The sequence below is a fragment of the Schistocerca gregaria genome, chromosome 2, assembly GCF_023897955.1.
Source record: "Schistocerca gregaria isolate iqSchGreg1 chromosome 2, iqSchGreg1.2, whole genome shotgun sequence".
Taxonomy (NCBI): Eukaryota; Metazoa; Arthropoda; class Insecta; order Orthoptera; family Acrididae; genus Schistocerca; species Schistocerca gregaria.
Window position 1 is genome coordinate 675,297,818 of NC_064921.1, and position 576,716 is coordinate 675,874,533.

At 41.7% G+C, this 576,716-nt stretch overlaps 4 protein-coding genes and 1 pseudogene across 7 annotated transcripts; 2 read left to right on the forward strand and 3 right to left on the reverse strand.

The window, feature by feature from the left end:
- Positions 1-23,032: 23,032 nt before the first annotated feature.
- On the reverse strand, positions 23,033-88,617 carry LOC126334734 (26S proteasome non-ATPase regulatory subunit 10-like). Its single transcript, XM_049997274.1, has 5 exons — positions 88,482-88,617; positions 88,299-88,397; positions 52,719-52,865; positions 23,510-23,682; positions 23,033-23,425 (listed from the first exon to the last, which is right to left on the reverse strand). Exons 1-5 carry the CDS (start codon positions 88,581-88,583, stop codon positions 23,272-23,274), a joined length of 675 nt encoding a protein of 224 aa, XP_049853231.1. The 5' UTR covers positions 88,584-88,617; the 3' UTR covers positions 23,033-23,271.
- A 31,715-nt stretch (positions 88,618-120,332) lies between these two features.
- Positions 120,333-379,706, forward strand: LOC126334735 (vacuolar protein sorting-associated protein 18 homolog). Of its 4 annotated transcripts, none has more exons than XM_049997277.1 (21): positions 120,333-120,698; positions 120,779-120,962; positions 147,115-147,269; positions 158,322-158,495; positions 168,197-168,244; positions 172,464-172,653; positions 172,732-172,853; positions 178,315-178,500; positions 187,063-187,179; positions 198,368-198,480; positions 203,100-203,211; positions 215,572-215,748; positions 218,550-218,694; positions 232,750-232,916; positions 242,638-242,773; positions 245,107-245,325; positions 349,821-349,972; positions 352,313-352,410; positions 352,535-352,703; positions 360,752-360,891; positions 379,314-379,706. In XM_049997277.1, exons 1-21 carry the CDS (start codon positions 120,618-120,620, stop codon positions 379,375-379,377), a joined length of 2,949 nt encoding a protein of 982 aa, XP_049853234.1. In that variant the 5' UTR covers positions 120,333-120,617; the 3' UTR covers positions 379,378-379,706. The 4 variants fall into 4 exon arrangements, with proteins under 4 accessions (XP_049853234.1, XP_049853235.1, XP_049853236.1 ...); XM_049997278.1 differs by lacking the exon at positions 120,779-120,962 and adding an exon at positions 132,603-132,786; XM_049997276.1 differs by lacking the exons at positions 120,333-120,698; positions 120,779-120,962 and adding exons at positions 132,146-132,522; positions 132,603-132,786.
- Positions 281,603-286,367, reverse strand: LOC126334736 (cuticle protein 38-like). The gene is made up of 2 exons (XM_049997280.1): positions 286,262-286,367; positions 281,603-282,489 (listed from the first exon to the last, which is right to left on the reverse strand). The coding sequence occupies exons 1-2, from the start codon at positions 286,271-286,273 to the stop codon at positions 281,725-281,727; spliced, it is 777 nt and encodes a 258-aa protein (XP_049853237.1). The 5' UTR covers positions 286,274-286,367; the 3' UTR covers positions 281,603-281,724.
- LOC126337123 (5S ribosomal RNA) lies at positions 322,256-322,373 on the forward strand (annotated as a pseudogene).
- A 33,781-nt stretch (positions 379,707-413,487) lies between the features above and the next one.
- On the reverse strand, positions 413,488-415,498 carry LOC126336304 (DNA excision repair protein ERCC-8-like). Its single transcript, XM_049999844.1, has one exon. It carries the CDS (start codon positions 415,022-415,024, stop codon positions 413,798-413,800), a length of 1,227 nt encoding a protein of 408 aa, XP_049855801.1. The 5' UTR covers positions 415,025-415,498; the 3' UTR covers positions 413,488-413,797.
- Between the last annotated feature and the right edge of the window lie 161,218 nt (positions 415,499-576,716).

Genomic DNA, 576,716 nt, shown 5'->3' on the forward strand with positions numbered 1-576,716 from the left:
AGAATTACAATGTCATCAGCGAACTTAAAGTTTTTATTTCTTCTCCTTGGATTTTAATACCTACTCCAAATTTTTCTTTTGTTTCCTTTACTGCTTGCTCAATATGCAGATTGAATAACATCAGGGAGAGGCTACAACCCTGTCTCGCTCCCTTCCCAACCACTGCTTCCCTTTCACGTCCCTCGACTCTCATAACTGCTATCTGGTTTCTGTACAAATTGTAAATAGCCTTTCGCTCTCTGTATTTTACTCCTGCCACCTTCAGAATTTGAAAGAGAGTTTTCCAGTCAACATTGTCAAAAGCTTTCTCTAAGTCTACAAATGCTAGAAACATAGGTTTGCCTTTTCTTAACCTAGCTTCTAAAATAAGTCATGGGGTCAGTATTGCCTCACGATATTTCTACGGAATCGAAACTGATCCCCCTCTGCGGGTTCGGGGGTACGAATAGGCCCGCGGTATTCCTGCCTGTCGTAAGAGGCGACTGAAAGGAGTCTTCAAAGTTTCGGCCTTATGTGATGGTCCCCACTTGGGTTTGACCTGCCATTTTCAAAATTTCCGTTGTTAGTGCGTGCCATTTGGGGAAGGACGCCTTACGTGGTGTTTTTCTATTGGTCCATCGTGCACCTCCATCTTGCATGCTATCTATTGTCGTGTGGAGGGATTTACACCCCATGTCTTCTGGGTTGCCTCCTCGTCTTGTGCGCAATCCCCTTCTTAGCGCCCACGGCAACTGTGGACCCTTTCAACACCTAAAATCCAGCACAGTAGCCAGTCCGTTGTGGTGGGGTCGTCATGTACCCTCTTGGTGGTAGCCCCCTGACCACGCAGGGATCGCACTACAGATGCCAGAGCTGTTTCCTCCCCATGCATGCCAAGGAGTATGTGCCCATCTTGTCTGGGGCACGGGGACTCCGGGCAATGGGATATCAGCCAGGTACCCATTGCTTTGGCTGGGTGGCGCCCTTGGGGAGAGCCCTCGTTCAGAGTAGGTGGCATCTGGGCGGATGTGGCGCAATGAAGCGCAATAAATCTCACCAAGCTGGTGGTCGCACTGCCACCAGCGCCTCTAAGCGAGGCAAAATTGAATTCGATGCTGCACAATATGATCCTCAGTCGTTCCCCTCGTTGGCTGCGCCATGGGAGGGACGCAAATCTAGTGCCAAGCAGGAGCCTTATGTACCACAATACCTTGTCTGCAGCAGGACTGATGGTGACTCCTTTCTTTCGGCAAAGCCTATGTTTTTTGTGGAACACCTGGAGGATAAGTTTGGGGAAGTGGCGGGTTTGTCTAAAATGAGGAATGGGTCCATCCTCCTCAAGACGTCCTCCCCAGCCCAGTCACGGGCGTTGCTCTTGTGTGATAAGCTGGGAGACGTCCCTGTTACCGTCACTCCCCACAGTAGCTTAAATATGGTCCAGGGGATTATTTACCATCGCGACCTCTTGTTACAGTCCGATGACGAGCTGAGAGCTGACTTGGAACGACATGGTGTGCATTTTGTCCGTCGTGTGCACAGAGGACCCAAGACCAACAGGGTGGCCACCGGTGCCTTTATCTTGACCTTCGAGGGTGCTGTATTGCCTGAGAAGGTCAAGGTAATGGTTTACCGTTGTGACGTCAAGCGATATGTCCCTCCCCCGATGCGGTGCTTCCAGTGCTGGAAGTTTGGGCATATGTCCTCCCGTTGCCCATCCAGCGCCACATGTCGAGATTGTGGACGCCCCTCTCATCCCGATTCTCCATGTGCGCCTCCGCCTGTCTGTGTCAACTGTGGGGAACACCACTCTCCATGCTAGCCGGACTGCCCCGTTCTTCATAAGGAGCGGAAGATTATGGAATTTAAGACCCTGGACCGGCTTACTTATCGCGAGGCAAAACTGAAATTTGAAAGGTTGCATCCTGTCCCTCTTCAAACTTCTTATGCTGCAGCTACGTTATCGTCGCCCTCGCGGGCGGCAGTTGTCGCCTCCTCTGTGCCGCCTTCAGTTAGCCCTCGGGGCCGTCCATCTCTGTCTGCCCCCCTCGTGTCTGGGGGCAAGCCTTCCTCTGTTGCCCCCTTAGCAGTTGGGGGCAAACCCCCTTCTGTCACTCCCGCCGCACATGCTTCAGGAGTGACATCTGCTCCAAAACCAGGGGGCTCGATCCCTCCCCCTCCCCCTTCTCTGCCGGCGTCGTCTCTGCCGGCTCCTCTCTCGGGGAAGGGGTCCCTCGGGGCCCTCCCTTCTTCCGTTTCTTCTGCTACCCCGCCGGATGTCAGCCAGTGGCTGAAGGTTCATCCACCTGCTGGTCGTAGGGCTTCTGCGTCGTTGTCAGCCTCCGACGCTCCTTCAGAGAAACTCTCCCAGCCCTCTAAGCCAAAGGACAGACGCGAGAAGAAGGACCGGAACGTGTCCAAGAAGAAGGACGCTCCGGCAGTTTCAGTACCGCCTGCTGTCAATAGCTCTGGCTCTGGGGATGCGGTGGAGATACTCGCCTCTGCCGCGGATCTCGCCCTCACGGAACCCTCGGGGACCTCTCCTATGGACACAGCTGACTCTCGCTCGGTGGCGGCCGTTGACTCTGCGGCGCCGTCTCCCTCTTAGTCGACTTAACGCCCGCCCAGTCCCTTCCTGCTTCCATTCTCCAGTGGAATTGCGGCGGTTATTTCCGCCACCTGCCTGAGCTCCGGATGCTTCTGAGTGTTTCCCCTGTTCTGTGCATTGCTCTTCAGGAAACTTGGTTTCCAGCAATGTGGACCCCTGCCCTTTGCGGTTATCGGGGTTACTATAAGAACCGCGCTGACTGTCAACGAGCTTCAGGTGGAGTTTGCCTCTTTGTTCACCACTCTGTCTGTAGCTCACCAGTACCCCTTCTGACGCCTTTAGAGGCAGTCGCTGTCAGGACTGAGCTCTCGCCGGCTATTACTGTTTGCTCTGTTTACGTTCCTCCGTATGGGCAACTCCCCCGACATGTCTTGGCTGCGCTGCTGGCTCAACTCCCGCCGCCATTGCTGCTTCTGGGCGATTTCAATGCCCACAACCCTCTATGGGGTGGGACTGTCTCCGATGACCGCGGTCGCGCTGTGGAGCATGTGTTGGCTCAGCTCGACCTTAGCCTCTTGAACACCGGTGCTCCCACGCATTTCAGTGTGGCCCATGGCTCGTTCTCGGCCATCGATCTCTCTCTTTGCAGCCCCGGACTTGTCCCATCCCTCCACTGGAGAGTGCATCCTGATCTGTGTGGTAGTGACCATTTTCCCATCTATTTGTCACTGCCCCAGTGTCATTCTTCTGGGCGCCTGCCCCGCTGGGCTCTCAACAGGGCTGACTGGCCGGCTTTTACTTCCGCTGCCACCATTGCTTCTCTCCCACAGGGTGACATTGACGAGGTGGTCCGTGTCTTGACCTCGTCAATTATTTCTGCGGCCGAGACTGCCATCCCTCGCTCTTCTGGACTCCCTCGGAGGAAGTCTGTCCCCTGGTGGTCGCCGGAGATTGCTGAGGCTATTCGCGACCGTAGGCGGGCTCTCCAGCGTCATAAGCGGCACCCGTCTCTGGAGACCCTCATCGCCTTTAAGAAGCTCCGTGCCTTGGCCCGTCGTCTTATTGCACGGCGTAAGCAGGAATGCTGGGAGAGGTACATTTCATCCTTGGGCTCCCGTGTCTCCCCGTCGCTCGTGTGGTCCCGCATCCGGCGGATTTATGGATACCAGACCCCTATGGGTGTCCCTGGAATCTCCCTGGACGGCGCTGTCTGCACGGACGCCGCCACCATTGCTGACCACCTTGCCACGCACTTTGCTACGAGCTCTGCGACTGCAACTTACCCTCCTGCCTTTCGCTCTCTAAAGGAGCGCGCCGAGCGGACGCCGTTATCGTTCCACACACGTCGTTCTGAAAAATACAATGCTCCTTTCAGCGAGAGGGAATTCCTCGCTGCCCTCGCCAATTGCCCTGATACAGCGCCAGGACCGGACTGCTTCCACGCGCAGATGCTGAAGCATCTCTCCAGGGACTGCCAGAGACACATCCTCACCATCTTTAACCGCATTTGGAACGAGGGCGTGTTCCCGTCGCAATGGCGAGAGGGTGTTATCGTTCCCATCTTGAAGCCCGGTGCGGACCCTCTGGCGGTGGACGGCTATCGTCCCATTACACTAACCAACGTTTTGTGCAAATTGCTCGAACGTATGGTGGGGCGGCGTTTGTGTTGGGTCCTTGAGTCGCGCGGTCTCCTCGCTCCATCCCAGGGTGGCTTCCGTCAGGGCCGGTCTGCTGCGGACAATTTGGTGCGGCTGGAATCTGCTATCCGTACGGCCTTTTCCCGCCGTCAGCATCTCGTTGCTGTATTTTTTGATCTGCGGAAGGCATATGACACAACATGGAGGCATCACATCCTTGCTTCGCTGCGCGAGTGGGGTCTTCGTGGTCAGCTCCCAGCTTTTCTTCAAAACTTTTTATTGCGCCGCTCTTTCCGGGTGCAAGTCGGTGCCGCCTCTAGTTCATCTTATATATAGGAAAATGGGGTCCCGCAGGGCTCGATGTTGAGCGTTTCCTTATTTCTAGTGGCCATTAATGGTCTGGCTGCAGCCGTGGGGTCGTCGGTGTCTCCTTCTTTGTATGCCGACGACTTCTGCATCTCATTTAGCTCAACGACTACGGGAGTCGCCGAACGCAGGCTGCAAGCAGCCGTTCGCAAGGCGGCATCATGGGCTCTGACTCATGGATTTCAGTTCTCTGCGGCCAAGACTCGAGTTATGCACTTCTGCAGGCATCGGACGGTCCACTCTCATCCGGAACTTTACCTCGACGGTCACCTACTTGAAGTGGTGGACACTAGCCGCTTCTTAGGACTAGTCTTTGATGCCCGGCTCACATGGGTTCCTCATATTACTCAGCTGAAGCAAAAGTGCTGGCAGCACCTGAACGCCCTCCGCTGCCTGAGCCATGCGTCTTGGGGTGCAGATCGCAGCACGCTGTTGCAATTGTACAGAGCCCTTGTGCAGTCCAGGCTTGATTATGGGAGCCTGGCCTATGGGTCTGCATCGCCCTCAGTGTTGACGTTGTTGGACCCCATACACCACTGTGGGGTTCGGCTTGCAACTGGTGCTTTCCGTACGAGCCCCGTGGATAGTTTGCTGGTGGAGGCCGGGGTTCCCCCGCTGTGGATTCGCCGCCACCGACTGCTCGCCGACTATGCTGTCCACGTGCATTGCTCACCGGGCCATCCCAATCATCGCCTGCTTTTCCCTGCCAGGGTCCTCCCTCTGCCCGACCGGCGACCTAGGTCTGGGCTTTCCATTGCTGTCCGTGTCCAGTCCCTGCTGTCGGAACTGGGGTCATTCCCTCTTCTGCCGCCCTTCCGGGCCTGTGCACCCACGCCTCCCTGGTGTATGACCCGTCCGTCCGTCCGCCTGGACTTGGCACGGGAACCCAAGGACGCGGTTCCGCATGTGGCCCTCCATCACCGTTTGCTTGCACTCGTCGCCTCATTTTCAGGCTGTGAGCCTGTCTACACTGATGGTTCCCTGGTGGATGGTCGTCCTGCCTACGCTTTTGCTCACACTGCCCATGTTGAACAGCACTCCTTGCCGGCTGGTTGCAGTATTTTTACTGCAGAGCTGGTGGCCATATTGCGCGCTCTTGAGCATATGCGTTCCTGCTCAGGTATGTCCATCGTCATCTGCAGTGACTCCCTGAGCAGCCTCCAGGCTATCGACCGCTGCTATACCTCTTCTCCTCTGGTATCCTTTATTCAGGAGTCTGTTTTTACCATTACCTGCTCTGGTCGTTCGGTGGTCTTTGTTTGGACGCCAGGTCACGTTGGCATCCCGGGGAATGAACGTGTCGACAGGCTGGCCAAAGGGGCGGTCGACGCCCCCACTTTGGCGATCGGCCTCCCGGTTCGTGATTTGCAGCTGGCGTTGCGCCGTAAGGTGCTTCAGATGTGGCGTGACGAGTGGCGTAGCCTGACTTCTCCGAATAAACTGCGGGCTGTTAAGGAGACGACCGATGTGTGGCAGTCCTCCCTGCGGGCTTCTCGCAGGGACTCTGTCATCCTGTGTCGGCTCCGCATCAGCCGTACCTACCTGACGCACGGACATCTTTTGCGTCAGAAGGATCCCCCCGTGTCAGTGTGGGTCCCGGTTGACGGTCGCCCACATTTTGTTGGAGTGTCCCCGCCTGCGCATCCTCCGGCAGACTTTTAATCTCCCGGGCACGTTGCCTTTGGTTTTATGCGACGATGCCTCCATGGCTAACGACGTTTTAAATTTTATCCGTGGTAGTCCTTTTTATGGTTCCATTTAGGGGGGACCTGTCCCATTCCCTTTCTGTGTATCTTGTCTTCGAGTGTCTCATTGGTTGCAGATTTTAATGTGTGTATTCGGATGGTTGACTCTTTCCCAAATTTTGTTCCCATGGTCAGTCAACCAGTCTCCGACCCTCTTATTTTCTTCCGTTTCTTTCTGTCCAGTGTTCGTCTGTACTCTTCTTGTCTCTAGTGTTCGCTGACACATTGGTGTTCTTTCAGTGACTGGGGGGAGGGGCGTGTCCTCCCCCCTTGGGGTTTTACTTGTTCCGTAAATTTTGTTTCGCCGTTTTTTTTTGGAATGGGGGACTGATGACCTTAGCTGTTTAGTCCCCCTTAAACATCCCAACAACAACAACAACAACAACAACAACCAAACTGATCTTCCCCAAGGTCAGCTTCTAGCAGTTTTTCCATTTGTCTGTAAAGAATTCGCGTTAGTATTTTGCAGCTGTGACTTATTAAACTGATAGTTCGGTAATTTTCACATCTGTCAACGCCTGCTTTCTTTGGGATTGGACTTATTATATTCTTTTTGAAGTTGACATAAGCAAAGTGGAGTAATTTTCGTGTCAAACAATCACTCACTCCAAATAACTGTTCGAATAATAAAAATGGCAGCATTAAGTCTTTAAACAAGATCCTGAACGTGGGCTTTCCATGACAGTTTACTATGTATCTGAACACCTAGAAATTTGAGCTATTCAGTTTCACTAATCATATGCCCATTCTGCTAAAAAAATAATATGTCGTCTTTTGTTGAATTTTGTGTTAGAAACTATGAAAACGGTGTCTTACAGTGCTTTAGCGTTAGTTTATTTTCTACAAGCCATGAACTTAGGTTATGAACTGCACTATTTGAAACTAAGTCAATGTAGCACACAACATCCTTTACTACCAAGCTAGTGCCATCAGCAAACAGAAATATTTTAGAGCTACCCGTAATACTAGAGGGCATATTGTTTATATAAATAACGAACAGGAGTGGCCCCAACACTGATCTTGGGGCATACTCCACTTAGACCCACCCCACATTTGGAGGAACAACTAATAGTATTCTTAAAGGATCTATTTGGCTCTATTCAAAAACATGTTAGCAAAGCCTGCACATAATTAATTCCAAAGTAATTAACAGTTTTGTCAAAAGTATTGTTTTCATAACGATATTTGTTAGTTCCAGGATTTAAACAAATAATTCGGCCTAACTCTTGTAGTGGAAAAAACTATCAAAAAGAACTAATTTATCGATGTATTCAGGTAATTTAATGAGGTAAGTTTTAATTGTAATTTCTGTAAATTTAACTTCAAACAATGTGTAGTTTCAGTACCTATTATTGTGAGGATATATAAGAACCCGATTTTTGGTCCCGAGTCAGTCAGTTCACGGCTGTTTCAGAGGAGAAACCTGTATTGGTTAGATCAACAACAATGCATCTGTGGAATAAATGTAAAACAATTAGGCCGTGTGTTAAAACAATGACAGTGTCTGTTCCATATGTACCTTTTTGTTCTTCAAGAACTGTGGACTATGTTCGTTAAGTTTTCACTGCTTGTAGATGTTCAATAGCAAACGATAGTAGCAGTATATTTATGTTCACTTACAAACTATCAATGAGGCTTGTCGAAAGTTAAACAATAGTGAACTGGCCATATTAAATTTGTAAATGAAGAGTTGTGAACAGTGAAAGTAAACAGCTGTGAAACGCAAGGGTGCACCTCTCAGCTACATCGTTTAAAGTCGTCTGTGTTTGACTTCCATCCCCCATTTTTCAGCCAGTATAGCAACACAGTACGTCGACACTGAGAACAACAAATGAAGGGGGGGGGGGGGGGGGCGGCGAAAACGTCACATGTCTGGATACACAGTGCACCAAACACCCCTAACAATGGGCCTCCACAACCAACAGCCCATGCATGTGCCAATGTTAACATGATGACATCAGCAACTATGGTTGAAACGGGCACGTGACCTTCAGCACTGGACGTTTGCACAGTGGTAGTGTGTTGCATGGTCCGACAAATCCCGATCCCTTCTTCATCATGCCGATAGGGGACATGAATCCACAATCTTCCAGGTAAACAGCTTCTTGACACATGTACTGTGAGACACAGACAAGCTGCCGACAGCTCCATTATGCTCTCAGGAACATTAATATGGGTATCCCTGCATCCAGCAGAGTTTGTGCAGTGCACATAACAGCCAGGGAGTATTGTACACTGGTTGCAGATCACATCTGCCCCTTCATGACAATCGTGTTTCCCAAAGGCAGGGGGATTTTTTAACAAGATAATGTGCCATGCCACGGTTTGAGGAACACAGTGGTGAGTTTCAGTTGATGTGCTGGTCCCCAAAGTTGAACACATCTAGGTTGTGATTGAATGTGGCGTCAGAGCTCAATGTCCCCTTCATGGAATTTACAAGAATTCGATGAATTGTGTATGCAGATGTCGTGTCAACTCCCTCCAGCGAGCAACCATGGCCACATTGCTTCCGTTCCATGAGATATCTCGACTTATCTGTGCCAAAGGTGGACATACTGGCTATTAGCTGGGTGGTCATAATGTTCTGGCTGATCAGTGTATACTTTCCCGTAACTCGTCTTCAGACGTAGCATTTGCTTTTTCAAACCAGATGCAAGTGAATTGGAATCAATCTTCAAAAAATTCCAATTGCAGACTTCATTGTTCTACATAATCACTGAACCATACTATTGCCTTGAGGATGATACTTGCCCAAATTATTACACGATTGTGATCTAAACTCTGTCTCTTGGTCAGTGATTACACATGATGGAACAGCGAATCTTACAATCCAGTACTGGTAGAAGGCCTTTGCTACTTTTTTTAAGCTGTGATATTTTCGAGTGGTACAGCTTCCTCCCAAGATGTGAAACAATCAATACAAGTCAAGCAGTAAGTGACGTCATTAGGAGAAGGCAAAAGTCCGATGATGTCAGTGTGTACAACACTGAAAGATTCATCAGGTGCTACAAATTTATCGAATTGCTATTTTGTGCGGTGACTGATCTTGGTTTTCTGGTAGCCAACACACTATTTAGTCCATTCTCACACGTCACTTTTCATATTTGATCAAATAACTCTACAAGTGAGCAGTTTCACTGTAGTCCTTATGCCAGGACGAGCTAAACCATAAAATAGGGAAACACTTGAGGAATGTACAGTCGGATATTTGCAGTTGTGATGTCACACCCTAGTGTTTTTCCTGATGGAAGTTAATATGTCTCTAATTTTAAGAAACTGTTCCCAGTTTGTAGTTGTTGCAGTTTTTGATCTTGCAGCTGGCTCTTGGCAATTTCATCACAGTCCATTATCATTACTTCATTAATTACCAATAGGGAATCTGCAAGAATATTGTCAAGGCCAATGACATGATGGATATCAGTCAAAAACTGAAATGTATTGCAGATGACTCATCTGTTGAGGAGATGCCTTTTCATTGCTTTGTTTAAAAGTAAATGTGAGTGGCTCATGATCAGTGTCGATTATGAAGTCTCTTCCTTCCAGTAAATCCTTAAGCTTGTTTATGGAAAGGTAAATTCCCAACAATTCTTGGTCGTAGACCTTCTGCTATCAACTCCATTTCTGTGGAAAGAATGCAGTCAGTTTCCTATCTCCTGTTTCTAGTTGTTGGAGTACAGAACCAACAACATCTGAAGTGTCTGTGCCTAATGCCAGAGGTAACTCTTGAGTTAGGAAAAAGCCAATACTGCAGCATTCGCAATATCATGTTTAGTTCTTGAAGATTTTCTTCACTTTCTAAGTCCGCTGTCTTGGGCTTTTATCCTTCCTTTTTGCTCCCTAAGACAGTCGTGCTGTCTCCCACAAGTCCAACTCCTCGTTCAAGTCGTGGGAGATGCTCAACGGCATGAAGTACGGGATTGCCTGTAGGTGCAAGGAACAGTGGGACCGCTAAGGTAGCTGTGAAGGTCCTACAGGAACCCTGAAAAGTGATGGCTAACAGGGCTCTGGTGACGTTACGACAGGCCCAGCAAGGCAGTAGTGGATTATGCCTACTTTCAAAAATAGAATGGGCCTCAGAAAGGACAGATTTAATTGATGACGAACTAGCCATAAACAAGGACTAAGATTTGGAACATTAAAGATACAAACATTGACTGGAAAGGTGGAGGAGATGGTAGACATGATGGAATGAAGGAAGTTAGACCTATTGGGGTTAGCTGAAACAAGAAGGAATGAGAGAACTGAGGAAAGGCTACTGACTGTACTGGAGTGGAAATGAGTAGGGAAGGAGAAATGGAGGGGGAATAGTAGTAAGATATGGATTAAAATAGGAAGTGAAGAGAATAAGTGATAGGATGATGAAGACCATAGAGATAATACAAGTGTATGTGCTGCAGGTGTGTGGCACTTCTGAGGAGAAGCAAGAGTTTGAGGAGGAAATGCAAGAGCAGATGGGAAGGAAGAAGGTGACAGTAATTGGGGATTTAAATGCACATGTTGGAAGAGAAAGACAATACTGTGAAAGTGAACTTGGACCAGAGGGTCGGGGCTGCCAAAATGAGGATGGTGAAAGACTATTGGAGTTCTGTCAAAGGAATGGCTTGCTGGTTGGGAACTCTTGGTTCAGGAAAAGAAAGAGCCACAAGATTACCTTGTACAGTTAAGACTTAAAGAGAAAGTCGATAATTGACTACTTGCTGTACGATAGTCAGATGAATAGGAACATCATTGATTGGTTGGTTGATTTAAAAGGGGGGGGGGGGGGGGGGGGGACCAAACTGCGAGGTCATCGGTCCCTTGGAACATCACTGACATTAAGGTAATACCATCAGAGGCCTAGGATAGCAACCAGCGTTTGCTGGTAGTGAACCTGAGAGGGACTAAGGATAAAATAAAGGGACAGACAAACAGGAAAGATGTATAAGGGTATGGAAGTTGAAGGAGGAAGAAAGCAGGCTACAGTATATACAAGTAGTAAAGGAAAGCATTGTAAAGGAAAGCATCCCAAAGGATGAACCCAAAATGGTAGAGGAGGAATGGGGTTGACTCAAGGGAACATAAATAAGGGCAACGGAAGCAATATGTGGGAGGACCAAACAAAAAAAAGACAGAAAGAAACACCCTGGTGGAATGATAAAACACAGGATATAGTACAGAAGAAGAATAAGAGCCTTGAGGATATGGTTCAAGAAGAGAACAGTAGAGACAAGAGAGGAGTAAGAAGCAAAAAAGAGTGGTGGCGGAGGAGAGAAGAAAGTGGGTGGTACAGTGGACCAGAATGATGGAAGAACATGGTGAATGTTCAAAAAAGGTATTATATGGGCCAATTAAAAGTAAAAGGGAAGATCGGTATGACAGATTATGTCTGAATGGTGAACAAAAGTGCCCAAGATGTAGAGAATGAGGAGGAACTCAATATGTGGATGGGGTATTTTAAAGAACTCCTGAACCCAAATGGAGACCTGGATGAGGAGGAACAGCAAATAGAAAAAGACTAAATTGAGAGAAGTGGAAGAAGCATTGGGCAAGATGAAGGGAGGGAAGTCACCAAGCCTAGAAATGATGAGAGCAGCAGGAGATACAATGGCTACATTGAGTAATGAAAATTGTGTTGAGACAGAAGGTGATCCCAGAAGACTGGAAGAAGGGAATAATTGTCCAGCTGTTTAAGAAGTGAAATAGAAAATAGTCCAAGAACTATCGAAGGATAACACTGATGAGTCACTGTGCAACGATTTTTGAGAAAATTTTAGAAGCATGAATTCGGGCAAAATTAGGAGGGATGGGAGAAGAGCAACATGGCTTCAGAACAGGAAGGTCAACAGTGGATCTAATTTTTGCTTTAAGACAACTGCAGGAACAACACTATGAATATGGAATAGATCTACTAATGACCTTCCTGGACATTGAAAAAAAAAGTATGATAGTGTACTTAGAAGCAAAGTGTGGAAACCCCTGGAGAATAGAGAAGTAGCAAAACAGATTATTTGGAGGATACGGGAAATGTACCATGGAAGTGTGAGCTGTGTGAAAGTGGGAGGAGGGAGATCAACTTGGATCAAACAGAAGAATGGCTTGAGGCAGTGAAGCGCACTTTCAACATTACTCTTCATTGTAGTGATGAATGATGTAATGAGTACAGTAGCACAAGTTAATTGTTGAAGGAAAGATGAAATCTATGGTGTTTGCAGTTGATCTGATGATTTGGGGGAATAAAGAGGAGGAAGTACAAGAGCAGTTGGACGTGTGGGAATGAACAATACAAGAATATTGGATGAAATTTAGTATAAGTAAGAGTGAGATGATTATCACAACAAGAACAAAGGAGAGAACAACTGGAATATCAGTTGATGGAAGCCTGACACAGGAAGATGGAAAAATAACAGAGAAATAAACGATTGTGGGAGAAAAGCAGAAGCATTTCGAAAGAGTGTCAGAAGCCTGATATGGAGCACGGATGTACCCCAATCAGTAAAAAGGTTATATACCGGTCATACTAGTATACTAGTCCCGATCCTGACATATGCATCCGAAACCTGGGTTGTGAAAGAAAGAGACAAAAGCAAAGTACAAGCTAATGAGATGAAATTCTCAAGGAACAGTATTGGAGTGACAAAAATAGACAGGTTAAGAAAGGAGAGGATCAGAGAGTTAATGAAGGTGAAGGTGGAACCATTACAGGAGGAGATAGAGAAATCAAGGGTGAGATGGTCAGGGCATGTTTAGTGAATGGCAGAAAAGAGGATACCCAGGAGGATAATGGAAGGAAAGAAAGCAAGATGGAGATGGCTGAAAGGCATGGAGGAATGTGTCCAGAAGAAAGAAGAAGACTGGACCAAGGTGAAGATAGAGAGATGGTGGCAAGACAGAAGACAATGGAGAGGCCTATGTTGCAAATGGACTGTCCAAGATGATGACGACGATGAAGAAGTCAGTTGTGCAGTACACTCTGAATTTGTGCCACATCTTAGGGGTAGTGACAGTAGTAGTTGACAATACCACACAGTTTATGGGGCCCATGGAGATTACCAAGCAACTTATACTCCAAAATTGCCTGCACTTTCTCAGAAAGCCGACAAGATCCCTCTGACATTACCAAGTACCCTAGGAATTCTGTTTCATTTACTCCTACGATAGATTTTGAGGTGCTGATTCGAAATCCGTAATTAGACAGTTGCTCTAGGATTAGTTGTAGGTGTGCTTGGTGTTCAATACTAGATGATGTGATTAAAGTTGTAAAGGTAATGAAACACAAAACCCAGTCCAAGCAGAATCTCATTAACGAAACTCTGGAATGTTGAAGTTGCATTCCGCAGCCCAGAAGTCATTACATTAACTTCATATCATCCAAATGGTGTTGTTATAGCTGCCTTGTGCTTATCTTCTTCAAAATGGGTATTTGATGGTAAGCATTAAACACATCAATTTTAGAAAATATGTTTTGTCTTCAGAATGCAGTGAAAATCTATTTGAAGTGCATTATAATGGTCAAGAACTGTTCTTTCATTTAAACATCTGTAATTTCCACACAGACATTAATTTTGGGTGTCATGTGAAAGTACTAGCCAATGCATATTTAGATGGCATAATTAGTCATTGTGCAACATGAATTTAAATTCTTGTTTTGCCATTCCCATGTGCTTTGGGTCTAACTTTCTTGTCCTAGAAAACACAGGTGGGTCTTCAGTAGTAATGTAGTGTGTCACACATTTAATTTCACTAGGAGCCAATTTAGGTTTAGCTGTAACTGTATACTGCAACAGCAAGTTTGTAAATTTTGTATTTTGATTCACGTTTGTTACATTTTCCTCTAAGACTGCCATAACTTTGCCCTCAGAGCTGAGCTTTGTTACATCCTCTAATAATTGGCATGTACTCAAAAAAATCATCTCCCAATATAGCTATACTGATTTTCACAACAATAAATTGGCACAGAAACTGACATTGCAGACCCAAATCTATGGTACGCAGTTTGATTCCGAATGTACGAATTTTGGTACCATTATTATTATTATTATTATTATTATTATTATTATTATTATTTTACAAAAATGCAATACATATATAGTGAAAAAATAATCTATGTAGAATCTTATTACTAAATTCACAACAATTCGACCTTATAAGATAATAATCTGCAACACTCCAGAATGCAAAGTGGAACTTTACTCATGGCATACTGTTTCTTTTCTGGAGGCCTTTTCACTGGACTGGTTTTTTCTTGTGCAAACTTTGCACACTCTTGTGAGATGCACCTTCTTTTCCAAGGAAGGAATTCTGTGAGCAAAATGCTTTCCTAAAAGTCTATTGGGCAGTAGCAGTATTTTGATATATCCTCCTCCCTTTCAAAACTCCTCACCTGACTGTAGCAGAAAATTTACCGAATGGCAGCCTTTGTCATGATAATTTCTCGTTTCTTCGTACAAGATGAAAGTGTTCATTGCTGCCATTATAAAAAGTGGAAAAATATTGTCTTACATTTCATTGGCTGTCTGTTGAAAGTGTAGTAAGGTAAGAGTTGATCAATCCTGTCTTGTTGAGACAGTAGTCTAGAATTACATTAGGTTTGTCTTCTTTGTCATAGCAGTTTTACTATGAACTTCTGCTTTTGCTTTTGTCTTCTAGTGAAAACTTGATACACACAGAACATCTCTACTCTCCCTCCACTTCAGACAAGAAAAGTTTCTTCCTCAGGAATACAGTAGCAGTCTCTTTAGTTTTTTGTTGATTACACCTTGTCTATGAAGTCATCTACAATTGGATGTATGTTCTCACAGCCTTGATCTTATTCAACCACAGAAAATAAAAACCACTGGTGAACTGTAATGACTGTCAACATGAAAGTTAGACTGAATTGTCTTCTTACTATTTACCTGTATAAACTTCAGTGAATAACACATATACTGTCTTTAAACCACAAGGAAACACTGATATATTTGTCAGGTTTGTTTTTTACATAGACATGGAAAGTAACTCTTGCCCTGAATCCACACACATCAAGTTTTCCTCAGGTGAAAAAGTTGCTAGAAACTGTGATCAGAAACAATCCAGGAAAGATCTGATTTTATGCATGGCATCATGAGCAGGTTCATTCATTGAATGTATGAGGCACTGTCATTTACAGGCAGATGGGAGTGAATAGTAAAGGCTATTTCTAGCCGGAACTGAAATGTGAAAATGGTTTTGAAACAAAGTTGTAGACTGGTCATTTCTTCTTTCTACATGGCACATATGGACTATAACAGCAAAGAACCAATTTCATTAAATTTTATCCCGCTACATGTGCTCCACTGTGTATAGGTTTCATGTTGTGTCAATGGCTTTCCCATACTTATTAGTCTATGTCTTGATGTGCTTTATCATTGATTCAGGGGAAAAAAATAAATAAATACTGCTGCTGTCATCCACTTCTGCCACACATCCACTTTCTTCTTTGAACTCAGATAATGACGGTTCCTAGTCTGAAGTGGCCCATCCTAATTCCACACTTTAATTTACATAGCAGATTTCTCAACCAGAACAATGAAATGGTACAATTGAAATAATGTTTTCATACCCACTGTATTTATTTTTTAAAACATTCCCTCTGGACTCAGAATCTTAAAGTGGTTCATTCAAACACTTCTCAATCTCAGTATTGGGCAAAAACAACATAGTTACCGGAAAACCCACAGTTAGCATAACAAGAAAACCACAAAAACTACAGTGCCATGAGTCAGTGCAATGGCTTTGAACAAATGAGGGTTGTTCTTGAGAATTCTGAAAATGTTAATGAAACATCTACATGATGGCAGCACCATGGAGATGTCAGTTCACATGTGCCCGACCGAACTATAAGCTGTGAATACTATGAAAACAATGCAAATGGAGGAGGAAGAAATTTGGAACTCAGGCTTGGAACTAAATGCTAACATGTCTTATGTTTCTGAAGTTGGGTAACATTCTATGCTAAATCACTTTAGAAATAAGGTAAAAATGCATTGATAGCATTGGTCCAAATATACCTTAGTGGGGAAATTTATTGTTAATGTATTTTCTCTCTCAGCAATTCATCTTGAGGCTTTCACTATTTCTTCACTTATACTGTATTTTCCAGGTATAATAAGAACCATTCAGTGTCTACTCTTAATCTTTAGTTTATTTTGAAAATTATCAAATACAATGACTAGGTTGTTTTGTGTTTAAGATAATGAACAAATACAAATGAGATATGATGTGACTGAACTTTTATTACCAGCTTTTAGTGGTTGATAATGGCATTCATTTTTTCCACTTTTCTGAATTCTTTACACACATCATGAGGAACAAATAAATGAGGTTTGCCTTTGACAGGAGAGTTGCAATGAGCAAGTTACTGACTCACAACCGATCTTGTGATGGTCCTCTCAACCATTGGTGTAATTAGGTAACTTTTTCTGCTAATTAGTCCTTAAAAAGGTATGACACGCCAAAACTACAAGCTTATTTGTTTTCTATGCAATGACAGTTACTCATTGTGTAGTAAAATAGTTCTATGCATGCACACAGAAAGAGAGCCAGTTTGGAATGACATTTTCCAAGAAGCAGCTAAACACCATTTTCTATCAAGGATTAAAGATTTTTTGTAGAGCTCACAGTACGAGTTAGTAAAGTGATCACTAGTGCATGCACTGGCTCACCATTTCACTCATGAGGGGATGCTGACTTGAGTTTTTCAGAAAGGCAGAGGGGAAGACAAAGATGCAATAGAGGCATAATTACTTTTTATGTTATTTAGCTAATGTGTTCCAAGTGTGTCAAATATAAAGCCATGTCCACACAGCCGCTAGAAACATTGTTTCTTGTGTTTCGCATCTGTTTCTGACTTCGTTTCGTGTCCACACTGGCGGCAAACGTTTCTCGTAGTGTATTCACATTGTCTGAAATGCTATAGTTTTCTTAGAGTCTGCTGCTATGCTGGGTGTTGAGGAAATTGTAGCGATGTGTTGTGCTGCACTATTAATACTGGAAGCTAAACGCAAACAAAATGAAAGACGGCGGCGGGGTGGAAACATATTATAGAAGAAGTGGTGGGAATAGCAGTGGGAGATGAATATGGAAAACAGCTCTGGTTTATGTAACTTCACTTGGATGTCATGCACTGATTTTGAATTTCTGGTAAATATGATAGCACCACTTGTTTTAAAACAAGACAGTAATTACAGTGAACCAAAGACTTGCAGTTACTCTTCTTTTTTTAGCAATGGGATATTATTTCAGAGCCTTGCATATTTATTTCACATTTCGAAGGAAGCTATATTTCAAATAGTACCTGAAGTTTGTGGAGTACTAGTGCAATTACTGAAGGATTATGTAAAGGTAAGTAAATGAAAAAATACTGTTAAGTGTGCATGTTATCTAATTTTTATTTCTTCCGTATGACGTTACAAAAACGGTCAAAAATTATTTATCCCACCACTTTAGTCATCAGTGTTAATTATAAATGTGACGGGAATCAACACAACTTGCTGATGACCATGACGCATACACATGCACTAACTACTCCACATTTTCATAGTAGTCTATTTGCTCACTTAATAGCAATTTTTTTTTTTAACCCAAGGTAGTTTTCACAACATTTATGCCACATACTGTCCATAGGTATTACATCCATCATTTAATTGCTCTTCCTGTCACTCAATAATGTGGAAACCACATTATATGCCATGTTTGGCTTCGCACGACCCACTAGCGCCTTAATAATGTCCTCTTCCTCACCATACCCTCAACCTGTCGAAACTTTCTGAAACCAAATTTCTTTGTTTCAGATGCCAATGACTTAAAATAACTTTTGGGCACTGTTCACACAAATACTTCACCCCCCATTGTGCGGGAGCAATTGAAGACAAGCACATAGTCCTACAGAGCTCTGTTGCTATTGTTAGCAAATTTTGTAACTACAAAGGGTCATTTAGCATTGTGCTGCTTCCTCTCGTTGACACTAGCTGCAATGTTTTGTACACAAATATTGGCTGCCAAGAAAGTATTTTAGATGTAAGTGTCTTCAAAAAAATCTGTGCATAAGTTAACTTATAAACAAGAATAAACTGAACTTAGCACAAGCTGGATGCATGCTCGGGGGTAAAGTGGAGGAAGGGGGGGGGGGGGGGGATGAGGCCCTACCTTAAGTTTTCGTGGCAGACAAACGCCTTTACATTGCAGGAAAACATTATGAAACCTTATCCAGGAAGGCATATCCAAGTTACAAAGAAAGAATTTTTAATTATAGGTTGTCTCGGACAAGAATGGTTGTGGAGAACACATTCGGGATTATGGCTTCAGTTTTTTGTCTCTTTAGAAGACCAGTGTTGCTGCAAACCTGAAAAGGCACAAACTGTCACACTTACAGCTGTATATCTCTAAAAAAATTTAAGGTGAAGTGCAGAAGCACGGAATCAATATAGCCATCAAGGAAGCTATGATTCATATGTCACACAGACATAATCCTGGGAACATGGAGATGAGACGACACTGCATTGATTTTTATTGTGCCCCATAATGTATCATAAAACCTTTTAACATAAACAAACAAATTCAAGAATTTGCAAATTTCTTTGTAAGCGCACATGGAAGTGTACCGTGGGAAAATAACTATGGATGAATGTTACTGTACAGTATGAAATACAAATAAAGACAGGCAATAATTTTTTACCTCTTTATCCATAGTGTCTGTTGTTTCTTATTAGTCATGAACTCATAAACTTCAATAGTTCGTAACCAAACCAGATTGGTGTATACATTGTGTCTGCACGACTTTTCTTGGCAATAGGTGAACATTTTCATAAACAGTTCTCCGCCTGGTAAAATCCCAGAAATTCCACTGTTTGCTGCCTGGTCCACTCCATTTATTAAAACAAAATTGATCAAAATACTAAGAACAACATGACACTATACAACTGACAAACATAACATAACACACAAACAAATGGTAGTGCCATGGTAGCTGTGACATATGGTAATGGAGCTTAAACATTGTTTCCTTTGACCCGTACTGACACTACTACGGATATATGTTTCAAAACATATTTCCAAACTGTGTCCACATCAAATAGGCAGAAACCTGTCTCAGGCTCAGCGTGTACGAGGCTTACCCCTTGTGACGATGTGGTTTCATTAGAAGCCATCCATATATTGATTCTGTGGCAAGAGCACAGTGGCTACATTCGTAACCATGCTTCTGGACGTAGATGGTGCTGCCGTCTAGCAATGAAAATTTGAACTACGTCAATATTCTCACATGGTTGCAGTTAGCGATTCAAGTACAAGTGGCATTATTGTTTGTGGTGTGCTGGTTCTTTTTTTCTTGATTTGTGATTGAATTTTTCTTTGAAACTTGAGTTTTACACATGGATCAAATTCAAAATACTTACTTATACAAGTACGTGCTGTATGTATTACAACAATAATGAAAATCATGTACTTTTTCCGTATTTACTCTGGTGGTTTTGTTTGAAAACACTGTGGCTGCAGGAGTAGTATTAGAAGGTTTTTTTTTTTTTTTTAATTTGTTTGGCGAATGTTTTCTCGCAAATTAAAGGATGAGGAAGTTTTGGCGTGTCTTTTAGAAGAAATTCTTTCTGATGTGGACTCAGATTGACAGTACCAGTGATAATGAAAGTGATATTTTGGCTGAAGACAGTGATCTTGATTCACAAATGCCAAGACCAGTGATATCTAATGATGTTTTTGAAAGTGAAAATGATAATCGCTCTCAAAATGACAGTGATTACAGTTTCAGTTCTGAAGATAACGTGCCACTACTAAGGTCTGTGAATTTTACATGGGCAAGGGAGGACAGTAGAATGCATTCGTCAATATGCTGCCAGTTGATTCTTTTTATATCTATTTGGGGACAATATGCTGGGACACACAGTATTCCAGACTAATCTTTATGCAACTCAGAAAGGTAATAATTACAGACCTCTTGAAAAAGATGAACTCAAGGTGTTTTTGGCTATAAATATTCTAATGGGTATCAAACAACCTTGCACATATCTTGATTGCTGGTCATCACACAACAAACTCAGAGATCAGTACATTTCTTCACTTATGTAATTGAAAAGATTCATCAAGATTTTATCTCATATACATGTAAATGACAATGCCCTTATGTGACAAAAAGGGAATAAATATTATGACAAAGTGTATAAAATTAGAACCAATAATAAATCAATTACTGACAAGGTGCAAAGAATGTCATGTTCCAACTAAGGAGCAATCTGTTGACGAATGCACGGTGAAATTCAAAGGGCCAATATCTTTCAAGCAGTATATGCCTCAAAGGCCCATCAAGAGGGGGTTCAAAATATGGGTAAGAGCTGACAAAATGGGATATATCTGTTATTTTGAGGTATATACTGGGCAATCAGATGGTGCAGTGAAGAGAGGATTGTAAGAAATTTGTGTAAAGGCTTAGAAGGCAAAGGACACCACATATATTTTGACAATTTGTTTTACTAGTGTTCCACTTTTGCAGACACTAAAACTTTATGGTATCCAAGCCTGTGGTACCATTACGAGGTGCATTCAAGTTCTAAGACCTTCGATTTTTTTTTCCTCCGGACTGGAAAGAGATAGAAACATGCGCAGTATTTTAAAATGAGGCTGCGTTCATTGTCAATACATCCCAGAGATGGCAGCACCGTATGGCAGATGGAATTTTACCGCCAGCAGTGAGAATGAGAACTGTTTTAAATACTTAAAATGGCGACGTTTTCCTTACTTGAACAGCGTGCAATCATTCGTTTTCTGAATTTGCATGGTGTGAAACCAATTGAAATTCATCGACAGTTGAAGGAGACATGTGGTGGTATAATGGATGTGTCGAAAGTGTGTTCGTGGCTGCGACAGTTTAATGAAGGCAGAACATCGTGTGACAACAAACCAAAACCACCTCGGGCTCGCACAAGCCGGTCTGACGACATGATCGAGAAAGTCGAGAGGATTGTTTTGGGGGATCGCTGAATGACTGTTGAACAGATCGCCTCCAGAGTTGGCATTTCTGTGGGTTCTGTGCACACAATCCTGCATGACGACCTGAAAATGCAAAGTGTCATCCAGGTGGGTGCCACGAATGCTGACAGACGACCACATGGTTGCCCATGTGGCATGTTGCCAAGCATGAACGGGACTTTCTTTTCGTCGGTTGTGACAATGGATGAGATGTGGATGCCATGTTTCAATCCAGAAACAAAGCACCAGTCAGCTCAATGGAAGCACACAGATTCACAGCCACCAAAAAAATTTCAGGTAACCGTCAGTGCTGAAAAAATGATGGTGTTCATGGTCTGGGACAGCGAGGGCATAATCCTTACCCATTGCGTTCCAAAGGGCACTACGGTAACAGGTGCATCCTACGAAAATGTTTTGAAGAACAAATTCCTTCCTGCACTGTAACAAAAACATCTGGGAAGGGCTGCGTGTGTGCTGGTTTCACCAAGACAATGCACCCGCACATCGAGCTAATGTTACACAACAGTTTCTTTGTGATAACAACTTTGAAGTGGTTCCTCATGCTCCCTACTCACCTGACCTGGCCCCTAGTGACTTTTGGCTTTTTCCAACAATGAAAGACACTCTCCATGGCCACACATTCACCAGCCGTGCTGTTATTGCCTCAGCGATTTTCCAGTGGTCAAAACAGACTCCTAAAGAAGCCATGGAATCGTGGCGTCAGCGTTGTGAAAAATGTGTACGTCTGCAGGGCGATTACGTCGAGAAGTAAACACCAGTTTCATCGATTTCGGGTGAGTAGTTAATTAGAAAAAAAAATCGGAGGCCTTAGAACTTGAATGCACCTCGTACAGCGCACAGAAAAGGACTTCCTCCTCTGAAACTGGACAAAGAGTTGCAAAGAGGGGAAAGTGACTGGTCAGTTGGTTCTGATGGGATTGCATGTATGAAATGGAAAGATAAATGTGTTGTCACATTACTATCAACAATTGACTCACCTGTAACTTTGAAAGAAGTCAGTATGAAAGAGAAGGATGGCACAATTACAAAAATACCTTTCCCACAGATAGTGAAATCTAACAATTCGAACATGGGATGTGTAGATAAAGCGGACATGATGAATAGTTTCTATGCAATTGACGGAAAATATAGATGCTGGTGGCTCAGACTGTTCTGGTATATGATTGGTATTTCTATTGGAAATGCATTTATATTGTTTTGAATAACCAAGCCAAATGAAAAGAAAAAGCTAAAGGAATTTCGGCAGTGTGTTGTAGCTGGGCTTTTGGACCCAGTGTTTTCAAAGACAGTCCTGGTTGCTTAAGTGCATCATCTGGACCATGTGCCAAAAAGTGTAAAACTGTTGTTCCAGTGGAAAAATGCACAACTTAATCAAAACATCTGCCAGTACATGGCACATCAAGGCGATGTGTACACTGCAGCACAAAAAGTAACCCACATAGAAGCAGATGGACATTTCGTTCCTGCCAAGTTGCTATGAGTTTATCAGCAGAAAGGAACTGTTTCGTGCCCTATCACGGAAAGTGATGAAGTTTCATTTGAAACCACCAACCACCCTGTACCTGCTGAAATACTGCTCAAAAATTTTTTTTTTCACATTTTTCCATAATGTTGTACAAGTTATATCCTAATAAAACAAAGAAGTTTAAAAAAAATGATTTTATTTATTTTGCGCCTGAAAGGGTTAAGAGAACCATGTTTTAATTTGCATGCTTGAAATAATTTGTGTGACAGTTATTACTGAAAATTAGCATATTAATTGCTAAACATTTTGCAAGAACACATTTATTACGGGTTTATTAAAAATACACTAAGACTGTAAATAAATTGTGAATCCCAATCTATAAACAAGAAATCACTATCCACATTATAAATAAAGCAGTGAAGGTCATATCATCTGCAGTTTCTATTAGTCTTTCCATCAGTTTAACAACTGTCTTTTCTTCACAAATGGCCATGCAATAATGTCTCCTTAACATTCATTTCCCTTATATGGTGGCAAAATGTATCACTGTTCAGATGCTTTACGTAACTGGCGAGCTAGTGATGGCTGTGCAAGATCCAATGGAGTTTTCTTCTCCTTGTTCTGTATGTCCAGTCTTGCACCATGTGCAACAAGCAATCTGGCTTCAGTCTCACGATTCTCTTCACATGCTAAGTGCCTGAGGGTATGAAATGAGAAGAATTAATGCTGGAGTACAAATTCTACTCACGGCAAGGAAATAAACATTTGCACAAAATCTTACAATGGTGTGTTTCCACATGAATCAATTGGATTGATATTCAATTCAGATCCCTGATCAATCAAGAGCTGTACTACTGCAGTATTTCCTCTTGAAGCAGCTCTGTGGAGAGGTGTAGCACCACGTTTGTCAGCAATGTTTATATCTGCATGGTTGGCTATCAGAATCTGAGCAATCTAGAACAAGAAAGTTAAAACAACTAAAATGTGAAGATTCTATAAAAATTGCTGATTAATAAAACTAAAGGAATCACTGGTTGCAAGTGGAATAGCTTTTTTGGCTACCCTCACAAAGCATGGACTTTGCCATGTTGGTGGAGCAACTTGTGAGCCTCGATGATTCAGACAGCTGTACCATAGGTGCAATGACATCAAAGGGGTATAAGCAGTGAGACCAGATTAATATGTGATTTCTGGCGAGGGCCAACAAAGCTGGTGACTGATCTGACCTTGTAGTGTTAAACCGTTGGCAGATGGACCGTGCTGTCAGACGTGAACGTTGAGCATACCGAGTTCAACATGCTGCTGAATGAGAGAAACTATACGACTTGTGAAAATTCCTGTATTAGTTATACTAAATCAAACTTTCCTGCCTTGTCTGTATGGTAGTCAGCTTGCTCTGACTGTACTAGACAGAAATAAAAACTTCCTAGTCCATGAAAATGTTATAAGGCAAAAAGCATTATAAAACTATTTTACTGCAAGTAGTGCACGGTATCCTGCTCTTTAAGCCAATCGAACAAACTCAACCCCTCAAAGACAGTGCTCTCATATTTACATAATATCGAAGATCATAGCATATACTTATATTAAACTAATAAGTAAGTATCAGAACCTATAAAAAATGAAGTTTTGAAGAAAAAATTTTTTGGGTACAGTGGGACCTGAAACACCAACATTCCTCCATGTCACTACAAAACTATGATGCTACCACGACAACGAGAACTGCGAGACCATATGTAATATCTTACCATGTCCTGCAAGCTTTAATTGTAGCTATATTACTAATTGAAATTTAATTATAAAAAATTGTACCAAGAGCAATGCGTTTTTTATGGATCCTCAACATGCTGTTTATTTCAAATGGCTGACTCTCGTAGTACACAAGTTACAATAAAATTTCTTTTACCACAAATATGACACTTCTTGTCATTTTATTGCAATGAATAATGTAATTAATGGAGTGTTTTTGAGACCTCCCCAGTTATCTGGAGCTCAGAAACAGGAATTATACATATGGGCTTCAACTGGAAGCCAATATGGTGCCTTACAACTCTTCACCAAAGGGAGCTGGTGTGTATGACATAGGTGGCGTTGTGCCATCTCATTTGGTCAATGCTCAGACGCACGCTCAGAATATCTGACATGCTAGATACTACTTTGTATGTTTGGAAAGACTCCCCCGAACATGCTATTCCACGTTATGACATCAGAAACTTGGCACGCTCAATGTTCGGATGGACGGTCTGTGTGCTGAAGGCTTTAAGCCAATGTAGCTTTGCTATGTTGGTACAGTGAATAGCTGCAAGCAAGAAGACACTATAGCCTTTATATTTCTCAAGAAAATCTGGCTGTTAAAATGCAAAAAAAACTTATACTCACAATTAAGTAGTTTAAGTGGCATGCACAAAACTTCAGTTATTGTATATTTGGCCTTCACACTGGCAGATTTTAGTCTTGCAACTAACAAAGCATTAAAACACACAAAAACATTATAATAGACAAAAAAAGGATAACAAAAATTAAGTATTTACGAAACAGCTTTACACAATAAGACTAACGTCGGGAGGCAACTCTAGAAAATTCACCATCTCTTCCACTAATTACATCTGAGAGAAGTAATGTCATGTCAAAATTGCTTGAAATTATGCAGATTTCTGTAGATATGGTGGCTTGTTGCCCATGAGCTGTCAGGTTGTATGATAAATTAATCCAATTTACTATCAGCTTTAGTGGGCAGGACTCTGGGTATTCCAGAACCTCATATATTCTAGATGCAGTACAACTTGAGAAATTGTTCTAGTTGCTGTGTCTATACCTGACTTAATTTCCTTAAGCAAATCTGATAGTGGTAGTTATGTAATCTCCCATATGTTTCTTATGTACCCTGTCCCTACGTATATCTTTTATTTTCTTGCTACAGTCCATGGGTCCATAATCACTCAGACAATGCCCCTGTCTGTTTGGACAAAGACGTTATTGTGTAGTTTCTCAGTTATGTAATGGCCTGTCATTTCTTCCTTGGAGACACCCGATTTTCATGGTTTAATGTGTGGCAGAACTCCCAGGTTTTGCTAGCTTTTTTGCCTCAGCTGGGGGCTTTATAAAGACTTTTAAATGCAACCACAAACTTAAGCCCCTTATCCAGAATATCTATAGTAACACCACTAAGTTTGGGGCTCCAAAGCTGTCAGCAAGAAATCCAGCTAAGGTCTGTTCCTTCAGTATTCTTGAGAAGAACAATGAATATCTTTTATGATCACAATCCAGTCCCAAAGAATTTATGTTCACCAAAGACTACAGCATGCACAACAATTTCCCAGAATTTTTTGCCAATGCCGCCTCTTTCGTATGAGCACATGACTGCAATGCCATACTGTGGAACAGTTCTGTGGTGTTTGTTAGATTCTCTTCATGTGACATCTATATGACCTTCACATGTGAAAGTTTCCAGAAACAGTGTCCTTAACAAAACAGAAACTACCTTACATTGTTCCTTAGAGGGTAAGGAAAGTGAAAATATAAATCAGTGTGATTGGGACTGACAGTCTGAGCACTATGAAATGCTCAGTGATCTCATATCTTACCCATCCTTTTTCATACAGCCAGTACATGACCTACAGATGTCACAGTCATTTGACATAGTGAAGTACAGCAGAGTCCCATTATTCTGAAGTCCACTATTCCAAAAATCCGCAAATTCCAAAAGAATTCAGAGAAATATACTGATTTTTTTAAAATTAAAAACAGGAGAAATTAAAAAGGTTCGTGAAAAAATGTACATTTATTATTAAATAATGAAGTTAATTACAGACATACACAGAGGCTAGGCTTTATTATTATTATTATTATTATTATTATTATTATTATTATTGCAAATCTCACGAGTGGTGACGAAGGTTGTTCCCACATGCAAACCAGTTTGTAATGTATTGAAGTCTCCTGCCCTCCCCCACCAATTTTTGGATGGGGCTTGACAGTTCACAAAATTTCACCACCCTTGTAACACTGGAATTGACATCTGCGAGGATAATGGGCAGATCTCCAGCGAGACTGAGGGCTGCCCTAATATCAGTGTATAGGACACACGTAGCCACAATATGGTTAACTGAAGCGGCACACCACATATTTCACACAGTAGTGGATCCTCCCGCCGGAGGAGGAAGCCATGTGTTAAAGGGTTATGCCTGATGTGCTGTCTGGTAAGTAGAACCTCCTTTCAGTGGTGAGGCTGACATGAAATCTGCCAAGCCTTTGTGATCCATTTGAGTGACTGCAGTTTGTCGTCTGTCACCTGCAACCAGTCTTCCACTGGGACATTGATGGACAGCACTATCCCAACATGTTTCCTTGGAGGCTTTGTTGGCCATGTCTGGCCAGGTACCCAGCAAAGGTCACCTGTTTTCTTGTGCTGTGTCAAGCCTCTGAAGATGCCAAGGCAGCAATGTGTTCCATCACTGGCTGTGTATTTTGATGCCCGAGAGATCCAGATCCTTGACACAGTCTGTAGCACACATACCGAGTGATATGGACGCATGGGGCCAATTCCTGAACAGCTCTTCAAAGGTGTGTTGGACCACTGAACTAAATGTTAGCGACTGAGGTGACGACGAGATTTTCAACGCCTGTCAAGCCAAAAGGGTATGTCGCTGAATCCAGAGTGGTGGTTCACCAGCCTCTGCACACAGACTCAGAAACGGGCTGGTCCAAAAAGGCTCCAGTATCTAAACATGATGAAAATGCCTGAAACCATTTTGAAGTGAAAGCTAGTTACTTACAGTTCAGTACATACAGTATGTGTCAGCTCCACCTGTACAGTTCTGTGGAATCATTTTTTTCCTGATGAAGAGCACTAAATAGACATGAGGATGAAGAGTCATTCAAAGTCAAAACACGCAATAATTTCAAGGATTTGTTAACTTCTATCTCAGATTTTCACAAAATTTTGCACATTTGCTTACACTTACACATACCTGCAAACCTTCAAACTCCAAAAATCAGGAGATATGGAAAATCAAAAAGCTGTGGCTCATTTTTGTATACACTTAAGACAACTGGAAAGTTTTCCTTTAAGGCGCCACAAAGCTATATAATGGCTAAAAAAATATAGAAACATTGGAAATACCCAAAATGTTGATTCCGTAACCCTTACTTGTAGTTTCGCCCAGCTAATTGCTGTTAGGTTGCAATGTTATTTGGCATTAGGAAAAAAAAGTATGACTGCTGTAAAACAGCATCCACCATACTGTTTTGTGACACACATGAAAACTGTAAAAATAGGCTTGCCAACTGGTTCCCCGGTGTATGCTGAAATCTTAACATAACCACTTCTTTTTTATTTTTCAGGGGCAGCACCTACTTTCTCCTTGTAAGATTACACATGTTATATCTCTGCATGTTCAAAGTTAGCTAGTATTACACATTTTCAGGGAAACTACGTCATTACAGAAATTCGTAAAATTCTCATATTTAACTCTAGCTATGTAGCCTATCAGTATTCAGTATTAGTGAGAAACAATGGAACAATCTTGAGAATATGTACAATACCTTTCTTCTCACAGGTGAAGTAGAAGCTGCTGCTGCAGTAGGAAACATTGCATAATCTGAACAATGATGATGTACTAACAAACTACAACAGTTACCAAATAAAATAGTAGTTCACTCTTAAAATGTTTTGAGATAATACACATTAGCGTTCTCACATATGTAACAATGTCGTTATCCGTTCACATCAAGGTCTATCATTTCCTCCTTAATTAAATTTCCACTACATGATGAGGATGGAGAAAATATGGTAACACACAGGTATAATTATCTTTTCACAACACACTTCATATTTCTATTGACTTAAGGAACTGAATGTTGAAGACTTAGTCTTTCTGAGAAATTCTTTGTTGAAGGTTTGCTGAAAGCAGTCACCCTGTAGTCTTGATTTTACTGTCAACAATCTCTCCAAATTTTCATCACCAGTAGATGATCTAAACTGTGTCCTTGTTTTAGTGACTTGACTAAATATCCTCTCACATTCTGCATTTCTATGAGGGACCGTTAGAATACCTAACATAACACGAATTAATTTGTCAAATTTTAGGCTTCCACCACTATTTCTTAGTTTTCCTGTCAGAGACCACTGCCCATCAATTCTTTCTTCCCTTAAGATTTTATTCGGTATATCATATATCTGAAATGTAAAAAACTGGGATTGTAATTCATCCATGGCATCATGCTCTTTACCTGCATCTGCATTCAATAATACTGGAAACTTTCCCACAAAATACTTTAGAGTAGAAAAGGGTGCATTGGAAACAAATCTGATTTGCACAACTGTTGCATTCCTCAGCATTTCACTCTTCAATGGGAATTTGTGAACCATGTAATCACAGGCGGCAATTAAGTATTTCCGAACAGATGAGAAGAATTCCACCTTCTCATCATGCTTGAGGCAATCCCCAAGTTCAGAAGTACAACTGCCAATGACCAAATCACTATCATCCTGGTTTCTTCTGCTGTGGTAATCAACCTCAAAAGGAGAACAGGATTTTATTACTGTAGGTAGTACAAATTTAGACATCAAATTCTGTAACATGTCCAGCAGCAGATATTACAGTAAATGGATGTGAGGTACACTTGACTGCAAAATTACGTTTGACAATAACAGACACAAAGCCATATTTAAATCTGATGACAGAAACATAAAAATCCTTTCTTCACAATACAGGTTGTACTTAATTGGAGAATCCGGTTTACTTATTTTTTGATGTAAATGAACATGGAATTGGCAACTCACTAGCTCTTTTTCTTTAAGAGGCACTACTCTCAATTGGTGACTGTTTCACCTTCGGTATATGATAAGTTTGGAGACACCCAAGCTGATCATTCTTACCAGACTTCACTTCATAATTGAACAGGCTGGTCAAAGGCTTCCACTGTTCCAGTAACCAAAGAAAACATTGTTCACAGAAAGCCAACAGGTGCACACATGCTTTAATATTTTCTTCATCTCGACATCATATAATTCTGAAATTCTTTCAGTTTCTCCTTTTTCTTTGTACTCTTTTGCAGAAAATAATATATGTCCAGTAAATAGTCATCAATCTGGAATGGCAGACATGCAGCTCCCTTTTCTTGCTGCCAAATTTAACAAATGCCAGGTACAACCAACAACAAAGAGGTCAGCGAACAACTCGACTCGATAATGCACGGAAACTGTTCCGAAAATTGTTTTAAGAAGACAGAGTTATATTTTTTGGGCATGTTTAAAAACAAAGCCCCAAATCAAAACACTACAACAATATGCATAAACACACGTCCAAGCAGAACACTGCACAACCGAGGTTACTACATGTGCACTACGGGACACGGGTACATCTTGGACAAAATGCGCGGGAAAGAGGAAAAATACCTATCGATATATAAATCAAGTGTGACTTGCCGATTTCTATAAACTTCGATATGTATTGATTAAGGTCGACCAATATGCAACAAATTCCGGCAACTGGCGGGGGGGGGGGGGGGGGGGGGGGGGTGTACTGAAATGGCGGGTTTTCAAAACAAATATCATAAGTTTGATGATAACTAGTAAAAATCGGGAGAAATACTGGAATAATTGGGAGGTGCGAGAAAATGTGCAAAATCGGGAGAGTTGGCAGGTATGCTTATAACATAGGAACTTCTGTAAAATATTTTTGGTCTCAGACTACAACTTTGTTTTACATCGAATATTAAGTGCAGTGATATTCTGATAATTGCGCTCTGCAAGAATGTCAGTGCAATATGTACTTATCTGCACAAATGCCCATAACTCAGATGTTTATGAAGCTTTTGACTTGGATTTTTTTCAGAAGTTAGGGCATATAATTAACAGATACCCAGTTATCAAAGCAGTAAAATCACAAAGACTTTTTTAAAAAATATTAATGCATGTCAATTTTTGATTTCAGAAAAATTGCAAGGACATGGAAAAATGCTTGTATCACATTTCTGCAACCTGCTGGGAACCTGATTTTGGTCTTAAATAATCACCTAGATAGTAAGTTTTCTAATATTAACACGCACATCTGAAATCAAAACAATTTTTGCTGTGATGGAAAAGGGTCATTTTACTAAAGTTCATCCACTCTCTGTCTCCTGCCTCAGATGCCAGGGTATCAAATTAGTATATTTAATTATAACTCATTCTTGACAGGCATGTTAACTTTCATTGTGAAAATTTATTTCCTTTCATTTGACTAATTCAGTAAGTTTTAAAGACTTTAATATACATTTAGCCAGTCATCTGCTCACAGTGATAAAAAAAATTGTTCTCAGAAAGCAGTAGCATGTTTGAAACCTATATAGGCATTACAACAATGCAACAAATGCTCAAATTCATTGTTGAGAATAACTGGCATGCAACAATTAGTTTATTTGGCTTCAGTTGCTCTTTGTCCTTCTGTGAGACAGGTCAATGTTTGTGGTGCAGCCCTATCATTCACTTGTATAAAGTATGTTTTAAGTGAAGTAATGCTCAGTTAATTGCAATTGAATACATGCACTGTTGGAAAATTACTAAAAACACCATGTCATTTGACAGACGGTACTTTAGCAAAAACTACAAAAAATACAAGATCTGAGTGAAGACCACAAGATTTGATATTGCTGTGATCCAATATAAGCTTTCCTTTAGATCAAGGAAGTGCTAGTATATGTGATCATCACAGACACTATAACTTTAAAAAAAACCACCAGGTAAAAAATCTTTGAGATTAGGTTGTTAGTCTTTGTCTAAAACATTAAGTGCTAAAAGAATCTATGTAAAACCAGGCAAAAAACCGTGAACATGTCATGAGATTTGTGAAAAGAAAACTAATATTAGTGACAGAAATGAAAGTGATGCAGATGTCACAAAGGTAACATTTCACGAATCAGTAATAAAAAGGTTTCACAAATCAGTAATAAAAAGTCAAAGTACTGAGGATGCAATTAATACTTTTCATGATTTGGGATGCTCTCCCTTAAAACTTCACTCCAATCCAAATCACAGCAAGACTTCGTATGGCAAGAAGCAGCTAGAAAAAGTGAAGCATGTTTTGGAAAGAAAAGTGTGCTGGGTATTAGATTGCAGTATTGAAGATTCTGACATGGAGAAGAAAATTTTTATGATGAAATTGTAAAGAAAGCCAAGATTTTGATGCCGTGATATTGTTAATGAAAGAAAAAGTGGCTAGTCTAAGAGTACCTGAAAAAATTCTAATTTTAACTTTAGCTCCACCTTCTTGGTCAAAAGAAACAATATCAGAATTCAATGTTAGTATCTGGTTTGACAAGCGAGGAAACTGAAAACAGGTATGAGGATTTTACCAATTCCTAAACAAAAAGGGGGAAGTTATCACTGATGAAGTGGTAAAGAGTGTCACTGATTTATACCAAAATGATGAATATACTCGAACGTTACCACAAGCAAAAGACAAAGTTAGCATCCAGAAGAATGTGTATAGGAAAAAAACCTCATACTTTCCGATTTAAGAGAACTATACTCGTGTTTTAAATGGGAGAATCCAAACATTAACATTGATCTTTCTAAATTTTGTTTATTGACAAGGAGAGGACACCAACTCGTCATTGCCAAATTTGTCCACATTTATGGTGAGAATGTGCCCCAAGTGGGAACTCCAGATGGTTAAGTGTTTAGCAAATAAAAGGAATTTTTATACAGATCTATTACCGTGTGCACCTTATCAATTGTCCATGTGACAGTGTTTAGGAAGCGGCGTTTGGCTCATCAGTAAGACATCGGACTCGCATTGAAAGAGTCGCAGGTTTGACTCCGTGCGGAGGCAAATATTTTTGAGCTCCTTGGCAATGTGTACACTACTGACATCACAATTAACCAAATCATCATATAGGTTATTTTATTAATTTATATAAGCACAAAAGGTATAGGCATAGGATAAAATGAGGGACTGCAAATATTTAAAAAGGGATTGTAGTTAACGCATACATGGGAACGTCGTATATTGTGAATCAATAGTTCCATTCTTTTGCAATTGATCAATTACATGTATCGGGGTGATATTCAGCTAAGAAACAGGGGAAGCAATAATTCTGGCCACACTTTGCCAACATTATAAATGCTGCCTTTTTGCAGTGACACGGGTTTTTTTGATGTCTCCAAAGAAAAAAAACTTGATTGCCATTCTGAAAACAGCTTCTTTCATCACACAGTCCAGCATCGAACCACACGTAGTGCAGCATGTCACTGAATACGTGCAAGGATAGCTGGTGATGTATAACAGAATGTAGTTTGATGCAAGCTTCTTGGGAAGTGATGTTTTCCTTTTTTCTCGATGAGGTAAGTGCAGTTTTGACATCTTTTTTATTAGATTTTTTTACCCGAGGATAAAAATATATATCTCAGGGTTGCACTAGTGGCCTACATTTTGGGGGAATTACTTTGATACTGCACGTAGGCAATCCGTCTTCATCTTGGAACAGTTTATCATATATTTTTGGATTTATTTGTCCTCCCAATGAGTAATCAACAGAAGACATTTACTCTCTTGCATGCAGGGGGCTTCATCACATCAGTTAAATATTTTTTGGACAAGTCTATTATCAGTTTAACGGATTTTGAAGAATCGATGACAACATTTATATATTTTGGTGCGTAAGCATCTACTGATTTTTTAACCCTCAGTCCAAAAGTGCTAGTACTCCCCTGTAGGCGTATGTAAACATGTGGCAATAGTTTTCCTGAAAGGCTCATAGCATATAGTGTTGTATAGGAGTGTGTTACTTTGTTTATATCCTTTTGTTTCACGCACACCACTTTTAACCCTTGGTGTTCTAGGGTTCAGTCATATGTCAAACGATACTGGCAGCCTGGAAAGAGAAGATACAAATGTAAACCTAATATAAGTGACAATGCAAAGAGTATGTCGACTGACGGAGACAAATGAAACGTCTGGCTTATCTGTCTGATCGGAGTTGATAACAAAGTCCTTGTGGTATTTGGGGACAAGAGCTTGAGTCTGGCGACAAATTCTGCCATAGCAAGGGTTTCCTCAATAGCAGCAGTCTCTCTTTTCAATACAAATTTTGGAACCTTTCTCTGTTGGATTTTATTCCTTTGTTTAAACCCCTTGACTCATGTTGCTGAAGCTTTGAATTCCAAATCTGAAAATTGTATTACAGCAGCAAGTGCCCATTGTTGCAAGTTTCTAGTAATGTCTTGTTGATTAAGCTCCGTTCTTCTATGAAGTGATCATATGTCCAGGAGTCAACTGTGTGATGTTCCAAGTTCCACCCAGTTTAATATGTTCTTCCCAAATTTTAAAATCCCGCATATGCTTCACAAATGAGATGCACCTCTTGTTAGAGACCCTTCTTTAACTTCCACTTTGGATGTGTTTCTGCAAGGTTAACCGCCATTATTTTGTAATCCACTGGAACAGATTCTGGATCTTCTTTCAATTTTTTGGCATCAGATTCATAGTAATCACCAGACGAAATGCATATTCACATTATTCTGCAAGGTCGTGAAACTGAATCAACTTCTCGTTGAACACAAATGTTTATTCGGATAAAATGACTAGTATTTTCCAGTGTATTTGGACGAATTTGGCGATGATGAGTAGGCACCCTCTCCTTGTAGACTGAAGTGATGTATTTTAGCTGGTGCTGCCTGCACTCATTCAGTATGTGTGTGTGTGGGGGGGGGGGGGGGGGTTAATCCACCAAGCTGTAAAACTGCTTTTGGATGCAGAACACACTGAAGAAACATACAAAGAACTTTGTGAGTTCTGCCAGTGGATAAACACAGATAATTGGGCAGAATTGGTAAAGCAGTCTGCAACTGTTGGTGAATACATAGGTTTGTTGGTAAAACAATTACACGCACTTAAACCACAATAATTGAAAAAAATTAAAGAAAATCTAACCCCAGAAGAAGCAATTCTGTTAATGGACTTTGCTGAAAATTACAGTTTTGTAATTTGGAATCAAATTCAGAGTTACTGCTGTACAAGAAGCAGCTGTAAAATCTATCCAGTGTGTGTTTATGTGGTAAATGAAGTAAGTAAATTGGTGATAGTGAACCACTGCTTTATAAGTAATGATATGGAACATGATGTAGGATTTCTAAATGCTGTCCAGAAAGAAGTGGTTAAGTGGCTGGCAGAGCATTACCCACGAGTGAAGAAAGTGCATATTTCACTGATGGATGTGCTGCTCAAAATAAGAATAGAAAAAGCTTTAAAAATTTGTGTGAGCAAAACAACAATTTTTCTACTGATGCTGAGCATTCCTTTTTTGCTATTAGCCACGATAAATCTGCGTGCAATGGTTTGGGGAGGAACTACAGAATGTATATTGAGAAGAGCTAGTCTTCAACTAGCGGATGATGCACAAACAACAACTGCACCTGGTGTTTATGATTTCTGCAAAGCTAATATTGACTTCCCCACCCCCTCTTAGATAAAGTCAATGTAGATTTCATATGCAAGAACCTCGAGAAGAGATTTTCAGCAACCCTACTAATACCTGGTACCAGAAATTTTCACCGTTACAAACCACTTTCTTGTGATTCTTTAGAGATTAGAAGAATAGCTTCTTCTGAAAAGCCTTCCTTGATTTTTTCATTCAATGACAATGCCCCACAATACACATGCACTCATCCTCAACAAAATTCTTTTGTGGTAGTTGTATATGATGACAGGTGATACTTTGTCTTCGTCACAAATGTCTGTGATGAAGGAGGAGATGCTGAAACACTTTTTCTATACCCATCTGGACCAGCAGTGTCATTTTTTTTGGACTGAGAAGGAAGACCCTTGCTTTGTGCCTCTTGGAAACATGTTATGTAATATTGGTGTACTTACAACAACATCATTAAGCAGAATATATTTATTTTACTAAAAAGGCACGAAGTTAACAGAATATAATTTATCACTGTGGATCAAAACTAAGAGATGATCTTAAGAAGTTTCATTGATAGTTTCAGGGATCTTCACTGCTGAACATGTACATTTTAAATTACCATTAATTAGTGTGGCTATAATAATTGTAGTTTATATATGCTAATTTGACACCCTAAATTAAGTTAACCTGTGTAATGAAATGTTTCAGTTAAATTTATAACTTTTAGCTCTGTACGTACATGAGGCAGCCTTACTATAGGTTGTTAGTTTACATCATCTGATTTGAATGATCTTCTGAACAATTATGTGATATATATTAAATGAACATACAATATCTATTACAACTCAGGATGCTTTTTTTTTTAACAATATCAGAGTTCGATAAAAATAAATCTTGTATCAACTGCCAGAAAGTGTTTTACATATTTAAAAATCACTGTTTGAACCACAACAGTTTAAGTTGATTTTCTACAAATATTTGCCTAAGTCAAGAATAGTGATTAATTTTTTTCCAATAAAGATACATGCCTTCTGTAGCATCTGGGGAAATAAGACAGTGATGTGTTGAAAATAAGATAGTTTCTGTTATTATTTTTGTCCAAAATAATGCAATCCAAACGACAAACTTCAGTCATGGCATTTACATTTGTAAAAAATTTCCATTTTTCCTCTCAAACTACATGAAGTATGTGGAGAAATTTTGCATTGACCATTGCCATACAGAAAGTAACACGCAGAAAAAATATTCATGAAACTCTGAAGCAGTGGGTGTCCTACTTAGAATGGTCCTACTTAGAATGTTCCTACATAGATTTTTTTTTCATCACAACACAAAGTACTGTGATTTCTGATTTGTGTGTTCATTCATAGAAAACCCTTTAATAACTGTATTCTATTACAATGTGTACTGTCTTGGGAATTATTTAAGACCAATTGTAAGTTCCCACTAGGTTGGAGAAATGTGATATAAGCATTTTTCAATGCGTGTGTACTTTTTCCAGAAATTGGAAAGTGACACATACAATTTTTTTTTCATTGTTCTCTGTAAATTTACTGCTTAAGTAATTGTATGTCTGTACAGTATGTGCTTCTCTTAACTTCTGAAAAAAAATCCAAATCAAAAGGTTCATAACATCTGAGTTACGGGCATTTATGTAGATAAGTACCATTTTGCACTGACATTCTTGCAGAGCCCAGTTATCAGGATATCATTACATTTGAAATTCGATATAAAAAATAGTTTCTGTCGGAGAGCAAAAAGATTTTGCACAAGTTCTTATAAGTATAAGCAAATGTGCAAAGTTTCATGAAAATCTAAGATGATGGGTGACATGACTTGTGTGATCTGAGATGGAATGATCCTGCAATGTTCCACCACGTCACATAAACATAATATCATTTGGTGTGATTAACTGTGCTGTTCGATGTAGTGTAAGACAAGGTCAAAAGCATTTGCCACATCTGTAAATTGCATATTTTATTGTAATTTTCTTAATTTTTTGTAGGTTTGTGGTTTCATTTTCACCCTCTTCAAGTAAGCTAAGTGGCCTGCAACACACCCTACTCCATAGGCTCACCAGAAAAAGTGCTTTGATGTCTCCAGAAACAAGTTTTGTTTCTTTTTGATGGGACGGAGCAGTGTCTATAAACAGTACAGTAAGATTAGGCAATCCATTTTCTCTACTGTACGCAGTCACTTTAGGGACAAATTTGTGCTTTGAACCATTCCTTGAGCAAGTTGCACTCCATCCAAGCATTTTTTTGATTAAGTGAGCTGATGATAATGGTTTTGAATGCTCGTGGTTTTGCCAATTTGCCTATTACCAGCAGTGGAAGTTAGTTTGTTGCTGAGGCATTGCTACAGGTGAGACAGACATTGTTTGTCTATTTTAAACCCTGGGACATATATTTCTTCTTGCAAAGGAAGACTTTTGGTATGCAAAGCCTTAAAACTGAGTTCAGTTTCATCTGCTTTGTACACTTGCTGCAGCGAGCAGTTTTGAGAAGAAACAAGGTCTTTAAATTCTTTTAGGTGATTAGCAGCTGCTCCACTGTCAGCTGACAGCATCTCCCCAGCATTTGTGGGCTGTAATTACATGTCTTTTTCTTCCAACGATCCAAAAATCAACAGCTATCTGAAAATGATAGGTCACCATAAATAAGCTAATTCAACTGAAGTTGTTTTTTTGCCAAAGGACCAGAAACGGGAATTTCTTTGTCTTGAGTGAACCATAAGAATAAGGTCTCATCATATGAAGACATTTGTTATCTGCCGCTTTTCAAGAGTTATTTTTTTTTAACCCTTCAAGTTTTTGTTTTAAACTACATTATGAAAAATTTCGTTTACTTGCCATGTTTAATGTTTAACAGTTGACAGCGAGGATTATGAACGTAAATAAAAAAAAGGCACAATGACTTGATAAAGTAACTCAACACTCACGGAACAAAGCTTACCAATAAATTTGCAATAATGGGTTTGAAATGCGCTGAGTCGTCGAAGGTCACTAGCAGATGTCCCCACACTTAATTTATACCTTAACAAGTCAATACGTTGATATTATTCATGAAATCCAACTATTCCAAACTCCCACTAGACTGAACAGTGTTTGGTTCCAATTAAATCAGAATAGCAAGACTCTCTTGTATTCCATTTGTCGAGATAGAAGTCACAATGACTCTGCAGCATGGCATCTACGTCAATTCTTGTCAGTATACTCCACAACTAACAAGTTCTTCATGAGATTTTTTTCCCTTTGATAAAAACTAAAGATACAGTACTATCATATGATCTTTTTCTCCTTATATATTTTATTGACAATATTGTAAATTCCAGCTTTAGCTTGTTTTTATGTGGTCCTGGATTCATTCTCCACCTGAAGGTGCCACAAATACACATTCACCTTATAATAGTATCTTTGGAACAAAATAAAGCATCACCAGTCTTGCACAGTAAGGCAGTGTTTACACTGATGTTGAAGGTCACACAAGTGGAGCAACAATGAGTTTTTCTGTACAAAAATGCAAGGCTGTATTGGGCAACAACAGGTTTTCAGACATAAAACTTTTATATTACAATCTTCTGGGGATCTTTAAGGATGACACTTATTGATGAAGACAAAATACACTGAAAGGTGGACAGGATAATATCAAAAGTGTTGTGTTCTGCTTTCACAACGATGACAACCACAGTTCACTCAGAAGTTGCGTTGTTTCTAATACCATCTGCTCTCCCCCCTCCTGTCTTTCACTTTAAAGTGAGGGAGGGCATTCATATTAAATTAAGCTATGCTGAGTGAATTAAATTAAGAAATGAAGCATTAAAGTAGTAGATGGGTTTTGTTAATTGAGCAGCAAAGTAAGTAACTCCTGGCTAAAGTAGCAAGGACATAAAATGCACACTTGCTATAGCAAGCAAAGCACTTTAATATAAATTTAAACATAAGGGAGTCATTTCTGAGGGTCTCTGTCTGGAGTGTATTAAAGGAAACAAATGTGCATAACGTGACAAATTGTTGTCACATGTGAGGAGAAAACCTATAAAATGACATTCATTCACTCACTCCCACTTCACTCACGTTGGCCCACATAATCACTCTATCTCCTCTACCTCACAATCTCACATGCCTTAAGATGACAGAAAATGATGAAGGTTGCTATACCTGGGATTAAACAGAAGTAAAACCACAGATGACCTAAAAGAAAGGTATAGGGAAATGTGATTGGCTGACCACTTACAAAAAGCGTGGGTGAGCCAGTCACCCTGTAGACACATTAAGAACATGTCCCTCAAATTTTAGGAAACAAATTGGACAAATCACAAAACTTCAAAACTCTCACCACAGTTGTTTGAATGTTGCTTAAAATAGAGGGCAGATCTGCTGCTACCCTCTGGTCAGAAAATGAAACAGGGTCTAATAAAATTTGGCGCACTACGATCTGCACACCACAAGCACCACACATTGGAAGACTCTCTCACTGGAGAAAGAAGTCATGCGTCACAGGAAGATGAATAAGAACCTCATCTCATTTGTGTGGCTGGAAGGAAGTACACCTCTACTGCATTGAGGGTGTACTACACGGAGCTTATTGTCCGTCACTTCCAGCCATTCGTCTGCCCATCGATGTATCACTCTGTACCTGAACAGCGAGAAAAGAGCACATAGGGGATGGAACACTGAACTAACTGAGGATCACAACACACCACCTTGGCTGCTACATCTGGTCTGTAGTTCCCAGCAATACCTATGTGCCCTGGATCCCAGCAGGACACCACCATCCCCAGCCATTATAGCCAGAGAAGGATGTCCGGGATATCCTGTACTACTTTATCAGCTGGATACAAGTGTTGCAGAGACTGAAGGGCACTAAATGAGTTGGAACAGATGGAGAATTTAGCATGCATGGCACATCTCGTCTGCTATAGCACCCTCAAGATCGCAGACAGTTCAATATTGAATACAGTGAACTCTGGAGGCAACCAAGTGCTGGGAACACGATCTGGAAAAACAATAGAGCAGCCAGCGGAGTCCCACAGTTTAGACCTTTCCGTGAAGAAAGCTTCATAGTTTTTATGTTCATTTAAAATGTCAGAAAATTTCGTATTACAAACAGAAGCAGAAGTGCAATTCTCCTGTAGTGTACTAAACCAAAAATTACTCTGGGCCTCTTCAGTAACAGGGTGGTAGTCTGTTAAAACCCCAGATTTGAACCTGTATGTGCCCTACACCAAGAGTGTCCAGCACGCACTTTACAAGGAACTCACACGGCCTCATTGCTCATGGGCGATTCATAAAGGGGTGTTATATAGCTGGATAAGCAACGTCGTAGTATGCTTAAGAAGCAGGAGTCGCAAGGAGGTGACACACCTGATGACCCTGAGAAACTGCCACTGAATGGTAAGTGGTTGGTTGGTTTAAGGGGGGGGGGGGGGTGAGCAGGGGAGGGGAGGGAAACCAAACTGCGAGGTTATCGGTCCCTTGCTCCCGGTAAAATCACGCAAGGGAAAGAAGAAACGAAAAGAGACATACAACATGCAGCACAATAACAGGAGAATCAAAGAACCAGAAGAATGACAAAAGGACAACCAACACTACTATGGACAAAACAGGAAAAGAAGACCACAAAGAGAAGCAAGAAACAGGTAGAAGGGATAAAAACGAGAGCAGATAACCATGGCTGGCCGACCAAGAGAATAAAAAGGGAAAGCCAGACACACTGTGACACATTAAAACATCCAGCCTAAAAGCTTTAGAGTGGAGAACACAAAGGGACAAAGGACATGACAGAAAACTTATATAAAATGATAAAACCCACCGTCACGTATAAAATGTAAAACTAAATTAGCCAATGAGGTGTTGTCAGCTAAAATTAACGGCAACAAGTCCGGTAACTGAAGAGTCCATCGCAGGACAGCCAAAGGAGGACAGCTCACAAAGACAGCTCACCACTGTCAGCCGAGTGCTGCACCGACACTGAGGAGGGTCATCACGGCGCAGGAGGTAACCATGTGTCACCCAAGTGTGGCCAATGCAGAATCGACAGAGAACCAAAGAGTCCCTGCGAGAGGTCTGTGTGGAGGTCTTCCATACATTCGTGGTCTCCTTAATGACACGCAGTTTATTGTGTGTACTGAGATTATGCCATTCCGTCTCCCAAAGCCGCAAAACATTGTGGTGTAGTACTGAACACAGGTCAGTTGCAGAGAAGCAGATATCCATAAGCAGTTTCCACATACCTGTTTGGCCAGCCAGTTGGCAAGTTCGTTGCCTGGGATTCCGACGTGACCTGGGGTCCAGACAAACAGCACAGAATGACTGGACTGTTCCACAGGATAGATGTACTCCTGGATTGTTGGTACCAAAGGATGACTAGGGTAGCACTGGTCGATACGTTGTAGGCTGCCCAAGGGGTCAGTATACAGAACAAACGACTCCCCAGGGCATGAACTGATGTGCTCAATTGCACGAGATATAGCCACCAGCTGCAGCCATCGGGCAAGGAATGCTGCTCAGTATGTCCTCCATGGACATATGTGAAGCCGAAATGATCATCAGCCATCGAGCCGTCAGTGTAAACCACTTCATGGCATTGGTACATGTCAAAGATCGAGAGGAAGTGGCAGCGGAGAGCCGCAGGAATAACTGAGTCCTTAGGGCCATGTGAAAGATCCAGGCGAAGCAATGGCCTAGGTGTACTCCATGGAGGTGTACATGAATGGACCTCAAGTATAGGTGGTAAAGTCAAGGACTCCAGTTCGGAAAGAAGGCATCGGACAAGAACTGCAATTGGAAGCCCTGACCTCAGCCACCGATGCAGGAGATGAACCATCGTGAGTGAGAAAAGGAAACGGTAATTTGGATGTGCAGGAGAACTATGAACGTGTGCAAAGTGGCCAGCAGTTGTGTACGCCTAACATACAATGGAGGGACTCCGGCCTCCACAAGGACTCTGACCACCGGACTCATCCTAAAACCTCCTGTCACTAGGCCAATGCCACAGTAGCGCACTGGGTCGAGTAAACACAAGGCTGAGGATGCCGCCGAACCATAAACCACACTCTCATAGTCACGGCAGGATTGAACAAGGGGTTCGCAGAGCTGCAGCAGCATAGAGCGAGCTGCATCCCAGTTGGTGTCGCTCAGGAAGAGGAGGGCATTGAGATGCTGCCAGCACTTCCACTTAAGCTGACGAAGGTTAGGAAGCCAAGTCAATCGGGCGTCAAAAACCAGTCCTAAGAACTGATATGTCTCCACTACGGTGAATGGATTATCATTATGATAAAGTTCTGGTTCCAGGTGAATGGTACGACACCAACTAAAACGCATAACACATGACTTTGCCGCAAAAAACTGGAAACTGTGGGCTAGAGCCCATGCCTGTGCCTTGTGGATGGCTCCCTGTAGATGCCATTCAGCAACACCAGTACTGGTGGAGCTGTACGAAATGCAGAAGTCGTCTGCATACAGAGAAGGTGAAACGGACGGCCCTACAGCTGCTGCTAGACCATTAATGGCCACTAAAAAGACACACTCAATACAGATCCCTGCGGGACCCCATTCTCCTGGAGTATGGGAGGCACCAACTTGGAGACGGAAAGCATGAAGTGACAGGAAATTTTGCATAAAAATCGGAAGGGGGGCCTCGGAGACCCCACTCATATAATGTGGCAAGGATATCATGTTGACAGGTCGTGTCATACACTTTTCATAAATCAAAAAGACGACAACCAGGTGTTGACGTCTGGAAAAGGCTGTTCGGATGGCAGACTCGAAGTACACAAGATTATCAGTGGCAGAGCGACCCTGGCAGCAACTGCCCTGACATGGAGCCAGTAGGCCATGTTACTCCAGGACCCAACACAACTGCCGACACACCATACATTCCAGCAGCTTTCAAAGGACGTTGGTGAGGCTGATGGGCCGACAGCTATCCACATCAACCGGGGTTTTACTGTGTTTGAGCACCGGAATGATGATGCGCTCCCGCCATTGCGATGGAAAGATGCCATCGCACCAGATCTGGTTGAAGATTATGAGGAGATGTTGCTTGCAGCAAATGAGAGATGTTTAATCATTTGACTTTGGATCCAATTTGGCCCAGGAGCAGTGTCGGGGCAATGTGCAAGTGCAATGAGGAGCTCCCACTCTGTAAATGGTGTGTTATAGGATTCGCTGTGGTGTGTAGTGAACGAGATGACTTTCCCTTCCAGCCGCCGTTTGTGAGTGTAAAGGCGGGAAGTGGGGCGGGGCGGGAGTGGGGGTGGGGCGGGGCGGGAGTGGAGGTGGGGGGTGGGTGGGGTGGGGGGGGTGTAATTCTCCTATGCAGAGGCTCGAGCATAGTGCTTAACACCAGGAACATTTGTTGGAGTCTGGTACCTGAAAACACAATACTCGCCCAGACTTTCTCTCTCCCAACACCCCTGCTGCTGTCATTTGATAAGTTGGCGAATGCGGGCACGGAGCCGTTTAAAGGCTATGAGGTGCTCCAGGGAAGGGTGCTGCCTTGTTTAAAGCCCACCTGGGCACACGTAGGTCTGACGCAGGGACTGTGACAGGAAGATGAGGTACTGGTCACTACCATACAGGTCATCATGTGCTCTCCAGTGGATAGATGAGAGAAGTCCTGGGATGCAAATTGATAAATCAATGGATGAGTAACTACCATGAGCGACACTGAAATGTGTGGTGGCCCCAGTATTAAGAGGCAGAGGTTGAACTGAGACAGCAAAGTTTCGACATCTCTGCCTCGGCCAGTAAGCACAGTGCCACCCCACAAAAGGTTATGGGTGTTAAAATCTCCCAAAAGTAGGAAAGTTTTAGGTAGTTGATCAATCAGTGCAATTAATACATCCAGGAATACTGAACCATATACATTGCAGACAGTTATTTCCTGCGTCGTCCTTATTCTGACAGCCACAGCTTCAAGAGGGTTTTGAAGAGGCACAGTTTCACTACAGACTGAGTTTAAAAAACAAACGCAAACTCCATCTGACACTCGATTATAGTTGCTACGGTTCCTTATAGCCGTGAAGGGCAGGGGTCTGCATTGCTGGGTACCAGGTTTCCTGGAGTGTAATGCAGAAAGCAGATGTAAAGCTTAAAAGTTGTCATAGCTCAGCCAGGCGGTGGGAAAAACTGCCGCACTTCCACTGGAGGATGACGACATCATGAAACTGGGAAGGCATGCAACATTCAACGAGTCAGTTTACACCTCAGTGTCACCTTCTGCAATGGACTTATTGCTTGAGCAGTGTATGTCCATTGTGTCGGAGGGTCCGGTGAGATCTAGGTCCTCAGCGGACGCCAGAATCTCCACCTCATCCACAGACGCAGGGCTTGTAGGTATCAATGGTGTGGGTGCCACCGCAATTCCCTCGGCTGGACTATGGGGATCTTCTCTTTGGATTTCTCTCACTGCTCCTTGGGTTTCTCTGGCTGGGAGGACTTCACTGGTTCTGTCTCTGGGACTGAGAATGAGTCTGAAGCCCTACGACCAGCTGCTTTTGGGCCCTTCAGCCACTGACAGGTGTCACCTTTCCCACTAGCAGAAACTTGGGAAGGGAGTGACCCCGGCACAGAAGTGGAGACTGATAACCCCGATGGTTGGCGGGGTGTTGCTCCCGAAGTAGGCGGTGCAGGAGCAACAGGGAGGAAAGTGCCCCCTACCATCAAGGGGGCTGGCATAGTCTTCCAGCTCTGAGAGGTGACTGGGGTTGGTGGAGCTGATGGGGCTAGAACTGTTATAGTGGCAGCATAAGACGATCTCATACGTAAAGGATGTAGGCATTCAAATTTCCTCTTAGCCTCAGTGTAGTCGGTCTAGGGTCTTGTATTCCATTATTTTCCTTTCTTTCTGGAGAATCCTGCAAGTAGGCGAGCAAGGCGAATGGTGCTCTCCGCAGTTGACACAGATGGGAGGTGGGACAAATGGATCATAGGGATGTGATGGGCGGCCGCAATTTTGACATGTGATGCTGGAAGTACAGCGGGAAGACATATGGCCGAACTTCCAGCATTTAAAGCACCACATTGGGGAAGAGATTATAGGGCTTTGCAACACTGCGGTGGACCATCACCTTGACCTTCTCGGGTAATGTATCACCCTCAAAGGCCAAGATGAAGGCACTAGTGGCAACCTGATTATCCCTCGGACACCGGTGGACATGGCGAACGAGATGTACACTTCGCCACTCTAAACTGGTGCCAGGCTGCAAAAGGTCACTGTGAAGTATGACACCCTGGACCATACTTAACCTCTTATGGGACGTGATGGTTACAGAAACATCCCTCAGCTTGTCACAAGTGAGTAACACCTGTGACTGGACAGAGGATGCTGTTTTGATCAAGACTGACCCAGATCTCATTTTGGACAAGCCCTCCAACTCCCCAAACTTGTCCTCTAATTGCTCTACATAAAGCTGAGGCTTCATTGTCATGAAAGACTCCCCATCAGCTCTAGAACATACAAGGTAACGGGGCGAATAAGAGCCACTGCCATACTTAGCCTGACATTCCTCCAATGATGTGGCCAGGGAGGTGAACGATTTGGGGTCATAATTCTGTGCGCTGAATTGAGCCTGTGAATGCTTAGAGACTGCTGGTGTTTGACCACCAGCAAGAGATGATGTACTGCGCCTCATAGTGTGTCATCTGCCCTGACACCACCCACTCCGACTAGGGGCCCTCCCCACATGTGCCACCCAGTCGCAGCAAAGGCCACCTGGCAGGATGGTCATTGCTGGGAGTCCTGATGCCCCAGGGTGACGAGCATCTACTGGAGTTAAAAGCGCAGGCATCAACAGAGCGATCCCTGTGTGGTCAGGGGGCTACAACCAACAGGGTACGTGGCAGCCCCATCACAATGGACTGGCTACCGTGCTGGATATCAGGTGCAACCAACCAAACATGTCCCTTATCATCATCAACGTAGAAAGCAATACTGCACAGCTGATGGAAAAATACGCACCCAGGAGGGTGATCTCGCCTAACAGCTGGAAAATGAGCAGAAGTGCAGATCCATGTCGACGAAGGATGCGAGAGGTCTCGGCGCATGATGGACACTGTGCTCCATGTAGGGCACCCTTCCCCATTTGGCTAGCTCTTCGGGAAAATTTTGAAAAATGTAGGTCGAACTCTACAGGGACCCATCACAAAGGCCAAAATGTGAGAGACTCCTTTTAGTCACCTCTTACAACAGGTAGGAATACCTTGGGCCTATTTGAACCCCTGGACCCGCAATGGGAGAATGGTAAGTGGCAGTTAATCAGTCTAAGCACGAACACTGGGTATGGGACCGGTCCTGTTAAATGCCTATAGTCAGCCTGATTCCCTCATGATGTAGAGTGTCAATGATCTTCAGCTACTTAGGTCTCACTGACCTATACACTGTGCACCCATAGTCCAGCCTTGGTTGAATGAAAGCCCTATGAAACTGGAGCAGAAGCAATCTGTCCACTTCCCAAGATCTGTGGCTAAGATACTTCAAAATGTTCAGTGCCTTCTGGGCTCTTGCCTTCAGGTCCTTCAAGTCTATAAAATGGAGAATGGTGTTCCATATACATGATTCAGGTGTATTAAAAATACAATGAGAAACAATTAAAATGAACACACACACACAATTTTCTGCAGAAAACATAACACCAGTCTCTGCAGCCCATTCCTCCAGCCTCTTTACTGTAAGTTGCAATTGACGAGTTCCTGATGCAGCACAGAAACAGAAGAGAGCAAAATTACCCACAAATAAGGAGCATTGTATGGGGCTTATTAATACAGATGTGACACTGTTTACGGCTATGGCAAAAAGGACAACACTCAAAACACTGCCTTGAGGAACACCATTCTCCTGCTCGAAACTATTCGACAACACGTCACTAACATGGTACTGGTGGTGGGGAATGCTGTGATAAGAAGGACCAGGTAAAGATTTGGAGATGGCTATGGAAGCCCCACTGATGGAGCTGCCCCACTTGTCTCTTACACCTTACTTCTATCACAAAATATACCTACATATGCTGTTCATGTAGGAAAGCCTGCTGAATAGCTGCCTCTAGCAAGGTCAGGTTGTCAACAGTGCATCAAAATCTCTTGAATCCACACAGAGTGTGACTTAGGAGCTGCCTGGTCTCCAACAACCAGACCAGATGACAGTTAACCATTCACTCCCAGATCTTTCCTACACAGCTTGTTAAGACAAGCTCAGTCACTACTGGGGCATGTTCGGTCCTTTCCCAGTTTGAGAAGAGGTATCAAACTTGCCTCCCTTCACTAGTTGGGAAAGCTTCCTGTCTGCCATATTGAATTCCAACACTGTAAATGGACTTCCTTTGATGCTGGTTTCAAGTTCCACAGCAAACTGTATCACATTTGGTCGTAACCGGGCACAGTATCATGGCTACAGACAGTGCTGAGTCCAGCTCCCACAAGGAGAAAGGGCAGTTGTAGGACTCCAAACTGTTAGACCTGAAGTCCCATTCACCCCTTTCCATGGTGGCACTGCAACAACAGAATGCTGGATCCTGGCTGGCAGTGGCAAGAGCCAACACAAAATGCTCTGCCATTCCCTGTGTGATATCTCCAGGTGTTGTTTGAAGACACCCATGATTCAATAATGCTGCTATAAGCAACTAACCACCTTTACTGGAAACCCTTGATGGCTTCCCATACTGTAGTGGAACATGTGGAATGGTTGACAGAGTCCAGGAACACTTGTTATGCCTTTTCTTGCTCTCCTTTATGATATGTCGAGTCTTTCTCCTCGCTAATCGAAAAGCTGCAAGGTTTTCTACCATTAAGCAGCTCTTAAATAGAGCTGCATGCCTGACCCAAATGACTGAATGACATTCATCATTCCACCAAGGGACAGGTGGCCTCCTAAGGTGATGAGAGGACTTTGGGTTGGAGAAGTCAGTGGTATGGAGCATTACAAGTGTGACACAGATCGCAAACTCCTGGATGCTGTCACAGCATTCAAACACAGCAAGCTGGCTGAACAGCATCATGGCTACATTCTTTCAGAAAGAGCTCCATCCAGTGGGTGAGTCCAGAGCGGAAAGTGGTCACTGGAATGAAGGTCGTCAGTGACTTCCCATTGAAAAGAGTTTGCAAGGGCTGTAGAGCAGAAAGAGAGGTTGATGGCTAAGAATGACCCAGTAGCAGCACAAAAATGAATGGGAATCAATGCCTTTGCTCAGGATGTACAGCTCATTATGAGGCTTCCCAAACCCCAATCCCGATGTTGAACAGAAGCCAAGCCCCACAATACATATTGTCTGCTTGTGTCTGTGTATGTATGAAACTAACAAAGAGATAGAGGGGCTGGCCAGTACTTACCTCAGCTCAGTACAGCCGATAGAAACACAAAAAACAACCGAAAATTTAAGTTCCTAGCTTTCAGAATAAATGTTCCTTCATCTGGTAGGAGAGAGGGGAAAGAAAGGGAAGAAGGGAAAGTGGATTTAGTTACTCACAACCCAGGTTATGAAGCAACAGGGAAAGGAAAACAGGGAGGGTAGCAAGGATGGAGGCATGGTTGTCAGAGGGAAGCCAAAGATATTCTACCGTAGGTACTGTGCCAGCTTCAAACCAAAGAGGGTGCATCAGAAGTAAAGAGGTGTATAGTATAAAGATGTAGGATGAAAAGATGCATGAATGGCTACAGAGGAGAAGACTGAAAGGTATATATAAAAACAAAGATTCCAAGACTTACCAAGCGGGAAAGCGCCGGCAGACAGGCACATGAACAAAACACACAAACACACACACAGAATTACGAGCTTTCGCAACTGGCAGTTGCTTCGTCAGGAAAGAGGGAAGGAGATGGAAAAATGAAAGGATGTGGGTTTTAAGGGAGAGGGTAAGGAGTCATTCCAATCCCGGGAGCGGAAAGACTTCCCTTAGGGGAAAAAAAAAGGACAGGTGTACACTCGCGCACACACACACACACACACACACACACACACACACACACACACACACATCCATCCGCACATACACAGACACAAGCAGATGTCTGCTTGTGTGTGTGTGTGTGTGTGTGTGTGTGTGTGTGTGCGCGCGCGCGCGCGCGAGTGTACACCTGTCCTTTTTTTTCCCCTAAGGGAAGTCTTTCCGCTCCCGGGATTGGAATGACTCCTTACCCTCTCCCTTAAAACCCACATCCTTTCGTCTTTCCCTCTCCTTCCTGAAGAAGCAACCATCGGTTGCGAAAGCTAGTAATTCTGTGTGTGTGTTTATATATATATATATTCCCGGGATTTCAATGACTCCTTACTCTCTCCCTTAAAACCCACATCCTTTCATCTTTCCTTCTCCTTCCCTCTTTCCTGACGAAGCAACCGCCGGTTGTGAAAGCTCGAAATTTTGTGTGTGTGTGTGTGTGTGTGTGTGTGTGTGTGTGTGTGTGCGTTTTTATTGTGCCTGTCTACCGGCGCTTTCTCTACGATCTACCCAATCTCCCACTTCCAGCTCCAGTCCCCCCAACACCTCAAAATTCTAGTCAACACAATCTGGAACCACAACACCCAAATTCAGTAGTTAACCTTTCCTCCAAACCTCTCTCCCAATCCGAAACCTCTGTCCTATCCAAAGGCCTCACCTTCAGCCCCACTCCCAAATTCAACCAAACTGCCCTTTTCAAAGATTTACTGTCCTGCACTCTTAGTCTCTGCTGGAAATATCACTTTGCCACGAAGAAAAATAATCCTGATCCCAGTCCTAATGATCCAACTCCCCAAGACACTATCCAAATTGAACCCTGCCTGGAACAGTTCCGTCCTCCATCACAGCGGGACCCACCTCCTCTTCCTCAAAATCACCCTCTCCAAACCTTCCAGGAATTTCTCACTTCCAGCCTTGCCTCTCAATCTTTCTCGAAAAACCTTAATCCTACTCCCAACATCACCACAGCCGAAGCCCATGCTATCCGTGATCTGAAAGCTGACCGATCCATCATCATTCTTCCGGCTGACAAGGGTTCCACGACCATGGTACTTGATCGTCGGGAGTATGTGGCTGAGGGACTGCGTCAGCTTTCAGACGACTCTACATACAAAGTTTGCCAAGGTAATCCCATTCCTGATGTCCAGGCGGAGCTTCAAGGACTCCTCAGAACCTTAGGCCCCCTACAAAACCTTTCACCTGACTCCATCAAACTCCTGACCCCACTGACACCTCGCACTCCTACCTTCTACCTACTTCCTAAAATTCACAAACCCAAACATCCTGGCCGCCCCATTGTTGCTGGTTACCAAGCCCCCACAGAACGTATCTCTGCCTACGTAGATCAACACCTTCAACCCATTACATGCAGTCTCCCATCCTTCATCAAAGACACCAACCACTTTCTCGAACGCCTGGAATCCGTACCCAGTCTGTTACCCCCGGAAACCATCCTTGTAACCATTGATGCCACTTCCCTACACATAAATATCCCGCAAGTCCAGGGCCTCGCTGCAATGGAGCACTTCCTTTCACGCCGATCACCTGCCAATCTACCTAAAACCTCTTTCCTCGGCACCTTAGCCAGCTTCATCCTGACGCACAATTTCTTCACTTTTGAAGGCCAGACATACCAACAATTAAAGGGAACAGCCATGGGAACCAGGATGGCCCCCCTCGTATGCCAACCTATTTATGGGTCGCTTAGAGGAAGCCTTCTTGGTTACCCAAGCCTGCCAACCCAAAGTTTGGTACAGATTTATTGATGACATCTTCATGATCTGGACTCACAGTGAAGAACAACTCCAGAATTTCCTCTCCAACCTCAACTCCTTTGGTTCCATCAGATTCACCTGGTCCTACTCCAAATCCCATGCCACTTTCCTTGACGTTGACTTCCATCTGTCCAATGGCCAGCTTCACACATCCGTCCACATCAAACGCACCAACAAGCAACAATATCTCCATTATGACAGCTGCCACCCATTCCATATCAAACGGTCCCTTCCCTATAGCCTAGGCCTTCGTGGCAAACGAATCTGCTCCAGTCCTGAATCCCTGGACCATTACACCAACAACCTGAAAACAGCTTTCGCATCCCGCAACTACCCTCCCGACCTGGTACAGAAGCAGATAACCAGAGTCACTTCCTCATCCCCTCAAACCCAGAACCTCTCACAGGAGAACCCCAAAAGTGCCCCACTTGTGACAGGATACTTCCCGGGACTGGATCAGACTCTGAATGTGGCTCTCCAGCAGGGATACGACTTCCTAAAATCCTGCCCCAAAATGAGATCCATCCTTCATGAAATCCTCCCCACTCCACCAAGAGTGTCTTTCCGCCGTCCACCTAACCTTCGTAACCTCTTGGTTCATTCCTATGAAATCCCCAAACCACCTTCCCTACCCTCTGGCTCCTACCCTTGCAACCGCCCTCGGTGTAAAACCTGTCCTATGCACCCTCCCACCACCACCTACTCCAGTCCTGTAACCCGGAAGGTGTACACGATCAAAGGCAGAGCCACGTGTGAAAGCACCCACGTGATTTACCAACTGACCTGCCAACACTGTGACGCTTTCTATGTGGGAATGACCAGCAACAAACTGTCCATTCGCATGAATGGACACAGGCAGAGAGTGTTTGTTGGTAATGAGGATCACCCTGTGGCTAAACATGCGTTGGCACACGGCCAGCACATCTTGGCACAGTGTTACACCGTCCGAGTTATCTGGATACTTCCCACCAATACCAACCTATCTGAACTCCGGAGATGGGAACTTGCCCTTCAATATATCCTCTCTTCTCATTATCCACCAGGCCTCAATTTCCGCTAATTTCAAGTTGCCGCCTCTCATACCTCACCTGTCTTTCAACATCATCTTTGCCTCCACACTTCCGCCTCGACTTACATCTCTGCCCTTACTCTTTGCCTTTAAATATGTCTGCTTGTGTCTGTATATGTATGTATGGATATGTGTGGGTGTGTGCGAGTATATACCTATCCTTTTTTCCCCCTAAGGTAAGTCTTTCCGCTCCCGGGATTGGAATGACTCCTTACCCTCTCCCTTAAAACCCACATCCTTTCATCTTTCCTTTTCCTTCCCTCTTTCCTGACGAAGCAGCCGCCAGCTGCGAAAGCTCGAAATTTTGTGTGTGTGTTTTTTTATTGTGCCTATCTATTGGAGCTGTCCCACTTGTTAAGTCATGGAATCTTTGTTTTTAATATATTTTTCCCATGTGGAACGTTTAGGGAAACATTCCAAATGGGAAAAATATATCTAAAAACAAAGATGATGTGACTTACCAAACAAAAGCACTGGCAGGTCGATAGACACACAAACATACACACAAAATTCGAGCTTACGCAACCGGCAGAAGTTTGTGGGGCAAAAATAGTAGAGGGAGACCAACACTTCATTACAGTAAACTGGTTCAAATGGATGCAAGTTATAGATATGAGGAGTCCTGTGTATGAGAGATTAGCAAGGAAAACTGCCTCAAGCTACTCTTTAGACTAAAGACCGCAACAAAATATATCAGATTTGTTGCCTAGCTTATCTGTCTCCAGCACCAGACTTCACACAATTATTCCACCATAGTATTAACAATTATGAATAATTAAATGTAAAAGTACAGAAGAAAATGTGAAAATTCTTTCCTTACATCTTTCCAATTCTTAGAGCAGGCATATTGCAGGGACGAGTGCCCACCATCACTTGTGGCATTTACATCAGCACCATTTGCTATTAATGTTCTAACAATTGTTTCTTTTCCAGCAGATGCTGCTAGTATCAAAGGCGTCATTCCAGTCTACAACAAAACAAAAAAATATTCTAATGCCTTAAACTGACAAAAAAACATTTAGCATAAACTAAAAGCAAGGAATAAAATATAATTATTGGTGATTAATTATGGCTACAAACACTTTAAATTTGTGACTAATACAGTCAAAACTACCCCTGCACACATCAAAATTTCAACTACATCTTTTTTTTAAATAGTAGTGGTAGTAGTAGTGGTAGTAGTAGCAGCAGCAGCAGCAGCAGCAATAATAATAATAATAATTATTATTATTATAATAATTATTATTATTCATTCTGTCTCAGTGAGCAGGAGGCAGCTCAGGATACAATGCAATTATGGTGTTGGCAGCTCTTGTGTTTTACCCTGAAGTTTGTGGTGTGTCAGATTTTATTGAGCAGCACTATTCTTACTTTCTGCTTGAGCAACATAAATGTATGATTTAATCATGTAATTTTTTTACATGATGTGTGTGCAAAAATGCTGTTTTTTTTTCTGTCTGTTTTATGTCCCACTGATGAGATCCTCGCCAGTCATTTACTAATGTTTCAAAGATGCAGCAAATCAGCAGTGTGGACCACTGATCACAAGAATGGTGACAGTCCACAATGGCGAGAACACTGGGTCGTCACTTAACACCTCTCTGGGTATTATTGTAAAAAAGGTGTTTAAAATGAATTTATGAAAATGAATCAGTTCAGGGGGAGGTCTCGAGCTTGTATGACACTTGTAAGTGACGCCAATAAATAAAATGAATGTCATTTCAATGTATATAACTATGTATATTGAGTAGCATAGTAAATGTACCAACAAACTATACAGAAGTCACTGAAATTGAACTGACTTCAAGTTAACATTTACGAGTTAATGACTGATGCACTCTTGGAAAGGTAGGTCTTCTATTTTAACCTTTTGCTGGGCAATGGACACTGCTCTCAAATTATTTGTGAGCCAGAAAATTTAGAAATATCCGCAGCATAATCTGCTCTGGAAGTGTTATCGATTTCAGAAGAAGCACCAGAATGTAGGTCTTGGAAAATTACCAAAAAGAAAAACTTTACTTCTTTTAAAGTGATTAACTTTGAACAATACAGCAAAACAGTTTAAATTTACTGCTTGTGTAAATTTGAACCTAGTTGTAATTCACAATCACAGAACAACATGGCAACAAAAACTCTACTTCTCTGAGAAGCTTACTTATTAACAGCTTTGGATTAGAGGTGTCTGACAGGAAAGGGCACATAGGAATTTTAAAGAGTAACAAATCTCCCATTTTCACCACAGATATGAAAAGACATTTAATAAGAAAACAGTTTAAAGTGTAAGATTTCAATGTTACACAGCAGAGCTGTTTAAGAGCATCTGTGGCCAATCAAATTTTATCAGTGCAATGTGTCACTGTTTGAGTGGAATGGAAAAGTAATTCTTTCGTCGAAATCCATTTTCCATTAAGAAATTAACTATGAAGAAATTTCCTTATGAGGTATGGCCTCGCCAATTAACACGGTCACTGATATTAACTAAACAGGCCTTTGAACAATTTTAATAAACAGGCCTTTGAACAATTTTAATAAACAGGCCTTTGAACAATTTTAATAAACAGGCCTTTGAACAATTTTAATAAACAGGCCTTTGAACAATTTTAATAAACAGGCCTTTGAACAATTTTAATAAACAGGCCTTTGAACAATTTTAATAAACAGGCCTTTGAACAATTTTAATAAACAGGCCTTTGAACAATTTTAATAAACAGGTCTTTGAACAATTTTAATAAACAGGCCTTTGAACAATTTTAATACAGCTGAAGAAAGAGTACAATGTCTTGTCTTATCCAGAATACATTGGCTAGACTCTGTGAGTTATTGAAGACAGAGAGGCATTCAGTTATCCTTGATATATCAAGCAAGAGGGTATACAACTGACGGAGGATGGCATTGCAGCTAGTGTCAGGACGGGACATCTCAAGCTGGCAATTCATTGATGTTAGTTGTAGCCAATCTGGTGATGGTACACAGCTGCAAACGAAAACTGTTTAATCTCATATGAATTCATTACATTTGTTTTTGATGAAATGTGACAGTATGGTCATGAACGTAAATAGAATAAAACTAAATATGCTGACACACTGACCTGCTGTGTAGTCCGAGGCCTAGGATAGGTTGGAATGCTTGTGAACTGGTGATGCCGGTAAATCTCAAAATGAAAATATGATTGCAGTAACAGACTGATTTGTAGTGTAGTGGTCATCATTGCATAACCTACTTGTATGTATTATTTCCGATTTTTCTGAATGTTGCAATGCTGCGATTAAATATTAACATAATAGAACAAAATATCAGCTAACTTTATCTGCAAACAATAGTAAATTACGAACAAGCATTCTGATTTGCTACCAACAAACGACACACTATTCCTCGCATCAGTTGTTACCAACATCAACAAACAACACAATGGGTGCCAACGCCATTAACTTCTATTGTACTGGCAGATCACTAATTTTGGTGCTGGAAACACAATGTGGAAGTTTGCTGTAACCCTTACCATGAATACCTGTAGGTCTTAGTTAACAGCACAATGACATTTCATCTGTTGGACAAAAATGGGAAAAATTAGACATGTTTATTTTCTTTGTGGAATAATCTGAATAATCAAACTCAGATTCGACGTGTGTATGTTGCACGATTGCACCAGACACTATGTCCTCTGAAAATGATGCAACTACGCAATTGTATACTTTGATTCTATCAATGTACTGATCCACATCTCAGATGTGTTAAAATGTAACATGTAAACACATCCAATATTACAAGAAAAAAATAAAATCCTTTGATTACCATCAGCTGCATCTGTAAAATCATAGTTGCGAGGTGAAAGACACTACGTAATTGAAATAGTTGGGTGGTTGCTCTGAAAACTTTCAAAAAAGTCTCGATTGATTGGTTTCTCTGGAACTTGTGTTTATAACAGTTTGTTTACTACTACTACTACTACTACTACTACTAAAACTACTACTACTACTACTACTACTACTTTCATTCATCATTACACAGACAGTTTTTGCAAACATATGAAGCCCAACTTGAAAAGTTAAAAGAAATGAAACAGTGATAACTTTAAATTAATAAGAACCTATTAGCTACAAAAAGATAACATAATTATTGCTGTTTTACAATCCAACACAAAATTGTTATCACCATTACTAATGAGAACCACTGTTTGTGACACCACTTTATTGTGCCAGCTCTTGCACCATAACATATATCTGAGTATTTACTGTTTCTGATTCACATGGTGCAAATGCATTTGAAATTGAGTCCATGTGGACATAATCCTAGGCACCGATGTACGAGAAACAGAAGCCATAGTAAGTACACAGAGTCATCAAATGCTTCCAGAAAAGAAAAATGTTGATTGTGCAAGGAATACAAGGCATAACACTGGAAATGTATCACAGCTGAAAATTAAATAGAACACTATCAGTTACGGTGTCAGAAAAAAAATATAAGTAAACTTACAAGAAGCTTGATAAATTTGATACCATCATCCAGAACAGGAGACATATCATAGACTGTGTGGTGTCACAAGGCTTAGGCCTGGCCCACCCCTCATTAAATCGACCAAGACTCATATGAATAATTGTAAGAACAGTTGTTATTATTATTATTATTATTACTATGTTCTTTTAGTTTGTTTTTGGGTTTTCAGAAATAGTGTGGGAAGAAAGTTTATTTATGTTGCAGATAACGTGGAAGACGTTGCCCAACGATCACCACGAAAGTTCAACGTAGCAGCAAGTGGGCAAGGAATAAAACAATGCTGCAAACTACCGCGAGCCATGAAAGAGCCTGGGCCGCGAGGGTGTCGAGCTTCCTAGGTCGTCGTTAGACAACGTCAAATGAAGAGATATTCTGCTTTCTCTTTGTAAACAGATCGATCAAGTCTTGAAAGGTTAATGTAAAACGTATATGCGGATGACACATTAGGTGGGACCCAATGCCTGTAACACTTCCACAGTTATTAAAAAGTTGTTAAACGGCAAAACCAATAGTTTATCATTTATCTAGATAAAAATTAGTAAAGATATAGGAAAGGAAGAGTTGCTGTGTCAGAACAAAAAGTGATACATCGCTCAGCAATGAAGGTGGACGTAAACAGCGGGCGTTACGTGGTGAAAACAAATCAACTGATAAAATAATAAGTCTGTAATTAAGCATAATGCCACGTAACACTGAAACTGCCATCTCATCAGCAAACCTTCTAAATATGATATATTGGTGTGTGTACACCAGAAGCATCTAATGCTAGTTGCTTCTCCTTCCAATGAGAAAAATACACCTTGAGGGACAGAGTACTATTCTGAAGAAGCTTAATGAACTTCATCTTGCCTGAGTTTCCAGCCACACATCCTTATGCTGAAAAGTGACTCGATGACATAGTTACTGTATGTAAGGGGATGGCACCATATGAATCATATACACTTTCTTGACAACTGGTAATAGCTCTACACATTGTGCTCACACAAACCTTCACCTGAAGACAGTTGACTGTGTAACCAGTGCAGATTTGCCCTATGTCCCCAATTAACATGTGAGTGAATCTTACTGAGCAAGTTAAATCACAGTTCCTTAGTATTATGGTTAATTGCTTCCTTGTGGATTTTCAGCTGTATTGTCTCACTGTGGTCTAGGAGTAGCATCTGACTAGTAATTAAAATGTCCTACTTCCCAGCTTCTAACCCAGACATTGGTTAAATTTTGAACAAAAATCGTTAGCAATGGTGGACAAAGACATCCAGTATAAGGAGAGAGCCTTGTTCTGCCAACAACCTTGTCAAGGAGAGAGGATGAGTGGATGGAGATTTGAGGTATCCTCTTGCCCCTGAGATAGGAAATTATCTGGGAAAGTAAAAAAACCACCAATCATCAACCAGCATAAGGACTCAGAATGCAAAGAAAACTACTGCATTAAAGAAAATCAAGAGAGGAACAACACAAACAGCACAGTCCAATCAAGGGGAAGGCATAACATGCAAACAAAGAGGAGAAAGTGCCATCAGGGCAGCAGGAAGAGGAAACAGCAGGAGGGTGGTGGGTGCAGAAGGGGAGAGCAGGGATGCACCAGAAACATTAAGTGCAGTGGGGTGGCAGGAAATATTCCGAGCAAAAGCCTGAAGGCCGCTCCTCGAGTCCATAGATAAAAAAAATCAAGAACTTCTACCTGAGACGACAAACCACTTTTGCAAACAAAACCAAGAACAGATATAACCATGCAAAGGTAACCTGCTAACACCTTAGACAAGAAAGGGCGTATTTCGCACAATGAGCCTACAGGTGGGTGCAGTCCCGTAAAATTTGGATCACTGCGAGGGGAGCCCCACAACTACTGCTAAGATGGCAGAGGAGGGTAGATTCCCACGAAGAGAGGCAGAGGAAAGAATGCCTTATGATGGGAGTCTCCTCAATGGTGCAAAGTTTATTAGACATACGGGTAGCATCCCAAGAGTCAGCCGACGACTGAGCACAGAGGGATTTGATTTAAAGCCGTAAATCTGCCCCTGGAGGAGTCACGGAGAATGGGAGGTAGGTGGCCACCCTCTCACCCAGATGATTAGCAAGTTCATTACCCGGGATACCTACGTGGCAAGGAACCCAAAGGAAATGAACCGAACAAGCAGCACCACCAAAATCAGTGAGAAGGTTGTGGATGGCAAAGACCAAGGGGTGGCAGGAAACATTCCGAGCAAAAGCCTGAAGGCCGCTCCTCGAGTCCATACATAAAGAACTCAGGTGACTGAGGACATTTTTAATGGAGCAGAGGGCCCGATAGGGAGAGGGCCCGATAGATGGCCATCAATTCCACAGTAAACACACCATACATACGAGGCAAAAGATGGTGTACCATGCCAACAGCAAACACAAAGGCATATCCCACAAGATCAGAGGATTTAGAGCCATTGGTGTAAACAGCAATTGCATTCTGAAACCCCTGTAAGAGCATTCAGAACAAATATGGAACACTATTGGAGCGATGGGGGCTTTCAGATTCCGGATGAGATCAATCCGAACCAGGGGCCAAGAAACTAACCAAGGCGTGTGGGGAGTGGTCAGGAGAGAATGTGAGGAAGAGGACAAGCAGAGGAGATGGAATTCACAGTGGAGAGAAGCAATGTGGAGCCCAATCGGTAAACCTACCCAAGGGCAGGCAACGGCCTGAAGTCACACAAAGAATAGAATAGCAGGGTTGAGCAGAGGAAAAGCAGAGAGCGATGGCACAGGAAACCAGGAGTAGAGACCGCTGAATCAAAAGGAGAGGGATCCCAGTGTCAACCAGAAGACTATCAACAGGCCCAGTGGAAAAGGCATTGGTGGCTAAATGTAAATGTAAATGTCGTGTGACTAGGGCCTCCCGTCAGGTAAACTGTTAGCCGGGTGCAAGTTTTTCGATTTGACACTACTTCGGCAACACCCAGTCTCTGAGCGGAGAAAATCTCCAACTCAGCTGGGAATCAAACCCAGGCTCTTAGGATTGACATTCTGTCGCACTGACCACTCAGCTACCGGGGTGGACCAGATACCACAATGGTGAACCATGCCCAAGAGATAAAGAGTGGAAGGGACAACTGATCCATGAACTTGACAACCATAATCCAGACAAGACAGAACTAACACCAAGTAACGGCAGAGAAGGGTTGAGTGATCCGTGCTCCAAGAGCCGTGGGCAAGGAAGTGAAGAACATTGAGTTTATGAAAACAACTAACCTGCAGATGACAGGTATGGGGCAACCAAGTAAGCTTGTTGTCAAAAAGGAGACACAAGAAACTTAACTGGAGGATGATGGTCAGTTGTTGGGCATTGAGGTACAGCTCCGGTTCAGGATGACAAATAGTGCAGCAACAGAAATGCACCATACTCAACTTAATTGAAAACTGTGCAACAGTGTCCACATGGAAGTGCACCGGATGGCACAGTGGAGTAGTAGTTCTGTGGAGGCCACCGAGTGAGAGCTAGCCCAAATACAGAAATCATCCACATGCAGAGCAGAGGTGACCAATTGTCTGGCTGACAATCTTCTCTCCCTCCAGTTGTGACCATCTGTCATTGCTCCAGAAAGTTCATTAATAGCGATGAGAAAAAGGACACTAATATGGAGCCCTGTGGAATGCCATTCTCCTGTGTCCACGGAGAGCTGCCAATAGTGCCAACCCAAACTCTGAAAGACCAGGATAAGAACCGGTTACTAAAAATCAACAGGGGGCCCTAAAGGGCCAGCTAATGGAGTGTAAGGAGGACGTGATGACACTAAGCTGTGTCATAGGCCTTACGAAGATCTAAGAAAACTGAAAAAGAAGGCAGTGCTTAGAAAAGGCCTGCCAAACTGCAGTTTCCAATCAAAGATGATAACTGATCACACTGTCCCTCCCAAAAGGGGATAGAGATCCCAAGCTTCAAGGACACAACTGAGCCAATGAGCCACCATCTGTTCTATTGCTACGGGCATTGGTCATGCTGACTGGCTGGTAACTATAAACAGAGAACAGATCCTTTCCAGGCTTAAGGACAAGAACCACAATACTGTTTCTCCATTGAGAGGATAAAATGCCTTAGAGTCAAATATAGTGAAGCACCTGGAGGAGATATTGTCATTGTGGAGGACTGAAGTGTTGAAGCATTTGATTATGGATGCAATCAGGGCCTGGAAATGAATCTTGGGAAGAAGTTAAGGCCAGAAGGAGCTTCCATTCAGTAAAGGGTTCACTGTAGGATTCCACCTAACAAGGGGTAAAACATAAGTGGGAGCTTCAGCCCGTTGTTCCTGGAGGAGGACTGCAGCTGGATAGCAGATTGAAGCCAATACCATTGCAAAATGGGTCTTTATGTGCTCTGTGAGAACTGATGGATCTTTACGAAGGCCATCTGGAAGGGGAAGGTCCAGAATGGAAGACTGTTGCTGACAACCTTGGAGGGTACAGAGTGTAGCCCACACCTGTGATGAAGTGACAGAATAACCCAGAGACTGGCAGAGTACACATGCCGTTTAAGATGTTGCAAGACACGATGATGACTGTATACAGAGGTGGCAATGGCTGTGCTCCACCGTGGAACTGGCCTGAATGGGGCCTGGAAAGCAGGCAACAGCAATGCTGGCAAAACAGATTACCTCAGACATAACACAGACGATTTCATCAATACAACATGACAAAGAAAGTGAAAACATGACCAGGGAGGTATTCAGAGGCCAATCAGTGTGATGAAAAGCCCAGATGGGTAACATGGTCACCAGGAGGCAAGAAGGAAACGACAGAATTAAGACACTTTTGAGTAGGGGAAGCGTCATTAAGGAGGCACAAGTCATGGTCCGCACCAAATTGGTCAATGAAGAGTAACAGACTAGATGAAAAAGCCCTGCCCCACAAAAAGTGATGGGCATTAAAATCCCCAAGGAGGAGGAAGGGAGGGGGAAGTTGCTGAATGAGGGCAGTTAGAACAGCAGATGCAGGTGGCCTTCCAGGAGGGAGATAGAGACTGCAAACCGTGACTGCAGAGTCCAAGTTGACTCTGACAATAAATGCTTCCAATGGCGTATTAAGTGGGATCCATGTACTAACTATATCCATTCGTACCAATGTGCAGACACCGCTGGATGTCCTTACAGGGTTAACCTGGTTCTGACAGAAAGCACAGAACCCACAATGTCTCGGTGACTTAGCATTAAAAAACCGCGATTCCTGGAGAACGACACTCTGGCCAAAATAATCAAAAGCACGAAGAGCAGCAGATTGGGAAGCAGAGAAAGTTTTGATCAATAGTGAACATGACTGCATCTTACTGAGAGATTCCACTCTGCCAAACTCGTCTTCGTTTTTTCCACAAAATGTAATGGTTTGGTGATGATGGTGAACGCCTCCCTGTCCGTCCTAGTACTGACCACTTAGCAAGGAAAGTGTTTCACCCCAAGCTGATGAGCCTGGCCACTCTCTCAACGTGTAGCCAGGGAAAGAAAGGCTGCAGGGTTATAAGAAGTAGCAGTCAATGATCTGTTACCACCAGAAGAGTCAGCCGTAGAAGAATGGCCAGATTTTTGGAGCTTGATACATTTCACACGCAACGCATCTGCCCTGATTCCACCTGCTCTGATAAGGGGCTCTCCCCTTGGCCACGAGCCAGCCACAAAAATGGCTGTCTGGCACAGCAGCCATAGCCAGAAGTTCCGATGCTCTGAAATGAGAAGCAACTACTCCTAGGCTGTTGCTACTATTCAACATGTTTCTGCTGCAGTCTGGTTGAAGGTAGTGGTTGTATGTCCAAAAATGAGACTGTGCAAAAACTTCCTAGTGCTAGGTATCTGAGTAGAGTTCTGGATCACGACAGACTGTGGTACGAAATGCACGACCCACATTTTGGCAAGAGAGAAATCAAAACCATGGGAAAGGGTCCACCCTAAGGTCCCTCGGATGCTGCCTTGGAGCTGGTGCTCTGCTGAGGCTACTGAGTGAGAGATGTACCAAATGCAAAAGGTATAAACATACAATGCAGCCCGTCAGAGGTCACTAGCCCACTGGAAGCAAAGACTGAGAGAGTGACACTTAGGAGAGAGCCCTGTGGCATACCGTTCTCTTGGACCCAAGGAATGCCAACTGAACTGCCAACATGAATCCGGAACAACAATTAGGATAAAAGCTGACAAATAAAAATTGCTAAGGAGCAAGAAAAACCCCAATCATGAAGGGTAAGGAAAATGTGATAGTGCCAAGTGGTGTTGCAAGCCTTATGTAGGTCAAAAAAGACTACAATGAGGTGCTGGCATTTAGAAAAATGCCTGTCAGAGAGTTGTTTCCAACTACCAGATGGTCAGTTGCAGTACGGGGTTGGGTCCGGGAGGTGGCATAGAGATGTACGATTGGGAGTTATCCGTACAACACGGTCTCTGGTCCCAAAATCATCCCAGCCTCAACCCACAGTAGCCTACTATCCTCGGGCCTCCACACAACTGTTTCTGCCCCTTCTGCCCTTTCACCTCCTCATTATTCACCTCCTCTCACCCTCAGTCTCCACAGCTCTCTGCATTACACATCCTCCGGTCTTTTCTCCTTCTCTGCTCCTCTTTTTCACTCCCCATTTTACCCCCTCCACTCCCTCCCACACAGCCTCCTGATGCTGTGCCTGTCAGCCCTGTTCTGCCACCTCTAGCTACTGCAGGCTCCACCTAGCAGCGCCAATTACTCTTACCCCACCTGTACCCTGCTCCCCCTCCTCCTTCCCCGCCCTCATCTGGACTGTTGCTACTATTCAACATGTTTCTGCTGCAGTCTGGCTGGATGTAGTGGTTGTATGTTTGTGAGCTATGCTTGCTTTCTGAAAAAGGCATTGGGTGGAAGCTTATTTGTAAGAGTCTTCTCATCGTGCCTGTCTACAACTCAACGTGTTATCTTTCTGGTGAGTAGCAATATATCCTTTTCATAACACTGTTGACATTCCAATGTTTGATTTTGCCTCACAGCTTTTCTTCCATCCCAAAAACATTACACTATGCAATGACTGCTCTTTCTTTCTGTCCTATGTTTTTCCATCACATCCCAAACTGCACACACTCCAAGCCACACTGTATCAACGGTCCCGTCCACGCACAACACACAGCTGCATAGCTGCCCAGATTTTTGGTGCAGCTCTTGATGACCCAAATTCTTCACAGCAATAATGAAAGAGTTATATTATCTCCATTGATCACATTTCCTGCCTCACTCACTTGTATTTTCATGTGTTATTTCCACACCTACTGGTGCCACACAAACTTGTGAACACAACCAATCCCCCCTACTCCTCTTCCCTTATCCCAACATGCGCATTCTCCTACACCTCACCCATTCTGCCCCCCCCCCCCCCCCCCCCCACACACACACACTTCTGTACACATTTTAGGTATTTGTGTACATGTTTTTGCGTATTTTATGCATTTGTGCATATTTATATGCATTTGTACATGTTTTTGCATATCTATACATGCTTTTATGCATCTTTTCCAGCTCCCCTCATAACCACATAACACCTTCACTTGCTCATTTCCCACATTTCGCATTTCCCAAATAAAACCAGCCCTGCCACAATGGTCCCCTGCTCCATCTTTCTGCACTATTTCAGGAAAGTATCCATTTCCATGGCTAAAATCCAGGCCCACATCCTGTTCCTTAAATGCTGCCTTAATCGTGGAATCTCACCCCGCCTCCCTCCCAACAGCCTAACCATAAAAATTCCTTTCTCTGGATCCCACTCCTCCTTTCACAATAACCATCTTTTCAGATGCCACCAGTCCCTGTTCTCACAAACCTGGTTTTGCAAAAACACGTCTCCACGGCACAGCCACCTCTGCTTCCTCCACAAGATACTGCTGCTGTGCAAGCCCCACTACATACATCACATCTCTGAAATTTCCACCAAAATCCTCAGCCCCAAAGAAGTTTCAGTCCTATCCAAAGGCACCAGTTCAGCCCTACATCCAAATTTAACTGTGTTTGACTTGCTCTCTTCGTACTGATCCCTGCAATGGAAACCCTTCTTTTTTACCAATTCTTCCAACCAAAGCCAACATAATCCCAACAATGAACCCTGCCCCTCCCAGTTCACACTAGGGCTGTTGATAAGGTATTGATATATTGATATTTTTCCCAAAAGATATCGATATGGCAATATTAAGGGCTGATATTTTTATTTTATATTTTTTTCACAATTTACGGTAAATATTTGAATCTATTTTTTTTTAAACTGTAGTAGAACATAGTTTTACTTTCACTGTATGAAGTAGTCTTCCTGCTTTTTGAGCTTTCATCATGTCCAGTCTTTCTCTTTGATTGCATGAACAACAAGATTTCTGATTTCCACACCAGTTCCATTAAATTTTTTTTTTTTTTTTTTTTTTTTTTTTAATGCAACTGGTGTGCTACTTCTTCACATCAGCATAATTCAAAAACAGTTGTTGAAAATGATATACAAAAATCTAAATAACAAGACTGGTCTTTGCCCTGGTCAGATACATGTGAGGGGATATGCTGACTGACTGTGTTACTAACAGAAATGGCAATGTTTAACTTCACCATGTGATTTTAACACTACAACTGCTACGTCACTCGTGTTTGCAGAAATGAAAAATCAGTGAAGTCATCATGAAGTGTTCCGGACAAATCTGATATGTGATGAAAACAAATGACAAACCCATCGGACATCTTTCATTGTGCCACTAATGTGCAGTTACCATTGTCAGCAAAGTGGTTATTGCCAAGCATGAATATGCATCATTTTCCTTTCAATTCTTGCTATCAGGGAGTAAGTAGGCTGCTAGCTTGCTGATGTATGAATATTTAATAATAAATCAATACTTAAGCATACAGTTCTAAAAATGCCAGTATCAGCCGATATTTTTTATTTTTTGTTGATAGATACACACTTTTTTAGATATATCGAGGACTAATAACAACTTTTTTAAACACTGATATACTGGATTCCCCATATTTTAAAAAATATCAACAGTCCTACTTCACACCACTGTGATCCTCCCTCCCTTCCACATAATCAACCCCTGGTCAACTTCCAGGAATTATTTTCCTCCAGCTTGGCCTCACAGTCATTCCCCAGATTCCTTCCCAACACTACCACCCTTCCAGCAGAAGAAAGAATATCCACACACAACCTCAAAATAGATCCTGACCTTATCATCCTAAAGGCAGAAAAGGTTCCACCACTGTGATTACCTGGCGGAAAGCTGCTGACAATTGACTGACTACTGTTATATCCATGAGAAAATCCAAGTCTGAAATACATTATTAATAATAAAATGGGCAACTGTTAATAAGAAATAATGCAACAGTAAGGCCGTAAGGCATGGCGAGAGGACCCAAGACCTGGGAGCATGCTGGCCAACACCCGGCTGATGGGCAGCTATGCTTGGTAACAAGATGAAAGCTATAAGTTATAAACACACAAAGAAAGCAGTAAATACTTTTGACAACGGAGTCCTTGGTAAGGAGCGGAATTAAAACTAAGAGGCATACAGCATGTCTGGTTAGAGAGAGATGCTGGGATGAGAGGGAGGAAGAGAGAGGGCCTTCTAGTGGGTACAGCACTATGTCATGAGAAGTTTATGCAGGGCGTATGACACAGCGCGTGACGATATTAAGACAGATGTATCTAACCTTTCACCCTGTCTCTAAAGAACCACTGAACAATAGTGCACATATACAGCCAATATGAAGTGAGTAGCCCTAAACATTACCTCATGGCAATAGCTGACGTCGAAGGGGAAACGTGTACAAAACTCGGGAGCAGGATGCTTCAAGCATACAGCATTATGAAGAAGTTTTAGAACAGTGTAAAGCATGGTGCAGCAAGCAGGCATTTGGGAAAGCTGGAACTCATTGCAGAGTTAGCAACAAGAGATGATGCACTTTTATGTTTGTTTGTCTATTTCATTTTAGGGCGCAAAAACAACAAGGGTCATACACGCCCATGTTAGGACTGTAGAAAATGATGGAAGAGAAGACAGGTAAACCCGGGGACATAGAGAAAGGTCTATAAAATACACCATAGAGAAATGGAGGCCCTGAACTAAAAATTAGATGTCCTTTGCATATTGCTACAAAGATAAAAAGTAAAATGTGGTCGACAACCGTGTGTCATTCACTGAAACGGATCATAAATGAGATGCCAAACACAAATGAGAACAAAAGTGGTTAAAAAAATGGGTGTTCCGTCAGGAAATGGCAGACCATCAAAGGTTGAGTGCAATGAGCACAAAGTGGTGGGGCAGCACCACTTAGCAAATGGTGATGGCTAAAAAAACAGTGCCCAATACGCAACCTAGGTAAAATGATCTCATCGCGGCAAGAGGGCTGAGAGGTGGTCATCCAAGCTGCTGGGAGAGGCTTAATAACCCGGAGCTTGTTCCCATGAAGGAAGGAACAATGGTGATTCAAAGTGACACTACCTGGTGACAGACGGCAACACAGAGATCAGCGGAGGGAATGTAAGAACTAGCAGGCCTTAGCAGCAGCATTATCAGCCTTGTTTCCTGTCAGACTGATGTGGCCAGGAATCCAGATAAACATCACAGTGACTCCAAGAGTGGGCAAAGTGACAGTTTTCCTGGACCCATTGCACTAAGGGATGGACAGTGTACAACACGCAGAGGCTTTGAAGGCACTTGGAGAACCGGAGCAGATGATGCAATTGAAAAGCCTGCGACATCGGATGTACTAATGGGCTGAATCAGAGCGAAGAGCTCTGCTGTAAATACTGAGAAGTGTTCCCGAAGCAGATATCGAAAAACGTTGGTGCCAATGATGAAGGCACACCCGACACCACTGTCAGGCCAAGAGCCATCAGTGTACACAAAGATACTATCGCAAAGTTCGTTGTGAAGGTAATGTAACTGAAGCAGATAGAGCGAGGCTGGAGTGGTATTCTTAGAAAGTGAATGAACAGAACAGCAACAGGCCCAAAATGTAAAGATGGTGGAAGAAACCAATTGCACTGACATATAATTCATACAAATGGTTTTGTCATTGGAAAAACAAAAGCCACTGTCGATGCTCCATGAGTAAAGAAGATTGAGACATAGCTGAAGACGCCGTTCAAAGGTTAGGTTAGGTTAGTGTTGTTTAATGTCACGTCGACAACAAGGTCATTAGAGATGGAGCGCAAGCTCGGGTTAGGGAAGGATGGGGAAGGAAATCAGCCACGCCCTTTCAAAGGAACTATCCCAGCATTTGCCTGAAACAATTTAGGGAAATCACGGAAAACCTAAATCAGGATGGCTGGAGACGGGATTGAACCATCGTCCTCCCGAATGCGAGTCCAGTGTGCTGCCGTTCAGAGAGACAGGTCTGTGTACCACTGCAACAGATGGCACAATCATAAAGAAGAGGGAGCCAGAGATGCCCAGCAGGAGACTGGCCATTAAAGGGTTAATGGCGATATCAAAGGGGACAATGCCGAGGACAGAACTCTGAGGCACATCTTTTTCCTGGATACAGGTGTTCGAGAAGGCAGAACCCATACGGACCTTGAAAACTCAGTCTTCCAAAAATTCCTGAAGGAAATGGAGCATGCTGCCGTAGAAGCCCCAAGTGCAGAAAGTACAGAGGAAACCAGTCCTCCAGCAGGTGTCATAGGCTTTCTACAAATAGGAAATGGAGCATGCTGCCGTAGAAGCCCCAAGTGCAGAAAGTACAGAGGAAACCAGTCCTCCAGCAGGTGTCATAGGCTTTCTACAAATAGAAACACACAGTCACAGTCTGAGATTTTCACAGAAAACCATTCATGGCAAGGGTGGACAAAGTAATGAGATGGTCAACTACAGAACGGCACGTTCGAAATCCACACTGTGCAGTCATTAGTAAATTGAGAGACTTGAGCCACCATGCCGATCGGGCACGAATCATACGTTCCATCATCTTGCAAACACAGCTGGTGAGAGAAATGGGGCAGTAGCTGGAAGCAAGGTTTTTGTCCTTACCGTGCTTAGGTAAGGGTATGACAGTGGCTTCACACCAGCATCTGGGAAACGTGCCCTCTGCCCAGATGCAGTTGTATGTACGAAACAGAAAGTGCTTGCCCACAATAGAGAGGTGCTGCAACATCTGAATGTGAACACTGTCTGGCAATGGGGTGGACAATCAGGACGAAGTGAGAGCATGATCTAGCTCCCTCATAGTAAAGGCAGTATTAAAGCACTCACAATTCTGGGAAGACAAGGGTGTATTGCCTGAGCCTCCTCTGCTCGTTTCCAATGGAGGATGGCTTAGCGATAGTCTGAGGAGCTCAAAATCTCCACAAAATGGTGACCCACAGTGTTGGAGATAGCAACTGGTGTGTGGAGTCTGGAAGGAACATGGGTGCTCCTGTGTTAAGGCAGAGGAGGTTAAGTTGACTGAGAAGGTCAGCTAAGAGAGCACCTCTTGGACAGGTTCTGAGCGAGCCGTAAATGGGGTGGTGCACATTAAAGACACTGAGCAGCAGAAAGGGGTGAGGTGGTTGCAAACGGTACAAAGGGAAAAGGTCCAAGTGAGGAAGGAAAACGCAAATTGCAACAGCTTGAAGGCGGGTAGTCAGGAGATGGGCTGACTATGATCATCATCCCGTACGAGCAGCATGACTCCCCCATGAGATGGAATGCCACCATCAGGGGGAAGGTCAAAACAGACTGGGAAGAAATGCAAGAACTCAAAACAGTGATGAGGATGCAATTTTGTTTCCTGCAGGCAGAGAACAAGTGGACACTGCAATTCTTGTTTGATCGAAGGACACAAATGTTCCACTGAAGGAGAGTAATAATGAGGAAAGGGAAGGAGGGGAAAAAAGGAAGATGTGTCACCTTGGCAGCTGCCGAGTGCCAGCCTTCAAAGACTCACTGCTACAGGGCATGGAGGCTGGAGGACCCCACTTCACGAGATCTACAAAGGTGTCAGCATTCTCCCTCTGTCAATCTGCAGAGTCCAGGGAAGAAAAATTGTTAGCAGTGCACAGCGGTGACATGGAGGTCAGCCAGGTGACGGTATGACACGGCCACACCATTGAAGAGAATCTCCGGGTTGGCGAAGGATAAGACGGTTTGCCTTTGACTTCTTTGAGTCTTTCTGGCTGGCAGAGGAAAACTCAGATATCTGTTGGCTGGAGGAATGTAGGAAGTCTTTGCGGCATAGTCCTTCTGTACTTTATGGCCTGCCAGGTGTGTAGCAGATGACTTCGTCCTGTGAGGTGAAAGTTTTGTGGCTTGTTGTAAAGATGGAGGAGGAGACGGTGATGCTACCATGACACTGGGCGATTTAACAACTGCAGTGTTGAATTTGAGGTTGTACGTCTGCATGGCCATCTCCTTTGTCAAGTGAGATGTAGCAGGAATACTACTCTAAGTGTCAGATGGTAGAATGCAGGGTTTGCGGCTAGCCAATAACTTGCTGTGACCGAGCAAAGCAATTTTTCCTTTACCCGGATCTTCTGGACAACACACTCATTGAGATACATGTAACAATCTCAAGAGGAGGCAACATGGTGGCTATTGCAGTTGATACATCGAGGAGAAAGAGATGGACAATCACCCTTGTGAGGATACCTACCACAGGTTACACATTTGGCCGGGTGATAACACGACATTCAAGTGTGGCTGAAACGATGACACTAGTAACAGCGAATAGAGTACGGAATGTACAGTTAAACTGTGATAACTTCAAAGCCTGCTTTAATCTTGGACAGAAGCGTCACTCTATCAAAAGTGAGAAAGGGTGTGAGGGCAATAAGGATGCATCTACCTTTTCATTGCCCGATGGACTACAATGACACCCTGATCAGAGAGGTATGTTTGAATTTCTGTCTCAGTCAGACCATTGTGCAATCTAATCTAAATAACACCATGGGAAAAATTCAGAGTTCTATGGGCCTCGACACGAACAGGATAGCTGTGGAGAAGCATAATGGCAAGCAGCTGTTGTGCTTGAGAATCAGGAGCAGTCTCCAAAAGCAAAATGCTACTGCACAAACAAGAGCAGGATTTCACGGGGCCAGCAATTGCATCAACAACTTTCTGAATAAGAAATTGATCTAACTTTGCAAAGGACTAAGCATCCTCAGTACGGGAAACCACAAGGAACCATGATGCAGTTGGGAGCACCTTTGAATCAGGAGCTTCATTCGATTTACTTTTTGTAGATGTGGAATGCGAAGATGATAATTGGCTCATTGCGTGAAAATCCCCCAATGAATGCCAGCATCTCCGATAGTGCGCTCCTTCCAACTGGAGACCTGGGACCTCCCCCCTCACCCATGTTAGGTGATTGTTCATACCACCCCAACACCCGACAGAGGGACCAATCAGCAATCTGGGAAGGTAGCAGCTCAGGTAGTCATCCCTCCCTGGGGCTGGCCTGTACCAGGGAGAGCTTGCCAACCCTACCTGTCGACCAATGGTTGGAAATTACGCTTTACCCAGTCACCTGATATGCGTCAGTCAAGCAGGTAGCAGTCGATGCAGTGCACATCACAGGCACAAGGGCAGCACATGCGCACCAGGCAACACAGAGCAGCACAACTATGCACCACAATAAAAATGCTACATAACTGGTCCATTTGATTTAGAAAATAAGAATGCACTGTATTTCTACTCTTAAATTGTAATTTTAAAGTTCAGTACGATGACTTCAGGTAGTGAAGCATATTCATCTACCAGTGCTGGTGGGACGTCAGTTAAAGAAGCTCTGTGTGTTATTTCTAAGTATTCGAGGTGAATAAACAAGATCTTAGCGAATTCAGAGAAAATGTAGACACTGCTTTTGAGTTGGTCAAGCCAGAGAAACATTAAATCCTACTGAATTTCAATAAAGCAAAACTAACCGATGAGGAAAGGTTGGGACCGCAAGTGTTTGAAACAAGGGCAAGGAGAGCAGATTTCTTTGTGGACAAGTAGAATCGACAAAATGTAAAGAGATTTCAGGGAAGCTGTAAGTCGGGTTTCAAGTCAAGAGAATGTAAAGGGGAACCATAGAGTTTGTGTACTCCTTGGGAAGAGCTTGCTCTCTTCAGGGTCTAACTAACAATAGGGTTCAACCAATAGTAAGAAACCAAGGAGACAAGATCGGACTAGCAACAGCAGTAGAGTTAGCACAGCAGGCAGAAAGTGCAATATATCAATAAGAGAGCAGGGAATAGCCCCAAGGATATAATTTAATTGCAGAATGGACATGATGAAAAGATCGAATAAAATTAAAAATTTAAAATGCATCACATGTGGCTTGAGAGGACACATTGCAAGCAAGTGCAGAAAGAGTAAACAAGAGGGTAGAGTCCAAGTCATGATGGGCAAAGAGTTTACAAATTTTTGCTACGTATGTGACATGTGAGGTCACACCAATGCTGACAGTGAATGAGAGACAAGATTGTAGAATATGACGCCAACAGATGTCAGAGAATTCTGGGGTAATCGTAGAGAAACTGACAGGACTAAGGGAATGGAGATGCCCGCAATCTAACCTACCGGGTTATTGTTGCGTAACATGCCTGAATGTAAAAGACATAGCGTGTTTCAACTGTAAGCACAAGGCCATTACACTAAGGATTGTCGCAAAAGACAATAGGTGTTATGAAAATACACCTAAGTGTAGCAGGCGCCAGGAAATTCGGACGTAAGTTCCACATGTACGTATGAAGGTTAGATATTCCATATGACGGACTAATAGGTCGAGACTTCGTAACAGAGCATAAAGTCAAGTTAGACAATGCGAACAAGGTCTTAAGAGTACAAAGGTTACACATACTCTTGATAGTAGAGGAGGAACCAAAAGGTAATGGGTTTGAAGCAGATCAAGAATCCAACAGGGAAATGGCTTCCCTGAGAAGAAAATGTAATGAAGCTGAGAGTGGAAGGCAAGGTACCATGAGAAAGCAAAAGGGAATTGGTTATTCCAAGGCAGGAGACTGCACACATAGTGTGCACCTACCTGAATTGTTGGTGAGTGTTTTAAATGGCAGGTGCACTGAATTTGTCCAAAGACAAGTGTTCAGCTGAAGACTGTCAGGCTGCTGACAGAGGAATCAGATCCACCAGTAAGAGCAAAAGAAATAAGGCAGTAAGGAAGTCACAGAAAAAATGAAAAGTTGCATTAGTGTTTTGCGGAAACAGCTAGGAATTGATCATTTAAATGCAGAAGAAAGGAGTGCATTAGTGGAGGTGTGTACCGAGTATGGAGATGTATTCCATCTACCAGGTGACACAACCGCAGTACAGCACAGAATATTGATAGAGACGGAACATGCAAGTATGGTATAAATGCTAAACTGTACCGTATCCCTAAAGTGCAAAAAGAAGTTTTAAAAAGAGCAAATTGAGCATATGCTGAAAGATGATGTAACTGTTGAAAGCAAGAGAGCCTGGAACACACTATTACTCCTCATTCATGCCAGTGGCTAAAAGAAGCAGAGAATCATATCGAACAGCAGGCAATTAAATGATATTACAGTCGGAGATGCATTTCTGCTACCAAATATCACTGACAGCTTGGACCTATTAGAGAGAGAAAAATACTTCTTGATGCTTGATCTTGCAAGTGGATACCATCAATCTTGCAAGTGGATACCATCAAATATTGATGGATGTGAACAGACAGAAAACTGTATTCAGTTCAAATTATCAGAATTACGAATATAAGATAATGCCATTGGGACTGAAAGGACCCCCAGTACGTTTCCAATGACTGATGAACACAGTTTTGGCAGAGCTGCAAAGAGTAAAATGTATTGTCTATTTAGATGGTATAGTGTGCTACAGAAGAAACCTACAGGAGCATAATGAGAAGAGCCGTGAAATCTTTGATAAATTACAAGAACATTACTTGAAGTTGCAACTGGAGACGTGAGAGTTCCTAAGGAAAGAAGTGACCTTTCTAGGTCACTGTACTGTGGACAAGGGAATCTAACTGGGCATGGCAAAGGTGGAGAAGGTAAAGTTCTTCCCCCAGCCAAGAACAATGAAAGAACTGAAAGGGTTCTTAGGATTAGCTGGATACTACCATCAGTTCATAGAACACTTTCACAAAATTGCAAAGCCTCCACTTGAGTTATTAAAGAAAGGAGTTGAGTATAACTGGGGTGAAAGGTAAAAAATACTGTTTTTGAAGAACTGAAGGAAAAATTGATAAATCCTCCACTACTTCAGTAGCCAGACTCTGTTGTCACCACGGATGCTATCAACACAGCTATGGGGGCAGTGTCACAAGGAAAGAAATTTGGTGAAGACTTGCCCATCACATTCGCTTCCAGAGCATTAAACAAACCAGAACTAAATTATAGCACCACTGAAAAAGAATTGTTGGCTATTCTACATGCTGTGAAACAGTTCCGACTGTACATATATTGATGAAGGTTTACAGCAGTAACCAGACCATAAGTCGCTGACATGGATCTTCAGTGTAAAGGATCCTACTTCAAGGCTCCTGAAATGGAGACAAGCTCAAACAGTATGATTAAGAAGTAATATACAAACCAGGAAGGCTAAACAGTACTGCAGATGCTCTGACCAAAATGAAGCCTGTAGAGTATGAAAACGTAGATGTGAAACGGAAGATAGAGATAGAGAAAAACATGCTACAGAAGCAAATGGAAACAGTGATCCTATAAATGTCCCCAAAGTGTAAGTAGCACCAGAATAGAAAGTGAAAGCGATGGCGAAGAAGAAATTTGTATCTAAACGAAGGAGAATATATTACGAGAGAGGTACGATATTCCTTTGGAAGAGCATCAAGGAATGCGTAGGACATTAGAAAGAATAAAGTAATACAAGCAGAGACACAGAAGGAAGCAGTAAGGATTACATACGGAAGTGTCTGTCCTGTCAAATAAATAAGCACATGCAAGCCTACCCTTAAAAATTACAGACACAGCTGAGACTGTGTTTGAAAAATGTTCAGTGGGCATTGTATATCCACTAGACACATAAACTACAGGTAAAAGGTGCATGTTAATATTTCAGGATGGTTTAAGTAAGTTTATGCTCAGTTCCGATTGAAAGGCATGAATTATTACCTACAATAAGGAATCCCATAGGTGCTTCTAACAGAGCATGGTTTGAATTTATTAAATGATTTTTCAGACAAGAGAGTAAATTGTTAAAGGTTAAAGCATGTACAAACTACTACAGCTTATCACCCAGATCTAATGGTGTCTTGGAAGAAGCCGTCAAACACTTGCTGAATACTTAAGACATTTTGTAACAATGATCAGAGTTCATGGCACAAGTGGGTACCATATGCAACATTTGTGTTCATTACTACACCACACAGCAGCACAGGGTACACACCATTCTAACTACTGCTTGGACAAAAAGCAAATATACCAAGAGTACTGCAACAAGAGTCAGTGCAGTTAAATTACGATTATGAATCACATGTCAATAGGCTACAAGTAAAAATGCAGGATGCCCACCAAACAGCAAGGGAGTCAGCAGTAACACATAAAAGAACCAGTAAGGAACAGTATGATAAGAACCAAGACACAAGAGTTCAAAGAAGGAGACAGGGTGTTGCCATACGATGAATCAGTAACATGTGGCAGATCCAAAAAATTAGATTTACAATAGAGAGGTCTATTCGAAGTATTGAACATTGACAACCCTAACATAATAATAAGAATTAAAAGAAATAAGGAAACAAAGGGACTTGTCAATATGCTGAAACATTTCTTTTAACTTTCAGGTCAGGCACTCAGATGGAAAATATTTCAACTCCTCACAATAGTAGTAACAACTACACAATCTATATCAGCATACTCGCCGAATGACTTTCAAGCTACACTGTTTCCAACATCTTCAGGATTATATTATAACAATGTAGGACAATGAAGATATACATTATCACATGGAGAACAGTGACATATGTAAACCTGGGCTCTGTTATAGTGTGCTTTCGAATGGCTGAATGACACGGTAAGGCAGCAGCATAAAGATGCAGAGGTACATTACAGCAACTGAATGTAAGAGTAATGGAGTGTTGGGTATTAGACCAACAGGTCCATGCCAAAAAATTTAGACCTGCAGTAACTAGTACAGCAGCTAACAATGCACGACACACAAAGAAAAAGGGGAGTCGCTAACTTTGTAGGCCAAGTAAGTAAAATAGTTTTTGGCATACTGGATGAAACAGCTGCTACATACCACAAAGAACGTATAGACGCCATAGAGAGAAACTCAGAAGCATTACTAAGGTTAACTAAAGAACAAGTGACAGTGGTGCGTGCCACATTATCAAGAGTACATAGAACAGTTTATAATTAGGAACCAAATAAACATGCCCTAAATACTGGGATGGAGAGAGTAGAGCATTTTATGAAAGCATAAGTGAAAGAAACAGTCATGGATTTTAAATAGGGTAGCCTCATTTGTAACAAGAGCAGAACAGGTATTGCAATCGTCAGCAGTATTTTGGCCAGTTGGAGAAATGAGCAAATGATAAACATATTTGTAAATGCATAGAAGGGCATCAAACTAATAGACTTCGCCGAGGCAAGGAGAATAACCATTATAAACACATACTTTCCACGCAAAGTAGTACATCAAGTTACCTGGATATCCCCAGATGGAAGTATGATGAATCAGATCGACCATGTTCTTGTTGACCGAGGACACCATAGTAGTGTGATCCTTCCGCGGGGCAGGTATGAATTCCGATCATTTCTTGGTGGTAGTCAAACTACACCTGAAACTATCTACCAAGTGGCAAAGAAATCGTGAAAAGATGACCAGCTTTGACAAGGATAAATTGGAAGATGTAGAAGTGAGACAATGCTATCAAGATAAAATTGCAGAAATCTCGCAATATCGGAGAACCTTATCAACGTGGAAGACACGTGGTTGGTGTTGAGGAATGCAGTGTTACAGAATGCAGGAGGAGAACTTTCTTGTCATCCACAACACAGAAGTAAAACTTGGTTCGATGAAGAATGTCGAGAATCTCTTGGGATGAGAACAGTGAAGAGGATACAATAGTTAGAAAAACTCTCAGAAGAAGCAAGGGTAACCTACTGTGAAGCGTGGCATAACAAGGGCAAGTTCATGAGAAAGAAGAAACGGGAACACCATTAAAAGACGGCTTGAAGTAGTAGTAGTAGAAGAAGCAAAGTCATCACGATCATTTTTCCTGGCCTCAATACTTGCGAGATGTGTCTGCCGACAACATACATTGGTTCTAAAGGATGAGACTGGTGAAGTGGTACTACCAGAAGAGCAAGAAAACCTATTTAAACAACATTTTGAGAACCTACTGAATTGGGACATTTCACTGACCGTGACAACCCAGACGGGAGTCCGTTTTGATAGAGTAGAAGTCCCTGAACCATCAGAGGCAGAAATCAGTGTTGCCCTAAAACTACTCAAGAACAACAAGGCCCGAGGAGGTAGTGGTACCACAGCTGAGATGCTTCATTTAGGAGGACAACCACTGATGGACACAGTGAAACAATTAATATCCACCATCTGGGCAACAGAAATAATTCCTGAAGAATGGAAGGGAACAATTATAGGGCCCATCTACAAGACAGGCGATGCTACCCAAGTATCCAACTATGGATGAATTTCACTTCTTGAAATTTGATATAAAGTCTTTACAACTCTTCTGCTAAACCGAATGAAACCATTGACTGAAGGAATTGCAGGCACATATCAATGTGGGTTCATCCCTGGACAGTCTACCATTGACTGCATATGTACTTTGAGGCAGCTGATAGAAAAATTCTATGAGTTCAATCAGGAACTACACCTCATCTTCTTCAATTTTTGGCAAGCTTATGACAGCACTGACTGTGTCACATTATGGGAAACATTAGAGGAACTTGGCATCCCATCAAAATACATCCGTCTAATTGCAGCTTGATACTCCCAGTCAATTTCTACAGTACGTTTTGGCAACAACTGTCACCATCTTTCACTATACAAAACGGACTGAGACAAGGAGATCCATTGGCGCCAATATTATTCGACTTGGCCTTGGAAAAAAGTAAGCCATTAACAATTGCTGAACCAGGGAAATGGAGATGGGGGGAGCAGACACAATTCTGAAATTTGCTGATGATGATGTGATCCTTGGCGGCACTCTAGAGCAAATGTGTGCTCACCATTCCAAAATGCATAAGGAATTGGGTTGGACGTGAACGAGGACAAAACTAAATATCTTTAAGTATCACATCGTCGAGTTCACCCTCCTTCCAAACGAATAACAAATGCTAATCGCATGTTCTTTAGCCTGAACCTTCTTTTTAAATCTCATCTGAAATCTCATAAGATCAAAGTCCGTCTGTACATGACACTGGTGAGGCCAGTACTTTTAGAGAGTTGGGAAACTTGGACGACATCAGCAACAACAGAAGATTCAACATGTGCATTTGAAAGAAAGGTACTTCGGAAGATCTATGGACCCTTCTACAATAACATGGAAGGTAAATGGGAAATAAGAAAAAAAGAAAACCTGTACCAGAGGTCTGGAAAGCAACACACTTAACGAGTATCTGGTCACAGGCGACTACTATAGTTTGGCCACATCGAGTGACGATGATCCTTCAAGAAGTGGAACCGGTGGCTGTGGAGGATGAATCTAGAGGCCGAAAAAGATGATGTGCCGTATGCAGCAAATACCTCTTCTCTCTCATTCCGTTTACTGGGGTTTTCTGTGTTTGTAATACTTTTTTTTTCCTATTGTTGTTCTGCTGTAGATCTCAAAGGCCTTTTAATGCAATAAATGATGATAGAAGGGGATACTGCAGCCTCAGATAATCAATTCTGCACAGATTGTAAAATACTTAAGCTTGATGCATGATGAACTAAAAGATGCTAAATTTCATGTTTCTCTTGCTGACTCATCTGGTTATTCATTATTACGAAAAACTGATTTAAGTTTTTATCCCTGGTAGTAAATTTGGGTATGTCATTAATATCCCGTTAATTGCTAACAATGTTTTTAACTTGTATAGAGTACTTTCATTGCCTAGAGAAAACCCTCAAATGAAAGGGAAATACATTTTTATACAGCCAGAAAAAGAATTTTGGCTGAAGAGTCCAAAGGAAATATGCAAAACTTTCAATGGGAACAGAACTGAGCAAAAACAGGCATATGTGTCGAGAGACCTTTGAATTATCATCAACCTTTGATCACGAAGGGCACAAAGCAAAATTATTGCAACCAGTAAGAGCAATTCCTGGAGATTGTATGACAGGGATAGCCTCAGTGAATCACAGCATTTGGACACATCTAAACAGTGATGAATGATTATTTGTAGCCCTGAAGGAAGGAGGACAAACAGTTTTATGTGGGAAAGAAGCACCAAAGGATTTACTAACAATAGGTATAGGCAAAATAAGTTTTCACAGTAAGTGTAAACATTACAGAATCAGGGTATTCATACAGGCAGAGTAATTCGTAATAGTACTACAAAGAAAGATGTAACACTGCAAATAAGTTTAGAATTTTACTGTTGTACTGTAAATGAAAAGAAGAGAAAAGAAACATTTCTGTGCTAAACTTAGACTAATGATCAGAAAACTTAGCAACCCAACTGGATGATTTAAAAGTCACAGGGAGTAGGTTGGATGACCTTCAATAAATTGCTGACATGCAGGAAGATACACACTCCAGATATCTCACACATTATACAATTATTACACATCTTAGTGTAACACAATCATATTAGATATATTAATGTGTTGTTGCAAGTATTGCAAATGTAAAGAATGTCTCAGAAGTCTATGGACTTTGATGCTACTGACTGTTGTGGAAAGATATGAGTACGAACAACCATCATGAATCAACGTCCAGAAATTAGTCTAGCTAAGAGATCTCTCAATAGAGGGGCCAAAGATGTAGTAACTTACAAATGGAGTGCAAAAGACCAAGTCGATCGAATTTCATTTAGAAATAGACATCAAGATTAAAAGAAATTTCTAAAACTTAATGTTGTAATATAATTGTTTACTTTCAAGAAAAATGTATGAAATAAATATACCCATTAAAATGCACCCTGATAATGTGTCTTGTGTGAAACAAAATGTTAAAATGCCAATGTTTAATGTCAGTGTGTTAATATCAATGTATAAAATGTGTTTCAAAGTTAAAAAAGCAATTATGTCAAATGAATGTGACAAAATGAAGTTCTGCAATGTAATTTTGTCAAACGTAAATAAAAAGATTCACAACTGACACTACTCTGAAGAGCAACACCACTTTTACTCGAGGGGGAGGTTTTACATCCACGAGAAAAGCCAAGTCTGAAGAGTGTGAGCTCAGATGCCTGAGACTGCAGTCGTGTATGTGTGTGTGTGTGTGTGTGTGTGTGTGTGAGAGAGAGAGAGAGAGAGAGAGAGAGAGAGAGAGAGAGAGAGAGAGAGAGAGAGAGAGAGAGATAACTAATTTGGATGAAGACCTTTTTGTTGTGCCTATCTGCGACTCAGCATCTCCACTATATGGTGAGTAGCAGCTTTTCTTTTCACAATGTTGTTACAAGTCTGAAATACATTATTAATAACAAAATGGGCAACTGTTAATAAGAAAGAAGACAACAACGAGGTCTTAAGGTGTGGCGAGAGGAGCCAAGACCATGTAAGGTTTGACAAGAGCAGCCAAGACCCAGAAGCAGGCTGGCCAACGCCAGGCAGCTGTGCTTGATAAACTTAAAAGCTATAAACACACAAAGAGGGCCACATGTAACTTACTGGCAGTTTAAAACTGTGTACCGAACCAGGCAAGTGCTCTACCATCTGAGATACCCAAGTATGACTCATGACCTGTCCTCACAGCTTTAATTCTGCCATTACTTTGTCTCCTACCTTACAAACTTCACAGAAGCTCTCCTGCGTAGCTTGCAGAACTAGCACTCCTTGAAGAAAGGATATTGCAGAGACATGGGGGATGCTTCCAGAATGAAATTTTCAATCGGCAGCAGAGTGCGCGCTGATATGAAACTTCCTGGCTTTGGAATGATGTGAAAATTTACTGTGATAACTTACAGAATCAGAGGATGTGTCATTTTGTAGCATACATCATGGTTGACAACATATGGAAGTTTGGGTCTGGCCGTGAGTCATGCACAAATAGCCAAATGGTAAGGTGACCGCTCATGATAAGCAGGAACTCCAGGTTCAAGTCCCGGAACCGGCACAAATTTTCATTGTCATTCCATTCTGCAGCTGATGGTACTCATTACCTGCAATTGTGAATTCATCTGAGGATAGAGAAATAAGTGTGTGCAGGATGGAAAAAAAAACTGAAATCACTAAGAAAAGGAAAAAGTACTCTAGCGCAAGGGATACCAATAAAATTCTATAAACAGTATTTGAAAGAAATTGCTCCCCTTCTAGAAGCAGCGTACTATAGGTCACTAGATGTGTGAAGTGTTCTTAGTGCTGGAAAAAAGAGTGCAGGCCATTCCTGTTTGCAAGACTGTTAGCTGAACGGAGGCACAAAACGACAGTTATATGTTTCTGAGTTTGGTCATTTGTAGAATTCTGAAGCATGTTTTGTGTTTCCACATGGCACTTCTGAAGACCAAAAATCCCCTCTGTAGCAATCAACATGGGTTCCAAAACCAACAATTGTGTGTAAGCCGTCCCACTCTGTTCATCCATGAGATCCCAAAGCAGTAAGTACTGGCACCCTCATTGATGCTATGTTGCTTGACATTCAGAACACATTTGATAGTTCCCCACTGCCACGTTGTGAACAAGATATGAGCATATGTACTATCAGACAAGCTGTGTGATTGGAGAGAAGAGTTTCTAGCAATCACATTGTGTAATTCTCAATAGAGAGAAATCAACAGACGCAAAGTAATTTCAGATACACCCCAAGGGAGTGTTACCAGGTCATTAATTTTCACTATATAAAATGCAATCAAGGAATATGAGTGTGGAAAGATTTAATGTGAAACAATCAAACAAACTACTTTTAAGTAAGGCAGATACCTGAAAAATTTGTTGAAAGAATCCACAGTAGCCACCCATATACGAAGTAGCTTTAAAAAGTCTTGTTGAGCAATACTTCAATATTGCTCATTAGTCTGGGATCAGTACCAGATAAGATTGATAGAGGAAACAGAGAAGATCCAAAGAACACAAGAGTGTTTCATTACTAGTTCATTTAGTAAATGTGAAAGCATCACACATATGCTCAGCCAACTCCAATGGCAGGTGCTGCGTGAGAGGCTTGATGGTGGTGTTTACTGTTACGAGTTCCAAGAGTCAACCAATATACAGCTTTATTCGAAGTACAGGTTGAGTCAAAAAGGACTTTACTGCTTAGGAATGATGTGAAAATTTATTGTGATAACTTACAGAATCAGAGGATGTGTCATTTTGTAGCATACAACATCAAGTTTGATTCATGTAGCGCATCAGTACCCCGTTCTGCCACCTGGAGTACAAGTGTGGTGCACAATTAAAATGTGCTACTTTTGCCGGGGCAGAGTGTTCTAAATGTGTGGTTAGGTTTCATGAAACAAACTCTACAACAACTGTTCAGCATAAAGGTCAGTATATTGGCTGTGAAGGGCCAATTGCATTGCCCCAAACATGACACCAGCGGATTTCTCTCTCTGAGGTTTCATTAAACACTGTATGTTCACGCCACACCAAACAATTTAGCCAACCTGAAAAATTGAATCTCCGCTGCCACTGCACAAGTGACACCTGATTTACTGCAAGGAGCGTGGGAAGAAATTGTTTACCAGAGGGATGTTTGTCTCATCACAAATAGTTACACTTATGTGAAACTTGAGGTGGTTTGCTACAGAATAACACATCTACCCATTCTGTAAGTTATCTCACTAAATTTCTAAATTATTCCAAAGTTGTGGTCCTTTTTGACTCTCTCAGTATATCTCATGAAAAGAAGGTAAAATTAGACACACTTGAGCATAAGCGGAAGCTTACCGACAATCATTCTTACTGCAAACCAGTCACAATTGGAACAGAAAAGAGGGGTGGGGTAAAGCTCATTATCAGGGTGTATACATGGGCAAGAAAATAATTCCTGGATTTCTCAGTTGAAAATACACTTTCTCCGAGGTGAAAATACATTTTCCCCGTGTTATGTGAGAGTATACTTTTCCTCGGCACTGTAAAATACATCAGTCTTTTGAATGTTTATGGTTTTATACGCCGACGTAGAATTTACCGGCACTTTAGAAAACAAAACTCGGGGGGGGGGGGGGGGGGGGGGGCGGAAGCAGGTTTTGGAAAGGTCTTTGATGTGCAGCAGCAACATGTATGCTGCATATTTTCGTGTTACGAAGATATAAATTCGAATTCCACCAAACACCACATGTTACTTTCCAAGGAATTGAAATCGAGATTGTGATGCGCTTTTGTAAGCCAGTCATAGCTCATGTCATGCGATCTCGCCAGCTGATGACAGCATAGGACACGTGATGTAGTCAGCCAATAACAAGATCACTCTTAAGTAGCAGAAACACACAAATAAGAAAAGTTGATAGTTTAAATTAATATTCATAATGTTGCTACAAGAAAAACAGAGGTTTCACATATAATCATAGTCTCTAAGATTAATAAGCTGCAAGAGAAGCTATGCTTCCACATATTTTGTTGATCTTTCTTGAGCATGTTACACTTCAAGATATATCACACAAATGTGCCAGTAAAATTTTTAATAATGACATAAATGTCTGATGATCTGGGCTCGAAATTCTTGTAGATGGTCGTCCTTAGAGTTGATTTTTTATTGTGAGTCAAACACTGTGATTTAAGAAATTCATCGTACATTCTCGCATATAGTTCATCTTGTGTAAAAGAAATTTACTTTGAAAGTAATGCTTTTCAAACCACCATTCGCAATGTTTTTCCGTGGCCTGTTAGAAACTGATTCATTTCAGTATTTACCAGTGTGCCAGATAACAGGCGCCACCGTTCTTGCGCAGCTACGATAAAACAGGAAGCCCATACGTTTGTACGTGTAAAACATTAGAAACAAGACATCAGAGGACACTTCAAGTTCAACGGAATTTCGTGAACCAGACTAAAATGCATAATTGGGCGTAAAGCGCACATTCATATGTTCAGATTAGGATGTAAATTTTCTTGAGTACCAGTACTGTATTATTTCATGCTTGGCTCTTTATTATGGCATAATGCCGTGCGAGCTAAAAGATGGAAAACATGTACTTGAAATGCAGAAAACAGTTGAAACTAGCCAACTGTGTGAAACTAAACACTTTGTTTCAAATAAATTGACTGGCTCAGTGCAAAAGATTAATAAAAGCCAAATCTCTTTAGCAAGGCGACAAAAATAACTTCATTGTTCTGCAAGGTGATTAATGCTTGACTGCCAGAGAGCTGGAAGTAAAACCTGAAAATAACAACACATTTTAGCCTTCCGTAATTATGCAAACGTATTTTACTTCATTTGATAGCTCCCAGCCACATAAATCCGTTTTGTTTTCATTTTATGTGAGAGTAATAAATGAAGAGGAAACAGCAAAATCACTGTACGTAAACACAGGTCACATGGAGACTACCCACCTCCCCACCACAACTCAGACTGCTCTGTGCATCAGGCCCCGATCTACGATATTTCCGAACCGGGGCAATACTAGATAGTGGCGCCCAGCCACACATCCGTAGCCAGAAGCGGGAGAAGGTACTACCCACACGCGACTCAACTGTGCATGCACAAGAGCCCGCCCGCAACTGCTCAAACGAATCTCATGTCAACAGTTGTCGCGACATGCTCATCGGAGGTAACTTGTCGTTATGAATCATTGCATAGTTTTTCTAAAGCCTTTGACACATTTTGCTGTTGGCAGATGCTTGTATGAGCACTATGTTTTGTTGCTGTATATGGAAGATCTCCTTTACTACTTAAGTTTTATTTTCGTTTTCTCTTCCTCTTGTTAATGTTTTGTTGCTGCATTATTATCCTGTAGATGCGGGATACAGTAATATCCTTTTTCGGAGTATTGGTTCTTACAAATCAAAACCACAAAAATTCAATTAAAAACTAAAACAATGAAACATTCTCGAAATTCTAAAAAATTCCCGGTTTTCTCCCAGATGAAAAAATGCCCGGGTTTTTCCAGGATCTCCCAGTTGTCCCGGGTTGTATACACCCTGATTATACAAGAAGTGTCCTCCCCCACATACTGAAGAGTTTGGAGGTAGCATCTTACTTTATCACATCTTAGGTAGAGAAATGTCTAGTGAGACAATCAAAACACAACTTTAAATCACTGTTCCTGATACCACTGTCAGAGAAAGAGGCTAGCACTGGTACCTCTCTCTCTTTCTCTCTCTCGACTCCCACCCCCGCCCCACCCCCAACAGCCTACCATAGTGCCATTATCCTAAAAGTAATTTTGTAAGTTCTCATGCTATCATTATATCTAACAAACTGCTAAACTGCCCACAGTAGCCCCTCATTTACACACACATACTAGCAAAAAAATAAAATGAGAATTTCTCACGATGACAAAAGACTCTGCATTACTCAGCAGTAATTTATCCTACAATGAAACAGGAAAGCTCATTGATAATTTGAAGATTGAGGCAGGTACATGCCAGAACTAAAAAGTCATGGAGATTTTAGCTTTCTTAACAAGAGTTTTGTGTTCCTAGCAGGAACAGAGGGATAAGGAAATCAACAGTTCGTGACTTACATAGAAAAACTGCCAAGGTGCCAGAGTAAATGCACAGAGAACAATGAGGTAGAAAATGGCTCTGAGCACTATGCGACTTAACTTCTGAGGTCATCAGTCTCCCAGAACTTAGAACTAATTAAACCTAACTAACCTAAGAACATCACACACATCCGTGCCCGAGGCAGGTTTCAAACCTGCGACTATAGCGGTCGTTCGGTTGCAGACTGTACCGCCTAGAACCGCACGGCCACTCTGGCTGGCCAATGAGGTAGAATTACACATATTATTCACCTTAAAAGTTATAAGACTTTGCAGAAAGGTTCAAGATTCATTTACAGGCCCTTGAAAGGAAAATGAACCTGTGAAATAATTCCCCCCCCCCACACACACTATAACCTATGGTGTCATCAACATGGTAGATATAAATAACTTAATGAAAAAAAGAAAATCAGAGAGAGAGAGAGAGAGAGAGAGAGAGAGAGAGAGAGATACGGAAGCGTACGATTCCACCCGTCTACTTTGACCCATGACGTCGCAAATATGGCAGAAACGACCATCCATTACAACTCCAATATGGCGCCTATGATGTCATTGTGTAAACATGACAACCAACACGAAAATACATAGAAAAACCCACACACACCTTCCACAAAAAAACCTAATCAAACTAATGGGACAAGCGTGGGAAACTGGGGGTTTTTGGGTGGGGACAAACTAAATATAAACACACGATACTACACCAAACGATGAAAAACGCTAAAATAACAAGACGCTACAACCTTCCCAAATTCCACTACACACAAAATCCACTGGAATCAATCACGTCCATTGAACTATATAAGTCAACAAACAACCGATACCACACTACAAATCTCAAAACTTTCACCACCATCACACTTAATCTTGCCACAAAATACACCTAGAAAATCAAAATTGGAATCTAACACTTCCCTCGACCTATATAGGTCACGACACACTTAACACTTCACAACAGGCCTAATGGCTGAAGATATTTTACTAGAGACAATGCACTGTCTCCATCATCGCTGACAACCAAAACTGTTGACCTTCTCAGTCATATCCATACCTACCGAAGACATAAACAAAGCAATTTACCAAAATTCACTCGCGACGAACAGAAAAAAACTATAATAACATCGACATAACAAAACCAAAATCGTTAACTGACTGAAAAATATTCTGCTGAAAGCACTGTCACCACTGATAGCACACACGTGCAATGCTACCACACAAGTGAACCCCATACATAACAAGCTACCCACAAACGTACCACCAGAGAGAACCATCGACCACAACAAGATGCCACCTATAAACATGTCACACACGCAAACTAAACGAATAACATCACCTAACACACAAACACATCACCAGAGAGCACCACCGATTACATCAAAACGACACCTACAAACATGCCACTCTCACAAACTAAACTTCGTGCCGTCATGTCGTCACATACCACAACAGCCTTATGTCACGGGGCAAAACCACTGGGTGAGATTGGACACTATTGTCGACCCCACACACACACACTGTCTCTTGCCGCTTAAGTCAGTCTTGTGTACAGCAAATGAGACTGATGGGAGAAGCAATCTATGCATGTTGGGTGTAAGGAGAAGGCCGAGGTGGGAAGGGGGATTGATTGCAGGGTATGCTGGTGGAAGGTGTAGTGCTGATTGTGAGAATGTGGTAGGGACAGGGTAGGGCTGCTAGATGCAGTTGAGTTGTTTAGTGGGGGGAGGGGGGGGGGGAGGAGAGAAGTACAAGAGAAGAAAATGAAGGAATACCAACAGTGTCTTGGACAAAGCAATGTCCCATAGGAAGTTCCATAACACATGCCACAAAAATTTATACCACTCTTACGAAATAACATTTGTCGGCTTTGGCAATTCACAACCAAACAATCACCTTCCAACTAACCTAGAAATCAGGCTTGATCTGTTACCACATCCTACCATAATAATAATAATAATAATAATAATACAGAAGACATCCAGTAGCTTCAACTCACCCCACTAAAGAATATTGTATTGGCTTACATGCCATAGTTAATTTCTACACTGCTCTGTTTGTCCTTTTTTTCCACTAAACTATTTTTCGAATATAACTTTAGAGAAAAAAATGTCTCGAAGACGAATTAAACAAGCATTTTAATCATGACTTCTATGCACTGAAAAACAGTACATTTGAATTTTGAAGGGGGGTGGGGGAGGAATCACAGGGGAAACTTTTGTTTCCTATACTGTCAGCAGAAACTTGTGTCCCTTTACAGACATCCCCTGCAAATAAATGTGCACAGTAGTTAAACTGTGAATGAATGGGAAAAAAAAGAAAAAAAAAAACTCGGAAAATGGCGCAATAGGAAAATATTTAATGAGAGATTCTACAACACTGCAATGTCAACAAGCACTTTAATATGTACAAGATCAACACCACCAACAGTTTTCAGCAGTGTCCAGTAGGTCTTATTGAAATGTTTCATTTTAACCAACTTCTGTCTGTGTATTCATTCCCAGAAGTGCCTGGTACGTTAGAAACAAAGAACCAAAATCCAGAAACTATTGATGATTCTACTGACAAGATTGCTAAATTTTCTTTATGAAGCCTGATAGTCACACAAAAATTTTCCAACTTTTTTTGGGTTTAATATAATTGATGATTTCATTACTGTGAAACTAGTCAACTGTAATTTAGATGAGAAGAACGGCATGTAATACCAAAAATATGATGGTACAGAATGAAACACCTATCATTTTTTCATTATTAGCTTAAAAATTTCCTGCCTTTACACTGAAATTCAAGCAGATATGTTATTTTTCACATAATATCCAGGAAACTAGTACAGAATTGTATTCATATTTCAACCTACGTCATCATGTTCTTGCTAATACCATTTTCTATCACGTCATAAATTGCATTCTTTGAAGGCATTTTCTACAAACAGTTTATAAGAGAATCAACTAAACATCTTGTGCCACCTTACCTCCTCCATAAATGTTGCAGTAGTTGACAGGCTCTTAAGTAACGTAGGCCGATACATTGACTGAGTAAAACAGAAAACTTACAAATGTCTTTAATGCATAAGTTGTCGTTCTAAACGTTGAAGTTTCGATACGACAAAGGAAAACCACACAAAAGTAACAACATACTTGCCGCGGTACTATAACTTTAATTTTAAATCATCATACCCAAATTAATAACAAATAATTATACAATTTCGAGATATCCCATTAACAAATAATGTAACCAAATACAACTAAGGCTTACCTCATCTGCTGGATCGACAGGAGACTTGTTTTCCAATAAATAATTAACGATCAACTCATGTCCGCCTAACGCTGCCCAGTGAATCAGCAATCTTCCATCCTGTCAGGGAAAACAAGTACCAACTACACTTCAATTACGCATCACATAATACGGAAGTTTATGCTACCGTAAGCGGAAACTCACCCCATCTTTTTGGGTGATAATTTTACTATCTTTCAATATTTTTTCTTTCAGCGTCAGTATGTTCCCTACGTACGCAGATTCAAACACCGTTCCCGACGCCATTTTGCTCAAAGATATATTGCTTGATTGCTAATAACAAAAACAACTCACTGACAACTCGAAGTCAAATTTAGTAAATTCTTCAAGCATAGAACACTGGCGCCAAAGTCCAATGTCAATCGCTCGATGGCTGCAACACGCACGTGAAATAGATACTACCGAGTTATGCCATCATTTCACGACGCTAGACTTCATTTTCAAGCACTGTGGCCAGATTTCTAGTGGGTATGTTTTACAGCATGATCAAATCTCTTTGAATATGATATATAGTGTGATAAATCATGAAGCTTGACACAAGTTAGAGAAATCTAAATAGAGGAGAGAGGAAGTATAAGTTACATACACTAATATAGGCTAATAATTTTTGTATAGAATTTTTGATACCTAACCGAGGCAAAACTGATCAGGAATGGGGAGCCATATCAAACAAAGAAACAAACATTAAAAACACATAGTTCAGCACTGTAAATCTATCATTAACTTATCGATAATTCCACATGAGAATTGCAATCACATTCCCTTTATTTGTACTAGCTTGATACAGAACTCCATTATATAAAAAGGGCATCATCCTGTAGTGTTAGAATCAGTACACAAAACAACTGAAAGAATAACTCGTGATAATATTGTCACATCTATTACAAGCAGTAAAAATAAATCAGTGTGGAACACTCATGAAACTCTTTCAGTTTCATAGCTCTTTTTGGCTTCCCATCACGAGTACAGAGCACTGCAAAATTCACACAGAGCACATATTTTTAGATAACATCGGATATAATGTAAAGGTCAATTCATACTGGCCTTCATGGCACCGTCATGTCACGGCACAACCACGTCAACGTGTATTCACACTGTCTGTCACGTCAACGCTCATCACATCAATTCAAATCAAGTGATCTCAATTCGAATGGCATTCCTGAACTGTTTTTTTCGCTGGAAATGCGATCACTGGAAGATGGTTTTGAACTTTTTGGGGGCGAAGTGCATTTACACAATTCTGTAGCTTATGCTCGTGGATGCTGGACTCCACACTTAAAAGGAAATGACATTTATTGGACTCAAATGACTTGTAGCTCTTGCAGGGATAGCTTCCATATTACAGAATGGGACAGAAATGCAAAACAACACGAAGAAATTGCGTGAGTCCAAAAATAGTCATTGCATGCCAGAGAAGAGAATTTCACACACTTGTTGTGGTACCAGACGCCAAATGTGGCGTATTGACACCAAACGTAGTGCCTGGGTACCAGGAGGTGCCATATTAAAAATCGGCGAGAACTTTCGAAATGATTTATTCGTTTCCACTACAGTGCTTCACCTCGGTCCGCGTCACAGGGTCCCGCAATGCTGAAGTCACTGCCCCAGCGACCCAGTAGAACGCGCTGTGTCGAGCCGGACTTGTACGACAGCAGAGTGCGTCGTCGTTAGGATGCTGCAGTTGAATAGGCAGTCTGCATCCCTGCCGACACAAAGATGCTCGGTTTGAGCCACCAGCTGCGTCCTTCTCCTCGCCGGCGTGGCTGAGACCGCGGCGACGAACAAGTGACCGCTATTCAGCGACTGCATCTTGATTTGGAAGACACACTTCCCTAGTTAACCTCTTTTGTTCCTTTTTTGTATGTATTCTGAGTTCTGTAATTTCACCAAAATGCTCTGATACCACAAAGTTTTTGAGAACTACCTTACAACCAGTGGAGGCATGTGAGTATACATTATGGGTGTTCATAAATTTCTGATTCAGAAGAATTTAGGAATGTGAAATTAATAGGATCTGCTGTGTAACAATTATGCTTATTAACAAGTTATACAACTACAGCCACTGCCAATAATAATAACAACAGTAAAAATAATAATAACAATAATAATAAGATAGATAACTTATCTGAAAATGCAAAGAATTGTTTTGGGGGAATTTTGTTGATTCGTACATAGTTCAGTACAGATTAATGCAATAACAAAGTAATGTGTAAACCTTCACAACTCTCCATTTCTCATTTTTGTGTATGTGAGAGTTTTTACACTTTACCATTTTTTGCAGAAATGTACCAGATTCTAATAGATTTATTAGTTCTAGAATTTACTTCTGGGCTGAAAATCAGATATTCTTGCTCTGCACCCACACAACAACTTGTGGTAACTGTACACTGCATTGTTAAATGTTTGCTTGTAGTCACACTGATTTCATTTCGTGACTCTCTTAACCAAGGATCTCTTCTCGCAGGGCCCAATTCCTTTGCAGCTAACTTTTCTTGGTAATTTACTTTTCTGTTCCCAGAATGAGATTTTCACTCGCAGCAGATTTTGCACTGATTTGAAACTTCCTGGCAAATTAAAGCTGTGTGCCGGACCGAGACTCTAAATCGGGACCTTTTCCTTTTGTGGGCAAGTGATCTTCCAACTGAGCTACCCAAGCAGGACTCATTACTCCTCTTCACAGCAATACTTTTCTGTTAGCATCTAAAATAGATTCAACATAGTTCATGTTTACACTGCACATGAAAGCCAATTCCTGCACAGTAAAAAACAACTCCAAACACAAAGTGGTGTTTGTGGAAACGATTAAACTCAGGCACTGATGTCTACCAATATGGTCACTTGACTCGAATGCAAATGAGGCACCGAGATCCGTAAGGGCCTAAAGCAGACTGCTATCGACCCTACATTTAAGTGACTATCAGAGAAACCAGTGCGACGGCTTTTCGTGAATTTTCATGTATACATTGTGGGCCTATAGCCTCACTCACCTTTAAGATCAACAGAATTCAGAAGCATGAATAAACGCATTAATCTCACAATCGACAGTGATGTGCTTCAGGCCCTTATGAGTCTCACAAAAGAAACTTCCCATAGCCCCTCGCCCCCCCCCCCCCCCCCAATCAGATTTAGTGTTAAGAGGGCCTAGTGAACAGTCCATCAAAACTTGAACAGAGACCAAGCATGAAAACAGGAAAAAGGTGTACTAAACTGTTGGAAAAAAAGCAAAATAGAAAGAGTGAACGGTCCAAGCTCACGAAGTACAACGAGCAAAGACACAGAGCCATGGCGGCGTGACTAACGCCAGCACAGTATCTCAGAATGTTCAGTCATCTGTGCTCTGTAATGAAAGAGTTGAGTGAACGGCTCAGCAATGAAATTGAATGAGTGTCCTGGGACGTCTGTTCCGAACAAATGCGATGTACAACAACTAACAAAATGAGATTAAAAACAAAAAGAAAAAAAGGGATGAATTAGTTGGACTATGAAGTGAAGGCCAAGGTTCAAAACTCTATCGCGTCATTTTCTTTCTACAAAGTTACGAACTGTCTGTCTACTTATTACCATGTCTCTTCGTTATATTCAAATTTATGTATGTATTGTGGTGTAACGTTCGTTTGTAACAGATGTAAGGGAGAGGCCTATAATGAAAGTTGATTTTGCACAACTAGTAGATTATCATCCGAAAAGAAGTTGCTTTCGAATGGAGACCGCAAACGTTTGATGCCAAGGTGACTTGTCAACCGAATCCTCAACCGGAAAACACGTCTTGTGTGTCTGATATGGCATTAATGACAGTACACGTATCATATGATAGAAATCTTTTATCGACACACCTAATTTGTTCGACTGGTGAGTGAGCGAGTAAGATATTGTCCTCGATGGTGAGTGTTCATCGGAGGTGAGGGTATCATCTGGAATGCCCCAGGGAAGTGTGATAGGTACGCTGTTGTTTTCTATCTACTTAAATCATCTTTTAGATAGGGTGCATAGCAATGTGCGACTATTTGCTGAAGATGCTGTGGTGTACGGGAAGGTGTCGTCGTTGAGTGACTGTAGGAGGATACAAGATGGCTGGACAGGATTTGTGATTGGTGTAAAGAATGGCAGCTAACTCTAAATATAGATAAATGTAAATTAATTCAGATGAATAGGAAAAAGACTCCCGTAATGTTTGAATACTCCATTAGTAGCGTAGCGCACGACACAGTCACGTCGATTAAATGTTTGGGTGTAACATTGCAGAGCGATATGAAGTGGGACAAGCATGTAATGGGAATTGTGGGGAAGGCGGATAGTCGTCTTCGGTTCATTGGTAGAATTTTGGGAAGATGTGGTTCATCTGCAAAGGAGACCGCTTATAAAACACTAATACGACCTATTCTTGAGTACTGTTCGATCGTTTGGGATCCCTATCAGGTCGGATTGAGGGAGAACATAGAAGCAATTCAGAGGTGGACTGCTAGATTTGTTACCCGTAGGTTTGATCATCATGCGAGTGTTACGGAAATGCTTCAGGAACTCGGGTGGAAAGGAGGCGTTCTTTTCGTGAATCGCTACTGAGGAAATTTAGAGAACCAGCATTTGAGGCTGACTGCAGGACAATTTTACTGCCGCCAAGTTACATTTCGCGGAAAGACCACAAAGATAAGATAAGAGAGATTAGGGCTCGTACAGAGGCATATAGTCAGTCATTTTTCCCTCGTTCTGTTTGAGAGTGGAACAGGGAGAGAAGATGCTAGTTGTGCTACAAGGTACCCTCCGCCACGCACCGTATGATGGAATGCGGAGTATGTATATAGATGTAGATATGCTTCCTTATCAGATTTCGGTGTTCGTATGGATGTGAACGTGATCACTCCCAAGGAAATGATAAAAACCTAATAGTTTTTCTCATGAGCTTTAACAAATGGATGTAACATTTTCAAAGTCACACAGTTTTCTGTGCGCTCTATCAAAACATATGTTTTTAACATTTTTGAAGTTGCCTTCCGTTTTGGAAGTTTTGACTGCTGAATTCCTTTCTTGTAATATTGTTCACATCTTTTTATTTGCTGTTTTCATTTCTGTGAGATGTCTATGTGGAATCTCTCACTTTTTATCACTTTTCTGGCTAAGTAACGTATTCTTACCACATGACTCGTATTCTGTAACCAATGCATACTATGACAATTGCCAAGATTACAAAAAGAAAACAAACATTTCAATGACTGGACGAACAGTTGCAAAAAATAAATTAAAAACACCGTCACAAGAGTGTTTTGAACACTGCTTGGCAGTCTAACACTATGACCACTTAACCACAGCGCCATATCTACTAAAATGCGATGAATGTTGTACTTCTTAAGTTTCGACCATCTGCCAATTATATTTAATTTTTTTTTTTGCTTTTTTGTCTTTTTCTTTTTACCGTTCACTACACCTTCTTCCTGTCTTCATGCTTGATCTGTGTTCAGTGGGGGATGCGATGGGGAGTTTTGCTTGTCAGAGCCTCATCTAGCGGGATTTATGGCGAGAGAACGGTGGTAAAAGTCTACTGTAATGTGCTACCACCTAGAGGCATTGATGTAAACAAGCAGGGGCTAGCTGTGCACGCTGCGAACTGTGCACATTATCTAATCCGTATGACTATTTGCAGAACTGTAGGTTATGAATGTAAAGATAACCCTACATCATCACTCCTCAGTTTGTAAGTCAATTAGTTGACACGAAAGTGTGCAAAACTGCACACTTTCACAAATCGGGCAACTTTCTTTGGAGAGATTGTTGAAGGTGTGGGCACTTATTCACTGGTAAAGTGCACTTTAAGTTATCCTGTAGATCAATGGTGTTTGAGATCACAAGGTTGTAGACTGGTTTCAATCTGTCAAGTGAGTTGTTTGTTGGTACATTATTAATTTTTACACTTAAATATTTTGTTCCTTGCTCCAGGACTTCATATGGGCCTTGATATGGAGGCGCTAGTTTGAATTTCATTTTGTCATCCTCACAAGTACATGAGTTGTATTATGCAGATCTTTACTAACAAATGGCGTTTCCTTATCCTTGTGGGAACGTTCTTTTCGTGTAAATCGTAGCTGAGAATTGAATGCTAGCAGATATACTTTTAGTTTGTTTCCTAACCTTACAGTGAAATGACCAGACAGTGTTAGAATTGTGCAATAGATCATATCCATGGCTACTGAGTTATTTTCTTCCGTCACACAGCATCGCAGTCCTAGGCGAGTCGTCACGCTATTTATTCTAACAACATGCTCTGATGGCTGCCTTCAATGTTCGATGTAATCTCTCAATGTTCCCATTTGAGTATGGGTGGTATACCATAGTCTGAGCTAATACAGAACCACAAATCATAGCTAATGCATGGAACAGATCCGACTGGAACTGTGCCCCTTGGTCAGTCACTATTTGATTAGGTGCTCCAAATCTAGTGATTCAGAAGTTACAAAATGCCCATACCATGATTTCTACTCGAACATCATGGAAATGGATGACATCTGTCCAGTTAGGGAACCAATCGATCCACATTAAAAAATACATTAATTCATCTGAAGGAGATAGAGGTCGAATTAGATCGATTTGTATCACCTTAAATTGTCCATCTATGCTTGGAAAGTGGTCTATAGTAGATATAGAATGTCTAGACATTTTGATCTTTTGGCGTGCTATTCAAGATTTCTCTCAGTTTTATACATCTCAACTTATATTTGAGCAAATAAATATGTTGTTGTTGTTGTTGTTGTTGTCTTCAGTCCTGAGACTGGTTTGATGCAGCTCTCCATGCTACTCTATCCTTTGCAAGCTGCTTCATCTCCCAGTACCTAATGCAACCTACATCCTTCTGAATCAGCTTAGTGTATTCATCTCTTGGTCTCCCTCTACGATTTTTACCCTCCACGCTGCCCTCCAATGCTAAATTTGTGATCCCTTGATGCCTCAAAACATGTCCTACCAACCGATCCCTTCTTATAGTCAAGTTGTGCCACAAACTTCTCTTCTCCCCAATCCTATTCAATACCTCCTCATTAGTTACGTGATCCACCCATCTAATCCTCAGCATTCTTCTGTAGCACCACATTTCGAAAGCTTCTATTCTCTTCTTGTCCAAACTAGTTATCGTCCATGTTTCACTTCCATACATGGCTACACTTCAAACAAATACTTTCATAAACGACTTCCTGATACATAAATCTATACTCGATGTTAACAAATTTCTCTTCTTGAGAAACGCTTTCCTTGCCATTGCCAGTCTACATTTTATATCCTCTCTACTTCAACCATCATCAGTTATTTTACTTCCTAAATAGCAAAACTCCTTTACTACTTTAAGTGTCTCATTTCCTAATCTAATTCCATCAGCATCACCCGATTTAATTTGACTACATTCCATTATCCTCGTTTTGCTTTTGTTGATGTTCATCTTATATCCTCCTTTCAAGACCATGTCCATTCCGTTCAACTGCTCTTCCAAGTCCTTTGCCGTCTCTGACAGAATTACAATGTCATCGGCGAACCTCAAAGTTTTTATTTCTTCTCCATGAATTTTAATACCTACTCCAAATTTTTCTTTTGTTTCCTTTACTGCTTGCTCAATATACAGATTGAATAACATCGGGGAGAGGCTACAAACCTGTCTCACTCCTTTCCCAACCACTGCTTCCCTTTCATGCCCCTCGACTCTTATGACTGCCATTTGGTTTCTGTACAAATTGTAAATAGCCTTTCGCTCCCTGTATTTTACCCCTGCCACCTTCAGAATTTGAAAGAGAGTATTCCAGTCAACATTGTCAAAAGCTTTCTCTAAGTCTACAAATGCAAGAAACGTAGGTTTGCCTTTTCTTAATCATTCTTCTAAGATAAGTCGTAAGGTCAGTATTGCCTCACGTGTTCCAACATTTCGACAGAATCCAAACTGATTCTCCCCGAGGTCAACATCTACCAGTTTTTCCATTCGCCTGTAAAGAATTCGCGTTAGTATTTTGCAGCTGTGACTTATTAAACTGATAGTTCGGTAATTTTCACATCTGTCAGCACCTGCTTTCTTTGGGATTGGAATTATTATATTCTTCTTGAAGTCTGAGGGTATTTCACCTGTCTCATACATCTTGCTCACCAGCTGGTAGAGTTTTGTCATGACTGGCTCTCCCAAGGCCGTCAGTAGTTCTAATGGAATGTTGTCTACTCCGGGGGCCTTGTTTCGACTCAGGTCTTTCAGTGCTCTGTCAAACTCTTCACGCAGTATCTTACCTCCCATTTCGTCTTCATCTACATCCTCTTCCATTTCCATAATATTGTCCTCAAGTACATCGCCCTTGTATAAACCTTCTATATACTCCTTCCACCTTTCTGCCTTCCCTTCTTTGCTTAGAACTGGATTGCCATCTGAGCTCTTGATATTCATACACGTGGTCCTCTTCTCTCCAAAGGTCTCTTTAATTTTCCTGTAGGCAGTATTTATCTTACCCCTAGTGAGATAAGCTTCTACATCCTTACATTTGTCCTCTAGCCATCCCTGCTTAGCCATTTTGCACTTCCTGTCGATCTCATTTTTGAGATGTTTGTATTCCTTTTTGCCTGCTTCATTTACTGCATTTTTATATTTTCTCCTTTCATCAATTAAAGTCAATATTTCTTCTGTTACCCAAGGATTTCTAGCAACCCTCGTCTTTTTACCTACTTGATCCTCTGCTGCCTTCACTACTTCATCCCTCAGAGCTACCCATTCTCCTTCAACTGTGTTTCCCCCATTGCTGCCAATTGTTCCCTTATGCTCTCCTTGAAACTCTGTACAACCTCTGGTTCTTTCAGCTTATCCAGATCCCATGTCCTTAAATTCCCACCTTTTTGCAGTTTCTTCAGTTTTAACCTACAGGTCATAACCAATAGATTGTGGTCAGAGTCCACATCTGCCCCTGGAAATGTCCTACAATTTAAAACCTGATTCATCAATCTCTGTCTTACCATTATATAATCTATCTGATACCTTTTAGTATCTCCAGGATTCTTCCATGTATACAACCTTCTTTTATGATTCTTGAACCAAGTGTTAGCTATGATTAAGTTATGCTCTGTGCAAAATTCTACCAGACGGCTTCCTCTTTCATTTCTTAGCCCCAATCCATAATCACCTACTATGTTTCCTTCTCTCCCTTTTCCTACTGACGAATTCCAGTCACCCATGACTATTAAATTTTCGTCTCCCTTCACTATCTGAATAATTTCTTGTATCTCATCATACATTTCATCAATTTCTTCATCATCTGCAGAGCTAGTTGGCATATAAACTTGTACTACTGTAGTAGGCATGGGCTTTGTGTCTATCTTGGCCACAATAATGCGTTCACTATGCTGTTTGTAGTAGCTTACCCACATTCCTATTTTCCTATTCATTATTAAACCTACTCCTGCATTACCCCTATTTGGTTTTGTATTTACAACCCTGTATTCACCTGACCAAAATTCTTGTTCCTCCTGCCACCGAACTTCACTAATTCCCACTATATCTAACTTTAACCTATCCATTTCCCTTTTTAAATTTTCTAACCTACCTGCCCGATTAAGGGATCTGAAATTCCACGCTACGATCCGTAGAATGCCAGTTTTCTTTCTCCTGATAACGACGTCCTCCTGAGTAGTCCCCGCCCGGAGATCCGAATGGGGGACTATTTTACCTCCGGAATATTTTACCCAAGAGGACGTCATCATCATTTAATCATACAGTAAAGCTGCATGTCCTCGGGATAAATTACGGCTGTAGTTTCCCCTTGCTTTCAGCCGTTCGCAGTACCAGCACAGCTAGGCCGTTTTGGTTAATGTTGCCCCTGCAACTACTGAAAAGGCTGCTGCCCCTCTTCAGGAACCACATGTTTGTGTGGCCTCTCAACAGATACCCCTCCGTTGTGGTTGCACCTACGGTACGGCCATCTGTATCGCTGAGGCACGCAAGCCTCCCCACCAACGGCAAGGTCCATGGTTCATGGGGTATACATTGTCTAATTGCACGTAAGACTTTATGCCAGGATGTCTCATACTATGGTAATGCTGAAAAACGGAATATCTAAATTATTGAGGAATGTAAGGATATATGTCAGTTATTGATACACCACACCAAAATTATCTTCCACCAGGTGTTTCATGCTGTTTAAATTTCAGTCGGCTTTGAGGACTAGAGCGAAGTGTCTCGAGTTCTTCATCACCCACTTGAGTATCTGCTATGTTCTCGTAATCAACTGGTAATTCTACTTCCACTCTGGACAGTTTGTCATCCACATTATCCTCTCTACTAGAAACGCGTCTGATATCTATCATAAATTGCGATATGAATTGTAGGTGAAGCAGTTGCTTAGGTGTTTTGTTGTTCAAAATCATGTATTAGAGCAATATGGTCAGTATACATTGCAAATGAACGTCCTTCATGGAGGCATTTAAAATACCTTATTGCAGAGTACACGCTGAGAAGTTCACTATCGTATGTTGAGTATTTCTGCTGGATAGTGCGAACTTTTTGGAGTAGGAACTAACTGTAACTATATTCTGTCTTCTTTCGGTAGCAGCACTGAACCTGATGCAAAATCTGAAGGGTCTGCAAATAATGCAAGATTATTGTTTATATTTGGGAATGTTAAAAGAAAAAGAGCTTTGTTTGCAAGGTCCATTTTGCACTTCTCAAACATTTTATTGCTTCTTTTGTCGTTTATCTCGGTATTCTTCAAGTAATCATTTAGAATAGCTTGATGTTCAGTGGCATATTTCAAATACCTTCTATACAAATTGAGGTATGACAATTCTGACACAGTCCCTGGAAGTTTGAAGTTAGTTATCACTTGTATTCGTTTTGGGTCTGGTTTGGTAGCGTCTGGAGTAATCACATGACTAAAAACATTTAAATTTCTAAGGACTCCAAACACCGATTTTCCGTCATTAATCCTCAAGGCAGTCGTTCAAATAAGACATTAAATGTTGAGTATGTTCTTCTGGAGAGCTAGAAGCTATCAGTACCTCATGTAAGTATTCAAAACAGAAATCTTAATCTTACAAAACGTCATTAATAAATATCTGAAAGATACTGGGTGCATTCCTGAATCCAAACGGCATGAAACTGTGTGGTCACAGCACTCTTTTCCGTACCACATTCAGCTAGTGGGATTTGGTAATATTCTTTGAAGAGATCAACTTAAGAAAATCTTTTGCCCACAAGGATGTGAGGAATTGGATAATGGTCAGGAAGGGTCTGGTCATTAAGATATTGGCTGTCTCCACAACTGTGGCACTGATCATCCAGCTTTTCTACTATGCGCAGTGGACTAGCCCAGTGTGATTTAGATAGGCGCCTATCATTCATTAGGGGCTGGCAGACTAGTTTATCAAACTTTAGGTTTTTTGGATATAACCTGTGGGCTTTTGATTACACTGGTGGGTCACTGTTGGTTGCAATATCATGCTTAATTTCTTTTGCTGTAAGGGTGGGTTTTATCAGGTCAAGAATTTTTAAAAGTAGTTCAGAGTATTTTCAGTTAGCATGCAGCGAACTGCTGGAATCAGACAAATCAGCTGCACACTGTAGTGCAGTCCAATGTAGCTGAGTATTGCTGCCATAATAAATTTCTTTTCTGGTCTAACAACAAGCCAAACTGATGAAGAAAGTCTGGCAGATTGTTCCTTTTGTTTTATTAGCTACAATGAAAGACCAATCAAAACTTCATTGTAAATCTAAATCAAGATTCGATAGCTTTGATCCATAAGCTGTAATCTCAGATCCATTTGCAGCATAAAGTTTGTAGTCTGCTTTTTAGCTTTATCCTTGGGAGAAGCTGATATAACAGAAAAAGTTCTGTCTCTCCCAAACAATCGATATTGGCGGCCTGGAATAATCGTTGCGGCAGAAAACTCAGCAGCTACAGTGTCTACCGACTTGAGTTTCCCTCACTATTCCATTGGCAAGGTTGGACACAATTCTCAGGTCTGCATTTTGAGCTGTAACAAAAATGAAAATGGTAGTACTTGCCTGAACTATTGTATCATGACTTGCTGTGGCCTCTGCTACGAGAAAGTCGTTGCAATTGATACTGTCGCTTCTTAGATCTGGATTATCGGACTTCATTTTCCAGCTCTTCCATCTTTACCAGAAAATCTTTCCCTTATACAGAAGAATCACAAGTCACAGGGGACACTACCATTGAGGATGACTGAAGTTTGAGAGTGCTTCGCATTTCCATTGTCCAATAAGCCTTTTGTGCTAGTTTGTCTAGATTTTTTTGGAGATTAATAAAATAATTGGGACACTACCTGGAAGTTTGTCTAGTCAGAAATTCCCTAAAATTTTATCTGAAATGGTCGTTCCTCCATAGTTTTTCATTTTCCAAAGAGACAAACTTTATTTCATATCACCAATTTCTAATTTGCTAACTAATTTCTTAACTGTACATTCTTCACGTTGCTTCAAAGTCATTAACAGTCTTTCTTTAGCTAAGGAATATTAAATACAAATTTTGTTGTCTTTGTCACTGTTCATGAGATCCTATATATTTTCGACAAATCGAGGCTCTAACTGTGCTGCCTATTAACTGAATTTTGGTGCCTCAGTCTGTATTTCCATGACTGTAAATTGTGCTTCAGACTGTGTAAACCATATATCAAACTTTTTAGTTCAGAAGGGTGCAAATTTCGCACTAACCTTGGACACTTCAATTTTCGTATTACTATCTGCACATTAATGTTCCCTCCACCTGCCACCATATATTGTTAAGTCAGTGGGTTAAACAGAAGTTCTGTGAACAAGAAGAATGTTGAGTTCTATTATTGTCATAAGAAAGATCATTTTAAGACTAAGTGCAAGAATAGACTGTTGAAATTGCCAAGATAAAATCATGAACCTAAACATCAAGCTCTAAGTGCAGAAATCAAGAAAATTTTGACTACTAATTATGGTAATGTTTGTCTTGCTGTCAGCGCTACATCTCGTTCATGAAGTCACGCAATAAATAGTACTTCATACCTAAACCCATGTAGAAATTCAAAGTCACTGTTCAGGTAGGACTTAATTCAGTTGTCTGTGCCAATGGTATTGAATCAGTCAATCTAAATGGAATAGTAAATGGTGTATGTGGACCTTGTCACTGCAGAATACTTTGGACATACCTAAGTTGAATAAAAGTCTTTTTTCAACAGGAGCAGTATCTGATAAAGTTTGTAAGTCACTTTTAACAATAATAAGATTGAGGCATTTTAGAGATGTTAGTGGGACGTGGTGTAAAACGTGAAAATCAATGGTACAAGTTTTTTTTTGACACTGTGGAATCAACAAACTATGCATCATCTGACTTAGCTTCATTATGACACAAGAGATTGGGAATTGTAAATTCCGAAAATTTGATAAATAGCTAACTGCAGTTTCATTCCAGAAACAAAAACAAATGTTTAATGTGAGTTTCTGTGAATCAGGTCAGTTTGGTGAACAGCATAGAAAGTGATTTAGATGAAGTTTCCATACTCATATTTTGGCTACTGGAGAATTTATTCAAATTGATGTGTGTGAAAAGATGGCGCACACTTAGTTGGAGCTAAATATTTGTTGTATTTAAAGATGACTGTACATCATACACGTTCATACATTTTCTCAAGAACAAAAGTTATGTCGTTCCTGTATTCTTAGAATTTCAACAATTGCTGGAAAGTAAAGGCTGCCTCATTTATGAAATGAGATAAATATTCCTAGTACAGGTTTGAGTTATGGTCTCTCAAATATAATTTCAGTTTTCATATTAATGTAAATTTGCTTTACTTTTATGGTGACTTTTGCAAAGCCTCGAAGAAATAATGGCTCTCGTAATTACTACAGTTCAAATGTTATTTTGTGACTTATAGTAGCTGGACATTCAGAATGACCATATCGGTGACCTCCACCGAGATCCTGCAGCAGTAGGTTTGGAGCAGACAAGAGAAATCTTCACGAGCAGAGAAGGAGCGATCATGCACCAACATTGTTATAATGAGGACTACCCGCAATTGAATTAATGTGAAGCAGTGTGCAACGAAAATTATGAATATTGACCTTGAATGTATTGATAATGAAGGTTTGTTGACACTGGTATCAGTTAAAGCTCACCCAGTATAAGTGTGCAGATTTATAAATTACCTTCCAATTTCATTCAACTGCTACTTCCAATCAACTTTTTTTTAGTTATTCAGGCAGCAATTATTAACCAGTTTCCATTATTCGTCCCCACACACGTCACTATTCATCGCCCTCTCTGGTATTTCCTAGTTGCTATATGTGAGTCGTCTATGTCGCCAACCTTGTTTTTTCCACCAACTGGAACACTAATGTTTGTGACTGTGAGATAACATACTTCTCAGCAAAAACTCGCAAACAGTGTTTGTGGACAGTTGTGTTTCAGAAGCTGTCACTTATAGCATATACTCTCTTGTCCAACAAGAAAATGATGTTCTTCTCGATTGATAACTTAGAAATGTTAGACCATGTATTCTTCTTATAGATGGTCTCTTCCGACACTGGAAGCAATACAGCTGCAAAGAAAAATCAGCATCTGCACCTTTTTTGCGAAGTTTCGTGGAGTTGGGTCCATGACATTCTACTAGTTCCTGCTAGCTCATTTGGGAGTACTACATAACCAAGAAATTAGATTTCGCCACTTGAGAGTATTGGCTCTCGAAACTCCAATCACTTCACTCTACTATGCACAGCTGAAAATAGTAAACTATGTTCCCTTGCAATGCACTAAATATTTACCAACATTCGCGCCAGCAAATCGTGTGAATGTCTAACTGACATCGAGCCTAACGGTCGATATGTATATTCTTAGGTGTTCGCTCATACGATAGGCAAAAATTCTTGGAAATCCCTGAAAAACTGAACGCCTTTGATACTTATAGTTGTTTTAAGGACAGCATCCAGCGAGTGAATCTAAGAACTCCACGAAAATGTTCCATTTCATAATGCGCTAGATGGATTAATGCTTGCTGCCACAGTGACAAGACCTGATTTAATGTTTTCTATCAGATAAGTAAGGTGGTTTTTTAACAACCCTTGATCTGAGCATTGGATTGCTGCTAAATGCGTCCTAGGTACAAAAGGCAAATGTATTAAATACAGTGGTAATAAGCTTAAACTTTATGTGTATTCAGATGATGATATCGATACTCACCATTCAACAGCAGGATATGTCAATGTACTGACCAGTAGACATGTCAGGTGGGCATCTCACAGGTAAAAATGTGTTGCCACATATATGACAGAAGCAGTGTACAATGCAGCATCTTCTACAGCTGCCTAAATCACTTGGCTTTGTACATTCTTAAAGAAACGTGGACTTAACGTGGAGCAACCAAAACAAATCTTTTTGGAGAGCCAAAGTACATTACACTCAAAAAGAAACAAAGAATATTATAAAAAGGCTGCACACATCGATATAAATTTCTGTTTAATTCATGAAAAAAACATGATGGCCCTATTCTTGTTTCTAACATTAAGTCAGAAGATCGATTGGCAGACTTGTTCACAAATGCACTGTCAAGAGAAATGTTACAAATTAATTGTCAATCATTATCGATTATGTCTTTAAATAGAGCAAACAAGAATGGGAGTTTTGCATAGTACATCTTGTTATGCTGATTTACTCTTTTTGTATGACTGATGTTTTACTATCTTTGACACTTCTGACCAGTGTCTGTGTAACCAGCATACTGCATTTTGTTCCTACCGATATGTACTGGCGGAAAAAATCGTAACACTAAAACAGTATTAATGTAGAGTAATGAAACTTTGGGTAACATATTTAAATGATTAACATTGCGAGGCCACAAGTTAAAGTAAGCGCGAAATAAGGCGTTGTAAATGTGAAATAACTAGTAAGACCGGCAGAATGTTGTATGAAAAGATGCATGGCTTTTGTTGTACAGATGCCACACGTCAGTTTGTGGAATGGAGTTCAATGCCTGTTGCACGTGATTGGTCAATACAGGGACAGTTAATGCTATTAGTGGATTATGTTGGAGTTCTTGTCCAACGATGCTCAATTGGAGACAGATCTGGTGATCGAGCAGGCCAAGGCAGCATGCCGACGCTCTGTAGAACAAGTATGCGGGCAAGCCTTATCATGTTGGTAAACACCCTCAGAATGCTATTTATGAGTAGAAGCACAACAGGTCAAATCACCAGATTGAAGTACAAGTTTTACAGTTAGGGTGCATGGGATAGCCACTAGAGTCCATCTAGCACGCATACAGGTTGGTTGCAAGCCCTCAGCTTGCCTCCTTATTACCAGCACACAGCCATTGCTGGCACCAAGGCAGAATCGGTTTTCATCAGAAACATAACAGACCTACAGCCTTTCCTCCAATGAGCTCTGGCTAGAAACCACTGAAGTCGCAAATAGCAGTGGTTTGTGGACTGTGGAATGCACACTACAGGGCGTCCGACTCGGAGCTGTCCTTGCAGTAACTAATTTGTAACAGTTTGTTACGTCACAGTGGTGCCATATTGCTGCTGCAGATACAGTATGATGACCACAAACATATGCCAAACCTGATGGTGTTCACTCTTGGTAATGCCAAATGGTCGTCCAGAGCACGGTAGCTTGCAACCGTTCTCTTAATGCTATTACCCAGCCACAGTGAGGTGCTGATAATGATGTCTTTGCCACCTTAAAGGTATCCTTGACTAACATCCAGTCTGCAAAGAAACTAATTTTCACGACTTTTGCGGTGTCTGTGTACAGCAAACCTTCTTTGCATCATCATGGTGCCACTGGCGCGAAATATGAATAGACATCATATATCAGATGTAAAAACATGTCTACCAGCTTTCGTTTGTCACACATCTCCTTATTGGTGATAAAACTTTTTCCATTGGTGTCTTTGCTTTGTTTTCTAGGAAATACTGCGTCTTCAGTTTTTAAGTGCCTTTGTTTTATTCGAAATATAAAACTTGTTCATCATATTCTGATGTAATTTAACTACAGCCTGTCAAACACAAGGAAAACCTATAAATCTTGAAGAGAAAGGTATTGAGGGAGATGTGACCATTGTACAAAAGATTTGTAACTAAACTTAAACAAACCAATTTTTCACAGAGTGTGATCTCAGTTCATAACACTGTGTTCCTTCTAGTTAGTCTGGGTGCAATTTGACATAACAAATGAAAACAGCGATGCTTCGTCTTTCTAAAACATTCACAAAATGCAATTTCTCTTCCTAAATCTTCTTCTAGAGCGTGTGAAATTCCCTTTCCATACCACGAAATGACACTTTTCGAACCCTCATTTTTTTTTTGTTGTTCCGCACTTCAGTCTTCTTTCTCTAACATACAATTGATAATTTCGTAAACGTGTAGTCTTCAGCAACCAGGTTACCGCACTGTGAATGGGTACGTGTACCTCACGCGTAAAAACAGTTAGAGCCACTTGTGAAGACCACAATCACAGTCGAACATAACAGTCGCGACACAGAAGCGGCTCGCGGGCCCCCGAGGAATCATGACGTCATATCATGACATGACGTCGTCTCTCACGCTGGCCAATATCGCTAGTAGTTTTCGAAACGCGGATATTCTTTGAACATGACTTTCTGATGCCTTGTGGGTGGGTGTGTAATGGCGGGTTTTGTGTGCGGTAAAGCATTTCAATCACGGAAAAAAAAAATGATCACTTGCTACAAAAGCACGTGTTTGCAGAGGAGAAAGGATAGTTTATATTCCAGACAATGGACGGTAAGTAACTTCCGTTAGTAATCTTTATCATGCACAAGAAAAGTAAAGTGTCTGGCAAACCTACAGAAATTTCTTTCTTTGTGCCTATAGTATTCTGATGCATTATGTTACCTTGTAAAGCAGACTGTTCCAGCTCGTCGGCTCCGTTGTGAGCCGCGGAGCGCTCCCTGCTCCAGGGAGCCGCGTCGCTCGCTGTGACCATTCAAGTGGGCCGGCAGGCCAGCACGTGGCACGGATGTCTGAGGCAGGCGGCAAGGCAAGCGTTTTGATGTGCCAGCTGCGTCTTACAAGATCGACAGCCTCATACTCTTAGCTGCTAAGACGTGGTGACATGCTACACCAGGAAATACGATGTTCGGAAAATAAATAAGAAACAACTGTTTTACAAGAAATTGCATACTAAATGTATTGGGCCTCAGTAGCTTGAATTTTCTTTTCATTAAAAGATCGGAAATATCAGGCGTCAAAGTGTTCGCAGCGTTGATGCGGAGCATGGTCTTCATTGTTGCATCCTGAAGAATCGATCGTTCCTTACTTTTTACTGTTTTCGTTGCTGAGAAAAGCTGCTCACAACAATACGTAGATCCAAACATGCACATGATCTGAGCAGCATTGTTCTGAAGCTTGGTAAATGTTTTTTGCTGTAATGAAGGATACCATCATGACAAATCCAACGTGTTGTAGTACCTCTCTTTCAAAAAAGTTGAATTTTGCAAATCAATAATCTCCAATTGAAGTGACGATGACAAGTCATCGAGGGAATCTGAAAAAGGAGTGCTGAACACCTTAAGTTCCATTTCCAAACTAGTTAGGTCTCGGAATCGTGTTTCAAACGACGTGATGAGCTGTTTTAACTTTGCTTGGTAATCAAAAATTGGCTATGAGCACTATGCGACTTAACTTCTGAAGTCATCAGTCACCTAGAACTTAGAACTAATTAAACCTAACTAACCTAAGGACATTACACACATCCATGCCCGAGGCAGGATTCGAACCTGCGACCGCAGCGGTCGCTCGGTTCCACACTGTAGCACCTAGAACCGCATGGCCACTCTGGCCAGCGCTTGATAATCACCGAAAGTAGTACCTTCAGGTAGTTTTAAAGAAGTAAGACGATTGAAGAACGTTAAATGTCCATTACTCATCTGCCTCTCAAATAAATGTGACTTTTCCATGAACCCTTTGATCGGATCGTGCATATCAATGATTAGCTGTCCTTTGCCTTGCAATGACAGATTTAAATTATTCAGATGCATAGTTATGTCAGCTAGGAACGCCAGGTCTGATATCCATTTTATATCTTTCAGATAACGCATTGCTTCCCCTTTCATTTCGATAAAAAGGGATATTTCCTCACAAATGGCTAAGGAAACATCAAGAACTTTTCCCCCACTCCGCTAACGAACTGTACTGTGGTAAGGTATATTCCCATACTCCGCTTCCATATCTTTCAGAAATCCTTTGAATTGGCGATGATTCATACCGTGACGCCGTACAAACTTCACACACTTCACGACATCTTTCATTACGCCACCTAGCTCTACTGATTCAGCACACAGTGCCTCTTGGTGAATAAAACAATGAAAAGTCAAAATGCCTTTCCCAAATTCGTCCATGAGTTTATTTTTCAAACGAGAAGCAAAATCTTGGTGACGCCCGATCATTTGTGGTGCACCGTCCGTCATTACAGAATGGAGCTTATCCCACGGCAAATTCGTATTGTCCACTGATTCACAAACAGCTTAAAAAATGTCACGTCCTGTTGCGGTGTAATCGAGTGGTAACACATCCAAGAGTTCTTCAGTTACTTGCAACTCCATGTCGACACCACGCACAAAGACTGCAAGCTGAGCACAGTCCGATATGTCGGTGCTTTCGTCAAGCGCTAGCGAAAATGCAAAAAAGCTCTCCGCCTTTTTCCTGAGCTATGTCTCTAAATTCGTTGCCATGTCCAGGATTAGACGAGACACTGTTTGCTTCGACAGGCAAATCCCTTCGAGTGCATGCGCCTCCCTTGGAAACAAACATTCTGCAATTGCTACCATGCACGATTTTACGAGTGGTCCCACCGAAAACGGCTTGCCACTCGTCGCAATGATGTGAGCAACCCTGTAGTTTGCTCGAATTGCAGATTCAGTAGTGTTTTCTCCGCTCTCATTCACCTGAAAATTATAAACGCATAACAGAACACGAACTATGTACTCCGTATTACGAATCCATTTTTGAACTTACGTATCCTGGTATGTCGTTCTTAAGCCTGGCTACCAGTTCTCTGCGTGCAACGCCTTCTACCTGATCGTAGTGCGCTGCGTGAAGACGTGTATAATGTCGTTGTGTATTGTACGTCTTCGCAGAAGTAAATACTTTATGACATACAAGACATTGCGGATGACCATCCCTCTCAATGAATAGAAAGATATCCTCCAACAGAGGTACAGGGCTCTGTCGGCTAGTCATAGCTGTCATTGATCACGGATTATTGCGTCAGTTGCGGCTGCATGCGGGCAGGGGGCAGTGAGTTCGCTTTCCCCCTCCACGCGGGCTCCGAGCTGCCGCAGTGAGCGCTCCGGCTCCCTGGAGTTCGGTTGGAACATGCTGCTGTAAAGTTTCTTTCAATGCATCTATGTGGATGATTTGTGGTAACGGCGTATTCTTATAACAAATGGCTTCGGTATTTTAGTTGCAATCATCGTAACTTCTTCCTGATCAAAAATTGTGTACTTACTGTATTCTAACTTAAGTAACCTGCACATTTGACAACTTTTGAATGTTCAAAAACACATCATTGACCGCAGTCGGTATTTTTTACAGTAAAATAGGTATGAATTGCAGTGACTGAATCCAGATTTGTGAGTGGTGTAATCTGTTTTTGTAATGGATGTTTCAGAGTTTCTGAAGTGAAAGTCCAAAGAAGAGAAGACAGCGAGAAGTGGCTTTTTGCCTGTTTCATGGTTTATAGGCCTACTGGGGAAACTCGCCATGTAAAAATACGAGTAACGCATCAAACTTGTTACCTCTATGGTGATGTGGAAATCCCAGCATTGTTAATAAAGAAATTAATTCAGTGTGTGCCTGTCTCTTTTGATTCCTTTATCAAGTTGCTTATAGTTGACCAAATTTAATTAAAATACCCAGGTGATAATTTCAACATAAATTGGACTATGTGCATAGCTGTTTCTAATGGCTTTGCTGCTTCTCACAGTCAAATTATGAATATTCACCATCCTCTTGCATGTGTGTTCATTAGTCAGTTATGGCAAAAGAAATCACTGACTCAAAGCATAATTTGCTTGGTAGATATAGTTGGAAGTGGCCTTTTTAATTATAATTTTACGTTTTTAAGTTATAGTACTCCCTGAGAGATTATCATCTGCATTTCTTGGCCCTGACATGATTAGTGATGGATGTTTCACCACCAGGTCAGGCATACAGCATTAAGTGTGCTGCTCTGCTGTCAGCAGCATGGTAGTCAATGTGTTAAGCAGGCATTTAGGAACTTTGGAGTGTGCAATATATGCATCTATGGTACAGTCTTGGCTAAAAAGATAAAGATAGAATGCTAGTTACTGTTTCAGGAATTATCCTTTACACAGTTAAATATATTATGTTAAATATATATCTAAAACTGAATTCATGAATAACTTTATAGTCATTTAATCGTTTGGTTTTGTAAGACATTTAAATAAAAATACTGCAGACCCAAAAATCGTCTGGAAATGGTAAGGAATATCAAATATTAAGTAAATATTTTTCCTCAGTAAGATTAAAGTGTAAAATTGCTGATACCTGGTTGTTACCATGAGATCACTGCTGGCCCTAGCAGAGCAATCTGCTGTGACCACCTGCACCTTCATTCCAGCAAATGGGTTAATACACAAACCAGGGCAATATAAGACTTCGTCTGTAATTCTCATTGGTTGAAGCAACTAAAATTAAATTTCTAAGGAATGCTGGAATTGTGTTCCTGGTATATTCCCCAGCATGATTTAAAATTTTTGCATTGAAATGGCACTGACAGTAAGTAATATATTTTGCAACTGAGAATAGGTACTTAAAAATTTATGTCGGCAATATATTTCAAGAAACCCTTTCAAACCAAACCTGACAATTATATTGACACACAAGTAAACCCACCTGAATGGCATTCTGGGTTACACAAGCATTGTTGTGGAATAGGTAATTTACACAGAAAACTTTTCATACAAATTTTATTGTAAAGCACGCTAAAGTTAAGGGAAAGCTGCAATGCCTAGATGAGGTAAACTTGGACATGCACAAACTGGTTTTGCTCAGATATATGGAAAATTAACTGTAGTGTTATGACATTTAACACATCTGAGGTGCAAATTTGTGGAGAGGAGAGATTGCATTGAACCTGTCTTGTATGGTGCTCATTTTGTTGCAGTGCTGGGATGATGTCATCCAGATTTCAAAATTAGGGGTTTAGTAATGATACTCTCATCAGTTTTAATATTTAAAAATAAACAAGCCTGAAAATGGAAACTGAATTAGAACTTTCAATTAAATTGCAAAAATTTTCTTGTTTTGCACATTCACTGTGGCTGACACTTAAAAGCACAGGGTTAGTAGCTCTTATTGACCTTTGCGTCAGCCACAGTGAACATGTTGAAGATTTTAAAGTAAGAAAGTAGTTGTTGGCATTCTGGTATTAATGGATGACATCAGGAAAACACAGCAATGAAATAATGTGAGTAACTTAAACCAGGAATTAAAGAAGTCTTCATAGCTTTTAACACAGTCACTGCATATTTGTGTGCTATAACTAATACAGCAACCTTTTACTTTCTCATCTTTGACCTGGGACACCTGACACATCTTACTTGTTTTCCTAGAGCAACTCTAGGTTTACAAGATCCACATTTCAGAATTCTGGTAATTGCTAGTCCTATGTCATGCTGAAAGTGTGGGTTGATAGCTGTCTCTTCAGATATGATTTCATCAACTGGCATTTCAGAAACTTGAAGCAAAAATGTGATTATTCAATTTTCTGTCAATGATGAATATAATCACTAATGTATATACCACACAAATATTCATGATGGTATAGAACAGTGCAGGGCCATCTTCTGGAACACCTGCTGGGTAGACTAAACTGTGCACTTCACATTCAGTGCATCAATTTCTTCATAGGCAGTATCATAGTACACTATCTCAGGCTTGATTGTTGCAATGCTCGATGAAACAGCATTATGCCTTGAAGACACTAAACTAATAGCCTTCTTAAGTTTTTCAATGAAGGATATAAGTAAGTAATATATCCAAAAACAATTAAGTTTTACATTTTGCTGTCAGAAACTATTTTGGAATCCTCCGTTTTATTGTTATTTTGTACATGTGTGGCCTTTTTGTGTCCTCTTCCCAGTTTGACAAGTACATCTGATTTTCTTAATGAGGATATTATGGTAACATAAAAATTGTGGTAACAATACATCCTGCAAACCAACATCATCCTCCAAAACTTTACGAGCTTAGAAAATAAGCACAATTAGTTGGACATAATAGCATGTTTTAATAAACCAGATGTTTCAGTTTTTACTGAGCACTGGTATACCAAAAACGAATCTTATTATGCACCCATTAACAAAGAATTTCTGCTCATCTTTCAGTAGGGATATCAAACCTTACGGTGATGTTGCAAAAAGTGGCAATTATTGGTGCTCAAAATGTAATTCCTTATGTGTTCAAGGTGTTACTGAATTTTCTGCGATAAGCTATAGATGGGAAAGGAAACATAATTTAGATATAGATAGACCTCCATCTGAAAGTACAGATTTTTTAAGCTAATCTCTATCAACTGCTTGTAGAGAGAGATAGTAAATATATTGGGAAAACGGCTGGGTAATTATGCTGATAATTTTTCACAGTTTAATAAAACCTTATCTAACACAAAACAGTTTTCACTCTAAAGAATGGCGAGTGGCACCCACAGGTCTAACATTACTGATATGCAATACAGGGTACCCACGACTTTGTACTGGGATACTTTCTTTTGTTGATTTATGTAAATGACAAAATACTGCTCCCCAAATTCAAGGGCAGTTCTGTATGCTGATGTTACATCCATTGCATGCAAGTGTAAAGGTCATCAGCAACTACAAAAACTATGAAACTGTATTACAAATGAAATAATTCAGTATTCCTATGAACGTCATCTCATTGTCAGCACAAGGTAGCAGCAATAATAGATTTTAACCCCACAAGACAGATTTTGAAATTCAGTTGTGCACTGGATCAAAGAAAACTACTGCTTGGTTACAGTTAAACTTCCTATATTTAACATGTTATAACATGGAAACTAATTACCGCACAAGAACATAACTTGGTAGCATTAATGTCAAGGACATGGGGAAGAGAAATAATGTAGAATCAATTCAACTGAAACACTTTTAATGTGCTGCTACAGTACACCATACCATTACATACCAGTACTGGTGACAGTGGTGGAGGCTGTTATGAAAAGCTTGCGATTTTATTCAAATCTGATGTGGCAAGTTAACAGAACTTTTTATCCATTTGAGTAAAAAAATTGTGTAAAATCGATAATGCAGCTTCTTACTGAAGTCTCTTCAGGGCCCTTCGGAGTCTTTCACTTACATGTCAACATATTTACTCCCTAATATTATTTGTTGTTCGTAATAGAAGTAATTTTACTCTGTTCAGTGAAATGAACTTGTAAAATACTGGAAGTAAATACAATGTCCATGTAGACTATACATCCCTGCCTACGATTCAGAATGGAATTTCACATCAGCCAGAAAACTGAAAATCCTGAGATATTAAAAAATACAAAGTGAAAAATTATTTTTTTGCCTCTCCTTCTGTAATTATAATTAAACATAATGTTTTGACTCAAGGATGAATATGCTGGTTAACACTAAGGTTCAAATTAACAGGATTTTAATGTTTCCATTATATATAGGGGTGACAGTACTCACTGTAAAATTATGAAATGCTTTGTACAAAGTATGAGAGAAAAACAGCACTTGAATAAAAAAAAAAAACATTTCTAGCTTTGAGCGTCATTGCTTCCTTCCTCTGGGAAGATTAATTTGTTTTGTGACTGGAAATGAGGGGAATATCAGTTAGACCACCCATATAGAACACTTAGGTGAGTACTGCTCCAATGTTTGAGATCCAGGTTGGATTTAAGCAACACACTGAAGCAACTCAGAGGCTGGATGCTAGATACGTTACTAGTAGTTTCAAACTACTTGCGAGTATTATGAAGATGCTTGGTAAACTCATGTGAGAATCCCTGGAGGGAAAACAATGTTCTTTTTTTATAACACTATTGAGAAAATTTAGAAGGCATGAGAAATCAGTTGATCGTATGGTAGATAGCCTTTCTTCCCTCTCTCTGTTTGCGAGAAGAACAGGAAAGAAAATGATTTGTAGTGGTATAAGGTACCCTCCACCAGGTACCATTTGGTTGCTTGTGTAGTATGTATGTACATCAAAATATGGAAGAAAATTGTGACTGCCTTCTACATTAAGAAGTAATAGTTGAACTAACCTAAAGCTTCGTGATTTACTTCAAATGTTTTGTTCCACTGATACATTCTGGCAATCAGTGACTTTCATCTATAGCAGTCTTAGAACTTGGAGATGTCAGTATTGCTTAGATCCATAAATATTTTCTCATTGAGCTCTGTTTATTGAAAGATCATAGAAACTGGATTTTTGAGAAACTACATACAGGAAGATGTGATTGGCATATAGTTGTTTGTTTACAGAAAAACAACGATCAAAATTTAAGCATATCGGGAACACACACTGTGCAAGAGCTCATATCTGGGCTAGAGCACTACACTGGATTTCGCTCCCTTCCCTAAAACCTTGGCTCGAGTAATAAGTTTATTTGTAGCATAGTCTGAGGTCTACATTAGGTTGAAAAGCGATAATTTCGTCGACAGTTGTGGAACACAGCGAATGAGAAACAAAGGTTGTGGTAACAGACAGACATGTGGCTTTGCCTGATATTATTTTGTGGCATATTTAAATGCACTTTACCACATTTAACGCATTACTCATAATATAAAAAATTGAACTACTAGGTCATCCCCAAAAAACATATATTAAAAAATGAACAAGCATTCGACGTATTTTGATGCATATTATGTACAGCTATCGTACACAAACTGGGAAAATGCAATGGGCGTTCCACTATGTATCCATTACCATATTTGATTTTTTTTCGGCATTTGCTACTGCTGGTATGGGTTCAAATACAAATTCGTGCTGCAAACGTATTTGGGCTATATTAGTAAGCTACAGTTAATGCGTTAAAAACATTTTGACACTTTGTCCTCAATGCGTAATATGTGTTATGCTATAAATCACTGTGCCTTTCGATCAATAATTTGTAATCAGTTGGCTTCAATCAATCATTTAAGACTCTCATATGTAACTTTGACTACGCTGCGGATTATTGTCACCAGAAGCCAGATTATTCTCATTCAAGCCTTCTTTCTACATTTAATTCTGGTAACGGAAGCTTCATTCAAACATCTGGATTGTTTTGACGTTCCAAAACAACAGCTGAAGGCAAGTCTGTGTAAACGCTGTGGCCAACATATGACGTCACTAACGTCAACAGAGTAGTTTACAGGTCTAGTCACCAGGCAGCGCTGTCACGCTTTCAGCCTTTCTGATGACGTCATGAAACGATTCCTCGAGGCCCGCGACACGCACGTTCGCGACACTCACTGGTATAGAAATTCTTACCATTTGACAGCTGCAGCGACACTAGTAAGGAGAACTTCAGATGCGTCGTAAGCGAATTGTTTGTTTTGCATATCTTTCCTACGAGATTTACGAAATATTTAAATAATTTTTTGCCTCCAAGCGTTTGTATGAAATCAGAAGACGGAAATGTATCAAAAAAGATTCCAAAATACGCGCAAGTCGGGATAAAAATCATGAATCCAGTTGCAAGTTACAACACATTCGTGATGTTGTGACGTTGGATAGAACCGAACCTTACCACATTCATATCAACGGAATATAAACTCATAGATTCATACATAAGAAGCACATGACATATATATTCGTTTATTAGTACCAGACAAATGCTCTACCCTTTGCTTTAAAAGGTGAAACATTGTCACTTATCCTACATTTTATTGCTTTCCACATACCTCTGTAATATACACACTGATGGGAGCATACAACATTCTGACAAAATCTGTATGCCTGAGTGCTGTAATGTAATAAATTTAGGGCAAACAACTTATTTTCGCCCTTCCATCTTGCAGATGGCATGCTGATGTGGCTTATCAACAAGTCAATGGAACCATTTTTAAATATCGAGATCCTACAGTCTTCAAAATTTGTTTGTCCTTCTTCACTTGATCCTTCTGATACAGTTTCTATTGCTCTCTTTATCTTTTTCTAGGTGCGAATAACTGCCCTTAATTTTACCAATCGTCAAAGCAGGCGAATCTGGCACTGCTATATGTAACTGACTGCTTCTGTGCTGTGGGAGTGTTTTACAGCTGTAGATGGATTGTCAAACCTTTGTGGCAGTTTGCTCTTCATCATCAGTTGATATGGCTCATTTGGGGTCAACTGAAGAACGGGATACAACTCGTCGGCTTTGACCATTGACTTAATTGGTTGCTCATAGATATTAATGTTGGAAGTTAATCGAATAATAAAAACAATGAAGAATAAAATGTCCTCAGAGATTGACGAGATACCTTGCTCAGTCATTATGAGATGTGCTAGTGTCATATCAGACCCACTCATACACTTCATAAACATATCATTTTCAGAAGGTGTCCTTCCACAACGATTAAAAATTGCAAAAATAAAACCATTGTATAAAAAGGGCAATATACATGAAGTGGGAAACTATAGACTAATAGCTTTATTATCGGTATTTTCAAAAGTAATAGAGACAGTCATGAAAAACAGAATTATAAATTACCTCGAGAAATTCAATCTATTGTCTGTAAACCAACACGGCTTTTGCAAAGGAATGAGTACAGAGTCAGCCATCACCCAATTCATTGAAAATATTGTAATGGGGCTAGATAAGAACCACAGTACAATAGGAATTAATTTGGACCTCTCAAAGGCATTTGATACTGTCCAACATGATATCCAGCTAGACAAATTAGAATATGTCAGTATACGAGGAGTAGCTAAAAAGTGGTTTCAGTCATATCTCCATAATAGGAAACAGGTAGTAGAAATTGCAACAACAAACAGTAAAAACCAAAGTATTGTTTACAGATCGGATATTCAGACTGTGCCAGTTGGGGTAACACAGGGGAGTGTTCTAGGACCTCTCCTATTTCTTCTTTACATAAATGATATCAAGATTCCACTAAATGGTACTCATATAACCCTGTTTGCGGATGACACAAACATTGTAGTAACTGACATAAACCGGGTATTGCCAACATCTGCAACCAGAGTTATAGAATTTTTGCAAAATTGGTTTGAAGTGAACAAATTAACCATAAATATCTCTAAAACTAATTATATCCATTACAGGAAAGCAAAGTAACACTCTGATCTAGATCTCAGAATACAAAATAAAGAAATTGTGAGAGTTGCTAATACAAAATTCTTAGGTGTACATATAGACGAAAATTTAGACTGGAAACGCCATATCCTGAATCTGTTGCATAAGTTAAGCTCTGCTTGCTTTGCTTTACGTGTTATTAGTTTTGTATGTAGTAGGGAATGTAGCAGAACTGTTTACTTTGCTTGTATACATTCTGCTATTACCTATGGCCTCGCCTTCTGGGGTCATAGTAAGAAAAATCTCAAAACCATCTTCGCTCTACAAAAACGAGCTGTTAGAATAATTACCAACAGTTCAAGGCTAACTCCTTCAAAGCAATTATTTAAACAGCTGAATATTCTACCCCTACTGTGCCTCTATATACAGAAAAGTATAATTAATGTAAGAAGAAATATTGACAATTTCCAATCCAACTCGGATCTACATACTTACAACACAAGAAAGTGCAATGACATTCATATAAAAAGAGTTAACAAGGCTTTGGCGTAGAAACAAACAAACATACAAGGAATCAGATTGTATAACAAACTACGGGTAAAGATAACAGAAATAAAAAAAATGTCTTCATTTAAAGAAGGAGTATTCAAATCTTTAATGACCAACTGCTATTATAGTGTGAAAGAATACCTGGAATAGCTTCATACTAAACAATTATATTTATGTACTCTATGCCAATAGTAATTTTTATCTGACTGTTGCTATGATCTAAATAAATAATATGTACAAAAGTGCTTTAATTATATGTGTTATATCTAAATATCAACTGTGTATTCTATGTAAAAAGTCTTTCTCATACATCAATGTAAAAAATCAAAGTTGTACATGCTATTTCAATGTGGTCTGATGTTATGTAGTCTACTATGCACATCTGTATTTTGTATAGTATTGTTCGCCGTATATATATATATATATATATATATATATATATATATATATATATATATATATATATATATATACACTCCTGGAAATTGAAATAAGAACACTGTGAATTCATTGTCCCAGGAGGGGAAACTTTATTGACACATTCCTGGGGTCAGATACATCACATGATCACACTGACAGAACCACAGGCACATAGACACAGGCAACAAAGCATGCATAATGTCGGCACTAGTACAGTGTATATCCACCTTTCGCAGCAATGCAGGCTGCTATTCTCCCATGGAGACGATCGTAGAGATGCTGGATGTAGTCCTGTGGAACGGCTTGCCATGCCATTTCCACCTGGCGCCTCAGTTGGACCAGCGTTCGTGCTGGACGTGCAGACCGCGTGAGACGACGCTTCATCCAGTCCCAAACATGCTCAATGGGGGACAGATCCGGAGATCTTGCTGGCCAGGGTAGTTGACTTACACCTTCTAGAGCACGTTGAGTGGCACGGGATAAATGCGGACGTGCATTGTCCTGTTGGAACAGCAAGTTCCCTTGCCGGTCTAGGAATGGTAGAACGATGGGTTCAATGACGGTTTGGATATATCGTGCACTATTCAGTGTCCCCTCGACGATCACCAGAGGTGTACGGCCAGTGTAGGAGATCGCTCCCCACACCATGATGCCGGGTGTTGGTCCTGTGTGCTTCGGTCGTATGCAGTCCTGATTGTGGCGCTCACCTGCATGGCGCCAAACACGCATACGACCATCATTGGCACCAAGGCAGAAGCGACTCTCATCGCTGAAGACGAAACGTCTCCATTCGTCCCTCCATTCACGCCTGTTGCGACACCACTGGAGGCGGGCTGCACGATGTTGGGGCGTGAGCGGAAGACGGCCTAACGGTGTGCGGGATCGTAGCCCAGCTTCATGGAGACGGTTGCGAATGGTCCTCGCCGATACCCCAGGAGCAACAGTGTCCCTAATTTGCTGGGAAGTGGCAGTGCGGTCCCCTACGGCACTGCGTAGGATCCTACGGTCTTGGCGTGCATCCGTGCGTCGCTGCGGTCCGGTCCCAGGTCGACGGGCACGTGCACCTTCCGCCGACCACTGGCGACAACATCGATGTACTGTGGAGACCTCATGCCCCACGTGTTGAGCAATTCGGCGGTACGTCCACCCGGCCTCCCGCATGCCCACTATACGCCCTCGCTCAAAGTCTGTCAACGGCACATACGGTTCACGTCCACACTGTCGCGGCATGCTACCAGTGTTAAAGACTGCGATGGAGCTCCGTATGCCACGGCAAACTGGCTGACACTGACGGCGGCGGTGCACAAATGCTGCGCAGCTAGCGCCATTCGACGGCCAACACCGCGGTTCCTGGTGTGTCCGCTGTGCCGTGCGTGTGATCATTGCTGGTACAGCCCTCTCGCAGTGTCCGCAGCAAGTACGGTGGGTCTGACACACCGGTGTCAATGTGTTCTTTTTTCCATTTCCAGGAGTGTATATATTGACGAAATCCATGCAATGTACTTTGTCTCTGGTTGAATAAACTACTACTACTACTACTTTACTTTCGATCCATGGAGGTATTCTTACCTCCATGTTTCGATCCATAGATAATAAATCAGTTGTCTGCTGTGGATAAGCACCATCCTTGTAAATTGAAATAAATGAATGTGTTTTTAAAAGACAGCGCTAGACATTGCATAAGATTTTTTTCGATTGCGTTGATTTAAATAATTGAATGTTTTCAACTCTTTTGGTACTTAATTTCATGCTTAGGCGAGTCTGAGATAATTTGGAAGAATAGCTTTTCATTCAGAAGAATGTTTAGTTTTTCATTTTCGTTTGTAGTTATGGATTTATCTATTCCCATGAATCGAATGTCAAACAATGTGGTTAACTGCATTCCACGCGAGTGTATTATTGTCTGGCTTTGTTCGATGAGTAGCGACAAAATTTTACATTACTATAAAGGCAAACAGGGTCTCCTTTCGCAAGATCTTCTCATCTGCCATTCACTAGCCATTTTCTGCTCCTAAAACGAAGCAGTAATCATCAATATACACGCTGTTTGCAAGCGAATCCTGACGATACAGTTTAGTAACGTGATGGTATATACCTCTCAGAGACCTTAGGAAAGGTGTGGTACCTTCTTCTTATTGCTGCTGCAATCTACCGCGCTACGCTATGCTCACATTTGTAGAAGCCATTGTACAAACCAAAATAAACTACTATTTGCTTCCACTTTCACGATCTCGCCAATCCCAACAGTTTAATTTACTGGTCGCTTGGCGCACTACTGGCACAGTAAGTAACAAAATCGAGCCGCAGTGTCGGGAGTGCCGGCGAAAGAACAGATGAGGACAGCGATTTGATTTTAGATCAAGTGACTTGAACTGATTTGCCGTGACGTGACGGACGTTGTGAATAAACCCGGACTTGACCGTGCTGTGACGGCCAGTCTGATTTGGTCTTTAATTTTTCGCTTTCAGATGTTATATTTTGTTTGTGTGAGAATCCTGGAAATCCTCATTCGTCCTTTGCAATATGTCACGAGAGAAAGCAAGCTAGAATGTACTGTAAAGATTAACAAGACACAAAGCTTACTATAACGTGAATGAACGCAATGACAATAGTTTAACTTCGATTCCGTTTAGCAAATTATGTTACTGTCAGAAAAGAGATCTCCCTTGAACAGCAACCAAACATGAACAGCAGATACTGTTTCACGAACTTCATATAATTAAAAAAAAAAATACCCTTTCCCCCACCCCAAAAAAAGGAACCTTTGGGGTTTTGTTTATTAATTGAGTATCTTTGACATCATATGGAAATAGTTGTACCAACTGTCAAAACGAAACCACAACAAGTTTTGCTGTCAAAACACGTTTGTGCTTACAGTGTGTTTACGATGGTTTGCTATTGATATGTTCGAAAATAATTCTGAAAGGACTCTGAAGGCTTAAGTGGTGACGGTCATCATTTTCGGTGCCTGTCGTATTATTTCCGCAGTTATTTAAAGCAGTTTAGGATTGTTATTATTTAAAGCTAATGTGAAGTGAATGTGCGAAGCCCGTCATATTTTTCTGAAAGTTAATTAAGAGGAATCTAGTATCACAAAATGACATCTTTATTTGACCAGTATGAACAAGCTTCTCAGCGTGTGAGAGGAACAACCGCACCAATTATTCGCCCAGAGATGGTAAAAGAATACAACACTTGTACATAACCACCACGTTTTTCTATCAGCTAAATATAACTTGATACTCATTGGATTTTCAGAGTACAACAGGTTTCATACATATGAAGTTGGAAGAGGAAACACCAATATTCAGTAAACACAAAGTCAATTTTTCGCCTGCGGAAAGTATAACACATTTAGCTGTCAGTAATGATCACGTTGTAGTAGCCATGGCAAATTATGTGCTTTTAAGGATTAGTGTTCAGCCACCAGAGAAGAAAGAAGGTAACAAACTATCCAATGCAGAGTGAATTCCATTCTTATGTGTAAACCAAAAAAGCTTCAGTACTGTCTAATGTACAAATGAGTTCTGTAGTTGTATCATTTCTGTAAAAACTATGTTTATTCTTTAACTTTTTATGCAAGCGTATTAACCAACTGCGAAAGACAATAATGAAATTCCTTTGGATTGTTTAAAGTAGTATAGCAGTTTGTCAGTCCAAGTATATCTGAGAGATGTGTAATTTCATTTTGGAGAATAATACAGACACTGGCAAGTGCATCTGTGGGAATGGAATTTCGGACAAAGAGGACTATCCAGTAAGAGTCGTTAGCTTTTACCAGTGTTGTAGGAAACTTGCAACAAACGATGCAAACAGCATGGCAACTGTAACGTGATGCCACTGGTGATTTTTGTAAAACAGGCTAAGCTGCAGCACAATCTGTCATCATAACCTCTTGCTTTCACATTTTGCAGCTTTGCCATCTAACAACAAAACTCTAAATATATGCTTGAAAATGTGATGTCACAGTAGCCATTAACATTAGGCCACTGGCCAAAGCGGACAGCTCGTCTTGAATATCCCTCATGAATTGCAATTTCTAAAGTGAGCAGAACTATGTGCCCCCAGGGGGCTCATAGAGAGATAACAAATACAGGGTTCCAGAACCAAATTGTAGTCAGCACCATCAGTCCTGTAGTACACGCTACTGCAAGAGGGCTAGACATAACAACAGCACAAGAAATGCACTCATTAAATCAGTTGGAGATTGTAACTAGTGTGCTAGAGTGTCAGTATGCATTTATTGTACTAATTTTCAGAAAGTATCTCCTTTCTGCATTGATGAGACTTCAGAAGGTATTGTTGATAATGTAAACTGAGTTAAGACTCCACAATGGAATGCTTCTTATTGAAGTCATTACTACTCACCTGCTGCTAGCAGGAGAAAATACATACACACTTAATTTCAGCTAGAGATTCATTAGTGATGGGAAGCATCATTGACATGCATACTACTTGAGTACAAACGGGATGGGAAATGGATGGTATAACAGTGTAATGGTGAGACACAGAAGACTGCTACCATTCAGTTTCCCTATCCTTCCTCAGCAAATCAGGGCAGGATTTTTTCACCTTCAGGTGAGACTTTACATACTTAGTACGATACTGTACCAAGTGGGCAGAAGAGTGAGAACTGGGCATCAAAAGCCAGGCTAACACTTTCAATCAGTTATTAAAATTAGATGTTAATTACACTTTTGTAAGTTTTTACATCCAAGTGGACTAAAAAAATCACGATCTTCCAAAAGAATAATTACTTCCAGTCAATCAAATTCAAAAACATAAAACTAAAAATCATTCACAAGAACTATATATTTACACAGCAGTAACTCCTTGTAAAATTTCTAAATTCTTAAAACACATCGGTAAAGGTACTCATTTGTTTTTTGAATCATAGTCTAATCATTTATACAAACTCCATTAGTCATCATTAAGTATTAAACAATAAATGTTTAAAGGCCATTTATGCACCTTGAAAGAAAGTAAATATTCAAAGTTTGTGATACAATCAAATGCAGTGAAAATGGTTTAAATTATTATAAAATACAAGACTCCACCAAAGTAAGGTAATTTCTCATGAACAAACCTTGCTCAACAAAATCAAGCAGCCCCCATCTGCAGCAAGCCTGATATTGCTAACAGCTGTGGTTTCCCATTCGGTGCCAACTGACATCTGATTATTTCAAAGCCAAACATTTACTGGACCTCCAATGCCCAGCCAACACCTCATAAATTACACATTTCTGTACACAACTTGAAAAGAACAATAGGTAACACTTGGAAAGAAAAAGGCTTACAACTGATAACCACTGTGAGTCCCAAGGTACAAGATAATTACAATGACAGCCTTAACTAGGATTTCCTCATTCTCGATTTTGTTAATTATAGTAATCACATGATGGTGTCCATGATGAGTTAAACACTCACACGATACTAGCAGTTTTAGGTAAGCTCACACATATGTAACATACAGTATTTAATCAAACTCTATGCATGCTAGCAGCAGCCTTTTACAAATTTCTGCTAACAAATAGTACAAATTTATGGACTCACGATACGTTCCCCACATACTGTAGCATGTGCCTTATTGGATCAACATATGTAGGCAACATTGTAAAATTCAGGAAGACTATAATGAGATGATAAAAACATTAGATGGTACATAACAACGTCACATACTGTCAATTACTTGATATAATATGCTTGTTGGCATTATGATTTATAGAGTGAATAATTTGTGCACTTATAATACACCAGTAAATTAAGCTAGCCAGTGCTGGATGTTTATCAGCACGGTAGAAGTACTGGTTGCAGGAGTGTTCAAGTTAAGGTACCAAATCTATCCTTTGCAGGCTACAAATATAGTATCATTTTACACCTGCAAGGAAGCTCAATAATCCTCAATATTCTTCTTCTCAGTTCATGATTATAAGACATCTCCATGTGCAGATTAAGCCACCAGCCCAGGTAAGCACTGCCATAGTCCAAAACTCAAACCAGTGCTATTTGTTATACAATTCCTTTAACAAGCCAGCACTACTTGTATACCGGGGCATCCATGTGTTGGTGCACTGACCTTCACCTCTCAACTTCACACTCTTGCACTTTATGACTCTTGATGGCATACCAGCACGGTTTTAAAAGGGGATAATTTGCAAATGTTTCATTCATTGGCACAATAAAATACTCTAAATTTCTGATATGTGGACACATCACATCAGTGTGTAATTGCAAGGCATAAGGTGAGAAATGTGTGGGGGATCCCTGTTAGGCAGGATCACTGCATGTTACACCAGAGTTTTGCATAAACTGCACAAAATACTCTCTGGTTGGAACAAGAAGTCTTTGATATTTAATGGAAAAGAAATTAAAGTGTTCAAACAAATTTTCATGTAATGATCTTGCAAAATTGTGATGCTTTAATTTTGTTTGCCACAACTCTAAGGAAAGTGGTTGTAAAAGTCGCTAAATCGACACTAACACTGGCAATAGGTAAGCATATAAACACATGATCATGTTAATAAACCTATAGCTGTGTCCAAACTATTGCCACAGATACCAGTGACAAATTAGAGTGTCATTCTTCTGTAACAATACATGAGGTACACAGTAGTTCAGTTTTTCAAACAGCCACATACTATTCAGAATGTGTGTTTGGTCCTTGTGTATCTTAACTAGATTATCTTCAGCCATATCTTGGTGTAATTACCCACTGAGGGATAAACTGTAATTTTCTGATGGATTACAACAAAAGGTTCGGTTGTGATCCTCTCACAAAACTGACTTATTTTTGAAAGATCGTTACTGTTATCTCTACTTAGTAAGACTGTAATATTAGTTACCAAAATTACCAATAATTATGTTTTTTAGTCAAACAGCAGCATTAATGTGAGAGACAGCGTGATAGAGGTGACAAATTGTGAAACAACCATATGAATATCACCTCCCTCACATAATTCACACCTACATATACATTTGGCATTACAGAAGTGTCCGATACTACCTGTCTACTTTGACTCATGAAGTCACCAATATGGTGGAAACACCTATTTCCAGTATATACGATACAGCAACAATGACATCACTATATATAGATGCCAACAAATATGAGCTAAAATAAAAATGATACAATAATGTCACACGCCAAAAATAAAATGAAACTAACAGGACAACCATAGAAATTGGGGGTTTAGGGTGGGGACAAGCTAAATAAACAACAATAAAAACTTACCGCACCATCCTGAAACAAATAAAATAAAAAAAATGTAATTGCACCATTCTGCCACACCAACAAAACCACAGGAATGGATATTTTCCTTGACCTTTATAGCTCAATGGCAGCTGTCTATACCAAAAAGTGGTATGGCACATTTCGATGGACCTATATAGATCAACTGCAGCTATCAATAACAAAAAATGGCTCTGAGCACTATCGGACTTAACTTCTGAGCTCATCAGTCCCTTAGAACTTAGAACTAATTAAATCTGACTAACCTAAGGACATCACACACATCCATGCCCGAAGCAGGATTCTAACCTGTGACTGTAGCGGTCACTCGGTTCCAGACTGTAGCGCCTAGAACTTCTCAGCCACTCCGGCCGGGGATAACAAAAAACCAAATATGTGAAACCAAGCCCCTACATGAATTAAAACACAACTACCTACTGTAAATATACATCAGACACAACATCACAATTACTGTAGAATAAAACCGAAACAAATTCTGCACAACAAACACCAAACTATCAGACGCAACAAGAATGCCAAACAATAAACAAACAAAAAACTTAGTAACGCATTGAAAACACTTCCACAATCCACGTTACTGCACCAACTACCTAAACTCAAACCATGTTAGCACAATGATGACTGCTAAAGACCAAGATTGCCTTATTAGTCACTTCCCAACGATAAGTATACTAACTGGCAGCACAATGCAACAGTGACTATGTTATGGCTACAGTATTTCTGTAGGGCCTAGACAATATTATTATTTCTCTTTCCTGTCTCAGACGACGTTATGTCTGGTTAAAAAGTGAAAGTGTCGCGGACCTTGATCAAGTGTGACTTCCTTTTAACTGTTCGGTATATGATACATTGCATTTAGGAACTTTCGGGTAATTGAACATGGGAATGAATGAGAAGAATTAATGGAATAGGTAATGCATGTACTGCAGTGGCCATACATAATGATGGATGTCTGGTCATTCCAGATAATGGTTGAATCCTTAGGCCAAATTACATCCGCAGCCTAGCACATTCCAAAACAGACAGAAATTATCAGGTAAAAATGTGTTGCCACATATATGACAGAAGCAGTGTACAATGCAGCATCTTCTACAGCTGCCTAAATCACTTGGCTTTGTACATTCTTAAAGAAACGTGGACTTAACGTGGAGCAACCAAAACAAATCTTTTTGGAGAGCCAAAGTACATTACACTCAAAAAGAAACAAAGAATATTATAAAAAGGCTGCACACATCGATATAAATTTCTGTTTAATTCATGAAAAAAACATGATGGCCCTATTCTTGTTTCTAACATTAAGTCAGAAGATCGATTGGCAGACTTGTTCACAAATGCACTGTCAAGAGAAATGTTACAAATTAATTGTCAATCATTATCGATTATGTCTTTAAATAGAGCAAACAAGAATGGGAGTTTTGCATAGTACATCTTGTTATGCTGATTTACTCTTTTTGTATGACTGATGTTTTACTATCTTTGACACTTCTGACCAGTGTCTGTGTAACCAGCATACTGCATTTTGTTCCTACCGATATGTACTGGCGGAAAAAATCGTAACACTAAAACAGTATTAATGTAGAGTAATGAAACTTTGGGTAACATATTTAAATGATTAACATTGCGAGGCCACAAGTTAAAGTAAGCGCGAAATAAGGCGTTGTAAATGTGAAATAACTAGTAAGACCGGCAGAATGTTGTATGAAAAGATGCATGGCTTTTGTTGTACAGATGCCACACGTCAGTTTGTGGAATGGAGTTCAATGCCTGTTGCACGTGATTGGTCAATACAGGGACAGTTAATGCTATTAGTGGATTATGTTGGAGTTCTTGTCCAACGATGCTCAATTGGAGACAGATCTGGTGATCGAGCAGGCCAAGGCAGCATGCCGACGCTCTGTAGAACAAGTATGCGGGCAAGCCTTATCATGTTGGTAAACACCCTCAGAATGCTATTTATGAGTAGAAGCACAACAGGTCAAATCACCAGATTGAAGTACAAGTTTTACAGTTAGGGTGCATGGGATAGCCACTAGAGTCCATCTAGCACGCATACAGGTTGGTTGCAAGCCCTCAGCTTGCCTCCTTATTACCAGCACACAGCCATTGCTGGCACCAAGGCAGAATCGGTTTTCATCAGAAACATAACAGACCTACAGCCTTTCCTCCAATGAGCTCTGGCTAGAAACCACTGAAGTCGCAAATAGCAGTGGTTTGTGGACTGTGGAATGCACACTACAGGGCGTCCGACTCGGAGCTGTCCTTGCAGTAACTAATTTGTAACAGTTTGTTACGTCACAGTGGTGCCATATTGCTGCTGCAGATACAGTATGATGACCACAAACATATGCCAAACCTGATGGTGTTCACTCTTGGTAATGCCAAATGGTCGTCCAGAGCACGGTAGCTTGCAACCGTTCTCTTAATGCTATTACCCAGCCACAGTGAGGTGCTGATAATGATGTCTTTGCCACCTTAAAGGTATCCTTGACTAACATCCAGTCTGCAAAGAAACTAATTTTCACGACTTTTGCGGTGTCTGTGTACAGCAAACCTTCTTTGCATCATCATGGTGCCACTGGCGCGAAATATGAATAGACATCATATATCAGATGTAAAAACATGTCTACCAGCTTTCGTTTGTCACACATCTCCTTATTGGTGATAAAACTTTTTCCATTGGTGTCTTTGCTTTGTTTTCTAGGAAATACTGCGTCTTCAGTTTTTAAGTGCCTTTGTTTTATTCGAAATATAAAACTTGTTCATCATATTCTGATGTAATTTAACTACAGCCTGTCAAACACAAGGAAAACCTATAAATCTTGAAGAGAAAGGTATTGAGGGAGATGTGACCATTGTACAAAAGATTTGTAACTAAACTTAAACAAACCAATTTTTCACAGAGTGTGATCTCAGTTCATAACACTGTGTTCCTTCTAGTTAGTCTGGGTGCAATTTGACATAACAAATGAAAACAGCGATGCTTCGTCTTTCTAAAACATTCACAAAATGCAATTTCTCTTCCTAAATCTTCTTCTAGAGCGTGTGAAATTCCCTTTCCATACCACGAAATGACACTTTTCGAACCCTCATTTTTTTTTTTGTTGTTCCGCACTTCAGTCTTCTTTCTCTAACATACAATTGATAATTTCGTAAACGTGTAGTCTTCAGCAACCAGGTTACCGCACTGTGAATGGGTACGTGTACCTCACGCGTAAAAACAGTTAGAGCCACTTGTGAAGACCACAATCACAGTCGAACATAACAGTCGCGACACAGAAGCGGCTCGCGGGCCCCCGAGGAATCATGACGTCATATCATGACATGACGTCGTCTCTCACGCTGGCCAATATCGCTAGTAGTTTTCGAAACGCGGATATTCTTTGAACATGACTTTCTGATGCCTTGTGGGTGGGTGTGTAATGGCGGGTTTTGTGTGCGGTAAAGCATTTCAATCACGGAAAAAAAAAATGATCACTTGCTACAAAAGCACGTGTTTGCAGAGGAGAAAGGATAGTTTATATTCCAGACAATGGACGGTAAGTAACTTCCGTTAGTAATCTTTATCATGCACAAGAAAAGTAAAGTGTCTGGCAAACCTACAGAAATTTCTTTCTTTGTGCCTATAGTATTCTGATGCATTATGTTACCTTGTAAAGCAGACTGTTCCAGCTCGTCGGCTCCGTTGTGAGCCGCGGAGCGCTCCCTGCTCCAGGGAGCCGCGTCGCTCGCTGTGACCATTCAAGTGGGCCGGCAGGCCAGCACGTGGCACGGATGTCTGAGGCAGGCGGCAAGGCAAGCGTTTTGATGTGCCAGCTGCGTCTTACAAGATCGACAGCCTCATACTCTTAGCTGCTAAGACGTGGTGACATGCTACACCAGGAAATACGATGTTCGGAAAATAAATAAGAAACAACTGTTTTACAAGAAATTGCATACTAAATGTATTGGGCCTCAGTAGCTTGAATTTTCTTTTCATTAAAAGATCGGAAATATCAGGCGTCAAAGTGTTCGCAGCGTTGATGCGGAGCATGGTCTTCATTGTTGCATCCTGAAGAATCGATCGTTCCTTACTTTTTACTGTTTTCGTTGCTGAGAAAAGCTGCTCACAACAATACGTAGATCCAAACATGCACATGATCTGAGCAGCATTGTTCTGAAGCTTGGTAAATGTTTTTTGCTGTAATGAAGGATACCATCATGACAAATCCAACGTGTTGTAGTACCTCTCTTTCAAAAAAGTTGAATTTTGCAAATCAATAATCTCCAATTGAAGTGACGATGACAAGTCATCGAGGGAATCTGAAAAAGGAGTGCTGAACACCTTAAGTTCCATTTCCAAACTAGTTAGGTCTCGGAATCGTGTTTCAAACGACGTGATGAGCTGTTTTAACTTTGCTTGGTAATCAAAAATTGGCTATGAGCACTATGCGACTTAACTTCTGAAGTCATCAGTCACCTAGAACTTAGAACTAATTAAACCTAACTAACCTAAGGACATTACACACATCCATGCCCGAGGCAGGAATCAAAGTTGTACATGCTATTTCAATGTGGTCTGATGTTATGTAGTCTACTATGCACATCTGTATTTTGTATAGTATTGTTCGCCGTATATATATATATATATACACTCCTGGAAATTGAAATAAGAACACTGTGAATTCATTGTCCCAGGAGGGGAAACTTTATTGACACATTCCTGGGGTCAGATACATCACATGATCACACTGACAGAACCACAGGCACATAGACACAGGCAACAAAGCATGCATAATGTCGGCACTAGTACAGTGTATATCCACCTTTCGCAGCAATGCAGGCTGCTATTCTCCCATGGAGACGATCGTAGAGATGCTGGATGTAGTCCTGTGGAACGGCTTGCCATGCCATTTCCACCTGGCGCCTCAGTTGGACCAGCGTTCGTGCTGGACGTGCAGACCGCGTGAGACGACGCTTCATCCAGTCCCAAACATGCTCAATGGGGGACAGATCCGGAGATCTTGCTGGCCAGGGTAGTTGACTTACACCTTCTAGAGCACGTTGAGTGGCACGGGATAAATGCGGACGTGCATTGTCCTGTTGGAACAGCAAGTTCCCTTGCCGGTCTAGGAATGGTAGAACGATGGGTTCAATGACGGTTTGGATATATCGTGCACTATTCAGTGTCCCCTCGACGATCACCAGAGGTGTACGGCCAGTGTAGGAGATCGCTCCCCACACCATGATGCCGGGTGTTGGTCCTGTGTGCTTCGGTCGTATGCAGTCCTGATTGTGGCGCTCACCTGCATGGCGCCAAACACGCATACGACCATCATTGGCACCAAGGCAGAAGCGACTCTCATCGCTGAAGACGAAACGTCTCCATTCGTCCCTCCATTCACGCCTGTTGCGACACCACTGGAGGCGGGCTGCACGATGTTGGGGCGTGAGCGGAAGACGGCCTAACGGTGTGCGGGATCGTAGCCCAGCTTCATGGAGACGGTTGCGAATGGTCCTCGCCGATACCCCAGGAGCAACAGTGTCCCTAATTTGCTGGGAAGTGGCAGTGCGGTCCCCTACGGCACTGCGTAGGATCCTACGGTCTTGGCGTGCATCCGTGCGTCGCTGCGGTCCGGTCCCAGGTCGACGGGCACGTGCACCTTCCGCCGACCACTGGCGACAACATCGATGTACTGTGGAGACCTCATGCCCCACGTGTTGAGCAATTCGGCGGTACGTCCACCCGGCCTCCCGCATGCCCACTATACGCCCTCGCTCAAAGTCTGTCAACGGCACATACGGTTCACGTCCACACTGTCGCGGCATGCTACCAGTGTTAAAGACTGCGATGGAGCTCCGTATGCCACGGCAAACTGGCTGACACTGACGGCGGCGGTGCACAAATGCTGCGCAGCTAGCGCCATTCGACGGCCAACACCGCGGTTCCTGGTGTGTCCGCTGTGCCGTGCGTGTGATCATTGCTGGTACAGCCCTCTCGCAGTGTCCGCAGCAAGTACGGTGGGTCTGACACACCGGTGTCAATGTGTTCTTTTTTCCATTTCCAGGAGTGTATATATTGACGAAATCCATGCAATGTACTTTGTCTCTGGTTGAATAAACTACTACTACTACTACTTTACTTTCGATCCATGGAGGTATTCTTACCTCCATGTTTCGATCCATAGATAATAAATCAGTTGTCTGCTGTGGATAAGCACCATCCTTGTAAATTGAAATAAATGAATGTGTTTTTAAAAGACAGCGCTAGACATTGCATAAGATTTTTTTCGATTGCGTTGATTTAAATAATTGAATGTTTTCAACTCTTTTGGTACTTAATTTCATGCTTAGGCGAGTCTGAGATAATTTGGAAGAATAGCTTTTCATTCAGAAGAATGTTTAGTTTTTCATTTTCGTTTGTAGTTATGGATTTATCTATTCCCATGAATCGAATGTCAAACAATGTGGTTAACTGCATTCCACGCGAGTGTATTATTGTCTGGCTTTGTTCGATGAGTAGCGACAAAATTTTACATTACTATAAAGGCAAACAGGGTCTCCTTTCGCAAGATCTTCTCATCTGCCATTCACTAGCCATTTTCTGCTCCTAAAACGAAGCAGTAATCATCAATATACACGCTGTTTGCAAGCGAATCCTGACGATACAGTTTAGTAACGTGATGGTATATACCTCTCAGAGACCTTAGGAAAGGTGTGGTACCTTCTTCTTATTGCTGCTGCAATCTACCGCGCTACGCTATGCTCACATTTGTAGAAGCCATTGTACAAACCAAAATAAACTACTATTTGCTTCCACTTTCACGATCTCGCCAATCCCAACAGTTTAATTTACTGGTCGCTTGGCGCACTACTGGCACAGTAAGTAACAAAATCGAGCCGCAGTGTCGGGAGTGCCGGCGAAAGAACAGATGAGGACAGCGATTTGATTTTAGATCAAGTGACTTGAACTGATTTGCCGTGACGTGACGGACGTTGTGAATAAACCCGGACTTGACCGTGCTGTGACGGCCAGTCTGATTTGGTCTTTAATTTTTCGCTTTCAGATGTTATATTTTGTTTGTGTGAGAATCCTGGAAATCCTCATTCGTCCTTTGCAATATGTCACGAGAGAAAGCAAGCTAGAATGTACTGTAAAGATTAACAAGACACAAAGCTTACTATAACGTGAATGAACGCAATGACAATAGTTTAACTTCGATTCCGTTTAGCAAATTATGTTACTGTCAGAAAAGAGATCTCCCTTGAACAGCAACCAAACATGAACAGCAGATACTGTTTCACGAACTTCATATAATTAAAAAAAAAAATACCCTTTCCCCCACCCCAAAAAAAGGAACCTTTGGGGTTTTGTTTATTAATTGAGTATCTTTGACATCATATGGAAATAGTTGTACCAACTGTCAAAACGAAACCACAACAAGTTTTGCTGTCAAAACACGTTTGTGCTTACAGTGTGTTTACGATGGTTTGCTATTGATATGTTCGAAAATAATTCTGAAAGGACTCTGAAGGCTTAAGTGGTGACGGTCATCATTTTCGGTGCCTGTCGTATTATTTCCGCAGTTATTTAAAGCAGTTTAGGATTGTTATTATTTAAAGCTAATGTGAAGTGAATGTGCGAAGCCCGTCATATTTTTCTGAAAGTTAATTAAGAGGAATCTAGTATCACAAAATGACATCTTTATTTGACCAGTATGAACAAGCTTCTCAGCGTGTGAGAGGAACAACCGCACCAATTATTCGCCCAGAGATGGTAAAAGAATACAACACTTGTACATAACCACCACGTTTTTCTATCAGCTAAATATAACTTGATACTCATTGGATTTTCAGAGTACAACAGGTTTCATACATATGAAGTTGGAAGAGGAAACACCAATATTCAGTAAACACAAAGTCAATTTTTCGCCTGCGGAAAGTATAACACATTTAGCTGTCAGTAATGATCACGTTGTAGTAGCCATGGCAAATTATGTGCTTTTAAGGATTAGTGTTCAGCCACCAGAGAAGAAAGAAGGTAACAAACTATCCAATGCAGAGTGAATTCCATTCTTATGTGTAAACCAAAAAAGCTTCAGTACTGTCTAATGTACAAATGAGTTCTGTAGTTGTATCATTTCTGTAAAAACTATGTTTATTCTTTAACTTTTTATGCAAGCGTATTAACCAACTGCGAAAGACAATAATGAAATTCCTTTGGATTGTTTAAAGTAGTATAGCAGTTTGTCAGTCCAAGTATATCTGAGAGATGTGTAATTTCATTTTGGAGAATAATACAGACACTGGCAAGTGCATCTGTGGGAATGGAATTTCGGACAAAGAGGACTATCCAGTAAGAGTCGTTAGCTTTTACCAGTGTTGTAGGAAACTTGCAACAAACGATGCAAACAGCATGGCAACTGTAACGTGATGCCACTGGTGATTTTTGTAAAACAGGCTAAGCTGCAGCACAATCTGTCATCATAACCTCTTGCTTTCACATTTTGCAGCTTTGCCATCTAACAACAAAACTCTAAATATATGCTTGAAAATGTGATGTCACAGTAGCCATTAACATTAGGCCACTGGCCAAAGCGGACAGCTCGTCTTGAATATCCCTCATGAATTGCAATTTCTAAAGTGAGCAGAACTATGTGCCCCCAGGGGGCTCATAGAGAGATAACAAATACAGGGTTCCAGAACCAAATTGTAGTCAGCACCATCAGTCCTGTAGTACACGCTACTGCAAGAGGGCTAGACATAACAACAGCACAAGAAATGCACTCATTAAATCAGTTGGAGATTGTAACTAGTGTGCTAGAGTGTCAGTATGCATTTATTGTACTAATTTTCAGAAAGTATCTCCTTTCTGCATTGATGAGACTTCAGAAGGTATTGTTGATAATGTAAACTGAGTTAAGACTCCACAATGGAATGCTTCTTATTGAAGTCATTACTACTCACCTGCTGCTAGCAGGAGAAAATACATACACACTTAATTTCAGCTAGAGATTCATTAGTGATGGGAAGCATCATTGACATGCATACTACTTGAGTACAAACGGGATGGGAAATGGATGGTATAACAGTGTAATGGTGAGACACAGAAGACTGCTACCATTCAGTTTCCCTATCCTTCCTCAGCAAATCAGGGCAGGATTTTTTCACCTTCAGGTGAGACTTTACATACTTAGTACGATACTGTACCAAGTGGGCAGAAGAGTGAGAACTGGGCATCAAAAGCCAGGCTAACACTTTCAATCAGTTATTAAAATTAGATGTTAATTACACTTTTGTAAGTTTTTACATCCAAGTGGACTAAAAAAATCACGATCTTCCAAAAGAATAATTACTTCCAGTCAATCAAATTCAAAAACATAAAACTAAAAATCATTCACAAGAACTATATATTTACACAGCAGTAACTCCTTGTAAAATTTCTAAATTCTTAAAACACATCGGTAAAGGTACTCATTTGTTTTTTGAATCATAGTCTAATCATTTATACAAACTCCATTAGTCATCATTAAGTATTAAACAATAAATGTTTAAAGGCCATTTATGCACCTTGAAAGAAAGTAAATATTCAAAGTTTGTGATACAATCAAATGCAGTGAAAATGGTTTAAATTATTATAAAATACAAGACTCCACCAAAGTAAGGTAATTTCTCATGAACAAACCTTGCTCAACAAAATCAAGCAGCCCCCATCTGCAGCAAGCCTGATATTGCTAACAGCTGTGGTTTCCCATTCGGTGCCAACTGACATCTGATTATTTCAAAGCCAAACATTTACTGGACCTCCAATGCCCAGCCAACACCTCATAAATTACACATTTCTGTACACAACTTGAAAAGAACAATAGGTAACACTTGGAAAGAAAAAGGCTTACAACTGATAACCACTGTGAGTCCCAAGGTACAAGATAATTACAATGACAGCCTTAACTAGGATTTCCTCATTCTCGATTTTGTTAATTATAGTAATCACATGATGGTGTCCATGATGAGTTAAACACTCACACGATACTAGCAGTTTTAGGTAAGCTCACACATATGTAACATACAGTATTTAATCAAACTCTATGCATGCTAGCAGCAGCCTTTTACAAATTTCTGCTAACAAATAGTACAAATTTATGGACTCACGATACGTTCCCCACATACTGTAGCATGTGCCTTATTGGATCAACATATGTAGGCAACATTGTAAAATTCAGGAAGACTATAATGAGATGATAAAAACATTAGATGGTACATAACAACGTCACATACTGTCAATTACTTGATATAATATGCTTGTTGGCATTATGATTTATAGAGTGAATAATTTGTGCACTTATAATACACCAGTAAATTAAGCTAGCCAGTGCTGGATGTTTATCAGCACGGCAGAAGTACTGGTTGCAGGAGTGTTCAAGTTAAGGTACCAAATCTATCCTTTGCAGGCTACAAATATAGTATCATTTTACACCTGCAAGGAAGCTCAATAATCCTCAATATTCTTCTTCTCAGTTCATGATTATAAGACATCTCCATGTGCAGATTAAGCCACCAGCCCAGGTAAGCACTGCCATAGTCCAAAACTCAAACCAGTGCTATTTGTTATACAATTCCTTTAACAAGCCAGCACTACTTGTATACCGGGGCATCCATGTGTTGGTGCACTGACCTTCACCTCTCAACTTCACACTCTTGCACTTTATGACTCTTGATGGCATACCAGCACGGTTTTAAAAGGGGATAATTTGCAAATGTTTCATTCATTGGCACAATAAAATACTCTAAATTTCTGATATGTGGACACATCACATCAGTGTGTAATTGCAAGGCATAAGGTGAGAAATGTGTGGGGGATCCCTGTTAGGCAGGATCACTGCATGTTACATCAGAGTTTTGCATAAACTGCACAAAATACTCTCTGGTTGGAACAAGAAGTCTTTGATATTTAATGGAAAAGAAATTAAAGTGTTCAAACAAATTTTCATGTAATGATCTTGCAAAATTGTGATGCTTTAATTTTGTTTGCCACAACTCTAAGGAAAGTGGTTGTAAAAGTCGCTAAATCGACACTAACACTGGCAATAGGTAAGCATATAAACACATGATCATGTTAATAAACCTATAGCTGTGTCCAAACTATTGCCACAGATACCAGTGACAAATTAGAGTGTCATTCTTCTGTAACAATACATGAGGTACACAGTAGTTCAGTTTTTCAAACAGCCACATACTATTCAGAATGTGTGTTTGGTCCTTGTGTATCTTAACTAGATTATCTTCAGCCATATCTTGGTGTAATTACCCACTGAGGGATAAACTGTAATTTTCTGATGGATTACAACAAAAGGTTCGGTTGTGATCCTCTCACAAAACTGACTTATTTTTGAAAGATCGTTACTGTTATCTCTACTTAGTAAGACTGTAATATTAGTTACCAAAATTACCAATAATTATGTTTTTTAGTCAAACAGCAGCATTAATGTGAGAGACAGCGTGATAGAGGTGACAAATTGTGAAACAACCATATGAATATCACCTCCCTCACATAATTCACACCTACATATACATTTGGCATTACAGAAGTGTCCGATACTACCTGTCTACTTTGACTCATGAAGTCACCAATATGGTGGAAACACCTATTTCCAGTATATACGATACAGCAACAATGACATCACTATATATAGATGCCAACAAATATGAGCTAAAATAAAAATGATACAATAATGTCACACGCCAAAAATAAAATGAAACTAACAGGACAACCATAGAAATTGGGGGTTTAGGGTGGGGACAAGCTAAATAAACAACAATAAAAACTTACCGCACCATCCTGAAACAAATAAAATAAAAAAAATGTAATTGCACCATTCTGCCACACCAACAAAACCACAGGAATGGATATTTTCCTTGACCTTTATAGCTCAATGGCAGCTGTCTATACCAAAAAGTGGTATGGCACATTTCGATGGACCTATATAGATCAACTGCAGCTATCAATAACAAAAAATGGCTCTGAGCACTATCGGACTTAACTTCTGAGCTCATCAGTCCCTTAGAACTTAGAACTAATTAAATCTGACTAACCTAAGGACATCACACACATCCATGCCCGAAGCAGGATTCTAACCTGTGACTGTAGCGGTCACTCGGTTCCAGACTGTAGCGCCTAGAACTTCTCAGCCACTCCGGCCGGGGATAACAAAAAACCAAATATGTGAAACCAAGCCCCTACATGAATTAAAACACAACTACCTACTGTAAATATACATCAGACACAACATCACAATTACTGTAGAATAAAACCGAAACAAATTCTGCACAACAAACACCAAACTATCAGACGCAACAAGAATGCCAAACAATAAACAAACAAAAAACTTAGTAACGCATTGAAAACACTTCCACAATCCACGTTACTGCACCAACTACCTAAACTCAAACCATGTTAGCACAATGATGACTGCTAAAGACCAAGATTGCCTTATTAGTCACTTCCCAACGATAAGTATACTAACTGGCAGCACAATGCAACAGTGACTATGTTATGGCTACAGTATTTCTGTAGGGCCTAGACAATATTATTATTTCTCTTTCCTGTCTCAGACGACGTTATGTCTGGTTAAAAAGTGAAAGTGTCGCGGACCTTGATCAAGTGTGACTTCCTTTTAACTGTTCGGTATATGATACATTGCATTTAGGAACTTTCGGGTAATTGAACATGGGAATGAATGAGAAGAATTAATGGAATAGGTAATGCATGTACTGCAGTGGCCATACATAATGATGGATGTCTGGTCATTCCAGATAATGGTTGAATCCTTAGGCCAAATTACATCCGCAGCCTAGCACATTCCAAAACAGACAGAAATTATCAGGGAGCAGTGCTGAATTTAAGCTACAACGAAACTGAAGAGTACAGGTTTCCAGTTACTGTGTGGGAATTAGAACATGCTTTGTATGTGGCTCACAATCCAGCACCAGAGTCAGAGTGCATTAGATACATGATGCCACCTAAACCCCACATCCAAGGGATACCTCATTGTTATAACTTCAAGTTGAACAAATATATTTCAAGGAAGACGCAATACATGAAAGTCACTGGTCAAGGAAACAGAGTAAGACGTGTGTACACTTTAACAGTCAAATCATAACTGAGTCCAAGTCTAGGGGCCACTGGCTGGCTGGCCGCTTAGGTGGCGCTGCTGCTGCATGGCTGGCAGACAGCGCCGCATGTAGAGGATATCCGTAATTGCGCGGTGGCACTTTGAAACATCGGCAAGTCACAACGCTTTTCCCCCCCTTTTGAACTTTTTACACAGGTCTTGATGGAAGTGGCCTGTAGATTGCTAATGTCCATAGGTGTTGTTTGGCTGGCCGTAAAGTCTCGAGGAGGAGGCTTCCCATACGGATGGAAGTGTCCCCAATGATAATGAGTTTAGATGACAGGAGATGTGGGCGTCGAATCTGCTGGGGCCCTGTGCACCAATCTGCCCATTGTAGAAAGTCCGGTTGTTATAACAGGAGACATGGGCAATGTGTCCGCGTTTTTAGGAGAAGGAGGTGAGCAGACTTGCTCCGAGAGATGATGGTCATCTGGTTCCTGCATGGGCACGTCTCCAGGTGGTGTCAGTTCTTGTGCTGGCACCGATATGATGGTGAGAGGACTGCATTGTGAGTAATGAGAGATTCCAGGATCCCGAGTGTCAGGTAGAGCCGAAGGTGGTGCAGCGGCGTCCAGAACAGGTGTTGCCTGCACATGAGGCCGAAGCTGGTCCGAATGATGTACTGCAACACCCGTGTCCGTCTGGATTTCATACGGGCGTTGGCTATGGTGTCATAAGATGCGGCCAGGACTCCATTTTGGCCGCCTGCCATATCCCCGTACCCATACAAGGTCGTCGGCGGTGAACTGGCCAAGTGAAGGCATCCAAGGCCGTGAGGTGGAAGGCCGCAGAAGATGAAGTAGTGTGCGGGGTTGTCGGCCATGTAAGAGCTCAGCTGGGGTGAAACGGTAAGAAGCCAGAAATTGGAGAAGCGCATCATCAGCAGAAGAAGTCAGGAGTTTCCTCATCTGAGCCTTAAATGTGCAGACCAGTCGTTCAGCCTCACCATTTGACTGTGGATGGAACGGAGGGGCCGTGACATGCATGACACTGTGATGACCACTAAAATCTGCAAAATCAGAAGAGGCAAATTGCAGACCATTATCAGTAACAAGAGTAGAGGGAAGGCCTTCCAAAGAGAAAATGCGAGCTAGGGCATTGGTGGTTGCCGCGGTGGTAGACGACGTGTAACGGGCAATACAAAGAAAGTTGGAGTAGGCGTCAATAATGAGAAGCCAATAAGTACCTTAAAAAAGGTCCCGCGAAGTCAGCTTGAATATGCTCCCAGGGCTTCTCAGGTGAAGGCCATGGTGACAAAGATGACTTCGGGGCGGCGGCCTGTGACGCGCAAGGGCCGCAGGCAGCAACCATGTGTGCGATTTCAAGGTCGATGCCGAGCCAGTACACATGACAGCTCGCCAGAGATTTTGTGCGAGGGACACCCCAGTGCCCTTGGTGAAGGACGCGCAAGACCGAAGCACACAAAGACGCAGGTACCACAACACGCGGCGAAGCATTTTCGGTGGAAAGGAGGATAACACCATCCCTAACCGTGAGGCGGTAACGCAAAGCATAGTAGTTCCACAATGGATCAGAAGCCTTAGCGGACGGATGATCTGGCCAACCCTTCTGAATACCGCATAAAACCCTGGAGAGGGTAGGGTCAGAACCTGTAGCAGGTGCCAGCCAGTCTCCGGTGATGGGGAACCCTCCACAACCCGCTGCTCGGCAACATCCAGGTGGAAACACACAAGTTCATCCCTATTGAATGCCCGATCAGGACCCATGGGAAGGCGAGACAGTGCATCAGCATTCGCATGTTGAGCTGTCGGCCGGAAATGAATCTCATAATTGAAATGAGACAAGTAAAGAACCCAACGCTGGAGGCGGTGTGCAGCCTTATCCGGAAGTGATGTTGATGGATGAAACAAGGAAACAAGTAGTTTGTGATCTGTAACAAGATGAAATTTGGATCCATAGAGAAAAACACCAAACTAATGAAGAGCATAAATAATGGCCAAAGCTTATTTTTCAATTTGAGAATACTTTTGTTGGGCATCCATGAGTGTTTTGGAGGCATAAGCAATGGGTTGTTCAGAACCGTCAGAAAAGCGGTGTGCAAGGACTGCACCGACCTCATATTGAGAGGCGTCCGTGGCAAGAACAAGATGTTGGCCAGGTCGATAAGTAGCCAGGCATGAGGCCTGTTTCAGCATAGTATTCAATTTCTGGAAAGCCGCATTGCGTAACGCGGACCACTGAAAAGGCACATTTTTATGCAACAAGCGATGAAACATCTGAGCCACCGAAGCAGCAGACGGTAAAAACCTGTGGTAGTATGCTATTTTCTCCAAGAAGGCCTGCAGTTCCTTAACAGATGTAGGGCGAGGGAGGGCATCGATCGCAGCGACAGTTTGCTGAAGCAGACAAACACCGTCCTGGGAGAGTTGAAACCCCAAGTACGTGATAGATGCCTGAAAAAATTTTGATTTGTGAAGATTACAATTAAGACCGGCAGTCTGTAAGACATGAAAAAGTGTGCAGAGATTTTGAAGATGTTCGTCAGTGATGGAGCCAATGACAACAATGTCGTCCTGGTAATTTATACACCTATGGACAGTGAGCAATAATTGCTGAAAGAGAGCAGGTGTGCTGGCAACCCCGAATGGCAATCATTGGTATTGATAGAGGCTGAAAGGCATATTAAGGACCAGAAACTGCCGGGAAGCAGCGTTGAGAGGAAGTTGATGATAAGCTTCTGACAGGTCAAGTTTAGAAAAATACTGGCCTCCAGCAAGTTTAGTGAACAATTCTTCAGTCGAGGCATAGGATAAGTGTCAATAAGGTATTGAGCATTTGCAGTGGCTTTGAAATCGGCACAGAGACAAACATCACCATTTGGCTTAGCAACAACAAAGACAGGAGAGGACCACTCACTGGAAGTGACAGGAAGCAAGACCCCTGAAGCAGTGAGACGATCCAGCTCCCATTTGACCTGATCACAAAGGGCCACAGGAATGGGCCGAGCCCGATAAAACTTAGGCCAAGCAGTGGGTTTGAGCGTGATATGAGCTTCAGAGTCATTTGTATGGCCTAACTCAGGAGAAAAAAGGGACGAAAATGTCATCGACAAGGAATCCAATTGGGCATAGGGAATAGCATCAGAGACGCTATGGACAGAGTCATCTATGGAGAACCCAAAAACGCGAAAGGCATCGAAACCAAAAAGATTATCCATGTTACTATGGTCGACCACAAATATGGGAACAGTGTGAATGACAGATTTGTAAGATACCTCAGCATCAAATTGTCCCAAGAGAGATATCTTCTGTTTATTGCAAGTCCGTAATTGCGTAGTGACAGGTGACAGGATTGGAGAACCCAACTGAAGATACATCTGAGAATTGATGATAGTGGCAGCAGAACCAGTATCCACTTGCATGCGAACATCTTGACCAAGTATTTGGACAGTGGGGAATAACTTTCCTGAAAGGGGAGAAGTACAACTGACAGACAACACAGAATCAGAATCAGCGTCATGTTCATGAACATCATGTATGCGGTCGGATTTGCAAACGGATGACACATGACCCTTTTTTTTTGCATTTGTGACACGCGGCCCAACATTGTGGACAATCTTCTTGTGAATGTTTTGTAAAACACCACGTACATGAAGGAAGTTGCCGTGGGCTTTGCTGCAGTTTCATAGAGGTTTGTTTATGGCTAGGCCGAGGCTGCACTTGGGAGCGTACTGCGGCCATGTCGGGCGGCGGGGACACGCCACACGCTTCGTCAACATCACACAGAGGTTGTATTTCCCCGACGTCACCCCATGCCTCTATTTGCGCTCCAGTGGGCGAGAAATTTCAAAAGACTGAGCAATGGATAGGACTTCATCTAGAGTCGGATTTGCCAACTGATGGGCAAGTTAGCTAACTTCTTTGTCGGGCGCCGATCGGATAATAGCATCTTGTACCATGGAATCGGCGTAGGATTATTCAGTAACAAATTGACACTTTCTACTGAGGCCGTGAAGTTCAGCAGCCCAAGCGCTCAGTAATCTTATTCACTTAATGACAGGAATAAAAAAAAGCCTTTTTCATAGGCAACATTTAATAGGATTTTTTTTATTTTATAGGACATAATATCCTGTTGCAGAGCATGCTCTACAACATGACTATTGTGACCTCGATGCCTGTTTCACCACACGCTCCATCTCGATTCTTGCCCCAGACACCAGTTTCTAAGAACTCTGCAAGTGGCAACTAGCACTACAACATGTCCTTGGTTCTTGCCACCCAGCTGGTCTCAATTTACATTAATTTCTTCCGTCTCAGAGCATTTATTCATAGTAACTACTCTTTTCTTCTCTCCATTTTAATTTTCTACATTTTTCATTATCCTACCCGTCTATTTTTCACCGCCCCCTGTCACCTCTGTTATGTACAATTCATTTAGCTTTTCACTCTTATTAACTCATGTATGATGTTTAAGCAGTAATCTCTGTCTTTTATATTACCCTGTCTTCCACCTTTAAGCTCTCAGGTTTATAATTCTCATCTGTTGCAGTCCCCAACAATCACCCTTTCCTTCTCATCCTGTGCAGTAAGTCTCCCCTGACCTGCGGTTCTGGGTGACTTTCCCAATATCTGCCACTTTTTCCTAGACCTTCTCCAGTCCTTTTCTTTCACCTCTCTTCCTTCCCCTTCAACCCTTTTACCTGCAAAAGAAGCCACTGGCTCTGAAAGCCAGCTGAATTACAACCTTCTCTTATGTGTGTGTTCCGCTGCTGCTTGGTCAGGAGATTTTTTATCCATCCAATTAAATTATTTTGTCAAAAATTGATTGTTTTAGTTGTTACAAATGGCAATATTCAAATCATAAGATTGTGCTCAGGGTGCAGTGAAACATATTACATACAAAATTCAACAATCTGTTGTTAAATTCATTCCAGAGATCTCAAGATACATTCAGAGGTTGCCTGTGTTTTGTGGAGTGTATCATGAAATCGTAGACCGACCTGTTGAAGTGCAAACCATCTGATCAGAGCCTCCCAGCATTTCATGGTGCCAATTCCAATTGCTGGTATCTAACTACAGAGGAAAATAAAATAATCTGACAGAGGTACTGAATTGTCGATTTCCACAATATCAAGGTCAGGATTACATAAGATCAATGGAAATCATATTTCAAGCTGGAATCAAAGATTTTGCTGCATTAATGTCATAAAGAACTACTGTCGACAATTGATCATGTGCCTTAAAGTTTTTGGTGCCATTGATTTTTCCTCGTTTCATTGAAATAAGCCGTGTGGGTCAGCCATTCGGTCTCAGGCGCCTTGCCATGGTTCGCGCGGCTCTCCCTATCAGAGGTTCTAGTCCTCCCTTGTGTGTGTGTGTGTGTGTGTGTGTGTGTGTGTGTGTGTGTGTGTGTGTGTGTGTGTGTGTGTGTCTCTCTCTCTCTCTCTCTCTTACCCTTAGTGTAAGTTAGTTTAAGTAGTGTGTAAGCCGAGGGACCGATGACCTCAGCAGTTTGGTCTCACAGAACTTAGCACAAATTTCCAATTTTCATTGAAAAGAGCTGATGATGGTCGAAGTAGAGAGGATATAAAATGTAGACTGGCAATGGCAAGGAAAGCGTTTCTGAAGAAGAGAAATTTGGTAACATCGAGTATAGATTTAAATGTCAGGAAGTCGTTTCTGAAAGTATTTGTATGGAGCGTAGCCATGTATGGAAGTGAAACATGGACATTAAATAGTTTGGACAAGAAGAGAATAGAAGCTTTTGAAATATGGTGCTACAGAAGAATGCTGAAGATTAGATGGGTAGATCACGTAACTAGTGAGGAGGTATTGAATAGGATTGGGGAGAAGAGGAGTTTGTGGCACAACTTGACTAGAAGAAGGGATTGGTTGGTAGAACATGTTTTGAGGCATCAAGGGATCACAAATTTAGTATTGGAGGGCAGCGTGGAGGGTAAAAATCGTAGAGGGAGACCAAGAGATGAATACACTAAGCAGATTCAGAAGGATGTAGGTTGCAGGAGGTACTGGGAGATGAAGAAGCTTGCACAGGATAGGTTAGCATGGAGAGCTGCATCAAACCAGTGTCAGGACTGAAGACCACTACTACAACAACTTGAATTTTAAAGATATGATATTGACATTGATTATGTGAGTGAATACAATCAATCATGACACAGAATGAATCACATTCTAAGAAATGTATTACATTCCAAAAATGAAATTTTTAAAAATTTTGAGCCACTTCCATTTTGTATTATCCTGGAATGAGAATTAATAACAGTGCTAGAGAATTCTTACAGACCATCATAATCATCATTGCAATAAATACTGTTACACAATGAATGACAATATTTTAATATTATCAATAGAAATTACTTGTCAGGAGAAGGGTTCCATGTTGATACTTTTCAGATACTTTATGCACAAATCAGATAAATAACTGTGTAAATTCTTATGTTTCCTAGTAATTTCAGATTTGTGCAAATGGTTTACACAAAACAAATATCTATTGCCTCAAGTACCTTTGGCTTTTGATTACAGAAATTAATGAACCAATTGATTAGCTGCAATATTTAATGTTTTATTAGCCACTGTATTAACTTTTCAGGGTATCTTTTCCTTTGATAGTGTACCAAAAAGACTTCTTGGCTACTAAAGAGAACATTAAAGTTACAACATAATTATATATAATGCATTTGGATAGATAAAAAGTCCACTCGCCGAGCTCAGTCTGTCCAACATTTTGCCTGCTATACCTGGAATAGCTTTCCATCACATTCCCAATCCCCACACTATCCTTGTCAGACCCTATGCTCCTTCTGAACCCATTTCCCTACCCTGTAGCTCCTACTGCTGTTACTGTCCCACTGTAGGACTTGCCCTATGCATCCTCATACCAACACCTATACCAGCCCTGTAATTGGCAAAAGATATACTAGCAAAGGGAGAGCCACTTCTGAAATGACACGTCATGTACCAGCTGTTATTTATGCACTGTTCAGCCTTTTACATTATCATGACTACCACTAAGTTATCAGTTAGGATGAATGAGCATAGGCAGAGGGTTTATGCTGGCAACACACACTATGTTGTTGCAGAGCATGCTCTACAATGTGAGTCAACCCTAATGCCTGTTTCACCACATGTGCCATCTAGCTTCTTCCCCAGGCATCAGTTTTTCAGAACTCTATGCAAGTGGGAACTGCATTACAGCATGTCCTCAGTTTTCACCGCTCACCTGGTCTTAATTTACATTAATTTCTTCTGTATCAGCAGTTCTTGTCAGTAACTATTCCTTTCTTCACTCTCTTTTAGTTTCCTTTATCTTTTATTTCCTGATCTGACTGCCCCACCTCCTCACTCACTGCTCCCCCTCCCCTCCCCCTCCCCAGAGGTTGCAAATTTCAATATGTTTTTAAACGTATGTTGTTCCGCTGCTGGTTGGTGAGTAAATTTTTTATTCATTCAGTTACACTATATAGTTACAAAAACTGATTATTGTTGTTATATATACTCACTCCTGGAAATGGAAAGAAGAACACATTGACACCGGAGAGTCAGACCCACCATACTTGCTCTGGACACTGTGAGAGGGCTGTACAAGCAATGATCACACGAACGGCACAGCGGACACACCAGGAACCGCGGTGTTGGCCGTCGAATGGCGCTAGCTGCGCAGCATTTGTGCACCGCCACCGTCAGTGTCAGCCAGTTTGCCATCGCATACGGAGCTCCATCGCAGTCTTTAACACTGGTAGCATGCCGCGACAGCGTGGACATGAACCGTATGTGCAGTTGACAGACTTTGAGTGAGGGCGTATAGTGGGCATGCAGGAGGCCGGGTGGACGTACCGCCGAATTGCTCAACACGTGGGGCATGAGGTCTCCACAGTACATCGATGTTGTCGCCAGTGGTCGGCGGAAGGTGCACGTGCCCGTCGACCTGGGACCGGACCGCAGCGACGCACGGATGCACGCCATACCGTAGGATCCTACGCACCGCCACTTCCCAGCAAATTAGGGACACTGTTGCTCCTGGGGTGTCGGCGAGGACCATTCGCAACCGTCTCCATGAAGCTGTGCTTCGGTCCCGCACACCGTTAGGCCGTCTTCCGCTCACGCCCCAACATAGTGCAGCCCACCTCCAGTGGTGTCGCGACAGGCGTGAATGGAGGGACGAATGGAGACGTGTCGTCTTCAGCGATGAGAGTCGCTTCTGCCTTGGTGCCAATGATGGTCGTATGCGTGTTTGGCGCCGTGCAGGTGAGTGCCACAATCAGGACTGCATACGACCGAGGCACACAGGGCCAACACACCTCTGGTGATCGTCGAGGGGACACTGAATAGTGCACGGTACATCCAAACCGTCATCGAACCCATCGTTCTACCATTCCTAGACCGGCAAGGGAACTTGCTGTTCCAACAGGACAATGCACGTCCACATGTATCCCGTGCCACCCAACGTGCTCTAGAAGGTGTAAGTCAACTACCCTGGCCAGCAAGATCTCCGGATCTATCACCCATTGAGCATGTTTGGGACTGGATGAAGCATCGTCTCACGCGGTCTGCATGTCCAGCACAAACGCTGTTCCAACTGAGGCGCCAGGTGGAAATGGCATGGCAAGCCGTTCCACAGGACTACATCCAGCATCTCTACAATCGTCTCCATGGGAGAATAGCAGCCTGCATTGCTGCGAAAGGTGGATATACACTGTACTAGTGCCGACATTGTGCATGCTCTGTTGCCTGTGTCTATGTGCCTGTGGTTCTGTCAGTGTGATCATGTGATGTATCTGACCCCAGGAATGTGTCAATAAAGTTTCCCCTTCCTGGGACAATGAATTCACGGTGTTCTTATTTCAGTTTCCAGGAGTATATAAAGAAACTTCCACATGGATATATCTGTGTGTGTGTGTGTGTGTGTGTGTGTGTGTGTGTGTGTGTGTGTGTGTGTGTGTGTGTGGGCGCGCGGGCGCGCGAGTATATACCTATTCTTTTTCCGCTCTGGGGATTGGAATGACTCCTTATCCTCTCCCTTAAAACCCACATCCTTTCATCTTTCCTTTTCCTTCCCTCTTTCCTGACGAAGCAGCCGAAATTTTGTGTGTGTGTGTGTTTGTGTGTTATTTTATTGCGCCTGTCTACCGGCGCTTTCCCGCTTGGTAAGTCTTGGAATCTTTGTTTTTAATATATGCAGAGCAGTACTCATTGTTATAAATGTTTCATTTGCAGAAATAGATCTGGGGAAATACGCAAACCAGTTCAAGCTTGGTGGTCTGTTCCTTGATCCTACAGGGAACCATGTACTTCTGAGCATGAGTTCACGGCATACAGATCATGGTTCTGAACTGTTTTATCTCTCAAAGAAATCCATCAAACCTAGTAAGGTAGGTTGTGCGCAAAACAGCAGAATTCCTGTTCATTTCATAAATTACAAGGTAACCTTCCAGCTGTGTTTCACATTTCTGTGGGTGTTTGTAAAGTTTTTCCATATTTTAATGCAAACCTTTCTTTCTTTTTTAGTGAAAGTGGTCTATTCTTGTTTTTTAGTGTGCTAAATCCTAATGTGATGGTAAAAACAGCAATTAAAACTCGGTATTTAAAAAATGCATTTTTAACAGTTTTAATGATTAGTGTTTCTATTAATGTTAGAAAGATACTGGACCAAGGGACCAATATTGGCCTGGAATAAATTTATGTGCAAGAAAATCTTTGAAGCCTTGTGGGACGAATGTTTTATGTAAGAATGTGGATCTACAAAAAATCTATTACTATGAAGTAGATCTAATGAAACAGTTTGTGAAAGCCATATGAAAGTTGGAGAATTTTTTATATATAAAAACAAAGATGATGTGACTTACCAAACAAAAGCACTGGCAGGTCAATAGACACACAAACAGTGGTTGCGAAAGCTTGAATTTTGTGTGTATGTTTGTTTTTGTGTGTCTATCGACCTTCCAGCGCTTTTGTTTGGTAAGTCACATCATCTTTGTTTTTAGATATATTTTTCCCATGTGAAATGTTTCCCTCTAGTGTATATATATATATTTTCCATGACTTACCAAGCGGGAAAGCGCTGGTAGATAGGCACAACAAAAAAACACACAAACACACATACAAAATTTTAAGCTTTCGCAACCCACGGTTGCTTCGTCAGGAAAGAGGGAAGGAGAGGGAAAGATGAAAGGATGTGGGTTTTAAGGGAGAGGGTAAGGAGTCATTATAATCCCGGGAGTGGAAAGACTTACCTTAGGGGGAAAAAAGGATAGGTATACACTTGCACATACACACACATATCCATCCACACATATATAGACACAAGCAGACATATTTAAAGGCAAAGAGTTTGGGCTAAAATATGCCTTTAAATATGTCTGCTTGTGTCTGTATGTGGATGGATGTGTGTGTGTGTGTGTGTGTGTGTGTGTGTGTGTGTGTGTGTGTGTGTACCTATCCTTTTTCCCTCCTAAGGTAAGTCTTTCTGCTCACGGGATTGGAATGACTCCTTACCCTCTCCCTTGAAACCCACATCCTTTCATCTTTCCCTCTCCTTCCCTCTTTCCTGACGAAGCAACCGTGGATTGCGAAAGCTCGAAATTTTGTGTGTGTGTTTGTGTGTGTTTTTATTGTGCCTACCTACCAGTGCTTTCCTACTTGGTAAGTCATGGAATCTTTGTTTTTAATATATTTTCCCATGTGGAATATTTCTTTCTATTTTATATATATATAAAGTGAAATTGAAAGTAACTTTAGACCTGATGTTTGATTCCAACTTTGAATTAAAAATGATTGGAGAGGGAAGTCATTACTAAGTTCTTAGGCAACAAAACAGACTCACATTTTATTTATGTAGTCGTCACCATGTTGTAAAACTTCAGTAAGTTAGGCTGTTTGATGAGCCATAGGGTTCACTCTTTGAACAGTCACCTTGAATTTGGACAATGTTAGTAAGGATCACCACGAGTGATTTCACCAAGGCATCAGAGTAATGGGAACAAGCTGTCAAGGTTGCTGGAATACAAATAATTATGGGAGACTCTTGTGAGTCACACTACTAAGACATTGACATGCAGTTCATCAGAGAAAAAGCTATGTTAGATGCTGTAAGGAGAACACAAAAAGGAAATATAAACCAGCTGATGCATAATTCCTATGTAATAAAGAGGTACTTCCATGTTAACACTTCAGTATAATATTAGTTCATATTGAAAAATTAAATTGATTCCAGCTCCATGTATTTTGCTTGTTTTCTAGTTCATGACAGAGCCACTTTGACAAAACTGTATGTTATAGAAAGAAACTGTGTTCTTATATGGATTTAGTGCCTAAAGTATCATAAAATTAAACCATTACTTAACAATAGGTAATATATCTTTTTCAATGAGCAGTTTCATCTGAAGTTTGTATGTTAGTGACCAAAAGAATGCAATATTTAACTACACTCCTGGAAATTGAAATAAGAACACCGTGAATTCATTGTCCCAGGAAGGGGAAACTTTATTGACACATTCCTGGGGTCAGGTACATCACATGATCACACTGACAGAACCACAGGCACATAGACACAGGCAACAGAGCATGCACAATGTCGGCACTAGTACAGTGTATATCCACCTTTCGCAGCAATGCAGGCTGCTATTCTCCCATGGAGACGATTGTAGAGATGCTGGATGTAGTCCTGTGGAACGGCTTGCCATGCCATTTCCACCTGGCGCCTCAGTTGGACCAGCGTTCGTGCTGGACGTGCAGACTGCATGAGACGCCGCTTCATCCAGTCCTAATAAAAATCAGATAATTAATTGGTAAAGAAAAGAAATATGTAAATGAGTATAAAATACCAGTATTTTGTGACATAAGATACCATTCAACTTAGTCTTGCGTAGATCACTCAGAATTAATACTCGAAGAATGTCTCCACCAATGGTTCTTCATTCATATTCCATGAAGCGAAGAAATGGCCTCATGTTATGTTAGCTGTTCCTTCTATTTTTAAATAAACAAAGATTAATTATATTTAGCCAGAAATGAAACAGATAAAGTTAACGTTTTTGAACATTCAAACCATTGAAGTTATGTCAGTGAGAAGTTTGATCTTGATTATTTCTAACATTCATTTCTTATATTCACTGAGGAGTCAACCAATGAACATTATAAATTATGCACCAAGTTCATTTTAGTTCTTCAGTTTTGTTTCCACTTCCAGTCAAGAATACTTTTCCAACTGCAGATTGCAGAATTGCATATGTGACACTTTATGTATTTCATCAAAATTTACTTACAGTGATCCTGAATTGATAATAATTGCACTTTGCCTCAAATTTCACTTTTCTGAAAATATCCTTGATTCCCTGAAAATTATCCTAAATTACCAGCATTTACTTGATGATTTATCAAGTCAGGAAAATAGTTGCCAGTAGAAAGCTTTGCTGATGACAAGTGCTGACAACAATGGGTGGATGCACTTGAAAAGAAATGAACAGAAGATTAAAAGTGACACGGAATAACTTTATTTTCATTTATTTATTTATTGACTGAATAGAATTTTCCAAATAAAGGTGGATCTGATTTGATATGCAAAAACCATTCAAGAACTGAGATTTACTCAGTGATAAATGGAGAGACACACATTGTAGATTACTAGCAGACAGGAAATTAAAGAAATGAAACAGGGAACAGACTATAGTGGAAGATGGAATGAGGGCGAGCATGAGACGTAGCTAGCTGAATGAGTGGGAGATGAAAAAAGGAACTCCCTTTCTGGGTGTAAAGAGATGAGAAAAGTTGCAATGGAAGGTTGGTAGGTCAAATTAGTAAACCTGCAGGGAAAGCACCAGTGTTTATTGCCACCCAGAAGTGAAGTTTATGGAAGCTTCTAGAGGAAGTCTTTATCTAGCAACTGACATTAAATGGCTGATGATGGTGTAATAAATCATAGATTCTAACTAATAGTGATATCAGAGGTTATTTGAGAAAAATAATAATTTAGGATCAGTATTAAATCATAATGAACAGCTGTTTAATCCCCCCCCCCCCCCTCCTCCTCCTCCTCCTCATCCTCCTCCTCCTCCTCCTCCTCAAGCTTTAATTATGTGCAGATTTGAGAACCACTGCCCTACTGAGTATCAATGTAGTCTATTGCAGAACTGAGGAATGCACTGTCGCTTTTGCCCTTAGTTCATTACAGCATGCAAACTTTTCTGTATTAAACCAAAAGACATTTTTACAAGTAACTTCCTTTTTACAAGGAATACTATTTTCATATTTGTAGTAGTGGTGACATAGCAGAAGTATTATAGATTGTTTCATGCTTGGCAGCATCATCTATATAAATATAAATGTTTGTTTGCTCAAAACCTAAAATCTTCGAATGTTTCCCACTGATTAATTTGAAATTTGAAATTCTGAGCCAACATAGCATTATAATACGCAGGTGTGTTTATATACCAATGGGTTGCCATCTGTTGAGAAAACACACACACACACACACACACACACACACACACACACACACACACACACACACACACACAGTCCTGAGACTGGTTTGATGCAGTTCTCCATGCTACCCTATCCTGTGCAAGCTTCTTCATCTCCCAATGCGTACTGCAGCCTACATCCTTCTGAATCTGTTTAGTGTATTCATCTCTTGGTCTCCCTCTACGATTTTTACCCTCCACGCTGCCCTCCAATACTAAATTGGTGACCCCTTGATGCCTCAGAACATGTCCTACCAACCAATCCCTTCTTCTAGTCAAGTTGTGCCACAAACTCCTCTTCTCCCCAATCCTATTCAACACTTCCTCATTAGTTATGTGATCTACCCATCTAATCTTCAGCATTCTTCTGTAGCACCACATTTCAAAAGCTTCTATTCTCTTCTTGTCCAAACTATTTATTGTCCATGTTTCACTTCCATACATGGCTACACTCCATACAAATACTTCCAGAAATGACTTCCTGACACTTAAATCTATACTCGATGTTAATAAATTTCTCTTCTTCAGAAACGCTTTCCTTGCCATTGCCAGTCTACATTTTATATCCTCTCTACTTTGACCATCATCAGCTCTTTTGCTCCCCAAATAGCAAAAGTCCTTTACTACTTTAAGTGTCTCATTTCCTAATCTAATTCCTTCAGCATCGCCCGACTTAATTCGACTACATTCCATTATCCTCGTTTTGCTTTTGTTGTTGTTCATCTTATATCCTCCCTTCAAGACACTATCCATTCCGTTCAAGTGCTCTTCCAAGTCATTTGCTGTCTCTGACAGAATTACAATGTCATCGGCGAACTTAAATTTTTTATTTCTTCTCCATGGATTTTAATACCTACTCCGAATTTTTCTTTTGTTTCCTTTACTGCTTGCTCATTATAGAGATTGAATAACATCGGGGAGAGGCTATAACCCTGTCTTACTCCCTTCCCAACCACTGCTTCCCTTTCATGTCCCTCTACTCTTATAAATGCCATCTGGTTTCTGTACAAATTGTAAATAGCCTTCCGCTCTCTGTATTTTACCCCTTCCACCTTCAGAATTTGAAAGAGATTATTCCAGTCAACATTGACAAAAGCTTTCTCCAAGTTTACAAATCCTAGAAATGTAGGTTTGCCTTTTCTTAATCTAGCTTCTAAGATAAGTCGCAGGGTCAGTAGTGCCTCATGTGTTCACATATTTCTACGGAATCCAAACTGATCTTTCCCGAGGTCGGCTCCTACCAGTTTTTCCATTTGTCTGTACAGTGTTCCACTGTGGTGCCCCCACACTAAAAGCGGGCCACAGCTTACGGTGAAGATACCTCTATGGGTCTTCGACGTCCATGACGTCTGGCGCTTATTCAAATTCCGCGGCGCGTGGTACCAGACTTGTGACATCAAGGTAAAAGAGACATCAGGTTGAAGTTTCAAGACCTTAACACTGTAGTCAACATAGTTGCACATATTCCAAGCGGGACAACACTACAGGTTTTCTGCCTCTCACTGGGACGTACAAATGCCTCTTTGGTAGGTGTTGCATAGAAAGCAACACATGTGCACACTGTGGAGCCTGGCTCACCTTGTATCACTCTGCCATCAAACAGGGAAACTATTGTGTTTGTTACGGTATGGAGCAGAGAAGAAATGGAGTACTATTTCTTGGGGGAGGGCGAGGCAGGGGGTCGGGGGGGAGCAGACATGCACTATGCGGTATGGGGTGGCGGATGGAAATGTTGATGCTGCCCAATGTTTGTACATTCAGCGGTTTCCGAATCTTGAGTGTCAGATCCAGGTGCATTTACTGCTATCCACAGGTCCCTATGACAGACAGGTTCACTTGAGGTATGTTTTCCACTAGCTCGTTCTCATAATGGCTCATACGCATTTAAGGCCTACTTCAAAATCTGGTTTATTCATTTTGTGTTATAGATGCGAAGGCATGATGGGTGTGGTTGTCAGTGCACAGTGTGTACACCAGGGCTTGAAGAGAAGGCATTGACACTGTTGGAAAACACACCCATAACAAGCTCGGGGTGTCTTGCACGGGACATGGATGTGGCATGAAGATTATTTGCACCCGTACTGCCTTCAGCAGATTCATGCCATTAACACAGACAAGTTTCCATGTCAAATTGAATTCTGCCACCGGTTTTTGCAAAGGTGTGCCATTGAACTGTCCTTTCAACTGTAATTTTTATGGATGAGGCATCCTTTACACAAGAGGGTATGTTCAACAGTCTCTGTCAACACGTTTGACTCAGAAAAATTGCCACCTTTGTTCATGGTCACCAAGACTGCTCCACTGTCAACATATGGGCTGGCTTGGTGGGTGATAATATGGTTGGTCCATACATGTTTTCTCAGTGACTGAGCATGAACAGATACCTAATCTTTTTATTATGAATTCTGCCAGAGTTGTTGGAACATGTTCCACTCAGTGTGTCACAGCGAATGTGGTGCCAACATGATGGTGTGCCTTGGCACTTTGCACATGCAGCACAAATGCATTTGGATGAAACCTTTTTGAGAACTGCATCGGGCGCAGTGGGCCGGTGGCATCACCTGCACATTCCACCCAACTTGATGCCCATTCATTTTTATTTTATTTTATTTTATTCTTTTCTTCTGGGGCCACCTGAAACGTGTTGTCTATGAAACACCCATTGATACTGATGAAGAGGTGATAGTGCACATTATGGCAGTCTCTGATGCAATTTCCACTTTGCTAGGAGTGTTTGAAAGAGTACAACAGTCACTCCAGTGTGATTGCATGGCGAGAATGCAAGCAGGAGAGAGTAACTTTGAGCACTTTTTGTAACTGTTTTCAAATAAGGGTTATAAAACTCCACCCCACTTTCTCATTTATCTTGATGCCACAAATACAATGAACATTTTGCTCAACAGTCCTGCTACCATGGTGGTTTGGGTGGCATGTTGTGTGCCTACCTTCTTGCTGGCATATGACACTGTTCAACTATGCCTAGCACAGGAAATGCACGATGAAGACACTGAGCTACGACATCAAAATATCATGCTGTGAAGATGTAGACCACCGTCAGTACATCCAATTCTTTGAGATATTAATGTATGGGTTTTCTGTTAAAACAAACTGCAAGGGAAAAAGACTGTATTATGGTGTGAAAATGTGTGGTTTCATTTCCTTTCATGTAGTCTGTTTTACTTGTGATAGCAGGTCATTTAAATCATTAGACACATAGTTATATAAAGGGTTATTCTAAATGATGGACCCATTTTCAAAAATTCGTATGTATTCAAGTGCAGATAAAAAATGAACAAGCTTTATACCAATGAACAGAGGTAGTTTTAAAGTTTTTGGCAGGCAGTGGTGGGCGAGCAGTGATGATTTCAGAAGTGGATAGTAGAGTTTGTGTGGCAACAGGGCCATCATTCTGTTTCACTGTCAGTTGTGAGTGAGATGGCGGCTGTGGAGCACAACCTTTTCTGCATTCTTGAGTTCATGAAAAGTGAGTTGCAAATTGCAGTGCAGAGCGGGCAATTTGTATCAAATTCGGTATTCAACTACCAACTCACAAAAGCATTAGCCACTGGTTTAAGCAATTTAAACAGACTGAGAGTGTGTGCAAAAGTAAAAGCACAGGCCGACCACATATGTCAGAGGATGATATCTGACAGATCCAAGAAAGTTTTGTACACAGTCCCAGTAAATCTACCAATAGATCCAGTTGAGAACTTGGAATACCCCAACCAATAGTATGGAAAGTTCTGAGACAGCATTTGCTGTACAAGCCCTACCGATTAAAACTTGTGCAGGCTCTCAACCCCCAATGACAAAGAGAAGCATCTCACAATGTGTTAGCAAAGATGGAGGATGGTGCATTTCTGCAGCTTGTAATTTTTAGCAATGAAGTGATGTTCCACCCTAGTGGAAAAATTATCAGAACAATGTTCACATATGGGGTTTTGAAAATCCGCATTCACCATTGCAACATGAAAGAGACTCCCCGAAGGTCAACATGTTCTGAGCCGTATCCCATACAAAGGTTTATGGACCATTTTTCTTTGCAGAAAGAATTGTAATGGGAATCACGTACTTGGACATGTTGGAACAATGGCTGTTCCTTCAAGTTGTGGAAGATTCCCAGGACTTCATTTTCCAACAGGATGGAGCTCCACCCCATTGCACCGTGATGTATGAGGCTTTTTGAATGACTCCCTTCCTCAGGTGCTGGATCAGCCACAGGGGACTTGAGGACCTAGTTCTGCACTTCTAGCCACTGAGACCTCCTGATCTCACAACCTGCTGCTATTTCTTATGGGGTTATGTGGAGGAAGCTGTTTATGTCCCCGCCTCTACCAAGTGCTCTGAACGATCTGCAGAATGGATCACTGCTGCTGTGCGTTCAGTAACAGCATATACACTTTCGTGTGTGTGGGATGAGTTTGGCTACTGCGTTGATGCTTTCCGTGCAGCAGACGGTGGCCACATTGAACATTATAACATTTATCACATTTCTAATTATTAAATAATTATTAAACATAATTACAAATTATTAAATTTATTTGAAACATTATGAAAGAAAACTTTGAAACTTCCTCTTTTCATTGGTATAAAGTTTGTTCATTTTGGATTTGTACTTGAATAAATGTGAAGTTTTGAAAATGATTCCATCATTTAGAGTAACCCTGTATATTTCTTGTTCAAATAAATAATAATTTTAAGCAAAAATTATATGCATATTATTTAAATGTGTTTTCTTCCTCACAGTCAGTTTTTCATAATCAAGGAAAGTTGTATTTGTGGCTTATGGGCATTTGAATAGAGTACTACCAAGGAATCTGCACTGTCCAAAAGTTTGTAATCCTACAAACTTGTAGATTAAACATAGGCAAAATATTGCTACTGAAACCACTATCCTCCCAGACTCCGCAGCTGGATAGATCTCTCTCATACCCTTTAACCAATGATTTCAACTGATTTATCATTCATTCTAAGCAAATTCTGTTGTGTCTGACTTCTTTGATGCTGAGGTAGCTAGTAATAATGCAGTTAATTAGAACACTATGAATAAGTAATACCTCATTAATTACAGCAAAACTTATCTTTGCTGTCATTATGAAAGTGCACAAGTGGACTTGTGGTTCAGAACAGAGTAAATGAGCACAATTATTGTTGTTGTTGTGGTCTTCAGTCCTGAGACTGGTTTGATGCAGCTCTCCATGCTACTCTATCCTGTGCAAGCTCCTTCATCTCGTAGTACCTACTGCAACCTACATCCTTCTGAATCTGCTTAGTGTATTCATCTCTTGGTCTCCCTCTACGATTTTTACCCTCCCCACTGCCCTTCAATCCTAAATTGGTGATCCCTTGATGCCTCAGAACACGTCCTACCAACCGATCCCTTCTTCTGGTCAAGTTGTGCCACAAACTTCTCTTCTCCCCAATCCTATTCAACACTTCCCCATTAGTTATGTGATCTACCCATCTAATCTTGAGCATTCTTCTGTAGCACCACATTTCAAAAGCTTCTATTCTCTTCTTGTCCAAACTGTTTATCATCCATGTTTCACTTCCATACATGGCTACACTCCATACAAATACTTTCAGAAATGACTTCCTGACACTTAAATCTATACTCGATGTTAACAAATTTCTCTTCTTCAGAAATGCTTTCCTTGCCATTGCCAGTCTACATTTTATATCCTCTCTACTTCGATCATCATCAGTTATTTTGCTCCCCAAATAGCAAAACTCCTTTACTACTTTAAGTGTCTCATTTCCTAATCTAATTCCATCAGCATCACCCGACTTAATTCAACTACATTCCATTATCCTCGTTTTGCTTTTGTTGATGTTCATCTTATATCCTCCTTTCAAGACACTGTCAATTCCATTCAACTGCTCTTCCAAGTCTGTCTCTGACAGAATTACAATGTGAACCTCAAAGTTTTTATTTCTTCTCCATGGATTTTAATACCTACTCCGAATTTTTCTTTTGTTTCCTTTACTGCTTGCTCAGTATAGAGATTGAATAACATCGGGGAGAGGCTACAACCCTGTCTTACTCCATCCCCAACCACTGCTTTCCTTTCATGTCTCTCGACTCTTATAACTGCCAATTACTGAGTGGCAAATTGATACAAGTTCAGAATGGCCTTACTGTAGCTTCACTACAGCCACTAAAAATAGAAGTTTGAAGACACTTGTTGACACAGTTCTGAGAGCTTTGTTGCATGGGCACAGTTCACAGGAGATGGAAATCTCTTTGCTCCCTGATGGCTGACATGGCTGTGTCATGGCAAGTAGGCAGTACAGTGACATTACTGTGACAGGAGCTTCCTGGAAGTGGGCAGGATCTGACCTCAAACAGGTCCTCCTATAGACTGGCTGACTGGCACAGCTATTTCAGGATAGAGGTGCCTTGGAACTATTCTAGGCAGGACTTCTTCCTAATACCTCATTGGTGCCTGGTGATACCAGTTTGCTATGCAGTATCTCTCCATCAGTCAATACTTCTTGCACTATGTGCCATTCTCAGTACTCAACGACACCACAACCTCAATTTCCAATCAATGTTCCATTTACAATAACAGTAAACAAGGGTCAAGTTGAGAGAGAGAGAGAGAGAGAGAGAGAGAGAGAGAGAGAGAGAGAGAGATCGATTTTTTTGTGCGCGTGTGTGTGTGTGTGTGGGGGGGGGGGGGGGGGGAGAGAGATAGGCAGTAGGCAGAGGGAGGAGTAGATGGGCAGAGAGCAGAGAGGGGAAGAGGAAGAGGAAGACACGGACAATCATAAGTGGGGTGGTAGGATGTGATGGACAGAGAGAGGGGAAGGAGGAAAATATGAACAAAGAGAAGGGGGAGGATGAGATGGACAGAGAGAGGAGGAGATTAGGACAGATATCCAATTCTCAACATTCTCACATATCTTTAGCAGTTGCGAAGCATTGCCAGGATTGCTAGTTGATAATACTTTTGTCAACAGGTTAGTAGAAACAAGAATCATGAAATCACAGCTGTTGGATGGAATCATACTAATGAATCTGAGTCAGTTACTGGGCCAATACTTCTTGGGACATCAAAAGGATTAATCCTTGAAGCTGAAATGAGTTTTGAAGGTGACAAAATATTCCAGACGGGACAGCAGTATTGGAAACAGGTTTGTTCAAACTAAGCCTTGTGTAAAAAGTTATTGTTCATAGCAGCAGTTAACTCTTTAGTTCCTCAGTTGTTTAAATGAGTGTTTGTGATTTACTGTAAGTGATCTATCTATTCACTAACTAATGAAATATTGACTAATAAAATATCCATGCAAACACACACACACACACACACACACACACACTCACACTCACACACACAAACACACACAAACTCGTCTCTCATTAAAGTTTCTCTCTTCAGAAGGAAATTCTTTTTCACACTTACCTCTGTAATAAACAAGGAACATTAATAAAACCGATAAACTGCAGGGATGGATTCCTGACTTGAAATGGAGGAAGAATGTCCTGTGAACTTGTGTCCAGAACTGCCTCATTGCCACAGTAGACGGCACTGACAAATGACAGTTCCTCTGACCATGGGCTGTTCATTCCATGTGTGTTGCAGGTGATAGGGGTAGTAACGGTTGTCATGCAAGATACACATAATTGTACTTTGGCTTACACCATATTGGTGGGCCACTTGCCTGGAGCTTGTACTTGGGTTTGTCACAATATCCCATAGAACTGGGTCCTCCAAATCTAGTGTACACACAGTCCACTGCCTCCCTGCACATTCATCTGTCTGGAAGGATCCATCATCAAACAAAAGCCCAAAAAGGGCTTAAAATGTTGTGTGATGTGGTTGGTGTCTGTGAGGATACTTGTTTTGGTATAGCCATGCTGCCTCTCAGCCATTTCCATCTGCTTGGCTGTACACAAATGCCATCTCAGCTTGTTCCCGACGTGAATACCAGACCATTCCGCTTCTTACAGTACACTGTGTCAATCACACAGCCTTCAACACACAAGGACTGCACAGCAAGTGGTCAGAGGTACTGTCATTGGTCAGTGCTATCTATCATGGGAGTGATGCATTTCTGGACCCATTTTCACAGGCCTGTTTTTCCTCCATTTCCAGACAGGAATTTGTCCCTGCAGTATGCTGGTTTTATTAATGTTAATCACACACACACACACACACACACACACACACACACACACACACACATTTTAAGGAGGTACTTAATGCCCTACATGATCCAAGTATATGTATCAACAAAAATAAAATGGTCTTGACTGGTATTTACAATATCCTGGCACAGTCAACTTTAGTTAGCAGACAATACTATGTTTAATGCATAAAAACATGTAATATGTGGAGTTCAAGATCACTGAATTGTTACCTAATTGAAAATGAAATCATCTTAACATATTGACATGATCAATGAAGCTAATACACTACAGGGTATTAAAATTTTCAACACCATGAAGACAGCATGTAACACTCAGGGTGTATACACCCCAGGACACCTGGGAAATCGGGGAAAAACATGGTAATTTTTTCATCTAGGAGAAAACTGGGAAAAACCCAAGATCTTTTTATAATTCCAGAAATTTTTCATTGTTTTAGTTTTGAGTTGATATTTTGTAATTTTGCCTGGCAAGAACTGATACTCTAACAAAGAATTTTGCTTTAGCCCGCTACTGCAGAATAATACTGCAGCAATAAAACATAAACAAGAGAAAAGCAATATCAAACTTAAGTTGTAAAGAAAATGTGCCATTAACAACAACAAAGCGCACTGTGCACACATGCTCTGATGACAGCAAAATTTGTCAAAGGCTTAAGGACGAAGATTGTGCAATAGTTCATTACAACAAATTGCTTTCAATGAGCATGATGTCACAACTGTATTCATTATAACAGGTCATGGGAGAATATTGCGAATGGTGGCTTGAGAAGAGCTACCTTCAAAGTAAAGTTTCTTTTACGCAAGATGAATAACATTACGTGTGAGAATGTGCCATGAATTTCTTAAATTGCAGAGCATTTGACTCTCATTCAAAACTTAACACTTTGAGGACCACCGTCTTAGAAAAATTTCAGGCCCAGAAGGCCAGACATTTATGTCATTTAAATTTTACTAGCACATTTGTGTTTGATATATGTTAAATAATAACATACACCAAAATAGATGAATATTACATGTGAAAGCTTAGATTTTCTTGTAGCTGTACTATATGTATATTAATTTAAACCATGAACTTTTCCTATTTGTGTTCGTGTTACTTAACAGTGATGTTAGTATAGACTGACTACATCTGGTGTCCTATGCTCTGAATACCCGCTGTCAATTTCTGGCAAGATAATGTGACATGAACTGTGGCTGGCTGCCAGAAGCACATGGCAATCTTGATTCAGTGCTTCAAAAACTGACATTCCATCTTTGATGGAATTCATCTTTATAGTTTCATAATACAAAATATGCAGTGTACATGTTACTGTGCATCAAAAATCTTTCCAAAATGCATTATGTTTTTTGCTGCGAAATTCTATGCTGGTGTATAAAACCTTTTCCATTCAAAGAATTGATAAGTTTTAAAGTTCCAAGGGAAAGTATACTGTCACTTAACTTGTATTTTCGTGTGGGAAAATGTGTATTTTCACTCAGAAAAATTTGTATTTTCACCCGGAAAAATTTGTATTTTCACCCGGAAAAATTTGTATTTCCACCCGGAAAAATTTGTATTTTCACCTGGAAAAATGTGTATTTCCACCCAGGAAAAAGTGTGTCTTTAACTGGGAAATATGGGAAAAATCCTGGAATTTTTTTTCCTTGTCTGCATGTACGTCCTGAACAAACATCAATTTGACAGCTTCAATGTGCAGGTGGTTAGCATTTTAATACAATTGCACGAAGGAGTTATGGATAACACCATCTACATTCTGTGTACAAGGAAAGATTACACAAAGGGCATGTCATTCAGAAATCAAACTTTCATGTTGATAGTGAAAAGATTGTATTATATCTCACTTAAGAAAGAGAAACATCTCTCAGCACATCTTGGAATTTAACAGCAGCAGAAGAATTGCCTATTGAGATTATGGTTTATCATTCCACAATATTTCTGCATTGGTCAGGATTCTGTGACTGTCATTTGAATATGGAATTAGTGGATTCAGAAGATGAAGCATACTCGTCACCACGTGGGATCTCGGTGCCTCCACACGACTGGTGCCCAAGAGGACAGACGTATTGTTCACATGGCTGTGGATAAGTTTACTGACATGTTGTGTACCTCAAGTCAGGAAACGGTCTAGTTTGCAGTGAGACATGTATCCACATGGACAGTACAACATTGTCTGGAGCACCACAGACTGTCAGCATGTTGACCATTGTTGCAGCATTCTTTTATGGAAAAGCAGAGAGAAGTGTGTTTATAGTGGTGTACCTCAGTGGCAGCCTGGACACAGGCGTGGCACCACATCATCTCTTCAGACAAGTGCCAATTCTGCTTGCAGTACTGTATCTATTTGTGGAGGCTCTGAGGAGATTGAGCATTGCCAGGTTGTATTCATCACCATAATAGAGGCCTAGCGCCTGTTGTGGTAGTATTGGCTGCTATTGGGTATACAACATAATTACCTCTGTTTTGGATAGCCAGTAATTTGTACAGCTGCTGTTGCATTTTGGATGCATAAATGATGGTGACTGTGCCATGTCATTGAGGTTTCTGTGATGTTACCTTTATAGTAGACAACAAGACTTGCAATGAGTAGTATATTTGGTCATATGCGAATACCGAGTATCCTGCGGGCTTTGTAGCAGAATATCGGGCAAAGGTATTCATCTGACACATGGCAGGAAAACTGTATCAACATCATTTTTCCTTGCTCAAATGTATTTGCCTCCCTCCCATTCCATACAGTCCCACACACTTGATTGTTACTGCGCTGCTTGTTTTGTTGACAAGTTTAGTTTTGATACACATAATCAATATGTAAGCATAGTTTATTGTAGTCTTTATTTTTTAATTTGCATAAAAGTGAGATGATTGTGTGTAAACTGAGCAAAATAAAAATTTCTCATGGTGGTATTGGAAGGAAGGTGACTATTTCATGAATGATAAATCATTTGAAAAATAAATGCAGCAGTGAACATCGTAAGTTGCAGCATACTCTTCCTAAGGGGCAAAAAACTATGGATTAAGATACAGATGTAAGTAAACTTTTGAGATCAAAAAAGCAACTGACTTTTGAAGAATGTGCTGAAATGTGTAAACCATGGGATATTAATGACCCCATGGCAAAAAAACAAAAAAAAATACCTTCTCTTAATTGCCAGTATGATAGCACTTGCAGTAGGTACAGTAGAAAGGGTTGATTTTAGAAGGCTGATTAATAGTGCTTTGTCTTGGTGTAAAATACCAAGCTGCCCTTACTTTTCAGACAAAATAATTCCAGAAATATATCATAAGGTGGTTGAGACAGTTAAAGGACTACTTTTAGAGACTGATTATATTTCCGTGACATGCAACATTCTTGCATAATGAAAACAGTTTTTTAAGTTTTACTGCACATTTTATTGGTTGTGAATTGAATGTCAAACATATAGTATTGAACATCAAGCATTTTTGAGGGACATCACAGAGCTGAAAATATAATGATTGGTTTACTGGAAATTGCAAGTTTATGGGACATACAATTCACAGAAATTCATTTCGTTATTCATGATAATGGATGGAACATAGTGAGAGCTGTTAGTAATGCAGAGTTGGCCTCAGTACGTTGTTTCATTCATACTCTTCATTTAATTGTTGATGATTGTCTGAAGGCTCCATCAAATGTGACTCAAATATTAGTAAAAGGTAGGAGGATCGTAACTCGTTTTAATCGTTCTGGCACTGCAAAGGAAAAACTGCATTCTGTCCAAAAAGATTTGGATCCCCCTGAGCATGAATTGGTGCAAGGTATCAATATGCAGTGGAATTGTATGCTTGCAAGGCTGATAAAACAAAAATGTGGCTACTTCACTCTATCTCGCAGTCTGTGATATTGCCAATTTGACTGTTGTACAGTGGGAGCCTTTAGAGCAGCTTTGGTAATTATTACAACCATATGAGGAAATAAATATTTCGAATTCTGGATTTGATTGTGTTTCTGAAATTTTCTGTATGTTATTACAATAATGTGATAAAATGAGCATATCAGAACTAACACCCAAATTAAGCCAATTGATGCTCGTCATACAGCAAGGGTTGCACGAATGATTTGAAGACATCACAACAAGTGAAAATTATTTGGTTACTACTGCTTTAGACCCATGCTTTAAATTGAATGTTCTCACTAGTCAACTGCAAAGAGAAAAAGTAAGGCAGTATATTTTGATTGATAGCCTAAAGAGGAACTCTGAAACACACAGCGACAATAGCACAAACTTTCCCCTATGTGGGCCAAGAGGATGAGAACCAAAGTGCACAATCTAAGCCAGACTATTCACTCATCTTTTATTGATTGCTTTGAAGAAATGGAAAAAAAATAATGAACTGAAATAGATTAAGAACATATCATGTCATGACAATCCATACACATGGTGACCAGCAAGAAAAGATAAATTATTGTGTTTGGTAAATCTTGCGACAAAATGTTTCTTGGTACCAGAAAGTAGTGTTTATTAAGAAGCTGGGAATATATATGAGAAGACAACAAGTAAACTATTGCCAAAAATGCAGAAAAATTAATTTCTCTGCACCATATCGTCCACTTCTAATTTTTAATTATGAGAATTCAAATGCATATACATTCATTATTTTAAAAAATGTGCTCGTGGATTACATAAATCTATTTTTTTATACCTAATTTTTTGTTAATTTTCATAATACAAAAGTTGATTACATCCCTTTGATTTCTTTAATGATTACAAGGAAAATACATTATTATTATAAAATAAATCAATATTTTCATTTTAGCAGTATTTGACTACAACCAATATCTTACGTATTTGATATTGAGCCAAATAGTACCTAGATGTTTGATATTCATCCCAGTAGCACTTAGATATTCAGTGTTCGGCCAAATAGGATAAAAGTAGCTGAATAGGCCAAATTTCAGATAATAGCCAAATATTTGTTGCAAGTCTACAGATAGCAGAAGACTGCATGTTACCTGTGGTCTGGAACCACCTTGATATTGGGATCTGTTGTCCTTGCCAACTTTTGCTCCATGTTTCTCACCCATTAAGCAAATTCCATTCTTTGTTGCCAGTGAACAGCAGTTGGCATGGGTGAATGAACCAGGCACGTGCTGCAAAGGCCCTGTAAATAGCAATGTTTGCTGAATAGCCACTTGGTTTCTGAGCACTTAGCTGCTCAACAGTTGCATGTCTATTTGCTTGTACACATCTCTGCAGCTGTTTTTCACCCCCTGTCATCTATGGCCCATGCTGCCCCGCAGTTGCCATGGCACCAGTTTTGGTGCCGTTTTGCCCTGCACAGTATACGAGGTGCATTCAAGTTCTAAGGCCTCCAATTTTTTTTTCTAATTAACTACTCACCAGAAATCGATGAAACTGGCGTTACTTCTCTATGTAATCGCCCTGCAGATGTACACATTTTTCACAACGCTGACGCCACGATTCCATGGCAGCGGTGAAGGCTTCTTTAGGAGTCTGTTTTGACCACTGGAAAATCGCTGAGGCAATAGCAGCACGGCTGGTGAAATGTGCGGCCATGGAGAGTGTCTTTCATTGTTGGAAAAAGCCAAAAGTCACTAGGATCCAGGTCAGGTGAGTAGGGAGCATGAGGAACCACTTCAAAGTTGTTATCATGAAGAAACTGTTGCGTAACGTTAGCTCCATGTGCGGGTGCGTTGTCTTGGTGAAACAGCACACGCGCACCCTTTCCCAGACGTTTTTGTTGCAGTGCAGGAAGGAATTTGTTCTTCAAAACATTTTCGTAGGATGCACCTGTTACCGTAGTGGCCTTTGGAACGCAATGGGTAAGGATTACGCCCTCGCTGTCCCAGAACATTAACACCATCATTTTTTCAGCACTGGCGGTTACCCAAAATTTTTTTGGTGGTGGTGAATCTGTGTGCTTCCATTGAGCTGACTGGAACTTTGTTTCTTGATTGAAAAATGGCATCCACGTCTCATCCATTGTCACAACCGACGAAAAGAAAGTCCCATTCATGCTGTCGTTGCGCGCCAACATTGCTTGGCAACATGCCACACAGGCAGCCAGGTGGTCGTCCGTCAGCATTCGTGGCACCCACCTGGATGACACTTTTTGCATTTTCAGGTCATCATGCAGGATTGTGTGCACAGAACCCACAGAAATGCCAACTCTGGAGGCGATCTGTTCAACAGTCATTCGGCGATCCCCCAAAACAATTCTCTCCACTTTCTCGATCATGTCGTCAGACCGGCTTGTGTGAGCCCGAGGTTGTTTCGGTTTGTTGTCACACGATGTTCTGCCTTCATTAAACTGTCGCACCCACGAACGCTCTTTCAACACATCCATAACTCCATAACCACATGTGTCCTTCAACTGTCGATGAATTTCAATTGGTTTCACACCACGCAAATTCAGAAAATGAATGATTGCATGCTGTTCAAGTAAGTAAAACATCGCCATTTTAAGTATTTAAAACAGTTCTCATTCTCGCCGCTGGCGGTAAAATTCCATCTGCCGTACCGTGCTGCCATCTCTCGGACGTATTGACAATGAACGCGGCCTCATTTTAAAACAATGACATGTTTCTATCTCTTTCCCACCCAGAGAAAGAAAAAAAAAAATCGGAGGCTTTAGAACTTGAATGCACCTCGTACTTTAACCATGGCAGCACATAAACAGTTTACAAACTTAGCCATTTCAGTAATACTTCTACCCTTGTCCCGAAAGCCAGTGATCAGTCCTTTTGGATGGCAGATAAATTGCTCCGTTTCCACATTGTGGTGATGACTGCATTGTTTGTTGTATCTACCCAACATGCTTTATATACCCTCCTCTGCTAGTGCCATCAACTGTTTTCTGTAAATGGTTACTGCTTGTTGATGGTGAACATAGGCAGTGGCCACATCAATGTGGCTGGACCACGTAAGACATCATCTCAGGGAGCATTGACTCCAGAATCCCCGGCTAGAGAAACAAGCCACAGATGCTACATGTGCAACACATGCAAGTCCAGCTGCAAGCCACAGACTCCAGAATATGCGCATAGGCAAGGTTTCGGTGCCCGGCTTAGCTGTCCCGTTGTCAATTCCATATCAGTGTTATCTCATTGATTTCATTTGTCTGTGGCCAATGGTGCCATAGTTCTGCCTGTGATAAGGCCACATTGGACTTCCTTCATTTTTAGAACATTTTAAACTCACTCCTATCTGAATACATGTTTCATCATGAAATTGGAGAAGAATGGAGACCTCTTGTTTTTGGATGTAAGGTTTTGTTGAAAAGAGGATGACTCCTTGGGTCACAGTGTGATTAGAAAACTAATACATATCAACCTGTATGTATAAGCTGTAAGCTGTCATCACCCATCTTAACAGAATAGTGTATTACAGACACTCATTCATAGGATCCAAGCTGTATCTGATGGAGTGTGTTCATCAGCAGAGCTTAGCCATATCCAATCTCCATTTTTCCAAAAGGGGTACTCCAATAAGCCAAATCACAATGCATTTCAGCCATGCACCCATTAAACCAGGAGTCAGAAGAATGGGAGACATCCATTAGAATGGCTTTTCAGCTGTATGTAGGTGGTGGGTCCTTCAGGGTCAGCAGACTTCAGGAATCACCAAACAGAATTTCTCTTCCATCTTCTGGTTCAAGTGCAAATGATGGTGGGATCCATAAAAGATGGCTTAGGTATAAGAATATGATGAATATACCAGATACTGAGGCATTGTGGGAAATAATACATTGGACAGACATTTTACACCATTAAAGACACAGGATTTCAGTGAGGTAACACCGATGGGAAATTGATGGCACGCTGGATTAACCAGGCACTAACATCTGGAGCACAGACATGTTCTTGAGTCCGAGACTTGTGCCTGCCTTTCCCATGCCACACGTGGGGAGTCCACGATTGCTTTCTCTGCCAAGGGGCTCCAGATGTCAACATTCTCTGGAGTAACATTACAGCTGTACCTGTCAGCAGCTTCACTTTTCTAGCAATTCATCATAAAAATTGGCAAGCCACAACAGCTAACTGTGTTTGCACTTGAAGATGATGAGTAGATGCCTCATAGAAATAGTCTGAGCTTTAGGCAGTACAATTCCACACAGTGTGTGGAAAATTTCAACCCATTACAAAACTTGTTGGATTCACTCCAGCCGCTGCTGAGGGATATGTCTTAATCCATTTCTAATCACTAGTGACAATGTCTTTAGTTTCATATATTTCTATCTGGCGAAGTGTGATATTCACATTCATTGTCTTGTAAATCTTTGTTTGTGTTAAGTCTTTCTACTTTTTTTAATATAAAGACATTGCACTTGACGAGCTGCATTGTAGAACTGGTTGATTGTTAGTTCCCAGATACAATAAGATGATGATATTGTATCAGAAAAGAGAGAGGTAATTATGATATTTAGGAAAAGTGTTTGCTATGTCCTTTGCAAAACTATAATTCATTCCATAAACAAAAGCTTTTAAGAGGCTGCTTTCAATCCAGCTCTTCTGCATGTAGGTTTGTTTCTGGATTGAAACAGCCCATGTATATACTACAGTTATAAGTACTTTAATTTAAAAAGTTACTAAAATATAATTATTTGGATGAGATCATGTGAGGTGTATGATGCATGAACTATACACAAAATAAATTATTAATTTGTAAATGTCTAATCTAACCATCATTTGTGTTGGACGCAGCTCCCAAGCTATCTGCCTCTGTATGGAACTAGAGAAGTTGATGGTCTGGTAGGTTGTGTGTGTGATCTGTGCATGTTCTTATTACACAATTTGTTTTTTAAAAAAATTGAATTACTTAGCTTAATTGCAAGGATTTCCAGGTATTCCAAAACATTTACGAATTTGTATAGTTCCACAGAGCATTTTAAGTCTCAAATGTCTATGATGTATATTAGCAGACTGAAGTGATAAATGAAAATTTGTACCAAGGCTCGGATTTGAACCTGGGTCTCCTGCTCCCTAGACAGATTAACTAATGACTACACTGTGTGGGCACAGTGACTTTGCACAACTGCATGGACTATGCTAGTATGCTTCCTTCTTCAGTCCAAATTCCATATTAATGCCCCAGCGTACTGGTATTCCCCCTAAATTCAAACAGCATTGCAGAGGCTCTCTAACTGTATTGGAATAGCACACCAGCATCAAATGAAATAGAGGATCCTGCCTGACACCCAAGCCTTGGTGCTTTAATCAAATGAAACTATGTGGTTCCAGAGATCTTTTGAAGTCTCAAACATCTATGATATTTATATGCAGACTGAAGTGACAAATGAAAATTTGGGATTGATGCAGGATGGGAAGGGAAACTGACTGTACCTATTCAAAGGAACCATCCTAGTATTTGCCTTAAGCAAATTAGAGAAATCACAGAAAACTTCAATCAAGGTGACCAGACGCAGATTTGAACCATCCTCTTCCTGAATGAGAGTTCAGTGTGCTAAGCACTGTGTCACTGCACTATGTCACTGTATCAAGTGTACAGAGCTCTGCCTAAGTTGAGTTTACATTGTGGGAATACCAAGGGTCCTATTGACTCTGTGTGTGTGTTTGGGGAAGGGGGGATCTTTCAGAGGAGTTTTGTACCACTGGGACACCTTCTGACACAACCAGTTAAGAAAACTTTGCTGTCAAAAGCAGTCACAGGTGAAAGTTATCGCTAATTTTAACAGGACACAAGCATGTTAGAATGCATTCTTGATTATAAAAGGGGGTGATGAATCATTTGAAAATGTCTCCAGGACTATATCTTCACCCACATATAACAGAACTGAAGCAGTACATGTCAGAGAGCCTTTCGCACCAGACCAGCCACGTGCCACCAGCATCTGCCATCACATAATTCCACTACACATCACCACTTTTGCCTCACCTTGCTGATGCCCCTGGAGCTAATTTCATCCATGCTGCTTACTGGCAGCTGATTAACTTTGGAAAATTGCCTGGGCTCATACAAAGTAGCATTGCCTGATAGACTGTAAATCAGCACCAGTATTGAAAGTGCTGTTAATTACTGACTATAGAATTAAGTAGGTGTCAGAGTCTCCCGAATAATATTTCTTGTCTAGAACTACAATTCCTGAGATATTATTTTATGCTGTTTTCGTGGACTGAAGGATAGATAAACTAACTGTATCCTGTCAGACATTATTTGATGTGGAAGGCCTCAAAGTGACAATGAGATATTAAGGATGTATTATATGTATAGTGTAGTAGGAAATAAGTTTACATTGTGACCCCTTCAGTGACAGAGATTTAGAAACAGCACTGGCAGATACAATAACAACAGCTGATTTTTAAATGTTTGGAGCTGCAATTACTGCAACTCTTGGAGCAGGTGTTGACCTACCATGAGGTAACCCCACCCATATCAACACAGACCATGCTTGCACCATTCCTGGCATTTGACAGCTCTCATTAGGACTGGAGTTCATGTGTAGCACACCTGGGCCATCATCTGTGGTCACAAACGTAATAGATGCTGCCTGATGATGGAAATATGATCTTGTTTTGTATCAGCCAGAGTCTTCTGCCCTCACCCTGGATGAGCTTGTGGACAGACTAATCCAGAACTGTGACCTAACCCCTAGTCGCAGATCATATCTGAATGACTGCAGTTCTTCCAGAGTTTGGAACAACCAGGACAACCATATTTACAATGAGTTGCTCAACATGATGACATCAGTGGATAATGGGAATTCACTTGCATGACGGATAACTGTGGCAAAATGTATGCAGATATCCTCGTATAGGAAAGGCTGGTACTGAACATGAACAATCAGAAAATCTGAGCCAACACCCTCAATCTACCAGATCCTAGCCATGAGAAAATACATAGCCATTGCACAGGATTTTGACCTGCATGGGCAGGCTCCTGAGAGATTTCTTACACCATAGAGCAGCTAGTTGTGCTGCAACATTAAGGGCATTTTAGTGCTAACTCTTAATTCTTGAAATTTTATTTGAATGCAAAATTCTTAAAATGATACTTTCATAATATGTAATACAAGTTGAATGTAGTACAGCAGCTAGTGAGTTTGTTCCATGTTTAACTCTCTACCATTTGTGGAAATATATAGCTGCCATGAACAGTTCACAATTACACTTTCTGATTTTTTGAGTGTAGATTGACAGAAGAAAATGATCAAGAATACCAGTGCTTCATACATTTATTATTGTCATTTCCATTCATCTGAGAGGAGAAGTATAAAATTTAAATAAAAATTCCTTCTTTGCTATAAATGGATTTCATTGTTTTGTTACTCAGTACATTGTGTAACTTTAAGTGATGAAGCATAACATTCTAAAGGTTTGTAGTGCAGATGTTACGGTAAGAATTATCTCCATCTCCATTGAAGTATTGCAGTTCTGCAGCTTTCATTTTCATATATTAATAGTGCAGATACTGTTTCTGAATTTACACAGTACCAAAACAATCTTGTTTATGACCAGTAACAAATGGAATAGTAGAAAGGGAAAAGCAGAATTGCTTATGAATACACCAGAATGTTCCAAACCCTTAAATTTGATTTGCCAGCAAAAGTTCTTCTATCCGCAGTGAGGCCCATGATACATTACCATTACTTGACTGATTATCGTTTGATAACAGCACACACTATGAGCGGTCTTAATGTTACTCATAACAATTTGATGCTCAAGAAATTCTCATTGCACGTGAGCCCTGCCCTGGCTCTTTTTCCCATCCTAGCCAACAGTTTGCAATGCTTGTAGATTCAATTTTAGTTGAGGAGTTGGAAGTTGTGCATATTTTAAAGTTTTATATGTAAGGAGTCTTTCCCAAACAGATAGGAGGCACATTTTAGTATAATACAGAATTTTTGGATTTTCCATTCATTGTTAGTGATCAGATGGATCCACATACCTGTTTTTAAGCTGCCATTTCTCTTGTACTGTTTTCCTCTTTGGGAGGCAATTTAATATGTTTTAAGTGTCTGGTTGGCAATAGTTGAGCACGTTCATCCCTGATTACGCTAGGGGGAGGGTGCCGAAGAGTTAGTGACTTCATCCCAAATAAAATAAATAAACAAATAAAAAGGTAGAGAAACTGGTGTTATGTCATTTTGAATCTTGAATTATTTTTTCAGATGTTTTCTAATCTTTACTTTATTGCACATGTTTTACTCCCCAGACCTTCTTCATGTGCAACGGGTTTTGCAGCAGGAAGAATGGCTGCATCTGGAATGGTGATTTACTCCATGTGATATTCATTGGAGTTTACCAGGAAAACATGTCATGTTATCAGATAGGTTATAATTGCTGATAAACATCTCAATTTACTTTAATGACACCTTTAAGAGACCTTTAGAACAAAGCAAGTTTAAACCAAGTGGTGATAACTTTCACTTGCATTGTATAGCACATCTGTTTCTGTCGTCAATTAAAAAAACAGGTGCAGTTTATAGTAGTATGACTGTGTCCAATTCATATGAACAATAATTGTGGAAAGGAGAATGTAGTCATTAAGATGTAAAGAAATATAGTTACAGTAAGACGGTAACCCATGGCTCTGTCCAAAAATAACCATGCTTCCAGCAGAAGTCCATAATTCTTCAGTGACTTGTTGAGAGACAGGAGACCTGTCAAATCTTCTAGATTTTCTGATGCACTCTGTGTTAATATGATATTAAACTTTCAGTAACAATTCTAAATTCGTGGTTTTGAAAGTGTGTATGAGCTGTGTCTGTTCGACATCTAACAATTTATTTTATTTCAATTGTTAGCAAAAGACAATTAAGTCATTCTGCAATGAACCAGTGACTGATAAATATTTTTATGTATGTTAGGTCTTAGTTTGGTGATAGTCCTAATTTCTGTGTTGTCACTGTAAATTTCAATCTAAATTAAGTTTATATTCCGGCCAAATGCAGTATAATGAAATTATTCAAATATCACATCTTGCAAACTGAAATAATTGTTCATGTAACAGGTGTTTGATATTGGCAAAGGAGAGAATGTACCAATAACAGGATTGGAATTCCATCGAATACCTAGTACAGATACATATTTCATTCTTGTGACAACTCCTTGTCGCTTGTATCAGTTCATTGGCAGTGTGACAAATGCTGAAGAAAAATTATTTTTCACACAGATATTCAGCAGCTATATATCAAACCCAGGTAATAAAGAATAATGTTCTTTTTCTAGGTTAGTATGAGATATTTACTTATTAGATGAACTTCATGAATTTATTTCAGAACGATTTCAAGAAATCCCTAGCCGTTTGAAATATTCCAGACTAGAGTTTCATTACCAGACACCTAAAGGACTCCCAAAAATCATCGCTTGGCTAACTGAGCCTGGAATATTTTATGGACAGGTAAATAAATAAAAAAACAATCATATACAGGAGAGATGAGGAAATTATGTTGCGTGATCAAATTAAAAGGGCAAATAAGTGAAAAATATTTCTGAAACTTTTTATGTTGACCATATTGTAGCATGAACAACACTTTAGTTAAAAGATGTTTGTATGTTTTTTTTTAATCAGTGTGAAAGCTAAAGTGGTTGAGTGTGGCAGAGGTAGGTGTCATAATGAGCTTTATGCAGCCATGGTTGCATTTCTTTTCTTGTGATTTGGAAAACAAAGGAATGTGAGTACAAGTGCAAAATTAAGAGGCAGACAGATTTAATTTTGTTTTAGTTTTGAAACTGTACATTCTATTCCTGATGCAACATAACAGAAGGCGAAAATATTTGCATAGGCGTTATTTATATATCCAAACAAAGCATAGCAGACGTTGGCTCCTCATCAATTTTTAGTAAAGATTTTTTTTTAAATTCTGTATCTTTTTCTGACAGTTATGGCAAATCAGTGCAGCAGACTCTGACTGTTGAATGTTTTAAGAAATTATTGCATTGTTGTACTGATATTATAAAGAAGCAACATACCTATAGTCTTAAGAAAATGTATTTGTAAGGGCTGCAGCATAGCGTATACCATGTGTCTGGCAATTCCTGGTTTTATGTTCTGGTCTTGAAGCTAATGAGTAGTGCAAATGTTGTTAATAAGCTGAAGCAATGGCACAAATAATGATCACTTTGGATACCAAGACGTGTCAAATTATTTTCTGGCAAATTATCTTTGTGTGTTTTTAATGCAGTAATGTTGCATTCCATGATGATTTCACAAGTTGAAAATACAAATAATAATTAATAAAATTTTCTCAGGCTTCCAGCCATGTCAGGTGGTTAAAATCCCAAGAGATTTTAACCAAGCTCTCCTCAGTCATTGTGAAATGGTAAGAATGACTGCTGTGTCACCGTGGCTGTGTCATTATATAGCTGCACTGCTGGCTGTGACGTCACTTGTGCTCTGTTCCTTGCCATATATGGTAATGTTTTCATCCCGCGTCCATTGCGCCTGTTTTAACCTCGCAATGGCCGGGTCCCAGGCTGTGCTGAGCTGCAAACCGCTGCCCTCTTTGATGGTGTTTTCAGAGGATTTTATTTCAATAGCTTCTTTTATGACACTATCCCAAAATCCCTTCGTCATCATAATGAGAGATGTTTCATCGAATAGAATTCGGTGTCCATTTCCTAAGGCGTGTTCTACCACAGCTGATTTTTCTGGATAGCATAGCCGTAAGTGCCTCTCTTGTTTCGTCTGGCATTGCTCCACAGTACGTACTGTTTGACCAATGTAGTAGCAGCCAGACTGACATGGTATCTTGTACACTTCGTCCCAGATCGTCCTTCACAGGCCTCATGAGCAGTCAGATTTTTGCTGCGGGTCTGAACACCGATGAAATGTTATCTCTCTTCAGGAGCCAACTAATCTCTCCCAACACTGTACCACAGAAAGACAAAAACACAAGTTTCTTGCTTTCTTCTTTGGTGGTGTTCTCTGTTGGTGTATTTCTTCTGTGTCACACCAGATATAGCATGTGACACCTGTCCGTGGCTGTACCCGTTTTCCTGGAAGACTTTTCGGAGGTGGCTCAGCTCTACAAATAGTAAATTTATTTTATTCCTTTACTCATAAATGATCTTAATTTTTGTTTAATTTGCGGAGCAAAATTATAACATTGTCATCTTAAATTGGTGAAAGCCCCTTGTATATGTTAAGTTATAAGTGTTTTGGACAATCATCAGGATAAGCAGTCTGACTTAACTACTGAACTGAACTGTGTTCCTAGATCTTCCTGGTGATTTTATCTGTTCATTATCCTGCAATTAACTTTTAAGTTTGGTTACATTCTAAACTCTGATGCTAGTCCCAAGGTTGCTTGATGATTTATGCTTCTTCATTGTTGCCATTCTCATATCACCACCACTGCTGCCACAACCACCACCATCACCATTTCTCTGTGCTGTGCACCAATCCTCTATAGATAAGTGGTTGCCTTTCCCTTATTTTACTTATTTTTCCATCCAGGAATTTCCAATATTGCTACGGATATAGGTCAGACATCTACGTAAAGCATCATATGCATGCTAGCTCCTGTTGTACACAGATAATCCAAAACATTGTGACCATCTGCTTAATAATGTGTTGGTCCCCTTTGGAATGCAATAAAGCACAGATTCTACCTGATAATATCCCAGATGTGTTCCATCAGATCAGATGAATTTAGTGGCCTAGGCGTCAGTGTGAGTTCACTATCAAGCTCCTGAAACTACTTTAATGTGATTCTGGCCTTGTGGTGAAAGTTATTCTACTGGAAGATTACATTGCTGTCAGGAAAGACATCAAGCATCGTGGAATGAATGAGGTCTGCAGTAAGATTCACATACGCCACAGCCGTCATGATGACTTCAGTTATTACCATAGATCCCATGGTAGTCCATTTGAAAATCCTCCATAGATAATAGTAAACCCTCCACTTGCATCTGTTTTGGGCAGCCATTTACCTGTATGACAGTGTATCCAGACATGACCATTGGCATGGTGTAACAGAAAATGTGATACATCTGACCAGACAACATGTTTCCGTTGATTCATGGGGCAACGTCGATGATCCTGTGCCCACTACAGTCATAACCTAGTGTTGCTGGGTCAACATACATAGGTACACATAAGGTTCATGTGCTATGGAGCTACATGTTCAGCTGCAAGGAACATTGTGCTCTGAAACACTGCACCAGCATTGTATTCTGTCATCACATCTGTGTTAGAGAACAGGCAAACATGTGACCTCCTCATTCTCTGATGGGGCATGGATGTCCAACATCATGTTGCCTACTGTGGTTTCATGATCCTTCAGTCACTTTCCATAAATGCTCACACCAGTACAATGTTTTGACATTGTTGATATGCCCATTCCCAGCCACTGGACTGTAATTGTCTATAACAATTTGTCGTGTCAAAGTCACTAATGTCAGTGGATTTCCTTTTGTGGTCTGAACCACTGCTAAAATAATTTATCATTTTTCTCCACTCAAGTTATACAGGGTGTTACAAAAAGGTACGGCCAAACTTTCAGGAAACATTCCTCACACACAAATAAAGAAAAGATGTTATATGGTCATGTGTCCGGAAACACTTAATTTCCATGTTAGAGCTCATTTTAGTTTTGCCAGTATGTACTGTACTTCCTCGATTCACCGCCAGTTGGCCCAGTTGAAGGAAGGTAATGTTGACTTCGGTGCTTGTGTTGACATGCGACTCATTGCTCTACAGTACTAGCATCAAGCACGTCAGTACATAGCATCAACAGGTTAGCGTTCATCACGAGCATGGTTTTGCAGACAGTGCAATGTTTACAAATGCAGAGTTGGCAGATGCCCATTTGATGTATGGATTAGCACGGGGCAATAGCAGTGGCACAGTATGTTTGTATCGAGACAGATTTCCAGAACGGAGGTGTCCCAACGGGAAGATGTTTGAAGCAATTGATTGGCGTCTTAGGGAGCACGGAGCATTCCAGCCTATGACTCACGACTGGGGAAGACCTAGAACGATGAGAACACCTGCAATGGACGAGGCAATTCTTCGTGCAGTTGACGATAACCCTAATGTCAGCGTCAGAGAAGTTGCTGCTGTACAAGATAACGTTGACCACGTCACTGTATGGAGAGTGCTACGGGAGAACCATTTGTTCCCGTACCATGTACAGTGTGTGCAGGCAGTATCAGCAGCTGATTGGCCTCCACGGGTACACTTCTGTGAGTGGTTCATCCAACAATGTGTCAATCCTCATTTCAGTGCAAATGTTCGCTTTACAGATGAGGCTTCATTCCAACATGATCAAATTGTAAATTTTCTCAATCAACATGTGTGGGCTGACGAGAATCCGCACGCAATTATGCAATCACATCATCAACATAGATTTTCTGTGAACATTTGGGCAGGCATTGTTGGTGATGTCTTGGTTGGGCCCCATGTTCTTCCACCTACGCTCAATGGAGCAAGTTATCATGATTTCATACGGGATACTCTACCTGTGCTGCTAGAACATGTGCCTTTACAAGTACGACACAACATGTGGTTCATGCACGATGGACCTCCTGCACATTTTAGTCAAAGTGTTCGTGCGCTTCTCAACAACAGATTCGGTGACCGATGGATTGGTAGAGGCGGACCAATTCCATGGCCTCCACGCTTGCCTGACCTCAACCCTCTTGACTTTCATTTATGGGGGCATTTGAAAGCTCTTGTCTACACAACCCCGGTACCAGATGTAGAGACTCTTCTTGCTCGTATTGTGGACAGCTGTGATACAATACGCCATTATCCAGGGCTGCATCAGCGCATCAGGGATTCCATGCGACGGAGGGTGGATGTGTGTATCCTCACTAACGGAGGACATTTTGAACATTTCCTGTAACAAAGTATTTGAAGTCACACTGGTATGTTCTGTTGCTGTGTGTTTCCATTCCATGATTAATGTGATTTGAAGAGAAGTAATAAAATGAGCTCTAACATGGAAAGTAAGCATTTCCGGACACATGTCCACATAACATATTTTCTTTCTTTGTGTGTGAGGAATGTTTCCTGAAAGTTTGGCTGTACCTTTTTGTAACACCCTGTATACTTTCCTTACTGAGTCACTTGCTCACAATATGACCAGAGAGCAATTAATGTAATGGTGGGCAATGGTATAATGTTTTGGCTCATCTGTGTACAATTAGTGTAAGGACCGTAAGAACAGTATGCACAAAATTAGGGCATGCACAGAGGAATACAGATGCAGATCTGTCATCCACTTCAGTTGTGGCTGAAATAGGGGAGAAGTGACTAATACAATGGTTTGCATGATATATTTGGACTGGTATTTTGTAGAATGAGAGAAAGTATGTTGTTTTGTGCTGAACCTTTTCATGTCTAGTGTATTCTTCAGTGCACCGTATTTATTTTGTTGTTATCTACTCAACACATTATGTGCCAATCTTGAATTAGAAACTTGAGTCATTTGTGTACAGATAAAATTTTTAAGTTTTGGATCAACGAGACATGATATTAGATACTCCGTGTATGATACTAAATGTAAAGATGCTGCTTTATGTATAAATCTGTTACATGTTCTCTGTTCATGAGGAGCTCCTTGTTTGGATCTATGGGATGAAAAGTGTTCATATATCTATATAGCCTTGATGTAAAAAAATTTTGAAGTACAGAAGCACAAAACTCGCCAGCATTCTCCATATTTTATATTGTTATGAGGTTACTTATAATACTGGCAATAGAAAAAAAAATGTTTTTATGTGTTTACCTCACAGGTGTATTACTGATTCATGTAGAAATGTTGCATCAGTCTCTGATGGGCTATTCATTAGTATGTAATAAATATTTCTAGTCCTGTGAGTGTTCATTATCAGTTGACCTTTTTTCTCTACAGCTTGACACTAGCAATAGTGATTCTGTCCTGAGCAACAGCCAGCTGCTGCATTACCCTGCACCATCTGAAGGGGCTCCACTTGCATTTGTCATCACAGAATTTCATACATTATTGCTTTTTGCAGACCATGTGAAGGGAGTTTCTTTGCTAAATCATGAATTGATATTTGAAGACTACTTCAGTGAGGTGAGGGTTCTCATAATGATCTTCTTTTTTGCACTTTAATTTGGATTTTTGTACGTAGATTTTACATTTTATGATTAGAGAAGACAAGAATAAATCTTTTGTAATTGTATTTGCATGAACTGAGAAATTTGTTTCTTTGTTAAATACTGATACTGGTGTGTGGGAGCTATTTTGGTAATTTACCTTCATACATGTGGGGGAGTACATTCTCGGAGAGCAGCCGTTGCTCTTGCATTAAGCAGTTTAACTAGTGAATTCTGGTCAACTGCATAATTGTTCATACAACATGTTCAGCAGAACCTTGCATTTTGTTTATAAATTGCTAGTTCATTCTTTGCTTGTTTGATTGATGCTTACTTACACTTCAAAAGACCTCTTGAAATTATCAAATACATAAGAGAGGCAGGTTACTTGTAGTTACATCAGAATACTGAAGTAGTACTAAGTTCTTGTTTTGAAATAGAGAGAGAAGAGTGTGTGTGTGTGTGTGTGTGTGTGTGTGTGTGTGTGTGTGTGTGTGTGTGCGTGCGTGCGTGCGTGCGTGCGCGCGCGCATGCATGCACGCATGGCGTGCATGTGGGGTGGGCGTAGGGGGGGGGGGGGGGGAGGGGAGGTGAATTCGAGAAGATAAAGATGACTATCATTTCCTGCAGCATTTTAACTCTCAACTCTTAGCTTTATTTGTGTAATTTTCATTACATTCTTTTGAATTTAAATAAAGAGGACCAACTCATTGGTTTCTCTTGTTATTTGCAGAAGTGTTGCTGCAAGATTAAACATGAAGTTAGATATCTCTCTCTTTGTATGTGTGTGTGGTGGGTAGGGGAAGATAGAGGGATGGAGAGGGGGCGGGGGCACTCTGTTTTGAACCCTAGACAATGAAGCATGGTCTATATGGAAATTATTTGTACTTTTAGTGTTGTGGATTTGAATTTCAGAATTCTTTCACATTCATTATTAATCAAAAACACCATTAGGGAGTAAATTTATTGACATATGAGAATAATAAGCCCAATGTCTTTGAGGAATCTGTTGCAAGATTTTCAATTTTTTATTGCCTGCTTTCATAGAAAAATATACTTTTTACCTTAACTGCTTTTTCCCAGAAAATTATTCAATGGTACAAACGGAGGGGAAAAGTATGCTAGCAATCCTGTCATGTGTTTGCCACAGTGAGAGAGATTTCTAAGTATAAAGCATGCAGAACAGAGTTTTTAGATTAACTAATCCACATGCTGATGCCATCTCTGAATGTAGGGATTTTACACACGTGGTGTTTCATTTAGTGTGTGCTTATTGAACTATACTCCTGTTACCTTAAGTCATGCTTTTTAGTTTAGTTTTAGAATGTGTGAGGGAGTTGAAATATTTTGAGTTTTGTATTCATTGTGTGAAATTGAGCACATTAACAGTCACTTTTTTGGTTCATAAACAATTATTTATATCCAAAATATACAGAAGAATTAAAATGATCTACTTATATCCCTTATTTATCTGAAAACTATCAGCTCCAAATCACAAAAAAAAAGAAAAAAAAATTAAAAATGTGTTGCTCTTACAGCATTCCAATTTTCATCATTTGTTTTGAAGTGCAGTTAGGTTAAGATTTCCTTCAACATGAATTTCTTGTAACATTCAAGGCTTACTAAAAGTGTCTTGTGTCCAGATCACACTGACATTAAGCATTCATCTATGAGGATGGCTTGAAAAGTCCTCAGAACAGAATAGAAAAAAAGTATTTACATCACTGAAACTCTCTTTATTTTTCAATGTAGTTTCCTTGTAGATTAATGCACTTCGTCCAACGATGTTCCAGTGTCTTTATTCCATCTCAAAAATGAGTTTTTTCCAGGCCTGCAAAATAGTTGTCAACTCCAGCTATCAATTCTTTGTTTGAAGTGAATCTTCATCCATTAAAAAAATTTTCAGTTTTGGGAAGAAATGGAAGTCTGATGGGAGCCATATCAGGTGAATAAGGCAGATGTGGCAACAATTCATACCTTAGTTTGTGTAATTTTGTCATGGCAACAGCACGTGTGTGTGTGCACAATGTCGTGATAGACAATGACTTTCATTTTTGCTAAACCTGACCGTTTTTTGCATATGTTTTGTTGCAATTTCTCCAGGAAGTTAGCATAGTATTCTCCAGTAATTGTTTGCCAAGTGGGGAGATAATCTACAAACAGAATCCCTTTCGCATCACAGAACACTGTTGTCATTACTTTTCCCTTTGAAGGAATTGTCTTTGCTTTCTTTGGCGAATCAGCATATTTCTTTGCTTTGACAGTTGTTTTGTCTATGGGGTACAGTAGTGCACTCAAGTCTCATCTGTGGTCACAAACCATCACAAAAATCTTGTTTGTTTCTCCTAAAACGGGCCGAACTTTGTTCTGATATGTCCATTCTCCTGCGTTTTTGATCCGGCGTCAAGAGTTGTGGCCCCCATTTTGCAAATGATTTCATTTCTAATTCTTCAGTTAAAATGTTATATACTCTTTCAGATGACATCTGGCAAGTGGGAGCAATTTCAAGCGCTTTCAATAGGCGATCCTTCATGACCATTTTGTGCACTTCTGCAATGACTTCTGGAGTAGTGACACATCTTGGCTGATCACTGGGCAGATCATCTAAGATCTCCCAACCAAATTTGTCCACTTGGCAACAGTTGAATATGAATGGCAGAGTCCCTTAGTGTATTCTGGAAATCGGCATGAAAGTCCTTTGCTTTCATATCTTTCTTTACAAAGTACTTAATCACTGCTCAAATCTCGATTTTTTTTCTATCTTTGCAAATCACTACATGGGAATAGCAACAGAGCCACGTCACCGCCACAACTCTGTTCCAAGGACACTTATGTGGCACATGTCTACAGGCAACAGTCCAATGAATATCACGTGAACAACTCGTTGCGCTAGTGCTGACCTCTCGTGGTGATTCTGAGAACTTTTCAAATCACCCTCGTACATCGAAACTTATACTTACTTTCAGCCACCTGGATACTCTTCCTCCTCACTGTTTGCACCATGAGTGTCTGGTTAAAGAGTGTAGTAGTCAGCATGATGGTTTTTAGGGATGTAAGGAAGCAGAGACAACAAGTCCTTGTGTTTTGCAGCAGCAATCTTTCTGCTTGCCAGAATACCAGGGGTCCTCATTTTACAAGTATGAATAAATTGTGGTGAGTTTGAAATGTTGAAATCTGTTGGTGTCCTCTTTCTGAGGTTTTCCATTATGTTTATTAAGAATCTCAACTTCCTTCCAAAAATACAGTGGAGAGTAGTTTTCTTTAAATTGGATAATTCAAGGTATCCTGACCTCAATTTTTATGACAAAAATTTGATGCAATTTCATCTTTTGTCCAGATGTGCTCATCTGTTTCTTAGCTAGATTTTAAGTTGGTGCTTGTAAGTCTTAAAAATCTTTCTTTGTCATCCTCTGCACTTGCAAAGGGTTCTTCACTTGGGCCTTTTTACCAGTCCTCTGAAGTAACAACATAGTCCATTTTCCTGATCTCTTTCTTAATAACACCAAAGTCACTATGAGAAGACCGAAAGATTTGCCCAGGAACTGAGTAAACAAACAAGAGATGATTTCTGAAGCACCTCTTGAAGCCATGTTTTCATACTATTTACACATAACACCACCATCATTGGTACATATGTGGATATCAAAGTTGTATACACAAAATTGTGTAAAATAGTACACCACGTAAGCAGATATCTTGGGTGTTGAAAGAGTTTTCGCCAAATCAAATTTATTAAACACAAGTCTGTTTCTTCTGTGCAACATTTGACTCAATACTATCTTAGAAGAGTATAAGTTTGATGTATATGAACAACCAGATGTATTATATCCTGTTGTTTGGATATCCATTCGTCTCACACCTTACATGTATTGGTATTAGGCATTTTGAAACCTATATTAAATTTTCTTGTGAATATTGTTCTGACAGTATTATACCTGTCGCACCACAAACCATTTCTTCTATCTTCATTTTTGTAGAGTCAGTGCATTTCCGCCACAGATTTCACAGAATATCTCTCTCTCTCTCTCTCCCTCCCTCCCTCTCTCTCTCTCTCTCTCTCTCTCTCTCTCTCTCTCTCTCTCTCTCTCTCTCTCTCTCGGGATTTATAGGCTTCATTTTCTAACATTTCTGCATTGTGAGTCTTGTCACCAGAATAATCAGTGTCATTAGGTGTTTCATGATGAGTGTTAGATGTTTATGCACTTTGGTCTCCTCTAGCAATAGATAAATGCCACCTAGATATCACAAATATATCACAAAATGCTTTAGCACAAACTGTTACTGAAACACTGTTCACGTTATTTATGCAATGTGCATGTGATAACTTTCTTGTAATATCACTGCCAAAATCTGCACTGTTTCTATAAACTCTGTTGCTTGGTTTACCATGCACAACACTACAAAAAACATTTTTCAGATTATATTTTCATAGACTATAAAACTTAGTGAAGTGATTGCCCTTATCATTCTCCATAAGTATGTGATACTCATCAACTGGTGTTAGCTTTCATAGACTTCATAGCACATTCACAACTACAACCCTGTTTCCTCGCTGGAACAGCTTTGTTAATTTTTTCACTTTCTCTTCTTCCAGTCATTTTAATTTCTTTCATGTTTTCTAGATCTGTCACAGCTGCTAGACACAAAATCATGTCACTATCAGCCATTATATCTACACTAAAACATATGACTACAAACATGTGTGCCATTGGCTACCACTATCTGACATAATGTTACTCTTTGACTAACCTGAGTGTCTCACAGATTTTAAAAAAGTCTCAATGAAGGATGTGGAAAGTAGTATAGTATTTTTAAAAAATAAAGACTCTGCTGGGCGGGATGGGATACCCACTAAAGTGAGTAAAGCAGTATATAACGTAATAGCACCTACACTAACTCAAATAATGAACTGATCTGTTGAACAAGAATGCTTTGCTGGTGTGTTGAAGTATGCTGAAGTCATATCTCTGTTAAAACAAGGGTCGATGGAAGACATGGGAAACTGTCACCCTATTTCTTGTCTTCCTGACCTGTTGGAATTATTAGACAAAGTAGCTGCAAACCAAATTTAAAATTTTGTTGTAAAAATGATATTACAAGTAACGAACTTGGACTTCAACAATGAAGGAACAAAAAAGAAGAAGAAAAGAAACACCACCTCTGGATGCAATGAATAACTATACTGAAAATTATGCAAAGCATTGGACCAGAGAGGTAAAGTTTTAGGTATCTTCTGTGATCTGACAAAATCCTTTGACTTGATAAAACACGTCTTGCTTACCTGAAAATTAGATAAATATGGCATTAAGGTCAATACTCTGAAATTGCTTATATAATGCCCCTACAACAGAAAACACAAAGGGTAGCTATCACTACAAACCCAGTGACTTATTATTGTAAATGGAGTAGGGTATCACTGAGTGTGCCTCAAGGCTCTAAATTAGGGCTAATCCTGTTCCTATTGTGTATAAATGACTTATCCGCAAATATAAATTTCCTATCTGTTCTGTTCATAGATAATACTTCTGTTTTAATTAAAGATGAAAGTGCAGAAAAAATTCGGAGCTCTATCGTAAGCACGTTGGCTACCCTGGAAAACTGGTTCCAGTTAAATTGTCGGAAACTGAACACTGCAAAAACCCATATGGTACCTTTCTAAACAAACATTCAAAATGTGTGGAACTTAAAATATAACATAACAATAACTTATGGAAGAAGCTAACATAGTCAAATTCCATGAACTAAATGTAGACAAGAACTTAAGCTGGAATACATGTGTTGACTTCCTGTGTAATAAATTGAACAGTTTTACATTTGAAATGCAAATAATAGCAAATTCCACTCAAATGAGCACACAAAAAATAGCATATCATAGTTGTTTCAAATCTGTCATTATGTATGGTATAATTTTTGGGGGAAGAAAATTGTCAGGTACAGCAAAAAGAAGCCTTTCGCCCATTATTTCGGAAACTACGAATCATACCTGTGTCCACTATATAGTATGTATAGTCCCATACTCATGGAACGAGTGTAGGGCGAGCAGATGCAAGAATCCTGCGTCATTGCTAATGACAAGGTCCGAATATAGGTGTTGCCTTCCTCTAAGTTATTATGAAGGGTCAGTCGTGTACCTGTGTTGTGTGAATGACTGTAACAAGTGCTTGTACAGTGTAGTCTTGGATGTGTGTTCCCTCAATATACATTTATGAAGTTATGATGTTTGTAGACTGCAGACAAAAATTACTTGAGAAGAGAAATAAAAAGAATTTTATGCTAACCACAATAGTAGAAATTATATGCTTGGACCCCACAGAATATGTGGATGACAAATATAATAAATAAATGGGCAAAAATATATTTAATATGAAGCCAGATATTCTAAAAATAAGGCTACAGCAGATTATAAAGATTCACAGAATTTGAGCAAGATGTAACATAGTGTTATATTTTTTAAATTATGTTTATAACAAAATTGAAGTATTATTGGCATCAGTTGTTCTACTTTTATTATGAAGTATTACTACAATTTTGATGAGTCTCCTGTACCCGAATCAAATGTGTGTGTGTTTATTTTTATTTATTCATTTTTTTTTCCCCCAGACCGAAAATTTGCTTGATACTGCTCTCCCTGCTCTGCTCTATTCTGTGCAAGTCTCTTCATCTCAAAGTAATGACTTGAGTACAGGCTTCTGACTCTGCTTTCTGTATTCATCTCTTTATCTCCCTCTATGATTTTTTTACCCCCCTCCACTCTCTCTCTCTCTCTCTCTCTCTCTCTCTCTCTCTCTCTCTCTCTCTCTCTCTCTCTCGCTCTCTCTCTCCCCCCCCCCCCCCCCTCCCTCTCCTCCAATACTAAATTGGTGATCCTTTGATGTCTCAGAACATGTCCTATCAACCAATTCCTTCTTTTAGTCAAGTTGTGCCACAAATTTCTTGTCTCCCCAGTTCTGTTCAGTACTTCCTCATTAGTTATGCAATCTACCTATCTAATCTTCAGCATTTTTCTGTAGCACTATATTTCAAAAGCCTCTATTCTCTTCTTTTTAAAATGTTTATCATCCATGTTTCACTTCCATACATGCCTACATTCCAGACAGATACTTTCAGAAAAGACTTCCTAACACTTAAATCTATGTTTGATGTTAACACATTTCTGTTTTCTGAAATGCCTTTATTGCTATTGCAAGTGTGCATTTTATATCCTCTCATCAGTTGTTTTGTTGCCCAAATAGCAAAACTTTTCTGGTAGTTTTAGTGGCCTGTTTCCTAATGGCCTGATTTAATTCAACAACATTCCATTGTCCTTGTTTTTCTTTTGTTGATGTTCACCTAATATTCTCATTTCAAGATGCTGTCCATTCTGTTTAACTGCCCTTCCAAGTGTTTTGCTGTCTCTAATAGAATTGTGATGTCATTGGCAAACCTCAGTGTTATGGGACTATTAAATCACAATTCACAATTCTTAGCTTCCTCCTGCATTGTGAAATTGCTTTTTGGAGGTATTCCAAAATCTTTCTCTTTTACTGTGGGAGAGTACGAGTGGATATTAATTATTCATATATTGTGGTATAATAAATATGTAAGAGTAACATCCAAATATACCAGTAACTCTTTTTTTAAACAATTTATGGGTTAGGTCCCCCTTGCATTGAAGTACACAATTGTATAGTAATAGTTAAAGTAGAATTAAATATTTAGCTATTTGCTTTGAACCGGTTATAAGACTGTTTCACTATTTTCTTGGCTGTGTCTGAAATGGATGTGTTTGGGCATTTTTTACTAAACTTGTATCATCAGCAAACATCACAGTTTTTGAAAATCCCTCCAATGTCTTTGATAAATCATTTATGTGTAACAAAACTGGCATGACCCAAGTTCCGAACATTACAGGACAACGTATTTAATGTTTCTTCAGCCTTAATTTTGTTTTACTCCTGTGGTATTGTTTGTTAAGGTCATCCTCAGATGTCTGTTGTTAATATCTGATTCCACCGAGAATGGTGGAATGGTGAAAACGGGAGGTAACATCTTAGATTCTCTGACAAGCTCACAGAAAATGTCAATAGGATATCTTTTCTTGTTTAATTAAAGTTTTTTGATTAGATCACTTATTGCTTTCTCTATACTGAATCGTACATGGAATTCCAATTGAGCATTCATTAAAATATTGTTGCGAGAAATGTTATTCTGTTATAAGCTAGTTGTCAAAATTCTTGATGACATTGAAAAGTGAGAGAAGGGTGTATAATTGTCACCACTTCTAAACTTGAGTATTACTGATGAAATATGCAATATGCAGGACATTAATAGTACTGCTGAATGTGTTTAAAGTTGAGTCAGTGTCTTGCCTCTGGCATTCTTAACATGTAAAACAGTAGACACCTTCAAAAACTATGTGATATGACATGTTCAGCTGCACTTTCTTAATGTTACTGTAATAAGATTTGTATTACTGCATTATATTTATAGTTTTAGTACAGATTAGATATTTGTTCTCTTTTGTGTATTTTTATGTTTTTAGCTGTAATTTTTTTTGCAGACTGTTGGAAAACTAGTCAGCATAACAAAGGATCCTATTAGAGGGACCATTTGGGTATATACAGAGAAAGCTGTGTTTCGTTACAAAGTAACACAGGAAGAAAGAAATGTGTGGCAGGTATGTTAACAAAAACTGTCTTCCTCATGAGTGTGTTTACATATGTAGATAGATGGAATGCACCTCTTTATCAATTACTGGAAAGAAACAGTTCAAAGTTTTATAAGGGCCATGAGTAACTGTAGCCAGTAGAATTCTCAAATCTAAGGTTCCTTTACACCCATCGAGTAGGGGTCTGTCAGAACCAAATTTCAGCTATATGCTCTGCAAAGAAAATACTAGTGTAGAAAGTGTCTGTTCAAGGCATTACATGTCTGTAGTTTGTGTGGGATTATGCTTCTGCATCTGTAGTATTTGATAAGTTAACTATTCTTCTGGGTAATGCCAAGTAGTGAGCGCTTCAGGAAGCTCTGTTAGCACTGAACAAGTTTAGATTTGGTGTACATTTATGTGAAAGACAACCAATGCTTTAGTGCAGAAGGGAATTATCTGCCCTTATACCCTGCTGTCATTAGAATTGCAACAACAGTTATGGTAGCAAATAATGATATTTTACTTATTGCGCATGTACAATATAGTGAATGGCTGATTAAATTTGTAGGTGATTTGGAAGTACACAGGTTGCGAAGACTAATACACAGAGCTGCTCCCTCTAACGTCAACAATCCATGACCAGATTTTATTAGTGACTGAGAGACATGAAGAGCTAGCTGTTCAGAAAAACAATAGTATGCCTTCTGTATTGAAATAGGAAGCAGGTTAGGACAGCATGGACAATATGTGGCATTGCAGCCTGTTGAAAAATAATGTCATGGAGACATTACTACCAACCTTGAAACATCGGAAATGTAATGGCTGCTGTTCAAATTATCAGCTGTGTGAGGCAGAGGAGACTGAGTTGTGTTCTCAGTGGCTCCCCATACCATCACACCTGGTGCTGGATCTGTGCGATGACGAAGAATGCAGTTGGTAACACGCAAAACAACAGGTGCAAGCCCCCTCCTTGAAAAACATGACCACACCATAACACCACTGCCTCCGAATTTTACTGTTGATACTATACACCCTGGCAGATGGAGTTCACTGTGTATTCACATACCCACACCCTGCCATCGGATCGCCATATTGTGTTCTGTGATTCGTCACTCCACACAATGTTTTCCCACTATTCGATCATCCAGTGTTTACACTCCTTACACCAAGCAAGACATTGTTTGGCATTTACCGGCATGATGTGTGGCTTATGAGCAACTGCTTGACCATGAAAGCCAAGTTTTCTCACCTCCTGCCTAGCTGTTGTAGTACTTTCAGCAGATCCTAATGCAGTTTGGAATTCCTGTGTGTTTGTCTGGATATACATCTGTCTATTACACATTACAATTCTCTTCAACTGTCAGCGGTCTCTGTCAGTCAACAGACGAGGTCGGCCTGTACCCTTTTGTGCTTTACGTGTTCCTTCACTTTTCCACTTCACTATCATATCGGAAACAATGGACCTAGGCATGCTTAGGAGTGTGGAAATATCGTATACAGATGTATGACACAAGTGACACCCAATTACCTGACCATGTTCGAAGTCCGTGAGTTCCACAGAGCACCCCATTCTGCTCTCTCATGATGCCTAATGACTGCTGAGGTTGCTGACATGGAGTACCTGGCAGTAGGTGGCAGTACAATGCACCTAATATGAAAAACGTATGTTTCTGGGGGTGTCCAGATACTTTTGATCACATAGTTTATAGACACACACACACACACACACACAAAGGTTTACAGTTTGGTCATTCTCCAATACAGTAACTAACCAGAGGTGAGGAGCCCAGACTGCTATGAAAGTCTGTAATTGTTATGAAATCGTAAACACACAAAATGCAAAATGAGCTCTGTGCATCAGCGTTTGAAATTAAGTAGACCTGCCACTGGAGCTATGCGAGAGGATGCTTGCATATCATTGGCAGCAGCATAAAGGTTTGTGGCAGTGCCCTCTTGCTGCAGTGGTGGGTGTGGGAAATATGGCATGATTGGCAGTGCATGTGTTTTAAATTGCGGCCACCTGGAAGGTGGTCAGTACCAGAATTTCCTGGTCATAGTATTACAACAAGTTGTAGCTCAAAACATTTTACAGAACACTTGCAGAAATCTGGGTGAGAACTCAGTGCCATTCTGCTTCTTGTAGTGTGTCTTAAAACAAAGTCAAAATTCCATTAAGTGCATCTTTGTGTAAACTTTATTAAATGGCACTTTCATGCTGGTTTCTGACATTTAGATCAAAAAGTCTTGAATGATCAGAAATTATACTGTATGATGCAAAAAGAAAGAACAAATTTCATTTGTTAATTACTGAAAAACTATAAAGGATAGAAAGACATCCCTCATTTCATTGGATAGAGGAAGGTCCAAAGTTTTGACACAGCTGTGCTGTTGTTTGTTTGTAGGAACGTGGTGACTACACCATAAGAGAAATGATTTTGTGTGCAGGAATTTGCGTAAAAGTCAATCCATTGTTCCACTGAGTGGGCATTCTGCTGTCAATTCAGCAAGTAGCCACCTGCAACCAAGCAGATTCATGACTGACATACAAAAATCTTGGAAGTTGGTTGCATATGCAAAGGGAAGAGCACTGGTCGGCCATGCATGTCTGATGAAAATGTTGATTGTATCCAAGGTGCATTCACATAGAGCCCTCAGTAGCCCGCTAAGATTGGCAGTAATGACACCTGCACATGAAGCCTTATAATTTGCAGTTACTGCAGCAATTGAATCCCAGTGACCATATCAGAAGCTACAAATTTTGCATTTCAGTTCTCCAGGGACAGGAGAGGACACTTTTTCTGAATGACTCATCTTTTCAGGTGAATTGACATTCCATATATTGGGTAAAAGTAAACCATCATACTCCGAAGGATTTGGGGGTCACAAAATTCTGGCATCATCATCGAACACGAGAGATACTCAATGAAACTGAATCTGTTTTGTGCCATTTCTGTTCACAAAGTGTATCGACCTTTCTTTTTGGTGGAGGAATCTGTGACAGGAGTGGCATACCTGGATATACTGAAAAATTGCTTGTTTCATCAACATCATGAAGAGTTCAATGATTTTGTTTTTATGCACGACGGTGCCTCGCCTCATGTTTACCTTAAGTTGCGACATTATCTTAACAGCACCATCCCTCAACACTGGATTGGAAGAGATGGCCAACAAGATCTTGTTCATTGCTTTGGGCCTCCTAGGTCACCAGACTTCACACCTTGTATTTCTTTTTCTGTGTGGTACATAAAAAACAGAGTCTTTGTCCCATCTATGTCAGCTACTCGTCAAGAGCTGAAAAATCGAATTCTTGAGGATGTTGATTAAGCAAACAGGGATCTGTTGAGTCATCTGTGGAATGAACTACTGTTTCGATGTTCTTTAGCAATGCATGGTGCTCATGTTGAGTATAGTATAGTGGCTGTGCGAACATAAAACTTTGAATGCTCCCCTAGCCAGTGACATATGCAAAGTGTTTCTATCTTTAATAATTTGTCTGTACTGATCAACAGAAATCTGTTCTTTTTTGTGAATCATCCTGTTTATCTAAACAAAATTTAATCAATTCTTCGAACACATCATTTCAAAAACATTTCTGATAATTGTGCCCAATATGTTTGAAAAAAATTTAATGAGTGAAATCCAGCAAAAAGTACCACTGTCTGCTACTTTTTAAGTATAATATTATGCTTTTGAACTAGCATAAAAAAACTCAGTGGGTTTTAACAAAGGAAGAGGCAGATCACAGAGAGGATAGTGCAATGTGGGTTAAGGGGGGGGTCAGCCTAGTGGGTATTGAGAGAAAGTTGAATCAAAGGTCATGTTACAAGGATCCCTACATGTACATATCTGCATCTGTACTCCACAGGCCACCATGCATTATGTGGTGGAGGGTAATTTGTGTACCACTATTGTTTACCCCTTCCCTACTCCAGTCGTGAGTAGTCTGCTGGAAGAACGATTGGTGGTAAGCCTCTGTGCAGGCTTGAATCCCCCTAATTTTATCTTCATGGCCTTTTTGTGAGATATTTGTAGAAGGAAGAAATATATTTGTCGACTCTTCTGGGAACATGCACTCTTGGATCTTTAACAGCAAACAACACCATGGTGCAGAATGCCCCTGTTGCAACAGCTACGACTAGAAATGGTTGATCAATGCTGTGGTGCTTTTATGCTTACTGAATGGACCTGTCATGAAACATATTTGCTCTTCTTAGGATCTTCTCTATTTCTTCTATCAGTCCTATCTGGTACCGACCCCATGCTGATGAGCAATATTCACATATTGGTCAAGTGAGGGTTTTGTAAATTGCCACTCTTGTTGATAGACTACAATTCCTGAGGATTCTTTCAATGAATCTATGTCTGGAATCTGCCATACCTGCAATTAATTTTACATGGTCATTCCACTTTAAATCCCTCGGCACACGTACTCCTAGATATTTTACTGAAGTAACTTTGTCCAGAGATTGTTCTGAAATTGTGTGCTCGTGCAATAATGTCTATTTACATTCAATACACTATGTTTGTCTATGTTAAGGGCCAGCTGACACTCCCTATGGAAGTTGAGGAACACAAACTCTTCCTGGGCACTGGTATTGACCATTTTCTGGGCCTCATAGACAAACAGAATGAGCTAGGTTTCACAGGATTGTTGTTTCCACAACCCACATTGATTCATACAGAAGAGATTTTCACTCTCCAGAAATGTCATAATACAAGCGTATAAATTTTGCCACTCACAGATGTCAGAGATGTAATCCTACAGTTTTTTGCATCTGTTTGACAACCTTTCTTTAAAATGGAAATGACCTGCACTTTTTTCCAATCATAGAAACACTTTGCTCCTCCAAAGCCTTCCATCTGTTGAACAATTTCAGTTGCTTTTCCATCCCATGGTCACTTATTTTGGTGTTGGCCATTTTGTCATTCATATGAGGATTTAAAGAAGGTACTGCAGTGTGATCTTCCTCCATGAAATAGTTCTGGAAAAAGATGTCTAGTGTTTTGGCCTTTTCATTTATCCTTCATTTCAGTGCCATTAAAGCCACAAAGTGTCTGAACAGATGGGTTCGATCAATTTACTGATTTGACCTAAGAGCAAAATTGCTTTGGATTTTCTGTCATGTCAATAGGCAGAATTTTATTTTCAAATTTGTTTAACACTTTACGTATGGATTTCCTTATGCTAGGATTTTTTTCACAATGCTACAATATATAGCTAGGCACTAGAATTGACTCATAGAAATACTTGCGGAAAATGGTGTCTCAGAAATCTATGTAGTTACAGCAGTGTCACAAGAGAACACACAAAATTCTTAGAATTATTCAGAGTTGCAGTTGTTCTTTAAGGTGAAAAATATGCAGTCAGTAATATAGTTTTGTTGTGGAGGCATAAATATAAGCCACTGCAGTGAGTGCACGGTGATATAGGGGTATGTTTCTTTATATTTGTGTAGTTCTAGTTATATTGTTTAATACTTGCTGTGTGTTCAGCAAATGGACTTTGTTACCAAATATGATTTCAATATCCTTGACATTTAGCACTTGTTATTTCTAGATAGTACAGCTCCTGATAGAAGATGGTTTCCATCTCATGCAGGAGTAAGTTGAATTTATTTTTGGCTAATTAGGGAACATTGGTCACACTAAAAATGAAAATAAGTCTTCGTTTTTGAGTGGCTGCCTTGTATACCAAGTGATGCTCAGTCCACCAGTGAGACTGGTTTATATGCCCGCAGGCATACACGGGTGATGTAGGCAACTCGCCAGACTGCCCAATCACATGTGTTCCATGCATGGCTGTTGTGCTTGGCCCTCCCTGGCCACTTGAGCTCAGCCAGTAGACTATGGTCACCAACTCTACAGCCCTGCTGCAAGATGGCCCTTGCCTCAGCTTTTTGCCCTTTCTGTGCTTGTGTGTGCCCTGCTGCCCTCAGGTGAGAGTGTGAACTGGAACAGCCTGCCTTGGTGGGTAAGGTTTTTATTCTTGATAAGCAAGAGACCCAACTGTTGCATTCTTCTTTCTTTTTTCAAGTTCTACTGCATATTCAGTTATTGAATCGAAAGTTGTATTTCTGAAAATCTTTTTTTGGCTTGAGAAGTGAAAAATAGCAAGCAGTACTTCGACTTATGAACCAAAAACCTTGAGCAGATTTTCAGTAAATGTCATTGCTGATGTCAAGGGTAAACTAATTGATGTATGTCCTCTCTCACTGTTAAATAGTGAGACCAGCCTTAGAGTGCACTTTTTATCACAAGAAGTTTTTTTTATTAATGGATACTCACAGCTTGAAGAAAACATTAATGTACAGTGTAATTAAATACAATATAGATGTTCATAAATGATAGACCCTAGTAGGCTCAACAGATAGTGAAGCATATGGAATATGTACTCAGAAATGTGAGTGGCTCAAACAATTTTTTAGTAGAACCCAGTATGTGTCCTGAGCAGCGAGTTTTCAAAGGTATCATCAGGAGTGCCATGGGGAAGTCTGGTAGGACTACTCTCATTCTGTATATAAATAACTGATCTGACAGACAGGGTGAACAGCAATCTATGCCTCTTTGCTGGTGACACTTTGCTGGTGACACATTGCTGGTGACACTTTGCTGATGACACTTTGCTGATGACACTGCAAGCCACCATACAGCGTGTGATGGAGAGTGGTCTGTACCACTACTAGTTGCTTCCTTTCCTATTCCATTGGCAGATAGAGTGAGGGAAGGATGACTGTCACTATGCCACCTTATGAATCCTAATTTCTTATGTTTTATCTTCTTGGTACTTAGGCGGAATTTGTGTTGGTCTCAATAGGACTGTTTTTCAGTCATCTTCAAATGCGAGTTCTCTAAGAACTAAGAGCAAGCTGAGGATCTCACAAATGATGCTTTATAAAACTTTGATGATTCATGGACATAAGCTTCTCAGTCCCTGGAAATTTATTATATTCAAATTCAGAAAATGTTTGAGAACCCTGCAGAAAACTGATGTGGAGGATATTGTTCTGTAATTGGTGGATCTGTTCTTTTACCCCCTTATATACAAGAGTCGCCTGTACTTTTTTTCTAGTTGCTCAGGGGCTTGTGCTGGCTAGAAGGTTCACTATAAATTCAAGTTAAGTAAGGGGCCAGTGCTGTAGAGTAAGCTTTGTAAAATTGATTTGGGTTCCTGTCTGGATCCGGTGACTTATTTGTTTACAACTCTTTCGGTTGTTTATGTATGCCAGGGATGCTTGTTACTATATTCTCCATATGGGACTCTGTGCGACAGCCAAACGATGATTCTCCTGCGTGAATGATTTCTTAAATATGAACTTTAAAACTTTGGCTTTTGTTTTGCTGTCTACAACTACCACCCCACACTAGTCAACAAGGTTGGAAGCTGTAGACCTGCATAGTGATTTTACATAGGACCAGAATTTTCTTAGTTTCTTGGCCTGATCTTTTGCTAAGGTACACTGGTGGTAGTTGTAACCTTTGCACATAGACCTTCTTCACAGATGCATAACTCTCTGCTAGTCTTTGCTTTTGTTATTTGTGTGTGCTACTTTGAACCAAGAGCACAACAGTCTTTGCTTGCTGAGCATTTTCTGAATTTCATTGTTAAAATATGGTGGGTCTTTTCTGTCCTTAATTCACTTACTAGGCACATACTTGTTCAGAACATGATATACAATCTGCTTAAACTTTGCCCATACTACTTCTATGTTCATCATACTGGAACTAAATTATTGCAGTTCGTTGTCTAAGTGAGATGCTAACAGCTGCTTATCTGCTCTTTGTAGCAGAAATGCTGTCGTGCCCTTCTTGACCAATTTATTAACTTTCAAAAACGTAGTCACTATGATTACATCATGATCCATAATCCCCATCTTCATACTGACGTAGTCGATAAGGTCTGGCCTGTTTGTAGCTGCAATGTCTAAGATATTTCCTGTGTGTGTGAGCTGCTAAACTAGCTGCTCAGAACAATTTTTGGAAAACGTTTTCTAAAGCATTTCACAAGACTGTCTGTCTGCACTCTCTGCAATGAATCCATAAATGCCCCAGACTATAATTGGTATGTTAAAGCTACTTCCAACTAGTATTGCATGATTATGGCTTTACTAGCTACTGACTGTAGACTTTCTTGGGATGACTCTAGCTAGACCTGCCACAGTGGAATTGGGTGGCCGGTAAAAAACATCCAACAATTAACTTGCTTTCACTGTTATATGTGACCAGATAACTTCACTCTGACACTCAGTTTCAAACTCAACAGAGACAATAGGTTTGTCAACTGCAATTAATGCTTCCCTTCTTTTGGCATCTAATCTGTTCTTCCAATAAATGTTCCATGACTCACTTAATATATGTCAGAGCTTTCTGCTTTGGGTTTTAGCCAGCTGTTGGTCTCAAGAGTAATTTTAGCATGAGAATTTTCCTGGAGAGCAGTAATTCCAAAAACTTTGTTATGAATATTTCACCAATTTACTGATGTAATTTTGACAGTCAAAGTGTATTTACTCTCAATGCTGCCTGATGTCCCTATCTGCATATTTATTGGTGAATGTTCATCAGAGTGCCTCAAACCACAGCTTAACCTACGAGAACCCCATGTGCCCTCCACAAGTACTCTGATGTCAGAGTATCTGCTTCCTTCATGGAGTGCATTCTGGACCTATCATGAGGAGTCCTACAATTCCGCATCTGGTAATGCACATTTATAAATCTGCAGCAAAGATCATCAGTGTGTTGACAAAGCCCTTGGTCGAGGCCCTCCACTCGGCTCCAAACCAAATGATCCCGATCAACTCTGGGAACAATGCTGCCAATTGCACCCCATGCATGAGGCCAGCAGCTTTCATCACCTCCACCAGCCACCTACATGAACTGAGGATAGCCTCAGAAGCCATGCAACAGGTGCCATTGGTGCTGACATGAGCCATATCTTGCAGGTAACTCCACCCTGAACTTACAATGGCCACAGGTATGGCTGCCTCCACATCTAAGATGAGGCCTCCCAGCAGACATATGAAGCACACATTGGCTTTCTTTTCAGCTGTGAACGCTATCCTCCTAATGTGTCCATACCATGCCTAATGTTGGAGCTCCTGATATCTAGTAAGCTCCTGCCCATGTCTGCTTGGACCTTACTGAAGGAGTAGCCACCTATCTACTCACAGGGCAAATTGACAAGGCCAGTGGATGCTAATATCTTAATGAACTGTGTAGTTGGAAAATGATAACTGAGCTACACAAATGATCAATTGATTAAATTATTATCTGGGTGTAATGTTGCAGAGTGACAATAAATGGAATGAGCTCGTAAGGTAATTTATAGGAAAAGTGAACAGTCAACTGCAGTAAATTGGGAGAATTCTGTGAAAGTGTAGCTCATCTCTAAAGCAGACCATGAGTAGCACACTTTAGAACGCTTGTGGGGCCCATTTGTGAGTTCTGGTTGAATATTTGGATTAAAGAAAAACATCAAAGCTGTTCCGAGACGTGCTGCTAAATTTGTTACTGGTAGGTTTGAGCAATACACGAGTGTTACAGAAATGCTCCACGATCTCATATGGGAATCCCTAGAGGGAAGGTTATGTTCTTTCAGCGAAACACTATTGAGAAAGTTCAGAGAACTGGCATTTTAAACAGGTTGCAGAACAATCCTACTACCACGAACATAAATCTTGTGAAGGATCTTGAAGACAAGATAACAGAAATCAGGGCTCATATGGAAATATATACACACACTTCTGTTTTCCTTGGTCCAATTGCAAGTGGAACGGGAAAAAGGAATGACTGGCAGTGGTGCATGGTACCCTGTGCCATGTGCCGTATAGTGCCTTGCACAGTATGTATGTGCATGTAGATGTAACCTTTCTCTTTTGTAAATGAACTTGTGTTATTTGTTTGATAATTTTAACATTTATCGAATTCTGGATTCTGCCTTAACTATTTTACATCACTGCAGACAGGAGAATCTGTTGAATGTGGTACACTGTACTTGAGACTTATAATTTGAGAAAATTAAGTGTTGTAAGCTCAGAAGTGGGATACATCATGCTGAACCAAATTTCCATCTGATTTGTCTTATAAAGGAAAGAGAATAATCTGTACGTAACTGCTTGCACAATTCATATATATATTAAAAACAAAGATTCCAAGACTTACCAAGCGGGAAAGCGCCTGTAGATAGGCACAATGAATAAAACACAAACACACACACAGAATTTGAGCTTTCGCAACCGGCAGCTGCTTCATCAGGAAAGAGGGAAGGAAAAGGAAAGATGAAAGGATGTGGGTTTTAAGGGAGAGGGTAAGGAGTCATTCCAATCCCGGGAGCGGAAAGACTTACCTTAGGGGGAAAAAAAGGATAGGTATATGCTCGCGCGCACACACACGCATATCCATCCATACATATACAGACACAAGCAGACATATATGTTAGTCTTTCCGCTCCCGGGACTGGAATGACTCCTTACCCTCTCCCTTAAAACCCACATCCTTTCATCTTTCCTTTTCCTTCCCTCTTTCCTGACGAAGCAGCCGCTGGTTGCGAAAGCTCAAATGCTGTGTGTGTGTTGGTGGGTTTTATTTATTGTGCCTATCTACCGGCGCTTTCTCGCAACCCACATCCTTTCATCTTTCCTTTTCCTTCCCTCTTTCCTGATGAAGCAGCTGCCGGTTGCGAAAGCTCGAAATTCTGTGTGTGTGTTTGTGTGTTTTATTTATTGTGCCTATCTACCGGCGCTTTCCCGCTTGGTATGTCTTGGAATCTTTGTTTTTAATATATAGAAAGAAACTTCCACATGGGAAAAATATATTAAAATATATATTTTAACATGTGAGTCAAAGTAGTTAATGCTTCTCATGCTACTACATAATTAAAGATTTTGAAGTATTAGGGACTGTGTGAACTCAAACATTTTATATAATATTTTGGATAACATTGTTTAAATACTTCGAAGTAAGTTTCCAACATACAGAGCATGTAATAGAAAATGTAGTATGGTTTAAAAGAGTTATTCTTTTCTGTGTGCTTTTGTTTTTATCTTTCTTTCACTAGTATTTTAATGCATATTTAATAGCTAGATTCAATATATAAATCTCAGAAATGGATCTCTTCTCTCCCATACCAAATTGTTCTACAGTGTTCCAATGTTGTTTTTGTAAATTAAATTTTACTTGTTTCCTTACAGAAAGAAATAAACTTTTTGTTCTTTTTTTAAAGATATTTGCGAAGAAAGGGGAGTTTGAATTGGCAAAGCAATATTGTAGAGACAACCCAGCACATTTGGACCAAGTACTTGTAAAGGAAGCTGAAATGTACTTCAATAAAAAAGAGTGAGTACCTTTTTGAAAGCTCCTTTGGTTATGGATTTTTACATATATCAACACAAATTATTCTGATACAGTGGTTGTTGCATTTCTGCTTTTGTTCTGACATTTCTTTTGGTGAAGTAAAGAGAGTTATTCAGTGGCTAAATAATTTCTTCTCAAAAGACACTTGGACAGGTATGTGGAAATTTTGGAAGTACACATTACTTAACATATTCATTTGTTGATCCATCCATTCAGAATAGTGTTCTGTAAAACCCAACATGAAGCTGAACATTCAGGGACTGGCAGTGATTCTAGATTTACAGTAACAAAGGGAAGGAGCTGTTAGGAACTTGAAATTGTTTGAAACTGTGCTGCCAATTAACTTTTATTAAAATGCCCTTGTATCCCAGTACCTTTGCAGCAAAGAAGAAAGTTGTCCGAATCTTGTGTGCCACTCACCAGGAGAAATAAACAGGAAAAAGTATATTATTTAACCTCGCCTGTTCAGTGGCAGATATATGCTAACTGTGAAACTCTTCCACCTGCAAGCCTTGGTGCATAGCGATCCTGTCCGAGAAATGCACTTAACCTGAAACCCCTAGACTCAAATAAGTCTCTTCCATTCCTATCTTCTCACCCATCTTCGACATGCTACCTAAGATCTGTAAACCACATCATTGTACCTCATTACTGTGCTTCAATGTAAAGAATCTTGGGTCATCTTGAACAACACTTCCAACCACAACCCTCAACCTACCCACCTATTATTCAACTATATGATCCAATTCATTCATCACCATTCAAGCATTCCCATCCCATTATCATCTTGACCTATGCTTGTTATTGTTGAGACATCCTCTCTGCACAGTCAGTATCATCTCCATGTTCCTGGCCTTCCCATCACTGAGCACAACCTTTATCAGTGTTATGACCCCAAACCCACCATGTTATTACTTACATAACTGACTAATAATATCCTTACCAATAAGTACTTCTTTATCCAGGGAAGATGTACAAGAAAACTGTTGTACAATAATGTGCACCCACATAGCACCCTTGTTTGCCATTTACTTTATGGGCCATCTAGAGATAACCTTTGTAACCATGCGTGTGTTTCAGGTTCATTCATATTTGTCTTTATTGTCTATAACTATGCGGAAAACACTCTGTCCTCAAATCTCCATGGCCTCAACACTTTCTCTCTCAGCCATATCACCATCGGCCTCTCAGCTCAGTGTGCCACCTTCCAGGATGTTGAGCTTCACATCTCTGATGGCTCCATAAAAACCTCTGGCTGTATCAGCTCCACCAACTGTCAACAGTACCTCACTTTTATAGCTATCATCCTTTTCAAGCTAAAAATTCTCTTCCATACAATCTATCCTCCCATGGCTGTCATATGTACAGTGACGAACAATCCTTTGCTCACTATACTGAAGATCTTACTAAGGCTTGACATTCAGGCACTATCTTCAAAATGTAAAACTGCAAACGCATCTCCTCTGCCATATTACCATGTGACCTTAATTATCCAACCAACCCAATGAAATTGCTGAACCTTTGCACTTCTTCATTCTCCAATGTCACCTCAAGCTGTAACAACTTAATCACATCCTTTGCCAAGTCTTTGACTACCTTTCATCATGTCATTAAATGATGAACATCCTTCCCATAAACTTCCTCACCTTTCACGAGGGTCAGGATATGGGAGAGGAAGGAGGGGGGGGGGGGGGGGGGGGGAAGGAATTTGCTGAGCACTAAAGTTACAAAATATACTAGTCCAGCCTTTTGCCACATGTACTCCCAAACTCTTGCTACATGGGTTATACCACTTTGGGAGACCCAAGTACAAGATCTGTCTTATCCACCTAGCACATCCTCTTCCACTCTTCATTTTCTCAAATTGTGCCCTCATGTTCTGATTCTCTGAGTGCCCTTCACTCTCTACAACATTTGCACCCAGCAGATAAGGTAGTCCAGAATATCGAGGGTGCCCTCCTGCAACTTCAACATCTGGGGAAGGAGGTGTCTTTCTGTTGGGTACCAGGGCACAAGGTTATTCTGGGGAACAAAAGGGAGGACCAAGCAGCCAAGGATGCATGCATGTCTTGATCCGAAGTCATTTCAGTGTGCCATACCTCAGCATACTATAGCCTCGCTGTTAAGACCTAGAGTGATTCATTTGTGAAATGACAGATAATAAGCTCCGTGTATTAAAGCCTACAGTGCAGCCATGGTGTACCTCCTTCCAGTCATGTCAAGGGCATGAAGTCCTTCTTACTTGTCTTCACATAGTCCACATCCCTATGACACACAACTTCTTGGTCCAGCGAGAGGACCCTCTAATGTGTGGTGCTTGTGACTATTTAATCTGGTCTTCTTTTGGCTAATTTTTTATTGATGGTGATTTTAAAAGTTTGATGTGCTTACATGGCTTCTTTCTTGTTAAGTTCTAGCAGTAGATTTTGTGATGAAGCATACATCAGTGTATCTCAAAGACATGGAAGAAGACAAAGTTATTCAGGATTCAGATTAAATACAGATTAATTTTTCATGTACTAAACATTGTTGATTTACTTCTCTGATAGAAATCAATCACAGATAAAAAATGTCTTTCATTATCTGGTTTTATAGTTTTGGGCATAGCAAACTGAAATATATTTTGGTTATATTTTAAAAATACTTTTTCATAGCAAAAATGATTTCAATGCTTGCTTTCTACAGCAACCAGAGACGCTAGGCTAATTGTTAATATTCGTCGATTATTGAACAATGGTCTGTCACTTAGTGTCATGTTCACTATGTTAAAATTTCAGAAAATGAATATCAAGTATTATCATTGCCATGCTGTTCACAATCTGTATTCTTTATCTGGTAATAATTTCAGTCTCTTCTATCTCCAAAAATAAGGCTTTCTATTTCTTTAACATGGGAAAAACTCATCTTTGGAATCAATGCTGACCTCATGGCGAATCCATTTCTTGGAATAAATTGGGTAAAACATTATTTTAAAAATACTGATATATTGTTTCAACTTCCAGTTCACAATTACACATCATGTCAAAGTGATTATTGCTAATGTAAAAGATTCTTACAGAACAGATCTAAACATAGTGAGAGTGAGACACTATTGTCTCTATTACTTTATACAAGCAAATGAATTGTAATCTAGAGAATTCTTTCTGATTTACTCTCTTAGAATTATATTGTATTCCTTTTTGTAACTAATACTTAATACTTTGGCTAAACTAATTAAAGTTTATTTTTTATTAAAATTGTGGCTTAAGGGCACCAAATCATGGCTACAAAGCCTACAGATAATGGTGTGCCGCATGTCACTGATCTGTGTTTATTTTGTACTAGCTGAACATCATCAGCTAGTATAATGGCTACCTGGAGAGAAATTCCATTCTTCCAATGTTTTGGAGGGGCTCAGCAGTGTTACTTTTGGCATCATTGTGTGAGGAGCCATTGGGTATGACTTCAGTTCATGGCTGGCAGTGATTGAGGGAACCCTCATAGTACACTGGTTTTTTCACAAAAATTCAGCATCCTCTTGTGTTGCCTCTCATCTGACAGTATCTTGGTGCCATTTTTTGACAGGCCAATGCTCGTCAACTAGTGACACATGCCTCTTGTACTGTCTGGATGATGATGTTGTTACTCCCATTGGCAACAAGATCCCCAGATCCATTCATGATGAACATTTGTGAAATTAGGCCGGATGTCAACTCTGTCCTTGTGTCAGTACCCAGGATATCAAGGACCAATTACAACAATTGTGGGCCAGGTTTTCTCAGAAGAGAATACAGCAACTTTAAGACACCTTTCACAAATGAATCATAGCATACGTCCAGACCAGAGGGGATGCAACGTAATGCTGACAAGTGGGCTCATACTACCAAGTTCCTTGTAAATCTGACTCAGTTCTGTAATCACTGAAACAATATCACATTCCTTCACAACCTATGAAGCTTCAATTCATTTCCTCTTCTCCTTGTGGGTGCTTCACTTTTTTTGCCAGACAGTTTATATCTTTTGTCACCCATCAGTTTTACACTACACAAAATTTGAAATGTGCAGATACTGTTAATAGGAATGACCATTGACAGACTAAAGCAAACACACACACACACACACACACACACACACACACACACACACACACACATACATACAATTTAAGGGGAAAATGTTATGAAAAAGGATAGTTACTACTCACCATACAGCATAGATTCAGATAGACACAACAAAAAGATTGTCACAAAATAAGCTTTCAGCCAACAAGGCCTTTGTCAACAAGCTTATTTTGTGACAGTTTTTTTGTTGTGCCTATCTGCAACTCAGCATCTCCGCTCTATGGTGCATAGCAACTATCCATTTCATAATATGGTTACATACCCTCCTGTATTTTCCATTGTTTGGTTAAGGGGAAAATGGATTCACACAATGAAGTTGTGAGTTAATTTGTTCTGTTTATGATTAGAACCCACAGAAGAGAACCAGTGTGTTCTTTGTTTTGTTACTACTTTTTTAAAAAATTGGAGAAAGTGACAAGATAGCAATACCATGATTTTTATATTGTACATATGAACTTGGTCTTGACATATATATATATGTTGAAATCTGCTATTTTACAGATATGAGAAGAGTGCTATCCGTTATGCAGAAACACATTCTTCATTTGAAGAAATTGCTCTGAAATTTCTTCAAGCTTGGCAAATTGAAGCATTGAACACATTTCTCAAGAAGGTAAACTTCATTTCATTGTTGCTTACAGCCAGCTAGCTCCTTTCAAGTATCTGAAACTCTGTAGTATTTGAATTCAAATATCTGCCTGCTTTAGCCAACAGTTTATCAACTTGAATATGAAAGCATGCCTCATGAGCCAGTATCCATCTTCCGCATTTCAGTACCTCTTTTTTGTTCAGCTAAACTTTACTGAGACTTTCTTTTAAACTCTGTGGCACTGATACTGATAAGGTAAATTATAACACCAGAAATTATGTTGGTAGAGATTAAGGTTGTTTTGAGAAACATTTTCTCTCTCTGCTGCTAATTGGTATGAGGAATGAATTTCTGTTACACTTTATTTCAGAGTGAGAATTTTCTAAAGAAACCTACATTGCTACTATGCTAACGTGTGTCCTGTCATTGAGACAGGTATAAAGAAACCTAATTACTATTCTTCACTGAAAGCAGTTGTATTTTCACAGTAAGCCAAGTGTAATATGGCTAGACCTTTCACTCTCATTTGTTAATATATTTTTGCAGCTGTTGGACTCAAGTTTGATGGCTTTACTGAGAGAATGCAGTTTGTTAGGAAACAAATCTGACCTTGTGCCTAATATGTACACGCCTCTTGCACATTTTGAATATTATTGTTGTTTAGATTAAAAATGGAAAATGTCACTTTGAAATATAATAACAGTACAAGTCAATTTTTTGTTTTATTGCCCCTTTAGCATGTTAAACACTTCCCTAAATGTGCATAAACTTATCCAGTCATGTGTTAACTGTTAAGCTTGTTTCACAATCACTCTGCAGTAACTATTGCTACGTAGCATTTCCACTTTAATTAAACAGATAATCACTGATCATGGAAGTCTTTTCATTTGCATTCTACTATCAATATGTTCCTCCACAAAAGCTACTGATTAAAAAGCTCAATACTGTTTCAACCATAAATCTCATGCACATTTCTGCGAAACAACAGTGTGTCACAAACACTTTTCGTGTACAGACCAACATAACAGTTGCAACTCTTATTTGTACTTTCTAGCAAATTTCCCGTACTATTTATCTGTGACGTGTGTGACCTCTGTCGCACACACCAACACAATGCATAGCCACTACTGCTGGGGCATTGTTGATATTATACAGCAAAGCAAAACTCTGTCCAGAGAAAAGCCCTGCTCAGCTTCGAAAATTCCGGAAGACAACGATAAGTAAGGAATACAATATAAGTATGTTATGATATCAGAGGTAGCAGTACTCCTCATATCCTCACCACCCCCCCCCCCCTCCCCAATAACATCTTTTCAAGAAAGTAAGAAAAAAGATTTTTGGAAACCCAAAAAGAAAATAGAAATCCCACAGAAATTTTGGCCCAGCAGCAAGATCGCCATGAAAACAAATAACTACATGTTGCAAGTAACCCAATAGTGGCTCACTCCTTAGTTATTATTCTATAATACATTAAAAATATCAGCCACACCTCACACTGCCTTACCCTTATATCAAAAATGTACAGTTGATTATATTTTGGTTAACATACACTCCTGGAAATGGAAAGGAACACATTGACACCGGTGTGTCAGACCCACCATACTTGCTCCGGACACTGCGAGAGGGCTGTACAAGCAATGATCACACGCACGGCACAGCGGACACACCAGGAACCGCGGTGTTGGCCGTCGAATGGTGCTAGCTGCGCAGCATTTGTGCACCGCCGCCGTCAGTGTCAGCCAGTTTGCCGTGGCATACGGAGCTCCATCGCAGTCTTTAACACTGGTAGCATGCCGCGACAGTATGGACGTGAACCGTATGTGCAGTTGACAGACTTTGAGCGAGGGCGTATAGTGGGCATGCGGGAGGCCGGGTGGACGTACCGCCGAATTGCTCAACACGTGGGGCATGAGGTCTCCACAGTACATCGATGTTGTCGCCAGTGGTCGGCGGAAGGTGCACGTGCCCGTCGACCTGGGACCGGACCGCAGCGACGCACGGATGCACGCCATACCGTAGGATCCTACGCACCGCCACTTCCCAGCAAATTAGGGACACTGTTGCTCCTGGGGTGTCGGCGAGGACCATTCGCAACCGTCTCCATGAAGCTGGGCTATGATCCCGCACACCGTTAGGCCGTCTTCTGCTCACGCCCCAACATCGTGCAGCCCGCCTCCAGTGGTGTCGCGACAGGCGTGAATGGAGGGACGAATGGAGACGTGTCGTCTTCAGCGATGAGAGTCGCTTCTGCCTTGGTGCCAATGATGGTCATATGCATGTTTGGCGCCGTGCAGGTGAGCGCCACAATCAGGACTGCATACGACCGAGGCACACAGGGCCAACACCCGGCATCATGGTGTGTAGAGCGATCTCCTACACTGGCCGTACATCTCTGGTGATCGTCGAGGGGACACTGAATAGTGCACGGTACATCCAAACCGTCATCGAACCCATCGTTCTACCATTCCTAGACCGGCAAGGGAACTTGCTGTTCCAACAGGACAATGCACGTCCGCATGTATCCCGTGCCACCCAACATGCTCTAGAAGGTGTAAGTCAACTACCCTGGCCAGCAAGATCTCCGGATCTGTCCCCCATTGAGCATGTTTGGGACTGGATGAAGCGTCGTCTCACGCGGTCTGCACGTCCAGCACGAACGCTGGTCCAACTGAGGCGCCAGGTGGAAATGGCATGGCAAGCCGTTCCACAGGACTACATCCAGCATCTCTACGATCGTCTCCATGGGAGAATAGCAGCCTGCATTGTTGCGAAAGGTGGATATACACTGTACTAGTGCCGACATTGTGCATGCTCTGTTGCCTGTGTCTATGTGCCTGTGGTTCTGTCAGTGTGATCATGTGATGTATCTGACCCCAGGAATGTGTCAATAAAGTTTCCCCTTCCTGGGACAATGAATTCACGGTGTTCTTATTTCAATTTCCAGGAGTGTATGTGACAAGTGGGCAGTCAACGCTCATAGAAATGAAAGTGGATGAGGGCGAAAGGAGAGGGGGAGGGGGGGGGGGGGGGAGATAACATGAGGTGCTATTCAAAATTTTCGCGACTGGTGCTGCCATTTGTTGAAAACCTTACCTTTGGAGTAATGGTCACCATCACCCTCAAAGTAGTTCCCATCAAGTACACGCTGGTCCCAGCACTTCTGCCACTGGTAAAACATTTTCTGGACGTCCTGTTCTTTGAGGGTGTTTATCACCGCCAGCAATGCTTCTTGAATCCTCTCTACAGTGTCGAACCAACGGCGTTTCAACTTCAGTTTCAGTTTTGGAAATAGCACAAAGTCGCAAGGTGCCAAATCTGGCGTGTACAGTGGGTAGGCTACAACCATCATGTTGTTTTTTGCCAAAAAGGTCCTGGTGAGTACGGATGTGTGACAGGGTGTGTTGTCGTGATGCAGCAGCCAGTTTCCTTGACGCCAATGTTCGGGCCATCATCACTGCACGTTTTCACAGTTTGGTTGGGTAGGATGAATTCTTTGTGCACAATTGCCTTGGTGTCAAAGAAAATGATGATTATGCTCTTCACCTATCTCGCTTTTTGGGATCTTGGTGAGCCCAGGCTCTTCCACTCACACACACACATATGGCTGATGCTCTGTCCCCCAAACACTTGTTGAATTATTGCAACTTTCAGGTTGGGAACATGGAACGTTAAAAGTTTGAACAGGCCAGGAACATTCCAGACATTATTAGATGAATTAGATAGATACGATGTAGATATTACAGCTATTCAAGAAACTTGGTGGCAGTCGGAGGGTTGTAGCATAAAGAGGGGTAACTATACATTTTTCTATGGAGGTGCGGAAGCTCATAGTGTCGGAACAGGTTTCGCAATACAGGAAAAAGTGCTTCACACAATCAGAGATATAAGGTTCATTAGTGACCGACTATCAGTTATAGTGTTGTCCGGCAGGTGGAATAGACTAGTAGTAATTAATGTACACGCACCAACTGAGGACACCGAAGAGCTTGTTAAAGACGGATTTTATGGAGAACTAGATCAACTGTGGGATGAGTTCTCCTTGTATGATACAAAATTAATCATAGGTGATTTTAATGTGAAGATAGGGAAGGAGGAAGCATTCCAGCCTACAGTTGGGAAAGAAAGTTTGCCCAACATTTCGAATGATAATGGCACAAGGATGGTTAATTTTGCGGTTTCAAAAGACATGATTGTTGAGAGCACATATTTCAAAAGGAAGGACATTCATAAAGCAGCTTGGGTCTCTCCGGATGGACACACCCGAAACCAAATTGATCATGTTCTTGTAGATCGGAGATGGCACACTAGTATATAATATGTTAGGGCTTTCAGGGGAGCAGACTGTGATTCTGAACATTTTCTTGTAGTTGCCAAGGTTCACCAATGGCTATCTACAGCAACATCAAGGTGTCGCAATGCAGAACTTGTTAGGTTCAACACTGGCAAGCTAAATGATGAAAACTTCAGAAGAAGGTACATGATAGAAATTTCAAATAGGTTTGATGCTCTCAGGACACACGAAGATCAAGACGAGGATGTAAATAAACAGTGGATCACCATCAAAGAGGCAGCGAAGGACACAATAGTTACAATTAAGAAGAAGAGAAGGAAACCGTGGTTTGATGAGGAATGCAAGAAATTGGTAGAGGAAAGGAGAAAAGCATGATTAGATTGGGATGGACTGGGAAATAGAAAACGAGACGAGTTCTTGAACTTGAGAAGGGAAGTTGGTCGTAGGCTACGGGCAAAGAAGAGGGATTATTTGAACAATCAAATTACAAAAATGGAAATAAACAGTAAAACAAAAAACATTAGGGAACTTTACTTAGGCATAAATGGGTATAGAAAGGGCTTCAAGGCTAGGACAAATACACTTCGAGGGGATGCTGGGGGAATACTGACAGACCCCAGTGCTATATTAAGTAAATGGAGGGCATATTTTGATTATCTATTAAATGTACACCAGGAAGCAGGAAATGAGCAGGAGTATGAAATACATACAGCAGAACCCCAGATACCTGAGCCAACATTAAAGGAAGTAAGAGATGCAATCAACAAATTGAAAAACCATAAAGCACCAGGATCAGATTGCATAACTGCAGAATTAGTTAAAAATGGGGGACAGAAATTGGTGGAAGTAGTTCACAAAGTTATAACTAAAGTCTGGAACGCAGAGATGATACCTGAAGAGTGGCAGGAGTCGATTCTGATCCCAATTTTTAAGAAAGGTGACAAAATGGATTGTAGTAATTATAGAGAGATATCGCTATTGCCAGTATGTTCCAAAATTTTCTCGAATATTCTGCTAAGCAGGCTTACACCATATGCAGATGAAATTTTGGGGGATTACCAAGCTGGCTTTCAGAGAAACAGATCAACTATAGACCAAATATTCACCATGCATCAAATTTTGGAAAAGAAATGGGAATACAATAAACCAGTTCATAATCTTTTCATAGATTTTACAAAAGCATATGATTCAGTATTGCAGTCAAAATTGTACAGAATTCTTTTGGAACTTGAAATACCAAAGAAGTATGTTAGACTTATAGAAGCGAGTTTGAAAAACACAAAAAGGTAGAGTACGCATGGGGAAATTGGAGTCAGAAGAATTTGTAATAAAGAATGGACTTAAGCAGTGAGATGCCCTGTCTCCACTACTTTTTAATTTACTCCTAGAATATATTGTATGAATGGCAGCAGATAATTCAGAGGGTGTGGAGTTAAATGAAAATATTAAGATTTTGAGGTATGCAGATGATCTAAACATCATTAGCGATAGGAAAGAATCTGCAACAGCAAATGCAAATGCGTTAATCAAGGCTAGTGAAGATGTAGGTCTAAGGATAAGTGAAGACAAAACTAAATACCTGGTTACTACTAGAATGCCAACAGCAGTAGATCAGGAAATGTTAAAAGTTGGAGACATGCAGTTTGAAAAAGTGAACACATTTAAGTATCTAAGCGTGGACATCACTTCGAGAAATGAGATTGAATCTGAACTGAAGAAGAAATTACGGGTGGAAAATGTGTGCTACTTCTCACTGAATAGATTACTTTCATCACAGATATTGTCTAGGAATTTAAGGATTAGAATATATAAAACTGTTATTCTACCAGTTATGCTGCATGGGTGTGAGACTTGGTCTCTCACTGTGCAAAATGAAAAGCCATTTCGAGTATTTGAAAACAAAATTTTGAGGAAAATTTTGAGAGCAAAAAGGAATGACATCAGCGGACAGTGGGGAAAACTGCATAATGAAGAGGTTCACGAACTCTACTCAAGCCCTGACATAATCAGTATTATTAAATCACATAGGCTGCGATGGGCGGGTCACATAGCTCGAATGGATGAGGGCAGGGCAGCGCGCAGAGTACTGGTAGGGCACCTAGAGGAAAACGTCCTGTGGGAAGACTGAGGCGTAGATGGGAGGACAATGTGAAGGCTGATTTGAGGAACCTAGGTATTGAAGGTGAATGGAAGGAAATAGCCCAAGACAGGGACAGATGGCGAAAATACGTTGCTGCAGTAATGGACTCTCGAGTCCGATATGGCAAGTGAGTAGTAGTACTATTTATTTGTGAGTACCAGTCTTTCTTTTCTTAGGTCTACAACATACACAAATGCACAAATGTCAATCTCCTCACTTTCTCCATCCATTTCCTCTTCCACTGTATAATATTTATGTCCTTCCTAGTAGCTTATCTGCATTCTTATTTTTTATTAATTACTGAACCTACTCCTGCACTACTCCTATTTGATTTTGTATATGTAACCCTGTATTCACATGACTGGAAGTCTTGTTCCTCCTGCCACCAAACTTCACTAATTCTCACTATATCTATCTTTAACCTATTCATTTCCCTTTTTAAATTTTCTAACCTACCTGCCTGATTAAAGGATCTGACATTCCACACTCTGGTCCTTAGAATGGCAGGTTTGTTTCTCCTGATAATGACATCCTCCTGAGCATTCCCCACCCGGAATCCAAATGCGGGACTATTTTATCTCGGGAATATTTTACACAAGAGGATGCCATCGTCATTTAACCATACAGTAGAGCTGCATGCCCTTGAGAAAAATTACACAAGTAGTTTCCCCTTGCTTTCAGCTGTTCACTGTACCAGCATAACAAGGCCGTTTTGGTTGATGTTACAAGGCCAGATCAGTCAATCATCCAAACTGTTGCCCCTACAAATACTGAAAAGGCTGCTGCCCTTCTTCAGGAACCGAATGTTTGTATGGCCTCTCAATAGATACTCCTCCGTCGAGGTTGCATCTATGGTACGGCTGTTTGTATCTCTAAGGTGCACAAGCCTCCCCACCAATGGCAAGGTCCATGGTTGAAGGGGGGACCCAAAGAGCGAAGAAAAGTAATAATTCATGGTTCAGTATTTATCATAAAGCTCAAAGAAAGTATCTGACAGTGAAGAGAGATTGTTTTTCAGTAACTTAACCTATCTTTTGAAGATGGACTGGACATAATGATCTACCAGAGGACTTACAAGAAGGGAACCACATCTTCGAGAGAGTAATGATATAACACTGTACAGAAGTGGAAGAAATGTCTGGTTATGGAATGGTGTTCACAAAATCTGACACAAGATGAGTGCTACACTTGGTGCCATTTCTAAGAAGGGAGAAGAAAGTTTTGAATTATCTTCAATTATTTGTTCTGGGGTTACTTTATAGGGAGAAAGTAAAAATTGGAAATAGGTAATGGAACAGAATCCACTGGGAAATAAGTTGCTGCTGAACATTCCTAAACACATCTCGTTTTAGAAATTTTACTTCACTCTCATACTGTTGCTTGAGTTTGATTGCTCTCAAAGAACAGCAGCCACAAGAGTTTTTATTTACCAGCACTACAAGGATCATTTGGATGCATTACTGACTGGCAAGAAGTCACAAAAAAATGATTTGCCAACAGTCACTTTGAAATCATACATCAATAACACCAGTCAATAACCTCTACTTAGATAGTGAAAGTACCTTCCTTCAGCATTTTTCATTGAAAACTACTACAAGAGAAGTATATATGAGTGTTGCCCAGAAAGTAATGTACCAAAATTTTTTTATCAGTCAAAAACAGTGCTACGAAACCAAAATGTTATGTATGTATTATTTGAAGTCTTCTGAGTGAGCACACCAAGTTTCTGTCACTTCCTACAGATAGTGTAGTTGCAGGACAGTTTCAAAAAGTCATCTGCAGGTGATGTACGTTACAAGCAGTGTGCTGTCATTGAATTTCTCACTGCAGAGAAAGAAACTGTGGGGAATATTCACAAATGCTTGTGCAAAGTCTATGGAGCATCTGCTGTTGTCTAAAGTGCAGTTAGTTGGTGGGCACAGAGGGTGAGGTCATCAGAAGGCGGTTCGGTGGAGCTCTACAGTTTGCAGTGGTCGGGGAGACGATCCGTGGCTGTCACACCTGATGTGTTGCAGGCAGCTGATGTTTGGGCCATTAAAGGATGCCATTCACTGAAGACATTTCGAGGACGATGAGGAGGTGATTCACACAGTGAAGCACTGGCTCCACCACCAGTACAAGGGTTGGTGGCATAGACGCCCTTGTTTTGCACTGGAGGAAGGGCATGGAATGGGATGGAGATTATGTGGAAAAATAGGATGTCGAGATAAAACACCATTCTTTTGTGTTTGTAATTCTCATTATGTTCAATAAAGAATTCTTGAAGGAAAAATATGTGGTGCATTACTTTCTGGGCAACCCTCATACTTGTGTTTTCTTCTAAACTTGTGCATCACAGTGACCTCACAACTTTGAACATAGTGTTCATCCTGCAAATCCTCAGATGTTATGTTCTGCCAGTCTAGTATTTAACTTCTCACTTGCCAGTCATTGTGTTTAGTGACGAATTGTGAGTATAATGTGAGATATCACCATTTTACGCATGTGGCAGGGTTGTAGAGAGGTTTGAATATATGAAGGTGAGTGAAACAGAAATGCACAGTCAAATGCATATGTCTATATCTCTTTATAACATAATTGTTCCACTTTTTACCTTCATTTTGAGAGAGATGTGAACATAAAGTGCTTATTTTTTGTTACTGTGAGTGTGGTGATAACAATCTTGTCACACAAGTATTTGCTGCAGCTGATAGGTAGGAAACTTCTGAAGTATGACATGAATAAGTAGGGGTGAAAGTACTTTTCCAAACTGTTCAGAAATATTGTGGACCATTCTAATGAGCTGCATAGTTTTATATAAAATAGAAAGAAACTTCAACATGGGAAAAATATATTAAAAACAAAGATTCCAAGATTTACCAAGCAGGAAATCGCCGGTAGACAGGCACAATAAAATAACACACACACAAAATTTCGAGCTTTCGCAACCAACAGTTGCTTTGACCATAGGAAATGACCATGCAATGGAGGTAAAAAAGGTAAACCTGCATTTACTATGTAGTCCATAAGAGTGCACTGTGTTTACAATTATGAGTGAGACAATGTGTTTTTTGTGCTCTGTTTAATCTGTTGATATGTGACTAATTTGCTGAGGGAGAAGAAGCAAAGAGGCGTGATACAAATGTGGCACACGTGTACTTGCTCTGGTGCACCTGGCACAATATGAAATGGAGAAGTGGATTGGGAAGGGGGATACAACAGCAGAAGAAGGAGCCTGTGGACAGGAGATTGTGAGTATAGATTGAGTGAAGAGGGGCATGGGAATGGCCTAGACGATGGATGTAGGACCGCTTATTAGAAATTCAGGCCAGGAGGACTGCAGGACTGAAGGATGTGTTGTAGGGACAGTTCCTAACTATGGAATTCAGAGATCTAGATTTGGGTGGAAAAGGGGTGTGGGTGGGCGGAGACAGATTGCAGGGGTTGTGTAGCAGCCAAGTATGTTGTGTTCACCAAGGTGTTCTGCCAATAATGGTGAACTCTACTCTTGGTCCCAGTTTGGGAGTGGCCATTCATACTGGTGGATAGATGGTTGGTGACCATGCCAACATAAAGGGTTATGCAGAAGTTAAAGGAGAGTGGGTATGCCCCTACCTCTGATAGTGTAGGAAATGCTTGTGATAAGACTGGAATAATGTGTACTGGGTGTATGGATAGGACAGTTTTTGCTCCTGAGTCTCCACAGGAGTATACTTATGTGGCAAGAGAGTGGGAGTGGATGTGGCATAAGGGTGAATCCAGATATTTCTTCAGTGAATGGTAGAATACCACTTTGAGTGTAGTGTTGACTGTGGATAGGTTTGTTGCTCATTAACGAGTATGGTGACTGATATTCAAAATCTTGGCAATGGATGTGGTTACATTGTTTTATCCCATGATGATGTGGGATTTGATGCAGGTACTTCTGTGCAGCTGGTTTGTGGTAGCAATTGGAGGATTAGGGTCAGGTATGGACATGGGATAGGAGATCTGCTTTGAGAGTAGAATATGTCTGGAAAGACCTTTGAAAGACCTGTAGCATACTGGGGAAGGTGTAACTCATCAGTACAGATATGTCATCCAGGCATGGCCAGACTGCAAGGGAGAGCCTTTTTAGTGTAGGAAAGATGACATGAATAAATATGGAGTAGTTGTTCACAGTGGGCATGATGTGTGCAGAGTTTGCAGAGCTCTATTAGAGAGGCATGATCAACATCCATGAAAGTGGCATACTGGGCAGAGGAGGACCAGGAGAAGTAATAATAATAATAATAATAATTATTATTATTATTATTATTGTTATTATTATAAAGATTTTATTGTCTTTAGGCCATTACAGCAATTGACAATGTCAAATGAAGATACAATTTATAATACAGTGTGATAAGGTATTGACTACTGAAATATTTTAGCTTATATTACAATAAATGTACAGTGGGTCATCTGTTGGATTACTGCATTTTACAGTTGAAGAATTCATTGATATCATAGAATGGGTGGGCAATAAACCATTCATGCAGTCTTTCTTTGAATGTATGTTCAGGAAGGTCCTGTATAGAATGTGCCAGCTTATTAAAAAGTTTGTGCCCTGTGACTTCATAGCTATTTATTAATTTTGATAATCTGTGGTAAGGCGTGTATATGTGTTTGATGCTTCTTGTGTTGTAACAATGTACATTTTCTCTACATTTCAATCTTGTAGGTTCTTCTTCATAAAGATTAAGACATTGTATATATAGAGTTTTCTTACTGTCATAATTTTTTGTTTAGTAAATAAGGGTTTGCAGTGAGCCTTATGCGAAGAATTTGTAATTATCCTAATGGCTTTCTTCTGCAATAATAGGATGTCATGTATATGACTACAGTTACCCCACAAGATAATGCCATAGGATATTATACTTTGGAAAAATGCAAAATAAGATGATCTGATGTATATGTCAGGTACACAATTTCTGAGTTGTCTTAATAAATAAATTACTCTAGATTGCTTACTACTAATATAGTTTACATGTTGGCCCCAGGATAACTTTTGGTCTAAATAAACTCCCAGGAATTTAACAGAACTAGGGTCATCAGATAGTGGCTTATCTCTTAGAATGAAGATCATCTGCTGAGTTTTATTTTCATTTAGCAGGAAACCATTTGCTCTGAACCAATATGCTGCATGAGTGAGTGTATTTTCAGCGCAGGTTTTAAAATCATTAAGATTGTTACTGCTATGAAGAAAAGTCGTATCATCTGCATACAATACAGTGGTGGATCTAATAAACAAGGGGAGGTCATTGATCATTATCAGAAACAGGAAGGGGCCTAGTACAGATCCCTGAGGCACACCTACTTTAACATTTTCTATGTTTGACAGTGTATGGGACAGAAGGTGCTGAGGCTGTGAAGGTATAGGGATAGATTGGCCCTGTACCTGATCATGAAGATATCACAATTAACCCAAAAGAGACAAGGGGTTTATGGTTATGTGTAGCTAGGAAAACATGATGTAGACCATGTTAAAGAATTCAGTGGTGATTACAGTATTAATTGTTTTATATTAAAGGGATGAAAGAGAAAACAGAAAATATACAACCTATGACATATTGGAAATATTATTCCAAGTTTACTCGTATTTATTCACTGTTGTTCATCTATTAACAGCAGCACTACTTTGTAGTCATGTATTTAGATAAGGAAAAAGTTTCAAAGAAGATTTCATTCATTCTTGTGAACTAAAAAAGATTTGGCATTGTATGTTCCTTTTTTCTCAAGGTTTATCACTTGATGATATCCAAATCATGGATCAAAAATCTTTTGACAAGTAGTTTTTTTAAAGGTTGACTTGCAATTTTTATAGAGTCTGGTAGAAAAATTAAGCCATTTTTCTCTTAAAACTGTTGTCACCCTTTTGAGCATTCCAGCAATATCTGTTGCAGTTATGCAATTCCTGTTGCAACTTATCAATATATTTCTATATTTTTTGCAGAAATTGGAAGGCCTGAGGCCTCAAGACAAAACACAAGTCACAATGATTGTAATGTGGGTCCTGGAACTCTTTCTTAACCAGTTGGGTTGTTTACGTGATGAAGGGAAAGAGAGAACTCAACAGTACAGCAGTTTGCAGAAAGAACTAGACAGTTTCTTAAGCCAACAACAAGTACAGGTAAGATATACATCACCTCTGAAATATTCTTGTTTTCTTGAATCCTCTTCACTTCAACTTCAGTGCACTAGGATGAAAGAATGCATGGTTGTATAATATTGTAATTTTCAATCATTTCCATTTCAGTGTCTTACATGTAGAAAGTGGTCATGTGTACTAAAAACTGGTTCCAAGTACTTCAGCCCATAACCTTTAACAATTTGCGATTGTTTAAAAGCAACGCTATGTTGAGAATATTCACGTACATAAATTTTTCCAATTTTTTTTTTGTGCAGGGAGAACGGATTATACTCTTGCAGCATAGTGTGTTCCTGTTCCCAGTGACATATACACACATAAAAAAAAAGTTTTGCATCACCTTGGTTCCGAGAGTTCCGGAACCTGTACAGAAGGCTGGAATAGAGATCAACATAAACATCATTTCCGCCCTTTTTATTGTGAAACAAAACCACACATTGCAAGTTGTACCACCACACAGCGAGACCATTAGAGGTGGTGGTCCAGATTGCTGTACACACTGGTACATCTAATACCCAGTAGCACATCCTCTTGCGTTGATGCATGCCTGTATTCATCATGACACACTATCCACAAGTTCATCAAGGCACTGTTGATCCAAATTGCCCCACTCCTCAACGGCGATTTGGCATAGATCCCTCAGAGTGGTTGGTGGGTCACATCATCCATAAACAGCCCTTTTAAATCTATCCCAGGCATGTTTCATATGGTTCATGTTTGGAGAACATGCTGGCCACTCTAGTCGAGCGATGTCATTGTCCTGAAAGAAGTCATTCGCAAGATGTGCACAATGAGAGTGCGAATTGTTGTCCATGAAGTTGAATGCCCCGCCAATATGCTGCCAATATGGTTGCACTATTGGTCGGAGGATGACATTCATGTATTGTACAGCCGTTACGTATTGTATAGCAGTGAACGTCGGCCCCACATAATGCCACCCCAAAACAGCAGGGAACCTCCACCATGCTGCACTCACTGGACAGTGTGTCTAAGGCGTTCAGCCTGACCGGCTTGCCTCCAAACACGTCTCCGACAATTGTCTGATTGAAGGCATATGTGACACTCCTCGGCGAAGGGAATTTGATGCCAATCCTGAGCGCATCCATTCGGCATGTTGTTGGGCCCATCTGTACCATGCTGCATAGTGCCATGGTTGCAAAGATGGACCACACCATGGATGTCGGGAGTTAAGTTGCATATCATGTAGTCTTATTGCGCACAGTTTGAGTCATAACACGATGTCCTGTGGCTACACGAAGATCATTATTCAACATGGTGGTGTTGCTGTCAGGGTTCCTCCAAGCCATCACCCATAGGTAGCAGTCATCTACTGCAGTAGTAGCCCTTGGTCAGCCTGAGCGAGGTATGTCTTTGACAATTCCTGTCTCTCTGTATATCCTCCATGCCCGAAGAACATTGTTTTGGTTCACTCTGAGATTCTTGGACACTTTCCTTGTTGAGAGCCCTTTGTAGCACAAAGTAACAATGCAGATGTGATCGAACCACAGTATTGACCATCTAGGCATGGTTGAACTACAGACGACACAAGCCATGTACATCCTTCCTGGTGGAATGGCTGGAATTGAGCAGCTGTTGGACCCCCTCCATCTAATAGACAGTACTCATGCATGGTCGTTTACATCTTTGGGTGGGTTTAGTAATATCTCTGAACAATCAAAGAGACTGTGTCTGTGATACAATATCCACAGTCAACGTCTATCTTCAGGAGTTCTGGGAACTGGGGTGATGCAAAACTTTTTTTGATGTGTGTTATTTTTCTATTTCCATCAGTTCCTCCCAACTCCATTTTTGTTCCTCTTCCCACTGTCTCCCCGTACTCCACACATCCCACATTGCTACGTCCCACCTCTACACATCCCTCCTTGTCCACATCACTCCCTTGTTCATCCTTCCCTCCACACTCGCTTCCTCCCCACATCCTTTCCTCCTTACAGCCCTCCCTCCCTCCCTTCCTTCAAACCTTCCTTGCTCTCCCATTTGTCCACTCCCCGCATTCACCCCCTCCCTGTATTCCCGCTCATTTTCCCCTCTTCTCATATTTCCCCCCTCTCCTTGCATTCCCCTCTCCTCCACACGTGTCCCCACAATTCCCCCCTCCCCACAATTCCCCCCTTCCCACAGTTACCCCCCCTTCCCACAGTTCCTCCCTCCCCACAATTCCCCCCCTCCTCCCCACAATTCCCCCACCCCTCCTCCCCACAATTCCCCCCCCCTCCTCCCCACAATTCCCCCCCCCCCTCTTCTTACATTTCCCTCCTATTCCTACGTTTCCCCCCTCCCCTATTTGCCCCATTCCTTGCAATTTTCCTATTCCACCCATTTCCTCCATTCTCCACACCACACTTCACCTCACCTCACATTTATCCCGTCCCACATTCCTCTTCCCCTTCCCCCCTCCCTTATACCAAATCCCACACCTCCCGTAATACGGTGTGGGATTTCAATGTGTGACAGGACTGTAAACAAATAAAGAAGTATTTGTGTAACTTTATGTTTTCTAGGTGATAGTTGAAATGTTGACTGTTCTTTGTATCATGTACTTTATTTTTACAACATGAAAATATGCAACACTACATATTACACATGGGAATTCCACCCAGGAAGTGTGACTTTGTGTAAAGGAACCATCACTGTGTTTGTGAATTTCTTCACTGTGATAACTCTCAGATCTTTGTTGTGAAATAATGCAATTTCAGATAAAAATTAATTTTTCCATCGTTGATTGTAAAAGTATCATAGTAATTTCAGTATTTTATTTTTAGGAATGTGTCAAAAATAACAGAGGTACTGTTTATGACCTTATGGCGAGCCATGGTGATAAGCACAACCTTATAAGGCTAACAATAATGAACAAGGATTTTGAAAGAGTAATTCGTCACCATATCAATGAAAATAGCTATTTGGCAGGTAAAGGTTACAGTTGTAAAAATTTTCTCAGCTGTAGGTATAATTCTATTTGGTTATTGTAAGTACAAGCTACTTACAAATTCCAATATGTTGATTTGCATTTTAAAAATAATCTTGGTTGCTCGAACAATTATATTCTGATCTTATAAATGGATATTATTCTAAACTCAAAACTGTTTACATGCATGTCAGCAATGTTGGCTTTAGGGTTCAACTATTTGACTAAGAATTCTTTCTGCATGAGATTTACAAACTTGGTACTGTATGATTATGTTAAATTGTGGAATAATTTAGATTAATGATCAGTGGTGTGTAACTTCATTCTATGTTGTTGTTGTTGTTGTTGGTGGTGGTGGTGGTGGTCGTGGACTTCAGTCTTCAGTCCAATGATTTGATTTCATACAGCTTTCCAAACTAGCCTACTCTGTGCAAGACCCGTCAACTCTGTATAAACACTGCAATAAAGTATTACATCATTATAGATTAGCATGAGTGTGACGAACTTTCAAGTAGGATTGTACCACACCATACCATACATTACTTCTGTACTCATTCACTTTTTTGTAACATGTCTTTTAGATGTGATCAATCTCCAGACAAATTGAAATACTCATTGGTGAACCCACTGTATTAAAAGCTGGACTGAATTTGATGCATTCCAGCTGTAAAGCCTTATAAGGAAATTTGGTACAGATCTACAAATTCAAGAGGAAACAAACACGTAAATGCTAATGCTGTTGCTACCTGACTAATAAACATTTCAAAAGCTAAACTATATAAACCACATAGAAAACTGTGAAGAAACAGCTGTACACAGAGAAATCTTGTTTGGAATCTCTCCTTCAGTATGCATATGACTCTGACATACATGAACCCTCCTTATTCCTGAACTCTCTGAGGACAAATAAAGCTACAGGATTTGATGGGGTGTATTCAGCGTTCCTTAAAGCTGTAGGTCTCCAGACAAAGCAATGGCCCCTAGAATTCTTCAACAAAATACTGCAAACTGCAAAACTGTCAAAGATGTTCAAAGTAATCATTGTTTTGAAACCAGACAAAGAAGGAACTGATGCAGTTAAGTATCAATCTGTCTCCCGTGTCAACATGAAATATAAATTACTGTAGAGACTAATCCTCAGCTTCATCCAACACATAATTGATAAAATAATCCTAATTGAGCAGGGTGGCCTTAGAAAAAATCAGAGTTGCTGACATCAAGTGCTAATGCTCACAACATTGGTTGAATCTGGATTTCAGGAAAGCGTCAAATTGGTAGCAGCTTCGTCGACATGATGGCAATACGTGAAGAAGTATGGGGAGAAGAGCTGATGCTCAAGTTTGTTGATGTAATTCCATGTTAGGAGCAAGCAAGGATGGAAGGTTTTCAGTTTCTTGAGTGTAAGAGTTACCAGATGCAGAAGCCTAAACATGCCTGCCTCAGGGATCAGTCCCAACTCTGGTATTGCATAATTTATATGTCAACAATATTTCAGCTACTAGCTCCAAGAAAATCCACTGTACATATGACCTGACTGTAGTATATCAGAACAAAGATATTGAGCATTGTAAAACTACACCCTTAAGTGACCTCACTATACTGAACAAGTATTTTTGCAAATGGAACTCCAACCAAACCCAAGTAAAACAGAGGTAAGAGCATTCCATCTCCATAATACAGAGACCAACAGGAAGATAGATGTTATGTTACAGGATTAGAGTTTCCCATAACTATATCCATAAATATCTTTGTTACCTCGATTGGACACTGTCATTTAAGCAGCATGGCATGAAACTGTCAAAGAAGCTTGGCTCAAATGATTCTACTCCACAAAGTAAGTGGAAGTAACACTGGAGCGAATGTATATTCACCACACACTACTGCAGTTTCTCTTGTTTACTTAGCTGCTGAAAGTTGTGCTACTGCATGGGAAAACAGCACACTTACAATTGGGATAGTTGTATTCTAAATGAAGCCAAGAGGACCATTATTGGCACTTACATCTACTCCCAGTCAGTGGTTGCCTGTTCTGTCCAACATTTCCACTCTGCATATCAGAAGAAAAGTAGGCAAGGTGCAAATTCTCAAGAAGATAGGACTGCATAAGAATTCATTTCTAAGTAGTGTTTTCCAGAATTTTAACAGCTATTCACCTGAAGTCACTCAAGCCACCATGGGCTGATCTTTGGGCCACATACAGTGTCAGTGAGAAATGGAAACAATGCTGGAATGAATATCCACCCCAGAATATCTATCTAATTCAAAGCCCATTGAGGACAGTTGCAGGGTTCGATCTCCTCAATATGAATGGTCGAAACTCGAACACATCTTAATGGGACAATGGAGATTTGACCAGTCTTGAAGAAGTGGCTATAGTGAAAGTGCTGCATGTGTCTCTATTGTGGAGAAACAGTCATTAACATATATTGTGGAGAACTGCCCACTCCCATCATTTTAAATGTGGTCTGAAAGACTTGGATGAAGTGACACCATGTGCTGCGATCTGATTGTCAAATTTGAACATTAGCCTATGTGCATGTATATGTTATGCTAACTCATATGATTATAATAAAAAAATTTAAAAATGGTGAAAGAGATACATAGACAATTAACAACTAATTTATTTGCTGTCAGTGTTTTCAAAAGGTTTTTAGAAAGTATCATGTAGGGGAGTAATGACAAATCTCAGTACACATAATTTGTTGTCACTAAACCTGACAGATATCACAAAAATTGTTCTCTTTGCAGATGACCCAAGTATTGTTGTGAAAGATGTGAACATAATATAAATGATTTAGCTGTTAAGGGAGTCAGCAACATCTGCATGTAGCTTTCAGAGAGCAGATGATGCCAAACTGTAACAAAATGCTATGCATACATTTCTATTGTGAAACTCTTGTAAAAGCAAAATTTTATTGTATAAAGTTGGTAAAACCATCAATGAAGTCAACCATTTTAAATTTGTAGGACTGAGAATAGATGGAAGGTTTTCTTGGAAGTGCCACATTCAAGATCTTTTGCAGAAACTGAATGGTGCTATCTTCACGATAAGAATGATGTCCACTGCCTCTGACACAAAATACAAAGACCTGTTTAATTTGCTTATTTTTACTCGATTATCTCAAAAATTTAGGAGTAACGCTGTGCGCTCATCAAGCACATTTTAGCTCAGAAAAGGGCAGTCAAACTGATCTGCAATGTCATTTTGCAAACTTCTTGTAGACCATGGCTCAGGTGTCTCTGAATTATAACTCTTCCATCCCTGTACATATACCGAGGTGACAAATGTCATATCGAATTGGACTTACTTTTGCACAGCGTAGTGCAGCAACTCGATGTAGCATGGACTCAACAAGTTGTTGGAAGTCCCTGTAGAAATACTGAGGTGTGCTGCCTCTACAGCCATCTGTAATTGCAAAAGTGTTGGTGGTGCAGGAGGTTGTGCACAAACTGACCTCTTGCCTATGTCCCATAAATGTTCAATGTGATTCATATGATGCTACTTCTGTCATGTACAGGACTTCCTTGCAGTATCTGAGGACTTTCCTATGTAATGCGTTATTTATACATGTACTCTCTGTTTTTTGTGTTTTGTTGATACTTTAGTTCTTTGTTTACAAATTATCTAAACAGCATTCTGTAAATTATGTACTACCTCATATCATGACCAAATAGCTATGGCTTGCATGATTCCATGGGACCTTTTAAATACATAAATATACCTATATTCAATTGAAGCTGCTTACTATATTTAATTCTTGATATCCTTCTGAAATTTTTATCCCACACACTTCCCTTCATTATCAAATTGACAATTTGTTGGTGCCCCATCATGATGTCATATTAACCAATCCCTTCTTTTAATGAAATTCAGTATCTCCTATGTAGTTATTCAATCTACCCATCTACTCTTCTGCATAACCAGATTTTAAAAGTTTCTATTCTCTTCCTGTTTGAAATGTTTATCATTCACATTTCCCTTCCATACAGCACTGCACTCTGAGCAAATGCCTTCCCAGAAGGCCTTACCAGTATTCAGTGTTAACAAAATCCTCTTTTTCAGGTATGATTTTCTTATTATTATCAGTGTGCTTCTTATATCTTTTCTACTTCAGTTTTGCCACATATTTTGCTGCCCAAATATCAAAACTCATCTACTACTTTTAGTATCTCATTTTCTATTCTAATTCCCTCAGTATTGCCTGATTTCATTTGACTACATACCATTACTCTTGTTGTACTGTGGTATTCACACACGTCAGCACTTGCATTCTTCATATTTGGAATTATTACACTCTCCTCAAAGTCTGAGGGTATTCCACCTGTCTCATATGTCCTGCACACCAGGTGGAATAGTTTTGCCATGGCTGGCTCAAGTTATAAGTAATTCTGAGGGAATGCCACATATTCCAGGCACTTGTTTTGAATTAGGTCTTTCAGTGTTCTTTCAAAAGCTTGTAACAATTAGTTCCCATTTCATCTTCATCTACTTCCTCTTGCTTCTGTATAATATTTTTTTGAAGTTCATTTCTCTTATATATGAAACCTATATATTCCTTCCATCATTCAGCTTTCCCGTCTGTGTTTAGTAATCGCTTGCCGTCTGAGCTAGACATAACAAAACTATTCCCCCTGGTGTGCAGGCTATATGAGATGGGAAAAATACTTTCACAAATCAAGAAGAATGTGATAATACCATTTCATTAAGCTGCCTCTCTTTTTCATAGGTCTGTGTAATTATCTTTCCCATAGGCATATGTGCTTGCATTACTGCTCTAGCCGTTCCTGGTTAGCCCTTTTGCACATCCTGTGAATTTCACATTTCAGATTCTGTATTACCTTTATTCTGCTTCATTTGCTATGTTTTTATATTTTCACCTTAAATTCAATATTTCTTGTGTCTTATCCATGGATGTTTACTGGAACCTGTCTTTTTGCATGTTTGATCCTCTACTGCCTTTACTATTTCATCTCTTAAAGCTACCTATTCCTCATCTATTGTGTTCATTTTGCTTTTCAGTCAGTGATTACATAAAACTCTCTTTGAAATGTTCAACAGACACTCATTACAATTTATCTGTGACCCATCTTCTAATATTCCTACCTTTCTTCAGTTTCTTCAGTATTAATCTGCTATTCATAACTAAGAGCCCTTATCTGCTCCTGGAAATTTTTTTGCTGTTTAGAATCTGGTTTTGAAATCTCTGTCTTACTGTTGTGTAATGTACCTGAAACTTTCCAGTGTATTTTTCCGTCTGCACCTTTTCCTGTTCCACTCACCACAATCACAATTAAAATTTCCTTTCCTTTAACTACCTCAATATTTTTTTTATATCAGCAAACATTCTCTCAATCTCTTCATCTGTAGAGCTAACTGGCAAACAAATGTGATCTACAGTGAAGCCTATTGGCTTCATGTCTGTCTTGGTTACAATCATAAGTTCATGTAGCTATTCATAATGCTTTACTACCAGCTTTCCTATTTTTTTCATTACTATCTTTTTATGTATGGCTTTTATCATGTATATATTTGTCACATATTTTACACACATCTCCTACCACCCCCTCTCTCTTTTTCCAGCTCTTCCTCCCCCTCTCTCTTTTTCCAGCTCTTCCTCCCCCCTCTCTTTTTACATCTCTTCCTCCCCCTCTCTCTGTCCATCCCATCCTACCCCCAATTTTCTGTCCCCTTCTCCCCACTTCTCTGTACATCCCCACCTCCTCCATCTCCCTGTCCTTACCCTCCTCCCCCATCTATCTGTCCTTCCCCTCCTCCCCCATCTCTCTGTCCTTCCCCTCCTCCCCCATCTCTCTGTCCTTCCCCTCCTCCCCCATCTCTCTGTCCTTCCCCTCCTCCCCCAGCTCTCTGTCCATCTTCCTCCTCCTCCTCCCTCTGTCCATCTTCCTCTTCCTCCTCCTTCTCCCTCTGTCCATCTCATCCTTTCCATCCCTCTGTCCATCTCATCCTTCCACCCTCCCTCCGTCCATCTCATCCTTCCACCCTCCCTCTGTCCACCTCCTCCTCATCCCTCTCTTTTCTTCCCCCTCTGACTCTTTACTCACCCAAGCAGAAATCCCTTTCTTCATGCCACCATACTTCACTATTTCCCCTATACCTAACCTATCAACCTATCAATTACCCTTTTTAAATTCTGTGAGATATGTATCAGAATGCCAGTTTTGTTTGTCCTGATGGCAACGTTGCCCTGAGTAGTCTCCACCCATCAATCTGAATGGAGACTATTTTATCCCAGGAATATTTTAACCAAGAGGATGCCATTCATTAAGCCACACAGCAGATTTGAATATCCACAGAAAAATAACAGCTGTAGTTTCTCGTTACTTGCAGCTGTCCTCAGCAACAAATAGCAAGCCCATGGTGTCTGAGGCCAAATTAATCAGTCATACAGACTGTTGCCTCTGAAATTAATGGAGTGGATGCTGTGCTTTTCTTTGGGAACCACGGACGTGTATGAACACTGCAAGATTCGTGGTTCGTAGTTGTTGGTGTGACCGTTCTCTGTAACATATATAAATATTCCTTTTATAAATTAAAATATCTTATATTGATGCACTATAAAATTTGTTTTCATTCTAGATGCATTTGCCGTTTTATTTTCAAGGCATCTTTATTAGATTTTTTTAGTTACTCACATGTCATGCCAAAATCTGTGCAGGTTCTGGTAGGATAAAAAAAAACACTGATATGCATTTAATATAAACAGCAAAATGTGTCTGTAATGTAAATAAATATTGTATTGCAGTAAGAAAAAATGTTTTGATTCCTATAACAAATTTATAACTTTTCTTCACTCCAATGCATGGCAGATCTTAATCACATACATATGTTAATCACATACACTCATCAAAAAAAGTTTTGCATCACCCCGGCTCCTAGAACTTCTGAAGATAGACGTTGACTGTGAATATCATATCACAGATACGGTCCCTTTGACTGTCCAGAGATGTCACTAAACCCACCCAAAAATGTAAACAACCATACATGAGCAGCACATATTAGATGGAGTGGGTCCAACAGCCACACATTAGATGGAGGGGGTCCGACAGCCGAACAGTTCCAGTCATTCCACCTCATGTTGTCTGTAGTTCAACTATGCCCAGACAGTCAGTACCGTGGATTGATCACATCCGCATTGTTACTTTGTGCCAGGAAGGGCTCTCAACAAGGGAAGTGTCCAGGCATTTCAGAGTGAAACAGAACGATGTTCGGACATGGAGGAGATACAAAGAGACAGGAACTGCCGATGACATGCCTCACTCGGGCTGCCCAAGGGCTACTACTGCAGTGGATGACCACTACCTACAGATTATGGCTCGAAGGAACCCTGACAGCAATGTCTTGACTGATGAGTGTCACGTATGCCTTCAACCAGACAATCGTCAGAGACGTGTTTGGAGGCAACCCGGTCAGGCTAAACACCTTAGCCACACTGTCCTGTGAGTACAGCAAGGTGGGGGTTCCCTCCTGTTTTAGGGTGGCATTATGTGAGGCTGATGTACGTCGCTGGTGGTCATGGATTACCCCATAACACCTGTACAGTACATGAATGCCATCCTCTGTGCAGTGTTACGTGGCTTTATGCTTAATTACAGACTTACTATTTTATCAGTTGAAGAAAGCAGAATATGTCTTCCTTTGACATTGTCCAACGACGACCTAGGAAGCTCGACACCCTCGCGGCCCAGTCTCTTCCATGTCTCACGGTAGTTTGCAGCATTCGTTTTATTCCTTGCTCACCTGCCGCTACGTCAAATTTTCGTGGTGATTGTTGGGCAATGTCTTTCACGTTATCTGCAACATAAATAAACTTTCTTCACACAGTATTTCTTAAAACCCAAAAACAAACTTAAAGAACACAACAATAATAATAATAATAATAATAATAATAATAATAACTGTTCTTACAATTATTTGTATAAGTCTTGGTCGATTTAATGAGGGGTGGGACAGGCCTAAGCCTTGTGACACCACATTTGACCGATAGTGCAACCATATCATCAGCATATTGGTGAGGCATTCATCTTCATGGATGACTATTCATGCCCCCATCGTGCACATCTCGTGAATGACTTCCTTCAGGATAACGACATTGTTCGACTAGAGCGGCCAGCATGTTCTCCAGACATGAACCCTATCGAACATGCCTGGGATAGATTGAAAAGGGCTGTTTATGGATGACGTGACTCACCAACCACTCTGAGGTATGTATTACAAATCACTGTTGAGGAATGGGACAATCTGGTCTAACAGTGCCTTAATGAACTTGGGGATAGTATGCCACAATGAATACAGGCATGCTTCAATGCAAGAGGTTGTGCTACTGGGTATTAGAGGTACCGGTGTGTACAGCAATCTGGAACACCACCTGTGAAGGTCTCATTGTATGGTGGTACGACATGCAATGCGTGGTTTTCATGAGCAGTAAAAAGGGTAGAAATGATTTTTTATGTTGATGTCTATTCCAATTTTCTGAACAAGTCCCGGATCTCTCAGAATCGAAGTGATGGAAACCTTTTTTTGATGTGTGTATTTGCTGTTCACCAAACTGGTAGGCTACTTAGACATCTACTGACTGTCTTCAGAGGTGTAACAGTTTTCTGACAATTGCTCATTACTTGATGATAGGAGAAACACTGAATATATTAAGGTATCCAGTGTAACTACAGATGAAATGCTATGCCAGGTATGAAATAGAAACTTGATGTACCAAACTCAACTACCAAAATCAGATCATTATATGAAGTTACATGAAATATAAACTGGCCTTCGTTTTCTCTAGTGACCTTCAAGGGGAACTGGACCCTCCCATTTAGTCAGGCATATTAGGAGGTTCCCACCATTGTTTTATTGTAGAATGTCCACAGCTGTGTTAATTTGGTGGCTTCCAGGATAATTGGAAATCAACTGTTAAGTGGAATTATGCTACATATAGTTATAAAATTACTCGTGGAGGCAAATGTTGGGTTGAAGAAAATTTGGGGCAGACACGGCAATACTCAAAATCAGTGTTGTCAAAATCTCAAGTCAAATTTAATAATAAAATTTTTTACTGTGTGCCAGACGTTGTACAGAAAATGAGCCATTGGCACCAGCTCAATGACTGTATTACTCACTGTTACACTGAAACAGTATCCTGATTAGGAACAGTCATTAGTTGATGGTTACGGCCATAAAACGGAAAGTTCACAGTAGTTCTGAAATATGCTATCCATAAAAAGAGATGAAATTTACAGAAATTTCTCAACTGTGACTCTAGCATTACACACACATCAAAGTTTGTCAGAGGCTTGTGATCACTATGATATGGAAGGGGATAAAAAAAAATTGTTACCTGAATCATTATGCAACAGATCCAAAAAGAAACAGCAAGAGATGATGAAAAAGGGGGTGAACAGGATCCAGTCAATGTGGAATTTGTTTGTTAATGTGCAAAGATGTGTCATTATTTCTTTGGTTTTAAAAGCAAAGTTTATTGACTTTGACAAAGACTGAAAGACCATTAATTCTGTGTGTTACTGCATGCTTTTGGAAAAAAAAATGCAGGCTGCCTGTCAGTTTAAAATATGGAACTGTACAAGAAAAGATGGTGTTGACATCAATTAAATGTTTTGGGCAGTAGCACAGGTATCAGATTGATCTGGGAATGATGGACAGCATGGTCCAGTTTGCTGTTCGCCAGAATTTGGTGGTGGCTATCATCCAGGGGACAGCTGGTTGGTAGTCATACCAACATAAAAAACTGAGCATTGATTGCAGCAGAGCTGATATATAACATGGCTACTCTCACAGTTGGCCTGACCTCTGAAGGGGTAGGATAATCCTGTGACAGGACTGGGATAGGGAGTGCTGCATGGGTAGATTGGGCAAGGTTTGCACCTGGGTCTTCCACAGGGATATGATCCTTGTGGCAAGGGTTCGGGAGTGGCATTGGGATGGATTAGGATGTTGTGAAGGCTGGGTGGGCAATGGAACACCACTTCAGGAGAGGTGGTAAGGATCTTGGTTAGGGCATCCCTAATTTGAGGGCATGATGATAGATAATCAAAGCTCTGATGAGTGATGTGATTCAGTTGATCCAGTCTTGGGTGTTATTGGAAGACGAAGGTGGTGCTCCTTTGTACCTGGTTCTTTGGGGTTGTGGGAGGATTTGGGGTATGTGGGGATATGGAATGGAAAATCTCTTTGCAGACTAGGTCTGGGGGATAGTGTCTGTCTTAGAAGGTCTTTGTGAGACATTCAGCAAACTGGGCAAGGGAACTCCTGTCACTGCAGATACTCCATCCGCAGGTGGCCAGGCTGTATGGGAGGGATTTTTTAGTATTGAAGGAATGACAACTGTCAAAATGCAGGTACTGTTGGTGTGGCGAGTTTAATGTGGAACAGAGGTGTGGATGGAGCCATCAGAGAGGAGAAGGTCAAAAATTTGGAGGTACGCCCATGCGACATGATGTCTCCCTACATCATAACACCTGGACCACCAAAATGATCCTGTTCAATGATGCTCATGGGTGCATTATATGTTACACCTCTCAGCATATGAGGGTACATCCAGAATCACTGCTTGGACTGAATCTGCTCACAACCGAGAAGAGCACATGACACCAATCCTCTTTGATCATTCAGTTCATTTGCTCTTGCATCACAAATAGTGCTGTTGTTGTGTGGATGTTAACAGATCACAGTTTATTGGTCATCAGGCAAAGAGACCACTGGCATGCAGTCTCTGTGCCACTGCTGAGTGTGAGACTGTGTGCCTTTCAATCCTGTTAAATGTGGTTGCAATTGCATCTGCTGTTTGACTTGGACACATTCTTGCCTCTTGCACAATGTGGCTGTCAACTGCTGCTGCAGTTGACCATGGTCAACGACCACTTCTCTTTCAGGCAGCAGTGCTTGTGGTTTGGAATGCTCCCCATGCACATGAAACAATGCTGTGAGTAATAACGAACTCTTGAGCTACGCTGGTACACTTTGTCTTTCTCTCAGTTTCGTGATGATTCTTCTTCATGTGTAGTTATCTGTATTTTGTCTCCAGGTCATGCTGTAATGAAGTACGCCACCATAGTACACTGTAATGGCCTGCTGATACACAAATACAGTCTTTCCCCATTCCTTCAACTGCCTCATGTTGCAGGACCAGCTGTAGTTATGCTGACCTCATTCCATGTGACACCAAGCTTTCTGTGCACAACTTGCAGACCTCTGACAGCAAGCCCCCTCACTTTCATTCATTTTTACTGATGAGTTAATATATTATGTTATTTTACCTGCCTCATTCTTAGCTTCTACAGAGCAGTACAGAACACTAATTTGACTCATTCTTGAATACTGCTTGAGTATTTTGGATCCCCAGCAGATCAGGTTAATGGAGGACATTGAAACAGTTGAGAGGCATGCTGCTGAATTTGCTAGTACATATTAGGTTCAGTATACACATAAATATTACAGAGATGCTTTGGGAATTCAGATGGAAGACCCTGGAGGAAGTACGACATTGTTTTCACAAGAAACTATTGAGAAAATTTTAAAAAATCTTTATTTGCAGCTGACTGTCTAGCAGACCACGTAATTGTCACAACATTTAATTTAACCTATTACACTGTGAAGGAAAAATATGATTGAAACCAATTTTGTCAGTGCATTAGATATATGGTAATACATAAACATGTAGTACTGGAGAGCTAAACATGAGTCCTGCCTCAGAGTAGCTAACATGTGCAGCAGCCAGGGCCTCCAAATGTAGTATGTAACGAAAGATGGGCTGGATATGTTCCTGGTGAACTGCTCTCTACACAGTTTGGCAGAGAGGCCACCAATACCAACAATGGCTGCTGGAAAACTGCAGTGAAAAAGTTGTTGTTGAACTATGGCCTAGAAATATTTGGTGGGTGATAGGGCAAGTGTACTTTCAGGCCATAATAGCAGTGATTCCTGTCTTCGTAGCTATCAATACATATGAATCTAGATTACATGCTTTGTATAATGGCCTCCTAAACAACCAAATTGGTATTTGTCTGCTGTGTCACTCAGCAATGGAGGCTGTAATATTGATATCACCACACTACATGTAACACCCAAGTACATAATTTTAGGACAAGTTGTGCCAAGATTCATCCGAAGACCAGTATCAGTTGCAAATCAATTTAGAAAAGATTGCTGTATGGTGTGTCAGGTGGCAGTTGACGCTAAATAACGAAAAGTGTGAGATGATCCACATGAGTTCCAAAAGAAATCCGTTGGAATTCGATTACTCGATAAATAGTACAATTCTCAAGGCTGTCAATTCAACTAAGTACATGGGTGTTAAAATTACGAACAACTTCAGTTGGAAGGACCACATAGATAATATTGTCGGGAAGGCGAGCCAAAGGTTGCGTTTCATTGGCAGGACACTTAGAAGATGCAACAAGTCCACTAAAGAGACAGCTTACACTACACTCGTTTGTCCTCTGTTAGAATATTGCTGCGCAGTGTGGGATCCTTACCAGGTGGGATTGACGGAGGACATCGAAAGGGTGCAAAAAAGGGCAGCTCGTTTTGTATTATCGCGTTATAGGGGAGAGAGTGTGGCAGATATGATACACGAGTTGGGATGGAAGTAATTACAGCAAAGACGTTTTTCGTCGCGGCAAGACCTTTTTACGAAATTTCAGTCACCAACTTTCTCTTCCGAGTGCGAAAATATTTTCTTGAGCCCAACCTACATAGGTAGGAATGATCATCAAAATAAAATAAGAGAAATCAGAGCTCGAACAGAAAGGTTTAGGTGTTCGTTTTTCCCGCGCGCTGTTCGGGAGTGGAATAGTAGAGAGATAGTATGATTGTGGTTCGATGAACCCTCTGCCAAGCACTTAAATGTGAATTGCAGAGTAGTCATGTAGATGTAGATGTAGATGTAGATGTAGCCAATCAGTTTAATAGAACAGTATGATAAGTGAACATTGTGGTGGAATGTCTTCTCTGTTTTGGGACAATATAAACTAACACAATGGCATACAGTTTATGATCCCAGGCCACAGTCGATAGAATGGGACAATTGATGCAGAGAGATCTGCTGTGCTGTGGTCACAGTGCATGTTGTTATACCTGCTTGTTCATGTGTACAACCCTTTCCTACCCACTGGTTCTCCTCCCTTGACTGCCAAGCAGCATATCGTGATATTAAAAACGCATCTCACAGGCTTTGACATCACTTCCCTTACATTTCTATTTTATTTTTTTGGATTTTTATTAAATGAGCTACTGTAACAGACATCTCTAGGCTTGTAAGAAAGGGCACTAGAGCCTGTGTGCAGATCATTTCTCTGCAGTTGTAATTACTTATTGCTGGTGCACTGTTCAGCACATCTTCGGAATTGGGAGTGATCTGGGCCATCCTTCCTGTGTATTAAAATTTTCACAACAAACAATAGTGTATGTTGGAAAGTAGGACTGTTTTGTTTTGTGATATTATATTTTGGTAGGGGGAAAATGCATCAAATTGTATTTCAGCCATACACATCCATCTTTGATGCTGTCTGTGAAAATCTTAGCACTGAGAACTATTCTATAAATGTATATACTAAGATGGCATCTTTTCTTTCGGACATGTCTGAAAGAACAGATACCATCGGTGACCATGCAGCTCTTTAGAATGAAATTACAATGATATGGACACTGTTAGCTGCTTGTAGGTGTTGACATACGTCAACAGGGACTAATGAAAATGTGTGCCCCGACTGGGACTCGAACCTGGGATCTCCTGCTTACATGGCAGACGCTCTATCCATCTGAGCCACTGAGGACACAGAGGATAGCACGACTGCAGGGATTTATCTCTGGCACGCCTCCCGCGAAACCCACATTCTCAACGTATTGTCCCGCACTACATTCGTATTATATTCTATAAATATTGTTAAGAGATGTTTTCTTATCCTGTCATAATTTTGTTTGAACAAACACTGGTATTGAAGTACAAAATTGACTTACCATATGTAAAATATATGTGGTAAAATTTTATTTTTCAATGTGTTAATTACATAACTCACTCTTCCAGCACTTGATGTGTTAAAGACTCAGAACAGGAAGGAACTCTTTTACCAGTTTACACCAGTGCTAATACAGGCAATTCCTCGAGAAACAGTGCAAGTCCTCATTGAAAAAGGTCGAAGTCTTAGTCCAACTAAACTACTGCCAGCACTTGTGAGCTGTGACCGTGAGCAGGTTTGTAAAACTGAAAGTTCCTAGGTATTGAAAGAATATTTATTAAAATGGAATATCAGGGTATTGAAGGAAAATCCAATCAAGAAAATAATAAACTTGAGACAGGACTGCTGGCGAGAACCTTCAGGACAAGAAATATGTAGTACTGGCCGTAGAAAAATAAAAAGTAGAAATGACACAGTGCCTAGCTTTAGAAACTAATAATTCCATCCTTTGGGAAAAGAGAGAGCAGATTGAGGAAAGTTAAAAAGGAAGGGTAGGTCACTCTTACCCCAGAATGAGACAGACCCACCTGTATTGCGGATAGAAGTAGTGTCATTTCTGTTCTTGTAAGTATCAGCAGTACAACAAATTTCATTTCCTGGACGGAAGTAGTGGCCAGAAATTCTGACTTAAATTTACCAGATCTGTAATAATCTGTATAGTTAAAAGAAAATGAAAGAATCTATCCTACACATAACACACGAAATGACAGGTAAAATACATAGGTTATGGTATTACAAGTATTGTTGAAGAACTTCTTCTTGGGAATTAAACACACACACACACACACACACACACACACACACACACACACACACACACACACACCTTCTTTATTACTGTTTCTCCTCTTTTCTTGTGTTTTGTCCCCTACCTTCCCTCTCCATCCCATTGCTTCACTATTCTCCCCCCCCCCCCCCCCCCCCCTCTCTCTCTCTCTCTCTCTCTCTCTCTCTCTCTCTCTCTCTCTCTCTCTCTCACACACACACACACACACACACACACACACACACACACACACCTACCTTCTTTATTATTCTTTCTCCTCCTCCCTTGTGTTCTTGTCCCCCATTCTTCCTCTCCGTCCCTCACTGCTTCTCTGTTGTCCCATTCTCCCCATTCTTCCTCACTGTCACTGTGTGCCAGTATTGAGCAACCACTTTGCAGAGTGAATATCTCATTTTGGTATGGGAGATTTTTTGTCACCTTTTTTTCATAAATAATGCTGCAATTCAAGCAAATTAACTAGCGCAACACTGTGATAATTAAATGCAGCTTGGAATTTTCCTCCTGCCATAGTCAAAGTTTTATTGGACAGAAGAACTGTGAAGACCATGGAACCCAATTGGAAATTGCAGAATTGAAATTATGACAGTGGGAATAGTATGGCATAATATCCACACTGCTTGATACTAGTTAGGTAGAGGGTGCAGGGACACACCAGAAGTCCTTCTGCTGCTCATACACAATCCCCTTGAAAAGATATGATCAGTGCCCAGATGTAATTATGGTCTTCTGGGACAAGCAGTCAGAAGCACATACTTAGTATTGTAAGTTAGTGCTGTGAGCAAACTGAAATGGCAGGTACGTCTTTCTGTGAGATTGACAGACGAGAAATGAATGCTGCAGTGGCTCTGTCCGTAGTTGTGCTGCTTGCATCATATGACTGAGTTCAATATATTTAGATATTACAACCCTTCCTCACTTAAATACACACACGACTAACAGTGACAGTGAAGGGAGGTTGACTAGAACTGATACCCCACCACTGGTTCCATCAGCATCCACTTGAGGTGACCAGTGGTGTTGGTTGCTGGTACTGTTCATCCTGCAGAGGTAAGGTTGGGGTTAGCTTTTTGACATTTTCATTACTGCCAGGGATTTCTGAATACAAACAGAGTACCAGTGCATACTGACTGCTGTTGACTGTTTAAGATGAAGCTGAATGTAATTATTGTATTAAGGATGCAAATGTTTTGTTGCATCAAGAGATCATTGATAAGGAATGCCTTATCATTGATAAAGAATGACAATATAGTCTTTTCAATTTTAGGATGACGTGGGAAACCTTAGAAATAACATTTGTGTAATACTAATAATTAATGAAAACTACCTCACCTGTATTAATAAACATTTCCTGGCAGATTAAAACTGTGTACTGGACTGAGACTTGGACTGTGGATCTTTGCCATTGTGGGCAAGTGCTCTGCCAACTGAGGTGCCCAAGCACAACTCAGTGACCCGTCCTCACTGCTTTACTTCTGCCAGTATCTCGTCTCCTCATTCAAGTCTCAGTCTGGCACACAGTTTTAATCTGCCTGGAAGTTTCATGTCAGCAGACACTCTGCTGCAGAGTGAAAATTTCATTCTGGATTTATTGTGTTACAACAGGTTTCATCCGTAGAACATCTTTGTGTTGCCGACTTGTGCTGAAGTCGTGATACAAATGATCTTGTCATAAGTATTGCTAAAACCAAATCCAGAAACAGTGACCACAGACATTCTGCCAACTGCCTGGCAAATGTATGGTGAGCAGGCACAACAGAATGACACAGCATGCTGTGTGTGTTTACCGTACTACCACCAGGCAGTCAGCAGAATGTTTGTGATTATTGTTTCTGGATTCAACTAGACCATTTATATCATGACTTCAGCACAACTGGGCAACCTGAAGATACTCCAAGAACAAAACTGGCCATACCACAATAAATGTTTAATTGCGCAGGTAAGGCAGTTTTCATTTATCATTAAATTAATGCCTATTGCAGTGCTCAACATAATCGAGATTATTTGTGTAATAATTCACAATGGATATAGAAGCTTCATGGGTTTACCCATGATCTAGGTATTTTATCTTCGACTGCTAATCCTGGGTACTGGGTTTGAAGCCGGCCATTTCTTAACTTTTGAATAAAAATCATCAACAATGATGGCCAAAGATTACTGGCTTAAGAAGTCACCCTCATTTTGCCAACAGCCTTGTCAAAGAGGGTGAAGCAGCTGACATAGGTCCAGGACACTCACTGCTCTTGGGGTGGGAAATTGACCACAAAAGGTTGAAGAATCAGATATTAACAATGACATGAGGGTACATAAGGAAGTGGAAACCACTGCATTATAGACAAATAATTGAAAATTTGTAATGAAGATATCTCCATTGGCAAGAAATTCTGGATTTGTCCCACATTTGCATCTCCGGGGCAGGACTGTCAATGGGAAGGTGACCATGATGAGAAAAGTGACTAACCAATGATACGACAACATTCTATGAGTCATAGCATGGAATGTCAGAAGTTTGAATAAAGTAGGAAAGCTAGAAAATATAAAAAGGGATACGAAGAGGCTCAATCTAGATATTGGAGGAGTCAGTGATGTAAAATGGAAAAAAGATAAGCATTTCTGGTCTGACAAATATAGGGATATCAACAGCAGCAGAAAATACAATAATTGGAGTAGGATTTGTGATTAGGGCAGAGAATGAGTTATTTTAACGGTTCAGTAACAGTGTTGTTCTCACCAGATGCAACAGCAAACCAGTGCTGACCATGATAGTTCAAGTAAAGGTGGCAGCAGATGGAGAGAGAGAAAGTATATGAGGATACTGGATGGGTAATCCAGTATGTAAGGGGAGATGAAAATCTATTAATTGTGGAGGGGGGGTGGGGGAGTTTGAAAGTGGTTGTAGGTGAAGGAATAGAAGAAAGGGTTACAGGAGAATATGGGCTTGAAGGTAGGAATGAGAGAGGAGAAAGTCTAATTGAATTCTGCGATAAATTTGAGATGATAATAGTGAATTCTCTGTTCAAGAGTCACAAGAGCGGCAGATATTGGATTATAAGGAATAACCAGGTGCAGGCATAGACTCAGATCTCAATTTAGTAATGATGAAGAGTAAGTTGAAGTCTAAGAGAATCGTCTGGAAGAGTCAATGTTGAAGGAAGTGGGCAACTGAAGTACTGAGGAATGATGAGACATTTTAAGTTCACTAATGTTGTGGGTACTGCAATAAGAGATACTGGAGTAGGCAGTTCAATTGAAGAGGAGTGGACATCTCACAAGGGGACCACAGACCTGTTAATCAGGGATTTTGATGAGTCTTCAGTATGTTGTAGAGGGACATGGCCTGGGTACCTGGCTAACGGGTTTTCGTGTGATGGCCCCTAGTTTTTGAGAAAATCAATGTTGGAGTTTTATGAGTACCTCCTATAATTGCAACTTTTGACACATTTAAACCAAGCGAGTGTATCGCAGCGGCTAAGGTTCATGGGTACCGTGCTTGTGGTACTGACTTGTCAACCCTGTAATGTTTACTTTTACAGGCAGGTAAAATTTTCACAAAAGTTTCAAAATGCTTCTGACTTGCTGAAGACTAACAGGGAAATAGTTGAGGGAAGTAGTAGTAATAGTAGTAGTAGGCTTCTAAGGGACTCGAAGCTCCCATGCTGATCTCACATGAATCCTTCAGATGCTCCTGTCTTGTGCTGCCTCTTGCCAGTTATTTATTCCCAATCTTTTGTATGTGCAATAAATTTCATTGCGCCAAGTACTCCTGGGTGTCCCCCCCCCCCCCCCCCCCCCCCAAGTGTCTTTTGCCATATGGCTTCTCCCTGTACATTCTTAACATAATTTGGTCTTCTTTCATCGTCATCAGATGTCCAGCCCATTGCAGTCTTGCAGCATTTATTATATTACTATTGTTGGTTGTTGTGATAGCTCATGGATTTCTATGTTGTGTCTTCTCTTCCAAGATTGTGATTCATTGTCATAATGTGGACCAAAGATTTTTCTATAAACTTTATTCTCAAAAACTTGTAAATGGCAATTTTCTGTTTTTGTTAGGCTCCATGTTTCTTCCCCATAGATTAGAACTGGTTTAATGATTGTATTGTATAACTTTATTTTAGATTTCCTAGTCAGCTGTTTGGACTGTAAGAAATTTTGTATTGAATAATAGGCTTGGTTAGCATTGTGCAGTCTCGCTTTTATTTCTGTCTGTCTGTCTGTGATTTTGTTCATCTATCACTGAACCCAGAAATTTGAACTGTTCAACACACTCAAATTTGTGTTCACCAACTATTAGATGTGATTGGTTATCTCTACATCTTTGAACTATCATCATTTACTTTCAGGCCAAGTCTTGACATTTCTGTTGCAAGCTCCACAAATAATTGCCTAATCTCTATTTCACTGTTTCCAATGAGCACTATGTCATCTGCATATGCTAACATGTAATTTTGCTTTCTTGGAGGATCCCAGCAGGTACCAGTTTGAGTTTACTCACAACTCTTTTTAAAGCTATATTGAAGAGAAGGGGGGACAAAGCATATCCTTGTCTTAACCCAGTTTTATTTGTAAAATGATCAGACTTTAATCCATTTAGTAAAACCCTGCTTGTACTTTCATCCATGCATACTTTGCAGAGATTTTTGAATTTAATTGGGAAACCAAATTCAGTCATTACATTCCACAAGCTTTGTCTATGGATGGAGGGAAGACTCCTTTAATTCATTCTTTGATTCTGCATCAATTTGGTACACCTGTTTTCATAGAAATCTTCAAGTATGCATCAGTCACATCAAAGGAAGAACAATCTTTTGGAAAATAAACGAACTGTGTTTTCCAGGGTAGGTTTTGAAAAATCCTTGTTCCTGCAAGGCAGTAAATTTCATTAAATGTGCATGGTGTTCTACAGATTGGTGTTATGGCTGCTTCTATTTCTGTTTTAGCATGGGAAGCGACAGCAAGTAAAGCGATTCTGTAACAAACGGAATACATATTTGAAGAAAGTTTCTTGTAGTTACTGATTTATTAAAATAATTACTATGGTAAAAATGATTAGATTTTAATAATTTCACATGAACAATTTCAATAAACATTTTTGGAACAGCAGTCAATAATTATTTTTTTATAATTTTTATTTTTAAAATTAAATCTTGATTGCACTACGTATGCTACAAGAACATAAGTCACCGGTTTTGGTCATATCACATGACCATCATCAGACCTGTAATTTAATTTAGAAAGTAATAGAAACTTTATTATATTGACAATAAAATATGACAAAATGCTTATAAGTATAAAATACAATAAGACTTGTTATACCCATGGCATCCTTCAAAGATGGAGCACCCTTCTCAGCTGCTGTGATGTCATCTGGTGCCAGCAAGTGACGGGCATATGCTTAAATACAAAGATGCTCCGCCTACCTCTTCTCCATCTACCTCACATCAACCAATCAGTGTAAAGCGGGATCAAATAATAGTAAAAAAAAAAATCTCTCTTTACAACCATGGAATTACTTAAATATTGTATAAAATATCAATTAAAAGCTCTAAAATAACTGTACAGACGATGTATACTCAGTGTGCCCTCTATGGACTATGGTGGTACTACCACAATGGTTTCAAAGGTCTTTGGCATTGCAGCATCATATCGATATGTGAGTTGTAACTCGACTGCAAGTATACACCTATGCTAGATTCAGTCTGTCTGTCTTATATTAACTTTATTTGTCACTGGTATATATGTAATAATGGAATGATCAGCTGCAGAGTGCTATGATATTACATACACTTTTTAAAATGTCATAAAACTGATTTATTGAAAATGGAGTCATATTTTGTAATATTTCTATTTGGAAGTTTAAGATTGTGATATAAATATTTATGTACTGTTCTAAGGTACATTTCTGCCATGGGTACAACTGGGTCCTATGATTTTCTGAACAAAAGAGTTCATATGTGTTCATAGAATTTTGTCAAATAGATCATAAAAATGTTTTTCACAAGAAACATTTTTCATTGAGAAGCACTGACGGTTCATCACTATAATGGGCATATATCTCAATCTCCTCCAAAATATTTAATAATAAACCTTTATTAGTGTAATGAAGGACTTGTAAATTCTGTTGTACCGTCCCTTCGGCATGCTTATTAAAAGTTTTGTGATGGCCGAAGACTGATTTTGCTCGTGTGGTACCTGATGTATGTTCTTTGTATCGTATAGTAAACCTCCGGCCCGTTTGGCCAATGTATATTTTACTACAACCACCACATCATTACCTACAGTATGTCTTAATTTATTTTGCAAAGTATTGTTAGTTTCAAATGCAATTGTTATTTCGGAATTCTTAAATAAATTACTGATCCTATCTGATATTTTCCCCACGTATGTCATTTTTGTGTATTTATGAACTCCTATTAGTGGCGTACTTTCTAATTGTGGCATTTTATTAAATATAATGTCAACTTGATGCATATCAAAAGAACTGATCTTCGCAATCTGTTTTATAATAGTTGTTTCTTTTTTGATCTCATTTTCTTCAAGGGGTAATTTTAGCATCCAGTGGATCATTGACTTTAAAAAAATGCTTTTTTATATTTGTCAAGATGACCTAGCATTAATAATGACATCAGTATTTGTAGGTTTTCTGTATATGGTGAAGCAATGTTTGCCATTGTTATTGGATATTACGAGATCCAGGTAGTTAATACATTTTTGATTTTCATGTTCAACTGTAAATTGTTTCATCTTTTGGACCATTATAAAGTATTCGAAGGATGCCATGGGTATAACAAGTCTTATTGTATTTTATCCTTATAAGCATTTTGTCATATTTTATTGTCAATCTAGTAAGGTTTCTATTACTTTCTAAATTAAATTACAGGTCTGATGATGGTCATGTGATATGACCGAAATCGATCACCTATGTTCTTGTAGCATACGTGGTGCGATCAAGACTGAATTTTAAAAAGAAATTTTTTTTTAGTAATTTTGCATGATATGTACTATTTTATGATGTTCTGTTTGATGGAAAAAGAAAAGAAAGAAACTAACATGAAAACCTGTCCAGGACAGGCCTCTGTACAACACACCGAATACTCGTCAAAACCAGTGGTTAACAGGTCTGGCGGTTTCCTTGTCAGTTGAACAGGAGTGAACGTCTCTGAAAAGGGCAGTCACTAACGTTGGGCAAACAATCATAGATACAAGGAAGATAACTGCATAGAAACCTTTGGTAACAGATGAAATACTTCAATAGAGCAACAAAAGAAGGAAGTACAAAGATGTTCAAGGAATGAAAGGAATACAGCAGTATAAATCCATTAAGAATGAAATAAATAGAAAGTGCAGGGCAGCTGAGGTGAAATGGCCGCAGGAAAAAAAAAGAAAGATGGACTGACGAAGTTAAAAGCAAGGGTGGTAACATTAACACTGTAATGGGAATTCCCTTGTTAAACACAGAATAGAAAGCTAATAGGTGGAAAAAATACGTTGAAGGTCTCTATGAGAGACAAGGACTTGTCTGGTGGTGTAACAAAAGAAGTAAGTGGAGTCAGTATGGAAGATATGGGGGTTTCAGTATTAGAGTCCAGAATTTATGAGGGTGAGTCAAATGAAAACCTTAAATTTGTAATAACAAATCGAAATTTCATGCTGTTATCCTGTAAGTTGGTAAACGTGCTACAAACAGTGTGCAGAATCGCCTGTAGGTGGCAGCATAGTGCAGGTGCACACATACCATTGCAGTATCAGTATAAAGATGGCCGCCCCACTTGCGACTTGCACCATGGAAGAACAGAATTCTGTTATTCGATTTTTGCATGGTGAAGGTGTGAAACCTATTGAAATTCATCAACGAATGAAGGTTCAGTTCGATGATGCATGTTTGTCACAGCAGCAAGTCTACGAATGGAGTAGGAAGTTCGCTAATGGTGTGACTTCAGTGGAAGATGGTCCTCGTCCAGGTCAGGCACAATGAGTTGTGACTCCACAGAACATTGCAGCAGTTGAAGCCATAGTGAAGGAAAACTGCCGAGTGACTCTGAATGACATTGCAGTATGTTTACAGATTAGTCATGGGTCAGCACATCACATTGTGCATGATGTGCTCCAGTTACACAAAGTGTCTGCAAGATGGGTGCCATGGCAGCTGACTCTTGAAATGAGAGAATGACGTGTTGTTGCTTGTGAAGAACTTCTTCGGTGCTTTGAACAAGAAGGTGATGGCTTCCTTGCAAGAATCCTGGGTTCGCTTCCACCAATCGGAAACGAAGAGATTGAGCAAGGAATGGCGCCATTCCTCATCACCAAAACCAAAGAAGTTTTGAACAGAACCATCAGCAGGGAAGGTTATGCTGACACTCTTTTGGGATGAAAAAGGCATCATTTTGGAGCATTACATGTCTAGAGGGACCACTGTCACCAGTGCATCATACACAGATCTTCTAAAAAATCATCTGCGTCCTGCAGTCAAATCAAAGCGACGTGGATTGCTGTCAGCAGGTGTCCTTTTGCAACATGACAATGCAAGGCTGCACATTGCCAGCCCAACAGTTGCAACAATCACAGACCTGCATTTTGAGTGTCTTCCTCATCCACCATACTGACCAGACCTTGCCCCAAGTGATTTCCATATGTTTGGACCACTCAAAGACGCAATGGGAGGAAAGAAGTTCCATTCTGATCAAGAGGTACGCCATACGGTGCATGAGTGGTTGCGCGGACTACCAAAAGAATTTTTTTCTAAAGGAATTTATGCACTTTGTAAAACTACGAAACTGGTTGTGTGTATAAATAAAGGATGTGTGCTAAAGTGATCTTATCTTTTCAAAATGATCTTCTTATATAACTGAAGGATTTTTAAAATTTCATTTGGAATTATTTTGCTGTTACAATCCATCATTGGATGCAGGTCATAGAACAGGCAAAAAAAAGGGTCTTCAATGAAAATGTATCCTCAAGTGCCAAAGAAAAGTATACAATGATGGCAATAACTAAAACATGTCACAAAATGAAAAGCAAATAAAAAAAAATAATGTAAATTATTTTTAAGTACGAAATGTCACATGCTCATATCTAGATTTTTTCATTCATAAAATTAAATACATAGATTTATGCTAGTGCTGTAGATAGTAGCAGGGCAATGTGGACATAAATGTATTTTTCCTCCTTTCAGGCTAATGAGGCTATACGATATCTTGAATCCTGTGTTAATACCCTACACTGCCAACAACAGGCTATCCACAACTATCTGCTGTCACTTTATGCTAGAATGAAGCCAGATAAGCTTATGCATTATCTTGCCTCACAGGGTAAGTATAAACAAATTGCATATCATTTGCAGCAAATGTGTTAGTTATAGGTAAGCTCATCCCACTGTTGAATTAGAAAGGACAAAATCTAGATGTATATTAATGTAATGGCCACGTGGTTAGAGGCACCATGTCACTGATTGTGCAGCCCCTTCTTATCATAAGCTAGTGTAAGTTAGTTTAAGTAGTGTGTAAGTCTAGGGACCGATCACCTCAGCAATTTGGTCCCTTACGAATTCACACACATTATTAAGGCCCACTTTTAAAGATCTTGGAGAATCTTTCCCAACCAATTGTGAAGACTGAACCTTGGTCTGAACATCATAATCATGGACCCACATCTCATCACCAGTTACTATTCTCTTAAGGAATGTCTTATTCGTATTTGTGCTCTTCACAGACTGCAAGGTGCCGGTCTTTCTGGTCTTGACTCATGAGCCATGGTGCCAACATGATGCACTGCAAGATGCTGTGTCAGTATTTCATGACATGATCCAACTGAAATGTCACATTCTTCTGCAGTGTCTTGGGCACTTAACCTTTGATTGGAATGCACAACTTCGTTGATGTTCCTGACATGAGCTTTGGTGGTAGATGTAGAAGGACTCCTGAATGAGGGTCATCTTTAATTTCTGTCTGGCCATTTTTAAACTGTGTTAACCATTCGTAACAGTGAGTACAGCTTACGTATTCATCTTCATATTGAGTTTGATGCAGACTTTAAAGTAGACGCCTTGTTCCTCTAACTCTTCCATTGTGAAACTTGCAAGCTGTGCAACACAATGTTCTACTCAATACAGCACTGAACAATAACTAACAGACATACAACGATGAAATTTCCAGCAGTTGCCCATTAAACACAGGCTTGTGCAGGGATGCCTACCACATTTCACCTCAAAACATCCATTGGTGCAAAATTATGAATGTTCCAGGATTCTTTGAACAGACCTCATATGATTTGCAACAATATGCTTGGCTCACACAGGTGCCACCTACACAGCTCACTCATGTTCCACAGTGAAATTCTTGCTGCTACTTCACTGTGGTATTGTAGTATCTCAGAGGTTGGCAAGCTGGTGCTGAAACAAGTCTGCTTTATGGCCAAAGGCTTCTGATTTATGCTGACTGAGGACTGAAGTGAGACTGTTTGAGCTAGAGTGTTTCAAAATATGTAATAAAATAATACATGAAATGGAAAACAGATCTCACATATTTCACACCATTCAACTGACCTTAATTTTTGGTTAAAGACATGCCTAAAATAAAAATTTGTATCACATCGCGAAAAATGAACTGCTATGGGAGCCAAATAGCAGACACTGAAGCAGCAGAACTGATTAGCAAATTAGCTGCTTTCAAGTGCCAGCTGATGAAAAGCTTTGATACAGCTTTCCATTTGGATATTTTGAAGTTTTTATTATTATTATTTTTTATACAGCTTCTCATTTGGATATTTTGAAGGTGGTTTTTTTTTCCAAAATATGGGTTAAGAGCTGGTTAGCTGGAAGCAGACTGTCAGATTCTGCGATCTTGTTGATAAAATGAGACACAGTTGCTAAACTGAACTTCAGTGGTATAATCAATGAGGTAAAAGCACTCAAAGCAAGGAAATGCAAAGCAGAATTATAATAAAAATACAATTTATGGAAAGGAATGTTTTTGAATTATAGCTATTTTTGTTTATATTTAATAATTTATCCACTAATAATAATTTATGAGGAGCAGATGAAAACTGTTGTTTATAATACATCATAGTAAAACAGTGTACAGTATCTGCCATAAACAATAAGATTCATATGTTCTTTTTCTTCAATCTTTTTAGAAAGTGCATACAATTTGTAATTTATTTACTAGAATGATACATTTTGATTGTTATGTGCAGTGTCATGAATATGTGTAATATTTTTCTGAATAATTTTTAATTTTTATTAAACCTACTTTTGAAGTTATAAAATTTACTAAATCTTTGAAGTTTTATGGGGGGGGGGGGGGGGGGGGGGAGACACAGTTTTGGCAGCTCTGCCGGCTCCCAGGATCACCTCAGTACAGCTTTGCATGCACATACTAATCACTCTTCAACAGTGTAAATGTCCGTTTACTTCAGCCACGGCTTCATAACTGAAACAGTGCAATACTGAAACAAAACAGTACAAGATTGTCAGAGATGCTTTTTGTCAACTTTCAAGCAAGGATACCAATAAAATAACTACTTATTTCCCGAGATGTACAGAGTCTATAGTTGTATGGAGACTTCTTAGACACAAATATACACTACATAATATTATACCATACATACTTTGATGACAATAAATATGTTCATTATCTAAAAACAGGTCAAGAACCAAGTATGGTGTGCTATGATATTCATTACGCCTTACGGCTTTGTCGTGAGCTTCACCTGACTGAGGCCTGTGTCCAGTTGTCAGCACTGCTGGGCCTTTGGGAAGCGGCAGTAGACCTTGCACTGACTGTGGATGTTGGACTGGCAAAGCAAACTGCGAATTTACCTCAGGCAGACAGTGAGCTGCGTAAAAAGTTGTGGCTGAAAATTGGTAAGTGTCTTTACTTTGATATCTTGTAGTTGTATGATCACGTGCTTGCATTTTAGAAACTGCTCAGTTATATGTCATTGATCAGTGTTCATTATTTTTTTCCTAATGTATCGAGCAAGGTGGCACAGTGGTTGGCATAGTAGACTCGGATTCAAGGGGATGATGGTTCAAACCCACATACAGCCATCCTGATTTAGGTTTTCCAAGATTGTTCTAAATCACTTTAGGCAAATTACGGGATAGTTCCTTTGAAAGGGCAAGGCCTACTTCTTTCACCATCCTTTCCCTAATCCGATGGGACAAATAAACTCACTGTTTGGTCCCATCCCCAAATCAATTGACCCAATTTAGGTTTTCTACAGTTCCCCTAAATCATGTAAGAAAATACTGTGTTAGTTAATATCAAAAGGACACAACTGCTTCTCTATACACTCTCAGTCTGACCTTTGTCTACCTCTCAAATGGCCTCATTGTTGACAGGATATTAAAATATAAACTGCCCTGCATTTTTTTATTTATTTTTTTTATTTTGTGCATCCATGGTTTACTTCCATGAAACCACAGAAAATTATGTGTACATGACAAATTTCAAATACTTAAAGAATAGAGAAGCAAAGAGCAGCTTGAGCTCCCTGCTTCATAACTCCACTTTCATTGTCTTTGGATGCCTGTGATTTTGGGATGAACCATCACTTCTGCATAACATTAAGAATGAAGATAAATCTGCAGAAGTCCACAAATTATAAGCTCCTATGTCCTTAGCCCCATATGCCCTTTACTAGTATGTGCCAAAATCTGATGCATAGAAACAGTTGATTTGGTCTTAAAGCTGATTGTGGGATTCAAAATATTCTACAGAGTGTACTGGGAAATTTTTACAACACAACTCCGATTATTCTACTTTTTCAAAATAATTCCTGCTACACACAGTGCCTCTCGCTATCCTTCTTAATCACTAGTCAGACAACTTTTGCAAATAACTTCTGCCAATTGTGATCACCTGTCATGCCTCACAAGCAGAAGATTTTTCCATGTGGAAATGCTTCGTGCTGTGTATCAAATTTTCTCAAGGGTGCTCAAGAACTTTCAGGCCTGCTGCAGCCAGTCACTCATCACAAATTTGTGACTGATACACTAGAGTATTGTAATTATGTGATGTCAGTGTTCATTGGATGGCATTACTTGCCTTGGGGCATGTGTGCTCTGTTTACTAATTCTTAGTGAATTGTCTTTTTTCTTCTGAGAAGAAAGTCCCCCCTTCTCCATTTCACTATGCAGTGTGTCTAATTAATGTGATACTCGTGCTGTTACCAAATGAGTGGCCATCACATTTAAGAAAACAGTGCTACTAGAATTTGGCAGTTCATTTACAGAGACATTCAAACTTTCAAACCATCACCAGTAAACAAAGAAACCAACTCCGTTCTCACCTTAATGTTGTATACAATTTATAAATTACTGCTGCATTTGAAAAACCTATCTTAATATTCAAGATGAAACAATTTCTCCTAACATATGTTCTGTAACATGACTGCTGGCTGTTCACTACATGCCTTAAATCACAGTAATTGGCAAAACTTTGTACGACAAGCTGCTCAGCATCACAGCTACAACACTGAAAAATTATTAATGAGAAAAATGAAACCTATTTTGTTCTTCGGTAATAGCCAGTCTTGTAATAACTTAAGTGAACTGATTAATGCAATGAATATGACTGATATATATATTCCAGCTAATAAATAATTTAGGACTAAATGTGACAACTCATGGAATAGTAGACACATTGAGTCATCAGTAGGCACATAAATAAGACTGAAGACTTCATTTGCTTTCGGATGAATTCTTTTTTGAGCTAGGGTGGACACACACATGCGCGCGCATGCGCACACGCACACGCACACACACACACACACACACACACACACACACACACACACACACACACACACACACCTGCCTCATGGCAGACTGTCTCAAAAAAAAAGTCGGATAATGCATGTAATTTAAAAGATCTCACTACCAGGGCAGGGATTGGTAACACCAACATGTGGTTTTCAGAGAACAGTTTAACTGCAACAGAGAACAAAACATACAGTTTCTGACACAGAGCTCTTTAAAAAAGTGAAATTTTGCTGTCCCAAAGTGACCAAACAGTTAGTGATCACTCATTTTAAATTCTGAATACTGAGGGTAGATGGAAAGCTTACATGGAAGTATCACATTTAAGATGTTGTGCAGAAATTGAATACCGTGATCTTCACCATAAGAATGTCCTCCACTGACTCTGACACTGAAATGTGAAGGCTTATTTACGTTGTTTACTTTCACTCTATTATCAACTGTTGTATCATATTCTGGTTCAACTCTGAATCAGTGTTCTAGTAAATAGAGAGACCACACACACATACTAAAAATAATAGAACAGAACAAACAGCTAGATTTATCTGTAAATAGGTTATTCATGTATTCAAATTGTGATTGTGTGTGTCATTTGCACAAAGTGCAAAGTTTTGCGGCATTAAGTACATTCCCTCTCTACTCTTTCCTTCTTTTTCTTTGCTTGTTCCTTTTTTCCCCCTCCTCCACATCTTTTTACTGGCATTCACGTGCAAGAGAACAGTAAAGCAAGACAGCCATTTTGGCTGGGGGGATATTTCTTTCTCCATAGAAAAAATGCTGGTTGTTCTGGTGGGAAGGAATATTCAGTGAATAATGTGGATGAAATGGAACAATGCTATGATTCCTCACTCTTAGGTATCTGTGGATCATTGGTGTTTTCTGCCATAGATCACTGTGATATCTGATACTTCCATTTAGATCACTGTGAGATCTGCTACTTCCATAGACTTCCATGATGTTGGATATTAGCCAATTTACAGTGTTCCTATTTCTGCATTACCTTGCAGTTCAAGACCTTGGGCATCTTCAATAACTTGAGCAATTGTGAAAGTGTCCTCCAAACAGGGAGGTGATAGTTTGTATGCTGTGATGTGTGAACCTCCTTTCCAGCAACAGTATAATTACTAGTTTGATGCATAAGTTTATAGCGTTTTTCTTTTCCATTTTGGTATTCTGATTTCTATGGGTTTATAAATAGATTGTCATGTTTTTATTTGTAGTTCACTGTTGCTACTTGAGTTTATATGTTGTCATTTTATTATTTGGAGATAGTAAGTGCACACTAGAATATGGAGTGCTAAGTTGAGAAATCAGATTTCCCCTGTTTGAGTTCAGTAGAGGGGTGACAGAAGGAAATTCAGTCAGAAATATTTGGTGGGGATAATGCCATTGGACAGAACATAGCAAGAAAATGGTTTTCCCATTTTAAGACGACCATTTTGATGTTACTTACTCCCCATATTTGGGAAGAACTTCAGGGTTTGATGGAGATCATTTGAACACATTAATCTACAGTGATGCATACAGTGGGAAAGGTTCAAAAATCGGGTGTATGAATACGGCACATTCTAAGCCAAAATCACAAAAATCAGTGGGTAGTCGAATGTGTATCCCTGCGTGCTCATCATGGATTGGCTCATGAGCAACACTGACCATTCCTATTCTGTACCACTACTGGTGACAAGAAATTGTGTCTTTATGCTCACATAAGGAAATAAGTGAATGGCTGAGGCCAAAAAAAGCAGCAACTCCCTGTACAAAGACCTGGTCCACATCCACAGAAGGTAATGTTATGCATCTGGTGGAACAGTGTCGGTATGGTGTACTAGAAATTGCTTCTCCCCAGGTGTATCCATCACTGCTGACATTTATTGTCAACAGCTGTGATATCTCGCAGACACAATCCAAGAGCAATGACCAGTAAGACTGTATGAAGTGATGCTACTACATGATAACACTGCCCACATTCTGCTAGAGTGACAAGAAACACTGTTGAGGAATTGGGTTGGGAGGTAATTTCTGCACCCACCTTATTCACCTGATCTTGCACTCTCAGACTTTCACCTTTTCCACTTTCTATTGAACAACCGTCCTTTCCAGATGAAACTGCATTCTAAACATGGCTTGACAAGTTTTCACCTCAAAATCACATGATTTCTACATTTGCGGAAACAAAAAGTTACCACAGCATTGGCAGACTGTTGTAAATAGTGAAGGGGAATTTAAGTTATTTAACTTATGTAACAAGTATAGAATGTCCAGACAGAAACAAGAAACATTGCATTTGTGAGAGATTACCTGACTAACTTGGGAATTGTGTTGCTAGTGCAGTTTCTTGTATTGATGGAAAAACTGAAGCAGAACCACATACATTGCCCGTTTTAATACCTCCACCAGAGTAAGATATCAAAAGCAGATCTGTGACATTGCAGCTCATGAGTGAGGAACTCTACAAGAAATGTGAAAGATGGGTCATTTGGCCTGTGCTACTGACAGCCACACACTAAGCCGGCTGCCACAGCTCAGTCTCGTATTGTGCCCCACATGAGCTCTGACAGATCACGTCTAGCTTCAATACTGATACTGACACTGCTTTGGGCATTAACTTGTCAACTTATGCTCTCGGTTTTTATAGAGTTCTCTGCCCATAATGACCTTGGCATTATGTGTAGATTATGCATTAGTCTCAGGCATAAATACTTTAGTGGTGATGAGTTCTTACCCTACCATGCTTTCAGTACACATTCACACTCTATGCTAGTGTCATAGAGACCAAGTTTTTTGGAACTTCGGCAGCAACAGATGTTGCTACAGCAGCAGCAGCTATTTATCATCATCATCAGCAGCAGCAGCAGCAGCAGCAGCAGCAGCAGTGGCAGCTGTTGCTGCTACAAGAACAGGAGGTTGCTCTTCTGAAGATTCTGTCTCGACAGTAACAATCCAATGTTCATTAGTTTCCTATCTCATTTCTGGTCAGGGGGAATGTCACTTACTTTTGTCTTCTATCAGTCATTTATAAGTTGCAACCTCTTGTGGACTCTAGAGATTTGTCTTTCAGTGACCTATGTGCTCTGTTAACTGAATACTACAATTATTATCACCAAAACTTATTGTGGTAAGATTATACAGTTTAATTGCTGCCATGCCCCTGAGAGAGAGGTCACAGCAAAAGGCTTGACCAAGTCTGATGCTAGTGCTTGGTGAAGTGCTTAAAATTGCTAAATCTTTCAAGGTTGCTGTGGGCTCAGCATGCTTTTACTACTAAGATTACAGGTTAACAAGTTGTTAGTTACTATCACAAACAACAGTTAACTGGTGATTGCAACTCATTATCATCTAATTCTGCCTGTAAGTCACAACCAAGTCCACAGGTTTACTGATAACCAGCATCTTGTTAGGGACCTGAGCACTTTGATCATTCTGCTTCCTCTTCAGTGCAGGGTGTCCATTTTTGTAACATTAGCTGGTGGATCAGAACACCCTCCCTCCTTGGTGTCACATTATCAGTCATGTACATTAAAGGAACTCCAGTCCTGTTTTGAGTGCGCCATTGGGCAAAACGGAATCCTGCATCCACATTGTGCAGCGGACTGCTAGGCCTGCAGCAAGTGCAGTCATCGGACCATTATATGTCAGCAAGTGACTACCGGCAGCATGCCTGGTTGTAGCATGAGAACAACAGTGAGGTCCATGTCATCAGGGCTGGAGATATGATGCCTCCCATTGTGAAAGCTCACTTTAGACTTGGCACTACTTGACCAGTCCTTGGAATTCCAGCAGGGCACTGGTGCCACAGTATCTCTAACCAGTGAGGAGAGAAATAGCCAGCCCCATTCATCTCCACTACAATGGGCCAGGCAGGTCCTGTCTTATTGCCTCACAGACATTCTTCTCCTTGGACAGCTTTCACTGGCAGCTAAGTACAAAAACTTTGAATGTGTAATAACCTTCCTAGTTGTTTGCTTGCCTACTGCTACTAATGCTTTCAGCCTAAATACCTTACAATTTATGGGTTCACAGTAGAGGGTCAAGTTAATTTAGTGTCAACCAAAGTGCCTATTTTTGATCTTGATGCTCTGTGCACACTGTATAGGGAGATTATTTAACCAACACTCAGGTGTGTATGTAATTTTATAGTTGACAATGTAGGAAAAGATAGATTTCTACTTACTGTAAAGATGCTGTGTCAAGTTGCAGACAGGCATGATTAAAAGACGTTCACATACACCTTTCATCCACAGCCTTCGTCTGTAAACACACACACACACACACACACAGAAGCAAGCATTCCTCTTGTACACAAGACCACCAACTCCACCAGCTTGGGCCAGAATGCAATATCATGTGGGATGCAAGCATCAACCTGGAGGGGTTTGGGAAGGGATAGTAGTGTATGGCTGGGGACAGAGACAGATCCCGTCTTGTGGAGGGATTGGCTGCCAACAGGTGCAGCATCATGGGTTTGTGTGGCAGGGAGGGGTAGGATAAACCTGTGAAAGGAGTGGAATAGGAAGTGCTGGGTGGGTGGCTTGGGCAGGTTTTGCACCTGGATCTTCCACAGGGATATGATCCTTATGGCAAGGTGTTGGAAATGGGAGTGGCATAGCAATAGACTGGGATTATGTGGAGGTCGGGTGGGCAACAGAACATGACTTTAGATGGATTGGAAAATATCTCAGGTTGGACATCCCTCATTTTAGAGAACATTGACAGGTAATCAAAGTCCTGATGAAGGATGTGGCCCAATTGTTCCAGTGCAGAGTGGTACTGGGTGACAAAGGGGACACACTTTCTGGGTGGTTTTTGGGGATGGTGGGAAGATTGAGGTTGTGAGGGGAAATGGCATGGGAGATTTGTTTGCAGACTAGGTATGGGGGATAGTGCCTATCTGAAGAGGCCTTGGTGACCCGCAACATACTGAGCAAGGGAGTTTTTGTCACTACAGATATTCTGTCCCTGTGTGGCCAGGCTATATGGGGGAGGGATTTTTTGGTGTGAAAGGGATGACATCTATCAAAATGCAGGTACTGTTGGTGGTTGGTGACAGGTGCAGATGGAGCTGTCAGAGAGGAGGCGATCAACATCTATGAAGGTGGCATGTTGGTTTGAGGTGTACCACGTGAAGTGGATGGGGGAGAAGGCGTTGAGGTTGTGAAGGAACAAACACAGGGAGCCTTGGCCCTGGGTCCAGATCATTAAGATATTATCTGTGAACCTGAAATGCAGTAAACCTGAACTAGACTAGGGGTTTGGTGTTTTGAGAGGCCAGAAAGGTCTCTTCTAGATGGCCCTTAAAAAGGCTGGCATAGAAGTTGGCATGCAGTGCCTATGGCTGTGCTGTGGATTTGTTTATATACCTTCCCTTCAAATAAGATGTAGTTGTGAATTAGGATAGAGTTAGTAAGGAGGTAGGAGATTAAGAGTCTGAAGGGCGTTGGGAAAGGTAGTGTTCAATAGCGGTAACACCCTGGGAATGAGGCATGTTGGTGTATAGGGAGGTGGCATCAACAGTGACGAGTGGGGATCCAGGAGGTAAAGGGGTGGGGATGGTGGAGAGTCAGTGAAGTAACTGGTTGGTGCATTAGATGTGGGAGACTAGATTATGGACAACAATTGGTTGGAGGTGTTGGTCAGTGAGTGCCAAAATTCTTTCTGTGGGGGCACAATAATCAGCCACAATGGGGCATTCAGGATTGTTGGGTTTGTAGATTTTGGTGAACATATGGAAGGTGGGTGTGTGGTGTGTAATTAAGGTGGACAAGAGAAATCGATTCAGGGGAGATGTTTTGGGAAGGGCCTAAGTCTTTTTCATTCCTTCACAACCCCAACCCCTTCTATCCCAACCACTTCACATGGTCATCCTCAAACCAGCCTGCCACCTTCCTAGACGTTGACCATCTCCTCTCTGATGGCTCCATCTGCACCTCTGTCCACATTAAACCCACCAACCACCAACAGTACCCCAATTTTGACAGCTATCATCCCTTTCACACAAAAAAATTCCTCCCATGTAGCCTGGCTGCCCAGGGATGGTGCATCTGCAGTGACAAAAACTCCCTTGCTCAGTATGCTGAGGGTCTCACCAAGGCCTTCACAGGTAGGCACTATCCCCCAGACCTAGTCTGCAAACAGATCTCCTATGCCATTTCCCCTCACAATCCCAAACCTCCCAGCACTCCCAAAAACCAGCCACAAAGGAGTATTCCCTTTGTCACCTAGTACCACCCTGCACTGGAACAACTGGACCACATCCTTCACCAGATTTTTGATTACCTGTCATTGTTCCCTGAAATAAGGGACATTCTACCTGAGATACTTACCATCCCATCTGTGTTCTGTCACCCACCCAACCTCCACAACATCCCTATCCATCCCTATGCCACTCCCAATTCCAACCCCTTGCCACAAGGATCATATCCCTGTGGAAGATCCAGGTGCAAAACCTGCCCAAGCCACCCACCCAGCGCTTCCTATTCCACTCCTTTCGCAGGTTTATCCTACCCCATCAGGGGGCAGGCCACCTGTGAAAGCAGACATGTCACTTACCAGCTCTGCTGCAATCACTGTGCAGATTTTGATATTGGTATGACTACCAACCAACTGTCCACCAGGATGAACAGCCACTGTGAAACTGTGCCCAAGAGCAAAGTAGACCATTCTGTGGCACAACATGCAGCTGAACACAACACACTTGATTTCAATGGCTGCTTCACTACCCGAGCTATCTGGATCCTTCCCTCAACCACCAGCTTTCCTGGACTGCACAGATGGGAGTCATTGTTACAACACTTCCTTTTCTGAACTGGACGGATGGAAGTTTTCGTTACAATACTTTTTCTGTTCTCGTAATTATCCCGGCCTCAACCTACCATAACATATTTTCTCCATAGCTTCCACCCATCAGTTTCCACCCCCTCTGTCCTATCATCTCTTCCCCACTCTCTTTTCCCTCTCTGTTTATTTGCAGCCCTCTGCCAATGCATCCACCCATCTTTCCCCCGCTCCTCTTTTTTTTTTTGTTCCTTTTTTCGCACCTCCCTACCCCACAACTGCCTGACGCTGCCCCTGTTGACATTCTAGTCTCTGTGCACTCCACCAGACACCATCGGTCTTTCTCCCCACCCATACACTACTATCCCTGGCCCTTCCTCTTTCCCACCCCCTCCAGATTGCTGCTTGCATCCCACGTGATGTTGCATTCTGGCCTGAGATGCTGGAGCTGCTGGTCGTATGTGCGAGAGGTGTGCTAGCTGGTGTGTGTGTGTGTGTGTGTGTGTGTGTGTGTGTGTGTGTGTGTGTGTGTGTAAAATCATGCCTGTCTTCAACGTGACGTGTCTTCTTTATGATAAGAGTAGCAATCTATCTTTTCCTACATTGTTGATATTCCTACCAGGAGTTTCCAGTGTTAGAGTAACTTTATAGTTGTCATTACTCTGAAACCTTCTGTGGTACCTAAATTTTGCTTAGCTCACCCAGCTCTTTTGGTGGTTCTTGAGGCTGTTCGGTCAGAACTCATGTAGCTTCAGAGCCATTTCGTTATTTCCTCTGTTTTCACCTGTCAGTGGGCAGTGGCTACGGAGTTCATTAAAAAACTAAATGGGTATTATGTATTTGTGGTGATTTTAAATCTACTGATGATTCCCATTGTAACATTTATCTTTATATCGTGCCCATAGAGTTTCTGTCTAAACTGAGAGAGGCACAGTATTATTTGAAAATAGATATAAAAAATGTGTGTCTCATTTTTCCCCTTAATGATGCTTCATGTCAGTTGCTAGTTTTAAATACACCATCTGGCTTATTCATGTAACATTGCTTACCGTTTTGGATGTGAGTGCACACTCCATTTTCCAAAAGTACTTAGAACAATTGATTCACAGTATTACGCAGTGTGTTAATCATTTGGATGATGATATCAGTATCGGGCCAAAAAAAGTAAATGCTGCACAGCTCAGCTGTTTATGGATTCAAGATATTTCTAGTGTATTCCACCTGTTAACAGATCCTGAAACCTTGATTTTTGTGTTCGGTCATTATTCTGAGTTCCCAAATAAGACTGTGCAACCCTGCATTGTTGGGTGCTGTTCTTAATCTGGAGCTGCTACAAAATTCTTCACCCCACTGACCAACACACCAATGCAGACACCATTTTGCACCTATCTATTGACCCTGATGGGGAATTTAACCATCAGAGAACTGTTTGTTTACAGCATTGTCCCACAACCAAGTCGTGAAGATTTTGTGGGCAATACAGAAAGGGTGACCAGATCATATTTCCCACCACTCGTAACCAGTTTTTAAAAATTATTTCTCACTACGCTACTAGTTCAATGCAATGCAAGCCTTTTAATGTTGGTCATGGAGGACTCTGGTTACTGTGTCACCATTTCACCCTGCTTTCGTCCCTAATCCTCTAGCTCCTTCATGCATCACATTGGAGGATGATTCATTTGAAGGCATTGGCCTGGCAGGATGTCTCAGGATGTCTATTGTCCGGGGGCCAAATATCATCCCCAGCACAATGTTTTTCACCATGGTCCCACACGACCATTCAAGTGACAGCTTTCATGTTGATTTTATGGGACCATTTCAGGGAGCTGTAGGGCTGTTGTTGGTGGACGTCCTTTCCCATGCGCGTCTTTGATTGGATTTTCACCATTTAGGATTTCAAACAGTGGAGTCTACTGTATGTCAACTCTGTTCCAGGCCTTATGTTGCCATAACAACATCGACAATCAGACCACTGCTCCTTTTCGCCGCATCTCCAGCGCGGAGGCTGACCTGATGGTCCGTACTTTTTAAACACAAATGAGGAAGGACTTGCTGTCATTGATCTTGGATGCATTGCACAGCTTCCCTTAAACCTATATGTTCACCTCCATCAACGTCCACAGCTCGTGGTGTAGTGGCTAGCGTTGCTACCTCTGTATCACGGGGTCCCGGGTTCGATTCACGGCTGGGTTGGGGATTTTCTGTGCCCAGGGACTGGGTGTTTGTGCTGTCCTCTTCATTTCATCATCATCTTCATCATTAGTGACAGTGGCTAGATTTGACTGTGAAAAAAAAATTGGATTGTGAAAAAATTGGGACTTTGTATAGATGCTGATGACTGCTCAGTTGAGTGTCCCACAAACCAAACATCATCATCACCCATATCAACAGTGTCAGTCTGGTCAAAATTCTCGGAAAGGTAGGAAGGGGCTGACTATGTTTTCATTCTTCTAAGTTGTTTTTCCTAGTCATCATCATAGGATAAAATTCAAATAGCTTTTAGAAAGGTTGTATCACTTTGGCAGCAAGGAGAGAGCAGTTCTAAGTCGTCATTTGACAAAATAACAATTCTAAGTTTCAGTTTTGTGTGTTTTGTATGGTGAATTTGTGGTACGCTGTATATGCAGTGTGGACCCGAGTATAAAAACACTAATTCTGAGCTATGAATGATTGATGATATTTTTGTATAGTAGAAGAAAATGAAGTTGCAGTGAGAATTAGGAGTTTTAGAAGTTGGCCATTGATGATATTTCCTAAAGAAAAAGAAAAAAAGTAATTGGATCTTGAGGAGGATGGGACGGAGGGTGAGGAGGGAGGGGGAGGGGGGGGGGGCGCATGATACCCCCTTACACTTTGGTTGTAGAAGTGATGAAAAATGAAACTCAGCTAATTATTATATATGCCTCACAACGAGTTTCATTCCAGTTTCACTTTATAACCTAACTTCATAGTAAACAAATAGTCCCCTGCCCTTTCAGTAACTGTGACACACACTATTAGCCCTCCATTTGTGATGATCCTTTTTGGTGGGGTATGGTATGATGTAGCCTAACACATAATTTTAGTTCATAGAAGTCAGCTGGGACGTTATTGGTTCATGTTGCTTCAAATACTGGGTTCTACAATTGGAATTTGTTGTAATGTATAATAAAATCTTCGCTGAAAGACGTTACGAAATCTTCAAGGGAGTAATTCTTGAACTTAGTTCATTGGTTTGAAACCCATATAGAGGAATTAATTAGATAAATATAATAGATCCAAGCAGAATCTGCATCATATGTTAATTTAGGTACAACTAGAGTGTCACAATAAATCACAACAGAGATTTGTATGACAAACGTATACAGAAGACATTGTGCATCATGGAAAAAGCCTGCACTAAAATTTTGCTAGGGCTTCCTCTGTGGTGAATAAAGAAACATATTACTTACAAATACAAATGAAGATGTATAAGTGCAATAATTATTGCACTCCGTTGCTCTACCAGGTAAAAACTGGAAGCATATAGATTAAAATGTCATCTCTAACTGTGAATGTTGGTCTCCATTGTGTTGTAGCATTTGTGCCACATTTTATGATTTAGTGTAATGTCGACAACTTTGTAATTTGCAGTGTGTTAAATGCTCTGCGTGTGGTAAGCAACACACAGTTGATAAGTTACACATTTGTGCCATGTTTGTTTAAGACTTTTTCTAAGCAACAGGAAGTTTTGAGAAATTTTGCATTTGGTGCACTGCTGTATTGCAAAGAAATGTAGCTGTTAGCAGAATCATATTGTTCCAAATGTCAGTGATATGTTACACCAGATAGCATACTTAAGTAAGTTAATAAATAAGTCAGCACTTATACCAGATAAGTGCTGGAAGAACTTACATTTTTATGCTAGCAGAGACAGACAGTGCAGCTACAATTACCCGTGGGTTTCAAATACAAAAATTTTGTGTGATGATTTTTTTGTGATTTAAAAATGAGTTTAACTGAGAATCAGTGCCTTATGCAGTTAAATTTGGCATTTAGGGATTGTACTTCTCCCATAATATCATAGTTTATTGGGTCTATCAAGGCAAAAAGAAATTTTCTCAATGACCAAAATCCTCTCAAGTACGTAGCAGCAGTCACTAATGAAGAAATAACATTTTAATCTTCAGTGTGTTACAGAAGTGGTACCCACAAACCTAGTAGGAAATTCACTTGAGTCATGGGTTTTTCATTAGCTGTTGCATCTTGTATCCTACTTGAAGGTTCTTATGTTGGGGATATTTGCATTTGATGTTGTGTCAGCAGAAACCTAGTAGATTTAATTCTGGTATACCAAAATCAATATTCAGTGACACATGTTATAGTAAAACATGGCTGTTTGTATTTGACTCAAAGGCAATCAACAGTCATGCACCTGGCTTCCCTCAGGGATGCTTCCCCAGTGAATGTGGTTAGCGCAAAGAATAAGAGCAACAGAATGTTGTATGCTTGAATTGCTTAGGGTGTACACACTTCCACAATCACACATAAAGAATGTTGAACAGTAATCTTGGCGTAGAATGATGCAATATGCATTCCTAAGATTTTTGAATATAACTTGGGAGAAACAACTGAAGTCTGAGGTATTGTTTTACAATGACGGTATGCCCCCTTGTAAGGTAGACGCAACACACACATTTTTTTGTGGAATCCTGAATGGACACAAATCTGTACTCACTAAGGAAGAGGCACAGTTGGACACATATTTGGAAGAACGGGGATTCAAATCCCCGTGCAGCCACTCTTTTATAGATTCTCCAGGACTTTGCTAAATCTTTGTAATTGGATAGGTCCACAAACAACATGGAAGCCAATTTTCTGGCCAATGCAAGATAGTGTTGATTCTGCAGTTACTGTGGCACTGAGTTAAATTGTGACCTATTTGTTTTTTATACATCTACATCCATTTTATAGCTCCTACCTGACTATATGAGACTTATTTCTACAACTAAAAGAAAGTAGTCTGGCTTCAGCTGTCAGAGACTGTGTGTGTGTGTGTGTGGGGGGGGGGGGGGGGGGGGGGGGGGCACGCACGCACGCACGCGCGCGCACCTGCCTGACTGTTGTGTACTCTCGAGAAAGGCCTTGTTGGCTGAAAGCTCTTTTTGTGACAGTCTTTTTATTGTGCCTATCTGCGACTCTGCATTTCCACTATATGATAAGTAGGAAGTGGCTCTGCCTGCTTGTATATGCTTAAATACATTTCGTTAGCGGGCATAAAATGGAGATGTTCACAGAGTGATTTTTGAGGCTATACTAGTGATTGCAACTTGTGAAGACATGTAGATAATGTCTGAAAAATGGAAATTTCTTTACTTTTCTAAAAAATTTCAGTGAAATCTGCATAACAAAAGTGCAGTACACAGTTTTTCGTTCACAAAGGAAATATGATTGTCAATACATCTCAGTAATACTCGTAATGAATGAATCAAATTTTGCGACCTTGATCTCCTCCCTTCCCTCTTTATCTTACGTTAAACCAACTTAGGGAGGTTCCGGGACTGTTGAATTATGCCCAAAAATCAGCAAGAAATGGCTTGTGGAAACAGTATCCTTCATTGACAAATTACTTTGGATTCATTCACTAGATCAAAGTTTGATGTTGCCTTCCCCATAGTTATATTTGTACATGTGTTCTATCTCCAATTGCTTGAGACTGCTGCCCAGTAGATATTTGACAAGAGCAACAGATTCCTGTGACTAATCAGCGATAGTATACATAAAAGTGATATTGGGTCTTTTTTGCCTATTTATATGCATTACATGTGCTTATTTGAGGATTAACTGCAAGTGTTTATGCCAGGAATTGATCATCTGAAGTTCTTTTTGTATGCATCATCAGTTTTCCACTGATGTGACTTTCCTGTAAGCAGTTGAATCATTTATAAACAGCCTTGAAGAACTGCCAACATTATGTGCAATATGTCTTGAATATGATGAACAGTTTTTGGGGGTCAGCTTCCTCGCATAAAAATGAAAAAAAAAAAAAACTTTGTCATTCTGTGTCCAGACATGCTTAGTTTCAAATTGTGAAGATGCCACCATAATGTATCAGTTTAAAGAACTCCTTATTACAATCATCATTTGCTATATTTTAAAAATGGTTCACAACAACTTGCACGTATTGTCCAAAGTGTATATCTTCTGTTAGATCATAGGATTGAGCTCACCACTGCATTGACTTCCACACATACTGGCATACACTTGGAATATACTGCGTAATGGATTTGCAAAATTCACTCAAGAAGAGAAGATTCATCTGCAAACTTTCTCAATGGTGTTGTGCAAGAAGAACATCTTTTCCCCTCCAGGGATGCCCGTTTGAATTTGTGGAGCATTTCTGTAACACTTGTGTAATGATCAGACCTACCAGTAATAAATCTACTGGCAAGCCTCTGAATTGCTTCAATGTCTTCCTTTACTTCAACCTGGTGGGGACCCCACACACTCAAGCAGTACTCAAAAGAGGGATTATATAAGTGTTCTATTTGTGGCCTCCTTTACAGCTGAGCTACACTTTCTTCAAAAGGTTCAAATGGCTCTAAGCACTATGGGACTTAACATCTGTGGTCATCAGTCCCCTAGACTTAGAACTACTTAAACCTAATTAAACTAAGGACATCACACACATCCATGCCCGAGGCAGGATTCGAACCTGCGACCATAGGAGCCGCATGGTTCCGGACTGAAGCATCTGGAACCGCTCAGCCACTGCGGTCGGTACCACTTTCTTTCAGTTCTCTAAATAAATCAAAGTTAGTCATTCATCCTCTCTAGAACTGACATTATATGCTTGTTCCATTTCATGTTGCTTTGCAGTGTTACACTTTGATGTCCAGGCGACTGTGAATATGTCAAGTTTCACGCCACTAATACTGTATATGAATATTGCAGGATGGTTTTTCCTACTTATGTGCATCAACCTACATATTTTCACATATAGAACTGTCTGTGACCAATTAGAAATTCATCCAGCTCATCCTATACTCTCCTACAGTCAATCAATCAATCAATGATGACACTTTCCCCTACACTGCAGCGTCATCACTTGTCAGCAAACAGTTGCAGATTGTGCCCTCATAAAGGACTCAAGAATTTGTCCTAATACAACAAAGAGGCTAATCACCAAAGTTCCTGTGCCCCAGAGAATGTTTGGAGTGCATAGGCTCCATAAATAGAGTTTACCAGCTGAGTCCTGTTATGAACAGAATTGACTCATCTACCTGTTACACAGTCAAACATCTGGCATCTAAACTGTGCCATCTTGTTGGACAAAGAGATTCGTATGTGAAGAATTCTTCCCACTTCGTACAAATAATTACGGGGCAATGAATACAGCCAACTTGCACTAGGATTAGTTTCGATATCAAGTCTCTCTTTACGAACAAAGCTATAGAGGAGACCATTTGCATCCTGCAAGGGCAGGTATCACCACATATATATATATGATCTATTAAAAATGATGCTGTGATTTACCAAACGAGAAAGCGCTGGTGGATAGACACAATAAAAAAACACACACACAAATATCAAGCTTTCGCAACCCATGGTTGCTTCATAAGGAAAGAGGGAAGGAGAGGGAAAGACGAAAGGATGTGGGTTAAAAGGGAGAGGGTAAGGTTTCATTCCAATCCCGGGAGTGGAAAGACTTACCTTAGGGGGAAAAAGGGACAGGTATACAATCACACGCGCGCCCATATACACACACACACACACACACACACACATACATCTGCACATATACAGACACAAGCAGACATATGTAAGTGTGTGTGTGTGTGTGTGTGTGTGTGTGTGTGTGTGTGTGTGTGTGTGTGTGTGTGTGTGTTTGTGTGGTTTTTATTGTGTCTATCTACCAACACTTTCCCGTTTGGTAAGTCACAGCATCATTTTTAATATATTTTTTCCCATGTGGAATTTTTCTTTCTGTTATATTCATATATATGATCTGGTATGCATATGCCTAACCACTATACTTGGCCTATGGGAAACTGTTAAGAGCTATTAGATGAGGTGGCAGTGGGTTCTTCCCTCTCCCCAGTTGCTGCAGACATCTTTGTAGAAGCTTTTGACCAAACAGGCCTAGCTTCTGCACCATCACACCCCCATTCTGGCTGCATTATTTAAATGGCACATTCATTATCTGGCCACATGGGGAGGAGGAGTTGGAAAGCCTCCTTCGGTATTTAAACAGCCTGCATAAGAACATATAGTTCAACCACCTAATTAAAAACAATGGTGCATTAACATTTTTGGACCTGGAGGTTTATAGAACTGTGGATGGTGCACTTGGACACAAAGTGTACCGGAAGCCAACCCACACAAATCGGTACCTGCATGGAGAGAGCCACCATCACCCAGCTCGGAAGGATTCATTTCTGCACACACTGACTGCCTGTGCCTACCGCTTAAGTGACCCTAACAACATCAAAGAAGAATTGAGGTAGCTGCACCACACGTTCCGCACCAACAGTTATGACAGTATTGTAAAATAGGCAATCGAGGCAAACAGAAATAAAATGGGAAAAGTTAGCAAGGAAGAGAACCTTATGCTCCTGCACTTACCATGTGTGAAGGGTCTCGGGGAATGGCTAGGCAGTGCAATCCATCAACAATGTTTAAAACCTATTTTTTTACAGCAGCAGCCACAGGATCCACAACATGATAGTTTCCACCAAGGAAGCAGTCAACAAACTAAATATTGCAGTAGTATATGAACTTCATTGTGAGTGTGGAGTTGCCTGCATAGAAGAGACAGGGAGACCAGTTAGCACACAAGTAGCAGAACAGGAACACTATGTGTGATCAGCACATCATAATAAATTGGTGATAGCAGAACCCCACCGTGGCTGTGGATGGCCTGTCTTGTTCCAGGAAGCCCATGTGCCTATGAAAGAGTCATGGACTACGCAACACAACATTCAAGAGGCAAATGAAATTATTAAGCAGCCTTACAAGATCAATAGAGAAGACAGCTACCAACTTCCAGCGTCCTGGGTACTAGCTATCCCAGTCCAATGAGCTGTGAGTGGTCGTGGTACAAAAGACACACAGGGCACGGACACAATAGACCAAACAATCACCTATAGGGAAGTCAGTGCATTTCTGCACACATCAGGAAGGAACTTTTCTCACCAGAAGCCAAGTGCTTATATGCCAATTGCCGCTAATTACTGACAAGCTGGGTAGCATACGAAAAGCTTCTTTCCTATCTTCACCCTGCTGTCATGGCTAGCCTATTGCATTCTAGGGCCAATGAAGTTGTTTATTTTATAATTTATTTATGTAATTATTTTTAGGTGTATTGACACTGATCTTTTGCAATAAATAGAGCCACTTTTCCTCCACAAGAACCAGTCTTGCCCCAATGGCACGGTACAACACCCAGAAGAATTTTAATTGTCATGAAACTGGCTGCGGAAGCCTACTTAGTTATGTTGTCAGACTAGTTGCATTTAACAAAAACTTGTTACTGGATTGCTTCAAAATTGCAGTTAAACTTGTCTATTTGCTAGGTTGTGTCAGAAGAAGCACAGTGTAACATATCAACAGCAGGAGAAATATATGGGTTTCCCAAACTTGTAATAACTTACTGTCAAAACTTTAATTTTGGCTGTAAGAAAATGAAACCCCTACAGCCATCCTTATGATTATATTTATTATGTAGCTACCAGTTTCAGTACTTCAGTGCTCCATCTTCAGGCAAAATAGTTGACAGTTGATGGTCGGAGATACGACATCACAGTTTACACAGTCTCCATATACCTTTTATGTTGGCTACTGATGCATTGTATGTGTGGATCATGATAACCCCTTCAGCATCAACTAAGGCCTGAAGATGGCACATTGAAGTGCCAAAACTGGTAGCTACACAATAAATAAGATCACAAGGACAGCTATAGGCATTTCATTTTCTTACAATAGTGAATGGCAGTGGTTCCCCAGACCTCCAATCAAAAGGATGGACATACAGAAGGTTTAACATAGGTGTATCTCAAAATTAGCATGGAGAGCTGCATCAAACCAATCTCTGGACTGAAGACCACAACAGCAACATCATCTCAAAATTTTACCACACAGTTGGTGTTTCATAAACATTCCACTCATGTGAACCCAGCTTTAAGATGTTTAAACAGTTGAATATGTATTCCACTTTTCTCTTATTTTATATGAAGACACACTATAACTCAAAGAATTGTGCCTGGAATATGAAAGACAACACAAGAACAGCTGTCACCTGACTGCTTACCAACACTAACTCAATAATTCTGAAATAAAACAGCTGATCATTACTGGGAACTTTGGAATATACGGAACTGTATTGATACCTTTGACAGAAAAGTGTTTGATACAGTTCCCCACAGTCGTTTAATGAACGAAGTAAGAGCATATGGACAAATGGAGAGAAGTCTTCTGAAGTAACAGTGATTTCAGGTGTGCCACAGGACCATTGTTATTCACTATATATATGACCTTGTGGATAACATAGGAAGTTCACTGAGGCTTATTGCGGATGATGCTGTAGTATATCAAGAGGTTGTAGCAATGGAAAATTGTACTGAAATGCAGGAGGATCTGCAATGAATTGACGAATGGTGCAGGGAATGGCAATTGAATCTCAATGTAGAAAAGTGTAATGTGCTGCAAACACATAGAAAGAAAGATCGTTTACCATTTAGCTACAATATAGCAGGTCAGCAACTGGAAGCAGTTAATTCCATGAATTATCTGGGAGTAGGCATTAGGAGTGATCTCAAATGGGATGACCATGTAAAATTAATCGTAGGTAAAGCTGATGCCAGACTGAGATTCTTTGGAAGAATCCTAAGGAAATGAAGTTCGAAAACAAAGGAAGCAGGCTACAGTACACTTGTTGGCCCACTGCTTGAAAACTACTCACCAGTGTGGGATCCGTACCAGATAGGGTTGATAGAAAAGATAGAGAAGATCCAATGGAGAGCACCGTGCTTCATTACAGGATCATGTAGTAATCGCGAAAGCGTTACGGAGATGATAGATAGACTCCAGTGGAAGAATCTGCAAGAGAGACACTCAGTAGCTCGGTAAGCGCTTTTGTTGAAGTTTCGAGAACATACCTTCACTGAGGTGTCAATAAGTAAATTGCTTCCTCCGACATATATCTCGTGAAGAGACTATGAGGATAAAATCAGAGAGATTAGAGCCCACACAGAGGCATACCGTCAATCTTTCTTTCCATGAACAATACGAGACTGGAATAGAAAGGAGAACTCATAGAGGTACTCAACTTTTGATGCTATTAGGTAAGTCACCAAAGACTTTTGTGGAAGTATAATTTACCCCCTTCTGAGCGAAAGTTAGATTTAACCTTGAGTAGTGAAGATCATCCTTTTTCCTAGTGTTGTAGCCATGTACACTGCTATTACTTTTGAATTCGCCCGGCAATTACTCTGATTACACGCTTTTGTGCAATGAACACTCTTTTACTCAATGATGAGTTACCCCAGAATAAGATGCCATAAGAAAGCAGAGAATGAAAATAGGCGTGGTAAGCTAATTTACTCAGATGTATATTGCCAAAATTTGCAATGACCCTAATAGCATAAGTAGCTGAACTCAAACGTTTCAGGAGATCCTCAGTGAGTTTTTCTTTTCAAGTTCAACCCCTCATCAATGCATACACCTATAAATTTTGAATATTCTACCTTAGCTACCGATTTCTGATCGAAGTCTATATTTATTGATGGGGTCATTCCATTTACTGTGTGGAACTGTATATACTGTGTTTTGTCAAAGTTTAATGAGAGCCCATTTGCAGAGAACCACTTAATGATTTTCTGAAAAACATCGTTTACAATTTCACCAGTTAATTATTGTCTGTCGGGTGTGATAGCTATACTTGTATCATCAGCAAAAAGTACCAGCTTTGCATCTTCGTGAATATAGAATGGCAAGTCGTTAATATGTATTAAGAACAGCAGAGGACCCAAGACCGAACCTTGTGGCACCCCATTCTTGATTGTTCCCCAGTTTGAGAAATCATCAGTTTTTTTGCATATTATGTGAACTGTTTATTTCAACGTTCTGCACCCTTCCAGTTAGGTATGATTTAAACCATTTGAGCACTGTCCCATTCATACCACAATACTTGAGCTTATCTAGAAGTATTCCATGCCGAGAAACTAATCTTTTCTCTCGTACTATTTGCGCTCACTGTCAGTGTTGTTGCAACTGCGTACTGGGCAGTGTGTGCCAGGCACAAGAGGTGGCGATTGCTCGTTGTAGGAGCAAGTGGAGCAGCGGCGTCGCGACGCGACAAAGTGGGGTCCCGGCGTCGGCGTAGCTGGCCCTGCCACGCCCGTGGCTCACCTTGGGAATTAGCCGTGGAAATACCGGCCGCTCCAGGACACGCTGCCGGAGACTCCGTCCGCCCGGCTTGCATAATGGCCCCAGGACCTCTGCTTCGGCACCATATTTCGTGCTCCTGTGCTTCCTCTCTATACGGCGTCCCGGCTCAGTCGAATTGTAGAGAAGGGCATTGGAAGACCTAATTACGTATATCAGGGCGGGCATGCAGCTAGGCGAATGGATGGTACATGGATGACAACAGGTAATAGAATACTGAGACGATCATCCAGGGGAAGGTATTCTGATGATATTAGATAAAATACTGGAGCAATATTGCTGCGTAAAGATGAAGAACGCAGTGCGCGAAGTGAAGAGCAAGTTTTTGTCCAACAATAGATGTCAAATTTATGCTCCTGCTGCTGCGGTGATGAGCGGGCCGCGCGGTCTGGTAGTTTATCGGCTCTCCTCTTATATTCGATCAAGTACTAGCAACAAAAATTTCAGTCGCTTTCAGAGCTGGAATAGTCTACGGTTGCGTTCACAGCGGTATCGGCAACGGTCGTCAGACGCCGTCGCCAGAGGTTGCTCGGTAACATCGGCCGGCAACTTGGTCACGGTCTCATTTGCCAGTTTTCGGCGAGGTCGAAGAGGTAAGGTTAGGTTAGGTTAGAATCTATCCTACGTATGAAGCAGGTTCGATTTTAACGTCCAGCAGTGGGATGGATACCACGGCGCCTCTGTGCTTGGAGACGAGTGCTACAATGCTTTTAAAAACATACCGAAAGCATGTAAATGGACTATATCTGTCCCGAAAAGAATGTGACGAGTACTGTACACTTTGTCTTCAATTTTTATAGTTACCAGTCAAGTTTTACAAATATATGAGATGAAGGAAAAAATACCATGCCACAAATGTTAATAACGCTTTAACTTTGTGAAGCCACGAGCCACGTTCCTTTCTCACCACCGATTAGCGTCAGAATGCGCTGTCACCTTTGAAGCTAACATGCTGTCTTTCATATCTATATGCGTGTATTATGAAAATGTGTAGTTCCAGTGATACACCACACTAAGGATCTCTCAAAAATACGCTGCCCAGAATATGGTTTATTATGCTACACTGGCAGGATGTGCATCTTCGGTTCACCAAGTTTTTGCCAATGAGGCTATGAGCACGTAATGGTTAATTTATATGGTGAAATGAGATATTTCCATTATATGGTGGACAGATAAAATTTCTGTGTTAATAAACAAGTTTATTTAATTAATGAAAGGTTGATTCGTTGTTTCACAGCGGTTCATTTTATTCTAAAAAATGGTGAAAATTAGTATAGTACTGGCAGTATATGCAGATAATCAGATTCTAGTACCGGAAACTTCACTGCTCTTTAACTCTTGCCAAGAGGATTTGAGAAAGGAAGTAACAAAATTTCTGGTGACAGTATTATTTCAGATTCAGCGAAGCTTTTAACAAAAAAAATCAAATATATTACAGTTTCTTCTAGTGCACTTACACGACGCATAGCTCCAAATTCTGTGTAGAATAAATTAAAAATTTCGTAGTACTTCGGATGCAAGAGTGAAAATATTAACGTTTAAATTAGTTTTTAAGACATCGTAAACAGCATCCAAAATATCGTACAAAAACTTCGAACTGTGCTTTTCAGAACGTCGCATAGGACTAATTATTGGAAGATGGAATCGCCATACGTCACATATCTGTATGTCACTTCTAGTTTTACTTGATGCAGAACTGCGTCTTTGATGTGAATTTCAGATTTATTAATAGAGCTCGAATCACACCTCTGTTTTGCTGAATTTATTTGAAGTTGTGCAGACATACGTCAATTAACTTTCAGTGACTGTTATTCAGTATAATTGTGGAAGATAAAGACAAAGTTTATAAAAACGAGACTAAGTAGTATTAATAATGTGTAGACAGCTAATGTCCGCCTACCACAACCTAAAAAGATCCATTGCAGTAACTTTAAGCATAAAATTCGCTATCCTTGTCACCAGAACATTTTTTTTGAGGTTATACGTAAACTTGAAATTTCGGATAAATATTTTGCCTATTTGTGCTTTCCAATAAATCTGCGATTTCAGTCCGTAGTTTCCTAACTCTATTCCAATTATTATATTTTCATCCTCAGTATACCACTAACTGCTGCTTTGACTAAAAATGTCAGTTTCTCACAGTCCATGTTTCGTGTCGTGTCTGCCATTATAACAAAAAAAGGAAAGAAAGATAGAAAACGAAAGATTTGGATTCCACCGATTGTCGTCCGAAATCTGTACGCTCGGGTGATGAGATCGACTACATTGTGACTGCGCACGTAGTGGCATACTTATGTGAAAAGATCGGCCAATGTTGGTCGTCCGCGGAATCCACTGACATCGATGCCACTGTGATCGCAGCTTACCTGGGAGTCATGAGCTGCACAAGCGTGCTTCAGCGACCTCTCCAATCAATGTTGGATGTCGGCCAGGTACCTTACATCTGTGTTTGCGTTAATTTGTAAAATTGTCTTCGTGATGTGTAAATTACAAATTATTTTTGGTCTTATTGTAATTCATTTTCTGGCCCAGTTTCAAACCAGCTCTGTCAGTATCATTAAAATCCTTCCGGCTGTAATGCCGCGTCATCTTATAAAATACTAAAATCAACTAAACGTTTCGGCAGTCTTGCGGCGGCCCCCCGCCTCCTAGCAAAGACCAATTAGCAGAGGAGTGGATGCTGCAATACGTCGTTTTTCTAACGGTGACGCTAGACTTCTGACGTTGCATTTTTCGTGATTTATTGCTCCTAAATAACGTTGATGGATGGTAGGAGAGGGGGAACGGATATTTGGCAGATTATTTGTAGTTTACACAGCTTGCTGGCAATAGGCACCAATTGGAAGGCTTACGCAACCTGGCCATAACGTAAGTTTATTTTAGCATTTTAGTATTTTGTGAGATGACGCTGTAGTTCAACCAGAAGGGTTTTTAGTGAGATAGGCATCGCCCGCGGAAGCCTCCGTATTTATATTAACTCTACCAAGCTCTTTCTTTTGTTTTTCATAGTTGGGGAAGATACCAGCGTGAATGTTTTGCTGTTACCGTCCTCAGACATAAGTTACGTGCCCATCTACACTGAAGAGCCAAAGAAACTGGTACACCTGCCCATGCAGGGCCCCCGAGAGCACGCAGAAGTGGCGCAACACGTCTTGGCATGGACTCTACTAATGTCGGAAGTAGTGCTAGAGAGAATTAACGCAAAGAACCCTGTAAGGGTGCCCGTAAATCCCTAAGAGTGTGAAGGGGTGGAGATATCTTCTGAACAGCACATTGCAAGGCGTCCCAGATATGCTCAATGATGTTCATGTCTGGGAAGTTTGGTGGCCAGCGGAAATCTTTAAACTCAGAAAAATGTTCCTGGAGCCACTCAGTAGCAATTCTGGACTTGTGGGGTGTCGTATTGTCCTGCTGGAATTGCCCAAGTCCGTCGGAATGCGCAATGGACATGAATGTATGCAGGTGATCAGACAGGATGCTTACGCACGTGTCACCTGTCAGAGTCGTATCTTGACGTATCGGGGGTCCTACGTCAGTCCAGTTGCACACGCCTCACACCGTTACAGAGCCTCCATCAGCTTAAACAATCCTCTGCTGACATGCAGGGCCCATGAATTCAAGAGGTTGCCTCCATACCCGTACACGTCCATCCGCTCGGTACAAATTGAAACAAGACTCGTTCGACCAGGCAACATGTTTCCAATTATTATCAACAGTCCAATGTCGGTGCTGACGAGCCCAGTCGGGGCGAAAAGCTTTTTGTCGTGCAATCATCAAGGGTATACGAGTGGGCCTTCGGCTCCGAAAGCCCATATCGACGATGTTTCGTCGAATGGTTTGCCCGCAGACACTTTTTGATGACCCATCAATTAAATCTGTAACCATCTGCGGAAGGATTGCACTTTTATCACATTGAACGATTCTCTTCAGTCGTCGTTGGTTTCGTTCTTGCAGGATCTTTTTCCGACCGCAGTAATGTCGGAGATTTGATGTTTTACCGGATTCCTCATATTCACGGTATACTCGTGTAATGGTCGTACGGGAAAATCCCCACGTCATCGCTACCTTGGAGATGCTTTGTCCCATCGCTCGTGCGCTGTCTATAACACAACGTTCACTCACTTAAATCCTGATAATCTTCCATTATAGCAGCAGTAACCGATCTAACAACTGCGCCAGACACTTGTTGTCTTACATAGGCGGTGCTGACTGCAGCGCAGTATTCTGCTAGGTTAGTCAGACCTTAATTTCTTTCTAGTTCTGTTATTATTAAGAGAGTTGTGGTGACAGTTGGATTATTACTGGAAGTAAAAATGAACTACCATCCACTGTTGCTTTCCTACTTAGTAAGAAATAATCCCATTACAAGTTTTGAAACGACACTTTAATCTTCAGACAACTATTCATGTTCATTTTGTATCATCTACATTGTGGTGTTCACAAGATTTCGGCGGTTCTGCCTGCAGTAAAACTTTCTTGCAGCTGGTGACGGTGCCTTACAGCAAATACCGATACTGGAAAATAGATTTGTCGTTTTTAACAGACCTAATGACGAGCTGAAAGTGCATAACTAGCGTTGTAAGTGGATATATGACTTCTTTTGTGTTACTTATGTCAAAATCCCTTGTCGTTAACTGATTTCGTTTTCAGATGTACGCGTGCTCGGCAGAAATGGCGAAACTTTAGGGCACAAAATTTATAGAAACCCCTCTCATACAGATACACATGCACATATACCAACAAAGGGAAAACAGGTGATCATTGTTGGACTAACCTAATCGAAGTTGAGAACCGAGCAAGTAAACCCACCCAAGAAATACACTTCGATTACGGCTTTTAATGCGTTGTAGTGTAATGCAAGATGAGAGAGAGAGACAGTTTTTGTGTGTGCTTATGAAATTTTTTTTAAAAAGTTCTATAGTTTTTAACGTACAGTCGTGGACAAAACGAGCGAGACTCCTCACCTCTTCGTTATGCTGATCCGCACAGCTTTAAAGTCTGCTACACAGCATAACAGGCAAGGCGACGAAGTGCTACCGACATACTATGCAAGTTCGCTCAGCTGATGTGCTGAGATAGCTAGCACTGGAGAAACTCGCGCTTCGCAGACGCCACAGCATCGTCTGCCACCACTTCGTGAAAAACGAAATACCTCTAGTATAAGCCATTGTGTTGTATTCGCATATCTGTGACTATGACTTGGATCTAAAGTGTGGTTAGGATATTACTGATGTCCAGATTTGCGAATCTAACATCATGAATAAAGACAAGAAGAAATGAAGGCGTCCTTCCTCTTCCGTAACATCAGATATAGTTTAGGTATTCTTTCTTAAATAAACTGCACAGAAAATCATTCATCAGAAGTGAATAACTTTTTAGTAACACCAGATGATATTAACAGCTTGCCGGCGCGGGTTAGCCGTGCGCTCAACGGCGTCATACCGCGGACCGCGCTGCTGTTTGCGCCGTCAGTTCGAATCCTTTCCCGGGCATTGATGTGAGTTAGGTTAGGTAGGTTGAAGTAGTTCTAGGTCTAGGGGACTGATCAGTTTGGTGGCATAGTTCTTAGTCATTTTTTGACCTTTAGTGTAAATTTTCTTTATACAAAAGGACGTACCTATAGAATGCGTTGACATAGCTCACTTTTTTACACCTCCAAGGGACCCTATACCGCTGGAAGTACGATACATTTCCGCTTATTATGTCCACCCGTACTCGAGGTAAACGGGTTTTAAGGGTTGGGTAGACAGATAGACGGTCAAGAAAGTGAGACTAGTAGGGTTCCATTTTTACCGATTTACGTGACGAAATCCTAACAAAGAAAATAGCTACCACAGTTACTGAAGATGAGGGCCGCATAGTAATTCCGCCTACTCTTTATTGTAAATGTTGTAGTTTCAGTCGATACATCAGCATATTAATCGTAACTACGCTTTCGATCCAAATCACGTTTACAGGAATGCAAATAAAATCCATTTGCCTATACACGTGGTAATTCGATCGCACTATTAATACCACCGCGTTTTAGATGTGTGAGCATTCCCATTGCTAGCTACCTGAAGGAACCCTTCGGCTAATGAACGTTTTCTGGCTGTGGCACGTCTAATGGAGAAATCGAAACAATGTAGAATACGTTTGGCAGCTACGTCGCCGTTTATTTCCTGGGGTGGCGCAGAATTATCCTACTAAATTTACTCGCTAATAACAGTTTGTTGTTATTTCGATAAACATCCCGAATGATTGTCTCATAAGCGGTGACGTAAAGGTAGACAATTCATGTTTTTGAGTCCAGAAAGCTCTGTGCAACAGAAAATGCAGATAATTTTGCCATTTTCATTGCGAAATTGCTGGATTATTCATGTCTGAGGTAATAATAGAGGGCTATTTGCCTGGGTTGTCTGCTAGCGTAGTTTGCACTCGTGCTGGAGGGCGGAAGACACGTTTTATTTGATGTTTTTTGAACAGCCTGCCTATCTTAAAGGACACGCCGCCAACGTAAGGTAGTAAAACCATCCTCGTGGAGTTTTCTGTTTCTTCTGACTGTTCTAGCGCTTTAGTGCGTGCAGGTTTAAATGAACTACGGATCTGTATATAAGAGTATCCGTTTTGTGCAAACAGGAGCGAAGATGGCTAAGCTCTGCTGATAAGCTCCCTGCATCAGAGATAATTCTGGCCCTAAGAACGAGAGTCCACAACACGCCGCTGCGTTGAGATGCGTGACGGCAGCTCGTACATATCTGTCAGTATGAGTTGGTTTGCGAAACACACTGTGACCCAAGGAACCATCTTCTTTTCTGTGGACCATGACATCAAGAAACGGGATCTCTCCCATTTTTTTCCACTTCCATGGTGAAGCAGATGCTGGGATGGAGGGAGTTTAGATGTTCCAGAAATGCAGAAAGCGTTGCTGCTCCGCGTGGCCAAACACCAAAAGCGTCGTCCACATATCTACAGAAATATTTAGATTTCAACACCGCTGACTAACGTGCTTTATCCTCGAAGTATTCCATAAAAAAGTTAGCTACTATGGGACACAAAGGGCAGAGCAGAGCATTGAACGGATTGGACATGTCTTGAAAGGAATATATAAGATGAACATCAACAAAAGCAAAACAAAGATAATGGAATATAGTCGAATGAAATCAGGTGATTCTGAGGGAGGTAGATTTGGAAACAAGACACTAAAGTGACGGGTTAATTTTGCTATTTTGGCAGCAAATTAACTGACGGGCCTAAGTGCAGAGGATATAAAATGTAGTCTGGCAATAGCAAGAAAAGTCTTTCTGAAAAAGACAAATCTGTTAACATCTCATAGCAATTTAAGTATTTGTGTGTGTGTTTTGACGATACGTGTGTGGAGTATAGCCGTTTACGGAAATGAAAGGTGGACGATAAGAGGTTTAAACAAGAAGAGAATAAAAGCTTTTGAAGTTTAGTAACACAGAAGAATTCTGATGGTTAGTAGACTACATCGAATAACTAATGAGGATGTACTAAATCGAGTTGAGGGACTGAGGAACATAGATTTTTATGACATTAATTGACTAAAAGAAGGGATCTGTTGATAGGACATATCCTGAGGCATCAAGGAATCGTCAGTTTAGTAATCAGGGAAGTTCGAAAACAGTAATCAGGTTCAAATGGGTGTAGGTTGAAGTAGTTATACAGAGAAAAAAATGGTTTGCACAGGACAGATTAGCGTGGAGAGCTGCATCAAACCAGTCTTCAGACTGAAGACCACTGCAACAGCAAAATACTGAAATTACTGAAGCATATAACAAATCAGAGTTTGACTGGGAAAGAGGGGGCGGAAGGGGGGGGGGGGGGGGAGGGAGAAACACGGGATTCTCATGAGTCCACATTAGTGCAGAAGAGGAATCTGGTAGCCAGAGACAAACGCAACACCTTCTCAGAAATGCTATCTTGTAGTATGAGACTGATAGGTCTGTTCCCGTTGCTGTGCGGTCTGCACGTCAGGCTGACAAATGAAGCCAGCGATTTTCACTTTGTGCATCTGGGACGTGGTCAGCTTAGTCTGAGGAGGAGGAATGAGGAGCTATTTAAAAGTGTGGTGGACCTGATGTTAACGACAAGAGGAGAAAATATGCCGACACCATGGGCATCCAGTACGCCCTTCAGTGACGGTTCTGTCACACAGTGACTGGATGAAGGAAGCACTAGTCGGCCAGTACATCGCATGCCGCTGGGTTTGACAACACAGTGTCATAAAGAGTCTGACGAATTGTTCCTAGTGGCGGAACTAGGAGAAACTGCACCAAAGCTGTATACACAGACGCACTCTGTAAGGCACAGAAGACTTATTACTTTTGTTTACTTCAGAGTTTAAAGCTGTATGTGGTCGTAAGATGGAAGGATATTGCTGTGTGATACTCTGGTACTTGAAGCTTAGAGGTGTATCGTATGTACGCTGAAACACTGAAGAGCCAGAGAAACTGGTACACCTGCCTAATATCGTGTAGATCCCCCGCGAGTACGCGGAAATGCCACAACGCGTGGCATGGACTCGACTACTATCTGAAGCAGTGCTGGAGGGAATTGACACCATGAACTCTGCAGGGCTGCCCATAAATCCGTAAGAATACGAGCGGTGAAGATCTCTTCTGAACAACACGTTGCAAGGCATCCCATACATGCTCAATAATGTTCCTGTTTTGGGAGTTTGGTGGGCAGCGGAAATGTTTAAACTCAGAAGAGTGTTCCTGGAGCCATTCTCTAGCAATTCTGGACTTGTGCTGGAATTGCCCAAGTCTGTCGGAATGCGCAATGGACATTAATGGATGCAGGCGATCAGACAGGATGCTTACGCACGTGTCACCTGTCAGAGTCGTTTCTAGACGTATCAGGGGCCCTATATCAGACCAACTGCACACGCCCCACACCGTTACAGAGCCTCCATCAGCTTAAACAATCCTCTGCTGGCATGCAGGGTCCATGAAGAGGTTGTCTCCATACCCGTACACGCTCATCCGCTTGATACAATTCGAAACGAGATTCGTCCTACCAGGAAACAATTTTCCAGTCAGCAACAGTCCAGTGTCGGTGCTGACGGGCCCAGGCGAGTCATAAAGCTTTGTCTCGTGCCAGTCATCAGGGTACACGAGCAGGCCTTCGGTTCCGTAAGCCCATATCGATGATGTTTCGTTGAATGGTTCGCACGCGGCCACTTGTTAAGGGCCCAGCATTGAAATCTGCAGCAATTTGCAGAATGGTTGCACTTCTGTCACGTTGAACGATTCTCTTCAGTCGTCGTCGGTCTCTTCCATGCTGGATCTTTTTCTGGCCGCAGCGATGTCGGAAATTTGATGTCTTAACGGATTCCTGATATTCATGATATTCTCTTAAAATGGTCGTACGGGAAAATCCCCACTTGATCGCTATCTCGAAGATGCTGTGTCCCGTCGCTCGTGCGCCGACTATAAAACCACGTTCAGACTTATTTAAAACTCGATAATCTGACATTGTAGCAGCAGTAACCGACCTAACATCTGCACCAGATACTTGTTGTCTTATATATGCTTTGCCGAGCGCAGCGCCGTATTCTGCCTGTTTACATACGTCTTTATTTGAATTAGCATGCCTATGCCAATTTCTTTGGCGCTTCAGTGTATTTCCACCTTTGTCAGCCACGTTTTGTAAAAGTGTGTACCTGCTGTGACATTATCTTGCAATGTTGTGCCATTTGTATGTGCAAAAACACCAGCACAGTCATTACTTATCAGTAACAGCTCTTCAATGCGTTATGTTTTACTTTTTAGTGACACAAGTGAATGAGTGTCTCAGTGGCTAGCGGGTGTAAGGCAACGAATTCAAAGGTATGTGGGTTCAGTCATCATGCGGCCGGAGTATTTTTTTCTGTCACATCTGTCACATCTTTCATTCCTGGCAAAGATTTGTATATCAAAGTTGAAAAACAATACCGCGTAACTGACTCTGTCGGTGTGCCTCGTTCAGCCAGATGGGCGCACAGCCACAGCGCATCACCTGTTATTGCAAACTACGGTTTAGTAGTTTTGCTACAGCATATAAATGGCGTAGCAAGTGGTAGGATTACCGGTCGGAGTTGTAGCATTGGTAGGAAAAGGAACATAAATGAATGTGTGTGAAGCAACTGAGAGTCGGCGACTTCTCTTTGTTTTTTGTTTATTTGTTTTTCAGATAATTAGTACCGCAGGTCGTTCAGTGTTAGTCCAGTGTGTAGTCTGTATTCCTACAAAATATAAATTGCATTTTGTAAGTAATAAAAATGAGTTGATCGCGCGAATTTTACGTTTTTATGTAACCAAAGCAGTCATTTTTGATGAAAATCGTTTTACATGCTCAAACATAAAAAAATTTATATGATTTTTGTTGTTATTTTGTATCCAATAGAACGGTCTTCATCAAAGGCAAGTTTTCTGTTATAACCGATAAATGCGAAAGTTGTTTAGGAAGAACAGAAACATGTTTTATTTAATCTCGTCGACATATCTGATATGTTTCTATTTTGCGGATTTTTTTAAAAATTTTGCCTTTGTTTGGGGGATTGTGTTTTCTAGCGCTATATGATAAACCTGAATTTTTTTAAAGTTTTTAATGCATCTCTGTTTGATGTTACAAATCAACACTTTTCGAATAAAACCTGAATCAAACATTGACATTTTCAACTTTGCCATAAACACAGTTTATTTTCAGACAACAGACAGGAGAATAACTAAGTATAGCAAAATGTTCTATAGGTTACGCAGCTCTTTATTGATCCTCATTCAGTTTCTAGACGGTTAACCACTTCTGGTTTCTGGGGGAATCAAATAAGACACTGGTCCATCCGCAAACAAAGGGATCTAAGTGAGGTATCACTGGGCAACACGTCTAACATTAAAGTAAGGTTACGAGCTATACTGACCAAGGCTACTAGAAAACCTTACGTGGTCTACGTTTGCTTTTCATGGTCTACAGTAGCCTATGGTAGTTTTACAACTCTACCTGTTACTTTCATGTGTTGGAAATCAGTTCTTGACTGAAGACATCACTTGATGGAAATGCACAAGACGATCTTTTCACCGAGAAAGAAATCGGTGCTTACTTGAAAGTAGCATATGAAAGTGATGACATGCTTTTGAGATTGATTGACAGCTGTCAGCCACTGCACGAGTAGCTGATCATCTGCACGTCTCCATTCATTTTCCACAGTTTTCTACTTTTACAACCACTCTATGGACAACAGCGTCGTTGTCGAACAGCCTCACGGACCTCAGTCAATGACAAGACTTTCAGGTCACCTCTGGGATAAGCGTATCTTCCAATCTGCCACAATTAGCAGATGATACATTTAGCTTAATCGAGTATGTTTGGTTTCACGGAGAATTCCAAGTATCGTCAGGTCTCCGTTCATGAGGTTCTCACCTAGCATAAATGTTAGAAGCGGCCCATGATGATGTTAATTGAAACAATTCGTGATAATTGTTGCTCAGTGGCTAAGTAGATAGTCGTAGGACCACAAATCAAAGATCTTCCATTCAGTTCTGTCGATTCTAGGATTATTTCTGTTACTTATTTCTTCTTTCACCTCTTGAAATTATTTTTATATGTGGAAATCACGAAGGTACACGGTGGTTCGGAGTCCACCTTAAACTGTAGGCCACCCCATATTTGTCTGGGTCAGTCAGTTCAAAAGTCGGAGGACCTCAGCGACGTATCACCTCAACAGGGCCTTCGCAAGTAAAAGTACTGCAGTGTTGTAGTCAGTGTCGTGGATGGGAATAGTTTTACCTTAATCTAATGGGATATGGCGACGCACGTCGAAGAAAATCTGTTCTTGCTGCGTCAAAAATAACTTTCTGAGAAATCTTAATTTAAAACTTTGGAGAAAAGTACTACATTGAAATTTTACGAGAAAATAAGTTAGTTATCGAATTAATGCTTACCATTATATCTCAGAATACTGTTCAGTTGCACTTTCTGTATTTCATTAGGCTGAGCAAATAGGAGCGCTTTGAAACTGTCAGGCTTCCTTGTAGTTTGTTAATCATTATCAAGTTTCCGTGATGGGGTAGTAACCCTTCGCTAAATCAACCTGGAGGTCCAGTGTTTTTGATTTTGGGGCAACCTTCCTGTAGATAAATTGCTTTCCTTCCAGCTGTCGACGTTCACGTCCCCTTTCTTTAAAAATGTGTAAGGTGAAGTATACGGAGTGGAATGGCAGTGTTCTGTGACACACACACATCATCTTCATCAGCTAAGCCCTACTCGGCTTAGGACATTACCAATAGCTAAGCTCTCTGCCGGCGTGAATTTTAGCATCATATCCACCACGGCAAGAAAAACAGTATGTCCATGAAACACACGTGTGAAGTGCCTCAACTTGTATGTGATGTAATGTAATTTACTGCCAACAATGTTAACTTGAAAATTTGGAGGAAGCTTGTATTATTTCAATCATTTGTAGAAATAATTTTTAAAGTCGTGTTTCCTCAAGTAGTCATTGCATTTTTGATTTGTGTCAGTGTTCTTGCCGGCTTGCAAATTGATCATGCAAAGCTCTGTGCTCACATGGGCAGTGCTACTTTAAGGAGATGTCCACTGGAGGAGCAGAGAGATCAAAGCGAGGATACAAGCCGGAGATCACTTGTATTTCCGTCTCAGTCAGCTTTTCAAGTCTCGCATTCTGTCAAGGAACTTCAAACTCCAGCTGTACAAAACACTGATCCAACCCGTAATGCTTTATGATTTCGAAAGTTGAAGTGTCCGGAGAAAATATTCCCGTTTTCTAGTGGGAAGTCTTGATGCTTAAGAAAGATCTGTGGTTCGGTATAACATTAGATGCTGGGGAATTGGGGATCTGGCGTAACTGTGAGCTGGATGAGACCTACAACAGCCCAAATGCTGCAGGCCAGATGAAAACGAAACGGCTTGTATGGGCAAGTCGTGTCACTCGTATGGACAAACGTCGAAGGCCTTTGAAATCCACTCATTTTATTTCCTGAAGAAGAAAACCATTAAATAGGCCAAAGAAAAGATGGAGAGGTGGAACACGTGACGACTTGGTGCAAGTCGAAGTAGAGGGTGACTAGCGGCAGCAAGCAGGAAATAGATTCAGTGGAAGAGAAGTCTTGGAGGTACACGCGGTCCTCTGGGTCTGTTTGCGTAAAGTAAAAACGCATCAACCCACGGGACGAAAACATTCGTGGAAGAGGATCTGATGACATCATAATGTGCAATTCCACGCTCCGCTATGCTGCGAAGTGTGAAAGGAAGAATCTTCCATGTCAGATTTGAGCGTGGTGGCCAGTCGGATGAAGAATCAGTTTTACGTCACAATTAAAACTTTGGAGACGCCGTATTGTATTACAGAATATAGAGTTCAACTGGTATGTGGTGGTTTTTGTATTACAGCGTGCGTGGAATGAATATAAGCTGTTTCAGAGCACCAGCACATTGATCTTCTCTGGAAAGTGCGTCGTTTTCGGTACGATTTGTAATAATTAAATGAGAGCAAACTACATGTTGGTAGTTAAAAGCTTTCCACACTTAATGCTTTCAATTTTATTAACTTGCGTGCTATGAGAGGATACTGTTTCAGTGCTACGGCACAGTGATGATCTTATCACAAGCACGTCGTTTTTGATACAGTTTGTCATAGTTAAGTTTCAAATAATGGCATTTGTAGTGACAGCCTTTACACATTGTACGAGTTGTGTGAGAAAAGTAATGAGACTGACGACACTGCGAGCGATCTGCCAACGCTGTGTTGTTGTACTCGTGTAGACCGGGGTGGTCATCCCTTCCACGTGCTCAGTGTGATCTTCAGCTTCACCCAGCCATCACGTGATTTTTGATAGCGCCATTAGTGAAATTGTGTTTTTGTTGCGTGTTAGGAAAATGGAACAGCGATATTTAGAGCAGCGTTATGCCAACAAGTTTAACATAAGACTTGAGGAATCCGCGAATGTGACCACTGAAAAATAGAAACAGGGCTATGGGGGATATTCCCTATCAAGAACACAAGTTTGTCGTTGGTACAAATCATTTTTGGAAGGCCGAGAAAACGTTGAAGGTGAATCTCGCTTAGGGAGAAAAAAAATGGTTCAACTGGCTCTGAGCACTATGGGACTTAACTTCTTAGGTCATCAGTCCCCTAGAACTTAGAACTACTTAAACCTAAATAACCTAAGGACATAACACGCATCCATGCCCAAGGCAGGATTCGAAACTGCGACCGTAGCGGTCGCGCGGTTCCAGACTGTAGCGCGGTTCCAGACTGTAGCGCCTAGAACCGCTCGGCCACTGCGGCCGGCGCTTAGGGAGACCTTCAGCTTCAAAACCTTGCTCTTTTTTCTTCAATGTGGGTATCGTGCACAAAGAATTTGTTCCTCCAGGACAAACTGTCAGTCAAATGTCTTACAAAGATGTCCTTGAATGGCTCAGACAGAAGATGAGTCGAGTGGGACCGGACATTGGAGACGAGTGGATGCTGCATCATGACAACGCTCCATGTCACATGGCCACTTCCATCACGTAAATTTTGACCTCAAAAGGCATTCTTCGTGTTAACCCCCTCACCTCCCCCTCCCTATCCGCCTGATATATGTCCTTTTGACTTTTTTCTTTTCCCGAAATTGAAATGTTGTAGAAGGACATAGTTTAGGGCCGCTCGGGATTCGCCGAACTGTCTCGGGCGCTGCAGTCATGAACTGTGCGGCTGGTCCCGGCGGAGGTTCGAGTCCTCCCTCGGGCATGGGTGTGTGTGTTTGTCTTTAGGATAATTTAGGTTAGGTAGTGTGTAATCTTAGGGACTGATGACCTTAGCAGTTAAGTCCCATAAGCTTTCACACATTTGAACATTTGAACATAGTTTAGGGACTCTAGAGAGCATTCAAAATAATGTAACCGTCATGTTAAAGGCCCTACCATTTGAAGCCTTTCAGTGCTGCTCTCTTGACTGCTAAAGACGGCAAGCCGGTTTATAGCTGCCGAAGGGAAATACAGGACTTTGAAGGAGACAATATTATTGTTTCAAAAATAAAGATTGGTAGATAAAAAATTAGTATCATCACTCTTCTTACACACCTCGTATACCATAGTACTGTGGCCCTGATGCAATATTTAAGCCGTGGTGTAGTTGATACTAGCAATGAGAAGTGCACAAGGCGATTTGGAATCGACGAACTTTAAGGAGCAAACAGAGAAATAAAAAGAAATGCGCTACTGTAGTGTATAATTATTTATTAAACCCAAAACACACACATACACACAAATGAAGTCGAAGGTAAGTCAACGCAGAGCCGGTATCGAGAAGTCAGTGACGGGCGGGGTAGGGGAGCGGATTGTTCAGTCGACCCTGTAGGAGACGGCGTGTCCGGGGTTGTTCACCACCGTGGTGAGGGTCGCCGTCCTCACGGCGGGGGCGGCGGCGACGACGGCAGGGGCGGCGGCGACGACGCCGGGGGCGGCGACGGGGGCGGCGTAGGCGACCGCGGGGGCGGCGACGTGGGCGGCGTAGGTCACTGCCGGGGCGGCGACGACGGCGGGCGCGCTGTAGGCGACGGCGGGGGCCACGGCGTGGGCGACGACTGGGGCGATGCCGCGCTTGGAGCGCGACTTGACGGCCTCGACCTCGGCCAGGTGGGCGGCGCGCGCGGCCACCACCTCGGCGGTGTCGGCGACAGCGGTGTGGACGGGCGCGGGCGCCACGGGCAGCGCGTTGCTGGCCACGCGGTAGCCGAGCGCGTCGGCCACGTAGTCGGCGCGCACCACCTCGCCAGTGGGCGCCACGTAGCTGTAGCTACCGATCTTGTTGCCGGCCGCGTCCTGCACGGCGGCGTGCGCCTGCAGGGGCTCCGTGTGGCCGTAGCTGGCCTGTCCCAGCTCGTCCTGCGCGTGGTACTGCGTGCGAAGGCCCACGGGTGCTACGACGCTGACGGCGGGGGCGGCGACGGGGGCGGCGGCTACGACGCCGTGGTAGGCGGCAGCGTACGGCAGCGCGCCGTAGCCCAGCACTCCGGCCACCGGGCCGTAGCCCAGCGTGTTGTACGCCACCGGCGACACGAAACCGGGCTTCGCCAGCGCGCACGCGGCTACAGCGGAGAGGACCACCTGCGTACAACACACACCACACCGCTCAGCTCCCAACTTGTAATGGCCCCATTGTGTGGCTCCATGGCCCAGTAGCAAATTGTCACGCTTCAAAAACAAACGGCTGGAGCTCTACATCCATACTCTGCAGAACGATACTTCGTTTCGTACCGTTTATTACAGCTTCTTCCTGTTCCATCTATGTTTCGAGCGCGGAAAGAATGACTTTAAATGCCTCTGTGCGCGCTGTAATTAGTCTAATCGTGTCTATGCACTCCCTACGTAAACGATACGTAGGGCGTTGTAGTACATTCCTTGATTCATGACTTGAAGTTGCTTCTCGAAACTTTCTGAGTAAGTTGACGAATGAGTGATTTCTCTTCTTTCGGGCATGTCCGAAAGAACAGACAGGACGCATTCATCTAACTGATTTGCCTCGATGGGCAATGAAACTACAGCCGTCAGTGCGGATGCACATTTACGTAGACCTCCAGCGGGAATTTAAAATTACCGAGCATGGATGCCGTGGACGGTGACTGCATATAGGTGGCGCTAGGTGGGAGTTTTGTTCAGCCTTTGAAGATGCCGAGATAGTCGGCGCGTTTGCGATAAACACTGTCCGGGTGGCGCTATGGTTGACTGCCTAGTAAGCAGGAGAACCCAGGTTCGAGTCCCGTCCGGTACACACTTTCACTCGCCGCTGATTCCACATTCACAAGTCTCAATGCAGCTGATATTCTTAGCTCCTTCTCTTCCATTTACTCCCTCTCCCCCCCACCTTCAACTTACATAATTTCTAAGTAAGCTTTCCCGGGAGTGTTTGCGTCTATCTTCAGGCGTTTACCAGTTTAAGGGAGCTGCACACGTTCAGTTTTTAATCACAATGGTAGTCTGTCGAACCTTCATTATCTTGAAGCAACCGCACGCCATGAATGAAATTGATAAAAACAAGGTTAAGGTGCCGAACACGCAAAAGGAAGTGTGTGTTGCAATTATGTTACTAGCTTGCAAGCAACAGAAAAAATGCGAAAAAGAGGAACTGTGTCCGATAATGGTTGAAGAAAAGAAGCGACAGGTCAAATGCTAATTTACTGGCAGATCAGAACCACGTATTCGAAATATTCCGTGCAAGTTGTTAATGACGATAAGAGATAAAATAGAGAAGCAAAATACGTTAATGTGAGAGGCAGTTGCAGTCGACGAGAGATTAGGAATAATGAGATTTCTGACAACAGGCAGGTTATTCGAATGCTCGAAATTTAATTCTTTAATATTAATAAACACTGTTAATGAAATTTCTATGGAAACCTGCGAAGCAATAATAATATCTGCCTGGCAAGGATATGTTGAAGCAATTAACGTATAACATTTTTTTTTACGTTTTCTAAAAAATTTGGTGAAATTGACACACATTTCTCAGACCTCTTCCTAGCAGTGCAGATATATGGGGTATTTTTCGAAGTGGAAGCATTTCTCCAAGCTGCTGTTTGATTCACCAACCTGTACTACCTTTTCAAATAAGTAAAGTGAGCGGTGTCATAGAGAACCCTCCGTTGACGATCCTAAAGTGGTGTCTGCAATGATTACCGTCACGGATGTCCATTAAAATTGTTTTGTGTTGAAAGACAACTTGAAGAATTGAATCTGAGGTACGATATAGCCGAACTGAAAAGATAAACAGTGCACACTAACACCGTGTGGCTGGTTCATGAAGCTGTGTCAATACCCGAATGGAGAATATTGCAAACTCTCGCATATTCAGTAGATATTGCCAATACTAAGAATATTTCGCAGGACATCAATACTGCTCCTCAGTATTTCTAGTATTGACAATACGTAGATACGCTCCCTGAGACGGTCAAAATAGTGATGGTTTGACAAAATAATTGAAGGTCTGAGGGTCTCTAGAGTTTCTTCGGCCGCTCTGTGACTCCCTTGGGGCAGAGAAGCCGGTGACAATTTGTGCACGTCAATGTCCCTTGTTAGTCTATTTGGTATGAGTCCCATACATTTGAGCATTATTCTAGGACAGATCAACAGTGATTGGTGAGCAGTCTCTTTTACAGAATGACCGCATTTCCCTACAATTCTTCTTTACTTACGAGTGAACCTATGTGATCATTTCTTTTCACAACTCTACAAATTCATGCATCCAGTTATTTGTACGACTTCGCCCGTTCCATCTGTGGCGCACTGACATTATAGAAATTTTTTTACAGTTCTGCATATTTAAAGCTAGTTACCAATTTCTGCACCACTTAGAAATGTTATCAAGATCTGCTCAGTAGTTGTGCTGATCCTCCTAGGGTATTTTCTCTTACTTATTAATTCTTTCACCCCTGGCAGTGATTTCTTAATTTTAAAAAATCCGGAATTATACTGTGCTTTGGCGTCCACGTTGTACTGTGCTTTCCAAACAAGAAATTGCTACACGCACCTAAATTCCATGGTAATTCGAAGTTGGTTGCTTGATGTTTATAGAATACGTTTATGCATAATGCGCGTCAGGCAAACATGTAAATTTAACTATTACATAGAAAAATCACTGTGATTGTCCTACATTGACTAGCGTTTTTGCTCGTAGCGATGCCGAGCGAGAGATAGTAGCAAAATGTTTTCAGTAAGGACAGAAAAAAAAAAAGTTGCATGATGATTGTAGACTCGAATACTGAAAGGCTTCGGTTAGTCTATAACCTGTGGTCCTTATGATTTTAATTCGTCACCTCACGCACGTTTGTTCAGAGTATTTCCTTTACTAGGAAAATATGTGTGGTATTGGTTGAGCAGCACATGGTGTTTTAAACGCAGATATTGCCACTGCAGGCATTAATATTGACTGTTAAGAAAGGCTAGTACCTGTACCATTACGATTAAATAGAAATGGTACTCCTCATTGGTTATGAGCATGAAATGATTATCTTTTAAGGTGCACTACGTTGTACCCCAGAAAGGTATATTTGGGATAGATGCTTGCAAAGTGGTCTGTCGCGAACCGATCTGTAGGGATTTGACACGATTGAAGTTGAGCGGATTTCCAACATTTACATAGAATTAAATATTCCAGCGATAGTGATCTTATAAAAGATACAGTGGCTTCGAGTAAAATAGTAGTCAGTCATTGGTAATTATTCTTCGCTTCGTTATCTGTGCGTCATTTAACTAATGTGCACACGTTTTATGGACGTAACGAATCTCAGACAGTGCACTAAAAGAGGCTGCGTTAGATATCGTACTTCGTGTTTTTTATAAAGTTTTTACCAAGTCATTTATTCAGCTGGGATTAATATGATCCATTGTTGAGATAATGTACCGAAATTTATGCGTTGAACCCGAAAAACTACTCTGGAAGTGCTATAAGCACCTGAAAGGTTTCCTTTTGTTTTGTTACATTTAGTTGACGTTGCTTGAAATAACTACGTGATACTGCAACTTTTTTTTAGATGTGTGTGACATTTAATTTCTCTTCGTGTCTTCTACAATCGTTGTTTATGGCGAAGAATTCGGGGAAATCAAAAAGACTCATTAGCCGTACTATTATAATAATTTGCTGAAATACTTGACAGACGTCTAAATTTGTCACTTTTCGCGAAAGCTGCTCCCATCAGTGTAAATGATGTCCCTCTACGAATATGCATAAACGTTATTTTAAGAGAACTTCACTTCCAACTTCAGTGAGATGTAACCACACGAGCAAACAAAAGCGGTGGAGTATACCGGGGATGTCCCTGCTACATTAATTACTCGATACATATGACGAAGCTTAAAACTTAACAGCTTAAGCGACGACACTTACCAGGAGCTTCATGGTGTGTTTTGTGGTGGACTTTGCTGCCGTAAAGTGCCTCACATTCGGCTGACCACACCTTTATATACCAGTAGCATCCAGTCCACACCCATACGCCAAGGTCGGCCGCTGGACCTTGCAGTGAAACAGAGACTTCCTTAGAGTTCAGGGACCCCCCGCTGGAACTGGACCTGGCGGATTGAATTCAGATCCCCACTCCTCCGTCCTGCCCCTCGCGCGTCATGCAGCGGTTATGTTCTTACTACAGAAACGACCTACTTCGAAGCGTAACTTCACTTTCCGTTGTGTCGTTCCACTTTGCCTTCTTCATTGAAGGAGTTAACATATTTGCAAGTGCTTTGTTGCATTTCATTACTTTGAACAAGTAAGTATGTTAGCTATCGGTTTTCTGCTGAGACAGCGTATAGTTAACCATTTTTGATAGGCTGTGAATGAAATTCGAACTAGAGATACTGGAGTTACTGGAAACACATTGGAGTGATGTGTTTTGGACGACATAACCTCTGAAATAATACGTAATCTGCAGCGCTGTGGTAGCTGTGTGTAGAAAACTGACTAGATGGCATTGAGCTGTTCTACCCTTAACTAAACGTCTGTCGGCTTGCTAATGTCGGCGTTCTAATTTCACTAATCGTCTTATTAATATGAAAACAAATACGGGGGAAAGCTATGGTGTACGTTAAAGAGTTTTCACGGATAGTCGCGGTATTAAAATATGTCTGTACCAAACAACCAGCACGAGTTCCCGATAAATGACGAGTACGAAAGAATCACGTGTGTGGCTCACGTACCGTTTCCACAAACACGAAATGTTGCAAATTGTGAACGTAGTCGAACAGGTCGATTCAAAAATGGTTCAAATGGCTCTGAGCACTATGGGACTTATCTTCTGAGGACATCAGTACCCTAGAACTTAGAACTGCTTAAACCTAACTAACCTAAGGACAGCACACACACCCATGCCCGAGGCAGGATTCGAACCTGTGACCGTAGCGGTCGCGCGGTTCCAGACTGTAACGCCTAGAACCGCTCAGGTTGATTCAGTCTGCCTAGATGTCTGACAACCTTTCGATACTGTACCCAGTTGTCGACTAATAATATAGATACAGCCGCACAGAGTATCTTCAATAATGCGTGATTAGTGCTGATTGACAGTAATGTGTACAGGACACTGAAAATTCCACGCGAGCGAAATTGACATCGCCCCTACCGCAAGAAAGCTTAGAGGAATCTTTGACGTTCTCAGTATACTTATTTGATTTATCAGAGAGGGTCAGTAGCATTCTCAGACTGTTCGCTGATAATGCTTTGTCTGTGGGAAAGTATCGTTACTGGATGACTGAAAGGAAACGCTGAACTAAAAGAACAGTATTTCCAGTTAGTGAATGCCTGGTAAGTCTTTTAAGAGTGAAGTGCAAGAAGATGGCGATAAATAAGAGGAAAGAAACTCGATGATATCCGATAGCAAATTTACTAATAAACTTCTATAAGCTCGTACACCTACACCGTATAAATACTTACAAGTAATTCCATACAGCGTTGCGAAAGACGTGAACACGTGAAATTACTTGGGCAGGCGAATGGAAGACTTAGATTTGGGGTAGGATTCGGGGAAAGGGCGATGTTTTCGTAATAAAACTCCATACGGTACTCTGGTACAATCTGTCCTCAAGTACTGCTTCAGTCTTTGGAGTCCTTGTCTTGGACACCTGGCAGGAGGCATTGAACGTGTTCCGAGACACTCTGGTAGATCCTTTAACTTGTTAGTATAGGACTTGAAAATTCCACAGGAACACAACTAACATAGGGCGTGTCTCAAGAAAGCACAACTCAGGTACCGAGCAAAATTAAATGGCTATCTTTATATGAAGTCCGACTTTTTTCTCGGAAACTATGGAAGTTGTAGTTCAGTGAAACTGGTCATAATTGCTTTGTGTAGTGTAGAGTGTGGACTTAGGGCTGTGTTTTTGATCACGAGAGAGAGAGAGAGAGAGAGAGAGAGAGAGAGAGAGAGAGAGAGAGAGAGAGAGAGAGAGGGGGGGGGGGGAGGGGGGGGGAGGGAGAGTGAGTACTGCACACTACCAACTCTCCCTCCTTTGCTGACCAAAACTGGCGATAAAATTCCATTAGTCCGTTACCGGTATTCGATTGCTTACCTCCTGTTCTAGAGCCAATAAACTAATGTGCATATAAGCGACCTTTGTTACGTGGGGGGCATGGGGACAGTTTGTGTTAAGATTCCGCTGTGTTTCAAGATACTACTCTCTTCTTTTCCTTCCCTTAATCCCCCTTTTTCTTCCCTTCATACCACAATACACTGAATTCTGAATGAAAGTAAGCCACTGAAATCTTTCTTACTTCTTAAGACACTAGACTTCTATTTGGGAAACACACAGAATTAATTATAGTTCAGCTGCACTAGATATTATTATTCTGGTAAAAAAAGAAAGGTTAACAAATACCATTAAAGAAATATCCTGAAATTACGAATCACACGCTTTAGTAACAGAGCAGCCATGCAAGTGCGTTTTTGTGATAATAGCGTTCATTGCATAAGTGTTAAAGCCAGCCATACTAGAGAATGTTCTACAGCTCTAGCCCATCGCAGAGTATGCATTTTGCTTCGTCTCCGTTTTCACCTGTTTCTTTCACACTTTTCGAATTACGTAAATAAATAACTTTTATTCAGGCGAAAACCATAAATGCTGTATAAACATAGGACCAAATTTACATAAATATCACCTCAGAGCAGAATTGTACAGTGTGCCGGTGGAAAGATTGAAGGATATAGTTATAGTATTTCTGTGCCCCTTGCTCTGAAAAATGTCTTAATACGAATGTCAGAAAATACTTTTTAATGTATCTAAAGTTTTCTTCATTACTAATGCAGGGAAGACTGTTAAAAAGGCTCAGCGCAATCTAAGTCCCAAGTTAGCTTAAGAATTTTTGTAACCCCCTTACAAAACAGGTTCTTGTCATTCTCCAAGTAGGTTAGCTACACAGTTTATATATATTCGTACGCACATGCATCCACACGTCCTGAAAAATGCGATCCATTAGTTAAACAATGTAGAAATCGCAGTAGTGGGCTACAAATTAACTGTAATTAAGCACTCACATGTCGCAGATACTTTGCTACCTGGTATATATATGTTGCCTCTAACGCTAGCTTGTGTAAAATATTTTTATTTTGTAATATGACGAACGGCACGAGCCAATTTGGCCACTGATGTTAAGGGAGAGTGTTTACAGTTGATTAGTTATACCTATGTATCCATTAAGGTATGCAACTTAAGGCATTGTGTCGTGTACAGACAATTGTTTCTCCACCTAACTTATGTTACATTTTTTATATTGCGCCATTGTACAGAGAATTGTTTTTCATTCTTTCCCGTGTTGTGCAGGCGGCTGTAATTAACCTGTCACTGCTTGAGCCAGTGTAGACGGAAAACGTATGTACCTTATGAGTACATAGCTTGATAGGAATTTTGTTCAGACGGTGCGCTGCAGGATCTGTGTCGCTATTAATGTTAGTGTCATGACTTTCTGTTACGCGCCGGTAGGGCTGAAACACAAGCATCAATGTGAACTACGGGTGCAGGCAGTGAGCACGGGTCTGAACAAGGAGAGCAGGGCTTTACTCTTAAGCAAAACAATATCAATAATGCGGCTGCTCTTCTCGAGTAGCGCGCGTTGAAGAAATTTACGGAGAGGGCCTCTTTCTGAACCGGGGTAGAACAACATGATTCGGAAGTTCGAATTGACTGGCGATTTGAGAATTGCTCCTGGGAAAGGCCGACGGCCAATTGCACCATAAATAACTGAAGAAGTTACCGTTGCCATGGCTGAGAATGCAATATGCAATCTTCAAGCAGTACACGAGCGGTGTACCGACAGATGAACATTCCATGGTCCATTGTTCGAAAAGTGCTGCAAACAGTTGTGAAATGAATTCTCTAGTGCGTTTCCAGGCTGTATTGAATGCAGATGGTCATCACAATGAGCAACGTTTGTAACCTGGAACGTAAATAATTAACAAATGTTACTCTCTCGTCTGGAAATTAAAATGTGTTTCTTTCGGTGCTTTATTCTTTATCCTGTTACCTCATATCTTTACAAATGTTTCCACGAAGTTCGATTGTCGTGCGAACACTTGTTTTTCATGGGTGTCCTCTCAAGCAGCGAAAGTTTGATTATAACGACGTTATATTTATACCACAGATCTGATAATGCTCAGAACGAAAGTTACCATAAGGAGTAATAAATAAATAAATAAATATTGGCGACCAAGACAATTTATTAGTACCGAACATGGTCGCAGATTCCCTAAAGGACTTCATGTCTAACCACGTTTCCGCGAGATATTACATGTGGTTCTTCAGGAGTAGGCCATATCAGATATTTCCGAAGTTCGTTTGCCCTCGCTCGAGTCAATCCAACATATGATAATTTGTGCCGCTCTTCTTTATGTAGGGCCTGCGTATTTTTTCCTTCGATGTCTTAGTCCTGTTAGTCGATGTTGGTTCCACACAAGAACGAAGATTACTGGGACAACGCGAGAATACCTCCTTGCTGTCCATGACAAGGTCCTTGTGGGGGTTGTTTCGCATTGCTTTCCTGCGATCTATTATGAAGTCTGAAACCTGTATCCCCTAAATTGTGGATCTCGCTTCCTAAGCCCGGGTTCCCGGGTTCGATTCCCGGCGGGGTCAGGGATTTTCTCTGCTTCGTGATGACTGGGTGTTGTGTACTGTCCTTAGGTTAGTTATGTTTAAGTAGTTCTAAGTTCTAGGGGACTGATGACCATAGATGTTAAGCCCCATAGTGTTCAGAGCCATTTGAACCTAAATTGTGGATGCCTGTGAGAAATGCGTTTGTAGTGTAGAGTTGTGTTTGTATTGTTACGGATGGGTATGGAGTGAAAGGGAGAATAATGCAGAAATCTGACACATAACCTGCTGCTTTGCAACAACCCAAGGAGTGACGTGGACGAAGACCTCAACCTCACTAATGTTTGATGACGTCACTATGATACACTGCGGACAGATCGGAATTATAATACACGATGTTGGGGCAATGTCTGATCATCCTAAACTTCATACCGCTACCTATCTTCCCCCTGCAGACCAAATACCGGCGATGAAAATTTTCTCCGCTATCTAGGCTTGAACAAATTCGACCCGCTCTAAATTCATCAGTCACCACCCCAGCTGCGGAGGCGTAAAAATGTTCAATTAGCGACCTCTTTCGTTGAGAGATTGCAGTTTCTCTGTTTCTTATTCATGAAAACGATGCGGACGATTGTACGTTTTACATGACAGCTTGCGCCATGCGTGGTCGTATTACAAACTGAGACTAGTTTGAGTTCGAGAATATAATAAATTCTAGAGGTTGTGACTAGACGTAGCTGTCTTATATAACGCATTTTCGTAAGTTGTAAAATCTTTTTCTTCTCAATCCGAAAGTCGATAGGCTCACTCATAATTCATCCCTAGTCTGCTTATGTTGTTTTTTGTCAGCTTTAGTTTCATCCATGAAGTCCTGTCTCGGTCGTCCTCCCTGTCTTCTCCCCCCTATCATTCCTCCAGAGCAGTGAACGGCAATGAATGTTTTCCTTCAAGCACTGATTGTTTTCAGTAGATTCTTTGTCCCTTCTGCTCTCTTAGTACGTGGTGGATCAAGACGCTTTCGGCCCATGATGTCTTCAGCGTTCTCGAAAGATTGCAGTCTTTTATTTTCCGTCACCCCCATCTACCAAGTTTCATCCCCATACAAGATTATTCTCCCAATACAGCGCTTTAGGAATAGGTTCCTGACACTGTTTTACCCCAGTAGTGAGTTTTCCAGATAAATGATTCGTTTGCGTCAGCTGTTCTAACTATAGAATGTAATGAACATTCGCCACTCGTTGTGATAGCAACTTTCGATGTACACAAAGGAAGTCACTTGTGCCAGCTTTTCGCCTTCAAGGTGCACGACTGAGTTCTTTTTTCCATTCGTATGCCACTTTCATGATTTGTGCTTCACTTCTGTTGGTCTTCAACTCGCAGTTGTCTATTAAGATGTGACTCATGTAGTAAAGCAGCTTCGACGACATTGATGTAGTTACAAGAATCGGAAGACAGTGAAGAAGACCTTCATTGTACTTGCGTAGGCCAGTTGGAAATGGGATTGAGTATCAGCCAGCAGAAAACAAAATATATGGCTGATGAGAAATGACGTGAGTAGAGAACGCCGTCCGCATTGACTTTGGCCAATTATACTTTTGAGAGAGATGCGCCGTTTAATGTGTGCAATCAGCATCGTCCGCAGCCCGTGGTCTTGCGGTAGCGTTCTTGCTTCCCGCGCACGGGGTCCCGGGTTCGATTCCCGGCGGGGTCAGGGATTTACTCTTCCTCGTGACTGGGTGTTGTGTGTTCATCATCATCATTGACGCACGCAAGTCGCCGAAGTGGCGTCAACTAAATAGACCTTGCAATACGGCTGCCGAACTTCGCCGCATGGGGCCTCCCTGCCAACAATGCCATATACAATCATTTAATTTCAGTAGCCATAAACTAAAATGATATCTCTCATGAAATTAAGCAGATTACTAGCAGCCAGCAGAGCTTATATTGCATTAAAAAAAACGGTTTTCCTCGAGGCTCTTAACTTGCATCGCCAAATTAACCATTTATAGCACCACTTATAAGACTAAGGCTTACTCGTGCCTCGGAAATTTGATTATTAACATCGTAAGATAGAAGAATGCTAAATGCCTTAGAGATAAAGATACGCCGAAGGATCGTTGGCCCAACCTATGTTAGAGGGAGATGCATACTGTATGAAGATCCACCTATTATAATAATAGTGAAATCGGTCAGATTGAGGTGGGCGGGGCAAGGGGCAGTAACAAAAATGTTAGTAGATAGAAATCCAGGGGATCAAAGAGCTGGAATGGACCGAACCAGATAGGTAAATGAAGACATGGCGGACCTGCAGGAAATATGCTGTAGAGGGTGGAAACCTCGAGCGTTGGATCGTGGTAACTTGGTGACAAGGCCAAGGTTCACAATGAACTGCAGAGTCACTGTAGAAGACGAAGAAGAAGGAGAAGGAGTTAAAGCGCCTTCCATTGGTCGTTACATTTTTGCCCAAAAACGCAATGTTATCTGCAAGACGGATCGTTTGGAAACTTTCGCCATTAATTGTTATGCGATTACTGCCAGTTTCTGAGAGTTCCTCCATCGAATTCTCTGTGCAGACAGTAAATAGTAGTGAGTAGCTCCGCGTAAATAAAGGTGCAGCCGTGAAACGTTGCCAGTGCGATTATAACAGTGTGCCCGGAGAGCGGTGTCGCCACTCTTTCTTGCAGCGCCGCGGGGCACTGCGGCCGATTCTCTTTTGTCCAGGAATGCGGGCAGGCCAGCCCAGTCGGTCTGTCGGTGACTGCCTGCGTGCGGCCATTGTCAAGGTCTCGGGCGTTGGTTGGGCGTGGCTGCCTCCGCTGCTCCGCCCCAGACGCTGTTCTCAGCAGATGCTCCGATTATTTCACATTTAGCTGCTTCTTTTATCCGCAGTTTGTCTGCCGTCAGCAAACAGACGAGAGAGGAAAATAAATTACATTTTTACTCTATCGCAGCTCTAATTTACAATCAGTATTTGACCATGAATAAATTTCTTGAAAGTGGCAAATAATTCGATGATATAAGGATCGGGAAGCTAACTACAACGTATACGGAAACCAGATAGCATTTATAAGAATCAAAGGACATGAAAGGGAGCCAATAGTTGAGAAGGGACTGAGACTGGGTTATGGGCTATCCACCATTTTATTCAACTTGTACAGCGCGCGAGCGGTGAAGAAAACAAAGGAGCAAACTAGAAAGAGAATTAAAGTTTACCGAGAAGAAATGAAGAATTTGAGTTTTGCAGAAGACATTGTCATTTTGTCAGGGACGGCATAGGAGCAGGAAGCTCAGTAAATGGAATGGGTAGTGTCGTGGGAAAAGCTTATCACATGAATATCTGCAAAGGCAAAACAAGAGTAATATAGAAAAGTTGAATTAAACCAGCAAATCAGTAGAGGATTATTACTATTTGGCTAGCTCCGTAACTGAACATGGTCGAAGGAGAGACGACATGAAAGCCACGCCGCTAGTAGTAAGGAAAACTTTTTTTGAAAATGATATATTTGTTAAGATCGAATGCAATTTTGAGTGTTAGGGAATAATTTCTGGGGGTATTTACCTAGTGTGTAGCCTTATGTAGAATGAAACGTGGGCGGTAAACAGTACAAACAAGAAGAGAGTGAAAGCTTTTAAATTGCGGTCCCATAAAACAATTCTGAAGATTAGATGGATAGGTCGCGTAACTAATGACTAGGTACGGAATCGAATCGAGGAGAAAAGAAATGTATGGTAAAACTAATTACAACAAGCGATCGTTTATAGAAAAGCATTTTTATTTACCAGTCAGCTGTATAAATCACATTTATTGGACCGGTTTCGGTTTTTTCAACCATCATCAACTGGAAGAACTGAACGAACAGAAGAAACTATGTGTAATTCAACATGCTGTCGGTTCATGGCCTGAGATGTCAGTCTCGTGTTTACAGTCAGAAGTGTATGTATAATTTTTCTAAGTTTTGTACGACTTTGTCAAAAACGGGTTGTGTAGCATTGTGCGTGTTGCCATTGCTACATTTGGTACGTGAAAGTGTCTTCTGTGAGAAATATGCATTTGCAAACGAACAGATGTTATAGTTTTGTAAGTACTGTATATGATGATGGTTTTCAGAAGTACAACTCTAATTTGTCGTTCTTGTCTGCGTGTAGTACATGTAGTTTCGTGTGTATGTTGAGATTTCCCAGTTGATGATAATTGAAACAACTGAAACCTATCGAATAAATATAATTTATACAGCTGCTTGGTAAATAAAAATGCTTTTCTATAAATATTTCACTGTTGTAGTCAGTTACCTACATAAATTCTTAACAAGGGATCGATTGTGAGAACACATGCTGGGGCATGCAGGAATAGCAAATTTGGTAATGGAGGGAAATGTGAGTGGTAAAAATTGCACATGCAGACCGTGACATGAGTGCAGTAAGCAAGATCAAATGGATATAAACTGCACTGGTTATGCAGAGAAGAAGTGGCCTATGTTGGATTGGCTGACTTGCAGAGCTGCATCAGACCAGCTTTGGACCTGAAGACCACAACAACATAATGCAGGGAATATTTCCGCCAACTAACTCGAAAAAAGTAAAGTCGCATGACATCGTTGACAGAGATGCCCACGAGCCGTTGTTGAGCTACGTTATAGGAAAAGACTTTGCTTCCTTGCGCGCTATGGCAAATTTCTCTCAAGAAACGTGTGTTTGTGCCTGTAGTATATCTCTCCAAAGAGACTAAGAGTGCACATAGATTTTAGTACGATATATGTGTTCTGCGAGGATGTGAGAAGGGAGAGGATGAAACCCGCTACCGACACACAGCCCACTCCCTGAAATAACGGTAAGGAGGCCATATGGGCTAAGGCTCCCCATCTGACGTACGGATCACCATCAGTCACACGCGCCGTTCAAGAGACACTGTGGAGGTATGGTGAGTCCATACCAAACGACGCTTTAGGTGGTGTATAGAGCGACGCCAATGGTCAGTGGATGTCTGGAGCGAATAATTTGGACTGATGAATCACGATATACCCGGTGCCAATGCTGTGGAAGGGATTGTGTTTGGCGAATGCCTGGATAAAGTTACCTGCTATCATGTGTAGTGGCAACAGCAAAGTACAGATGAGGTGGTATGTATGTATGGATGGATGGTGATCATGAAAAGTATGGTGATTATGAACAGTACGCCATCACCTCCATACAACCCCTCCCCCCTTGAAGAGAATTACTTCCACTCCCAGAATTTCAAATTCACGCCTTCGAGCCAAGCGCCAAAGTACAGTCGTGCGTTAGCGATCTCTGATACGGACGCTGGTAAAAAATTGGAAAAGGTCGTTTGTAATGGAACCATTGTTCCTCCCTTCCACCTAGGTATGAATTATTCGGACTCAGTCTTATTCGCTCCTGTGGAATTCTGGTTTTAAGTTGCCGAGGTACTGAAATAGTGAATTTCAGTGTGACACCAACAGTGTAGCTACGCCATCTTAAAGAAATGGGGATGCTCATATATTTAAAGTTTCCTTTATTGCAAATATGTAAGTGGTGTTACAGAAGCTAAAAGTATGAGATTTGCAACAGCAGGTAGTGCACATATGACGAACAGCAACAACGACAACAATATTAGGTAGGTGCATAAATTCGTAGCGTTTTTGTTTTGCATGTTGGTATTCCGCTTGCTGTGGATTTATTCATCGATTGTCATTTTTTATTAGTAGTTCACTCTTGCTATTTGAGTTTACATATTGCTATTTTGTCATTTGAAGATAGTGACTGGAGCTCACAAGCATAAAAGCATAATTGTTTAAGACTCAACTCAGAAATTAAATAGCATACAAAATCTAGTTTCACAGAAAAGGAATTCCTGGTCTCAGCTGATAGCCGGTCTCTTAGTTTCAATGAAACATGTGCATCTAGTTTCATACAATAGTGTTCGTATTGACGTTTAATTTTATTACTGTAGTAGCACGTTTTCTGGGACTGAGGTGGACGGGCATATATACACGAGCTCTTGCCAAAGCTGACACAGCGGCCTTTACGATCAGAATGTTGTTCACAGTCAGCATTAGTGATACACCGAATCATGTACACTTTGCATAATTTCATTCCTTGACGTCATTTGGAGTGATACTTTAAGCCATCTCAGCTGAATTGGGAAGAATATTCTTTAGCCGAAAGAGTGTCATCTCCATGTGCGGTGTTAAATCATCAAGTCATGTAGGTATGTATTTAACTTTTCGGTACGTCTACCAGACTGTCGTATTTCTGGTTGGCAGAAGGTTCCGCTCAGTGAAGAAAAGGTAATGGAATGATGTTCATATTGCGAAAAATTCAGGAAAGTACGTAGCCCTCAGCGTACGTTGCAAGAGGCTTACGCATGAGTTTGAATGCAGTTAATGACAAATAGATGCTGTGCAAACCCGTATAGTTCATTGCAGGAATATTTTCGATCTGCTTAATTGTGTTATGAGAATGTATTATTAAAATGAATGGACTAGCGGACAGTACTGTTAATTTGATGGATTTTGTGCCCATAATTTTTCACGCGAGAAGGATATAGGGTCGTTTACCTTAACCAAACAGCCTTGATCTGGGTTTTCAATCTGTATGTGTGCTTCTTTTTTTTCTAATCGTTCCAGAGGAATGCTGGAATGTTCCCCTTAATAGATCATTGCCGAAACTTTTCCACATCAATTTCCGTCATTAAAATTCCTAAGCTGAAGTGAATTCGTTATGTTGTTCTTGTACCAGCGTTGTTTGCATTTCAGATGTTAGTAGTTCCATGTTTGGTTATTTTCATTAATTTTTCCTTCTTGATTTCTGTGACATTATGTCACTGATACGTGTCACGTTTGATAAAAATAAAGAGTCATGCCTGGCAACTATATACTGTATACTAAAAAACTGATGGTTAACCCTCGGAGTACCAAGGAGTGTCTGGGAAGGGGGGTACTTTGTGCCACATTTTGAAAAAATTGTAATCTAGTCAGTTACTTTATATTTGAAATTTTTGAAAGAAAAAAATTTATTGTATTTAATGAAATCTTGTACGAGATTCCATATCTGTTTTACATTGTTCAGGTAAGCGTAACCCAAAAATTTAAGTCCCCGTAGCAATGTCAGTTTCCCTAAAATGTCGTATTCAATATTTCGAGGTTTGGAGCTTTAGCTACACATCAGTATCACATTAATAAGTATATTGAGAGTAAAAGTCAATAATAGTGAATGAAACTTACGCCTTTTAAAAATTTTTGTGTTTATCGTGAAGCTGGTAGAACACGTTATTAAAAGTGCGTTGCCGACCTGAGTAACCGTGCGGTTCTAGGCGCTACAGTCTGGAACCGAGCGACCGCTACGGTCGCAGGTTCTAATCCTGCCTGGGGCATGGATGTGTGTGATGTCCTTAGGTTAGTTAGGTTTAATTAGTTCTAAGTTCTAGGCGACTGATGACCTCAGAAGTTAAGTCGCATAGTGCTCAGAGCCATTTGAACCAAAAGTGCGTTGAAAGTGATAAGAGTGAACTAAAAGGTATTTTCGGGTTATGGACTCTACTCACACATCAGTACCTCTTTAAAAAGTATGCTGTTAAAACAATTCAGGCACAGTTAACGAATTTTACTGTTTTAAATTTTTTTTCTGGTGAGCATGAAGTAGCCCACCTGCCCTTCTTGGCAATGTGATTTATGGAAAATGCTTTGGTATTGCTAGGGTTAAGGAATGAAAATGGGACTAGAAACTTGCTAGTACTATCGGACAACTCAGAGGCATTACTTCTCCTGCTCGATGTAGTAGAGCCGTTAACAGCAGCACTAGCATGCAATTCTTGAATCCGTTGCCCAGTGTTCGGAGACCAAGCGGGTCAGCGTTCACGTGGTCACGCAGACGCGACGACGCCCGTCCTTGAGAACTGGAGCTGCCGCCTGCTCTACACAGAGCGTCGGCTGCCCGCTTGTTACGCCTCCTCCCCCCCCCCCCCCCCCCACCCACCCGCCACCTTAGTACCCCCCCACCACCCTACACCACGCCCATAGTATAAATGACACGACCGCAACCACGTCGGATCATTCATGTCGTGGAATCATCATCGGAAGTTGTCGTTTAGGTACTATTGAAACCCAACTCGCTCTTTTCTCATATGACTTTCTCAAAACCACAGATCAGTCAAGCAGGTGCAGTATTTCTTGAGGTCGTAGGGGAGCAACATAAAGAACTGAGTGGAGTATAACGTGGCATACATGCAGAGGCTCGCAAATCCATATATTCCCTTAGAGAAATCTAGTTAAGTGCGACAAAGTCAACAGTTGGTTGAAAAGTCGATGCGGTAGACCGAAGAAACTATCAGAAAATGAACACAGATCCCTGAAGCGTTCTTAACTAACAAGTGCCAGCTATTCCAGAAGGTTTCCCTTGCAGTTCTGGTACAGAGATGGATGACACGTCAGTCAGTGGACAACGATTGTTGCCTCTTCCACGGCAGTGCCGTTGTCCAGAGGCTAGTGGTCGCAAGACTGAAACCTCAGCGGCTTCTAAAATGGTATACAAGTATACAGGATGTTCATAAATTATCTTCAGGACTTAATAAGACTTTAATACTTTTAAAACGATACTAGGTATTAACAGATGGTTTTCAGCATGTGGTACCCCATAAAGTTTTGTTTGATCAGTATGTGGACCCTTAAAAGTGGCACGGACAATGTCTAGTCAGAATTGTAATTCCCTATACGTACGATTCAAGATATCCACGGTGACATGTTCAAGTGCATTGCGAATGTTTGCCATCAACTCCTGTAGGTGTCTAACCTTGGTTCGGTACACCGGATCCCTTACAAAAGCCCACAGGAACAAGTCTAGTGGTGTGATGTCAGAAGATCGTGGCTGTCATCATACTGGACTATCTCGTCCAGTCCACCCTGACAGGAAACTTTTCCTCTATAAATGGACGGACAGTTAGGGACCAGCAGGAGTAGGACATCAGATTATAGGTGTTCCAACTTCAGGCACAGCAAACTCTTGTAACATATCCAGGTAAACATCACAGTTGACGGCAGATTCGATGAAAGGACGAATGATGGAACCGTGCAAATTGCGCGCCATTCCACACCAAACTTTCACCTTTGGACGTCTCTTTCTAGTTCACATATAACGTGAGGACGCTGTGAGCCCCATATGCGAACGTTATGACGGTTCAGTTTGCCGGATGCATGAAAGGTTGCCTCATAGGAGTAACAAATCTTTTCCAAAATATCATTGTTTGCGTCAATCTTGCCTAGAATATCTACTGCAGACTGCGCGGTGATGTTTGTCCGTAGGTTTTAATACCTGAAGCCACTACACCTCGTAAGGATGTAGCCGTAACCTCTTGTTTAAGACATTGTGTACTTTGATCATCTGATTTCCAACTCACTGGCCGTCATACGTACCGATTCCGTCGTTACAAACGCCTGCCGTACCTTGTTCACATTGGCGCCTGAAACTTATGGACGACCCGCTACTTTTTGTGGGGAACGCTTCCTGTTTCCATAAATGATTGTCGAGACGGTGTTTGCCTTTTATACCTTACTCAAACGTTTCGTTCCACTTGGATATCGGACGTCATCTGTATGTACTAGGCCACACACTGAGCTTTCTCTTATGGCGTCCACATTTTATCTGGTTTTCAAGTTCAATTTTGCGTCAAGATCACGTCACCTGGAAACTATAAAAAACTCTATGAATTGTCTTACGACATGTTGAAAGTATTTGTTAATATCTAGTATAGTTTTAAAGTTATTAAAGTCGTAAGCTGTAAAAAACAGTTTATGGGCATCTTGCATTTGGGAAGACTGGAAGGAACTTTTCATGGAGTGATGAATCATGTCACATAATCTTGATGTCAATATATGTGGACCTGGATAACGGTATTAACCCAAATGAAATTCAGTGTAGTTAATATGATGGTGTTTCCCTGTTTCCCGTGATTTGGCCTCAAACCATTCGTTTTGATTCCTAGCAAATGAAAGCAGACAATCATGAAGACCTGTTTTAAAAAATTAAGCTTCTTAGACTGTGCCAACACTTTAAATTAGACATTTTGTGTTTCATCTTGGACCATTACACCGCTACTCGAAGGAAATCTATTGAATTTACTTGAGTAACCGAATGACTTTATTAGAGTGACATCATCAAAGGCCGGCCGGAGTGACCGAGGTTCTAGGCGCTACAGTCCGGAACCGCGCGACCGCAACGGTCGCAGGTTCGAATCATGCCTCGGGCATGGATGTGTGTGATGTCCTTAGGTTAGTTAGGTTTAAGTAGTTCTAAGTTCTAGGCGACTGATGACCTCAGAAGTTAAGTCTCATAGTGCTGAGAGCCATTTGAACCATCATCAAAGACCAGAGTGACTCCTGTGGAACATTCATGGGATGAAATAGGGCTATCACATGTAGCGTACCATATCAATTCAACCAGTTTAAATGCATCAGGCGGAATGGAAACAAAAGCCGCCTCCATCGATCCAGAAACTGGTATTTAATTTGTGAAACAGGATAAACTGTCTTCATGGATCCTGGGTGTTACGTTTCCATTCTTATGAGCTGATGACTATCGCGATCATCTCAGTAGGAATGAAAAGAGTGTAGGGTTTAACGTCTCGTCAACGGCTATATCATTAACCGTAATAGAATGAGGATTGGGAATGAAATTGTCCTTACTCTGTACAACTTAACCATCCCTGCATTTGCCTTGACTGATTTTGATAAAACGCGGAAACTATAAATCTGGGCCGCGCGGTTTGAGGCGCCATGTGACGGATTGCGCGGCTACGCCCGCCGGAGGTTCGAGTCCTCCCTCCGACATGTGTGTGAAGTAGTGTGTAAGTCTAGGGACCGATGACCTCAGCAGTTTGGTCCCTTAGGAATTCACACACATTTGACTATAAATCTGGAATACTGGACGGGATTCTGAACTCCTCTCCCATAGGTGATGCCAGAGTCTTTATTATTGCTGCTCGCTTGGTTACAACCCCAGGAATCCAAAAGGGATGCTGTTCTGTTACAATATCATGAACTTTATCGATCATGTATGTGAAAACAACACCAATCGGACGTGAAAGAGTAGCGAGCAGACGACGTATTTCGTAGCAAGGGACGAAAGAATATTGTCACCCCCACGTCAATATAGATGAGAAATTCGCCTTGTATTCCGAGACAAAGCTGTTTTCTACGCACACATTCCTTGACGTCGTTAACTCTCAAATCCAGATCACGAGGGGCTACGCTACAGATCTGTCACCAGAGCATCCATTCCAAGACGAAGCTGCTTTTTACGTGACACATTATTGGCTTTACCGACTCACAACGAAACTGTCACCTTTACATCTAACCTGTACCTGGGGCTATGCTACAGATCAGTCCGTCACCACTTCATGGGAAGTAAAGATCCTCGAATCCAATAGCAAGGAAGAGAATCGTTCCACTTTCGGCTCAAGCAATGCACTAGTGTTCGTAAAAATTGAAACACTCCTAAGAAGTGCTCTGCAACACGCCACTATAAGACGAGTTGTAGAACAGCGGAGCTGTAATAAGCGATTTAAATGCCAGAGGTGTGATATTTACGTACGTTCAACAGCGCCCTAATTTGTGTTCGGGCAGGTCAGTGTTATGCAACGCTCAGTTAGGGCGGAGCCGTCGTTCGAAGAGGAAACGTCTAGGCAAGTGGCACTATGCCTCGCCGACTTCAGGTGGAATATCGGCAAGAGAGTGTGTTCGAACGGGGCAGAATTATTGCTCTACGGGAGGCAGGTTTGTTCTTCCGTGACACTGCCGCTCGCACAGGGCACGCTGCCTCAACAGCGAGGTGTTTGTGGCACCAGTGGAGAGAAGAGGGCCGTAAACAGCACGGACAGGGTACTGGACGATACGATGTGACCACAGCGTGAGATGACGGCTATCTTGTCCGCTTGGCCGTAATTGACGGAATGTTCACGGTGTTCGGCACAACGTTGGAGCACTGCATCGGTTGTGGACACGTTCGATGCCGTCTTCTGCAGGCTGGAGTGGTGGCATGCAGCCATTGCATTGGCTTCCATTGACCAGAACAAATGTGTGTGTGTGTGTGTGTGTGTGTGTGTGTGTGTGTGTGTGTGTGTGTGTGTGTGTTAAATCTCTTTCCTGGCATTGCATTGGCTTCCATTGACCAGAACAAGTGTGTGTGTGTGTGTGTGTGTGTGTGTGTGTGTGTGTGTGTTAAATCTCTTTCCTGGAACATTTCCTTCCTTCATACCTCCTCTATGTTACTTCAGATGACGTGTCACGTATGTAGTTCAGTTTATGGGTCACAAATAATTTCTATCCTTTCATAGACTAAACAAAAAAATGAACTGCATGTCTGCGTAATTACTATGAATTTAGTTTTTAATTACATGTCCAAAAACCGGAGATTGCTAATTAAGTTCTTAACCAGTACTGACCGCAGCAGACAACATGTTTGTCCTCCGAGACCACTGGTCGAGCTCTTACATTTACAAACCAGAGATTGCTTTTTTAGACTTAGCTGATAACGACCGCGGCAGAGACTGCTCTGAGGCTCTGTTGTGGCAGCCGAACCGCTTCGTTCGCCATGGAAATTAGAGGGTGCTTCGTCTGCTTTTCTTTTAGCGGTTGTTTATCATTCTGCTGATAATTAACACTATCATTTTGGCCCGATACTTCAGAATATAGCAGCCAATCGCGGAGAAGGACCACAATTTAGGCGGTCTTTCTCACGATACACGTGCCGAATAAACCGTCTGTTACCGTCCACCACATACGTCATCTTCCTACTGCGGCCCTCTCAACTGCTCTAAGAAGAGAGTCTTGTAGCAGATATGATGGCTATAAAGCCAGAAATATTACAAACGCCGACACTGGCGTGCTGAGGGGCAAAATGGGGTGTCTTTGGACGAGTCCTGTTTCAATTTGCCGCTTAGTGATGGCCGCATACTTGTTTCGGAAGGCTGCGTTTAGTAACTCTGCTTTAGCAGCACTGTCATCAATAGCACTTCAATTACTATCGCACAGAGAAAGTATTGATTGCGTGTTGCCGCTAGCATACTTTACATACGACCAGAATCACTTTGGATTTTGCGTCAGGTTTCGAGACAAAGTTTCGTTGTGGAAACTGTTATAAGCATCTTGCACTGAAGTCAGCGCTAATGTCGAGCTTCTGTAAAAAAAATGGCCAGTCTTGGGTGGTCTTGTGTTCGTTTAAAATGTCATGCTGTTGTTGTTTCTGTAACAGTATCTTGACCTGTTTTGTGTACCACAGAGGATCAGCTCCGTCGTTAGTTAATTTATTTGGTATAAATCTCTCAATTGCTGTTGATACTGTTTCTTTGAATTCAAGCCACATCTGATCTACACTTACATTGTTAATTTGGAAGGAGTGGAGATCGTCTCTCAGGAAAGCGTCAAGCGAATTTGTATCTGCTTTTTTGAATAGGTATCTTTTTCGTTTATTTTAGGGGGATCTGGGAGTTAAAGTATTCAGTCTCGCTACGACAACGCTGTGTTCACTAATCCCTACATCCGTTTTGATGTTCGTTATTAGCTCATGATTATTTGTTGCTATGAGGTCAAGTGTTTTCACAACCATTTACTATTCGAATTGCTCGAAATAATTTTCCGAGAATGCGTTTAGCACAATTTTGCATGCTGTTTTATGCGTACCTCCGGATTTATACGTCTGTTTTCGCCGACGTATCGACGGTAAATTGAAGTCGTCACCACCTGTAATGTCCTCTACCCATATTAGCTCACAGGAGCTACAGTATTTACTTAAATTTCGCTACAAGATGAAGTACTTCTAACACCAACAAATGCGCCACCGCCAACTGTATTTAGCCTGTCCTTTCTGAACACTGTTATGTTCTTCGCAAAAATTTTGTCTGAACTTATACTGAAGAGCAGTTTTACCGGATTCCTCATATTCACGGTACATTCGTGAAATGGTCGTACTGGTAAATACCCACTTCATCGCTACCTCGGAGATGCTATGTCCCATCGCTCATGCGCCGATTATAACATCACCATCAAAATCACTTAAATCTTTGATAAACTGCCATTGTAGCAGCAATAACCGATCTGACAACTGCGCCAGACACTTGTTGTCTTATATAGGCGTTGCAGACCCCAGCACTGCATTCTGCCCGTTTACATACAAGGGTTGGAAATTTAATAGTGGCAACTATTTATTTACAGCTCCTACAAAATAGACAGGTGTTTCGAAGTTTTACTGACCAAAGTAGTCACCAGCATTGTGTGTAACCCGTTGTCAGCGATGTGGGAGTCGTAGGATACTCTTGTGCCAGTTGTGTTGACAGTTCGAGCGGCGCAGTCTATTGCTTGCACTGTACGTGCTTGAGCACTGTCCTACAACAAGATGGTCAGGTCCTGTAGAAAGTGTCATCACTCCTGTCTCTATGCTGTTCCTTTTTGGAACACAACCTACGACCAGCTTAGAGAGAGAAGTGATGACACTTTCTGCAGGACAATGCTCAAGCACGTACAGTGCAAGCTGTTACTGATTTGCTTCACTGATGGGGCTGCTAAGTGCTATACTACCTGTTGCACTCCGCTGACTAAAGCCTTCGTGAGTTCAACTCGATTTCTAAACTGAAGGAAACACTTCACGGCATTCGCTTCAGAACTGCTACAAATTCGTCGGGCAGTAGACCGCGCCGCTCGAACTGTCAGCAAAACTGGCACTGCTAAGAGTATCCTACGACTTTATCAAAACTAGACATGATTGTCTTATTGGGATTGCCGCGATCTTTCTTTGAATAAAAATATGGCATTTCAGTCTTTGATCGCTATTTTTTATTTTCAATAACCGGTTTCGGCTAGCTGCCCATCTTCAGATCTGTTAGATAAAGTTAAAAATATAATTAACAAGAGAAATGTAGTTACTGATAGAACTATCTTAGCTTACAAAAAGAAAATTTGGAATGTATTAAATGCCAACATACCATATATTGCAGTTACAGAGTAACCTGTCAGTACAGAAGTATTGTTTCGCTGTCATAACTAAAGTAATTTTTAATCTATTGAAACCTTATATCGCAATTTGGAGAAACCTGATTGCTAAAAGTAAAACATGCCCTTTATCTTTAAGAATTGTGCATATGTACTAAGATGTCGTTTTTTCACCATACATATTAATCGTGAATATCCTTTTTAATAGTAAGACAATTTTTAAAGAAATAACATTTAAATAATCTTTTTTGAGTAGACCTTGAACTAATTTAAAAATTTTGAAAGAAAATTTTATATATATATAGGCTGAGGGCCGTTGCGCTTCAGCTGGTTCCTACTGGAGCGTGCTGTTGCATTCAGAAGTACGCCTAAAACATGTCTTTCAAAATCTCATAACTCCTGTGCATAAAATCACTTTGCTCATTAAGTAGTAGCTCTGGCTCCTGACCTGTATAGCTGAACTCGAAACCCCAGCATGCTACATCTGCATCTACATTTATACTCCGCAAGCCACCCAACGGTGTGTGGCGGAGGGCATTTTACATGCCACTGTCATTACCTCCCTTTCCTGTTCCAGTTGCGTATGGTTCGCGGGAAGAACGACTGCCGGAAAGCCTCCGTGCGCGCTCGAATCTCTCTGATTTTACATTCGTGATCTCCTCCGTAGGTATAAGTAAGGGGAAGCAATATATTCGATACCTCATCCAGAAACGCAACCTCTCGAAACCTGGACAGCAAGCTACACCGCGATGCAGAGCGACTCTCTTGCAGAGCCTGCCACTTGAGTTTGCTGAACATCTCCGTTATGCTATCACGCTTACCAAATAACCCTGTGACGAAACGCGCCGCTCTTCTTCGGATCTTCTCTGTCTCCTCTGACAACCGCACATGGTACGCCATTCTATGGCGCAAGTCGAGGAATCTGCAGCCTACACCGCTGCAGAACCGTGTGAGACTCTGATTCAAGCCGTCCACTCGCCTGTGTACCAGAGGTCCGCAATCAGTCCTATCAATATAACCTAACGACTTCTGCAGCTTGGTGCACCGTACGCTCTTCATGGCATCCGGAAGGACCCGTTCCACATCTGGAATGACACCACCCAGTACTCACACGGAGTGTACGTTGGCCTTCTGCCCCTCCTTGGCAGCCGTAACCCTAAGAGGCCCCGTAACGCTCCTAACATTGGAGCTCCCAGCTGCAAATAATCCCTCCCTCTGTGGCTGCCCGGATCTTGCAGGCTGACAGGTTTCCTCTGAAACAGGACAAGCGACAGCTTCTGACAGAGGGCCATTGTCAGCCCTAGATAGCACCTGGAACCTGTTTGTCAGACTAACCGGTGAGGACTTACATTCGGCCCCACTGAAAGTCTTTCCCAGCCTGCCACGGCCTGAGTAGACCTCCCACTCGATCAGGAGTGAGGAGTCAACCTCAGTGCGAGCATTAACTGGCCTGGCCACTGGTGAGGACTGATTCGCAGACTCGTGGGGCGTGTTGGACGTCCCTATCCATACTAAAGACGGTGGAAAACAGCAGTACACAGAAAGCAAACGACTATCGACACGCGCTACGAAAGTGACGAAAACGCAAGAACTGTCTTGTAAATTACATTACTACCGAGAGATTCAAAAACTAAACTACCAGAGCACACGGATGGGACTAAATAATTCACTCCTGGATAGGAACTTGTAAAATGTCACAAAAACATAGCTTGGATGGCGTGTACAGGTACAGCTGTCCATGCATCTTCAACACGATACCACAGTTCATAAAGAGTAGTGACTAAGCGTATTGTGACGAGCCAGTTGTTCGGCCACCATTGACCAGACGTTTTCAATTGATGAGAGATCTGGAGAATGTGCTGACCAGGTCAGCAGTCGAACATTTTATGTATCCAGAAAGGCCCGTACAGGACCTGCAACATGCGGTCGTACTTTACCCTGCTGAAGTGTAGGGTTTCGCAGGGATCGAATGAAGGGTAGAGCCACGGGTCGTAACACATCTGGAATGTAACGTCCACTGTTCAAAGTGCCGTCAATGCGAAGAAGAGTAAAACCGAGACCTGTAACGAATGGCACCCCATACCATCTCGCCGGGTGATACGCCAGTAGGGCGATGACGAATACACACTTCCAATGTGCATTCACCGCATTGTCGCCAAACACGGATGCGACCATCGTGATGCTGTAAACAGAACCTGGATTCATGCGAAAAAATGATGTTTTGCCATTCGTGCACCCAGGTTCGTCGTTGAGCACACCATCGCAGGCGCTCCTGTCTGTGATGCAGTGTCAAGGGTAACCGCAGCCACGGTCTCTGAGCTGATAGTCCATGCTGCTGCAAACGTCGCCGAACTGTTCGTGCCGATGGTAGTTGTCTTGCGAACGTCGCCATCTGTTGACTCAGGGATCGAGACGTGGCTGCACGATCCGTTACAGCCATGCGGATAAGATGCCTGTCATCTCGATTGCTAGTGATACAGGGCCGTTGGGATCCAGCACGGCGTTCCGTGTTACCCTCCTGAACCCACCGATTCCATATTCTGCTAACAGTCATTGGATCTCGACCAACGCGAGCAGCCATGTCGTGATACGATAAACCGCAATCGCGATAGGCTACAATCCGACCTTTATCAAAGTCGGAAACGTGATGGTACGCAGTCTCCTCCTTACTCGAGGCACCACAACAACGTTTCACCAGGCAACGCTGGTCAACTGCTGTTTGAGTATGAGAAATCGGTTGGAAACTTTCTCATGTCAGCACGTTGTAGGTGTCGCCACCAGCGTAAACCTTGTGTGAATGCTCTGAAAAGCTAATCATTTGCATATCACAGCATCTCCTCCCTGTCGCTTAAATATAGCGTCTGTAGCACGTCATCTTCGTGGTGTAGCAATTTTAATAGCCATTAGTGTATTATATTAACACGAAGAAATTAAAAAAACTCAACTACCAAAGCACACAGATGAAACACTATAATTCGCTCTTGGTTAGGAACTAGTAAAATTTCACAAAATCGGTTACTTCGTGTTACTGCTTTGTCTTGGTCGGCGGCTGCTAGCTGACTGAGTGTCAAGAGTGTGCGAGAATACCAGATTTCAGGCATTACTTCCCACCACGGACGACACAGTGGCCGACGCCCTTCACCGAGAGCAGCGGAGTTTACATAGATTTGCTAGTGCTAACAGACAAACAACAATGCGTGAAATAACTCCAGAAATCAATGCCGGCCGGAGTGGCCCAGCGGTTCTAGGCGCTACAGTCTGGAACCGCGCACCCGCTACGGTCGTAGGTTCGAATTCTGCCTCGGGCTTGGATGTGTGTGATGTATTAGGTTAGTTAGGTTTAAGTAGTTCTAAGTTCTGGGGGACTGATGACCTCAGAAGTTAAGTCCCGTTGTGCTCAGAGTCAGCCAGAAATCAGTATGCAACAAACGACGATCGTACCGACTCCGACCGTTGGGACAGTGGGGCGAAATTTGGCAGACGACCGACTCGAGCGCCTTTTCCAACGGTGTGACATTGCCTACAGCGCGTCTCCTGGGCTCATCACCATATCGGTTATACCATATACGACTGGAAAACTGAGGGCTGGTGAGATGAATTCCTATTTCAGTTTGCAAGAGCTGATGGTAGGATTCGAGTATGGCGCAGACCCCACGAAGCCATGGATCCAAGTTGTTAACATGGCACGATGCGAGTTGGTTGTGGCTCCATAGTGTGTTTGCCCTGTTTACACGGAATGGACTGAATCCTCTTGCCCGACTGAACCGACCACTGACTGGAAATGGCTATGTTCGGCTACTTGACGACCGTTTGCAGCCCTCACTGATTTCATGCCCCGAAACAATGATGGAGTTTGTATGGATGACAGTGCGCCTTGTTTCCAGGCCACAGGAAATTTTGAACTATTCAGGCGAATGATTTAGCCACCCAGATTTCTCGATGCGAATCTCATCAAACGTTTATGGGACGCGTCCGGTCATTCTGATTTAGTTTTCCTGATTTTCCTAAACTGCTTCAGGAAAATGCCGGGTTGGTTCCTTTGAAAGGGCACGGCCGACTTTCTTCCTCATCCTTCCCTAATCCGATGATACCGATGACCTCGCAGTTTGGTTTCCTTCCCCAAATAACCCAACCCCAACCCATTTATGGGACATAATCGAGAGGTCAGCTCGTGCACAACCTCCTGTACTGCCAACACTTCCGCCATTATGGACGGCTGTAGAGGGTGAATGGCTCAGTATTTCTGCAGAGGACTTCCAATGACTTGTTGAGCCCGTGCTACGTCGAGTTGCAGCACTACGCCGGGCGGAAGGAAGCCCGACACGATATCAGGATTTTCGTCACCTCAGTGTGCATGTAGCAAAGGCACATGGCGATCTAGACTTAAGCCTCGTTTTTCTCAGTTCCATTCGGAGTCTGGTTAGTCTATGCCCCACTCGTTGGACAGACCACGTAATGAAACTGAAGTATTTTGCAGCGGGCCTTGCCACCTGCTAACTTGAAAAGAGGCCTATAGCAGGGAGCTGGCAGGTGACAAGGCCGCGTGCCTCGCAGTGAGCAGGCGTCACAAGTCAGGGCGAGGCCGCCCCGCCCAGGCATGAGGCAGGGCGTCGCCGAAAAACAGTTTGCCTTGCCTCACCGTATGCTGTGGCGGAGCGGAACGGCGCAGTTCCGCTATACAAGTCTCCCCCGGCACGCGCCACACACGGCGCTGACGCGGCCAGGCAGCTCATTTACTTTGACGTGCTTCTGGGGCGGGCCCATTTAGTGCTGCTCACTGCTTCTTGCTTGTTCGTAAGACCTCGCACACTGGTCGAGTCGGAACAGACAACAGACCTGTCGAAAAGATTCAAACACGGGTTTCGTCTGTTTGGCATATTCTGGCCTCGATGAATTAGAATTTATCATTCGCCAGGATGAAGCTGCTACTTCCTGTTCCTCGCACTGTTGCCTTACAACTGAGCGAGGTGGTGCTGTCGCACAACATTGGACACGCATCCGGAAGGACGACGGTTCAGATCCTCTGCCGGCCATTCAGGTCGAATTGCTTAAGATGAATGCCGCGATAGTTCTTTGAAAGGCCACGGTCAGCTTCCTTCCTCAATCGGAGCTTGTATTCTGCCGTTAATAATCTTATTGTCGATCGGACGTTAAACCCTAAACCAACCTTCCTTCGTTCTTTCTCACGTTATACGATATCGGCTTCCCCGAGGCGCCATTGCCCATATTATTCGACGACTCAGCTTTTTCACCTCCCTTTCTACTGATGTCGACCAGACCGCCAGAGGCCTGCTTCTTCCTCTAATACCTGGTGAAATGGAAAGGCTTGTCCTCGCGGCGTAGTCATCATTTCTGCATAAGATGTGTCTACGCTGTCTCCACGTGGATCCCGCAATCTTGTCTGTAACGAGCGCTGTTTTCAAACTACAGCTTATATATTTTTAGCCGTAGTGCCTGAGGAACACAGCGTAGTGACTGAGGAACACAGCGATTGGTTGTGAAAATTGATGACTACGAACAGTAGGGACACGCTCACTGGAGTCTTACATGATCAAAAAACGCCCATTCGAACCAAAGTAAAGTATACAAAACAGCCATTATATTATTGATGCCCTATGGCACTGAGGTATTGGAGACGAAAAAGACGTATGAGGAAAAAAAAACACTATTTAAGAGATTCAAGTGTTACGCTGTCCAAGAACAGTCACCCTTTAGGGTGAGGTAAGGATTGATATAAGGGGGGAAGTTGATCAACAAACCAACAACCGAAGTGAACAATGCCCCATATTAGGTTATCCTTCTCTTTGTGGACAGGATGGCCACAGCACATGCCAAGACCGTAACGAACAATTTAAATATCTTTGCGTACTTTTGTTAAATTTTTTTGTACTGCAGTCGTACCCTCAAGATAAGGTTTGTACTTCGAAACATATTGCTTTACTAAATATCCAAAGTGAATCAACAAAATTTTTGACAGGTAGAGGCCTCTGAAACACGTTTTCACGTCGTGTTACTTATTCGGTGGTACATATTATCATGCCAAGTGCTGGGCTCGGATGACGATGACGGAGAGCCGCACTGTCCATATGGATTCTAGTCTTCCTGCAAATAGTCCCGTTTCCTCACTCAGATTACGTGATGTGATCCTTCATGGTGTGAATATCACTCTCCTAAATCCATCGATTGCATACTGGGTGGTTATAACGAAAGAGGTCCAGTGTGGCCTGTAATTATTGTATAGCAAGGAACATGCTCGCGCTATTCGTCCACGAGACTCAGAGGGCCATACACACGGGTTCCCAGGTAGATGCCGTGCTTCTTGACTTCCGCAAGGCGTTCGATACAGTTCCCCACAGTAGTTTAATGAACAAAGTAAGAGCGTATGGACTATCAGACCCATTGTGTGATTGGATTGAAGAGTTCCTAGATAACAGAAGGCAGCATGTCATTCTCAATGGAGAGAAGTCTTCCGAAGTAAGAGTGATTTCAGGTGTGCCGCAGGGGAGTGTCGTAGGACCGTTGCTATTCACAGTATACATAAATGACCTTGTGGATGACATCGGAAGTTCACTGAGGATTTTTGCGGATGATGCTGTGGTATATCGAGAGGTTGTAACAATGGAAAATTGTACTGAAATGCAGGAGGATCTGCTGTGAATTGACGCATGGTGTAGGGAATGGCAATTGAATCTCAATGTAGACAAGTGTAATGTGCTGCGAATACATAGAAAGAAAGATCCCTTATCATTTAGCTACAATATAGCAGTTCAGCAACTGGAAGCAGTTAACTCCATAAATTATTTGGGGCATTAGGAGTGATTTAAAATGGAATGATCATATAAAGTTGATCGAGTGAGATTCGTTGGAAGTGTGGTGTCACCGCCAGACACCACACTTGCTAGGTGGTAGCCTTTAAATCGGCCGCGGTCCGTTAGTATACGTCGGATCTGTGTGTCACCACTATCAGTGATTGCAGACCGAGCGCCGCCACACGGCAGGTCTAGAGAGACTTCCTAGCACTCGCCCCAGTTGTACAACCGACTTCGCTAGCGATGGTTCACTGACAAAATACGCTCTCATTTGCCGAGACGATAGTTTAGCATAGCCTTCAGCTACGTCATTTGCTACGGCCTAGCAAGGCGCCATATTCAGTTACTATTGATATTGTGAATCATGTACCGTCAAGAGCGACGTTCATCATTAATGGATTAAAGTTAAGTATTCCAACAGCTACGTCCGTTTTTCTAAATTCTAATTTCCTTGTCCTGTTCCACACCTCACGCCAGCCTGCGAGAGCTAAATCGCGTGCCTTTCGGCCTCCTCTAGTAACACGGTGTTGGCTCTCCTGCCAACTACAAAAGGAAGAATCCTAAGGAAATGCAATCCGAAAACAAAGGAAGTAGGTTACAGTACGCTTGTTCGCTCACTGCTTGAATATTGCTCAGCAGTGTGGGATCCGTACCAGATAGGGTTGATAGAAGAGAGAGAGAGAGACGATCCAACGGAGAGCAGCGCGCTTCGTTACAGGATCATTTAGTAATCGCGAAAGCGTTACGGAAATGATAGATAAACTCCAGCGGAAGACTCTGCAAGAGAGACGCTCAGTGGCCGGCCGGTGTGGCCGTGTGGTTCTAGGCGCTTGAGTCTGGAACCTCGTGACCGCTACGGTCGCAGGTTCGAATCCTGCCTCGGGCATGGATGAGTGTGATGTCCTTAGGTTAGTTAGGTTTAAGTAGTTCTAAGTTCTAGGGGACTGATGACCTCAGATGTTAAGTCCCATAGTGCTCAGAGCCATTTGAACCATTAGAGACGCTCAGTAGCTCGGTACGGGCTTTTGTCCAGTGTCGAGAACATACCTTCACCGAGGAGTCAAGCAGTATATTGCTCCCTCCTACGTATATCTCGCGAAGAGACCATGAGGATAAAATCAGAGAGATTAGAGCCCACACAGAGGCATACCGACAATCCTTCCTTCCGCGAATAATACGAGACTGGAATAGAAGGGAGAACCTACAAAGGTACTTAAGGTACCCTCCGCCACACACCGTCAGGTGGCTTGCAGAGTATGGATGTAGATGTAGATGGTAGGTATCCTAATGCGGTACCGACTTACGCTGGAAAGAAATTGATTCCAATTTTTGCCACCAGGTGCAACTCTGGCGCTGTTAATGCAAGACGGGCTTATAGAAATGTTCCCATGTCTAATGGATTAGGGATGGGGTGAGGGCAGAGAAGGCCAAACAAGTGAGAATGGCATAATGTTGATGTTGTTATTAACCGACGCTTACACAGTTTGTTTAATATGAGCACCGGAGACGTTAACGAGATGCTGTAAAGCGCCAGATTTGCACCTGGTGGCCAAACTTGGAACTAATTTTTTGCAGCGTATATCGGTTCCGCGCAATGCATCAGAATATCTGCCATATTTCGCTTCCATGTGATAATTACAGCCAACAGTGGACTTTTGTGAGTAGCTGCACTTTGATTATAATCACCTGGTATTTGCGTGACTGTCACGGTATCTCGACGAACGCTAGTAGCAATATTCTGGAATTCTTCAAGCTTTCCCGGCAGAAATCCGATTAATCAACATGACAATATTGTGGAATGAAAAACTGCTATCTCGATAGATCACGACCCTGCTGTTGGACTCCGACACATCTTCTCACAAACAACATTCAAATGCAATTTCTGACAGGCAAACCCACTACGTAATCATTTCTTATATACAGAATGTAGATGGGATTACTGCCACCTACTTCTACATCTACATCTACATGACTACTCTGCAATTCACATTTAAGTGCTTGGCAGAGGGTTCATCGAACCACAATCATACTATCTCTCTACTATTCCACTCCCGAACAGCGAGCGGGAAAAACGAACACCTAAACCTTTCTGTTCGAGCTCTGATTTCTCTTATTTTATTTTGATGATCATTCCTACCTATGTAGGTTGGGCTCAACAAAATATTTTCGCATTCGGAAGAGAAAGTTGGTGACTGAAATTTCGTAAAAAGGTCTCGCCGCGACGAAAAACGTCTATGCTGTAATGACTTCCATCCCAACTCGTGTATCATATCTGCCACACTCTCTCCCCTATAACGCGATAATACAAAACGAGCTGCCCTTCTTTGCACCCTCTCGATGTCCTCCGTCAATCCCACCTGGTAAGGATCCCACACCGCGCAGCAATATTCTAACAGAGGACGAACGAGTGTAGTGTAAGCTGTCTCTTTAGTGGACTTGTTGCATCTTCTAAGTGTCCTGCCAATGAAACGCAACCTTTGGCTCGCCTTCCCGACAATATTATCTATGTGGTCCTTCCAACTGAAGTTGTTTGTAATTTTAACACCCAGGTACTTAGTTGAATTGACAGCCTTGAGAATTGTACTATTTATCGAGTAATCGAATTCCAACGGATTTCTTTTGGAACTCATGTGGATCATCTCACACTTTTCGTTATTTAGCGTCAACTGCCACCTGACACACCATACAGCAATCTTTTCTAAATTGATTTGCAGCTGATACTGGTCTTCGGATGACCTTACTAGACGGTAAATTACAGCATCATCTGCGAACAACCTAAGAGAACTGCTCAGATTGTCACCCAGGTCATTTATATAGATCAGGAACAGTAGAGGTCCCAGGACGCTTCCCTGGGGAACACCTGATATCACTTCAGTTTTACTCGATGATTTGCCGTCTATTACTACGAACTGCGACCTTCCTGACAGGAAATCACGAATCCAGTCGCACAACTGAGACGATACCCCATAGCTCCGCAGCTTGATTAGAAGTCGCTTGTGAGGAACGGTGTCAAAAGCTTTCCGGAAATCTAGAAATACGGAATCAACTTGAGATCCCCTGTCGATAGCGGCCATTACTTCGTGCGAATAAAGAGCTAGCTGCGTTGCACAAGAGCGATGTTTTCTGAAGCCATGCTGATTACGTGTCAATAGATCGTTCCCTTCGAGGTGATTCATAATGTTTGAATACAGTATATGCTCCAAAACCCTACTGCAAACCGACGTCAATGATATAGGTCTGTAGTTAAATGGATTACTCCTACTACCCTTCTTGAACACTGGTGCGACCTGCGCAATTTTCCAATCTGTAGGTACAGATCTATCGGTGAGCGAGCGGTTGTATATGAGTGCTAAGTAGGGAGCTATAGTATCAGCGTAATCTGAAAGGAACCTAATCGGTATACAATCTGGACCTGAAGACTTGCCCGTATCAAGCGATTTGAGTTGCTTCGCAACCCCTAAGGTATCTACTTCTAAGAAACTCATGCTAGCAGATGTTCGTGTTTCAAATTCTGGAATATTCCATTCGTCTTCCCTGGTGAAGGAATTTCGGAAAACTGCGTTCAATAACTCCGCTTTAGCGGCGCAGTCGTCGATAACAGTACCATCGGCACTGCGCAGCGAAGGTATTGACTGCGTCTTGCCGCTTGTGTACTTTACATACGACCAGAATTTCTTCGGATTTTCTACCAAATTTCGAGACAATGTTTCGTTGTGGAACCTATTAAAGGCATCTCGCATCGAAGTACGTGCCAAATTTCGCGCGTCTGTAAATTTTAGCCCATCTTCAGGATTTCGCGTTCTTCTGAACTTCGCATGCTTTTTCCGTTGCCTCTGCAACAGCGTTCGGACCTTTTTTGTGTACCACGGGGGATCCGTTCCATCTCTTACCAATTTATGAGGTATGAATATCTCAATTGCTGTTGCTACTATCTCTTTGAATTTGAGCCACATCTCGTCTACATTCGCATAGTCAGTTCGGAAGGAATGGAAATTGTCTTTTAGGAAGGCTTCTAGTGGTACTTTATCCGCTTTTTTAAATAAAATTATTTTGCGTTTGTTTCTGATGGATTTGGAAGAAATGGTATTGAGCCTAGCTACAATGACCTTGTGATCACTAATCCCTGTATCAGTCATGATGCTCTCTATCAGCTCTGGATTGTTTGTGGCCAAAAGGTCAAGTGTGTTTTCGCAACCATTTACAATTCGCGTGGGTTCGTGGACTAACTGCTCTAAATAATTTTCGGAGAATGCATTTAGGACAATCTCGGAAGACGTTTTGTGCCTACCACCGGTTTTGAACAAGTATTTTTGCCAACATACCGAGGGTAGGTTGAAGTCCCCACCAACTATAACCGTATGAGTGGGGTATTTATTTGTTACGAGACTCAAACTTTCTCTGAACTGTTCCGCAACTGTATCATCGGAGTCTGGGGGTCGGTAGAAGGAGCCAATTATTAACTTAATTCGGCTGTTAAGTATAACCTCCACCCACACCAATTCGCACAGAGTATCTACTTCGACTTCACTACAAGATAAACCACTACTGACAGACACCAACACTCCACCACCAATTCTGCCTAATCTATCTTTCCTGAACACCGTCTGAGACTTCGTAAAAATTTCTGCAGAACTTATTTCAGGCTTTAGCCAGCTTTCTGTACCTATAACGATATCAGCTTCTGTGCTTTCTATTAGCGCTTGAAGCTCAGGGACTTTTCCAGCGCAACTACAACAATTTACAACTATAATTCCGACTGTTCCTTGATCCAAGCACGTCCTGTAATTGCCAAGCACCCTTTGACATTGCAGCCCATCCCGCACTTTCCCGAGGCCTTCTAACCTAAAAAACCGCCCAGTCCACGCCACACAGCCTCCGCTACCCGTGTAGCCGCCAGCTGAGTGTAGTGAACTCTTTGTGTGGTAGTTTCGAAATGCTGCTCAGTAGCATGGCCAAGCATGTAGAACACTTCGTCCCAATTTGACATTTGTTGCATGCCATCTTCAAGTTGTTTCAATTGTATGTGAATGTCCGGAAATAAAAGGAGCTAGAAATTAAAGTGGTATACAGCAATCCACAGAATCGCTGTAGCCTGGTGCTGGGACCTAGATTGTACCGCTGTATAAGAGCATAGTTCTCATCTGTCTCTTGAACTGAGAAACGTTGACCAGTAGGAACCTCTGTTCCGAAAACATACGTCGTTGAGTACCGAAAATTCTGCTTTCTTCTCTTCGGAATTGAAGGAGAGAAATTGCGACCCTTTTGGGCAGTATCCATGCTGTGGGCATTTGCTTTCGAATTGTGAGTAGACCAGATATAGTCCTATGTTTGAAGTCAGTCAGTCGAAGTGCTCCTTTTACCCCACAGTATGAAACATAGGAATTCACAAGACTTAGTTCCACCAATACATAAAACAGCCTGTATCAATAAGTGTTTGACACAGTGGCTGTTTCATAAAGACCTTACATGTCAGCTTCATCTACGCCACCCATGTCATTATAATCTTGTACAACTGTCGGTGCCCCCACTTCATCTTCGTTCCATCTTTCTGGTTCTGGGTACACTGCACACTTCATTTCCATGATATTATGAAAGAAAGCTAAATTCGCGATTGCCCATCCATATTCTGTGAAGTAGTAGCACATTGCCGGAAGAGCTACAGTTGGCACATTCTTCATTGCGACGTGGTTATCATCAGCACTTACTTCAGGTTCCGTAATATTTTATGAAGTCCTAGCACACACCTGGAGAGTTTTTGCATTATTATTCTGCGGAGTGCTACACAATACTTCATCTTCACTGTCATTACTTCTTTAATACGGTGTACCAATATCATCGGGAGGATTTTCTATATGAGTACGGATTTCTTCGTCTGTAAGGCCTTTTCCGTAATAGGCAGCCAAAGCCTGAAACAAAACAAAATCTAACGAAGTTCACTAATGTTTTACAACTCACGCCTTGTTGCTATTGTTTTTTATAAAATTAAATAATCTTAAGCAATGATATGTTTTTATCTACAAAAGGTCCTTAAAGCAGAAAAAGCTATAAATATCAAAGCTAAGCAACCAAAAGTCAATGTTACCTCAACTTGTGAAGTCACTGCCCGGTATCTGACGGGAGTGTTAAGTCCCAATCATTTTTACGTTGTATGTGACTCGGACTGTGAAATACCAATCATTTTTACGTTATAATTGAATGTTACGAGGGTACTGTATCGTTTTTTTATTCCAAATTAACAATATTATATATATAAAAATAGCTACATAGAAATTATCACTACCCTCAGTTCACATATAACTACTGTTACTTATGCAAAATTGCAGCGTTGTTTCAAACACCAAACAGCCATTTGCAATACAGCCGTTCAGATTTCAGGCTGATGAATAGGCTTCGGAATGGCAGACAGGCTTTAATGACATCCATTGTAGGAAGCGCAAACTGTATGGAATGGGAGCTTCCGGTCCCTACAGGTCTAATGAGCTGTTGAGGTACAGAATTTTACACAGAATTTGCGAGACTTCAAAGTCCCGCCAGTAAATAAAGGGTTAATAAGGAATGCTTCCATCACTGTATGCTTCTGTCCAGCGTTCAAGGCATCGTTCGCGATTGTCCGCGCCGCAGCAATATTGACCATCGATTCCGGTTATTGGCGTTGCAGTATGGAGGAAACCGTACACCATCGGGGTGTTGCCTTGCTAGTGATCTCCGACAACGGCTGCGGCCCACTTTGCGTAATTCGACCCTTGCAGTCGGCCGTAACCAGAGAACATGCTGCTGGCTGGTCAGGTGAGTCGTGCCGTATTGCACCGACTCTTTTTTTTTTACAGCCGAGGACACGCGCCTTTCGTCGGACCATTGGTTTGCGTAACGCCATAGACTGTTTGGCCTATTTTCAAAGCAAATAAAACCACTGAACAGTATTTCACGACCCTCCACACATTCATGAAATACTGCTGAACGCTAACAGGTACTCATGGTTATGACATTATTATCAGTAAGGTCTCTCAGAAAGTAACATCCTTTGCTTCACTGAAAAAATGTGCTGAATTTGCACGAAATTTTCGATAATCTTGTTTGTGAATGCGTTGTCATTGGATGTAATCCCCTCCATTCCGTATGGTTTTTATACCGTTGTTGAAATACGCCACCGGTATCTACAGAGTACAAATCCTTGTCTCGTTTCCTAATCAATCCCCTTACCATCTTGCCTCAAACTCTGATGCTGGAAGTGATTTTTCCGAAGGTTCGCTGTTAACAAATTGAGTAGGTGACAACTGGGTCACACTAGATTCAGAATGATGTCTGGATGTGTCAAAACCTTACAATACAATGGTCCAATTTTGTCCGTGGCGTCCGGAGAAATTTTGTTGTTGTTGTGAAGGAGAACTTCTGGCAGTAGCTTTGAAAGCTCAATCCTCTCTAGCTATTACCCGGCAGATGTGCATGACGCCTTGCCATAGATTGGCCTCTTCAGTGGAATGAATTCAGATCTCGCCACGCGTTCAGTGATAGCTTCTGGCCTTCCGCGATGTAGTCCTTCAAAAGCTCAGCTATTGTTTCCTTCAAGTTTCTAATGGACGTAGTCAAAACTTTGGATACCAACCTTGTGATAACCCAGCTTTTAATAATTGATACTGGCTTGACCACTGAAATACAAGAAACGAAATTAACGCGTCGTTCACTGGCGATTGCTAAGAATCACGCACGGTGTAACGTGATGTAATGTGTGGGACTTGCAGGTTGCCTATTTAACAGCTTCCAGGGGCAACCAAAATTTGATTTTCAATGTTTCGCGTAATTATTGGTCCAGTTTAAACATTAAAAATGCTGTCGTAATCTACTCATTAAGAGGTGTAATCCTACGTTAAATGTTTAACACAATAAGTATTACTCTTAGAAATTGTGCATTGAGTCAAACAGAGCTTGGATGGCGTGTACAGGTACACTTGCTCCTGCAGCTTCAACACGACACCACAGTTCATAAAGAGTAGTGACTGGCATATTGTGAGGAGCCAGTTGCTCGGCCACCATTGACCAGACGTTTTCAGTTGGTGAGAGATCTGGAGAATGTGCTGGCCAGGGCAGCAGTCGAACATTTTCTGTATCCAGAAAGGCCCGTACAGGACATGCAACATGCGGTCGTGCATTATCCTGCTGACATGTAGGATTTCGCAGGGATCGAATGAAGGTACGCGTTTCTCCTCCTTACACGAGGCATCACAACAATGTTTCACCAGGCAACATCGGTCAACTGCTGTTTGTGTATGAGAAATCGGTTGAAAATTTTGCTCGTGTCAGCACGTTGTAGGTGTCGCCACCGGCGCCAACCTTGTGTGAATGCTCCGAAAAGCTAATCATCTGCATATCACAGCATCTTATTCATGTCGGTTAAATTTCGCGTCTGTGGCACGTCATCTTCGTGGTGTAGCTATTTTAATGGCCAATAGTGTATAATTTCAAACTTCATTGAGACTTTTCCTCGCTGACACCCCCCTCCCACCTCTCCTCAGAACGATGAAAGCATATAACTTCATCGCTTACTACACTTCCGCCGTCCATGGAGTAAAATGACGTTTAAATTTATCATTTCTGTAGTATCAACTCTAATCGCAGCGCAGTTTGCAGACAGTTATCACAGATACCACTGAATTTACCGGCAAAATTATATCTTTGTACGACACATAGTTCAGGAGATGAAACGTCATAAACATACGGATGTTTGGGAAAACTAGCTTTTACTTATAACGGTGCGCAGTAAAACTTCAGATTTAGGCATGTCGTTTCAGTTTATTACTTCTCTACTACTGATTCTATTCGCAACACACTCTGCATGCCGTATCTACTACATAAATCAATGAATTTTTTTTACGACACACATTTCACGAGACATGACATCATAAACATTGAAAAGCGTGAAAAACTAGATTTTTCCTTGAAATAGAACAAAAATTATCCAGACTATATTCATGCAGTGTTTGATAATGAGAGCACTTAGTGCGTTCCAAACAACTTTAAGCATAATTTCAAACATTTCCTGAACTGTTCCTCGGTTACTTGCTTGAAGTCAAATGCTTAACACATTAGTAAAGTAATCAGACGTTTTGAGCTGTTTTATACATGGGAGTTCGATCTTTTAAGCGAACCATCCCTGAATAGGCTATGGTTTTAACAGTCTCTCTGCCTTCGCATTACTGTTGTAAAGCAGAAGTAGCTCAGAATTTGTACATGCAGATAGAGTTAATAGTCGAAGTATTTCTGAGAAAATCGGTTAGATATCTATTATATTGTGATGTTGACAACAGCATTTACAGAAGGCTAAAAAAAAAAACCAAAAACTCTTTAGCAGAGGTACCATTTCCTTGGGCACCACTGACTGCACAGCTCAGAAAACCAGTCAGGCTGCAGAAAGTATTCAGGATATTGTGTTATACCTCCAGTTTCCCCTTCTGATGATAATCTGTGAAAAATATACAAAATTTATTTTACTGTGAAATTATATTTAAAAATTCGGATCAGTAATCCCACATGTCGGCCAACGACCTTGCCGCAGTGGTAACACCGGTTCCCGTCAGATCACCGAAGTTAAGCGCTGTCGGGCTTGGCTAGCACTTGTATGGGTGACCATCCGGTCTGCCGAGCGCTGTTGGCAAGCGGGGTGCACTCAGCCCTTGTCAGGCAAACTGAGGAGCTACTTGATTGAGAAGTAGCGTGTCCGGTCTCGTAAACTGATATACGGCCGGGAGAGCGGTGTGTTGTTTTTGTTTATCCTAGCCTCTATGGTAAGAGCTTCTGCAGCTCTTTCCTATTTGGTTACTCACAACTGAACATTAACAATTCGGGTATAAACCATATTCCTTCCAATCTGGAGTTCGCAATTTTTTTAGAACACGAATCTTAGAAATTGTCCCATCAATGAAAGTTATTAATGTATCTAGTACCTCTTCCTCAACACTGCCAGCCCGACAAATAATGTTTTCGATACCCGCTTCCCCAAGGAAGATTTTATAGGGATACTGGGAGATAACATGGAAAATACCCCTAAGAAAACTAGCGCTTCGTGTTAAATTTCTTCATTTCGGCATTTCTAACACAGAAAACACATACACTGAAATAGAGCAACACAGCCTTATCTATTAACCAAACTTGTCTCAGATTTCGAAAGCAAGAAGTAAACAAACACAAGATCATTGGTTGCAGCTAAGCCACAGCCTTCTAGATATGCCAGTACTTAGATCACAGTAGTCAGAGCTCTCTAGAATACACATACGTTTACGGTCCACATCTAAAAGCTGAAAAAAGTAAGGAAAAGAAAAATACTTCATGCATTCGTAGACACTTTAAAATGAGAGAGTGGCGTGGTACCTTTTCAGCATTGCATTCAAATTAAGTTTATGGACAAATAGAAAATGAAAAGTCCATAAACTATAGATTTTTGTAATTGGCATGAAATGCTCTTTTCATACACCAGAAATAATTCATTTAAATTTTTGGCATTTTTCACGAACAGGACCGGTTAAAGAATCGTGAGTTTACTAGTATATCTCTAATGACCTCAGCGATGATGATACGTTGACCTCTGTTCTTGACATCTGGTGTGAGAATTCTGCAAATGTTCAGAAATTTGAATGGCGTTTCACCTTCCGCAATGAATAACTCTATCACGACGCAAAGTTTTAACCTCACATCAGTGTTGGCTATTCTGTAATGCAAAGCAATTCATTTGTAAATCTTTTTCTTGAATGGTAATAAGAGGTGTGGAGAACTGTGGGCATTCCATTGACGGTGCTACGGTGAGTCCGGACTCCGGTTTCTTCACGCTGTTATTCTTGTGTCTTGTGCTTAGATCACCAACGAAAGTAGCTAGAAGTCATATGTGCAGGTAACGCGCGTTTAAATGTTTCGTGTTGTCGAAGTTGTAAGTGCGTTGTTGATATGTCCTGTAAAGGTATATGTTGCTAGAAGTTATTCGAAAGTCATCAAACCCTCGTATTCAACAGCTTTTCCATTTCTCGTGACACAGACAAAAATAAAATTTTAGTGATGCCGCGCTGTACAGCTACGCAGCTAAAAGATAGGGTTGAATCTTGAATGGACTGGTATGGAACTGTTGGGAAGATTAAATTCTCAGTATTTCCATTAATACAGTCTCGTTGTTTTTCTGCTACAACTCGTAACTGATGAACACTATACAGTTCTCCTTGATCTTTGCATGAAATGTTACGTGACAAGATGGGAAACTAAATTGATATGAAATATGAAAATAAGAAGACATTTCAGTGCGTATGTTCTTTACTGTTTTTACGCAGTTATGTCAGTATGTAGGGCTAGCCCGCACCTTTTGTCGACCTGGCGTGCAGATAAGATTCGATTAAAGCGATTCAGAGAAATAGGAGCGACTCATGTTATGTTGAATGTCGCAAAACGTCTCTCGACGACCAGTATGTTACTCATTGTTTCGCACATGAGCAATAAACAGTTACATTTTCCCGTGAGCTTGAGATGGAATATTAAATGTCCGAAAGAACAGACACCACTTTGATGTGGACGAGCGGTTATAGGCGCTTCAGTCCGGAACCGCGCTGCTGCTACGGTCACAGGTTCGAATCCTGCCTCGGGCATGGATGTGTGTGATGTCCTTAGGTTAGTTAGGTTTAAGTAATTCTAAGTTTAGGGGACTGATGACCTCGGATGTTAAGTCCCATAGTGCTTAGAGCCATTTGAACCATCTATTCGCACACGTCCGACAGAATAGACACCATATATATAATTTAGGTGATGCGGGCTAATGGTTCCTTCAGTGCAGGTACAAACCAAGCTCAAACTCTTTCGGGAATCGGCGAGATACCGCGAGTAATAATGATGCTAATGAGCAGGGGCACCACATCACTAGTGTGTTGTATAAGTTGAGAAATTGGGTCTGACGGGAGGCGTGCTTTTATTACGTATGGTTCTGGTGAACACTGTATCCGAATTGCGTAGTGGTCAGCGCATGTACCTGGTAAGCAGGGGACTCGGGTTCGAATCCTGGTCCGGCACAAACTTTCAACTTGCTCCATTAATATAAATCAATGTCCACTGGCAGCTAATTACGTCAGTACCTTTGTGGCTGCCGGCCGGAGTGGCCGCCGGTTCTAGGCGCTACAGTCTGGAACCGCGCGTCCGCTCCGCTCGCAGGTTCGAATCCTGCCTCGGGCATGGATGTGTGTGATGTCCTTAGGCTAGTTAGGTTTAACTAGTTCTAAGTTCTAGGGCACTGATGACCACAGCAGTTAAGTCCCATAGTGCTCAGAGCCATTTGAACCATTTGAACCTTTGCGGCTTGAAATATTAAATGTCGTGTTAATAGTAAAGACAGGTTCAGCAGCGCCAAAGAAATTGGTATAGGCATGCGTATAGAAATACAAAGATATGTAAACAGGAAGAATATGGCGGTGCCGTCGGCAACACCTATATAAAACAAGTGTCTAGTGTCTGGCGCTACAATAGCGGTTTATCAAGATTTAAGTAAGTTTAAATGTGGTGTTACAGTCGGCGCAAGAGCGATAGGACACATTATCTCCGAGGTACCGATGAAGTGGGGAATTTCCCGTACGACCATTTCCCAAGTGTACCGTGAATATCTGGATCTCCGACATCGCTGCGGTCGGAAAAAAATCCTGTAAGAACGGGACCAACGAAGACTGAAGAGAATCGTTCAACGTGACAGAAGTGCAACCCCTCCGCAAATTGCTGACTTCAGTGCTGGGCTATCAGCAAGTGTCAGCGTGCGAGCCATTCAACGAAACATCATCGATATGGGCTTTCGGAGCTGAAGGCCCACTCGTATATACTTGATGACTGCACAACACAAAACTTTACGTCTCGCCTCAGCGCGTCAACACTGACATTGGACTGTTGATGACTGGAAACATGTTGCCCGGTCTCGTTTCAAATTGTATCGAGCGGATGGACGTGTACGGGCGAGGAGACAACCTCATGAATCCATGGACCCTGCATGTCAGCAGGGGACATTCAGTCTGGTGGAGGCTCTGTAATTGTGTGCGGCATGTGCAGTTGGAGTGATATGGGACCGCTGATACGCCTAGATACGACTCTGACAGGTGACACGTACGTAAGCATCCTATCTGATCACCTGCATCCATTCGTGTCTATTGTGCATTCCGACAGACTTGGGCAATTCCAGCAGGACAATGCGACACCCCACACGTCCAGAATTGCTACAGAATGGCTCTAGGAACACACTTCTGAGTTTAAGCACTTCCGCTGGTCATCAGACTCCCCAGACATGAACATTCTTGAACGTACCTGGGACGTCTTGCAACGTGCTGTTCAGAAGAGAGCTCCCCCCTCTCGTACTCTTAAAAGTTTTACGGACAGCGCTGCAGGATTCTTGGTGTGAGTTCCCTCCAGCACTACTTCCGACATCAGTCGAGTCCATACCACGTCGTGTTGCGGCACGCGTGCGTGCTCGCGGGGACCCTGCGTGATATTAGGCAGGTGTACCAGTTTCTTTGGCTCTTTTGCGTAGTTTCTTTTAACCATTTAATTATACTGCATGCCTATGTAAGAAATTTTTCCTACAAGGTAAATTTCTTTCTTTGTTCAAATTGTGGACTACGCGGTACTGAATCAATTACGTTTGCAACGGTGATACTCGTAGTGGGAGAAATTACTCCAAGTGACGATGCAAGATCCACTGTTTTATCTGTAACGGTGGGGCCCCTCATCATGCAAGCAATGTCTTCTTTAAAAGTTTACAATTCGCATTTACGTTTACAGTTCGCAGTTACCTGCTACGTGTTACCAGTTTATTATGCTTATCTTTCGATGGATGCTAATGAATTACACGCAGTTTTGTTTTGTAGCGTGTATCATTTTTCTTTGGTATAGTATGGCCTTTTGCATGTTATGGAATTTGTAGTAGAATATGAACTGCCAGAAAGGTCACAAAGTGGATTTTGGTAGTATTCAGCGGCAGCTCTTGAGGATGTCTCTTTCTTCTGCTCCAGCCTCGAAACTGCAAGTTTTTGTTTTGAACATTTGAAGATCTTCTTTTTATTACACTTTATGTGATTAGATATCCGTGTTGTAGAGACGTGTAGGGTTCGTGTAGTGACCCCTACGGTGCAAGGTTGATTGAAGTACTGACAGGTCAGTATGATGTACAGTTCCCCCGCCGGCACGTGGTCTGCAGCGGCAGGGGTGGTGGTGGTGGTGGTGGTGGTGCAGGAGTCGGACGGTGGCCCGTCAATAAGACATCTTGGTTAGGAAAATCGTTTGTTCACAACAGTTGCAGTGAAGGAATCGTAGTTGGAGGGACATTGAGTAGCCTCCCGTGACGTAGTCGGACATGGTCGCTGCAGCGTGCTGGCTGCAGAGTTTGCCCGCGAGGAAGTTGGTGCGTGCTTGAAGGTGGCTGGCGGCAGCGTGGTGCTTGAGCATAGTAGCGGAGTGCTGTCGCAAGGCAGCACGGCTGCTGGCGACGGACAAGAGAATGCAATCTTGGCCACCGACCTGTTTTCGGAGCCAGCGGGGCATGACTGATGATGATGATGGCGGCAGTAGAGCGCCCCTCTGGGCGACGGACAGCAGCAGTGTAGGCCCGCCCAGACTGGCGGACGGGGTCAATGCGGCTGGGCACTTAGACGACGCAAGCTCAAACCCACTGCTCCCCAGGGAGGCGAGCGTCGGCAGAAGCTATTCTCCCATCAGGTGACCCTACTGTGCGAAGGCGCCAAGTTGGCTGCATATACGAGTAGACTTAGCTCTTCCTGCAGCTCCTGACAGTAAAGTCAGTCGGAATGTAGCACTTCCTATTTAAATTTCACTGTTTTTAACGGTATTTTGCCCACATAAGATATGACCTGTGTAGCGACTCCTTTTAAACTTACACCCCACTGCCTAACTAATTAATCTGAATGAAATATAACGAATGTTCCTGACATGACCTCACACATTACTGCGCCCAACATGCTAACAGCGCGAATTGTTCCTCACGAACTGTTTGTTCTTCACGAACTGTTGAGGTAGGACTACGTAGACAAACACGTAAAGAAAAAGCGTCTAGCACACCTGTAAGTTTCCTGATTCACCGTTACGAAGTTGGCTTACTTCATGTCCGGCAAAGTTGTCTCAGTGTCCCAATTGGTCTTCTTCTCCGCCGGTCGTGGATCCAAACATGCATACAATCAACTGTGAATGATGGAATGGCAAGTGGTGAAACTCTCGACGCTACTTCAGTGGGTCTCGAAATAAGAGAATGTCGTTTTGTCCTTAGACCCAATCTAACAGTAATACTTGGATCAAGTTCGCGGAGTCTAACCTTGCTTTTCGATCACCATTGCAAATTCACAAAAATCTCCACATGGGATCGAATGTAAACGTTTTCCGAGGTCGAATAATGCTTTCACTTAGAACGCAAAATATCCACTTGCAGTAAGTACATTCTGTTTCACAAGCTGCGACATGGTCGCGAATCGAACAGTGACCCGAATATGGAATAAATTTCCTTTACTGTACATCTGTGATCACAAATTTACACAATTTTTTTGCCGGTTTCATTCTATAATGACCATCTTCAGATCTGCAGCAAAAATGGGAAAAACACATATACACTAACAGATTGTCTACAGCTTAAAACAATAAAATAGACCATAATAAAAAGTTATACTGACGTACATGTGCATTTGTGCGCTTTAAATATGAAGAGGCATACCCGTTTTATAAAAACATGCCCACATACTGGGGTCACAGTGGCACCAGCAATGGGCTTATAAGGTGTCAGAGCATTACAGCAATAAAAAGCGATGAAATGAAACACGACGAACCTTAGATTGTTAGAAAGGAAAAATTTAAGAGACGGTAAATGACATACCTCAGATGGCAACATTAAAGATAATGACATAAATAATAATCCGCTTTCAGAGTGTACAGAATAATGCAAAATTATAATACAAATAGCTAAAGAAGCCACAATGAAAGAAAACAGACTGCCGCACATAATCAGCATCCTCTGTTAGCGCTAACTCCAGAATGCCGCACAGGCGAGTAAGTGGTAGAGGAACGTGACCGCCAGAGGGCCCCTCGTACCATGCGGCACGCCGTTCCAAGAAAAGAGTGATAAAGCTCCGTACCAGTGTATGAGCAAGATTATTTAGTTAATGAAATATATTATATAAACAGAGAAGGAACTAGAAAACAGTAGAGTTATGCACACACAACGTAAGAAAATGAAGTAAAGAGACCAGCCAGCTCACTGACCGGATACGCTGAGATACTGTGCTGACATTTCGCTGATAGTTTCACCTAATGTAGAGTGCCTTACATACGAGTATTTACTTCATTTTCTTACGTTGTGTGTGCATAACTCTACTGTTTTCTAGTTCCTTCTCTGTTTATATAATATATTTCATTAACTAGATAATCTTGCTCATACACTGGTACGGGGTTTTATCATTCTTTTCTCGCAACGGCGTGGCGCATGTTACGAGGGGCGCTCTGGCGGTCACGTTCCTCTAACCACTTCTCGCTTATGCGGCAGATTATGTGCGGCAGTCTGTTTTCTTTCACTGTGGCTTCTTTAGCTGTTTGCTTCCTGAAGGCACGAGCTTCAGCTTCGTACAGCTTGCGAAGCAAGGTATGTGTGTGGGAGGTAATCCAGTACGAAAACTACTGGCTTGAAAGGAAAGGCAAGTTTCACGTGCTTCAGTTGTTGAAAGAGGGTAACTCTGTTAACCCAAGCACTCGCGCTCTCTCCTTGTTGCAGAAAAACCACATTCAACAAGTGAATATTACCTACTTGTGATAAACAATTGCAGGAGTACTGTTAACTGGAAGTTGTTGACCCCCATTGGATCGAGTAGTGTGTCGTGAATGACGAGACGTTCTCCGCCAATTTGCTTTCATGTTGAACATTGGCCCACCCTTAGCTTTGATGACAGCTTCCACTCTCGCAGGCATACGTTCAATCAGGTGCTGGAATGTTTCTTGAGGAATGGCAGCCCATTCTTCACGGAGTGCTGCACTGAGGAGAGGTATCGATGTCGGTCTGTGAGGCCTGGCACGAAGTCCGCGTTCCAAAACATCCCAGAGGTGTTCTACAGGATTCAGGTCAGGACTCTGCGCAGGCCAGTCCGTTACAGGGTTGTTATTGTCGTGTAACCAATCCACCACAGGCCGTGCATTATGAACAGGTGGTCGATCGTGTTGTAAGATGCAATCGCCATCCCCGAATTGCTCTTCAACAGTGGGAAGCAAGGAGGTGCTTAAAACATCAATGTAGGTCTGTGCTGTGATAGTGCCATGCAAAACAACAAGGGGTGCAATCCCCCTGCATGAAAAGCACGACCACACCATTACAACGCCGCCTCCAAATTTTACTGTTGGCACTATACACGCTGGCAGATGAAGTTCACCCGGCATTCGCCAGACCCGCACTCTGCCATCGGGTCTCCACATTGAGTACCGCCATTCGTCACTCCACACAACGTTTTTCCACTGTTCAATTGCCCAATGTTTACTCTACTTACACGAAGCGAGGCGTCGTTTGGCATTTACCGGTGTGATATGTGGCTTATGAGCAGCCGCTCGACCATAAAATCCAAGTTTTCTGACCTCCTGCCTAACTGTCATAGCACTTGCAGTGGATCCTGATGCAGTTTACAATTCATGTGTGATAGTCGGGATAGATGTCTGCCTATTACACTTTACGACCCTCTTCAGCTGTCGGCGGCCTCTGTCAGTCAACAGACGAGGTCGGCCTATACGCTTTTGTGCTGTACGTGTCCCTTTACGTTTCCACTTCGCTATCACATCGGAAACAGTGGGCCTAGGTATATTTAGGAGTGTGGAAATGACACAAGCGACACCCAATCACCTAACCACGTTCGAAATCCATGAGTTCCGCGGAGCGCCCCAATCTACACTCTCAAGATGTCTAATGACTACTGTGGTCGCTGATATGGAGTACCTGGCAGTAGGTGGCAACACAATGCACCAATATGAAAAAGTATGTTTTTAAGGGTGCCCTGATACTTTTGACCACATAGCGTAAGTACAACCAAACCCCAGTATTACTGGAAAGTAGTTACAGAAAGCATATAATCACGTGTATTTCAGATGCACTGATGAGCCCAAACATGGCACTGCCCACCGCGAGATTTAATGCTGCCTGATAGTCTAGCGGACGTGAACGGTATAGAAGCGCAGCAGAGACAAATGGGGAATAATTCTAGGAACGATAGGAGCCATAAAGGGGGAAATCCAGTAACAAAAGCGACAAAGCGCAGATTGATATCAACCAACACCTAGAAAAGGGCATCTAGGAAACTGCGAAGCTGGTCGAATGTTCGTTTGCTACTGTCGCGAGTATCTATGACAGGTGGTTGAAGAACCGTTAAACCACAAGTAGCCAAAGTGTTGGACGGTCACTCATCATCACAGGACACAGAGTTCGGAGGCTTGCCTGTTCTGTGAAGCAGTATAATCGGCGATCTGTGGCATACGTGAGGACAGAGTTAGGTGCTGTGGCAGGCCCAAGTGTTCCGGAGCACACCGTACAGCGCCCATTGCTGAACATGAGGCCCTTCAGCAGACGACCTCTACAGGTACCCATGTTGATCCATTTTGACAACATTGTCTGTTACGATTGCATATGCACGGGATCATTGAGATTCGACGAAACAGGTCAGAACACTGTTGCAGAAGCAACGAAAAGAGCATGCCAAATTCGAATGAACGTAATACGTCCAAGATTGGTCGAGTTTTACAGACGTTCGAAATGTAGCGCGAACATCAATGCGAGATGCTTTTAGTAGTTTCCACAGCGAAACCCTGCTTTTAAATCTGGTAGAAAACCCAGAGAGATTCTGATCCTATGTAAAGTACTCCAGCAGCAAGGCACAATCAACACCTTCACTGTGAGATAACAGTGGTATTGTAACTCATGACAGTGCCACTAAAGCAGAGATACTAAACACAGTTTTTAGAAATTGCTTCACCAGAGAATATGAAATAAATATCCCGAAATTCGAATAAAGAACAGTTGCAAACACGAGTAACTTAGAAGTAGATATCCGCGACTTTGGCTAGTTGATTTGGGGGAGGAGACCAAACAGCGATGTCATCGGTCCCATCGGAATAGGGAAGGACGGGGAAGGAAATCGGCTGTGCCCTTTCAAAGGATCATCCCGGTAGTTGCCTAAAGCGATTTAGGGAAATCAAGGAAAACCTAAATCAGAATGGCCGAACGCGGGTTTGAATCGTCGTCCTCCAGGGTGCTAACCACTGCGCCACCTCGCTCGGTTCGCGATGTAGCGATGCAGCCTAAATCACTTAATAAAGGCGAGTCCTCGGGTCCTGATTGTATATCACTAAGGTTCTTTTCAGAGTATGATGATGTAATAGCTCCATAGTTAGCAATCATACATAACCGCTCGCTCGTCGAAACATCCGTACCTAAAGACTGGAAAGTTGCACAACTCACACCAATACCGAAGACAGAAAATAGGAGTAATACGGTGAACCGCTAACGTCGATTTGCTGTAGGATTTTGGAACATATACTGTGTTCGAACATTATGAATTATCCCGAAGAAAACAATTTATTAAAAAGTAGTCAACATGTATTCAGAAATTATCTTTCTCGTGAAACACAACTATCTCTTTATTCTCGCGAAGTAATGAGTGCTTCCGGCAAGGCATGTCAAATTGATTCCATATTTTTAGATCGCCACAAGGCTTTTGACACCATTCTTGACAAACGACTTCTAATGAAATTGCGTGCTTATGGGGTATTGTCTCACTTGTGCGACTGGATTTGTATTTCCTTTCAGGAAGGTCTCAGGTCGTAGTAATTGAAGGAAAGTCGTCGAGTAAAACAGAAATAATACCTGGATTTTCCCAAGAAAGTGTTGTACGCCTCTGCTCTTCCTGATCTACATAAAAGATTTAGGAGAGAATCTCGGTAATCCTCTTCAACTGTTTGCAGGTAAGGCTGTCATTTACCGTTGTGTGAAGTCATTAGATGATCAAAACCAATCGCAAAACGATTTTCACAAGCCATCTGTAGGGTTCTAAAAGTGCCAGTATGACTCTAAATAATGAAAAATATGAAGTCTTCCTCATGAGCACTAAAAGGAATCCGCTAAATTTCGGTTAAATGATAAATCACACAAATCTAAAGGCTGTAAATTCAATTAAATACATAGAGATTAAAAGTGCGAATAACTTAAATTGAAACAACACATAGATAACGTTGTCGGGAAAACAAACCAAGGACGAGGTTTTTTAGTCAGAACACGCAACTGGTATACTGAAAATATTGCTTACACTATGCTTGCAGAACACGCAACTGGTATACTGAAGATATTGCTTACACCACGCTTATCCCAACTCTTCTGGAGTATTGCTGTGCGTTGTGGACTCCGCATCGGATGGGATTGACGAAGGACATCGAAAAAGTCCAAAGGAGAGCAGCTTCTTTTTGGATTGCCGCGAGCCGTACGAGATAGTTCCACGAGTATGATACGCTAATTAGGGTGGCGATCATTGAAACAAAGGCATTTTTCGTCGCTGGAGAATCTTCTCATGAAATTTCAATCACCAACTTTCTCCTCAAAGTGTGAAATATTTTGTTGGCGCCCACCTACATGGAGGGAAACGATCATCGTAATAAAATGTAATAAAGCTAGGGGAATCAGAGCTAGTTCGTAAAGATATGAATATTCGTTTTTCCCGCGCGATGTTTGAGAGTGGAACGGTAGAGAAATACCTTGAAGATGGTTCAATGACCCTTCTGACAGACACTTCATTGTAAATTACAGAGTAATCATGTAGATGTAGATGAATATTGGACCGTGGGTCGATAGAAACGTTTCACCTGGCCTGATGAATCACGTTTCTTGTTGCCCGCGGTCGATGGTCGTGTGTGGATCACACACTATGCCACGCACGCAGACCGCCGTGGGCTAAGTGTACTTTATTGCTGACCGTCTGCATCACTTCATGCCTGGTGTCTTCCCCGCTTCCCCGATGGTGACACTACACCCCCTCCCTCCCATTTCCGTTGGCAGGATAATTGTCCCTGTGACAAGGCCAGAATCGCCCTAAATTGGTTCAGGAAGTATGAGAATGAACTGACGTCGATATCTTGGCCACAAAGTTCGCCTAATGTGAATCCGGTAGAACTCTTATGGGACACTATCAGACCCCAGCTTTGCGCACAAGTCCCTTGTCCCTGATAACCCACTGCGACCCGTAAACATGTAAAAAACTCATACTCTATATGATTAAAGTGTTGGTCGTCTAATAACAGTGCAGGATATATTCCTATTATCATCGCTTATAAACCCAAAAAGGGCTTCATGTACAATTGTATCGTGATTATAAAAAAGATCTCATCGTTTAGTTTGAGAATTGAGAATCCATTTGCTTTCCTATGTCTGTTGTTTCGTCTTCTGAAGTAAACGTCGTATTTATGTCACAAGGAAGTCATTAGCGATTTTCTTCTGTGAAAAGCGAGTGTTGCTTGTTTTAACAGTGCAGAACAGACTTCACATTACCCTAGTTTCACGGTCACAACTCAAGCATTCAGTTTGTGTTTAAAGTAGAAGGTACTTTAGATCGTATTATTATAGTTTTAACCCGCAGTAAAAGTTTAGGTGGTGGTGGCGGCGGCGGCGGCTTTGTGGCAGTCCCGACACTGTAATATCAGTAACCTTTAACTGCTGTCAGAGGTAATACCATCGTTGTCATTAGTTATTTGGAATTTGTGTCTGATAAAGTTGAAACATTGGTATCCGCAAATTACAGGGATGAGTACGTTCAGGTGATACTGCAACCATTCTTTGAACGCTCTAACGTGCCTCGCTTCTATCCAACTGACGGTTTTAAAACCAGGTGATATTTTCATATTATTTCTCATTATTAATTAATATGGGGATTATTTAATTGTTGCCTGTAATTCATAAAAAATTCTGCATTCCCCAAAACTCGTTCACGTTGTCGATTATACAGTATTTTATTCCGATTCGCGAATTTAAAAATGCCTGGTTTTGTGAAAGAGAGGACCTAATGACATAATGTTGCTGGGATAAATAAATAAAACAGAAAGATAAACTCGTTGCTCATGTACAAAATGAAACTTCCAGGTGCACTTGAATCCTCCATCAGTGTAATCTGTAAAGAAAGTGGGAAAATCGGCTATACAGAAATAAGAGTTTAGGAGGAATTGTAGGTGATTCAAAAATGGTTCAAATGGCTCTGAGCACTATGGGACTTAACATCTGAGGTCATCAGTCCCCTAGAACTTAGAACTACTTAAACCTAACAAACCTAAGGACATCACACACATCCATGCCCGAGGCAGGATTCGAACCTGCGACCGTAGCAGTCGCGCGGTTCCGGATTGCAGCGCCTAGAACTACGTGGCCACCGCGGTCGGCTATTGTAGGTGACATGAGGCATTCTTACACTTGTGAAAACCGCTGGTTTGTTATTTCATTCTGCAACCTGAACTCGCTCTTTTCAGAACTATTATGGCATAGTTCTTGTTGCTTTCACTGAGAAATTCACGAACGGGGCGAGAGAGAGAGAGAGAGAGAGAGAGAGAGAGAGAGAGAGAGAGAGAGAGATTGATTGATCCAAGCTTTATTAAATGTGCCGTTCAGATACATTTTACAGAGTTGCACGTATTTTGCTCGTGTCATGATTCCGAAGAAACTTTGGAAGACTTTTTTTCGTAATGTTACATTTGTCATGAACGTGAATTTCAGTTTCATTTCACTGAACTGCATCGTGTGCGTTATTCAAGAATAGAAGTGTCTTGATGCAGTCCTCTGCCTCTAGCCAGTTTTCCTATAGAGCATTTCTCTATAGTAAATGAGAGTATTTCAACTGCTCCTACCAGTGTCTTTTTGTTGGTGTGCCGTAAATTCTTTGTTTTGTGGAAGATGCTGCAGTTGTCGTTCCCCGGCAAAGATGAGTGATACAGACGTTTCTGCTTGTGGTGCTGAAAAGAGCATGAATTGATAAAGCTAAACAAGGTCTTAGGAACCAGACCAATTCAGTTCAGTCAAGCTATAGACGGACATCACATGTGAACTGGCACTACTTTAGTCATGATTTACTGCAAGTTAGTTGAGCAGAGAACCGTTCCTATCCTCAGCCCATATGATATCCCAAGCGCCACGGCTAGACAGAGAAATGAGGTGGGTTACTGAAATGGTGTGGAAGGGTCACAGGGGTAAGGGAAGTGGCACTCATCGATTCATCTACAGGATTCGAGGAAACTTCGGACTGTCCAGCGGAGAGATTGAAAACACATGTAGTGCCTACAGTGGAATAATGCACAAAAGTACGGAGATTAGGCATTGATTTAATAAATTATCCCGTCCATCGTTTCCTTAATGTGTCACCTGACTGCAAGGATAGTTCATCTGAATAAGCAGTGACCTGTTCCCTTAAATCAGCGTTATCCAACTAAAGCATTGTCTTTAAAAGACAAGTTTAGTATGATACTTGTTAATGTTAATAGTATGTAATCCTACTTTATTGTTGTATCGGGTTTATTTTAACTATATGGGAGCTACATCCTAAGAGGAGATAGCGAACTTATTGAAGATCTTTGCGAATGGGCATAGCGTTGTCGTGTGGGAGGGGGGAGGGGAGTAGAGGTAGAGTGTAGCTGAAAATTTTCAAGTTCCAGACAAACATTGGAAGAAACACCAGGTAACACTCGCGAAAAACTACGTCGAAAATTCAAGTAAACTGTCTGCACATGCTCTGTGTATAACTTCCGGGCTGACTGAAAGTTTAAAAAAAAAAAAAAAAAAAAAAATCCAACTGGTCGCAGAGAGACGTATTACCATTTACACAACATTCCTTCTTCAAAACGATGGCTAAGAAAACTTCTTAAGGGATACAGCAAAAAGTACCCTCTACCAAGATTTTACATTGGGTTTCAGAAACTTATATGTATATTTTTCTATTGGAAAGTTGGCAGAAATGCGAAGTGCTTCTTAATTCACATTCACGTTTGTCTCTGCACATATTGCAAAGTAGAGTGAAAAAAAATTGTAATGGTACAAACCTTTGCGGTGAATTTTCTATGCAGATTAGTAGATGCAGGTTCGATTCCTGGCCCACGACATTTTAGTGTAGTTAGTATTTTTATGAGCCACGGGGTCCCCTTCCAGGTAGGGTGCAACGCAGCGGATCCAGTAGCACGCAACCAACAAAACGGGTCAAAGTTGCCAAATCGCAGATTACGTGTAGTGTCGTCACAATGTAACTGGTTTGTGGGGATTGAAGGGACCAGACTCACAATGTAACTGTTTTATTCAACTTAACGGAAAAGCGACATTCCTTTAGCCATTGTATAAATTGTTGACCTGGCAAGAGCTCGAGTGGAGTGGAAGTTCCATGGTAATTGTGTGTGTGTGTGTGTGGGGGGGGGGGGGGGGGGGGGGGGGCACTAGCTAGTGCATGATCCTCTACGCACAAAAGTGTTAACACTTACTAGCACCTGGCTGACGTAATATTACGGTGCTTTCGGGAAATGGGATGTGCGGAGGACGTAATATTACGTGCCAGTTATAATGATTTCCCTCGGTTTCAAACATATGTTTATGCTGCCGCAAACGTATGTTAGGTCTACAGGCTTCGTAGTTCTTGCTAGATTCTGGTAGCGGTATCGTCGTTTTTGAAAGCTTTGTCATCGTCTCCTGTTTCGTAGCTGTTAGCTGTCGTTCTTCAAGTTCTCTCTTTCTCGTGTATTTTGTGTGCTTTGCGTTGATTTTGTGTTCAGAATGAGCAGTGAACGGGCGAAACGTCTGGACCAAATGATTTGCAAAGTCCTTGACGAGTCAGCAGATGATAAGAACCAAATAGTTGATGACAATTCAGTTTACACGTTTATCGCACTAGTTTCGCAGTTTCTGTCGTTATGAAAGATTTTTCTGCGGATAAATCATGAAATCAATCCGAGCATATATTTTCAGTTTCATGGGCTATGTATCTCCATGTTTCAGTTTGTATCACACTGTACTCCATAATGAACGCTAAATTTTATAGATTAAGTTGAACCATTACGTCTATTTTAGAACACGTGACTGTTAATTGAATGTAAATACATGAAACTGTAAACAGTCACTTTTTTGAATAGTTATTTATAATTTCATGAACCGGTTTTTAGACCTTTTCAGGTTCATCTTAAGATGGTTTACAGGAAGTTACATATCTGTTTCTAGCGTAATGATGGGTGCTGATTCAGTGACAAGGAGGTGGGACATGCTTTAATGCATCGCCATGAGTACTGTTTATCTGTTGATATGGATGCAAAATTTTTGAGTTTGTTTCTAGCATAATGCTGGGTGCTTTTTTTTTGCATCCATATCAACAGATAAACAATACTAATGGCGGTACATTAGAGCATGTCCCATCATATTTTCACAGACCCTGCATTCGGCATTACGCTAGAAACAGATATATAAATTCCGAAAAACCATCTGAAGATGAACCTGAAATTGTCCGAAAACTAGTTTATGGAATAATAAATAACTATCCAAAAAAGTGACTGGTTGCATTGTTACGTGTTTACATACACTAAATTTTACTTTGTTCTTGTGTTTTGCGTGTTTCTTTATATTTACACTGGTTGTGAAAGAAATTTAAATAGAAAGATCACTTGTTTGCTTAGCAGGGTATGTATTTGAATACCGAACTCCTTTTCAATTTTTTTCCGGCGATAATTACTGTTGGATTGAAGTTTCACCTGTGGATTCAGATTTAGCACTAGCAATGTGAAAATATGTATATTTAAAATGCAGAGTCTAATTAACCTAAAATGTTTTAAATTCCAACTACATATTTTAAACACCAGTTACAACTTCCAAAATAATTCATATTGCAGCCAGTCCACAGGTAATGTTAACTACGTACAAGAGCAATATTGTAAGTGTTAAATCTTGCGTACTAGTCGGCGAAAGATGCACTACTTCCAAATAAATGAATAGTTGTGTAAAAAGACGCTTGGTTTTCGATGTCATGGATTAACTCAGCTCTTTTAGATAGTTGTTTACTTTGTTTTAATTCAATATTGGGTCCAATTACAGTAAAGTAGTCCTTTCTCTTACGTGGTATTTAGCTATAGGACACCTAACCAATAAACGTGGTTTTGTGCTATAGAACACCTCCAAAAAAAACAAAGGTTTCATTGCAATGAAAACTAGTCAACATCGCATAATTATGCAACACATACAGGGCCGTTGCTGTATTTTATTTAATTGCAAGAAAATTGACTAATGAAGGTGTGGAACCATTTTGTGGTGCGAATAACTTTTTTCTTGAATTTAAAACCAATCCTGTACTGATGAGAGACATGCCAAAGCATCAAACTAGATAGTTTGGATAATCGTGGTATTTCGTTTCCGTTTTAATTGAAATATTTGTGGAGTGAGGAATAGATCTCATCTTTTTCAGCATCCACTTTCTTGCGATTAAATAAATAAATGAAGACTTGTTTGCATTTTCTGTAGAGAGTTCTATAACTTTTATTAGCCGCCCCGGTGGCTCAATGCTCTAAGCGATCTGCTTCTGATCATTTGCCTGAGATGGGTATGAGTTCAAATCAGTCAGAGAGAGACTTACGACGCCAACTCATTATTATGTGCGGGTATGATGAACTGCACTTACTATTTCTCCATTTAAACGTGATGAAAGAGAGCTACAAAAGCTAGCTTGTGAATACGTGATCGATTATCCACAGAAAATAATGGTAGAACTAAAAACATCAACAGAACCACTCAAGACAACTGATGCTTGACAAGTGATCTGGAGATAGAACAACAAAAAGGGGGACTGAGGGAGGTATTGTATCAAATATGATCGCAAACCATGCCCCTTTCAAGCGCTCGACAGAGATAAATTAATTTGATATTGCGGTGCCTGTGTTATTCCGAATTAACGATACGAAGTTCCTTCAGAGATGGGTACATGTCGGAGGGAATCAGCACTGAAGCGATTATAGCCGTTATGAAAGACATGAAATGTATTCGCAATTGCGAACTATCAACAGTAGTGCAGTGGAATGATGACAATGAAAATTTCCCGTTTACCGCGAGCGGTCGCCTTACAATTTGGCTGTCCGAGTACGACTCACGACCAGACCTAAACTTCCTTATGTCGTCAACCATGTGCCGACGTCTTGTACTCGTTCATGTCCAAAGGAACTTTTCATCGGAATTAGAAATAACACAGGCACTGCAAATCGCATGTAGCCGCCGACACCGGGCAAGCGGCTTTCAAGTAAAATGCCTCCCCTGTATGGGAATATACATACACAGGATGTAGGCACGTGGTTGACGACGTATGGAAGATTGGGTCTCGCCGTGAGTCGTGCTCGGACATCCAAATAGGGATGCCGCGCTGGATTAGCCGAGCGGTCTTAGGCGCTGCAGTCATGGACTGTGCGGCTTGTTCCGGCGGAGGTTCGAGCGCCAGCACGGTAGCTCAGCGTGGTCAGTCAGAGGGTTAGCTACCCTCTGTAATAAAAAACTGAGTCAACGGATCAACAAAGAACCTGAACGGCCGTCATCGGACGTCCGCCACGAACAAATTCATCGACCAATATAGAGCAAAATGAGACCTAAAAGGGGAAAAAAAAAAGAAAATGGGAAGGCGAACGCTGGCGATAAGCGGGAAATCCAGGTTCGAGTCCCGGACCGGGCACAAATATTGGGTCTCGTCATTCCATTACGTAGCTGATTGAAGTCCATATTCGCAACTGCGAATACATTTCGTGAGATGAATTAAGCACACATTTGTTTCTGTTTCGTACTCAATACCGGCTGCTTAAGTTTTGAGGTAGTTAGAGGCAATGTGTTTACTTTTGTAAAAGTAAGCAAAGACGTACTGAGTAACTGTTCTGTATGGTTTTGAAAACAATTGTATTTCAATTTTTCCTGTTTTTCTTTTTTTTCTCCTCATTTGCTCAATTTGTTCGCTGTTTGAATTGAAAATAATTCTCCCCTCCCCCTTTTCTCCTTTTGTCTCCCTAGGCGGCCGCCAAATCTTGCGTAATGGTAGAAACGACCTTGAGCATGTACCGGGTGATCAAAAAGTCAGTATAAATTTTAAAATTTAATAAACCGCGGAATAATGTAGATAGAGAGGTAAAAATTGACACACATGCTTGGAATGACATGGGGTTTTATTAGAACCAAAAGAAAACAAAGTATTGCTAGACGCTTGCAAGATCTCGTGTGCTCAGCCGCCACTTTCGTCATGCTTGGCCTCCCAGACCTCAGCCCGTGCGATTATTGGCTTTGGGGTTATCTGAAGTCGCAAGTGTATCGTGATCGACCGACATCTCTAGGTATGTTGAAAGACATCCGACGCCAGTGCCTCACCGTAATTCCTGTCATGCTTTACAGTGCTGTTCAAAACGTTATCCCTCGACTACAGCTATTCATGGTGGACATATCTAGCATTCTCATAAAACCGCATGTCATTCCAAGCATGCATGTCAATTTGTACCCCTCTATCTACATTATTCCGTGATTTATTCAGTTTTCAAATTTATATTGACTTTTTGATCACCCGGTACGTAATTTTAAAAGCGGACAACCGTCTGATGATGAACCTGCAGTTCGAAGCCGGTAACAGCGCTCTTTGTTCTTAATAAATATTATTATTAATCGGGGCTAGTTGCTAGTTGTAAGGATTAACCAGTATTTTTACGCAGCCACCTTCTCAACACGCCAGTTTTCGACGGAATAGCAGTAATTGCTTCCACGGCTAACAAATGCGACGTACAGATCAATACTGGTGTTCGTTATTAATGAGATAATAATCTTGAGGGAAATTAAAAAGTCTTTGGGAGTTGGAGCGTAGGAGGGAGGTTCCAGATTCGAATTCGTGTGAGGTAGATTTCTGACAAGGGAACCTTCCCATCGCACCCTCCTCGGATTTAGTTATAAGTTGGCACAGTGGATAGGCCTTGAAAAACTGAACACAGATCAATCGAGAAAACAGGACGAAGTTGTGTGGAACTATGAAAAGAATAAGGAAATATACAAACTGAGTGGTCCAGGGCAAGATAAGCAACATCAAGGATAGTGTGAACTCAGGAGCTCCGTGTTCGCGTGGATAGAGTGAGCAGCTGCAGAACGATAGGTCCTTGGTTCAAGTCTTCCTTCGAGTGTAAAGTTTAAATTTTTTATACAATCAACTTCGCTTTCCAAAATTCTAGGACATGTTCAGATTTGTTTGGACATATGCAGGATTTGACGGTCTACACATGGAAAAATTTGAAAACGTTAAAAACATATGTTTCGACAGAGCACAGGGAAAACTGTGTGACTGTGGAACTGTTGCATTCATTTCTTGCAGTTTATGTGACAAACTCTTATGTTTTCATCACTTTTCTGGGAGTGATTATCACATCCACAAGAAAACCTAAATCGGGCAAGGTAGAAGAATCTTTTTACCGATTCGCCAAGTGTACAAGTTAGGTGGGTCGACAACATATTCCTGTCATGTGACGCACATGCCTTAACCAGTGTCGTATAGAATATATCAGACGTCAGTGAACGAACTGACAGATCATAACTTTGGGAAAGTAAAGAAAGTAAGCTTTTGACTCGAGGGAAGACTTGAACCAAGGACCTCTCATTCCGCAGCTGCTCACGCTAACCACGGGACCACGGCACTCCTGAGCTCACACTATCCTTGATGTTGCCTATCCTGCCCATGGACTACTCAGTTTGTATATTTTGCTTATTTTTTCATAGTTCCACACAACTTCTTCCTGTTTTCTCGATTGATCTGTGTTCAGTTTTTCAAGGCCTATACACTGTGCCAACTTATAACTAAATCTGAGGGGGGTGCGATGGGAAGGTTACCTTGTGAGTGTAGTTAAGTGGGTCTTCAAAACGAAAGGTTGCCATGAGAGTGTGGTAACTCGCAAAGGTTTTTACGAGAATGAAATAGACAGCAGACTGATTTTGAATGTATGTATTTGAAAGCAGAGTATATGGGCGGGTGGTATCCGAAGGAGTACATAGAGGAGGTGGGCGACACGAGCGGCGGTGGCGGGCTGCCAGCTCACTCGACCCTGTAGGAGACGGCGTGTCCGGGGTTGTTGACCACGCGCGACAGCGAGGCGCGCCGCGCCGTGGGCACCGCGACGGCGGCGGCAGCCACCAGAGGTGGGTGCGCGGGCAGCCCCAGCCCGTACCCCAGGCCCAGTCCCGGGCCGGGGCCGTAGGCGTAGCCGTAGCCGTAGCCGGGCCCGAGCGGCGCGAAGGGCGCGGCCGCTATGGCCAGCAGCGGGGAGGGGGGCGGCGGCGGCGGCAGCGGCAGCGGCGCCGTGCTGGCCGGCGTCTCGCGGCCCCGCAGCCCCAGCCGCGGCCGCAGCGCGCGCCGAGACCGCGACCGCGCCTCCGCCTCGGCCACCTCGGCCAGGTGCGCCGCGCGCGCCGCCGCCACCTCGGGTGTCTCCGACACGGGCTGCGGCAGCGCCTCGGGGCCCGGCGGCTCGGGCGCCACCGGCAGCGCGTTGCTCGCCACGCGGAACCCCAGCCCGTCCGCCACGTAGTCCAGCCGCACCACCTGCCCCGACGGCGTCACGTAGCTGTACGTGCCCAGCTTGTTGCCCGCCGCGTCCTGCCACACGGACACGCGTTACCCATTATTTACTAGCTATCTAGTGAGAACAGAATATTCGTCCTTACCGTTCCATAAAAACACGGGAGAACTGCCGGATATCAGTAACGTCCTGCCACGATATTTCGGCGCAGAGTCTTCTAGCCATCTTCAGATGAGTGCCACTGTAGTAGTACTGGCGAGTACGCGCTGAGCTCCGCTATTTTAAGCCGTACTGAGGTGACATTGCGCATGCACTGCTCAGCGTGCGTGTTCGTAACGGCTCCGTGTGCTGCGCCTCGCGCCCTCCGGTGTTTAAGCCTGGCGTATCGGTATCAGGTCGTTTTTCATCTTAAATAGCGGAGCTCAGCGCGTACTCGCCAGTACTGCTACAGTGGCGCTCACCTGAAGATGGCCAGAAGGCTCTGCGCCGAAATATCGTTGCAGGACGTTACTGATATCCGGCAGTTCTCCCGTGTTCTTATGGAACAGTCAGTATGCCGGGAAAGCTTTAAACATTTCATCCTTACCGTTAGGCTGTATGACCACACCTACAGGCCTGACTGAAATTTCCATTGACACTGATGTTTCCACATCCGACTTTCAAAAACTACTATGAAATATGGAGCGCAAAGGGTATTTTCGTACAAATTTTCCCCTCAGTTATGTCTATTTTATTTGAAATCGATTTTGAACGCCTTAACAGTAGAGTGCTAAAACCGTAATTCTCAAGCTCTCAGGTTCGATGCTTGATCGACCTTAGGATTTTTGCTTGTCCCTTTTGTCACCTCTGGAATAGTCTGTGAAAAAAGCCTAGTTGTACTGTCCTTCATAGTCCACATTAAACTTCAGGTCCCCCTATTCAGTAGGACTGTGCCTAGTAAAGCATTGTGGCATTCAAACCGAGCTTGACATTGATGACAGTGTTATAACTTCATCTTAAGGTACTTTGGTTTGGTCATCTTATTAGTAGACACTCACAATTATGTCCTCTTGCAGAACTACACTGTCGTCTGTATGGTAAATACGAGACACATTAGAGGACGCTGAGCTACTGCCAGAAAATGTACAACCGAGTGAGGTGGTGCTGTGGTTGGCACACTGGACTCACATTTGGGACGACGTCGCTTCAAACCGGCTACCAACCTTCCCGATTTAGCTTTTCCGTGATTTCCCTAAATTGCTTCGGGCAAATGCCGGAATGATTCCTTGGAAAGGACACAGCAGACTTCCTTCCCCGTCCTTCCGTAATCCCGTAATCCCGTGGGACCGATGGCCCCACTCTTTGGTCACCTCCCCCAAACCGACCAACCACCCAGAATGTACTTGTAGATGTATGTTATTTCAAGTTCCCTGAAGGTAAAGCCATAAAAGATCTAAAAACTCTGATTGCAAGTAAAGTAAACAACAAACAAGGCTGAGTGGAAAATTAGTTTAAAATACCCTTTGCACTCTGAAGCAAAATAATTTACAGTGGTAGTCCCCAATATCCAGTGCCATGGAATCAACACATTACTGCTGGAAATAGCACCTGTGTGTGTGTGTTTTTCAACAAATACATTTAAACAGAGCATACTGATCAATGGAAGCATAAATCTCCTTTAAGATTTGACAGTTTTGTGTGGTAAGCTTCATCCACCTACTCTGCAATATACATTTGCTCATTAACTACTAACACTGACTGTTGACATTTTTCTTTTCTTTACTAATATACAGGATCACATACTGATTATTATGTGATCTGAACAGATATTTTTCCATTTATGCCAAATGTAGCCAGTATGAATTATTCAAAGTTGAATGAGTAGAAAGATACAGATAAACATACTTTTTATTCCATAGATCCATGGCAAGGAGATCCTTATGGAAGTAAAAAATGCCATAAAAACAAAACTACATGTTTAGGAAAGAACAGATATGCTAGTGTTCCTTTCATAGAGTATAACTGAAATGAATGTTGAGTAAGTACAAAATCGGAAACACATTTCTGCTTAAAAATTAGTATGAAACGTCCCATAAACTTTTAAATGTATTGTTTCTGACCAGCATAACTCTCAGGCTATTGTTGTAGCCACTCATACAGAAAATAGTTTTAAACACCTACTGACACAAAGCACATTCCTGCAGCGAAGATGTGCGGAAGTCAGATTTTATGTAACATTCACATTATTTGATATTATTAATAATAGATACATAACTGGTCCTGCTAAGAAATGTGTCAGTAGAGTTGTGAGTTTCTTGCAGGACATTCTTGAATTCACACCAAAAATAATTCATATTACACACTGTTGGACCTGGAAAACTTTAGTTTGGATTGATGTGTTGCTCCGAAACATGATCTCGTATGATGTTATGGAATATATATAACCTATATCTGCCAGCTTTTTAACTTTTATGCACAGATTATCATTTACAATACTGAATAATCAGCTCCAGTGGCACAATATTTCGTTGGCACAACCAGTTTTGTTAATCACTAAGAATGTTCAGGCATTGATAGTACACTTTCTACATACTTTAATAATGCAACAGTCACAATTAACATTCTAAATGAAAAATACTTGGTATAGCAAACAAACTGAAATGTTTATGACAACTCCCAGTAATTCATTTGGTTCTTGCATATAGCTTTGATTGTAAAGTGTGGCTGTTGTATTACTAATGAAGGAAGAACATTTTATGTAAGATTTAGACAATTGTACTCACTAATCAAAACAAGTCATTCACATATAGCAACATGTAACTGGAGACTTCTCAATTACTGCAGGGAGAAAAAGGGGGCTGGGGGATGAACTTACTGCCCTAGCCATTATAATGCACCATAGTGTTTCATTAAAACTGACATCAGTTGATATAGTTGGCCATGAGAAGCTCCAAATGACATGATCATTCACAACAAACCATGAGTTAATAACATAAGGCAACAGCAGCTGACTCAAACTTGAATACCTGTGCGAAGAATTACTTACTGTAGAAACTTTTCCAAGTTTACATCTCCAAGTGTCTGCATTGACCTATTGGTCTGTTGGCTTCTAGAAACATGCACCCTTGGGATGGAATCACTGGTAAACAGCCACCATTTAAGAATCTGAATAGAACAATACCTCTGTGGTACGAAATGAGAGTCAGTCAATGTCTTTCACATACTTCTTGCAGTAACCTTTGAAAGTGACAAGAAAATCAGTAGAACAGTGTTATTGCTGCCCAAAACATATTTCATCATGACCATCCTCCTGTGCTGAGCTCCAAAAGCTTGGTTAGAGCCATTTCCAGCTTAAGTTTCCATTAAATGTCAGTAATTCCTGGAGTAGTGCAGCCAGTCATATTTTTAACTCCATGCCATCTTGCTGTATCAGATAATATGATAATCTACGTAATAGGTCCTCCTGCTAAACATACATTAATTATCTGCAGTCTGTGATGCATTGTTAATTCCTCCATTTTTTTGTAACCAATGCACAGTATAACAGAGTAACATACATTGCTTAGGATACAGCACACTTTATGAAAACTTTTAATGCACATTCAGTAGTATCAACAAATAAAAATGTTATCTTTGCTGCAACTGAGGCTTTTCTTGTTGTTGTCTTGTATGTCATTTTTATGTGCGTCAGCAATGACACGTCAGGCATATTCTGCTGGTGTTCTATAATGAATCTTCTTAGTATTTCTTTGTTGTGGTTCATATTCCTTATAATTTTTTTCCAAAAAGAGTATTAACACTGAAGACACAACACTTTCTTAACTGTAAGTTTCTTTAAATCATACATAAACTGTTTACAGTGAGCTTTGAATATGAACAGTTTTATTGCAAGTTAATAATATGGCTGTAGAGAAATATATGTATGTAAAAATATGGCTGTTGCACTGTAAGATTGGGATTTGCATCGCCTTTGTACTGGAAATAAAAACTGCACGTATGTGTGTCAGTATACATTACTTGCTTTGTTTCTTACTTGCCATATTACTAATCCACGGAGTAAACTGTTAAAACTAAAGTAGTATACAAACAATCCACATCACAGCATACTTAATTCTAAAATACAGATAAGTAATAATATTAGTGTGATTTACTATTTCCTCATTCACAGATTGTATAGATCAATGCAAGTCATAAATTGATTGATGTCATCATCATCATAACTCTTCATTTATGTACATCTACATCTGTACTTAATAAACTGATGGACCATGTATGTATGTTACCTACACAATACTAACCATAATGATTTAATCTACCGCTTGAGCTGTGCACTCCTAAAAGGTTGCTGTTTTAACTTTGCAGTGAATTCTACTTATGTGGTGAAGATGATGCAGTGTTTGAGCACTGACAACATTATACCTTCAATTGTACAGCCCATCAAATGCAACTGACTGTTAAATATGTATTTTTCTGTAGCCCTATTTTTGCAAAACACACTCTCTCTCATTCCTAGTAAACCTGTGTCAATACCATTGTAGGTAGCTAACAAAACATTATGCTGTTAAATACGGCTCAATTATTAGTAAATGCAAGAGGTACGTAAGTGAATATTCGAAAATGTTCATACCTGCACTGCACTGTGGGCTTGGAATGGCTCTGTATGGCCATAGCTAGCTTGTCCAAACTCATCCTGTGCATGATACTGTGTTTTAAGGCTCAATGGTGGAGCCACTGCTGCCACAGGTGGAGGAATATGGTAGTTATAAGGAAGTGCTGCATATGAGGGTGGAACACCAAAGCCCAGCGCATTGTATGGCGTCAGTGGTGGCAGGATTACAGGGTCTCCAGCACACAATGCCATCAAGGCACACAGCAGAGCCTGTAATTACATATATTAACATGAACTGAATATATTTTTCATTTATTGTATAATAGGATTAGGAAATAATTTTATTTGAAGATATAAATGACCGTGGTATTTGAGGCAAATTTGCTTCTGATGCCAGCAGAGCAGTCACAATAAAATCTCTTAAGTTGTTAATATCTTAGTAAATACTAAATCATAAAGGTATTGCTACAGATTTTTAATAAAACAGAAAAGACAACATGTTGTCATTAGCTGTACCCAACTGCTGTACATTAATGACACAAAAAATATTTATTGAACTGATATATCTCCTCTAATAATATAAACACTCTAAAAATAAGCACGTTATTGGAATCTTTTTTCTTTCAGTGAATGTATTCTTAGAGATATTTTTTAATATGCAATGCTGTAATGAATAAGTGTGTACACACACACACACACACACCCTATCAGTATCTGTTCAAGGCAAGAAATAATTATAATCACCAACTCACATGTTTTATAAAACTAAATTGTTGTCCCTCACTCATTTAAATTTTTTCTCATGAGTAAGAGTTCCACAAGGCTTTATAAAATGAAGGTTCATAGGTAGTTTATGTACTTTATGTTGCAAAATCATCCAACTTCATTTCGTAATTCAGTTTACAAATTCCTTATAAGCAGCTTCTTCAAAAGTGTAAACTGTGTACACCTGTGATGTACTTACCAGCAGCCTCATTGTGCCACCTCACAGTGCAGGGATGGGTACTGCCTGTGCACCGCCTGAATTGTCTTATATACGTGCCCCCAGGGCATTAGACTTGGGCTGGGTCGTCCTTTGCTTGGAGGCTTAGGCCCCCACCCAGCCACCAAGGTTACTAGAGCTTCATGTGACCTTGTAGCTTCAACAACTTCCTACTGCCTGGCACTTTAGTCAAACCCGGATACTAAACTGTCACATAGTACAAAAATAAACATCGAGCAATGATTTACATTTGGCTTAATACTCACCATGTAGCATGAAAATTCCTACTAATATTTCATGACTTCAAGTAATGTGCTAATCCATGAAAGACCAACACATTGTTTCTCTATCTCTGTCTGTCTTCTCACCCTCCTTCACTTCCAAACTCTAATAGGTCATTCTCTTTCAACGTAATAATATTGATATTATTACTGTCAGTAAAAATATTTGATATTTCTTTAGTTAATTTACTATGTTTTGTATTATGGATCTGACTCAGTGAACATGTGCTGAATTCTGTGGCTGCAACATTTTTACTCTCCTTCCCTTTTTTTAAACAAGGTAACTTCCCGTAACATTGGAAAAGGTCATAAAACACAAGTACAGATTCGGAAAGTCATGTCTTTTTCAAAGAAGCTATCCAGGCATTAGCCATAGGTGATTTATGGAAACCACAGCAAACCTAACTCTGGATGATTGGATAGGGACTGGAACCACAATCCTCCCCAATGTGAGTCTTATGTTTTACCACTGTGCCTATCTATAGGTACTAAGTAACATGTTAACAAAATAATATACCTCTCTTGCTGGTATATAATGTGACTCAGCCAAATCCTCCATTTAATGAGAAAGAAAACTTCTCAGTTATTGAGAAAAATGTTTTTCTCTATGGGTCTATTGATTTAATTTAATTTAATTTAATTTTTTTTTTCTTTTTACAGCTCAGCATGTAGTCAGTGAGAAGAATGATATCCAACAGGCTATGCAGTTTCTTCAGGAATGTGATCTCATCAAAATTGAAGACATCCTTCCATTCTTTTCAGACTTTGTTACAATTGATCACTTTAAGGATGCAATCTGCACTTCACTCCAGGTACAGTACCACTGTAAAGGCAGATGTAACATCAATCACCAGCTTTAGTGATGTAGTGGCTAAGTAACTGATGTAGATATTCTGACAATGTTATGAAAAGGATAGATTGCTACTCACCATATTGTGGAAATGTTGAATCACAGACAGCACAACAAAAAGACTGCTAAACAAGTGAGCTTTCGGCCAAAAGACCTTATTTCTAAAGTAGATAAAACGCACGCGCGCGCGCACACACACACACACACACACACACACACACACACACACACATACACACATACACACGCACGCACGCACGCGCTCACGCACGCACGCACACACACACACACACACACACACACACACTCTGCTCTCTCTCTTTCTCATCTCACACATATGTGACCACTGTCTCTGGCCGTTAAGGCTGGACCTGGCATCCTGTTGTAAAATGAAATGCTTTTCTCTTCTATGTTTCTTACCCTATCAGCTATATTAATACTATCTTGCAACAACCCCAGGCTTATGAGCAATAATCAATAATCTGTCAAATCAGGGTTTTATAAGCTACCTTTTTTGTGCTTTGGTTAATTTCCTTAGAATTCCCCCCCAATGAAATTCAGTCTGGCATCTGTCTTTCATACAGTTAGTTTCATACAGTTATTCCACTTTAAATTACTCCATATGCATACTGTAAGGTACAAGGTGTTTATAATGAAACTTGAGCCAGTGTAGATGGTGATCTATTTACCATATGGGCACCCAACTTTATAGGAGTGATATTCAGACTGTGCACAGCAGGATTTGAGTTGCTAGTAGTGCTAGTGTCATGACCTACTGTTAGGTGCTGGCACCAGTACAGCAATGTAAGGTTGAAACACAATCATCAGTGTGCATTTACAGTTGCAGACAGTCAACACAAGGTTAGCAGGGCCTTACTCAGATAAAGCTGTTTTATGAAAACAACAGCAATAGTGCTGCTGCTTTCCATGAGTGTCAATGCATTAAATAATCAAAGAGAGGTCCTCTTTTTGCACTGGGATTGAAAAACAGGATTTGGAAGTTTGAATTACCTAGTGGTTTTGGAATTTCTCCTGGGAGAGGCTGAAGGCCAATTGCACCACACATTGTAGAAGAAGTTACTGTTTCCATGACTGAAAATAATGGATGAAGTGGGCAATCTTCAAGCAGTGCTTGAGCTTGTTGTGTGCTTTTTGAACTTGCCATGGTCCACCATTTGAAATGTTCTGTGAGAAATTGTGAAATAGTATCTGTACAAATGTCCAGGCTGTTGTGGAAGCAGATGGTCATCGCATTGAGTAACATTTAGGTTTATTCAGTATTTCTCTTCTGCATGACCTTACAAAAGTTTCTATTAAGTTTCAGTGTTCTATGAACACTCGTTTTCGTGGAGGCCATCCAGGTAGTGAAAGTTCAATTGCATGTTATGTAATCAAACAATAATCAGTCTTTCATCACTTTTATGTGCAATATTTGACATTTGTTTATTATCCGGCTCAACTGGCAATTCATGCGAGAAATATAAATTCTCCACAGGCCTTCCTACACTTTCTTATAATTTTCTGGCATGACTTCTCTAAAAACAACAGCATCAGCTTAGCAGATTCTCCATGGATAAACATAAAATTCGCATGACCACAAGTTGGAAAATAGATAAGTTCAAGCATGTACCAAGAGTACTGTAAAGCCAGTAATTAGTGGAACAACATAGGGAGGAAATGATTTTTGTACACTATGTACCCGTTACCACACCCCAGACAGTGTATTGAATTTTATCTCCACTGCAACTATAGAGATAACTGATTCTGTTATGAACAAAAGTATATTTTTGGTTTCCAGATAATGTATTCAGATTTTCTGTGTAAGTTTGCTCTATATTCATTCAAAGTATTACTGTAAGTAATGACATGTTAGTACTTAGAAGACGTCAGTTTTGCAATATGTTGTTACACTTTAATTTGTCCTTTAGTTAGTTTGACTGTCTCCATGGTCTAGTGTTTCTGGAAGATGACTTTAGCACCTGGTTTTGATTCCTGGAAACAATGTCCACTTTTTCTTCGGTGAAAATGCCTTAAATGGGGTCCACTAAGAGTTCTCAGGCCAAATGATTATTTCGCAAGTAATGTAAGGAAGGAGAGAAAATAATTTATATTTTCTTAATACTTGTGGTGAACCTATTAAAAATAATTTAAATTTTCTTACTTCCATGATAGGAAATATTTTTACTGATCATATATAAAATTTAAATAAAAAAATGCATGGAAAGAACTGTAAAAGTGGAGGGTAGTGACAGTGCTTCATAAGGAGCTAAGTACCAAAGCAACAATTCTGTTTTGTTTGCAGGAATATAACCAGCATATTCAGGATCTTAAAGAAGAAATGGAAGAAGCAACCAAATCAGCTGAAGTTATTAGAGAAGAAATCCAAGCTTTCCGAAACAGGTAAATATTAATATGAATTACACGTTAACATAGTTAAGATCCTTACAATTACTTACTCTTCATCTAGGACTCTATGGTATAGTCTCTATCTCTTTCATTCTAATATTAAATATTTACCTTTTAGGTATGCTCGTGTGCAAGTCCGAGATGTTTGCTGTGAATGTGAACTGCAGCTGTTGATGCGTCCATTTTACCTTTTTCCATGTGGACATCGTTTCCATGGTGATTGTCTACTGGCTGAAGTCACTCCTGTCTTACCTGCAGGAAAGAGAAATAAGTTACATGAGTTACAGGTACATTGTTTTTGATATATATCAAAATATTATGAGAATCAAACAATGAAAAATCCAGGATGGAATGTAAAAATATTATGAAAAGGAAAGTTGCTGCTCACCATATAGCAGAGATGCTGGGTTGCAGATAGTCATAACAAAAAGACTGTCACAAATAAAGCTTTCGGCCAGTAAGGCCATTGTCAAAAATAGATCTCTCACTCACACACACACACACACACACACACACACACACACACACACATACACATACACATACACGACTGCAGTCTCTGGCAACTGAAGCCACACTGTAAGCAGCAGTGCACGATGGGTGTGGCAAATGGGCAGGGGTAAGGAGGAGGCTGGAGCAGGGAGGATGTGGGATAGCACTGTAGGGGTGGGGGACAGCGAAATGCAGCTGGGGAGCATGCAGGGATGAGGTGGAAAGAGGTTAGGGGAGCTATGTGCAGTCAGGACGATAGAAAGAGGGCAGGGGAGAGGTGAGGAGGAGGGGGGGGGGGGGGGTAGTGGAAAAAGAGAGAAGTAAAAGGTGCGATGGTGGAATGAGAGCTGTGTAGTGCTGGAATGGGAACACAGAAGGGGTTGGATGGGTGAGGACAATGACTAATATAGGTTGAGCCCAGGAGGGTTACAGGAACTTTGGATGTATTGTAGGGAAAGTTCCCACATGCGCAGTTCAGAAAAGCTGGTGTTGGTTGGAAGAATCCATATGGCACAGGTTGTGAAGCAATCATTGCAATGAAGGATGTCATGTTTGGCAACTTGCTCAGCAGTGGGATGGTCCTTCTGTTTCTTGGCCGCAGTTTGTCAGTGGCCATTCATGCGCACAGAGAGCTTGTTGGTTGTCATGCCCACATAAAATGCAGCATTTGGTGGATGGCTGAATACTACTGTGGGAGGGGTGGGAAGGATAGTGGGCTCGACATTTCTCATTTCAAGGCATGATGGGAGGTAGTCAAAACCCTAGTGGAGAATGTAATTCAGTTGCACCATTCCTGGGTAGTACTGAGTTATGATGGGAATGCTTCTCTGTGGCTGCATGGTGGGACTTAGGGAGGTGGTGGAAGACTGGAAAGCTAAGGCATGGGAGATTTGCTTTTGTACAAGATTGGGAAGATAATTACAATCTATGAAGGCTTCAGTGAGAACCTCAGTATATTTCAAGAAGGAATGCTTGTCACAGCAGATGCGACAACCATACGTGGCTAGGCTATATGGAAGGCACTTCTTGGTATGGGATGGGTGGCAGCTGTCGAAGTGGAGGTATTGCTGGTGATTAGTAGGTTTGGTATGGACAGAGGTACTGATGTAGCCATCTTTTAGGTGGAGGTCAACATCTAGGAAGGTGGCTTCTTAGGTTGAGTAGGACCAGGTGAAGCAAGTGGAGGTGAAGTTGTTAAGGTTATGGAGGAATGTGGATAGGTTGTTCTCACCCTCGATCCAGATCATAAAAATGTCATCAGTGAATCTGAACCATGTGAGGGGTTTAGGATTCTGGGTGTTTAGGAAGGATTCCTCTAGTTGACCCATGAATAGGTTGGCATAGGATGGTGACAGGTGGGTACTCACAGCTGTACCCCAGATTTGTTTGTAGGTAATACATTCAAATAAGAAGTAATTGTGGGTGATGATATAGTTGGTCATGGCAACTAGGAAGGAGGTTGTTGGTTTGGAATCCATTGGGCATTGGGAAAGGTAGTGTTCAATAGCGGTAAAATCATTCTACATTAAGGATGTTATTGTAAAGGGAGGTGGCATTAGTAGTGAGGAGTTGGACACAGTGTGGTAAAGGGACAGGAATTACAAAGAGTCAGTGGAGGAAATGGTTGGTATCTTTTGTATTGGAGAGTAAATTGTAGGTAACAGGTTGAAGGTCTTAGTCTACAAGAGCAGAGATTCTCTCAGTGAGGGCAAGGTCACCGGCCACAACAGGACCTCCTGGGTGGTTGGTTTTATGGACTTTAGGAAGCATGTAGAAGGTATGAGTGTGGCGGTGGTAGGGGTGAGTAGAGAGGTGGACTCCAGGGAGAGATTCTGGGATGGACCTGAAGGTTTGAGGTGTGACTGGAGATTTCTGCTGGATTTCTAGAATGGGGTCACTGTGCCAAGGTTTGTAGGTGGAAGTATGTGGCAGTGGGTGGAGTCCTTCTGCCAGGTAATTGTTGCAGTTTAAAACAACAGTGGTGGAGTCTCAGTGTGCAGGTACTATATAAGGTCAGAATCAGTTTTTATATGGTGGACTGTGGTTCTTTCTGCTGATGTAAGGTTAGTTTGCATGTTGAGGGATTTGGGGATGTCCCTCAACATGTGAACTAACCGTACATCCACAGAAAGAACTATAGTCCACCATCTAAAAACTGATTCTGACCTTATAATCGTACCTGCGGACAAAGGATTCACAACTCTCGTTTTAAACCTCAAGGATTACCTGGCAGAAGGACTCCACCAGCTGTTACATACTTCTACCTACAAACATTGACACAGTGACCCCATTCCAGAAATCCAGCAGGATCTCCAGTCACTTCTCTAATCCTTAGGCCCAGCACAGAATCTCTCTCTGGAGTCTGTTTCTCTACACAGCCCCAGCACTCTGTGCACTCATTGAGAAAATCTGTGCTCTCGTAGACTAAGACCTTCAACCTGTTAAACCCAGTCTATCCTTCAGTACAAAAGATACCAACCATTTCCTTCACAGACTCTCTGCAGTTCCTGTTCCTTTACCATACGGTGTCCTGCTCGTCACTACTGATGACACCTCCCTTTACAATAACATCCCTAATGCCCATGGTCTTACTGCTACTGAACACTTCTTTTCCCAATGCCTGACAGATTCCAAACCAACAACCTCCTTCCTAGTCGCCATGACCAACTATGTCCTCACCCACAATACTTCTCCTTTGAAGGCATTAAGTACAAACAAATCTGGGGTATGGCTATGGGAACCTGCATGGCACCATCCTATGCCAACCTATCCATGGGCCATCTAGAGGAATCCTTCCTAAACACCCAGAACGCTAAATCCCTGACCTGTTTCAAATTCATTGATGACATCTTTGCAATCTGGATTGACGATGAGGCCACCTTATCTACTTTCCTCCAGAAACTCAACAACTTCTCTCCCATTTGCTTCTACTGGTCCTACCCATCCCAACAAGTCACCTTCATAGAAGTTGACCTCCATCTCAAAGATGGCTTCATCAGTATCTCCGTCAATATCAAACCTACTAACCACCAGAAATACCTCCACTTTGAAGCTGCCACCTTTACATACTGAGAACTGCCGCCCATACAGCCTAGCCACCCATGGTTGTTGCACCTGCAGTGACGAGCGGTCCTTCTCGCAATACAACCTCTGACAATAAAGTTCTGTCAATGAAGTCAGAATGGTCAATGGAGCAACACTAGTGGCTCACAAAGCTACAACTGCATAGTGGCCGGTGTTGACAATCCAGCTCCACTGTAATACATTTGAGCATCGTGTGTGTTCCATGTTAGACCTGTCAGATGAAATGCTTGTTTAGTGCAGTGGGTCTGAATGAAGAATAGGACAATGAATGTGCAAAGGATCAATTTAAAGTGTTGTTTTAAGGTTGGCAAGACACTGAAAGAAATGCATGTAATGATAGTACATTTTATGGGGATCAAGCACTGTCCATGAAGTGTGTGTAATGGTGGTTCACCTGTTTTTGAGGAGGCCAGGAAATTGTTTCTGACAATCCCCATAGTGGATGACCAGTGACTGACGTCATTGACTAAAACATTGAGAAAGTGAGGACATTAACCATGAACGACCATGAATTAACTATGCTCATAAAAGCGGATGAACTGTAGATGAAATGTGAATCTGTGCAATAAAGCCTTACCCAGGAGGAAAATGAGTTGTTGTCTTGTGCCACATCACTTGACTAATGATCAGAAGCAGGCCTGTTTAGAGGCTTCACAGGGTTTTGCCAAAATGGTGGATGTGACACCCAAGTTTTTGAACAATATTGTCACTAAGGATGAAACCTGGTGTCTCTGGTATAATCCTGAAATGAAACGGCAAAACATGGAATGGCATTTTCTGACATCACTTCATCAGAAAAAGGTTAGAGCCAAAAGATCACACATCAAAACAGTGCTCATCACCTTTCTTGATAGTCAAGGCATTATCCACAAGGAATTTCTACCTGAGGGAACGACGTTGAATGCTGCATAATACATTGAAATTTTTACCGGTTTCATGCCGTGTCTACACAAGATAGGATCCCAGTACACACAACAGTGTTCCTAGTTGTTTGTTCAGAACAATGCTTGCCCACACACAGCCTATATCGTCAAACAGTTCTTGGCAAAAAAGGGGGTGGTGCAACTTGAACATCCACTGTACTCGCGAGATCTCAATCCTCCAGACTTCTTCCTATTCCTTCAACTCAAACTTGCTTTGAAAGGAAAGAGATTTGGTGATATTCCTGACATCCAAGTAAATGTGATGCAGCTTTTGAACACCGCCCCAAAGGAAGACTTGGTGCAAAGTTTCCAGGACATGTATCACAGAGCTCAGCAGTGGGAGGTGACTATTTCAAAGGACAGTAAGGTAACTGTAGTTCATAGTTCACCTACATTAATATTACAAGACTATTGACAAACTTTATTGTCAGAGGTTGTATACTGAGGGTCTCACTGAAGCCTTCACAGACTGTAATTATCCTCCCAGTCTTGTACAAAAACAAATCTCCCATGCCTTATCTTTCCAGTCTCCCACCACCTCCCAAAGTCCCACTGCCTGGCCACAGAGGACCATTCTCCGCATAACTCAGTATCATTCAGAACTGGAGCCACTGAATTACATTCTCTGCCAGGGTTTCGACTACCTCCCATTGTGCCCTGAAATCAGAACTGTCTTGCCCACTATCCTTCCTACCTCTCCCACAGTAGTATTCCACTGTCCACCAAACCTACACAGTATACTAGTCCATCCCTACATAGCTCGCACTCCCAGTCCCTTACCTCATGGCTCATATCCCTGTAATAGACCTAGATCAAAGACCTGACCCATACATCCCACCACCACCACTTACTCCCTTCCATTCATAATCACCACCTATCCCATCAAAGGCAGGGCTACCTGTGAAACCAGTCATGTGATCTACGATCTAAGCTGCAACCACTGTTCTGCATTTTATGTGGAGCATGACAACCAATAAGCTGTCTGTCCTCACGAATAGCCACCGACAAGCTGTGGCCAAGAAACAAAAGGACCATCCCATTGCTGAGCAACCTGCCAAACATCACATCCTTCATTGCAGTGATTGCTTCACAGCCTGTGCCATATGGATCCTTCCCACCAACACCAGCTTTTCTGAACTGTGCGTGTGGCAACTTTCCCTACAATACATCTGAAGTTCCTATATCCCTCCTGGGCTCAACCTTTGTTAGTCATTGTCATCACGCATCCAGCCCCTTCCCTGTTCCCATTCCAGCAGTACACAGCTCTCATTCCACCATTGCACCCAGTTGTTTTACATCTCTCCTTTTCCACAACCCCCCCCCCCCTCCCTATCTCTCCCCTGCCCTATTTCTAACCTCCCGACTGCACATAGCTCCCCTACCCTCTCCCCATATCATTCCTACATGCTCCCCAGCAGCACTTCACTGTCCTCCACCCCTACCCAGCTATCCCTCCTCATCCCTGCCTCAGCATCCTCCTTACACCAATTGTGTGTGTGTGTGTGTGTGTGTGTGTGTGTGTGTGTGTGTGTGTGTGTGGTGGGGGGGGGGGGGGGGGTTGTAAAAAAAATTGTATGGTCATGTGATGTGTCAAAGAGATTCTTTGATCATTTGTTTCGTACTGTTTTAATGTACTAGCCTAAAATATAGTCACATATAATATGACCATACCAATTTTGTTAACCCCATTCACTACCTCGGTATTTAATGTTCATTGACCAATTGCACTTTGTTGTGACAGATGTGTTTGGGCTCTCATAATTGATTGTTGCTAATTCTGCCATCTCTGATTATAGTGTTTTTAATATCACACTTTTGTAATTTTCATTGCTTTTGCCTCTTTTTTTCTGTTCCAACTTGAAGAAGATCTGTTGTGCAGATCAAAACCAGTAGTCGGTAACAAAAGAGGTGATTCTTTATTTTTTTATAACAATAGAGATCACAGTTCCTGTGACCTGGTGTCAGTTATGTAATAGATAAGAATGCACTGAAGTAATTGCTGCCTTACACATATTGGAAATAAAAATGATTTACAAGCTAGAGAAGTAATAATTCCATATCTGCATACAGAAATCAAATTAATTTATAAATATTACTTATTTTCCATGTACATGAGCATAAAAACCTATCCTTGGTTCAACATCTCCCACATTCAGTGGGTGGTGGTCTTTTACTCATTCCATTGTTTATATTCCAGCCAAGATTTTCATTCCTTAATCCTTAAAATACAGTATAAGTAAATGATTTTATGTACTCAAACAAAGTCACCTACGTGTTGATGATTAGAGAGGCTGTTGATTGAGAGACTAGCCCACTAGCTCTAAAGTGATGAAAAACTCATCCTGTCATGTCTAAATGAGAGTTGACTAAAATGCTAATAGAAAATAAAAGTTTGTATCTGGAGATATCATTAGTATCACATAATTTTTATGGTAGAATTTCCTCAGAAAATGTGGCTGGATTTGCAAAATGGTGTTTTGTAAAACATCATGCAGATGTCATGCGAAGACTCCTAAGGAAAAATCGGAATTTGCATAGCTGTAGCTCAGTACCATGGCTATTTAATGTTAATTCATAATAACAGTAAAATCACATTTTGAATAAATTATATTAAGCATTTACAATATAAGGAAAATATAGGTTGCCATAAAGATGAGTTGCAGACAAGTGCAGTGAAAAGACTTACACATTATCTTTTGGCCAAAACCTTGTTTAGAAGAGAAAACACATACATATATTCATTTACACAAGCAAGCACACCTCATGCACACATGACTGCCGTCTCAGGCAACTTGGACTGGTCTGAATGTGCATGTGTTTCCTTTTCTGAAGAAGGCTCTGGCCAAAAGCTAATTTGTAAGTGCCTTTTTGTCGTGCCTGTCTGCAACTCATCATGTCACCTTTATGATGAGTAAAAGTCTATCTTTTTCTTACATTGTTGATGTTCCAATCTGGAGTTTCTATTGTTTGATAGTATTCAGTCATATACAACTCCAATAATAATTATAAAAGAACAAGAGACATCTAAAGATTCTTGCTTCGTGTTTGCTGCAAACTTTTTGTAGAGCAGCACCAGAATGCAGAACATTCCTCTGAACCTTAGACAAGATAGGAAAAGTGTATGTATTAATCATTTTTCTCTCTGTGCTGGGCAGCCCAGAACAGCACAACAGGTTATCCTTCTGTATTTTCTTGTCAGATATTGCGATCAGTTGAACTGATTTTTATTATTATCTACAAACACAAGTATGTTTTGAGAACTAAGTGCAAGGATTCAAATATCTTTCAAGGGGCCTTTGTAAAGTTTGCAGTTCTCTACTTCACACAATACTCTTTACACTATCACTGTACATGTGTTCATTGACAGTAACTATCTACAGGAAAGCAATGAGACATTACAGTCTCAGAAATGAAAAACTAGCATTGTAAAATAATTAAAATTATTTGTTAGTTAATGTCTGTCTCATGCCACTACAGCCGTTCTGCAGTGAGTGCCAGCTGCTTCTCAGCCAAGGAGTACTCAAATAATAAGCAGACTGCCACTGTGGTGGGAACATATTATTGTCTGCTATGACCAGTGGTAGTGAAATACAAAAAGGGCAGGACCCAGTCACGATACACACATGTTAAACACTGCACACAAACTGACACTTGTTACAGCCCATTAGTGTCAACAAAAAGTTCATGCATGATGTTCAGGTGACTGGAGAAGTTCTAAGATGCGGCATGCAAACTTGTGATTTTGATCAGATTCTAATTCTCTCTGATTATTGACATGACACATCCTATCTCCTCATGAGCATTCCAATGTTACAATTTTTATATGCATTCCACAGCGACAGCTGCAGAGTATGTCTGGCAGAGATGATGCTGTTTCGCTGGGTTCAGCAACCATGTCTGCAAGGGACCAATTGAAGGCTGATATCGACAGCATTATTGCATCAGAATGTTTGTACTGCGGAGAATACATGATTAGGTGAGTACGTAGTATGACATATTGTTTGTGTGCCAATGCAGATTTCATTTCAATAATAAATATCATATGAGAAGCAACTATTCTTCATGTTGACAGCTGCTGTCAATTAACTGTTGGTGATATAAAAAGCTGTACCTATCAAAGTCAGATAATTATACCATTATGAAGGCAATGGAAACCACTGCATTAAAGACACATAATGTGTATCCACAGGACATGTGGCCTGTAGTTGAGAAGTGTCATGATGATCTCTCCATTGGCAAAATATTTCGGAATAGTCCCCCATTCGGATCTCCGGGAGGGGACTGCCAAGGGGGAGGTTATCATGAGAAAAAGATTCAATAATCAACGAAAGGATAATGTTGTACGAGTCGGGGCGTGGAATGTCAGAAGCTTGAACGTGGTAGGGAAACTAGAAAATCTGAAAAGGGAAATGCAAAGGCTCAATCTATATATAGTAGTGGTCAGTGAAGTGAAGTGGAAGGAAGACAAGGATTTCTGGTCAGATGAGTATCGGAAAATATCAACAGCAGCAGAAAATGGTATAACAGGTGTAGGATTCGTTATGAATAGGAAGGTAGGGTGGAGGGTGTGATACTGTGAACAGTTCAGTGACCAGGTTGTTCTAATCAGAATCGACTGCAGACCAACACCGACAACGATAGTTCAGGTATACATGCCGACGTCGCAAGCTGAAGATGAACAGATAGAGAAAGTGTATGAGGATATCGAAAGGGTAATGCAGTGTGTAAAGGGGGACAAAAATCTAATAGTCATTGGCGACTGGAATGCAGCTGTAGGCGAAGGAGTAGAAGAAAAGGTTACAGGAGAATATGGGCTTGGGGCAAGGAATGAAAGAGGAGAAAGACTAATTGAGTTCTGTAACAAGTTTCAGCTAGTAATAGCGAATACCCTGTTCAAGAATCACAAGAGGAGAAGGTATACTTGGAAAAGGCCGGGAGATATGGGAAGATTTCAATTAGATTACATCATGGTCAGACAGAGATTCCAAAATCAGATACTGGATTGTAAGGCGTACCCAGGAGCAGATATAGACTCAGATCACAATATAGTAGTGATGAAGAGTAGGCTGAAGTTCAAGACATTAGTCAGGATGAACCAATACGCTAAGAAGTGGGATACGGAAGTTCTAAGGAATGACGAGATACGTTTGAAGTTCTCTAACGCTATTGATACAGCAATAAGGAATAGCTCAGTAGGCAACACAGTTGAAGAGGAATGGACGTCTCTAAAAAGGGCCATCACAGAAGTTGGGAAGGAAAACATAGGTACAAAGAAGGTAGCTGCGAAGAAACCATAGGTAACAGAAGAAATACTTCAGTTGATTGATGAAAGGAGGAAGTACAAACATGTTCCGGGAAAATCAGGAATACAGAAATACAAGTCGCTGAGGAATGAAATAAATAGGAAGTGCAGGGAAGCTAAGACGAAATGGCTGCAGGAAAAATGTGAATACATCGAAAAAGATATGATTGTCGGAAGGACAGACTCAGCATACAGGAAAGTCAAAACAACCTTTGGTGACATTAAAAGCACCAGTGGTAACATTAAGAGTGCAACGGGAATTCCACTGTTAAATGCAGAGGAGAGAGCAGATAGGTGGAAAGAATACATTGAATGCCTCTATGAGGGTGAAGATTTGTCTGATGTGATAGAAGAAGAAACAGGAGTCGATTTAGAAGAGATAGGGGATCCAGTATTAGAATTGGAATTTAAAAGAGCTTTGGAGGACTTTCGGTCAAATAAGGCAGAAGGGATAGATAACATTCCATCAGAATTTCTAAAATCATTAGGGGAAGTGGCAACAAAACGACTATTCACGTTGGTGTGTAGTATATATGAGTCTGGCGACATACCATCTGACTTTCGGAAAAGCATCATCCACACAATTCCGAAGACGGCAAGAGCTGACAAGTGCGAGAATTATCGCACAATCAGCTTAACAGCTCATGCATCGAAGCTGCGTACAAGAATAATATACCGAAGAATGGAAAAGAAAATTGAGAATGCGCTAGGCGACGATCAGTTTGGCTTTAGGAAAAGTAAAGGCACGAGAGAGGCAATTCTGACGTTACGGCTAATAATGGAAGCAAGGCTAAAGAAAAATCAAGACACGTTCATAGGATTTGTCGACCTGGAAAAAGCGTTCACCAATATAAAATGGTGCAAGCTGTTCAAGATTCTTAAAAAAGTAGGGGTAAACTATAGGGAGAGATGGGTCATACACAATATGTACAACAACCAAGAGGGAATAATAAGAGTGGATGATCAAGAACGAAGTGCTCGTATTAAGAAGGGAGTAAGACAAGGCTGTAGCCTTTCGCCCCTACTCTTCAATCTGTACATAGAGGAAGCAATGATGGAAATAAAAGAAAGGTTCAGGAGTGGAATTAAAATACAAGGTGAAAGGATATCAATGGTACGATTCACTGATGACATTGCTATCCTGAGTGAGAGTGAAGAAGAATTAAATGATCTGCTGAACGGAATGAACAGTCTAATGAGTACACAGTATGGTTTGAGAGTAAATCGGAGAAAGACGAAGGTAATGAGAACAGCGAGAAACTTAACATCAGAACTGATGGTAACAAAGTCTATGAAGTTAAGGAATTCTGCTACCTAGGCAGTAAAATAACCAATGACGGATGGAGCAAGGAGGACATCAAAAGCAGACTCGCTATGGCAAAAAAGGCATATCTGGCCAAGAGAAGTCTACTAATATCAAATACCGGCCTTAATTTGAGGAAGAAATTTCTGAGGATGTACGTCTGGAGTACAGCATTGTATGGTAGTGAAACATGGACTGTGGGAATACCGGAATAGAAGAGAATCGAAGCATTTGAGATGTGGTGCTATAGACGAATGTTGAAAATTAGTTGGACTGATAAGGTAAGGAATGAGGAGGTTCTACGCAGAATCGGAGAGGATAGGAATATGTGGAAAACACTGATAAGGAGAAGGGACAGGATGATAGGACATCTGCTAAGACATGAGGGAATGACTTCCATGGTACTAGAGGGAGCTGTAGAGGGCAAAAACTGTAGAGGAAGACAGAGATTGAAATACGTCAAGCAAATAATTGAGGACGTAGGTTGCAAGTGCTACTCTGAGATGAAGAGGTTAGCACAGGAAAGGAATTCGTTCATAGTGGATCTTACTAAATGGTGACAGATGGGAGGAAGGGGGAGAGGAAAAATAACAGCAGAAAAGAAAACTATATTGCGATTAATGGGCCCATCCTCACTTAATTTTTGACATCCTTTTGTAGCTCCACACTGAAATGTTTCCAGTTTCTTGTTCCCTTATTTATCTTAAGTCAGTGTTTCATTTATATACAGTACTGTACCACAGATGTACAGTTTCAGAAACTTCAGTTCCATGTTAATGTTTGTACCAGTAGACTTCGAAACTTATTTTGATTATACAAGTCTACTTTGAATCTCTCACTTGATTTGGCTGTTTGTATAACCTTTATCCCACTATGCTGAATTCATTTTATCCCATTTCCTATTTTTACTTATTTATTTTTGTTGTTCTGTACCTTCCCCAATGTTGGAGAAGTTTCTACTGTCATACCTGGCAGTATTCACCATATTTCATCTTTTTCTTTAATTGTTTCAGTCTAAAAAGTTTGCTAGTTATTTTACCCATTCAATTCAAAATTCTTTTTCATCATTCTTGCTGTTGTTAACCATAGCAATCATATTACATTTGAACGTTAACACTGATATCTCTTCCTCGAACATTTATGTTCTTGTGGTGAAATGTTTATTAAATTTCTTCACGTTTGCTTTAACGTATGATTTATATAACATTGACATCTTTGAATCTCTTTCTTCTCTGATTACATAGTGTATATGCTTTTAATTAAAAGACAATCATAACCAACTGAGTAATACTTTGCTAGAACACTTTTATTCCAGTTTTCAAAAGAGTGGGGTGCTGGAGCCATTAGTATCAACAGTTTAGTTTATAAGTGATACAGTGTGGCTCCACAGCTGACAGAAAGTGAACTGTGATTGTAACGACAGATAATGTTGCTATGACAGACCTAATATTTTTATCCTCTTGACAAATGTGGTACCTTACATCTGTTAATCAGAAATCACAGTGTTAACACCAAATAACAGACAACTTATTTCTGAGCTTTCCTCACTCTGAAGGTTCCTTGCCTTGGTCAGAGCTATTGCTGTCCAACACTTCATGGCAATATTATAAAGTAAAACCAAATTGCATTGTAATGTGCACAGTTATCAAGCTTTTGCTTCACACCATCAATTAATTATGTCACAAAACAAATGTATAAGTCTCAGTGCTTCACAGAGAAAACAGAAGGAAAGTGCAGTCACATTGATGCTGTGACCAGATTTTTGATTTGTGAAAATTGTATGTGATGTACAAGGTGTGATAAAAAAAGTAATGGCAGTTATTGTTTTTCTTAAAGTACACTTATTCATTGTCAGCTTTGTCCCCTTCAAAGTAATCCCCCTCATATATAAGGGCTGTTCAGAAAGTGAGGAATGATACGTCGTGAAATGGAAGCCACAGTGAAAATCAAAACTGTTTTATTTGCAACGGTTAGCTACACCTTCCAGCTACTTCTCTACACAGTTGCCACTTAGACTTAGAAATCTGTCATAGCATTGTACCAACTTTTCAATTCCCTTGTTATAGAAGACAGCCACTTTTTGACAGTTTTCTACTCTGGACTGCAGCCCGTTGTCTGTGTCAAAATACTGTCTTCATAGCCAGCGGTTCATTTGAGCAGAGATGAACCTCGGGGTAGCCAATTACGGGCTGTATTGTGGGTGATCAAACACTTGCCATCGAAAACGCTGCAGGAGCATCTTCATTGGCCCTGAAGAGTGTGGCTGAGAATTGTCATGTAGAGCAAACGGCATGACAGTTAAGTTATGTGCACTGCATAGCTTCAGGCGAAATCTTTCACCAGGCCCTCATACTTGGCGGGAGACGCTAATTTCTAGCCAAATTTACATTCTCACTGTGAGCTCAGAACCGAAAAGAGTGAAATGATGCAATTGCCAGGCATACTAGACACAGTGCCCAACGCATCTGTGCAAAGGTTCATCAGATTTTCACTGTATTTTCCATTTTGCGATCGATCGTTCCTTACTTTCCAAATAACCCTCATGTAATATTCTTGTGGTAGTTCTTTTTCCAATCTTGGAAACACTTCTGGAACTCAATTTTCATTATGGTGTTCAGCTTCTTCAGGGATTCTGTTTTTATCTCATCAGTGTTGGAAAAACAACCTCCTTTCTTCATTTTCTTCAGCCTCAGGGATGTAAAGAAGTCACAGTGGGCCATTTCTGATGGATACGGTGGCTGAGACAACATAACGGTTTTGTTTTTTCCCAAAAAATCACAAAAAACCAGTAAGAGGTAAGAGGGAGCATTATCACAATGCAATTTCCAAGAGTGGTTTTGCCACAATTCTGGTCTTTTTCTTCGGATTGCTTCATGCAAATGGCGCACAACTGCCAGCTAGGAGTCCTTATTGATTGTGTGACCATAAGGCAGGAACTCATAATGCACTATCCCATTGTAATAAAAGGAAACAGTGACAAGAACCTTCACATGTATCAAACTTGTCGAACTTTCTTCAGTTGTGGCACTTCAGGCAGTTTCCATGAGGACAATTAGGCCTCGGTTTTTGACGTCACACCCCTATACCCATGTTTTGTCACCTGTTGTAATCTTCTTTAGAAGTTCTGGAGTGTTGGCGATTTCATGGAGCAATTCCTGAGTGATATCTGTATGTGAAGATGTTTTTGGTCGAAATTCAACCATTTTGAAACAAACGGTCCTGTTACACATTTCATGCCCAAAACATCCACAAAAATTGCTTGGCATCATCAGCAATTTCTCTGACAGTGATACAGTGATTTTCCAGATATAGCGATTTTCCAGGATAATTTTCTTTACTTCTTCCACATCGTCATCAGTAATTGTTGTGCTAGGGTGTCCAGGGTTTGTAAACTCTTGTCTTACTCGTAGTAGATTTGCCACATTTTGAATGTGGTGCTGCGCTTTCATTTCATTTTTCATGCAAAATTTAATGCATTTTCTTTGATCCATCATTTTTGTGCACAAAAATTCGCTGAGCAGCCAAAAATACATGTAACCTTTTCAACCACCAACAATAAACTAAATATTCAAAAGAGCTGAAAATGCAAACATGCATCAGGAACATGTGCATCCACAAGATATATGTAAAAAATGAATATAGTATATATTAAGCCTGTGGAATTAAAAAATCCCTATTACTTTTTGAGCACATCTCATATTTTTACTTGTTATGAATCATAGCTGCTCAATAATGTATTATAAAATCTGTCCTGTATATTTTCTGATAACATACAAACATGATAATTACAATATGCAAAGGATAGTTTGCTGTTCACCACTTAAAAGAAGTGTTGAGTTGTGGAAAGATACATTCAAGCATCTGACTAGAGCCTTCAGCCCTTCATCAGACATAGAAAACCCACCCACATTCACACAAATCACAGCTTGTACACACATGACCAATGTCATCTCCAGGTGCTAAGGCCTGACTGCAGTGAGTAGCAATCTCAGCTGGGGTGGATAGTGGGTGTATAGGAGAGGCACGGGATGGGGAGGGAGAGGGATAGCAGGATAGGACTGGGGAAAGACATTGTAATGCTGTCTGTGGGTTGCATGTTCCATCGACTGTCCTTGCAATCTCTCACTTTGTTGTGGAGCAAGTCAGTTTTACAATCATAGTACACTTTCTCAGTGCTCTCTCTCTCTCTCTCTCTCTCTCTCTCTCTCTCTCTCTCTCTCTTACTTACGTACCAAGTAGTATTATGACAGCTTGTGTCTGGCTTCTATGAATAAGTACTCTTGACAGTGGAGCTGCAGTTTTGAAACTAGTTGTGACAAAATAAATTAATTATAGTTCAAAAAGACTTATTTGTGGAAATTTTATCAGCTGTGAACCTGTAACAAAAACATCTCTCTGAAAAAATACCCAATATCATACTGAACAATGGCAATTAAATATGCATGAAACACATGATAGTATGTGAATTTCAGAAAAAAAAGAGGACAGTAAATTTTACATCAGTAATTGTCTAAGAGAAAGCTTTGTGCCAGATGGATGCTGCATTTGTTAACTGCTGATCAGGACAAATTCATGTGTTCCCAAGCTGAAATTGTTGTTGGGACCAAGAGCTGGCTGAAATCCAAAGTAGGAAGCTCTAAGATATTTAGTGATTCAGTGGAATGAAATTGGAAAAACAGACTAGATGCCATAGGAGCGTGAGTGTTTACTGCAGTTGACAAAAATATTCTGTCCGTTGTGGTGAAGTTACTAGTTGTGTGTAACTGGTCTAGGTGAAACCAATTGATAGATAGTTGTTTTTACTGGGATTTATATTCTGTTGTGACAGTTTTAGAGCCTTTCAGAAAAAGTCTTTGGTCAGTAGCATATAAGTGTGTAAATACCAAGATCATGCAATACTTGTTGGAGGTTACTCTAACCTGCCAAGTATATGTAGACTGGGACACCTTTGCATTCTTTGCAGGGGGTACAGACAGGTAATACTGCGAAGTAATTTTGACCACATTTTCTGAAAACTGACTTGAGGAGCTAGTTCAGCAACCCACAGGCAATGGAAAATTTTAAACCTTGTGGGTACAAACAGGCTGGGCCTTATCAATGGCATCAGTAGAGAGACAGGGATTAGTGATCATAATATCATCGTAGTGATTGTGGTTACTAAAGTCAATAAATAAGTCAAGAAGATCTAGGAGAGTTTGTCTGCTAGAAAGAACAGATAAACAGTTGTTAGCATCTCACTTAGACAATGAATTGACATTATTTAGTTCCAGTATGATGGACATAGAGGAATTATGGGCAAAGTTTAAACAGATTGTAAGTCGTGCTCTGAGCAAGTACGTGCCTAATAAGTGGATTAAGGGCAGAAAAGACCCACCTTGATCTAACAATGAAATTCAGAAAATTCTGAGGAAGCAAAGGCTGTTGCAGTCTCAGCGAATGATGACAAGCAAAGGTTAGTAGGAATTCATGCATCTGTGAAAAAATCTATGCACAAAGCATACAACTACTAACACCAGCATACATTAGCATAAGATCTGGCTGAGAACCTGAGAAAATTCTAGTCCTGTGTAAAGTCGGTAATCGGGTCGAAGGGTGGTGTGGCAGAAGAAGATAGCAAAATGAAAGCTAATGTTTTAAATTTCGCATTGAAGAAATCATTCACACAGGAGAAGACTATGAACATACTCTCATTTGACCATTGGACACAGTCCTGCATGGACAACATAGTAATGAGTATTGCCAGAATAGTGAAACAGCTGAAAACAAAAAGTCCAGATGGAACCCCAATTAATTTTTACAAAATGTACTCTGCAACATTGGCTGCTTACTAAATGTGCATTTATCGTAAATTCTTGCCAAGTGCAAAGTCCCAAGTGACTGGGAAAAAGTGCAAAAACTCTGCTTTGCTTTTTCTCACATGATACAAAGTGAACTCTGGAAGAAGGGAAACAAGCAGATTCCTTATTTCTAGATTTCTGAAAAGCATTTGACATGGTGCCCCACTGCAGACTGTTAATGAAGGTATGAACATATGGTATAAGTTCCCAAATATGTGAATGGCTCAGAGGCTTCTTAAGTAATAACCTGTTGTCCTCAAGCGAATGTTCATCAGAGACAAGGGTACCATCAGGAGTGCCCCAGGGCAGTGTGATAAGACTGCTATTATTTTGTGCACACGCAAATGATCTGGCATATTGGGTGGGCCATGAAGTATGTTGTTTGACAGTGGGAAAGTGGGTCAATTTGAAGGGTGAATTCCTTAAAAGCAATCACCCACTGACTTCCACGTATCCCCACATTAAAATAAATTTGTGTCTGGAAAACATTTCTGAGTTGTGTTAAGATATCATGGCAGCTTAGGATGGCTACATTGCGACTCTTCGAGAAATGTATTTCAGGCAGGAATCTCTTCACTGGAAAATGTTGGACAAAGCTCTTAGACCTAAAAGTGGATCATACTAAAAAAAATGTATTATTGACCTAAAGAGTACAGTGCTTCACTGCCAGGCTGATAATTTACACCTTACCCATTTTTTGGCAGTTTCAGGATATGCTCTGTAAACAATCTCTGGTTCACATGATTGACAAAGTGTATAATATGTCATAAAATTGTAATATTAGGTTCACTGCTGTTGTAGATTTTCTTCCTTGTTTTTATATATAGCAGAAAGTGGGCCAAAATATGTCTCTTATAATTATTTACTCCAGGATACTGGGGAGTTCTATAGGATACACATATTAGTGACACAGTGTATTACATTATGATTTTCTAGGTTAGACTGTTTCAACTCTGTCCTATGGGGCAGCTCCCTTGCCAGATGGGCAGAGGTGTTGGGCTGCATGCCAGATGGGCACAGGTGTTGAACTGTGTGCCAGATGGCCCTGTGGTAGCTGGGTTGTGCCTTGCTCTGTTGTGTGCGCATAGTCTTTCCATCAGATGTAATCAAACATTTTAATAACTTAAAATAACAAGGGAATAGTCTACTGGTTATTAACAATTGATAAATTAATCCATATGTGGTACAATCGAACCAGTAACTGACTGTAATGTCTGTTGCCTCCTATACAAAAAGTATCTTTGAAGTACTCTCTGCGTCAACTTACCTGTGTTTGTTTATGGGTGTGTATCGGTGTTGCTAGAAATAAAAAGTAATATGTTATTTTATGTTGTGGGTATACCTTACCCATATAATTGTTGACCCCCAACACAACAATGGGGAAAGAAATATAAGTGCTGACAGTTTATTTTGTGGACAGTTAAATATGGTGCCACGACAGCGGAAGACATTCGCAAGCAGTTGTGCACCATCAGTGACGAGATTCAAGAAGTTTGCAGTGGAATCCAGATTTTGGAGCTCTCCCTTGGTGTACTACAAAAATTGAACACTGAGCAGTGCTAACAACTGAACACTGAAACAGTGTGCAATAAACACAGACACCAATACCAACTACACCCCCCTCCCCCCCCATGCATTTGGTCTTTACACTATGCCATAGTAGGTGATGTTAAGCCAGATTTGAAAATGCTGACTGTTCTGTGATTTCTTTTAGTTTTTCTTTTATTTTATTATTTATTTTGTTCCCCTCCATATTGTGACTGCACTTAAGACCAAGGAATTGCCTGTCCAATGGTTCAAGTTGTTCTTCTGTATTGTTTTTGCAGTTATGGGCCCCATCGATGCTGGATTAACCTCAAATTTGATTCATAGTCATGGAAAATATTTTTGTGCACTATCAAGTTACCAATTACCATGAAAAATTTATGTTAGTGATCAGAAATTTAGACCAGCGAGTGACAACATTGGTATCAAATAGTATCGTGCACCCACCATGTCATCAAGCTTACCTTGCTTTACAACCTGAATTAATTGATTGCTGTACCAAATAAACAGACCAAAAGCACAGACAAGCGCTACATAAAAAAAAGTGGGTAACAAATCCCCTTAAGAATTTTGGTGGCACCTACAAACTATGATAGACACAGTTACAGTTTAGGACAAATTGTTGTTGCTTTATTTGGCAACATAGTTACTGTCACAAGCACAAGTAGCAGTGATAGGGCATGATGATAAACCAAGATACAAGTTGTAAATGTGGCTGGTAGAATATATGCAGTATTGAAGTTACTGGCAGTAGTTGCTGTGACATCATCGAAAGACAATGTACCAGCTTACTTCAACCAAAGGATGCCAAACCCATCTGAAGACACATCATCAGTCTGCACCACCATCGTGTCCCACCTCCTGCCAAACATTTCTGGGGAGCTGTGGAGTTTATGCTCCTCAGTGGAGGTTCTGGGCAGACAGGTCTGACTCCAGCAGTAACTTGGGGGCAAATTTATTAATTTTTGTTGATAACACAGTCATTCCAGTTGGCAAGCATCAAAATCCACTATATCATGCACCTAACCAAACAATGATCAGAATCTGGATTAGGTGTGACAGATCACAAGTTGAGCAAAAAGTGTTGACAATTTGGACATGAGATCAACAGGTGGGACAACATAACACAGCAGTAAAGAAACCACCCATAACCGTAGGTACATCCGTGGCAGCAGTATGACATCTACGCAACCTTCACTAATTCTACGGCCACTGACAAAGCCCACTGTATCACAGGGGTTTTAAGTATAAGCAGTGGTCGAAATGTTTTTAGCCTGAGATAGTTACCATGATGTGTCTCACAAACAAACCCACCTGATGTGTCTCACAAACAAACTCACCTACTTTTATGGTGACCATTTGTGGGTATGCAAGTCAAATTTCATGGCTCCATCTTTGTTAGTTCTGCCACTTGGACAGGCAATTCCTTGGTCTTAAGTGCAGTCACAATATGGAGGGGAACAAAATAAATAATAAAATAAAATAAAAAACTAAAAAAAATTCACCAGAACAGTCAGCATTTTGAAATCGGGCTTAACATTACCTACTATGGCATAGTGTAAAGACCAAATGCATGGTGGGGTGTAGTTGGTATTGGTGTCTGTGTTTATTGCACACTGTTTCAGTGCTCAGTTGTTAGCACTGCTCAGTGTTCAATTTTTGCAATACACCAAGGGAGAGCTCCAAAATCTGGATTCCACTGCAAACTTCTTGAATCTCATCACTGATGGTGCAGAACTGCTTGTGAATGTCTTCCGCTGTCATGGCACCATATTTAACTGTCCACAAAATAAACTGTCAGCACTTATATTTGTTTCCCCGTTGTTGTGTTGGGGTCAACAATTATATGGGTAAGGTATACCCACAACATAAAATAACATACACAGAATTGAAGAGCATGTAATTACTTTTTATTTCTAGCAACACCGATATCATAGTGTAAGAACAATGGTGAATATAGAGAGAATCAAGAATGATGCTGCGATTGAATGTCATCATTAAGGGAATGATGCCCAAGGAAATTGCGGTGGTCATGCAGAAGACAATTAAGGACATTCCTCCAACTTATGCAAAAGTGAAAAATTGGGTATCCGGCTTCAAATGTGGAAGAACGAGTGTGGAAGATGCTCCAAGGAGTGGAAAGACTGTCATCATTGCCACTGATGAAACAGTGACTGCAATTCATGATACGATTTTGTAGGATCATCGAACAAATATTGCAGCACACTGAAATCACATTTGGAATATCCCATGGGCATGCTCATGACATTGTTGACTATATTTTGGGAATGTGGAAAGTTTCATCTTAGTGGGTCCCAAAAGACTTGAATGCAAATCAGAGATGGGAGCATGTGCAGTGTTGTGAAGAAATCATCTACCAATTTGAAGCAGATGAAGACAGCTTTCTTGCAAGGTATGCGACAATGGACAAAACATGAGTTCACCACTTTGATCCTGAGACAAAACAACAGCCTTCATCTCCTACCCCAAAAAAATTCTGGGTGCAAAAATCAGCCGTAAGGTGATGGCATTGGTCTTCCAGGATGCAGAAGGGGTAATTATGGTGGATCACTTGCAAAAGGGCATAACTATCAAAGCATCATACAACTGCACCCTTCTGCACTGTTTGAGAGAAGAGATGAAAAAAAGGTGCGAAAAATTGGTGCACAAAGTTCTTTTGTATCAGGACAATGCACTGGTGCACAAGGTCCTCGCAACACTAGAAATTCTGTGTTTCTGTGGGTTCGAATTGTTACATCATTTGCAGTTTGGCTCCATCAGACTTTTTCTTTTCCCAAACCTAAAAATAAAGACCTCAAAGGATGATGATTTGACAATAATGATGCAGTGATTGATGCTGTGAATGCTTGGTTGGACTCGAAATTGAAGAACTTTTATTTGAATGGTTCGCAGAAGTTATCTTGAGTGTGCCCACTGGTGTATTAGTGTACACAGGTATTATATTGAAAAATAAATTGGTATTATGAAATTTCTGTCATTCTTTATTTGTTAGGCTAGACCTTCCTGCTTGACATTGGGCTCAGATGTTGGCACATTTCCAGCCTGGTGTGCACCTGAAAATAGCTAGTTGACCAGTCACACCTGAAAGCAGTAAAAAACTTAGCATCCACCACGTACGCCCAAAAGGTACCAATTGACATATGCCTTGCCATCATCTTCACTTGGACATCTGTAGTTGCTAACATTCCTGAACCTATATTAGGCGCTGACTTCCTTGCTCATTATGCATTATCAGCGGTATATGAGGATACTTCACCTACAGCATGGATAGAGGATAGAGAATGCCCAACACCTGCAACACCATACAGTAGTAGTCTGAATGATTTATGGATACCAGCACACCACAGCAGCGTCAGATACAACACTATGTAACATATATGTGCCACACCTGGCCAACTCATTTCATAGTGTGCCCACATAATTTCCCCTGGGTGCCTGACAAAAACTAAAGTCATATTTGAATAAATGCTCAAGTTAGAATAATCTGCTGTTCTGACAGCCCGTGATTATCAGCTTTGCACCTCATTCACAAGAAAGATGGATTTTGGCACCCCTGTGATGATTATTGTGTGCATTAGCTGGCACAGAAGTTTTCATCATCATAGACTGCTGCATAGTATACAATGAAATACGTGTGGCACTTTGTGACATCCCAAAGGTGGTAGTAACTGAATTTTCATTTGTGCCCTCTGACCTCAAAAGTGTTGCAAAGATATGGCAACATTCTGTAGATCAAGTGCTGAAAGAGTTTCCATTTTGATTTGAATATCTTAATGACATTCTAGCATTCTCAAGAAACACCTTGCTTCATGAATGACAAGTGCAGGAAGTGTATCAGTGGCTGCATAGCTACAGCTTAATACTGGATAAAAAGAAGTGTGTCATCGGCAAAGTACAAGTGACCTTCCTGGGACACATGGTTGCAGGATGTGGGATGTGGCATTCATCTGTTGCTAGATAAAACAGAAGCTCTACAAGCTCATGTGAAGCTGATACACTACCAGATATAATGATGTTTCCTGGAAATGGTCAGTTTTGGTCACTGCCACCTCTCAGCATTGAGGCTATATAAATGCAGCTTACAGATGAGCAAGGAGGACATAGCACCACAGGCCGGTAGTCCCTCAAGTTGACCACATAGATGGGAAGAACTTTGTGTGATCTTAAGGTGAGCCTAACTAGAGCCCCTCACTCATCAGTGCCATCTGTGTCCCTGGATTTAGTCATAGACGCTAGCCTAACAGCAATAGGTGCAGCCCTACACCAACAAATCTACTAATATTGGCAAACATTAATTTTTTTTTCAAAAAGTTGCAACCAGTGTGGCAGTGCTGGAGCACTTATGATAGAGAAATGCTTGCAGTTTATGAAGCTGTTAAATATTTCTGGGCACAAATGGAAGTTTATGCTCTGGAGATTTGCACTGACAACAACCAACTAATAGTCTTTGCATGCCAGGACACCACTGACAAGTGTTCCCTCGACATTCAGATGTACACAGTTTCTCAGCCAGTTTATGAAAGATGTGAGCCACATAAAATGAGCAGAAAACTTTAGGGATAATTAGTTCTTTCTCATCTGTGGTTTGAAAATACCATAGAGTGCAAAGAACATGCTGCTGCTCAGATTTCAGATCCAAAGCTGCAGCACTTATTGGCCAGCTTTTCCACAGGATGGTGACTTACGCGAATTCTGGGGCCAAGCACGCTGTGCTGTGACATCTGGCAGCAGAAACCAAGGCACTACATTTCACCAAGCACAGCAAAGCTGCTTTAGACAATTTTTACAATCTGTAACACTCAGGAGCAAACATGACCATCAAGTTACTGGCTGACCGTTTTGTGTGGTCATTGATTGAAAAACATGCCCACAAAAGAGTATGCTTCTGTATTCGATGCCACCAATGCATAGTGGGATGACATATACATGCTGATATCGGGCGGTTTCAGGGCTCTCCAACAAGATTATCCCAAGTCCACATCAGTCCCATACGTCTCCTTCCTGCTGATAGCTACAGTTATCTTTTACAGCTGTAAAGAGCTGTATTTGGTATGTGGAACCTACACACATCACCAGCATTTCTGTCAAAACATCAACAAAGACCTCCATCGCCATATAGACAGCATGACTCAGTTGCCCCCTCCATATCACTACAGATCAGCTTCACCTATTCAAATCTGTTTTTTCCAAGAATTGTCCAATTTATGCAGCATCCAGCATCATCATATGAGAAGCTACATCCAGCCAGCAATGTCCAAAGCTCGACATTGGAACATCTTTAGCAGAAATGGTGTGTGGGGGAGCTGTCAGATATTCTGGCAAACACTACTACTACTACTACTACTACTACTACTACTACACACACACACACACACACACACACACACACACTTGTCATCCATAGCAGAACAACCACAATTGATACAACAGCTTCAAGACCACACAGCCAAGATCTGTTGTTCGCTTACTTTGCTCACAGTGAGCACTCAGTTTTCATCCATGAAGCTTTGAACAAATGTTCTCACATCATGGTCCACAAAGAAGTCATCAAATCACTGCTCCAACCATTGTACAATGGTACTGTGATAGGGAAATCACACTGCTGCAAAACCACAGAGGTCTCTGTTGAGTGGGCCAACCTCATGTTCCACGAATGTAATATAATTTCGGTATTTTATATTTGAATTGCATGTTTCTGTCAAACAATCATTGTTATAATTGTGTTAACTCAGTAATAGTCATCTCACTAACCATATTTGTCATGTACATAGAAATGACTGCCCATGCACTAGCTGTTTGCCCAACTGAGCCCACCTCTACCTATCAGTGCCTAATTTCCACACATGGGCAGTCATTGTAAAAACACCTTGTGCTGAACACTTTGAAAATAGCAGTACAGGATACTTAAAGTAATTAATCTTTAACTCAGAGAACCAGATGATGTCTCTAAAAGCTGAAGAAAAATGTAGTCTGTGGAGGTAATGTGGTGAGGGATGAAGGGCGAGGACTCTTCAGTTCAAACAGAATCTGTTTGTTGTAGGAACCAGCAGCATTCAGATGAAGAGAATATTGACACTTTTGGTCTATCAGTCAGGGAGCTCATTTGTGTTAGCAAAGAGTGTACTTGATACTTGAAAAACAGCAAGGGTATGAATGGGAGAGCTCATCGAAAGATAGACAAATAACCAGGCACCATGAAGTAAAAGCCAGATTGAGATTAACCAAATATACTGGAAAAAGTGGAGGAGGGAAAAGAAAATTTAGATTGAAAAGGGTGTGGGGGGGGGGGGGGGGGGGACAGCACTAGTCTAGATTAATTGTGCTGCTGGAAGGTGACATGGTATGGAAAAGTGCTGATACCATAAATACCTAAAGGCTGTCCTGGTTTTCAGGAGAACAGTATGCAAATGGAAGACTAAGTGAAAATATGCACAAAATACGGTGATGGCAAACAGTTTTGCAGACAAAGAATTTTTGCTAAAGACTGCACTTTCTACATGCCAACATTCCAGTAATTTCTGAAGTTTCCATTACATACATCTAGAGGCAGTATCATTGAAATGGTCATCACCCAAGTTTCACTTCACTGTTCCCTCCTACCATTGTGTTTAATGACCCATATTTCATTATGTCTGCTTTGTATGCCTTTACACAAGTCATCTTGTAATTTTTCCTGTGTGAAAAATCTACATCACTAAAAAAAATCTAAATCATTAAAAAGAGGGACTGCCATATCAACACAGCTGATTTTATGTTCATCACATTAAATGATATTTGCTCTGAGTATATTTGGGAATATTGAAGTGGACCATGGAGTCCATACCCTACACATCACATTAAACTGATGGTGAACAACTTTCATGTTGTACAATGGTAGAAACTTGCCACAACAACTAATTAATTACCACAAGTAACACTTGATGCTTTTCCAGCATGGCTGTGTATTGAGTTCTTTTTAGCACCTAGTCAGATAAAGTCCTTGACACCATATGAAAATCTGGCAATCAACTCTAACATTATTTTCAAATGACGGACTCTAACATTATTTTCAAATGATGGAAGAAAAGTAAAGACATTTTGGAAGGAGTAACTGTTTTCTATATGCTGTGGTGTTTTGTCGGGTTGCTTCTAATCAACTGTTTCATACAGCACCTTTAATAGCATCGTTAACCACAGGCGCTACTTTCTGATAGAGATATAAGGGCGGATCAGATATTAATGATGCTTTCTGTTCTGCATATTTTTAGCTGAAGAGAGCAGCTGAATTTCTGTGTGGCGTAGGTGGAGTTTGGAGACAGTAAGCATTTGCGTAACCATATACTTCTTATATCTAAGCAACAGGTTCATCGTACAACTGTGCAATGCATCATTGTCAAATTTCTTACCCATGAAAGTGTGAAAGCAGTGGAAATTTTTATGGAGATTGAAAGCACCTTTCAATGCTGAAACACTTCCAAGACTTCTTGTGTTTGCTTGGAATAAGAAGTTCAAGACAGGTTGTAAAACATTAATGCCATTTGTGATTGCATTGAAGGCAGTCAACATTTGACAGTATCCGAAATTGCTTCTCAGGTTAGTTAAAGTTATGGGAGCTGTCGAACCATCCATGGATCCATCCACGCGGATGGATATGGATATGTGTGTGTGGGAGTGTATACCTGTCCTTTTTTCCCCTTAAGGTAAGTATTTCCACTCCTGGGATTGGAATGACTCCTTACCCTCTCCCTTAAAACCCACATCCTTTCGTCTTTCCCTCTCCTTCCCTTTTCCCTGAAGAAGCAACCGTTGGTTGCGAAAGCTTGAATTTTGTGTGTATGTTTGTGTTTGTTTGTGTATCTATCGACCTGCCAGCGCTTTTGTTTGGTAAGTCACATCAACTTTGTTTTTAGATATATTTTTCCCACGTGGAATGTTTCCCTGTGTGTGTGTTTGTTTGTTTGTTTGTTTTGTTTCTTGCTAGTGTGGTGTTGGTCTTACTGATTTCTTGCGTGAGTGATCCATCATCAACACAGCACATTACTGTGACCTTTTGAATGAGGTTAGACTTGCTTATTACAGCAAACAATAATATTAACCAATATGACATGTCATTCTTCCTCATGTCAGTGTCCACCAGTATACTGCAGCACTCACTTCTTTTCATATGTACATTTGCTGCTCCATTCTTCATTTATTCCTTCTCAAGAAATAATGTTAACATTCTTCAGGGCTGCTTGTGTGAATTTTTCCTGTCTAATATTCATATCTTTTTACCTACCATCTAGAATTCTAATCATGACAAGTGCAACTTATGAGTGATAACTGCTATTGTCAATGAAAGCTGGATGTATCAAAGAAAACTATACAAGTGATTCTAAGTTATTTTGAGTGTGTCATTTTCTTTATTTCAGGTCTATTGATCGACCATTCATTGATGATGAAGACTATGAGAGAGTAATGAAGGAATGGGAATAGTGTTTGCAGATGTGTTCAAACCCTGGAGGTGCTGTTGTTTATTTTAATTTTTTTTAAAGAGAGTGCGCCAGAAAAAGAGAAGATAAGAACTAATTCAGGTTCACATTGTTTGTATTATGCTTGAATATAAATAGCTTAATACTGAGTTTTTGTAAATAATTTCTAGAACTGTATAAGCATTGAAACATTGAATTATGTGCAATAAATTCTCATTTTTTGAAAAATGGGCTATAATTTGTAAACTTGTTTATCTTTCAATGCCAGGCATTTACTGATTGTGTAAAATCTCAAAATTAAAGAAGAAATAATTAAGGTTTATATCTGTTTAATGTCAGTTTCATTTTTGATATTTGTACAATTCTTAAGTGGCGCTGCACATTTCCACTACTGATGATGTACTTTCTTTTTGATGTTAGAAATATGTGGTATGAAACAGCACTTCATCCAATCGGTTGGATCATATACTTTATTGAAATTAATCGATTCCAGTCAAAGAAATATGTGCATTGAAGATTATGATAACATAATGTATGAAGGAGAATAGTGAATTTTTTTGTAGCGTTAATTTAAAAGTGGGGAGGGGGAGGTTACACAGATTTCCAACTCATCAACTGTAAGTGTGCTATTTCTGTCACGGAATTATGTTGTTCGTGGATGGTTGGTTGTACAATGGTAGTGTGACTGTAATATTCAGTAATTACTGATATAAAAACAAGAGTGATGGTAGTGTGGTGAACGAAATAGCAAAATGAAAGCAGTCTGAAAATCTCTAACAAGATTCCTGTTTACTTTCAGGCTTTGTTGTGTTCTGTTCACTTAATATTAAGGCAATTATTTTATCAGTTGTTAAACAGTGGACATGTTGCACACTTGATGAAATGTGTAAGTTATCTTAAAGTAATGCTTTGATAACTTTTAATCTACACACTTCTGACACTGTCAACGTGAAGGTAATCTATAGTATTATGAACACTTAATAAATTTTCAACTGCCAACATCGCTAAAATCATTTATTCATACAGATTACTGGTGTTGGCAGTTCTCTGTTGCCATCTTCGGATCTGCAAAAGATGGGACCTAAAATGCTAGAATACAGCAACTAACATAACAGCCCACACAATTATATCCAATATTTTCAATATAGGGAATAAAAACATATCTATGTTTATATCATTACACAATCTTTACCTTCAGTACAGAAAGTGGTGATATACAAAGTATGTCCATGTTGGTATCATGAGCTATACCAGAAGGTGGAGTGTGACTTTTTAAAATAACTGATTTTATGTACACACATTTTATTGCACCGGTTACATGTGCTTACATTCATAACCACTGTACAACTGAGAGATCCCAGTGTAAAAATTCTTAGGGATACATAAGTACTACACCATCTGATGTACTCATGCATCACTTAGAATGTTTACACTGGGGTCTGTCAGTTGTAAAGTGGTGATGAATGCGAGCACTTGTAATCAGCACTATAACCTATGTGTATATAGCTGTTATTTTAAAAATTGAGAGGCCAACTTCTAGTATAGCTCACAATACCAACATGCACACACATTGTATAGTACCACTTATTGTACTGAAAGGGAAGATTGTGCAATGATGTAAACATACATAATGTTTTTATTCCATATATTACAAATATTGGATATAATTGTGTGTGCTATTATGTTAGTTCTGTATCCCACCAGTTTTGGTCCCATCTTTTGCAGATCCGGAGATGGCAACATAGATTTGAATACTTGGTTTTTATCGCTGAATTTATTCAGTGCTGTTGGAAGCCTACTGAAAATGAAACTTCCTGAATGGTGCAACCTCGCTATACAATGCTTAAGGAAGTGTTATCAATCTCATAATGGGATATGTGTACAGTGTTAGCAGTCCAAGATGCCTGAACAATAGCCTACACGACATTTATGAACTGACACTGCAGATCAGTCTGACTGCCCTTTTCTGGGTTAAGAATATTCTTGCTGAGTGCACAGAATTGTTCCAAAATATAACATCATATGAGACAATAGAGTGAAAATAAGCGAATAAACAATCTTCATGTTTCATTGTCAGAGAGAGTGGACATCATTCTTATAGTGAAGGGAGCTGCATTCAGTTTCTGCCTAAGATCTCTAATGTGATACTTCCAATAACACCCTCCATCTACCATCAGTCCCAAGAATTTAAAATGGTTGACTTCACTAATTGTTTGATCACCTTTGTACAGTACAATTTCTGTTTTACAAGAGTTCTACGTCAGAAGCTGTAAGTATTGTTTGTTGTTGCAGTTAAGTGTTAGTAGTTGTTCTCTGAAAGCCACATGCTGATGTTACTGACTACCCTATTAGCTACATAATTTATATTATGCTCCCTCTCTTTCACAATAACGCTTGTGTCGTCTGTCATGTTTAGTGGCAGATCTCTGATATACACTAAAAAGAGTAATTAGTCCAGAACAAAAACATGTGCACCCTCTACTTTACACGATCTCATTCAGTTTCAAACCTTGTTCACTGTTTGTTGACATTGGAGGACAACCTTCTGCTTCCTACCTTCCAACAACTGTTGTGCCTTTCCCTCAGCCCCTCAACATTCCATTTATCCAAAAGTATTGCATGGTCCACTCAAACAAATGATTGTATTAAAGCAAAGAAAATACCTATTGTTTTCAACCTATCATTTATCTCTGCTAGTACCTCACACACAAAACAATAAATACTGTAGCTTGTTTCTATGGTTACTCCTTTCCTGAAGCCAAACTAAGAGTCTGAGAGCAAATTATGTGTCCTGATATGTGACACTACTATGTTATACCTTACTTTTTCAAAAACTTTTGAAAACATTGGTAGCAAAGAAATTAGCCAGTAATTGTTTACATATCTCCTTCACACTGTTTACAAAATGGTTTCACTAATGAGTATTTCAGTCTGTCAGGAAATTGACCTTATGTGAAAGACGCATTGCACAGGTGACTGATCTTCATAAACCTACCTGAAGTTTCATTATACTCATGGGAGTCTTTACTTTTTAATGATGTAATAATTGATGCACTTTTGCCTTTGCTTGTTTCCTATAGCTGTGTGTGATGTAATTGTCAGTGAACTCCAACTTTTAAGGGTTTACACATTTACGTGTCCCAATAAAATTTTGATTTAACTTGCTGACTGTTGACAAGAAGTAATTATTAAGTCAATTTTTCGTGTTAAAATTCCATTGCAGTGCTCTGACTGTCCTTCACATCATGATACAACCTCCGTTTTCTCATACATGGTGTTCTAATGTGATTAGTTATCCAAATGAGCAACTTGTTGTTGTTACTGCTTATCCACCTGAAGTTTTTTAATAGGAAAGAGCAATTAAAGAAAGTGACACAGGTTTGAAGAAATGTGTTATATTTGTTGTTTAAGTAATGTGCATTGTAGACTTCTTGCCAAGTTAAGTCTTCGAGACTGGCTTTAAAGTTGTGCCTTGCAGGTGCAATCATATCTCTAAATCTTTTATTTACTACTTTGGGATATGACTTTGCCGTGATTCCATGGATTACTATTATCTGTGCATCATGATACAACAGGCCATTACTAATTTTCCTCATATTGTACCCATCAACCAGAGCAAAACCTGTGATGATACTGTCTGTGATCACACTGTTGGTTTCTCTGAATTCTAGTTGGAAAGTGTACTGTCTGTACCAAGTTGTAAGATTCAAATAAATCCATCAACATCCTTTTTTCTGGAGAAAAGTTTGTATTGAATCCCCATGCGATATCAACCTCATTTCATTCTTAAAGAGCGAGCCTAGCACAATGACGACTCTGGAGGGGAAATCCCAGCAGTCAGTTATAGTGACTATAAGAACATTGTAACCCATTGATATACAATGATGATTACATCCATAATTGTATTTGTGTATTAATATACAATGATGAATATTTCCATCACTGTGTAGCCAACTTGTAACAGGCTGCTGTAGCAGGGCAGTGCTTTATCAGTTGCTGTTACCTTAGTTCACACGCACCATCAATAGATGGCAAAAGCTGTATGTGTTGAAATAGGACAGTGATTTTCATGAGTGGACATTCACTGTGGGGTAAAGTCGGCTTTGTTTTCAACGCATCAGTAACATGTCAGTCTGATCCATAGCTGAAGCTGAAAGAATATGACTGTTGCTTGAAGAAAGTGAGTTAAATGATTTTAGTGAAGAAATAGATTCTGAAAACAGTGATTTTACAAAACTTGCCTTTAGTGACAGTGGTATTATTGATAGTACACACAATAATGAAGGTAACTTACAAGAACCAAAAACAAATTTGCTGACAATTACTGATGAGTAGAAGTGGGACAACATTTGGAATAGCCCTCACATTAGCAACACCAATAATGAAGGTAACATAGATGCTAGTATTTGAAGAACCTTAGGCCAAAAACCAACAGAAATGCAAGTGGCTAATCAAGGAGAAAGTCAAGCTGAAAATTCACCACGGCTGCAAAGAAGAAACTGGACCAATTTTGCTACAAAAACGCCCCCAACAGACAAAAAAATCTACCCATACTAGAACATACAGTGTGTGTTACGACAGAGGAAAATGTTGAGAATCCTGCTTTAAATGTGACCAAAGCAAGTTTTTCAACATGTGGACAATTGTTTTACCTCCTTAGAAAAGTATAATTTCCATATATAAAAAAATAATCACTGTAAAATAGCATATAGTATGTTGCTACAGAGACCATCAGAAGTTGTCAAAAATAAGAATACACCTGTGTGAAAATGTTAATAAAAAGTTGTATGGTGATGGGTTAAACCCTGAAATGAAAAGATATCCTTCTATTTTGGCGGTAATTTCTTCCAGTAAAACTGTTTCTTCTGTTGAGCAGCATAGTCATCTCGGTTTGCCATCCAAGGAGGAAGTGAAATAATAAATAAGTATGCGAAAGCTTATCTTGGGAAGAAAATGAGGACTTAAAAATTCATTTGCAGTATGCAAACTCAGTGTGCACAAATTATATTTTGTCAAATATGAGAGTAACTGTGGAAAGCCAAAAAGTTGTAAACAGCTAAATGAAAGTGTATGTTTCAGATCTACACCATTCATACTCTGCAGACCACTGTGAAGTGCATGACAGGAGGTACTGTCCAATGTACCACACATTAGGGTTCATTCCCATTTCATTCTCATATGGAATGCAGGAAGAATGGCTGTTGAAATGCCTCTGTGCGGAGTGTGATTAACCTACATGTATTTTCGCATTCTCTAAGGCAGTGTTTCTTAGGGGGCTGATGTATACTCCTTTGTTCTGCACTTAATAGTAGTTTTTGACACTTTATAACTCTCCCATGAGTTAAATGAACCAGTGACTATTTGTGCTGCCTGCATCTGTATATGTTCAATATCCCATGTTAGTCCTCTCTACTGTGGGTCGCACACACGTAAGCAGTATTTTAGGATGGGGCTAAGGAGTGTTCTGTAAGCAGTTTACATTGCAGATTGATAGCATTTTCACAGTATCCTACAAATGAAATGAATTTTATTATCTGTTTTACGTGTTATTGAGCCTATGTGATCATTTCATTTAATAACCCCACAAATTGTTACAACCAGAACTGATTGATGCCAATGTTGTTTCATTGATAATGTAATCACACCAAACTGGATTTTTTTCATTTTGTGTATCACCCAGTTTTACATTCCTGTACATTTAAAGCAACTGCAATTTTAGGAGGCAGTACAGAGATACTGGCAGAAATGAAGCTGTGGGAAGGGGGGAGGGGGGGGGGGGAGGGGAGGTCATGATTCATGTTAGGGTACCTCATTTGGTAGAGAATGTGCCCACAAAAGGCAAAGGTCCGAGATCTGAGTCCCAGTTTGACAAGCAGTTGTAATCTGCCAGCAAGTTTCAACTTACCCACATCTGCACTACTTTGAACTCTTGTTGACATTTGACTGAATATTTGTGCAGCCTTTTTTCAGATATTAATTCATCAAATTTAACTGCATAATCTGCAAAATTTCTGAGATTATTACTGGTATCATGTGACAGGTTATTAATAAACAACATGAACAGTTTGTCTCACAATAAACTTCCCTGGAGCATGCCTGCAGGTACAGGTGTGGCAGCTGAATTGGTTTAAAGCTCACACAACTCCATTGTCTTGGAAACTGATTCCTAACTTGAACCAACACAGGCTGAAAGTTGTCACTGCCTTTGAGCAAAGCTGCAGCTTTTAATATTCATGAAGTGAGTTTGATGTGAATAATATTGCTCATTTACTGTGTCCAGACAAATGTCAGAATTGTTTTGCAATTTAAAGTCATGATCAATTTCTCCAAACACGATTGTTGGAACTGAATGAATGTACCATTAATACCATCGTCACTTTGAATGGAATCATAGTCACAAAGAAGAATTAGAGGCAAAGGTTTATAATAAACTTGTATGCAGACAAAGATTCTTATTGTAGAGTGATTGCCTTGGAAAACCACAGCTTAGTTGCAAGTAGCATCTACTTGTGTTCTTGTACTGTCACTATCTCTCCATAAGATTTATCAGTATACTTAATATACATTGTTAACATTACTTCAAAATTAAATGTTATGTCTTTGGGCATGGTCTATATACAGTTAGGATTATTCTTATGACTGACTACACGAAGCTATCTACTTCTAATGCCTGTTTTTTACTGTAATAGAACTTAATATATATGCACCTGAATGCAAAGCAATGATGAGTTCCTATGGATGAACATTCACTTTATTGTCTTAATCAATTGCAAGTGTAAATGTAATGGTAGGTAATAATAATAATAATAATAATAATAATAATAATAATGTCATTTGGCTCAATGGGTTGGTACAAGTCTTACAACTGGACTCCACTTCAGTGACTTGCATTTCCCTACACGATTGGCACCATCTTGAGATGTCTGCAAATCATTGGGCTTTAGTTTTGTAGTCATGGTTTAGAAGTGTGATGGGCCAAAGACTTTTGATTTCATACTTGTTTCGATTTTTGGGGGTTATGACAATTTGACCTTTGAGGAATTGTGCTGGGGCATATATTCCATTTGTGATTTGTAGAAAGATATCTCTCAGGTGGTTCCAGAGTTCTAGGTAGAATTCCCTGGCAGACTGTCAGTTCCATGTGACATTCATCCTGGATTCACCCTCGGTGCACTTTGAAGCTCATTGTCATTGAAATGTATGTTGAGCTGTAGACTCCACAAGGATTCTTGTCACATCATGCAGGAGACTATTAGTCACATTCTTTGCAGAGATTTTCCTCTGGAAGAATTCTGCAAAATATTGCTGTATTTCATATTTAATGCTGTGCTGTGTCTCAGTGTATTCCCTGTTCAGTTTACATAGCTCAGTGTTTGATTAGGTTAGATTTACTTTCATTCCATTTGATATGTAGTGAGGAGGTCCTCCAGGATGTAGAATATGTCAGAAAAACAATAGTACATGGCAAATATTTACAACTGAAACAAATAAGCTAATGTACCTTCCACTGGTCCCAAGTGGAATGATCATCATTTTTTTCAGTGAACTCGATATGAAAGAATCACTTTACAAACACTCATTACTAAGATCGCACTGAATTTAAAATTTTAAAAAGTTTTATTTATTTATAAAGTAATAAACATATAATAGGACTAAGACAATACTTATTTTCAATGAACACATTAATACACTGAAATGGTGCAGAAGTTAGATTGTACGTACACACACACACACACACACACACACACACACACACACACACACACTTATTTATGATGAACACATTACTGCACTGAAATGGTGCAGAAGTTATATATATTAGAATTAGAGAGAGGGGGAGAGAGAGAGGGAGAGAGAGAGAGAGAGAGAGAGAGAGAGAGAGAGAGAGAGAGAGAGAGAGAGAGAGTTGGTTCTACTGAGAAATTCATCAATGGAGTAGTAGGAGTTGGCTACCAATAAATACTTTAGGCTTTTCTTAAACTGAATTTCATTGGTTGTTAAGCTTTTTATGGCTGCTGGCAAGTTATTTAAAATGTGTGTTCCTAAATAATGCACTCCTTTTTGTACAAGAGCAAGTGACTTTAAATCCTTGTTAAGATTATTCTTATTTCTAGTATGAAAAAGAGATATATTTTTAATGACAAATTTCATCAAGGAATAAATATATTGGGAAGCAGATTAATATTCCTAGTTCCCTAAACAGGCTTCTGCTGGATGTTCTTGAGTTTACACCAAATATAACTCGTATTGCAAGTTTTTGACCCTGGAAAACTTCAGCTTGCCTTGATGAATTACCCCCAAAAATAATCCCATATGTCATTATGGAATGAAATTAAGCATAGTATGCCAGTTTTTTTCATTTTTATGTCCCCTATGTCTGACAAAAGTTGCATTGCAAATAGAGATTTGTTAAGACGCTTCAGCAGTTCTGTGGTGTGCTGCTCCCAGTTGAATTTATTATCAATCTGTAATCCCAAGAATTTAACACTGTCCGCTTCTTCTATCTGCTTGTCATCGTATGTTAGGCATATACTCATGGTACTCCCCTCACAAGTTCTGAACTGTATGTAGTGTGTTTCTTCAAAGTTTAGTGACAAAGAATTGGCTAGGAACCAGTGATTAATGTCGACAAATATTTTATCAGTGATCTTTCTAAGACTACACTTGATTTGCTATTTATTGAAATGTCTGCATCATTGGCAAACAAATCAAACTTGGCATCTGGTAATGTTACTGATGAAAGGCCATTGAGATACATAAGAAAAATTAAGGGCCCTCAGATGGAACCTTGTGGGGACCCCACATGTAATTAGTTCCCAGTTGGATGATACCTGATAGCTTAATACATGTCTCTTTCCTAATAGCACCCTTTGTTTCCTGCCAGAAATATAAGATTTGAACCATTTTGCAGCATTTCCTATTACACCATAATATTCTAATTTACTTAAAAGGATATTGTGATTTACACAGTCAAATGCCTTTTAAAGATCTTAAAATATACCAGTTGTCTGCAATTTTTTGTCTAATGAATTAAGTACATTTTCACTGTAAATGTAAATAGCCTTCTCAATATCAGAACCCTTTAGAAATCTGAACTGCGGCTATGACAGTATGTTATTTGTGATAAGATGGTTATAAAGCCGATTGGTACACTGCCTTTTCTAAATTTTTGGGAATGCTGGCAAAAGTGAAATTGGATGGAAATTTGATGCTATTTCTTTATCTCCCTTCTTAAACAGTGGGTTAACTTCAGCATATTTCAACCATTCAGGAAATATTCCACTGATAAATGACTGGTTACACAGATAGCTTAATATGTTACTTAACTCAGAATCACATTCCTTAATTAACTTTGTTGATGTTTCATCATACCCACTAGATATTTTTGATCTTTAAGATTTTATGATGGACATTACTTCTGCTGGGGTAGTGAGGGTCAAATTCATATTATGGAAGTTACTTGAAATGTCTGGTTTGAGGTATTCCATAACAGCATCTACAGAACCTGACGATTCCATCTTTTCAGTAACAGTTATAAAAGGTTTGTTAAAAAGTTCTGCAACACTCTACACATCTGTCACCAATGTATCAATTAATCTTAATGCTATTAGTCCCTCTTCATGTCTAGTTCTACCGGTCTCCTCCTTCACTATATCCCATATTGTCTTTATTTTGTTATCTGATATGACTATCTTTTCCTTGTAATATATTTGCTTTGATGTTCATAATACAGTCTTTAATATTTTGCAGTATTTCTTGCAACGTGCTATAACATCAACTGTTTCGGATTGACAGATACAGTTTTCTTTTCGTTTTATAAGGTACCTCTATTCCTTGAGTAATACATGGCTTCTTTGTAGACTTTGCTCTAACCATGGTTATTTTTGGGGGAAAACAGTGTTCAAATAAGGTAAGCACTTTATTAGCAAAAGTGTTATATTTTTCATTAATGCCATGATCACTGTAAACATCAAGTGAATGTCTCTGAAGAGTGTCCTAAAATAATCAATTTTTGGCTTATTGATTTCGCTCTTGAGCTCATATTTAACAGATTTTATATCCCGTTCAGTATTAACATTTAACAGAAGGAACTGCATGTCATGATCTGAGAGGCCATTGACTATTGATTTTGTAATACAATTTTGTACATTGGACTTTTCTATAAAGATATTATCAATGGCTGTTCGTGAGCAATTGGCTACCCTAGTGAGGAACTTTACAGTGGGAATTAAGTTGAATGATAGTGCTACTAACTCAAATAAGTTCTTATTGGGAGAGTCTTTAAGGAAATCTACACTGAAATCACCAGCAACCACTATTTCTTTGTTTTTGGTTGTTAAATGAGCCAGTACAGCTTCAAGGTGGTTTATGAACAGATTAAAGTTACCTGCAGGTACTCAATGTACACTTAATATTATGAAGGGGTATTTGTGAAATTATTCTTCTGTTGCACATGCTTCCATATGCTGTTCTAGGCAAAATTTGTAAATGTCTATGTTCTTAAATTTATGACAGTTCATGATGAATGTGGCAACTCCTCCTTTCTCCATTTCTGCTCTACAAAAGTGAGATGCTAACCTAAATCCTGTAACACTTTTTGTCCATTATTTATATTTTGGAGACTTCCATAGCTTCTTTGGATTTAACAATGTCCGAAGTTTTGAACATAATGTGACTGTCTGTGTGCTCAACTGTTCACTGCAGTGCAGCTGTTTTGCTGCTGTCGTGCACACCATCATCAGAGCACTCGGTAGGACTGCTTTGCATTGGCATTGGGTCTGAATTTTCTTGCAGTGTCTTCCCTGGTGTCAGTCAGCTGCCTATCTCCAATTGATGTGATTTCTGGGGCAGTTAGCACATGCCACTGCCACATACGTTGTTGCACTACTGCCTGTGTTGTTCTGTGGAACTAGTACTAGGCAGGTAGCACATGAGCCATTGCCATGTATGTTGTTGTATTATTGCCTGTGTTGTCGTGTGGATGTAGTTCTGGTTGCCTTTTCATATCTGCAGATTGCACATACTTGTCGAGCGAATTATGTATTGCAAGTGTCTGTGGCTGTCCATTGCCTAATGTCCAACAATAATTAGGAATGGGGGATATGTTTCTTCAAATTTATATGAACATCTCTGAAGCTGTTGTCTACTTTATACTTAAATGCAGCACCCATCATTTTTCATAGGTTACTGAAAATACTGTTCCATACTTTCCAAAGTATCTCACAGTTGCCTCATCTGGAAATTCTAACAGCTGATTGAAAACCCTCACAGCTCTAATCCCTTATCCAGCTTGCAATATAGTTATGTCACCATCAGCATGTCAAAATTTCTACGTTCCATGTTGTCTGTGACCAGTCTTTCACAAAAATCCTATTTGTTGCTGTGACTTCTGAAATTTCCCCAGCGTATTTGTTCTTCTAATAATTTCCGGGTATGCAGCCGGATCCCGTCGACATTCTGCCACGATATTTCGGCCCAGAGACGTCCGGCCATAAATACCGCGACTGCAACTGGGCTCTTCAGTAGTTGTGTACTCACCTGATGATGGCCGGATGTCTCTGGGCCGAAATATCGTGGCAGAATGTCGACAGGATCTGGCTGCATACCCAGAAATTATTAGAAGTATTTGTTGCTCTTTATAAATAGAGAATTTTGAGTGAAATCTAGTTGGAGCCCTACTAAGTTATCCTAGGGTACCTTTAATTCGTGATTTATCGATTTGTGAATTTCCTAGGTGGGCTGCACTCCTATCAGAGACAAACGGTAGATTTTTTTTGTAAGATTAAATTGTGGTTACAGAAAGACACAATGTCTGCAAACAGAGCATGTAATGGCATGCTCAGTCAACTAACTCCCACCAGCGAGCACTGGAAAACAACATCGAACATATTGAAACATGGAGATGGCATATTCAACTGCCAGTGGTCAAGCACTTCTCAAATGAACCCAAGTAATCCAAGACAAAAGAACAGCGGAATCTGACGTCAATTTTCACAGAATGGGACCCACCCATCCTAGTACCAACTGGGCCAAACATTGCTTAGCTTCAGTGATCAGGCAAGAACCAGAGTACCTAATATGGCACGATTGTTGGCATTAGTGGTAACTGATAGAAAGAAATCTTTTTAAGTATTCTGTTTTGCACCTATGTTGCTGAGACAATTCTTTCAGTCAACAGGAAATGATACTGCCTTCTCATCTACAGTGGTTCAGTTAAGTCACATGAACGTTATTGTACTAAAAGTAAATACTATCTCCAACACTGAAATTAATGCTTCTTAAATGAGGGCTAAAAGTACCAACATAAAATAAAAAATTATATATGTACTTGAATAATCACACTTTATGAAGTGATTTAAATAATTTTTGTTCCATTGTGTGTTGTAATTACAGACACATTCCAGTTTTTGAGTTTCAAATGTCTATGTGTATACATACTTCTGTTGTGGGTGTTAACTTGATTATGAAACTGTAAAGTGCCATGACATCTTAGAAAAAAGAAGGGTGCAGCAATTTACTAACGTCTAGTAATCTGCAGCAACTATACAACGATTGTGTATACAGGGCATTTCTCGTAAGAGGCATCAGATGCATTTTCTCTGAAGCTTTGTCAGATATTTACAGTTCCTTTTTTGCAGTGTGTAGCTGGTGTCAGCCCAAACAAATATTGCTCATCAAGTCTTTCATGTGACACCCAGCGTCAATGGAAAATATCAGTTTGTTTCCCATTACAAAGAAGATGATTTTTAAAGTGGAACTTTATGTGACCATTTAACAGTGTGGTTACAAATTAGTCTCATGTGATATTCCTTTCATTGATGTTAATTAACAGGGACAGTAACACACACAGATTAACCAGTGCTCCAACAGCAGTGGCACTGCCTTGGCCTTGCACTGCCATGTACAAGTGCTGCTTAGTCACAGTTGGAGTACTGATTATGCTTTGTGTTTCTCTGTGCCTGTTAATACAAATCAATTAAATGAATAACAGAGTAAACTAATTCAGGGCTGTTCTGTTGAATGAGCATGTACAATTCCACTTTAAAAATAATTTTGTTTTTTACTGGGAAACAAACCAATGATCTCCGATGATGCTAGGTGTCATATGAAAGACGTGATGAGCAGAATTTGTCTGGTTTGACTCCAGCTGCACACTGTAAAAACAAAACTGCAAGTATATGCCAAAGTATCAGAGGAAATGCGTTTGATGACGCACAGGAGAGACACCTGATATAGTGTCCTGTGCAACAAATAGTGTGTGTGGACCATAAAGCAAATGCCATTCATTCTTGGTTTGGTTACAATAATGTAAAGATTTAGGATACTACTATGCAAGTTGGGCTGCTGTTAGATACTAGTACATTATTCCTTTCAGCCCTAGAGCACTTCCTGTTAACATCATCAGTTGGTGTTGCAGTCTGCTGATGATGCTGTTTCATAGGTTTTTGTTCCACTTATTATATTAATATGGTGAGCAAGATGTATGAGACAGACGAAATACCCTCAGACTTCAAGAAGAATATAATAATTCCAATCCCAAAGAAAGCAGGTGTTGACAGATGTGAAAATTACCGAACTATCAGTTTAATAAGTCACAGCTGCTAAAAAACTAACATGAATTCTTTACAGACGAATGGAAAAACTAGTAGAAGCCGACCTCAGGGAAGATCAGTTTGGATTCTGTAGAAATGTTGGAACACGTGAGGCAATACTGACCCTACGACTTATCTTAGAAGCTAGATTAAGGAAGGGCAAACCTACGTTTCTAGCATTTGTAGACTTAGAGAAAGCTTTTGACAATGTTGACTGGAATACTCTCTTTCAAATTCTGAAGGTGGCAGGGGTAAAATATAGGGAGCGAAAGACTATTTACAATTTGTACAGAAACCAGATGGCAGTTATAAGAGTCGAGGGACATGAAAGGGAAGCAGTGGTTTTGAGGGGAGTGAGACAGGGTTGTAGTCTCTCTCCGATGTTATTCAATCTGTATATTGAGCAAGCAGTAAAGGAAACAAAAGAAAAATTTGGAGTAGGTATTAAAATCCATGGAGAAGAAATAAAAACTTTGAGGTTCTCCGATGACATCGTAATTCTGTCAGAGACAGCAAAGGACTTGGAAGAGCAGTTGAACGGAATGGATAGTGTCTTGAAAGGAGGATATAAGATGAATGTCAACAAAAGCAAAACGAGGATAATGGAATGTAGTCTAATTTACGTCAGGTGATGCTGAGGGAATTAGATTAGGAAATGAGACACTTAAAGTAGTAAAGGAGTTTTGCTATTTGGGGAGCAAAATAACTGATGATGGTCGAAGTAGAGGGGATATAAAATGTAGACTGGCAATGGCAAGGAAATCGTTTCTGAAGAAGAGAAATTTGTTAACATCGAGTATAGATTTAAGTGTCAGGAAGTCATTTCTGAAAGTATTTGTATGGAGTGTAGCCATGTATGGAAGTGAAACATGGACGATACATAGTTTAGACAAGAAGAGAATAGAAGCTTTTGAAATGTGGTGCTACAGAAGAATGCTGAAGATTAGATGGGTAGATCACATGACTAATTAGGAAGTATTGAATAGGATTGGGGAGAAGAGAAGTTTGTGGCACAATTTGACCAGAAGAAGGGATCGGTTGGTAGGACATGTTCTGAGGCATCAAGGGATCACCAATTTAGTATTGGAGGGCAGCGTAGAGGGTAAAAATCGTAGAGGGAGACCAAGAGATGAATACACTAAGCAGATTTAGAAGGACGTCGGTTGCAGTGGGTTCTGGGAGATGAAGAAGCTGGCACAGGATAGAGTAGCATGGAGAGCTGTATCAAACCAGTCTCAGGACTGAAGAAAACAACAACAACATGGTAATGATGTGTCCCTTCTTGGCCCAGTTTGTGGTAGCAATACAAACAAAAGGGATTTGACCTAGGCACTTTTTGTACATAAATAAATGTGTTTCGCTGTAGAAATTACTAAGAAAAAGTGAATTGTGATCAGAATTACAAATATTTGTATTGTATACTTTTGTCACACACTTTTCAGAAAAGGCTAAAGACATACATCTAGAAATCTAAAACATACAATACTGATGAAAGAAAGGAAGGAAAGAACAGTGTAACTATTAGTCTTGCTCAACTCTTTATCTGAAAGGCACATGGTAATAATAGTGGCAAGAGTGGTCATTTCTGTGATCAAAAAATAGCTCTAACTCAAAAAGTCTTATGTAAATTGAGATGAAACCATGTAGAACACACAATACAACATAAATAAAACCTGAAAAGACCATTCTAGATAATGAATTTATGTTCATGTTCAAATGTACAAAATGTGTAATGCAAATATTATTAAGAAGAGTGATTACTCTGAGCAGAGATACAGTACATACAGTGAGGTTAGATAGTTAAATAATGATGTCTGCAAACACACACCCACATTCTTCCCCTCGGTTCTCTTGGGGGGGGGAGGGGGGGTGGAGAGTGGTGGATGTGTGGCCATAAGCATGTTGAAAAAACAACCCCAACATAAATTCAACCAGGTTTTACACACACACACACACACACACACACACACACACACACACACACACACACACACACACAGTGCTTGAAATAATTGTTGGGGTAGCTTGGCCATAGCCAATTTTTTTCCCCGTCCTTATCCAATGTGGACTTTTATTTCACTTGTAATAAACATGATGTCGAGTATATGTAATGTGCAGATCTTCTTCCTTCCTTTCAATAAGATCCACACAATTAATGCCATTCTTCCAAAGCTGCTCTCAGTATGGCAATGTCAGAGACCTGTAAGGAGATATATGCTTTCTGATGGCACCAAAATGTGCTGAGGCATTCTGGCTTTTCCTGGCCACTTCATGCACTGAATTGCTTACTGTTGGAGATATCATCAATTACACAAGCTCTTGTCACATTATAGGATGAAGTCCCCAGGTACTGGACTGGCTTAAATATCTACCTATATACTAAGGATGTCATCACTATTGACCTGGTAGTCACTGTTCAGTGTCGAAAGATGTGCATGTACATGAGTCATCCTAATTGCACACCATCACGTGCAAAACACCGTAGGAGCCTTTCATGTGTGTGTTTGAGTATGAGTTACAAGAGTTTTCCAAATAAAAGTATGCCCTCTGTTACTTTGCAACCTAAATGAAGGGATTTATGTGAAGAGAAACATCTTATATTGATATGAAATCCGGTGTACATGCCCTCTGCCCATGAACAATATACACACAGCTGATTGGCTCTCATACGTACCACTTCCATAAAGCATTATGTGTGAATTCTGTATATCCCTTCTAGTGGTTGCAGCTTGGACAAACTATAGACAGATAGGGGCCTTGAGCTTAGTTTTTGAGTGCATGACATCAAATGCTGGTCAGCTTCTCACACCATAGCCTTTACTGTTTCTTTGTTGAAGTTTCTGGATCCCAAACCTGTGGTTACAACTTTTTGTCTCAATCATCAACAACATAACAATAAACATATTGTCATGTAGGAGAAGGTGTAATTAGATGAATGACGAACACTAACTTCACTTAACGAAGGTTTATTCAGCACTTGCACATATAAGAATGCGAAGCAAACTGCCTCCGGCCAGAACACATACAGTATATATACAGCTACAGAACATTCCAGTACAATGATTCTCGCCATTTGTGGGATACTTCTAGAATGTATTCGAACTGAATATAGAAATTAAAATGTCTCAGTTCAGGCGAGTTTTGAGCTAATGACCCTCCATGCAACAATCTAGTATCATAATCACAACACTACAGTGACTGCGCTACTCGACTTCTTCTGTGACATTGCTCTCTCCTCAAGAGAACAGCATCTCAGTGTTATGGCCTTTAGTCTGGAAACAAGTCATCAGTCCTGTATACTCTGACTCCCAATGACTGATGTTTGTCCTGGCGGTGATCTTCTTAGAACTTCCCTTGCTGCTACGTTCTTCGGTACCTTTCCACTTGTTGCCTGTCGCTGGAACTTCGAATTTACCCTGGGTTGCAGGATCCTTATAGGGCTTCATTCGAAGGACATGGACCATATCTCTGACTTTCGTCATCTTGTGTCGGGGGCGAAATCTTCAACTTCATACGTAACATCAGACAACGGTCTTACAACTTATAAGGTCTATAGTAGTGCCTGAGGAGCTTCTCAGAGAGACCAACCTTCCAAACAGGAGTGAAGATCCAGACGAGATCACCAGGCTGGTAGACAACAGGGCGGTGGCTCGCATTTAACCTTTTTTCTTGAGCCTGCAGCATGCAGAGTCGAGCTAACTGCCGAGCTTCCTCAGCTCTGGTTAACCCCTGGCCAATGTAGTCATCGTCCACATCATCAGGATGTAACGGAAACACAGTGTCCATCCTCGTTGTCGCCCTACGCCCATGCTCCAGGAAAAATGGCATAAATCCTGTGGTGTCTTGTTTGGCAGTGTTGTAGGCAAATGTCACGAAAGGTAGCACCTCATCCCCGTTGCTCTGCTCAACATTGATAGCATATCGGCCAAGGTCTTATTAAGGCGTTCAGTAAGCCCGTTAGTTTACGGATGGTAGGCAGTTGTCATGTGATGAGTAATGTTCCGTAATTAATGACCTTGGGGCACCGTGTTTTAATTAACTGTTTTCCATGATGAATTTGGCTACCTGGAATGCTTGGCTGTTTTCATGGCTTTTGTAATGGAATAGCATGTCGGATAATCAGTGCAAACAATAATCCATCTATTGACACTAGCAGATGTTGGAAATTGTCTTAGGAGATCAATCCCAACACGCTGGAAAGCCATTTCGGTTGGTGGAATTGGTATGAGTCGGCCAGGTGGTTTCTGAGGAACTGCCTTTCTCCTCTGGCACTCTTGACAGTGCGACACATAATAAAAGACACTCCTAAATAAACCTGGCCAGAAAAATCTCTTGTGGATCTTATTGTATGTCTTAATAAATCCTAAATGTCTGGCCTCAGGTGTGTCATGGAATTTCTGTAGAACATCTAAGCGCATGTGTTTAGGAACCACTGGTAACCACGTCTTTCCAAACGAATCAAAGTTTTTCTTGCAAAGTAATCCATTAAATTGTCCTTTCACATCCTCTGATTGATTTAAGGCAAGCATATGTTAAGATATCTTGGTGTCCTTCTTCTGCTCAGCAGAGAGATCCTGGAGTGGAGGCTCTGGCTTATTGGTTGATGGTCTCCAGTGCTAATCTGGTGCTTCACCATCGATTTGTCTAATTTGCTCTTACCCGTGGATTGAAGCATTCAGAGAACTCTCAAAGAATGGCAAGTGGCTTCTTCTGTTGTTCCTTAGTGAGATATGGTGATAGTCAAGCTAGAAGATCTTGTCTCGTAGTGGTGGCACTAACTTCGCTCACAGACTCGGCATGGGAGGTTTCTATGACGCTCAGTTGTTCTTCAATTAACAGCTCAGCGTTTGCTACGCACATGCATCTTGGAAGGATCTGCGATTCTTGGCAACAGTAAACTATCCACAATTCACTGAATCCGTTCTTAAACAAGATGACAGAGGCAGGGATGACCAAGTTATTCTTCAGTGATAATGCTTCTCTTACATTCCACTTCAAAATACATGGGTTGATGCATGGTTTGACACATGACAGCTACCTTTCTAGCACTGACTGCAGGAATGATCATCCAGAACACATAGTCTCCATACACTCGGATGAGCATCTTTCTGTCCACAGTATCTCATCTCGTCTAGCGTAGTGTTTGAGCTTTCAAAAAGTCCCAACCGAGAATGACGTCATGACTACACTCTTGTAAGATGATGAATTATAAGGGCTGTGTATGACCACTTATACCCACATGAATGACACATCTTCCTGTTGGTTTTACGTATTTCCCATTAGCCACCTTCAACAGAGCTGCTTTGTTGCTGACAAATATGGTTTTCTGCAACTGGCGCCGGTACTTCTCTGAAATGACTGAATATAATGCTCCAGAGTCCACAAGAGCTTGGGCTGGTTGGCCACCCATGAGGATATCAATGTAGTTTCCTATAATTTTTGTAGTGATCGATGGCAGAGGATTTTTCTCTTTGGCGGCGTCACCTCCAAGGAAGGTTTCACCCTTTAGTTTTCCAGGTTGTGGCGGCTAGGTGATCGGCATGTTGGGGATGTCCTTTCCAGAGGCTAGCTTGTGGTGATTGTGACCTACGTCGTCCTGCACCCACATCTTCTTGTTCATATTCATCGTCCCGGAGTTGGCGTCAGCTAAGATCAGTCTGCTGTCTTCTGGTATGGGCGTCATCAAATATCCACTGCCTTTCTCGATAGTAGTGAACCACATGTCCTGGTTCTCCACAGTGGAAACATACTGGTTGGTTATCCTGGGTCCTCCAGACGTCAGTCTTCCTTGGTCTCAAACAGGTTCCTCATGCGGCAATATAGGAACATAACTCCGCCTGGGTCTCGACTTTTTCACTGTCGTAAAGGTTAAATGAAGGAAGAGAGATGGGGTTCAATGTCTGTTTCAGTTCCTCCCTTATGACCCCTTGAAGTGTCTTGGATTTTGCTCCCCGTGCAATCTAAGTGCCTTCTGAACTTCCTCTCTCACTATCTGATGAAGGACACTTGTGAAATCAGTTGCTTCCTCCATCACAGACATCGATATGACATTTGGAATCTGTTCAAACTTCTTGCAGGTAATTCTTATTTGATGCATTGTCTCGATATACTGGCACCATTTTATGAAGTCGTCTGCTGTCGAAACCTCCTTCAGGAGTAGGGCTTGATACATGTCCTCAGCAACACCCCTCATGAGATGTGCAACCTTATCTTCCTGCTTCATTCTAGGATCCACTATTTTACACAGCTCCAAGATGTCTTGAATGTAGGATGCTGTAGTTTCTCCTGGACGCTGTGCCCTTCACTTTAATTTATCTTCAGTCTTGCACTTCTGTCGTCATGTGTTGCCGAAATACTTGCGCAGTTCCACCTGGAATACTTCCCACTTTGTAAATTTCTCCTTGTTGTTCTCATACAATTGCTTAGCAGTGCCCTCTAAGTAGAAAAATACGTTAGCCAAACACACGGTGTCATCCCATTTGTTAAATTTGGCTATGCTCTCATATACCTTCAGCCACTTGTTTGGATCTTGGCCATCGTCACCAGAGAACTCGGAAGGGTATCTCATTTGGTGCCACACACTTGCTGTCATCATAATATCCTCTTCTTCTTCTGTCTTCAATAGACTGTGATCTGTTGAATATGACTCGAACTCGGGTCTCTCGCCACATAAATGGTGGCTCTGTCATGGCCTGATGAGAGCCACTGTGTCGTCGACACTGTGCGCTACCACAAGTTCCAATACCCAGCACCTCCACCAAAATAATGTCACATAGAAGAAGATGTAATTAGATGAATGACGAACACTAACTTCACTTGATGAAGGTTTATTCAGCACTTGCACATACAAGAGTGCGGAGCGAACTGCCTCCGGCCAGAACTCATATGGTATGTGTACAGCTACAGAACATTCCAGTACAATGATTCTTGCCCTTTGTGGATACATCTAGAACGTACTCAAACGAAATATAGAAATTAAAATGTTTCAGTTCAGGTGAGTTTTGAACTCACAATGCACCATGAAACAATCTAGTATCATAATCACAACACTACAGCGACTGTGCTACTCGGCTTCTTCTGCGACAATATAATTAACCATAAAAATTTTACATGCTCTTGACTGCAGTCAATTAGGGAAATGATAATCTTTTCAATATGTGAAGAATGTGACATTCCCAAGTCAACTTACTGTCCATGTGAACAACAAAAATTTTTGAAAAATATATTTCTCTATTAATTTATTATTATTTATAACACCAATTTCTACTTGATTCTTGTGGATTGTATGGATCTGATTGAAACCAACTTTACTTAAATTTATTAAGAGTTAGTTGGCAGTAAAACACACCCTAACTTCTTTGAGTATGTCCACGGGATCATATTATGTCATCAGTAATCTTAGTAAAATTGTAAGTTTTGCATACTGACAAAGAGTGAGTGAGTGTGTGTGTGTGTGTGTGTGTGTGTGTGTGTGTGTGTGTGTGTGTGTTTTTCCAATCAACCACTTCACATTTACAGTTATACAAATTAATTTCCTGTCTTATCAGATGTAACATGTGAAAGCAGTCAAATAATAATAACAACAATAATAATAATAATAATAATAATAATAATAATAATAATAATAATAATAAACCACTGCCTGAGGACAGATTCATGAGGAACTCTATGCTGTACTCAGAAAACATTGCACATTGTGAAATGTTATCTGAGACATCTGGAAATGTCCTCTGCTTCCTTTCTTCATTATACGATTTAAAAAAAGAGTAGTGATACCCCAATGGTGAGCTTTATAAATATCTACACAATGTAATGCCTCAGCTAGATCACAGAAGATACCTACTGGCAACTTTTTATTGTTCAGTGACTCCGAGATATCATTTGCGAATAAGAAAATGACAAAGTGTACACACACTTTTACGAAAGACAAACTGTCTGTTGGTGATGACTTAATGAGAACTTTTGAAAATTTGGTGAAGAGAGAGATAGTTTCTGACACTTGTTTAGTCTTTAGGTTGGTTAAGGTGCCTGGCTAAAGCATATTCCTTTCTCTCTGGAAGTACTCCTTGGTTGCTAGTATGTGTTGCATATACCAGTTCATACCTTGCAAATTTCTTTATAGCATAATTTTTAATAACTTTCTGGAGATACTAATAACAACCATAGAAGTATTACACCTATGTGGTGGAAAGTAAGGGGAAGTTGTGTTTGTATGTATTATGGTGCCATTTAGTGGATCACTATAACCCATTTGAGATGTGGCAGTTGAAAACTTGTGTTAAAGATTTTAGCTACTTTCTTGCTGAGAACTATTGTTAAATTGCTGCTTCTGTTCTATTCTGGTTTGAGCTGCCAGAGATGGCATTTATGTGAGAATGAATGTGTGTGTATTTACTTTTCTGACAAGACTGTAGCTAAAAGCTAGTGTGTAAGTGGCTTTCAGTTGTACTTGTCTGTGTCTCAAACATGTCATCTTCACAGTATCAGTCTGTCTTTTCTGTATATTGTTGATATTCCAACCAGGAGTTTCTATTGTTTAATGTTTATAATAATGATTTAACATAGGTGGATGGAAGAGCTCCTGTTTCTCTCAAGGATGGACTCTGATAGAGTTCTATATTTGCACCAGTTCTTTTCAGTTTATGTACTGCAGATATTCCTCAAGCTGACTGCAGAAAATTTACTTATGCAGCTTTCAAAATAATGGTGAATCGGTGAATGGACACTATGCAAAATCGCTCTCCACAGAATCATATCAGACATGCAACCGTTGAGCAACTAACCACCCAGATGAACCAAGGGGCTACAAAAAGTATCCACAAAAAGTATCTTCTCAACAAATGTTCAGCACACATTGCTGCATACGGACCTCTGTAGCATGGGCCTGGTTCATATGCCCATGCTGACTGCTGTTCATTGATGACAAAGGCTGGAATTGGCATGGCAACATTGCAACTGGACATCCACTGACTGGCATCACATGGCCTTTTCAGATGAGTCACATTTTATGTTCCAACCTGCAACAATCATCAGATGGGTACAGCCTAGAGGAGGGAGCATTATGGTCTGGGGAATGTTTTTGTGGCATTCCCTGGGTGATCTTGTCATTTTGGAAAGACAGTGGATCAACACAAGTATGCATCTCTCCTTGGCGACCATGTCTACCCCTACATGCAGTTTGTTTTTCTTGGCACTAAGGCATCTACCAGCAGGACAATGCAACAGGGTGCACAGCTCACAGTGTATGTGCTTGGTTCGAAGAGCAACAGGATAAGTTTGCCATACTTCCCTGGCACCCAATTCCTCAGATTTAAACCCAGTTGAGAACCAGCGGAACTACCTTGATCGAGCTGTTTGCACCACAGATACTCAACCAAGAATGTGTGTGACACTATCTCTTCTTGTTCTGTTTACTAATACAGTGGCATTTTGCTTTTGGTAGCCAAAAGGTTGCAAGGTTTTCAGCACATGGTCTCCCTGTCATTGATTGTGCAACATTCTGCACTCCACCAGAGACCAAGCTATTGTGGAACATGCTGGTGCTGTGATCCACATCATCCTGGATGCTATCTTCATGTTCAAACAGAGACAGTTGACTGCACAGTGTCCAGTACCAAATTGGACAGCTTGCTCTTAGGCACTGCTTTGTCTTGCAGGTGTATCCACAGTAGAAAGTGGGAATGGATTGTAAATCATTGACTTCCCACTCAGTAATGAAAGACCGATGGCTAAGGACAACAAACGGGAAGCTGTTTTGAAGTGCTTGCTTTGCCCTGAATTCAAAAGACATAGGTACTCTGTAAACATGAGGCTCTCAACAGCTAGTTTCCAAGGTAAAATTATAACAGTACTCCATAATACACTGTTGTTGTTGTCTTCAGTCCTGAGACTGGTTTGATGCAGCTCTCCATGCTACTCTATCCTGTGCAAGCTCTTTCATCTCCCAGTACCTACTGCAACCTACATCCTTCTGAATCTGCTTAGTGTATTCATCTCTTGGTCTCCCTCTACGATTTTTACCCTCCACGCTGCCCTCCAATGCTAAATTTGTGATCCCTTGATGCCTCAAAACATGTCCTACCAACCGATCCCTTCTTCTAGTCAAGTTGTGCCACAAACTTCTCTTCTCCCCCATCCTATTTAATACACTATGTGTTTTAAAATGCCTCTAATCTGGAAGGGGCAGGAGGGCTGTATGATGAGGTTAAAAAGACCCTCTGGCTCACATGTTAATGAGAGAGCAAGGATGACAAATGCTTATTTTTTTATGTAGTTGCACTGTTAAAGTAATCGCTTGTAAGATAGTGGAGAAGGGATATGAAAGGACTGGTATCCATCATGCACAAAAGTGACCACCACATCCATTAACCCACTCCTCACTGAGGTCAAGTTTCCTCTGGAGGCTATAATTCCTTACCATAAGTGTGTCAGATAATTTAAACTGTGCTTTAACACAAGCGCACATTGACATGCAGATTAATGGTGATGAATTATTTTGCCTTTCCTTCAAGGTCGAGTTATGGCAATGGATGTAGTGTTGTTGAAGGAGCTTCTCGGTTCCTTAGGGCAAACTTCAGTATGCATGTCATCTATGGTTGTATCATAATCTGACTTGTCACTCATGACCACAGTAACAGGGGTGTGAGGGCTTTGAATTTGAGTTTTATATCACCACAGTTTCTTCTGCAATGGAGATGACTGTAATTTCATTATTGGAGGTACACTGATTGTCCTTTGTCTGCCTGTTGGGATTAATTTGCAGTCAGTGGTGTTCATTTATCTGCTACCTCTGTTGGCTATGTGGAGCTCACTGACTTAGCAGTAACTACGCCACTTGCAGGTTCATGTATTTGTGCTGTATTCAGTTGTTGAAATCAGTGTGAAGAAATTCTTATGAACAAAAACTGTGATGATGTGAACAGTTCATATGGGATTTGGGATCTTTATTGTGTGATTCCATTTTTTGTGTAATGGTTGGAATAGTTCCCTATGTAATTCTTCAGACTTTCCTGGCAATCTGTTGACATTTTGGGGTGTTGAGTATTCTGCCGGATATCACCATCTGCCACTTCGGACCCAAGAGAATGCCTAAAGATGCTGATAGTAGGAGCAGACATTAGATGGAGTGCCTGGAACTGACAATGGAGTGGGAAGAGTGTAGTTATAAATACTGGGCCCATTCCACCCGGTGAGCAGTCTCATGTAGCACCTGACAAAGATAACGACTCACACTGGCAAAATACTCTGCAAGAACAACGCTGATATCCGGCAGAATACGCAACACCTCAAGATGTCAAAATTCCCTCACATTTTCATCCCACTAATAAAGTTTGGTGGTACATTTACAGTGCTGACAGTGCAGTTCTCGGAGTCACAGATGTATAGACTCATCTTATAGTGAGAAACCCTTGTCATAATATATTAAAGCAATGACTATGAATTGTAAGTTGATACAAACGTGGTTGCTTTCTTGAGTATTCCATTCACTCACTCTGTAATATTTTCAAGTGCCTTATTTCTTCTAATTCCTACTCTTCATTTAGCTCCTGCAAACTAACATTTACACTACTGGCCATTAAAATTGCTACACCATGAAGATGACATGCTACAGACACAAAATTTAACCGGCAGGAAAAGGATGCTCTGATATGCAAATGATTAGCTTTTCAGAGCATTCACACAAGGTTGGCACCGGTGGCAACACCTACAACATGCTGACATGAGCAAAGTTTCCAACCAATTTCTCATACACAAAAAGCAATTGACCGGTGTTGCCTGGTGAAACGTTGTTGTGAAGCCTCGTGTAAGGAGGACAAATGCGTACCATCAAATTTCCAACTTTGATAAAGGTCGGATTGTAACCTATCGCGATTGCCGTTTATCGTATCGCGACATTGCTGCTCGCATTGGTCAAGATCTAATGACTGTTAGCAGAATATGGTATCGGTGGGTTCAGGAGGGTAATACAGAACGCTATGCTGGATCCCAATGGCCTCGTATCACTAGCAGTCGAGATGACAGGCATCTTATCCAGATGGATGTACTGGATGGTGCAGCCACATCAAATCCCCGAGTTAACAGATGGGGACCTTTGCAAGACAACAACCATCTGAATGGACTGTTCGACGCTGCATCACAGACAGGAGTGCGTGGGATGGTGTACTCAACGACGAACCAGGGTGCACGAATGGCAAAACGTCATTTTTTTGCATGAATCCAGGTCCTGTTTACAGTATCATGATGGTCGCATCCGTGTTTGGAAACATCGCGGTGACCGCACATTAGAAGCGTGTATTCATCATCGCCATACTGGCATATCATCTGGTGTGATGGTATGGGGTGCCAATGTTTACACGTCTCGGTCACCTCTTGTTCGCATTGACGATACTTTGAAAAGTGGATGTTACATTTCAGATGTGTTACGACCCATGACTCTACCCTTTATTAGATCCCTGTGAAACCTTACATTTCAGCAGGATAATGCACAACAGCATGTTGCAGGTCCCGTACGGGGCTTTCTGGATACAGAAAATGTTCAACTGCTGCCCTGGTCAGCACATTCTCCAGATCTCTCACCAATTGAAAATGTCTGGTCAACGATGGCCGAGCAACTGGCTTGTCACAATGTGCCAGTCACTATTCTTGATGAACTGTGGTATTGTGTTGAAGCTGCATGGGCAGCTGTACCTGTACACGCCATCCAAGCTCTGTTTGACTCAGTGCCCAGGCATATCAAGGCCGTTATTACGGCCAGAGGTGGTTGTTCTGGGTACTGATTTCTCAGGATCTATGCACCCAAATTGTGTGAAAATGTAATCACATGTCAGTACTAGTATAATATATTTGTCAAATGAATACCCATTTATCATCTGCATTTCTTCTTGGTGAAGCAATTTTAATGGCCAGTAGTGTATTAAATTTCTACAAAACACACTACCTTTGACAGAGTGGGAAGCGTTGAGCAGTCCTGTTACTTTTGAGAACTTAACAAGCACTTTACCATAATTCATCTGCTCATTTTGATGGAATTAGCAGTATTGATTGGAAGTGCCCCATTTGTAAAACACTTGATAGATTTTAGTGTTCTGACAATACATTGCTGGCCTTCATGAATTTGACATCGTCTCAAATTGTCTACCCTTTGTTCTGGCAATGAAAAAGGCATTCTGAGCAATGCTGTTACTATTGGCAAGTCTCTTTTTTCAACTGATGCTCTCAGTGGCTATCTGAAGCCCTCTTTGTTGAATAGGAATTTTTGCTACTAAATGCTGCATCAATTCCATTGAGAGCGATAAAGTTTCCTGGGTTGGGAGCTATTCATTCCAAGATTCCACAAAAATAAAGTTTGGTTCATATCAAGAAAGCACAAACCATTGTCCCAGGGTTGCATGTGGCCTGCCATTGATCAGCTCTCAGACCTCCTCACCTTTTGCTCTTGTAACAGTTTTTTGCTGGCCATGACAAAAATCAAGCAATTGTGACATCAATGAAGAATCACATTTTAAATTAAATTCTAAAAAATAATGTTTCTCTGAAAATGTATACCATGGTTGTAATAGTATTTCTAAAATAAATGAAGATCTGTAAAACAAATTTTATATGTACATCCCTTGTTTAGGCACAACCCAACATTTTCTGAACAAGGCCAATTCAAACAATTGCGGCAGGTGTCCCAGAGGTCATCTAGTAATGACTTTTGTCTCAACAGCTATCCTCTCCAAGAGAACATAGGTCAACTTGAGGTTGAGGGCTTGTTTTTGTATATTCTCACGGTTCAGGTGGTTAAGCCATGATTCTCATTTCCTGTGACACAAGTTTCTACTGACTCTGCACAGTGATTGTAATGCCCGAAACTTACAGTTACTGAGCCCACCTTGAGGACCCCAGGTCTTCCAACCCCACACCCAACCACAACTGTATGAAATCAACGGGATGCTCACAAATTCGCATGACCTGGGGGCCATACTGATTTTTTTTCCCTCTTCATTGCTGTCGCCAATGAGTAATGATGTGATATAACTGAATTCCATGTCAAAGAAGAGGTTTAGAGGCAGGCATATATACTGCGTTGTTGCACGAGGTTTCCCCCACCTGGAATTTCTGAAAATTTCCCTTCTGAATAGAAAACAATATAAAAGAGTTTCTATAACACAAGAAATTAGAACTGGAATTATGCGGTACTTCAAGTTGAATCTGTTTACCTCCAGTGGCACCAGTTGACACAAGAAAGAGCCACTAACTGCAAAATTATTTTTCAATATGAATTCCTGCCATTGGGTGCTGAAAACGTAAACGTTGTGCACGTCTCCAGGTGGCATCACAGGTAGCTTCTCTAACAGTACCTTTCCTCATGCCATAGTTAAAGAACAAAGACATCCACAGTTTCCTCATATGTCTAAATTAAAAACTGATTTTGGAATAAATACTTTAAACTTACCATTCTTAAATGAGTTAACATGATGATTGTTTATGGCTTATTCTAGAGAAGAAGAGTCGATAACAATAGATTGGCATGTGGGAAAATACCAAAAATTGTTGAATCTTCAGAAAGAAGAATGATCAGATAGCAACAATGCTTTCAGCTCCAAAATTCAAAACTATAATTTTTATCTTCTTATCTGAATTATGACAGTACAGGTCACTAGCCGTCCCACACTTTTCAGCCTCTGACTGGAGTATTATGAATTGCAGAAATAAGTCAATACATTTATGACAAACAAATAGTCTGGTAATATTTCCAGTCTTTTAAACTGCAGTACATAAGAAAATCCAATTGAGACTATAGTATAAATCTCACATTCTTTGAGAATATCTGGAAAGTAAGAATAATGTAATATTTGAAACAGAAAAAAATGGTGATCAGCTTAAAACATAAGGTGAAAATGGTCCACTGCAAGATCTAATTGGAATCAAAAGAAAAAGGTAATAGTCACAACAAATGCAACAGAAATAAAAGTCAATGCAAAATCATTATAACCCATTTCAATGCAAGAGACAAAGATCACCAAAATTTAAAAAAAGAAAGTAGTACATCCACACCTGTGACAGTACTGAATGTTGCCCCTTACGTGTTACGTTAAAAATAGCTGCACTCAGTTATGTTTTTATGGTTGAAAGTAAACATATGTACTTTAAAGCAAGTGGTAGGTTTTCTTATGATCCAGCCACCTTGCTAGATTACAGAAAAATGTGTCAACAAGGGATTTCAATGTCTTGTGGGTCACTTCACAATACTGGAAAAATTTGTCATTACCACCCATCAAATCTAGAAATAAGATTATCAAATTGTACATGGTAAATCGTATTGAAACTGTACCCCCAATATATTTTACACCCTCTTTCTTCCTCATTCCATCCAGCTGCAAACAAAAAACAATTTTTCTCTGATCTACACTACAGTAGCAGAAAATCTGAAGTTGTGCTAGCTTACCATGCAACAGAGAAACAATTAAAATCGCTCAAAAGAGGAAAGGCCGCTGGACCTGATGGGATACCAGTTCGATTTTACACAGAGTACGTGAAGGAACTTGCCTCCCTTCTTGCAGCGGTGTACCGTAGGTCTCTAGAAGAGCGAAGCGTTCCAAAGAATTGGAAAAGGGCACAGGTCATCCCCGTTTTCAAGAAGGGACATCGAACAGATGTGCAGAACTATAGACCTATATCTCTAACGTCGATCAGTTGTAGAATTTTGGAACACGTATTAAGTTCGAGTATAATGACTTTTCTGGAGACTAGAAATCTACTCTGTAGGAATCAGCACGGGTTTCGAAAGAGACGGTCGTGTGAAACCCAGCTCGCACTATTCGTCCACGAGACTCAGAGGGCCATAGACATGGCTTCATAGGTAGATGCCGTGTTTCTTGACTTCCGCAAGGCGTTTGACACAGTTCCCCACAGTCGTTTATTGAACAAAGTAAGAGCATACGGACTATCAGATCAATTGTGTGATTGGATTGAAGAGTTCCTAGATAACAGAATGCAGCATGTCATTCTCAATGGAGAGAAGTCTTCCGAAGTAAGAGTGATTTCAGGTGTGCCACAGAGGAGTGTCATAGGACTGTTGCTATTCACAATATACATAAATGACCTGGTGGATGACATCGGAAGTTCACTGAGGCTTTTTGCAGATGATGCTGTGGTGTATCGAGAGGTTGCAACAATGAAAAATTGTACTGAAATGCAGGAGGATTTGCAGCGAATTGACGCATGGTGCAGGGAGTGGCAATTGAATCTCAATGTAGACAAGTGTAATGTGCTGTGAATACATAGAAAGACAGATCCCTTATCATTTAGCCACAAAATAGCAGGTCAGCAACTGGAAGCAGTTAATTCCATAAATTATCTGGGAGTATGCATTCGAAGTGATTTAAAATGGAATGATCATATTAAGTTGATCGTCGGTAAAGCAGATGCCAGACTGAGATTCATTGGAAGAATCCTAAGGAAATGCAATGCGAAAACAAAGGAAGTAGGTTACAGTACGCTTGTTCGCCCACTGCTTGAATACTGCTCAACAGTGTGGGATCCGTACCAGATAGGGTTGATAGAAGAGATAGAGAAGATCCAACGGAGAGCAGCGCGCTTCGTTACAGGATCATTTAGTAATCGCGAAACTCCAGTGGAAGACTCTGCAGGAGAGATGCTCAGTACAGGCTTTTGTTAAAGTTTCGAGAACATACCATCACCGAAGAGTCAAGCAGTATATTGCTCCCTCCTACGTATATCTCGCGAAGAGACCACGAGGATAAAATCAGAGAGATTAGAGCTCACACAGAATCATACCGACAATCCTTCTTTCCACGAACAATACGAGACTGGAATAGAAGGGAGAACCGTTAGAGGTACTCAGGGTACCCTCCACCACACACCGTCAGGTGGCTTGCGGAGTATGGATGTAGATGTAGAACAGAGAAAACACAACTTGCACACTTGCCGTGTTTTGATGTGGGCCAAATAATACATCAGATTTCAATAATGTGAGCAATCTTGTCTTAAGGTAAGTCCACTGAATATCTACCATAAAGCAGACAGTGGGGTGTGGTGTGTTCGTTAGTGTACAGTAGCAAGCAGTGATATTCTGGTAATAATTTTTTTTCATTTATTTAGTAGCTAACTACATGGCACTACCCAATTTACATGTTTATCCTAATATTATTTAGATATGAAATGAGATGAAAGCTGACTACAGTGTACAACTAAATTGGGTTTATACACATAATTTTAAAAGCACAAAGACTGTCTAGAAATTATAATGAAACATCTTTTCAAAATCATAATAGTGGATTTCAATTGATAACTGTCATTATTTGTACATGTCACTCTCTACCCATCCCTACTCATACAGCCAGGAATGAAATGTCATTGGTGGTCCTTCCTGCCCTCACTCCTGGCACAGATGTGGTTATCTTACCACCAAGGTGATTTTTTCTACATAGGCCTAGTAATCAATACGTGTAATAAGTATGGCTGAAATTTTCCTATGGGTCCCAGAGTTATGCTTACATGTCGCCCTTTTCCCTCTGCTGCCTACAGCCCAACCTCAGGAGTGTTAGGGATGTCTCAATCTCTCAGAATGTTTTTAGTTTTAGTGTCTTCCTCATCCTGAGAGGTTTAATATCATCATGACTCACCAACTAGCCTATTAATTCCACAACCTATGAATTCAATACTACTGAAAAAGTTCAAAGGAGGGAAGATTATTTTGTATTATCACAAACATGGGGAGTGTGTGTCACGGGTACAATAAGTGAGTTGAGGTGGTAATCATTAAAACAAAAGCATTCTTTGCTGCATCAAGAACTCTTCATGCAATTTCAGTCATCAACTTCTGATCATTTCATCATCACCAAAATGCAAATTGCTGAAGCAGCATCAATTAAAAAGATTTTGCACCAGGTGGCTGAGTACCCCAGATGAGGTATCTGCCTAAAAATGCCATACGATCATTTCGTTTCACTCTGAATGCAGAAATATTTTGTTGACTCCCACCCATGACCATCGTGACTAAATAAGAGAAGTCTGAATTTACTTGGAAAGGTTTCGGTGTTTATTTTTCCCCACATGCTATATAAGAGAGGGATGGTAGATTAACAGAATGAAGGCTGATATGAAACTTCCTGGCAGATTCAAACTGTGTGCCAGAATGGGACTTGAACTTGAGACCTTTGCCTTTTGCAAGAAATATCTCAACCGACTGCGCTACTCAAGCATGCCTCACAACCAGCCCTCACAGCTTCACTCCCATCAGTACTTCATTTCCTACCTTCCAAACTTTGCAGAAGTTCTCCTGTGAAACTTGTAGGACTAGCCCGCCTGGAAGAAAGGATATTACAGAGAAATGGCTTAGCCACAGCCTGGGGGATGTTACCAGGGCAAAATTTTCACTCTGCAACAGTGTGTGTGTACTGATATGAAACTTCCTGGCAGAGTACAAGTGTGTGCCGGAATAAGACTCAAACCTGGGATCTTTGCCTTCCACAGTAAAGTGCTCTACCAGATGAGCTAATCAAACACAATTCAAGGCCCTTTAATGTTTTCCTGGTCTTTCAGCAGAATAACTTCATAAAAAAAGTTAATCATTTCAGAAATGGCAATGTTTTCCTGATATACAGTAGTTAGACAGCCCTACCTGTAATAGGGAAGCTAGACCAGATATTGATTTCTACAATAAGCAAAAAAATATCCACAAAGTGTATATTCAACCCAACTACATTGGAAAATATACCAAAACAGCACTCTATATTGTGATTTCTGTTCTACTCTGTGGCTATTACATTTCTGGATGTCCAACCACACTGATGAGTCCATGTATAATATTTCAATGAATGACCTCGCAATTTTCATCAGGTGCTGCAAGCAATGATTGTAGAAATTGTCAGTGGCATGGATATCTAGAAATGTGTCTTCAAATAGGCTGTGTAACTGTTAATAACTGTAGTAGAAATACTTACATAACTCTTATTACATCTGACATAAATCAAGGATATGTAGAACTGTATTACTGAAACACAGTATCTTTTATTTATCTTCCACTAGTGGAAAGAAGACAGATGAAAATACTTATTCAGACAGCTAGAAGCTTATACATTGGGAAACTATAATCCAAAGATACTAAAGAAAACAATATATAAAAATTCTTTATCGATCTTAATAATCAGGCACACAGTCACTTTGTAGCATGGTTTTAATAAGAGATAGACTTTAATGATGACTTTTCAGTGTGTGACACCAAGCTGATATACATTTAGTTCACAGAGCTATGTGTCATATTCAAAACTCAATCAAAATATTTTCTTTCTTTTCTTTTCGGCGTGGATGTCAAAAACTCACCACCAACTAACAAAATCAAGATTTTTGCATTGGAAACAGAGCATTTGTTCATCAAAATAAACTTTCCAGGGAGTAAGTTGAAGTTTTGTTTACCTAGGGTACGCTACACACCATGATTTGCTGTTGACAGTAGCAGAAGTGCTTCAGCATGATAAGTGCTACAGATTAATCACTAGCCTATCATGGGGTCTAGGTTAGGCTGAAAGGTGATCAGTCAGTTGCAACAAATGTGAATTCACAATAAAGCTTGTGGGACAGATGGATCTGTCATGTAGCCCAGTGTCTACATGTGTGTCATATTTGATGCATTTTTCACTATAATATTAAAACTGCAAGATAAATTTGGAAAAGCTGTATCAGATGATAGAAAAATCTCTGACAAGAACTTTGGTGCATATTATGTAGGCCCACATAGGTCTACATAAACTACAAAAATGCAAGGGTGGGGGGATGTGCAACATAACTCTTCCCCATGTACCATAAATAGACTGCAAAAAGTGAAAGGGGAGGGGGGGGGGGGAGGTGACTTCACTAAGTAACTTTTACTCATTAATGTTATTGGCTTTTGCAGTGGACTCTTTATTTTGAAGTTGATGTACAGCACACACATGATGCATAACAAACCACAAAATACTTGCTGGAGAATTATCTTCTATGTAATATAGATTTTGAATTTACTTTTTAGTTTTAGTGTTTTAAAGGAAAGTAGCTGTATGTTTAATGTGGACATCATGATATGCTAAACAACAATCTGTTTCCACCACCACAGTTTTGTACAAATTCATTGGCTTTGCCAGGTTACAACTAAACTGTCACCTTCCAATCTAAAGAAGAGCTCTGACTATGCTGCCACTCAGCCTGCCACCACAACTAAGTTTTTGAGGAGGGACACAAGTCACATATGACCTTTACAGACTCATTTTGTTTTGGAAAATACCAGAACTTTCTCATCAGTATTCTATTAATACAACTTTTGACAACTAATTAGTTACAAATGACACAGACCAACTTCTAGTATCATGGCACCTTAATTAGCAAATAAAAATAATTACTTCACTTGCGAAAATTTGTGAAGGGTATTGCAACATAGAAATGCATCCACTTTGTACAGTATAGTTTCTCACATATCTCCAGAATATTTACACGAGAGTCCATAGGAAATCTGACTACCTCTTCAGTAAACAACACAGATAACAGGTATATGAAAATTTTACTAAGCTTCAATAAATATGTCTTGTACACTTTTTACAAGGTAAATTAATTAATTAATAATATATGTATAAAACATAAATACAAAGCATTCAATAAGGAATACAATGTTTTCTTTTTTTTAAAAAAAATGGAAAGAGGGCATTCAAATACTTCATCACAGCCATTCATCTCTTTTTTTAGAGATATGAACAAAAAAAGTATACATAAATGTGACTAAAACTGCAGGTGCTACTATAATTCCGTTTGATGTACCTTACGTTTACCAAGTGTTTGTTTCTTGTAGCTAACTAATTAATCTTCATCACTGCTCCACGTATCCACAGTGACATTCCTATGAGGTATTATTCTTCGCCTGTCAGAAGAATCAGTCTTACTGCTCTGTGATTTTAGGTACTCGTCATATGCTGAATCCTGACAATGATCTGCAGTCCAGATCAGAACATTTCTATCATTACCTCCACTATACAGTTCATGGAAATGAGGATGATAGACACAACAGTTCACACAATTATAATGGCCAGATAATGTGCTCACTTTCACACCTGTTTCTATTTCATACACAAAAATATTGCCGTCTGATGGGACATAGACCAGTCGAGGATTTGAAATTTTGGCAACATCAAACTGGACACACTTCTTGGTTTCACTTGAAATTGATCCAAAATTAACTCTTTCATTTTTGCCATTATATGTATTCCACAGACGCATTTTGTTGTCAGTACCCAGAGACAAAAGAAAAAGACCATCTGATGTGAAACATAAACCATTGACGTAACCATCATGTGCTGTATGAGTATCCGAGTTTTCTTTGCTTGATCGCCCTTTACCATTATGTTGATCCAATACCATCAAACAGCTTTTCGCTGCTCGTACATCCCATAAAATGATCTTGTTATCACAGCTCGCTGTAGCTAAAACATGTTCTTCTCTTGGAGACCAGCGGCAGCTCAGTATTGCACTTGTATGTCCCCTTAATTCATGGGTGTATGAACCAGAAACTAAATCAACAAGTATCGCCTGATTGATGGACGTTGCCACTGCAATGAGCTTCGTGCCGGAGCCCACGGACGACATATGGTGCTGAAAGACCTTGCCTTCAAAACGAAATAAATCCGCCGGAGTCATACAACTGGTATCCCATACTTTGAGCTGCTTGTCCATACCACTTGTCAGAAATATTCCAGCGTCGAAAGGATACCACTGAACACATTCTATACTATGCTTATGGGCATTTTTGTTCTTTCTGCTAATTTTGTACACCAACTTTGAAGTAAAGTGTGGTAAGCCACTATAATTAAACAAATCGTAAAAATGAATGGTCCCATCAGCCGATCCTGATATAAGGTATTTGCCCTGTACAGCATCGACATCTAGGGAATTGACACCTGCTGTATGGGCATTTTCTACGTCCCTGTGCCTGCTGAGTTGGAGATTGTATGATCTCTTGGTGGTTTCAACAGAGACAAAAGATTTAGGGTCTACAATACCCATCCTCACATCTTCCAGAAACCGAATCATTACTACGAATCCTTTCACATTTCACACAAAACGGATACGAATAAAAATGAAAAAAAATCTTCTTTCAACCACTGTGTAAGTCAGTCACTCACTTCTACACATCAAAACAAAACTTCACAGTTCACGTATCAAACAGTATATAAACAGACTAAACTCTTCATGCTCTGACATAAACAGCTGACTGAAAACCAACAGAGGTATCTGCATAATCTATGATCTTTGTAGACATACAAAGCTTTCGCATATCTTTGCTAAAAGTTGTGCGCAACATGCAAGTTTATGTTGCCTCTAGAGTTGTCAAAAATCATATTGTTCTGCATAAAGACGAATTTACGCTGACCGTCACGTCATATCACGTCACAGCACCGTCATGAACAGGGTGTGTTCACACTGTCAGTCACGTCACGTCAAGTCGCCAGCTACCGAACGTTGGAAGTGAAGTTATGAGTTACCATCAGTGATACGACAGAGTATAGTATTGAAACAGAGAAGTAAACAACGATAAAATTATAAATAGCCAAAGAAAGGATTACATAGAGCCTATATTCCTCATACAATATGTTTTTTTCTTACGTAATTCATAAAGTTATAAATAACTGCATTTTTCACCCATTTTTTTCTTATTTAGAGCCAGCAGCATTTATCACCATTGTCAAGTATTTGTAGAATAATGTGACGTCCATATTACGTCATTAGCGAACTGTCTTATAACAGTGGTAAATGATACACATTTTGAAAAATAAAATGTTAATTATGAATTTTTATTTATTTTACTTGGATTTCAACAGTAAACACTATTTAGCTACGGACAAGTGCAATATCTCTGATACAAGCCTATCTTCTATGCAGCGTTTTAATGAACCCCGACACTTTAGAAAATAGATTTCACTTGTAATTAGTTCTGTAGGAAAAATGGTCATTATACTGTTTTATATATCGTTGGCCAAATTTTCATATAAATCCTTAAAATGAATCTTGCGAGACGTCGAAGCACTCCATGATGTAGACTAATAATACTGAAAGAGAATGGAATCCCAGGATGTCCCAGCTGAGAGGGGATTTTTTTTCCTATGTTGATCATTCTTTTGGCAAGCAAAGATGAGATGATTAACGTCTTCACATCTGAGTCGTTGCAGTCACAAGTGTCTGAAGTTCAAAGATGAAGGCAGAACAAATGAGCAGGAAAGCTTCCTTAATTGAAAATTGTGGTTATCACATAGGATTAGCTGAAAGATAACACACACAAAGTATTTAATACACATTTATTAATCACTTGCATGTAACAAATATAGCAGTTAAACATGTAATGTGCCAAAAGTTAACACTGGAACAAAGCAGTCCAAAGAAGAATCACAAAGATAGGGATCTCTGTGTCAGAGACGCCACAGGCGCCCCCCCCCCCCCCCCCAGTAGTGCGGAGCAAAGCAGAGGGAAGCTTCATTACACGAATTCGTAGTCTTGGTGCTAACGAGGGGGTTGTAGGCGACGGCCGGTGTGGGAAATGAGAGCATCATTGTCAGTGGCGCAGCAGTGCTATGGATCCAACAGCAGCAGGGGCAAAGACGAATCAGCCGAAGGCAGGGTGGCTGTGTCGGGAGGTAGATCGCTGAGTGACCAAGCCAGTTTCAGCCAATTAGCAGACACTGACTCTGGCCGCCCATAGAGATGCTCAACAAACGTGTTCATACCACAACGTAGCACGTGGTGAGGGCCCAAATAAGGCAGCTACAGGGCTGCTTGCACAGTGGCGCTCCACAGCATTACAAAATCGCACATAGGTCCTTGTGGATGAACATGGGTGGGAAGGTGTGTGGGCGGGATGGCTTGGGGGCGGGGCAAGGTGGTGTGGAGGTGTGCTATGTGTGTGCATACCTACTCGACCAGTGCATGGAGATCCTTGGATGAGGCTGAAGGTGAATCCTTGACGAACTTAGCAGTTAGAAGAAAAGGCTCGCCATATAGAACCTCAGCGAGTGGGGTGTTAAGATCTTCTTTATGGGCCTAGCGAATACCTAGCAGGACCCACAGAAGGGCTTCTGACCATAGGCTTCCATGGCACATTAGGGTGGCCTTGAGTGTGTGGTGCCACTGCTCGAATAGGCCATTTGCTTGTGTGTGGTTGGCTGTGGTATGAAATTTGGCAGCGCCACAGAGTTCGCAGAGGCGTGGTAAGAGGGGGGACTCAAACTGCTGTCCCTGGTCGGTTGTGAGAGGCAGAGAACAGCCAAAGTGAGCAACCCACACCGAGACAAAGAAGTGGGCGACGGTCTCGGCTGTAATGTCAGTAAGGGGGACTGCCTTGAGCCAGTGGATCAAATAGTCGATGATCGATAAGATGTATCTGTAACCCTTGGTTCTATATGAGAATGTGGTAATGTATGTTTTTCGAGGGCTTTTACTGTACCCAATTAGTTTATTCTTTTGAACATTCTGTGTACATGAGTCACGGGGATTGAGGACTTACTGACTTCCTTCAGCTTCAGCTCTGACAGATAAACATCTACATTTCTTACAAGTCCCTTGCGGTGACTTTTATGATTCAATGTATAAGCAACTTTTTTTTTTTGACCTGGAGGGTGGTCGTCTACCAATTTATTGGCAGTGTCCCTTAGTGAAATCAATGCGGACTCTGGGACTCTGGTCTTCCCAACAGCCTTGAGATTCCGCATTATGTTTTCAATTACAGCGTATGAGATGAGTAATAATTTTTCCAAAGCCGTGGAATAGTATTGATTACCTTGACAAACACATAGAAAGGACGACCAATGTTGAGCTTGATCTCTGTTTGACGATATGGACGTGCCGGAAATACCCGTTCAGAATGTCAAACTTGTCCAATGGAGGTTGAGCATGCCTGCCAACGTTGCTGCACCGGCACGGGACGCACACACAGCTCCAAGTGCGACAGTCGTGCTTCACGCCAGGCCAGATGAAGTGCTCTGTAATGAGCTAAGCTGTGCAAGACAGTAAAGGCTCTATGATGAAGGGTTGCAGAGACCAGGGGGCGGAGTGTGCCTGTAGAGGTCCCACAAAGGACAGGGATCGTCGAACCAGGTGGTATAAGGGGCTGGACAGAAAGCAATGGGTCGTTGTCTGATATTATTCGCTGTCTATCATCGTCGTCAGCTTGTAGTCAGGCGAGCTCCTCCAGATTCAGTGGTGAGGTTAGCACACAAATGCCAAAATGTTCTCTGCATCACAGATATAGCATGCGTCAGAAGAGTGCTGACAGGTGTAGCACCTCGGCAGAAGGTTGGCTTATGAATAGCGTCCCTGAGTGGCTTGTGATATGTATAGATCGTGAAGGGTCGCCCCTTGAGGTCTCTATGGAAATGTTTAATCGCCTCATACACAGTGAAGAGCTCATGTTCGAAAGCTGACCACTTGCACTTGCGCTTAGTCAGTTTCTTGGAAAAGAAGTGGAGGGTTGGGTGGAGTCAGCAGTGTGCTGTTGTAAAACAGCACCCACAGCTGAGTCACTGGCATCAGTCGTGATCGAGACATAGGTCTCAGAGTCAGGGTGGGCAAGTGTGGTGGCTTTGGTGAGAGCAGTTTTAAGGTTACCAAAAGTGTTGAGCATCGGTTTGGTCCACTCCAACTTCCATTTTCCAGTGGTGTTTATGCCGAAGAGGGTGTCGGTGAGAGCCATTTGGATGGAGGTAGCTTGAGGAATATGGCGGCGGTAGAAGTTTGACACACCCAGAAAACGACGGAGCTGAGCATAATCCTTGGGGAGAGGAAGGCTATGTATGATTTCTACACGAGAACTCGTCGGTCTGAGGCCGTCGGCAGAGACAAAACAGCCGAGGAAGGTAACGGATGTGGAACACAATTGAGATTGATCACCACGCCATTGGCAGTGAGGGCCGAACAAAATGCATCGAGGTGAACTTGTTGTTCCTGAGCAGATGAGCAAAGATAAGTATATCATCGAAGTAAGCATAGACAAATGGCGGAAGGAGCGAAGCGGATTCAATGAACCACTGCCACATCTGCACAGCATTTTTCAATCTATAAGGCATGTAACAGTATTCAAATACGCCGAAGAGTGTGATGATGGGTGTCTTTGGAATATCCAGTGGATGCATAGGAATCTGATGATATGCCTTCAAACAAACTGAAACGTAGGAAAAGGTAGAAGCATGGACTAATTGGGTGAAATCCTGGAAATGTTGAATGGGATAGTTATCGATAATGGTGCAATCATTAAGGGACCTGCAGTCCCCGCACATGCATAAGGTGCCATCCTTTTTGGGAACAAGGTGAATAGGTGAAGACCAGTTGCTATTGGAAGGGCGGAGCACACCCGAAGCCACAGATCCTGAATGATCTCCTTGATGCACCGAAGCTTTAAGGACTGGCGGACTATTGGTGTGAATCCTATGACAAGTGCCTTTACTGATGGCCAATACTCGAGTAGGAGGGTCAACAAGAAGGATCAAGAAGGTATCCGCAGGCAATGTCGGTTCACTGGCCTTGGTGGACTGGGGTGGCGTAGGTGGGGCGTTAGCTGTAGTCGGCGATAGAAGCCGCTATGCAGAAGCGAAGCGGCACAAAGGGTCTGGAGGTCTGATGAAAGTTTGTAATGGTGTAGAAAATCCAACCCGATGACAGGTTCACCCACGTCGGCAGCGGGGAAGGTCCAAGGGAAGGTGTGAACCAATGATAGGTGAAGTGACATCTTGATGGAGCCATGGACCGCAATAGGAGAACGATCGGCGGCGATCAAGGCGAGGGTAGAAGGGGATAGTGTGTCGACGGTGTGTTTGGCTGCAATTACGCTAACGTTGCCACCAGTGTCGACGAGAAAATGGATGCCCATCGATATGTCTGTGGCGTAGAGGCGTCTCATTACTAAAGCAGATGGTGCAGCGTCGGACGATAGGCATCATGAAGATATTTGGCGGGACGTGGCACCTAAGCGTGCCCATCGGTCTTGTTTGGGTAGGCACAAGGCGCGTGGCAGTTGTGGGTGGCGTCCCCATAAGTAGCGTGGAACCAGCACAGCAGGTAGGCCAGTTGGTGTGGCAGTGCGGTATGGGAGGGGATTGCAGATAACTGCTTCAGAGCCGGTAGCTGATCGGGTTGCTTCTCAGGCGAGGTTGGCAGCTGTCAGGAGCCCACTGGCAGTACATCCTGTAGGTCACTAGGTGGCAGCTCCTGACAGGCAGCTTAAGAGAGTGCTGGCCTCTGCTGACAGGGTGCGGAACCGGAGGCACAGGTGTGCCAACTGTAGATGATGGAGAAGACGTTTGTGACAGGCGGTGGTGATGACGAATGATTGCATAAGCCTTATCTGCCATGTGTAACTGAACCGCGAGTGGGTCAGCAATGTGAGACAGTAGATGAAGCTGCAGACCCGAAGACATTTTTACCATCCACAAAGTGTGGCATCAGGTAAAGCTTGATCATCGATTAACGCACGTAGGTGCCGCCAAAGAGGGGTACGATCATCAAGATGCTCCTCATGAATAATATGATGCATAGCCTCCACTTGAGGTTGGGAAATTCGCTTGATAAGCAGTGCTTTGGCCGTTGAATATTTGTGTGAGATGGGTGGTGAGAGAAGCTAGTTGCTGATGACCTCTGTATGTGCGGTGGCTCACCAGGCAGACAAAACGGGCGTCATCGTCCGAAATGCCGTGGATGTGCAGTAGATGATCTACTAATGCGAACCAAGCTCTTGGATTGTCTTTTTGTAATGCAGGTAGCTTAGGGAATCTGCCAGGTAACATATGTTGAGGCAGCACCAGCAGATGGGGATCAGTGCCGGTGGAACAGGACGCCTGCAATGCCAGAAGTGCAGTAGAGGTGAACGGTGCATCGCCTGAGGTTTTGTGGGGTCATGGCCTCATGCAGCACATGGTGTGGAGTGAATGGGCGTATAAGTTGTCATGGTGTGTCCAATCTGTAAGCCCAATGAAGAATGCGGCATGGATATAACAGCCAGTGCCATTGCAACAGCAGGCAGGGAGTGGTCACGATGAGGCCAAGGGGAGGCTGACCCAGTAACCAGCGAGGGTGGAATGGCCGGTGCCATTACGAAGGCGAGCGGAATGTGGTCGTGGTGCAACCATGGTAATGGTATGATGGTCTCGGAAAACGACACAGGCGATCGGCGTCGCCTAGACGGCATGTGGGGGGGGGGGGGGGGGGGGGGTGCTGCGACACCATGTATATTAGAATGTGCTACCCAATGCATAGAAAAGAAATGTTCAAGTCACAGTTCTAGAACTTTGTCAGTAGGTCAAGCCATTCCGAAGGTAACAATGTACATGAAGGATAAACCACAATGTCTTTTACTGGAAAGTCATCCACGTTGTGATTAGGTGGCAGGCACCGTCCATGTTGTGGCTGCTGTTGTGCTGCCACACTAGGCGTCAGCTATGTTGAACTGGGTAAGGTTAATTGGCTGCTGGCATGTCCGGGCGTAAATAATTGTTCACTTTTAACCAAATTCGAAGTAGGTACACTTGTCCAGTCGTGGTCGCAAGCAGCATAGTTAATGGGGCCCATTACACTTGCACTGAAAGACACTGGTAGATCCATTGTGGCGGAAACAATGTGGGCTGCCACATCAAGTTCGTAAATGACGAAAACAAGCACAAAATAATTCGTGATGAGACGATCATGGTGTTAGGGTCACTGCTATGGTTATCACGTAGGATTAGTTGAGAGATAACACACACTAAGTATTCAATACAGATTCATTAATTACTTGTGTGTAACAAACATAGCAGTTGAACATTTTACATGCTGAAAGTTAACACTGGAACAAAGCAGTCCAAAGAAGTGAAGTCACAAAGATAGGGCGCTCTTCACCAGACACTGCAGACTCATTCTTTTAATTGTAGAGATCGCTCTTCTATATACTGGCATATTGTGAAACCAAGATAATCTTAGTAAGTGGGACTGTATCCATTTATAATACTTGCCTTTAGGTGCAGATCGTTGCCATTCCCCTTCCCACTGGGTTCTGATTTCCATTTTTATGTGATACAAAAGGTCCAGAGATTGCAGCTTCCTTGGCCGGATAGTCCTGAGTTTCATTGTATAAAAACCCTTATGAGCTTTAATCCTGAGAAAAGAATATACTTCTTATGTCGAGAGCATACTGTTATTTCTTGGCCTATGTCTGTGACCAGTTTACTACTGTACTCATCGCAGTTTCTGCTCTCTATGGCACTCAGAGGGCTCTTTGAGTCTGAGGTAATTAGGATCCTTTTGTAATTCTGTGTTGCCAAGAATCTGATGGCCTCCATGATTGCTACTGCTTCCGCCATATAAAAAGAAGTTGTTGGGAAGCTTGTGTTGTTCTTAGTGACCATTTGTGAACATAAGGTAACACACTCAACCTTACCTTCTTCCGCAATTCGTGATCCATCAGTGTAGGTTTGGAGAGTGTTGCTCCATGTTTCATGGAGGATGCACACTTGTTATTGCATTTTGGTTGCTGCCATAGCAGTCACCAAATTACAAATAAAGTCCTGGAGTGGGAGATGAACACACTCGAAACGGCCATTCATACATAGGAAGTCTTTTTGATTTTATAATAGTTGTGGAGAGGTTTTTCAATGAGAGAAAACTTCTAAAAAAACCTGGCGGATAAGACTCTGTTGATCAAAATAGTTCTTTCTTTTCACTTTCGTTCCAATTGATCCATAGTGAGGTCCTCCAGGATGTAGAACATGTCAGAAAAACAATAATACATCACAAATATTTACAACTAAAACAAATAAGCTAATGCAGCTTCCACAGGTCCAAAGTTGAATGATCGTCTTTTTTTTAATGAATACTATATGAAAGGATCATTTTACAAAACTCATTTACTAAGGTCGCATTAATCCACTGAATTTAAAATAAAAAATGTGTTTTTTATTTATAAGGTAATAAACATATAATAGAACTACTACAATACTTATTTACAATAAACAAATTAGTTGGTTCTACTGAGAAATTCATCAATGGAGTAGAAGGAGTTGGCCACCAATAAATCTTTTAGGCTTCCCTTAAACTGAATTGCATTGGTTGTTAAGCTTCTTGAATAATGCACACCTTTTTGTGCAAGTGTAAGTGACTTTAAGTCCTTGTGAAGATTATTCTTATTTCTAGTACTTATTCCTTGAACTTAGCTGTTGGTTTAAAAAATAATATATTTTTAATGACAAATTTCATTTAGGAATAAATATATTGGGAAACAGTAGTTAGTATCGCTAGTTACCTGCAGGATGACCTTGAGTTCATACCATGTACAACTTTTATTGCACGTTTTTGTGTTCGGAAAACTTCATCTTGGCTTGATGAATTAGCCCAAATACTAATCCCATATGACATTATGGAGTGAAAGTAAGCACAGTACGTCAGTTTTTTTATTTTTATATTCCCTATGTCTGTCAGAATTCAGATCAAAACAGTGTGTAGCCCATCACATTTACTGATTGCCGGATGAGATGTGAGTGCTAACCTTTCCATTGTAAACCTGTTAGCGAGCTATTGGTGCCTAAGACGTGAAGTCACTGTCAGTGCATCCACTAAGAGAGCATTGGTAGGAGTTGTTCTCATGGTTCCTAAACAAGTCCAGATGCAGCTATATTGAAATGTCTCTAACTTACGGAGATACTTGATACTGGCATTCCAATATACTGTGCAACCATACTGAACTCTACTCCTAATTAATGTTAATATAAGGTCAATAGAACATTAGGGTTCACACCCCACCATACTCTAGTTAAAGATCTGATGTTCATGACTAGAAGGCAAATATCAATAATGGACTGGATGTGAGAAATCCAACTGAGTCTGGAATCAAACCACATTCTCAAAAATTTGGCTGAAGTTTTGACAGGAAATGTATAGCTTCTTGAGTGAATTTCGTTATAGTACACTTGATGCCTTGAAAATATAATAACTGAGGACTCTGGAGAATAGATTTCTAGGTCATTAGCCTGTAACCAATCATCCACATCTAAAACTACCTCTGTCAGACTGCTAACTGTGGAATCCTTCGTCAGATGAATATAGACATACATCATCTGCATACTGCATACTCATAAGGGGGGGGGCAGGGCAGATGCGAGAATGAATGGGAAAAGGCAGAGGAGGGAATTGCAGAAGGGCTCGGGGCAGAGAGAGGGTAGGTGGGGAAAAAAGAGGATGGAAGGGGGGGAGAGGGAGCCCAGGAAAAGGACAGAGGAAAGGAAGAGGGGTGAGGATCAGAGTTGATAAGAGGGATAAATGGAGGGTGAGAGATCATTGTCCGGGAGGGGGAGTTGATGAAAGCCCCCTTGGGAAAGGAGGTGACGGGTGTAGAGATGGAGGGTAGGGGGGACACTGAAGACGTGGCAGGGGGTGGGGATGGGAGAGGAGAGGAGCAACCAGGGGGTGAGGGGGATCAAGGCGGCGGGAGGTGTAGAGTATGCATATATGTTAGAGGAACAGGAGCAGATGGGGGAAAGGAATGAGGTCATAGAGGATCCGCGTGGGGGACGGGAGGCATATACAGAAGGTGAGGCAGAGTGCATGACACTTAGGGATCTGGAGGGACTTATTGAATTTGGGGGGGGGGGGTGCGTACTAGCTATGCAGTGTCCTTTATATTTTGTTGTTAGTGTTCACTGCGCATGCCATTACGTCATAATTTTAAAAAAAGTAGTTAGTTTCATTGGTCACTTAAGGAAGAAGGAGAGGGAACTTTATTTTAATAGGTTATTGCGGTGGAGGGAGAACGTGACCTCTATTGTCTACTGGCTCTTATGTTATGTACTATGATTGGTGGTCACCGTGGAATGAGAAGTTTGCTGCTGTTTACCGACTGCTGGACGTCGGCCGCGCGGCGGCAGTTACTCGCCGGTGGTGCTCGTGCCTCGTGTTGACAGTGCGGTCTGTTGGGCTCTGATTGTTGGCAGCCAAGATGGGGCAAGCCTGAGTCCATCCTCCCTGTTCGGGTTATTAGGGTATTTAAGTACTTCGATGGCCTCTCTGATTTTGCGTTTTGTTATAATTGGCTGCTTGGCCAACACACAGGCTTCGCTGAATTTTATTTCTTTTCCGCAGTCTTGCTGATGTTCTGCCACTGAGGATTTGTTGTGGTGTTGCTCTAGACGAATATAACACTCGTGCTCCCGAATGCGCGTTGCTATTGGCCTACCAGTCTCGCCGATGTATGCCTCTCCACATTCGCATTCCACCTTGTAAACGCCTGCAGTGTGTAATGCATCCACCTTGTCCTTGGTGGAGCCTAGCACGTCCTGGATCCTATGGCCACTATAGAAGTCAGGCTGCACCCCAACGCGGTGAAGGTGTTTGCCTATTCGGTCAGTAACGTTTTTCACATAAGGTGCGCGCACTGTTGGCTGCACTTTGTCTATTTCTTGCTTATCTTTCTTGCTTGTGGCCATCGACAAGGCTGTGTTTATCGACTTATGGCTGTAACCATTGTATAGAAACGTTGTGCGTAATCTTTTAAGTTCAGGTGTGACGTTTTGAGCATCACTTAGGCGATGCGCTCGGACTGCCAAAGAGCGGATGACAGAGTTCTTCTGCGCTGGGCGGTGGTAGGATTGGGCGTGCAGATACCTGTCTGTATGTGTAGGCTTACGACATTCTCTGTGCCCCAGTGTGCCCTTCGTTCTCCTGTACACTTCGACGTCTAGAAATGTGATAGCACCATTCTTTTCTACTTCCATCATGAACCGTATCTTCCCGTACATATTGTTCAAATACTCGTGGAACTAGTGTAGCTCCATTTCACCATGAGGCCATATAGCGAACTTGTCGTCCACGTATCTGAACCAGCAACGTGGGCGTAAAGGAGCTGAACCGATGGCCGGTTGCGTCAAAGGCTTCCATGAATATGTCGGCTGCCAGCGTAGATAGGGGAGACCCCATTGCTACGCCGTCTGTCTGCTCGTAGTATTTTCCTTGCCATTTGAAGTACGTTGAAGTCAGGCGCAACTCAACCAGGTCGCATATGTCTGGCGGGACATGCTCCTGAAGGATGCGGATAGTTTCACCTACTGACACGTTCGTAAATAGTGATTTCACGTCAAAGCTGACCATGATGTCCGTAGGTAAAATTATTTCTCCCTTTAGGCGTTCTATATAGTGTGTCGAGTTCTTCACATACGAGTCCGTCTTGCCAACTAGACGTCTTAGTTTGCATGCTAAGTACTTTGCCAAATTGTAAGTAGGCGAATTGATCCCATTCACTATTGGCCTCAAACGACAACTTTCCTTAAGTATCTTTGGAACACCGTAAATTCTATGAGAGACGGGTACTCTGGGAATAAGACCCTTGATTGTGTCAGCGTCAATTCTCGAGTCCTTAACCGCGGCCTACGTCTTTCGAATTATCTTCGCCATAGGGTCCGCCCTTAGTTCTTTGTAGATGGGATCATTTAATAATTCTTTCATCTTGTCTTCGTACTGCAAGGTGTCTAAGATGAGAGTAGCATTGCCTTTGTCTGCTGTTAATATCACAATTTCGTCGTTGTTCTTCAGTTCCCTGATAGCTGCTCTTTCCTCTCTGTGAGGGTTGTGTTTCTGTGGCTTGGGACGAAGTAGAAGTCGAACGGTTTCCTGTCTAATTTTCTCAGCTTCTATCGCAGATGTGTGCCGGAGTGCTGTTTCCACGGATTCGATAATTTCTTCCGTGGGAATCCGCTCAGGTGTGACGGCAAAATTTAGTCCTTTAGCTAGTGCTTCTGTAGCTGCGTTGCTGATGGGATGAGATGGAAGGTTCACCACTGTTCGAGATGTATCCAGTCGGGGCGTAGTGTTCCGTGTCGTCTTTGCTAGATGCTCTAATTTCTTCTTCTGGCGAATGGCGGCGGTTTCACTAGTTGCATACGCTTGCAGGTGAGTGATTCTATCGACGTTATTCCAGTCGGTATGAGATAACGTAGATAATAACAGAAGATGTATTTGCAGCAACTGTTTGTTGTTGAAGTCAAGTTCTCTCCGCACCTGCTGAGTACGCTCCTTCAGAAGAGATTTACTGGCTTACCTGTAGATGCTTCTTGCTTTGTGAGTGTCGATGTTAAATTTAAACTGAAGAAATTCAGGTACAATGTCATGATCCCGACACCTCTTCAAGTAGGTAGGATTTGTTGAGAAGTTTCCCTTTCTTCTTCCTGAATGTTTCCAGTTTGCGGATGTTGCTGTGTGGTTCTTGCCCATACAGGTTGCTAATATAATTGCGTAAGCTTACGAGGCCAGAGTCAGTCGACATAAAAGTTTTCTGGGTTTGGTACAGCGTCATAATTTAAAAACTACTGCTGCTGGAGAGAAAAAAAAGTTCCCTCTCCTTCTTCCTTAAGTGACCAATGAAACTAACTATCTTTTTAAAATTATGACGTAATGGCTTGCGCAGTGAACACTAACAACAAAATAAAACAGGACACTGCATAGCTAGAACGCCCGATTAGACCCAGTAGAAGGCCGCTGCAATCGTGGCCGAAACGTTGGTTTTTCTCCAGCAGCAGTAGTTTTTACATTATCTCCTGGTGTTTGCATCTATTCTTTTGAACTCCAGGAATCTATGCACTGTCTGTTCCCTACGACATTCAGATAGTGCTAATCTTCTTTTAGCCACAGCTTTGGAACATTCAGCAACCCACCAAAAAAAATTGTGGTTTACCAGAGAAAATTCTCTTGGGAATTGCATTGCAACCCGCTAGATCAATGGCTGCCATAAGAGCTGTGTAGGCTTTCTGTGGTGTCCATACTAGATACAGTTTCCAGATTACTTCCTGCTTAATTTGTTGATGTTTTCCATCAGGCATCCTTTATTTTCCAAGGGATATTTAAGTAACATCTCCTTCTCTAACTTATATCGAAGTCCACTACTGTTTTAATGGGCTAATGGTCTAATCCAATCAAGTACCTTAAGGTCTCCCACTTAGGAACTTTGTGAAAATCCGGCGACACAAGACTCAAGCCCACTGCAGATGGTCGTCAATAAAGGGAAGGTAACACTTTTGGAGATCTGTTATTCAAAATGACCAAGTCTAGATCCTCTACTGTACTGAAGAGGTGACAACCTTCTGGATCGTTGACAGCATTACCTCAAGCACTGGGCTGAGTTAAAATCCTCACAAATAAGGAAGGGTGGATGAAACCGAAGGAACAGTTGTTGCTTCATGTTGCTACTGGTTACAGTCTGGGGAGCTTTATATATGAACACAGTACAGAAGTTTTCAGTGTTAATATTTCTGCAGCTGCTACTTGAAATGTTAAATCGTTTAAGTTTCAATGTATCACATTGTAACTAAAGGTGTCCTTAACTAAGAACACTGCTCTTCCTTTACCATCTTGTCTGTCTGACCTTACTAAAATATGTCTTATGAAAAGAACTGGCGTTTGTGGTTTGAACCATGTTTCGTGTAGAGTCACAATAGAGATACTTTGTTTATCTTGTTCTTTTTCCAGTATTCTCCTGTTCGAAATTGCTGACCCAGCATTCTATTGTAATATATTAAGGGCCATCCTGAAGTGAGAAGATACTTCTTTCTGGTTCTGAACTATGTTACGTTTCTTGAATAAAACTGAGGAAATCATATTGTAAGTTTCTACTTGCTCTACGTTGTCTGCTTTGGAAGATGTAACCTGAGTTATTAAATTTAATATTTCAGATACTAGTTTATCAATCAATGCAGAGTTTTTGTCCTTCCCTGTGGGAAGTTGTCCACATGTTTCTAGTAACTTGGGAGTACCAGTGTGATGATGTTGAGCATAATAATTGTTTGTAATGGGGGGGGGGGGGGGGCGCATACAAGTAAACTTGCGTTTACAAAGGGGGGACAGGAGTTGGCATAGGTTTTGTAGGCTTAGGTCTTTTAGGGTGGATGATGGTTGTGAACCTATGCTGTGTATTTTGTGGTAGAGGAAATTCCTACAACTAATCCAGTTAACTTTCACCCTGGTTTCCTGCCACTCAAGCATGTCTGTAGTTAAAATATTCTTCAGCTTCTTTGAAAGAAATGTTGAGAACAGCTGATGTTTTTTTTAATGTCTTGCTGTTTTAGATACATAGGACGAGTTTTGTCTTGGTGACTCGTGATTGCCTTTGCAATTTACACAACATGTAATTTGTCTTGAGCACATTGACTCTTCATAGCTACCTCCACATTTATTAAATGTATCTCTGACTGGTATTGATTACTTAAATGGCCATATCTTAGACAATGGAAGCATGTCTAAATGAGAATGTGGTAATGTATGTTTTTCGAGGGCCACCCAAGTAGTTTATTCTTTTGAGCATTCTGTGTACATGAGTCATGGAGATTGAGTACTTAATTGCTTCCTTCAGCTCCAGCTCTAACAGGTTAACATCTACATTTCTATTTCTTACAAGTCCCTGGTGGTGACTTTTATGATTCAGTGTATAAGCAACTTTTTCTTTCTTTTTTTGACCTAGAGGGCTGTCATCTACCAATTTATTGGCAGTGTCCCTTAGCGAAATCAATGCGAACTCGGCCGCATCTCGTGGTCGTGCGGTAGCGTTCTCGCGTTTTCACGCCCGGATTCCCGGGTTCGATTCCCAGCGGGGTCAGGGATTTTCTCTGCCTCGTCATGGCTGGGTGTTGTGTGATGTCCATAGGTTAGTTAGGTTTAAGTAGCTCTAAGTTCTAGGGGACTGATGGCCATAGACGTTAAGTCCCATAGTGCTCAGAGCCATTTGAACCGTTTTGAATGCGAACTCTGTTCTTCCCAACAGCCTTGAGATTCCGGATTATATTTTCAATTACAGCATACGAGATGAGTAATAATTTTTCCAAAGCCATGGAATAGTATTTCCTAACATTACCATTGATTGCCTTGAAAAACACATATAAAGGACAAGCAGTGTTGAGCTTGTGATCTGTTGATTTTATTTTGATCACACACAGTAGAAACCTTTTGAGAAATCGGAATTCCTCCCTGAGTGATTTGTGCTTCTCTCAATACTTGTACTACGACTGAATTAATCTTCGACAGCGGAGCTGCCGTCTCTGAAATGGAACTTCTCTGTTTGTGTAACCTGGGTTGAGTGATGTTTCGGTTCGATACCTCATTTGTTTTTTGATGAAGATGAGTTGGCATCGCCATTCTTTTCTCCCTCAGGTCTTTATTTTGGTTCAGCGTACACTTCGATGCCAGTCTTGACATTTGGTCTGCATCCACACTCAAACTAACAAGAGCTTCTCCCCTCTGCAAATCGTGAGCGTGTATTTCAATATGGGGTGGGGGGAGGAGGGAGGGGGAACTTCCTCCCTTTCCAAAAGGTCTAATGTCAAAGTCTCTTGCACCACCAGCTATCATAAATTATGCATAGCTTGTGATATTGACGAAAAAATAGCTCACACACAATGTATCACAGATTAACTTTGGAAAATTAGCAGAGATGATCTGATTTATTTGGTTGCTGTAATTATCATTTGACAGTAGTTTGACTATTCAGTTCTTACGACGCTTTATGTTTACTAAGATTATGGCTTTTTACGATTGTCTTCAGTTGTTGCACATGTTACTTCCAATATATCCATTTTTGTATTCTGAGAGTTCAATAAAGTTTTTAGGGTAGTACTTGTGTCTAAACTCTGTATGTTCGTTTAACATTCCTTTGTATTTTCTCATGTGTGTATGGATTTCTAATTCTTCAAGAATGTTTACTGCAAACCCTGTGCTGAATCTGGAGGGCATTTTCGATTGTATCAGCAGTACGGTGTTGATTTTTCAAACGTAGACGGAAGCTCGACATTATTTTCTCTGCCTATAATGTATTGTTTATATCTGACATTAAAATATTTTTTCCTGTTTGGCCAATGTGAAAGCTGTTACAGCTGTAATACTTGACTGTACAGGGTGACAATTATTGAACTATGTCAAATAAAATCGCCATAACTTCTGAACGATTTGCATTAGGACATTCAAACTCCACAGTTGGCTGCAGTGCATGGTGGGAATTAGTACGCACATTATGGCTTGGTTTAGCGACGAAGCCCACTTTCATTTGGATTTGTTCGTCAGTAAGGAAAACTGGCGTATTTGGGGGACTGAGAATCCGTATTTTGCGATCTAGAAGTGTCTTCACCCTCGCCAGATGACTGTGGTGTGAAATGTCTAGTCACAGAATAATCAGTGCGATATTCCTTGATGGCATGCTGACTACCAAATGGCACATGAAGGCTTTGGAAAATGAATTCATCCCCAAAGTGACTCTGATTTCGACAAGATGTGGTTCATGCAAGACGGAGCTCAACCCCATTGATGTCTTGGAGGAGCACTTTGAGGACACCATTCTGGCTCTGGGGTACCCAAAGGCTGCTGACATGAGCTTAGAATCGCCGCCGTGTTCTCAGGATCTGAACACATGGACTCGTTTTTGTGGGGCTATATCAAGGACAAGGTGTACAGCAATAACCCAAAAAGTAGATATATTTTGTATGTTCTAGCTCACTAGCTCAGTCAGTAACTCAATACTGCAGTTTCTAATTAACTCAACTGATTTTTAAAATTCAGTTCTATTTAATTAACTCAACCGATTTTTGAGCTTTAGCTCAATACCTAATGTTTTCAATAACTCAATCGATTTTAACTAACTACCTCAATATCGTCAATAAACAACCTATTTCTGAGTTCATTATTTCATTTTAAATGTGATCGTAAAAAATAAATATAATGACTCACTTCTATAGGTGATTGTAAGAAAAAAAGTGAATGTCAAATTCACTCATTTTTACTTCATTCTATAAAAGGTGAAGGTAAGAAAATAAATTAAAAATTGGTTGACAAAGGTAAAATATATTAAAAAATTTCACATCGTGAACTCTATAGCATGAAATTCATTATTTTTATTTTTAAGTTATTCATTCGTTTATATTTCAGTTCCATTTGTCCTTTTCTAATTATTTCAAAATCCCAATCAGCAATTAATTTAGAAAATCTGTTTGGTAAATTAATCTTAAAATCATTATTGAGCTCCAGACTAAGTTTCTCTCCAAATCTAGTATTTAAATATTCACAGACTGTAACATTATATAAAACATCTATCTCTAACTCACGTATTTTTTTTAATTTCTTTCGAGACACTAACATCACGCAGCTTCTTGATTATAATCTCCATTTATAAAGAAAAAAATTTATTAAATTTATATACAAAAAATTTTATTAGACTTTTAGTAACTCATAATCTCCATATGGTAACGTATCTATTCCTTTTTTAGGACATATCTGTTGTCGTCATGCCGACTCAAAGCTTCCGTGTTTATTTCAACTGTATATATCTCATGTCTCCCATTTCGAATCAAATTAATTCTTTTGTACTGTTCTCTATTGTTAAACAAACAATCTTTGTAATCTTGTAAGCTTATTCTGTATTTAACAACACATTTCTTAACTTCTTTACATTTTCTCTCTATTTTCTCACCAACTTTATAAGCATACATTTTTGCTCTCAAATCACAAAATTCTTTCATTATTTTTCCATTACATTCATCTTTCATTTTTCCAACAATTTCCTTGTTTACTTGTGGAATACCATTATCTGCTCGATAGTCACTTGTATCAAATTTATCAGTCATTGATTTCATGTCTTTGTACAAAGCTTCTGTTTTAATATTGTAGACGTATCTTGATACCATAACTCAATATTTTCTACATAGTTTGGTTTCATAACTGTGTTGTGAAAATCATATATAAATTCTTTAGATAGATCAAGTATACTCATGCTAACATAGATTGGCTTATTAAATGTGATTTTTGTTTTATTCATATGGATAGCAGCAAGATTTTCATTAAATATAGTTCTACCTTTATAGTTTGGCTTATCTGCAAGTTTACCACACATTTTTCCATCTAAAACTAATTTTATATCCACTGTATTTCTTACATTTTCCATCGTTTTACGAAACACAGAATTTTTCATCAGTTTTAAGAAATCTTTCTGAAAGTCATTTGAAGCCTTAGTCCTCATCTGTGTGTTCAGATCTATATATTTCTTTAGCCAATAAGATTGATAAAATTTTAAAACTCTATGTATTTTTGTGAGTTTTATATTATGAACTACATAATTATGCTTTTCATTCAAAATAGTTATCAGTTTGCTTTCATATGTCCCTCACACAATTTTTCTTCCAGGAGCTAATGGAAAATCTTTATGTAAATCATGCAATTCTTTTGGATATTCTATGTCTACTTCGAATATATATCCAGCTCGAAAAGTGTTTGACATTTCACTTTTTTTACAATCAAAATTAGCTGGTTTATCCCATTTAAATCCACCATATGGTAAATATTGACCCATGGAATAACCATACAGATTGTTTGCATCTAAATATGATAAATAATTCGATATCTTGTATGATCAAAATGTTTCAGATATTTATTATTTGCTTTTACATATCTCTTGCAATATTGTGATATTCACTTCCTACTTCTTTTCCAACCATCAGAATCATATCATAATCATGTAGTAAATCAAGTGTTTGTTGAGTCATTTTCAACATTGCATCCCAAGATAAACCTGGTGTTGTAAAATACCAAGATGGATCTAAATCATATTCTTTTATAAAAGTTTTTATAAAATTTTCAAACACATCTGCCAATAACAAAACATCAGTTTTCAGATACAAACCATGATATTCACCAAGATTTTTCATATTAAATTTTCCCCAAACCATTTTTGCACATTTATAATATTCATCAGTTATGTGACAATCATCCAGTTTATTGTAAAATTTTTCTTTTGCTGGTAATTGTGACTCTTCAAATTTCTTCCAAGAATCCATGTAATCAGATGGATATACACCTTTCCTGATCACTAGATTATATGTTTCTGCTGAGAAAAATTTCCTAATATTTGTCATTTGATTCTTTTTCATATTTGATAAAAGTTTGTGAAGTGACAAAGCTATAAATTTAAAAGTGTGAGCAAATCCCATTTTCAAATTTTTTTGTACCCTTATTTTCATTGCATGGGATTATGTCTATCTCGTTATAAATCATAACCAAGTTCTTTCAGAAAGAGATGAGAATCACATCCAGATAAATTATATAAATAAATAGGTACAAAGTCAGGATGCTTTAGTTTCAAATTACAATTATTGCACAATGGAGTAATGTTTTTTCCATGATCATGATGATGAATTTTTCTATTATTTCTTGTATAATGACATTTACACTGTGTACAAACTTTAGATTTGTTATGTCTTGATTGTTCTTCAGGTCTAAGTGGTTTCATTTCTTCAATTTCAGAATAATTTTTTCCAGTTTCTTCAACCTCTTGCTTCATGTATTCTATGAATTTTTTTATGACAATTGGGTCCAATATAAACAACAGGATCTTTATAATGTCCATTTTTGTACTTGATGTAGTAGCAAAATCCGCTTGGTTCATGTTGTTCATATTTAATTGTATATGATTTTTCTGGTTTTGGTTGTCAGTTGTTCATCTTCAAAAGTAAACTTGCAAAATCAGCATAAATAACAAATGGAACTTTGTTTGTGTGATGATAATTTTTAAAACTTATGTATCATCTTTTATTTTGCGTTTCAACTTTTAATGGCTTCTTACTCAAACAATTCGATGTGCACTTATCTAATTTTTCTTTTCTATTAAAATGGAGTAAACATAAATCGTAAGCAAATTTTACTTCAGTATGTATGGTGATTCAACTTGAAACAAGCCAAGATAAATTTTTTGTGGCACAACAGTGTGAATTCATATCTTTCTTGAAATAAAGTAGATTTACATGTCTATCTCTCTCTCTTACGTTTTGTAATTTTTAATGGATACACTTGATATGTTTCATTTTTCTCTTTCTTACTTTTCATATTTTTTAATGGATACACTTGATATTTTTCATCAAATGAATAGACGTTGATAAATTATGTAATCCATCAATTATTTCTTCACGATTATTATTTAAACCTTCTCCACTTACAAAATTTTTTTGACGAATTTGTTCTTTTGAGATTTACATATTGTACAAAGACCTTCAATTCTTCTCTTCCATTTTTGTTGTTACTCTTTGTGGATTATATCTTTCAGTAAAACTTTTACACTTCAAACAACAAATGTGACCGTCCTTAAGGACTAAATGCGAAGTGTGAATTTCCATTTATATAGATAAATTTTTTTAATGATTTCACCAAATATAATTAACTTTACATCTACAGGAATAGTTCTAACAGGATCTTTCAATGTTAGAGCCAGAAAATTGACTTATTTGCTATTATTGACTCATTAGAAGAAGTTATTTCATAAAGATTATCATAAGCACTTACAAAAATATTGAAGTCATTAAATGTTAATTCCTTATTTATATTTTGGCCAACAACCATAACTATCTTGAAAACAAACCTCTACTCGAAATTATGAATTTTTGTTCGCCTCCAGTCATAAAAATAAATTCAGTCATTTGTTTCACTATACTTTATCTTTAAGATTACTTAAATCATCCAAAAATTGTGCTAATGTATTTTTGAGAAATAATCCGAAAAAGATTTTCCTTTCCTTTTTTGTAAAGAAGTTCAGTATAGTGTTGTAGTTGTCTTGATGAATCTGATTAATTTGTTCATTAAATTGTGTAGTGGTAACGTAGTTATTGAACTGAGTTAGAATACTTGCATATTCAGATTTTATAACAACATTTGATAACTCATTATCGAAGTAATGTTTGTTCCCTGCATCCTTTGCATCAATTGGATCATTTACATTCGCAGGTCTCCTGCCTTTAAAGCCAGTGTAACCTCTAGTTACTTTTAAAATAGCACTAAATTCTTTCTGACATTGTTCAATTGCATTGGCTATCTTTGGGCTATTGTTGATTGAAATTGTTTAATCATACTTTCTATTTTTGATCCATTTCACTTTTAATTTTTTTCTAGATCGAATACAGATGCGTTAAGCACTTCAGTTTGTTTAGTTTGACCTGTTTTATTTCCAAAAATGTCCTTTTATTAAATCTAAAGTAGTAAAATTATAATTCTTGCATAACATTTTTAAAACCAATAGACACAAATAACCACATTTTGTATTCTCTGAGTATTATAGTATAGTTCATTTTTTCCTAAATAGTTTTGGTATATTACCGCCAAATGAATCAAAAAGTAGTTTTTTGTCGTTATTTTTATAGTAATAAATCCAATGAGTACCAACATTATCCCATGTATCTTAATTTACTATTCCACATTCAATTTATTTGGTAATTCATCAAACATGAATACACCACGAAAGTGTTTCATTTTCAATTGTTCAGCACGTTTTTCTATATCAAAATTAGGTAAAGGACTATTAAATTTTTCAATCACCTCTTCGAATCATTTTTTTTGCTTTCTTCAGTCCAACTCCAACGCCATCTGAAGCTGTCTCATTAATCCATACTTTAACATTCTTTCACTAACATTTATCTTTTTAGATTCATTTTGACAGTTCTTTCTCTTCTTGGTATTTATTCAATAGATCCAGAATTAACTTAGTGTGTAGTCATATTTTGCTAAGACCATCATCAGACCAATCTTTTAATGTTTTAATTGCTGATAAATCTCCAAAAGCTTCTATATGATGACGAAATGGAATCATCTGTTTTTCAGTTCTATTTTCTTCAATTACTTTTGGACATTATTAACTAAACCTTCATTTCCTTGTTTTACTTTTTCAATAGCGTCAATAATAGATTGATCTTCTTTTTATATTTTTCATACTCTGTTCTTGGTTGTTTTTTCCAAAACTTGAATTGCTCTTTTAATTCTTCAGCTTTCTTCCTATTTTGTTTAACTTTTTTAACAACTTCTTCATTGTAGTTTGCAAGCATTTATTAGGGAAGAAAAAACATTATGTAAAATGTTTATGTTTAATGTTTATGTTGTTATGAAATGGTGCATTTTATTTCTGAACTTTCTTTCATTTGGTTTTCTAGTCATGTCTATTGCTAAGTACCTGAACTCAATGTTGGAACATTTGCTACACATTTCTTTAAAATTATCAAACTTTAAATCTTCTCCAACAAACTCATGGTAAATATCATTTATATTTGTATCATCTTGTCTAAAGGTATTTAAAAATTTAGGTTATCTCTGACTAGCTGTTTAGGTATTTTTGAGTACATTTAAGCTAAGTAAAAACAATCGATTTCTTTATGTGTACCTCTAGTGAAATAGTCTCTAATGATATCTTGATTTTAGAGAATGAAGTCATCAAATACAAGAACTGAAATTCTTCAGATTCATCGTTATTTTCAATAAAACTAACAGTTTTTTCATTAATTTTATATTCCATTTTTTCACATCTTTTTATAAATTTTGTGATATTTTGGAAGATATTAACTTTTTGAATAAACTTATAAATGATTAATTTTATTCCAATGGAGCCATCCTGGAGCTAAAATACAAATATCATTCATTAATGTTGTTTTTCCACACTGACTCAGTCCAGTTATTGCACATCAAATAAACTTAGGTAAAAGTTTACCCTATTTAATTTTCAATTTCTTTTCTGGAAGTCTTATTCTTGGTTCCCAATCTGTTTTGCTCATTTATTAATAATTTTTTAAGTAGTATATGAGTAGATTATTCCATTGAGTGATAAGTCATCTGTTCAGAGAAAATGATTGACTGTTCCAATAAAAGATAATTATACTAATGTTTCACTAGTTGGTTTTTATTCAACTTTTTTAACTCCAAATATTACATCGAAAAATAATAAACTTTATTGTGATGGAGAGACAATAGAAATTTCTGTAGGTACAGAAAAATTGAAAAATTAAAAAAAAATTTGTTCATTCAAAGAAACCAAATACTCACAATAAAGCAGATGAAATTCTAAACAGAATTGTTATCGAAAGTGGTATAAAATTGGATATGGATATAGCAGATAGTGTTGGAAGTTTGCTTGGTGTTAGTAATCAAGTTGTTGAAGGTAAAGAAAAAGCTGTGGCTAAAGATGTTCCTAAAATTATTACATTCAAATTGATCAATATAAATTTCAATCTCGCTAATGGAATGTTTGTGAAGCATACAGATCATTTTCACAGAGAAACTAGTATTATTGCTTCATTCAAGCCTGATGCAGAATTTGGTGGACAAATATTTAATGAACCACATTATCCTGTAAATATTCCTATTTTTGATCCTTTTCAAGACTTAGAAATAAGTGTAACTGATGAAAATGATAATTTGATTGACTTAAATGGTGCTTGTGTAACAATTTTTTTTATAAATGTCTTAATAAATTTTTTCCTTAATAAATCATGAATTAAACTGAGAGTTATCAATTTTGCTCATTCCCTCTGAATGAGAAAACTAAAAATAATTTAAATGCTCCCAACAGGGATACAGAAACTGAAATAAATATTGGAGATGGTTGGCTTCATCCAAAACATGCACAGTTGCACATGAATATTTGTATCATTGGAAATGATGGTACAGATTATCCAATAAAAAATTAATTGATAATTATGTAGCAAAACTGTTTGACTTCATAACGATAAAGAAAGGATCTAACGTCATCTGTCACTGACAAAATAAGCTTAGAGGGACATATTCTTAACAACAGAAAAATAAATAGTAAGACAAATGATGTACTTTATCCATTGTCAATGCTTGGTGGATTTTTAAAGATTACAAGGAAATTATGTGGGAAGGAGATTTAACTGTTATTTTTACAAGTAGTTTAACTTCTGGAGATGCAATTCTTCAATGGTCTTATAAAAATGATGCTGGAATTGAAATAAAAGATACACTTCCATAAGAAGGAAAAATTGTTGTAGAATCTATGGAGATTCGTATTCCTGTTGTTAAATATGAACCAAATTACGAACTTGAACGAGAAAATATTCTGAAAAATCCAAAAATTCCAATCTCTTTTTGTGAACTTCAAACTGAGGAAGTTGCTGACTTATCTGGCAAGAAGAGCTTTGAACTCGATATCACGAATTACTATAACACAACAGAATTTGATATATTTTGTGTTCGTTGCATTTCAGACAAATCATAAAAATTATCAGTTAGTTGACTCGTCATTATTCCCTTCTTCTACTATAAAATCTAAATAACTTTTCGTTTTCTGTTATCTGACATCACATGTGGAAATAGGAACTGAATCGTTTGAAGCCTCTCACAACTGCTAATGCTTCCTGTTTGGTAATAGAATATTTTCTTTGTCGTGCATTCCAACTTCTGTTACCAAATGCTATAGTTTTTTCACTCTGCTATCCTCATTTTTCTCCACTTGATATAAATGTATGCCCAGTCTGTAATACGAAGTGTCTGCACCCAAATGGAAATCTTTGGTAAAATTGGGGTTGTGAAGTATCTCCACATTACACAAGACTTCTTTAATATTTTCAAATTCCTTTTGACATTGTTTGTTCCAGTGTCACATCATCTTTACCTTTGTTATCTTCCTAAAGTTTGGGGCATAAAGTACAGGATTCCAAGCGAACAGCTGTAAATACCAGCGACTCGTAAATTTTCTTAGCAGACCTCCTTTCGAAATCCTACTCAAGGAAAACCTAACTTTCCTAAACGCCACACTAGATCTAACTCTTCTAGCTACTCTGGGACAAGCAGAAAACGGTCGTGTGACAATGGAGCATCTACTTGATCACAAAAGAAAACATCGGAACTAACGACGCCACCAGCTCATAACTTAGGGACTAGCACATCAGCAGTTTGTGTAACATTCATCATAATAATTATTGTGTACTGCTATCTCAGACGTAGAATTGTCCAAATCCCGCCCTTCTTCCTTCAACCTGTGGTTCCACCATACTTTTACCAGGGAAGAAGTGATACAACCACAGTGAACACTAATGAGCTGTGAAAGAAGAAAGGGGGAAAAAAGCAAAGAGAGGTGCAGAAACTTCTTGCTCTAGCATCAGACACTGAGATACTGTATCTAGTGTAAAATAAAAACGAAAATGAAGACACGCCAAAGGCTTATTCGAGCAATGAAGGAACATTAATAGATGTGTAATTGTCTCTGTTATAGCCATACAACCAAAATATGAAACTGGAGGACCGGTTTAATCTAAGGATTGAGGGAAATGTAGCGGCCCAGACACCAGCAGCTGGGACAGGAGCCCAGCAGTCGAAACTGGGACCCAGACCCTGGTCATGTCAGCCATTGCTCTACCAGCTCAGGAGAGTCAGCAGACATGACATATGGAGCTGGCTTTTCTGCATTCCGATGTGAGAGATGTCATGTGGACTCCAGTCGCATTATTGACTGACCTACCGATTACGCCACGCCAGGCCATCGACGCCTCTCCAGACGTTTTGAATGGCCTTTATACATTGTGGAAATGGTATTTAAACCACTAGCATCAGTATGTCAGCAAATTGTCACATCTGGGCCGCCTGGTGACGCAATTCCTGTGTTGGTAATCATTGCAACTGTGACACTGCCTAATGACTGCTGCCTGAGTGGCTGCCCAGATACAAGGACGCCGCCTCGTTGCCGCGTCGCCAGTTCGTAACTGTCAGATATCATCTTTCACCATGTTGTGGTTGCTGAGCTGCCGCTACCATCCATGGAGATACGCCAATACCTGTGTGCTGGGATCCAAGGACCACCTCCCATCATCTGCTGTCTGCCTACCTCAGACACGCTGGACTATACCTGGTCATGTTCATCAATAAAGTGTTCTATCGTCTGACTGGCTGCCTTCTTTGTCCACTCCATCATCAACATCCAGCAGAGAACCACTCGAACACTGTTAGTCTGCAATAAATCCCATTAAAGTATGCCTATGGCTGCGTAATGAAGCAGAACACATTGGCGATTCTGGTCATGTCATTTACTCAGGGTGGCCGAATGCCTGGTTCATTCAGATGCAATAGTACGAGCCACGCCATTCTTCTCTGTTTTTACGTTGGGAAAATTTCTGGCCATCTCATCATATAATGTGGAAAGTCATAGGAGAGGTAGCTAGCCAAGCAGTTTTGTATGTAGATACAAGAACAATATGCCTGGAACATGTGCAATAAGTCGAAGATTTGGCAGTGTAGTTGAGTGGGAACTTCTGTCACCTCTTTCCCTGCTCTAACTGATACTTTCTATTCTTTGTACATCTCCTTTATCAACTTTCAATATTGATAGTTTATGCCGAAATCTTTTAAAATTCTCAGCAGTATACTCCAGTTGATTCTTTCGAATGCCTTCTCACAGTCGATAAAACAAATCCACACCTCAGTGTTCATTTCTATCATTCTTTCTCCAATCATCCTCAGACAATCAACATCATCTTTCGTTCCTGTACCCTTACTTAAACCAAACTGATCTTCCACAGTATTTTCCTCCACTTTTGTTTTCAGTTCTGTTTAGTATGACTCTTGTTACAGCCTTTGTAACATATTTGAAAAAACTTATGCCCTGTAGTGTTTGCGTTATTTTGTGTTGTATATATTAGATAAAGATACTAGAATGGTCTCAAGTACACTACTGGCCATTAAAATTGCTACACCAAGAAGAAATGCAGATGATAAACAGGTACTCATTGGACAAATATATTATACTAGAACTGACATGTGATTACATTTTCACGTAATATGGGTGCATAGATCCTGAGAAATCATTATTCAGAACAACAACCTCTGGCCGTAATAATGACCTTGATACGCCTGAGCATAGAGTCAAACAGAGCTTGGATGGCGTGTACAGGTACAGCTGCCCATGCAGCTTCAACACGATACCAAAGTTCATCAAGAGTAGTGACTGGCATATTGTGACGAGCCAGTTGCTCGACCACCATTGACCAGACGTTTTCAGTTGATGAGAGATCTGGAGAATGTGCTGGCCAGCGCAGCAGTAGAACATTTTCTGTATCCAGAAAGGCCCGTACAGGACCTGCAACATGCGGTCGTGCATTATCCTGCTGAAACGTAGGGTTTCGCAGGAATCGAATGAAGGGTAGAGCCACGGGTCGCAACACATTTGAAAAGTAACGTCCACTGCTCAAAGTGCCGTCAATGCGAACAAGAGGTGACCGAGACGTGTAACCAATGACACCCCATACCATCACCCCGGGTGATACGCCAGTATGGCAATAACGAATACACGCTTCTAATGTGCGTTCACCGCGATATCGCCAAACATGGATGCGACCATCATGATGCTGTAAACAGATCCTGGATTCATCCGATAAAATGACGTTTTGCCATTCGTGCACCCAGGTGCTCCTGTCTGTGATGCAGCGTCAAGGGTAACCGCAGCCATGGTCTCCGAGTTGATAGTCCATGCTGCTGCAAACGTCGTCGAACTGTTCGTGCAAATGGTTGTTGTCTTGCAAACGTCCCCATCTGTTAACTCAGGGATCGAGACGTGGCTGCACGATCCATTACAGCCACGCCGCTAAGATGCCTGTGATCGCGACTGCTAGTGATACGAGGCCGTTGGGATCCAGCACGGCGTTCCGTATTACCCTCCTGAATCCACCGATTCCATATTCTGCTGACAGTCATTGGATCTCGACCCACGCAATATGATAAAACGCAATCGTGATAGGCTACAATCCGAGCTTTATCAAAGTCGGAAACGTGATGGTACGCATTTCTCCTCCTTACACGAGGCTTCACAACAACGTTTCACCAGGCAACGCGGATCAACTGCTGTTTGTGTATGAGAAACCGGTTGGAAATCTTCCTCATGTCAACACGTTGTAGGTTTCGCCACCGGCGCCAACCTTGTGTGAATGCTCTGAAAAGCTAATCATTGCGTATCACAGCATCTTCTTCCTGTCGGTTAAATTTCGCGTCTGTAGCAATTTTAATGGCCAGTGTTGTAGATCATGGGGCCAAATTTCTGTGTTATAAATTTTGTTTACTACCTCAGTCAATCTGGCTACTGAATTTCGATCTAAGTTCAGTTGGTATTCTGTCACAGCCCAACACTTTCTTTTCCCAGAGATTCTGAACTGCTTTCTCCAACCACTATTTCAGTATCATAGGACCTCATTCTACTTCATTCCATTCCCCTTCAAAAACCGGACTGATATCATTCGTCTATGCTCTATACAACTGTTCCACACAATGCATTCATACTTTCTTTCCTATTCTAGATGTACAGTCTTCTTCCCACGTTTATTTAACATTCCTTGTATGCTTATTTTTGTTTCTACTATTTTTCTTAAACATTTCGCTGTTCTGTATATTTCTTCCAATTTTCTTTTATTTTCCAGCTCTTTCAATTACTTATGTTGTTATCGTCTGATCCTCTCTAGCCTGGTCAGTTAACCTTCTTAGTTCATTGTTCAGTTTTCTGTACTGACTTCTTCGAGACTGTCGTTTTTGCATTTCCTATTCTCATATATTTTATCCAACATATTTCCTGTTATCCACTGTTCTGCCCTAATGTTCCAATATATTTTCAACATAGTTACTGTACTCTTTCTTGAAGTTTTCATTCTTCAGTTCCCCAACATCCCAGTTCTTTATCTGTTGTCTTTTCTTCATATGCTTTAATCTTGTCCTCGTATCTGTTATGAGTAATTCATGGCTTGTTCTGGCGTCTGCTTCATGAAGGAGTTTTGCTACGATAAGAGTGTTTTTAAATCTCTGGCTGATTATGATGAAGTCTGTTTGATAGCTAATAATATCACTTCGATCTTTTCACATATGTAATCTTCGTTGATGATGTTTACCAAATATTAACAATCCAGAGATCAAATCGTTGAGCGAAGGCTATAATTTTTTCTTCCCTTTCAAGGCTCCACCTACATTCATCTACTCTTTCACATTATACCATTCCAGTTTTCCACCTTTATAGTTATTACTGGACCTTTTCCATTTTCTTTCTTCCTCAGTCTCATTTTTTTTTGGCCACTTCGTCTTAGTTTACATCTGAAATTGGTTTGTGATCTTGAATAATCAATGCATCCACAGGCTTACTATTTAATTTTACTGGTAACACCCCATAACTAACTGAAATGATCATCGTTATGTTTTTATCTAGCTCTTTCCTGTATATAATTCCAACTCCATTTTCCTTCTTTTCTAGCCCTTTATAATATATTATATATAATAATCATATATTTTGATGATTCAAAATATCCTGTCGTTCCTGTCGATCTTCGCTTAACCCTAAAAGGCTTCCCATTTCTTTTTTCACATGTTCTAATTTTTCTTTCTTATTCATCTTTACACCCCATGCAACAATCTTCAAAAGAGATGTTTTCCTTTTCTTCTTCTTCTTATCTCGTTTAATTCGGCGCACTGTTCTTATAGGTAAGGTCTAGCAGGAGATCTGATTGTGAGTATATCCCCGGAATTTTTCTTTTCAGGAACAACTAAACTTCAGAGCATAGTTCAGTGGGACTAGTCTTGCCGCATGGGTCTTTACAACGGTGGTCTGCCCTTGTCTTTTGTCCCCTGTGGTGTTGCCTTGCCAGGCTCATCCTCCTTTAGGAGTGGTGTCCTACTCTAAGGGCATGAGAGTGCCCTGTCTTTTACCAGGCCATCCACCCTCCAAGAAGGCTGTTGGCTCTTGGCAGAAGGTGTCGTCTTATCAAGGGTGATATTCGGTCCCTGTATCGTTAGCTGCTAGGGGGACATATGTTGCCCCTTCTCTGTTTCCTGTGAAACAGATTACAATGTAGCAGAACCAACAGTATTTATTTGTCTTTTTGTAATTTTTCTCCCTTACATCTCAAGGGAAAGGGTGGCGCGGCAGGGGTAAAAATTTTCGCTTTTCAGGCAAGCGAGTTAGCTGTAGTTTGAAAAATATGACAGCAGATCCAATACCGAACTAGCTATCGTAGTCACAATGCTATGGGGCCATGCACAGGGATGGTACCCCAGTGTGAACGGCTGAGAACACTGAAGCGCTAAAGGAACTGGCATGAGTATTCACATAGAGAGATGTGTGAACAGGCAGAATACTGCAACGCCTATGTAAGACAAGCGTCTGGCGCACTTGTTAGATCGGTTACTGCAGCTGAAATGGCAGGATATCAAGATTTAAGTGAGTTTGAACATGGTATTATAGTCGGCACACAAACGATGAGACACAGCATCTCTGAGGTAGTGATGAACTGGGGAGTTTCCCGTACAACCATTTCACGAGTCTACGAATATCAGGAATCCAGTAAAACATCAAATCTCCCAAATCGCTGCTGTCGGAGAAAGATTCTGCAAGAAGGAACCAACAACGACTGAAGAGAATCGTTCAACGTGACAGAAGTGCCGTCCATCAACAAGTGTCAGCGTGCGAACCATTAACGAAACATCATCGATATGGGCTTTCGGAGCCAAAGAACCACTCGTGTACCCTTGATGATTGCATGACACAACGCTTTACTCCTCGCCTGGTCCCATCAACATCGACACTGGACTGTTGATAACTGGAAACATGTTGCCCGGTCGGACGAGCCTCATTTCAAATTGTTCAAAATGCTTCAAATGGCTCTGAGTACTATGGACTTAACTTATGAGGTCGTCAGTCGCCTAGAACTTAGAACTACTTAAACCTAACTAACCTAAGGACATCACATACATCCATGCCCGAGGCAAGATTCGAACCTGCGACCGTAGCGGTCGCGTGGTTCCAGACTGAAGCGCCTAGAACTACTCGGCCACTCTCGCCGGCTTTCAAATTATATCGAGCGGATGAACGTGTATGGGTATGGAGACAACCTCATGAATCCATGGAACCTGTATGTCAGCAAGGGACTGTTCAAGCTGGTGGAGGCTCTGTAATGGTATGGGGCGTGTGCAGTTCGAATGATATGGGACCCTGATACGTCTAGATACGGCTCTGACAGGTGACACATACGTAAGTGTCCTGTCTGAACACCTGCATCCATTCATGTCCTGGCCACCCAGTGTGGCCGAGTGGTTCTAAGCGCTTCAGTCTGGAACCGCGCGACCGCAATGGTCGCAGGTTCGAATCCTGCCTCGGGCATGGATGTGTGTGATGTCCTTAGGTTAGTTAGGTTTAAGTAGTTCTAAGTTCTAGGCGACTGACGACCTCAGATGTCAACTCCCATAGTGCTACATCTACATCTATATCTACATTTATACTCTGCAAGCCACACAACGGTGTGTGGCAGAGGGCACATTACGTGCCACTTTCCTGTTCCAGTCTCGTATGGTTCGCGGGAAGAAAGACTGTCTGAAAGCCTCCGTGCGCGCTCTAATCTCTCTAATTTTACATTCGTGATCTCCTCGGAAGGTATAAGTAGGGGGAAGCAATATATTCGATACTTCATCCAGAAACGCACCCTCTCGAAACCTGGCGAGCAAGCTACACCGCGATGCAGAGCGCCTCTCTTGCACAGTTTGCCACTTGAGTTTGTTAAACATCTCCGTAACGCTATCACGGTTACCAAATAACCCTGTGACGAAACGCGCCGCTCTTCTTTGGATCTTCTCTATCTCCTCCGTCAACCCGATCTGGTACGGATCCCACACTGATGAGCAATACTCAAGTATAGGTCGAACGAGTGTTTTGTAAGCCACCTCCTTTGTTGATGGACTACATTTTCTAAGGACTCTCCCAATGAATCTCAATCTGGTACCCGCCTTACCAACAATTAATTTTATATGATCATTCCACTTCAAATCGTTCCGCACTCATACTCCCAGATATTTTACAGTAGTAACTGCTACCAGTGTTTGTTCCGCTATCATATAATCATACAATAAAGGATCCTTCTTTCTATGTATTCGCAATACATTACATTTGTCTATGTTAAGGGTCAGTTGCCACTCCCTGCACCAAGATCCTATCCGCTGCAGATCTTCCTGCATTTCGCTACAATTTTCTAATGCTGCAACTTCTCTGTATACTACAGCATCATCCGCGAAAAGCCGCATGGAACTTCCGACACTATCTACTAGGTCATTTATATATATTGTGAAAAGCAATGGTCCCATAAACTCCCCTGTGGCACACCAGAGGTTACTTTAACGTCTGTAGACGCGTCTCCATTGAAAACAACATGCTGTGTTCTGTTTGCTAAAAACTCTTCAATCCAGTCACACAGCTGGTCTGATATTCCGTAGGCTCTTACTTTGTTTATCAGGCGACAGTGCGGAACTGTATCGAAAGCCTTCCTGAAGTCAAGAAAAATAGCATCTACCGGGGAGCCTGTATCTAACATTTTCTGGGCCTCATGAACAAATAAAGCGATTTGGGTCTCACACGATCGCTGTTTCCGGAATCTATGTTGATTCCTACAGAGTAGATTCTGGGTTTCCAAAAACGACATGATACTCGAGCAAAAAACATGTTCTAAAATTATATAACAGATCGATGTCAGAGATATAGGTCTATAGTTTTGCGCATCTGCTCGACGACCCTACTTGAAGACTGGGACTACCTGTGTTCTTTTCCAATCATTTGGAACCTTCCGTTCCTCTAGAGACTTGCGGTACACTTCTGTTAGAAGGGGGGCAAGTTCTTTCGCGTACTCTGAGTAGAATCGAATTGGTATCCCGTCAGGTCCAGTTGACTTTCCTCTGTTGAGTGATTCCAGTTGCTTTTCTATTCCTTGGACACTTATTTCGATGCCCGCCATTTTTTTGTTTGTGCGAGGATTTAGAGAAGGAACTGCAGTGCAGTATTCCTCTGTGAAACAGCTTTGGAAAAAGGAATTTAATATTTCAGCTTTACGCGTGTCATCCCTGTTTCAATGCCATCATCATCCCGGAGTGTCTGGATATGCCGTTTCGAGCCATTTACTGATTTAACGTCAGACCAGAACTTCCTAGGATTTTCTGTCAAGTCGGTACATAGAATTTTACTTTCGAATTCACTGAACGCTTCACGCATAGGCCTCCTTACGCTAACTTTGACATCGTTTAGCTTCTGTTTGTCTGAGAGGTTTTGGCTGCGTTTAAACTTGCAGTGAAGCTCTCTTTGCTTTCGAAGCAGTTTCCTAACTTTGTTGTTGTACCTCAGTGGGTTTTTCCCGTCCCTTACAGTTTTACTCGGCACGTACCTGTCTAAAACCCATTTTACGATTGCCTTGAACTTTTTCCATAAACACTCAACATTGTCAGTGTAGGTACAGAAATTTTCGTTTTGATCTGTTAGGTAGTCTGAAATCTACCTTCTATTACTCTTGCTAAACAGATAAACCTTCCTCCCTTTTTCTATATTCCTATTAACTTCCATTTTCAGGGATGCTGCAACGGCCTTATGATCATTGATTCCCTGTTCTGCACATACAGAGTCGAAAAGTTCGGGTCTGTTTGTTATCAGTAGGTCCAAGATGTTATCTTCACGAGTCGGTTCTCTGTTTAATTGCTCGAGGTAATTTTCGGATAGTGCACTCAGTATAATGTCACTCGATGCTCTGTCCCTACCACTCGTCCTAAACAACTGAGTGTCCCAGTCTATATCTGGTAAATTGAAATCTCCACCTAAGACTATAACATGCTGAGAAGATTTATGTGAAATGTATTCCAGATTTTCTCTCAGTTGTTCTGCCACTAATGCTGCTGAGTCGGGAGGTCGGTAAAAGGAGCCAATTATTAACCTAGTTCGGTTGTTGAGTGTAACCTCCACCCATAATAATTCACAGGAACTATCCACTTCTACTTCACTACAGGATAAACTACTACTAACAGCGACGAACACTCCACCACCGGTTGCATGCAATCTATCATTTCTAAACACCTTCTGTATCTTTGTAAAAATTTCGGCAGAATTTACCTCTGGCTTCAGCCAGCTTTCTGTACCTATAACGATTTCAGCTTTGGTGCTTTCTATCAGCGCTTGAAGTTCCGGTACTTTACCAACTCAGCTTCGACAGTTTACAATTACAATACCGATTGCTGCTTGGTCGCCGCATGTCCTGACTTTGCCCCACACCCGTTGAGGCTGTTGCCCTTTCTCTACTTGTCCGAGGCCATTTAACCTAAAAAACCGGCCAGCCCACGCCACACAACCCCTGCTACCCGTGTAGCCGCTTGTTGCGTGTAGTGGACTCCTGACCTATCCAGCGGAACCCGAAAACCTACCACCCTATGGCTCAGAGCCATTTGAGCCATTCATGTCCATTGCGTGTTCCGACGGACTTGGGCAATTTTAGCAGGGCAATGCGGTACCCCACAAGTCCAGAATTGCTACAGAGTGGCTCCAGAATAACTCTTCTGACTTTCAACACTTCCGCTGGCCACAAAACTTTACAGACATGACCATTATTGAGCATATCTGTGATCCTTACAACGTGCTGTTCAGAAGAGTTCTCCACCCGCTCGTACTCTTACGGATTTATGGACAGCATGTAGGATTCATGGTGTCAGTTCCCTCCAACACTACTTCAGATATTAGTCGAGTCCATGCCTCGTCTAGTTGCGGCAATTTTGTGTTTTTGGGGATGGGGTGGGGGACTGCACGATATTAGGCAGGTGTCCCAGTTTCTTTGGCTTTTCACTGTAGAATAAAATGATTTAGCAGACACGACTCCGTGTTTTAAAATTATATTCCATTTTAGGCTTTCGAAGTTGAGCACTTGCATTGTCTCTAAATGTCTGTTTAACGGAATTCTCCTCCATCTGAGAAAAACAACAACCAACGGAGTCTCGCGCAGGAGGAGGACTTACGAAAACTATATACTTTTTTGACGTATAAATCGACATTTTCAACTAACCAAGGGCTAATAGATGCTCTTATTAAGGCTGTAGCCTTTGTACGAGCTAAGCAGAGCACTTTTACTTAATATGGTGCTCAAGGATGGGACAACACATTTTCTTCGTTTGTCGAACAGGGATGCGCTTTAGCGCGTACCATTACGAAAATTATGCGTGCAAATCGAGCTTATTCTAGATGCCACAAAACAGAAATTTAATTTTACTGAGGTATTTTAGTTCAATATATGCAAAAAACAGTGCATCGTGTATTGACTAAAATATTTTTCATCTGTTTTCCACTGACTCATTGATTTGTCACGGCATCTGCACGTGCTATCTTTAGCAGTCCCCTAAAACACGTCCTCAGCGTCTCTGCTTGCTGTTTCTCAGCCTATCTGAGGTTCCAGTTCTCACTCCCAAGTTGACTTATGCTACAGACGAATGTCATACTTTTCGCTTTTAGAAAAATGCTGACGTCGTTTGGTTCGTCAGGCATATAAAGTCCCGTCCACTGCTCCTATAATTTACCAACATTTTCTGAGGTAAGCGAGATTTTGTTGAAAGTACAACATTTTATGAAAAAGAAGAGAGACACAGTAATAATGCAAAGCAGAATGGCCAGACATAACCCGATCACAATGTAAGACACGGCTATAAGAGAAAGAAGCAAACACAAATAGGTAATTTTCTGACAAGGCCACGAGTTCGTCGAAAGGAAATGTAACATACATTAGTACAATTACGAAAATTCATGAGATTAACCTGAAGCATAGATCAGAGACATAGCACAGTCGTACGAATAATGGACAGCGCAAGAGGTATTGATGGCAATGGAGGCCAATACGAGCAAGACTTCTTCAGACTGCTCTTTACCTTTTTGAAAGTTCTTTCGGTCGTGATAGCTGGGTGGCTATGGCTAACAGCAGCACTGGAGTCTGTGATTCAGCGAGATCGTCGCCTTGTAGACACCACCTCTGGACGGGATGCGGTCATCGGAACTATCATGATGGTCTTTACGTAGCAGGTATGACACCTTAGTTGTATTTATACGTCTTATTTTATTTGCAGTCGATTTCGGTGTTGCATTATACCGTCCTCGGGATTGTCTTTGATACCTGATAATCAACTGGTTATCGGACAAGGATCTTTATATATGTCATAGAAGGCACAAAAGACTGATGTCTGCTATGCTGAAACTTTTTTTCGTGCTTATAGTGTGAGGAGAGGTAGCACATCAACTCAGTGGTGTGCTGTTATTGAGCAAGCAATAAAGAAAAGCAGAGAGAAATTTAGAAATGGAATAAAGTAAGGTTCAGTGAGAAGAAACAAAAACTTTGATGTTCGCTGATGAAGTTGTAATTCTGTCGGAGACTCTGAAGAGTGCCTGAAAGGAATGGATAGTGCCGTGAAAAGACGTTATAATATTAACAACAACAAGAGTATAGCAAGGGTAAGGCAATGTAGTTGAATTTAATCAGGCGATTCTGAGTGAATTAGAACAGGAAATTAGACAATAAAAACAGTGGATGAGTTTTGCTATGGGCAGCGAAATAGTTGATGATGACCGAGGTAGTGAGGATATAAAATGTAGTCTAGCAATGACAAGAGAAGCGTTTCTGAAGAAGAGAATTTTGTTAACAGCGAATATAAATTTAAGTTTTCGAAGGTAATTGACTGGAGTACAGCCTTGTACGGAAGTGAAGAGTGGATGACAGGCAGTTTTCACAAGAAGAGAATAGAAGCGGAATGAAATTTTCACTCTGTAGCTGAGTGTGTGCTGATACGAAACTTCCTGGCAGATTAAAACTGTGTGGCGGACTGAGACTCGAACTGGGGACCTTTGCCTTTTGCGAGCAAGTGGTCTACCAACTTTTTTCAAATGTTTTTTTCCTCTGTCGTTTTTTTAAGGTATAGTGGCCCGGCGGGGGCTCAGAGGGAAAAGCGCGCAGGTGTCAAAACCCGAGGCCTGGCTGCAGTGTCCCCTCACCACCACCGGCCCCGTGGAGCCCAGGAAAGTGGGAGACACAGGAATCAACAGAAGTGGAAGGCGTTGTTGTTGTTTATTTATGTGCATTACGTTTTTGTAATATTCGCTATTATTATGAAATTATGTGGAATGTTCATCAGCGATAGAGGAAAAAAAATATAAATGCTGGGTAAAGAAAAAGAAAAGAAATAGGGAAAAAGAAATAAAATCCGTGCAATCTACGACGCGCTCTCCCATCCGCAGAGGTCGGAGGCAGAATCAAATAGATCCCAGGTGGCCTAGACACCACGGGGGGAGGGGGGAGGAGGGGGGAGGGGGGCGAGGGGGAGGAGTAGGTGCCCTCAGCTCCAGGCACCTCCCCAACTTAGTGGAGGTCTAACAAAGACCCCTCGAAGATAATTAGCAAATAATGTTCGGTAACGCCGCGTGTTTCCGAGAGCTGCTTGGGCTGTTCGTAAATAGGTCCAGAAGTCGAGGCGGGATTTAGGTCCTACATGAAAGAGATAAGCGACTGTCCACCTCTTGACCCACGTAATTGCATGACATTTGGTGGAGAGAAAATGTTCGTCCTTCGGGTATAGAAACATTCTCGGTTTGATTGTGTCTGGTGGCACTTGGAGGTAGCAGGCAATGATTTGCTGCACGAAGCACCAGACATCTTGTCAGATGGCACTTGTCAGATGGTGGTCATCAGTGTCGAGTTGCTCGGAAAGGAGACTGAGGGGAATCTGACAAACCAATGTTGTGCAGTCGCTGTTCCGTGGCAAATTTCCTGTTGACTGTGTGCCCGGACATCCATAGGGAGGAAGGGCTGGTGGACGGTAGTCCACACTATGTGACACTGGATGGATAGATGCTTGGTCTCCATCACATTTCTGGGAAGACAGCGCTATAGTAGGCTATAAAAATCCTTAGTCCTGGGTGGGCGCTTATCTGGGAGACTGGTATGTGTGTAACTGTAGTCGACGAAAAAGGCGAAATGTGAGTCAAATGATGCACAATGTGGCCGACAAACACCGGTGGTGAGGTGGAAGCAGGTAGGAGGACCTCAAGCAAACTGCGTGTTAGAGATGTGCCCCATCCAGTCCACTGTCTTCTCATGGTACTCATATACAAGGCCGCAGCTTGCATACGGACATTGACGAGCCTGAAGCCACCATCCCGTGGGGGCAGGGTAAGTGTCTCATAACGGACTTTAAACATGGAACCAACCGTGAGATAATAGCCAAAGGCTGCCTGAAGGTTGTGTCCAATCGCCGTTGGCAGATAGAGAACTTATGCCACGTGGCCAATTTTGATGTCACATAACGATTAAGAAACTCAATGCGTTGAAGTGTGTCCTGATGGAGCAGGAAGTTCTGGCAGACGTCGTTGCGGATGACGTGTGACAGGCGATGGAAATTTGTTGCCGCTGTGCGTCAGACCGTGGGGATAGTGGTAATGCCAAGGTACCACAACATCCACACAAGTGGCTGGGAGGCCACTTCATCTTCCCAGAGGACTCGTCCAATGTACATTGCAGAAGATTTGGCGGCAGCCTCACAATGTGTGACCAATTTGAGGACTGCTCGAATCTCAGAGCTGGAGCGAATGAGGAGGAGGAGGTCATCAGCATATGCCCGACAGTGAAAGGTGCGTTGGCGAAGGCTGAGACCGGAGAGCGGGCTCTAGGGCAATGTTACACAGGAGGGTAGAGAGGAGGAATCCTTGCTGCATGGAACGGCAGATGAGTACCAACCCTGCTAAACGTCCATTTACTTGGACTCATGAGCTGGCACTGTTATACAGACGCCGAACAACGTCGGTGAACGGAGAGGGGATGCCCATTCGGGCTGCCAGTGACAACAGGAAACGACGGCGCACTTTACCGAAGGCGCTATCTAAATCTATAGCGACAACAGCTGCGCGGAGTCTGCAGGCCACCGGCATTGCAATTAAGTCACGGCATTCCCCTGTGGCAGTCTGTATGTTAACCTGTCCCCCAGGTGTCATTTGCTCTGGGGAGGAGTACTGTTCAGAGACACATTGCCAGTAAGAGAGCGAAAATCTTGTACCGGCAGTGAGTAGAGTGAGCGGTTTGTAACTCATGTCTGTCGAATCACGGGCTGGTTTGTGGACCGGAATGATGATGCCCTCAACAAAGGCAGATGGGATTACTTGGTCAGATGTCATCAGTTCTTCATACATAGTCGTCCACAACGGCGCCATGAGGTCATGGAAGGCACGATAAAACTCAATTGGTAAGCCGTCAATGCTGGGCGTCTGTTGACTTCACCCTTGTCGATTGCGTTGTCGACTTCGTCTCGTGTGAACGCCACTGTCAAAGTATCCACCTCTGTGGGGGAGAGGGGAATGGTGCGCGAGATGTAATGCAAAATGGAGTCGTCTGCTTCAGTATCAGTATCTTCTTCCCAATAAGGTCGACGACAGTGTTCGACGAATGCGTGAACAATTTCATTCTGATTGGTCGCCAGTGGGCTATGAGGCGTGGTCAGAGTGTTGCTGATCTGCCGACGACACCGTCGTTCGTTGGACTCTTTATGATACATGGCTCGAATTTCCAAACCAGCATGATCGTGGCGCTGCATCCATATCACCACCCCTTGCAATTTCCGGCGTGACAACGCAATTATCCTCGCCTTAGTTCTTTGCCTTTCCAACTGGTTGTCTGGGGTTGGTGTCTGAGTGTCCAGATCTCGGAGAATCGCATTGTAGAAGTCAATGGAGTTGCGATGCCAAACGGCCATGTCCTTCCCGTATCTCATCAGTGACCTCCAGATCGTCCTCGATGGTTTAGCGCAGTCCATCCACCATGTCAATCTCGAGCAGTAGCGGGAAAGGCCTCGTTCTCAGACTGTCCATATCACAGTGACTTGCTGGCGACAAGTCAGGTCATGCAGTTGAGAAGTATGCTTCCATGGCACATGGCTGCGCCATACAAATTCCGCTGGAAGAAGGACTGTGCAGATATAAGCACAGTGGTCAGAAGGCCAGTGGGCAGTTTTCAGTGACCTGCATCGCAGGTCTAAGAGTTTGTGAGACATATATCCTGTATAGATGGCTTGCGGAATGATTGGTAAGCATGGTATGGCCAGAACAGTCGCCAAGTTGGACTTATCAGGTAACGTGAAGCAGGAGGTCCCGCACCTCTATATGTACTTCCTGGCATGAAGTACAATGTGGAACTTGTTCTTTGGGGTGTAGAACACAGTTAAAATCGCCACCTAATAGGCAGTGGTCGTATCACCCTAAAAACAGAGGGGGGGGGGGGGGGGTCGATTTCCTCTGAATAAAATTGGGCCTATTCATGTCGTTAGTCGGTACCTGAAGGAGCTTAGACATAAATGAAACGTGTCCCCATGGCAGTGAGAGCTATGCCCCAAGCAGATGCAAGGAAGGTGATGTCGGTGACAGAAATCCCGTGACAGATGTAGATGGCCACTCCGTGGCCCATAGGATCACTCGCAGAGCCGTGGGCGGTGTCACCATTGATATCCAGGAGACCGGCCAAGTGAACTTCCTACAGATGTGCGAAATCAATGTCAGAAGCCCAGAACGTCTCCTTTGTAAGGCGGATTTTCACCCTGTAATGGATGTTTGTTGGTGTTGATGGTTGATATCCGGTAGGCCTGGTGGCGGCCTGGTGGCGGCCTGCTGGAAGCTGGTCCACTCTGGCGTCAGCGCGAGGGCATGGGCGTCGCAGTGGAACATTATCCCACTCGCCCGAAGGGGATTCTGGGGAGATTATGATTAATGGATCAGCCCGAACGGCGCAGGGTCTGGTAACGGGTCCTGCTCCTCGACTTCCTCCTCGTGCCACACCGTGGAGGTATCGGCCATTTTCTCTTCAGAAGATTATGTAGTGGTTTGTGGTATAGTGTTGGCAGCGCTATGTGCGTTAAATAGCTTAGCGTCCCCATGGGGCGTTGGGGAGACGAGCGCAGGCACACCGGTGGATGTCTCCGCACTCATAACGTCTTCGTCGGCAGTAGTGGATTCGGGGATGTCGTACGTGTAGCCGACGGTGGCGTCGTCCTCGACCTGCAACGTCTCCTCTTGGCCAGAAACCGTGCGGTGCCTTCTCTTGCGATATTTCGGAGAACATTGTTTCCTTATGCAACCTTCCGTGTCCGACGACGGAAGGGAGTTGCGTAGCTCTAGCAGGAAGGCCTCCGAAGGGACGGTGAGCGAGTCGATCTCCACCGTGTTACTGAGGACTGTGTCAGCGGCTGGTCGTATCGGCACTGTCAGAGCGGGTCGGTAGCCAGCTGAGGCCGCTGGCCATCCGAGGCACTCTCCGTCGGGGTAGGGTTGCGCTCGTTTGTGGCGTGCGGGAGGCGCGGCGAAGCAGCAGGAGAAGCAAGAGCAACGGCGCATGTCACTGGTAGCACCACGGGTTGCGACGCGGGTGGTCCTTCGACAGCTGGAAGTCGCGTAATACGCTGTTGTGAGCATTCGGATCCAAGGTGGCCTTCTTTGCAACACCCGGAACAAGTCCGAGGCTGGCCTTCATATAAAATCATTGCAAGGAATCCGCCGATCTCTAAGTAGGACGGGACGTGACTTCAGAGAAAAATGGTGACCTGTGGAACGCCGTTTAGGACAGGATATGTCCGAAAATGTGTCCACTTCTCCGCAGTATGGCTGTGGTGTGTGCCGTATGGCCAGAGTGCCGCGACGACTTCTTCTGCAGGAAGTTAGAATGGCAATTCGAAAATGTATGTCGTACGAATACCTAGGCCCGCGTGGTCGACGGCTAGCGCCCCCCACATTGCCATCAGCATGACAGAAGCGGAGTCCCTGTTTGATCGCACGTAGGATGCGTTCACACGTCGCGTCGTTAATGATTTTAACATAGACCATGCTGCTCACGATCGACAAATGTATTCCGATAATATCGTTCGCCGGGATCTTTACTTCCTCTTGCAGAAAACGCTCCACCACGAGTACTTTGTGTCGAGCATAATCGTTGCAGAAGTAGACAGGAGTGTACGTTTACAGTAACGGTTCGTCATGTATCGTAGACAGTAAGCTGGCACTTAAGCAATGGCCATCAGAATGTAAAAAGGCGAGTTCGCGCTCCGCACACGGACAACACAGACGCTTTCGCTCTGTTGCCCTGCCAAAGGCAGACTGACTAACTGAGCTACCTAAGCACGACTCACGATCCGTCCTCACAGCTTTAATTCCGCCAGTATCTCGTCTCTTACCTTCCAAACTTCACAGAAGTTCTCCTGCGAACCTTGCACAACTAGCACTCCTGGAAGAATGGATTTGCGGAGGCTTGGCTTTGCCGCAGCCTGGGAGATGTTTTCAGAATGAAATTTTTACTCTGTAGTGGAGTATGCGCTGATACGAAGCTTCCTGGCAGATTAAAACTGTGTGCCGCACCGAGATTCGAACTTGAGACCTTTGCCTTTTACGGGCAAGTGCTCTTGCCAGCGAAAGGCAAAGGTTCCAATTTGGAATCTCGCTCCGAAGCACAGTTTTAATGTCAGGAAGTTTTGGAACAGAAGCTTTTGAAATGTGTTGGTACAGTAGAATGCTGAAACATAAATAGGTAGAGCGAAAAACTAATGAAGAGGTACTGAATCACGTGGGGAGAAAACAAATAAGTTTACGGTACAACTTGACTAAAGGAAGGGATCAGTTGATAAGACACATCCGGAGGCATCAAGGAATAGCCAGCTTGCTACTGGAGGGAAATACGGAGAGTAAAAATTGTAGAGGGTGACCTAGGCATAACGCCAGCACGAAGGTTCAAATGGATTTAGGCTGCAGCTGTTATGCTGAGGTGAAAAACCTTGCCCGGGTTAGACTAGTGTGGAGAGCTGCATCGAAACTATTCTTCGGAGATAAGAGCACGACAACAACATAATATGTAGAACTATGATTACCCTCTATCCACGTGATCACCTGATATCACAGAGGTGTCTGAAGATGGGGTAATGTAACACTGAAATTGATAGCAAATAAAATAAAGCCTGTAAGGCGTCACAGCATCCGGATTTTATGGACCTTACATGAGCTCAGTGCGTAACGACAGGACAATACAGTATGACATCCTCAGAAAACTATGTTATCAACAAAAATCTATTGCAGTAATCTCATGTTCTGAAAGCTAACAAAACAATATCTACCAATATAATGACAGGGGCATGCATAAATAAGTTAAAGTGAAACGCATTTTGGAGACGAACCGAGCAGGTGATTGATGGCATTGGAAAATCCCACTTAACAAGAGAACGCCGAGCTTCAGCGCAGAAACGGATAAGGTCAGAACAATACATTATTCCTTTCAACGTAAATACGGCCGGGACAGAGGGTAAGTGGCTGCACGGCTTTAACAGAAAGCACTTAACGGCTTTAAAAGAAAAAGAAAAATTCACCTGTAACGAGATGGCAGTTGGCTGAAGCCATACGATATCGTAGAAGTATATTCAATAAATGAATATTTTTGATCATTCTTGCCTGTGACAACATTTTCATTTGTAGAGATAACGATTTAATAATTGCCAATTCAATGTGTCCAAGAGTTAAATATTTTGTTAGTGACTGTTGAAGGTAATTGAACATGATTATTATGTAGCATTTGACCCCTGAAAGCAAAGTTGATAAATTATATATAGAATGAAAAAGGGAACAGCCGTTTTGTCTTTCTAGAATAGATCCCAGACTTTCACTTTTATTAATTCATGCATTCTAGGTACATGACAGCAGCATTTCTAATTAATTTGTTACGACCCACACCAAATATTAGCTGCCTTACAGATTCATGTTTATATACAATGTCTGTTTAACACTCTGAGCTTGAGAAGACAGTTCAGAAGTGTTATCCATTTGCGCGCATATCTTACAAGCCTATAAAGTTACCTGAAGGTATCATCCCTACTGTATAGAGATTTAGTAACAATTGGCCTCCAGCGGTTTTTCAGAAGATGGATGTATTGGTGTAGTTCGGCCGCCGCAAGCACCATTAACAAGGTATCGGCGTTGAGCCTTGTGTTCATGCCTCTTTAATATCTGCGCAAATATTATAAAATTTCTTTCAGTGATGGGCAGTGAGAGGCTTTATTCACAACTTACAAGATAAATTTTAATTCCTTTTTGCTTACACTCCCGAGTAATAGGAGGTGAACTGAAAATTCTGGTAATTTCTTTACAAATGAACTGGAAATTATGGTGAAAGGTACACCTCTTGGTATACGTGATTTTTGTAACGAGGTTGTTCCAACTTTCTTATAGATGCAGCATACAGCTGTTTGTTAACAACTATTTAAGTGATTCGTGTAAACTGTATTGTACAATAAGAAATGTTTCAAAAATTGGACTGTGTACAAAACTGAGATGAAACAGCTATGTAAGATTATGCAACAGCACTTAAGATGGTTCCTCACTGGATAACTGAATTTAAAGAAGTCAGATGAGTGCTTCATCTTTGACACCTTCCATATACCCGACTGAGGTTTCTTCTGAAGGAATGGCACTGCATTACCATCTTGGTCCGGAATTTTGCTCTTCTGTTGACATGGAATGGCTGATCCACCCAGTTTTGAATTACGGAGTACTTCGGAACAGTGTGGCCTGATTGGTCGCTTCTTTAATCAGTGATGGTCTACAGCGACCCCCGTCACTAGCACAATGTTATCCATGGCAGCTGACTTTGATGACGGTAGTTTTGTAGCAATAATGACCTCGGAGATGGAGTGCTCCATGCCTCACATACTCACTGTATGGCCGTGGTAGAATAGGCTAACATCACACGAGTTGTTCATCCTGTATTCGACGGTTTCGCTAGTGATAAGTATGCGATGTGATGACATCCAACCAACGTGACTCACCGGCCTATTCGGTTCGCTGTGGTGACAAGTGTGCTCTCATCAACACTGCAGATCTCTGCAAATCAGTCGTTCGCCAAGTGTATATATCCTGTTGTTATCCACTCTAGGTATTGTCCTTATAGAGTAGACATAATTTACCACATTGCGAAATATTTCTCAGAGTATATTATCCGATCAAAAGTATCCAGACTCCTGTTAGTAGACATTAATATAGGGTGGGTCCACCCTTCGCCTTTAGGGCGGTGTAGACTCTGCTGCTGGGGACACTTTCAGTGAGGTAGCTGAATGTCTATGGAGGAATGGTAGGTCGTTCCTTCTCAAGAGCCGAAACCAGAGAAGATAATAGTATTGGACGCTGCGGGACGTTCTAATTCATCCCAAAGGTGTTCCACTGGGATCAGGGAGGGACTATGGGAAGGAAACTCCATCATTGCCTCACAGACGCTGCTTATGATAAGGTGCATTGCCATGCTGATACAAACAATCTCCGCCTTCAAATTGTTCCGCAACTGAACACAGTATTCAATGCTGTGAAATGTATTCATATAATTACACATGATGGCAGGTAATGTTCCCCAGGCTTCGCCAAACCCAAACCATTTCATCGGATTGCCACAGGGTATAGCGTGAGTCATCACTCCAAATCAGTCGTTCCTAGTCATCTTCTGTCCAGAAGAATGTATGGGCAAGTTTACCGTTTGCAGCATCTAAAATGTCGCTTAGCATTGACAACCGAAATGTATGGCTTATGAGTCTCTACGCACAGTCACCGCGCTAACTGGATTGCTGGTTGCACTTTCGAAGACATGAGTAATTCCTTCCGGTGATTTGATGCCATTTGTTACAACCACCCTCTCCAATGCTCAACCGTTGCTGTCCGTCAGTAAATGGTCTCGATTTAGCTGTGGTTCTTCCTCTACATTTCTACTTACAGTCACATCACCAACAGTCGACTGGGGCATTTTCAGAAGGGTTGAAATTCCCTTGATGGATTTGTTACTCAGGTAAGTCCATTGACTATTCACGTTTGAAGTCACTGAGTCCTGCTTAACGAGCCATTCCGCTGATACTGCTTCTGCTGACAATACAATACTCCGCACTTCCTTTTATACAAGCGGGTCTTGTTGAATGTTGAAATGTGTGTGAATTCCTAAGGGACCAAACTGCTGATGTCATCGGTCCCTAGGCTTACACACTATTTAAACTAATATGTGCTAAGAACAACACACACAGCCATACCCGACGGAGGACTCGAACCTGCGGCTGGTCCCGGCGGATTTAGGTTAAGTAGTGTGTAAGCTCAAGTCCCATAAGATTTCAAATACATTTTAACATTTTTTTTGACTCGAACCTCCGGCGGGCGGGGCCACGCAGTCCGTGACAAGGCGCCTCAAATCGCGGTGTGACACCGCGCGGTTCTGGCGGATCTGTCCCTTGTGACACTTAGTAGTTAATTCCACATTAAATAGGAGTATTCAGATTCTTTTCATCAGGCATTGTATATTGTGTGTTGCTATACACACCACCTACAGTCCTTAGAGAGTTGTTGGTGTTGATCAAGTAGGTCTAGTTTCCCTCCCTGTGCACTCTGTCTTGCTGTTCTGTGAATTCAACGTCAAAGAACCGATGTTACCTCATAAAAATTAACTCCAATACAGGCCAGAATAAATCTTTCACTCTGCAGCGGAGTTGGCACTATTTTGAATCTCCCTTGCAGATTAAAACTGTGTGTCGCTCTGTGTCTCGAACTTCTCTCCAGGAGTGCTATTCCAGAAAACTGTCCAAGAGAACTCCTGCGAAATTTAGAAGATGAGACAGAGGTACTGGCGAAAGTGAGGTTATTAGGTTGCAGTGGAGGGGGGGGGGGGCAGTTAGTTGTCGTGTCTGGGAATCTCAGAAAGACTGGAAACGTGTCTTATTTGAGTCCCAGTCTGGCACACAGTACTAATCAGCATGAGTGTTTCTATGTCGAACATTGACTTCTAAGAACAAAATACAACACAGTAGTAACTGAAATGAGCAGTGATTGGTACAGGGCCATTTTCTATACAAATAAAATAAAAACTGAATAAATTTACTTCATCCTGAAGACATTAAAAGAAGATACAAAAAACGGAATTACTGGGATTACATGTAGATCAAAAACTTCATTGGGATAAGTATAGAAATTATCTCCGGGGGCAACCAAAAACGAAGAACCAGAATAACATTGTCCTGGGAGGAGCTTCTGTAGTACGCATTTCTGCCACTAGGTATGTATAGTGCGGCTCATTACCAGTTCAGTGCCGCCTGTGTTGTCAACTTGGCTTGTTCTGTTCAGATGCAGCGTTTTTGTTTTGTTTTTGCTAGTGCTGTTTTGTTCTTGTTTCGTTTTTTATTATGGCAAGTTTAAGTGAACAACGGGCGTCTAGTTGGTAAAAATGCTACTGAAACTGTTTAATAATGTCGAAAACAGCTTACCAAGATGAAGCTATGGGAAAAACCCAAGTGTACGAGTGGTTTTCTCGATTTAAAAATGGCGACGTGTTGATTGATGACAAACCTCGTTCTGAAAGTCCACCAACTGCCCGAATCATTGAGAGTTTGTTCCCCCAAGTCAGACCGTCAATCAAACTTGTATTTGGAAGTTTTAAGAAGAGTGCGCAACAGAGTTCGCCAAAAATGACCCGATTTGTGGCAGACAGGAAACTGGTCCTTCCACCACGACAACCCACCTGCCCATTTCTCTGTTATTCTTTGGCTAAAAATGGCATTGTTCCACTGCCCCACGCACTTTACTCGCCTGATCTATCTCAGTGCGACTTTTTCTTATTTCCACACATGAAAATGGGCATGAAAGGACACCGATTTGACAACATTGAAGAAGTCAAGAAAAAAAGAGGGAGGAGTTGTCAGCCATTTCTAAAGATAACTACAAAAATTGTGTCCTCGGAGTCTTTCGCGACGGCATTCATGAACAAAACGTTCTCGGTTTTCAAGCCGCGTCAATTCGAATAAAATCCTCGAGCTTTCGATGACCATCTCCGCCATCGTCGTCAGGAGTTCACTGTGCATGTGCCAGCATGTATATCAACAAACAATTCGCACGGTTGCGGAGCGTTGTGCTGAGCACAAGCGCCATATAAAAGAAAGGGAGACTGACAAGTCGGTCCTAGCGGACCATTGCCTAGAAAACGAACATAAAATACAGTTCGACAATACAAAAGTGTTGGGTCATGCATCTACATATTGGGACTCCGTTATAAAGGAAGCGGCCGAGGTTCGTTTAAACCACAACAGTTTCAACAGAGACCATGGGTACACACTAAGCAGGGCATGGGGGCGGGCGTTGGACATCGAAAGAAAGCAAAGACAGATGCGCGACGCGGGAGCGGCAGTTTCAAACGTGGCGCCTGCCCCTGGAGCCACGTGACGTCACCCGGTGCTGTCACCGGCAATAGCTCCGCTAACTGCCCGAGTCGACTTACGCGCGCGCGCCACATTGGGTCTATCTGATTGGCTGCTGATGATGTCATCATGCCTATATAAAGGAGAAACCGTAGCAGCCCCGGCAGTCGGTGAACTCCTGACGACGATGCCGGAGATGGTTATCGAAGGCTCGAGGATTTTATTCGAATTGACGCGGCTTGAAAACAGAGAACGCTATATTCAAACTACAAAAATTATTTCGAACAGTGGAAGCACCCTTGGGAGGGTGATAAGGTTGTTTTGCAAATAATTTGAAAATATATAGCTTCTAAAAAATAATTCAGGCTTTTTTTGGGACCCCATCAAACATGGTAAACTTGCTCATGCACTCTTCCTACTGCACAAGCTGCGACACATAATTAGTAAATTTCCGCATACTTCGCTTTCATTCAGTCACAACTGCAGTATGGAGTACTACTTTTGGGTAACTCAATGGGTTCAAGTACCATTTTCAAGTGGCAGAAAAAGCAGTTATATATACACTGTGTGATCAAATGTATGCGGACACCTGCCTGAGAATAACTTAAAAGTTCGTGGGGCCCTCCATCGGTAAAGCTGGAATTCAATATGGTGTTGGCCCACCCTCAGCCTTGATGATATCTTCCACTCTCGCAGGCATACTTTCAATCGGGTGCTGGAAGGTTTCTTGGGGAATGGCAGTCCATTCTTCACGGAGTGCTGAGAGGTATCGATATCGGTCGGTGAGGGTTGGCACGAAGTCGGCGTTCCAAAACATTCTAACGGTGTTCTGTAGGGTTCAGGTCAGGACTCTCTGAAGGCCAGTCCAGTACAGGGATGTTACTGTCGTGTAACCACTCCGCCACAGGCCGTGCATTATGAACAGATGCTCGATCGTGTTGTAAGATGCAATCGCCATCTCCGAATTGCCGTTCAACAGTACGAATCAAAAAGGTGCTTAAAACATCAATGTAGGCCTGTGCTGTGAGTGCCACGCAAAACAAGGGGTGCAAGCCCCCTCCATGAAAAACACGGGCATTCGCCATACCCACACCCTGCCATCGGATAGCCATATTGTTTACCGTCATTCGTCACTCCACACAACATTCTTCCACTTTTCGATGGTCCAAATGTTTACGCTCCTTACACCAAGCGAGGCGTCGTTTGGCATTTACCGGCGTGATGTGTGGCTTATGAGTAGCCGCTCGACCATGAAATCCACGTTTTATCATCTCTCGCCTAACTGTCATGGTACTTACAGTGAATCCAGATGCAGTTTCTAATTCCTGTGTGATGGTCTGGATAGATGTCTGCCTATTACACATTAGGACCCTCTTCAATTGTCGGCGGTCTCTGACAGTCAAACAAACGAGGTCGGCCTCTACGCTTTTTTGCTGTACGTGTCCCTTCACGTTCCCACTTTCCTATCCCATCAGAAACAGTGGACCTAGGGATTTTTAGGAGCGTGGAAATCTCGTGTACAGACATATGACACAAGTGACACACAATCACCTGGCGACGTTCAAAGTCCGTGAGTTCCACGGAGCACCCCATTCTGCTCTCTCACGAAGTCTATTGACTATTGAGGTCGCTGATATGGAGTTCCTGGCAGTAGGTGGCAGCATAATGCACCTAATATGAAAAATGTATGTTTTTGGGGGTGTCCGGATACTTTTGATCGCATAGTGTACATTAGGCCAGTATTAAGACAGAGCTGTAAACTCGAGATAACTATACTGCCTAGTATGTATACCTAAAATTGTTTAATATGTGCTAAAGGAAACATAAGGGATTTTATCCTAAGATCTCAAATGCAAGTCCTTAATAGTCGAAATAATAGTAATCTAAATCTTCTGCACTGAGGGCTGACATTAACACGTAAGAGTACCTATATTTGAATTTATATAATAGACTTCCAAAGATAGTGAGCGATCTACCCACGAATAGCTTTAAGCATAGCATAGAAGTGTGCTTCAAATGCAAGCCATACTACTCAACTGATGATTTCTAAACAGTGACACCCAGGACATAAGCAATAAGCAGCTGATAACTACATTATGGACTACACCTATGTGGGTGTGACATGTATAATCGATCACACTTTTTTCTAATAGGTGCTTAAGGTGAAACATAATTATGTATGATACTACTGTATATGTGATTACTATAATGTGTTATAATTGTTGTTGTTTTATTAACACTTTATTGTACCAGTGTGTGTGTAATTATTTTATTGTCACTATTATCTTAGCATATATTTCTTCTTGCCCTGCACATGAATAAAAATTCAACATCACCTTTTGTGTATGCGAGCAGGTCTCTGCTACAAAGTAGCTGCCTTGTTTGAGCTCAAGCATTTCTTTCTTTTCCTTATGGTTGCACAAAGATTTTTTTCTATCATTTCTCGTCACCAGTAACGATACAGGGCAGAAATAGTCGATGTTGTTCACAAGCCAATAGATGACGAGCAAGTGGGAGCAAGTAGAGGTCACTTACGGTCACTCACAGATTTTTTGTGATTTTGGCTTAGAGGATGCGGTATCTAAAGCCTGATTTTTGAACCTTACCCAATGCATGCAAATGTCGCACCATGGTGGAATGATCACAGTTCAACACATTTGTCAATTCTCGAGTACACAGACGTGCATCATTATGGATTAATGCGTTTAAACGTTCTTCATCAAACCCTGAAAGTCTCCCTGAACGTAGAGAATCACTAATGTCAAAACGTTCCTCCTTAAAACGAGAAAACCATTTTCTTGCGGTTGTCTGTCCAGTGGAATTATCCCCATACACGACGTAAATATTTCTAGCTGCCTCCGCTGCTGTCAACTGTCTATTGACCTAAGAGAGGAGAATACGTCGGAAATATTCCGATTTCTCCACTTGGCACTCAATTTTCTAGCGTCCACAGCTCCACTCACTATCTCCAAATTACAAAATAACAATACGTAAATTCAAATATCAACAGTGAATTACAAATAAAGAATGAGAAGCGATAAATAAACCTTTAGCAACCGGAGTGAGACGCCCGGTAACCCGCTGGGCAGAACTGATGATTAGGATTGTGGAAAGGGCCATATAAGGTGCCGGTCAGTTTCACTTCAAAATTGAAATTTATTGTAATTTAATAACATCTTTAAACCAAAACGGCACATAGCTGAACATTTACAACTATGAGTTTCAAAATCCAATTCTTTCACGACTGAAGGCCTCCAAGCAAGAAATATTAAAAAGAACAAGATAAACTTCAAGTGACTGAAGATATGTGGTTAAAACTGCAAATATATATATATATATATATATATATATATATATATATATATAGGGTGTTTCAAAAATGACCGGTATATTTGAAACGGCAATAAAAACTAAACGAGCAGCGATAGAAATACACCGTTTGTTGCAATATGCTTGGGACAACAGTACATTTTCAGGCGGACAAACTTTCGAAATTACAGTAGCTACAATTTTCAACAACAGATGGCGCTGCAAGTGATGTGAAAGATATAGAAGACAACGCAGTCTGTGGGTGCGCCATTCTGTACGTCGTCTTTCTGCTGTAAGCGTGTGCTGTTCACAACGTGCAAGTGTGCTGTGGACAACATGGTTTATTCCTTAGAACAGAGGATTTTTCTGGTGTTGGAATTCCACCGCCTAGAACACAGTGTTGTTGCAACAAGACGAAGTTTTCAACTGAGGTTTAATGTAACCAAAGGACCGAAAAGCGATACAATAAAGGATCTGTATGAAAAATTTCAACGGACTGGGAACGTGACGGATGAACGTGCTGGAAAGGTAGGGCGACCGCGTACGGCAACCACAAAGGGCAACGCTCAGCTAGTGCAGCAGGTGATCCAACAGCGGCCTCGGGTTTCCGTTCGCCGTGTTGCAGCTGCGGTCCAAATGACGCCAACATCCACGTATCGTCTCATGCGCCAGAGTTTACACCTCTATCCATACAAAATTCAAACGCGGCAACCCCTCAGCGCCGCTACCATTGCTGCACGAGAGACATTCGCTAACGATATAGTGCACAGGATTGATGACGGTGATATGCATGTGGGCAGCATTTGGTTTACTGACGTAGCTTATTTTTACCTGGACGGCTTCGTCAATAAACAGAACTGGCGCATATGGGGAACCGAAAAGCCCCATGTTGCAGTCCCATCGTCCCTGCATCCTCAAAAAGTACTGGTCTGGGCCGCCATTTCTTCCAAAGGAATCATTGGCCCCATTTTTCAGATCCGAAACGATTACTGCATCACGCTATCTGGACATTCTTCGTGAATTTGTGGCGGTACAAATTGCCTTAGACGACACTGCGAACACCTCGTGGTTTATGCAAGATGGTGCCCGGCCACATCGCACGGCCGACGTCTTTAATTTCCTGAATGAATATTTCGATGGTCGTGTGATTGCTTTGGGCTATCCGAAACATACAGGAGGCGGCGTGGATTGGCCTTCCTATTCGCCAGACACGAACCCCTGTGACTTCTTTCTGTGGGGACACTTGAAAGACCAGGTGTACCGCCAGAATCCAGAAACAATTGAACAGCTGAAGCAGTACATCTCATCTGCATGTGAAGCCATTCCGCCAGACACGTTGTCAAAGGTTTCGGGTAATTTCATTCACAGACTACGCCATATTATTGCTACGCATGGTGGATATGTGGAAAATATCGTACTATAGAGTTTCCCAGACCGCAGCGCCATCTGTTGTTGGCAATTGTAACTACTGTAATTTCGAAAGTTTGTCTGTCTGAAAGTGTACTGTTGTCCCAAGCATATTGCAACAAACGGTGTATTTCTATCGCTGCTCGTTTAGTTTTTATTGCCGTTTCAAATATACCGGTCATTTTTGAAACACCCTGTATATCACAGCTAGGCGGAAAGCCTCAAGGCAAAAGTGGAAAGAACAAACATATACAAGATGCAATAGAAACGGCTGAAGGCCACAATTAAATTTCAAAACTTTAAAATATATTACCATAATCTTTTAAGGCAGAAGGCCGCGAAGTTTTTCGCTTAAGGGGAATTTTGAGAGTAAGGCTTTAAGCGGCTGAAGGCCCACAGTTGATTTTCCAAAAATTAAAAAATACTTTAACCTTTAAGTTTTCAATGGGGACACACACACTACATGAAAAAGCAACGCAACCACAATAACTAAATTTAAAAATAAGGTTTTAAGCGACTCAAGGCCACAATTGATTTACATAAAACACAATAAAAAAAATTTCTTTTAAAGCATTGGCTATAAGAGATTACCAACAGACCATCAAACACCCATGAAAAGGACAGTATAGACAATGGCACTCAGACGCCTCCAGGGGGTGGATGTTGCCCGCGAAACATTAACGTTTACTTAGGTGTGACAGGTGGTGGGCCCAACTACACTTAATGCGACGGTAACCCAACCAAGAGACAATCACGGACCGACTGACCAAACATCTTGCTAGCCAACAATCGGTACATAAAAGCTCAAAGACCAAACTGTTATGGACGTGATTATCCACAATGAAACATGTATTAAGCAGCAAAACTACACACTTTGTTGGATACCGACAACAGGTGGGGAAAGGACGCTGCCTGAAAATACGTTAGTGGCCAGGGCAGGTAACTGGAACACAAACGGCCACAAGGAAAAAAAATACCGCTGGTACACTTGAATTTGAAATAAGGTAATATAATTAACTTGAACAAAAAAGAAACACAGCCTGAATTTACGTCAGTGACTAGGACAGGTAATCAGAACACTAACGGCCACAAGGCAGAAAATTCCGCTGGTGCCCTTGAATTGTAGTGAACCAATATAGTTAATTCCACCGCGTGGTGGCTCGATTTCAGCACTACAAACACTCGGTGTTGCCCACAGGAAAAGCTCCCAACAGCGAACCACGGAAATGAACGACACAATGTAACGGACGTCGCTTGGGTACTTAACACACCACTCAACTTTGACATCCTGGGTCGGTGAGCCACGAAACTCATAGCGATCGGACAGCTCTGGACACACTCTGACACTGCGCAGGGACTGCCAGCCGACCCAGCCGACTGCACCGCACGGAGATATCCTCCCTGGTCTGCACCAACCGACGGACTGCCCACAGACTCCTTAGCCGGAACTACACTCCTGGAAATTGAAATAAGAACACCGTGAATTCATTGTCCCAGGAAGGGGAAACTTTATTGACACATTCCTGGGGTCAGATAAATCACATGATCACACTGACAGAACCACAGGCACATAGACACAGGAAACAGAGCATGCACAATGTCGGCACTAGTACAGTGTATATCCACCTTTCGCAGCAATGCAGGCTGCTATTCTCCCATGGAGACGATCGTAGAGATGCTGGATGTAGTCCTGTGGAACGGCTTGCCATGCCATTTCCAACTGGCGCCTCAGTTGGACCAGCGTTCGTGCTGGACGTGCAGACCGCGTGAGACGACGCTTCATCCAGTCCCAAACATCCTCAATGGGGGACAGATCCGGAGATCTTGCTGGCCAGGGTAGTTGACTTACACCTTCTAGAGCACGTTGGGTGGCACGGGATACATGCGGACGTGCATTGTCCTGTTGGAACAGCAAGTTCCCTTGCCGGTCTAGGAATGGTAGAACGATGGGTTCGATGACGGTTTGGATGTACCGTGCACTATTCAGTGTCCCCTCGACGATCACCAGAGGTGTACGGCCATTGTAGGAGATCGCTCCCCACACCATGATGCCGGGTGTTGGCCCTGTGTGCCTCGGTCGTATGCAGTCCTGATTGTGGCGCTCACCTGCACGGCGCCAAACACGCATACGACCATCATTGGCACCAAGGCAGAAGCGACTCTCATCGCTGAAGACGACACGTCTCACGATGTTGGGGCGTGAGCGGAAGACGGCCTAACGGTGTGCGGGACCGTAGCCCAGCTTCATGGAGACGATTGCGAATGGTCCTCGTCGATACCCCAGGAGCAACAGTGTCCCTAATTTGCTGGGAGGTGGCGGTGCGGTCCCCTACGGCACTGCGTAGGATCCTACGGTCTTGGCGTGCATCCGTGCGTCACTGCGGTGCGGTCCCAGGTCGACGGGCACGTGCACCTTACGCCGACCACTGGCGACAACATCGATGTACTGTGGAGACCTTACGCCCCACGTGTTGAGCAATTCAGCGGTACGTCCACCCGGCCTCCCGCATGCCCACTATACGCCCTCGCTCAAAGTCCGTCAACTGCACATACGGTTCACGTCCACGCTGTCGCGGCATGCTACCAGTGTTAAAGACTGCGATGGAGCTCCTTATGCCACGGCAAACTGGCTGACACCGACGGCGGCGGTGCACAAATGCTGCGCAGCTTGCGCCATTCGACGGCCAACACCGCGGTTCCTGGTGTGTCCGCTGTGCCGTGCGTGTGATCATTGCTTGTACAGCCCTCTCGCAGTGTCCGGAGCAAGTATGGTGGGTCTGACACACCGGTGTCAATGTGTTCTTTTTTCCATTTCCAGGAGTGTATATTGGCTGATCTTTCTTGTAACATACTCTCGCGGGATTTTAATAGTAAAGTACAACGTCCGTCTAGAAACGTCTGCCATTGGAGTTGGGTGAGCATCTCAGAGGCGCTCTTAGATAAACTTGTGACGAAACGCGTTGTTCTTCTTTGGATCTTGTCTATTTCTTCCAGCAATCCTGTCTGGTATGGATCCCAAACCGACGCGCAGTATTCAATCATCGCTCGAACAACGGTTCTGTGAGCTCCTCTCCCGTCCCGATTCTTGAGGCCAGGAATCTCTCCCTCAACCTCCGCCAACACTTCCCTGGTGCTCCCATCTCTCTCTTCACTCCCAGATGGGATTCTGTTCTCATTTCCTCCCCCCGCACTACCCTCCATACTGACATCCTCTCCCGCCTCTCCGTCACCCGTTTTGGCCCCCATGCTTCCCTCACCCCTGCTCCTTCTCCATCTCCCACCTGCCAACCCCAAACCCCACGTCGCCCGCCAACCCTCACTGCCATGATCACTTTGCTCAGTCCGTCGATCACAGAGGAGGTGTTGGCAAAGCTCAAGGTCCATCCCACGACGGAGGTGCGGGTGGTCTGGCACATTTTCAACTCGGCCGGCCCCACCCGCCTTATGCGGGTTTTCTCAGAGGACGCCCCCTCCATTGACCGTCTCCTGAAGGAGGGTGCCCTCCTCTTCCACCAGCGCTACAAGGTCGACCCCTCCCGTACCCCTCCTCAATACCTGTGCTGCCAGAGGTGTCTGCATTATAATGCACACCCGACAGCTGAGTGCCGCGAGGCTCCCACCTGCCCGCATTGTAGACAAGCGCACTTCCTCCGGCAATACCTGCAACCTCCCCCATCCCACCTACTCCAAAAGTGTAAGGCCCGACCCCTTCCGACCACTCCTGAACTCACCGTAGCTGTCTGTCCTCTAGACGCCCCCACCCCTCCTGGCAATTCCCTTCGTCCCCCCCCCCCTGCCACCGCTGAGGACATCATCAGGTTCCTCACCATTGTCCTACAAAACGTCCACCCTTTCCAGCGCCATCCCTCGCCGCCACCTACTCCAACAAACAGGCCTATTTCACCTTCTCCCACCTTAACACTCTTGTCTAAATCCCTGTCATGGTGTGACAGTACCGTATCCTTTTCAACAACATCCGCTCCCTTCCCGCCAACAAGAACCTCTTCCTGCACACCCTTGCCACCCACTGCTTGGACGCCTTCCTCCTGAATGAAACCTTCCTCCAACCCCACCACACCATCCACACTTCACCATACCTCCTTCACCGTTCTGACAATCCCCTCCCGGTTGCGCGTGGCGGAGTTGCCATTGGTCACCACCGCCAGATGCCTGTTCGGCTCCAACCTCTCCTTCCCGACCCCATCAAACACCTGATCCTTAGTCTCTTCTTCCCCGGCCTTATCGTTACCTGCTCCACCATCTATGTCCGCCCTAACGCCCCTGTTCCCTTTGACTTCCTCTCCCACATTGACCGTACCTTCTCCTCCTACGTGATCGCCGCCGACCTCAACATCCACAGTCGTTCCGCCGCCCAGTTACGGCGGTGGCATCGGTTCCTCTCCTCCCTTCAAGGCGACCTCATCCCCATCCCCCAGCACACCGTCCCAAATCGAACTCCACTCCTGATGTTTTCCTTTCCTCCGCCAACCTCCTTGGCCGCATAACGGTGGATGTCCTGGAACCTATTGGTAGCGACCATCTCCCTGTCCTCCTCACCATTTCAGATGGTCATCACCCCCGCCCTGACCCTCGTCATGACCCTCCCCCTAAGTACACCCATGACTATTCCCATGCCAACTGGAATGCCTACCGGGATACCCTCTACACCCAGGTTGATAGCCACCCCTTCACCTACCGTCACCCTGACGATGTAACCCATGCCGCCACCTTTCTCCAGCAGACCTTGTCTGAGGCCGTGGAGGCCCACGTCCCTACTGCCACTATCCACCCCCACCGTCCTACCTTACCCCCACAGGCTGTCCTCCTCCTCTGGGAATCCCGCCGTCTCTCCCATGCCTTCCTCCACATGCATGACCCGGACACACTTCGAAGCCACTGGCAACTCCAACGACACATTTGTAATTTGCTCGTGGCCAAGAAATGCCAGGACTGGCGACAGACATGCACCCGTTTAAATGCTACCCTACCTATCAACTCAACCAAGTTCTGGCCCACCTTCCGTCGCCTTACCGGAACTAAACCCTCCCCCTACTATCCTCTTCTCCATGATGATCACCCCTTCCCTGACACCCTTAGTAAGGCCAATCACTTTGCCTCCTACCTGTCTGATGTCTTTTCCATCCCCGATGATCCCCAGTTCGATTACTCCCTCTTCCCGGTTATCCGCGATCGAACTGACACCTCTGTCCCTCCCCTCGCGCCTGGTTTCCAGTACTTGGACAACATTACACACACGGAACTCAATGCCCCAATCACTACACAGGATCTCATTGCTACACTCCGCACAAAACGCAACACTGCTCCTGGTGACGATCGTGTCACCTATCGTCACCTTCGTGAAGCTCCTGCCTCTTTCCTCTCCACCTTGACCAAGCTCTACAGTGTAGTCCTGTCCACCGGTTACTACCCCGACCTGTAGAAAACCTCCCGTATCCTGATGTTCCTTAAACCTGGCAAACCGCCGTCCGCCATCTCTTCCTACCGTCCCATTAGCCTTACCTCATTCTTCAGCAAGGTCCTGGAATCTATCCTCACCCGCCGCATCCACCAGCATCTCCGCCAGCACCGCCTCCTTCCGGTTACCCAGTGTGACTTTCGGCCGTCCTTCTCTTCCGACGACCTTCTCCTTCACCTCACTCATCTCCTTTCCCTTCCAGCTTAATTCCCATCGCTCCGCTATCTTCCTCTCCCTGGACGTCGAACGAGCTTATGACCGCTTATGGCATTCCGGTCTCCTCTTCAAGCTCCAAACCTTCGCCCTTCCCATTAACTACGTCCGTCTGATCGGCTCCTTTCTCTCCCACCGTCCTTCCTACGTCACCATCCATAACACGGATTCCTATACCTTTTTTCCTCCGCCGGTGTGCCCCAAGGCTCCGTCCTCTCCCCCCTTCTGAACCTTATGTATACGGCGGACATGCGGCCGCCGTCATCCCCCGTCCACCTTCTCCAGTTTGCCGATGACACCGCCTTCCTTGCCACTGCACCCACCCTGCAGCGCTCCCAACACCTTCTCCAATCCCATCTTGACCGGTTCACTTCTTGGTGCAACCAGTGGTTGCTCTAGGTCAATCCCTCCAAAACCCAGGTGATCATTGTAGGCAAAACCACCCCATTCCTTCCGCCTCCTTGATTTCTATCTCACCATCTATGGCCGTCCTATCGCCCTCACTCCCACCCTCAAGTACCTTGGCGTCACCCTCGACCGTCGCCTCTCCTGGACCCCCCACCTCCGGACAATCCAAGCCAAGGCACACTCCCGACTACGTCTCCTCAAGCTCCTTTCGGGCCGTACGTGGGGTCTGGACCCCTCTACCATCCTCCACACCTATAAATCCCTTATCCACCCTATCCTTTGCTACGCCCATCCGGCCTGGATCTCTGCCCCCTACCTTTTATAAATCCCTTCAAATCATTGAACGCCATGCTCTCCGCCTCGCCTATCGCATCCGTCTCCCCTCCCCCACGCGGATCCTGTACGATCTCATTACTTTCCCCCACCTCCTCCTTTTCCTTGAAAGGATACAGGTCCTGTACACCTCCCGCAAACTCGACCCTCCCCATCCGCTTGTCTCGCCCATCCTCTCCCACCCCCACCCGCTGCCGCGCCTGTATTCCCACGTCCCACCCGGTCTCCATCTCTCCACCCTCCTTACCCTCTCCCAAGGTGGCTTCCGCCAGCTCCCCCTCCCTGATGATGTCCTCCTTCCCTCCATCTACCCCTCCTATCAACTTTGATCCTCCCCACCCCCACTTCCTGTGTCCTCTCCTCTTGGCACCCTCCTTCCCTTCTCTTTCCTTTTCCCCCGTCCCCTCCGTCCACCCCTCTTCCCCCGGGCTCCCCCCTGTTCTCCCTTCCCCCTATCTCCCCTGCCCATGGCATCGTTTCTCCTCTCTCCTTCTCCTTCTCCCTCTTCCGCCCCTCCCCCCCCCCCCCCCCCCTCCTCCTCTCTTGGCAGGTCCCTGGACTCGTACACCGTTAGTGAACATTCGCGTGCCGGAAATCGACACCTTGTGTTTCTGTGTGTGTCGTCGTTTTGTGCTTAAGTGGTTCAGTGTAATTCGTTTTGTGCCCCTACATTCACGTGTGACAATTTTCGTCTATGTCTGTGTCCAAGTGTCTGAATAACTGTATCTTGGACTCTACACTCGTGAACGGCTCCATGTATTTTAAAAAGTGTTTGTTTCCGTTTACATGTCCAACCTATTTTTTTCTCTCACATTGTCTTCATTTGTATCTTGTATGTTTCTCTGCGGCCGAAGAGCGGCGTAGTACGCTGCTGCTGGCGTGCCTGTAAACAGGTTTGAAAGTAACAATAAAGAAAAAAAAGAGAGAATCAGATACGCCAGCAGTCGCAGCATGTTGACGTTACCTGAAAAGGCGCTTTTAGTGAAGCTGTATTATCAGAATGAGGAATGTGCTAGTTCAGCGTTACGATCCTATCGCCATAGGAAGGGGATTCGAACGTTGACAAATGCGGCTGTAGCGAGAATGATTTCGAAATTCGAAGCCACGGGTTGTTTAGACGATAGACCCCGTAGTGGCCGACGGAGCACAAGGCGCAATGCTGCTGAGACAGTTCAGGAAGAAATGGAGACTGTAGCGGTTTCGTCTATGCACGGGGAAATCAGCGCTCGTGCAGTCGCATGTCGCACCGCTATTCCATACACTACTGTTTGGCTGGCTCTTAGGCGTACCCTCCGATGCTATCCGTACAAAATCCATTGGCATCATGAACTGTTACCTGACGATTTAGTGAAGCTGAGGGCATTTGGGGTGTGACGTTTCAAAAGATGGCGGAAGATAACGATTGGTTGAGTAACGTGTTGTGGACCGACGAAGCTCATTTCACGCTCCGAGGGTCTGCCAACGCCCACACCTGCAAAATTTGGGCTACCGAAAATCCTAGAACTGTCGTAGAAACTCCATTGCACGACGAGAAAGTCACGGTATGGGTTGGATTTACCACATCTACCGTTATCCGGCCTTTTTTCTTCGAGGAAATGCGTGATTCTGGTTTTGTTACTGCTACCGTGACGGGTGAAAGGTACACCGATATGTTACAGAATCGCATCATCCCCAGCCTGGTTGATAAACACCTGCTGAAACGTACAATGTTTATGCAGGATGGCGCTCCACCCCATATTGCTAGACGTGTGAAAGATCTCTTGCGCGCGTCGTTTGGTGATGATCGTGTGCTCAGCCGCCACTTTCGTCATGCTTGGCCTCCCAGGTCCCCGGACCTCAGTCCGTGCGATTATTGGCTTTGGGGTTACCTGAATTCGCAAGTCTATCGTGATCGACCGACATCTAGAGGAATGCTGAAAGACAACATCCGACACCATTGCCTCACCATAACTCCGGACATGCTATACAGTGCTGTTCATAACATTATTCCTCGACTACAGCTATTTTTGAGGAATGATGGTGGCAATAGTGAGCATTTCCTGTAAAGAACATCATCTTTGCTTTGACTTACTTTGTTCTCCTAATTATTGCTATTCTGATCAGATGAAGCACCATCTGTCGGGCATTTTGTGAACTTTTGTATTTTGTTTTTTGGTTCTAATAAAACCTCATGTCATTCTAAGCATGTGTGTCAATTTGTACCTCTCTATCTACATTATTCCGTGATTTATTCTGTTTTCAAATTTATACTGACTTTTTGATCATCCGGTACGTACATAGATATATACGCACACTCATTTTATAATATGTACTATTATTTATTCTGTACTTCTGTGACGAATTGTACCTGTAATTCATGTTTATACGCCTACATCATTATTTCTTACTTTTATGTTATAGTTTACGAAGATGAAATTCATTCCCAGAGGTTTGGGAAACACCAGTACTGTTGCTGAATTCTCTTAGGAAGCGTACTTAGTCGTTTTTACGAGGGCGCTTTGTTTACAGGGGAATTGAACGGAGCCGGGATTTGGCGACAGGCCGGGCGAGGAACGAGTGGTTCCACAGCCTCCTCACAGATGGCTGCGGCAGTCCAACTTGCTCTTAACGGCGGCTTCCTCACAACGCTAACAGGACGCGGAAGTTGCGGAACCCAGCGTCGACCACACGACGCCAGCAGCGAGTGATGTGCTGTGGCTGAAAAGACACCAAACGGTGACACATGACGTCATGGAATACCACAGAGGAGTGTTAAGACCCTTAATATCTTTTGTTATTATCACCTTTACAGCCGTCAGTTTTTGAACAACAGAGCCTCTATCATTGTTTGGTTTTAGCTCTAACAACAGCCGACTAAATTAAGGGAATTCAGGTCTAAAACTGCATATGCGTCTATACTCTGCAGACCACTGTGAAGTGTTTGGCACTCTGTACTTCACATCGTATCGTTACAGCTTCTGATCGCTCCATTTGCGCACGGAGCGCGAAAGGAAGACTGAAAATGATTGTTGAAACCCCTCTGTGCGCTCTGCGATTTGCCTATTCTTGTCCTCACGATCCATACGGAAGTCATGTTGTTGTAGTATATTCCGAGATTTCTCATTTAAGCTGGCTCTTGAAACTTTGTAAGCTGGCTTTCTGGAAACTGTTTGCGTCTCTCTTCAAACGTACGCCAATTCGATTTTTTCAGCCACTCCGTCGCTCTCAACCACGAATCAAAAAGTGTCATCATTCGTGCTACCCTCATTTGTACACACTGAGTATCCTTTGTTACTCCTGTTTGGTATGGCTTCCAGTACCTCTAGGTGGGATCGCACGAGTGTTTTGTAAGCAATGGCTTCTGCAGAATGACTGCATTTTAGCAGTATCCTTACGATGAACAGAGGTCTGCCATCTACTTCGTTCTACTTCATATCCCTACAAAATTGTTACTTCAAGTGTATGTATGAAGCGATTAATTCCGCCGGCCGAAGTAGCAGAGCGGTTCTAGGGGCTTCAGTGTGGAACCGCGCAATCGCTACGGTCGCAGGTTCAAATCCTGCCTCGGACATGGATGTGTGTGATGTCCTTAGGTTAGTTAGGTTTCAGTAGTTCTAAGTTCTAGGGGACTGATGACCTCGGAAGTTAAGTCCCATAGTGCTCAGAGCCATTTTTTTTTTTTTTTTTTACTAATGCCACTTGTGGCTCACTGATATTGTAGTCAAGCGATATTACGTTTCTTTCGCTTTGTGGAGTGCATAATTTTACATTTCTGAATTATATAAAGATAGTTCGCCAACCAAACTCACAACAACATCATTTCGTTGCAGACGCGAAGCTGTACAATAATGTAAAGATGGGTTTACGGAAACTAGCATTCTAGAAAATAATGTAATAATCACACCAGGCAGAAAATGTTTTTAAACCTCATTTCCTAACAATAATTAATACTTAAAACATGTTTATATTTTACAGAACTGAATCAAAGTACCCGCCGATGATGGCGCAAAGGTACTGTAACACGTCTGGGTATTACACTGAGGTGAGAAACGTCATAGGACAGTGATATGCACTTATAGAGATGGCGGTAGTACCAGGTGCATTGGCAAAGATGTCATTTATATTCAGGTGATTCATATGAAAAGGTTTCCGACATGATTGTGGCCGCACCATGGCAGTTACAGATTTTGAACGCTGAGTGGCAGTTGGAGCTAGATGCATGGGACACTCCATTTCAGAAATCGTTAGGGAATTCGATATTCCGAGATCCACAGTCTCAAGAGTGTGTCGAGAATACTACATTTGAGGGATTACTTCTCACCAAGGACAACGCAGTGGCTGACGACTCTCATTTAACGACCGAGAGCAGTGCCTTTTGCGTGTAGTTGTCACAGCTAACAGACAAGCAACACTGCGTGAAATAACCGCAGAAAAAAATGTGGAACTTACGACGAACGCATACGTTAGAACAGTGCGGAGTTAGGTGGCCATTAAAGAGCTATGGCAGCAAACGACCGACGCGAGTGCCTTTGGTAACAGCTCCACATCGCCTTCTGCACGTCTCCTGGATTGTTGACTGCATCAGTTTGGCCATAGACGACTAGAAAATCGCGACCTGGTCAGCTGACTCCCGATTTCAGTTGGTAAGAGCTGATGAGAGTGTTCCAGTGTGACGCAGACCTTCCAAAGCCATGGACCCAGTTGTCAACAAGACACTATGCAAGTTGGTGGTGGCTCCACAATCGTGTGGGCTATGTTTACGTGGAATGGAGTCAGTCGTCTGCTCCAACTGAACCGGTCATTGACTGGATGTAGTTATGTTCCGCTACTTGAAGACCATAAGCAACCATCCATGGACTTCATGTTCCCAAAAAACGATGGAATTTTTATGGATGTCAATGTGGCACGTCACCGGGCTACAACTGTTCGCGACTGGTCTGAAGAACATTCTGGACAATTCGACCGAATGATTTGGCGACCCAGAATGCCCGACATGAGTCCCATCGAAAATTTATGGGACATAATCGAGAGGTCAGTTGTGCACAACATCCTGCACCGGCATCACTTCCTCAGTTAGGGACAGCTACAGAGGCAGCACGGCTCAGTATTATTGCAGTGGACGTCCAAAGACTTGTTGCCTCCATGACACATTAGGCTGCTTCTACGCCGGGCAAAAGGAGGTCCAACACGATATTAGAAGGTGTGTCATGACATTTGTCACCTCAGTACAAAAAGAACAGATGTTTGTGTAACACCCGGACCTAAATTCCCTTAACAGAGAGATGTTCTCTGTTGGCAAACAACTTTTATCGCATTTCGACTTCGGAGATGTGGTTTTTGGCAAAGAATCATTATGATTTTGCAAGAAAGTGGTGTATGAAGGTTAATACATTTTTTTTACTCGTATTGGAAAATGTCACTGAAGTTCCCGGACGGCTAGGGAGATGTAGGGTTTCCGTGACTTACGTAAATTAGCCCAGGCAACTGCCGGAGTGGTTCCTCTAACCAAGGCGTGCCCCATTTCCTTCTTCATCCTTGTACTCCGTCGCTCAGGAGCTCCGAGCTGACTACATTTTAAACCACAAACTTCTTTCTGCATGTCGGAATGCTAAGAAAGAAAATGGTCAACTTCTACAACATTGAGAATGGAATAGGAAAATAATTCTGTCTTTAAACGCATTATCACATTCGTTATGCAATATGTTATACTTGAATCAGTACTTCTGAACAGCGGCGTAAGTAAATGTACAGGACATCGGGGAAGAAAGACGCGCTTTTCATCAATTCTGAGAAATCGAAACTGTTTCGAATATGGGCAGATTTGTTAGTATGGAGTGGTCGGCGATCTTTCATGAAAAGAAAAAGAACTTTTATAGCGTGCAGTCCGTTGTTTACACTGGCGTGCAAAGCTTCGGCTTTTCGTATGAGGGCGTTGCTGCAAGGTATATAGGCCTATTGCGCCGGCTGGGGTGGCCGAGCGGTTGTAGGCGCTTCAGTCTGGAGCCGTGCGACAGCTACGGTCGCAGGTTCGAAACCTGCCTCGGACATGGATGTGTGTGATGTCCTTAGCTTGGTTAGGTTTAAGTAATTCTAAGTTCTAGGGGACTGTTGACCTTAGATATTAAGTCCCATAGTGCTCAGATCCATTTGAACCATTTTATAGGCCTACTATATAGGGCGACTCTGATGCGGGAATTTAAGCGCCGCTGTGGCCGAGCGGTTCTAGGCGCTTTAGCAGGTTCGAATCCTGCTTCGGGCACGGATGTGTATGATGTCCTTAGGTTAGTTAGGTTTGTGTAGTTCTAAGTCTAGGGGACTGATGACCTCACATGTTAAGTCCCTTAGTGCTCAGAGCCGTTTGAACCATTTTCTGGGCATTTAAGCACTGATATGTAGGCAAGGGATTAGTATGGCATTCGTGTATTTCCGAGGTACGTGCGGAGAAATAGGAAACGTTAACTATGGCGGCGTTATTAGCAAATGCGTCCAAAGAAAACCTACGCACTGATATTATTTTCTTGTCTGTCGACGGACAAACACAGGTAAGAAAAAAAAAAAGGTTCAAATGGCTCTAAGCACTATGGGACTTAACATCAAGTCATCAGTCCCCTAGACTTAGAACTACTTAAACCTAACTAACCTAAGGACATCACACACATCCATGCCCGAGGCAGGATTCGAACCTTCGAGCGTAGCAGCCGCGTGGTTCCGGACTGAAACGCCTAGAACCACTCAGCCACAACGCCCTGCTAAACTCAGGCATACATCCACCACATAATGAAACATGCGTGACTGCCTCAATACTCACCGCGATTTTGCCTCATTGGCATACCGATTCTGGACTGTATAGCCTTCGGAAGGAAACTTTTTGATCATCCCTTACAAATTTGGCACGATGTGTCACTTCCATGTAATAGAGATCGGCGAAGCTTGTACCATACATACACTCGTGCTCATAAATTAAGGATAATGCTGATACATGGTGAAACAACGCTCTGATGGGCGGTTAGCGGGTTTAAATCACCTCGGGGTATGACCATGCGGTGCATTTGGCCTGCGGTCGTCGCACGGTGGCGATGGCAGTAGTCCACATGCGCAGAAGTGTGTTGGTGTATGTCAGAGCACGATGCAGCGAGTAGGTGTACAGACATTTTCAGACGTGCTGATGGTGACTGCGTGTTGAAAATGGCTCAAAGAACACATATTGACGACGTTATGAGGGATAGAATACTAGGGCGACTGTAGGCTGGTCAAACATATGAGGTTGTAGCACGGGCCCTCCGTGTGTCACAAAGTGTGATCTCAAGATTATGGCAACGATTCCAGCAGACAGGAAACGTGTCCAGGCGCTACAGTACGGGACGTCCACAGTGTAAAACACCACGAGAAGACCGATATCCCACCATCAGTGACCGCAGACGGCCACGGAGTACTGCAGGTAGCCTTGCTCGGGATCTTACTGCAGCCACTGGAACAATTGTCTCCAGACACACAGTCTACAGACGATTGAACAGACATGTTTTATTCGCCCAGAGACCTGCAAGGTGCATTCCACTGACCCATGGTCACAAGAGAGCTGGTAAAGCCTGGTGTCAAGAACACAGTACATTGTCATTGGAACAGTGATTCCAGGTTATGTTCACGGACGAGTCCAGGTATAGTCTGAACAGTGATTCTCGCTGGGTTGTCATCTGGCGTGAACCAGGAACCACATACTAACCCCTTAATTTCCTTGAAAGGGACCTGTATGGAGGTCGCGGTTTGATGGTGTGGGGTGGGATTATGATTGGTGCACGTACACCCCTACGTGTCTTTGACAGAGGAACTGTACAGGTCATCTGTATCGGGACGTCATTTTGCATCAGTATGTCTGCCTTTTCAGGGGTGCAGTGGGTCGCACCTTCCTCCTGATAGATGATGACGCACAACCCCACCGAGCTACCATCGTGGAGGAGTATCTTGAAACAGAAAATATCAGGCGAATGGAGTGGCCTTCCTGTTCTCCAGACCTAAACCCCATCGAGAATGTCTGGGATATTCTCGGTAAACATATCGCTGCACGTCTTCAAACCCCTAGGACACTTCAGGAGCTCCGACAGGCACTGGTGCGAGAATGGGAGGCTAACCCCAGCAGCTGCACGACCACCTGATCCAGAGTATGCCAACCCGTTGTGTGATCTGTGTAGGTGTACATGGTGATTATATCCCATATTGATGTCGGGGTACATGCAAAGTAAACAGTGGCGTTTTGTAGCATATGTGTTTCGGGACGGATTTCTCAACTTATCACCATGACTGTGGATTTACAGATCTGTGTGGTGTATGTTCTCTATGTGCCTATGCTATTAGTGCCAGTTTTGTGTAGTGAAACGTTGTGTGGCACCACATTCTGCAATTATCCCTAATTTATGAGCATGAGTGTAGTAAGAAATGCTACCGTATAGTACAGAAACTAACTGAAAGAAATACGCAATGGGACGAACAGAAATAAGCCTTTATTCAAATACAATAATTACAATGAAGTTACCGCGATTTGTGATGGTCCTCTGTACATTACAAAAGGCGGGATATGGTTCTTTGTTGGGTATTTGATTACCACTGACGTCAGTGCATGTTCTGCAACGTTTTTCATAATGGACACAAGCTTGGCGAGGAGTTCTTGTGGTGGGGCGTTTCACTTCTCCACCAGAGCGACTGACAACCACTGGGTGGTCGTCGGTGGATGTGGACGCGCTGCATTACGTCCCGTGCTCGCCGGGATTTACGTCGGGGAACGGGCAGCCCAGTCCATTCGCCGAATATCCTCTCGTTCCAAGAGCTCCTCTACCTGCGCTTTTAGATTAGGCCACGCATTGTAATCTATAAAAATGAAATCAGAGCCGAATGCATCCCTCAAAAGACGCACATGTAGAAGGAGTACAGTATCACAGTAACGTTGATCGGTAAGTATACAGTATTCACAGATATGTACGTCGGCAACTCCATTCAGCGTTATCTCTGCCCACACCATAACAGCTGAACCAGCGAAAGGATCAATGTCGACAATGTTTCTGAGTGCATTACATGTTCTCACCCCTCGCCATATGAGAGTACGTAATGCATGTTAAACAATGCTGTGAGCAGTACCAAACTCCTGAACGTAATTGTCACGCTTCGTCCTTGTTCCACTTCCTCGAAGATTCTTCTACGTGTGAAGTCAACCAAAAGTTAAAGGAAAACACGCGTCTGATCAATTCTGACAAGTCGAAACAGGACATATTTTTTGATTAGTAAAGACTCGCCATCCTGCAAAGAGACTTCAAAAAGTAAGTTACACGTTACTGTGGTAGGCCGGGTAACTTTTGTTGAATGCTACCGTACACTTCAAAGTGAAGCAGATACATGACACTATTTTTCACCTCTGTAGACAAAAGTCGTAAAGGTCTACCAATTGTTCAATTCCTCGAAGACGGAAATAAACTCCTTCGTCACGGTGCCATCCGAAAACCCCTGCCTTACACAAAATGTTGAAACATCAAAGAAAGATAATTTTTTGTAATTCGCTACTATTTTTATACGTGTCGCAACTATTCTAGGTAACTGTCCTTCCGGCAATTCGCTGCAACACCATTGTTTTCCCATTTCATAGCGATAATATCGTGTGCTTTTCTATACTGATAATCGTCAGATAATTGCTTATAAAGCTGAAAGTGGTTGCGAAATTAAAGAAAAGTTTAAATAAATAACACCCTGAGTAGGAAAAAATGCCGCGTACATTAAGGGATTATTAATAATTGCATTTTATTATTATTTCAGCCTTATTCAGATTTGTTAGTTTTTAAGTTTTTCGTTTGTCGATAGAAACAGATAATGTAAGTGAAGAGCAGATTCATACAGCCTCACAAGTTTCCTTTCTTTCTTCAAAAATTTTCCAGTCATTTTACATGTCTGCATAAAAGTAGAATTATGTTCGTAAAGACACTCTAGGCAATTCTAAACACAGTACATCTTTCAGGTAGTTCTTTGAATACTCTACTGCCATAACGTACTTCATCACCCCTGAAGACGCCATTCTTGAGGCAGGTAATTCAATGCATTTTCTGTGTTTTCTTTCTATTTTGATTTAGAAGAAATACAATGTAAATACACAAGTTGCGACATGGGCGCAAATAAAACAGTGACCCGAATGCAGAATAAATTTCCTTTACTTTACGTCTATGAGCACGAATTGTTTGTTATCAGACTACCGGTTTCGGTCTACAGTGACCATCTTTAGATCTGGTTTATAAAAACATGTCCTAATAAAATGTAAGTAATTGTACCAGTCTTACTGATATTTAAGAACATAACTACAATTAATCTTCTGTCTGATCAGTTAGCGCTGGTCGATTCAAATGCAGCAGTGTTGTTTAGACGGGAAAAAATTGGAGCAGGGAGTATTCAGAGTGAGTCAGGAGGAAAGGTACATGCTTTGACAGGCGATAGTATTAGTGATTCCTATTCCGAATGGTTTCCGAGAGAGAACACATTTATTTTCTGTATTATAGAAACACTGTCATTGTTCACAACGTACCACAGTGATGTAGAGGAAGTTGACACGAGACCGGATACTTGTGCTCTATCAAGCCGGCAAACAGCCTCAAATTGGCCTAAAAAAAACTACTTAAGCTACCAATCCGGGAAACAGCCTCAAATTGGCCTGAAAAAAAGTACTTAAGCTACAGCGCTTGCACATCGCACAAGATTTTCAATATTCTGGCACTCTCTCTGCGCAAGCCCTTGAATGGGGCCTTTTTTGTAGGAATTTAATGTACTTTAATTTTTTACTGCGACACATTTTTGCTGAAGGGTGTGGTTTTAGAGTTATTCAAGAAAATGTACAGAAGTGATATTAAATGTGTTCTATTTCGCAAACCATTCGAAATAAGGATATGTCCATATGAAGTATTGTTTTGTTCAGAATCACTAATACTATCACTCATGTAACTGCGTCATCCTGCATTTGTAAAATAAATGGCCAGGCGGGGCTATTGTGTGTGTGATTGAGTCATCTGCTGACACACATTCCTATGCATATCCATTTTTATGATGTGCTTCTCATAGTTTTATGCGAGCAGTTTGCATTATAGTGCCATAATAAGTTCATCGGTCTTACCGTACAAACTACAGTCCAAGTAGTGTTAGATGACAAAGTTGTTTTAGAAGAAGGAGAAACTTCACCAGTAAGAATCTTGCCTTTCCATTTGTTCGGTTAGTTTCCAACCTCCCCTTTCAGTGTGGTTATTATTATTATTATTATCAATGCCTACACATTTATTATTTACAGTGGGTAAGAGTGACTCTCAAGTACAAAGTTTCAGAGAAGACCTTTTCTCACATATTTATTCGCATCAAACACTTACTTTCATTGGAAACGAGCGTTACTGATGTACTAAGATTTTATTTCCTCCAGCGCAGTTGTTATGTTTGTCGGTAACACTACTAGCGTTCAATTGAATAACGTTTGTTCCATTTCAGACTCCTACATCAGTTATAAACTACGTATGAACCAGAAATTAATTAGCAGGCAAATTTTATTTGCAAGTCTTCCAGAGAAGTAGAAAGACTGTTTTAGCTTAGCAGAATTCAATACTCAAGCAAGGATTACGTAAGACAGCAACACTTTTCAGGTTGAAGGCGTTCATCAGTCTCTCAAAAACTGCTAATACATGCATACCAGCCTTCATAATGTTGGACGAAATGTGTTAGTCCTACTCTATAACCGTCCACTTCTCTCCCCTTGGCCGGATCCATTGCAACTCTCACCTGTCGATCAGTGTTGAGTTCTCTTCGTTTGCTGTTGGCAGTCAACAGCTAAGAAAAAGAAAAAAAAATATTTTCCATGACGAGCCCATAACAGGATTTGTTTCTGGTTGCCCACGTCTGATGCGCAGAAATTCCACCTGGTTAGAGTGTTGGGAGGATGATTGCTACAGACGGCAAGAATGCAGCCTTGATGCCACAGTAATAACGTCCTGCCTCGCTATGTAGATGTGGTTGGTGATCGAAACCGCTATTACACCTAGGTAAGAGTCGGCTGGATGGAACTTGGAACTGTCTGTACCAACGTGACTGTGAGGTGCCCAGTGTGTTGTGTACTACTTCGTACACAAAGGTAAGGAGAGGTGGTGCAGCAGCTATCGTAATAGGAAGGGTGAACAGCAGCAGAAATGATTAGCGAACAAGCAAATACAGGAAACAGAAGCCTCATTTACAAGTGAACATGCAGCAGTGAAGTCCGGCTAATACAATAGTAACAAGGGCACTGTAGGGAGAGACTCTCTCAAGCAAAGCACGAGCCATAGTGACAGGGCTGCGACTGGGCCACGCCTCGTTGTCAACTGGGTGCGTGGCTGGTGCCGAACATCCTAGGGCGCTCGTGGTACAGAGCTGCTTGAGGCGAGGTGCGGTGGGCGTGCTTCATTGGGTCTACCAGATTCCGTATGACTGCTATTGTCGCCTGACAGGAACTTGCCGTTACCAACTGCGGGACGCCAATGGGGCGGTATCGATCTATGGAACCACACAAAGATGTCGATAAATGACTGCTGAAACTTGGGCAGTTTCACTATGGGTTTGGTGGGTCTCGTCTGCGAGTCCATATTGAAGAATCAAATCATAAGCTGAACTGAATTAGGTGGAGTAACTACTCAATGGAAATTCGAAGCGCAGTATTTCAGTGTTAATCTGTGCTGTAGTTGTTTGCCTCAACATCACACTCAACTGCTCTACTGTGTTCCTGTTCATAACATAAAATATAATAGGTTGCACACTGACAATAATCAGCTTTACCATTGTTAGATTCATAGGCAATGGGCATTTCCAAGCTGCAAGTAAGTCTCTCGTAGATTCTGTTGTGCTCAAACCGTGCACTCACAGTAGTGTCATCTGCATAAACGAAGTATATGCCGGTCAGCGCAGGGGTCCACTTCATGTCAGTATTCTGACAGATTTATAGAAATAATTGTCTGTGATTCTGCTAACTGCTTATTTAGCACTGCTGGTCACAAAGAAAAGTACAATATAAGTGTGTTTAATTGACATGCTGTTCACGGAAAATTATACCATTTCCTTCGCACTGACTTGCATTCGAGGACGATGTGATCTTCACAAAACATTGTCGAAATAGTCCCAAATCTTTTCTTTTAATTGCTTATATAGCAGCACCGGCTCTATGCCCAATGCAGAATTTGGCTCCAGTTGCTAGGGCACCTTTCCACTCTCACCCCTGATAAATTCATGTGCTTGTAATTGTGTACATTTGTGGTCTGTCGAAGTGGCGCTTCGTCATCCACAAAAGCTGAAGTTCATGAATAGCTGCAAATGGTCACCATCATGGAGTCACCACCAGCTTTCACACTGTCTTGTTTGACGAATTTGGACCAAGACTTCGTGGGTTCTGCACCTCGTTCGACTCTACCATAAGCTCTTACAAACTGTAATTGCCACTCGTCTGACCAGGCCAAGGTTTTGTAGACGTCTAGCGCCCCACCACTGAGGTCACTAGACCAGGAAAGGCGGGGAAGCAATGTCGAGCTGTTGGCAAAGGTACTCGCGTCGGTCGTTTGCTGCCGTAGCTCATTAACGTCAACTTTCGCCGCACTGTCCTAACGAACGCGTTCCTCTTACGTCCCACATTTTTTTTCTTTTTTGCGCTTATTACAAGCAGAGTTGCTTGTCTGTTCGCACTGACGACTGTATGCAAACGTAGTTGCTCTCGTTTGTTAAGTGAAGTCCGTCGCTCACTGCGTTGTCGGTGGTGTGAGGTAATGCCCCAAATTTGGTATTCTCGGCACACATGTCAGACTGCGGATCTCGGAATATTGAATTCCCTAGCGATTTCTGAAACAGAATGTCCTGTGCGTCTAGCTCCAAGTAACATTCCGCGTTCAAAACCTGTTGATTCCTGTCGTGCGGCCAGAATCACGTTGGAAATCCTTTTCACATGAATGACCTGAGTACAAATGAGAGATTCGCGAATGCACTGCCCTTTTACATATTGTGTACGCGATATATGTGCATATCGCTATTCCATGACTTTGTTCACCTCGGTGTTCCTTATTTATATAAACGATTTGGGAGACAACCTGAGCAGCCGTCTTAGGTTGTTTTTAGACAACACTGTCGTTTATCGACTAGTAAATTCATCAGAATATCAAAACAGATTGCAAAACGATTTGGAAAAGATATCTGTATAGTGTGAAAATTGGCAGTTGACACTAAATAACGAAAAGTGTCAGGTCATCCACATGAGTGCTAAAAGGAAACCGTTAAACTTCGGTTACACGATAAATCAGTCACATCTGAAGGCCGTAAATTCAACTAAATACCTAGGAATTAAAAACTTCAATTGGACGGAAACCATAGAAAACGTTGTCAGGAAAGCAAACCAAAGACTACGTTTTACTGGTAGGACACTTAGAAAATATAACAGACCTACTAAAGAGACTGCTTACACTACGCTTGTCCGTCCTCTTTTAGAATACAGCTGCGCGGTGTGGGATCCTTACCTGATAGGATTTACGGAGTACATCGAAAAAGTTCAAAGAAGTGCAGCACGCTTTGTATTATCGATAAGTAGGGGAGAGAGTGTGACTGAAATGATATAGGATTTGGGATGGACGTCACTAAAACAAAGGCAATTTTCGTTGTGGAGGAATATTCACACGAAATTACAATCGCACGGAAAGAGATAGGTGTTCGTTCTTTCCTCGCGCTATATGAGATTGGAATAATAGAGAATGTGAAGGCGGTTCGGTGAACCATCTGCCAGGCACTTAAATGTGATTTGCAGAGTATACATGTAGATGCAGATGTAGATGTAGACATGAATTTTCCTGACAGAACCGAATAGTCTTGAAAGACGCTACACTTATAAAGGTTGTCCACAAAGAGTGTGAAAAACGAACACTGAAGTTAGTCAGTAAGGACGTCATGCGCTGAAATTCATATAATTTCGTTCGCTACAATGTGGCAATGCAGACACATCTGTCGGTCCGTGAGTGATCACTTGTTCAAATGCTAAGTACCAGTTAAAATATGCCTTTTCCGAAGTGATCAATTTAGGCTAGATGAGCAAAACCTATGTTTGTTCGGTTTGAGGAAACCAAACGAATTTTTCCTCTGTGTAGGACAGACAGTTAATTTTTCCGCTAAAAGCACACGTTGGGCTGCTTTCCGTCAGTACTTACCTAGTTGTGATGTGCTCTTATCTCAAATGACTTAATGCGACGGCTGGCGGACGTGAACTCGCCTTTAATTAACAATAAGCAAAGACCTTGTGCGAGAATAATCTGTCTTTCTAGTAGGTGTTTTGAGACTGAAATGTAGGGTTTTTCTCCTCATGACTGCAACTGCGCTACATCGATATCGCCCCAAAAATTGGAAATTTGTTGAGAGGTATTCTTGGAGTAGATGGCCGGACGAAAAAGCGCTTAGCTTGCATAGGGTACGGCCGATAAACAACGCTGAGTTGCAAGCAGCAGCGCTATCCAAATATACTCGTAAACTTTTGGCGAGCCACACTCGGCCGGCTTGGTTGAACACACAGCACCCTACTGAGGGAAATACGGCTTCCTGGCATCCGGGAATACATGTTGGTAAGGAGTTAATGTTCCGAGAGGTGACTCATGCTTGTGGGAAGGCGCCTGGCCTTTTGTTTTGTAGGAGCAGTACAATAAGGCAAACGCTAACAACAACAGAGGAACTACGATAGTGGAGCAGAAACTACACTCCTGGAAATTGAAATAAGAACAACGTGAATTCATTGTCCCAGGAAGGGGAAACTTTATTGACACATTTCTGGGGTCAGATACATCACATGATCACACTGACAGAACCACAGGCACATAGACACAGGCAACAGAGCATGCACAATGTCGGCACTAGTACAGTGTATATCCACCTTTCGCAGCAATGCAGGCTGCTATTCTCCCATGGAGACGATCGTAGAGATGTTGGATGTAGTCCTGTGGAACGGCTTGCCATGCCATTTCCACCTGGCGCCTCAGTTGGACCAGCGTTCGTGCTGGACGTGCAGAACGCGTGAGACGACGCTTCATCCAGTCCCAAACATGCTTAATGGGGGACAGATCCGGAGATCTTGCTGGCCAGGGTAGTTGACTTACACCTTCTAGAGCACGTTGGGTGGCACGGGATACATGCGGACGTGCATTGTCCTGTTGGAACAGCAAGTTCCCTTGCCGGTCTAGGAATGGTAGAACGATGGGTTCGATGACGGTTTGGATGTACCGTGCACTATTCAGTGTCCCCTCGACGATCACCAGAGGTGTACGGCCAGTGTAGGAGATGGCTCCCCACACCATGATGCCGGGTGTTGGCCCTGTGTGCCTCGGTCGTATGCAGTCCTGATTGTGGTGCTCACCTGCACGGCGCCAAACACGCATACGACCATCATTGGCACCAAGGCAGAAGCGACTCTCATCGCTGAAGACGACACGTCTCCATTCGTCCCTCCATTCACGCCTGTCGCGAAACCACTGGAGGCGGGTTGCACGATGTTGGGGCGTGAGCGGAAGACGGCCTAACGGTGTGCGGAACCGTAGCCCAGCTTCATGGAGACGGTTGCGAATGGTCCTCGCCGATACCCCAGGAGCAACAGTGTCCCTAATTTGCTGGGAAGTGGCGGTGCGGTCCCCTACGGCACTGCGTAGGATCCTACGGTCTTGGCGTGCATCCGTGCGTCGCTGCGGTCCGGTCCCAGGTCGACGGGCACGTGCACCTTCCGCCGACCACTGGCGACAACATCAATGTACTGTGGAGACCTCACGCCCCACGTGTTGAGCAATTCGGCGGTACGTCCACCCGGCCTCCCAAATGCCCACTATACGCCCTCGCTCAAAGTCCGTCAACTGCACATACGGTTCACGTCCACGCTGTCGCGGCATGCTACCAGTGTTAAAGACTGTGATGGAGCTCCGTATGCCCCGGCAAACTGGCTGACACTGACGGCGGCGGTGCACAAATGCTGCGCAGCTAGCGCCATTCGACGGCCAACACCGCGGTTCCTGGTGTGTCCGCTGTGCCGTGCGTGTGATCATTGCTTGTACAGCCCTCTCGCAGTGTCCGGAGCAAGTATGGTGGGTCTGACACACCGGTGTCAATGTGTTCTTTTTTCCATTTCCAGGAGTGTATTACAGGAAGGGTCACATCACAAGGGCACCTAATTTGACTTCCATCGTTTATGTCTGAGGAGTGTCAATGTTCGTGATATGTCTAGGGGACACGACTGTGTGGTTCATGAAATTTTATAGAGAAGCTATAGTTTTATATAACTAATGACTTAGAGACTAACTGGTACATGTCATATTTAACAAAAACGAGAACAGAACTTGAAAAACAATTCAATGGATAAAGAGAGAGTTCTGTGTCTGCAGGAAAACTATTACCATATTTCTACGTACTTCGATTTTACGTCCAGCATTATCACCTATGGAAATAAACAACATCCCACTTCGAAGCCAATTAGAGCTTTTGACAGCTAACAACATTAGCGTTAATTTCTGTGATACGGTTAAGGCACTTCTCTGTGTGAGTCATAGAATTTTTGTAGAAAAATTGAAATTTCATGGAATTAGTGACGTGTTTACATAATATTTAACAAAAGCAATGCAAAAGTTATGATAAACAATTCAAGTAATGGAAACAGGAGAGAGTTCTCATTCGGAGGGTATATTATTAATAGAGTTCCAAATGGTTCGATCTTATGTCCAATTCTGTTTACCATAGAAGTGAATTACGTCCTATTTAATGTACAATGAGAACTAGCATTTACAGGAGGTGCAACTTTTATTACCTACCGTAATAGACGTATCTGCAGCAATACAAGAAACGGGAAACAGTATTTTTAAAAGAAGTATTAAATGTCTACAACAAATTTTCCGTTCCTTCATTGGAAACGTACGTTATATTCCCTTTTTCTCCAAGTACAGAGGTATTAGTCAAACAGGAGTGAGTAAGTAAGGGAAATTTTTGGTGTTCATGTAGCAAAATTTAACTGAATATTGCATGTGTTGGAGCTTATGAAACAGTTATTTTCAGTGGCTTTTTTTTCTTTTCGCATTAAAGTCTTAAAAACAGAGAGAGCATTTATTTCTTTCGCCAATGTCATCGTACAAAAATACGATGTAAAAATAATGCATAGTGCTCATTCACGATACATACACTTGTCGCCAGATGAAGAAAGAGCTCCGTTACTCTACACTTGAATTCAACTTTAAAAATAGTGACGTTCTTCGAGAAATATGTTTGAGACTTCCTGTATTATGACGAAAAATGGACATCAGTTGAGAAAATTAGTTTTAAAATGAAGCTAAAAGTATTTCTGCTCAACGTAATCGATTTGCAGCAGACAAATTTTCATTTAGAAAACTGTAAAGCATTAACATAATTGTTGTCGATAAAATGAGTATTTTGCAGTATGATAGACATTTATAAATGGGTGGTGGTGGTCGTTAGTGTTTAACGTCCCGTCGACAACGAGGTCATTAGAGACGGAGCGCAAGCTCGGGTTAGGGAAGGATTGGGAAGGAAATCGGCCGTGCCCTTTCAAAGGAACCATCCCGGCATTTGCCTGAAACGATTTAGGGAAATCCTAAATCAGGATGGCCGGAGACGGGATTGAACCGTCGTCCTCCCGAATGCGAGTCCAGTGTGCTAACCACTGCGCCACCTCGCGCTGTTTATAAATGGGAAGCACGCACTCATGTATGTACAAAAATGGATTACGTTATCTATACTGCTATATGAAGACAAGACGTTGTTTAAGGTTGTCACTAAAGATTTCGAAAAGTTCTTGACCGATGTACTTCAAATTTTTACAGGATGCTCTCATACGCGCTCGGTATAACTTACATATATATCTCGTTGATAACAAAAATCTGTAACGTATCTTGACATGTTTAGTTCAGATTTTTACGTGCTAGTCTAATAAACGATCTGATAGGGATTGGCTATACATTTTAATAAATATATCTATACTACTATACTGAAGCGCCAAAGAAACTGGTGTAAGCACGCGTATTCAAATACAGAGGTATGTAAACAGGCAGAATACGGCGCTGCGATCGGCAAAGTCTATATAAGACAACAAGTGTCTGGCGCAGTTGTTAGATCGGTTACTGCTGCTACAATGGCAGGTTATCAAAATTTAAATGAGTTTGAACATGATGTTATAATGGGCGCACGAGCGACGGGACACAGCATCTCCGGGGTAGCGATGAAGAGGGGATATTTCCGTACGACCATTTCACGAGTGTACCGTGAATGTTAGGAATCCTGCAAAACATTAAATCTCCGACATTGCTGCGGCCGGAGAATGATCTTGCAAGAACGGGACCAACGACGACTAACGGGAATCGTTCAACGTGACAGAAGTGCAACCCTTCCGAAGATTTCTGCAGATTTCAATTCTGGGCCATAAACAAGTGTTAGTTTGCGAACCATTCAACGAAACTTCATGGATATGGAATATGGAGCCGAAGGCCCCCCGTGTACCCTTGATGAGTGCACGACACAGAGCTTTACGCCTTGATTCGGCCCGTCAGCACCGACATTAGACTGTTGTTGACTGGAGCCATGTTGCCTGGTCGGACGAGTTTCGTTTGAAATTGTATCGAGTGGATGGACGTGTACAGGCATGGAGACAACATCATGAATCCATGGAACCTGCATGTCTGCAAGGGATTGTTCAAGGTGGTGGAGGCTCTTTAATGTTTTTTTTTTGGGGGGGGGGGGGGGTTGCAGTTGGAATGATATGGGACCTCTGATACGTCTAGATATGACTCCGACAGGTGGCTAATACGCAGCGTCTTGTCTGATCACTTGAATCCATTCATGTCCGTTGTGGATTGTGATGGACTTGGGCAGTTCCAGCAAGTCAATGCAACTCCCCAAACGTTCAGAATTGCTACAGAGTGGTTCCAGGAACATTCTTCTGTGTTTAAACACTTCCGCTGGCCACCAGACTCCTGAGACATGAACGTTATTGAGCAAATTTTGGATGCCTTGCAATAAGCTGTTCAGAAGAGATCTCCACTCCCTTGTACTCCTACGGATTTGTGAACAGCCCTGCATGATTCTTGATGTCAGTTACCTCCAGCACACTTCATATGTTAGTCGAATCCTTGCCAGGTTGTGTTGCGGTACTTCTGCGTGCTCTCGGGAGCCCTACACGAGCTTAGGCATGTGTACCAGCTTCTTTGGCTCTTCAAAAAAATGGTTCAAATGGCTCTGAGCACTATGAGACTTAACATCTGAGGTCATCAGTTCCCTAGAACTTAGACCTACTTAAACCTAATTGACTTAAGGACATCACACACATCCATGCCCGAGGTAGGATTCGAACCTGCGACCGTAGCGGTCGCGCGGCTCCAGACTGAAGCGCCTAGAACCGCTCAGCCACAACGGGCGTCTTTGGCTCTTCAGTGTAGTATTTACAGGAGATGCAACTGTTATTACCTGCCATAATAGACATATCTGCAGCAAATACAGGGCATGAGGAATAGTATTTTCGAAAGAAGTATTAAATGTTTACAATAAATTTTCTGTTTCTTCACTTGGAAATGTACTGTATATTCCGTTTACCTCCAAGTACAGAGGTAGTAATCAGATAGAAGTAAATAAGTAAGCATAATTTTTTACATTTTTGGTGGTCATGTAGCAAAATTTAAATGAATATTGCATCTGTTGGAGCTTATCAAACAATTATGTTCAGTGACTTTTTTTCTTTTCCCATCGAAATCTTAAAGACGAAGACAGGATTTTTTTTTTCTTTCGCTAATGTCATCGTACAAAAATACGACATAGAAATAATGCATTGTGCTCATTCACGATGATATTGTAAATACAATTGACGCCAGATGAAGAAAAATTTCCGTTACTTTATGCTGGAAATCAACTTTAAATGTAGTGATGGTCCCCGAAAAATATTATACTTCGTGCGTTCCGACGAAAAATGGACATCAATTATCAAATGGCTCTGAGCACTATGGGACTTAACTTCTGAGGTCATCAGTGCCCTAGAACTTAGAACTACTTAAACCTAACTAGCCTAAGGACAGCACAGACATCCATGCCCGAGGCAGGATTTGAACCTGCGACCGTAGCGGTCGCACGGTTCCAGACTGTAGCGCCTAGAACCGCTCAGCCACCCCAGCAGACCATCAATTATCAAAATGAGTTTTAGAATAAAGGTAAAATGTTTCTTTTCAACGTATCCGATTTGCACAGACAAAATCTTCATTTAGAAAATTATAGAACATCGATGTACTTGTCGATAAAATGAGTATTGTGCAATAAGGTAGACATTTATACGAGGTTAACCCCAAAGATAAGGTCTCCTAGTTTTTTATAAGTACAGAACTCTGTTTGTGTGGCAGTTGGTCACACTGTTATGAAGAGTGCTTCACGCGCTGTGTGTAATCGTGCGCACGCCGCGCTGAGGCGCTCAGTCTCGGCTTGGCAGCCGCTGAGAATAGGGTTCCCGTTGGAACGCCAAGTGCGAATTGCGCGCAGTTATTCGGTTTTTGAAGGCAAAGGGCACTGCGCCGATTGAAATCCATAGCGAAATGTTGGTAAGTGGTGTAGAGAGTCTGCAGCTGGTCGAACCGAAACTCAAGACGCACAAATGAGCGGGAGACCGTCAATTTCTGAGGAGACAGTGTTGAAGGTTGAGCAAAGCACGTGTGAAGATCGGTGGATCACCCTGAATGATTTCTGCACGGTGGTTCCTGAGGTTTCCCGAAGCCCGCTCACAGATTTTAACGGAAACACTGAACTACCGCAAGGTGTGCGCAAGATCGGTGCCACGCATGCTGACTGAGGACCACATGCGGCAACGAGCTGATGCTTCCCGCGCGTTTCTTCACCGCCTTGGAGCCGAAAAGGACAACTTTCTGTACTCACGGGTGACGAAGCCTGGGCATACCACTTTACACCTGTGACCAAGCAACAATCACGCCAATGGCGGCATCCTCCTTCCCCAAAGCCGCGGAAATTCAAACAAACACAGTCTGCCGGTAAAGTCATGACAACAGTTTTTTTGGGATTGGAAAGGGGTATTGTTGGTCGACTTTTATGCCAACTGGGACAACAATTAACGCTGACAGGTACTGTGAGACTCTGAAAAACTCAAACGGGCAATTCAGAACCGGAGAAGAGATCACTGCCACAGCGTCTACAAAAATGCATCGACAGAAATGGTGATTGTGTCGAAAAATAGCCAAATGTTCAAGCTGTAAACTGATGTAAACCATTGTAGAAATAAACAGGTCTATGTACATGTAAAAAATAGGAGACCTTATACTTTTGGGATTACCCTCGGAAATGGGAAGTACGCATTCATGTAAGTATAAAAATGAATCATGTTACCTATATGTACTACTATATAAAGTCACGACGTTGTTTAACGCTGTTACCAAAAATTTCGAAAAGTTTTTGACCGATGTACTTCAAATTTTTACAGGATGCTCTCGTAACCACTCGGATGAACGCAAATATATATATATATATATATATATATATATATATATATATATATATATATATATATGACTGACTCTGAGCACTATGGGACTCAACTGCTGTGGTCATTAGTCCCCTAGAACTTAGAACTACTTAAACCTAACTAACCTAAGGACATCACACACATCCATGCCCGAGGCAGGATTCGAACCTGCGACCGTAGCAGTCGCACGATTCCGGACTGCGCGCCTAGAACCGCGAGACCAGCGCGGCCGGCTATATATATATATATATATATATATATATATATATATATAACACCACTCGGATATATATAACCAAATATTTTAATATGTATATTAAAAATACAACTACGGCCACCAGACGACTTGACTGGCTTACCGCATTTTGTTTACGCGCCACGAATAAAATTATTCAGAGAAAAACATTAAATAAGTGAACATCAACACTGTCGTATTACTTACGTGATGTAAGCAGAGCACGGCAGAAAAGTTGCCTGGAAACATGAATATCATATGTTACATATAGAATAGGACCCTGGAGTGATATCTCATGGCAATGATGGGAGCACATTGTAATGTAAGTAACATGTTTAAAACCAATATAGATATTGTATGCGAATCCAGGGTTTATGCGTTTGTGAGTGATTCACCATGTATCGGAAGGTGGCTGAGGTTACTTAGCTTGTTAGCACACATTTCCTAAATTATTATTGATCCTACGGCAATATGAAACACATCTTGGAAACATTTAAAAGTAGAATATTCATCGCCCCACTTCTGTATTTATTAGAACAATAAATGTAATTTACTTTTTGCTTAATGGGTGACACTCATAAAAGCATGTCACATATACTGATCATCGAGAAATCATGGCTACCTACCTAACTGAAATAGCTGGTATATCCAAGTTTGCCTTGGATAACAGGACAGGGGCAGATGTGGACTCTGACCTCAATTTATTGGTTATGACCTGTAGATTAAAATTGAAGAAACTGCAAAAAGGTGAGAATTTAAGGAGATGGAACCTGGATAAACTGAAAGAACCAGCGGTTGTACAGAGTTTCAGGGAGAGCATAAGGGAACAATTGACAGGAATGGGGGAAAGAAATACAGTAGAAAAAGAATGGGTAGCTTTGAGGGATGAAGTAGTCAAAGCAGGAGAGGATCAAGTAGGTAAAAAGACGAGGGCTAGTAGAAATCCTTGGGTAACAGAAGATATATTGAATTTAATTGATGAAAGGAGAAAATATAAAAATGCAGTAAATGAAGCAGGCAAAAAGGAATACAAACGTCTCAAAAATGAGATCGACAGGAAGTGCAAAATGGCTAAACAGGGATGGTTAGAGGACAAATGTAAGGATGTAGAAGCTTATCTCACTAGGGGTAAGATAGATACAGCCTACAGGAAAATTAAAGAGACCTTTGGAGAGAAGAGAACCACGTGTATGAATATCAAGAGCTCAGATGGCAGCCCAGTTCTAAGCAAAGAAGGGAAGGCAGAAAGGTGGAAGGAGTATATAGAAGGTTTATACAAGGGCGATGTACTTGAGGACAATATTATGGAAATGGAAGAGGATTTAGATGAAGATGACATGGGAGATACGATACTGCGTGAAGAGTTTGACAGAGCACTGAAAGACCTGAGTCGAAACAAGGCTCCCAGAGTAGATAACATTCCATTGGAACTACTGACGGCCTTGGGAGAGCCAGTCCTGGCAAAACTCTACCATCTGGTGAGCAAGATGTGTGAAACAGGCGAAATACCCTCAGACTTCAAGAAGAATATAATAATTCCAATCCCAAAGAAAGCAGGTGTTGACAGATGTGAAAATTACCGAACTATCAGTTTAATAAGTCACAGCTGCAAAATACTAACGCGAATTCTTTACAGTAGAATGGAAAAACTAGTAGAAGTCGACCTCCGGGAAGATCAGTTTGGATTCCGTAGAAATATTGCAACACGTGAGGCAATACTGACCCTACGACTTATCTTAGAAGCTAGATTAAGGAAGGGCAATCCTACGTTTCTAGCATTTGCAGACCTAGTGAACGCTTTTGACAATGTTGACTGGAATACTCTCTTTGATATTCTGAAGTTGGCAGGGGTAAAATACAGGGAGCGAAAGGCTATTTACAATTTGTACAGAAACCAGATAGCAGTTATAAGAATCAAGGGCATGAAAGGGAAACAGTGGTTGGGAAGGGAGTGAGACGGGGCTGCAGCCTGTCCCCGACGTTATTCAATCTGTATATTGAGCAAGCAGTGAAGGAAACAAAAGAAAAATTCTGAGTAGGTATTAAAATCCATGGATAAGAAATAAAAACTTTGAGGTTCGCCGATGACATTGTAATTCTGTCAGAGACGGCAAAGGGCTTGGAAGAGCAGTTGAACGTAATGGATAGTGTCTTGAAAGGAGGATAAAAGATGAACATCAACAAAAGCAAATCGAGGATAATGGAATGTAGTCGAATTAAGTCAGTTGATGCTGAGGGAATTAGATTAGGAAATGAGACACTTAAAGTAGTGAATGGGTTTTGCTATTTGGGGAGCAAAATAACTGATGATGGTCGAAATAGAGAGGATATAAAATGTAGACTAGTAATGGCAAGGAAAGCGTTTCTGAAGAAGAGAAATTTGTTAACATCGATTATAGATTTAAATGTCAGGAAGTCATTACTGAAAGTATTTGTATGGAGTGTAGCCATGTATGGATGTGAAACATGGATGATAAATAGTTTGGACAAGAAGAGAATGGAAGCTTTCGAAATGTGGTGGTACAGAAGAATGCTGAAGATTAGATGGGTAGATCATATAACTAATGATGAAGTATTGAATAGGATTGGGGAGAAGAGAAGTCTGTGGCACAACTTGACTAGAAGAAGGGATCGGTTGATGGGACATGTTCTGAGGCATCAAGGGATCACCAATTTAGTATTGGAGGGCAGCGTGTAGGGTAAAAATCGTAGAGTGAGACCAAGAGATGAATACACTAAGCAGATTCAGAAGGATGTGGGCTGCAGTACGTATTGGGAGTTGAAGAGGCTTGCACAGGATGGAGTAGCGTGGAGAGCTGCATCGAACCAGTCTCAGGACTGAAGACCACAACAACAACAACAACAGGACGACGCGTCGTGGCATGGAAGTAATGAATTAGTAGGTCACTGGAGGGAGTTGGCATCAAATCTGCGTACAAAAGTCACCTGATTCCCGTAAATACCGGGTAGGGGGGCGATAAGCTCTCAGGCCACGTTCAGCCAATTCCCAGATTTGTTCTATCGGGTTCAGACCTGGCGAGTTGGGAGGCCAGTACATTAATTGAAACTCGCCACTTTGTTCCTCGAACCACTCCGTCACACTCCTGGCCCTGTGACATGATGATGCACTATCTTGTTGGAAAATGCCGCTGCCATCGGGAAACGTGATAGCCATGAAGGGATGTTCGTTATCTGCCCACAAATGTACGATACGTCTTGGCTGTCATGGTGCCTTATATGAGCTCCACTGAACCCATAGATGCGAACGTGAATGTTCCCCAGAGCATAATGGAGCAGCCAGCTTGTCTCCTTTCCACAGTCAAGGGGCTGTTCCCCTGGACGACGACGGATTCGCACCCTGCTTTCTGCATTATGCAGAAGATATCGAGGACCATCAGACTTTACAACGCTCTACCACTATGGACATGTCCAGTGACGATAGTCATGTGGCCATTTCAGTCGTAGTTGCCGATGCCGTGTTGTTAACATTGGCACATGCACGGGTTGTCGGCTGCTGAGGCACATCGTTACGAGTGTTCGGTGCACTGTGTTCAGACACATTTATACTCTGCCCGGCATTGAAGTCTGTTGTTAGTTCCGCCACAGTTTACTCCCTGTTCTGTTTTACCAGCCTTCCCAGGTTACGACGTCCGACATTTACCATGAGGGATGCCCACCCAATCCCACGACGTTTGGACGTAGTTTCAGCTTGGTTTCGCCACGTGTTGAAGACACTCATCACAGCACTCCTCGAACACCCGACGGGTCGTGCAGTTTCCGAAATACTCGTAATGAGCTTTCGGGCCGTCACATCCTTCCCCAGTCTACACACGGACACTGCACTACTGATACTACATGGACCGCGCGTGTGCCTGACTAGCAGGTCAGGTGACGCTGCTGCCGCCTGGACGGTAGTATATTGATAATAGATCGGTGGTCACAATGTTACGGCTGATCAGTGTATGTGCAATATAATATGCTAGCCAAAGTTTGTTTTTCGACGGCAGAGGTCAGATATTTGTCAAGCTTTCACAAAGAGGATTAGTTAGAACATTTCCTTATCGAGTTTTCTATTAATTAAAATATTTGTGCAATTCTGAATACACTGAACCAGGAGCTCACGGCGAAGAGTCGACTCCTTAGACATGCAGTATGTCGGCTGTAACGTCGTCTTACTTCTGACCTACACAAGACGTTTTATATGCTTCTGTTTTGTTATCTTTCGACAATGTGGTACGGCGTGGATCACTTTTCGGAAACCAAAGAATGTGAAACCTTCCCTTTCGCCTACGTTCATGGTGTGCGAAGAAACGTGTGAAATGTGTTGCTACGTTTAGTATGAATAATATTTATTTAAAGTCATTCGATGATTTTTGGGTATATCACTATGCTGGAAATCAGGATATGCTCAGAACTCTGAGACAGTCAGACGTTAATTCTGCTCGTCTGTTTTTTCACATTTCCTATAGGAAAAATGTAGACCGTACATTTACCTAGTCACTTGCTAAAGTTCGGTACCGAATACATTCGCGATTAATGTGATCTAATATGGGGCAAAGCTACAACGTACTCGGTGGAAAACTTAATTGCAGGAATTTGACCAGAGCCTGGCGTCTTCTTATTTTTCGTCAGCACTTCTAGACTGTTCTTAAATGTATGTCCAAAATATCGAAGTGTGTGTCAACGGCGACATTACTGAGCTTATGTGAACCTGTTTCCTGCCTAAGTGACAGCCTACGTCACACCATGAATACATCAGTGAGGAGATGCTATCACCAACGGAATGTTTAGACCATGAGTGCACTTCAACTCACTGTGGCTCTTAAATCACTTCAAGATCATTCCAGGACGATTCCTACTAAAATGTCAATGCCGTTTCCTTCGCTCGTCCTTGCGCAGTCCAAGTCAGTGCATCTCTCACTGTGGTCGAGGTTTTGACCTCCTTTCATTCCCTAGTTCGATTACAATCTTGATGCAATCTTTGAGACAAGATACCCTAGCCAGAGTCTATTTCGGCGCACGTCAGCGGAGCAGTGAAATGAGTCGTCCTCGCTGCATCACAGCGGGGCTACTGTACAACGCTATGTGTTACGGCGGAGATACAAACAGCACATTCATCCCACGCCTCGGTTAATGGAAGAAAACAGCACGGCCCGCGTCTGTGTCAAGGCCTTTTCCTGCACCTGGTAGCGTGTTGATCCGCTTTCGGCACGCAACACAGATGTATGGACACTGCAAGTCACATTTGCCTGGCGACCCTTGAGCTGCCGGTTGTAGAGTTACAAATATTAGTGCAAACACTAATGTTTTTCCCTCCCGAGAGAAGTCGGGTAAGTATTAGGTTGGTGCATAAGTTAATAGCGTTTTTGTTTTGCATGTTGGTATTCTGGTTGTTATGGGTTAATTTACCGATTGTCATTTTTTATTTGCAGTTCACTGTTGCTATGTCAGCTACATACAGTTATCGTTTTGTCATTTGGAGATAGGGAGTGAAACTGTGGACGCTAGAAAATGGAGTGCCAAAAGGAGAAATCCGATTATTTCCGACATATTCTTCTGTTTGACTTCAGTAAAGGCGTGATAGCAGCGGAGACGGCCGGAAGTACACTATGTGATCAAAAGTATCCGGACACTTGGCTGAAAATGACTTAAAAGCTAGTGGCGCCCTCCATCGATAACACTGGAATTCAATTTGGTGTTGGCCCACCCTTTGCCTTGATGACAGCTTACACTCCCGCAGGCATACTTTCAATCAGGTGCTGGAAGTTTTCTTGGGGAATGGCAGACCATTCTTCACTGAATGCTGCACTGAGGAGAGGTATCGACGTCGGTCTGTGCAGGCCAGTGCATTACAGGGATGTTATTGTTGTGTAACCACTCCGCCACAGGCCGTGTATTATGAATAGGTGTTCGAGCTTGTTGAAAGATGCAGCCGCCGTCCCCGAATTGCTCTTCAACAGTGGGAAGCAAGAAAGTGCTTAAAACATCAATGTAGCTCTGTGCTGTGAAAGTGCCACGTAAAAACAACAAGGGGTGCAAGCCCCCTCCACGAAAAAAAAAAACACACCATAACAGCACCGCCTCTGAATTTTACTGTTGGTACTACACAGGCTGTCAGATGGCGTTCACCGGGCATTCGCCATACCCACACCCTGACATCGGATCGCCACATTGTGTACCGTAATTATTCACTCCACACAACGTTTTTCGAGTGCTCAGTCCTCCAATGTTTACGCTACTTACACCAAGAGAGGCGTCGTTTGGCATTTATCGGCGTGATGCGTGGCTTATGAGCAGCCGCTAGACCATGAAATCCGAGTTTTGTCACCTCCCGCCTAACTTTTATAGCACTTGCAGTGGATCCTGATGCACTTTGGACTTCCTGTGTGATGGTCTGGATAGATGTCTGCCTATTACACATTACGACCCTCTTCAACTGTCGGCCTGTACGCTTTTGTGCTGTACGTGTCCCTTCACTTTTCCACTTCACTATCACATCGGAAACAGTGTACCTAGGGATTTGTAGGAGTGTGGAAATCTCGCGTACTGACGTAACACAGCCGGCCGGTGTGGCCGAGCGGTTCTAGGCGCTTCAGTCCTGAACCGCGCGACCCCTACGGTCGCAGGTTCGAATCCTGCCTCGGGCATGGGTGTGTGTGATGTCCTTAGGTTAGTTAGGTTTAAGTAGGTCTAAGTTCTAGGGGACTGATGACCTCAGCTGTTAAGTCCCATAGTGCTCAGAGCCCTTTGAACCATTTGACGTAACGCAAGTGACACCCAATCACCCAATTGAAGTCTATGAGTCCCGCGGAGCACCTCATTCTGCTCTCTCACGATGTTTAATGACTACTGAGGTCGCTGATATGGAGTACCTGGCAGCAGGTGGCAGCACAAAGCACCTAATATGATAAAATGTATGTTTTTGAAGGTGTCCGGACACTTGTGATCTCCTAGTGTATTTGCGCCGTGTATGGGTGTAATGCCATTGGACAGAGCACAGAAAGAAATTGGATTTCTCTTTTTAAGGAGAATCTTGACACTAGTGACTCCCGACGTTCAGGAAGACCTTCAGCGTTTGATGAAGATCGTTTAAACACATTAATCCACAATGATCCATCTCGAGAACTGCCAAACGTGATGAGCTGTGATCATTCCACAATGATGCGACCTTTGCATGAAATGGAAAAGATTCAAAAATCGGGTGTAGGGGAACCGCATGCCCCAGGTTACAGCCACAAAATCAGTGGGTTGCCATACGGGCATCTCTGCTTGCACGTCATCAGTTGGCTCGTGGACATCACTGATCGTTCCTATCCTGTATCGTTACAGTCTTTACGCTAACATAAGAAGAAGAAAGGAATGCGTGAGAAGAAACAAAGCAGCAACACATCGTACAGAGACCTGTGTGCATCCGCAAAAGATAATGTCATGCATCTGGTGGGAAAGCAACGGTGTGGTGTACCACGAATTGCTCCCCCGAGGTGTAACCATCACTGCTGCCATTTGCTGTGTGTGTGTGTGTGTGTGTTTGAGGTTTAAGGGCGCTAAACAGCGTGGTCATCAGCGCCCAACCATTTACTGTCAACCACTGAAACGTCTTGCAGACGCAATCCAAGAACAACGTCCAGGAAGACTGCGTGAAGTGTGTAAGTTCCTCACGATGCGATTCTGAATGAAATTTAGCCCAAATTTGCCTCCCACTCTACATAAAGTCTATGCGTTACTAAAACTATGTACTCACAAAATTGTTATCCAACTCTGATTCGTATACTAACCTTTGACAAAATAGAATTTAATTTGAATTCAACTGTAACTGGTCTGAAAACAACTTGTCGTTATATTAAATGCGCAACTAAAGTAAGACAATTATCTTGTCCTAATCAAAATTTCCACTTACGTCGTGTCTTGACACCATTGTAGGAGATTGCTGGAAAGCACAACTGCAAACAGCAAGCAGGCAGCGGCTAAGCTATATTTCTATTTTTAAATGAAATTTAAATAAAAAATATTCAAACCGGTGCATACCACGCGGCGCAGTGTGGTGAACTGGAATGATAAGCCTTCTTTAAACAGTGGGATGGGGAGAGTAATTATTTCTATGAAATGATTTCCGAGACAACGATTTTAGAAGGAAGTATGTATTCAAAAAGACAGAGATCTTCACACATAGCATTGGTGTGAATAACACTATGCTTAACAACGTGAAAAATCATTTAAAAAGGGTACAATGTTAACAGACAATTTCAATAAATACCAAACAGCTTAATCAGTTGACAAATTAATGCAAACTCAGGGAAATGAGGAGAGGGCTGGTCCTTCCCTCAGTTCTGAGCAAGTGAAAAAAAAGCTATCTACCTGACAGTAATCATTCTGATAAACTAGCTGCACAGTGGTGCAATCTTACGTCAAACATCTTCTCTTCAAAATTTATAATCTTTTCGCCTTTCAGTATATACATCATATTCATCCTTGCTGTCGTTTAAAATAAATCTTTATTCCTCTAACAGATACAATCTCAGGTCAACATAGCACTAGTGAATACGTCCATCACCTACCGTACTTCACCTGAGAAAGTATCAAACTGTCCAGAGGCAAGGACTGTGCCACTACAAGACCCAAGATTATTTGACAGTAAGATAACTTGCTCGCTCTGTGACGTGCACATCGGTAACTTACAAAAATCAAAATGACATGTCCACTTTAGTAGCGCTGCTACGTCACGATGACGCCTGCCTGCATTCTGCTAGTCTGACAAAAAGACTACACGAGTGCAGGAGTTGGAATGGGAAGTCATACTGCACTCTCCTTGTCACCTGGTTCTGCGCACTCAGATTTTCATCTTTACTGCTCTCTATCGAGCCACTTTCAAGGCACTTCTTTTCCGGATGAAAATGCACTTCGAACATGAAGAGTTCTTCGCCTCAAAACCGCGAGATTTCTACATTCGCGGCATCGAAAAGTTACACCAGCGTTGGCAATGAAGGAGAATATGTTACTGATGACTAAAATCTGTGTTATATGCATCTGTTGTGCTTATTAAACTTACGGGAAAACGCTACGAACTTATGCATCCACCTAATATTTATAAATTCTCATTTATTAATAACAAAAGGAGAGTCAGCACTGGTCGTTGAAGTAGAAATCATTATTACTCTTGCATCTCGACTTCAATTGCTGTGTGACCATCATCAAAAAATGTGTGTGAAATCTGCTGTCATCAGTCCCTAAGCTTAAACACTACTTAACCTGAATTACGCTAAGAACAAACATACACACCCATGCCCGAGGGAGGACTCGAATCTCCGCACAGTCCACGACTGCAGCGCCTGAGACCGCTCGGCTAATCCCGCGCGGCTGACCATCATCGTACTACTATTAAAGCCCTGTGTACATATAAATACAAGCAGTAAAACTACAATATCTGCACATAACAATGAACAGTACTTGTCAGACCGAAGGCAGAGTCCACCAGGTCAAGGTGGCCGATGCGCAATGCCCAACTTTCGTCCCAAGCGGTGGGCAAGTTCATTCGACTGTTCGGAAGGGGAGGCCGACAATGTCTGCCACTTTTCGGCCGTTCGGCGAGGCGCACAAATCGAGGCGCACGCCCTGAAATCTTCCTCAAATTGTTTTTCAGAAATTATTCGGCAAAAACTTTCCTTTTTGCTTTATTTGTAGCCCTTGTGACTGAAAATTCGCAATTTTTCACTAACACAACATTTATTTATGTAAGTTTACAAGGTTGATGACTGAACAACAAAAGAAAGGTAACAATAACGATATCAGTAAAAGTCTCCTGGTTGAAGCAAACAAAAGTTCAATTCTAATTTCCCACAAAGGTTCGTGGTAACACACACACACACACACACACACACACTAGTAAATGTCCAGTCCGATACGAAGACGTAATCTTCAGCGGTCGAAGTCCACGAGGTCGGCATCCGGAGTGAACTAAAAATCGGGGCTGGTTCTATCCCTAAATAGCTGTCTCCAGCCAATCAGGTTTTGGTGTGGAGATACTTCCTGCAGGCCTATAGAATCTACACTACTGGCCATTAAAATTGCTACACCAAGAAGAAATGCAGATGATAAACGGGTATTCATTGGACAAATATATTATACTAGGACTGACATGTGATTACATTTTCACGCAATGTGGCTGCATAGGTCCTGAGAAATAAGAACCCAGAACAACCACCTCTGGCCGTAATAACGGCCTTGATGCGCCTGGGCATTGGGTCAGACAGAGCTTGGATGGCGTGTACAGGTACATCTGCCCATGCAGCTTCAACACGATAACACAGTTCATCCCGAGTAGTGACTGGCCTATTGTGATGAGCCAGTTGCTCGGCCACCATTGACCAGACGTTTTCAATTGGTGAGATATCTGGAAATGTGCTGGCCAGGGCATCAGTCGAATATTTTCTGTATCCAGAAAGGCCGTACAGGACCTGCAACATGCGGTCGTGCATTATCCTGCTGAAATGTAGGGTTTCGCAAGGAACGAATGTGGGGTAGAGCCACGGGTCGTAACACATCTGAAATGTAAAGTCCACTGTTCAAAGTGCCGTCTATGCGAAAAGGAGGTGACCGAGTCGTGTAACCAATGGCACCCCATACCATCACCCCGGGTGATACGCCAGTATGGCGATGACGAATACACGCTTACAATGTGCGTTCACCTTGATGTCGCTAAACACGGATGCGACCATCATGTTGCTGTAAACAGAACCTGGATTCATCCGAAAAAAAAGACGTTTTGCCATTCGTGCACCCAGGTTCGTCGTTGAGTACACCATCGCAGGCACTCCTGTCTGTGATGCAGCGTCAAGGGTAACCGCAGCCATGGTCTCAGAGCTGATAGCCCAATGTGCTGCAAACTTCGTCGAACTGGTCGTGCAGATAGTTGTTGCCTTGAAAATGTCCCCATCTGTTGACTCAGGGATCGAGACGTGGCTGCACTATCCGTTACAGTTATACGGATAAGATGCCTGTCATCTCGACTGCTAGTGATACGAGACCGTTGGGTTCCCGCCCAGAGTTCCGTGTTACCCTTCTGAACCCACCGATTCCATATTCTGCTAACAGTCATTGGCTCTCCACCAACGCGAGCAGCAATGTCGCGATACGATAAACCGCAGTCGCGAATGGCTACAATGCGACCTTTATCAAAGTCGGGAACGTGATGGTACGCATTTCTCCCCCTTACACGAGGCATCACAACAACGTTTCACCAGGCAACGGCGGTCAACTGCTGTTTGTGTACGAGAAATCGGTTGTAAACATTCCTCATGTCAGCACATTGTAGGTGTCGCCACCGGCGCCTCCCTTGTGTGAATGCTCTGAAAATCTAATCATTTGCACATCACAGCATCTTCTTCCTGTCGGTTAAATTTCGCGTCTGTAGCACGTCATCTTCGAGGTGCAGCAATTTTAATGGCCAGCAGTGTATGTGGGCGGAGAGAGCGACGTTGATTTGCTGAAAGCCGAGGACGCCATGTTTTTACCAAACTGACGCTGACTTGGTACGAGTATAAATAGATACTGTGTGTGATTCTGTACTATTGGTTCCCTTCAACGCTTAGAACGCCAATTCCATTGTACAGTTATGTACAAGTTGTAATACAGTAGGTTTTGAAGGACTTTTGCATGGTCCCTGTCGGTTCTATTTACGCAACTTAAGTTACAGTCACTCTGTTGGTCGGATCTATGACGATACGTTTAGAACTTCACAGCAATTTTAGAGGCTAAATTTTTATTTAAGGTGGCTTACTGCCACTAATAATATAAATTACAAAATCATCAAGGACAGTCAAGATGAATGCCTCGTTGCTCCGCTGTTGAGTGCAAAACCAAAGTGAAGATGGATATATCTACATCTACATCTACATCTACACCTACATGACTACTCTGCAATTCACATTTAAGTGCTTGGCAGAGGGTTCATCTAACCACAGTCATACTATCTCTCTACTATTCCACTCCCGAACAGCGAGCGGGAAAAACGAACACCTAAACCTTTCTGTTCGAGTTCTGATTTCTCTTATTTTATTTTGATGATCATTCCTACCTATGTAGGTTGGGCTCAACAAAATATTTTCGCATTCGGAAGAGAAAGTTAGTGACTGAAATTTCGTAAAAAGGTCTCGCCGCGACGAAAAACGTCTATGCTGTAATGACTTCCAACCCAACTCGTGTATCATATCTGCCACACTCTCTCCCCTATAACGTGATAATACAAAACGAGCTGTCCTTTTTTGCACCCTTTCGATGTCCTCCGTCAATCCCACCTGGTAAGGATCCCACACCGCGCAGCAATATTCTAACAGAGGACGAACGAGTGTAGTGTAAGCTGTCTCTTTAGTGGACTTGTTGCATCTTCTAAGTGTCCTGCCAATGAAACGCAACCTTTGGCTCGCCTTCCCGACAATATTTTCTATGTGGTCCTTCCAACTGAAGTTGTTCGTAATTTTAACACCCAGGTACTTAGTTGAATTGACAGCCTTGAGAATTGTACTATTTATCGAGTAATCGAATTCCAACGGATTTCTTTTGGAACTCATGTGGATCATCTCACACTTTTTGTTATTTAGCGTCAACTGCCACATGACACACCATACAGCAATCTTTTCTAAATCGCTTTACAACTGATACTGGTCTTCGGATGACCTTACTAGACGGTAAATTACAGCATCATCTGCGAACAGTCTAAGAGAACTGCTCAGATTGTCAACCAGGTCATTTATATAGATCAGGAACAGTAGAGGCCCCAGGACGCTTCCCTGGGGAACACCTGATGTCACTTCAGTTTTACTCGATGATTTGCCGTCTATTACTACGAACTACGACCTTCCTGACAGGAAATCACGAATCCAGTCGCACAACTGAGACGATACCCCATAGCTCCGCAGCTTGATTAGAAGTCGCTTGTGAGGAACGGTGTCAAAAGCTTTCCAGAAATCTAGAAATACGGAATCAACTTGAGATCCCCTGTCGATAGCGGCCATTACTTCGTGCTAATAAAGAGCTAGCTGCGTTGCACAAGAGCGATGTTTTCTGAAGCCATGCTGATTACGTGTCAATAGATCGTTCCCTTCGAGGTGATTCATAATGTTTGAGTACAGTATATGCTCCAAAACCCTACTGCAAACCGACGTCAATGATATAGGTCTGTAGTTAAATGGATTACTCCTACTACCCTTCTTGAACACTGGTGCGACCTGTGCAATTTTCCAATCTGTAGGTACAGATCTATCGGTGAGCGAGCGGTTGTATATGAGTGCTAAGTAGGGAGCTATAGTATCAGCGTAATCTGAAAGGAACCTAATCGGTATACAATCTGGACCTGAAGACTTGCCCGTATGAAGCGATTTGAGTTGCGTCGCAACCCCTAAGGTATCTACTTCTAAGAGACTCATGCTAGCAGATGTTCGTGTTTCAAATTCTGGAATATTCCCTTCGTCTTCCCTGGTGAAGGAATTTCGGAAAACTGCGTTCAATAACTCCGCTTTAATGGTGCTTGTTTTCCCAAGAAATGAAGAAAGACGTAAACAGTGGGCAGTAAAAGTCAACCGAGAAATTCGGCAGACATACACACTGCTTCGCAATATTTCCATTTGCTCACAAATTTATTTGACCTACATAAATATAGACGAATGGCATTTGTTTTAATCATGTATCGAGAATTAAGCTAGTAGATCTTCTAATAATTTCCGGATATGCAGCAGGATCCCATCGACATTCTGCCACGATATTTCGACCCAGAGACGTCCGGCCATCATCAGGTGAGTACACAACTACTGAAGAGCCCAGGTGCAGTCGCGGTATTTATGCCGATTCTCGCGCACGTGTTGACATGCGCGGCATAGCCGAGTTGTACGTGCTGCCCTCGGTGGTGAAAGTAAAAGATCATCTAGTCATTGAGTATCGAATGACGCTGTCTATTCCGCTGTGAATGTACAATCTTAATAACAGGATTCCAATTTTTATCCAGTTGAAAGCCGTTGTCACGATTTATAAGATTATCGGCAAGACGTATTTCCACTGATTCCTTGATTACGGAATCCCAAAATCCGGAAACCGGAGCTAAAATTTTTGTTCCATTGTATTCCATTGAATGTCCCAATGAAATACAGTGCTCTGCTACTGCCGATTTTGACGGTTGCCGCAGACGGGTGTATCTTTCATGTTCTGTACATCGTTCATGGACAGTTCTTGTCGTCTGGCCAATATATGCAGAGCCACATTCACAGGGAATTTTGTAGAAGCCTGCTTTCTTCAGTTGTCAATCGTCTTTAACGGATCCAACCAGGGCCCGGTTCTTTGCTGGTGGACGGAAGATAACCTTGATTTTATTCTTCTTCAGTAATCGGCCTATTTTCGACGACACATTCCCGGCGTATGGAAGGAACGCAGTTGATTTAAAGTCATCAGCGTCCTCAGTGCGCTGCTTTTTGTTATGACAGTTGCGCATGGCCTTTCTTATTTGGCGTGAAGTGTAGCCATTCTCTTTAAAAACCTTCTCCAAGTGTTCTAATTCTGCGTGGACGTTCTCATCGTCCGATATTACATGCGCTCGATGTATTAAGGTACTGAGAACACCGGCTGTTTGTGCTGGGTGGTGGCAGCTTGACGCCTGGAGATACAGATCTGTGTGAGTCGGTTTCCTGAACACAGAATGTCCTAATGAACCATCATTTTTACGGCATACTAGCACGTCTAGAAATTGTAAAGTGCCATCTTTTTCAATCTCCATCGTGAATTTGATGTTTTCATGTATAGAGTTTAAATGATGAAGGAATTTCTCCAGTTCCTGTCTGCCATGAGGTCATACAACAAAAGTATCATCTACGTACCGCCAGAAGACCGTAGGCTTTAAGACAACAGACTCAAGTTCTTTCTCCTCAATGTCCTCCATAAAGAGATTAGCTACCACAGGGGACAAAGGGCTCCCCATGGCGACGCCGTCTGTTTGTTCAAAGAATTCGACATTGAATAGAAAGTACGTTGAGGAGAGTATATGTTCAAACAAGGCCGTCATTTCTGCACTGAATAAGTTACCAATAAGATGTAACGATTCCATTAAAGGCACTTTGGTAAATAGTGAGACCACATCAAAGCTGACTAATAAATCCGAGCTGCTAAGCTTAACTTCCTTCAAGCGACTGACAAAATCCTCGGAATTACGTATATGGTGGCAACACTTACCCACATACGGCTTTAGTAGCGAGGCCAGATATTTTGTTGTAGAATAGGTGGCAGCACCAATATTACTCACTATTAATCGTAGTGGGGCACCATCCTTGTGTATCTTGGGAAGACCGTAGAGTCTTGTTGGTACTGCGTTGTGTGGTCTCAACCTCTTGATAACTTGTTCACGTAGAGAACAGTCGTTCAAAAGGGTAGCAGTTTTCCTTGATATTCGGCTTGTTGGGTCCTTTTCAATTCTGCGGTACGGGGAATCATTTAGCTGACAATATATCTTCTCTTTGTAGGCTTCCCTTGATTCCAACTTTCGCCAGAGTTGTTCATTTTATTAATAGTGTGGCCGCCAACAATATAAAACGCAAGGCGAGTCTGGCTTTATTAAGGGAACGAATCCGTTATACGCGTCGTGAGTTAGACGCTGTTGCCAGGAATTTATATTATTTACATCTGAAGATTGCAGCAAGATATTCTTTCCTTAGCTTTGACTGGATTGACGGTGTATCTTGGGCCGAGGCAGACTGGGCTCACAGGAACAGTACGAACAGGCAAAGTGCGAAGTTTAGCCAACTCGTAACACGAAAGCCGCAAGAAGCTATCTCTGGACGATCCGTGGTGAACCTTACGGAGAAATCGTTTGACGATGCGACGATGTAAGTGCTTGCGAAAGGTTTAAACTTCGCCCCTACTCCTGTTTCACTGCCTTTAACGGATTTCATCAGTTCCATTGAGGAAGCCATTAGACTTCTCCCTGCGGATAATGCAGACGAAATTCGACCTGAATCTTGCCGAACGTTGTTGAAATGTGCGCCACAACGGAGTAACATCTCGCCAGCTGAAAGAGCTGCTCTCCGCAGCCTCAGAGAAGATACTAGCACAGTCGTACTGTCTGCGGATAAGGGTAACGCCACAGTTCTTCTGACAAGGGAAGCCTACAAAGAGAAGATATATTGTCAGCTAAATGATTCCCCGTACAGCAGAATTGAAAAGGACCCAACAAGCCGAATATCAAGGAAAACTGCTACCCTTTTGAACGACTGTTCTCTACGTGAACAAGTTATCAAGAGGTTGAGACCACACAATGCAGTACCACCAAGACTCTACGGTCTTCCCAAGATACACAAGGATGGTGCCCCACTACGATTAATAGTGAGTAATATTGGTGCTGCCACCTATTCTACAGCAAAATATCTGGCCTCGCTACTAAAGCCGTATGTGGGTAAGTGTTGCCACCATATACGTAATTCCGAGGATTTTGTCAGTCGCTTGAAGGAAGTTAAGCTTAGCAGCTCGGATTTATTAGTCAGCTTTGATGTGGTCTCACTATTTACCAAAGTGCCTTTAATGGAATCGTTACATCTTATTGGTAACTTATTCAGTGCAGAAATGACGGCCTTGTTTGAACATATACTCTCCTCAACGCACTTTTTATTCAATGACGAATTCTTTGAACAAACAGACGGCGTCGCCATGGGGAGCCCTTTGTCCCCTGTGGTAGCTAATCTCTTTATGGAGGACATTGAGGAGAAAGAACTTGAGTCTGTTGTCTTAAAGCCTACGGTCTTCTGGCGGTACGTAGATGATACTTTTGTTGTATGACCTCATGGCAGACAGGAACTGGAGAAATTCCTTCATCATTTAAACTCTATACATGAAAACATCAAATTCACGATGGAGATTGAAAAAGATGGCACTTTACAATTTCTAGACGTGCTAGTATGCCGTAAAAATGATGGTTCATTAGGACATTCTGTGTACAGGAAACCGACTCACACAGATCTGTATCTCCAGGCATCAAGCTGCCACCACCCAGCACAAACAGCCGGTGTTCTCAGTACCTTAATACATCGAGCGCATGTAATATCGGACGATGAAAACGTCCACGCAGAATTAGAACACTTGGAGAAGGTTTTTTAAAGAGAATGGCTACACTTCACGCCAAATAAGAAAGGCCATGCGCAACTATCATAACAAGAAGCAGCGCACTGAGGACGCTGATGACTTTAAATCAACTGCGTTCCTTCCATACGCCGGGAATGTGTCGTCGAAAATAGGCCGATTACTGAAGAAGAATAAAATCAAGGTTATCTTCCGTCCACCAGCAAAGAACCGGGCCCTGGTTGGATCCGTTAAAGACGATTTACAACTGAAGAAAGCAGGCGTCTACAAAATTCCCTGTGAATGTGGCTCTGCATATATTGGCCAGACGACAAGAACTGTCCATGAACGATGTACAGAACATGAAAGATACACCCGTCTGCGGCAACCGTCAAAATCGGCTGTAGCAGAGCACTGTATTTCATTGGGACATTCAATGGAATACAATGGAACAAAAATTTTAGCTCCGGTTTCCGGATTTTGGGATTCCGTAATCAAGGAATCAGTGGAAATACGTCTTGCCGATAATCTTATAAATCGTGACAACGGCTTTCAACTGGATAAAAATTGGAATCCTGTTATTAAGATTATACATTCACAGCGGAATAGACAGCGTCATTCGATACTCAATGACTAGATGATCTTTTACTTTCACCACCGAGGGCAGCACGTACAACTCGGCTATGCCGCGCATGTCAACACGTGCGCGAGAATCGGCATAAATACCGCGACTGCACCTGGGCTCTTCAGTAGTTGTGTACTCACCTGATGATGGCCGGATGTCTCTGGGCCGAAATATCGTGGCAGAATGTCGACGGGATCCGGCTGCATACCCGGAAATTATTAGAAGAACAAATACGCCGGGAAAATTTCAGAAGCTAGTAGATCTTCTTTGGTCTCATGCGTCAAACATATGGCTTATTTTACGCGTGAAGTGGCTAGGTTTCTGCTTGCGTCTCTACCTAATTGCACGTTCCGCTCGCACTCTGGTAAAAACGTGGCGGCCACGGGTCTATTGGCCACTCTCTCCCTATATAGGCTCTCTACTGCAGGCCGTGGCTCGAGCTCCTCCTGCAGGAAGTAGTGCTTGGAATGTCTGTTTCCTTTGTCTTGTTTGTAAATAGCCAACGTTTACGATTTGTGTAATATGGGTTGGCGGCCCTCAGGGGCCTACCTTGGTTCCGGCATAAGCGTACCCTTATACGCTAGGTCCCTGATGACTTGCCCGTCATCATGATCATGGTTATTGTGATATTTACGTGGAAATCAGACATTGGGCAAAATTCGAAAAAGTTTTCAATGAAAAATAGGGTTCGCTATGATTTCGCGTTTTGTGCACATAACTTAATTGTTGCTGTGTATGGCATTTAGCCAACATACTGAATTTTTCTTTAGATTGGGTGGAGGTCTCTATCTGTCACCAATCTCGAGAAAATTGATCTGACGTAGGACACTCATTTGCGATCGCGCTTCGCCAGCGATAAAGCCAGAGTGAAATATCCTATCATTTCTCATATTCCGTAAATGATTTGAAACATCGAAATGAGATTTTGGCAAACGAAAGCACGCAAAGAGGGGCGTATTTTGCCATATGTTTACTATACAAAACTTCATTATCTAACGTGGTATTCCACTAACTACTGATTTTTTCGATGAAAGAATGTAATTATAAGGTCCATCGATAGCTGGTGAAAAAAGAAATGCTGTGGGTTTTGGAACAATATAAGTGAATACATTACACGTTTATTTTGTACCGGGGATGTGCTTTTTCAAAAGACTTACCTTATTTTTTCTCAGTTCCTTTCTTAACAAACGTAATAAACCACTGTTTCAGAATTATCTCACAATTGCAACTGCACAACATGTTAGTGAGGCGTGACTGTGTAAACTCTGCAGTTTTTTGGCAAAAGAAACAAATTTTAATGTACAATCTTTACTCGAAATTCGCCAATCATGACACTTTTCTGAAAATTACAAATGGTTAACAAGCCATTCGAAAACAAATAGCTGCATTTACGGCAGAATTCTTTTTACATACTAACCAAACAGAGGTGACCTTTTTGAATGGTCACCATGCAAGTCTGGGTATGGAGGGTCCACACATAATGTTGTTGTTGTCTTCAGTCCTGAGACTGGTTTGATGCAGCTCTCCATGCTACTCTGTCCTGTGCAAGCTTCTTCATCTCCCAGTACATACTGCAACCTACATGCTTCTGAATCTGCTTAGTGTATTCATCTCTTGGTCTGCCTCTACGATTTTTACCCTCCACGCTCCCCTCCAATGCTAAATTTGTGATCCCTTGATGCCTCAGAACATGTAGTACCAACCGATCCCTTCTTCTAGCTAAGTTGTACCACAAACTTCTCTTCTCCCCAATCCTATTCAATACTTCCTCATTAGTTACGTGATCTATCCACCTTATCTTCAGCATTCTTCTGTACCACCACATTTCGAAAGCTTCTATTCTCTTCTTGTCCAAACTAGTTATCGTCCATGTTTCACTTCCATACATGGCTACACTCCATTCAAATAATTTCAGAAACGACTTCCTGATACATAAATCTATATTCGGTGTTAACAGATTTCTCTTCATTAGAAACGCTGTCCTTGCCATTGCCAGTCTACATTTTATATCCTCTCTACTTCGACTATCATCAGATATTATACTTTCTAAATAGCAAAACTCCTTTACTACTTTAAGTGTCTCATTTCCTAATCTAATTCCCTCAGCATCACCCGATTTAATTTGACTACATTCCATTATCCTCGTTTTGCTTTTGTTGATGTTCATCTTATATGTTCCTTTCACGACACTGTCCATTCCGTTCAACTGCTCTTCCAGTTAATTTGCTGTCTCTGACAGAATTACGATGTCATCGGCGAACCTCGAAGTTTTTATTTCTTCTCCATGAATTTTAATACCCACTCCGAATTTTTCTTTTGTTTCCTTTACTGCTTGCTCAATATACAGGTTGAGTAACATTGTCTCGCTCCTCTCCCAACCACTGCTTCCCTTTCATGCCCCTTGACTCTTATGACTGCCATCTGGTTTCTGTACAAATTGTAAATAGCCTTTCGCTCCCTGTATTTTACCCCTGCCACCTTCAGAATTTGAAAGAGAGTATTCCAGTCAACATTGTCAAAAGCTTTCTCCAAGTCTACAAATGCTAGAAACGTAGGTTTGCCTTTTCTTAATCTTTCATCTAAGATCAGTCATAAGGTCAGTATTGCCTCACGTGTTCCAACATTTATACGGCATCCAAACTGATCCTCCCCGAGGTCCGCATCTACCAGTTTTTCCATTCGTCTGTAAAGAATTCGCGTTAATATTTTGCAGCTGTGACTTATTAAACTGATAGTTCGGTAATTTTCACATCTGTCAGCACCTGCTTTCTTTGGGATTGGAATTATTATATTCTTCTTGAAGTCTGAAGGTATTTCGCCTGTCTCATACATCTTGCTCACCAGCTGGTAGAGTTTTGTCATGATTGGCTCTCCCAAGGCGGTCGGTAGTTCTAATGGAATGTTGTCTACACCCGGGGCCTTGTTTCGACTCAGGTCTTTCAGTGCTCTGTCAAACTCTTCACGCAGTATCTTATCTCCCATTTCGTCTTCATCTACATCCATTTCCATTTCCATAATATTGTCCTCAAGTACATCGCCCTTGTATAAACCCTCTATATACTCCTTCCACCTTTCTGCCTTCCCTTCTTTGCTTAGAACTGGGTTGCCATCTGAGCTCTTGATATTCTTACAAGTGGTTCTCTTATCTCCAAAGGTCTCTTTAATTTTCCTGTAGGCAGTATCTATCTTACCCCTAGTGAGATAAGCTTCTACATCCTTACATTTGTCCTCTAGCCATTCCTGCTTAGCCATTTTGCACTTCCTGTCGATCTCATATTTGAGACGTTTGTATTCCTTTTTGCCTGCTTCATGTACTGCATTTTTATATTTTCTCCTTTCATCAATTAAATTCAATATTTCTTATGTTACCCAAGGATTTCTAGCAGCCCTCGTCTTTTTACCTACTTTATCCTCTGCTGCCTTCACTACTTCATCCCCATTCTTCTTTTACTGTGTTTCTTTCCCCCATTCCTGTCAATTGTTCCCTTATGCTCTCCTTGAAACTCTGTACAACCTCTGGTTCTTTCAGCTTATCCCGATCCCATGTCCTTAAATTCCCACCTTTCTGCAGTTTCTTCAGTTTTAATCTACAGGTCATAACCAATAGACTGTGGTCAGAGTCCACATCTGCCCCTGGAAATGTCCTACAATTTAAAACCTGATTCCTAAACCTCTGTCTTACCATTATGTAATCTATCTGATACCTTTTAGTATCTCCAGGATTCTTCCATGTATACAAACTTCTTTTATGATTCTTGAACCAGGTGTTAGCTATGATTAAGTTATGCTCTGTGCAAAATTCTACCAGACGGCTTCCTCTTTCATTTCTTAGCCCCAATCCATATTCACCCACTATGTTTCCTTCTCTGCCTTTTCCTACTCTAGAATTCCAGTCACCTATGACTATTAAATTTTCGTCTCCCTTCACTACCTGAATAATTTCTTTTATCTCATCATACATTTCATCAATTTCTTCATCATCTGCAGAGCTAGTTGGCATATAAACTTGTACTATTGTAGTAGGCATGGGCTTTGTGTCTATCTTGGCCACAATAATGCAGTCACTATGCTGTTTGTAGTAGCTTACCCGCACTCCTATTTTTTTTATTCATTATTAAACCTACTCCAGCATTACCCCTGTTTGATTTTGTATTTATAACCATGTATTCACCTTACCAAAAGTCTTGTTCCTTCTGCCACCGAACTTCACTAATTCCCACTATATCTAACTTTAACCTATCCATTTCCATAATATTTGGAAAAAATGTGAATGTAGACTTCAGTTCAGAACGGAAATTTGCATCCAGCGCTCGGCATTTCTCCCACAGCGCCTTCCCGTAACCCTAACCACTACTGCTCTTCCCACACGTGCCCTCTCGTCTGCGTATCTACCGGCCACATTATTCTGTGCGGGCTTTACAAACTGAATTTGTATCTTCGGTCTGACAACTACAATTCACCGATATGTGTAGATATTGCGATATTACTGTTTGTGTTTATAGGTTCACGAGGCTTTAATACTAGCACTGATAATGTTCAGCCGCTCAGAGTGGCTACGCGGTTAGAGGCGCCATGTCACGGACTTGGCGGCCCCTCCCGCTGGCGGTTCGAGTCCTCCCTCGGACATGTGTGTGTGTGTGTTGTTCTTAGCATAGGTTAGTTCAAGTAGTGTGTAAGTCTAGGGACCGATGACCTCTGCAGTTTGGTCCCTTAAGATCTCACAAATTTTTGAACACTTGATAATGGCCACACAGTGACTGAAATCGATTTGCAATAGTAATCAAGATTTATACTTGAACTACCAGTGGTGGCTCTCCTTTTGTTATTAATACTCGTGTGGTGGTCATGGTGAAAACAACTCCTGGACGAGACCTCATTAAAAAACCTCTTTTCAATGTATTTATGTTGACTTTATATTAGAATATTTACAATTTATTTCATGGGGAGTTAACGCGATCATTTCAGCGTGATATTGTAGGCCTCTGTTGGCGTGTGGCTTTGCATTTCCAGTTAGTGCGATGTTCCAGGCGACGTCCAGCAGTCACGAGGAAATGAGGGACCCAGATTTTGGACAACCTCGTTATGCAGAATGAGATTTTCACTCTGCAGCGGAGTGTGCGCTGATATGAAACTTCCTGGCAGATTAAAACTGTGTGCCCGACCGAGACTCGAACTCGGGACCTTTGCCTTTCGCGGGCAAGTGCTCTACCATCTGAGCTACCGAAGCACGACTCACGCCCGGTACTTACAGCTTTACTTCTGCCAGTATCCGTCTCCTACCTTCCAAACTTTACAGAAGCTCTCCTGCGAAACTTGCAGAACTAGCACTCCTGAAAGAAAGGATATTGCGGAAACATGGCTTAGCCACAGCCTGGGGGATGTTTCCAGAATGAGATTTTCACTCTGCAGCGGAGTGTGCGCTGATGTGAAACTTCCTGGCAGATTAAAACTGTGAGCCCGACCGAGACTCGAACTCGGGACCTTTGCCCGCGAGTCAGACCTGGAACATCAACTCGACAGCCGTTAACAGAGCCGATTTTTCACGAGGCTCTTGGCCTTACTGAGAAGGGTAGCTCAGTAGGGCAACCATCCAATTCTACTACGTTTTCAGAGGATGGCGTAAGAAAACTTTTTAAAACCGACAAAGCTAGTAAATACCTCAGACGATTCGCAAAAAACGTTTTCATGGAATGAAGAAAAAGCAACAGCGCAGCATTGCAGTACCCTCCATAAAGAATTTACCCGCCTATTATCAGACCATTACTACATTTACTTTTTGAATTCACCGAAAAATAAAGTTGCTAATTTATTTTACAATGTAATTATTTGTAATGCTTTTTTCCTTCACTTGGGGTACAATAAAGTCATGAGTACGCTTTGCCCACAGAATATACAACATTATCTTTAGTGGAAACTTTTTTACTCTTCTACTAGTGACTTGATGACAATGAAACATCAGTGCTACCAAAATGTAAAACTAGTGGTTGCATGTGCAACTGACATAATATTACTGCAAGTTTTTTTAATATTCAGTAAAACAAAAAATGCGTTCTTTTACCAGCATCTACACTATACCAGGACTTAAAATTATTGCAATTAACGGATGTGAAAATATTAAAATATGTTGAATGTAAGCCACCGAGAACATCATCACTGAAGGATAATCATCGCTACGAGTGAAAATAGTCGAACTTGAAATAGTGTCCTGTTCTCCACTTAGAACTGTCACCCGAACTCGTATATTTATGAATAAAGTATTGAAAATCTATATACGAGCTAATATTTGCTAATATTTCACGAAAAAGAGAATGAAATTACTGCGAGATAGTTCCATACGTGCGGTGTTTCATCGATGTTCAAAAACATGCGATGTCGGTGCATTAATAAACGGCGCAGAAAGCACCAACACGAGTTTAAAAGAAAGACATCTCACTGCCACTGTTACACCAAAATGTTCGAAAAAGCTGAATTACACAAATGTACCAGTAGAGCAGCTGCGGTTTACTATTTACTGCTTCGCTATTTTGGCCTCGAATCTTGGAAAAATATGCTGTGTCGAAATGTTACGTCCGTCGAGGAATAAAATGGCCCTCGAGAGAAACATTTAGGCAGCGATAATTTTACATCGTCTTCAGCTGTTGCTGTGCCTCCTGTGGCACTATCCACGAACTTTAAATGGCCTGTTCTGATACGAACGTAATTCTTTCCTGGAATCAAAATAAATTACTTTGAAACATTTGTTCAATTGTCGTCTAAACTCCAAAGATAGAGAGGATCATTGTCTGTACATTCCACTGGTGAAATTGCAGTGTCTTCTCGTACGTCAGTAAATTCTGACTGTTCACGCGATTCCGATTCGTGGGAAGAGAAATATGAAGCACTGCTGAGAAGTTCGCTTCTCCGCCGATGTACGTAGTTGATTTTAGTACATGCTGTACTTATGTCCATAATAGAGGATTGTAATTCAGATAAGCGTTTCTCGACAGAAGAGCGAGTAAAACTAACCTCAGAGTGCATAGAAAGTACAGTATAAATGATACGTAACATGAGCACAGGGCTGGTAGACCATGATCATAGAGCTCTGCATCCCGTACCTAACACTTGGCCAACAGCTTCTCGAGGTTCTTCAGAATGTGATGTTGTTGCCCGACAACCATAGACCTCGAAGTTGCGGCATACCTCTAAGGGTGCCCAGCATTACTCTACTCAATACGTCTGGTTCGAGACGCACTGTAATATGGAGACAACTACACAAATAAATAATCCATGAACCATAACTGTATTTACTAGAACACTCAAGCGAAACATAGGACTCTCGTGTAACTGAACACAAATAACTTCTTGGAACAGGCAACTGCCAATAACTGTCCGCAACTTGACAAAACAATGCTAGTCGGACAGTTCGTCTTACTTGTCCTTATCTACAAAGTTGTAGTCCTAGATAGCTTGTCGGAGGTCCATTGTACTTGCGGTGGTACTGCTCACTGACGATTGCCGCAGGAGGCAGCTCGCTGGTTCTTGGTGTGAACTACAACTACAGACTACATTCAACTCACTGTACTCGCTGTGTGCTGAGCGTAGACTGACCGTAGAGGCTCGGCTGTGCAACTTATACAGGGTGAGTCAAAATTATGTGACCAATCTTAATTTTGTTTCGTTTTCTATTCCCAATGGCTAAGTCAGAATTATGTAAACAATCATAATTCTGTCTCGTTTTCTGTTCCAGGTTGTTAGTACCCGTGGCTCACACAGTCACATTGGAACAGAGAAGAGTGGTTGTAAGCTTGATGGAAGTTGTGCATTCGGCGACAGAAGTGCGTCGAAGGTTTGAAAAATTATTTCCAGGTAGACGGCCACCAACTCGTTTATCAATTTAAAGCGTTTACCAGTAGTTTGTGGCAACTGGGTCAGTAGCAGACAATTATCACGGAAATGCGGTGTGGCCTAGAATTGGAGAAATGAAGTAAACATTGCTATAGTGCAGGAGGCCATATTACGGAGCTCACCAAAATCGACGAGAGGTTGTAGTCTGCTAGCAGAGATTCCACAGAGGACAGTTGAGCGAATTCTATTCAAGGACCTTGGCATGCGACCACAACACCTACAAATCTTTCGAGGTTTGACTGCCCAGAAGAAACAGGTACAAGAAGAACACCTTGAGATTATGGCAGAAATGTCACGGATGTAGCCAGACATTGATAAGAAATGATTTTCAGTGACGAATGTACCTTTCATACAAGTGGTCATGTTAATCGTCATAACACGTGTGGTTGACCGTGGCCGCTACTAGTGTACTTGGCCCATTTTCTTTGCAATCCCAACGGTGTATGCACATGACTACTTGCAAATGCTGAAAGAGTTTGCCATTGATAAATGCTCCTACAACTTAGACAAGAAAGTATTTGCACCGCCCCAGTTTGCTCCTACCGTTCGTGCCTATCTTGATCAAACGTTCCCAAACCGTTGGACTGGTGGCGACAGACCGTTGTTATGGCATGCCCAATCTCCGAATCTCACACCCTGTGACTTCTGGTTGTGTGGTATGATAAAGGAGTGTATGTATAATACAAAATTGAGAGACTTGGAAGAATTTAATGACAGAATAAAAGGTCTGACATCTGTTCTGGCACTACGTCGTACTATTGAACGTTGGTTTGAATGCATTAATGGTTCTGGTGCTCAGGTTGAGTCTCTATATAACAAAAACTCTGAGAAAATGCTTTCCCTCAAATAGTGTTCACATACTTCTGACTCGCCCTGCGTTAGCATGCGGAGGAGTACGTTCGATCCGCGTGATTGGCTGCTGCCAGCCGTGATGACATGTTGCTTGCTCTTTAGCTCTCCGCGTAACTTGTCCTCCGGCGGTTGACTGGCATGCATGGGACGCGTGCAATGCAAATACGTCAGCTGTGGTGCCCTCTTAAGGCGGTCGTCGCTGTCAAACTTGCTGAACGGCCGCACCTACTGATTATGCAACCGGTGATATTGCGCCGTACCACGGGATATCGTCCAGTAAGCGCCGGAGGCTGTATCACCGACTCATGATTTCACCGTACAACTACTTTCCTGAGACGCTCACGATGGTAGTGTACCAAGAGTTGATCAGCATCGCTGTTTCCAAGATGTTTATTTCCAGGCGCTGGACTGTAACAATCTGCCAATTCTAAAAGTCGATGCGAGGCTAATAATTTAGTATGATAAAAGAATTCAAAATAAATAAGTCACTCCCACAAAATTGCAGTCTTCTCGAAAAAGCAAGGAAGGAAGCAAAGAATCTCTGGCATAAATGAGTTTCGGATCCAGATTACTCACCGAGAAAAGCCGTTTCGTAATTTTGTAGCAGTGAACAGATATGAAACGATATTTTTGTATTTAGTTATTTCTGAACCTACACGTTTTCATTGGATTTCCCCATTTGGGTTCCTTATCGTCATTAGAATGAATCCTCATTGACCTCTGCTCCTCTTATCTTTTTTTCGGACAGTGTAACGTGACAGCAACGCCATCAGGTAGTAGTCTCTGGGTAGGCAATGGTACATACTGTTTTGTGTAATCAGTATAAGTCAAATTTAGATGCAACTGAAATAAACATATGTTCCATAAATTAAAAATTTAATAACATACCTAGAAAAAAACGATTTAGAAGAATCAAAAAATATTAATGGTATCTGTGTATAAAGAATCATAAGGATCACTAACTCATGGTTTTATGATTAGCAGTTAGCATTTTGAGAACTAAGCTAATGCTGAAACTTCCTGGCAGATTAAAACAGTGTGTCGGACCGAGACTCGAACTCTGCAAGTTTCGCAGGAGAGCTTCTGTAAAGTTTGGAAGGTAGGAGACGAGGTAGTGGCAGAAGTAAAGCTATGAGGACGGGGCGTGAGTCGTGCTTGGGTAGCTCAGTTGGTAGAGCACTTGCCCGCGAAAGGCAACGGTCCCAAGTTCGAGTCTCGGTCCGGTACACAGTTTTAATCTGCCAGGAAGTTTCATATCAGCGCACACTCCGCTGCAGAGTGAAAATCTCATTCTGTAAGCTAATACTGTCTCATGCCATCCTACGAAGAGAAACGTTGATACGATAACTGATATATGTAACACGTTGTATCACAGCCTGGTAAGTACGAGAAAACGTAGTTTTCGGATTTGTAATTTAAAACCGTAAAACTAAAAGGAGTAAATCAGGCATGTTGTATTACGATTTTTAGATTGAAGAGACCTAAAACACTACGAGAATTGCGGCATTCATATTTCAAATACTTCATCGTCTTCAGGAGCGTCGAGGTCAAGCGAGTCAGTCCATTTAGTATGATAAAAGAATTCAAAGCAAATAAGTCACTCTCACAAAACATGCAGTCTTCTCGAAAAAACAAGAGAGGAGGCAAAGAATCTCTGACGTAATTGAATTTCGCATCCGGATCCCTCACCCAGGGAAACCGTTCCATAATTTTGTAGCAGTGAACAGATATAACACGACTTCTTTGTATTTCATTTTTTTGGCACCTACACGTTTTCGTTGCACCAAATCTTTGTTTGCCTGAAATGCTATCTGAATACTTTTAGTCGGCCCAAATGACTCACTTTCGGCGAAAATCTATTAATAAAGTGCTACTGCCATAAATATAGGTCACTTCATAGCAGTTATTCGAACTTCCCGACGATTGCTTCCACATTGAACACGTCGGCTGGGGTACCACGTTTTCGGGGAGTATATAAAACAGTCCTTGGCGCTGGGACTTGTTTATGATATCCACATTGTAATGAGACGACAGCGTATATTTGTTAAGTGGAAGAATATCGAACTGCAAACTACGCACACAAATGGAGTGAGTGTTGCTACCAACGTCGCAACTCTGAGTTCATTACAATAAAAACCAATTTTCTGATCTGCTATCGTTATGCACTTTTGGGAAGAAATATTTCTATAAGACCCTTTCGATTTAATGGATGCCATATAGAAAAATCTAGAATGATTAAATATTTGAACTGAATTTTGATTTTTAATAGTTTAATTTTCAAAATTTTTGCTGACCACGCCATTTGTTAGTATTGCAGTGTTTCCGAAATAAACTGTGCAGATGTCCAGGCACATATGACAGTACTTAGACCTAGCGCAATGTTGGCAAATGACGTTACATGTAGGGAAATGAAGAGTTATGTGTCTTACTAAATGTAACGACATCGTCTCGTTGGGGTATCCGATTATTTTTGGGAAATATGAAGTCAGTCACGTCTTACAAAATATATCCGAGACAACTGTTGCTCTTGAATATGAAACTGAAAGATCATGTCAGTTCATTCGAAGGCAGGGGATACTGTAGAGGTGTGCTAGTAAGATGGTGGATGTGAGATGCACCACAGAGAGAGAGAGGGGAGAGAGAGAGAGAGAGAGAGAGAGAGAGAGAGACAATATTTTGCAGCGTTGCCAGAGGGCCTCCTCTGTCCCGAGTCACAGGCTCCAGCTGTTGCATGTCCTGGTAAACGGCAACGCTTAGATAAGCGCCGCATCGGGCAGCTGGTTCTGCTTCTGACTGTCCCTAGAAAAAAGTATTGCTCGAGAAACTATCGCTGTTGCTCTCTGGCGCACTTGTATTTGCTTAATACCACCTATGATAAACACTGCAGTGTCTAACTGCCTTTACCACACCTAAACTAAATTGAAAATCTACGATGAATGTTCGGCAAGCATCACAAAGCGCTCACGACAGACCGACGCAGCATAATGACGCTCCTGGCTGGTGTGTCACGCGATACACTGCTCTCTGCCACTGCACACGAGCCACAACTTGTCTGCAGAAGAGAATGCTTAGGTAGCCTTGTATCAGCTATCACTGCAAAGTAGCCCAATGACGTCTGATTCACATCAAGTTGGACATCGAGCGTACATTTAGAGGGTCAGAGCACATGATGGGCTGGTGGTTGTATCACCACCTGTTTTAAAAATTGTTCAAATGGCTCTGAGCACTATGGGACTTAACATCTGTGGTCATCAGTCCCCTAGAGCTTAGAACTACTTAAACCTAACTAACGTAAGGACATCACACACATCCATGCCCGAGGCAGGATTCGAACCTGCGACCGTAGCAGTCCCGCGGTTCCGGACTGAGCGCCTGAACCGCTAGACCACCGCGGCCGGCATCACCTGTTTTACCTTTTTCAATATTTATAATACTTATTTTACTTATTTCTTTGAAATATTTCATTAAAAAGCATCAAAATGTATCGATTCAGATGCTTTCATAAACTGTATGCAAAGACACTGCAGCAGTAGAAAGTCTTTGGAGAGACGGTTGGTCCTCAGCCAGTGGAGTGCCTTGGCGGTTTAGAATGCCATGTATCTGCTTTTTCGAAGGAAGTCAACCGTTACGTGTTTTGTACAGTAACTTTAAGTGTTAAGACGTGCGTGGTTCAGGAACCATATCTGAGGAACCATGATGTTCTGATGAAATTACGTTTGTTAGAAAGAGAGTCTCCATAATGTACAAGATGCTTGGTAAGATCAATCCAATTTATACTCAGTAGTAAATACAATTTACAGTGTGAGGTTAATCAGGCTGTTTATTTTTCGTTAGTCTGTATCCTTCTCTATCTTATGTGGAGTGGTGTAGGAGCAGGAAGAATGCAAATGAATAAGTATGTGGAGGGTGGTTACTGTATCCCTTTTAATCAAAGAGTGCAGAGTTGCTCTTGACTCTGGATTACGAATGCTGTGGCAGAAACTTGGTTTTGTAATGATTAATGTGATAGAATTATTACCATGAGGTTATAAGCCGTGTACAAGTTCTTAATGGTGAATGTGTCAATTATTAACAACATTTGTGTTTATCTCATTTTCCAGGTATGTACTCCTCTTTATTCGTCCTTTATTCAAATGTGCTTTCAATAGGGTGCCGCCATTTTGTCGTTGTGGTTGCATGCAAAGTAGCTGCTGAAGTAAGTGTCACGCTGATGATTAAATTTACGGCCAGTGAGCCATGGTTGCAACTTGATAACATTATTAAGGACAACATCTTTGCATGCTGACTCGTTTTCAGAAATTCAATAACGTTTGACGAGATTTGTGGTAGTATCGTTGGATGCTGGCATGATACGTATTGTAACGCCATGTCACTGAACTGTTATCGTTCTTACATATGAGAGGTGCTAGATCTCAATTAAATGATATATCAGATAATTAATTAAGTTCTGCGCTCTAAATTGATTCCTACACAACAGAAGTAAATACCCCACATCATGGCTGATCGCTGTAAGTGTTAAGCTAAGACGTTAGGACAACCTGAAGGTTGTAAGAAGTTATTCACTTACGCACTTAATGTTATTTTATGATAAGGAGGCCGTTATCTTTTCTGTTGCATTAGATTTAATGAAAGTGTGTGCTCTGTTATTACTTTATAGGCAATTGTCGAGTCAGATAGTCTTAGAAACTCACTTCTTAGCCACCACATATTTTATTCTGCAAAACTTTCACTTTTGATGTACCCTTCAGATCATTTCTTGAGCAGAAATTTTTTGCCAGTGTATTCTAACCAGTGTTGTTTACCACAATTTTAACCCATCTTTACAGCTCTTCTCTTTCTTGTGGGTTCAGATTATCTTCAATACGCAGATTACTTAAAGTAATTACAATATTTTTGGTTTTATTCGTGATTTATACTTGTGGAATTCATTACTTAAACAACTTACTAACAAGATGTGGTACAGTTCAGTGATACTATAACTGAGTTTGGTATTTGGACTTAAGAGAGAATGTAGTTTATTCATGTTTAATTTGTGAGATGGAGTACCAGTCATTGTGACGCAGTGCAAGACGCTAGCAGGATTTGGTGTGCGTTGGGTATGAGCAAAATTTTCCTTTGAAGCCAAGTACGCAGTTGAAAATTATCTTTTATTTCTGTAACATGAAAGTGTATAGTGTCTGATGTGTAGGAGGTCATTATTTAAGTATTGTGGAAGTGAACTAATGAAATTTCTTTAAATTTTTCTCACAGATACTAATTTTATGTTGTGTTTTGGGGAAACATTAATTTGTTCTACTAAAGTAGGATTTCTTCTCAAGTGTTGATATTATTTATTTTATAAGCTCTGTGTCACCTCTAATCTACATTTCCATACCTTTGTAATGTATCTCGATGACTGAAGAAAAGTTAGAAATTATGGTTACTTCACGAGGTTCCAACAGGAATATATTAGTAAAGGAGGTTTTATCTGGCAATTGATGGGCTTAATACAAAGACTGATAGTAATTTGGAGCGTAATTATTCTTTAAATATCAAAATTTTGTGATTAGAACAAAGCACTTATGAAAACTTCCATCATCCCAGACCTCCCTCCCCTGTATGGAGACTTTCAAAGAATTAGTCTTGCAGAGCTAATTGGGGTGGTATTTCTGCGTAATTAAAGAGTAATAAAAATGCTAAGAAACTTATAATGAATGCTATTAAATTTTTTATTTTCTGATTTTCGAAAATTTTTCTGAACTTGGATACCTTCTTTGGAAATCAAGGTCTGAGGTAATGTTACAAATACTGAAGGATAGTTGAAAAGTATTCAAGCTTTTGTGAATAGCTGGACATTACTTTTGATGAAGATTTTGCAAGGACTTTCTAGTTGTCTCAATTCTATAATGATATTTTAGACATTTCTCAATATTTTGCTGTGACATATATTTTTCTGTTGGATTTCTGGTTTTACTGACTCCGGATGGTAGCGAAAGGAATTTTTGAGCTTTAGTCGTCATTATCATGACAATTAGCTTATTAGAGAGTTTAGTAGATGGTTTTTCATTCTTAAAGAGAATCTGGACTTGTGAAAAATTTTGGTTGACTTGGCGTCTTGAGAGATCGTTTTGGGATTGTTGGTTGGTTTTTGGTGGCCGACTAGTCAATTCATAATGGAGGAACTTACAGTTAGCCAAAGGGAGACAAGGAGAACACGTTTAAGGAGAAGCAAGGGAAGAGGAGCAAAATGTAGGGTTATGGAACAGTCGGATTCAGATGTCTTGTTAGCTAGTGCTACTCAAGGAAGTGCTAATGTACTTAACTGCGACGGTACGTCAAGGTTACTGCTGAGCAGTTGCTCTGCCTAACAGCATCCCCTACAAGCAGATCAGTTGTACAGTATCTTCAACTGTGGTTACTCGTATTGGGGCTATGCACGAGTCTCTTTAAAAGGAACAGCTCTCTGTAGTGATTGGGTCGAGCAGCGAACGTCTGCTTTCATGCCCCGCAGCTAATTCGCAGCAAATGATAACACGTAACTGTGATTCTGCAGTCAAATAGTATATGCATTGGCTAGAATTGTAAATTAATAAAATACACTGATATATAAAATAAAAGATAAATAAATAATTTAATAACAAGGGTTCTATTCTAACGTCAGTAACTGATGTAGACGACAGAGAATTATACTGAACAAAGGACATCTAAAATAAACGGGAAGTGGAGCTACAATATTCAGTTACAATATAGACAGAAAATACCTTTATCAAATGCGGTGAAGTAACATTGAGAGCGTTACGAGAATGGTAACAGATTCCCCAGAATAAATAGTCATAAAAAACGCGCAAAAATTAAGTCCATTTCGTGATCACACTGCACGAAAGATTCACCAGTTCAAAATGTTCACCACGATGATTCACAAACTAACATACGCGACACAAAGAATTCTAACTCATCCTGTGTCTATGGGCAGTTCCGTATTGCAAGTGCAAAAAGCGGAAAGAGTTCTACTCTGGAGCACATTCAGGCCTCTCGAATTATGTTGTCCCTTCAGAAGTGTGAGAGCGGCCGCTCACCGCCCAGAATCAAACACCCACACGAACGAATCACGCACGTTATCACAAGTAGGTCTGCCTCATTCCAGCACTCGACATACAGTGCCCAGAAATTCGCTTGAGCGCTTCACTTGGAAAGTCTCAGTCCCCACTTTAGCCCAGCAGTGTTCCGCCGCTGTCCAACTCTCATTGGCTGAAGGCCGTCTCCACCAAAAATACATCGTTATCTACTTCTAAGCATACTACAAATTGTCGTTAAATATTGTTTAAACAAATATTTATGCCTTCTTGACAGTAGCGTCTTTCGGCACTGTATGCAATAGCGACGACAGCTAACACAAGCGATTGACCACTTTTAAATCAGCACAGTTTTTTAACCGCATTTGCAGCCAAAATTAAAAAAATGTTACTGGCAAAATAGTAAACTATTCATTAGATAAAAACACAAGTATGACAAAATATGAGGTATTCATGCTCTATTCATTTGCTGTGGAGATGTGGAGAATACGATGTTCTTACGATTATTTCCGCAATGAAAAAGATATAAAAGACATCGTAAATCAATAAATAAAATAGGTACAGATACGTAGCTTTCAGAGATGATGGCTCTAGTGCTATGCTAACATCTGAGATATCGTTTGTTGTAATCGCATGAAAGAATTAAACTTTTTTAATTCAGATGTTCATTGTGTAAATGTTTATTCACTGTGAAATATTAACTTCTGTAGTTTTAAAGATATTGAAGTATTGTCGTGTCACTGGATGTGACTCATTTTTCTGAGATCGAAAATGTATTCATATTTGCTTTAATATGTAACTGTCATTTATTTTCGAAGTTGAGATAGCTGTAACTCGGCTATCTTTAAGATTGTCTGGCACTTCGGCATTTCCTGGAGCGTATTCTGCACAAAGGCAATGCTAGCGTTGCTAGTATCCAAATTCCCAGCTCTGGGATTTCAGCTTTTCCGGCGACTCGCTCACTGTGTCTGCACCTGGTTGACCAGAAACGGTCAACTACCCGGGCTGGCTGCGGCGCTCCCTGAGCCCTGGGTTCGCTAGCGTCCAGCCATGCATCAAATTCAGCTGACCCCCTAACAGTTCTAAGCGGCCGATTAGCTCGTCTAGTCCTCCCCCGGTAGCTGAGTGATGCCAGCACGGTAGCTCAGCGTGTTCGGCCAGAGAGCCGGTTGGGCTCTGTAATAAAAAAATACTTAGTGGAAGGATCAACCACCGAACTTGAACAGGATGTCTTGCGACGTCCGAAACGACCGAACACAACGATCAACAATGAAAAAAAAATGGTGGTCGGCGCGACAGAATGCCAATCCTAAGGACCTGGGTTCAATTCCCGCGTGCGTCGAAGTTTTTCTCTACTCAGGGACTGGGAGTTGTGTTCTCCTAATCATCATCATTTCATCCCCATCGACGTGCAAGTCGCCGAAGTGTCGTCAAATCGACAGACTTGCACCCGGCGAGTGGTCTACCCTACGGGAGGCCCTAGTCACACGACATTTATATTTTATTTAGCTCATCTAAATACTCGTAACGTTTCACGCCTCCACTTACTATGGAACGTTAGCTCACTAACTTGGCACATTAAGCAGCAGCAAGTTTTACATAGTTAACATACGTACTAAATACATGCAGTACATAATAAATAGAATGCCCCACTGGCAGGTCAGAGTAATAAAGTATCTATGTGGTTGTGTATGAAATAGCATTTACCTCCAAGGATATATTATAACATCTTATTGACATACATTTTCTAATTAATTGCCCAAATAAAAACATTAAAGAAACTTTCGTGTCAACTGGACTTGTATACACGTTTTAGCGCTGTTGCGCTCATTTGACAGCACTTTTTAGCTTTGACCACTTCGTAGGATTTCACTATCACCAACAAAACACACGATCGGCGTTCCTGTGTCGAACTTTAGATGGTTGGCAGTCCAATCATCTCTGACGAATTTCATGTCGCCCTTGGCCACGTACTGCGCCAGAACATGCGTCTATCCGCAGTCACCGTCAGTGCTGAAGGACGACTGTGTTATAGTTAGCAATAATCATATGATTTTTTGAATCCCAGTAGATCAGGCAATGAGCGCCCTCCGCAGTGGGATCGATACATTGACAAACACGGTAGCAAGCAAAAACTGATTTATAGTGTAGGCAAAACACTTGACTGAGTTCGACATTTCAAACGCTCTGTACTTGTTCCCAATGGAAAACATGTCTTGTGCTATGAAACTTTTCTCGACGCCGAAAATTAACTAACATTTAATCCATTCACTACAATTTTATCATCTCCAACTAATACTACCCTGTGCAGAAATCACCCATCAAACTCTCATTTTCTCAGCAACTAAACTACATTAAAAATTCATCAGTATCCTATTTGCATAATAAAACACTTATCCCTAAAATTATTCTCATAAAGATATTACATACAAGCATGTCCAAAGGAACTTTACATCGTAATTCAGAATAACACGGACACTGGAATATCGTATATATCCGCCGACACCGGCAAGCAACTTTCAAATAAAATGTCTCACTTGTACGGGAATATACATAATGGATGCACGAGTACAGGTTGAAGAGCCATAGTTGACGATATTTGGCAGTTTGTCTCTGACTGGGAGTCACGCAAGCGACAGCCAAATGGTAAGGTGCTGCACGCGATAAGCGAGAAATCCGCGATCGAGTCAATGTCCGGCGCAAATTTTCATTGTCGTCATTCCATTGTACAGCTGGTGGTTGTTCGTATTCGCAATTGCGAATACGTTTAATGTATTAAGTAAGAGGAGGTCTTAGCTCCCGATTGGACTCTCGCTATCACGGTAAAGAACCATCGGAACATCTCACATGTAAGTGGTAAGGTGCCAGAGATAACTTTGACCAGTATATTGGCAAAAGGTTTCATTTTCTTAGTCCTCTACCAGAATAACAAACGTATAATTTCTTACAAAACATATCTCAAGATTTAATCACAAAAGAACATTCACTCAATTCAATAGTAAACGGCTTTTACTAGATGACTTAATCAAACAACTCTTCCTTAAAGACACTTGATTAAATATGCTTTTGTATCACTGATGTTGACATGGAGATTTTGGGACAGTACTGGCAATTAGAATAACAATAATGCAAAACTGCAACAGAGGTGATGAATTAAAAAAGAGTGTTTAGGTCCTTAAAACACCAATTTAAAAAACTAATACGATCTAGGTACCAAAATACTGAAGATACGAATTACATACTCAGAAAAATATAAAGGTTTCAGCAAAAAATAAACAAAAATCTAATTGTGCTTAAGCGATGTACTAACTGTGTTCTGCATTGACATTCCCGAAATTACCATGTAACCTAAACAGACAAACAATAGTTATAAAAAGTCCGCAGCGGAGGTGATAAATTAAAACATTTTATACAGTATTCAGCCGATATCATTCGACTGAGAGGGAGAGAAGGTAAATGTTGTTACTCACAATAAATAATACTGATAAACACACAGACCAAATTTTAACCTTGGCAAACAGGAATAACTAAATGTTCAATGACCAATCTCCTGTGAGACCTCAGGGAGAATTTTAGCATAAAGTTCTCGCCAAATAATTTTCCGCTGTAATTATCCTGGAGTAACGCTTTCATAGCCTTCGATGACATGTGCCAAACTCACGGGCCTACCACGTTTCCACGCCATCCACTTAGGCTTCCTTCCTTCTTAAGGCGCGTCTCAAGGTAAACAACCAGGCCTGGCCAGCAGGAACCGCACAGGAAGTCGAAGGCGCCACGTTGAAGTTTCCCACACGGCCACAACATGGAACCGTACAGCAAAGTTGCGCCTCCGGTTCATCACCGGTGAGACGGTCCCAACGGACTTCAAGAGCGCGACTGATCTGCGTTACCCTTTATTCACTGTCGACACTTAGGAGTCCGGGCTGATTAGCCCTGTAGGGACTGAAGGAGCCCATTCCATGCAGTTTGCGCCTCCTGCACTGCAAGTTAGTCAGCCTGCATGCATTTCGGAAGCCTATATATCTGCCTGGAATGTGAACGGCTGTACTGCAAATGGCTGATTGATGTGTGAAACGTCCCTGTGTGATTACATAGATAAAAGTAAGGTTTATATGTGAAGTGAGGTGAGTTGCATGATGCAGATAAAGTTCTTGGTCTACAGTGATTTGGTTGTCGATTGAGACCCAGTGTACACAACCGTGTATATTTAGGAAACGAGTTAAAAAATGGTTCAAATGGCTCTGAGCACTATGGGACTTAACATCTGAGGTCATCAGTCCCCTGAACTTAGAACTACTTAAACCTAACTAACCTAAGGACATCACACACATCTATGCCGGAGGCAGGATTCGAACCTGCGACCGTAGCAGCAGCGCAGTTCCAGACTGAAGCGCCTAGAAGCGCTCGGCAACAGCGGCAGGCAGAAAACGAGTTACTTTATTTGAATAGCTCTTGCTTCCAAAATCATTAAAAAAGTCTCCTAAGAGCATTAGAACATCAAAACAAATTTTCATTGCTCTAGGAAAAATTCAGGTCTCAAAAGGTTAAGTCAGGGTATCATCAGCTGCTCTCTGTGGACGTGGGAGGTAAACATGTTCTGGCGAGGGGAGAAATGATACAGTAAGACATACTGCCCATTCCACGCGCTTATACAGGTCAAATGTAAATATGACAGAGAAACTTTTGTTTGAGGTCGTGTATTGGTGAACTGGTGAAATAAATGCTAAAAAATCAACTGTCTGGGACGAAATTAAGTATTTAAAACATTCTTAGTCCCTAAGCACAGAGAGGCGCTACATGGTCAAAAAAAATTGGTTCAACTGAATTAAACGAAATCTATTTACGAGTGTTGTACGGATAAATTCGTATTACAATTCAAGATCTCTGTCTCTGTCCCTCTCTCTCTCTCTCTCTCTCTCTCTCACTCACTCACTCTCAGATCTCTTTCTTTCTTTTGCAGGTTTCGGTTTAGAGATTGCGACTGCATCCCCCATCTTCACTCAATTCCTGCATTTGCATCGTTACAGTATTGGTGACATCGGGTCATGTAACTCGGTCGCCAACACTAAATCTAGAGTAAAGGCCTCTGGGTAAATGTTCAAAGGTTCGCACTGCAGCGGGGTTGACAGCGGAAGTTACGCCGCCGAAGTCATCGCCCTGTTGGTGTATCTGCCACGAGGAAGAACAACAGAGGCTAAGTGTTCCCGCGTGCCAAGCTGACGCCTCTGGCAGGCACAACGGCCCGATTAGTGGCGCCACATTTACCATCGCTGAGTGAAAGGGATGCCGATTCGTCGCGTCTGCTATGTGGGGGCGGAGGCTGGAGGGATTGGCGTGGAGGGGGAGAGGCGAGGGGTGGGGGGAGACGCCAGATGGGCGCAGCCTGCCACCAGCCTAGCCAGTGTCGCCCTGCGGGTTATTTCTGCACGCGACGCTTTTAGCAGATCTCGCTACACACAAGCGCTTTCGCGTTATGGCCCTGGCCACCGCGTCCGGCGCCGTGTGGCAACGGGAAATCCAGAGTCTGGCCCCCAGAAGAAGGCATTTATCGATGACGCACTGCTGTGCGCCTTTCATCTATATGTACTACATCTATACACCGCAAGCCACCAAGTGGTGTGTGGCACAGGGTACTTTGTGTACCACTGTTACTCCCACCCTGTTCCAGCAAAGAACGGTGCGAGGGAGCTCGACTCTCTCTAATATTACCTTCATGGCCTTTTCTACATCTACATCTACATGGATTCTCTGCAAATTACCTTTAAGAGGCTAGCAGATCACGTTGATCGTTTCTCCCTATGTAGGTCGGTGCCAACAAAATATTTTCGCACTCGGAGGAGAAAGTTGGTGACTGGAATTTCGTGAGAAGATTCCGTCTCAACAAGAAACGCCTTCGTTTTAGTGATGTCCATCCCAAATCCTGTATCATTTCTGTGACACTCTCTCCCATATTTCGCGGTAATACAAAACGTGCTGCCTTTCTTTGAACTGCCGCCCGGTGTGGCTGAGCGGTTCTAGGCGCTTGAACCGCGCGACCCCTACGGTCGCAGGTTTGAATCCTGCCTCGGGCATAGATGTGTGTGATGTCCTTAGGTTAGTTAGGTTTAAGTAGTTCTAAGTTCTAGGGGACTGATGACCTCAGATGTTAAGTCCCATAGTGCTCAGAGCCATGCCATTTCTCCGACAGTCCTATCTGGTACGGATCCCACACCGCGCAGCAGTATTCTAAAAGAGGACGGACAAGCGTAGTGTAGGCAGTCTCGTTAGTAGGTCTGTTACATTTTCTAAGTGTCCTGCCAATAAAACGCAGTCTTTGGTTAGCCTTCCCCACAACATTTTCTATGTGTTCCTTCTAATTTAAGTTGTTCGTAATTGTAATACCTAGGTATTTAGTTGAATTTACGGCTTTTAGATTAGACTGATTTATCGTGTAACCGAAGTTAAGGAGTTCCTTTTAGCACTCATGTGGATGACCTCATACTTTTCGTCATTTAGGGTCAACTGCCACTTTTCGCACCATTCCGATATTTCTTCTAAATCGTTTTGCAGATTGTTTTGATCCCCTGATGACTTTATTAGTCAATAAACGACAGCGTCGTCTGAAAACAACCGAAGACGGCTGCTCAGATTGTCTCCCAAATCGTTTATATAGATAAGGAAAAGTAAAGGGCCTATAACACTACCTTATGGGACGCCAGAAATCACTTCTGTTTTACTTTCCGTCAATTACTACGAACTGTGACCTCTCTGACAGGAAATCACAGATCCAGTCACATAACTGAGATGATATTCTATAAGCACGCAATTTCAATACGAGCTGCTTGTGTGGTATAGTGTCAAAAGCCTTCCAGAAATCCAGAAATACGGAATCGATCTGAAATCCCTTGTCAATTGCACTCAGCACTTCATATGAGTAAAGAGCTACTTGTGTTTCACAGGAACGATGTTTTCTAAACCCATGTTGACAATATTTCGTGAGTTATTCGTAGTTGGAAGATATACACTCCTGGAAATTGAAATAAGAACACCGTGAATTCATTGTCCCATGATGGGGAATCTTAATTGACACATTCCTGGGGTCAGATACATCACATGATCACACTGACAGAACGACAGGCACATAGACACAGGCAACAGAGCATGCACAATGTCGGCACTAGTACAGTGTATATCCACCTTTCGCAGCAATGCAGGCTGCTATTCTCCCATGGAGACGATCGTAGAGATGCTGGATGTAGTCCTGTGGAACGGCTTGCCATGCCATTTCCACCTGGCGCCTCAGTTGGACCAGCGTTCGTGCTGGACGTGCAGACCGCGTGAGACGACGCTTCATCCAGTCCCAAACATGCTCAATGGGGGACAGATCCGGAGATCTTGCTGCCCAGGATAGTTGACTTACACCTTCTAGAGCACGTTGGGTGGCACGGGATACATGCGGACGTGCATTGTCCTGTTGGAACAGCAAGTTCCCTTGCCGGTCTAGGAATGGTAGAACGATGGGTTCGATGACGGTTTGGATGTACCGTGCACTATTCAGTGTCCCCTCGACGATCACCAGAGGTGTACGGCCAGTGTAGGAGATCGCTCCCCACACCATGATGCCGGGTGTTGGCCCTGTGTGCCTCGGTCGTATGCAGTCCTGATTGTGGCACTCACCTGCACGGCGCCAAACACGCATACGACCATCATTGGCACCAAGGCAGAAGCGACTCTCATCGCTGAAGACGACACGTCTCCATTCGTCCCTCCATTCACGCCTGTCGCGACACCACTGGAGGCGGGCTGCACGATGTTGGGGCGTGAGCGGAAGACGGCCTAACGGTGTGCGGGACCGTAGCCCAGCTTCATGGAGACGGTTGCGAATGGTCCTCGCCGATACCCCAGGAGCAACAGTGTCCCTAATTTGCTGGGAAGTGGCGGTGCGGTCACCTACGGCACTGCGTAGGATCCTACGGTCTTGGCGTGCATCCGTGCGTCGCTGCGGTCCGGTCCCAGGTCGACGGGCACGTGCACCTTCCGCCGACCACTGGCGACAACATCGATGTACTGTGGAGACCTCACGCCCCACGTGTTGAGCAATTCGGCGGTACGTCCACCGGGCCTCCCGCATGCCCACTATACGCCCTCGCTCAAAGTCCGTCAACTGCACATACGGTTCACGTCCACGCTGTCGCGGCATGCTACCAGTGTTAAAGACTGCGATGGAGCTCTGTACGCCACGGCAAACTGGCTGATACTGACGGCGGCGGTGCACAAATGCTGCGCAGCTAGCGCCATTCGACGGCCAACACCGCGGTTCCTGGTGTGTCCGCTGTGCCGTGCGTGTGATCATTGCTTGTACAGCCCTCTCGCAGTGTCCGGAGCAAGTATGGTGGGTCTGACACACCGGTGTCAATGTGTTCTTTTTTCCATTTCCAGGAGTGTATATTGGCTGATCTTTCTTGTAACATACTCTCGCGGGATTTTAATAGTAAAGTACAACGTCCGTCTAGAAACGTCTGCCATTGGAGTTGGGTGAGCATCTCAGAGGCGCTCTTAGATAAACTAGTGACGAAACGCGTTCTTCTTCTTTGGATCTTGTCTATTTCTTCCAGCAATCCTGTCTTGTATGGATCCCAAACCGACGCGCAGTATTCAATCATCGCTCGAACAACGGTTCTGTGAGCTACATCCTTCGTTGTTAGACTACACTTCTTGACGGTACTAATGAATCTCAGTTTGGCATCTGCCTTTCCTACGATTGTATTCCGATCCACGAACGATGGCGGTTCACGCAGCACGAGACACGGACGGGGATTGCATTGTTGCCGATTTCAAGCGACGATTGCGGTAAGCACATAGAAGTGCTCTGCGCTTGAAGAAAGTATGCACGTATACTGCAAATTATGTCTCTCGCTTTGTTGTGCAGAATTTCTCGCTTACCACGCCATCAGCTGTGACAACTCGCTACAACTGAAATAAAAATTCGCTAAATACCTGGCCACGATTACGTTTAATCCTTGCATTGGCTACGACATTCACAGCAAAGCGCTAAGATCATTATTGAACGCTCAATGATTGTCGGAAAATGCGCGTCGTAGATGCGGAGAAGAAGCCTAAACTAGACCGCCATCGTTCCTGACTCCAATCATAGTTTTTTTGTGATCGTTCCGCTTTAAATCGCTACGTACTCATACTCCGGGAACTTTAATGAATGTGACAGCTTCCAGGGCTGGTTGTCGCATCACATAATGATACAGAAACGAGCCCTGTCGCCTACTCATGCGCAAGGCGTTGTTACATTTGTTGATTTCAAGCATCAACTGCCAATCCCTGCACCAAGCATGTATCCCATGGTGTAACATATCACTCTGGGGAAAGTTGTGTGTGTGTGTATGTGTGTGTGTTACCGTTACCTCAAGTCTTTCTCTAATCGACGAATGATGGCCGTTATCTTGACGAATATTCTCGTCTTAACTAATTAAGCAGTTAGCTTTGACGCGCATAATGTGGATGGAATTTTTGTGTCTTTTGTGGATATGTCCGAGTTTAGATGAACGCAGCGTACCGGCGAGACGGGGTTACAAGGGCAGTCTTCCGGTGTTTTGAGGCACCTGCTAGTTGGTCAGTTACTCCACACCACCGCCGTCCCGGTTCGGGAACGTGTTGCGTACATTAACGATCTGTAACTATAGTGTTTCGAATTGCGAAGACCAGATACAATATAAACATCTGTTAAGAAGAAGAAGTGGATGTCATTTTTTAGGAGCTGACTTTTAAATATGACTTTTCACCTAGAACAGAATAAGATGCATTTGTGATGGACTTTGTAGCACCGAAATACTTTCACAGCCATTCCGCCAGTGGATTGCAATACGTATGAAAGAAAATAAAATATGAATAGATAAAAGTGACTGTAAAATTCTGTCATACATAACAGCGAACATTTCAATCTACTGCAGGTCTTTCTGCACTTCGTTACAGTTTTCTGTCGTTACGACTTCTCTACAAACAACAACATCATTTACTAACAGCTTCCTGAAGTATCTAACGTTATCCTCTATGTACCGGGCGATCAAGAACTCAATATAAATTTGAAAACTTAATAAACCACGGAATAATCTAGGTAGAGAGGTAAAAATAGACACAGATACTGGGAATGACATGGGGTTTTTATGAACAAAAAGAAACAAAGTTCACAAAATGTCCGACAGATGGCGCTGGACAGTAAAACGGCAGTGACTGCTCGTGACAATCGTGTATTAAAGGAGCTGTAATGAGAGAGAGAATCAGATGCGCCAGCATTCGCAGTATTCTGACGTTACCTGAAAAGGCGCTTTTAGTGAAGCTGTATTATCAGAATGGGGAATGTGCAAATTCAACGTTACGATCCTATCACCACAGGAAGGGTATTCGAACGGGTAAAGGTCCGTTGACAAATGCGGCTGTGGCGAGAATGATTTCGAAGTTCGAAGCCACGGGTTGTTTAGACGATAGACCCCGTAGTGGCCGACCGAGCACAAGGCGTAATGCTGCTGAGATAGTTCAGGAAGAAATGGAGACAGTAGCGGGTTCGTCTATGCATGGGGAAGTCAGCGCTCGTGCAGTCGCATGTCGCACCGGCATTGCATACACTACTGTTTGGTTGGCACGTACCCTCCGATGCTATCCGTACAAAATCCGTCGGCATCATGAACTGTTACCTGGCGATTTAGTGAAGCGGAGGGCATTTGCGGTGTGGGCGTTTCAAAAGATGGCGGAAGATGACAATTGGTTGAGTAACGTGTTGTAGACCGACGAAGCTGATTGCACGCTCCGAGTGTCTGTCAACGCCCACAATTGCAGAATTTAGGCTACCGAAAATCCTATAGCTGTCGTGGAAACGCCATTGCACGACGAGATAGTCAGAGTATGTGTTGGATTTACCACATCTACCGTTATCGGGCCTCTTTTCTTCGAGGAAATGCATGATTGTGGTTTTGTAACTGCTACCGTGACGGGTGAGAGGTACGCCGATATGTTACATAATCGCATCATCCCCAGCATGGCTGATAAACACCTGCTGGAACGTACGATGTTTATGCAGGATGGCGCTCCACCCCATATTGCTAGACGCGTGAAAGATCTATTGCGCTCGTCGTTTGGTGATGATCGTGTGTTCAGCCGCCACTTTCGTCATGCTTGGCCTCCCAGGTTCCCAGACCTCAGTCCGTGCGATTATTGGCTTTGGGGTTACCTGAAGTCGCATGTGTATCGTGATCGACCGATATCTCTAGGGGTGCTGGAAGACAACATCCGACGCCAATGCCTCACCAAACTCCGGACATGCTTTACAGTGCTGTCCACAACATTATTCCTGGACTACAGTTATTGTTGAGGAATGATGGTGGACATATTGAACAGCCGGCGGAGTGGCCGAGCGGTTCTAGGCGCTACAGTCTGGAGTCGCGGGACCGCTACGGTTGCAGGTTCGAATCCTGTCTCGAGCATGGATGTGTGTGATGTCCTTAGGTTAGTTAGGTTTAAGTGGTTCTAAGTTCTAGGGGACTGATGACCTCAGCAGTTAAGTCCCATAGTACTCAGAGCCATTTGAACAATTTTTTTGACATATTGAGCATTTACTGTAAAGAACATCATCTTTGCTTTGTCTTACGTTGTTATACTAATTATTGCTATTCTGATCAGATTAAAGCGCCATCTGTCGGACATTTTGTAAACTTTTGTATTTTTTTGGTTCTAATAAAACCCTATGTCATTACAAGCATGTGTGTCAATTTGTACGTCTCTATCTACATTATTCCGTGATTTATTCAGTTTTCAAATTTATACTGACTTTTTGATCACCCGGTATATACAGGGTGTAACAAAAAAGGTGTGGCCAAAATTTCAGAAAGCGTACCACACACGTAGAAGAAGAAAATATCTTATTTGGACATGGGTCAGGAAATGCTTTATTTCCATGTTAGAGCTCAGTTTCTATAACTCTTCTACACCTTCGTAATGGAAAATACAGAAGAATAGAAACATATCAGCACACTATGAAACACTTTCCTAAATGAGATGTCGAAAATGCCCTCCGTTAATAAGGATACATGCATCAACTCACAACCGCATTCAATTCCTGATGAGTAGATGTATGCCTGGAAAACTGCGTGTTCTTTCACAGCCTTCCACTGTTCGGGTAGGAAGAATGTACTCGTCTTGTACCGGGGATCCGAACACAAGAGCTTTCAAAGACACCCACAAATAAAAGCGGACTTAGGTCCGGAGAGCATGAAGACTAATGTATTGCTCCCCCTCAACCCATCCATCTGTCGCGGGATCTGTCATTTAGAAGCCTACGACATTAACACTGAGAGTTCCATCGTGAAAGATTCTCCGTTGGGTCTGGGTGCAGTAACATACACTACAGGCCATTAAAATTGCTACACCAGGAAGAAATGCAGATGATAAACGGGTATTCATTGGACAAATATATTATACTAGAACTGATATGTGATTATATTTTCACGCAATTTGGGTGCATAGATCCTACGAAATCAGTACCCAGAACAACCAGCTCTGTCCGTAATAACGACCTTGACGCGTCTGGGCATTGAGTCAAACAGAGCTTGGATGGCGTGTACAGGTACAGCTGCCCATGCAGCTTCAACACGATACCACACTTCATAAAGAATAGTGACTGGCGTTTTGTGACGAGCCAGTTGCTCGGCCGCCATTGACCAGAGGTTTTCAGTTGGCGAGAGACGTGGGGAATGTGGTGGCCAGGGCAGCAGTCGAACATCTTCTGTATCCAGAAAGGCCCGTACAGGACCTGTTAGATGCGGTCGTGCATTATCCTGCTGAAATGTAGGGTTTCGCAGGGATCGAATGAAGGGTAGAGCCACGGGTCATAACACATCTGAAATGTAACGTCCACTGTTCAAGGTTCCGTCAGTGCGAACAAGAGGTGACCGAGACGTGTAACCAATGGCACCCCATACCATCACGCTGGGTAATACGCCAGTATGGCGATGACGAATACACACTTCCAATGCGCATTCACCGCAATTTCGCCAAACACAGATGCGACCACCATGATGCTGTAAACAAAATCTGGATTCATCTGAAGAAATGACGTTTTGCCATTCGTGCACCCAGGTTCGTCGTTGAGTACACCATCGCAGGCGCTCCTGTCTGTGACGCAGCGTCAAGGGTAACGACAGCCATGGTCTCCAAGTTGATAGTCCATGCTGCTGCAAACGTCGTCGAACTGTTCGTGCAGATAGTTGTTGTCTTGCAAACGTCCCCATCTGTTGACTCAGGGATCGAGACGTGGCTGCACGATCCGTTACAGCCGTGCGGAAAAGATGCCTCACATCTCCACTGATAGTGATAGGAGGCAGTTGGGATCCAGCACGGCGTTCCGTATTACCCTCCTGAACCCAGCGATTCCATATTCTGATAACAGTCACTGGCTCTCGATCAACACGAGCAGCAATGTCGCGATACGATAAACCGCAATCGCGATAGGCTACAATCCGACCTTTATCAAAGTCGGAAACGTGATGGTACGCATTTATCCTTCTTACACGAGGCATCACAACAACGTTTCACTAGGCAACGCCGGTCAACTGCTGTTTGTTTATGAGAAATCGGTTGGAAACTTTCCTCATGTCAGCACGTTGTAGGTTTCGCCACCGGCGCCAACTTGTGTGAATGCTCTGAAAAGTTAATCATTTGCGTGTCACATCATCTTCTTCCTGTAGGCTAAATTTCGCGTTCGCAGCATGTCATCTTCGTGGTGTAGCAATTTTAATGGCCAGCAGTGTAATACCCTGAAAGTCATCAACACTGCTGCCACGGGCGTCGACAGAAATTATTTGTTGATGAAGTGATTGCGCAATTTCATGAGGTTCTCGACAGCCATGTACGCTGACTGTGAAAATTAACAATCTGATAACGTTGAAACGAAGCCTCATCCGAAAACAGCGCATTTGCGCTGAAGTGAGGGTTGGAACATTGGTAATTGAACCATTCGCAGAAGTGTACCCATTCAGGAATATTAGCCATTACCACTTACTAATCCGTACAGCAAACGGGCATGTCCTAGGTCCGAGTCTGAGTGCACTTCAACTGCACTGTACCGGAAACCGAGTCCGTGATGGACGCTAAACAGTTGATGCTGTGCTTGCGCAGTCCGTGATGAACACTAAGCAATTGATCCTATGTGCTTGATGTTAGCAGAGCAATGAAGCTGGTCGTGTATCTACACATGCAATGAAGTGAGTAACATGTCAACGTTACCTTCGTTCATTGGGAACAACTAACAATGATGGTGAACCTAAAAATTACAGCTTACCGTACATTCTAACAAAACGCAACTAAAAAAGAGAGTGCCTTATCATTTCACGTAAAAAAATGCTTCACGTAATGCTCGTACATTGAGTTTCTGTGTGTTTTTCATGATTAATGTGATTATGAAGAGAAGTGGGAAAGGAGAGCAAACATGCAAATAAACGTGTTAACATGTTCGTATAACACATTTTGTTCCTCTGTATGTGGGGAATGTTTCCCGAAAGTTTGTCTGTATATTTTGTTACACCCTGTATATATAGTGAACAGTAATTGCCGTATAACACTCAGTTGGGTTACGCCCGACGTTACTTTTATGTCAGAAGGTTTATCTCGATTAAAACTGCTGTTTGTTAGGAAACTAGCCTGCTGTTCTGTAAGCACTTATTCAGTTCATTCTGCGAAATGTAATATTGCTACAGCTTTTTCTTGGTACTGATCAGACAAAAAACATTTGCACACTCTGCTACAGCTGACATATAACAATTTCATTATCCAACTATTTCTGACACGTCAAAGTCTGTTGCTGGGAAGAATTCAGGTTCCAGCAATAGTGATTTTGCACATTCAGTGCACAGGAAAACTATTTTTGCAGTGTGTTGCATATGAGTATATATTAACGGCAATATTATATCAACGCGAGTGACGTCAGAATGGCATGTCTCTCGATGTAGCAGGCGTCTTATTGATTTTGGAGTATTTAGATGTTTTGTTCAAAACATGTTCAAATGTGTGTGAAATCTTATGGGACTTAACTGCTAAGGTCATCAGTCTCTAAGCTTACACACTACTTAACCTAAATTATCCTAAGGACAAACACACACATCCATGCCTGAGGGAGGACTCTCACCTCCGATGGTAGGGGCCGCGCAATCTGTGACATGGCACCTCTAACCGCGCGGCCACTCCGACCAGCTTTTGTATTATGCCTTGCAGGACGCTGTTTCAAGGTAACGGTGCTTGAAAATTTTTAAAAAATAGGCCACCCTTATAATTAAATATCAGTTCATGATGCATCAGTGATATAAGTCTTCAAGAGATACTACAATAATCGCCACAAAAGACGAATATAACATTCTTTGGCATAGTGTAGTGGATAAGGACGTGGATTACGTTCACATATAAGCTAATTTTTTCTTTCATCTTAACGTTTTTAACACAATATGAAACCTCCTTATGAGTGAAATTCAAGTATGTTCTAGAATATTCAATGTTATTTACATTTCCGTCTAATTAGAAAACGAAGGATGAAATAAATGTGTGGCTGTTTGTTTCCAGATATGTGAATATTTCCGTGTGTAAGGTTAGGCATGAACTTAAGTGGACTGCTTAAATTACTGTGAGTGAAACGAGCACACAGAAAGTTCATGAAGAGATAGATACTTCACTTGTTATAACCAGTGGCACTTCCGGCTGGTATAATTCTGCCGGAGACGACATGTTTGAAGACGTTGTTATGGAAGCGGTCCTGACTACATTCTGATCTACTCCCAAACATATGCGTACATTTTCCGCTTTTAACCTGCCCGTTATTGCCTGTTAGCCAGACAGGCAACCTGCGGCACGTTACCGGCCCAATGGGCATGCCACTTTACTCACACCCAAACCAAGCTCTGCCCAAATCGAGCAGGCTAAAGGTGCCTCCCGAGGAGATCACGAATGTAAAATTAGAGAGATTCGAGCGCGCTCAGAGGCTTTCTGGCAGTCGTTCTTCCCGCGAAGCATACGCGTCTGGAACAGGAAAGGGAGGTAATGACAGTGGCACGTAAAGTGCCCTCCGCCACACACCGTTGCGTGGCTTGTGGAGTATAAATGTGGATGTAGATGTAGATGTCTTGCTTTCCTGCCCGTCTTCCAGCTGTGGTACGCTACGTACATTCTGTATCTTTTCATTGCAGTGTTATGACTAGGGTTCGGAAGTTGATGCAAATATTCGAGTATCACAAGACATGGGTCAACGAAATATGTATTCATTTTGTATATTTATAATCAGAAAACTTTGAATTTTATTTGTCCTTCAGTTTTTCCTTTTCGACGTATTTCGGTCTTATTTATTTACTTAGATATGAACGGTTTTCTCTGCAACTAGTACTGGGTTTCTCAAATCGAACCATCCTCAGGTCACTTTTAATACATGTAATAATGAGATCCGTCTCTGAAACTCGAGACCCCTTGCAACTAAGAACCTAAATATGTGTGTTACACTGTTTCGAATTCTAGTGCCTGCAATCTTAGTGCGCTCTAGCCAAATAGGGCTCCAGTTTTACCTACGTTAACTACTTTTTCCAGGATATGTATTCAACGTTCGGTGAATTCATTCTATATGGCCAAAATACACACATCAAAAAAGTTTTGCGTCACCTTGGTTGCGAGAGTTCCAGAACCTGTACAGAAAATTGGAACACAGGTCAAGATAAACATCATTTCCTCCCTTTCTATTGCCCATGAAAACTACAGGCATTGCATGTTGTACGACCATACAGCGAGACCTCCAGAGGTGGTGGTTCAGATTGCTGCACACACCGGTACCTCTAATATCCAGTAGCACGCCCTCTTGCATTGATGCATGCCTGTATTGTCCGCCCCGATAGCTGAGTGGTCAGCGTGACGAATTACCGTCCTACGGGCCCGGGTTCGATTCCTGGCTGGGCCGGAGATTTTCTCCGCTCAGGGACTGGGTGTTGTGTTGTGTTGTCTTCATCATCATTTCATCCCCATCCGGCGCGCAGGTCGTCCAATGTTGTGTCGAATGTAATAAGACCTGAACCAAGGCTGCCGGATCTGCCCCGCAAGGGCCTCCAGGCCAATGAAGCCACAATGAATCCAAACGCTTATTTCCATTTTCCACGCCTGTATTCGTCGTGGCATGCTATCCACAAGTTCATTAAGGCACTGTTGGTCCAGACTGAACCACTCCTCAACGGCGATTCGGCGTACATCCCTCAGAGTGGTTGGTGGCTCAAGTCGTCCATAAATAGCCCTTTTCAATCCATCCCATGCATGTTCGATACGGTTCATGTCTAGAGAACATGCTGGCCACTCTAGTCGAGCGATGTCGTTATCCTGAAGGGAGTCATTCATAAGATGTGCACGATGGGAGCGCGAATTGTTGTCCATGAAGGCGAATGCCTCGGCAATATGCTGCTGGTATGGTTGCACTATCGGTCGGAGGATGGCATTCACGTATTGTACAGCCGTTACGACGCCTGCCATGACCACCAGCGGCGTACGTGGGCTCCACGTAATGCTATCCCAAAACAGCAGGGAACCTCCACCTTGATGCACTCACTGGACAGTGTGTCTAAGGCGTTCAGCCTTACCGGGTTGCCTCCAAACACGTCTAAGACGATTGTCTAGTTGAAGGTATATACGACACTCATCGGTGAAGAGAACGTGACGCCAATCCTGAGCGGTACATTCGGCATGTTGTTTAGCTCATTTGTTCAAATGGCTCTGAGCACTATGGGACTTAACATCTGAGGTCATCAGTCCCATAGAACTTAGAACTACTTAAACCTAACTAACCTAAGGACATGACACACATCCATGCTCGAGGCAGGATTCGAACCTACGACCGTAGCGGAAGCGCGGTTCCAGACTGAAGCACCTAGAACCGCGCTGCCACACCGGCTGGGTGAGCTCATCTGGACGGCACTGCATGGTGTCATGGTTGCAAAGACGGACTTTGCTATGGACGTTGGGAGTAAAGTTGGGCATCATGCAGCCTATTGCGTTCAGTGTGAGTCGTAACTCGACCTCCTGTGGCTGCACGAAAAGCATTATTCAACATGGTGGCGTTGTTGTCAGGGATCTTCCGATCCATAATCCATAGGCAGTAGTAGCTCTTGTGCGGTCTGAGAAAGGCATGTCATCGACAGTCCTGTCTCTCTCTCTATCTCCTCCATGTCCGCCGGCCGGAGTGACCGAGCGGCTCTAGGCGCTACAGTCTGGAAGCGCGCGACCTCTACGGTCGCAGGTTCGAATCCTGCCTCGGGCGTGGGTGTCTGTGATGTCCTTAGGTTAGTTAGGTTTAAGTAGTTCTAAGTTCTAGGGGACTGATGACCTCAGACGTAAGGTCCCATAATGCTCAGAGCCATTTGAACCAATCCTCCATGTCCGAACAACATCGTTTTGGTTCACTGTGAGACGCCTGGACACTTCCCTTGTTGAGAGCTCTTCCTGGCACAAAGTAAAAATGCGGACGCGATCGAAGCGTATTGACCGTCTAGGCATGGTTGAACTACAGACAACAAGAGCCATGCATCTCCTTCCTGGTGGAATGACTGGAACTGATCGGCTCTCGGACCCCCTCCGTCTAATAGGCCCTGCTCATGCATGGTTTCTTACATCTTTGGGCGGATTTAGTCACATCTCTGAACAGTCAAAGGGACTGTATCTGTGATACAATATCCACAATCGACGTCTATCTTAAAGAGCTCTGGGAATCTGGGTGATGTAAAACTTTTTTTTATGTGTGTAGTTCGTTGTAAATTCCCTAAATGCGTTTTAACAAACACAAAAAACGTATCTCATATTATGTTAATCTAAAAAGTGTATATTAGAAATAAGAAGTTTTTCTTTCATACTAAGTTTTCTAAGCACTGTGTTGCATGCCATCAGAATGTGTTTTTTTAATATCCACTGAGCCATATTTCTTTCCTATTTCCCTAAGTTTAGAAAGCCTATATACTGCCTAATGGCCTCAAATAGTTAGCACACATTTCCACACACTCGTCAGCCACTAAGTATTTGTCTGGTTGCAAAATATTTATGGAGTGAGGAAAATGCTGACCAAATTTCCAAACAAGTCGGAACATACTCGAATTTGCTGAATGAGTATTTAGTAACTTTTTACACACTTTGCATCGCGAGACACCTTCCGATTTATTTGAACTTGCCTCATAAACAGATGACAACTTTATTCCTGCTGGACTTACGCTCTGTTCTGTGACCGGTATACAGGGTGTTACAAAAAGGTACGGCCAAACTTTCACGAAACATTCCTCACACACAAACAAAGAAAATATGTTATGTGGACATCTGTCCGGAAACTTTTACTTTCCATGTTAGAGCTCATTTTATTACTTCTCTTCAAATCACATTAATCATGGAATGGAAACACACAGCAACAGAACGTACCAGAGTGATTTCAAACACTTTGTTACAGGAAATGTTCAAAATGTCCTCCGTTGGCGAGGATACATGCATCCACCCTCCGTCGCATGGAATCCCTGAGGCGCTGGTGCAGCCCTGGAGAATGGCGTATTGTATCACAGCCGTCCACAATACGAGCACGAAGAGTCTCTACATTTGGTACCGGGGTTGCGTAGATAAGAGCTTTCAAATGCCCCCATAAATGAAAGTCAAGAGGGTTGAGGTCAGGAGAGCGTGGAGGCCATGGAATTGGTCCGCCTCTACCAATCCATCGGTCACCGAATCTGTTGTTTAGAAGCGTACGAACACTTCGACTGAAATGTGCAGGAGCTCCATCGTGCACCATATTTAATCCTTGTAATAAGCTCCCTGGGAAAGTATAATCTCTTCTTTCGATTCTGTACATTCACATACGGTTTCTTCCTCGCCCCACTTCCATTGCAGCCACTTTCATTCAACGCTCTGCGAATCGATTGTGGATGTACCTCCTTGCCAGTGTCGTTAGGCAGCACACGTGCTAATCTGGGTGCACTGAGTATAGGATCCTTCTTTATTTTCCGTACTAACTGCCTCTTCTTAAGAGCATCCACCTTCGGTGGCGTGCCCTTTTGCGGTATAGAGTCGATACGGTCCTCATTTTTGAATCGTCTGATGATATCTGCCACAGGACTCTTACTTATGGCAGCAATTTGTTCTATTTGATTTACCTTTCGCGTTGTAAAAAATCACAAACTGTCGTGTCTCAAAAATAGTATTAGCTTTGCGTGGCATCGTACCGCCTGGACAGTCGTCCGCGATTGTAAATACACACATGCCTTTTGACTCGAAATATGTACCCCGCTGTGAAGGGTGAAAACAAGTGCGGCACTGCCATCTGTCCGGATATTAAAGTAAAGTGACCATCGAAAAGCGCTTTATTTCAATCGTATTATTTAACAAATGATAAACGTTGTGTAAACATGGTTCATACCATTATTTACTAGACATCTGCCTTCATATAATACGTGGATATGTTATATTTTTCTTTTATTCAGAATACAGTTATGATGCACCAAAGTAAAAATCTCTTAATGTCCGAATATTAAGGTTATTCACTGTATATGCTCGGAAAATTCTTGCTGCAACTTCTTAACGTAATACTTACCTCGTCTGCTTTATGCCACCAACAATGAACTCTGCAGTTCTAAAACTAAAGCGAAAATCAACGCTAAATATTCTATGCGCACATTGAAGAGTACGTTATAGACAGACGCGCCAAATGAAGCTGTTGATGGCCGCTTTACTAGGTACACTAGTGCCCATTAAAATTGCTACACCTCGAAGATGACGTGCTACAGACGCGAAATTTAACCGACAGGCACAAGGCGCTGTGATATGCAAATGATTAGCTTTTCAGAACATTCGCTCAAGGTGGGCGCCGGTGGCGAAACCTACAACGTGCTGACACGAGTAAAGTTTCCAACCGATATCTCATACACAAACAGCAGTTGACCGGCGTTTCCCGGTGAAATGTTGTTGTGATGCCTCGTGTAAGGAGGAGAAATGAGTACCATCACGTTTCCGACTTTGATAAAGGTCGGATTGTAGCCTATCGCGATTGCGGTTTATCTATCGCGACATTGCTGCTCGTGTTGGTCGAGAGCCAGTGACTGTTATCAGAATATGGAATCGGTGGTTTCAGGAGGGTAATACGGAACGCCGTGCTGGATCCCAAGGGCCTCTTATCACTATCAGTGGAGATGTGAGGCATCTTTTCCGCATGGCTGTAACGGATCGTGCAGCCACGTCTCGATCCCTGAGTCAACAGATGGGGACGTTTGCAAAACAACAACTATCTGTTATTCGACGACGTTTGCAGCAGCATGGACTATCAGCTCTGAGACCATGGCTGCGGTTACCCTTGACGCTGCATCACAGACAGGAGCGCCTGCGATGGTGTACTCAACGACGAACCTCGGTGCACGATTGGCAAAACGTCATTTTTTCGGATGAATCCAGGTTCTGTTTACAGCATCATTACGGTCGCATCCGTGTTTGGGACATCGCGGTAAACGCACATTGGAAGCGTGGTTCAAATGGCTCTGAGCACTATGGGACTTAACTTCGGAGGTCATCAGTACCCTAGAACTTAGAACTACTTAAACCTAACTAACCTAAGGACATCACACACATCCATGCCCAAGGCAGGATTCGAACCTGCGACCGTAGTGGTTGCGCGATTCCAGACTGTAGCGCCTAGAACCGTTCGACCACTCAGGCCGGCTTGGAAGCGTGTGTTCGCCATCACCATACTGGCATTACACCCAGCGTGATGGCATGGGGTGCCATTGGTTACACGTCTCGGTCATCTCTTGTTCGTATTGACGGCACTTTTACCCGTGGCTCTACCCTTCATTCGATCCCTGCGAAACTCTACATCTCAGAAGGATAATGCACGACCGCTTTTTGCAGGTCCTGTACGGGCCTTTCTGGATACAGAAAATTTTCGGCTGCTGCCCTGGTCAGCACATTCTCCAGATCTCTCACCAACTGAAAACGTCTGGTCAATGTTGGCCGAGCAACTGGGGCGTCACAATACGCCAGTCACTACTCTTGATGAACTGTGGTATCGTGTTGAAACTGCATGGGCAGTTGTACCTGTACACGCCATCCAAGCTCTGTTTGACTCAATGCCCAGGCGTATCCAGGCCGTTATTACGGTCAGAGTTGGTTGTTCTGGGTACTGATTTCTCAGGTTCTATGCACCCAAATTGCGTGAAAATGTAATCACACGTCAGTTCTAGTATAATATATTTGTCCAATGAATACCCATTTGTCATGTGACTTTCTTCTTGTTGTAGCAGTTTTAATGGCCAGTAGTATACATTGCTCCTCACCACTGCACATCCCCTTATTACCCATCTTCTTAAACCTCCTCTACTCGAAAGCGAACACAAGCGAATGCGCAGGGGGTTCACTTGCGTGGTCCGCAGAACAGAGTTCCAGGGTACAAAGAAACCCATCAGCGGAAAGAATATACAGTCTTTTATAACTCCAACTTTTGCGGTTGCACATGGATTAAGAAGAAACGCGAACTGACTGTGATCGACCTTGCAAGTGGAGTAGAAAAGAGTTTGGCACCTGCAATAATTTAATTTTATAGAAATTAATTTGATAAACGGAAGTTTCATGAACATAGTGAGAAATGAAAGGATTGCTCTACCGATCAAAAAATGAAAGCTCTGTCCAAAATAACAATTTGATTTATTATGACTAAACTCAAAATAATAAACAAAACACATGAAACATTTACAATATGTCAAATTGGATACTCAAATAAATGCTGTGTTAGGGTGAAGTTGTCCCTAAATTAGATTGTGATATTTATGACCATGTGGTATGTGGAGCCAATTCCTTGCAACTCAAATCTTAAGAGAAATACCCAGCTAACCCAACATTAATTGCTGCTACTCAGACAATGAACACCCGAGACAGAACACAGTTAGAAAAGACGAACAGGCGCGCTCTGCTGAGCTCTGATTATCACCTAGCAAAATTCCCTAATCTGCCGGTGCTGCGGACATACTTTGCCAAGCTGTCTTCTTAACTGCAAGGACATGATCTGGCGTACCGGAGGCGATGGCTGCTTGCTTCGACGGCCCGTCGTGGTGATGGTAATGTCGCCAGTATAGCCCGAAACAAATTATCCTGGTCTTGTTGTTCCAGACTAAAGACTTCCTATCAATACAAATGCTCCTCTGAGGCAGACGAAGAGGGCTCGCTACACAATCACTGACGGTACAGTGATTGATTTTAGCAAGCGAAATCACACAGTAATCACTTTAGCCAATACTGTTCAAGACGTACAACATTCTTGCGGCTGCAATTTTGACTTACTGGGTTCAAGACAACTAAATAACTGATGAATTACTATCTGTTGCTATGATTTTGTTTTATTTTATCCCATTATTCTATGTCACATCGACTTCACAATTTTAATTTTGATAAAACCGTCAATTACATTGTTGTTGAGAAGATTAGCAAAATACGTGCGTTTCCATCAGACACATGCCCACTACTACTAACATTCTGCGGTACTCGCAATATTCCAAAGAATTTATAAAAAAAGAGTTTACAAACTTTCTTGACAAAAGAAGAATCATCACTAATTTATATTATTATTTTATAAATGAGTTCAGAAATAAATTTAATAATTAGCATTAGATTGTGCAGTTAATAATAGGAATTTTTAGGTGAACCAAATATTTAGTAATTTCAAATATTTCTCAAAGAAGAGTAATTTTAACTGTTAGAACACATCGATTGTAACACTTTAATTTCTTTTTATACGTTTTAGCCTGAGATATAATACAATGTATACAAACCAAATGAAATTCTTTCAGTGAAACAGACGAGATAATGTTCACCTATACGAGATTAATCCTGGTATCGGTTACTTCTATAAACAGAAAGGTTATGTTAGAGAAGGGTGTCCCATTACAACCTGGAGTTATGCTTTGGGATGCGATTTGGTAAGACAGCAGTAACACTCGCAGTTATCACACTCACTCTGACTGCAAATTTGTATGTCAATCAGGTGGTTCTTCGTGGTTTACTGCCATTCATGAACAGTATTCCTGGAGTGTTTTCCAACGCTCGCCCATATACCTCTGTTGAACCCTACATCCTCTACACAATGTCGATATGTTCCCCTGGCCTGCACGATCACCAGCTCTGTCTCCAGTCGAACCTAAATGGGACATCTTTAAACGTCAGCTGCAATATCATCCAAAAACAGCATTAACCGTCCCTATATTGACCGATCAAGTGCAACAGGCATGGAACTCCATCTCAAAAACTGACTTTCGGCATCTGAACAACACAATGCATGCACGTTTGCATGCTTACATTCAAGATTCTGGCGACTATAATGGTTATTAATGTACCAGGATTTCACATTTGCTATGGCTTATCTCACGGTTACAGTAACCTGTGATCTTGTAATATTAATTACTGAAAGATGTTACCTAGACAAATATATTTCCGAAATTGTATCACTCTACATTAATTATTTATTGGTGTTGCGATTTCTTTCCGGCAGTGTACGTTCCCTATCGCAGTCCGAGCTCCGTCTCCAATGAACTAATCGTCGAGGAAACGTAAAACTCCGACCCCTTTTTTCCCTCATATCCCCATTCAGCTTAACCTGTCCTTTAAAACTAAGAAAGTGAATCATCCCTCTAAAAGTCATTTACTTCTGATCCACACCTTTTGGCTTACAATCTTTCTGCATGCTCTGGACATACGTGACAAGCACCCGTTGTGAAACCACTATTGAAACTACGGTATATGATACTTCTGCCATGTCTCTTGCTATGTTGTCAGACACTTTTCTCTTCGGAAACATCTCTCACGCCATTTTCAAACGTTCAAACACCGATGGATTTGGATTCGATATGAAACTCTTTTAGCTCTTTTTATTTACACACAGATTGGATTATGAGAGTTTCTCTGGTAGACCGCTATACCTTTCTCAGTGCTGGAGGCCGCTCTGCATTCCTGCTCCGACGCCACGTCTATTGACGTCCGAGTCCGCGCTGAAGAAATTCTGAGGCTGTCGCAGCCATTGTGACGCCATCCATTAGTCCGCTGTCAGTTGGCGAATGGCTTCATCAATCACGTTCTTGATGCTGCCATCGAAAGACATTCTGTATAGTGTGTTGCCACTCTAATGCAATGTTCTCTTTCCACATTTATCACTGACTAAACTGCGCTTTGAGAACATAACGATGTTAGCTAAAATATCAGAAGAAAGTGAGAGGTTGCTGGGTTGGAAAATGCAGAAATCCCCGATGTTGAAGACGTAATGATGACAGTAAGGAAAATCCTCTGTTTCTTTGCATTCTGCGTATTACTGATGTTCCGAGTGCGCATTCCGTCATCCTGAGAGTTGTTCGACTTTTCATCGCTTGAACAGGTAAAATACTAAATCGAGAAACCAGTAGATACAAGCACACAGGTAGAAACGTGTTCCTTGATTTCCGGAAGGCATTTGATACATTTCCGCACTGCCTCCTAATGAACAAAATGCGAGCGTACGGAATTTCAGAGCTACCGTGCGACTCGACCGAAGAGTATCTAGCAAACAGAATACATCATGTAATTCCGAATGGATAGAAATCTTTAGGATTAAAAGTAACTTCGGGCGTGCACCAAGGGAGTAGTAGAGGTCCATAGCTTTTCACAGTGTATACAGATGACCTTGCAGTTCCATGAGGCTTTCCACAGATGATGCCGTTGTATACAGGGAAGCAGGGACGCTAGAAAATTTCAGCAAAATCGAGGAAGACCCGAGAGGATCTACACTCTGTGCAGAGAATGCAAACTAACCTTCAGCATCAACAAATAAAACGTATTGCGAATTACATAGACAGAAAGACCATTTATTGCATGATTACAAAATTGCAGAAGAATCAGTGGAAGAAGTTACACCCACAAAATATCTAGGAGTGTGCGTACAGAGCGACCTGAAATAGAACGAAGACATAAAACTAATAGCAAATAAGGCAGATGCCAGACTGCAATTCATTGGAAGAATCCTCAGGAATATAGTGCATCAACAAAAAGGAAGTAGAGCACATGTCCGCGAAAGGCAATGGTCCCGTGTTCGAGTCTCGGCCTGGCACACAATTTTAACCTGCCAGGAAGTTTCATATCAGTTCCCACTCCGCTGCAGAGTGAAAATCTCATTCTGGAAACATCCCCCAGTCTGTGGCTAAGCCATGTCTCCGCAATATCCTTTCTTTCAGAAGTGCTAGTTCTGCAAGGTTCGCAGGACAGATTCTGTAAAGTTTGGAAGGTAGGAGACGAGGTACTGGCAGAAGTAAAGCTGTGAGGACGGGGCACGAGTCGTGCTCGGGTAGCTCAGTTGGTAGAGCACTTGCAAGCGAAAGGCAAAGGTCCCGAGCTCGAGTCTCGGTCGGGCACACAGTTTTAATCTGCCAGGAAATTTCATATCAGTGCACACTCCACTGCAGAGTGAAAATCTCATTCTGGAAAAAGAAAGTAGCTTACAAAACATTCGTTCAACCAATATTTGAACATTGCTCATCAGTACGGGATCTGATCCAGACAGGAGGCATGGAGCAAATAGAGAAGATCCAAAGAAGAGCAGCGCGTTTCGATATCGGTTCATTAAGTAAGCACGAAAGCGACACACAAACGATCAATCAGTGGCAGACGTTGCAAGAGAGGCGTTCTTCATCATGGAAATTTTTATTAAAGTTTTGAAAGAGTACTTCCTAGGAGAGACAACAAATATATTGCTTCCGCCTATGTGTATCTCGCAAAAAATCCATGAAGATAAAATTAGAGAGATTCGAGGCCACATGGCTTCCTGGCATTTGTTGTACCCGTGAACCATTCGCGACTGGTACAGGGAAAAGGGGAACTGAGAGTGGTACGCAAAGTACCCTCCGCTACACACCACAAGGTGACTTGCAGAGTATAGATGCAGATGTAGATGAAGAGGAAGGGAAGTAAGCAGGGGAGAAAGTACGGTGATGGGGGCGCCAAGGCAAGTACATGGAGTGGAGCCACCCTCTCTTTTTGTATGCTTGCTTCTGCCCTCCCCACCCTATCGCCACCTCAGCAAACTGCCGAAAGTAAAGCGTCTTTCAAAGCCAGCCCATGTGCTCTCTCTCTCTCTCTCTCTCTCTCACACACACACACACACACACACGCACGCACGTTACACCACTACCCTGGCCGCTCTCCTGACGCGAGTCAACATGTCAAATAAGTAAGATAATCTATTTAAACAAATAAAAAGTAAAAAAGCTGTTTTATTTTAAATTATTTTGTGGAGCGAAATATAATCTAAACAATTTTTCCATTATATCTACACACTAAACAGCCATTAGTCACTGCATGATTGCACATAACGAATACTGCCCACAACCGAAGGTACATTTCAATTGCCGGCCGCTGTAGCTGAGCGGTTCTAGGCCCTTCAGACCGGAACCGTGCTGCTGCTACGGTTGCAGGTTCGAATCCTGCCTCGGGCATGGATGTGTGTGATGTCCTTAGGTTAGTTAGGTTTACGTAGTTCTAAGTCTAGGGGATTGATGACCTCAGATGTTAAGTCCCATAGTGCTTAGAGCCATTTGAACCATTTTTACATTTCAATTAAATAAATTGTTTCTTAGGAGAATCATTGTGTAACTTGTAAGACAATCTTATTACGTTCAGAATAAAACACAAAAAAACGAATATTGTCCTTCCTGGTGTTCTGCCGAGTTGTCGTCTGCATTTTATGCGTTATATTTCGACGACCGACGCAGCCGTCTTCTCGAAGTGCTGTGAGTTTTGTTATGTGTACCCTCTGCCCGAACTCCTACCAGACTGTGAATCATTATTAGTCTTACGCCGTTCACAGCACCCGAAGAAGACGGCTGCGTCGGTCGTCAAAATACTGTGCACAAAATGGAAGCGACAATTCGGCACAAAAGCCGGAAGCTAACTATTAACCAACCGCGACGAGGAAACCTGAAAGATCACACAAAAAGCTAGTTAATTAAAAAACTGAATAATGCCAGAAAAAATGAAATTATATCTAATACTACAAGGCAATACACAAAAAGAATGAACAGATTATTTGAAAGAAGTACATAAGTATCCATGAATAATTTTAACTGCTAATGTGATGTTTGCTTAATTATCTAAAATCTTGTGTTACTTAGATGAATTTTTCCTGGTTTTTGTATGTGCGAAACGTACATTATTTTAGAAAAATCAATTTTGGTGCTCTTCCATTTTCCACAAAACTTATACCTGTACATCTTTGTCTATACTGAGAGAATCACTGTAAACTGTGTCGCAGAGGTTAAGGTTTACTGAAGAATACATTAAAATCTGCACCCCTTCTACTCTTGGATGGGGCGTGGAAAGAATGAATGTTTCTGCACCTTAGCGTGAGCTTTTATTTCAATAGTTTTCTCTTTACCATTTCTATGGGAGGAACACACAGGCGCTGGAGAACACTCGTGGTTTCCACTCTGAAAGGTAAGTCTTGGAGCTTGCAAGCACATTCCTGACAGATGTGCAGCGTATTGTTTAAAGTTCTGCCTGTCAAGATCTTTCAACGTTTCTTCACACTCTCTCGTCAGTCAAACAAGCGTGCCACCATTCTCGCCACTCTTTTTTTTTTTATTATTGGTAGTGTTTCCAAACCGGTCAATTCCTGACTCAACATTTTTCGCGTGGAAAGAGAACGCTCAGCTACTCAACAGCCGTGAGTTCTGTTAGATCACCGGCACGGTTTTAAACCTGTGTTCGGAAGAGGAGAGAAATCTCATGAGAAAACTCGATTTAAAAACTTAAGTTTTTCATTTTTAAGATCTTCGTCACAGCTGGTAGATACGAAAAAAGATTACTTTGTTACCTGTGTCTACAATAAATTACTTTCCGTAAAACCAGGTACTTAGTTGCGAATTAATGTTGTGAATCATTAAATGAAGGAAGTGTTACCTCAAGCCCAGACACGGTCTGTGGCAGCCTCCCGTCGTCGCAAAGATCGCCGAAGTGCTTCTGTGCTGCTTTAACTCCTTTGTTAAGCAATTTATACTCGACGGTCCGCTTTTCAGACGTGTTGAAAGTTTTGTCAAGTAATTTGTCGTATGATTCTTTGATGCTAGCTATTTTTAGAGCAACAGAGTAATATGTCGCAGTGGTAAACAGACACTGGAATCACACTCGGCCGAATTGCAATTTCAGTCTCCATCTGCTCTTCCATTTCTCCTGAACAACTCCTCCTATTCCACGGACGAATTTCTATTTAAAAACTGGTAGTCTGTAGAAACGAGTTTTTAAGTGTAATTACATGAGTAGAACTAAAATATAATGCGTTCAGTAATGTTAGTACTAATCACGTAAACATGTCCTGTAAACTGTCTCGTTCCGCGTTATTTTGGTAGAAGATTCGTTCAGATGATCTATGGAACATGTAATTAACTAAAAAAAGTAACTGTTCAGTCTGTCTACAAGGAATAGTGTGCCACTAACAGCTATGTAAGTTGATGTAAGAACTGTAGTCGTAAAAAGATCCGAACCAACAAAGACTGGAGACGAGTGTCACGCTTTATCAATGACAATCGATTTCATACCCTACAGAAATTACTGCTATCGGGAATGCAGGTCCATTTCAACCAGTTTCCGAGCATACATTGCGAAGGGAACTACACGCAATGGACACTTGGAAGCGGGTACCTCACAATAGATCACTGCTCACGGCGGCACAGGAAGCAGCTCGCCTTTAATGGACCAAATGACGCAGAAATTCGACAGTAGCTGAATGACTTTTTAAATGATACAAGGCACCGAGTGAATATAGGGCCTAACGAGGTGTTTAATAAGCAGTGTTAGGAGCTTGTATATCATGCAAGAGGTGATTCTGTGATATTTTCGGTGTGTTTTTCGTACCGTGACTTGGACATTCACCTTCAAATTGTCGAGGACTTGAACCAGGGTATTTATTTCAAAATTTGCCCTTTCTCTTGCATGTTGATGATGGGTAGGTATGTTGAGGACACTACCTGCTTCCAAGATGATGACAGCCGTGTCCTCGGGGTTGCATGAAAACGTTCCTGCTTTGACGAGTACTTAGAGGCCACTACTGCACCTTGAGTGGTAAGCTAAGTCGTCCGATCGTAATCTCAAAGAAAATGTCTGGGACTATTTGAAATAGCGGGTGAAATTTACCAATCAATAGCCCCCCGGCCCCCGTCTCCACACCACGCAATTTCGTGGTTCTACGGGATATAATCATCAATGAGTGGCTTCAGCTGGCTGTGGCATACCTGGAGAAACTTGGTGCGCTCTTCCTCGCCGAATTGAGGCTGTTATCTTGGTAGAGGCGGTGCTACACGGTGTTACTGTGATGACTCGTGGGGTGACTTATTTTTCCTGGTTTACTTACGTTATTTATATTTTACGTGTCACCTAAGCACAATTAAGGTAATTAACACATTTTCAGTTTTATTAACAAATTTTCGTTTTCGATTAGTGTTCTGTCTGCCTTTTTTTTAGGTAGTTATATTTTTCATATAGAGCCTCAGAAAGATTTAGCGTGGGTGATAATTCCGCCGCGACTTTGGTTATTAATATTGTAAGACGTCGTGGTCTCCTGACCTTCATTCCTTACATCTTCCGCCCTCACAATCATATTGTGCACATCAAGACGCTTCATTCGAACCCAAACCCGATAAGATAAAGTCAATGTTGTATGAATTCATGTAAACGATATGCTATTAACAAGTAAGGGCACTGTGGTTGAAATACTCGAGGCTGGTGTACACACGTACATTCCAGACACGACGGTCACAGAAGCTTTTAGTTTGGGAGAGAAACCGCACAACGGGACGCCGGTCCCTTCAGAAGACGACCTAGCCTATGTCGGCCGGTGACCGCCCGTGTAGCGGACAGCGTGGGCCCAAATGAAAGGACGGAACAACCCCGTGTTCAGCTTAAAAGCGAATTCCGCTACATTGTGTGGGAGCGGCCAGGCTACGCATTCTTTACACATAGCACGCAGTTTCAGAGATTTTCACAGGGAGACAGCAAACGCCATGCTACAGGGTTCCGGATTGGTCACCTTAAACGAAATGTCGTTCTCCCGTTTTAGAAGAGCAATGCTGATTGGCAGACGATATTTCTGACGCCTTGAGCTGAAGGAATAATGGAAGAGACCGAAAGATATACCCCTTCACATCTGGCATGGAAAGGCGTCGTTCCGTTGTCGCTCTTGGAGCGAGGAATAAGTCTCTCCTCAGTACTTCACTGGGAGAGCACCTCTGTCAAGAGCGAATTGAAGTGCTACTCTACATTGAGTCTTTGCGGTTAAGCATTGTTCACTGTGTTGGTCGACACACTTATTGTGCGGTGTGAATGGACAGAGTTATAGTTAAAAGCCTGCAAGCGAATTTTGAGTGGCATCGTCTGGTTGTCTGACTGGTGTGTTGCGCCAGTGGTTGGACTAGGGGCGAATAGGAATCCTTGACTTCATCAAGGCATGGGGAGAGTTTGATTGGCGAAGGTCAATCCAGAAAGAACGAGAGTTATCTTATTTGTCAGCAGCGAGGGGCGCAGACAGCAGTCATCGCAGCTTACGGTATTGTGCGCTACAGCTATTGCGAGCCCCATATTTCCTCCACAGCAGTACACTTCACTGCATTTCACATGCGAAAGCCTTGACCGTACCTAGCAACATTCTAAAGTATAATTATTCAAGTTGAGTAGACGCACCTCTCAGACAGTCTGCCAAGTCAACAACCATCTTAAACTTTGTACAAGAATTTCATTAGCGAATCCTATCCTTGAGAGGTAACTTCACATTCCGAAAAGAACAAGAATATAGCTTGTTCCATTCATAACTAAAAGTGCCATTGTTATTTTTCAGAATTTTTGCAAAATAAATAATAACTTTCGTTAGTTTCATGTTTTTTCTTACATTAACTAGCACTACTCCAGTACCCAAGTATCCCACTAGTTACGTAAGAAATTTTGTGAATTTTTGTGTCATTTCCTTACAGCGGACGACTCCAGAAGATATTTATTGCTGAAAGTTTTTCAGGCATTTCTCTTTAGAACGTTAGCAGTGTCTGTCTGACTTCTGTAGTAGTGTGGGGGTGGAAATTGCATCTTACAGGACCTACAGGGTAAAGGGTACATCTCAGATTAATCCGTTGCGCAGAATAACAAAATAACAGATCAGCCCCACATCTCAGAATAAATCACAATTTAGGGAGATCTATCGTGATGGGCCGAAGGGAATTCGAATGTCAGTCTTCTGAAACGCGAGTCCAGTGCCTCGACCACTGTATCAGCTTGCTCGGTATTACGAACCTCGGCTTCCTTCTACACTCCTCGCCTAGTTAGGCAGTCTTCAGAAGAGTGTTTACGGTCTGACAGGAGAACACAAGCAGACCCAACAGCGCCTGCAGAGCGCGTAGTTAACGGCTGACCCTGAGGGCTGCGGTCGATGGACGCGTTGCGCCACGTCGCCTCGCTGGCAGCGCACTGCGCGTCTTTTCTGCTCAACCTGTGGCACTCACATCTGTGTGAGTGAAAAAAGGAACCGTTGAAAGCCTTTCCCGAAACGAGGATGTCACTTTCTCTTTGCACTCAAAAATTACAGTAGTCCTTTGTCAAACATTATGTGTAATGGCAGTTGCAAATGAAAAGTTATCGGTGGAGAATAGAAACAGGAACATTATATAAAGCTGAGGTAAGGATGAAGTTTTCTGACATGTAAATGATATTACGAAAGTAATCACGCTCTTCCTTCCAAAGAGAAAATTTCAAGTAATAAGTTCCGGAGAAAACTAAAAATCATATTTTTGAACTTTTTACTTGCTTGTTTTGCAATATCGTATACTTTAAATTCTTGACATAGTGTCACACATTTATGCTCACTTGCGTAATACATTTCTGATTGTTTATGTAATTAAAGTGCCAGACTCTTTATACGTTAATTTTATTTCTGCAAGTTAATTTTGTTCCGTAGATCCACCTCACATATGGTGACAGCAGTCAGCTGTGTGATTATATATTTATCAACACGGAACCTACTACGTTAACGTTTACTTTAACCTACGTTAGAGTTTATTCTGACGATGAAATATGTGCTTCACTCAGCGTATGCAGGGTGTTCCATTTTGTTACAGGAAACAGTACTGAACAAATCTAGAAAATGAACCCTACAAACATAACTCCTGGAACAAATATTGTTTGATATACTGGCCATCCTACTTCTCTCGAGAACGACCAGTACTTGGAGGGGAAACTCCACAGGGCGCTCTCTGACACAGTGGGGACTTCTCTAAGGTGTAGGCAGAGTCAAAATAAGGTCACACGTATTGCGTGCCAACACTCAGTAGTTTCCAAGGAAAATGATGACGTAAGTTCTCACGTTACTGTACATGATCACTCCGCTTGAGCGCCACATATATCAGTGAGTTTGTAACCCAGTGGCTGAGAGCACTGATTTTGAATTTTTCGCTAAGTGTTCACATCCAATCTTATGTTGTTTTTTTTCCTTCGTGGAAGCATGTAACATCAACTTTTCGTGACCTCGTGAAATGCAGTAGGATAATAGGCCAAAGAAATGAACGTTTTAAATCTTATTAAAACAGATTTTAGATTTTGTCATCACAAATCTTATATAATTAACAGCAATTCAAAATGGAAAATATAAGTTATAGTATTTCAGGTTTTACTTCGATTTTTACTTTTACGTTTCAATAGGAATAGTGCATTTCCCACTGTAATGGCTATAATAAAAACATTCAAAGCATAAAAATTCAGAGTAAAGATATACATTGCAGAGTTGACAGAACGGCATACACTTTTGCGAAATTCCTTTTAATGAACAACATATTTTTTTCCATTTTAAATGAATGTTAATTAAAAAGGATTTATGATGATCAGGTCTATTATAATAAGATTTGAAATGCTTATTTCAGTTGTCAATAATTCCATTGCATTTCACGATGTCACAACAAATATTGATGTCACTTATTTTCGCGAAGGAAAAAAAAAACCACAAAGTTGTATCTGAACACCGGGTGCAAAAATTCATAGCAGCACTCTAACCGCTGCGCTACAATCTCAGTCGGATTATTGGCGCACGAGCTGACTGATAAATTAGCGTCAGAACTTTGGTCGTCGTGTTTTCGGAAATTATTGATTGTTGCCACCTAAGGCAAAATAGGTGCCGGCCGCTGTGACCCATTGATTCTAGACGCTTCAGTCCGGAACCGCGCTGCTGCTACGGTCGCAGGTTCGAATCTGCCTCGGGCATGGATATGTGTGATGTTCTTAGGTTAGTTACATTTAAGTAGTTCTAAGTCTAGGGGACTGGTGATCTCAGATGTTAAGTTCCATAGTGCTCACATCCATTTGAACCATATTTTTGCAAAATAGGTGTCCTTTGAGTGTTCCCCTTGTCGGTGGTAAACGCTATATTTTTTCTGACATTTGCTGCTTCTTATTGGTTGTATTGTCTCTGGACTCCGTCACTAACAGGGTACTGTAGAAAGACATAGCACTTAGAGTTCTCTCGTACATCAGCCATTCAGAACGTACTTTCTGAGACTGTGCTGACATCATAACTACACTCATGCTCATAAATTAAGGAAAATGCTGATACATGGTGAAACAACGCTCTGGTGGGCGGTGTGCGGGTTTAAATCACCTCGGGGTATGACCATGCGGTGCATTTGACCTGCGGTCGTCGCACGGTGGGGTTGGCAGCAGTCCACATATGCAGAGGTGTGTTGGTGCATGTCAGAGTACGGTGCAGCGAGTAAGCGTGCAGACGTTTTCAGACGTGCTAATGGTGACTGTTTGTTGAAAATGGCTCAAAGAACACATTTTGATGATATTATGAGGGGTATAATACTAGGGCGACTGGAGGCTAATCAAATACAGCAGGTCGTAGCACGGGCCCTCCGTGTGCCACAAAGTGTGGTCTCAAGATTATGGCAACGATTCCAGCAGACAGGAAACGTAACCAGGCGCTACAGTACAGGACATCCACAGTGTACAACACCACAAGAAGAACGATATCTCACCATCAGTGCACGCAGATCCCGCGTCCGGCCATCCTGATTTAGGTTTTCCGTGATTTCCCTAAATCGCTCCAGGCAAATGCCGGGATGGTTCCTTTCAAAGGGCACGGCCGACTTCCTTCCCCGTCCTTCCCTAATCCGATGAGACCGATGACCTCGCTGTCTGGTCTCCTTCCCCGAAACAACCAACCAACCAAGTGCCCGCAGACGGCCACGGAGTACTGCAGGTAGCCTTGTTCGGGACCTTACCGCAGCCACTGGAACAGTTGTCTCCAGACACACAGTCTAGAGACGACTGAACACACATGGTATGGCCGCTCAATACATTTCCGTTAATCCATAAAAACTGTCAGATGATGGTCGCAAGATCAGAATTAGTAGCTAATAAGCATTACTGTCCAAACAAAAACTCTTGGTGGTTCATAATAACAAATCTTAGAAGGGGCAAGGGGACCATCAGAACTTTTAATCATTGTTTTTGATAAATATTATAAGATATGTTGTAAAGGGACCTGTCGTGAGTACGTGGCTATTTGATTTACGTGCAACGGCCCCAATTTTCTGAGAAAATCGATATTGAAGTTTCAAGCGTGCCTTCTATACTCTTAAAGTTAGTACCGTTTCGAGCAAGCAAGCGTAGGGCATCGGCTAAAGTTTACGGCTACCACGCCATGCTAGCGATACAGGTGTAAATCCTGCCCGTGTGATATTTCTCTTTTCAGTTTCATCATTTCGAAGAAAGATTCCACAAGAAACGTTATTTAGTTCTGCATCAATGTAGTGCACCTTCTTTCACAGGTGTTATCAAATACGCCTGGTTCGCAGTTCGAAATTGATGGAAATACGACAAACTTTTTGAATTTAAACAAATCGCTTCTGAAAAATCCATGTGCCAGCAACGGAGTAGCTTTCGCTAAATGTGTTTGATGCTCTACGAATTTGTGTTGTGGTTGTTTCTAGGACAAATACCATCCGGAATTCTGTTTTAGCAAAGCAAATGATAGAGAGTAAGACGATCCTGTTCTCTACTCTGTAAGAAACGGAATACACATTTGAGGAAAGTTTGTCGTGATGATTGATATATTAATAAAATTACAATGGTAAAAATGAATACTTTTGAATAATGTTGCACGACAAACGCTATTTAATCATATTTTGTGCGATGAAACTGAAGTGAAAACAGCAGACGGGCAGGATTTGAAGCGCACAGCAAGCGTGGTAGCCGCGAACCGAAGTCGCTGCGCCACGATAGCTTGGTAGAAACACGACTGACGCTTCACATACAGGCCGTACATATAAAACAAAAAAAGAGTTTCTCTGAGACTAAAGGTCTTCGCACGAAACGCTGCTAGGCAGGCACTCAGTACAAATCCCTATACAACATACAAAATCCCTGATTAACAGGTCTTATGGTGCCCTTGTCAGAGATGAAAAAAATAAGAAAAATCATTAACTGATGGAGTATTTACAAGCTTGTATTTGAAAGGTTCTAGAGCCTCAGTTCCGAAAAAGAATCATAAAACGTTTACTGCTGTTACATCTACTCTCTGTAACAGGGATCGCTAACACTCGCTTGGGAGGCCGCGTTCGTCTCAGGGACAGCTGCTTCGAGTCCCAGGCGTGGAAGGAATTTTCACCATCAGGGTTAGGCCAACAGAGTGAGGAGACGTGGTGCCATACAGATCCTCGTCGCCAGACTTTGTCTTCACGTCCAGGATTAAACTTCAAACCTGTCCGTACTGTCTCGTGAGTGAAGACATACCTGTTAGTCCGGAAAGTTGCGTCACCGGATAGAAGTAAAATAGAGAGAAGTGAAGATGGTAGTTTCAGTGCTTCAGTTGTTCTACATAGCCCGTCGGTCCTACCCCCCCCCCCCCCCCCTTCCCACATGACCCGCCCCCTACACACATACTCGAGTACAACGCCCAGAAAGTACACACAACGATGCGAAATTGTCAGAAAAGTCCTTCTTTTGGAAGTTTGTTTAACTCACACGTCATATTTGGCTTGAATATCTGTTATGGCATCCAAGCGTTGACCCTTCATGTGCATTTCTCCACTTCGTCGTTTTGTGTTAGGTTCGTACTGATGACAACAAGTATCGTCAACCGTGATTTTTTGTAGAAAAGAATTTTCCTCGTTTTGCTTTGCAATCAAGTCGCGGCAAGTGTCCACGTGTCGTTTTTCTTGTTCGAGGATCATGGTGTGTAGCAAACTTTGCACTCACTTTTTTCTCCTTCCAAAATTTCTGGAGAATGTCTCGAATACTTGATTTAGAGATGTTGTTCCATTGCAGTTCGTGACAAAACGGCGTTGATTCCCTACGACCAGACGTCCACAACTTAATGGTGCCTGCTCTCAACTGACTACTCGAATGTACATCTGTTATTCACAATTATTACTTCAAGCAGCCACAGTAGTTAGTGTGCTGCTGCGGTTTTTTTTGTGCACCAGGAATAAAATCAGTAAAAGAAAATCCAGACACCCACTCAGGCTTCGCTAACGATGCCGCGTAATAGGCGTCAATAAGTAAAGCAGTTCCAGATCAGGCGCCTGAGCCTCTCGAGAATGTCCTGCCCAACATTGCCATTTACATTTTTTGCTACACTTACTATTATCTGTTATCCACTTGCATAGTCACTACAGACATTTCCTTCACTTTCCCTCCGCCCTGGCCGCGGTGGACTCGCGGTTCCAGGCGCGCAGTCCGGAACCGTACGACTGCTACGGTCGCAGGTTCGAATCCTGCCTCGGGCATGGATGTGTGTGATGTCCTTAGGTTAGTTAGGTTTAAGTAGTTCTAAGTTCTAGGGATCTGATGACCACAGCAGTTGAGTCCCATAGTGCTCAGAGCCATGTAGATTAAATTGACAAACTTAACTTCGCGTATTTACAAAGATGGGTCGCAAGCAAATGGCGACATGCAAATATTCAATGTCCTTCGATGTATACAATTTCCATGCAAGCAAATAATACAGTTCACAAGTCACGGTTAGAGCGTTTGGTTCACGGCTCGTCTTGTAGTGCGGCCGCGGCTAGGCGGAGCGGCGCTTATGTTCTCTTCGTATAAGGGGCGCTGCTGTCGTAGTGTCGTCCCAGTCAGGGTACTATTGGCTGAGGTCGTCTCACAGCCCTCTCTGCTGTATCGTTCCAGGCCGACGTGTCGGTGCTTGATGTTACGCCGTAACATTACAGTTTGAAAGCAATCTCTAAGTCACGTGACGTAAAAAGGTGATTTTTCTCAGATTAAGCACTATGGGCGAGGGGGGGGGGGGCGGGGTTTGATTTGAGGGAGAACCATCCTGGCATTTGCCTTAAGCGATTTAGGGAAATCACGGAAAACCTAAATCAGTATGACCGGACGCGGGATTGAACCGTCGTCCTCGCTCGGTGAAGCAAGCGAGCAAATAGTTACGGTTTTTCTCATTCGTAGCAGAATCAAGCTTTGATTTTAACAGTTGACTGACATGTTTTATTAGTGTTACACATGCACTTGTACAGTTAAACCTAGTTCCTCCGAAACTTCTGATATTATTGTGGTAGGTATCGTTTTTACATTTAGCCAAGTGAAATGGTAATAGTTCGAAACATTGTATAGGCGGCTCTTCTTCTTACAAGCGATAGAATAACAGTTCTTCAGCGAATTTATGTATTTGTTTCAACGGGGGTCATTTAGTTCACTGTTTTTACAGTAGACGAAGACAAAATGTAATTTGACTAGAAGCATTTAGTTTTCGAACGATTTCTGAGTAATACGTGTGAACTGTTTTATTACGCTGTTGGAAGAAATGATATCCGTTTTCAATTCATAATGTCAGGTTTTTAGACAAAATAAGCCTTAATGTTTGAAACAAGCGCTAATGTTTCATGACTTTTGCTCAGTCTACAACCAATATCGAAACCATATCAATATAAGATGCATAATACAGGGCGAGTCAAAAGTCCTTGGACACCTTCATAAGTTGGAAGATTAAAGGGAAAATTGAAATGTGATGATCCTCCTGTGCAGTGGCCGCCCAGATCCCCTGACTTAACGCCCCTTGATTTTTATACATGGGGACATCTTAAGAATATAGTGTATGCTGAGAGCATCCATGATTTGAGACACCTGGAGGAACACATAGAACACGCCTGTGACCAAATTGCAGGAGACACTCTCCTCCGTGTGCAGAGTGGTTGCGGCGACTACAGTTGTGCATTGCACGGATGGACAACACGTAGAACATGTGAAGCTAATTTCCCAACTTTGAACATTAATAACCTCTAAACTGTACAATATTGACAAAAACAAATTACACCACTCAATTCCAGAGCTCAAGCGAGTGTTATATGATTTGTCATACACCCCCCATCCCACTAAAAAAAAAGACTTGAATCCAAAATGGTGGATTTCAAGATGGCGGCCATGAATGACATTCACTCCAAAAGTTGCAGCCCCACGTCATACCTATGTTCCCATCATCACATTTCAATTTTCCCTTTAATCTTCCAACTTATGAAGGTGTGCAAGGACTTCTGACTCACCCTGTATATTCAAAAACGTTGATTATAGAAAACCCTTGCAATGAGTTGGATATTAGTATTCGCTCATTTCATAATCTTCGTCATTCTTCGTGTTGTAGATCTGAGGATCAAAGTGTTTTCATGAAATAGATGGACAAGGTGAATCCCCAAAACTTGCACTCCAGCTATTGCGGAAATGGAAAGTGTTGTTGATATGCAGTTTTCATGGAATGGATAGGTAGTCAGGGGCTCGTATTGCTAGCCAATAAACACAATATAATAACATTTATGAAGTTATTTTTGTGCAAGCATACACTTCTTAAATGGAACTATGCCTATCGACATTAACAAACTAAAAGTAGTGTAAATCAGATTGTCAATCGTGTTTGTTGCGGGAGTCCAATGCGAGTCTTTTGCGAGAAATCGTATTTTGAAATGTTCCCACACCGACAATTCTACAACCCCTTTAGTGGCGCACGCTAAAGAACAACACAAGTGCATACTCTAGTTACGTGGATTCTGACCAGTAACGAGACAACTGACAATCACAAGTTGTGTTCAAAATGACCACCGGAAGCGGCAATACACGCTTCCAGTCTGGTATGGAACGGCAGCTGCACACGTGCTAGCATTTCTGCGAAGATGTCCGAGCAGACTACTGTAATACGTCGCTGCATATATCGTTGGTATGTCCTTGTAGACAGAGTCCTTTAGCTTGCCCACACAGAAACACAGAAACAAGCCTACAGGCGTGAAATCCGGGGAACGGGCCGGCCAAGCTACAGTCCTCTGTCTCCAATCCAAAGACATGGAAAAATTCGTGAAGACGTCCTACAGTACTTCTTGCATTATGGGATGGACAGCCGTCATGTTGGTTCCAAAGGTTCCCCCTAGTCTGCAGGGGAATGTGTTCTAACATCCGTGGAAGATAGCCCGTTAGGAGGCTACGATACTTGTTCGCGTTCAGTGTTCCGTCTATGAAACATGGGCCTATGAGCTGGTGGTTCACTACCCCACACCGCACGTTTACACTCCACGAACGCTGACGTTCCACCTGACGAAGTCAACGGTGCTTGCGAGCAGACCAGTAGTTCGTGTTTCGGCGTTTTTCCTGGCCATGATTCATAAATGTCGCTTCATCACTAAATAAGATACATCGTATATCTGGAGTATCCTGTCTTAATGCTCAGGTACAGAAGTTAACACGTTTCTCATAATTGTTACCAAGCAGCACTTGATGGAGAAAGATGCAGCAGGGATGGATCTTGTGCCGACGGAGAATGCGTAGGACACTTGCATACTTGTCTGACTCGTGCCACTTTCTTGTGCGACTGAGCAGCAGCTAACGGGCGGATCAACTGCAACAACAGCAACAGCATTAATTTCCCCTTCTCCTTCTAACAATACCACCACTTGCAAAGTAGGTTAGAAATAAGATTAACGATGTTGTGTCACGCAGCGTATGTTAGCTTTATCGGGCAACAACAAAGTTATTGAATGTGGATGGTATCGTCAGTTGAATGGATTCCCACGTAGATTTTGGCCAAGTTGTTATGGCTCATCTTGTTGATTCTAGGGTAATTCCACGTTGACTGCCAGAAGGTCCAGATCTGTATTTTAGCAATATTTGAAGACCTAACAAACGCATTTTTCAGAAAATTCTTAATTATCAAACAGTCCCAGATCAGAACAATGGTATGGTAGAAATAATTTTTGACTTGGTGTTCACGATCCACATTTTTATTAAACTTCTTCTAAATTCACATATACTTCTTCTTAATTGTTACATCATCAAGAAAACAGTTTTGTATCAATCTTCATATATTTAATTTCCACTTTAACCAAACACAAGACGTGACTGTTCTTTTACAAAGCGAAATAACAATTTAACTTCTGCAAAGTGAAACAAAGACTGCTCTGTGCGCATTCGCGCCAAAACGGTTACAAGTAAGTCAAAGATTATTACAGTCTCACAGAAATGAATACACATAAGAACCATATCATTGTAATATATCGGTACATCGGAGTACCTATACATTAATGAAACCAAATGTGAATATTATCACAAAAATATGTCTGTTCCATCGCAGAAAAGTAGTACGATATTACTGGTATTGAGAACAGGGGTTGGAATGCCGTAATGGTCACGTAAATAAAGAACCATTACATCCTGTTGTCGCTTGTTTAATTCTGTTACGTTGTCTGCGTGTCCCACTACCACTTTCACGTAGCTGGTTGAAGACGCTGATAAATAATTGCCGAGATGGTTGACGTCTATTGCGATATTTAACCGCAAACATCGTACGAGAACGAACTGCATTCTTCCTACAATCTTGATACACCATGAGCGTGTCGGCTTTCTCTGTATTCCACTCAAGAGCTACTGCTTGCACTGCCGTATACTAACTGACTAGCAAGTCTCAGTACACTCAAGGGAAAGACAAGCACATTGTAAGCAAATATAACAACATCGTACCTAGCAACTACGCAGGTTGAATGGCACAAACAAGTGTCGGTGCGGAAACTTTTCAAAATACGATATCTCGTAAACGACTCACACTAGACTCCTGCAACAAACACCACTGAGTTTCTAATTTAACCTGCTATTAGTTTGTTACTGTCAATAGGCATTGTTCCATTCAAAAAAGTGTATGTTTGCACAAAAATACTCTTTCTAAGTATTATTACAATGTATTAATGTATTTATTGGCTAACAATACAGACCCCTGGCTAGCAATCCATTCTGTGATAACTACACATCAATAGCACTTTCTATTTCTGCAATAGTTGCGGTGCAAGTATAATGACCCTTCTTATTTAGGATGAAATATATAGACACAAACACTCTCAGGTTGAAAACCATTCACATCTGCTTGGTGAAGATCTATTCTGTAAATTCATTAATGCTCGAAAAATATATCTGCAAATTCTTTTGTTTTTAAAACAACGTTACCTGTGGAACAAAATTTTCACCCCCTTTCAGACAGATTGCGTTGCACCCAAACGCTACACAGGAGTTCACGGTTCTAATAAAGAAACGTTTACTGAAAACAATGGAATTAAGCTAAACTGTCAGTGTTCCAGGTGTCGCCTACAAATGAATGCCGCCACTAGTCAGCAAAACAAGATGTTGTTTCCAATATAATGACGTCTATGCGGCCATTACCATCTGCGGTCTAAGTGTATACACTTAGATTTTGAATATGCACATAAAGCAAAAAATAAGCATATAAATTAACGGAACCGTAAGAAATCCAAAGGCCAAGAAATGCCTGATTTAAAATTTGGTTTTTAGTAAAACTTCACCGTAGGCAACTACAGCCTTTTCCATTTTTTCTTGTTGTCCACTTAAACGTGTTTTGACATCTATACGTCATTTTCCGTGGTTCATTTCTTAAGCTACTTTAATTAAATATTCAATTATACCAGGTGGTCCGCTGTCATAATTTTGCTTCTTATTTGTCTGATAACATGTCACGTTTATTATGATATTGTGCATCTTTTGGTACGTTCTTAGGATTGCAATTATGCACATTTTTCCACACGCTTTTGCCACTCCACTATTACCAGTTGTTGCAGTTTCTATTCGCAAACGAACTTAGAAAAAACTTTTGGCGACATACTTACCGAGATATCGGCGGATGGAAGGCCTCCTTTTTGTTTTAATTATCACTCAGGGACTATACCATAAATGCACAGCACTGGGGATTTAAAAGGGTTTCATTTACTGTGAAGTTCTTTATTTTTGTCCTCGGCATTCAATACACATATGTTGTTCTAAGCCAGCAAGGTTCGCGTTGATTTTGATGCCTTAGACGGTGCTGCACCATATTAGATTACGCATGCTATTTCGCAGCCTTCTACAGAGTGTTGGTTGCTGCTCACTGCCCGATAGGAATAAGCTATAAGTGTGCCCCTCGTCAGTCTAAAAAGGCTGGACGGAGGGCTGTGGCGGCAGGCGGGAAGCGGCGCTTGGGGCTGATGGCCTCTCGGGAGGCGCCGGATTGACGCCACAGGGAAACGCTCAATAAGAGCGGCCACGGGGGTGGCTAGACAAAGAATGTCCTTTCGCTTACTGCTAGCAGGCAGGCGACGTGCTGGGGCCTCGAGGTCAGGGCCCGTACAAGGTACGGGCTGCGGGAGTACCATAATTTCTCATGACTATAGTTCGGGCAAGTGACTGCGGCCCAACCTACCTTTATTGTTGTGTAGAGCTGAAAAACTGTCGTCTGCATTTCTTCTGTTCGAAGTTTGGAAGTCCGATAGGTGGTGCACACTACGAAACTGTCAAATTTCTGTATTGGCGTGTTTGGAAAGCGTCAGTTGCTGTTGAACTTCCTTGAGGAGTGAACCTGATTCTGAATTTGTTTCAACATTTTATACGTGGCCATATGGCTAAGGAAATTTAAGTAATGATTTATAATGTTTTTATTTCTTATTGTTTAGCAATGCTCTGTCACAGGTATGTTTGATAAATTTTCGTTAAACGATACTTTATAAAAAAAGTCTAACTTTAGACGTAACTATGATCCAGAATTTCCATCTACATGTCGGTCTTTTTAAATTAGTTTATACTGCTGCTACAGTACTTAAATATGTCAAGTTAAGATAGCTCTAACACAATTTGCACATTATAATACAGTAAATAATGAACAATAAAATTCAAAATTGAAGAGATGGAAGCCCATGTCAGCCTTATGTCCCAGATGCAACGGACATACGTTTGAGAGAAACACTTGAAAAGAAACTGAGTCAGAGGCAAAGTCTAAAATTAAAGATTTTGTCATTATCAAATATGACGGCGAAATTTGTGCAGGTACAGTCATTAAAGTTTGCAGAACTGGGGCGAATGGGGATTAGATGGAAAGAAATAGGAAACGGCGGATTTGACCTAAAGAAAGGGATCATCTTATGTATAGCGAATCTGATGTAATTCGCAAAATTCAAGCCCTGATCCTGTCCCTGTTAAGGTGTCCAATAAAAGAAAATTAGATTTTGTAAGAGAACTCAAACGTGAACACCCGTGTCACGTATTTTCTTATGGAAGTATTTAAATGTCATGATTCTCTAAATAACTGTGTTGAATAATACTTTTCTTTCATTTCCTACTCAACTAAATGGACATACGGACCATAATTATAAGACAACATAACACATTTGAGATGGACCATAGTTACGAACATCAGCAACTGACTGGGGTCCAATTTCTAATAATTAATATCTGCTTTGATAATACTTGAAATTAAAAACTGAAATAATTGTGATGTTCCTTTCACTTCACTGAACACTTGAAAAAAAGAAGAAGAATATAGGCACAGCAGACAACATGACAAAAAATGCGGAAATCGGATCACAGTTACTGGAATTTACGGTATCTTATACAACTATGCACCGTAATCTACGTCGCATAAATTAGATTTTCTCCATTACAGGGCGATCTGCCTAACCTTTGGCGCTATGAAATCAAGTCCGACCAATGCAATGTTAGTGGAAACTTCTGAAATGCCACTGAAGATACTTTTCCCTTGCATCATTTAGCGATATCTGAACTTCATAAAACAATCACGTCATAAGAAAGACACGAAATAAACTGCTCTTCTGCTAAAAAGCTATGAGAAATCTCTTACAATTGTACAGTGGGGGCCGTTACTGAATGGATTTATTAGTACAAAAATTTGATTTTTATTTTTCACTTGATGTTCGTCAGTGCCTTCTGCCTGGCGGCTAGTTGCAGCAGATCAGTCACGTTGCAAGAAACCGGACAGAACCACTTTGAAACTCACGCGTTGAACCATCAGCAGCACGTGTTGCTGACGAGGTAACGCTACCGAACTGCGCGTCTTAGATTTAGCCGACCAATAGGGAGGCTTGGAGACGGTCAAGTTGGGGTGGAACCGCGGCCAGCTGCCGGGAGCGGACAAGCCGTTCGGTCTCTTCTGCTGGCAGCTTCTGACCCGGCTAGACTCCCTCCTCTCCTGATCTCTTGGACGGCAGCCCACTCAGTTTCAGCGGTTTCTCTAGCCCTGCCTTTAATTTCCGCGACATTAAACATCCATGAATATAAAATATGTTTGATTTTTTACCTCAACGAGTGCCCACTGCTTTCCCTTCCTCGCCAATCCTGAGACGTTAGCGCAATTAATCTTACAGGATAAGAAATTACCCAGCTTTCATTATCGGTTTGACATTTTCTTTTTTACAGCCTCCGTATCATACTTGCCACGCGATTTCAGAAACGGATAGACATCAGCTACGAACGAGAGAAATTCATTGAACAGTATTGGTCCATTACGCTTGTATTTACACAGAGCAGGAAGTGGGTTACGCCGTCTTCAGCCCCTCTAACGGCACCTGTCAAATGACTGTACTTCTACCGGAAACGTCTACCTGTACAGCGCAGCTATCAGCCATAAGGGAGGCAACTGAGTATAGAACAGAGACAATTTAATCTAATATTGGTACTTACGGAATCCCAAAGCGTTCTGCAGAAATTACAGAATCCAAAATCCACCAAATAGAGCAACAGATACATATATTAATCCAATATTGATACTTATGCAGTCCCAAAGCGTTTTGCAGGAATTACAGAATTCAGTATCCGACAAACAGATCAACAGATATATTGTTGATGTATCGGAAACCATCACACAGACGGACGTTCATTTGCTGCGGGTAAAAGGACATCATGGAATATTTTTTCATAACGAAATTTTCGACCTACTAGCGAAGAGGAGAATTACAGAAGGAAAATTCAGTCCAGCACTAACCACTCATGGTGATATCATCCTTACGATAAAGAAAGCCATGGATAGCATGCACCTCAACAACATAAGCGAAGACGAAACTTCCTGACTGATTAAAACTATGTGCCGGACCGAAACTCGAACTCGGGATCTTTGCCTTTGGCGGGCAAGTGCTCTACCAACTGAGCTACCCAAGCACGACTCACG

Excerpts from the sequence above, each read along its gene's own strand:
- LOC126334735 (XM_049997277.1), top strand. The coding sequence starts at position 120,618 with ATGACATCTTTATTTGACCAGTATGAACAAGCTTCTCAGCGTGTGAGA. Across the intron at positions 172,854-178,314 it reads CTGGAATATTTTATGGACAG|CTTGACACTAGCAATAGTGA; the intron begins GTAAATAAATAA and ends TTTTCTCTACAG. Across the intron at positions 215,749-218,549 it reads TAAGCCAACAACAAGTACAG|GAATGTGTCAAAAATAACAG; the intron begins GTAAGATATACA and ends TTTTATTTTTAG.
- LOC126334734 (XM_049997274.1), bottom strand. The coding sequence starts at position 88,583 with ATGGCGTCGGGAACGGTGTTTGAATCTGCGTACGTAGGGAACATACTG. Across the intron at positions 88,398-88,481 it reads TTATCACCCAAAAAGATGGG|GATGGAAGATTGCTGATTCA; the intron begins GTGAGTTTCCGC and ends TTTCCCTGACAG. Across the intron at positions 52,866-88,298 it reads CTGTCGATCCAGCAGATGAG|ACTGGAATGACGCCTTTGAT; the intron begins GTAAGCCTTAGT and ends GTTTTGTTGTAG.
- LOC126336304 (XM_049999844.1), bottom strand. The coding sequence starts at position 415,024 with ATGATTCGGTTTCTGGAAGATGTGAGGATGGGTATTGTAGACCCTAAA.